Consider the following 560,663-nt stretch of genomic DNA (forward strand, 5'->3'; position numbering starts at 1 on the left):
ATGAACATCCGCAGTCTACTTGTTACAATATCAACCCTGCAACAATCTACATTATACATATATATTATTTTAAATTTTCATTTGCAATCTTGTATTCCCAACAAAAGAAGACCAATCAATATTAAGAAAAGTTTATTCCATTATTTATTATTTTATTCAGCGTCTGTTTCGTTTCCCCTCTCATGAATTAGCGCTGTTCAAAGAATTAAAGACCCACAGAGCGGTTATGGTATCGTAACGCGGACTCCCATCCCGCAATACCATCGTTCCTCGCGTTAAAGATAGCGGGTACGCAGCGATTAAAACGTATTTACCGACGTCTTTGCCGATGAAGACGCCCTAATGACGAGCATCGTCTCGCGGAAGTTCCACTTTCGACGTCGGTCCGCGTCGCGCGCGGCTCCCCCTTTTGTGAAGGATCTCGCGGCCCGTGCTCGCGACGCCCTCCAATAATTAGCATTTAACGCGGCTGTTGGTACATGGAGGGGATGCACGGCTAGGTGGAAAACAAGAAAGTGAACTCTCCTCGTCTTTTCGCTCGCCGTGGAACGCGTCTCGACGACGTCTACACGTTCTTCCGAGCTAAGAAAGCGAGAGAACTCGACTCGAGGAAAGAAAGAACCAGCGTCGGTGGTAGTCTGAGGAGAGAAAGACAGGCGAAGGAAGAGGCCGGAAAAGCGAAGAGTCAAAGAAAGAAGCAGAGAGAGGCGGACTCGAAGACGAAGAAACACGACAGAGAAATAGAAAGATAGAGAGAGAGAGAGAGAAAAAAAAGAAGAAGAATCGCAACTGGAGGAAAGAGAAGTTCTGAAGAGGGAAAGACCAGGGCACCGAGGACAGAAGTGGCCGTACAAGGCAGGAGCGCCACAAACAGTCCATAGAAATTCCCCGGCCGTAGAATGCAACTGCTTCTTCGTGTAGCGGCTTACACGAACGGCACCGCGACGTCCATGTTCAAGCGAGCGTCGGTGTGCGCGCGAGAAAGCTCGCCCGCGCGCGCCTGTTATTTAAGCTTCGCATAATGGCAACTCTTTTATGCTTCTTGTGTCTTACATCTGAGACTGTGTCGCTCCAGAGGGCGCATTCATTCCCGTGAATGCCGTGCACGGGCCTCACAATGGCCTTCTCTGCGCCGCCTGCAGCAGCCACGGCACACCACCGAGCTGCGCGCTCAAAGTGCAGCCACTCTAAGGATACACGACGCGGCGGTCGCCTTAGTTTACAGCCTTAGGACAACCACCGTATCGCCCCTCGTTTCCCTATCTCTAGCAGCGCGGTTCTAGCCTCGCGACTCTTTTCCCCGGGACGACAGGCGTCTCTCGGCCGCCTTACGACTCTTTCACCAACCTTCCGGTTTGATAGTTAATTTACGCTCGCGTCAGCCTACTTTGCAACAACTCTTCGGTACCGTTCGATTCGTCTTAGCTACGAGCTCTCCAAGCCCCATTATTGCGAAACCAAATTCTTCGTTGGTCGCGTTAGGACACGATGACTGACCAAAACACGAGGCTTTGGAAATTCTTTTTACGGAATCGTAATTTTATTAAATGTTTGCCTATAGTCTAAAAATCGTTTTCATTGTGGTGCAAAATTACGTGAATGCTGTAACATTCAAACTTATAAGCCACATCATGCATTCAATTCAATGTAGTTTTTATTTTTTGAAATTATTGTGCACTTTAATTGTAATGGCTAAAGAATAGATCACCTGTCCATTTTTGCAGCTCATTAAAATTTTTACTATCAGCGAACACGTTGAAGTACTTACATACAATTACTCACACTCGTATTCATGCACTATAATGAATCACTGTAAATAAAATGTAACTTGATTTTTATGAATTTTTTCTATTTATTTTTAAAATTTTAATCAATATAATAAAATTTATTTTTAGTACGCTCAACAATAATAACAAATGATGCCGATTACAAAGCTTCCTTTTCCTTTCAAAGGATTTCGGAGGAATGATTCCACTTAAATGGCTACAGCACCCACAAAAATTGAGTTTTGTAAATAAAAATGAGTGTACGTATAATTTAATGTGGGTACTTTTAGGTAACATGTCAACATTTAATCACGTGCCGTTTTCTAAAACAGATTTCTAAAACCTATTTTATTTTTCACCCTATCAACCTGTCGTAATCCTTAAGACAGGTACGCCATTCTTTATTTATATTCATACCAGTCATTTCACCATATCACAAAGAAACATGTGTGCCATTCAAAAGAAAACAATAAACGGAAGGATTCATTTATTTATAAAAGATCGTAGGAACGTTAAGAGAAATTGTTTCGTTGAGCATTATTTGATTTCCTTGAACGGTATTGTTGCACACATTCTGTCCGTACTTATTACCATTACGTTTTTATTTTTATTCATTTAACGGCTCTATTCATGAAATAAAAACAAAAGGAATGAGTGGAGGGAGTGTATCAAGTAGGGTGAAAGGGGCGAGTTTCAATGAATAAGGTTGTTTTATAATCCAACTCTAATTATTATTTATGGAGTTAAATTAAATAGTTAATAAAAGGTTATAAATTTAAGGCAGATAATTAAAAATATAAACTAAATACAACAAGATGAAAGAAACATAACTATTATTCAAACTATAACTTTTTAAAAGATTGTTTTGACCGAATAATGGTTACAATAAAAAAAAATAAAGTGTTGAACTCTGTCTTACTACTTGATGTCAAGTCTCACAATAATGAGGCTACTCACTTGTCATCAAGTCTTGCATATTAAAATCAACACATTTTTGCATTCACAAGGCACTTGTAAAACAAATCTATTCTTTCTCATGTCCATTGCCATGAACAAATTTAAACAAAATTATATAGCATACGGATGAAAAATTATTTGGAATTAAATCGTACGTCGAGGGGCTAAATCTCTAAACAGTACAAGTACGGAAGCATTACCGATAATGTTTCTCACCTTTGTAAAGCTTATAAAAATAACGGTATATTACATAGCTGCATGAAAATATCGATATATCAATATGTATGTACTAGCAATTTCTTGGTTTTTTTCTACTCGATTTAATTAGCTCGAATACCTTTGAATAGACGACAAGAGGGACTACACAAGGCTTTAACAAATCTTGCAAGTTTCGAGGGATAATTTTTCCCCGAAAAGAGTCGGTTATTAGGAATCGACTGCAGTTCGACAAACAATATCTGAACAACTATTCCTCGAAGCGACGCGAAACGGGGGGAAAAAAACACGACGCGCCGGGGCTCCCTCGGCGACTCCTCTCTTTCATTTATTCCGCGAGGGCCGTCAATAGGAGAAAAGCTCGATCCGCAAACTTTTGTCTCGCTCGTTCCGCGGCGACCTTCCGGGTGAGAGGGTGGGTGGGAGTGAGGGGGGGGGGGCGAGGGCGGGCGACTTTCGAGGCCGGTTTATCGTCGAACGATCGTTCCTCCGAATAATCGCGAACGTGCCTAACGATCGTGGCCGGGGTGGTCGGGTTCGTGCACACGAGGCACGCCACCTTGCGATCGGTCACAAAACAGCGACACAATAACCGGGCCGCAACAATGCCGGGCGACAATGCAGCGCCACCAACACACCGCCGGGCCGAATCTATTGTCTGTACTTCTCTTGTTCTCCTTTCATCCCCTGCACTTCCACGACGAGCCGCAAAGAACGAGGGAGAGACTCGAAGAGAATCAGGCTCCGAGGTGCGTCAGAGAGAGAAAGGGAAAGAGAGAGAGAAAGAGAGAACGAGGGAGGAAAGCTATCCGCTAATCTCGCGACCTCGCGGGACGACTTTGTTTAATTGCGCTGACTCGATTAGACGACCACTCCGCCCGACTCGCTCCCTTGTACTCTTCCGGCGTCGTCTTCGATGGAACAACAACAGGAATCCGTCGGTTTCTTGTAATCAAAATCGTCGCGAAATCGAGCCCCCCCCCCGGAAGAATTTGCCTATCCGCGGCCGGTGATTAATTAAGAAATTCCATTACCCTCGCGCGTCTCGGGACGGCGGGAGGATTCCCGGTCGTTTCTGATGGAAACGAGGCTGATCGTCGGGAGACGCCGCGCGGTTCCCTCCGCGAATCAAAAATGCAACTATCGGCCGGGAGGATGAAGAGGAAGATCGACTACTTTGCGAGGACCGGCCGACAGAATACGAAGTACCAAACGAGGAGTACCTGCACGCAGGAAGGTGGATGAGAGAAGAAAAAAGAAAGGGAATAAGGGCGAGACCAGAAGCAGAGGCAGAATCGGCCGCCCCACTCATCCTCCCGTCCGTCTCATTGTGTCGGACGATTGTCTTAGAATAATGGCGGAGACTCACAATAGTGACTACAATGCTTGCTCGTCTAACAATGCGGTGACGTCACGCAGCGTCGTGTACGTGAATGTACCGGCACGGGCGCCCCGGCGTCGTGTGCGTCGTCTCTTCAGAGTTCCTCTTTCTCCCTCCCCCTTTCTTCGCGGCTCCTGCCATCTTTCTCGCCAGCCACCCTCCCTCACGGCTCCTCTCTTTCCGCGATTCTTCGTTTCGTTTTTCGCGGCCCGATCACCCACTTACGCTCGAGTGGGGTTCAATTGACACTAAGCTCCGAGATTCCACGCGTTGGACGCGATTAACGAAGAACCCCGTCCACGGGAACGGTCCAGAAAACAGACATAGCCTGCGAGAATCTACTGAGAATTTTTCATCAGACAAGAACAATCGAGGAAATTAGATCGAGCCCTTAACCCTGCGTAGAATAAAGTCTCCCGAGCCAAGAAGAAAAGGAGTCTAGAACAACAGGGCAAGAACGGATCGGTGGGTTCAATGGGAAAGCACCTGATCGTAAATCCTGATGTCCCGAGTTTTCTTCGACTCCTCTCTAATTCCTCTCGAAAACAATCCTCCTAAAGTTTTCTTTAAAAAAAACGTTACGAAAGTTATTATATTGTTTTACAGGGACATCCGATAACTCTGTACGTCGAGCCACTTTTTATAATTAAATGACTAAGAAACGAAGTTCTAAAAGATCGTACAATACGTGGTTAAAGAGATTTGTTCGCCGTAATGTGGACGTGCTTTCGAGAAGGATTAATCAGCTGTCGCGCGTAACCTTTCCTGTCGCCTTTACATCGATCAAGTTTGACTTTCATTGCTCGCGTGCCGCCCTTCGGGGCACACCCCTGCGTGACTCGAGATTCGGTCAAGTCATCCCTGGGGATGACTCGATGGGGATGACTTCGAACCGCAGTTCGTCTCCCCTTTGTAACTCGATAGGGCGTTGGTTAGCAAGGTTATTAAGCGAAACGATAAGTGCAATTACATTTACTATTTTGTGCGTCAATTCCAATCGCGTGACAAGAGGAACAAACTCTGCATCCGCTTTCTACGAAATGTTAATTGTTGAGGAAAGAGAGGCAAAATTTTACTCGAACAATATTTAACTAATAACAATTTATTCCGTGACGTTTATTCGATGGAACATTTTAATTTATACATTATGAAACGTTTCATTCCACGATCGGAACTTTTATTTTAATTTAACGAATAACAGATAAACAAATATTCATCTTTTGTTCGTTATTCGAAATTTTCATTTAAATAAGAATTTTTCTTGTCTCTGTTGTTAGACACAGATAACTAATTTTCTATACTTATTACTATGTCTCAAGACATCAGACTGCAACTATATTATATACCTAGAAGGTCTACCTAGTTTACAGCTGCTTAAAAATGTTTTTAAGTCTAAATAATGAATCCAGTTGAAACAAAACACCCAGTTATCCTAAAACAACATTTCATTCGAGTCTCATTTTTCAACCCATAAATAGAAACTATCTTCGCTACTGTCGGTGCTACAACTCAATTTATAATGATTCAAATGACATAGAAGGATATATTTCCCGATGACGAGAGTTTTACTTAGATATCGCTACTAGCTTTTTCTATTCGTAAAAAGTTCAATTTCGCAGCAGCCCGTGTAATTAAGCACATTCCTACCCAGAAACCGTTTTACCAAACATTATGGGAACGTCGTACATACTTGGAACTGGCAAGTTATACAATTTTTACGCCTATGGAATCGCAAGATCCACCAAAGTCCATTGACGAATTTTTAACCGACGCTGGATACCTTCCCATTGACGGAGCGAAAGAAACGCGTATTTCAATTTTCACCGTGAGTTCGCGTGATTTTCAATACGAGCAGCCTCTTCAGCGACGCGTCGCGAATAACAGTCGGCGAAAGAAATCGCCGCGTCGCGTTCCCGGCACTTTCAAATCCCAGAAGGAGAGCCTATCGACGAGATAAGAATAACACGACGCGACTTGAGCGCGTGAATGCGGCCGACTGTTAATTAATACCGGCATTCAAGTCGCATTAAATTGCACGAATTGCACGCCGCCAACGTCGACGTCAACGCCGCCTTTTGCAAGGGCCAGGTGCACGCTGAAAAGACTCTTATTAGCAAATAGCACGGTGCACCCGCCGGAGCTGATACACGAACGAATCGAAAGAACGGAAGGAGGATCCTCTTCCTTGTGCGCGGCCGCGCGGATTCACCAGGATCTCGCGAAGACGGAGAAAGGAAGTCTGGCGAACGGGGGAAGGAGGGCTGGGTTGGTACCAGCCGGGGAGGCGAGTTCTTTCGACTCGACGCGAACGAGATTGCGAGACGTTACACACGCGCCGCGACTGCTGGATTTAAATACCTTTCTCGGTGTATTCGCGTGCGTTTCGATCGCACGCAACCGAGGGAACATTTCGCGCTCACCAATGCCCTCCTCTTTCTCCGAGAAATCTTGTTTCGAAATGAAGTATCGAGGGAAGGAGAAGATAACGAGGAGGATTGCCAGCGACTACCTTTCTTCCTCTCAAATTACGCCAGGAGACGATAGACTTCATTTTTTTTACTTCCCTAAACTGAAATGACCCTTTGATATACGCGATAGTTGAGATGTTCCTCGATATACGTTTTTACACAATTCTTCAGTCGTAATACTTTAGTAGAACCTGTCACAATAATTCTATGTGAATTAACCCTCAAGGGATGTGTATATTTTCTATTTAACCCTGAAACTATTGACATTTCATGTATACTCAAAGTACGTCGAAATGTTTTAATTTTCATAGGACAAATCCAGTTTTTTCACACACCAGTCATATAATCGATAGGAATTGTAAAAACTTCTTTGAGTGTGTAGTGTCAAAGTAAATTTCAAAATAAACATCGAAGATAGCATAAATAATAATAGTTTATGTGTTCAACGGCTAGGGGATGAAGAGCTCTTTAAAATGAAACTTGTTTCAAGTCCATAGCTTTATTAGTTCTGGAGTTCGAAGCGTTTGTTTACGTTCATTGACGCTTGGTCAATGACCGCGCGCGTGAATAGTAAACAGTGAGTAGTAAATTCTTGGAAATACTACGACTTCCTGGTCACGTGACTGTCTCGACTCACGCGCGAGAGAGAGGCCCGACGCGACGCGTCAGACGGAGACAGAGATAGTCGAATTAAGAAAAATACCCTTTTACATAAATTACGATATCTCGAAAACGGAAAGTCGGATCGACAAAAACCAGGAGCCATTTTAAAGAGAAAGCTTCACCGCTTCTAACAATGGCTCAATTATTGATAAAACACTAGTAGTTTCGGAACTGCACGCGTGTAAAGTTGAAGTGAATATTGAAATGTCCATTGTACGTATACTCTAAGAAAAGTCGTAAAGTTAAATGGCGCTAAAGTAACATTGCATGTCACAAATTCTAAAAGAAATTTTAAAAACGGTCATTTAACTGGTCGTGGTAGGCTTAGAAGAATTGTCAAAAACCCAAGAATAAAATAGTGAATATGGAGAAGCCAAAATAACATGATTTCTTGTAAAACACGCTATAGAGCAAATTATAGATATCAAAGAAATTTCTATTGACGTCCACTTTACAACAAACATCAACCCAGCGCGATAGTGACAGGTTCTGACCTTTTCATGACCCTGGTATCCCTTTTGCTTTCTGCAGGTTCAGATACTTTCCTCTGTACCTAACCTCCTTACAGTCAACTTTTACGACAAACAGGGTCTACCGTGGATGCACTCTATCCTCCGTCTACAAGAGGTAAACAAAATTATTCACCGATCGATAGAAACGAAATAATGCAAAGTAACCACGGGTCGTACGCTTCGTTGCCACCAACGGGAACGTCCTTTTCATGATCATCGTTTGATGAACGAGAAACGATCGACGACGTTCAAAGCGATCTTGCACGCTGCGGGGAGGAGGAACGACGATAGCACAAAGATTTCGCGAAAGGGGTGGCAGGGTGGATCGGCGGTGGGGTAGGTCGGAGGTAGGGCGGGCGGAGGAGAAAAAGAGATAAAGGGAACCCAGAAAGACAGGGGTACATTGTGCCGGGCCGCTTGATACTTTATTCCGTATAAAAGGAACGACGGAACAATGGTGGGAACGCGGAAGAATGGAATGAAATGGGACCGAGGGAGACGGATCGAGAGAAAAGGAGAAAGACAGAAGCGCGCTCACGCTCGCGCCAGTGTGAAGACTCATCACTCTGTAAACAATGCGCGAAGCGAGAGTGACTCAAAGAGTGCTGGGATCCTCAGAGTCCTTCCCTCGTTGCAGAAGGGGCGAGACAGGGATCGGGGCTAGTCCATCTCATACTTTTATTTTTCTGATGTCTCGATTTTCTTGATCATCGACGGATTTCTACTTCGTAGAAAACAATTGCTTTCGAAAATCTTTCTCGTCGATCGAACCGAGTCACGATCAAAGTTTCGACAAATTTTATCAACGAATTAAATTTTTAGATTCGTTCTAAAACTTTCGCGTTAAAACGTTCATTTATGCATTCTTATTTACGTATGTCTTCGCAAGTGAAACACAAATGAAAGTTAGTTTATGAATCTAAAACTTTTATTATGTTAATCATTAGTCAAATTTGCTCACAGTAAGAATTTCTTCTTATCGGAACTCTCCACGTTTTTATGGATGCATATCAAATGGACCTTGAAATGCTATTGACAACGGGAGTAGGCCATGAATACGCAACGCGGAATATAAATCGAACATTATACGAATCTGGGAACAACCAATCGAGCCCAAAAACATCCATAGGTTACCGATCATACATCGAAACAATTGATCTTTCCCGAAAAATGTCGTCGTCTTGCTACGAAAGCTCGCGTCGAAGAAGGGAACCGCGATTCTTCCATTCTGTAAGCGCCAACGATCAAAAGGTCCTCGCGATCGTCTCCAGAAATAGAAGTTTGCGGGTTCAGGAGGCCATGGTGCGGCGTCGCGCAAAATTCAAGCGACGACGACGTCGGCGTCGTCATCGCCGTGGCGGTTGTTAGGCGGAGGGCTGACAAAGCTATCGGCCAGGCGGGGGCCGTGGTATTGTTGGACGAAGATAGGATTCCTTTGATTGTCCGGGACTGTGCGAAACCGTCCAGGAGCGAAGGAAGGAAGAGAGGCGAGAGGCACACTAGAGGCAGGAGAACCCGCTTTACATAACGCGTTATCCACCGCGACAATGGCCGCCGAGAGCCGCGCCTCGAGAAAGAATCGTTTGATGTCGAAGGATTCATCGCGACCGTGCTTCACAACCGAGACCGACGGAGAAGAGAAAGGGGCCAGGAAGCAGAGAGTGAGGAACAAGGACGGCTGGAAAATTAATTTCAGCCAGTGAACAAAGAGGGAACGAAAAGCATTGGCTCTGCTCGAACGCCTCAGAATAGCCGAGGAGGATGGCGAAGCCTTTCGATTGTCCGAGATCGAAACGACGTCGCCCGCGGCCGATTTTTTCGATCCGCGTATCGGCACGCGTCTGCGGGTTTCACTAATTGTTTCTCGATGAATTGATTCTCCAAAGCAAACGATCCTCGTTCTTTTTACCAAATAAACGCGTGGTCGACGATACCACGGAAGAGGCATACGAGTAGACCTTACATCCAATGTATCTTTTCGGCCCATTTCTCTGGGGATCCTTATAAAAAGACTTTAACCTTCGATTTCGCGATGATTTTAATGAGTCATTCATTATTCGAGGGTCAACAATGGTTGGATTATGATCATAGGTGGTCAAAAATGGGCTTGACATCAAGCTCAGCGATCCAGTGAATACCATGGAAATGCCAAGAGGTGGGATCAATGAAAATACATTCACTATTGTAGGAAATATGATCGTTTGAGAATTGAACTGTTTTTTGGGATTTTTCCCCCGGAAGGGGTTAAGGAACAACTTTTCCAATATTCTTAGAATTTCTAAATATTCTTCGCCAAAATACGCATTGTTTCCATTTTGAACATACGCATGAAATTTCAGGGAACCATTTCTTCTGGCCACACATTACGTTCTCGGTAAGGAATTTTTTCTGGAAAGTGAGTAGGATTTCTGGGGAATATGTATTTACCAAAAATGATAGTAATTGACCCCTACAACCAAAAATAATTTTTTCAGAATCATTAGAAATTTTTTAATTTCGTCGAACTACCCCCTTGTCGATTTTTCTTACAAAATTCGTTTTTTATTTTTAATAAATTTGTTTGACGCGCTACGGAAAAGTTGTTTAGTACTTTTTTGTGGGTACCTATGAGCTCTACATTCCCCCAAAATTTCATTGGAATATGTTCACTATTGTAGGAGTTTAGTCGTTTGAATGTTGGACCATTTTTAGCAATCATTGGGCCACGAAAGTCCATAAGGTGTAAGGTCCACTCGTATACCTCGTCTGTGACGATACTCCTCGTTTAGAAAATTGATCGTCACCTGAAAACTTGGGTACGTAACGTATCGTTTCGACGAATGGGCAAACTTCGTCCCGCGATGTACATCGAAAACGATTTACGTCATCCTGTTTATCCAGAAGATCGAATCGAGTTTCAAACACGCCGAACGCGTACTAGGAAAAGAGTCATACGTAGACGGTATTCGCGATCGACGAGACTGGACGCCTCCGAAAGATGTTTCTCCCTCGATTGCGAATTGAAGGGACTCAAACGTGCCGCTCAATGGCCAGAAGAAACCGAGCACTAGCCAGGGTAAGTCCCATAAAAGCCGTAGAAAGAGAACGCGAGCCAGAAGACGACGACCCAGAAAGAGGAAGAGGAAGAAAGACGAAAGGAGGGTTGGGATGGGGGTTGAAAATATTTAGACATCCGCGAAGGGATGAATAAGACTAAATTGTATCCACAATGCTGTCTCAGAGGCAGACGCGCTCTGAATAGCCTTAATAAACTCGCTGAATCCTCGGAAATATTTCCAAGCCGGAGGAGTACCGAATGCGGCGAAAACTCTTCTCTCCCCCACCCAACCCTCTTCCTTCCCCCGGTTTCACGTTCTTCTCGTTTCAGCAAAGCAACCGTCTCCCACCCTGCCCGCGACGAACACCACCCTCTGCCCCTCTTTATCGTCTACGTATCCGTGAGACGTGAACGTGACAGGGCCTCTTGAAAATTTCTTCGAGGATCCCGCGCGCTCGCGGGAAAAACGCGCGTCCCTATCAACGCAAATTTTCGAACAGTGCTCTTCACATTATCTCAGCGTTTCTAAGCCGTACGGTTGCTTCGAGTATACCAACGGTTCTCGAACCTCCCATTTATTTCCAAAAAAAGGAATAATAATTTTCATATTCTGAATCGACGAAGAAAGTATCCAAGACGCAGGAAAGTTTTATGAATAAATTCTGTATTTGATGGAAAATAGCATGGTGTACATAAAAAACCACTTTTCACTATTGTAGTTTCAACGAAACCGCGACACATTTATTCTTTATTAATGGTCAATATAAGGACAAAATTGGCAACACGTAACAATACTCACGGCCCATTGTGAGTTTAAAATAAAAATAGCCAGTTGGGGAATAAAAATGGTGAAACTTTTTGTCTTCTATCTTGATTGTTTTTAAAAAGTTCTTAACAAAAGTTCCGCCACTTCCTAGGGAACACAAAGCTTTCAACCACCCCCTTGATCCAATTGTACATATATACCCTGAATTTCGAGACACCCAGTGAGGGTGCTGAACGCGTTCCGAACGAACTGAAGTAAATTTAGGATCACGGATACCTCCATCACCGCGAAATAACAATCTCACCTTTTGTTAGGGTCGCGTCGACCGTCACCGGAAGCGCGGCGTGGTTACGCGCCGGTCTCCCATCGGTCTGCATAATGCGTAGATTTACCACCCGCCGCGATACACTTTTCCCTGCATTAGGGAAAGAGCATTCGCTCGTTTGCCCTACAGAACGATTTGTTTCAGGCTCGCACCCCCGGTGCACTCGACGCCGCCTGTCGATTTTCGAGAGCCTCGCGCGGTGTCTCCTTTCGACGTAAACGGTCCACGTGGTTCCCGGGAACGCCAAGTTCTCCACAAGCATTTATCGCGTTAATTCGTGTCTCTTCGTGCCATTCTCTACAGACTGTCTCCACATTCAGAACTTCATCGTGATTTCATCATTGTTAAGCGAAATAAGAATGACTTGAATAAAATACCACGGTCCGATGCATTGCTACAAGGAATATAAAACATCGCCAAATAGCCGCCATTTTGGCGCTAAACAATCACGCGTAATTCAAATACTATAACGTTGGGAGTAAAAAGATATTCTCACGAAACAAACCATGTACTAAGTTTGAATAACTCTGGGATCTATAAGTAATTTATATACTAATGACACTTTATATATCGCTATTTATAAAATACATAAAATATTACTATGTAACTATACTTACAAATAAGTCAAATATTATGGTTGAAGACGGAATAAATATCAATCCAACAATCAGATAATTTAAATTAATTAAAATTATGAATCGAATAAAATCTATGATATTATTGTTATAAACTTATCTTGAGTCCACGTATGTATAATTCAATATTGTTAGTTTTTGATTTGCTTCATCGATAAAAATACAAAACAGACTGTCAACGATCATCAAGTAGTGGGTTTTATATATTTCTTACCAATTGTTCATCAAAAAATTTTTATTCAGAACATTGGTAAGACCGAGAATTGAATCGAAGACGAGCGAAAGCACTAGTCTTATCCATCGATACTTTGTTAACTTTAATTTATCGACTTTTCTTTGGAAAGCTGACTGACGAATCGACCGAGAGTGTCGGAATATTTAAACGCTGAAAATGGATGTTAACAGAATACTTTTAAATGGTCCCAGCAATAAAAATCCGCAAAATTTATGTCCAGGAAACGAGCAGGTCAGGCAATAGGTCTTGCATGGCCTATCCATCTGATAAATAATCGCTCGTTCAAAAACTGTCTGGCTACTTGACTGAAATATGGCGTTGCACCGGTATGCGGAAACGACATGTGTAAAATATAATTCAACTTTATCTAATAACTCGTGCGATCGACGACTTACGAAATTGACATAAGATGCATCTGTGACTCATCTATCAAGCGAAACAGGTTTGATTACATTATCGCCAATTATTCCTATTCAAACGTTTACATTGAATTGCCGTTAATAACTTAATCGACAAGTGACACGTGGATTTTCTTGAATTCGATGCTGAGTATCACGAAAATTAACTATATTCCATTAGTGACGAGTTCAAAATTATCAGCAAATAAAACAGCAGATAGAAATATTAACTCTGCGAGACGGATCTTTTTTAAGTATCAAATTCATTGGGCATGGTACAAATAAAACAGTTGGCTATTTTTAGCCTAATTCAGGCTAGTTTTTTCGAGGAGGAGGTGCACCCTCTCTCACCAAACCTTTATTTTTTTAAGAGAGAGAAATAATCAAGTTTAGATATATTTTTAATGTTGGATACAATTGAGACCTGATATTAAAGAAAGATTCAAGTGTCATTTGTGGTATTTAAATAACTTTAGTATACTTCCGAATTTGTCCTAAAGTAAAACTATTTACAATATTTTTTAATGATATTTCACTTATATTGCTTATAAGATTACTGCATGGTAATACAGTGTGACTCACGAACTCTGTCCACTTTAATATCTTGATTATTTCAGAATGCTACTTACTGAAGTTACAGGGTTTAAGAAAATACATAATATGGTATAAATGGTATTCTTGCAAGTGGAGGGGTAGAGGAGATATACGTAGAAGTCAACTAAAACAAATGTATTCTTTTTCATGGCCATTCCTTGTACGAACAAAAAACAAAATTAAACAAAATTGAACACCTAAAGTCTTGGATCATTTTTTCAAGATCCTATATAACCTTTCTTCGTCCACAGATAGCAAAGTATAGCGTGTTATCAGGATAACCTATCTCCTAATCTATCTAGTCTGTATACACCTAAACCGTGAAATATGTCACAACCATTCCCTGTCACCCTGTCAGAAATATTTCTACCAAATTGTCTAGCAGACGAACGTGGATCCTCTTCCCCTCGGGAGTCACCGGGGATCTAGCCGCGTGCCAGCGTAACGTACGGAATTCCAAAGGGTGATCGATTTTTTCCGAGTCCTCGGACCAGAAAAATGCGTTCAGAGCGAAACGGATACGTCGTTACCGGTCGACGGAAAGCGTAGACCATGAAAGTTCAGCGTTCGCGACACGACGCGGAACGACGAACGCGGGTGGACCAGAGGAGGGGGTGGAAGGAACCGCGAGGCAGCAGGACGCGGAGGGAAGGAGTCGGTAGGAAGGGCAGGTGGAAGCGAAGCCGGGCAGAAACGGATTCGCGATTTCGCATGAATCGCTAGTTACTGAATAAAGTCCTTTCGGCCCGGTTGGCCGGAGCCGGCGGTGGCTGACTTTACTTTATTATATGTATATTCGCTGCAGCAGGATGGAAGAGGGTTTTCGCGGAGTTGAAGGGACCGGAGAGGGCGGACGGAAGAGTGGGTGGCGCGGGGGTGGTCGATGGGGAGGCGGCGGTTGGCGGGGGAGGCGGTGGGCGGAGGTAGTCATTCAACCGTGCGGTTCTATGAAATCAAAGGCCACATTGTCACCGGAATTACCTCCATTCGGAAACGACGTATTCAGGCTAGCAGGCGCACGTGGAATTAACCCTATTTGTTTGCCGCCTTCGAGTCGCGTGTAACGAAGCCACGATTTATTCGCGTATGCCGCGCCGTGCTGCGCCGCGAGGGACACATCCTGTATAGAGGATTCAACGGCCGGAATCGATAGGGCGACGTGCGGGGCCGGGGCGGTGTGGCGGCGGGGGGAGGAGGGGGGGGGGCGTAGGAAAAGGAGTTTGTTCGCCGGCAAGAATCCTGAATCGCGGCTAATGAGTCGTTACGAGTCGTTCCTTCATTCGTTCGTGAATAAAATCCGCGCGTCAAACGGGACGTCGACGTGACGGCACCCCGGGCCTGCTATATTCTGAAGCACCAATTACACGAACGCGTCGATTAAGTCAGATATAGTCGTTACTGGAGTACGTTGGCCCGAGGTTCCAACGATTGGCCAAGTACGACAGAAACGCAAACCGAAATCGTGGATAGTGTGATTCCATGGCGCATCCAAAAAGAGCAAAGTGTCCTTTCCAAACGTATAATATATTTCTCCTGAAATTCAAATGCTGACATTGTAAGAGATGTATATGCGTTTGGACCGTGGGAGGGCATCCTTGCAATATGAATTCCTATCGACAACGATGATCGAACGATTCCCGAAATTTACTGTAGGAAGCCATCCTTTGAAAATGGGTACACTATATAGCGACCTGTGGTCAGTCGTCTCGAGTTACAGAGTTGAAAATAATGGGTAAAAGGATAAAGAAATTAAAGTTTACCCCAACGTTTGCATTATTTTTTGTAATCGAAAAAATAACAATTCCAAAAACAGCACCGTATATTCCGAAAATCGTTTTGACAAGTTTCACCCCCGTTCTCTATCGCAATCTCTCAGAGGTTTTATTTCCGTACGCGGTCGTTGGCGGGTAGAAAACGCAAAGGACATTTATCGTTTTTCCGATGGAAAGCGCCGGTCGAATTCCATCGATTAATTTGATCGACGATCCGTCATCGAGGTAGTTTGCCAATAGGGTTATTATAGGCTATCGCGTCGAGCCTGTCAGCTGTTGGCATTACGGTTAAACCCACCCGAAATTTCACGCCTGCAGATGACACCGCCTAATTCACCGACTATCCCACGCCGCGGTATCGGTTCGTAGATTCGACTCGCCGCGGTGAATTTTCGTTCATTACAAGCAGGTGTAAATTAGAATTATTTCGGTAACATCTGCCTCTCCCAACGGTCTTGGGATGCTCAAACAATAGGTTCCCCATCGATTAATTCCACCATTAAGTTCTCCGTACTTCCTGTTAAATAAAATTAATAACTCCTACAACTGTTAAACGTATCGAAACCAACGCGAAGTCGATAGTATCGAATGAAGTTTACGATCGAGAATTCAACCATTCTTCAATTTCACAAGGCACATTGCTTATTTTATTTAGCAAGAACATTATATATGCGTATTACCAGAAGAAAAAAAATGAAAATAGCAGACTAGTGTAATGGTTGTCCCCCTTCGAGAAGCACCTACCCAGGCACGTGCCTTTTCTCGCCCAAATAACCGCACGCTCACAGGTGGCTGCAGGACTTGCACGCACGTTTCGAACGTAGGAGGCGTGGAGTAGGGAAGACGCGTGCGCGCGCGAGCTACAGTGAGCCACAAAATTGTTGGCACACACAGAAAATGATAGGAAAAACAATAATATCATCACTTAAAATTACTAGCACGCGTCACAAAAACTACAAAATTTAAAAAGTCGCATTGGCATTGATTCTACAATTTCTAAAAACTAATCTTCTTCTATAGTACGCCATTCCTCTTCTAATCTAGTTTGCAATTCCACTCTATTAATTATTGAATTTTTTCGTATTTTTTTATCAAATCTGTGATGAAGAATGAGATTTAGATCTGGTGACTCAGGTGGTGTATTAATGACTTTTAGATTTAAACTTTAATTCTTCATTTGTGTATTCTAATCAACATCAGACTGATTTAATTGATTTTCCTAGACTATATTATCTGTGCCAATAGTTTTGTGACTTGTGGATGCACAGAGTCGTTCCGTTTCATTTATTTATAACTGTAACCGATGATATCACTGTTATTTTCATAGTATTGTAAGCTCATGGTCCGTACATAATATGTTTTAAATAAAAAGCGTAGAAAATGAACTTTTATCGCTTCTTTTACTTTCCATATTCCCATCGTGTCTTGCGCGCGCCAATAATTTTTTGACTCGCTGTATATTATTTGAAAAGCTTTCAGGAGGCACGATTCTTGCGTCCGCATTGAAGACCGCCGACGAAGGCACCCTTCCTCCACCTCCGAAACCGCCGGAGAACCACCGCCCCACCCCCGTTTGCGATAACAATGGTCGATTTTAATACACCTCGCGCGGATAGGGCGAGCGAGATGGACGAACGTCAGAAAGAGGGAGAGGTACAGAGGGCGGTCTACGTTTGACGTGCATCGCGTGAACAAAAGTCACGAGCGCGAGGGCCGGCGAGTTAGGGGCGAGAAGGACGGAAGAAATTGAAGAAACGGGGAAGGGAAAAGAGTCGGACAAGGTAAGAGAAACCCCGAAGACAAGACAAAGAGTGGGAGAAAGTATACGGGACGAAGGAGGACGGAGTGACACGATAGAGGGTGTAAGCCGCGGAGGAAAAAGAAAGAGCGAGAAGAGTAGAAGGGCAGAGGAGCGTGCAAAAAGCGCACGCAAAGAAAAACAAATGAACGCTGCCTAGCCGAAACAATTGAAGCCTGCGTGGAATAGGGGTTGCTGGCCTTTTATGTTGCCCACCCTCTACGCTCGCCACCCCCGGACCAACCACCACCTTCCCCTCTGTACCTAACCTGCAGCTATATCCAACACCACCTCTACCATCGCCTCCTCTTCTTCCGTCAACTCCTACCCCCCATTTTTATTCCACGACCACCCCGTCCACCCCCGCCCCTCCACCCATTTTTGGTCCACGCACCCCATCCCACACCGTTTCGCCTCGGCGGGACTCGAACGAGGATATTCGAGCGATCGTTCTGATGAGGCCTTTATGCGATTCGCGAGAGCCTTTCAGCCGCGCACGCCTCGGATAAGAATTTCAATTTCTCTCTAGCGGCGCGCGATTGTATCGGCGGCCGCTTATGCATCGCTGATCGCTTCCTCGTTTCCCGGAGATAGGACCTGTTTATTTATTTCTCTTTTTCCCTTCTCGACTTTTGCTTCCTTCTTTTTTTTTTTTGCAACCGGCCGGCCCAACGAAGTGGTTTCCGCGTCGGGTTACGACGGGGATGGCTTTTCGCTTTCGAAACGAAATTGCAAAAGTCGCGAACCGAGACTTCTGCCGCGGTGTCCGTTGACGGTTCGGAACAAGGAGATTCCGCGAAACCGTGATTTTTAACTTCCATCTCGCTTACTAGGATATCGTCGTCAAGAGATTTAAATAAAAAACTTTCATATTATTAATTCCTTTTTTCCTCGTATCAATTTTGAGTAAACCAACGCTTCTAGCTTCCCACGTCTACCATTTTTTCTATTTTTATCATTTGGATGTATAGTTTCTATGTTATAGTTCGACTGCGGATATTTACGCATTTATAGGAAATTTAAATTTTCAAGAAACTATAGAATGCATTTAATATGCAAAAATATATACTTAAAGCAAGATAGGAATTATTGTATTTAGGTGTTGAGACAACTCTTTACAAAGCTTCCATTTTATTAATTCTATTGATAAAAATATGAATTTGCGTAAATATTAGGAATCTAGTTATAGTACATAATATTTTTAAATTAAGAAACTGAAATTTATATCATATTTTTAGTAACGCAAGTAAATACAGTATTTGAATAAAATAAAATAAATACAAATAGAACGTAAACAATGTACAAAGAAAAACGTAAAAAACAAGATCAACGCTTTGCAATAGACAATAAATAATTTTTTGATATCGAATGTTCTTTCCATAAGTATCTTTTGGTATTCATTGCACCTAATTTATATTATATCTATTATCGATTCCGATCATTGTTTTTGTTTGGAATAACTGTTACTTGTCTTTTAACGTATTGAATTTAACACATAATGTAACAGACAAAAAACTGCTGTAACTTTTAAAATAAATAATTGTCAAGGAAATTTTGAGAAACAACTCTTTCTCCATTTGAAGGATTTTTATACCAATATTAGAAATAAGATTTCTATAATTTAATAAACGCGAAAAAGCACATATGAACGAGGTAAATATACGACAGTACAGAAGGTGTTGCTCTTTTCCGGTTGATGAACGGTTATCTTATCAAATGCACTCGGATTATGACACAAATGGAGATATCAGACACTACATGTCTGCTAATGGGCCTGACAGTTATTCATTGACGGAACAATGATTACAATCAAATATTTAAATATTCGAAAAATTAGACGTGTTAACAAATTTTTATTTCCAGCAGGACCTAGACCTTAAATACACAGCCAAAATAGTACGAGAATGGCTCTTCTATAACGTTCGCCATACATTACCCAGCCCATCGCAAAGTCCTGACCTTAATCCCATAGAATACCTATGGAACGAAGACGATAGAAGACCTAAAAGGAATAATATAACATCGAAAGATTCCCTAAAGCAAAATATCTTGGCTGCATAGTTATGCATTACTTCAGATGTTACCAGAAAATTAATTAACAGTATGAAAAATCGTCTCTGAGAAATTATTAAATTCGATGAAAGCCCAAAGAGCACAATGTTTTTCATTACTTTCAAAATGAAAATCGTATTTATTCACACAATTGCGCCACCCTCAAAACAATGAAACCACCCGACCTTTTGTCACCGGTAGAAACAACCAATCGATTCAACCTTAATGACTATTCCAAAGACAGGAATGTCTATGTGAAATTAATGTATGTAGATACCAGTATTCGGGGTAATATGATCTCCAGAGGTTCGTATTGAAGATATATAACACGAGGGACCGAATACGTTTATCTAGAATAGCTTATAAATTATAAAAAATTGTTGTATAGAAATTTGAAGACATGTTGGAGATTTGAAGGTCAGCTCTATTTTCACGAGTAGAATATCAAAATAATATAAAAATTTAAATGTGTATTAAATTTTAAGTAAAAATATAACCTGAACCAGATAATAAATAAATAATAAATAACCAAGTTTGATGTAAAAAATGCTGTGTTTGGTAAATACTGTGATGAATATAATTAAAAAAATATAATATAATAAGTAAACGTATAGAACATGGATAAAACTGTTTTTTCTGAAATTACTACAAATATAAACTTCAATTTTTTCAAACTTAAATGGGCCAAGAGCGAAATTGTACGATATGCAACAAGTTTTCTTAAGCTGATTAGTACAAGTACAGACCCTCTTCAATTATTAAGTAAAACGTTGTATTTTATCAAAAAAAAAAAATGGAAAATATCTTATGTATCCAAAGTTCATGACTCGAATTTTGCAATAAGAAATTTTCATCTTTTAGGCGCGAATAAGAAATGACATCACTTAAGTATAAATCCCCTAAATAATGTAGTTTGTAGAAAATTATTTTATACGTCTTTTTTTTATTTGCTATGGTGGATATTTAGGGGATGAAAGCGATCCCGGAAAGTTGCAGCAAAAAACATATTTTTCTCGATATCTCGAAAATGATGAGACCGGAGCGAAAAATTGTTAAAACAAAAATTGTGTGCTTCTCAATAATGAATTTAATCGTTCAAACAGTTTTACAAAATATCAATTTCTTTGAACGACTTGTTAAAAATTAAAAATTTCTTTTACTTTATTTTACAATTAATCCTTTCAATGAAAGTTAGCGTTGGGCACAACAAAATCATCTTTGATGCGGAACGTGAATTTTTGAGGCGTACTATTTATACTATGGCCATTAGTTTTTAATTAGTTTTTCATCGCAGGTAAAAACGGTCCGCGATATTGCTTCGCAATGAAAAGGTAGGGAAGACTATATTATTATTATGCGCAAACGAAACTACACTGAAAAATACAACTATCTGAAAGCTCTCTATCATTGTTATTAAACATTCTATATATTTGTTTTATTGCTATAAATGTGTCAATTTTATTGCATGTGGCATTAGGTCTTTGAAACTGTTCTGAAATTAGAGGTATAAAGCCATAAAGTAACTGGCACGTTATATGTTTGCAAACATAAAAGTATAATAAGTCTTATTGTCACTTATCACAAAATGTAAGACTATTTTATTTGAACAAAGTCTAAGAAAAGTACTTTTTTAAAAAAAAGAAAAACTCGGAGATACGTTAGCAAATGTCTAAATAAACTTATTCTGGGTTCAGAATCATTTCATTAAATGTTCAAAATAAACGTCCCTTGACTTCTAATAATTTATTACATTTTTAAATACATCTTAAGATATCCTTTCTCCGCAAAATTTGTTCGATTCGTACAACCTCATAAAAAAAAAATTGACGTTTGTGATAAATGACTATCGAAGTCTGGTTGTTATAAAAAATGATCCAAATTCGCCATCTGAGACTGGAAGATCTTAGTTTCCGTTTCTAACTCTCTAAAGATCTGAGCAACATCTACCTTCGGTTTAAAAATAGTACTGTCAATTCAATTGATAAGGGAATAAGAAAGAGACTCATCTTATAATAAACCTTCACTCTCTAAAAATCGTAACATAATAGTCGACAGACTCGATAAGACAGCTATTCTTTTAAACACTATCAGATAAATATTCAGCGTGTAGTTCGAGCGAAGTTATCTAATCGCCGATGGCACCAAAGATCGTGTAATCGTATCGAGCGATGCAGGTGAAACCATAACTGAAGTACAGACTGCACGTTTCATATTTACCCCTGGGAAAAATTGTAATGGGAGATTCTAGAGACCAAAATAGGACGAAAATCAAGAATATCAATTTGTTCATGGAGGCTCCGTTAAAAAGTTATTAACGTTTAAAGTTCCGCTCGTACTGAATTTTTTTCTCGAAAGTGGGTAGGATTTTGGGGGTATGTCTATTGACTAAAAATGATTATAATTGACCCCTGCAAATAAAAATAATTTTTTTAGAACGATTTGAAACACGTGAAATTTCAGGGGAATCGTTCATTCATGATCAGACATTACATTTTCGGTAATGAATTTTTTTCTCGAAACTGGGTAGGATTTCGGGGGTATGCGTATTCACATAAAATGATTGCAATTGACCCCCGCAGCCAAAAATAATTTTTTCAGAATGATTTCAAATTTTTTAACTCAATTTTTTAATAACTTTTTAACGAAGCCTTAGTCAAGAAATTGATATTCTTGAATTTTCGTCTTATTTTGGCCTCTGGAATCTCCCATTAAAATTTTTATATTTATGCTATTTTAAATGACAAAATGTACATATATTGTATATTGTTCATAAAAGTTACAAGATATACAGGAAATTTGAAGATCGATTCCGTTTTCGTACATTTGTTATTTGAATGAAATTGTAATTGTTTTATATTTTTGAATTACGGAAACACAATTGTTTAAACAATGCAAAGTAATCTAAAAGTGACCCTGAAAATCTTAGGAAATACATTTTCTTTCACATCACTAGGTTCTACAATTAATAAAAGAATATCATTTATTGCTCAGTAATTATTTCACGCTAATTTTCTCTGGAAATATTATATTCTAGCATTTTTCTTAATTCATTCGGAGCAGATTTGAATTGTTACTTTTATAATATGATGCGAAACTATACTCAAATTAAATAGTCTTACATTTTTTAAACTGAACCTTTTATACGTCATTTACTGAAATAATACATAAAAATAAATACGACAAAAATACACTCTTTCTATTGAATAATATTGACAAAATTCTTATTTTTTTTTTAGATTTCACGTAAAATTAACTCGTTACAAACAATGAATCCAATAAAATGATGTGCCTTTTACTATTTATCACAGAAGGTGTGATTTTACTATTTATCGATTTGAATGATCGATAGTGCTAGAAGCACGTGTTTCTTTTCACTTGGACTCTTCGGTTAACATATTATTTCTTCAACGAATTAATATTTGTTTACGAAAACAATGTGTGAATTTTGAAAAATTTGTCAACAATATTCACACAAAAATGTGAAACCACCGATCTTTTAGGTTAAAAAAATAGATTATCCTACGATATAATATACATATGTTTTCTTGTAAGAACTCGTGGACTCCTGCTTGAGGAATGCTCACCTACAAAACACACTCGGTGCGTCAAAGCCTTAAAAGTATACTATTCAACATGTACAAAATCGTACACCATCAAAACGAATGATATTATTTATTTTATCTCTCAAAAACGAAATTATTTTTTGGTTGTTTATATATTTATGATTTAATCAATGTTGGGGCTATCTGAATCCGCAGAACTATCAAACATACATTATTCCATTTAAACACAACTAATTTTGTGAAATTAATATTAAACGTAATTTCTCTAAATTTGTTTGTGTCAAGAGAATAAAGAGTAAAATTCAACAGGAATTGTTTTCATTGGATTCCCGGGCCAGTCACGTTGTGCAACGAATGGTTAAATCGATGAATCATGCGAACGTAATTGTACAGAAATCTATCGTAAAATAGAAACACCGGCGCGGATCGGAATTAGAAGAGGACATCGGGCAGCGTCAGTCCGCCATTCGCGGACGGTTAAACAGCGAATTTAAAAGCGTACTCACCACGCGACGTCGCAGGAAATTTGGCACACACAGCAACATAAATCGGATCCCCTGGACACGATCGAGACACGGCACTCTAACCGGCGGCCACTCAGTCATAGCCAAACGTCATAGCAATCCGCGCGCACTACATCGAGCCGCGTCGACGTGTGTCACGCGTCAGGCAAAATTCAAAACCGAAATTTCCGAGCATTGTCCTCGCGTCGGTGCGTCAGTCACACGCGGCGATTTCGAGAAACGCGGTCCCGGCGAGATAACCTCGGCTCGGGCACTGGTCGAGGCAAGACGCGCGAAAGAGAACGAAAAAACACACAACACAACGCGAGGTAAACTCAGCCGGAAGGACAGTGAACGACACAGTACGCGTTATCGGTAGCTCGACCAGCGAAACGGCATTTTGTCGGGAAATATTCGACGGGAGTAGCGCGAGACGCAAGATTGGTCCACCGATCACCGCGTCTCTCGATCGAGAATCGGAAAGCGTGCACTGGTCAATGGCAGTCTCGTCCCGCCAAAAACGAACGATGTACCGGCGACGACTGTTCGTTCCGCTGGGCTCTCGAACTCTTACTCGCTGTTCTTTTCGTAACGACGGAACGTGATCCGGGAAACATATCACGGGTTCCCGTTACGGTGTTCACGATGGGCATGTCACTTATCGAAAACGCGCGGGCACTTGTCACTTCGATATATCCGAAGGGAGAACCTTTTTCCGACGCACTAGGGTGTGAAACCAGGTAACATTACGTTGAGAGGGGCACGGTTGCTTTCACTGTCGCGATAATCGCGAAAAAAAACACCACTTTCAGAACGATATCGGGAACGATCGCACGTACGAACTTCACCATCTCGCGCGCAGCATGGAACTGATCACAGCTCCGCGACCGTGCTACCCCCACTACGTCACCTCCCTTCCCCTATCCATCACCCCCGTTGAGTTAACGCGACGTAGATCGGGTACACATACAATCCGTAACATTTCATTAAACGTAATAGTAGTTTTTTCAATATTACCTTGAACTTAACCTCAAATTAATGTATTCTGTTGTCCTACGATAGGAGACTATTCAATGAAACTACATGAGTTTGTTTCGAGCAATTACTTATTTATTATAAATATATTCGTGTTTGATAGAAAAAGGTATGAATGTGCTTATGTCACTTGAATAAAAATGCATCTTATTTTACCAGTGTTTCTGTCCCATGGTGACTGGCTATTCTTTTGTTAATCAATTGCTTTGTAACAGAAGAATCTCGTGTCATAAAAAGTCATACCAAAGAATTGTGTATGAAGGAGAAAATGGGGTCATCGGTGCAGCTGAATTTTGAAAAAATGGGACAAATTCAGATACTACAAAAAGGATATATAGAAGTTAATTTATCAATAAAAATATCACAATCTTATCTTCGTGGACTGTATAAATCAAGGCCAAAGTGTATTTTTCAAGTAACAGATAAAATTCATTTACTATGCGTTTATTAAAATGTCACAAATATGGAAAACGAGCTGCATCCTGCATCACAAAATTAAAATTAAACAAGAATGTCAAAGGACGCAAATTGAAAAATTGAACTTCGAAAATAAAAATTTAATCAAAAAACAAAATCATTTTTCTACGTTCGGTCGGGAATTAATTCAGCGTGAAATTATGCGAGGCTCCGTGAATAATGAAAATCTGTGAAAGCAAATTATGACTAGTAACAAATCATCCTTGCTTCGCCATCTTCCAAAGATTCCACTAAACGATCGATGGTTTTGCAGGAAATAGAAATCCCCTCGAACATTTAACGCGACCTCGACAGCGGACTTACCCTTCGGACATGGAGGGTCCACCTTCCTCCACCCTAAAATGAGCTGGAACCATACAGCAAGACGCATTGTTACACACCGAATCCCTCGATATCATCGTTGTCGATTCATTCGATACGTTGAAAAGAAGTGCCCTTTCTTCCCCTATGCGATACACGCTCGTGAAGAACGTCCGTAGGTACCTCGCGATGCTTTTTCCAAGGGGAAAAAGAGACGCGGTTTCCTTTCCATTACGAGGAGAAAGAAACGAGGAAGCGGGGATGCACCTCGGCTCATATGCATCGCGGCCGACGGCTGGAATGCGATGGAACTTCCACTGGCATTGTCGCGAATTCCGTGGACGTAATTTCGAACGGCTCCGAAGCTCCGCGATAAATTGCACGCGCGGTGAAAGAAGGACGTCGAACAAATACAGAAGATTAGCAACGATAACCACCATGAAAATTTGATATTCCTACAGAGTGGCGAAGTAACTGGTTACTGACTCTAACCTCTTTGCTTAAGCCTTAACTGGTACGATACTTCGTAAATTTTCACCTATACACGACAATTATAATAAGTTTTAATAATGGAAATAAAATGAAACCTGTATTCCCTTTACAACACAAGTGTACTCAATTTGTATTGGGTACATATCATAAAACGTTCCTTAATAAAGCTAATTGTGCTTCCCGAATGTAAATGGGTATCTAAAGATACGTAATATCCGCACTATGGACGCGTAAGACCTATCTTCGAGAGAGACTTCACTTTGTGAAGTCTTTCGAAACGTTTGTAATCGCGAGAATGGACTACACTGGATCCAAGGAGGGAACTAAGTCAAAGGTACGATTACGATTTCTGTATTTCCTCTGCAACGTTCAATACGACACTTCGTTCTCCCTCCGGATCGTTGTCAGCCATTTTTTACTACGCTGAAAACCAAATAACGCACTCTTACACAAGTTTATCTGTAGAAAAATAAACTAATAAGAGGATACATGAGGAAAAATTAATTCTCAAGTTGAGGGAAATAAATTTGAATAGGATTTGTGATTGTCAATGCTACAAAAATAAGCACTGAAACGAACAGGTTATGTAGTTTACGATGATCTAAAGCCAGAATTTTAGTCTTGCATAATATCATACGGTTTTCATCTGAAAGTGAACGTGTTAAACGGACATTTTGCAACATTTTGCAACAGAGATGTACGCGCAATAAATTGCGAAAACAATTTCTGTTTACCATTGTTCTTCCGATTTAAACGATTTGATGAAACTCGTCGCATAATGCAAGGGTGAAATTCGTCCGACGATTGATTCACACTCGAGCATAGGCCACACCGTTCAAACGGCAAACTATTATTTCATTATGAGCACGAATTAGCGATCATTTCTGCGCAGGCGTTGGCGCACCGCAGGAAACGATTATTAAGCCCGGGAACCGTTGTCTTCTTCTACTTCGCCGAACGAGACACAATTTATAATTCAGTCGTTTGTCCAGTGGTATCTAATTGCACTCGCCCCAAAGATCTCCGGATATGCATCTAATTGTTACGGTTGTTCCCACTTGAACGCAACTCTGCGTTCCTCCGTTGCGCGTTAATTCTGCCATTATGATTGGATCTTCGTTTAGCCGCCGCGTCGGTAACCCGAAGCAATTAAACAAATTATTACGGTTCCACGGATGGCTCTGAGAGATTTTCCTCGGTACCGTGAGGCAAGACGATCGAAACTCGCTAGAGCCTCGACCATCATAAAACCATCATTCTATTTGCCTCGATCAATTAGGCGTCCCCTAGCAAGATATCGAGTTACCGTATTCATTGGATCGTCAATATAACCAATTGCTATCGGTACTACTTTCTCATGCGGTGCTCCTTCGGCTCAGAAACGTCGTCCGGCATCCCTCTTTCGAATCCGGTATTCCTAACAAATCCTTAATGATCTCTTCCCGAGCTCTAACGAGAAACTATCGAGTCAACTTAAAAAAAAAACGCGTTTTACAATTCATGGCGACTACGACAAAATGGGGACCAAAGATTCATGCACACGTTTTTTAATTTAAAACGCAAGCAGTGATGCATTGCTTGCCCCAGAAATGGGGGTTGATTTAACAGCAACGCGTCTTCGCGAAGGCGAACTAATAACAACCGGAAGATTGAAAATGTGCCGCCGTTTGGAAGCTGAAACATCAACGCCCCCCGGTTCTCCAGACATCGATTCGCGATTTTTAATCGTCGAGCAGAAAAACGCGTCTCGGTCGGCGCACGCGCCGTTCCCTGTATCGCCTTAAGAAGACAATTGCCGCGGGAAGAATGGCACCGTAAATGTGATAGCGGGGATAAAAGAATACGGAATAAGAACGGCTCGGCCGGTGGCACAGCGACGGTGTGGAGCACCAGCTCGTGCACGTACACAAAGAGAGGCAAGTTCGTAGACCGCCAGGGCGGAGGAAAGCAGTGGGGGCTCGCTGGTGGCGAGCACCGTGGCACCTATACATTTAAATAAATAGCGTTTCATTATAACTTTTGTGCGCGCGTTACTGTCCGCCTGACAATGCCTGAAACAAAGCGCCCTTCCATTGTTTTCGAAATAAAAGAGCGCCGGCCCCACGGCATGGCCGCCGACGACGACGACGACGCGGAGCAGCGCCGTCCATGCCATCTCCAGCTTCGAATCGACACCGTCTTCCTGGGATTCGTACAACGAGCCTTGCACGATCGTCGTTTCCGATCAACCGAGCAGTTTTCCTTCATGAACATTACGGACAGTTCGAATTCGAACTTGGTCACACCGCTGGAGAACCGATTTGGTTCGAAGCGGTGTTAAAATTAAGCATTCGAGAATCACAAACACCTCCGAATCTGGGAAATTATATGCGCAAAAAAATGTTTTCTTTGAAAATGAAGTGTTATGCTAACATGCTTAACTTATCCACGTCAATTCAAAAACTGAAACTTTTGAACAGTGGTGCAGCATTTGTAATCCCCAATTATAGAATAATATAAGAAGCTTCCCTCTTCTATAAGTACATTTTTTCTTCTAACTAGAACTTCTAACGTCAAAAGCAGTCTATGTCATTTATATTTTATCCCAAAAACAAATTAATTTATATTTATGTGTCTCTTTATAATTTCGATCAAAATGACTGTACGTAAAGTGTACAGCCTTATAAAGAATCCATGAATCGTTATACGACCTTCCAATGTCAAAAAGTTTCCCGCGCCTGGTCTAAACAGTGCTGTAAGGGTCAGTAGCGACGTATGAAACATGTTCAAATGTGTTTGAACTGTTTGGAGAACTTTCGAGAGTCGCTGAAAAAAAGTAAGAAATAAGGAAGTATGTCAGGCACAAAAATGGAAATCTTGAGCGCGGTGAACGAGAGTTGGGGATGCAATTCCGCGCGAATCTCAGCGAGATGGATAGCGTACGAATTCCGAAGCAATAAAAATCGCGAACGCGGCATCTGTAAATAATACACACACGCCGGCGCGGGTAAGGTTTCCCGCGCAGGCTCGCGAGTGCATAAAGTCTGTGAATATAGCTCGCGATATTGTGCACGCGGCCCCGCTTTGCAAGGAACTGGCTGCCGTCTTAATATCGCGGGAGGAAGGATTAACCGCGAGACCCGTCTAAGAATAGAAGGATCACGGTGGGATTCTAATTAAACGGAAAACAGCTTCATTAAGTTGGTAACTGCCTCAGGGCCGAGCACCGGTGGTTCCGTGGCTGCGCCATGTTAAGGCGAACCCTTGGATGCATGGACTCTGTAACGATGAGTCATGTATTTCGCCCTAATTACATAACTATCTGTACGTGCATGCGTATACTCGCAACAGCCGCGGGAGATCAATTTTTTTTTTTTTGCCCAAGTCAATCGAAAATTTGCTACGAGCTGGTTTTCGCTTCGTCGTGACACGAATTTTTTGTAAATGGAAATAAAATACTTTTCGTTTGGGTGTTAATTCTGCATTTAAAATTGAGAAACATGTTTCAATCACGAAAAATCACGAATCACTGTGAAAGATGACTGTGATTAAAAACGAACAGTGATCCATAAATAGCAGTTCAAGCCATCGCTGGAATCAGGGCCCACCTAGTTGCGTACGTTTGGGCCCAAGATACCGCTGAACTAAATCTAATTAAAAGGTGAGCATCGCGCAGTAGGCTTACGATACGTAAATTTCTATCGACGGGGGAAGCAATAGAACATCAGAAATTCTATGCCCATAAAGCAACTTTTTGGGCCTTAATTCCTGTCACGATTGGACGGTAGCAAACATGATAAAAAGAACGCGTACCAGACGATTCTATCATAAACCCAGTTTAATATATTTGTTTATCGACTAACTGTATTGTTAATACATAAATATATGTACTTCATAGTATTGTATCATGTATTCAAAATTTGCGATAATCGGTACGATAGATCTTAAATTATTTAACATGTTACAATTGACCCCGGTTTCCCCTATGATAAGAGTTCGCGATCAGACAAGGAAAATTATGAATTTTAAAGTTCTCAGATGTAAACGCACTACTTTTAACGGGCCCGGTGGCCGCGATCTAGACATCACATTTTAATATCGCGCGCGTTCGCGGACAAAGGTACCGGTACATCGATCAACGTCGTTAATTTCCTTTCGATTCAATCGAATCTAGCCGAGCTCATCGGACAACGAATGGATCGATACCAAACGCGATTGTCGTCGCGCTGAAACGAGGCTAACTCGCGCCCGGGGAGAGAATATTTACAAATCCGACGGGCGCCAGTTCCGCGTATTCTCGCGATTTCGTGCATCCGGCCGGGATCCAGAAAGAGGAACGGGGTAGACGAGGCGCGCGGCCGCGGAGTCAAAAGCGGCGGAAAGTTGTCGCCGTGGACGCAGTTACAGTGGCTTCGTTACGTGTCGATTTGTCGGCCGGTTGAAAGACACCAATTTATAATTATTGCATTGAATAGACCGGCACCGTACACGGCAGCTCCCTGCCATTCGATATTACCATCCATTGTGCAGTTTAGATTCTATACGTCCGCCGCACTCTTTCCACCGCCTTCGCGCTGTTCCTCCCCCTCCCACACCTACCTCTCGTCTCCCTCTTTCATTTACAACGCGGATCTCTGATTCCCCGGTTTCTGTTCCTCCCCCGTTCCCTCCGTCGCGCGATGCAGTTTATTATGTAAAAGTCTTTACATCCCGCGTCGCTTTACGATCGAAACGTTGCACGTTTCAAAGAACAGTCCGCGAAGAAGGAACCCCCAGCTATGTCGAACTCCTCTTCTTCTTCTCGACTATCCGGCGTCTCCGAGCGTGGACGAGTAAAATAAAGATTGGCCCTGGAATGTACTACGAGTCGTGTTGGGTCAGACATTCCCGGATTGGCTCTCGTTGGGCCTTAGACTGTTTGCGTCTGACTCGATAACGCGCTACGTCCACATTCCCCTTACACGCGGTAACGCGTGACGACCATCTTGTGCCCCGTGAACGCTATACTCGATTCAATTGCAAGATAACTTGTGTAATGACTGCTAATCTTTATGCAAATTTATAGTTTTATTGATAGAATTAATGAAATGGGAGTTTTACAGAAGGTTGTCTCAACTCCTAAATATAATAATTTGTATCCTCTTATAGGTTTGCATAGGAAGTACGTTCTGTAGTTTTTTGTGAATTAAAATTTCCCATAAATGCTTAACGTATTTAACTCAATTATAGTGTATTTATTTGAACCAAAGGGATTAAGACGAACCTGACAGTAAATTTTCAAAAATTTCGACTGTTTTGAAATACTATATTCGAGTAATCCGTGAAAGTGGACCGATTTTGTCAAAATTTCTGGGCCCGGCAAGCGGTTAATCCGACGCTGATCTTCCTTTCCCTTCGCTCCTTGGACGATGTATCGTCGATCGAGATGGAATAAAGGGGCCGCGGGAGAGCGGTCGAAGAATCTTAAAAAGAATTCACTGCATACTCAGAGATAGGGGGGTGGCGGGGAGGGGGCTGAGCGTCGGGTCGCGCCCCCTCAATTAACGCTTTCCCGGATCGCGGGTCAGGAGAGGCCAGGAGGAAAAGAGAGCAACGAGACAAAGGGCCGGCAGATTGGCGATTGCAATTTGCAAAATGGAGCCGCGAGGATGGGTGCAGATCGAGGAGAACGAAACGCCGGTACAGAGAGGAGGCTTGGAGGGCGTGCGTAGAAGGAAAAAGATGGGAAGGGGGTTGGAGGGAGGCGATGGCAGCGGAAAGGCAGAGGCAGAATGCAACGAATTCGAAAAGAGCGAAGCCCTGTGCCTGCATACGTAATGCCATCGGGCCATTGTCAACCGGCGCCGGCCCCCTTTTGTCTCCCGCGGGGGCAGACGGGGGTTGGGAGGGTCGAAGGGGCAGAGCTGCCCCCGGTACCAGTCGCGGGAAAATTCTGATCGCAGCCAGGGACCGATATCGATCTTCGGCCGATCATTTGCATGCTCATTGTTCGAGCATCCGACGAAAATTCCGGCGACGACGCCGGGCGCCGTCGTGAACAATATTCCCGCAGCCTAGCCGCGGCCCTTCCTTTTCACGCCTCGACCTCTAAGGGTTGGGACAGGGCACAGGTGTCCGTGGCGATGAGGGTTTTCCGGCTCTTCCTTCCGGGATTGCTTATGTACCTCGTCCGGGATCGGCCCGATCGCGTTTCTATTTGACGCCTGGTTACCGCGATCAATGGATAAATATGCGAAAAACGTATGTCGTTTACGTAAAAAATATATACAGATTGGCCTATGCGGCTTGTGCAACTTTATTACTTCCAAAGTATGAGTTGCTCAAAATAAAGTGTGAAAAATGTGCATGGTTTTAACACTTTGACTGCCACGATTTACCATTATGATACTAGAAAAATTAATTTTCAAGTTAAGACGTCGAGGGAAATAAATTTGAATAGAATTTGTGAATTTTAACAAGGTTACCAAAATAAGTACCAAGACAAATTTTAGGTTAAGTAGCTCACAATGGTTTCAAATAAAAATTTCACTTTTGCAGAATATTATACGGTTTTGATTTGACAGTGAACGTGTTAAGGAGACCACTGTGACGGATTGAAAAGATTGAAATTTTTTATTTATCTCCTGCCAATGCTCGGAGTTTTAAGAACGACCTAAAATATTAAAGTAAAATTCGCAAAAATGACAAGGTTACATGTGATTTAATCGATGTAGGAAATGTAATGCAATTCGTTTGAAATTCTTATTATTTCTGCTGTGGTAAAGGTTTCATATAAATGGGAAGTGTTTTGGTGGAGATAACTATGGGGATGAAGAGTATTTAGTCTAGAGCAGTAAGTGGTATGAATGAAATGTACCGATACACGACTGAAGTGGTGCAATTGGCAACTCACTTAGTCACTAATGTCGCTAGTTTTTTTAGCAACAATACGTAGAATATACTCGATTTGCCTGCTAGTGGACTCATCAGTAAGGCTTTCTAGCAAGCCCTGCCTTAGACGACTGGGATATTGGGAAGTCGTTCGAGGGGTCGGTCGAGCGCTTGTGAGAGCGCGACCCCTCTGGTGGCGAGCATGGGAACGACGCCACAAATTATTTTGTTAAAATTCTATAAGCAATAATATTTACAATCTATAATCCACATTTGTTGTTCATTACGTATTACATCTTCTGTACCAAAGTGTTTCCCTCCCGTTAATAAATAAATAATAATAATAATGATAACAATTTGCGTACAGACATGACTTCGTACACCAGGAGGGTGGAAGCGTGTCTCTGGTCGCATCAAACGAAAGTCTACGCGAGTATTTGAAACTTCATCGTTGGTCCGTCGGCGTTTCAGATCGCTGCGTCTGTATTTTCGGGGGGGAGGGGAAAATCACGGAAGGGGGGAAAAAATCAGGAAACGCGACGATGCGCGCGGCATTCGTCTTCCGACAAGCCGAATTAATTCGCAGAGGCGAGCGAGAGCGCGCGCGCGCACCCGCGTGAACGACGCTCGGCCTCGCGACGCCGACAGACGTTCGTCTATGACGGGAACGAAAGAAGAGCGAGTGGCGCGACGGGGTTGGGTGGCTGGAGATGGTAGAAGAGACAAGCGGAAAAGTAACAGACGGAGAGAAAGGCGGGGCGGAGAGAACGAGAGACATCGGTGCACATATTTTTATGTCATCGCAGTAGAGGCGATGCATTGTTGTCGCGAGACAAAGGCAAATGTGGCGGAAAAATTGCGGAGGAAAGGCGAGGCGCGGGGAAACCCGGCGCTGGGATGGGTGTCGGACGGCGAAAAAGAGCGGGACAAGGATAGAGGGATCTCCCCTACGAGGAGGGAGGAGGATGCTACACGCACGCGACAAAGCGGAATAGGTTAATGCCGGATCTCGCGCGATTGCACGACGATCCTTTCCGCGGAATGTTCCGCGAAATACACGCTCGCTGAATAAATTCTAAGCGCAAACAGGAAACCCTCACCCCCGCCCCGCCACGGTTACAGAAAAATCGTATCGCCCTACGACCGATCGCCGAACGCCATGCGATTAAAATTTACTCCAACGGAATGTTTCTCCGGGCTCTTGGCGCGCGGCGTTGCTCTTTTAAGAGTATTTTAATCAAACCTACCACACAGATCCTTCGAATGGGAATGTATTAATGTTTCTATCGGTCGAAAAACGTATGTCGTTGCATTACTATATTTGTAAAGTTGTACTTTTTAAAATGTTATCCGTGTAAATTTTCACTGCAAGTTGTAAAACAGGAAATCATCCAATTTTCTTAAACTGTAAGACAGTAGGTTCAATTGCACGTACGGATTTTTAAAAATGATTATTTATTATAAAATAACTTTGAAGGAGAAATCTCAAAAAACTGTGACAAAATCAATATTTCTTTTAACTTGTGATAAGTAAATGGAAGCATACAAAAGGAAATTGATATATAAAAATACCGAAAAATAAGGGAAAAAGTTTTTGTCTTCAACAAGATTCGAACTTCTTGAGAGTATGAATCCCTGTATTATTTAAAAAATAAACCGCCCTTTTAATCGTTCCGCTGAAGAAAAGGGGTGGCCAGGAAGCCGCGTGCAAGGTGACCATCGCCCTGCACGAGACGAATTTCCCGAAACGTACGCCGGCCTCGAAGAAAATGACTACCGGTGCAGGATATAGGGGAAAAGTAAAAAACGAAATCGGGGGTAGAGGAGACGTAGCAACTACAATTAAGCCAGTCAGTCCGTGGCTGAGTTGTTCCATTGAGAGAATTGGCCTGCACAGGCAGCGAACTATCGAGCAGAATTGAGAGCCGGCGGGGAGATTTCGCAGATTATCAAGCATCAGTTGCCGGGAAGAATAAGCAACCGCCAACCGTCATTTAACTTTAACGCTCGAACTGCCCTCGTCCGCGCCCCCGGCAACCCCCGAGGGCCTCCGTTGGTCCATGCTAATTAAATCTGCCTACGTACCCACCCCCGCCGCGGTATTGCCCTCGACCAGACCTCCTCCTCGACCTTCTGTCCCCTCGAACCATCCCGATGATGCTACTTTATTTATGCGTGCACCATGAACCGACTATTTCTGCCATCTTATGGACGCCGTCGGACGTATTCTCCTCTTTTCCTATTAATCTTTTCCACTGTTCGAAATCGTCGAGTAAGATTCTCGTTAGGACGAGAATTGTCTCGTCGAACAATAACAACGTCCGAGCATTCGCCGGGATACTTCTGATTAGAATTTTGCATTATCAGCGAAGACGTTGCGACGAGAAACGCGAATAGGACAACCGAAAAATCTGTGTCAAGGAATAGACCGCCGTCGAATAAAAGCATTGAAAGTTCTCCGGGCGAGACCCGCTGCTGCATTCATATTCGTTATTTCCTGAAAACAGCGTGGAACGTGCGATGCCGTCTGACGCATAAGCGACCGGAACTACTGGGTTACGCGACACGCCATCCCGTGCAAGTTTCTTCGCGTGTTCCGAATATTCCCGTATGTAGAACAGCGTAACGACAGTCTCCGCTCGCTATCGTCCCGCGAGACCCGAAATATCGGTCGTGCATCTTGCAAATTTTACGCATAAATATCGTGTTTTGGCTCTACGATTATAAAAGATATAAGAGAGTAAGATATAAGTTAAATAAACAATTCATAATCCAGTTTTACCGCACACCAGTCGTATTACCAATAGGAATTGCTGAAACTTCTTTGGGCGCATAAAGTCAAAGCAATTTTCAAAATAAACATAGAAGACAGCATAATTTGGAATAGTTGTTACGTTCATACGATAGAGAATGAAAAGCCCTTTAAAATGAAACTTGTTTCAAGTCGATAGTGTGGCTAGTTCCGGAGATATAAGGGTTCAAAGCGTTTGTTTACTTTTCATTGTTGACATCAGCGCGAGGTCAATGACCGCGCGTGAAAGTAGCAAGCAGCGCGTAGTACATTTTTGGAAATACTACGACTTCCTACGACATAAACCAAAAACCATTCCAAAGAGGAAGTTCTACCGCTGCTAACAGTGTTTCAAACATGGAGATGACACTAATAATTTCAAAACTACGCGTAATTAAAATTTTAGTAATTTCAATACGCGTTAATAGTCTTTTGTAAGAATTATAAAAATGAATTCCATTTCACATTATTTATCGTCATGACCATGTTTAATAATTATTAAGAAGGTATTCTTGTTTTTCAGGTTGATACTTATCATTGGGAATTTATGTACTACTATAAACCACTGAAAGATAAACTTGTAACATCCATTTTCAAAACTGTTTCTTAATCGTTATTAATAATATGGCAAAATGAACTGAAAGAACATATTTGTTTCGATGACAATGCGTTAATTCCCGTGAAAATGTCTACTTCCTCTCAGTTACGTCCTCTTAAGAACCGACGTAAGGTTTTCGCGCCATACGGCAAGCTTTAGTTTTGTCGCAGATTTTTCTCTCGGTATCTATACTTGAAACTGTGTCTTAGGCGATGGCACTCTCGTATTCATTTGATTCAGCTATGCAGCTTACCCCCGACGAGACGCAGGGTAAAGCGCAGGAGTATGTGTTATTCGTTTCCACAATAGCGTCATTGTTGGAGCATTGTGCTTCCACCCCATTCCGTAGATTCGTCGCGAACACTTTACCTCCTACTCCTTGCCGCTCGCGAATACATGTATACGTGCTTTACACGCACGAGCACCCTTCTTCTTCTTCTTCTTCTTCTTCCTAGTTCTCTCCTCCTCCCGCCATCGCCGTTACCTCTTTACTGGTTCACAACTCGCGCCTCTATTCTTTTTGTTATTACGACGAAAGAGCGCGAGTTATCCAATCGATATTGATTCTCCATGGAGAACATCAGGGTGTCTCTCTTAAACCTTACGGACAATCGTCTTCGTAGCGCCGTCTAAATGGACTAAACAACAATCCTATCTGATCGAAATTAATATTTACTAGAAGTAGCTTCCCACTTCGCTTTATTGCGATTATTAAATTACATAATTTTAAGTTACAATATATACAAATATATACAGTGTTCAAGGCTGAAAAAAACTATAAAATTATTGCCTCGAGGGTACTAATTCTATTTTGCATCCTATTGCAAAGAAGATCTATCTAAAAGATATTGGGTCAAATGTTTTAATCGACTTTTGTAAAGAAAAATTACTCTACAGTGTCTACATTTTACTTACTAACAACACTACGTTCCCCAAAAAACCCGGGACTACTGTCAGAGTTGCTATCAAACCGAAGATCGTCAACGAGAGAACAGAAAGACCGGTAATAAAAGATCGTTTCCTACGATCCGAGCAGGATTGCAATTTTAGATACTGCTCGCGACAAATATCGATCCTATGATCAAATTCGTCCCGCTGTCATCGGAATAAAAAGCTAACAAACGCCCGGAACGTGGCAGTAAAGCGACACAATGAGATTTCGAACAGCGAGGATCCAGGACGTCACTCGGACCGTTAAGCCCGAGTCTATAACTAACGTTATCGAGTTTCCAGTATCGCGTCTAAGCTAGTATCGCCGGCTATAGCAGGCTGTGAATCTAAATGCGTGCTCCGCGAGCATAAACCTCCGCGAATTACTATGTGGCTCGTCCAGGAACGATGCCTGATTAACGACGGCACGATATTGTCCCGGGGTTGCTCGAAAAGGGGGACAAGGGACAGTAATGCGCTCATCTCCCGCGCACAATAGAACAATGCGTTCCATAAGTAAAGCGCCACCACTCTCGCGAAATATATAATATATATATATATATATATATAGATGTATACGTATATGTGCAAACGCTGATGTGTATGCATCTTCGAATGAACCCCACGCTTGAACGTTCCGAGTATTCACGGGGAATCCCGTGCAAACGATTCGTAAACTCGACTTTCTTTCGATCATTCTTTCGTATAAGACAATAATTAAACCGTCTCGAGGCATCCCTATAAGAAAGCTTTAGATCGAACGATTAAAATATATTTTTATTATTTTATTTGAAGTTTCATCAATTTTTTTACCAAATTTGAGGACCTCTGTTCGTTTATATTCCATGGTTTTAGGGAGAGTTCCCCTAAAACTGGACGGCATCTAGTACCGGACAGTAGCGGTATCTTTAAAGTGTGAAACGCTATGCGATCGTTATTTTGCATAAAGGATAGTAGGGATAGAATAAACAACGATCAAGCTTCGCCATGTTTTAGTCGCGCGTACAGAGCTATAAAAATCAGTTGATTGTTGCGTCTAATTAGAAACTGGAATATCGTACAAATTATAAATTACTGTGGCGTCGCCTGTCTCAAGAGAAAGAATTTTTATTATCGTATCGAAAGACCTGTGTGTACACATATCGATAATATCGCCGTTTGCAAAATAGAACCGAAATAATGACTACTAAATAGGTATAGGTAAATTACCGATATTTCGATATATTTCAGTTTTCATAAGGGTTGTGACAATGCGACCGGTACTTAGTGGTGTAATAAGTCCCTGTTCGATAGCGATTCAGGGAAAGACGCGACGCGGAGGCAACTTGTACGACGATCGGTAGACAGTGGTACAAGTAGAGGACTCGGCGAACATCGGGGAACCGCTTAATTCCCCAAAGTAAGAAAGCGGCTCGGAAGTCGACGCCTGAAGTTCACAATGCTCAAGGTAAGAGAACGAAAAGACGGACGGACGCGCAACAACGAGGAAACAATGAGTCGCCGTCGGCCGAGGAGGACGAACGAGCGAGCGAGCCGCCATCAAACAATGCTCCGAAACAATGCGGGGAAGAAGGATGCCACCGTGTTACAATGTGGACAATAGACTGATGGGAGAAAGAGGAAGACAGGGACAGAGGACATTTGCGAAAAGCGCGAGCGCAAGGTGGAAAGAAAGACACGGTCACTGACAGGAGAGATAGAGAGGGAGGGAAGGTTGTGGCTACTGCGGAATCCGGACGGCTAAAGCAGCTCTAACGCGGACGACGTGATTTCGACGCCCATTGTTGAGACTAGTTTCAGCGTAGCACGGTGCTCGGAGAAAAAATCCGGATCACGCGTCACCGTATTCCCTCTAACTCTTTGTTAAAGCCATCAATTCGGAAGTCCCGTCCCTCGGTGCTTGACCACATTTTCGATTTCACGAAAGAATTTTACCCTGCACGATTGTTGCCTGGAAGCTCCGCGCCAACAAATTCTTAAGAAACGCACTTGAACGATTCTTAACCATTAAGTGGATTATTACGGTCGCTGCTGACCTCTGCAAGTTTAAGCTAATAATTGCTTGATACATGACAATGCAATTATTTGAAAATTTATGTAATCCTGCGTTAGTACATTATTTTTTAAAGGCTTTAAAATTGATTTCCAATTTGGTAAAAATCAACATTAAATAAAACAATTCAGGTGAGATTGAGAGTAACCATTAAGCGTCCTCCGCGAGTTTAAACTAAGAATTATTTAATATATGACAATGTAATTATTTGAAAATTTATGTAATCCTGCATTAGTTCATTATTTTTTAAAGACGTTAAAGGAAAGTTGATTTCCATTTACCAATTTGATAAGAATCAACATTAAGTAAAATAATTCATTTGGAATTGAGAGTCCACTTAAGGATTAACGCTAGAACTGTCCAAGTGGTCAAAATGGCTCATTCGTAATTTCTAATAAAAATTGGAAAAAATATACTCCATTGGATTTTTGCAAAACGGTGGTTCTCTATAAGAGAATGAATAAATATTTATTTCCATGGCGTTATACATTTCTTTGAGAAGCTATATTATAATTGTCGGTAGTTTTAGTGTTAAGTGAAAATTTTATTATTTTTAACGAGTTTCATATCGGTTACATAACGAGACTCACCCTCTATATTTTATAAGTTAGGAACCATGCAAATTTTGTTAAAAATATTTCTTATATCTATGCATTCCCCCGAAAACCATGCAACTCTCAATAAATACTTTACGAATTACATGTTTCATGTCGTTACGTTACGAGACTCACCCTCTATATTTCATAAGTTAATATTTCTTTATACAACAAATACTTTATGAATTATTCGACGTAATCACGTGACGAGACTTAGATTTTATAAGTTAAGAACAGTACTTTTTCCCCCTCCCCACAAAAAAAATAACAAATAATCGTCGCCCACCGAAGAAATCCGACATAGTTTATTGGCCCCAGCCAACGCCACGAATTTATTGTTCGTAGAAACGGTGGAGACCGTCACGGAAACGTCTTGGTAACCCAGTTTGCAAGAAAATTGAGCGCGATCGCGTCCGCAGGCCGCGAAGAAGACCCTCAAGGTGTGTCCGCAAGCGGAATCGCGACGCATGCCGGTCGGCTGCTGCGAGCTTTATGATCGAAAGGGGTCGCGCGCGGGGGAGGGTACGGGTTAACAATGTGCGGGAGCGAGAAGGAGAATGTCAAGTGGACATTGTTGACGGTGACAATGCCGCTGAAATTGCCGGAGAACAAAGAGGTCTTATGATGACGCTGCTGGCGAGCGAGCGAGAGAACAAGCGAATTGAGCGAGTTGCTCGTGGACAGGGACTTCCCTCCCCTACGCTCTCCTCCGCGCTGGTCCGGTCTTCGCGCACCCTTTCCCTCTCTGTCGGTCGTTCGGTACGACTCCCGGTGAATCGCGTTCCGCCTTCGTCGCGCGGCGAACTCGCCGCTCCTGCACCCCTTGTGTATCGCATGGCATTATAACCGTCGGCTCTATCGCGACGCTTGCGTCGATACTCGTGAATTAAGCACCTTGATCCATTAAGGACCGGCGTGCTCGTGTGCTCCAAGTTAACGGTTCTGTTTGGCATTGTTTTAACGCCGCGGTGACGGTGTCTAACGCGCTAATGCGACGGCTGATAACGCGTTAACGCGCCACGCCACCAAGCCAAGACGTTTAACTTGCCGATAATCGAATTGGTATACCCGCCTTTCCGTCACCTTTCGCAATTTATGTTGGAGAAACCGGGGTAAATAGTAACACTTTGATTTTAGAGTACGATAAATCAAAAAGTGGGGGTAGTTTCCCTAGGACACTTCTTTCTCGTGAAAGACAGGCCATGGATTTCAGAAACGAAGAATATAATGTCAATGGGAACTTATATTGGTATTTTTCTATTATTTGTTTGTATGCTTTCGTATCCATTATGGAAAATAAAATACAGAAATACTAGTTACATCATATATACACATACATTGATATATAATTTTTTCGGTTTCTCTATTTCTCCTCAGACTGGCAATATTTTCTTATCGTAATTATGTTACCAGTCTCTAATACCGAAATCAATGTAATAACGAAATTGCTGTAATATGAAAACCGAAATAATCACCAACGATCGGTAACCCCGTTTGATAATAAAAACATATGTATTCCTAACCGTTTCCACGTTTATTATAGTTTATCGTGCATTGGAATGGAATAGCAAATTTGGTAATAGTGGAAGTACCCCTAATATTTTATGCCTTCTATACTGTTTTATTTATAATTCAACAATATTAGAAATCAATATAAAGCAACAAAACAAATAACATTATTATAACAGTTAACTGAAACTTTGATTAAACGTTAATATAGAATTTGAACCCGATCATTGTCACTAGTAACCCCGGTCTCCTCTATATTCCAATGAAACGTCAATGAAAATACTCGACGAGCCAGTTAGCCATTACATCAAAGTGCATAATAATTTCAAAAAATAAAAGCTACGTACAATAGAGCGCATAATAACGTGGCTTATAAATTTGAATTTTATAGCATTCGTGTAATTTTGCATCACAATGAAAATGAATTCTATAGCATACAAATTCGCAAACGTGTTAAGAAACTGAATCTATACACTAAAATATGCAGAAAGTTATTCAGCACACCCTTTCATATAATCGATGTTTCTGAACTTCTACTCAAATGTTATCAACACGAAAAAATGCGAGCGGTGCCATTGTTATGCCCTTCAGTGTACAGATTAAATTTTCGATGGAGATTATCGATTATTTCGTTCGACAAAAAATCAGAAATCTATCAAAAAACCGGACTGTAACAATTGTTTCGATCCTCGCAACCCCTTTGCACGCGGGACACGCAATTAACGCCGAAGATAAGCCGGTAGAAAGGGGATCGCCAATCATTTTTGCCTCTCGAGCCGACGAATATTTAAAGTACCGGTCGCTTGATGCTCGAAAAACTTCAAGACTCCGGTTGTATTCTTTGCCAGCTAGCAAAAGTGTGCGGCACGCGCACAGTTTGGCCTATTTGCATGTATACGTGTATTCGCGACAGTGGGAAAACGGTAGAAGAGGAAGAAGAGATGGCTGGAGAGAAAGAGAGAGTTCTCTGCGCGTATATACATCTGTATGTACGTGCAGGTATACATCGCCATCGTTCCGTGCTTTCATTCGTTCGCGGAAAGAAGTAAAGAGCTTTGTCGCCGCGGCATCAAAAGCTTGAATGACGCGACGATGAAAGAAGGAAGTATCGGTACAAGAAACTGCACAGTGAATACTGAAAAGAATGTAGTCACGGGAAGAAGGAGTGAGGGGGGAGGACGGGTGGACGGGTGGACGGGTGGAACGGGAGAAGGAGTTAAAAAGGAAAAGATAGCGAAAACGGGAAAGGGAAGAAAGAAAAGAGTCGGAGGAGCATTGCGGGGAGAGAACCTTCTAAGGAAAGACCCGATAAAAGTTTCTGCCTTTAGACGGATATTGGAAATACGTTCCTCGATCGGCTACCACGATTTATTAATTAATTCATTCCTCTGTTGCTCGAAATCGACCGGTCGACCTACGCTGCGTGGCATCGTTATAGATCACCCTCCATTTTGAAACTTGTCGATATGTTAGCGATTCTTCTCATATAAACCAACGATTCCATCTAATTTTAACGGTTAAATTTTGTCAATGTATTCTATGGCATTAAATAAGAAAAGGAATGTTCAGAAACGTGGGTCGTTTAAAGCGTTATTAAAAAATTATAACACAAATATGGAACATAAGTGTAATGATAATCAACTTGTAATGAAATTTGAAACTACCTATGTTTAGAAACATTTTATTCATATTTAGTACCATAGAACATAGAAGTTTGAATATTAAAATCTGAAACACCCTGTATGCGAAATGAAATTTATTTTTAATTAAATAAATAATTTATAATACAGTTTTATCGGCACAGCAGTTGTAGAATCAATAGGAATTGCTGAAACTTCTTTTGGGTGCATAGCGTCAAAGTAAATTCCAAAATAAACGTAGAAGACGGATAGAGTATCAAGAGCCCTTTAAAATGAAACTTGTTTCAAATCGATAGGTTTATTAGTTCCGAAGATATAACGATTTTTGTTTCAAGTCGATAGGATAGCTGGTTACGGAGATATAAGGCTTCGAAGCGTTTGTTTACTTTTCATTGTTGACATCGGAGCGAGGTCATCGACCGCGCGAGTAAACAGTAAACAGTGCGTAGTAAATTCTTGGAAATACCACGACTTCCTGGTCACAACTGTCGCGACTCACGCGCAAGAGAAAAAGAAGTCTAACGCGTCAGACGGAGACAGAGATAGTCGAATTAGAAAAATTACCCCTTTACATAAATTATGATATCTCCAAAACGGAAAGTCGAATCGACATAAACCAAACACCATTTCAAAGAAGAAGCTTTGCCGCTGCTAACAGTGTCTCAAACATGGAGATAACACTAATAATTTCGAAACTAAACGTAATTAACATGCTATGGGACACATTGATACAGAATGCCTTGCTTAGCAAAATTAATTTCTTCGAAGTTATACTTCTTACTTGGATAAATGTAATTGTGATTATTAATAGTAAAAAGTACATACTTTGAATGAGTATCATCACCGATACCGAAAATAAACTACAAAATGAATGAAAATAGCAAACCACCACATGTGACAACCTACCCTATTCTCCCCTACTATAGGAAAATATACTTGGTCCATATTAAACATCCCTTATTTTATACCATAATTTTTTAAACCTGAATTATAACGTTTACTATCTCTATGAAAAATTACGATTGTTTTATTCGCCATAGAAACGTCCATAGTAGGAACGGAATATGAAAAACGCTCGTCTAACGGAGACCTTAGTGTTTGGAAGATTGAACCAGCCTGACCGAAGGCCCAAAAATGATCCAAGCGCCGTTGTCACGGATCATATCCAATTAAACCCCCTCCGTGCAACCCTGGTATCCAGCCCCGTCGTCGTCCTGGCCGAAGCTGACGAAAACACGTCCGTGGATTACATCGTTGCCAGGCACGGCCGAGTTCTAATAGCTAAGTCAGGTACGCCGGATTACGCTAAACTATTACGAGGCTTCAAAGCGCGAGAGAGAAAGCTAGCCTCGCTGTGTATACAGGGTGTCCCGTATTGGGGGCCAGCGGAATCACGGCGGAATGACGTGAAACCAGGAGGGGAGAGGAGAGGGCTGAAAAGCCGTACCCGCGGCAGCGTATGCAGATAATCGGTACAAAGCCTTTCGTCGAATGACAAAGGAGAGCACTGGCCAGCCTCGTGGTTCTCCTGCGTCTATATGCTACCGCGTGCATACACGCTCCCATTCAGCTGGTATTATTATACTGGGTGGCGGCGTGCTACCGCGAGAGGCCCAGTTTCGACGGCTTTATTCCATTCGGTGAAACGAGACGCGATTTACCTCGCGACTCCGCCGACTCGTTCGCGAATCCCAGAGACACGGGTTCCCCGGCACGGTATTCTCGTTCTGTTACAAAATTTTATTCTTTTCACCGTCGTGGTGGAATATTGGAACGATCAACCGTTCCCCCCGAGTTGCTGCAGGTACAAAATAAGTTAGTCACCCTGTAACTAAGGGCTATGCTCACCTTCACCCCCCACCGAATAGCTAAGTTATAAAACCCTCAGAAATACGTTTTAGGGGGGTTCTATTCTGTTCTGTTCCTCGCGAACATAATCAAAATTATAAAATTCTATTATTCTTAAAAGCACAATTGCATTTTTTAGATGCACCAATGCAACTGCATTCATTTTTAAAAAGAAACTCTATGACTGCAATAGCACTATTCGCTCTAGTCTTTCAAGCTCTACAAAATAGTATTACGGTGCATATGCCATAAACCTAAGAGTTCAAGAGTTATGGCAATTTTAGGTGAAATAATTTAACTAGCATATTTTAAAGTGGTATAACTTTTAAACAGTTAAGTATAGGGCATAAGTGTATTCTTACTTTATTGTAGAGATTGAAAAACTGCGCCGGATAGCCTAATCAAAATTATAAAATTCTATTTTTCCTAAAAGTGCAATTGCATTTCTTAGATGCACCGATGCAACTGCACCCATTTTTTAAATTAAACTCTATGACTGCGATAGCACTTGTCGCTCTGGTTTTTCAAGCTCTACAAAATAGTATTACAGTACTTATGCCATAAACCTAAGAGTTCAAGAGTTATGGCAATTTTAGGTGAAATAATTTAACTAGCATATTTTAAAGTGGTATAACTTTTAAACAATTAGGTATAGGGCATAAGTGTATTCCTACTCTTTTGTAGAGATTAAAAAACTGCACCGGATAGCATAATCAAAATTATAAAATTGAATTTTTCTTAAAAGTGCAATTGCATTTCTTAGATACAGCAATCCAACTGCATCCATTTTTTAAATGAAACTTTATGATTACGACAGGGCTTGTCGCTCTGGTTTTTCAAGCTCTACATAATAGTATTATAGTACTTATGCCACAAATCTAATAGTTCAAGAGTTATGGCAATTTTAGGTGAAATAATTTAAATAGCACATTTTAAAGTGTTATAACTTTTTAACAGTTAGGTATAGGGCATAAGTGTATTCCTACTCTTTTGTAGAGATTAAAAAACTGCACCGGATAGCATAATCAAAATTATAAAATTGAATTTTTCTTAAAAGTGCAATTGCATTTCCTGGATGCACCGATGCAACTGCACCCATTTTTTAAATTAAATTCTATGACTGCGATAGCACTTGTCGCTCTGGTTTTTCAAGCTCTACAAAATAGTATTACGGTACTTTTAACATACATCTTATTGTTCAAGAGTTATGGCAATTTAAAGTGAAATAATTTAATAAACTTTAAAATGCTATAACTCTTAAACTGTTAGGTATAGGCTATAAGTGTGCTAACACTCTTATGTTTATATCGTTAAGTTTAAAGTGTACGAATCATCGAATCTGACCACACGCCTGTAACCTTACAGTTTAACATTTAACCCTAAATAATTTTGTCATCAATACAGGACCCAAGTAGGTTCGATTTCCAGTTGAAATTCGAGGCGCAGAGCGTGGTTCTCGTTTGCTACCGCGGCGACAGCGCGCGTCAGAAAGCTAGGTACATCTTACTTCGATAAAAGTCGCGGAAGTCTATTAATCACTGGAGCGCATTGTGACATTCAACCGAGCGGCATTCAGGGTTTCAATATTATCGATACTCAACAGCGGACCGGCATCCGCGTCTATTGAAAGAGAGCTTATCAATAGAGCGCAGGACACTCTTGCTGTATCCGTCTGTAAAGCGCTCTAAGCTCGGGTGGCTCCTCGTATAACCTTCCGGGAGCGGTATCCGCCTCTAGGCGAGGGATTTTTCATGCGGACGACCAAGTTGCTGTTTACGGTCAATTCGTTCGACGGACGTCGGCTCGGTGAACTTCGACCACGGCTTGATTTACGCATGCAACCCCAATTAGCGCGGTCAACGCTTAATGGTGAGCCTGGAGTTCTACTCTTCGAGACGGAGAATAGTAAATGGCTTGATCAAGTGTTCATAGAATTAACTAAATTTTATGTTTCGTCCAACCCACCAAACAAATCATCTGTATTTTACGAGGCATTTATATACTGAGAGAATTTAGTATTAAAAATTACCCTATAACAGAGGAAGCTCGGGACAACCTAGCTTTTTAAAATTTATCCTTTGCTATTGGAATTTTTAGGTTTTGTTATAAAATATTCAATCTTTTCTTCTTCCCTGCGCTTACCTTTTATTATTGTTTTTATTAAAAATTACCCTCTTGTTGTAATTTTTAGGTTTTCCTGTAACAATTCTACCAAGATTAAATTTTGATAGATCTTGTCTGTAATAAATACTCATTTGTGATGTCTTAGACTTGCTCAAATTAAGGGTAATTTTTCCCAATTTTCTCTCAGTGTATCATTACGACTTTTGTAATCCAATTAACCGTATTATTGTATCTGTAAAATACTATGACAATTTGGTGCATTTTTTTCCTAAATCATAAACTTCGAAACATATGATTAACTAAATTAACCCTCGTGTAAATAACCAAGGCACCCAAAGTGCCTCTTTCGAAGAAGTCAGATATAAAATAATGATTTTACTTCCATGCTTTTCCTAAATTCTTTCTGGGTGGATTTTAGCAAAAAAGTCGGTCGTCGATGTAATTTCCACGCAGAAAAATACACCCTCCCTCAAGTCAATTACATTCAAAGTATCGAAGATGTCTACTTCTACCCACTTAAATCCCTTGACGTAGACTTTGAGTTCTTCATATCGAGTGTTCTCGTGTCAAGTTTATCTGTTTTACATGGGTGGCGCTCGTTTGTTTCCTTCGATTTCGTGTTGTCAAAAACACTGGAAACATTTAATTTATTCTTTTTTCGTATCGTAATATTTTCTAACAATAATTTGCAAGCCAATTACATAAAAATCCGCGTACAAAATATATATAACAATTTATGAATAATATATGGTAGTGCAAGAATAGTTTTCCAGGCAGTTTGACTACCCAAGCACGTACGTAAAAAAAAGATTTCTAGGGTATCAAAAGGATGAAGGTACTCCGAGTCTGTGTCGCCAAAGGGATTTTCATGAGTAGCACAATCGGATGGGCCGAATAATACGCTTCCTTACGTTCAGCTTCGATTAAGCTTAAAGGTCAGGGATGATTCGCCTCAAGAATAAAAGCAAGCAGGCGACGATTCGACGAAATCTCGCAAGGAACACTTACGACGTCCTCCTCTCTGATTTCGATGAAACTTCGCAGCTTTATAAAACGTATTTTTTTTCAACCGTGGTAACTCAAGTTCAATATGTGAAACTACCCTCGAAAATATCAACCTTTTGACGCCACTATGCGTGTAAAAATACTAAACTATCGTCTATTTTCTACAGAAAATTCTTGCAAATATTCACTTTATATTTTTCATTGTCAACGTGTATATAATTATAGACGTATAAATATCAATATCAGTACGAGGCAAAAATGTTAAGAGGTTATAAGAATATTGGTGGAAAAATGATAACTTCCATGTAAAAATTAATATTATTTTTCATCAGAGACCGTCGAGAATTCGTTCGTAGAACTTTCTTGTATCTTCAAGAGTTTTCAAGACAGCACTAAAGGATGAAACTTTGCAGGATAATTTCACCACTTAAATTTGAGTTACTTTAACTACAAAAAGTACGCATCCTTTATGTTTAACCTTTCTACAAACTTGTGGTTTCGTAAAAATTTGACTCTTCACTGATAGCCTTTGCCAGTAGAATCAGACTTTTATAGTCAGACACATATTACACACATATGTATATTTCTTGTCCCTCGAATACAAATATCATCGTTTTATTTATTTTACACCTTTATTGTATGCTCGATGATATAATAAAATGCAAAATAAATAGAAACACATAAATGAAAAGTAATATTGGCTGAATATTATTGCGAAGAAAGATATCTTTAGGTAAATAGGGGGAAAAAAAATAAAGAACGCGTTCAGTTTTTCTGTACAAGCATACATTTAAACGAGAAGTTAACATATTAATTCCAACTATTTATCGTAGTTCGGAACGGAGACGAATAACTTTACTCGGAAGCCAAGTTTTAGGTGATAAATTTCAAAGCACTCGTCTATACACAGTTCCACGTCACAGTCACCTTTGTCCTTTCTTTACCCTGTCTGCTGAACGTAGCGTCTTTGAGGCTCTGAGTTCTTTCCCCTCGGAGTATTTTTCGAAATAAAAATCTCGATCAAGGAAACGCGTTCATAAGAATTCGTCGACTACCATCATTTTCGAACTCACCGAGTTTCGACAACAAATTCTCTATTAAATGTATTCTATACTGCAGATGATTTGTAGGTTGATACCTTCTCAGATACTAAGCTGCGATCGACAACTATTTCGAACGGAAATGCAAATAAAACACGATCTGATACACGTTAACTAGTTGCTAAAATATTCTAAAATATTCTATATATTCTAAGAATAGCTGTTTCAGATTGTCACATAAAAATTCCTAAAACTCTTTAAGAACAGAAATGATGTTATAATTTACAATTCTGTATTGGTTTTGAAACGATTGTATGTTTCATATCGATTATAGCTTGATATCTTTTATCTACTGTTATTATTTAGTTAATTTGTACATATTGTACGAGTGTAAATTTATTTATTTATTTATTATTGTATAAAATACAGTAACGAGGTACTAATACTGACTCGACAGGAAATGTCGACAAAATTGATGTAGGAGATTTGTATTGAATATTTGTGTAGCGTTGTAGTTTTGTTGAATGTTAATTTATGTGCAAAAAGGGTTGAAGGTGTTTTGTTCGTGAAGGAACAGGTAACCAGACAACAGGGAGAACGAAACGAGTGGTTGTGAAGAACAGACGTGATTCTTATATAATATTAATTTCGGTAATTATGTCGGTAATTATAAATTTATGTAAACAGATTGTGTGCTTGATGTATTTTAAATTCGTTTGTACATTTGTTCCAACTACAATTGATACATTTTTAAGAGGTCACAGAATCTAGAAACGATACATTCCTATTTGACATAAGAACGCGTTAGAACCGTTTCAAAACCAATGTACATCAGAACCTTTTTTATTCATAGCTCTCATATTATCATTTCGGTTTCGTACCTAGAAATATTCAAACATTTGAAATATATCTTTCGAATCTTCAGCCATCTTCAAAGGTTCACCCTTTGAAGCGAGTGTGAAAAACATACGTGTCCAATGTTTTTTCCCAAAAACTACCTCTCCCATTTTCATCAAAATTGGCGTACACAATGTAAGCTTAGCTCAGATTGTATTTTCAAGCAACACAGACGTCTCTGTTCCAACCCCTGGCCGTAACTTCAGCCGTTCAGGAGATACGAACCACCTATGGTCAGACACGATTCTCTTTTTCTCTGGGATGTAATTACCGGTAGATATTTCAGTCTGTGTCGAGGAGAGGCGTTTCCGTACATCGATGTTTGACGCGAATCCGCCATTAATCCATCCGGGTGTGCACGTATGCAAAAAGACCACGAGATACGTACTACATACACCGCGACGAATTCGCGGTATACACGGTTTCCTGACCAACAGACGATCCTCTCTCTACGGTCCAGTTAGACGATACAGAATTAAGCTCGAAAGTACTTGGGGAGTACCGGGCCTACAGAGCTATAAACAGCAACAAAAGGATACCGAGTGGGCGACGAGCATTGAATGTACGAGAAAGGATTGTATGCCAGCGAACGCTGCCGCTGACGATGGCGCAGCGACGTTGTTGCCTTTGGCATACGTGTGTCGCCTACATGGACACGCGACCGTACGTCTGGCTGTAGCCAGCTTTTCGGTGTGGCCGCGCTGCCAGCGGAAAAGAGGAGTATTTTCGCCCGCGTCCGTACGAAACGTAGGGACGAAACAATGTGGCCCTTTCGAGCGAGAAAGAAACGGGAAAGCCAAGCCCGAGAGAGACCCTAAGAGCGATTGAAACCCTCGATCGTCTGTCTCTTGCACTCTTTCCTCTCTTACCCCTCCGTGGCAACCCTCCTTGCCTGTACCACGGCTCGCCTTTCTTCGCCCGCGTCTTTTTGCACTCGACCAGCCGTCCGTGTTGTCGCGTCCTCCGCAGCCGTCGATTCGTCCTCGCTTTGCTACCGAGACTGCGCGGCCACGACGACCGCGAAAACGTTACAGTCCGCCACCGGGGCAGGGACGATCCATCCTGAGACCTCTGTACGTTTCACGAGTTCTTCTGCCCGGTTGGCCTTGACCCCTTGGACTCGCCGGAAGAGTCCTGCGACACTGTCGCGGACGAAACACGCGACGACCAGTTGAATCGCGTTATCTGACCGTAGCTTTCGAGACTGATCTACGGTCCCTGGTCGTTCGATCACGGTCGCTGTGGAAATCGTACAGGTTGTATCGTGAGAAGTCTGCTATAGCAGGGTAAAGAATTTTTCTCGCGAAAAATGAACAATTTTACGTTATACTTTGTTAATGAAAAGAGAAAGGAATTTAATTTCGAAAATTAATTCGATACTTGGTAGGGTACCATACTAAATCTGCATCGTTTCTACTCTACAAACAAGTATTGAGGTACTTTTGCCCCAACGCTAATAATTCCATTAAGTAGTTCGAGAGTTATACATATAACACTTTCAGTGAAATAATTTAATAAACTTTAAAGTGGTATAATTCTGGGACTATTAGGCGTAGAGCATAAGTGGCTTGATACTTTTCTGTACAGATTAAAAAATTGCACCGGATAGCATAATCAAAATTATAAAATATTATTCTTTTAAAAAGTGCAATTGCATTTCTTAGATGCAACAATGCAACTGCATCAGTTTTTGAAACGAAACTCTACGACTGCGATAGCACTATACGATTTGGTTTTTTAAGCTCTACATAATAGTATTATAGTACTTATGTCATAAACCTAATAGTTCAAGAGTTATGGCAATTTTAGGTGAAATAATTTAAATAGCATACTTTAAAGTGCTATAACTTTTAAACAGTTAGATATAGGGCACAAATGTATTCCTACTCTTTTGTAAAGATTAAAAAACTGCACCGGATAGCGCAATCAAAATTATGAAATTCTATTTTTCTTAAAAGTGCAATTGCATTTCCTAGATGCACCGATGCAACTGCATTCTGTTTTAAAATGAAACTCTATGACTGCGATAGCACTGTTCGATCTAGTTTTTTAAGCTCTACAAAAGTGTATTATAGTACTTATGTCATAAACCTAATAGTTCAAGAGTTATGGCAATTTTAGGTGAAATAATTTAAATAGCATACTTTAAAGTGCTATAACTTTTAAACAGTTAGATATAGGGCACAAATGTATTCCTACTCTTTTGTAAAGATTAAAAAACTGCACCGGATAGCGCAATCAAAATTATGAAATTCTATTTTTCTTAAAAGTGCAGTTGCATTTTTTAGATGCAACGATGCAAATGCATCTTTTTTTGAAATGGAACTCTATGACTGCGATAGCATTGTTCGTTCTAGTTTTTCAAGCTCTACAAAATAGTATTACGGTACTTATGCCATAAACCTAACAGTTCAAAAGTTATGGCAATTATAAATTTTATCCTTGTTAATTTCAGAATATCGAATGCACGAACTTATGAGTCGGTCTAATATTAATTCATTTCATAAGTTTTTATGTATTTATGTTTTGGAATCAAAATACGTTCGAATAAGGAGTTTATCGATGCTCCAATACTGTAGCAATTAGGGGAATTACCTTCACCAGGGTTTAATAACGCTCTCATGCTACAGGGAATCGTCGATAAGTGTCGCGAGTCGGTCTGAATTGCAGCAGATTGAATTGTTTGTAAGTGTCGTGCAGTCCAGACCGCGACACTTACAGATTCACTATAGTATGTGAGCGTCATTAGACCTGGTGAAGGCAATTCTCCTAATTGCTACAATATTGCAACATCAATAAACTCCTACTTGGTACATATTAAATTTGACGAGACATCCTGTGAATAGAGCTAACTTATAATTGTCCCAATTTAATTATTCATATCTTAAAAAGCGTTGGGTATCTACACCTGATATTTTACATTTACAAACACATTAAAATCGAAGTCAGACAGTACGTGTCCTTCTATCGTGAATGTAATAAAAATAACACCAGATACATTGCACACTGTGAGTGAATCATTAATCAGAAATTCAGATAATGTCATAATGTAAATGGTGATCGCACTGAACCTTTCCTGCAAATAAAATCATTAAAACATTAACAAAGGAATCATGATTTCCTAATAAGATTAAAATTAAAATATCTTTTAAACTAATGATTGTTTACCATAAATAGTTTCATAATTTTTTACAAAGTATATCATGGTGCACCAATTGATACAACGAAAAATATATAATTCCGTTTAAAAAAAACATTAATATCCTCCATATGTTCTCTAGACGTCCACCTACAAAAAAAAACTAGTATCATCAAAATAATTCAACTTCGTTTATGGATGATAATTTATGGTGATCCACTCTAGAGCTACTTTCGGAACCTTTGAAAATCCTTTACACTTTTTCTCTACGCCCATTTTCCTCGTTTCGATTGCCACGTTCACCGTTTCTTACGTAAAACACGTACGCCTGTTTTGCCGTGGCTTCTAAACAAAATCCTGCAATTTCCCGATCCGAACGATCGACAACGCTCAAAGGGTTAAACAAATTCCCATCGAGGGATCTACGGTTTCCGGCGTGCGTGCGCCTTCGGTCCCGAGCGTCCATCGAATCAAGCACGATTCATTACTATCCCCGAAGTCGTCGATGACAATGGGATTCTTTTATTTTCGTGGCAACCTCGAAGAGAAGCAAGGACGACAGAATGAGAAAGTAACGACGCACGCGGGGCGAAGACGCGAACGGCTGGCAATAGAAGAGGGTGGTATGTGCAAGAGGGGCGAGTATTGGTAGACACAGATGCAAGGGGTGGTTGCAGGTTGATAGTCAAGACTGCCTTCAGATTCCAGAGTGAAGCATTGTGTCCCGAACGCGCATTGTCCTCCCGTCACCGGGAACTCGACAATGCCGAGTCCGTAAGTTAGTAACCCTACCGTAAAAACTTATCTCCACCCCAAACCATCGACCTCCAGCCTCCGTGATTCCATTCGATTTCCAACCTCCCGCCTTTCCCGCCCTGGCTCGCGTGACTTCTGATGCTTTTCCGTCTACGCGTCTTTCGTACGCGCGAACAAACGACTTCAGCCGCGTCTACGACGTTCCTGTTCTTCCGCGAACGACGGGCTAGAATTACGGAACGCGACTTCCCGGAAAGGGTTGCTGCACGCTTCGAGCATCGCGGAGAGGAGCTTTTTCGCGGGAGCCTATCGCGGCGGAAATTCGACAACCAAACGCCGCGAATCCCTAATTCCGAAACCCCCGCGCGCGCCCCGCCGCTTTAGTTTTACGATTTTTCCAACGCTCGACACGGACTGGCGACTTTCGTCGTTGCGATCACCGACGGCAATTCTAGCGAATAAACACTCGAGATTTTCGTTATTGCCTATCGAGGGTGTATTCCACTCTGGAACGCAATTTTTTACTTTGGAATTTTTCAGGGGAACGGTGAAATATTTTTGAATTAAATTTGGACGCAAATGTTCGAAGAATATTCAACAATTTTTTTCGTGCAAAAAGATTAATATTTTTAGAGTTACGGTAGCGTTGGCAAAGGTCCTTCGAAAAGGGTGCATGATTGCTACGATTGACGTCGTTATAGCTAGAATTAGAATAATTAAAAAATGGAAACTAGACGTTTGACTTTAGATTCGAAGAATCTATTTTCTGTGTTAATTACTGTGTTTAATAATTTGATATATTTAATGATGTTTAGATATGAACATACTCAAAAGCTATTTTTCTGCTTCGTGTTTTTCAATTTTTTTAATAAAAATAGTATTCTGCCCTGTATTCAAACATGATATTAGGACTAAGATTTACAAAACGGTGTGTGAACTTCACTATTTAAGACTCGAACCACGTAATCAGGCTAGATTACACAAAAATGCATGGGTTTTCACCGGATGGAAAAGATTAAATATGAAATAAACGGAAGGAAGAATTGAGTCCACAACTTCTTAGCTGAATACTAAATTTTTAAGGAAGGAACATAGTGACATGAAAAGTTACATTAACATTTTAAACACTTCGTCGATAGAAAATTTGAAAAAATTAGAATTAAAGGTAACGGGTACCATTTTTAGAGACAAAAGAACTGGATCAGAGTAAACAGTACAGTCATTGGCTCTTTAAGGAAGAGTGTCGCTTAAATCGTGTAATATTAATTTTAATTTAGTAAATTTGAAAATAAAATCAACATAAACAGTTCTAACAATTAATAAATTTGTGCAAAAAAGATTTACAATAAAAACAAAAATGAAAAAATTGTAAAGAAACATAGTTATTGGTCAGATCAACATAATGATCCACTCATTCGACAGTGATTGGCTGTTGCTTTTGGTAAAATAAATTTATACCAGTTTTTTCTGTCTACGGATATTTTTTCAAATTATAGCGTAACAAATACAAATATTCAATAGTTCAATGAAGTACTTCTAATTTTGTAGTATTCCTAACTAATGACATTATTAAAAAATATATATGTATTAAGAGTCATTTATTGTAAGCGTTTTAAAAACACGTAAAATTGAAGTGACGGTCACCGGTGACCACCATGGCAATCAACGTGTAAATACGATCTTAATCTTTTTATTATTCCCTCTATAAATCAATTTGAGAGTTACATGTGTCGTCAATACTAATAAATGCATTAAAATGTCTTTGAATTATGAGCACCGTTCAAATACACTGTAAATTGAAAGATTCGCAAAAAACCATTCTATCACTTTATACTCTTAATTGTAAGTGACTAATTATTACATCTACAGCGATAAAATACAAGGAATTTGAATATGGCTGTAGAATAAAATAAATTATTTCTTAACACGTTCCACGTTTAAAAATGTCCACGAGATTCGTTAAAATGATAGCGTGAAAAATAGAAATATTCGATGGTTTAATCAACATATCTACTATTTCCCATCTCCAAAGGCAATGAGGTTATTTGCAATTGCGCGAGTATTACAATTTTACAACCTGTTATAAATTTGAAGTGACGGTCACCGGTGACCACCATAGTAGTCAACGAGTAAATGTTCCTTCGTTTTTAAAATAGGGCCAAATCGCTGGTGGCTGACGACTGTACCGTTTACCCCTAGAATGTGCCCGACCGCGTCGATCACAGAGTCGAGTCGAAGAAGTCGATGGTCAGCAAGCGGACCGGCACTCTCGGGTCGGAAGTGAACGTCCTGGGGACCGGATACAAACATTAGGGGTTGGCGGGCGGTCCTCTCGTTGGGACTCAAGTTGTCGGAGCAGCCGGACAACGCGTGGTCGTCGGACAAAGCTCTTCTAATTGTCCCCATCAACGACGAAGAATGGACCGCGGGCCTGCCGCTGACAATTTCATTTGTAATTTGCATAAGGCTTATTAAAATCACAATGGACGTGGACCCGCGGGGATGCTCGATCGAGGTGGCCGCTGGCTTCTTTTTTTTTTTTCTTTTTCTTTTTTTCGGTCAGCCCGATAGAGAATAATCACGGGCCACCGCGGCGCTGGTAATTGAACTTTAATAAGAAGCAGGACTCGACTCGGCTGCCCGTAAGAAACAAGGCAAGGACGCCTGTCCAAAGCTACGGATCACCGACGAGCAACAAACGACCGATATGAAAGAAATTTATTATCGAAACTTACTTCGGAGATGGACGATCCAGCAGGTTGTCTTATCCATGTATATCCGCTGGGTCACACTTCAACACACTATTGCACTTGAAACTTTTCAACTTTTAAAATCGACCGAATTTACTTTTATTTATCGCCTATCAACCCTCGAGCGTCGAACGTTAACGTTAATCAGTCAATGAAACTTCTCCAACTCTTGATAGCAATCTAAATTTGTTATGCTAACGGCGGACGTTCGAGGGGTTGATAAATTATGAAATAAAAAAAAAAAAAAACAATCGAGAACAGAATGTAGCGTTTTTTTTATCAAAACCGAGAAAATTTATCAGTTATCGTCGCGGTAGCCGCGAGATTAAAGCGTTGTTGACGAAAGAAACATTATAGACGCGGAATTGCAACGTCGATGTTTCCTTTTCGCGAATACGCGACATCGATAAGATTTCTCGTTTCCCGAAATGTGTCGCGCACGTGAAAGACGGCGCGGAACTGAACCATCTCAAAACGTTATCATATCGCGCGCCGCCACATTCCCCCACCAGTTTCTACCAAAATGCGTCTACGCATCTCTTATTCGCACAGCGAGGAGAAAAAAAATCATTCGAAAGCGCTTGCAAACGGGCTGTCTCTGCTTTCATCGACAAAAGCAAATCGAGCAAGATTAAAAAAAAAAGAAGAAAATATATCAACGAAAGCACAGAGTATTACATTGTTAAATATAGTTTATAGGACTTTTATTATATTTATCTTAACACCGTTAATGCGTAGGATCGTTTTAACTCGGGAATCTGTTGAATGCAAAACAAATGTAATCAGATTCTTTAAATTGAGAATTATACAATATTTATTCTTACGAAAATTTCCTTGTCTCTTTAGACGTTCGAATCATATCAGCGATTCCATGTAAACAGAGATGTCGAATAATAAAACAAAGTACAATGAAAAAACACAAAACTGGATTATTTTCTTTTGGCATTTTTTAAAACGAACATTTACTGTTTCGTTTGCTCGCTTTCTATGGATCAGTGCCTGACTCTGGGACAGCTGTTCTCCCAAACGCAAGCACGATTCTCGTCACGAACGTATCCCTCTTCGCAAATACAACCGTCCATACAGCTTTTTGCCCGGGTACAGGGTCCGGACTCCCAGATATCGATGTTATCGCAGGCCTTTTCGCACGACGGATCCGCCTCGCAGACACTGTAAACTTCATTTTTGCCGCAACTGGTTACGATCTGCGCTTTATCGGGTCCTTAAACGTTAAAAATAAAAGTCTACTATTCGGCGGTTGTGGATTTTCATAGAAATTAAAACAACAACTTACTGTAAAGTATCGCTCCCGTGATCGTTTCTGGACACACAACCAGAAAGAAACTGATCGTGATATAATGCACGCGTGACAGCTTCATTTTGATCGAACCACTAAAGAACGAATGCAAGCACCAATCGTGGCGACGTAGCTTTAAATACGCGCGAACGTGCACAGCATACATCCAGAACAGCGTATGATATCAACGGGAGAACCAGTTTCAGTCGCACGCGTGGGAAACGTTCTCAAAACGGCGAACTTCGTGAATGACGCATCGGGGAAATAGACAATAAAACAAAGAGCCAACGCGCGAATACCAAACTAAGTACATATATGCGGACCGGATATTTTTCTTTTTTTTTTTACAGACGTTGAAGAAAGGCGACAGAAAAACGCTACATTTCTGTTCTCGTGTTTATGTATTTGTGGATCTTTGAATTGTACAGTAACTCGTTTACATACAACATATATAAGTGTCTTACTAGGTAAATTACTTGTATGATATCTTAAAATAAGTATTCGTAATAAAGAAGGAGCGAGTCGTAATAAACGGGTGTACCGAAACAAAGCGACGTGGGAGAATCCAAAGTCGCTCTCAACGTGGGGGAGGGAGAGAAACTAAATTTCCCTACTAAAGGAGTCTCTTCTTCGTTTGCGCCGGTGATTCGCGACTCGAAACCGATGAAATCCGTAAATGATACAGGTTTTCTTTTATTCCAAGCGCAAGGAGGAATCGGATACGTGGCGTATCGACGTTAAAAATTCGCAAATGGATTCGCGAGAGAGAAAAAAAAAGAAAGAAACACAAATTTCAACCGGTGTACTCGTAACTTGCAACGGTTTCTCGTCAAAACAGCGATGGATGGTCTCTAGTCTCCTGATAATGAATGATAATGAAAAGCCACTCGCATATACGTGAAATATACTGCGACCAAATACTTCCCTTCGAATATGCGCGCCACAGCAGAAGCCTCGTTTTTTCGTTTTTATTATCCTTAATACTTACGCGACTGTTCCGTTAAAAGCAACAAAAAAAAAGCAAAAAAAAAAAAACAGAAAAAGAAGAAAAAAAAATCCCGACGCTACGATGCGAAAGTAAGTACTAGAGTCGAAATACATGTAAAATTATTTTCGCTAATGATAAAGAAAGAAGAAAACGTTAATGGGGAGTTCTCGAGAGTACTCGTTTTCGCGTGAAACAAACACGCTACACGTTCGATCCGCACGAGAAACTCGATTACACGCATTTCTTTTACTACGAATATTTACCACGTACGTAGATATTCGTTGCACGGTTATGACGATCGAGTGAAACGGTTCGCTAACTTGTGATCCTCGTCGGTGTAAAACTATCATACATTCGCTTGTGCCTGATAGAAGCTAAAATGTGAAAGCAAATAAGCTGTCATTTCTCTAGATCGTCATAGCAACCGGGTTTACATCACACTTCTCTACGATATCCCCTTCTTGACATTAGTTTTCTCTTTTTTCGTTTAAATGTACCGAGTAAAATCGTTCGGTACAACAATATTAAGAAGTCTATGCCTCACGTGATCCGGTCGATGTCTAACGCCGAGGAAAAGTGTAATTATATCACAGACGAAGGAGAAGAATCGAAGCAGCAGCGGCGACGGGGCTTTCTACCAAATCTTAGCGGCAAGGGCTCTCTGCATTAAAACATTCTTGCTTCGCTGCTTCATGCGCTCAATGAAGTACTCCTTGCCGTCCAGGTTATCGCTGGCAGGTCCAACCTCCTCATTCTAGCAACAAACGAGAGTTAGTTGGCTCCTAGGTCGCATGTTTCTTGCACGTGTGGCTCATCACCATCATCATCATCATCTTTTATCATCATCATTATCCTCATCATTTACTCCTGATATTATCATCATCCGGATTATCATGATCGTCATCGCGAAGACAGGCTGTTGTTTCGCGATAGCCTACGCAGAAGAGACCTAACCAACCTTGTTAGCTGTGTCGCCCCCCTCGCCCTCTCCCCACCTCTCGTAGTCATCGTCATCCCTTTCTTCGCCCTCGCTCAAAGGTCCATCTTGCCTCTTGCTAGGAGGAACGTTCGATCCTCCGCCACTCTGCTGGTGCTCCATCACGTCGTCGCCACCCTCGAGCATTTTGTTGATCTTCTCTTTCGCTTCGTCGACCTTTCTCATCGGGTCGGGAGAGTAACTACGATCGCTGTATCGATCGCGAGAGGCGGCGCGACGGTCACGGAAGTCTCGTCTGTCCCGGAAGTCGCGGAAGCCCTGCTTACCGTGGAAGAATCTGCCGCCACGATTACCGCCGCGTCCGCGTCCGCCGCCGCGATTGTTGAAGCCACCGCCGCGTCTGTTGCCAAACCGATTGTTGTGCTGATTGTTGTAAAACCGATTACGATTCTGGAAGTTGTTACCGCCGCCACGATGATTCGGATTGTTGAAGCCCTGGAAACGCGGCTTGTAATAAGTGCCGCGGTTGTTGTACGGCCGGAACTGCCTCTTGCGATAGTAACTCCTGTCCCCAGACCTGCTGCGACTGCGACTCCTAGTGTACGATCTGGAGCGTGACCTAGAGCGTGACCTACTGTAAGTGCCTGACGGAGAACGGCTGTATTTCCTCTCGTAACTGCCGGATCGTCGATTCGAGTACGATCGCGAACGACTTCTCCTAGGCGACCGTGATCTCGATGAGCCTGAACTAGATGCACTGCGAGATCTGCTGCGCGAACGTTTCGCCGGACGGTCCCTGCTCATTCGTTTGGTCACTGCTCCTCTGCCAGACGACTCGCGTTTCTTCGGCGTCTGTCTGTGCTGCCGTTCCGCTTCGCTGTCAGAATCCGTTCTAGGTCCTTTGGCCTGGTTCTGACTCTTCGTTGGTGGAGGCGGTCGCGGCGGTTCCGGTGGATGACCAGCGCCGCTGTTACTTTGCCCGATTGGCTGGAATTTGCCACCGAGATTGTTACTAGAACTGAATTTACTAGGTACTGCTTGCGCTGTGGATAACGAAGGGTCCTTGTATGATTGGAACTTATTCTGTGGTTGTGGCGTGGGATATTTGACTGGCGCCTGTTTAGGAATCGGTGGCTCTTTGGGCAACGGCGGTGGAGTCGGCGCAGACATAGGCTGAGCAGCTGCCGCTCTCTTTTCTGCGAGTTCTCGTTGCATTTGTTTCCGGATGTTCATCGATTTCTCAAGGGCAGCGCGCTGCAACTTCTCTTCTAGCTCGTTATCGTCGTCTTCTTCGCTGTCTACGTTCGGTTGCATTTTTTTACTTTCCATAGATACGTCTTGCCATTTTTGCGGAATAATATCCTTTTGCCTAAACAAACGAACAATGATATTCAGACAGTGACATATATTTTGCGTTCATACAAAATTCGATACTCGTTATTGGTCATTTCTCTTACCTAGCGGCCTGTGCAGCTTTCCATTTTGCATTTAACGCGGCTGTATCCAGAGTTGGTAACTTTGGCTCGGGATGAATTAACTGAGATTCCTGCTCAAATATGTCCGTTAACGGTTTCCTTTGTATTTCTGCAGAAAAAATTTAAACCACATGATATTAGATCGAATTTAAAATACTTCCGTTCTTACAAGTTGTGGGATGTTACCTTTGCGTTGCTGCGCGGTCATCGGCATTCTAGATTCCCGTTCGTGATACGCTTTCGAAGCTTCATCTCTCTCCCTTTCCCTCTCTCTGCGCAGCTCCTCCTCCCTTCGTGAACTCTCAGCGAGCTTCTCCGCGTTGCTAAGAGGGGAAGCTATGTCATTATACTGTGCTACATACCTAGTGAATATAAAAACATAAATAAAATACGGTATGTTATAGACCGCGTTTCCATTCATGTTTCTTTATAATTGTGTAAATTCCGGGTAAATTAGCTAATGAAATATGAATAGAACGTAACATTTCAAAATGACACCGATGCCCTACACGGCCACGAAAACGTTCAGAACGGTGAAAGTATTTTATGAAAATAATAACAATAACAAAAACAAAATGTTGTGTACTGGCCATAAAGGTTCCAACCTTTTCAAGACAGCGGTCTCTTTTTCAACTTTCGCATAATACGCATTCAGTTTTGACTCCAATTGTTCCAAGTCCGGCAACGAAGACTTTTTCAGTGCTTCTAAATCCCGTTCAAGTTTGTCCTTATTTTTACGTTTCTTTCGCTCCTCTTTCTTCTTCTTCTTGCGACTTTTCTTATCTTCCTTCTCCTTGTCCTTTCCTTTCTTATCCTTTTTCTTCTTTTTCTTCATTTTCTCACTTTCCGAATGTTTCTTTTCCTTCTCTCTTTCCCTCTTCCATCTAGCTGTTTCTTCCAAAAACTTTCTTACCTAAGAGCACGAAAAATTCGATGAAGAACTCGCTTACTTTTACAGCCAGATAAAAATGCTATAAACGAGTCTTAATTCTAAAAGGGACATGATCCGATGTCAGTTTTTCTTTTCAAGTGGATGTATGAAAGAGATATATAAAACAATTTTTTAACCATCATTCCACGTGGCCCAACATTAAATCGAGCGTTGTGCATTTGAATATTTTGTAAATCACAACTATCACTTAATTTTCAATTTCAATATCGTTCAAGTCACTATCACCGCTAGTTTCGGATTCACTTTTGAAAACTTTATCGACGATCGCAATTTTACTTGTCGATGTTATCATTGCTAAGATTAAACTAATCATTGGACCGTTTGTATATAAAATTCTTATCGCAACTACAAATAAATAGGACTCTTCTAACTGATGGTGGGGTCCGTAGCAATCTCAGAAACTTCAGAAAACAAATAAGACTGAAGAAACGCTCTCGCGAGATATGATTCCGTTTATGGTTTGGGTTAGGTTAGGTCAGGTCATACAATATGTGGCATGACGTCGCAGTTAACGCGTGAACATTGAAAGTATCGATAACTGCGCATGACATAGCAATTCAAGGATATAATTCCAATACTTTGGTAGCTGAATGTTTAGGTAATTATTAATTTTAGAATAAATATACTTTAATGCTGAGAATTTATTACTCTTTCGAATTCTATTATAAAAAAATAGGAAGTTGTCCTTCAAAATCTCAGAACAACATTCACGCGATAAGACATGTTTTAAATATTTCTATCTACTACCGGAAGTAAACGAATTATGTAGGTGACTAGTACCAAATACACTCAAGTGGGCACTACTACATCTCATCTTGTATAATAAGTAGATACCGGTAAGTATATCAAGAAAATATTTAATGCTTACCTTATCTTCATAATCGGAGTCGTCCTTGGTTTGTTCTAAAAATTTCCGCACTTTTATCTCGTAGTCGTCCATCTTATCGCGAGCATTCGAGCTGTAGGCTACTGGTGCTATGACGTCATGCGCGGCAGTTGTAGCAGCTGGAGGATTGTTGTATTGAGCCATACGTTTGCTGAGAGGCGAAAGCGAACCACGATGATCTTTCTTGTGTTTCCGTTTGCGACTAGGCGATCGGGACGCCGACCGCGAGCTTCCGGACGAAGAGGAACTGCTGGACTCCGAGCTCGAGGAACTCGAGGATCCGCTTGACGACGAACTAGAACTCGAACTCCACCTTTGTCTCTTCTTCGATCGCGATTTCCTCTCCTTCTTGCGTTTCTTCTTCTCCTTTTTATTTTCACCGACATCGTTTTCATTTTCGAAACTTTTGAACGTGTCCAGAGGATTCAAAGAGGACGTCAGGGTCTTGGACTTAATGTACTCGATGGAGATCCTAGCATCTTCGTGATACGGGGCGATAGCCAAACAGTTCTCGTACGCTTTTTGCGCGTCCTCGTACTTCTTCTCGTCTTCGTAGCTTCGTCCCAAGGCAACGAGCGTTTCTGCCATATATTTGCGGGCGTTCGCGTGGGTTTGATTCAACTTCAACGCTGTCTCGAAATCCTCGATCGCTTTCTTGAAACTGCCGCTGTTGGCGAATCTGTTGCGACAAAGAGAGAGCATGGATTGAGCAAGCGCGCACGGATAGTAAAATTTAATTCGCCCATTTAAAATCAGGCAACTTACAATGCTCCACGGGCCACTAGTCCTTCGACGTTTCGTGGATCTACAGTAAGTGCTTTGTTGAGACACTGGAAAGCCTCCGTATGGCGGCCGACCTTGAAATGATCTATACCTTCGGCCACACTTCGGAACGCCCACTTACTAGCCTGCGCCTGCCTTAATTCAGACGCATATTCATTAGGTAGGAATTTTTCTCTGTAAAGGGGTATTTCATAATTATAGTAGATGAAGTAATGTTTTAATCGCATACAAAGATTTTTAACCAAAATTCAATATCTTACCTTAAACCAACCATATTCGAATGGTTTTCTTGACCGAGACCCATCAAGTCAGAAAGATATTTAATGTTGTTTGGGTTGTTGAAGCCAGTACTATTCTCCAACATCACTTCATACGGTTGACCTTTGTTCTCCATCGCTTTCCTATACCACAAAGAGAGACGACCGATTATCATCAATATGCAAAGAACGTTTTGACCTTCGCCAAAAAGAGGATACCAAAGCTACTCCGTTAACGGTAAAACTAAAGACTTGATAATCATGACGACCGAATTTTCATTGTATGTCCTCTGTTTATTATCCTGGTTGAGGAATTTTCTCAATACGATCGTATGTTTTGCCCCTTCAGTTTATTTTTTCGACATCTCGTCGTCTTATCTACAATTATACATACTAATATGCATGTCCTTTTTGTTGTTGTTCCTTACACGCATATTAAACGTGCGGCACACACCCTTCATCATTTCGTTCATCCCTGCGCAATGATTTCGCCTCTTCTCTTCGATCTCCATGAATTATTCAACGATACGACACTAATGCCAAAGATGCTTCGGAGGAAAAGGAATTCTTCCATGTGGAAAAAAGAGAGAGAGTTAATCAAACACCTCATGGTATTAGAGTCGATCAAAATCTACGTTTGTACCGTTAACAAGCAGCAGGGGTCCAAAACAGGGATACTTTGCAGAAAGTTGGTAAGTTTCCTTTATTACCAGAGATAATTTCTTATTTATAAATTTACAATGGTACACAACCTCATTATTATGTAAACTCGTCTCTCACCTTTCATGTACCGCTAAGACGTATATTTCTAGTATTTTGTATCATGTTTGTAATCAGAGGATTTCTCAACACAAAAGCACACAGCCTATCATCAATCGACGGTGGTTTGGTTTTTTTTTAAGTTTTTGGTGCGATAAAATAAATTGCATAGCCCTAGGATAGGTTGGGAGCCACGCCTGAGTATATTTTATCTTCCAAGTTGACCAAAAAAATTTTTTTTTAGATGTAGTAGTACTGTCGCCTGTTTTGCATTTTGTGGTGTCAATTCAAACATGACATCATTTTTTTTATATTTTTTATTTGTCAATTTAAGCTGTAAGTTTAAATGAGGCATTATTATGACAAGGCGCGATTCTTTTGAGGCTTAAAGGTAAAGGTTCGGGCGATTAAGATTTTAGTTGTTTGGTCCCCGCATTAAAATTTTATTGAATTGCACAAGTTTTCGCAGTATTTTACTTCATTGCGTAACGCATTACACATATAAATTATTTCGATAACTCATTGATGAATAATGCAATTAAAATATTTATTAAAATTTAACGATAATTTATTTGTTGCAGCAGTTTCTTATGGAGACGTTTCAAGAATCAATTACACACTCTTTACCTATTTTATTATCTTCTTCTACCTTTATCATAAGAGACCAAACAACAATAAATCATTATTATACCTACCGTCTGCAGCACTCACTCTGACCACCCAAGGCTCAACATCTCATACTGGAAATGCAACCTCAAAAGACATTGATGTCATTGGCGCCATAGTTTGGCTGGTGCTTTGAGAGTAACATATCACAAACGTAGATAGAATATTGTGCGCAACAGAGCCATGTCAACCAATGCTCAAGGTTTGAATCATTTGTATCACATTATAAATTCATCATCATACTGACTATCAACTTTACGTTACTGAGAGTGTCTGGCACCTAAATTCATAAAAACGTGTAAGAGGAATCAAATCTAATTTACCTTGTTTTGTTAGTATCACAGTGCATCTGTTAAATCTCAACTTCTGTTGGCCACCATACCATTTTCCTTACCTTCTATTTAACGAAAAATATTAAAGAAAACAATAAAGATGCAAGAAATCTGCACTCTCACTTATTATGCAAGTTACGAATAATTTAACTACACTGTCGATAGAAGATGCATTTCAACCACGATTCAGATTATACCGATCCTAAGTTCAAAGCTATCATTGTCAGAAAATATACCCCCTCCTTGTCATTGTTAGTGCAAGAGTGCTCTCAAATTATATTGCAATAAACAAATGATCAGAGAACGATTTTCAATTCAAATAAAAATGTTCAGTCAAAAGTGCTACAGATGCATCACAAAACACTTTTTACCATTTGTATTGTGTATATAAAATTCCCTATAGTGATATTTATTTCAGTTTACAAGAGTTAGTGAAGCATTATTGTAAAATACAAGGAATAAATGTACTTATCCAGATTTTGTATTACTTACTTATAAGCTTCCGGAAGATCATCTGAATGGATAAGTCCCATAGGTGGGTGTGGGGCTTGCCCTTCTCGGGCAGGTACGTTCATAACTGCAACAACTCGCTCGGCTTCTACGTTAACTTCACTGGCTACGATGCAGATGAGATCATTTGCCATGTAGCCTCTTGCAACACCTTTCTTGTCCACCGCCGGCACTGTGGCCGTGTTCAATATCAGAGCCTATTACGTAATATCATTTTAGAAACCAAAGGGACACATTTCTGTAAGCGACTATAAATATCTTTAACGTACCTTAAGTCCTAAATCGGTAACAACCCTGGGGCAGTCGCTGCAGTTGCAAAGCACCTTCAGAAGAAGCCCAACAGCACTTTTACCCATTACTTGCGCGTAAATAACATCTCCAACGACCAAACTCTGGAAACAGGATTTTCATTATATTATTTTGATTTTATTAAGTACTTTTACGTACATTGTATTAACATAATGATTACTCACCTCCAAAAAATTACGAATGCGTTGGGATTTTTCCATGGTAACAAAAGTGTCAAGTCCTGGCATTGTTGCATAAAATTCTGAAATAGCACATGTAACTCATGAATTGCGCAATGTTACATAACCTAAAAAGAACTAGTAGAGATGTCACATGTTCGAAAAAAGCGAAAAAATTTCGAAAGATCCGAACGCTTCAAAAGAAGCCAAACTACATTAAATAAAAAATGAACTATTATCTTTAAAAAAAAAAACAGCGATAACGCCGGTTACCGCAAGATAGTAATCTGAAACTATATCTTTCAAGTCTATTCAACCAATAGAATAAACCAGATTCGTCTGAAAAAAAAACATTTCTTTGGTTTTCAGTAGCGTAAACTTAATTTTGTTTTGAAGCGTCTTGTTGCGAATAACGTGAGTTCCAAGTATGAAAATGAAAAGTGAAAATATTGATAAAGTGTAAAAGTGTTTGAACTGCTTAATTTCTTTTGAATCGCTCAGGATCTATTGAGTTATCGGTTCGAATTGGAAATCAAAGTTTTGGTTCGGTGTATGCAGTTTGAATTTCGAACATTACAACATTTCTATTAAACAAGAATGAAATACGATTAAAACTGTACCTTCGTCTCCTAATTCTTGCTTGATAGGTTCAACTGTTTTCTCCAAATTTGACTTATCATAGAGAGCATCCGCTTTCTTTGCAACAAATTGTTGTAGCTTTAGCCTTTTCCCTCTATCGCCAAAACTGTTAAAAAATTACTGAAGTTGTAACGCATGCTTTGCTTATATTTTTTTTAGTTGGATTAAAAAATGCAGTAGTTATTCAATATTACATTTTTGAATAGAAGTCGTATTAAGCAAGATGCTCGATCTTAAAATTTTACCACGCCTTATTCTATACGTGTGATCAAATACTTTCATATTACCAAAAGTATTTTGTAATCCAACTATAGCATGATGATTTATAAGCATAATCAAATATATATACCTAAGAGTTTTTTGCCGCTGTTGATAGATCTCAAAATTTGGTTCCTTGAGATTGAGCATGGCCAGCTCGTTCTCGTTGCGTTCTCCTTCCCACACTTTCTGCAACTGTTGGCCATGGTAGTTCAATGCTTGCGCCACAAGACGCGCATCCATTGATTCCATTTTGATTCAGTACTGCAAGCAACCTAGTCCTGCAATACTATGAAAATCGTCGGATTCGTAATGTTTTTCCACTTGCAACGTTCCAAGATACTATCCAAATCAATAGGTAAGACTTTAATAGCTGCCTCTCCGGCCAACTATGCCCGAAATTGGCATGCAAAAAAGGATCACTGTCCAACAGCCAAGGACACGTGTTTTTTGTAATGAATAAACTGCTATCTCTCCACGATGTTATATCCAGAAAATTCTGGTATTGCAACTGGCTGAATGTTCGGTCGAATGCTAGCGGTGCAAACGTATCGGTCTCGTACGGGTTTCAGAGGACCGTGAGTCATACCTCCAAAAGAGGGTGATATTCTGCGCAAGAACGCGCTTCGACACAAAGCGAATTACCAATAACCGGTTCGCATAACGATTTACCTGTAGCCGTTGATATTCCTCAGGCGAATCGTAACAACGACGTAATAGAACAAATCCGTCGAATATTCTTTATATGCAAGAAAAACGCTTACGCAGGAGAAAGGCGCGTTATATTGATTTATCGATAACAAGATGGTCGTCGGGAAGCCGGATTGCGAAGGCCAACGGCGCCATGACGCTCCCAAATGGCCACCTCTTTTATTCCGACGCTCATCCACGCCAGTTTTTCAATATGGGCATACCAGACCAGCCAAAAAAGAACCCGGATTATTACTCACCGTTGCTCCCGTATTATCTTCCGACGATCTGTTAACGTGTTTTCCAACTATATCACGGTCCACTATGTAACATCGTTGACGATTAAACAACTGCGTGCTCGAATTTCGCCATACGCCGCACACAAGTCACGATTACGACAGACCGGAAACGAATAGCCAGCGACGCCTGCGTAAAATAATCTTCCCCCACCTTCATGTCCACGGAGACCACGGAGTATTGAACAATATATTACTTCCTGTTTGGCGGTTCATTTTGAAATAATATATTCATTTCCTTAATAAAAAAAAAAAGGAACTTGGTTTAATTTGAAGAATTATGTTAACGAATTATTAGATTTTAGGTTACTAAAAATAATAACGAATTAACTTTTATATTTTATCTTTATTTGCAGATTTTGTACATAACATTTGGTTATGAATAATTCATAGTAAAATTTACAATAACGCGACACATTAAAGAAATATTCTTGTATCAATTTCAAAATATTAAACCGCTAAAATTTTCAGGAGTGGTGACCCAATCCTTTTTAAAAAAAAGTATTTCTGTTTGCTGGAATCCTATTAGGTTATGTTTGAATATTCTTCGTGAAAATAAATTTTCTATCTATTTCATAATTTTAGTACCAGATTGCTAGTTGTTCGATTTATTATTTCTTATTTCTGTGTTCTTGGGGAGGATTGATCAAACGTTTTGTCAATATCTACTTAATAATTCATTTATTGAACCTTCTTTGGTTTCTCTTCTTTTGTTACATGTACATTCCAATAGTAGAAAATTTGAAATACTAATACAGCATTTGCAGCTGCACAGCATATGTACATTATTATCATTGTCATGTCTCCTGTTTCATGAATAGATGTAAAAATTCTAGCTAAGGATCCAAATAATAACATTACACTAGTTGCTGCCGATAGTTGACCAGTACTTCTATAAGTATAGTTGGTGTAGGCTTGCATTAACTAAAACAGTTCAAAATATTAATAACTCTCTCTTTGTGCATATATTACATAATGACCTTCATTTTAATCGTACCTTACTGGCTAGAACAATGGGTATATTCATTGCTTGGCATGCCCAGATGACACTCACTGGAGTCAAACCACTTAAAGCAGCAAATAATACTGCTAAGTAAGTGGCAAGAAATGCAGTTGCTTGGGTAGTATTACCACTGAAATGCATTACTAAAACTGCAATAGCTAAAGTTTGCACCCCTACAAAAAGTCCATCTCCCCAGGAACTGAAACACATTAACTAATTTATTCAGTCAGATTTACCAATTGCATTAATTGTTTATTTTTGTAAATTGCCTTACCTAAAGGGGAAACCATTAATAAAACTATAACATATCATTGCAGTACTGACAAAAAGGTCCAACAATACACTGAGAATATTAATACCTTTTGCACTTTTACTCTCAAGAATTTTTACAATTTGTGGAACTTTGACTAAAAACAGAAATGGATATTAACAAAATAATATCATGTAAAGTAATATTTCGGATTAATATTTATAGCAGGTACCATGATGCCTAAAGTTAAAATGTATAATCGAGAAGTATCATAAATGCAAATATAAGTAAAAATAAATGGTCTAACCAAGGAGAGATCCGCTGATGATTGTGTAGTCTAAAGCTCTGCTCAGCGTCGTTTTGAAGCATTCCACTGAAACATATTGAAGAGTTTCATGTTTTACTTGAACAGGTTCATATCTATTTCGGAAAAAATTCATCTTCGATTTCTATCTTCGTAACGGAATAATGACTTCTAATTTACCATCGAAAAAAAATATGAACATCGTCGTGCGCTCGTTACAAAAGCATTAATTCGATTAATCGAAAATTGAATACAACTGTAAAATATTTAATCATGATTCTACGAAGAATTAAAGATTGTATACAAATGTATGCATATAGCAGATGAATACAAAACAATATAAAAAGTTAAAATTACACTACACGTATTAACTCTCAGATAAAAGCATAATTAATAATCTTTGATAAGTAGAGGACTTTCTTACCGTGAAAGAAATTGAACTCTTCGAAATATTCTTCCGCACATTCTTTCGTGAGCAATAAGAGAGAAGCCTCTTTCACTAAATTAGCCATATTTGCCACGGTATACGTTTTAACACACTACCTTAAGGAATGTACAAAATCACTTCTGTTCAGTGATGCCAGAAAAGCACCGTCGGGTACAAACTCACACATGCCAGATACGCGTACGTGAGCTCGTGGAGTTTCGGAAAGACGACAAAGGCAAACTGACGCATGCCCTCTTTCTCGATTCTCCGAAGCTGCCCGAAGTAATTTCGGATCTGCGTCTACATAGGTTGGAAAGTAAAAATGCCTGGGCAGTCGAGAATCCAAATCGTATGCCGTTGACGAGAGGTCGGATTTCAGTTGTTTAGAGCGAGAAGGCAAATGTGAGCCTTTCTCTCTCGACTCCCACGAGCTGTCCGAAATTACTTCGGGCAGCTTCGGAGAATCGAGAAAGAGGGCATGCGTCAGTTTGCCTTTGTCGACTTTCCGAAACTCCACGAGCTCACGTACGCGTATCTGGCATGTGTGAGTTTGCACTCGACGGTGCTTTTCTGGCATCACTGCTTCTGTTAACTACCGTTAGCGTTAGGTTAATATCACAGACGAAATACATTGATGCATATTATAGTCAACACACATTTCATCTTTCAGGATTAGTGCCACGAACTAAGATACCAACCTCGTAAAAAAGTCGGTGTTTTAGAGCGACCTCTTCGCTTAATGAACGGTGAGTTCGAGAACTATAACGAACTCGACCTTTAAATCATTTTTTACACAGTAGATACGTTCCAAAGGAAACTATAAAAAAAGTTTTATCTAAGGAGAGATATTGCTTATGCTAAAATGGAGAATTTGCACTAAAGGTTCCAATACCGTTTAAAAAGAAAAACAGAACTGTTTAGAAAAGAAGGTTTTAATAAACCGTGCAGAAAAAATATTTATGAAAATTCAAATGTATCAGTTTTTAACATTTCACATTTTGGATTATGGTTATAGATGGCCAATTTTTATGGAGGTTTTCTCATTTTACGGGGTTAAAGAACAACTTTTCCAACCCCCGCATTCTAAAATTATTTTTTCAGAATAATTTAAAATTCTTTAATTTCATCGAAACATTTGTCCACCTATCGATTCTTCTTAAAAATTCGTTTTTGATTTTTAATAAATTTGTTTGACGCTGTACAGAAATGTTGTTTAATACTTTTTGTAAGTATTCATGCTCTCTAGTTTATAAATAAATTTCAATGAAATACATTGACTATTGTAGAAGTTATGGTCTTTTATTATTTATTATCTGGATTTTAATCATTTCAAACGATTTATTTATTCGTAAACTGTTTGACAACTATCAAAACTTTAATACTTCTATTCTATTTCTGTTTATAATATTTAGGAATGGAATTTTTACATCCTTGAGGTCCTGAATTTGTTTTATGATTTTCTGTTAATCTATCCCTTTCAGCTCTTCTAAATCCGCTGGATGAGTCGCCTAATTTATATTCCACACAGTAATATGAATTCTATAATTTAAAAATAAATATAAAAATTTGTTACTTTTTTTTATGAAATACCGTGTTCTTTGAACAATATAACAGATACATTAGTTTATACATATAGCTATATGTACCACTTACAAATTCAATTTAGTACGATAATCTTCAAAACACGGTCATATACAAGTTCCTAAGTCCCAAATTTGACATTTTATCAGATTTAGTCTTTTTTGAAAACTTTCGGTGTTAGTTTGGAATTACATACTCGAATGACGCTTTTGATATAACAACTTCACTTCTTACTATTTTCTAGTAGATCCTGTCATCGACAGTGACATGTTTGTCCCACGGATCATTCGTTCTTTCGGAGTTTGTCTATATTACGTATCCCTTTTTAATATTTCAGTACCAAGTCTACAATCATTCTTATAAATTGAGCCTTCGAATACCCGCATCAGACATGTCCCGAATGAAGTCGTACAGCTGTATTTTATGATTACTTACAACATACATCGAACTATATCTAATGGTAAGAAATTAATGTAGGCTAGAAAAAAAGATTCAATTGAAATTATTGGTTTCGAAAATTTCAATGGAATTAACAGTTATCTTGAGATGGATTAGTTTAACAGACGTTACAGAGTATGAACAAGTGTGTATATATGTCGAATTGTTTAAGGTTACTTGCGTTGAGATGCAAAACGTGATAATATGACTTTTTTTTTTAACACGTAGAATTTTTGCGTAGGATGAGAATGATGTGGATTGATTTAGATTCGTTCGCTTGGATGTTCCGTTCAGCAAAGACAAATTAAAATATTATCTAAACGTTCCTGTAGGTTATCGAAAGCTCGAGCAGATGACTTTTTCTAATTCTACCACCATCCGTTTTCTTAAACGTTCCTCTGAGAATCGTATCCTTTCAAAGCATCGTTCGAGCATAGGTCTAAATTAAAAAACATCGCATAAGTTAGTACATGTGACAGAATTCGCCAAGGAACTCGCAACTCTTCCAGATAACGATTCCTCGACGTCGGTTTTATCACACGCGACGATCAATGTGGCAGGTGGGCCGATAGCGAAAACGCGTAACGGTCGACCGAATTCCAAAATAGTACGACGTTGCATATATTTTCCTTCAGATTATCAGCGTGAAATTGAACTCCTGCAATTAGCGATAGCGGGGCCGAAGTGATTTCGTCGGACCCGCCTCTTCACGCGAAACCAAGATGCGTTCGCATAAGTGGGTCAGAGCTCGTAGAACTGGAGCGGGTTAGGCCAACCCACGCGAGCGCTTTTTGCTTCTTTGCCTGCATTCGGCGGCCGAGAAGTTCCACAGAGGTGCCTGGTACGCTTCTCCGATCCTCCTCTACCCCCTCTGCTAATTTTTGCCCTCTTTAGCCACCGATCGAGCAGCTCATTAACAGGGAATTTGATAATCATAAAATTTCTTTCCCAGGAATCTTAAAAGGGCAATAGGTCAGTTGATTTGCGAGGGAATACAGTTTTCTGGGGCAATTATTCGTAATAATCGCCGCCTTATTGATTTAGATGATATCGAAATTCTAAGCAAGGCAAAAATTTTAATGAAATATAGTTTCTATCATGCTTCATTCTATCATGTAAATATCTGCAACTGTCCTTGGATTATGCGTGAGAAACACTATTCCTTAACTCTGATTATTAGCATACATATGACAATCAGATGCAATTAATTGTTCTTACGTTTAAAGTGTACTAATCACAAGAGTAATACAAAATGTAGCTACAATGAAGTTATACGAATTGCAATAATAAACTTTTTAATTAATCGTAAAGTAATTCATAATATTATGAATTTAATATAATTTAATTATTAAATGAAACACATATTATGTAAAACAACTGGTTAGGTCCAGATTAGATGTAAAGAAAGCTTTGTGGATAGGAATTCGTCTAGGAGCCATGATTAGACTGTCAATTGTAGTAAAGATGGAAACTTTGTGTATGTTCCCTGATTGCCATTCTCGAAGAGAGAAATATATATATATAATATTCTTTTACTTGTAATAAAAATTATGGCATTAATTTGAGTGTGAAGGGGGGTCAGGTCTGGGTTAGGTGTGAAGAGGGGTTTGAAGGGCGAACTTGTGTAAGGGCCATGATTAGACTCCCTGTTTTATGAAAGGTGAAAGTTTAACTTATATATATATATATTGATACCTACAACATATTTTATATCTAAATCCATGAGACGGCCATTATTCCGAATAATTACCATATTTTTTTATTACATTCTAAATATCATTAATTTCCTATTAAACGTAACAAGACGACGACAATTAATCGCAGAAAGAAAAGACGAGTTTAATGTGCTTGTAGCCATTGAAAATTTTGAACGGTTGTCGTTATCGTCCAGCTCGTCGTAAGATCCACGAATTTCGTAATGCGACGTTAATTATACACCGGAAGGACGCGGTCATGCGATCTTATCCAATCTCGCCGAATAGTTGGGGAGCTTTAAAACGCTTTCAGGGCGCACGCCTGCGGAATTCTAGATTCCATACACATGCCTCGTCTCTGTCCCCAATGATGTTCAGTCGGAGTTTTGCTTCCGTCTCGTCGATTCGCTGTTGCCACGGAGGAAACACGAATTTCTATCCACTCGAGGGATATGTCGTCTCTGATCATGCGATATCGAGGGAATCGTTCCGTTGATCTGTTTCTGTTCGAAGCGGTAATCATAAATTAGAGACCGAAGTCGCGTCCTCTCTGTCGAACAGCAGGATGTTGATGAGGGAGCTTCGAAGATTCAACAGGTATTGGAAAAAAGTTCCGTTGGCGTAAATCGACGGTTATGGACATTTGTTTATGGTGTCTTTGCTTCGAACGCGTGATGATATATTGATTTCAATTTTCTGTTGGAAATACCCCACTGTAAATAGCTACGACATAATTTTGTTTAACGAGATCACAGGTTGATAAATCGCTTTCCGAACTTTGCAAGCTGATCCAGGATAAAGTAACGTCGACTTCTTCGGGCCGGTCCTTCTATCAACAAAGACTATTGCAATGAAGCGAAATTGAAGATCAACCGAGTGCATCTAGAGCAGAGGGGCTCGCAGACTCGTAAGCGCACTACATGAATGCGAACGATGAAGCGCCATCGAATTTGGAGCCGACCAGCTCGGAAAAAGCGGACAAGAATGAAGCGAAAGTCGTCGAGCTTGAACCCGTCGAGCCTGACGCAAAGCCATCCAGTGATTCCAACGCGACGGACGCGAAAGGAACCGAAGGTGTGATTTAAAGAAGCCATTTTACAAAATTATTAGAACTACAGCCTGTTGTACCAAATTCAATGATATTAAATGCAGTCGCAATAACCCATTTATTACTCGCGTTAAATGTTGATCGAGAGAAACAATTTTTGTTTATACGAGTCGAAATATAAACTAAAAATAAACATTACTGTATAATCTAATCTTGAGATCAAATATTAAATTCATACAGAATTTTCTTCTTTAGAGTAGTTTATATATGATATTAATTATTAGGTACTGTGCATAGAGAGTACTTGTATATGTTCTGTACTGTAACGTTTCACTATACTCCTTCTTTCTATAATTCAATTTTTTGTCATAATTGTTAATGAAATTTAGTTGCATTTTTGTACACAAAATTTGTACAAATTTCTGTTTTTCAAAGTTTTTTTTAAAAACAAAATTACAAAGCAATGAAACAATATTTGAACAATGGAATATTACACACATAAATATAAAAACTTGATCTTTTTGTAAGTTGAATGAAAGTTAAAATATCGACAAATTTTACGTTAACCGATAGACAATATAAAGTGTAATGTTTCATTATTCAAATTTTGTTTTAGTACTAATAAATTCTCAAAAATGCAGTATCTTTGCTAATACATCGAAATAATCCAAGTTTAGCAATTGGTCGAAAATGTTTAATACGAATAATAAATGACTTATAACGACTAGATTCGAAATCGTTGAAATGTTTTTTTAAACTGGATAGAACCCCATGCATTGTGATTTCGGTTCTTCGTTGTATGCAGAGAAAGCTGGCCAGTCTTTGGTATTACCCCCGACGCTTCACGAACGATTCATGCGAATTAAACAAATGGTCAAGGACGCCATGGCTGCTCGCCACACGTTCATGATTTACGGAAGGGCCCGAGTGGTTCGCGAATCTATGCTGAAGAGGGGCTGGTGCGAGAAGTTCTTCCGAAAAAATCCCAGTGGTACTCGGATTGGTGCTTAGCCCTCTTTTCTAAGGGTCGTTTCATGCTAAACTGGACACTGGTTAGAGTAATGTTTTAGATTTTTATAAAACTACGACATGATATAGTCTTTAGTGATATTTAAACATACTTCAAAGGACTTTTCAAAATTTTTAAACAGTATTAACTTTCCCTCGATAAATTATATCCGTTGAACATAAATAAAAGAAATTTCTATTAACCATTTTTTAAAAATAAGAAAATAAGTTTGATAATTATTTATAAGGAGTTAGTAACATATATCATATTATTGTTTCAATGAAAGTAGTTCAGGTCGAACCTGCTCTTAGAAAACCAAATGATTTTTATTTCATACTCCCGGTGCCTTAATCGTAAGTATCAAGAAAAAGAGTTGGTACTTAAAAGTTTATAAAAATTTGTAAATATCCTTAAAGTCTACAGCATATCCAGGTTTCTACGAAATCCAAAATGCTACTCTAAAAAGTGTTCGATTTGGAACGAAACGTCTCGCAAGGCTCGGTAATATCGACATACGACCAATGTTTTTAGCCGACCATTTTACGGTGGATTCGAGTCCTGTGGCATTGCTGGCCGGCATCGGTGATTTGAAGGATCAACAAAGCGAACGACAATTGATATCTAGAATGCTCAGCAACCACACCGTCGACTTTCTCTGGAACACAGGATCCGAGTGGCCCGGCTGGCCATCGCAGGACAACAAGAACACGATTTTCAACAGATACTGTCGAGCGGGATTCACGTCGAAGGTATCTGAAATGGCCTCGAACGATTTCTGCCTTCGCGCGAATAGTACATCGGACGAGGATAATACATGCTTCTAAGAAAATCGATTGCCTTAGGTGGGCTTATGTTCGAACGTAAGACAAATGCACTGGTATTACGAGGCTGGAGTGGCGAACACCCTTTTCCCGCGATGTTACAACTTATGCCAGGGCGATCAGATGCATGCTTTCATCGAGGATTTTCGGTGAGAGAATTAACAAAAATCCCAAAAATCGTTTTATCAATCGCTTTCATCAATCTTCCTCAGATTTAAATGTGCTTTCCAACTAATTTTACCTGAGTAATAATTTGTTTTATATGCAGTTTTGGAAAAACGAAATACATATATTGGGAAAGATTAAAACATAATCAAGATATCCCATCTAAACTAGACCACCTAAATATCCATTATCTAATAAGCCACTTGAATTTTTACTTAAAGTATTCTAAGATCTATAATTTTCCGTTAGATTCACGTGTTGTCTGAGTTTGTTGAAGTGGTTGATGAGCAAGATCGCCACCGAAGGTGAAAACGCAGTTAGATCGCCAACCGGTACGATACCCCTGAAGGCCCTGGAGTTCGCAATTAAACGATGCAGCGATTATATCAGCGCCCAGTCCCACGAAGACATTGATCAGGAGTCGGAAAGAGTTTGGGCCCATCAATGGGACCAGTTTATCAGTTGGTACTACCAGGTTGTTCACGGTCAAGCTCTTTTCGTTCGGAATAGCGTGCCTTTTCAAGTAAGCGGTTGATCGAATCGTCGTCAAGTATCGACGGAGAAACGATATTAATTAACCATGGCGTGAACAGAAATTCTTCTTGGCAACGAAGCACATTTTGAAAAAGATGAGGAAGTATTGTCCGCAAATCGACATGGACGGCACTATGAACGTATGGATCATGAAGCCCGGGAACAAAAGTCGGGGCCGAGGAATCGTCCTGTTGAACAAACTGGAGGACGTCATGGCGAAGATGAATCCCTCGACCAAATTAGACACCCGTTATGTCGTGCAGAAGTACATTGGTAATCGATAGAATCTTCAAGTATGAGTATAGACCACAGCGTCGCGGCTTAAAGCAGTCAAATAGCCATTAGAACGATCGCGCTTTTTTAGGGAGTTCTCTAAAACCTTAAAAAAGTCATGACTACCAGGTACCACCAGTTCGATAACACCCTGTATTTTCCTTTCTTAGAGCGACCGTTGCTAATACACAGCACAAAATTCGACATCAGACAATGGTTCGTCGTTACTTGCGCTCAGCCCCTAACTTTTTGGATATACAAGTGAGTCTCAATTTATCAAAGTTAACCAGTCGTTCGTACATAGTTCTGCTAAACCATATGCATGCACGAATCGAACAAATAATTTGTTTCGTGATTTCGTGTCTCTGAATATCTAGGTCATTTAATCGGCGTACACAGGTCGCATTCGTCGTTAATTATCACCAATTTCATGCCCGGGTTCGTAACCAGGAAAAACACTGCCCCTTCATCCTATATTTAGAGCCACGACAAATCGGGCTGATTGCGAGCAAATCGTCCGCAGCCAATTACCGGTTATGAATTCGCCCCCTACGAAATTGATCTTTTCTAACCCAGTTTGCGTAAACCCCTATTGTCATGATGCGTCAGCTGTTCCTGGCGCAACGACACGTTTACGATCCGCCATACTTTCGGCCGAACATGAATTTCGGCAACACTTTCGAGAGAAATAATACAGATAACGTCGTCTTTTTCCAGGGAGAGTTACCTGCGATTCTGCTCGCAGAAATTTTGCCTAACGGACTTCCACGAATCGATTCACCTGTGCAATCACGCGATCCAATGCAAGTACACGAACTGCGGCGACAGAAACCCTGCGTTGCCTTCGGACAATATGTGGGACGTCACGACCTTTAAAGAGTTCCTCAAGTACGATTCACCTAATCCTAGAGTACCACTCTAAATTCGATATTTACCTGTAGGGAAGGTTGGACAAAACAGGGTACCTAGGATTTGACTGCTTGTCCTGAGTTTTCATATAGTAATTACTTGCCGTTTTTCGCAAACTTATTATTCAAAAAGAGCCAAATCTACTCAAAGAAAGTTTTGTTCGACTGGTAGGATCAAACGGGGTACTTACTTCAGTTAATAAAAGTTATTAAAAATCAATGTAAAAATGCCAAATTTCTATTTTTAAATGGTTTATACATAAGGTTTTAATTTATTACTATAAAAAAGTAATAATAACTCTATTGACAGTTTAAAAAGAACACGAATATTAGACACTTTTATTTTAATTTATTTTTATCAGCTCCACTGCACTCTTCGTAATCTCAATTTGCACAGTCTTCGCACTGTATCCAATCTTCGTTGCAAAAAAGACAGGCTGCATCATTTTCTTCATCTTCACTATTTACATCATCTAATTCCTGTTTATTGTCTGAGAATAATTTCCTTCTTATACTTTCCGACAATGTATCATTTTCTTGCTTTTCACTCTTCTGTTATCTTCTCTTTCCTCCACTCTTATTTTTCTACATATCAATATAACAACCCTGATGCCCTTGTCACATTCTGTACACCTTCGAGTCATAATTTCCCACAGTTTTCAATAAACCACCGTATAACAATATTAAAATATTTTTGCCAGCGTAATTCACATTTGAATGCAGCACAACTACATTACTTCTTGATAAAGATAATGTATGCATGGCACTGCAACGTACACTAGAGAGAGTTGAACGAATTAACTCCCAACCCGAAACGACGCTTGTGAGACACTAATGTTCCTAAACAAGAAGCATGATGCTCCAGGGTTAAATTTCATTACGAAATCAGCAGGCTGAAGTTTCTAACCGACGAAACTCCCAATAGGTCCCAGGGACATCATAAAGCGTGGGACGAGCTGATCTATCCAGGAATGAAGCAAGGCTTGGTCGGTACCCTGCTGGCCAGCCAGGAAGCCATGGATCGTCGGAAAAACAGCTTCGAACTTTACGGTGCGGATTTCATGGTCATGGAGGATTTCTCCGTTTGGTTGATCGAGATCAACAGCCACCCAGATATGAGCTACTCGAGCAAAGTGACGACGCGTCTGTGCAGACAGGTTCTGGAAGACACCATAAAAGGTCCACGAAGTGTTCGACTTTACAAGTCTCGAACGTGCCTCTTTTATTATCCCTCAATTTCGATTTTACAGTGGTCATAGATTTTCGGGAGGACAAAAACGCGGACACGGGACAATTCGAGCTAGCTTACAAGCAAAAAATGCCCAACTGTCAGCCGTATTTGGGCGCAGCTTTGTCCCTCCAAGGCACTCGCATCATAACGTCCGAGAAGAAACCTGCTCTCAGCACTCAGGACTCGAAAGTTAGCCTTGTATCGAAGTCTCCGATGGTGAGCAATAAACTGCACTCGAATTTCCCACGAGCACGTAAACACAATTGCATCCACAGACGTGTTTCGCGAAAAAAAAATCGATGGTGCACAATCAAATCGGTCCGGTGATCGTCGATCTGATCGAAGAATTGGAGATTCAGCTCGATCAGGAATTCTACGCGTATTACAAAGTGGAGTCGCCTAAGTTGAGACAAACGTTACCGTCAACGGCGCCGTTGAAATCCTTGAAAACGGCTGTGTTGGTCGATAAACAGGAATCGACCGCGAAGAGTGCTCCAGCTAATGGCTCCTACAACGCCAAAACGAAGTCACCCGGTGTGATTCAGGTAAAAATGATAAATACGATCAATGATGGAATTAGTGATGGGATTTGGAATGCTTTGAATTTATAAAATGAAAGAAATGAAAGAAAGAAGAATACTTCGAGTCTGTATTGCGAAGCGATTTGAAGTCCCACCACTAAATGGAATTATTTCACTAACAAGATTCGTGACTTTTCATCCGTATCTCGCAGAATAGTCGAATAAATGACAAAATCGGGAGTAATCAGAAAACCGTGACGCGGACACCCAGAAAATCGCGGGCTCTCACTGCATCGACGAACAACAACAAACCGGAAACCTCTCCCGCCAGACAAACTTTGCTCTCGAAGATTATAACTATTCAGAAACAAGCGCCGAAATTGACGTCGAAACCCGAGAAGCCTGCAATGAGACAAAATCAAAATAAGGTACGTTCAGTTTTCTCGTGGAATATTTACTCCTACTTGTTGACACTATACTCTTGTTGACGTTTATCAGATAATTAAGACGGCGGTGCGAGACGTGATTAAAAAGTACAAGAAAGGTGCTACATTGCCAGATATTCCACTGGAAGTACCTGCGCTATCCACTTCGTTAACAACACCAAATAAAGGCAACGACGCCATCGCGGCGAAAAATAGAAATCGCAACGTTCCAGCCAAAAATATTCGTCAAAAGAAAACCAAGGTGCTGACCGATATTACAGACATGTACGCTGTTGGCTTGAGGTTGACTAAATGAGAGAGAAAATGAAAATCTTTACGAATCCGCACTCGTTATTCGTTGTCTACGACTGTTGTTAGATTTGTTCTCGAAGTCTATATTTGAAATGTACCTGTGTACATGGCCAATAAAGAATTATCCTACCAATCGTTACCTTCGTTCAGTCTTTTATTTGTCGGATGGTTTCGGTTTGTGAAAAATTTAAAAAGAGCACCGTGTATGATCTATCGAAACAAAGCCCGATCAATTTGCACCTGGCATTATGTTTCGACGCGTTTAAATTTACCATCGTCGATGGCGAATTGCTTGAAGAAAGCAAAATCGTACCAGTGACAGTCAGGCAAATGGAGAATCCCCGTTATCCAGGTATCCTCCTTCGGGTTTTATGTTAGACTACGAAAAAATTCAGAGTTACACGTTGTTACTGACCATACTTGTCACGTGGAATGGAGTGCATAGACTCGTTTCCGACCTCTGGAAATCCTGCATACGCGGTGCAATCTTTGGCCGACGATAGGAACATTGATACCGTTCCCAAAAATGACAACTTTCAGTGCACGTTCTTTCGACAACCTAAGAGCAAGTTCGCGGTAAGTAAATGTATGTAGGTTAGCCCACAGATCGAACTGTCTCTATCTTTATCTTATCGTGGATGGCGGTCAGTTGAGAAACTATTCACTGAATTACTATTGATGGGCAGTATTGTATGCGTAAATATACGTTAGTTGATTATGGGAGGGATTAAAAAAGGCAGTCTAGTATTATCAGACGGCAGATTGGTGTAAAAAGCAAACTGCTTCTCCACTTATACACACTAATGCAAAGCCACCTTGTATATGAGTTTTAACGCTTCGTATAGCTTCGGGAATTCGAGAAAGAATACGACGATATAAATTTATCGGTCTATTAATAGCGTGGAAGATACTGCTCTTTAACACTAAACCTACTTTCATGTATATCCATTCCTACCATGATCGGTAAAATGACCAGTCTTTCTTTTTCTCTTTTACGAGGCAACGTACTTCTAATTTTTGTATTATATGTATAGAAAGTTGAATATTCGAATTTTTTTAATTTTCATCGGATACAAGATAAAACGTCCTCGAATACGAAATTTGTTCCAAGTCGATACCGTAGTTAATTCTAGAGAAAACAACGATTTAAGAAAAAATACTGGCTAGTAATTACGCAAACATCCTGTATTTAAATACATTTTCAATTAAATAAACAATTTATGGTCCAGTTTTATCGTACACTAGTCGTAAGATCAGTAGGAATTACTGAAACTTCTTTGGGTATGTAGAGTCAAAGTAAATGTTAAAATAAACATGGAAAACAGCATGAATAATAATAGTTGATATGCTCATCGGATAGAGGAGGAAATGCCCTTTAAAATGAGCGTTCGAACATGTCGATAGCTTTATTAGTTCCGGAGATATAGCGATTTTAGTTTCGCGTCGATGCGGTGGCTAGTTTCGGAGATAGGGTTTGTTTACGTTTCGTTGCGCGCTCGCGAGTTCATTGATCTCGCGCGCGCGACAATAGTAAACAGTTCGTAGTAAATTCTTGGAAATACTACGCTGCCGAAACTGGGTCACGGCAGCCACGTACGCGGGGTAGCGCCACGCACAAGACAAGGAGGTCCGACTCCGCTAGACGAAGACAGAGACAGTTGAATTAAAAAAATTACCATTTACATAAATTACGATATCTCCGAAACGGAAAGTCGGATCGACAAAAACCAAAAACCACTTTAAAGGGGTGGCTTTGCCGCTTCTAACAATACCTCAATAATTAATAAAACACTAATAGTTTCGAAACTGCACGCGTCTAAACTTTTACTATTTTTAATACGCGTTTAATAGCCTTTTCTAAGACGGGAAGCGAGAGACAGCGAAATTTAAAAAATTACCTTTTACATAAATTACGATATCTCGAAAACGGAAAGTCGGATCGACAAAAACCAAAAACCACTTTAAAGGGGAGGCTTTGCCGCTTCTAACAATACCTCAATAATTAATAAAACACTAATAGTTTCGGAACTGCACGCGTCTATAGTTTAACTATTTTAATACGCGTTGTTAGACTGTTCTAAGACAGTGGAAACTGTAGATTCTTTCCTTTCGTCTTTGCTATACATATATTTCCTATTTACATTAGACTTTAGAGGCTAAAATAAGACGAAAATCAAGAATACCAATTTGTTGATCGGGGCTTCGTTAACAAGTTATAAACGTTCAACGTTCCGACATTTAAATATAAAAATTAAATAGAGTCAATTTTGCATACACGCATATTTTGTTTTGATTCCGTTTTAATAAATAATAATGAATTTGGTACATTAATTATATGGAAAATATTAGTAAAAAAAAATTGGTCATGGAGAAAATAATTGAAATTCCCGGAATTCGAGATTCCGAATTTACGAATTTCCTAAAATTCTCGTCGAATCCCGAGAGCCAGGCATTACTTTTTTTGTCAGTTAGGTTCCCTTGACCTTGTTCGTTGCGATTGCAGGTCAAAAATGGCACCTGGCAGTTGTCGTACAGCAATCCAATATCGTCCAATCTTTCCGACAATTATACCGATTCGGACAGCGATTTCGCTGAAAGTATGCATAGCGAGCAATGGTTAGAAACGTTCTCGAAAAATTCTAGCCAGTACACGAGCGACGATGACGTTTCTCAAACCGAAACAAAGTATCTCGACGCGCCGAAAGTAACGTTTAACTCAACGATACGCGTCGATTCAAACGAAATCACGGGATACTGTCCAAGGAAACGACCAATAAAAGGGGACGAAGGAGAAAACGACGCAACTTCTGCGAAACTTATGAGATCGACGGAGGAGAGGGAATGTTCGAAGGAGGAAAACAAACCAGTTGACGAAGAGAACTGTGAAAACTATGAAAATCGGACGACGTTCGAGAATGGAACATTTCTGGAAGAACATGCGAATAATAGCAAACTCATGCGTGTACTCTCAGGTAAAATTTTGTGAAATTCAAAGGCGAACGCGTCCGTTCGGACGATAATTGGGATAATAATTATGTGGTAGCTACACGGAACGTTCTGCACGTGAACAAGAAATCCTACGAACTTGCGAACGTCGCGGCGAGCAACGAAGCTACGTCCAAAGAAAGGAAGACGATCGAGAGTAGAATTGTTAGGAACAAACGTTTGTTAAGTTCCATGAAAGAAGTAATTCGTACAATGGACGAGCCAAAACCGGGCTTGGAATCCGTCCAAAGCATTGAGCCGGGGAACCATATTGCGGAGACTACGGTCGCACGTGCAGAGGACGGTGAAAAGTCGGGTCGAAGTTTGAAAGAAATTTCAAACGATTCGGAAAATCGCGAGATGCACGGATCGATTTTTAAGAGTCCTAAATTAAAGAAACATTTGGACGAATCCATGCTGGAGGCTATGAAAAAATACAGAACATGCGAGAACACGTGGGAAAAACTGAAACGACAAAAGTTAGCGTTGCAAGATTTTCCTGAAAAAAAGAATCCTGTTTCCTGGCTTCCTCTTCAAAATTGTTTCGCATCGTCGACGTATCTGATTCACGTTTGACAGACCACGAGATAACTATGCTCACGTGTCATAATTGAAAACCGTGAACATGCAACGATATCGAACCCCGTTTATCGATTGTCGAAATGCAAACTTCAATTGGTGTATCACTTTTCGAGAAAAATTTTGCAAAATTGGCACGTGAAACGGGAACACCGAAACTAACTAAAATTTGGACGCGAAAAAGAAACTGAAATGAATAAAAAATGTTAAAATATACAAATTTATTGCCGGTTGTAAAAATGAACGATGCCTCGCCGAGAAGACTGTACGATTCTTTTGGAAAATAACGATCCAGTAAATTCGATTGCAGATTCTAAACATGGATTCTCGTGCGACCAGGAGAATTTCACAGAATCAGAAAACGAAGAATACAACGCGGAAAGTCAAAATGATACGAAGACTATTAACACGCGAAAATGGCAAATCACGTTAACCACTAAGGATTGCGCGATTAAAAAACGTTGTCAAGGTTGGCAGGTACGAAAAAGATATATCCTCAACCTATTATATAAATAAGATAATTATTTGATCAAAATTGTTTATTATTTAATGCACAGTTTAAAATTTATATATGAAAACTTTTTCTCACATTTTTATTATACAATTTTACAATTTTTTACGGAAATAAACGAATATCAGTAGTTTCTAAACAATCAGTCTAAAATGGTTCAGTTGATATGAATTTCCATATTCATGATAGTCATACAGACATGTGAATGCGTAGATCTTTCAATCATGAAAGCATTCAATTCTAAGAAAATATTGCAGTTATGAAAAATGTCTTTGAGTGCTTCTTTTGGTATCAAAGGAAGCTGTCTTCTTGCTCACAAATAACGTTTTCATGATAGTCATGCTAGGAGCCACGAAGTCCTGAACAGTGCATAGTGAAATAATCTTCTTCAAACATTCTGTTTAATAAATCTCAATTTCATCTTAAAAATTTTGTAAATCGCAGTATTATTTTTCAAACTAAAAATATTGAATAGAATACTTGACAACAACTTGTAACAACATGATCGAGGAGTGGACAAGTTACGCAATTTACTTTGTTAATGCAATTAATTATTTCGTCATGTTTCTTGTAAGATATATCCAAACGACACGAAAAAGGCCGAAGAAGTGTCGCAGCTAATTTTGAGACTCACCGACTCGAAGATGAACACTCGAACAATTACGGGCTCGGAGTCCGCGAAAACCGCGAATGCAGAGATTCTCTGCAATCGCGAAGATCTAGACGACCTTCTCGGGGAGGAAGACAAAGAAAATGAACATGGCCACGGCAAGATCGTCCTGAGGGAATATTTGAAGCTTCTGACCACTGAACAAGCGAAGATCAGTTTTATCCTAAAAATGCTGACGAAAGCGGTGAACGAGCATAAAATTTTTGTGATTTACAGCACATTTCCAGTGCTCAGGAAGCCTCTGAGTAAAAGAGGCTGGATCGAGAAGAGATCTATCAGGAGAATGCTCTCAATGTCTCCGGAAATGTCAGAAGGTGTTTAAGTTATTTCAAGTAGTTTTAAATCATATTTTTTTTCAAGTATAAGACGAACCTTCGTCAAAATCTGGCATATGTCCTTATAAAAGAGTTATTACCATATAAATTTATACTGAGATGATTTTGCAACATTTCAATATCTTTTTTACAGTTTACTTTTTATCTGTACGCTGTCTCATTTACTCCGTTAGTTTCATGAATTTTCAACGTTTTACGTAGACTAATATGAAGAACTTTAATATCTATTTCTGTACATATTTTCCTTGTATCGTTTCAAAACGATAATTTATCTTGAAGGCAGAAATTTTCATTTTGTTTTAGGGGATCGTCATCCGAAAAATGTTGAAACTACTGCTCTTTGAATATGTTCTTTGCTTTCAGCTGGTCTGGAAACGATCGAAAAACTATTACGTTGCCCCGCAGACTTTATATGGTACACCACTAAAAGAGCAGCCGTGAGAGCAGACGAAAGGACAATAGTCAATAAATTTTCTGGATGCTACTTCACGTCGAAGGTCACTTTTGTCTACGATTTTCTATTCATCGTCGTGTCGCAACACGAAATTAACGTCGCGACAATTTCAGGTCGACATGTGCAATAATTTGGAGAACGTTAGTTGGTTCTACGAACCTGGCGTGTCGAACATTCAATTCCCACGGTGCTACAATGTTTATCAGGTTCGTAAATAAAGTCTGTCGCGTTAACACTTTAATGAAAACTGTTGTGTTAATGTAGCCTGCACAGATCGAGGAGTTCGTACAGGACTTTTACATCACGGCCTGTATGGGAATTCTCAAGTGGTTCTTATTTCTGGCCAGCGTGGCTGGACCGAACGCCACTTGGTCTTCGAATGGCTCCGTGCCCATATACGCCATTTTGTTCGCTCTCGAAAGATGCACAGACTATATAAGGTTCGAGAAAATTAAATTGGGAAATTCGATTTCTCTCGAGCGAATTCACGAGTAAGATTAAAATTACAGTGTCTGCTCGCACGAGGACATCGACAGACGAGATCGCGTAGAAGTATCGAACTCCGATTGGAATCAATTTCTGACATGGTACGATCGATTTCTGCACAAGCGCGAGGTATTGCAAAAAAGTGACGGAATAGATATCGAGGTACGGCATAAATGCAGCTAATTATCGAAACGATCGTTATAACGGACACTTTATGCTAGGAACTCGTCCCATACACGGCGAACACGCTTAAGGATATGATACAGTGCCGACCTCAAAGTCGCATTGATGGAATGCGGAATGTCTGGATTATAAAACCAGGCGATAAAAGTTTGGGAAGAGGTATAGTCCTTAAGAACTCGTTAAACGATATCCTGGCCAAGCTGAATCAGTCTACGAACGAATGCATGCAATACGTCGTGCAAAAATATATAGGTGAATTTCTCGGTTGCTAATAGCAATTGTTATTTTTTGTTGAACCATTTATTATTTTTAGAACGACCCTTGCTCGTTCACAAAACGAAAGTCGATGTTAGACAATGGTTTCTGATCACCAGCACGCAACCCCTCGTCGTCTGGATGTACAAGTATCGATATTAATTCCCCTCCATTCTTTAAATTTATCATTTACCAATTCCCTCGGTTAACCGTTTACTTTCAAGGGATATTCTGCTGCGTTTCGCGTCGAAAGATTTCACGCTCGAGAATTTCCACGAATCGATCCACTTATGCAACACGACCGTGCAGCTGAAATACAGGAAAACATTGCGACCGAATCTACAAATACCCAGCGAACTTCACTGGAATCTTCAGAAGTTCAAAGAATACTTGAAGTATGAATTTAATTCCGCACTTGAGATACGAGTCGGCTACTTTATTATTCTTTTCCGCAGGGCTACCGATCGGGAATCGGCTTGGGAGAAACTCATCAAACCAGGTATAAAACAAAACTTGGTAGGGGCACTTCTAGCGTCTCAAGAGAATATGGTGAATCGAAAAAATAGCTTTCAATTATACGGCGCCGATTTCTTGATAATGGACGACCTTTCGGTTTGGCTGATCGAGATCAATACGAACCCCCGATTGCACCCCCCGAGCAGCTCTGTTACAGAGAAACTTTACCCGGAAGTTATAGAAGACACGATGAAAGGTAATGAAATGAAATTGAAATTTTGTAATTTACAAACTATGCGAAGCACGATTTAATTAATTGAAAATTTACGTATATTAAAAGTGGTTATAGATCGACGCAAAAACAAGAAAGCACCTCGCGGTAAATTTGAATGCATTTTCAAGCAACGTAATCCATTTTACGGCAATATTCTTGGAATGGCGGCGACCCTCGGTATTCGAGGCAAGGCCTTACTTTCGCCGCAGGCTCCATCGCGAAAATGATAAATTCTTATAAGTGACCCACCCAGATGTAAAAAAAAAAGAAAGTAATTAGGAAATATAAAACAGTAAAAGGTTTAATAAAAACGTGTTTATTTTACAAACAATGTCGTAGGTATACAATCCTATATGAACAGATGGTTTGTTTCTGTGGTATTAATACACATCTATACACGACTGCGTACAAGACACTTGTTCATGGTTGCATTCATACGTCTCTACACGTACAAAATCCATTCGACAGGTCGTTTGTCTTTTTCTTATTGGCGTTGCTTCTTACTTTAATTTTGATTAGAAAAAAATATTCTCATTCAGTTTGGCAGAACGAATTCCGCATTAAATCCTAGCGATGTGCATGATCCGGAACAAGTTTAGCACAACATACTAAAAGACACTAGTCCTCCTTTTATTATTGCTTGCACGAAATTGGTTCGTACGGTTACGTGTTACAGCTGCACATAATCGTCTACTCACGTAGAAAATGCATTTATGTTTTTTTCTTTGTGTTTAAATTACAAAATCTATTCAGTCGCGTTAATAATACGACCGTCTCAGAATTACCGACCGTCATCGAGTTCGGAACGCGAATTTAATACGAGAGTCATGTTTCGTTAATATGTCTAACTGAAATAAAATTATTATTTTCTGTATAATATAATTACAGAGAAACCGCATTATATAAATTGCATTTGCAATTTGTAGAACACTCCTAACTAGGCTGGACCACACTTCTATCAAACAGATCAAGCGAACTGGCAGAGATTATTAGTACTGTGATACGTAAAAAAATTTACAACATGTATTAAGATAGATATAATCGTACACGATTCTATTATTATATATTTCCGCGTAAGAAAATGCTTGTCCGTGTCGATATCAGTGTAGTCTCTAAAAAGTTAAGATCCCATCTGTATCGGGGTCCAAAATCTGGCAAGCATAGAATCGGTTATTCAATTCTGATGTATACACGATCATCATAATTGAATAAGATTCAACATTGTCGGATTTCGGCGATCATCGTAAATACATTCGGGTGAGCTTTGGATCTTGTCGCTGCGTTATTTCTGTACCTGCGTACGGCGCAGCATACGACGATTGTTCGTACGGAATACAAACGATTCCAAAAAAACCGACAAGATGTATAAATATCACATGTAAAACTGCACGAAATGAGACAGACTCACGTAATTGGCTTTAGCGTAAAGGACAATTTAGGCCTCGAGTTGTTCTTCCCGAGAATTTTTTTTTGCTCCTCTTTCACGCGTTTTTCATGTTCTTTCCTCATTCTTTGCCTCTCTTCTTCCATCAAACGTTGTTGTTCGACCATGGCCAACCTTTCCTCAGCCTATCGACGGCAACAAACAAACCAAAAGGAAATCAGTGTAGATTAAAAACACCGTTAAACAACTTTCGTCTGATGGCGATGCCCTACCAGTTTCTTTTGAGCTTCTTCTATTTTTCTGTTGTTCTCCTCCACGATCCTCTCTAGTTCCTCGCGCTTCTTCCGCTCTTCCTCCTACAACGACAACGGAATCTATTTACATGAAGCAATGATGGTGTCGCTCACCAGCTGTTGTTACACCATTCATATCCAAAATCATAGTGCCGCTATATCAACAGCCTAGTGTTATACATCCTAAGAACCTTTTTCTTTTATATAGGAAAAAATGTAGTTGGGATAACATGTGAAATTTTGAGATCGGGTTTCAAAGAATTAGGATGGCTTGTCGAGTGAATGTAACAGAGGACGCATGTGAACCCAGCTCCTTCGTTTGGATCAAACGAGCTCCTCTTAGTTCCCAGCGAATGCTGTTTATAGTCAGATTCCCCCAGATGGAAATACGACGACTTAGGATGCCACTTAAAAGTGAAAAAACGTGAATTATGATTCTGAATCAATCCACTGTGCATGCAAACGGATGTACAGAATAATTTATGACAGGAAAAATTTCCTTTCTTATAACGCGACACGACAGCGTTTGTTTAAAGTGCAGGATGAAGTCTAAATTTGCAGGTGTGAGTACTTTACGAAAAAAAACAAAAATAATAATAAAAAAAAAAAACTTACTCCTTTCATGGAAAAATAACGTACGTTCGCGTATTTTTGATATAATGACTGATGTGCATCTGAGACAAAAAGAAATAGGTAAACGTATTAAAAAAAAAAAAAAAATATTTACGAACGAGAGGTGCCATCCGCCCCGACCTTGTCGACGGAATTCACTGTGTCCCAGGCACTAATATTTACCAAATCTAAAATAATCCCTAGTATGGTCTTGCCGATACATAGCGTTTAAACAAAGAATGATAATAATAATATTGGTATAAAATGAATTATGAATATATAAATTGGATAATACCTGAATGAAGCTCACGCCAGCACGTAGGGGATGCCTTCTTCATCGACAATCACTCAGCAGTGAGTAAAAAACCGGCATCTTCTGTTGGTAGTCAGTAAGGAAGGTGACCTATATATTTGCTAGGTCGTGCTTTGTTGCTATGGGATTCTAATTCTGCCCTTTAAGGTCTACATCTCCCGTTTCTAATTAAATATCTCTCCCAAACTTGTTCACATATTCAGTGCAAACTCAATGTGCAAAGCAATAAGGATAAAAGTATATATGGTCAATTTGTAATCAGGGTCGCTGTCCATTTGACCGGAACGTGCTGATTTCCCGAGGGTGAGAATAAATAATTGTGCACATACACAAAAAACATGGCAGAAGAAAACTCCTAGTCGTATTTGAAGGAAAACGAAATATGTATATATATAAATAATTAAAAAAATGAACTCGGATATACATTGCTCGCTAAATACTTAATTAAAATCGGTGCCAATTAGATCAAATAACAGGACCCCTTTTTGTAACTTGTTGAAAATTAACATACTAAATCGGTTAAAGTTGGAGTTCGAAATTTCAAGTTTAAGAACAGAATAAATTACTTTTATTTCATTGTTAACTCTCAATATATTCTGCATATCGTCGAACGCATGAAAAAAACGGACAAAGATAACAAACAGGCTAAGTATAGTTTTTTCATCCCTAAATCACGAGGCAAAAATTAAATACAAAAGTGAGAGAAACAAAATTTGTTATGTACGTAAAAAATAACAGCTATTAAAAAAATAGAATATTTTTAATCCTACAAATAGAGAAACTTTGTTATCATTGTACGGCCTAAATAAAATTAAAAAAGTGGAAAAATTACGCAAATGTCTCCTTAATAATAAAGTTTAATACAGTTCTCGTGGAACGATTCGACAATTCTGTAAATCTACCTTATTTGACTGACAGCAACAGCTATTCAGGGAAAATTATCACTTTTCTATGGTTTCATAGAAAAAAGTAACTTTATTTCAAACTTACGATGGTTTTTTTTTTCTTCTTAGAAAGTTACAAAGTTTGGGATCGCTAACTTTAGTTATTCGGATGCGTTCTTCTCTACTCCTTAAAGACTGTACGATGCGATTATGTGGACATTCACATACGCGGATATAAACTAGACTGATAAGTAATTAGGTCTGCTAGATTGACAGGTACAACGATCGTAAAAATTGCGAGCAAGAACGTAGAGAACGCGTTCGAACGCAATTTTTCCAATATCGGGTACAACTGACAATCAAGACATTGTGTGATGAAAGGTATTAATGTTGTACAAATATATAAATATATACATGGTACAAATACAATATTCTGTTCATAAATAACCGATACATGCGCCTATAATAGCAAAATTCTTGCCATAAGAGAAAGTATACCTTCCCAACAACGCGACCTCAGTGGATGCTGGGAAGTCGAAGCAGTGTGGCTTTTCGATAATATCTTTCTCATAGGTCTCAACCACAATGCTTCAAGCCCAAACGCTGTGATCGCGAAATAGAGAATTAACATAACACTATGTTAACGCGTGTTAATTTCATCATAGGTATGTCCAACTACTAACATTTATACAATCTTTTGGAATGTCCAATTAAAATTTAAAGACCCTTTACGTTGGTACATACAAATATACAATATCCTAAACATTATGCTTTTAAAAACATTTAAATTAATGTGCACCTTACCCCAGTCAGACTACAAAATTTATTTAAAAATTTTTTATAGTTATATATTTAATTCATATTATAACTCTGTTTCCACCAAAATAGATTGCTTGTTTAAATATAAAAATAATGCAAGGATAGAGCACCAGACTTATTTCCTGTTGATCGTAACAGCGCTTGGGCTAACACTGGCCAATGTTTCTCTGGATTGGTCTTACCTCTCTTCGTTTTTCCTCCTCACGAAGTTTTTCTTGTCTCCATTCCATTTCCTCCATCATTTGACGCTCCATAGCCCTTTTTGCTTCTTCTACTCTCCTTTGTACTTCAGCTTCTATTTCTTCCTTACGCTTTTCTAGCTCTTCTTCCACCCTCTTCTGCACTAGCTCCTCGATACGTTTGGCAGCCTCCTCCTCAACCATTTTTTGCTCTACTTCACGTTGCCGTCTGCAAACACAGAAATATTTTGTTGTTCTAACGCTACAGAGGTAGCGAATAGTTTTCAAACAAGTTACATAATACGCCGTTTTAATCAAACTTATTACATTAATCGATAATACGCTGGTATAATGTATGCTAATTAAACTAAACGGAATGTATTTTCAAGTTTAGATCCAATGCGTTTTTACATATATTTCATACAATAATAGAACGTTATTTATCAAAATCCTGTATGCTTATATATGCGCAAATACAATACTATAAAACCACCACCATGAAATAGTGTTTCAATCTTACCCAACTGCGCTCGTGGTGAAGATTTTGTTCGATAATTCTTTCTTTTTCCTGACAACATAATTACAAATAAAAAAACGTATACCAATACAAATGAAATATATAAGATAATTTTGATCATATATTGTTTAAAAAATAGTGAACTGTATGTCCAGATTAAAAAATTTCATTTATATTATAACATAGAAAATATATATATATATATATGTATATATATCAGAAAATGCAATACAACACACACAATGCAGCTGCCATATATACATGCCTTAAGCCTAGTAACTAAAAGAAAAAATAATCTAACAAGGCATTCGCTTTAATTAAATCTTTCAGTTTGATTACGTAAAGTGTAAGATAAAAAGCCTTAATTACAACATAACAATTATAATAGAGGGACATGTAAAGCACAAAGAAAGGGAATTATGTTGTATCATTTACCTTTGCCGTTCCATTTCTGCTAATCTCTCAACTTCATCCATTTTGCGATCCCTATCTCTGTACGTACGTTTCTTGTGACTGACAATATGCACATCGTCTGAAACATCCGAGCCTGAACTAGAAGATGCAGAATGGGACCGTTTCCTGAACAAACAAACAAATACACTCAAACTGCATCTTGCAGCATAACATTGGTGAAACAACTAACATGGTAAATTGCATAAAACTGATGAAGCAAATGCAACATTTAATAATAGGAAACTATTAACTTGCGACGCACTACAGTATATACAACGGTAAAAGACGTAAATTCTAACAACATATATTAAAGCGTACAAGGCTCTCCCACCAAGTGTGTATGGCAAAATGGCGGAAAATTGAATAAAGTCAAATAATTGCAACATGCACGCAATCAATAGTAAAGTAAAGTATATTACCTTGACTTTGAACTGCGTTCTTTTGGCTTCTCGGAGTATTTATTGCTAGAGTGCTTCTCTCGTGATTTGGAACGTTTCCTCGAGTGTTTGCTCTTATGACGCCTCCTACTTGGAGATTTCGTCCTGGATCTGGAACGGCCCATTTTGACGAGTTTTAAGGTCCTTTTAGAACACTCACACACAATACAAAGACTATATTACAAACGTGATAGGTAATTGCACTTAAAAATAACCGAACACCACGCGAACACTGAGAATATAACAAACCAGCCACTGTTAACGCGCACACTGCACCACTGACTTATGCTTGCTTATACCATAGCTTCGGCAGCCATTTTTAAATTAGTATTTCAAAATGGTGCACGGGTTCGAAAACTTTCTGTACGCGATGATACTTTTACAGCGAAATTTCAACAAAAATATAGGTATATTTCATAAATAATACTATACTTATTACGTAAAAGTCTTGCTGGTACTTCTATAAATATTTTTGGTAAATAGATTGACTTGACAATGTGTAAGTTTATGTATTTTAATTATACGGTATTGTTTCAATCCATATTTAGCCAATCACAATACAGCCGCAAAACCGTATATTTTTCAATTAGATAAATAGATTATTATACTATTAAATCTCATAATAAAATAACATGGTTGTATTCAAAATTTAAAGTAATTGTGAATTTAAAAGATACGTTATCTAAAATATAATTTCAAGCAATATTATAAGTTTAATTACAGGTTATGGTTAACATTATCGTGTACTTAATCAAAGGAGAAGCATATAAATTTTGTGTTCATACAAATTTGAGTTCAGATTTCTTCTAGGTGCAGAAGTATGGAAACATGGCGTATCAAGATTTGATTTTTACTAATGTGTACGCAGAAATAAATAATACATGGTAATGGTTATGTTTGGTTTAGCCGCTATAAGCGATCAAAAGCGTTGTTCCCTTTGGCGCTCTAAGCGCTTATGCTACTAACGTCATTGTTACGTCATAACTCGTGTTCATAACGTTTATGCATTTCGTCAAACTAGAGCAGCAAAAGCGTGTGCACTTGAAAACGTATTTCCCGTTTAAATTTAAATGTATATCCAAGCACAAAAAAGTAATTAATAATTTTAAAAGGGGTATTCTAGATGCTTTTTATTTTTATCAAGATTACGATTTTAAGCATAAATTGAGAATAAAACAAGAATGGTTGCTATATAATAGCCCAAAAATGTTGTACGTATACTTTATCCAATTACCAGAATTGATCAGAAGTCAAAAAGCAAAAAAGATATTCAATAAAATATTAACTATAATAAAATAGAAATATATGTCAATAATTTTGAGATGTAAAAATATGCAGAGAATTATTAGTTTGTTTTTTTGAAATTTTAAAACATTATTTAGCGAAAGTTCTGAGATATCTATTTCTAAATAAAAGGATATTAAAACACTTTTACAGTCTTCTTATTCTGTGTATTATTATCACCTGTTTGCTTGTGCTAATAATTTTATGACTTACTTTGATATCACTTAGTTGACGCTGTATTTATTTTGTTCATATCAAGAGTATGAAATTAATACAAAGCATGAATAAGATACAAATAGCATATACAATTATTTCAAGTACACAAAATGTTATTTGCTCATCATTTTCTGAAATACATGAAAATTATTATAGGGAAATGTATTACATGTTATGAAAAAATAATCACAATATTTTTTACAGTCTATTCTTAATAACATTTGTTTATAAAAGCAAAATTCTCGAACAATGCATGTTTGTATAGTGTAATTTCATGATGTACCATATATTTCATTGAATTTGATAAATGATACGAACATATGATGTTATGATACACACGCGACCAAACGTAACCTTAATTCAGCTGTTTTTAAAATATACCCATGTTTAAAATGCCGCAGAGGTATTTAATACGCGTACTATTTTGGTTTTATACATCTTAAGACGTAATGTATCAGCTTGATACACCATCGTTTACATTGAGCGTTTGATACTAATCATGTATGCACGTAATACTAGGTAAGGATAAATGCTTTCAGTACGTGAACAACTAAACCGAACGCACCGAAAGAACGCGACTGAAAAGTAGCTGGCGCTAGATGCGTTCCGAAAAACCACGGTGATCTGATGCCCAGTGACACCCGTTCACAGCTGTGTCGACGTCGCGCGCATTTCATTCGACTCGTTCCGCGACAGCAGAAACCAAGATGGCGCTCCTCTGTTTGCGGATTGTTCTGCGGCGGATATAAATACGTAAAAAAAACAGTGCGAGAAACGGTTCACGGTGAATTGGTTAAGTCGTGGCGATCGATGTACGCGTGTCGCAAAGTGACAGTCCGTTGGTAACGCGCCGCGATAATTGTGGGGCACGACAGCGCCGGTACATAGCCGCTGCGGTATTTCGAACGTCGGCGAAGGTGCTCTCGGTGCCCACCTGAGGAATGCCAGATTATCCTGGGCACGGCGGTTCGCTCGACAGAGGGATACGGTAATCGCGCGAGATATCGCGTGCGAGTCGACCGAAAGGTGTTTCGTAAGGTGCTCCCCCGCAAAGGTGTTCGGTCGTTTCTTCCGTGACGTATGTGTGTCGCGGAGGGCTACGAGACAGGTCGGTCGCGAGTGTCGTCGTCGTCGTCGTCTGGGTGCTCGTGTTTGGTGTGCCGCGAGTGGCGTTTTTCGCGGCTTCAATGCGCTCTCGTCCTCCCCTGGATATCTGGACAGGCGAGATCAGCTGCTGCTGGAATAACTAGCCCGGCGGCTCCGGGAGACGATACTCTTCGACAGAAGCGGTGGGGCAAGGTGGTGCCGGAAGCAGCCGCGAGTCCGGAAGCATAACGAAGAAGATGGCCTTCAACGAGGTAAGTTTCTTTACTGGCATCGTTTGTACGCTGCCTGTTTCGTTTGGGTCGTTCGATCCCGTGGGCTGACCTCGCGACCCCCAAACGCCAATTCTAACCTAACCTCCGTTACTGCGCAGCACAGCTGGCATGTTATCAACTCCCCTCCTTCCCTGCTTTCTGCATCTCTTCGTTCCCATCCTTTCCTTTCTCTGTCGCTGTGACCTACGTTTTATCAAAGTCTTCTTCCCCTTCGATGCATCCAGCAATCTTTCTTTTACATCGTTGCTCGTTCCCGTGAAACGCGCGACACGAGAGATGCGCCTAAACCAGCTCGAACGGACGTATTATCTATTGGTCGCATCGGGACATGTGAGATAATGTCACGCTGCCTGTCGAACAACCGTGCACTTTTCTTTTTTTTTTTTCCTTCCACGTGATACCAGAAACATCCTGACTCGGTTGTTAACGTATCGCGCGCGATAATTTTGTATCGCCTTCGCGCGGGAACGTTTCCGCGATCGGCGCAAACATCGATCCATTGTCGGTCAATGATGTCGTTACGTGCCTTTAAGTATAATCCGTAATCCGGTTTGTTTGCATCGATATGCGACGACGTGGCACAGTTCGCAGACGCACGGACCAGACTCGTTTTCTGATTCGCACGTTGCTGGTAATTTACAGTCTAAAAAGAAACGGAATCTCGTACGATTAGAAAAACTGTTGTTTTTGAGATAAACATTTATTAAAAACACGCTGTGGAACGTCGTTTGTGTCTCATAGCGGACGGTAATCGTAAGGTGTTTTTGGTCAGCGATACTCGCGTTTGCACAGGTTTGTTCTCCGATTTCGCTCACAAAGGAAGAACAACACGTGCCCTCGCGCGTCTGAACATAGAGTTTCAGCATGATATTGTAAACAATTACATCATAATCAAGCGACCCAAGCCGGCGATTCATAGCTACGTGAGCCCCGTCACTGTCGTTGATTACTTGCTGTTTCTGGAACGTTTTTCTGTAGCGATATTACGTAATCATATCCCATGAAGAGTCACAAGATACATATCGTGTTTCCACAATGTGAACGAAAAAAAGGGAGCATATCAATGTGTCCAATTCGGGTGCAAACAGTGTCAAATAAATTTAATCTGATTAACAATTATAGTTACTGTCTAATCAAACCGGTGGTTAATGATTATGGTCACTGAGTAACTAGTAATCATGATTATGAATAACACAAGTAATCAAGGCGACTATTATCATTGGATACGATTAACTCATTAAAATGTGCATATATATTTATACATATAATATACAAAATGTTTCTCATTATTTGATCGAGCTAATTTTTTAGGTTTGTGCAACATGTTTTTTCGTTATCTGATTGATTAAATATTTTATAGGAGTCATGTATGTATATTTATGAATGTTTTATTTTGTATAATCTACAGAATTTTTTATTTGGTTTTTTTGAATAAAGTTTCATCAAAATTAATTGTTATTTGAATAAAAATTTATTCTGCATTTGAAAATAAAATATTGACCATCCTGTATATTTGCAATTTATATGAATCTGTGTATTTGAAATTACAAATACATATGATGCATATGCAAAATACCAATGGAGGTTTATTATACTAATTTCTTATATCCTTTGGACCGTAATATGTATATATTTTAGTGACGCAAAGAGATTCGTTTTTTTATCTATTGAAAACTTTAGTAATATTCCAAACATAGTTTCTATTCCTAACAATATTTTATCATTTCAAACACACAGCTATTATTTTAAAAATTATTTCGTGAAATAGGATAACGTAATTGTGTTTGAAGAATTAAATAATTACAAAATGAAATAATAGATTATTTATTATGTTTAACGTTATTTAAAAAATGTACAGATTTAGATTATACTATTGGTTCTAATTAAAGGTACTGTAATCTTTATGCATTACTGATCTATGATTACAAATTAATCTCAGTGATGATTTTCATGATTACTTTTCGCAATCAGTTCCAAAATTAATCAATTACTGTCTAATTCTGAATGATGCATTGGAATGGCACGAGTTCCCGGAAAAACCGTATTGTACGTAGCACATTTCGAGGAACGTGTTATGGTAAATACTGTGCGGTTATCTGTCGACGTTTTGTCGCATAGTTTGGGGCTTAAGATTATCTCTTGGCCGTTTATCGTCGACGGTGACGCATATTGCGCGCGTCGCAATCGTACACGGTAGGCTACCTTTTATCGTGGCCGTCTATTTATTACTGCTGACTCCTCCGCGGAACAAAAAGAGCACTGGTCGGTAATTAATACGCCGCGATCAGATTTCGTTCGATATGCGACCATGTCGGTGCAATGCAAAACGGGGAAATGTAACCTGTAATCGTACGCGTGGACTCGCGTTTTTTTCGTTCACCCAGATTTATTTCTCTTCCCGTTCTAGCATTCTTCCGCAAAATCCAAAAAATTGTCATCCAAATACCAGGTGGTTCGATTAGCAGAAGTTTGGTGACAATTGAATCTATCAGAAATTAATGTGGCCAGTTGGTAGTTAATCCGTGTTATTTGCTCGTGCCTCTCAAGGGCGGCAAAGAAAACGGCCTTTGTATAATTTGCCTCGGGCGCTAAAACGCGCGACTACGGTGTTGCGTGTGCACGCTCACGAATACATGCGCGAGCTTGCGTGTAGATCATTCATCCGCTCCACGCGGGCTCTTTAAACGAGAAATTAATGAAAGAACGCACCGCCGTTTGTCATTAATTTTCGTGCATTACGATGCGTGCACTATTTCCTATAGTTTTCTGTCATTGAGTCCGCGCTTCTCGCTTTTCGACACTTTCGACGTGTGCCCGAGTCACGGATCAGGGTTGCACAACTTAAATAAATCAGCTCTGTTCGTCTTTAAGATAATCTCTTTTATCTTATATGCAGTACTAATTTGTACGCAAATCAATATCGAAACTTATAATTTGATCCTCAAGACATTCATCAGTACTTGTTAAACGTCTCGCCAAGAACGGATTAATTCATTACGAGTGTAAAAGGCACGATTTAAGCAACCGATTTCTTCCATCGTTGTACTTTGTACTTTTCCACAAATGATACACCGAATAACGTACATAATATTCGATACTATGATTGGAACAAGGACGTAAACAATTAAACACATTACAGTATTTTGTTCCTCAAAGTATCGCAAAACACTTCTTTCGTTAGAAATCTGTTTCTAAAATAATTGTCATTTCATTGTTAATAGAAATGGTTTCGTTAATAGCGTTAGTTTTCATTAAATTTTATCATGGGCTACGTTAAATCACTCAGCGAGGTGTATGGGGTGTATCCGTGTTTTAGATGGTTTTAGTTCATCGTAACGCAGAAAGTTAGTTCATTAAACTTACACACAATTCGCGTTGCACCTGCGCTTGAGCGCACAGAGGGACATCAGCCAGAGTGCAAACACCGATCTGTGAAAAAGGAGTAAAAGCGGTAGCCCTTACGAACAAAGACACCTGCTACCTGGTCATATCGATCGAGATGGAATATATACGAGTGTCCAGGACGGGATTCCGCCGTGGTTCTCCCTTCAAACAACACCCACTCGTTCGTTGACGATCGTACGGCTTCTTTCTCCCATATCGAACATTCGTGTTCTTTACAACAATGTGTTTATATACTTATTTTCGAAGCGTTTCCGTGCTTCAGCGCGATCCATTGGATCCTCGATTTCGCGGTCCTTTAAACTTTGAAGCACCCTATTCGAGTTAACGAGTTGCGCGACGTTCTTCTCGACGGTGACCATTTTATGTTCACATCCTTGTCTACACCTTTTTTTATATTCTTTTAAGTCAAGTGGCTTCAACGTTAGTTATTAGCGGTAGCAATTGAAATCTCGTGATGTTTTCAAAACGTTATTCGTAATTAGCATAGATATTATTCAGTCAAACACGATTATAGTACTGCCTCGTTTCTAGCATTAGTCTATGTTAGGAATACTTGGAACGTTACGATTTTATTTCTGTTTTTTTTTGTTTTTTCAATTTGAGCAATCGTTGACTTCGATTGTATAATTGAAAATCCCTTTGATTGGCTCATTTTGAGATCAACCAGATTCTAGAACAAAGTCTTGTCCAAACTCTTCAGCATAAAATATGGCAGTTTCGTACATTAAGAACGAGAATATGCAATATTGCCAATACACTTCGTAACTTTATTAACTTTTATAACTATTTCATTACCAGCAATCTATAAATCTGTACAATCCTGACTTCTTTTATTGTACTTCGTCAATTTCTTAAACTTCATATACATATGCTTGTTTCACGTCGATGCAGTACTGTATACTGCAATTAGCTCCAACACGTTGTGACCATTACTCACTAAATCAATGATAAGTTAAATATGATTCATACTTTTCGCAATTCTCAATAGCATGATAGAAAGATACGTTTAAAGAACAATTCTCGTGAAACATAACCGCTCGTGCACTCTCAAATTCAACTTCCACAATTTTAAAGGCAATAAAAAATTAAAAAAATAAATATTTTCGAGGCTTTATATTTTTAGTAAATATAAATTTTGTTTATCCTTCTAAAGCTTTATTGTACGATATAGCAATTCATCGATAACTAAGCCTAGAATATACAGCGTTTGGAAACTTCGTAAGAATGTCGAGTAATAATTTTTTAATTTCATTACAAAATATTGCTCCTGTTCCATATTGTTTTCTTCAACAACGATTCGTTTTAGATCTAAAAATGAACGATTGCACGAGAACACGGCGTGAATTAAAATTATTTTTACTTAGCTCGACCGTACACTGACCGAAACAATTAGAGGATCGTGTCCTCGATTAATTCTGCAAAGCTTTTAAAGTACTTTAAACGAGAAGTCACGCGAGTAGGTGGTTCTTCAATTATTCCGAGCGACGTATTCTCCGAGCGAAATTTACGAATCCGTGACAGAAAAGTGGCGGGCACGAGGGAACTCGTTTAGACTGCGTGGCTCGAAATTATGAAAACTAGAAACTCGTTGCTCGCAAAACGATATCACCATCGTACGCGTCTACGAGCGTTTGCACGCAGACGCTCAGAGCCTGTTATCGGTGTCGTTATTCTTATCGTAGCCCGGAAAGCCTAGCTCGCACCTCGGTTAACAGAAATATGCATAAACAAACATATAAACGTCCGTGTGTGCACGGTTATCGCCGACGGTTGTTCCCTGTAAAGTTTATCGACGCGAGAATTTCAGAAGGTGCTCGCGATACGCGCCATTCTGTACCTGCCAAGATCCTGTATGTACAGGGTGTCCCATCTGAAGTGCTACAGGCTGCATTAGGGGCAGCAAAAATATCTGTCGCGCGGTATCAGGATATAAAGGAATCTTTTAAATCTTGTGTGCACTTGCACGCACTGTTTGCAGAGTTTGCAGACAAGGCTTGCGAATGTCCACGAAAGTTTATAGACTGTTTGTAGTCTCGTTGAAACGGAGAACAAGAAACCGTCTCTGACGGCAAAGTATCATTTCATTCGTGTTCTAAATTCTTGCTATTTACATTTTTAATTATCTCACAACGTGCTCGAACGATAGAATTTTTTAATTTATCGAAGATTCACGCTCGAGTGAGTTTTCAGGAAATATGGAAAATATAGATCACAAAAATAACGTTCGGTATTTGTTTAAGGAATGTGAAATTAGCGATGACGAAACGGAAACAAAATTTCAAATTAGAAACGCCATTTCCTAAAGGAATGACGGTAATAGTTTTAAAATTAAGTGGACCGTTACTGAAGGAAACCATATCGAATGGAAGGAGTATTTACTGCAAGAAAAAAATTTAGTATCGTTTATTTATTGAGCTGTTATGGCACGAATTGGAGGTGTAAAAAACATTTCTTGGAATTACTGCAAGATGGAGAAATTGTTATACGAAAGAAAGAATACTTTCATGAAACGTACCTTATATTCTTATGTTTTATTGTTCAGGATATTCAACGAGTTAAAGTGTGAGCAAGAAAGGAAATCCTGTTCCTGAAGTTGATAAAAACTTGTAATAAACTGTATCCAAAGTTTCGAGCCGTAGTGTATATGTATACCGTTATTACGTAGGCGGCTAGACCGATGAAGTTTTGATGATCGTTCTTTTTTCGTTTCGCCGTATAAGCGATGATCGACCGCGTGGGCGGAAAGCAGGTTACGTTAACAGTCGTGGCGTTGATATCGTGCGTCGATCGGAGCATACACCACAGTAGATCTCTATTTTAATTCGGGATAACAGTGAACACTATTTCTAACATGGGCAGTATTGTTGAAACGTTTTGAATATCGCGATAGAAAACTTTTCTTACCCCGTTTTTGTTGTGATCATATTTAAGGTACGTACCTGTTTCTTTCATGGCTCGTAAGGAGGAATTAGCTAGTTTTGCTCAACTATTCATATATTTATACATGAATTGTCGAGTTGAAAACTCGAAGTCTAAGAACGTGGTATCTCTAACTCACGAAGATAACAATGAACATAGTACAAAATATGACGAAAATCATGAAAATATAAAATAAAAATTGCAATTGTGTTTGTACTGAATATTTTTTATAAAAAAATGTTACAATTTTGTGGGTAAATCGTAAATTTATAAATGTGCGTATTTTATATGTTTTGATGAAATATTGGTACCGGTGTTCGAGGTAACGTGTCTTAAACAGAATATTTCACATTTTGTATTCCTGTTTTCCATATATTGTAACACTATCGTTATGTAAAGTAATCGTACCAGTAGCTGACAGAGTGTCAATTATGGATAGTTATCGAAGGGAACGTGAAAATTACTATTATTAACGATTTCACTCTTAACAGAATACAGTCTGGCGACAGGTTCTGTCATTGGCTGTCAGTTCATGGCACTGCTATCGAAAGTTTATGAAAGAAAAAAACCAGCAACTTATTTTATTTTCTTTATTTTAAAGAGTTACTTGCTTTTTTTAAATATCTATTATTAAAACAAAAAGCTTCAACTACGGTGTTAACAACTCAAACAATTGTTAGGTCTAGGAAAATATTAGATAATTTGTTCTATTTTGGTATCACTGTAACTACACAAGGAGATAGCAGGGAGAAGTTACTGCTAGTCTAGCATCAATTGGCAGTTGTTTTATTCGAATGATAGATAATCAATAAGATCAACGTACAGCCACTTATTTGCGATGTGTGCATTCGATCAAACAGTTGCATCTATTCATTGTGACATATTTCATTCTATGAAATCTCGAATTATCCATCGCCATTTAAAGTGACAATTGTCTAAAAATGTGTCGATAGTTGGAACATTTACTTTATGTTCGCGTTATCCCAGTTTTTTTATTATTATTAGATTGTTCACCCCTTGCACTGCAATATTGTGCGAGACTCGTGATATATGCGACATTTACGGGCCAAAAATAAGAGGTATGAGTCAGGCTCGTGGTACATATGTATATTGGATGAAACGTAAGAATAATAATACTACATATTCGGCTCACTTTCCAAAGTATATCGACCTAATATCATCATCTAAACGAAAACCATTCGATCCTAATCCTGACGAGTCATTTTCGCGATATGAAGGACACGCCACAACGGTTGTAAAAAATTTCACGAAATAAAATGGGGGAAAAAGGTGCAAGACTTCCCGAACGATCAAATATTTCGTGTCTTATCGGATCAGCATCGCGCGTATTTATCTTTTTAATTACATGAGACTCGCGGTGTGTCAAGGGCGCCGATGAGGACGCGAATTATTCGTCGAGATCGCGTTAACCCTGCCATCGGCTGCGGAAAGGGTCGTTCGTCATGCGAATACCCGTGAAATTCGTTTCTATAATAGAGACATCAACGTCCTCCGCGAGATAGTCGTCGTTAGTATCGCTTACGTGGCACAATAGACATTGTTTGATCGTGGCCTCGATGCCGGGAGCTGCTGGTTGTCCGTTTCTCGCCGCAAGCAGGGATATAAAGTGGACGCGAACAAACGCGTATTAGATGCACCGACGTATGGCACGTTTCGACCGAATCCGTGGGCGAGCACCATAGACAACGGAGGAGAATTGAACTATAGAAATTGACAAAGGCGGGTACATCCGTGATTAAAGCTGACGTTTGTCCGCGGACAATGCGCCATTGTGCTCCGTTTCCAGGTGTAATCTCTGGTTCCCGGTAAATTAAAAAATCCGTCGCTCGTTTCTGCGGAGAAACGGCCTTCTTCTTGCCGGCCGGTCGCGCAACGTCGCGGTCTCTTCTCGATGGCAAAAACTCGATTCGATCATGACTGGATGATTGGGAAAACATTGCGGTGGAAACGGCGTTCTTATTCCAGCGCGACCGTGAAGCAACAAGAAGCGCGCGGGGATTGAAACGCGCGACGAAAAATGCTGTCCGCGTCATAAAATTGAAATTTACCGAGCGACGTCGAAGAGGTTCGCTCTAGCGAATCCGAATCGTTCTCGTGACCGGTGTCGTAAAGGTACGGCCGAGAAAGATACGGCGGTACGTACGCGACCGTGCGGGTTTGCAAGTCGACTCTGTCGCGCGCTTGGCCGTTGTCCATTTTATTTTCGATAAAATATGCGTCGCGGAAAAAGAAGAGTTCTTTGTGTCGCGCGGATACGCATTGAAATACGCCGTTAAAAATTGGCACCGTCGCCAAATCGGGACCAGTCGTAATCGCTGAATAATGGCGATCCCATTATTCTTCCTCGGCCATAAAGAACCCGCAACCGCGAGTAACCTTTGCCGCGCAATGTTTATACGGCGATAGGGTGGGTGAAAGTCTTATTGCGAGGGAGGTTTCCCTTTTATGCGAAACATTTGGAAGTTATAGCACTCGATCCCCTAATAACCGAAACTAGCGTCATTCGCTCAGAAAATTTCGCATTCATTAACATCAAAGTCCGTCATTAGTCTCCCAATCAGACACAACTAAGTTTAGTAGTTAATATGGGAAATTTTAATTCACGAAAAACTACAGAATTCACTTAATATGTGAAAATATAAGAAATACGTGAGATACGAATTATTATATTTAGGGGTTGAGACAACCCTCTACAAAGTTCCCATTTGATTAATTCTATTAATAAAAATCTAAATTTGCATAAAGATCCGCGGTCTATGCATAATCTACATATCATGCTCTCATTAGAACATGTGCTACAATCAGTCCGGAAACGATAGCACGCGCACGAACTTTAGTAATTCAACGATTGCAATGTTGCATCGACGATAATGGATATCACTTTGAGTAGCTTTTATAATGCGAGTCACTTTGTATCCTGTTACACATTACTGAATGATTTTGCATTGAGGGTGACTGATATTGTCTGAACATATGCTGTTTTACTAGGAATAGAATAGTATACCGTGCTATTTAAAAAATGAAGATAATATTGATATCTTCGAAATCAATTTTTATATAAAAAGTGTCTCTATATTTTTAGAAATAACGGAGATATTCATGGTGGACAAACCTATTGGTCCATTCTATATGTAATTATTATCGTTTATGAATGAATTACAATGAACTTATAATCTACATATTACTTTAAGGTGACAAAAATTCCTTGATTATGCTGTCAACCCTCTAGTACATTAGATAATCGAGAGACTACTGTAATTTAATTTTAATTATTTTACACGACTTTTTATTTGTAATACTTGCTAAAAGCAAAACCATAATTAAATTAACGTAATTTGAACAACATAAAGTATATCATCGTTAACTGACGGTCTTTTCTAATACAAGATAATTTATTTTAACTCGTATTTCAGTAACTATTTATTTTATACCCTATTTGGTATACTTTTTCATGTAAAATTTAATAAGAATGTCAGTGTTTAGTTAAACAATTAAAAGTGACCTCCATATCTTTATAAAGAAGCCAAATAGTATAAAATCGATCACTATATGCCCTGTAAACCATGCAACTTTTATTTGAAACATTTTTCCGTCCACCAAATAATTTATTCGAAGTCGTCGTGTCAGGAGATCTACCTTGTACATACACTCGAAGTTGTTAATTATTTCTTGTGCTGCAAAGTAAACTTGGTTGAAAATTGCAGTAAGTAAATGAGTAGCTCGCTGCTTCTCTGTCAGGGACAGCTAAAGGCGCTCGTCGACCACTTCCCCGGGTATCGTATTTTTTTGTAAAACTTTTGGATCGGAACAGGGCGCACGGGAATTAATCGTGGCGTTGCATTCGGTGGGTTTCGTTCGGCTGTAAACGTCAGCAGCGTGTCGCCCTCTCGTAAAGCGAGTAATAGCTCCGTGCTCCGTACACCCTTCGTACACGCATACGCTGGTGTATGCGCGTCTATATGCAACCTACCACACCGGGCCCATGTTTTACATGCATGCAACCCCTGACTTGCACCGGTGCAGCTATGTATCTTGGCTGCGTGTTCGTGTTCTTGAACACCGCGCGAGTGATAAGGTCGACTCGTGGTGTTGAACAGTATAGGGTGTACATGGTGTTTCTGAGGTCAGAATCAAATTTTTAAAGCATCAGTCCAACCAGTCTTAAACAAGCAGCGTAGAAATATTTCGTCTCCGAGCAAGACTCTTCTCTTTGTATTAGATTGTGTATTCCTTTAATATACCACTATTTTTTAGTAAATTTACTTTTCTTATGCTTTTGAATAATTTTCGTCGGTGAAAATTTTGAATAAAATAAAAATCAGATGGTCGGTCCCAACTAAATTGTAATAGTTTTTGTCACGTTATTAGAGATACGTTATCGTAGTGGAAAACAACATTTTTTGTTGCTGCTTTTAATCCGATTATCAAAACTCTCCATCATTATCGATGGTCTGGTTACATGGTAAAAGTTCATAATACCTTTATAATCCCAAACAGATATTAACGCCTTTTTAACGTGCATTTCAGTATTAGCAATGATTAAATGGTTTTTTGCCTTCTCACTAGTTTGAAAAATGTAATTTTGTGAAAAACTACGAGATTACAATCGACTTTGAACTCATGAAAGAAATATTATTTTTAAGATTATAAACTATCAATTCAGTAATTAAAAAGAAAATCGATTTTTTTATTTTCACCTTGACTTAATGAAATGCCTGTAGGTAGGTTAGAGAAAGTTTTTTATTACTCAAGGTGACTAGACTATGGCGTAGTTGCACTGCTTACTTTAGGAACACTCTGTATATGGGTGCATTCGTGCAATCCACATATGTAAGATTGGAGGAAATAGGAAGGACGTAGACGTGTATTTCGGTACACAAACTATATATTAGTTGGCGCGGCGCTAATTTCAAGCCGATGAAACTTAGTTAGGACGTTGAATTAATTGGGCGAAGTGGTAGGAAACGAAGGTGTGTGGTATACCATGGAAAGAAGTAATTTGAACCGATCAAAGGAACAATATTTTGCACGAGCAAATCGTATCGGGCATGGAGTACTAACGGATTCGGGGTAAACAATTGTCAAGTAAATTGTTTTAATGAAGCGCGATCGTGCACGGTAGCGCGATTCTGCTAGTTCACGCCGCTTTCTCACGAAGGCAGCCGTGACAGGTCAGGAGAACGTGTTTCTCGGTCTCAGAGACAGGAAATGCTACTCCGTGTGTCACGGGGATCCAGTTTTCCTGTCTTCGCAAAACAGGTTCTATTTTTATGGGCCAGAAACCCAAGCTGATCTCGACTCGCGACCCCAAAGTCTCTCTGCCCACTCGTGAGCCGAGAAAAATTAATTACACACACCGCGTTGGCCGATTCGCGGCGTGTTTCGTGATCCGTGGAAGATATCTAACAAGACAATTTAGCCTATCGGGGCTCAAAACACGATCAACCTGTTCAAAAATCTGGCTTTTCACGCGCGACAAGTACCTTTAAGTGGCGTAACAGCATCGCCCGTTCACCCGGAGCCGTTCACCTTATCAATTTTTATCCGTTTCGAAATCGCTGGTCCTGATAACGGGGCCAGTTACGCAATCGTCGAGGGGGTACACGATTTCGCGAACGCGTTTCAACGAAAAACCAGACTTTTGCACAACTGGTTTTCGTCCACGGTGAAAGGAAATTCCGATTCCGCGGTGATGCGTTGCGTGCGTCCGTTTACGAAGAATCGAGATGGCGCACTTCGTCTAATCCGGAAAAAAAAACTCGATTCTATTTGCGGCGAGGCCTTCGGATTCCTCGGACAGGTAGCCGCGGTGACTCGTTCCGAGGCAGTAAATGCAATCGAAAACAGACGACAGCGCGTTGAACTGCATTTCATGACCACGCGTTCGACTTCACGTTTCCCTCGAATTTTCAATTTTTCCGCGTTTAGAAGCACGAGGAACTTTTTCGAAAGTTAGTATGCACGCGTTGTTGCGAGTGACACTCTCTTATTCTTATGGAATCGAAGCTTTGATAAAATGATCCATTTAAGGAGAACTTCCGGTCTAGAGAGACTATTTCTTTGCTTTCTTTGAGAAGTTTTTGCTTTAAATCGGTAGATTGTATGATTCTAGGATTTTCTACGTGTGATTGATAATGTTTCATGATTAATGATTAGTTTATGGTAATATTTTTTCCTCCAATCTTTTTATTGTATGTCTTTCGAATTTAAGATTTCGCATGCCCATTGTTAATATTGTATGCAAATGTAGAATGTATAAAATCTACAATATGTTTCTTTTATACATAAACAATTTATAAATAAGTGTCTCATATTTTTGTCCAGTACTGTACAATAATGGATAATCTGGTATCGTGTAGCTTACGTTATCGTATCACGAAGTTCAAGCTCTGCTATTGATTACTAGTTTCTTCCGTCATACCGATAACATTTTTGTCGAGCACGTGTATTCGTTAAAAAGAGTTGGGGAAATAGCGTTTACCAGGCATCGTGTTCGTTCCTTTCGATCGCGATTCTGTTGATCTTCTGTAATTTCGTGTCATTTCGAGAGTCACGTTTGCTTTACGGTCGACACATCTCAACGTCGATATATATTCGGTTGCTGCGAAACTTGAAAGTGGTCGCAGTGATCGTAGAAACGAACTCAAGAAACGAGCACTCGAACTATCGAGGCAGCACGACCTGACCAAAGTTCACGACGAAAAGCGAAAAAGCGAGAAAAGCGGAAGCTCACCGGATCGAGCTAAGATCAAGAGGAATTCGAGAGTTCGGTAAAAGACTGGCGAAAGTTTTCACGATGTTTATTTCGACACTTTGATTCAATATTCTTTTCTTTCTCGCGTGAAAAGGCTACGGGGCTGTTTAAAATGCTGTTTCTATTTGCCTTCCGTTCGTCTAGTAGGCGGTCGTTGACTGCAGTTGACCGAAAAACGTTGTGCATCCCTTTGCGTCGGTTCGGTTGTCGTGTTTACCAAAGCTGAGCTGTGAGAGGCTGGCAATAGCGATGAAATCGGGTGGGGATCCAATCACACTGCAGAACTGGACGCGACGTTGTCATATTGTGACGCGAAGCGTTGTGACTCTTTCTATTCATAAACGTAATTGTTCGTTAGTGGCTCGGTAAGGGAGATTCATTAACGAAGATATTTATACTCCCATTTATTCCACCATTTATTTCCAAAGCTATTAACCGTACGCAACGCTTCTCGTCTTATTTTAACCAAGAAGGATCGATATTCTTTGAAAAACCGTTTTCTAAATCTGATAATTGCATTCACGATATAATGATGATAAATAAATTTATATTTCACCAGTTTTATTTCGAAGTAACAACTTAAATCTTATAAGAAAATTACAGAACATACAAAATTCAAATATTGTTTTTAATTTAAAAACACCTGAACTTCGAGGAGAAATTCGAAGAATAAAAATGCGTTGTATATTAGAAGTACCAGTCTAAAACGAAGGATACTTTCACGAATTTTATTTATAACGGAGAGAATGTATGATACGTTGATGTGCCTGATAGCTCAAAAACCGTTCAGCCGAATTTAATAAAATTTGGTATACTGCTCTGATTTTTTTTTTAAATTAGCTCTCAAGATATTGATAAAAAAACGTCGGTGAAAGGTTCATTTTTCTTTAAACTGCTATAATTTTTCCAATTCTTTGAAATTCAATACGTTGCATAGCAGGTGCATTCAGCCGGAGTGTTGCATCGATATCGATTTGTCGTTCGCGTGCAATTCGATCCACTTCGTCTGAAATACCTGCTCCGAAGGTGTCAGGCTGACTTGTCTTTTATGAATACGCGCGAGAAAAGAGGTATTGACCTGAATTGGCATTTCGGCTATAATCTTGTTCGCCTTTCAACGTTGGTCGTCTTTTGCACAAAGACACAGGCTATCGATCGGGAACCATCGACGATACTCTGCTTTGAACGGGAACAAAGGGTAAATGCGAACCGTGTAGAGAACACTCAAAAGTAAATGCAACCGGGAAAGAATTCATTTGAAGCAATTACAATTGAAACAGGTAACGAGACGAGACTCACGGTAATCGAAACGGTTCGATTTCCAAGCGAGCTACGTCGCTCGATTACTAGCGATTTTTTTTTACAATACAGGATATGTTGATTCACCAAAAATGATTGTAATTGACACCTGCAACGAAAAATAATTTTTCCAGAATGATTTAGAATTTTTTTTTTTCGCTGAAAAATTTGTCCATCTACTCGAATTTTTTTCGCGAAAATCCGTAGGAATTCGAGGGTATTTGTATTGACCAAAAATGATCGTAATTGATCCCTGCAAACAAAAGTAATTTTTTTAGAACGATTTGAAATTTGTTAATTTCGCCGAAAAATTTGTCCATCTACTCGAATTTTTTTCTCGAAAGTGAGTAGGATTTTGGGTGTGTGTCTATTCACCAAAAGTGATTGTAATTGAGCCCTGCAAACGAAAATAATTTTTCCAGTATGATTTGAAATATTTTAATTTAATTTTATGGTAACTTTTTAACGAAGCCTCAATCAAGGTGTGATCGAGCATCCTGTATACTTCCAAAGAATGAAATAGAAAAAAAAATTGATTTTTGCGAGGTCTTACATGAGATTGTCCCCTTAAGAACGCCTAAAAATTGAAGGTGTTAACGTAAATACCGTCGGGAGTGTAGAAAAAGAACGGTCCTGGTCGATTTTCACTGTAGATACGAAACTCGAATCTCGTAAAAGTGGGCCGGAGCAATTTACCGAATTTGAACGGCGCCGTTCGACTCCGAGGACACGTAGACGTGCAGGTCTGGTGCCTAGACTAGGAATCGTGGGGATCGTGAGAAAGACGCGGACAAAAGGAAATGAGGTATTCCGAACAGTGGGCTGCGTTCTTGCCGGTAGAGGTTGGCGGGAAGGATGAAAGAAGGAAGGAAGGAAGCGTGGAAGGAACCAGAGGCCGACGCCGACGCCGACGCCGGGTCGAGAACTCGCTGGATGCGGCCTCCGGGATAATGGAATTCCTTCCTTGCTCCTCTCGCCCACTTCTGAGTGTCGGGCGAGGTCCTGCCCCCGTCGAGGATCTCGAGAATAAAACCGAGGCTACGGGCATCCCTCGATCAGACGTCGATCCTTCGGCGACCATCAGTATGCGTCCATAATTTATCGAGCCTTTGGATCGCGTCTTATGAAAAATTTATCCCGGCTCCCGTTAATTCTCTCTCGCAACCCCTTCGAGTGCACTGAAGAACGTTTATTATACGGTTATCGGTAATTGCATTGTCGAAGCACAGAGCGGTCGATCTTATACCGGGATGTACCGCTGCACTTGCGTTAAATTAATATCGCAAGGGGCGGTTCAAGTGTATGGTTATAATGACGAATAAGATCGTGCCGCGGTGGTACGTTGCGCGCGAGACTTGTAATAAGATGTATTTGCATCAAAGTTTGGGCGAACTTTGTTTTTTAATTAAACTTGATTCCCGTTTGTATCCAAGAGACACGCGATGAGCAGTGAAATTGCGAGAAAGCCGACCAAAATGCAATTTTTAAAGTATTAAAGTCTCGTAGCATGTGGGGCCTTTCGTAATTTAATTTTAATAAAATTTTAGATGCGTGCTGTTCTGAAGCCGTTACTGTTTTATCAATAATTGAGTCATTGTTAGAAGCGGTAAAGCTTCCTCTTTGAAATGGTTTTTGATTTATGTCGATCCGACTTTTCGTTTTGGAGATATCATAATTTATGTAAAGGGGTAATTTTTCGACTATCTCTGTCTCCGTCCAACGCGTCGGACCTCACTCTCTAGCACGTGCTTTGTGACAAACGTGACCGCGTGACGTAATGTTTACTGTTTACTACGGGCACGTGCGGTCAATGACCTCGCGACGTAAACAGTGAAAAGTAAACAAACGTTTTGAACCCTTATATCTCCAGAACTAATTATGCTGTTAAGTTAAACGAACACTCATTTTAAAGGGCTTTTCATCCTCTATCCTATGAATGTAACAACTATTCCAATCGATGCTGTCTTTCATGTTTATTTTGAAATTTACTTTGACTTTATGCGCCTAAGGAAGCTTCAGCAATTCCTGTTGATTATACGACCTGTGTGCGATAAAACTTAACTTAACAATCATCTCCAGCAATTAAGTTTCCAGCCATATCGCGATCGATCATCTGTATTTGTTAAATTGAATTCAATCAGCGGGAGATCGGGGGACGAGCTTTCTCTGTAGTGTCGGGATCTATTAGTTGCAATCTTGGTAAACGCGATCGTGACAGGAATCGCGAGTTGTCGGTTTCTTACAGTCTGAAAGCCGATGAATAATTCCGTGCCTTGCCTCGACCATTGCATTCACGTAGATGATTAAAGATTAAAGTCTGTCTGCTTGGAATCTTCTTCGGTCGAATGATTTTGTGTTCGAGACTCCCTGCAGGGTGGTCCTCTCAGAAGAGGGCTGTCTCATTAGAAGCCTAGCCAGATAACAGTACTCTTCAGGTCCCTCTTGATTTTTTCTACCGCTTATTTTTGTCCCTGGTCTTTTCTTTTCCACGGTTCTTGTCTTTGATTTTCTTCGCTGGCTTCGTCGTCTTCTATTTTCCACTCTCAGCTTTTCTTCTTCTTTTTCGGCCTTTCTTCCGTTCGTTGATCCCTTTCGCCTCTTCACCGATTCTTCTCCCGTCTCGTTTGAACGTAGACGAACTGTTTTAACGAACGCGGAAAGATACCAGTCGTCCGTCGTGACTGACCGAATTAACGTTGACGTGATCGAACCTTAATTATCGATATCAATTCACGCATCGTTGTCTATTCGCCGTGCTGTCTTTAATCAACGCGACCAATCAGGAACTTGCCATAAGTTTCTTCTACTATTACACTCACCTTCCAGCAATTAGATTATAAAATATAAGAAAAATTAAAGTGGTCCCAAACTTTTGGCTGGCAGTGTATAAGCAAAACTAACGTACATTGAACTGCAGCTCTGATTTCAGCTCTCGAGGGTCTCGCTTTAAGAAATTTAAAGTTTCCAGAGGGAACGACAGATTTTCTTTGCGGAAACTTCTTTTCCGATGTCACTCGCGTTAGATAATTCATTAACTCATTTACAGAGAGATAAAGTTAGTTCCATACGTCTCTGTTCGTCCCTTAACTTTCACGCGTAGCTGGTAACATTTTGCGTGGGCGTGTATATAAATATAACTCGAAGATCGGTCGATCAAATCGAGTAATTTTTGACAAAGTGAAAATAGTAAGAAAAGATAACCGTAGGGAAGAAGAAAAATTGAATAAAGTGCTCAGCAGACGGATAGAATGAGACAAACGAGTCTAACGAGTTAAGACAAGTGATACTTATTCCTCAATAATGGACTATAAGGTTTCAGCTCTATAAATAACTGCTTTGACGAGCAAGAGAAAGACGTATCTATTTTTACGTCTCCGACAGTTAGAAAGCAATCTACGAAAGATGTACTTTTACGTCTTCGGGCAGATAAAGCGTTAGAAAGATCCTCGAAGTCACTGTCTCCGGCTTTCCACAAGGGACGTGGGAAACGTTACAATTTACACCTCGCTTGTACGAACCGTAACGCATGAACGTCAGTCGCAACTTCAGTACCGTATCAGTCATTTAGCGTCCATTTCGTGTCATTCTTTCAACGTCCCGAGAATTGCAATCCCCTAAACTTTTCCAGCAAGCTTTTCTCTTAGAAGTGTATCGATTCGTCGACAAAAAAACTACATGCACCGTGGTTTGGGATTCCAAACAGCTGGTTAAAAGTAAAAAGAGTTTTCAGATTGGTACGAGGGCTTTTCGAATTGTTGATTATGAATCTGATATACAAAATAAGTTCCAAAATTCAAATAGTGACCCAACGTCGCCCAATGTGGCAAGAAAGTTTGTTTTATTTCCAAAATGAAATGTAGAAAACTACTTTTCTGGTTAATAATTTAGAGCTCGTAGCTGTGACAATATTTTCAACGTCAGAAAATAATCTTTCGCTGATACGACACACTCCTGGTAATTATCTATTCCGAAATATTATCAATATGTCCAATTTTTTAAATTTATAACACGAAACAACCAACTGAATATATACAATAAACACGTGGGATCGAGAAGGCTGTTTTTGATTTAAAATAAAAATGATAGAAATAGTAAAAATTAGGTGCTATCGCACTGTATAATCAGCCCGGTCTTTTATCGATCATTTCAAACTATTTCACACATCGGATTTCAATGTTTACCGGTTGGTTTTTTGAGATTTTTGATTATCACGCGAACAGAATAAAACGACAATCGTTCTGGTGACTTTTTTCTCGCGAAAATTTTGCGGGACAGAAACGCATTCTCCACTTCTGTCGGCTCGCTTTAAAAACGGGAGCTACATCGACGGAGTGGTGTTGTCGAGGTTTCAAAGAATTCGTGAGCCCGTATGTAGGTGCCTTAAAACATTTTGTTCCGCGTTGCTTTCTAACACGTTCCACTTTCCTGGAGATTCTTTGGAGGAATCTGAATGTTATAATACCGCGAATAAACCGGCCGAAATGTTGAGCTGTCGGTGTCCAGCGAAACGCGAATGATACGCGTGAGATATTACAGTACTGGCTGGTTCCAAGATACTCCATACTGTATATTAAACTGAAATTTGAAATTCCATCTTTTCAAACTTCCTGGAATGTCAATGGAATTTCTTAAGTAAAAATAATAGGAATGCATGTATGCATTACAAATTTAGATTTTTCAAGCTGTCGAATTCCTGATACTTGATATCGAATACGAAATGTACATAATACGAGAATCATATTAATACACGTCCTGCATACAATGTGTTAATATTTCCAACAGATTCGATAAGTATGTTGGACGTTTTGAAATTTATATAGGAATGTGTACGTATCTTTATAGTTCTCTCAACTGTTTTAATCACTAGTTTTAGCCATTTTACAGACTTGAGTCACTATGTACAGATGTATTATAAAAATTTTCTTTTCCAACCAGTAGTGAAAATGGTCATTGTCTAATATCGTTCCTCCCCCCAGGTGGATGATATCTGGTTCCTAGATAGTGAGGTCCATTGGATCCATTTAATAGATCTGTGATCATCGCGAAATCATTGTTCGGGTCCAGGGAGTTCCTTTTCCGCATTGCAATCGAGATACTCGCAATTTCTCTGGAGATCCAAGACTTCCAGCACGAGGACGCGCGCGTTAAATATGTCTGTTATTCGGAACCGGTGGCGGCGTAGTGGGTGTCTACAATGGAATCCGTCTCTATAAGGAAATCTTACAAGAGGATAGATACCGTTGCCTCCACGCCCTGAGAAATGTTTTATAGCTGCCGTGACGTTGCCATTTTGTAGCTTCGTCGGCGGTGCGAGCTGCCGCGAAAAAAGTCCATTACCCTTTGGGAAAAGCTTTTCACGACTGGCACTTGTAAATCAAGAAGTGGTCTCTATCGACAGAAACGTCGTTCTTTGCTATCCGTTATCCCGCGAAACAATGATCGAGCCAGACGTCGGAATAAAACTGAACGATTTATCGAATAGTTGTGATTTTGCCAATAAAAACGTTCGTATCAAGATTACGATCATATGATTAATAACGTAACTGTATCTTCAGTTTCGTTACTTTTCTATGAGATTGTGAAAGTCTTCTTTAAATGAAAAGAAACAAGAGTGAAAATATGTAAGATAATCATTAAATTGCACAAAGAAAACAATTATTGCGTGAAACTGCAAAAATCATAGGTATGAAAAATTCTATTATTGGAGACATAACTAAAAAACTAAAAACAACGGGGAGTTAATTTTATTCTGCGTTAAGAAAATTAAAAGCTGTTTTAGAGGCAAAAGAAGATTCGACAAACTATTGATATAACTCGTAATTTAAAAAATGTAAAAAAAATTCTTTTCTAAACAACATAGTTTATTTCTTCTCTTGTGATATACTATTGAAAAATAGAAATAAAATAATTGTCTTTATTTTATGTAGTTGAATACATCAAATAATAGAGGAAAGTATTAATTACGAATAAAGTGACTGTAGTCGCCGATACGATGAAAACTATTAAGCTTTCGTATTATCAAACATTAACTTTATCTCACTCGTTCTTGCTGTGTCTCACTTTCGTCCCCAATGTACACGAAATCGAGCGAACTGGAAAGATAAGAGTGATCGAATTTAACTTATCTGTCCTTCAAGCTATTACAGCGTTGTCCCAATTGAGTAACAACACGAAACGCGTTACTGTATTAAATTCCATTTCGTTTTAAAATCCCTGAAGAGGACACAAGGATAACGAGCACATCATTTGATAATGCGAGATAAACAAAATCTCGTTGTACGTCCGAAAACTATATGATTTCCGGGGTGGCTAGGTTTCGAGACACCGGCTGGAAGAAAAAGAGACGTCGAGAAGGGTGCTTTCATCGTCGAGAGTGGATGAGAATTGAGAGGGGTTGAACAGGTGGTTGAACAAACGTGACAATGTTAGAGCTTCGCGTTTTTGATCTCGGATTTAATTAGATGCTGGCCTCGTTTCTATTCTTTTAGGCTTCGTTCGTCCTTCGGCGTCGCCCTTAACTTTCGCGCGAGACTGCTACTCAACCTCGTTCGTTTCTTTTCGGCTTAAAGTTCCCCTTTATTAATTTTATGCGCATTACAAAACCGTTCGCCGTTTTAAAGCGTCGCGGCGAAGTTTGGAGAGGGATTTACTCGGGAGGAATAAAATATCGCGCCGCCGGTCGTATAAATTCAGAATGATCCGGGACACTTTTTTCCATCGTATCCCAAAGCGACGAGACGTTACGAACGGTTCACAGGATATACGAGGAACGAAGGTCCTTGCCCTAGGACACGCGCCCCGCAGACGGTCGATGCCCAGGGTAACAACCGAAGAAATACGTACGTATTCCACGTCGGAGGGTGGCTACCCTTCTACAGTTTGCGTCGAGACAATCGAAATCCCATTTATTTTTTGCTCGGGCCATTAACCAGTTATAATTAGCACGAAATGTTCACCACGCGCCTGTTCTTTCAAGTTCATCGTATTTGCGATCCAAAGAAGTGATCGACAAAATATAGATTTGAATAAAATTGGCTCGTATTTTGATTAATAAATAATATTTTTTTTTTTTTAAAGAATTATTGTACTGTACTGTTCTTGATCTATAGAATACAGATAATTCTTATAGCATCTTTCAATTCTGAGTATAGATTTTATTTGTGACTTTATATTCCGTCTCACATATGAACTTTTCTATATTCATCGGTTAGTTAAATTAATATCAAAAGATCCATAACTATTTAATGTCTGAAACGTCTTTTTTTTTATATAAAGTAACGATCACTGTTTCTTGTTGCTCGAGATTATCGAACACTTTAGAACCAGTTGTCGAACAGCATTTTCAAGGAATTTTCTAAAAGAATTCGGCTGTTTCTTTTGCAGCAATAATAATCATAATGGTGGTCCACCGAGAATAACACGGTTCCTTCTGGACTGTCGAGATTGCAATTTGAGAATCGATGTTGGGAAATGTCGAAAATACACGCCCCGACGTAAATACGTTATGATCCGCGGCGGAAGTGCGCCAGCTTCTAGATTCGATTTTCCCCCGTAATAAAATCCATTTCGAAACGATAGCTTCCAGGACAAATTAAGGATTAACGTACAATCTCATGCTCAATTTCCCGCGTCGCGTACGAGTTCGTCGACTCGTCGTCGCGACGCGCGCGGACCGTTTTTGTACGGGAGGAATTGCATTCGGTTTTCGACAACGGCACGTCGAACGATACTAATTAACGATCGAGAGCCCCGCGAAAATACGAAGGTCTTCTAATTAAGGCCGACGAGATAATACCGATAAGTCTGAATGGTTCGATGTACGTCTCACTGAAGCGGCGACTTTGAATGATGAGATAAAGCGATAGGACGGAATTAGAGGGTGGACGCCTTTAATTAAGACCATCCCTGATCAAATGGTTTTGGAAGACGGATCAATGTGACCCAAGTCAAGGGCAAACGTCAGACTAGGTTTCAGACGGGGTTGATCCGTCATTTGAATAAATTCTAACAAGAATCATCGTTTGATCTCGGTTGTTCACTGGTGGACAAAATAATAAGGTACTTTGACATAATTTACTGAACAGTAAAATAAATCGTTCAATCGTTGTTTATGAAAAAAAATAAATATTTTAAGTAAGTTCTTCTTTGCATCATTATTTGCACTGTTTTAATAGATACATCAACGTCACAATTCGTCATAATTTTGTTCGCCAGCGTGTTCGTCGATACTTCGGTAAGTGACAACGCGTTTCGTTTTATTGGATTCCTTTCGGTTCCCAGATTGAAACTAATTGAACCGAAATTGTTGAACACGGCGGAAACGAGTAAAATTGCACCTTGATATCCAATAAGCCCGTTTCTTAGTGGCGCATTTTCGCAATCAAAGGGAGCCGTGGAGTTCGATTTGTTCAATTACGTTTCCGTTCAGGCTAACGTGTCCCTCAAAGGGGATATTAAATTTGTTCCGGGCACTAGCTCCTTTTCGTCGGCGCACACCTTCGCTTTCTTTTTACGGTTGTTTCGTTTACTACCACTTTGGGGGTGTCCCCTTATTCGCGACGTAATTTATCTCGACGATAAAAGTTTCCAAGGCTATTGATCCCGGAATGATGCGTAGACGCTTTTACATAGCTGGCGAACCAACATCGACGCCATTAACCGTGAGTGCATCGGGCAGTTATAGCTCAGCTGATCGTGAAACTGCTTGCAAGCTAATGAAAGATTATGCGTTCTCATCGTAATGCTGTAAATGCATTACAGTTTTCAAGCGACGTCATTGTTATCCCATTCGCGAAACTTGGACCGTGATAAACGTGTCCTTGCTAATAAATCAGCGCGATAAAGATTCAACAGCACGATAATTTAACGGGTAGTCTAGAATAGACTATAGGAAGATTTTTTTATTTTGAATTTTATCTGTGAAAGACATTTTCATTTCTAATGTTGTTTTTTGGGTCACGAATTGTTGCTGGTTTATTGGCATCATCCGAAGAAGGTGTCCAATTCACATCACCATTTTTTGAAATTTATCGACCATTGAATTTCGATCGCGATAAAGTGATATTTTCAGGTGTTGTGTGTAGCGTAGTTCCGTCTTGTTGAAAATAAACATTGGTTATGTCGATTCCATTTAATTTCAGCCATAAATAATCAGTGATCGTTTCATTATAACGTGCACCATTCGCTGTAACTGCAGCTTTGTTCTAAGTGCTTTGTGCGAGAAATTGCAATGTTTTTGGGCCGTTCAAGGCGCTTTGTACCGACGGATTCTCGCAGGATTGGATTTTCCGATGTCGTTATCGCGGGCAGAGTTTCGAATCCAAATATTCATAATAGGAAGGGATCGAATAGTGATCGGAATTCCCCAATAATCCAATATTACACGAATCTTGTCGAATACCGAAGTTCCGTCGTATAATCGGTTACTTAAAATTCGCTGAACATTCCAGACGACGAAATTGATGAATATTTAGCGGTAAATGTCTACATCCGTCCCGCCGGGCGTTCAGATCTTTGGATCATCCGACGTGTAAGGGACGCGGGGCAATTTTTCTACGAATACTTTGGGACGACAGGGCTGGATTTTTCGTTCGTGAGCTTTTGGTGCTTTCTCCACGTCGCGCTTCGTTTCGCTGATAACCAGACCAATCTTTCGTCGAATCGCCTCGAGAAGCGAGTATCTCCGGTTCGCAGCGGTAACTGCAGATTAATGACTAACTGCAGCGAACTCGAGGCAAGGACGAATCGCTTCTGTACCTACGGCGATTCACGCTGCCAGTTCGCGTTCCCGTCGAGCGTCGAATATCATGCGTGTTCTTTTTCGAATCGAAACCAGGAACCGCCGCGGGAACCTTACAGAAATCCACGGCACGACGAAGCACCTTCTATTGAACGTTATTTATAGAACCGACCGAGGAAGACGCGAAAGAAAAAGAATTTTATTCGCCAGCGTTCGTCTTTGAGACGTCTTAATCCCTCCCCCCTTGCAGTCACGCGAGTGGACACTTAAGTAATACATTTTAACGGGCAGTGCCTCCTTTTACAAACTTATATAGCTAAAATAGAATAAAAAATAGTAAAATATTGGGTTCGACGAGAGGTTGGTACGGTTCTCAACATGTAAATATAACAGAAAGTAATTCTTTTATAATATGAGATACCTTTATTTAATAATGAATTTTGCAGAGAAGGAAACAGATGATACAAAATTTTTATTTTATACAGGGTGTTCGGCCACCCCTTGAAAAAATTTTATTGGAGGATTCTAGAGGCCAAAATAAGACGAAAATCAGGAATACCAATTTGATGATGGAGGCTTCGCTAAAAAGTTATTAACAATTAAATTCAAAAATTTCAAATCGTTCTGGAAAAATTATTTTCGGTTGCAGGAGTCAATTAGAATCATTTTTGGTCAATAGACATACCCCCGAATTTCTACCCATTTATGAGAAAAAAATTCGAGAAAGTGTAAAATTCGACAAAATTAAAAAATTTCCAATCGTTCTAAAAAAATTATTTTCGGTTGCAGGGGCCAATTACAATCATTTTTAGTCAATAGACATACCCCCGAATTCCTACCCACATTTGTGAAAAAAATTCGAGAAAGTGTAAAATTCGACAAAATTAAAAAATTTCCAATCGTTCTGGAAAAATTATTTTTGGTTTGTGGGGTAAATTATAATCATTTTTGGTGAATAGACGTACCCCCGAAATCTTGCGCATTTTCGAGAAAAAAATTCAGTACAAGCGGAATTTTAAACGTCAATAACTTTTTAACAAAGTCTCTATCAACAAATTGATATTCTTGATTTTCGTCTTATTTTGGTCTCTAGAATCTCCCATTAAAATTTTTCCCAGAGGTAGCTGAACACCCTGTATAATTAATCTCTCTTGTTTCCTTTTTAATTTCGTTTGTAAAATTATGCCAAAATTCTAAGACAAATTCAATCTTGAAACCTTTTTGTTACTATTTATATTACCTATTGATTAACCATGGACTTTTAATTATTTAATTAATTAGTTACTACAATAATATATATTTAATTAAGGCAACCAAGAAAAAGATAACACGCGTATAATGAACCAATGATTACCAATTATAATAGTATTCCTCGTATGCTTCGTCGTGATCTTTCTCGGTAAATTGTCGAGCAAAGAAATGTCACTGGTGAAATTTTTATTGAGAATTCTCGAGTCGGGGGATTTTTAATTGAAACCGACTGGTCGATACTTCATTGGACGAAGTCAAGCTCCAATTAGTACTGTTACGCGGGTCGAACAATATGAAAACCGAAATCAGTGTTTCGACAAAGCAAATTGTATTATTAAATTGTTCCGTGTAACAGGGTGTCCCGAAGTTCCGTTCACTGTGCAGTTTTCCGACGGGCGATTCCGCTTGTTAGTTTATGTACACCGTCAGAGCGTTTCTGTTCTCCGCGTTTTTGGCCGGCTCTGTCGCGCAATTAATATTTTAATCATGCGCACCCGGAAAAATACGGCTGGGCTGTTTATGCGTTCTGCGAATTGCATTCTACGCGCTCGACCATTAAAATTCATGGAGGCCTCGGCAATGTATATCACCAACGAACATTTGTTTTTCTTGTTCGATTTCCCGATGTGGGGGCCTCTGCGATTAAATGTTTTTAAATTGGTATCGGAAAGAGTTCAACTCCGTGTGCTTAGCATACTTAACCTCGACCTTACAGTAACTCTTAGGAATTAATGCAATAATTAGCATTATAAATTAAAAATTTAATTAAAATCAGATAAACACTTTTTAAAAATACCAACTTTATTGAACATTCAAGCGACGATAGTATACTTTAAAAAACTAGGTTTTTAAAATTAGATATGGTTGTATTTTAAGTAAGCATATCAATAGTTTTACACTCTGTTAAAAAATTATTTATTTTCCGTCGTATTTTACGTTTCAGTTTCCACTTTAGTTGTTACGTAGCCTACAAATAACTAAGGCTACCATAACTTCCAAAATATTAAACACTTTTGTATGAAAAAAATTGTGGATATTCTTCAAACATAGTTCTAAATACGTTAAGATGTAACACAAAAATATTTCACTGTTTTTCTGGAAAATTCCAAATACTAACAAATTGTGTTTCGGCGTTGAATAGCCCCCTAATAGGGATTACGGATCTTTCGACTCTGTAAGAGGGCAGGGCATCATCGCGAGCGTGGAAAAAACCCGTGACTCCTTGAACCCCCAAAAAACCCCGAAACCTGTTTCTTGCAATTAACGATCCCGCTCTATTAAATTTCTTGTTGTTTCCCAGCGTTGTTCCGGTTCTAATTGCCGGCTGACCTTTTCGCGCGACGCTTCTTTGCTCCCCAGGCTCTCGGTGAAACAAAGCTAAGACTGGATTGGAAAGGTTTCGCGACACAGTTGCTGCGTTAAAGTACGTGCTTACCTTAAAACGTACGTCAAACAGGGCCACCGTTCGCGAGTTACTGGAAGCAGCGCGCGATTCAGGAGGAGACGAAGCGTTTCAAAGGACCGGATAATGACTCGTGTAAAAAAAATACCAGCCAGAACGGTGCTCTTATTATCAGATATTACTTTGTCTTTTGACAAATATTTGTTTCCCGTATCGCGATGAGTAATACGAACGAAAGTCTCGCGAAGCAAAGTCGGGATCCAGCGTTCGTGAAATTGACAAACTCGAGCTGGGATCCTTGAACGTTCTCTCGCCGCCGAAGTCCACGAAAATACCCCGTCGTTACGACTCTGTTTTACACGCATAACTCGTAGTTTCACCGTGGCATTTCTTGTTTCCTTTTCCTCCGATCTCCGTCTTCGGCGGGAACAGAATTGTTCCATGCGTTCTCTGCTGATTCACCGTGGTCCGAGCCGAAAGATGGAAACAGTGGAGAGTCTAGTCTCGATGGCGACTACTCCAGACGCGGCGGGGTATGGTCGAGGATTTGGCACGGGTCTTCCCGCGAAGGCGATTTACTCCCAAAGATCAACCGTCGATGTCTTGTTCGATGGTCCAGCCCCGAACGTTGATTTAGAGCATCTCGTTATCGCGGCGTGAAACGAGAACGAAAGCTCTTTAACCTGTTCTCGCCGAGCCTCTGGCTATTTGGAACGAATTCGTTTTCCTCGGGGACACCAGACCTCCATTTTTCTGTCCTCGTGAAATTAAAAAAAATGCAATAAGTCGAGTCGTGATGCATTTGTTTTCACCGTAACGTTTCGAGTTGACGAGCATTACTGCTATCTACTATGGCTTGACGCTAACCGTGGAATAATTTCGAAGGTGGACAAATTTTTCAACAAAATTGAAATATTTCAAATCGTTCTGGAAAAATTATTTCTGGCTACATGGGTCAATTACAATCATTTTTTATGAATACGTATACCCCCGAAATTCTACCCACTTTCGAGAAAAAATTCTTTACCGAAAATATACCGTGTGGCTGGAAATGTTTCTATAACTTTTTAAGGAAGCCTCCATCAACAAATTAGTATCCTTGATTTTCGTCTTATTTTGGCCTCTACAATCTCTCATTAAAATTTTTCCTGAGAGTATTCGAATGCCATAAATATTGTTACATTTTTATTTGTTAATATTTTGTACCACCACCGTTGGCATTGATTACTTCTCTCAGACGATGTTCCACACTGTGTACTCAGTTTCCGACCGAGTTGTCGAAGCGTCAGGACGTGTCGGGAGCTTAGAGAATCCGCTAATGTAAACGTAAACACAGAGATAGAGTGTGAAAGCGAGTGAAAAAGTGTGTGAGTAAACATATCAATATTCTCCTTAAGGAGCAAAGTGAAGGATAGAATTCTTACTGAAGTGCCTCTATCCAAACTCATAAATCGTTAAAAAGTGCAACATCCTACATTAAAAAATTCACTCTATATTATTTGACGTTATTTTATTCTCATATTTCAAGTATCCTTACAATGTTTCAACATAGACAGCGAAATACTTCAGGTATCAATCCGAAAGGTGATTATATTTGACTATATTATGACGGAGAATTGGAATCGAATTTATGGCAGCGACAACAGGGTTTTACTAGACCCCTGTGTGTGTGCATAGACGGTTAAACAAATAGCTTTGGCAGTTTTTAATGGGTTCTTGTCGAGGGCGGTAATCTCCGCGCTGCATTCTAGCCGCGAACTCGTTCACGGTTCTCCCATCGCGGCGAACGTTAATTAACGTTAATTAATTTTACATGCTTAAAACGCGACTCGGTCGTACCGTCGGATAGGGACATCGGGACGAAGCGCTCTTTACACACGAGAACGCGATTTTTCAATTGGCTGGTGAACGTTAATCAGAACTTTCTGGGACATGGTGCACTTCCGTCGGACTCTTTGTCATAATTAAGGGGGTTGGCGAGCCTCGGTAGTTTAAATATCCACCCTTCTATAACGTTTTTTTTTTTTAAATCGAAGAACCGTAATCGTTTGAAATTTATATAATTTCTTATTTTCTGTTCCATGAATGTCTCGTCGAAACTTCATTGATGATAGGATTTTCTACTATAGAATTGGAAAAATGAATTCCCAAGTTCAGATGTGGAGAGGAATAAATTTGGGTAGGATCTGAAATTCAATAATAAGCACTGAAACCAATTCTAGGTTACGTAGTTTGCAATAGCCTGAAATCAAAATTTCAGTCTTACAGAAAATTGTACAGTTTTCACTTGGCAGTGAACGTGTTATGGAACGTTAATGGGGAGTTACAATTTAATTAAACAACTACAAGAGAGCTAGTGCCCCTCTCGAAACCATTTAACTTCATCTGAAATATTACCCACTATTTGAAACTTTTTGTGTGTTTATCATTTGGTCCACTGATGTATGTAACATAGGCTGTTTCACACGCGATAGCCTGGAGCTGGGGCATGAGTCACACACTCACGGCAAAAGCAGATCATTACAGCGTTGCAGAACCGGCTGTCAATCCTCGTAACAAAGCATCGAGACTTGCATGATGCAACCGTGTACGTATGTATGACAAAACTCGACGTTACGTTCTGAACGTTCATCCGTGTTGTCGGTACTCCTCGTTCTCTTGTCAGAGAAAATCTGGTCGACGTGCGAGACGCGGTGACGTCATTCGTTGGCCATCCGTTTTGCACGATCCTTTTCGAGAGTCCTTCCGAGAACGTCTTGATCCTAAATTATCGCGTTCTCGTGATCGTTTCTTGCGTGTCACGATCGTCGGGATGCCCTGCTCCGTTCCACCGAAAGATGAGTAATCGGCCTCAGCTACTGCTCCCGTGGGAGGAATAGCAAATCGCGTTGGAGGCTACACAATGTTCGGGGCACGGACACCCGTTAGATAGGTTTTCCTACGCGATCGTTGGTCGACGACGCGATGAATTTTCATGGGGTTCCCATGAAGTTGGTTTACTTTCTGGTGCCACGGCGTTCCTGAACCGAGACGTTCGCAGAGGTTGATAAGTCGATTTAAGGTTGGACTTTTAATGCGAGGGCGGAAGGTAAGTAGAATTCTTTAACGCCAAGGGGACTTGGAGTGAATTATTTCGGAGTTACGAGCGTAGATCAGGAATGAGTACGCCTTTATCACTAAACCTGCCACGATCGGTCGAATTACTGTTTTTAACATTTCGTTTAGAATTTATAACGTGCAATGTTATTTTAGCGTCATTTCATTTCACGATTTTTCAATATTCACTTCTATTCTTATTGTTTATCTTCTGATACTTTATTTTCATATTTTTCTGAGAAAAATATGTAATCTGTCTGAGTGATACATATTTTTGTCTAAACTTACTAAGTAGAATGCTTAGTATTTTTTATTTATTGAAAAGTCCCATGATTTTTCGGTAAAAAATTTTCAAAGAATGTTTACGTGTCCGTCTACTTTACTAGAAGACCCGCTTAAAATGGAAAAAAGGTTACGAAAACGCGAAGGAGAAAAATTAATGTTTCATGTTGTTCCATAAATCTCGGTGCACTGAATCCATCGCAAGTGCTCGCTTTGTACATTCTCGTTATGCGTTCTTTCGAGCATCACAAAGCCAGATTGCATCTCCGGATAATCGATATGTTTACTACTCACTCTTTCACAGATTCACTGTACTTTGAATAATATTGCCACCAAACGAGCTCTCGTTGATCTCTTTCAATAATTGTATCTCCCTTATCTGTTTCAGGTAAGATGCAACGATAATTGGAAAGGAAATTATACCATTAGCACGAGATTACGTAAGTGATTTTGCAGTCTTTAAGAAACGATTGTATTCGTTATCGCGTTCCTGTTTTCGAGACAAAGATGTTCGTAGTCTTGAAAAAGTGTACGCGACTTTACAGACCGGACCTATTTTTTATCTCATCGGTTTCTGGACGAGGAGCTTCGGTTCTTGGTTAACTGGCACAGAAACCGCGATGAGAATAAAACTAACGAGATCGTAGTGTCGAAGGGGAAGCTCCGACGTCTAAGTACGGAGCAGACACACCCTTGGTGCATATCGCACGCTCTATAAACCTCGTAACCCTTATTGCGAGCGAATAATCCGATCTCTGCTCATAGACGTCCCGAGAGAATGTCGCGAAACACTGCAACGCCCATTTTTTTTCAAGGATCGATCGAACCGCCACATTTCGTGAATAAGATAGTTTGCATCAGATTGGTGCATACGAAATGTTTTATTTTGTGCATTTCCTGATATACCATACTAAATCTTACGAATTTTAAAATTTCATCCCTAGAAATTCTAAATAGATTTTACCCGGGAAACATCAAAGACAAAAACAAACCATGGTCCCTTTGAGAGATTACTATTATTATATTACTGCACTCTCACCCATATATTCCTTTATCAGATGCGGTGATGTTAGAAAAGAAAAAGAAAGAAATTTCGTCTGATGTCTTGAAAATGTTGCCCGACTAGATAGCACAAATAGTTAACTGAATTCAGAATAAGAATATAAATTAAACAGTATTTTGTATATGAAAACTCTTTTATACCCCCTGATTGACTCGCCATTTTGATTTTAAATTCTCTATATTGTAAATTGTATCGTAATCAAAGGGCGCCTGGGTATTTCGATAAACCTTTTCGAGAGTTCGAACCAACTGAATCGTTGTTTGCGATTCGGATAATTGACCAACCGAGGATTAAATGGACTCCTTTAATGTCTCGAAACGCTTAATCCTTTGAAAATTGGACGAAATAATGTTTCCCCTTTTGATCGAAGAAATCTGGCAGAATTCCAAGGAAATTTCATCGTAGTCGCGTCACGTCTCCTTCGTAATTATAGCGGGTTGCGATGGCGGGAAGGGCTCGGCCAATAAAGGTCGTCGTATTTATACGAACGCGGGTATAAATTATTGGTCATACGCGGAACGTCTTTTCCGGTAACTCTTACCAGTCACCGTTGCAACGTTTTCCCACGTCCGCCTGCCAACCGGTCGGCAACGGATTTATTGCTTTTCGCAAAGGCGCGTAAGTGGCCGAAATTACACGATACGCGAGAGATTCGTCGCGTCGTCGCTCGTCCTCGACACGATCGATCTTCCGCTCGTTCGTTTCGCTTCCGTCGCACAGTGCGACGAATCGCGATTGCAAGTTATTGGAAAAGATTAGGAACGATAGGAAACGCGTCTCCAAATTGATTTTTTAAAGCTAAATGATCGTGATACCTGTCCAAAGTTTACCATTCCGTGAGTTTGTTTCATGAGGCAACTAGACCTGATGTATTGACTATAAATGAACGTTGTTTCAATCTCAATTTGTAAGATATTTTTATGTTCCACGTCATGTATGTTCTCGTGAAGTACGTATTTTATGATGTAACCAAAAGACATTTCATTATTTTATAAGAAAATCCTGTTAAAATACCTTCGGTTTACGTAGATCTAGAAAATGCAATTGACGCGTGATGTTTTGCAATACAGGATTGTATTCGATGATTCATTTCTTATGAAATGAAACTAATTTTAGGTGCCTCGAATTGTCGATACTTAAAATATTTAACTATTTGTCACGGACCAGCAGTCTAGCTGAAAACGTGTGAATTTAATCTGTTTTTTTTTTGTTAATCGAACAGCATATTTTAAGCGATTTATAAAGAACTGAATGTAAAATATAACTATATGCACTGAAGAATTAAATAAGGATAGCAAGTACAAAGGAACAATTCGTTATAAGGTATATTAATGCATAAAACACATCTATTATAAAATAATTAAATGTCTTTCCGTTATGCTTTACGAGAACATATGTGACGTAGAATGCAAAAGTATTTTATCATAGTGAATGCATTGGGGCTAGTTGCATCATACAACAGACCCCACAGAATGGCCATCTTTGGACAGTTATCGTTCCAAACCATTTCCAACAACTTGTAAATTAAAAGATTTTGCAACAATCGCGAAAAATGACTTTCGTCCAGATTGACGATCCGTCACGCCGCGCGTCGCCAAGTTCCTTGCCTCCTTCGAGCGCCACAACGTCCTTCAGCCCGCTCGAGAACCGGTTTCTCTTCTTCGGGCTCGTGCACCAAAACTTGTCTCGATCGTAGCCCGTAACCGTTGGCCATCCCCTCGAAATCCTGCCAGCGAAACTTATTTTTCGCTGACTCGAGCGAACTGGACCGCCTTCATCCCCGAGTTTTGTACTCCGCCGATCGAAGATCCGTTTCAGACCAAAAGGGAAGATGAATATTCATGTTTTCGAAGCTCGCGTTCTGTATCGCGCGCCAGGGGTGTTTTACGGTAAACAGTGATTCGGCCCGTTAATCCCGAAGATGGTCCCGCTTTCCCCCGTAGCTAAGCCGGAATTACTTTCCTCTTAATCGTAGATAGATTAAATGAATTAGCTTTCGCGAAATCGGTCGAGAGTCCCCTTTCCGTATTTTATCTGAGGCCCCCCCTAGCGAATCAATCTCGATGATGGAGAACGTTCTCGCTGTGCATTAACGAATCGCTACTCCCGATTCTATTGATCAACTTTTTATCGCTTCATCGCGCAACCTCTCACGGTCTCTTCCGACGGGGTTCTCGTTTTCTTAAGGAAATAGCGCCCAGCGTCGACGACCGAATTCGTTTCTCTCTCCTTAGCCCTCTATCTCGCGACAGATTCTAATTTATCTTCCTCGTTGCTCGCGACACAATAGAAAAAAGTTCCCTTTAGCGTCTGGGCGGGGCTGGTTTTATTCCGATCTGCAGATCCCGTGGAAAACTGTCGCCGATTTTCTCGCGGGAAAGTTTCGATCGCGGATGCTAACGTTCTGCGACTCGTTGCCCGAGAGGCAAGGGGCTGCTTTTAATTTCTTTCGTAAGATAGTCAAATATTGCCGGGCATTCATAAAGATTTGGAAACGGCGAACCCAGCGATCCGATTTAAAATTCAAATTCGTCCTCACGGAAGTCGAGTATTTCAGCGTGGACATTCCGGGAGATACTTTTACCCCATCCCTTGTTCGTCGAAGAAGAATCGAGAAAATATTAGCCTGTCTACCAGCTTCGTCTCGTCCGTTTTATTTAATAAAGACAAAATTAAAGTCCCCCCCTTCCTCCGGCGGTCGATGCGATATTTCCACTTGGCTTTGTTCGGTTTATTCGAGTTTTATCGAATCGTCGCACGGAGGACGCAGGAGGGGTCGGTTCCCGAAGTCTGCAGGGGCAACTTTGGCTCTCCATATTCGATTTATCCGTCCGAGGATCCGAAAGATTCCGTGGGTGCTGAACCCTAATTTTCTTTTTTCGTGTCGACGTCGCGACCTTCGGGGCCACGGTACATTGCCCTCGTCTTCTTTCCCCTACCAGAGTTCCATTCTTCTGCAGAAAAAGATAGGAGAGCTCCCTGGGCATCGAAACTTTTAATATTCAGTTTCATGCTACGTTCGTTTCCCTTTTGTCTAATTTATATTCACGATCGCGTTATCGAGCATCTCGGTTAATGAATAATTAATACCGTGCGTACAGGCGTTAATATTTTAATTCCAGATCGTATATGTAACGTGTTCGTCTCTGTCGAACGCTACGTGTCGAGTACACTGAATCTCTTTGTTTCGAATGCTCGTAATAGATGATTCATATCCCTCCATTAATGCCTCGAAGATTAAATATTAATCCATTCCGCGAATCTGTTCGCGTCGGCGTTTCCCGAGTTTCCAATTATAGTTCGAAAGAGGAACGAACTAAACACTCGAGACAATCACCTCGTCTAGGAATCAGTAACAATCCCGAAATCCCAATTTATCTCCGCCGCCGCCGCCGTCGCCACGTCCTTCGTAATGGAGTGCGTCGGCCTTCCTAGGTTCTGAAATCCCTCCAGAACTCGTCCATCTTACGTTTGTATCAGGAGCTCTACGATCCGTCCTTGTAATCTTCAAGAAAGATAAAAAGTATTTCAAAAGACAAGAATTTTTACTTTGGTTAATTTACCAAATTTATTACTACGTCATTAAATAATAATAGGGGTGCTTACAAGATAACTATCGCAGTCATAGAGTTTCATTTTAAAAAAGAATGCAGTTGCATCGGTGCATCTAAAAAATGCAATTGCACTTAAAAAAAAAAATAGAATTTTATAATTTTGATCACGCTATTTGGTCCAGTTTTCTAATTTCTACAAAAGAGTAGGAATACACTTATGCCCTATATCTAACTGTTTAAAAGTTATAGCACTTTAAAGTATACTATTTAAATTATTTCACCTAAAATATGCCATAACTCTTGAACTATTAGGTTTATGACATAAGTACTATAATACTATTTTGTAGAGCTTAAAAAACCAAATCGAACAGTGCTATCGCAGTCATAGAGTTTCATTTTTAAAAAGAATGCAGTTGCATCGGTGCATCTAGGAAATGCAATTGCACTTTTAAGAAAAATAGAATTTAACAATTTTGATTGCGCTATCCGGTGCAGTTTTTTAATCTTTACGAAAGAGTTGGAATACATTTGTGTCTTATAGCTAACTGTTTAAAAGTTATAGCACTTTAAAGTATGCTATTTAAATAATTTCAACTAAAATTGCCATAACTCTTGAACTATTAGGTTTATGACATAAGTACTGTAATACTATTTTGTAGAGCTTAAAAAATCCAATCGGACAGTGCTATCGCAGTCATAGAGTTTAATTTTAAGAAAGGAATGCAGTTGCATCGGTGCATCTAGGAACTGCAATTGCACCTTTAAGAAAAATAGAATTTTATAATTTTGATCACGCTATTTGGTCCAGTTTTCTAATTTCTACAAAAGAGTAGGAATACACTTATGCCCTATATCTAACTGTTTAAAAGTTATAGCACTTTAAAGTATACTATTTAAATTATTTCACCTAAAATATGCCATAACTCTTGAACTATTAGTTTTATGGCATATGTAACGTAATACTATTTTGTAGAGCTTGAAAAACTAGAGCGAATAGTGCTACCACAGTCATAGAGTTTCTGTTTAAAAAAGGAATGCAGTTGCATCGATGCATCTAGGAAATGCAATTGCAGTTTTAAGAAAAATAGAATTTTATTATTTTGATTACGCTATCCGGTGCAGTTTTCTAATCTCTACAAAAGAGTATTAACACACTTATACCCTATACCGAACATTTTAAGAGTTACAGCACTTTATTGTTTATTAAATTGTTTCACTGCAAAGTGTTATACATCTCTCGAACTATTAGATGGAACTATTAGCTTTAGGGCAAAAGTAACTCGATACTTGTTTGTAGAGTGAAAACGATGCAAATTTATTATGGAACATGAATAAATTTCACTTTATAATGTATTTTAGGGTTACAAAACACATATGATTTGGAAATTGAGCACGTAATTTTACCAAAATAAGTTTCTGGTATTGTAATATAAAACTCAGCACTAATATACATGACGATCTAATATTAAATTTAACAATACATCATGCGAATAGTCGAGAGATTATACAGAACTTATAACAGCACCAAATTAATTATTTATATCTTAAAAAGTGTTAAATATCTACATCTAATATTTTAGATATGTACCAAAAAGATCATTATAATTCTTCAAAAGTACATTAAAATCGTAGTCGTGGAGTTCACGTCCTTCCCAGAGACAACCCTAAATTCCAATTTTCTCTCCTTTGTGCCCGGCGACCTTCGAATCGGGGTACATCGGCCCCTGACACCCCCGGATTCCTCTCTCCGCGCTCGTCATATTCCTAAACTCTTCCACCCTTCCGTGCGAGAGAAAGACGGGGTTAGAGTTTTTGCCAGGCGAAGTAATTCCACCAGCAGACACCCCCTCCAGTTTGTCGGGCGCGTGGCGATACACGCAACCCCTCTCCGCGTGGTTTTCGAGCCACCAGCGGTGGGGGTGGATCGCTCAGGCGGTACGGGGGTTGCGACGACACTGCGGGGAGAGAGAACCACTGGCTGGTCGGCTAGCCGGATGGTTCGTCGGCTGGTTGGTTGGCTGGCTGGCAAGGGGTTGTGTCGTGGCGCCGCCGTTGTCGTTCCTATGCGAATTCGTTTCCCGTAAGGGAGCTTTCAGTCGACGCGCGACTGTCCCCGAAGACGTGTATACGTGCACCCCGTTACGGGAACACTGCACCCTCCGTGGAGCGTAACCTTCGTCTGTGCTTTCGTCGGGGGTGCGTGCTCGGTGCGTGAACAACTGGGGCGGATTTGTCCTGACAGGTAATTTGTGATTTCTAACGTTTGGTTCCTTATTTATAATTCTCAAGTAGTCGCGACTATTTGACGATATTTAAGTTCGAGAAGTTCAAGGTCCGTCGACGAAGTTGGAGGCAAGTGGATGATTAAGAATCGAGAAAAGCTGTGTGAAATAGAAAAAGTTGTTAGATCGCGGGGAACGTTTTGCGTCGGAACGAAAGAACGTGTCCTCGTTTTATTATTCCCGGCTCACCCTCGCCCTATCATGCGACGACTTTCGCCGGTTCGCCAGCCAAATCTGGCAAGAGCGTAAAAGATAGTGATGGCATTACGGTTTATACCCTTGAGTCATCGATGCCATACACTGTTTCGACTCGATAGATTTCATACGAAACCACGCATTTTTCGCCAGTTCGATCGAAACGGTCCTAACAAAGCATCGCGAACCGCCTCGCGCGATATCGACCGCGGGCACGAATGTTTCCCGTGGCTCGCATCATTTGCCTTAATTGCAATCGATAATACAGCGGCGCGAACTTTCTTCGCCCGGTATATTTTTAGATTCACGGGTCGCGAAACCCGTGGAAACACGGATTTCACGGAAGTCTGCCTCACGATTTTTTAATACACGAACGCCTCTACAAATAGGGACATTTGTTTTAAGAATCGTTAATACATAATTATAGTCGCGTTAAATTAGTGAAAGTTCGACGTGCTAAATAAAATTAAATTCGCCTTTAAATATTTAATTTTAACACGTTCGCGGACAGTAAAAATTTTAATGAGCTGCAATAATGGATGGGTGATTTATTCTTTAGTCATTATATTAAAATGCATAGAAATTTAAAAAAATAGAAACTATGCAGAATTGAATGCATGGTAATATGGCTTATGAATTTGAATGTTTTAGCATTCATGTTCGCGAACCTGTTAAGAAACGAATATGATATTATTACGAAGAGTATAACAGTCAGGAGTTTACTATATTTACGTTTAGTGTATTTAAAGAATTTGACATCAAAAGCAGGAATAATAAAGTAGAGAAGCAAAGTAGTAACGAAGAATACAGTGCATAAATAGAGAATGATTGCACGTGTAAATAAATTGAGCTAATTATTTAGAATAGCAAAGAAAGTCCACGTTATTACATAAATTATTAGAAATAGTACACGAGTGCATTATTGCATCAACGTTTGAAATGTCAGTTCTGAAATTGCGAATTCGCATTGCACGCGTTGCAATCAACCAGTCTCAGGAGAGAAAGGGCAGACATTCGACCATCAATTGTTTAAAAAAATAGTCGATCTACATATTTCCAGAGAATGGTGAAACAGGTGATTCGAAATTAAGTCGTAATTGTGATCACTTCTATCGATTGACAGACCCAATTTATAGTTCGAAAAATGTAGAAATTTATATTTTTAAAATCAGTAGGAATAGTAGGAGTTGTTAGACATTTCCGAAATACGTTACGAGAAATTTAATTTGTTAGGAAACTATTTTTCTATGTGAAAAAATAGGATTAAAATAAATCATTCAGAAAATTTGTTATTTGTTAACAACGAGAAATTGTATTATTTATTTGATTAAAAAGTGGATTGATTCGACTCATCGCCTTTGATATTTATCTTAATACTGTATTGGCGTGATATTGATTGAGATAACAGCCTTGAAGAAATTATCTATCGACATAGGAACATAAAATTTTATTCGTTGAATTGACGTTTTATCGTATTCTATTTTCAGCACTCCTTTTTACATCCATTACTTTTCCATCATTAAAATCAAAATTGTGATTTAATACTCTCTTTCACATTTCGTTGAAAGATTTTGATGTTATCGAAATAATTGTAAAGCCTCTTTGAATCCTCAGTTTTTAGGCAATTTTACACCGATTGTTCATTTTTAAAATAAACATTTATGGGGAGACTTTTAAGCATGAGGGTTTTAAATATATTCCACAAGTAAATTATACACAATACACTTATGGATTGTTAACGATTTTCACAGGATTTCTATTTTCACTTGCATCTCGTTACAGTGATAGAATATATTGGATATTATAATTGGTCTGTTTAGCATACTTTAAATTGCTAATTTTCTAGAAAAATGTTTCATTATTTATACGTTTGGAGAACGTTCTGAAATTGTTGGAAAACATATTTCTTCGGCCAATTAGACGTAAAAATATGCAGTGGTTATTTGTTATATATATACACGTACCACTGGTCCAAATAGAACGTTCCAATCTATTTTCTCAGAAATTAATAGAGACATCGACTAAATAACATTTACTGAAACTTTAAAATTTACCAGTTCTGTTATAAAATCGAATAATTTTTTATTTATTTTTTCGCCTAAAAACACATACAAAAATGTATTTTTCATCTTTTGTTATTTTACTGGCAATTGTCAGTTTTCATGATGGAAGGTATTTTGTTAAAGGAGACACGAATTTTTTTCTTCAAATTCAAATAGGAGATACTTGGAGCAGGTACTCGAATACTTCGATTATCGAACAAACATGGACATTTTAATTATTGATACAATGATTAATAAGCAGGACAGATTTGTTTGAAAATATTTATTATTTACGTATGTATGTACTTACGTACAAGTCATATTTGCCCGAATTTTCATGTGAATCTTTAAATCGTCATAACTTCTAAACGGATTGAAGGATTTTAATGTTTGAAAAGGCAAAAGACGCGTATTTTGGTGGAGAATATGTAGAAATTCTAACAATATTGAAGAAGTTGTTCCTTGACCCCGTAAAGTGAGAACAACCCCATAAAAATGGTCCAATTTTCAAACGGCCATAACTCCTACAATAACGAATATATTTCAATAAAATTTTAGGGGGAAGTAGAGCTTATAGGTACCTACAAAAAAGTACTAAACAATTTTTTCGTAGCGCGTCAAATAAATTTATTAAAAAGGAAAAACGAATTTTTAAGAAAAATCGACAGGGGGCAGGTGCCTAAATTTTTCAGCGAAAAAAAAAATTTCAAATCGTTCTTAAAAAATTATTTTCGATTGCAGAGTTCAATTGCAATCATTTTTGGTCAATAGACATACCTCCGAAATCCTATTCAGTTTTGAGAAAAAAATTCGTGTAGGTGGATAAATTTTATTAATAATTTTGTTAATAACTATTTAACGAAGCTTCAATCAACAAATTGGTATTCTTGATTTTCGTCTTATTTTGGCCTCTAGAATCCCCCATTAAAATTTTTCCCAGGGGTCCTCGAACACCCTGTATATCTAGCACTGTACAGTTCACTAATAATTTTGGAGTTCAGTCTCTGTACCCGAAGGGATTGTGTAGCTCGGATATATTCGAGTAGCTTATTTGCATCTTCCGAGTAGTTGGAGTGCTCACCCGTCATCTAAAGTCTCCGGTATAAGCGTTATTACACGGATCTCCGTGAACTCGAGCACGAACGGAGGCAACCAGACGTCTTTCGACGCTAAAAATCATCGGGAAAGCACGATCGTTAGGGAACGGGGAGATATCGAGCGTATTTATAGATTCGTAACGAGTCGTTGCAGGAGCAGCGTTCTCGGGACGAGGATCAACGGGGTTGGACACGAAAGACCGGGAACCGTTTCATGTCCCGTAAGAGATGGAAGCCAACGCGCTAGCCGCTGGTCTACCTGACGGTACCAATTTCCAACTTGTTGACGATCGTCGCGTGACGCCCGGTTTCTCTGTTGCCCACAGCGATGTAAGCCGGTGGACGAGTCGGACGGTTCGGTTCGTTCGTGCGAATCTCGATTTCGTTGCGTCGGGGCGACATCGTGGAAGATGGGACCGGTCACGAGACGTCTCCCGATACGGTGAACAATCAGCATCTCGGTGAACGCTTCGTCGGTTTCGATCGTTCGATAATTTTGTCGCGACTAAAATAATTCTCGAGCAAAACACGAGACTAAAAAGTACATGTTACGCAATTTTATCGAGGATTTATGCAGGATGATTCGTAAATGCATATCCATATTTCAGGGGGTGGATCTGTGAATATATGAGTCAGTTATTACGAAAGTGGTTCAGGTCACGAAACTAACAAAATAGAAATTTTATGTTACGTCGAATCGACTATATTTCATTAAATAAGCAATAAAATAAAGTTTTCATTTTCATTATTGTATGCTGCATCTTTGTTTTTTGCTCTCTCGAAAATATTTGAAAAAAGTTGGATAGACGAAGTAACCGAAAACTTACGTGTGTTTCTTAACAAATTTTAGAAGATTAGAAATCTTTATTTCACGTGTATCTAAAATACACTCGGGTCATTTCTGAGCCACGCTTACAAGTTTCTTAGTTGTCAGAGAATGGATGTATGGTGATCATGTTGTTCAAAGGAAAATGAAGGGCAGATCTATTAGTTAGGTTTTTGGATTCGAATTAGTATAAAACAGATTCCAAGTAATAAATAACGAAAACGGATCTGATCTGAATTATTTTTTAGTAGAATTTTAAAAAGATGAAACAAAAATCCCAACAGTGGCTGGAAGTATTATTATAAACCTGTATTATTAATTTACTATTATAACAGTTTAAAGAAGAAGAAGGTGGAAACAATTGCACATCGAACGATCAAAATAATAAATGAATACATTACTACAGTCGCTGATAAATCATATTCTCCCCATTGCCGTTATTCTCATTTGTCCTTTTGTATCGCCATAGACCCCCGGGTAACCTCCCATATTTGTCCCATTTTTATTTATCGAATATTTTCGTCGCGTGTACTCGTCACTGACAAATCAATCCGTTCTATCTGTCTCGCCAGGAACAAATTCTGCTCCCGCTATGCGCCGTCGGGAAGGAAATTCGTTTCGTCCAGATGTCCTCGGTCGAAATTGATATCGGGGATGATTTAGTTCCTACCGGCGAGCAGCGGGGAAAAAACAACGCTGTATCCGCGCTCGCGAACAAAGCGGACGGAATTGGCTCGATAGAAAGTGCTTCTAGCTGAATTCGATGGAACGTAAGAATTTGTACGTGACGTCCTCAGCAAAGACAGAAAGTCCCGACATAGTGGCTCCCGCTGTGATCCGTTCCTCTCCAACGGGGGTGTCCTCTACGCCGGTGAAGATTTACGGCGTCCACGGGGACGAACTTCGCGATAATACTCGTGAAACGTTGCAACGCGATCCTCCGAGGGTTGGTTTTTCTTTCGAGGGGTCGAAAACGCACGTCCCCGAGTAAACAAAAGAACGATGGCTGGGCGATAAGAAATGTCGTACAGTAAAAATTGTTTGCCGTTCTCGAGCCTTTTTCAACTCTCGCTTCCTGGGGAACTAACGTCTCTTCTGCGATTGTTGCATCCAGGAGAACCACGCGACAGTGTACTCGTTTATAGCGTTGTCTTTTTATCGCCGTCGAAGCGATATATTTCAGGCTCGCGGTTTTGACCAGCGTCGTTGAGAAATTCGCGTTGTTGGAGAATTTATCGTTTGGATCCGGAAGCTGGTCGCTAACGAAAGCACGGCAATGTATCCGCGCGTTCCATGCGCCACGCTTAGAATATTTACACGCGTTTAATACGCCCGCGGGTTATTTTACGGGAATCGTAAAGCGCGATAAAACCGTCGCTCGACGAGTTATCGCAACCGACTATAATTCACGGGTCCCGTCTAATGTTTATAAGCGCCGGGCACAACGCCTAAATCTGTTACGAAAGCTTGTAACGAGAAACTGGTCGTCGTTGTTCGGACTCTGTCGACTCGCGTGCGCGTTTGCTGGATCGAAGCGAAACGAATTTTCGAACTGGCGAGCAAATCGATTCGCATCGTGTCGGTTAGCGGATTGTTACTCCACCTACGATCGATTACGGAAATATTTGGACAACGATGAAAGTTAATTTCGATACTCTGTATTTACAAAATGTGCACAATGGTCAATTTGAAAAGGGTGTTTGTAGACAATATAAACGCGAAAGCTTTTTACCTGCAATCGTTCGGAAACAAAAAGCTACGCGTTTCTATGTTACAAAAATGTGGTGTTATTAAATGGTTTAGTTTTGATACAAAAATTAAGTTTATATATGATGGTTGTAAATACTCGAATTTAATCAATAATTATTACACACATGTAAGGAAGGGTGCCAATCAAATCATGAAATATTAATTTTAATTTAGCAAGTTTGAAAATAAAATCAACACTGATAGTTCTAAAAAAATATAATAGATTAAAAATTGATATCATGGTATATTTAGAAACTAAAAGGATCGAAAAAATAAAATTCTAGACTAAAATACCCCTTTAACTTATTTGTACCAAAGAAATTAAAATACATCAGAATACATCAGAAATTACGAATGGGTCATTTTAACCATTTTGGTAGTTCTAGTGTTAAAGGGCCAATCACTGCACTGTCTACCGCCTGGACAGGTAAAAATAACTGCCCAATTTCGACCTACACGTTGTGCAGGCCAGAACCTGTGCAGTCGGCTTTAGAATTCTTTTTCATAATCGAGAAATTGCGATCATAGAAGGGATAGAGCGAGAGAGAGACGTCCATGCAACTCGAGCACGTATCCGGTGTTTAAATTACGTCTCGACAGACGTTCTTATAGACACGAGGATTTTATTTCCTTCGTCCGGTTTCCTGCTAAGGATCGAAACCGACGCAATGCTCACCGGCGCGATGATCGCCGAGTAAATTGATCGAAGCGGCATTAAATCATCCGGAGACGCGTTAATGTCGCGGGCACCAGAAGCAATTTTCTCGCGTGATTCATAATGTCGTCCGTGGCGGGTAATTCATGCGGCTGTTATCTGATTTTTCTGAAAGCCGCCACGTGCGTGCAGACCACCCTGGATTGGTATTTTCCGTGCGTGGAAAGCTTTCTTGACCATTAGATGCACGCGAGCCGCTAATTCGTGTCTGGCAATCGAGCTGCAATTGTCTGGAAATGGACGTTCCACCGTTCTCTCGAATCTCTCTTGCCCATTGTTCGCAGCGTAACACCGTCGAATTAGTATCGTAGCAACAGTTTCACGGAAAGATATTAAATCGTTGCATAGGAAATGACCGATTTGACGTAACATTTTTTTCATAATTTGGTAATTTACGCTTACGATTGGTACATACGCTGACTTAAGGGGTAATTCTCGTGTAACAGGCTTAAAATTAAAGTTACCTTTTTAATTTTTTCCCTAAAGTATCAAAGATTCCATTGCACTAGACTTTCAGGAACACGAATCCTCTTAAACTATACGAAAATATTTTTTTAGTACATTTCTTATTATTTCTTATTAAATAGTAGCTGTCTTTTAATCCTATCAACAACAAAAATTTGTATACTATGTTTATAAGAATTTTGTATACACTATTAACCATTTAAATCACGCTGACACAAATTTTTTAATGAAAGATTCTAGAGGCCAAAATGAGACGAAAATCAAGAATACCAATTTGTTACTTGAAGCTTCGTTAAGAAGATATTAATGTTTAAAGTTCCGCCTGTAGAACAGCTGCGTACGCGCGATAGTGGTTCTACAGGTGCAACTTCAAACTTTAATAACTTTTTAACGAAGCCTCCATCAACAAATTGGTATTCTTGATTTTCGTCTTATTTTAGCCTCCAGAATCTTCCATTAAAATTTTTCCCAGGGTTGGCCTAACACCTCGCGACTGCTTATTTTCACATTCAACACTTTTCCACGTGAATTAACATCGAATAAAATTACAGCATGGCATAAATTTACAGTACAATTCTCTTATAGTTAAATATAATACGTTATCTTTGAAGAAACATATTTTTAACGTGCAACGAAGAAATAAAATCTGTTCGAATTCATCGGTTTCAGTTAAGGGAAAGTAAGTTGATAATTTTGCCAACTTCTTCGTGTTTCCCGTGGTTGTCCATATGTAATCGAACGGAACGCCGCGCGTGGAACGTTTTTATATCGAAATCCAGCGAAGTGTCGCTTCGTTTCAAGTTGTTTGTCGGAACTTTTACCTCCCTTCGGGGAAAGAATCGCTTTCACGAAGTTGCACGGCGCGAAGAAAAAGGAAGGAGCATATTTGCGAGCGAGCGATTCGCTCGTAAAAGTTGCTCCCGGCTCGCGAAACGGCGTCGTCTGGCACGATGCACCGTGATCGATTGCAGGGACGTGCATTCGGTATTTTTAGACCGCGGAATGGCAGGTGAGAGATGCCAGAGACGGGTCTCCTCCTTCGATATTCCGAATTTCACTGGGCACATCGGACGCTCGACGTTCCGCGACGACCACCGAAACGGTTCCATCCCGATAAATTAGTTATTTCCGGTGATTATCGTTCGTCGTTTTCCATCATTCCACGTCAAATTACCAGTAGCGTAGTTGGCGCGGAAATATCTCGCGTCTCGGAAAATCGCCTTGATTGATCGTCGCGAAATTTCCCCGTTTTCACCGCTGCTCGATATTCTTTATTTACTCGGTGTTCGTGCAAACCGCGGAAGATCTCTAGAAAATTGGCCACCGCTCGACGACGCGAGTTACGTATTTATAGAGCGTTTACAAAAAGCAAAGATGTGCCTGCTGTAGATTTTTCTCGAACCCGACGAGACGCGGAACGATGCGCTGTTTGCACGCGGTGATCAAAGCGTTTTCTAAAAATATTGCTCGCCTATTTGGAGTCGTAACTTGTAATCTCGCGAAACGCGAAGACCCGCGGCGACCTTAAAAATAACTTGCATTCTTCCGAGTCGGGTGACGTTTCGGGTAAATGCACCAATAACTGGTGCAATATTATACAATCTTTTATTCCAAGTTATATTATTTTTTGCAACACCCTGGAAGAACCGTAATTTGAATATTTCCCATTAAATTTTTTCAGCAAGTATTCAATCGTTAGCAACCATTATATTTAATATTTTGAAAATACAAAACCTGGCATAGAATGTTAATTTGATTTGAAACTCTGGCAAATAATACAATTTGCAATTAGAATTACAGCGAGGATAAAAGAGGAAAACGGTGCAGTGTTTCGAGCGTGAAACGTGGATATAATTTTTAATTATTCAAAATATCGTTCCCAACTGACACGTTACCTCGATTACAATTAATATTTGCATCGACTGCCTGGTATGGAGAGATTATTTGTCCCCCGGTCAGTTATCGGGTACATTTACCTTACTGTCTCTCGATTTGTCGTTTTGTTTCGTTCGAGTTCGCCCGGAAACGAGACGGTTCGATTTCCAACGAAGATCGCGCGCGACGCGGGATAGCTCTCCGCCAATCGACAGTTTTAATTTCAGCGAACCTCGCGAGCAGATGTTCCGGCTTGACCGCGATTTAAATGTCCCTGGATGAAAGAGTCGTTTAAACACGGGAACGTGTCTGTAGTCGGTGGAAAAAGGTTTTTCAAGCGAGCTGCAGACGCGACTGCATTGTGAAACGTGTCCGACTCTGCGGGCCGCCGATAGGATTCATGAAAACTGGTCCATAGAAATCCTTCGCAGACGAGTGCTGTTCGCGTGGATACCGGCGCGCGGAGGAAACGTATTGTTTGCGGGAGACAGATTCATTTAGACTTGTCGCTTGTCTCGAAACAGCATCGACTAAGGGCCGTCCAGACGGACGCGAAACCGGCGTGGATAATCCTCGTTCCTCGTCGTCGACCCGCTCCGCGTTTCCTGCGACATTCGAGGCGTATCGTTTTCCAGCGTTTGGCCTCGCTCCATAAAGAGTCGCGATCGAGGCGTCGATCGTTTCGTTGCTATTCCATCGCGGATCCGTGTCGTTTGGCTCGGGAATGGAAAAAAATGTAGACGAGACGATTCGAAGAAGAATTTCAGAATTCTATTTCCTTCTATGAGTTGCAGAGTATGGTCGGCCAACTCTGGGAAAAATTATAATAGGAGATTCTAGAGACCAAAATAAGACGAAAATCAAGAATATCAATTTGTCGATTGTGGTTTTGTTAAAAAGTTATTAACGTTTAAAGTTCCATACCGACTGGAAAATTTGTCGACGAAAAAAAAAATTTCAAATCGTTCTGAAAAAATTATTTTTAGTTGCAAGGATCAATTACAATCATTTTTGGTGAATAGAGACACTCCCGAATTCCTACGCACTTTCGAGAAAAAAATTCAGGAAGGTGGGCAAATTTTTCGGCGAAATTGAAAAGTTTCAAATCATTCTGAAAAAATTATTTTTGGCTGCGGGGGTGAATTGCATTCATTTTTGGTGAATAAACATACCCTGAAAATTCTGCCCTGCTTCGAGAAAAAATTTAATAAGTGGACAAATTTCTCGACGGAATTAAAATATTTCAAATCATTTAAAAAAAATTATTTTCTGTTGCGGGGGTCAATTACAATCATTTTTGGTGAATAGACATATCCCCAAAATCCTAGGCACTTTCGAGAAAAAAATTCGTGTAGATGGACAAATTTTATTAATACCTTTTTATTTATACCAAACTTGATTCTGTATTCTTACTTAATTACAGTATTATATTTTAATGATGAAGTTCGCTTGAATAAGATTTAGATAAGCTTAAGTTAAGTCTAGAATAATTATAATAATTCCAGAAATTAACAAAGAAAAATATCGCAATTGTTTGACAATCGAATAGTTTGTCCGTTGGGGGCAGATTAGTATAAGTTAAACAGTGATTTTAAATTTTATATTTCTTCGAGTTTAGGGTTAGGGTTGCAGGGTCAGAACCCAACCAAATTAGCCAGCATATAGAAAGCTATTAAAATACGGACTTGGTATAAATTAATTATTTCCAAAACGATTTTGTTTTCGCTAACTGGCGAGTGTAGTGTCATTTGCCGACGGTAAATCATTAAGAGAATCTGGATTCGGTTAGGGGATTAACAAAACGGACATGATTCGCTGGCCACAGCGGCTCCCGTTAATCTCGGGCATTCCATTAGGCCGTGTTCACAGCGGCACGTTCGAAAGCACATTGTGCTTGCACCGCGTCCTGTAATCCGACCGCATAAAGACTGAAACCGTGTAATGCAAGGGAATCCGACCCAGCCATTTGGAATCATGACCACCGAACGACACTCCGGATTGTTTTTAGCAGCGGTCACGTTCATCGAACACGGACCGTTAGTTCATTAACTAAATATGCACGAATCGAATTGCATGCGTAATCACGACTCTGGTTTTTCTCCGAAGCGATATCTTCGTACCAAAGCAGTAATATTAGATAATATTTCTATACGAACCTGACTGGTTCAACAATTTATATTTCTTTGCCAAAGAATCTTCAGTTTCTACTGTCTTGGAACAGTCTTACAACGCGTATTAAAAATAGTTAAACTTTACACACAAAATGAGAGGGTAATTTTTAAAATTCCATTCTCAGCCTTACAAAAGCCTTTTAACGCGTATTAAAAGTAATAAAAATTTAGGCGCGTATAGTTTCGAAGCTATTATTGTTTTATCAATAATTGAGCCATTGTTAGAAACGTTAAAGCTTCCTCTTTGAAATGGTTTCCGGATTATGTTGATCCGATTTTCCGTTTTGGAGATATCGCAATTTAAACGAAAGGGTAATTTTTAAAATCCCACTTTCAGCCTTACAAAAGCCTATTAACGCGTATTAAAAGTAATAAAACTTTAGACGCGTATACTTCCAGAGCTATTATTGTTTTATCAATAATTGAGCCATTGTTAGAAGCGATAAGGTTTCCTCTTTGAAGTGATTTTCGTTTTATGTCGATCTGACTTTCCGTTTTCGAGATATCGTAATTTAAATGAAAGGGTAATTTTTAAAATTCGACTGTTTCTGTCTCCGTCTAACGCGTCGAGTCGGACCTCTCTCTCTCGCACGTGAGTCGAAACAGTCGTGACTGGGTGACGTAATGTTTACTATGCACTATGCACGTGAGGCCAATGACCTCGCGACGTAAACAGTGAAAAGTAAACAAACGCTTTGAACCCTTATATCTCCGGAACTAATTACGCTATCGAGTTAAATGAACACTCATTTTAAAGGGCTTTTCATTCTCCATCCTATGAACGTAATGACTATTCTAATTTATGCTGTCTTTTATCTTTATTTTCACATTTATTATTTACTACAGGAACACAAAAATATGAAGTAATAGAATTTCTTTTCCTTTTTTATTTTCACAACATAAGTGGTTGGATCACCCTTCGTTTTAAGTATGGCAAGCATTCGTTTTTGCGTACTATCAACTAATTTTTCAGTCACATCACATACAATAGTATTCCACCGTAATAAAATAGTATTTTCCAATTTTGCTTCATTTTTAATATTCCGTTTTTGTAATCGATTTTTCATTTCATATGTTTTATTGGATTAGTATCCGGCGATCGAGGTGGTGTGTGCGACTGTTTTGCTATATTATACATTATTGGAGCCATTTGTAGCGTACGTCTGAAATTTCGCATCCGACCGAGGATAGAACGTGCAGTTAAACGTAACGAAACTCATTTGCGCCACGATATTTGTTCGCGGTGATTTACATCATAAGCTCTTTCAAATAACGTCGCTGTTACGCGGAACGCTCGTAGCGATAACCATTTACGGTTAAATTACAACGTGACGAGAATTGTTACAGAATACGCCGCTCGGCGTTTTCAGACATATTGATGGAAAGCAAAAGGATGGAAATAACCGGGGTAAACAATCCGCGGAAGGAAGCCGTGTAAAATCGCCGTGGCGAAATAAAACGTTTCGATTGGCTGTCGGAACGACCAGTAGCGTCGTTTCCGTCCCTGTTGGCGTGTTCATCGAGTCGTCGACGTTAATCGAATTCGTCGAGAGTATCAAGTGTGCATAACACTCGACGGGGGCGCGCGCGTGTGTCGCACGGAAACTCGGAAATTGTCTATTTGAACGTGATTTTCCGGGCCACTTTGATAGGAAATTGCGCGAAATCCGAGATACGCAAAGCCGGCGAAAAATTCGATCAAACATCGCTCCCTCCTTTATCCAATCAACGATTTTAATTTGCGGACAGATTGAAACTTACAATCTGCTCCGTCGACGTCTCTTCGTAACAAACGTGCACAATGTCCATGTATCCACTTTATCGTCACAAAATCATCTATCATGCTAATAACTTTTAAACGAAGCCTCGATCAACAAATTCTTGATTTTCTTCTCATTTTTGCCTCTGGAATCATCCTTCAAATTTTGGGGGTTTAAATCATCCCTGTAACAAGTGTACATCATGACACAGTGTGAAAATAAATTTCTATCTTCTCTAGTATGTAAATATAGATAAATATAATGGTGATACGAGGTATGACTCGTACGATGACATTCTTATCACAAGCTAGTAACATTGCAGTGCAGTCAGTCTAATAATTAATTATAACGAGTGTTTTATTTACAGAATTCTTAAATTGTTATTTTTAAGGAAATTTTCAAATCGATTTTCCAATCGGTCGTTCGCGTCTCATTCAATACCAGTTTCCAATTTATCAACTAATCGTTCCAGCGTCGCTTTCTAACTTATTGACTCGCCGCTGCGAATGCATCGAAAAGCTGTCGCTAATTCGTACGGACGTTTAATTAAATTTCCCCAGCATCGTATTGCGCGAAATACGGTATAATGTGTATTCAACGATCACCGGATGCGCTGCATCCCCGTTCGGGATCGTTCGTAACGCGCTCGCGTTCCCGCCACGGCGGTTTATCGGCGTAAACGGTAAATGCACAGGGTGCATTTGCCCGTGGACGTAATCGCAGACCGGGCTCGCGTGCTGTCGAATCACGGTCGTCGTGTGTCACGTGCGCGCGGCGCACGAGAACGTGTGCCACATATGCCCGTCGTCGTTGCACAGGAAACCCAACGTTGGCGACGATGTATGTACAGGGTGTCCTCTCTTATTGCGCCACCGATCACCGTAGGACGCGTCGCGACAGTCGATTACCGGCGCATTTGACTTTCAATCGGCCAGGTCAGGAGGGAACCTGTTTATTCGGAGATCGATAGCACTCGCGGTCGTTAGCTCGAAAGTTGTGCAGTTGTTCGAGCGTGGAATAAATTATCAGCCGTATCGGGTCGATTAGAATCGAATGTCCTTCTGGACTTTCTATTTCGGTTGGCTCCGCGGCGGTCTTCGATTCACTTTGCGCGACCGGCGAGCAAAATCGAACAGAATTATCGCCGGTTGCGTAACGGGACCGTGGAACGGTGTCGATTTTTTCATTGATGAAACATTAACCAACGACTTTGTGTCAGCGATATATGCAGCCATCGTTCGTCGAGTGCTCCCGGTAATTGAACCTCATTATGTAATCGATCGGGCGACATCTCTCGATATTGAACGACAGGATTGCGATGTCTCGCGTAACGCAATTAATTTAATAGGAGCGTGGTTGACGGAAAGCATCGATACGGGTGAACGGTAGAGTTGTTGGCGACTAGTTTAAAAACGAAAGAATATTAAAAATTATTTTAAAACATCTTCTATTAATTAGTCATTCATAATTAAGGTTATAAATAAATAAAATGATTCGTTGCGACTCCCTCAATTTGCAGTGCATTCGAATAAAAAATAAAAAGGTTAAGATCGTATTAAAAATATTTATATTCGAACAAGAATGACTGGCACGAAATTTTTATTCCAATCAGTAAATTTAAAATAGGAAAAACGGGGCAATTATTTAAAAAAGAGGAGAAAATTAAGCTTCGAGGAAATAAATAAATCGAAAGAGCTGTCCTCGAAAATAAAGGACAGACGATCACCGTGCGTTTAACGATTTGTAATAAATAAACAAACTCTCATCAGTTCCACGAAGTTGCTTGTTACCGCGAGTCGTCTACGTCCCGGCTTGAACGTTTCTATTCTTTCCGCGATTCTTTCCACTGGTTGGACAGCTGGACATGGGTGGACAACGTACACGTAACGATGGCTGCATAGGTACACGTGGCTCGTTCGTATAGGAGCGTGCACACGTCGACGCATGCGACAACCTCGTGTACACACGCACAGTGGCTTATGTAAATGGACACATAACACTGGATGCATCTTCCGAGAGCAGGTGGAATATGACCCCCAGTGTGCACCGGGAGAATACGCCATGGACGAGGACGAGGAGTTTTTGTTCGTCGTTGCTCGTGTTTTGCCCCGCCTCTGCTCCCATCGTCGCCCTTTCTTCTCCTGTTGACTGCCTTTTCCTTACTGGCCCTGGTGGAGAGGCAATGTTCAAATAGACCTAGTCTGTTCACTGGTTCGAGACGACCGTGTATTTCGTCATGGATTCCGCGATTTCTATCCTCTATTCCATTAAATATTTCGATTTACAAATAGCGATGCGTTCCTCCGGTGAATTGTGAAATTATATGCGTGGAAACGAAAACGTGAATCTTTCAACACATTTCTGTATGGGCATTGGAACGTCGCCTGACTGTTGCTTATAGGTAAAATATTCAATTACTATAACAACAATGTTTCAACAATATCGATTTAGGAAACTTTGTTACATATGCACATGGTGACTACCACGTGGTATCGATGATGACAGTAACCGTGTACAATTTTGTTCCCATAAGCAAATACTGACAGTGTTTAAAGAGTAATAAGAACATACGTCTGGGTTCAAATGACTGTTCAAATACTGTTAACACTAAACTGATCGACACTTTATGTATTTATCGTTACATATACCCATTCCTACCATGTCCAGTCAAATTACCAGTCTTTAATGAAATATATGTTTTATAATAGAGAATACAAATAACAGCCAATTTGATAGTGAAAAAAATATAATTTCTTTTATTTAGAAAGAATTTCTTTTACAAGCTTCTTGATTGCATATTTTTCACATACGTATTTCTTTTCTTTCGCAGCCTGTATACGGTCTGTATAATATAAATTGAATTTTTGCGTTAACTGTATACTGATTTTGTATACATGGTTGAGTTTAGAATAAAAAATGCTATTATTTTTCTTCTATGAACAATAGCAACTTTCCCAACAAACATGGCGGATGCATTTTTTTTTTAATTTTTCGACAACTCAAACATTTTCTTCTCATATGACAAAGACCATTCAATTTTTGTTAAAACATTTTGTAATCTATCTCCAACTGTTTTCGGAGTTGGCATTTTTGGAGGGTGGTTTCACCCCTTAAGTTTGAATTACCGCGGCTAAAACAAAAGTACGTATGTATTATTTTCGAAGCCTATAAAGCGCTTCCGGGCTTCCTTGCAAGCGAATCGAGACTATGCAAGAGACGTTTTTGCGTACCTGTCGTCATTAGCATTACACAAGTCCCGTCGATGCGAAAACCCGAACGGAACGTGTAAAATTTCTGCGAGGGATCGGGCTCCCCGGCTGTACAACGTCGTCTCTTTTAACGAGTCAATATTTTATTCTCCGTGTATCGTGTTCCTCTTCAGCTTCCGTTTCGTTGCTCCTCTTTATGCTGCCAGAAACGAGTTCCAAGATAATCTGAGCGCTCGTAGGATCCGTTTCAAGGCAACGGAGCCCAAGGCCGACAGGAAAGGAAACTCGGGTGCACGAGCACAATCGCCATTCGTCACAGCTGATTCTTTGCCTGCATTTTTACTCGCATAATAGACCGCTTTGCCGAAAAAAATAAACTATAAACTCGGTCCATTCTCCGTTCCTCGTCCTTCGACGGGCAAACATTTTGAAAGAACGAATTTTCTCTTCCCTCCGTCCCGGAGCTTACAGAAAGTTTCAGATTCTCGGTTTGTTTCTATTTGTTCTGACAGTACCATAAACTTTGTCGGGAGTTACCGAAGTCGGGAAAACCAGCAATATTTAATCATGAAACATTTAATCGATAAAGGTATTACAGCGATGCTTGGATAACTGCGATCATCTTCGAACGGATAAGTGAACGGTAGTGATCCCTCCTACTTACACAACGTATTACCTGATCTGACAATATATGTATACATAGTACATAATGCATAGATGAAACTTTTTTATTTTTGTTCCCCTTTAAAATGAAACTTTTACCAATCTATTTGTGAAAGTTCTCTGATTAAAATAAGACCAACCACGATATAACTTCTTTTTAACTTCTGACACAGTATGAGATCGTGTTCGTGAGTTTTAAAAGAATGAATTATTATCACTTTATGCAAGTTATATCGTGTTTGGTCTCATTTTAATCAGAAAAAGCTCACGAATGTATTAATAAAGGTTCCATTAAAAAAAAAAAATAAGTTTTGCATTGTGTCAGACTTTGGTCCAGTGTTTTTCGCAGTTATCAAAAATTTGCTGTATTCTTCTCACCTACAAGACAAATTCTATTCATTCTGCACGCTTCGTCCTTCGAAGGGTAAAAATTTTAAAAGGGCGAATCGTTCTTCTTCCTGTATTTGGAGCTTGTAGAAAGTTTGAGATTCTCGTTTGGCACGCATGGAAGCTCCAGCGATTTTCTTTTTCGGAAAGTACCGTAAAACGAATGCAATTCTAGACGTCGCGAACCAATAACACCTTCTACTGTATGCAGTGGGAAACAAATCCCAGATACTCTTACGCGATATTCCCATTTGTCTTCGGACGGATCATGAAAAGAATAGAGATCTCCGAACCAATATTTCCATTCCCTTGATCCCGATACACTCCAACCTCTTCTCCACGGTACTGGTTTCCAATATTCTCGCACGAGTTCGCGATGTCTTTCTCCGAACGTATCGTGCCCCAAACACAATAACTCGCGCAGCTTCCGCGAACGAAACAATACCTCCCCCGCATCGGACTCCGTAGCGACGAAATCAGTGGACCGCTTTGAAACGAGACTAACACGAACGTCTGATAGATCGACTGTCGTGCATGCAAATCACCTCCAGTTATCGCGCTGTGTAAAATTAATGCTTATTTCGATACATGTCCATAATAATGTACAGTGTGTTCGACCACCTTTGGGAAAATTTTTTTGGCGAAAATAAAAATGTTCGAATCGTTCTGGAAAAATTATTTTCGGTTACGGGGGGCAATTACAACTTTTTTTTGTCAATAGACATACCCCTGAAATCCTACGCACTTTCAAGAAAAAAATTCGATTAGGTGTGAAATTTTTCGACGAAAAATAAAATTTCAAATTGTTCTGGAAAAATTATTTCTAGGTTCTGGGGTCAAATGCAATCATTTTTTGTGAATAGACATATCCCCGAAATCCTACGCATTTTCGAGAAAAAAATTCATTTCCGAAAATATAATGTCTGATCGTGAATGAATGATTGCCCTGAAATTTCACGTGTTTCAAATCGTTCTAAAAAAATTATTTTTAGTTGCAGGGGTCAATTGTAATCATTTTTAGTCAATAGACATATCCCCAAAATCCTACGCATTTTCAAAAAAAAAAATTCTTTACCGAAAATGTTTTGTGTGGCCAGATATCTGTGATTATATTCCTCGTTTTTATCACTTCATATGTAAATATAGTTCAATTATAAAATTTTATTAGTAGATTTTAGAAGTCAATATAAGACGATAATCTTTTTCTTAGTCACGAGTCTCAAGATTGCCAGAACACTCTGGATATTCTCGCTTGAATATGATAATAAATTTTGGAAACAAGAAGACAATCAAAAGTGTAAATTATGCAAACGTTTCACAAATACTCTGAAACATTTAATCGAAGACTGTTCGCAGGTAAATAAATTAGAATCTGGGATTGAGCAAATAGACACTTGTAATCAAGACACACCTATTGTTTGTCTCCTTAAACAAACAGTTAAAAATAATACCATTTTGTTGGTAGCTTAGTATTTTCCAAAACAAATTCTATCGTATATTTCCACGCTATTCTCGCGCTGCTTACAGGCCCGATGTATCTAACGTCCAAAGATATGCTTTTCGCATGTTCGACGAATATACTGCAACGTTTCCCCTTCAACATTGCTATTCACAGGCGCACAATGGTTCCCGTAATTTGCCGGCAAAGTTATTCGTATTCGAGAGTTCTTCTTCTCGAATTCCACGGTGGACCGTTTTACGCGAATCTGCGTGGCTGAAGTACGGATTGAAACCTCGCTAGAATAGAGACGTATACACTCGAAGAAAGAGATAAAGCTGCGGGAGTAGGTACTCCCTACAGTAGTTTCTCCGTAGTTGTTGTCCTTGTGACTTGCTCGAGCTTATTTCAGAGTCCAGCGTATCCTGTTCTCTCTTGGAAAGTTCGTGCGCGCTGCTTTGCAAATCGAGATCAAGCCTTGTCCGAATTTCATTTCGGCGAAACAGAGAAGCTCCGTTTAATGGAAACAGAGACCATTACTATCACCCAGAAATATTTCCCAACAAATGACTTAGTTTTCTCGTAAAGCTTATGTATAAACTAAATTTGAAACGAATCTTTATAATATGAATGGTGACATTATTTTTTAAAATTAAGTTTACTCATTAACATATAAGATCAAAGAAACGGTATTACATTTTGTATACGTTAAAGTGTAGTAGGTATTTTTTAAAGAATGCTTACTTCGATTTTGGAGAATTTGCTTGGATTCCTTGTTAAGAAATATTAAAAATAGTTCACTCGACAGTTTCGTGTAAGTGAATTATTAATATAATATGTACAATATAAAATGCATATCGTGTGATACGAAGGCTTAATGCAGTTAAATAAGTTTATGATTAGATAAATATCGTCAGATTTTAGAACACAATCAACCTTTAATTGAAACAAAAGAACCCACAAACAATAATCATTTTCTTTTCAAGCCGATGCATCGAATAGGAAATTTTAAAAATGCTTTCTAACAACCTGCCCCTCTCCTTTAGGGTAGAATGTTTCGTTCGAAACCTAATATAAATCGACCTTAAAGCTAGAGAGAAGGAATCCGTGGGGCTCGAATAGCTGTAAGAGTGATCGGAGAGATCGGAGAAACGAAAGATCCAGGTTTGAATCCCGATCCAGTAGTTCTCTCGATTCCTTTGCTCCCCGTAGAAACTAGCGCGAGTCTCGCCGATCCATTTGTTCGGATAGCAGAAAGAGGCTCGAGGTATAATTGCACGGTGATACGTTCTCGACGCGCGAGCGTTACAGTTAACGAGCAACGCCAAGGGACACGCGATTGAGGAAAAATAATTTGCAGCCCGCGTACATGGACCCGGGTGTACACTCGCGAGGAGATCCCGAGAATCGTAGCAGCGGCCTCGCGTGCAAATCATGATCCACGAAAGTAAGCGAAAACGTTTCTCGGTATATCGTTATTTATTGCATTGTTCGTAATCGTGTTCGCGAAATAATTATATCGCGCCCGGACCTTCCTCCGGTCTTAATGCGTTTCGCGAATTTTGCCGCGATAATTTACGCGCCGCTATAAAACCGGGGATTTATAGGGCGGTCAGGTCGGGGCGCGCCGACGATCGAGCCCACGGACACGAAATTAACTTACGACGGGCAAGATTTCGCGTCAGGGAGCGCGTCGAACGATCAGGACGAACCTGTTCCGTAGATTTGGCCTCGTAAAGGCCTCGTAAAACGGCCACGCGTATACATAACCGCTTTAGGGTGTCGTTTTTTGGCGGTCGCCGGTATTAAGACCGATTTATATTATCCTTTCCGGCATGGAATGTTTACGGAACGGTTAGGTCCCCGGATAAATACGTTTAGTATTTGTACCATCAGTTTATATCTGGTAACGACGGTTATTTCACACCTGAAAAGCAGGAAAATGCATCTAATCAAACAAAAGCGCGTTGTATCGCGTACTTTTGTTTTATCTTACACAGTCAGTATGTATGTATATGATATAAAATAATAAAAAGTATCGTTTAGGAAACTCTTTTTAACACTTTGACGGCCGCTGTCACGTATACGTGACTTTGCGAGCTAGCAGACATTTCATCATACGAGGTGTGTAAATTAAGTATGAGACTGATTTGTTAACCTTATAATAATATTCCTAGCATCTTCGTGTATCTCATTTTGGTCTACAATATCAGTGGTGACTGGCCATTAAAGTGTTAATAAACAAAAATTAATGAAAATTAAACATTTACAATATTAACAAATATAAACAATTCTTTCTCATATGCTTTCAATCGAATTTCAATTCGAGAAAATAATTGTATTGTGCCCCCATATTTGTCATTAGAGTATCAGAAACCTATTCATAATTTAAAAATCAATATAATACATATCACAAGATGTTCGAGCTCGTATGTATTTATATTTTGTTTCACCTGTTCACGAACACTTGCCACAACCCCTGATCGGGCGTACGAGCATCCCGTTTAGAGACAGGTATTTTAGTGTTCCGCGATAAACTTCCAGTCGACCAAAGAAAAAAAGGGAAACACGAAGTAAATTGTTGTCACGCGTCGGAATACTGTCGCGGAGCCACGCGTATTTCCATTTTCGCGTGACGAAAGACCACTTACCGACGATTCGCGTGTACTTTTTTCCCGTTCGATAACTTCCGCTGGCCGGGATTTATTGATAATTGGAAAAGTTACTATCGCTTATCGCGATGCACGCAGGATGCACGGACCATTCGCGGTTGGCATTTTTCTTTTTTCTTTTTTTTTCTTTTTTCCTTTTTCCGGTAACGAACTCCAGCCGGTCGCGTCTGGCCCGATTTGAGACCAGTTAATGAAGTTCGCTCGTCGGTTTTCTGTTTTATAGCCGCGCCGGTGTTTAAACGGAATTCCCCTTGAAAGTTGAGTCACCGAAACTTTTCAATTATCAAGATTCCCGTCTCTGCTGGTTTCGATTAAAGTATTTGTTTTCTTACTGTAATTCGTTGGCTCGGGAACAGTCTCAAAGTCTCAACTTTCCATTTTCGAGCGAAGGGTTAAATTCGTGTTATCTTTCACCGTGGATTATTCCCGCTAATTTATCGCGCTCGAGTGCCAGTAAACACTGTTTTATCGATACGCGTTTTGTTCGTTTTACGAATAACGGCCCGCTGACGAAACATAATTTGTTTGGTAATTGTTTTAAATGGAAAACAAAATGTTTCCACCGCTAGAAATTAATTAAAATAGTTGTTTTAATTTTGTTTAAGAAACTTCGTTTACATTGATAGTGTGTTAGCTTCTGTTTAACGAGACTAACACGATTTCGATGAAGCCGGTTAAACGAGCTGTAATTAAATTGTATTCTTAAAGTCGACAGGGAGTGTAGATTTCCGTATACATATTACCCTACTTAAAAAATTTTCATACGTAAATAACATTTCATTTCAAGATCTACATTAAACTCAAGTATTCTAGACCGGAACCCAATTTATTAGTGGCTCTTTGGGAGACTTTTTGGGAGAAACGGTGAAATATTTGGTTAGGTCTGGGTTAGGTTTAGGATATTTCAGGGTATTTTCTACGACATCAAGGCTATAGGTGATGTTATCTTGTATTTTTGTCTTTGGACGATGTGTCTTCTACATTCGTATAGCAGATGATTGGTCGTCGTGATTTCGTTGCATAGGTTACAGGATGGTGGATCGGTTTTAAAAATCGACTTCTAGCCAGCTATTTAACCCTTTTGGGTACACATTTATTTGAAAATTCTTTTGCACTTGCAGCATATTTAATTTTGTGTACAAGTAAGAACATTCGTTATATATACTTCTACATAATATTGAAATAACTTCAGGTAAAATGCAGAAAACTTGTAATATCGAAAAACTACTACCACTATCACTTTCTAGTTCGATATATTCTTCATCACATTCAAGATCACTGCTTTCATTAAAACTGTCGCTATCACTTTGATAAAATATATTCTCTATTTCTGTCATTATGGCGTATCCCAAACAAGGTTCACCAAACTACTGAAATTATCTGTTCCGTTGCAACAGATACACCGGGAATGAACCGGTTAAATCTCGTCTCAGTTTCAATGACGTATCAGAACGTCATGTGCCGTCTTCGACCAAACAAATGCATGACGTATCGATACGTCAAATGCGGCCAAAGGGTTAATGCAAATATTTCGCTGCGAGTTATTACGTTCACGCGAACAAGTCGTACGAGTATTCATACGTGTCAGTGAACTTCACGCGGCCACACAATTCGTGCAATCGTATTAACGCCGCCACCTCTGGGAACACGCACACGCTCGGGTGTTCGCTGTTAATTGGAATAGCTATTGCAAGTCGGAGAAGCGATTGCTGCTCGATGGACATCGGCCGTGCAGCAGGTTGCAGTTCCGTCTGGCGACCTAACGTGGTTAGCCCCGGGGTAATAATTGCGGCCAGAACATTGCCTTGTAATCGAATCAGGTCGCATCCGATCCTAGGCTACCGCGCGACGTACCTCTCGTACTCCAATTATCGCAATACGCCATTGCGTTATCTGTTAGGATGATTGTCGTGCGCGCGTCTTGCGTAATTCCGTAATACGCGAGGCGTCGTTTGGACCCGTGGCGCTGCTGGCTGAGGGTAGAATCTCAGGAGAATTTCGTAGGAGGCGTGAAAAGGAAAGGAGTGGACTGCTAGAGGACTCATCAGTGAAGCTTCCTAGCAGACCCTGCCTTAGACGACTGGGATATTGGGAAGTTTTTTTTTTTATCTCCTTCCCCCTGGGCTGGGAGACCTATAACCTGCACTTAAAATGTTTGTTAGTATCTGTGATGTTTACGAGGATGTGTTATTGTGGTTTTCCTTGGGTTAGAGCTCGAGGGAAAAGTTTCAAAAACCTCGTTTACATGCAACATGCGATGAGTGTGGTGCTGTGGACGGTTAGTTGATGATTAGCCTGGGAGTTTGTATTCGGATCATTCTGTGAGGGAGGTGTTTGAGTTGGCTGTGATTTTGTCAGGACCCCGAGATTTTTTGTTTTTAGGTTTCTGATGTAGTTGATTAGTTGGGGGGTGATGAACGAGGGGTTTGGTTCAAGCTGACAAGCTGTTCAGCATCACGTTCTGTAGGAGAATTGTTGTGGGGGATAGATATTGGGCAGTCGTTCGAGCATCTGAAGGGGCGAGCGCTTGTGAGAACGCTCGCCCTCTGGTGGCGAGCATGGGAGGCGACGCCACAGGTCCCATCGACGACAACGAGACGTCCATGCGGAAAGAACGGTAGAATGGTAAATTAAACCGTTAACGCGATACTCCGAATGAGATATGGGAGATCGGTAAACCCGGAACGCTGGTAATAAACGAACCTGAGCGTCAGCTGTTCGCAGCGGTGGTAATCGTGTCGGACGTTCAACGATAATCCGCTGTCATGGTTGTAACACGGATCCGGAAGCTTCGCGGAGTAATTTTGTGTCTTAACCCTTTCGCTGTCTAGTCCGTTAGACGTGCCGACAGGGCGCGAAAAAATAATACTGTTTACTTGGCGGGGGGATCAAGACGGAGCGTTTAACGATCCAAAACTGTTGGAGATAGAAAAAAAATGTGATGAGGGATTAAACGGGATCGAATGTAATTTTACTCAAAAAAATGCAACTGCTTTTCAGAAATGTTACTGGTGTACTTTGGTCCATGACAGACCCTTACTAAAAAGGGCTGAGAAATTTGTTTATCTAAAACGAACCTCTGTGAATATTTGATTGTTATATAACGTATAAAATAAGGGAAACGTGGAAAGTTACATTTTTATTATGTGGTTAATTAAATATTCGGTTTACAAGGGTAGACAACCAAAAATCATCAGTTTCGAATGTACGTAAAAAAAATTTATGAAATGTATTAGTATTATTCTGAGTCTATTTACTCATCATTGCACCAATAGAAATAAAATGGGAAACGTTTAAAGTTCCATACAAATTGGAAACTTTTTCGATGAAATTAAAAAATATCAAATCATTCTAAAAAAATTATTTTCGATTACAGGGGCCAATTACAATCATTTTTGGCGAATAAACATACCCTCGAAATTCTATCCAACTTCGAGAAAAAAATTTATTAAGTGGACAAATTTTACGGCGAAAAAATAAAATTTCAAACCGTTCTAAAAAAATTATTTGTGGTTGCGATGGTCTATTACAATTATTTTTGGTCAATACACATACCCCTGAAATCCTACGCATTTTCGAGAAAAAAATTCATGTACGTTGACAAATTTTATTAATAATTTTATTAATAACTTTCTAACGAAGCCTCGATCAAAAAATTGATATTCTCGATTTTCATCTTACTTTGGCCTCTAGAATCTCCCATTAAAATTTTTCCCAGTGATGGCCGATTAGAGAAGAAAGGGATCAGAACGTAAGTGACGTGTAAATAGAGTAAAATAAATTCCAGTCGCAAAGGGTTGTCTCAGTCATTGAGTGAACCTTGTCTCCTACGTCCTACACTACATATGTCTAAATCAAGAACTGTGAAGATTGTTAAAACTCGCGTTAGGCACTAAATCTTAAGATACAGAACAATTTGGTAATCGATTTCACAATTTTTAGGATTGAAAAATCTATTTGCGTTCTTGAGAAGCAGGAATAGAAATTTGTTTGAAAATCTCGAGAATTCTCGGGTAGAATCGGCCAGTGAAAATCAGAGCAGGGCAGTTTGAGTCCTTTGCTTGTTACGTAGTTCGAAAGGGACGGGCCGCGCAGGTAGGAAAGAAACGCTGCAGTTCGCTGCACCTGACTATTTATAACGAATCAATACGAGCCGTCGGTCGTCGTGTTCTTCACGTGCTCGACGCTCGCACGTGCAAAACGACGCGGGCGCGAGCAACGCCGTTCGTTTCACGCGGAAACGGTAAAAAGAGAATCCAAGGGAGAGAGAAAGAATTGCAGATTGCTGGATCACGACTCACACGTGATCGAGTTAATTTGGGAAAATGAAAAACAACAACAAAATAACCCTCAACTTATTTTATCTAATTTTTCAATATTTATAATATATATTTTTGCAAACCTATGCAGCTACAACTTGTATGTAAATTACAAAATTAATACGGTTAATTTTATTAAAATTGAGCGGACACACGTTATACGTAAAAGTACGATAATTCGGTATATACTCCCCTAACCACATTCTTGTGAATTTATTTTACATCATAGATTACATTGTCGTTAACAAAATTTATTTAACGCAATATTGAAGTATAAAAGATCGACAAAACAATAGAGACAGAATTGAGTGGACATTTTTATATTTCAGGATTTTTAGTGTTCTAGCATTTCGTATTTCTTCGTTTCCGTTTATTTTAGAAATTAATGGTTTTTGCAACATTATACGGCTATGCGTCTACTTCTTTCTGTCTGCGACTCATTTTTCTTTTTCACACACTTAAGTCTACATTCTCAATTATTTCCTAATGAGATGTACTTGGGGTTTTTCGACATTCTCGCATAATTACTTTATCTTGACATTCAGTGATGCATCTCTTTCGACTCCAATCTTTTAAATTTACCACAGTATTACGCATCAAATACTTTATCCAAATTCTTTGCATAGTACTCTTCGAAATATTTTCTTGCAATATTTCTGTAACCAAGACCTTCTTGGCCATCATAAACTATCACTTTTCTGATTTGCAACGAAATTTCACACCGATTTTCTATATTTAATATTAAACGAACTAGTTCGTTCGAGAGTAATCGAAACGATGATGCACAAAGTCGATTGCAAGTTTATAGCGAACGAATCGTCGTTCATCCACTTGTCTTTCCAACTTTATTCGTGGCCTTCCGGACGATGCTGTCTGACAATTATGTTCCAATCTTTTAGTTCGTCCGAACTATGCGCCGTGCCAACGAATGAAATTTTGGATCGCTGAAAAAACGATAAATCGTTTAACGGTCGACCGGTCGGGGAGAAAGGCCAAAATGTTCGTCGCTATGGTGTTGCACAAGCACAACAAGCACAACAATGGGAACCACTCGAATCACCATTCGAGCAACAACAACTCTAACCGCACGACCAACAATGTGAATAACAACAACCATATCAACAATAATGTCAACAATGTGAATCAAGCGTTCAACACCAGAGCGGTAAGTCTTGTAACGCTCGAATATTTTATACGAAACATATTCATTTTATACGAAATATTCAAATATTTTACTCTAAATGTGCATACCTATGTTGGTACTTTAACGTCATACAGAAAATTTATGAAACGCCCTTGAAATTAAGCATATAGTGCAATAAAAAACTGGAGAAAATTTGGTACCAAATTTTGGTTAGCTTCCGATGTAAATAGGATATATATATATATGTATATATATAGCAAAGTCGAAAGGAGAGAATCTACAATTTCCACTGTCTTAGAAAAGGCTATTAAACGCGTATTAAAAATAGTAAAAGTTTAGACGCGTGCAGTTCCGAAACTATCAGTATTTTATTAATTATTGACGTATTGTTAGAAGCGGCAAAGCCTCCCCTTTAAAGTGGTTTTTGGTTTTTGTCGATCCGACTTTCCGTTTTCGAGATATCGTAATTTATGTAAAAGGTAATTTTTTAAATTTCGCTGTCTCTCGCATCCCGTCTTAGAAAAGGCGATTAAACACGTATTAAAAATAGTAAAAGTTTAGACGCGTGCAGTTCCGAAACTATTAGTGTTTTATTAATTATTGCGATATTGTTAGAAGCGGCAAAGCCTCCCCTTTAAAGTGGTTTTTGGTTTTTGTCGATCCGACTTTCCGTTTCGGAGATATCGTAATTTATGTAAATGGTAATTTTTTTAATTCGACTGTCTCTGTCTTCGTCTAGCGGAGTCGGACCTCCTTGTCTTGTGCGTGGCGCTACCCCGCGTACGTGACTGCCGTGACCCAGTTTCGGCGGCGTAGTATTTCCAAGAATTTACTACGAACTGTTTACTATTGTCGCGCGCGCGAGATCAATGAACTCGCGAGCGCGCAACGAAACGTAAACAAACCCTATCTCCGAAACTAGCCACCGCATCGACGCGAAACTAAAATCGCTATATCTCCGGAACTAATAAAGCTATCGGCAAGTTCGAACGCTCATTTTAAAGGGCATTTCATCCCCTATCCGATGACTATATCAACTACTATAATTTATGCTGTCTTCTATGTTTATTTTCACATTTACTTTGACTCTACATACCCAAAGAAGTTTCAGTAATTCCTACTGATCGTACGACTAGTGTACGATAAAACTGGACCATAAGTTGTTTATTTAATTGAAAATGAATTTAAATACAGGATGTTTGCGTAATTACTAGCCAGTACTTTTTCTTAAATAGTTGTTTTCTCTAGAATTAACTACGGTATCGACTTGGAATAAAATTCGTTTTCAAGGGCGTTTTTTCTTATATCCGATGAAAATTAAAAAAATTTTTAACATAAAAGAGAAGGAGTATTCAACTTTCTATACATATAATGCAAAAATTAGAAGTACGTTGCTTCGTAAAAGAGAAAAAGAAAGACTGGTCATTTGTTTAGTGTTAATAGACTTTTCTAAGACTGAGAGTGGAATTTTAAAAATTACACATTCGTTTAAATTACAATATCATCAAAACGGAAAGTCGAATCGACATAAATCAAAAATCATTTTAACGGGGAGGCCTTGTTGCGTCTAACGGTGAATAAAAAGAAATTCGATTTTTTTAATTTTCATCGTGGTGTTACCTCTTAACATTGAACGCGTTAAAATCGATGGTTAAGGCGACGCGTTTTGGGGCACTCTGGACGTCGCGTGACCCATCAGTTCATTCCCAAAATCCCGTATTTGGAATTGTCGCGATTACCCGCGATCGTCGATGGTTAAAAACAGCAAACAAGTTTCCGGTCGAAGCACTTTAATATAGTATAATTTCTGTGCGTGCACCTGTTGCTTTCAGTCCGAAACGAAACCTGTTCTATTAATCGAAGTGACAGTAAGCTTGTCGAACAGTTGCAATTAAGCACGCGGATGGAAAACGCATTGAAACTGGTAATACTTGAAATCGCGTTAAAAACCGTTATTCTTCGTCGACAGCGTGAAACGAATTTTTCATCTGACGTGCCACTCGGTCCGGTTGCTAAAACATTTCCACTTTTATCTCGCGATTTTTTCACCGGTTAAATATACGGTCGCTGGTGCATTTCTCGGGCCGACGTTGTTCGCGCCATTTCGCCCGATCTTTCGTTCCACTAATTCTGCAACCCCCGCGTTCCTTTCCCCGCCCACGATAAACCGACGACCCCGTGAACGTAACTTTTGGGGGAGATTCGCGTATTTCTGGCAAGGTTCGGTCGAACTCTTATCAGTCGTCGAATGTTCCTTTACGGCGCGACGAGCGTCGCGGGGGAAAGAAAAATTTTTCCACCCCAAGAGGAATCGTGTTCGCGTAGCAAAGGGGAGTTATCTTCTCTGATGCAGAAATCCCATGAAAACGATTTCGCTGACGCGGACGGGCGTCTCGCCGTGCGGATGCTGCTTCACGAATCCATTCTACGTCTCATCCCGCGTCGTAGCGATGTTCTCCTTCCACCCCCTTTTTCTTAATTCCGTCGTAATTCACTTTTATTTAAGGGGGTATTCTAGTCTAGAGTTTTATTTTTTTTCTCTTTTAAGTTTCTTAATTTCGACATTTTTTGGTTCACAATTTTCTCGAGCGAGAATAATAAAAACACTGAATTATACGGCGGGTTGAGGACCACAGTGGTGTCACATTTTTGCTATTCTGAGTAAAATGATATTTTGCGTTCGTTGTTTAAACAAAATCCAGACGCATTTTAAAGTTACAAAAACACTTTCACAAGCTTGAAAACGTGTTATAAAATGTTTGCATATAAAAATTGAAGGATGTTTAAATTCTGGAGTGAAATAACTATTGTGATTGACTTATTCCACTGTTTAAAGTTCCGCTCTTACTGAATTTTTTTCTCGAAAATGCGCAGGATTTCGGGGCTATGTCTACTCACCAAAAATGATTGTAATTGACCCCCGCAACCGAAAATAATTTTTCCAGAACAATTTGAAATTTTTTTTCCCGTCAAAAAATCACACCTTCTCGAATTTTTTTCTGGAAAGTAGGTAGGATTTCGGGGGTATGTCTATTCACCAAAAATAATTGTAATTAACCCCCACAACTGAAAATAATTTTTCCAGAACGATTTGAAATTTTTGAATTTAATTGTTAATAACTTTTTAACGAAGCCTCCATCAACACATGGTATTCTTGACTTTCGTCTTATTTTGGCCTCTATATCATTATAATATAGTAATGTTAATAGTGACAATTTTAATTACTTTTGTCTTTTTCATTATCGTTTTGTACTAGTATTGTTCGATTATAATTTGTAAAAAAAGCGTAGGCACATAGTTTCCTAACTCTCCTGTGCGTCACGTGGAAACGCGCGTTGTCTTCCACGGTTGGACAAGGTTGATTTCATCTCGGACCAGTTCGTTAGAATCGGACACATTGTACCAATTTCAATTTCCTCCCCGTGTGCACGCGTGCGCGTGTGCGCGTGTGTGGGTGTATTTAGGTCATACACATTCCCGGATGGATGGGAATCGCGGGCTCTCTGTGTTCGAAGCCGAAATGGGTCAACATTGGTCGTGTAACGTTGGTTAAATACGTCCTGGCTTGTCCTCCTGGGCATCGTAACGTCAACTTTATCGCTTTGTTGAAAAACGTGGCAATTGTTTTCAGCGATATTGTCGAATTCTCTTCTGGGTTCGGCACACCAACGCGTAGGACTCGTTAGTTGCACTGTATCGACCGAACTAACGGCACGTAAAAAAACTGTCGGTCGTATTCGCGGGAACATTGAAAATCTTGTCTCTCTTTTCCTCTCCCTCCTTCGAAAATAATCATTTTACTTCCGCTTTCATAGCGTAGCGCATAGAATAAACGTCGACGCAATACCCCAGAATGATACGAGGTTATCGCGATCCAATTTCACTTCAATTTCTGTCGCGAATTGACTCCCTATCGATACACAAAACCCGACGTATCGATATTCGTTTGGTCGCCAGCACTCTTTTTATTCGAAAACTTGTCGGATTGTTTTTCATCTCCGTGCTTGAATTGTTTTGTTTTTTTTCGACGTTTTTTTTTATTTTCTATCTGTTTCGTCATCCATTTCAAGTAATTTCCCTGCGGCGCGATTTGCATCCTGTTTGTTGGCAGGCGGTCGGTTTATTTTTCGAGTACGAAAGGGCGGAGGATTACGAATAAGTTAATTGCATCTATCGGTACTTTCCGTCTCTGTCTCGATCTCGGTTGGTGCTTGAAGAGGTTTGCATGCAAATGAAGGCAGCGAGATTAAGTCCTTTGTGTTATTCGGTCCTGATAACGAACGTGTTAAAGGACCCCGCCCGAAACGCTATAAATTAACAACTAGATTAAACTGTCCATCACCGAGGGCTCCGTGTCCCATCGCCACGTGGTTTTGCATTCCAAAGGTTCTTCCCTCCATGTTGTTCGAATACTGCTTCGAATGACCCCTCTATTTTATGGTCGCTACTCTGACCCTTTAATGAAAGACTCGTAATCGATGCATGGGGTCCTTGTAATTAACCAATTCTAGAATATGATCATCCAACTTTTTCATCAAATTATTCATGAATCTGTCGATAAAAGAAGCGTTGTTTTGAAAATTTATTTATAAATATATACAAGTCAAATTGGTTTCTATAAATTATATTATTATGCAGTTCTTTCATATATGTATATTACATATTTCGTTGTGAAATATAAAGTATTAAAGTATATTTTTCTTCACAAACGTAAGAAAAAATAATTGTGAATCATATCGAGAATTTTAATTTGATTTCACCGGTGCTATATGTAAATTGACAAAATCATACGTTGTGTATATCAAAGTTATCTTTAAATATAAAGAATAAGATATGTATATTTATCTGTTTTCGTTGGCATTTTCGTAAATGGTAAATCAATTTTTACTTGCACAAAATCTATATTTTGAACATCGAAGAATATTCATCGTCTTTTTCTGTCAAAATTGACTGCTGGCATAAATATACAATATTTTTATAAAAATTTGTCTTTGTACTATTTTCTACACCGACTGTACGTAAATAAAGCAATTAATGGGAGATTCTAGAGGCCAAAATAAGACGAAAATCAAGAATACCAATTCGTTGATGGAGACTTCATTAAAAAGTTATTAACAGTTAAATTCAAAAATTTCAAATCGTTCTGAAAAAATTATTTTCGGTTGCGAGGATCAATTACAATCATTTTTGGTGAATACACATATCTCCGAAATCCTATCCACTTTCGAGAAAAAAAATCGAGTAGGTGCTGAAATTTTTGGGTGAAAAAAATTTTTCAAATCGTTCTAAAAAAATTGGTTTCGGTTACGAGGGTCAATTACAATCATTTTTGGTGAATAGACATACCCCCGAAATCCTACCCACTTTCTAGAAAAAAATTCGAGAAGGTGTGAAATTTTTCGACGGAAAAAAAAATTGCAAATTGTTCTGGAAAAATTATTTTCGGTTGCGGGGGTCAATTACAATCATTTTTGGTTATTACACATACCTCCGAATTCCTATCCACTTTCGAGAAAAAAAATCTGGTAGTTGCTGAAATTTTTGGGTGAAAAAAAATTTGACAAATCGTTCTAAAAAATTTAGTTTCGGTTGCTAGGGTCAATTACAATCATTTTTGGTCATTACACAAACCCCCGAAATCCTACGCATTTTCGAGAAAAAAATTCAGTACAGGCGGAACATTAAACGTCAATAACTTTTTAACAAAGCCTCCATCAACGAATTGGTATTCTTGATTTTCGTGTTATTTTGGCCTCTAGAATCCCCCGTTAAAATTTTTCCCAGGGATAGCCGAACACCCTGTATAAGAAAGGGCACAGTGACTGAATTTTGGCACTCAAGCCTTTAAAGATATTACAAGAAATATTAAACATCCATCGTGATTGCGTCGAAAATTGTGTTTACATTTATCAACGTTCAATTTTTGACGAATAAAAAAGTTTGAATCGCTATCCCGCAGAAAGGTTGTGATTAAATGTCTCGCCTCGCGATAATTAGGAAGAAACTAGCAACAAAGTAAACGTCTTCGTTAATGATGTAAACGTGCCTTTTAACGAAGCAGCCGGATTAAACTCTCAATTGCTCGTCGCAACGAACGTGTTAAAGGACACCCTCGAAACGGCCATAAATCGTCCAGTAGATTAAGCCGTTTATCATCCGGCGGGACGCGTGCCTATATCATTTTCAGTCCTGAATCCTTCGATCGCGGTCCAAATCCTGGCGGTAAATCAATCCCGCGTGATTTACCCCTGATCCGGGCGGAGGTTTTCGCGGCACGGTTTACAAAATTCGAAAATCACGCGTGTTCCCCCCGGACCGGCGAATATATTAAACCCTTCGCGTTCCGCGTTTATTCTCGCCCATTTGCACACGGAGTATTTTTAATCCCGGCGAATGGGGTGTGTGGAGGGGCGTGAGACGATTTCATTTGCCTCGTTTTCCATCGAGAGTCTCGAAGAAGACGCGGAAGAGAAGGGTGAACATTAAATGCTACGAAGGGTGAAAGTGTCGCTACGTGGCGGGGAACAAAGGCAGTTAAATAGATCGAGGAGAAAGCGGATTAACGCTCCTTTTCGTTAAAACGCACCCTTCTCGGTATCGACGACCTTTTCGCGATCCTCGTCTCTGATAGAAACGCGATACAGAGACGAGTTTTAACTTTGCAATTATATGTTAAACTTGAATTTATATTTTGGCGTGGTGATTTCAAATATTTAGTGAGAAAACAAAAGGGTAGAAAAGAGCAGATTCCGCCATTTTTATCTACTATCTTAATCAAAAGAAACGAAAGACAGTGCGTGAAAGGGTCACTTGGACACGAACAAAGAAACCTCGATAGGCTCGATGCTCGCAGAAAATGGCGTGCTTTCAAGGGAAGACCAATGAATTCCTATTCTTGCCATGAAATCGGAAGCCTGTTCTGTTCGACTCGAGTGTTCGTTCTTTGCCATCGGATGTATTCAACCGCGGAACATGGGTTCTACGCGAACCGCGATACTTTGAGGTGGAGCTTTCAGGTAGCACGAAAAATCGCTGTTCCAAACGCGGCTGTTCCGCACTCTCAAAGCTTTTCCCCGTTCTCGTCCGCATCGTCGATAATTCGTTAAATCTCGCATTTTTCGAAGCACGAAATGAAATTCCTGTAGCAAATCGTCGCCGGCTTAAAAAAGAAAATATTCAGCGGGCATATTTTCCGCTATTCCGAGCCACGCCGGAGGCAATTTTCACTGTAAATTATTCCCACGCGAAAGGTAATATGGAGTTTTCGTGGTCTTTTCTGCACCGATAACTGTTTGCGCTCCGATTGCACGCGATCGAAATTAATCGGTACAGCATTTATGCACGGAACGCTGATGCGTTTAATCAACGCCGGCCACTTCAGAGAGCTGCGGTCGTCGAAAATTCACCCTGTACCAGTATTCCCCAACCTTTTTTGCGCCATGCCCCACCCAAGCCTTTTCAAAATTCTTATGCCCCTCCCCAACACATACGTAATTTTTAATATTTAAAAATTGAAATGCTCGTTAAAGAAACTTGAATGATTGGTTTTAGGCAGAAATCACTAGGAAATTATTGAGCAAACACAGTAAATTTTCAAAACATACAATGGAAAATTGGAATTCAAGTACAAAATAATTTTAATGAAAAATTTTTCTATATTATTCTAATTATTAGTAATTATTTGTTATTTAAATTTAGTGAGATGCTTGCTGCAAAGTGATTTTATGTTTTTCGACAATTTTTTAATAAAAAAAACTATGATATACTCGGCATAAAAATATAATTCTAGTACCAATGAATAATAATATAGAACGACATAATAACGCTAAAAAAGAAAATTTGTTGAGGATTACAATATTAAATTATAGAAATGGGGTGTATTGGATTCAACGGTGCCATTAGAAAAGATTGTTTTAAATATTTACGATTGACATTTGAAAATATTGATAAAAATTACATTCAATATCTAATAAATAGCATTCCTCGACGTGTAAAAGCAATAATTACAGCGAAGAGTGGACATTTAAATATTGAATTTATATTTTTATGTATTTCATTATCTGTCCACTTATTTTTGGCCTTCAGCAATTAACTAACGTTTAAGGATGCTTTATTTCAATACAAATATAAATATTAGTTTCAATTATTCGTTAAATAATCTATACACCATATACAGGGTGCTCGGCTACCCCTGGGAAAAATTTTAATGGGAGATTCTAGAGGCCAAAATAAGATGAAAATCAAGAATATCAATTTGTTGATGGAGGCTTCATTAAAAAGTTATTAACAATTAAATTAAAAAATTTCAAATCGTTCTGGAAAAATTATTTTCGGTTGCCGGGATTAATTACAAACATTTTTGGTGAATACACATACCCCCGAAATCCTACTCACTATCTAGAAAAAAATTCGAGAATGTGTGAAATTTTTCGACGGAAAAAGAAAATTTCAAATCGTTTTGGAAAAATTATTTTCGGTTGTGTGGGTCAATTACAATCATTTTTGGTCATCACACATATCTCCGAAATCCTACCCACTTTCTAGAAAAAAATTCGAGAAGATGTGAAATTTCACGGCGAAATAAAAAAATTTCAAATCGTTTTGGAAAAATTATTTTCGGTTGCAAGGGTCAATTACAAACATTTTTGGTGAATAAACATATCCATGAAATCCTGCGCATTTTCGAGAAAAAAATTCAGTACGGGTGGAACTTTAAATGTTAATAATTTTTTAATGAAGCTTCCATCAACAAATTGGTATTCTTGATTTTCGTCTTATTTTGGCCTCTAGAATACCCCATTAAAATTTTTCTCAGGAGTTGCCGAACACCCTGTATACAAATAATATATAATACTTAAGTGCATTATAGTTATACGACTTTGTTTAAATTTAATTCTTTCCCATTTCTTCTACCTGTCTACTCAATTTTGTCTTCGACTGTGCTTTCAAAAAATGAAATGAATAGAAAATCGATTTTCTGGATTAATTCCCAAGCAATTATCGTTGATGGTCAATAAATTGTAGTGTTATTTCGCTTTTACGAGTACAAAATCGAAATATCGAAGGATCATGGGGTCGGTCAGAGGGCAAAAGGTGTCTCCCAACTTGGTAGCCCCGTAAACGCGGAATCGATCGCCATTTCCGTAGACCGAAACCGATTATCGCCGCATCGGCGAATATTTGATCAACGATTTTCGATGCAGATTTTGACGCACGACTGCTGTTTATCGAATTCTTCGTATTCCCAGCCCTTCCGCCTGCAGTCGACTCGTTCCATTAACTATTAACTGCATGGAAATGAAGGATTTGGCAAATAGCGTGGAACCATACCACCGGATCGAACGCGCCGAACGTACACGATCATTCGAACGAAATTTTTTCGGTCGTTCGCGGGTGTGGTTGATATTTAAAAATTCGTTATTACTCGTCGGGGTTCGTTGTTCCATCCTTCCTGGCATTTAATCGGGTAGCGAGCGCACACAATTTACGCTTATAGTCGATTTCGCGACCGGTCCGGTTGCTCCCGGGACAAAGGGCGAGCAATTTTTGCTCGACCGGGGTCTGGCCACAGAGGCAGCCAAACGAAAGGTTTTTTGTTAAAAGCCAGCCAAGGTTCGATCGATGAACGTTAAGCCGCGTTCACGCTGAGAATATTCTTTATTACGGAGAAGAATCCTTCTTCGTATCGATTCATCATTAAAGGTCAACGGACCTTTAAAATGACCCCCAAGATCTCCAGATCTGACTCCCTTGGATTCTATTTTTATAGAGAATTTTTAAAAATCTTTACGATAGATATAAATGATTAAATTAAAAATTTAAATACAAATACCAGAAGATTTCAATCAGCTGTAGGACTCATGAATATCATTTTCAGAACTGTAAACTATCAATTCGATAAATAAAAAGAAATTCGATTTTTCTTTCATTTTCATCGCGGTCCAACATCTTGAAGAAAATCGTATAAAATTGAGTTGCAATTTCTTACTTAAAGAAAATTGTAAGTTTAGAAACTTCGAATGAAATTTAACTGTTTTCATTGATACGAATTACGTTCATACGCGTTGATTATATTATTTATTGTTTTTCTTAATGCAAGGTGATTTGTAAGATTATTAATATATTCATGCACATTGAAGACAAATGCATGTTAATAACCTAAATAGAACCCAAGTACTTCACAGTTCGGATAATAGAGGCTAACCTAGAAGTTCGTATAATAAAGGTTTGGACTCAAATCGTTCGGATAATCGGCTGGGATTAGTATCATATAAATCTCGAGTTCTCGAGATTGAAACTTGAACGCTCAGCTTTTAAGATTTTTTAGGTTCAAGGAAGAAAATCAATAGCAATTGTTTATCCAATATTATTAATGATTTGAATTATATGCAATAAACAAGTAATTTAAGCACGTAAACGCCTCAATTATAAACTGACTGAATCTGTTCCTTCTTTTCGTTGTTCAATGACCAGCCTTTGAATAAAATTGTCCACTTTAGACAGTATGTCTAAAGCCATTTAAATTTGAATGGACAACAAAGGGTTGCATACATAAGTATAATTTTTCAAAAATTTCTTTAACAAACCATTTATGGACACTTTATTCAATTTTTACTCGTAGAATATGTGGCGTCGCCTCCCGTGCTCGCCACCAGAGGGCTCGCGCTCTCACAAGCGCTCGACCAATCCCTTGTTTGTTATATATGCTTCTATAAATTCTCTCGAGATCCTAACCGCCCAGCATCAGCGTCACAAATACGCTACCAAAGTAGAAAAAATGCGGGAACATCCTTCACGATAAAGATTTACGAGCATCAAATATGAACTTGTTATCTTTAAGCGGTGGAAAATTTCAATTTACAGAGTGCGTGGTCCTTTTGTCGCGCAGCGTATTTTCAGGTTTTATTGCAACGTACCCGGTGTCTCTACAGTACATTGGACGTATCGAGTGGTCGGCCGGGTTCGCTAACGACGGGGAAAGATTTTAATTACACCGTATATGGTGGCGCTTAGGTACAAGCAAGCGAACGGGTCGGTTCGTCGACCAAATGAGAAAAGAAAGAGAGGGTACGATGTAACGGGATAAGTGGCAGTGTCAGGCGTTGTGTAATCGGCCGCATGAGAAAGGTTGGCTGAGCCGAACGGAACGATCGTTGCTCCGTAAAACGGTGGACGTGCCGTGGAAATTCCAATGTTACCCGCGAACGCGTCGACCAGATTTCAACGCTGTTTAGCCAGCTTCGAGCCATCCATTCGTGAAACGTTTCAGGTTTTCTCTTTTTCTTTTGGAAGGGATAGCCTGGGACGTTGGCCAAAACGAGAGACATAAAAGAGGGATCGAAACGCTTCGATGTTGCTTTATGAAATTATCTCGCGCGGGGCGGCCACGCGCTTTTACGAAATAACGGGAAATTTGAAAGTAACTTTCGATAGTCGGCACGGAAACGCGACTGTTGATTCAAACGGTCGTGGAATCGGATCTTTATACTCGAAGGAGATTGTATTCCGAGCACGCGCGCGTCAGTTGTCTTATCCTGCACCCGGCGATTTCATATCGTGCACCTGGGAAGTCCAACGAGAAACAACGAAGAGAAAGAGGCTGTTGGAAGACACGAAAGTAGCAAACTCGCGTTTAACGTCAACCTTTTCTTGGCTGCTATAAAACCTTGTATGCTGTAACAAAATATTAGGAGGACGATCACAGCACCACCCCTATTAAATGCAAAGAAATCAAATGTATGAGGCTAAAGACGTAAATGAGAAGTTTCGTGTAAATGTTAGGTAGGCCCATATGATATTTGTTTTGATACTACAAAACTTAATATGTATCTCCTTAAATCACGGAACTTCCTTGAATGCAACAATCATATCAACATTGTGAATATTTACATCAGTGTTTCCTAGGAATATTAAATTTTTAAGTCAATTCATTATTAATCTTGCATTGTTTGCAAATTTCAAGTATAGAAAGTATGGAGAACACAGGGACAATGTTTAAGATGCGATACTTGAATTCATCAGCATTTTCACGAATTTAAACAAACGATTTTGCACACGTAATTTCAATGTCACGAGCTTTAAAACAATGAAATTAAAAGGAATCTCAACAAAAACGATACTCCATTCCAAGTTCTTTGTAATTCTATAATTCTGTATTGCTTATATATTCGAAAATAATTTCCAGTTCTAACTTACAAATTTTGCTTTTGAGGGTTCGTATCGAGAATAAGAAGTCATATTGGAAGTTGCCTGGACGCTAAGTGAGGTCGTGTACTCCCACGCATCCACGTGGAATAACTTTTACTTTCAACGATGCGTCCACCAGGGAGTCTTGCTCTCGACAGTGAGACTCCCTAGTGGACACCAGGCATAAAACCATCGAGTGGACTGTTGTCTAGAAAGAGTCTCTGGAGGTTCACCAAAGCGTGCGGAACTTTTCCTAAAGCGAGAGGAAGCGTAAAAACGTTCCAGGTGGAGCCCAGTCGTGGGTCGACGCGTTCAATAATTAGCTGGCTTCGCATCGCCGGTGGTTACACCATTAAACACTTACGACGACCGCCATTAATGCATCCCACGTGTATTTCCCCCGCGGCCACTAACAGGAAGCCCTCCCAATACGAGCAGAGGGAGAGAGAGAGGGGGGGCCAGATCGTCTAATGGTAACGATGTAACGACCTTGCCTTCACGGTATCTTCCGGTTACGAGCTTCCTGATGCCAGCCACGACCCCGCTCGATCGTAAAGCCCGAACTTCTCCCGCGAAAAGCGCAGTCTGAGCCGTGCTTTTATGATCCACCGATCGGCCATCCCGGGAGAAACTCGCGCGTTCGAGGGCAATCGCCTCGGAAACCATAAATAAAACCTGGTCACCCCGAGAAGGGATATCGACGGGTCCCGGTGTAATTGCACGTTCCGATCCCTTTTCCTCCCTTCGAACGATATTGGAAGAAACTGGGGTAATCTCGTGTTTCGTTCTTTCGAAGATCGATTGTTCTTTCGTGATTGTGGCTGTTTGCTGTTATGGAACAAGTAAGCGACATAGCAGAAGGAAAGTTCTGAGCCTGTTGGTGGATTCGCCAATAAAAGGCAACCCTCAAAGATCCTGTCTTAGCGTCGATCGAGCGCTCGCGAGAAAGCGTAGCCCTCTAGTGGCGAGCGCAGGAGGCGACGCGAGCACAGCGTACAGAAGTAATTGGATTTCTTTTCTTTTTTACGAGCTGCGCGGAACAAGGATTTAATAATTGCGGGACAAGGCAAGCCGGTCCTCGTTCGCGAAACATTCCTTGAACCAGTGTTCTCGTCACGCTGGCTACCCCCGTGGAAATTCCTATACACCGTGTAATTCCGCTTAATGCCCTGTCTTTAGCCGGCATTGCCGTGATATTAAGAGCACCGCACTCCATCAAAGGCCGACGAAATAGTAGACATTCCGTTACCTACTTTCTCAACCGGCACGCAGACGGATCGCAGTGAATTCCGATGACACGAATTAATTGTAATTTTTTCTCACGCGAGATCGCGCACCCCCGCATCGCTGTCTATCGGGATTTTTCTTCTAATCCTCTTTCGCCCCGTTCGTGTTTTTGGAAACTTTTAATCCGATTTTAATGAAATCCTTTCCCCAAATATTCTTCGACTTTGTACACCTGGAACAGTAAAAGTGTACCGCTGCCAAAAACGAGACGCGAGACGTGCTCTTCGACGGCACCTCGCTGGAGGCGTCCAATTTTTTTGGCATGAAACTGGGTTCTCAACGTCGAGCCAGTTTTATTCTACCGTGTCGCGGGGGAGTAATGATTTTCGACGAAGCTTCTGTCGAACTACTCTTTTATATTATGTAACGTTAAGGAACGCCGAAAATGCTGCAATTACCAGGTTTCCGCCGAATCTTCCCCTGCCCTCGTTCCTCCATACTAAATTTTTCTCTTCTCACGTCCCTTAAATCTTTCAACCTTGATCGCGTAACATCGATATTTTTTTAAGAGAAATCAAACGGAATTAATTTTATTAGTGTCTTAAAACAGTATATTCTCTCTAAATTTCATTTAAAAATTGTAATAGATAACTACCCATTTTGTTCAAAATATAATTGAATCTTTAAATGAGAGTGTAAAATTTATTTCTTTCAATAATCAAAATGTGATCAGAGAATGTTAAAACGTGTTTTTTTTTTTTCTATAAAAAAGAAAAAATCGAAATTTAATATCGTTGTAATATTTTCGATTGCAATATCTTTCTTGTAGGTTCGAAATTTAAAAGCGCCAAACACCGTGTCGTCATTCTTGATTTTGATTTTATTTTTAACCTGTGTCTTTCTTCCTTTCTTATATAGAATTATTTGTCCAATTAAATGAAGCTAGCTATTTAAAAAAATAATTGAACATTGTATGCCTCGTTCGAGAATCGTTCATGAGAGTCCATATATAAATCTCACGAGTAAAAACTACGAACGTTGGATCCGAACTTTAGACTGGTCATACACTTAACGATTGTAGGGTCTTTTCTCAGACTTCCCCAGTCTTTGCAACCACTCGGGAAAAATCGAATATTTACCGAGCCCTTATCCTGCCTTGGCGTCCTTTCTTCCTGCTGCCAGAACCATCCATTCTCCTTCGAGGATACGGGAAGGTTCGTAATGCTAAAATTGGCAAGCTTCCTAGAAACTCACACCATGCTGCGAGGGAACTGGCCTCCATTGGTATTCCGTTCTGAGAGCGAGTGTCATCAAGTATTTACTAACGATTGCAACCCTCCCCATATATTATTAATGAGGCGGTCGAAAGGCAGTAGGAATCGAAAACTCGCCCTGCTTCAGTTGATAAACTTCAAATCCAAGTAGCTGAGATTGATTAACTATATATGTAAGTGTTACACGCAAGATTAAAGTAGTTAATTCGTTTATAAATAATTTAAAATCCAGTTTTATCGCACACCAGTCGTATAAAACTGTTTTGGACGCAGAGTCAAAGCAGATTTCAAAATTAACATAGAAGGCAGCATAAATGATAATAGTTTTTATATCCGTCGCATAGAGGATGAAAAGCTCTTTAAAATGAAACCTGTTTCAAGTCGATAACTCAATTAGTTCCGGAGATATGAGGGTTCGAAGCGTTTGTTTACGTCGCGAGGTCGTTGACCTCACGTGCTCGTAGTACATAGTAAACGTCGCTCGGCCACGACTGTCACGACTCACGTGTAAGAGAGTAAGACGAAGACAGAGATTACGATATCTCGAAAACGGAAAGTCAGATCGACATAAAACAAAAACCATTTCAAAGGTGAAGCTTTGCCGTTTTCAACGGTGGCTCGATTATTCATAAAAAAACTAATAACTTCGAAACTGCACGCTTCTAAAATGGACACTGAAGATTCTCTCTTTTCATCTTTGCCATCTATTTGCTATTTACATAGTCAAAAAGATAAAAATTATTAAACCCTGGTCGTGGTAAGCAAAACAAACTACATATTTTTCTCAGCCAACAAAGAATAAGAAATGAAGCTTATTTAAAATATCGAAGCGGATATTTAGTATTGAAAAATTAATTTTACGTATACTAAAAAATCGCGAAATGGCGATGCAATAACGTCGTTGTATGGAAGAAATTCTAAACGAAATTTAAGAAACCGGTTATTTAACCATGCTAGGTTTAGCGTTAAAATTACGTCGTACCGAGAGAGTTATTACATAAATGCTCGAAATTTTCGTGATTGCAGAGCATCGAGTGATCGGAGTTTACCGTTCAAAGTAAACAGTATATCAGCCGTCGATAGCCAACCGACGAGGTTTAGCGTGTAAATTGTAGTAAACTACTAGGCGCGGAAGTTTGATTGCCGCTGTATAGTATTTACCAAAGCTGTTACTCCGTTAACTGTTCACAGAAACGATTACCGTTGCAACCTACTCCGCGCGGAATAAATTTATATTAACGTCGCTGATGTTAAATGCGATCGTAACGCCGTTTTAAACGTTACTGTTGATGCTTTATAGTATTTCCGGATAAATTTTCGGATGTTTACACGAAGAAATGAACCCTTCGCGGAGAATCGGCTGCCTCGAATGACGATCGCAAGTTTTTCTTGCGATCTGGTCGACGCCCACAGTGTGTCGCGTAAATGGAAATTCAGAACAAAAATCATGACTTCCAAACTAGTCAATTTTCGACCTATGACCTCTTACACTTTTTTAAAGAGAATACGAAGATGCATCAAGCGATGCAGAAAAATGATACATTTTTGTTAAAAAAAATTGAATCGACCTTGATTTTTTGTTGCATAAAAGTTGTTTTGCTAATTTCTACTATTGCAATTTCTTGTCAAGCAATTAGAGGAAGAGCCTGAAATATCGTAGCGATCATTTCGAGTATAAGGGTGTTCGAGAAGAAAATCATAATATTGCATCTGTCTAATGTTTTTCCTTTATTCCTTTCATCATTAAAATATAAAACAGATACATATACAATTTCTTATTTTGTAAATAAATAAAACAACATTTTTTATTAGATTAATTCCGATTCTGATTCGGAGCAGGTATCAGTAATTGCAATAACGATTTTGATCATTTTCTCTGTTTCGGGCAAAATTGGCGTTAAATTAAAGTTTAATGTGCCCCAAATTAATATGCAACAAATTATTTAACATAACATAAAAAATTGGGACCAATTGTCAATATTGTAAAAAGATTATTTAACAGTTTGGAAGGTACTATAATAGTGTACACATCTTGCAAAAATCAAATTGAAAACACAAATTTTCGTTAAATGGCGCATGTTTAAGAAAATGCACCGAAAATTGCAATAAATTTCTGGCATAATTTTCCACGACAAATTGGTAAATTCGGTAAAAGTTATAGTGTTAAAATCTACGATCCTTTGTTAACATTTTGGGATATAAGAATTTATAAAACCTGGACTTTTGTACATTGCTGGACACACACTGTGCGACGGTTCTTTTCAAACGTGGCGTCGCGTATGGTTGCTGTTAGAAGCGCGGGATAAGATGAATGTATCCCTAGAAAACTTTCAACGTGTCTGAAGATTCTCCTGCACCGAGACGGTGAAACTTGCCCGAGAAAGCCGCGAGCGCGGAATTTCCCGACGTATAACTTCCGGACTTCCGGCGAAATTTCATTTATCTTCCGGCTGCACGCAATGACGCCGCTCGATTTCGAGACCCGTGGACCGTTGCACGCGAGTGACACGCGTCACTTTGCAGCTGCGTTCCATGCATCTAATTTCCATCGAAGTTCGCACCGAACAAGGACGAAATCCAACTTGGGTGAATTTCATTTACGAACAACGAGCAGAAATATTAGATTCTCTTATAATCTGGCGTTTGTTCGTGGCTTCATTTTTATCCGGATGTCAATTTAACTCTTTTGTGCGTTCCAACACACGCGTTTGTTGCACGCGTGGAGAGAAAAGCAGTTTTCTAATTCCACGTGATTTCACTGCACACGATTCAAACGTCGATTTGCTTGCAGAGGAAGTTCTTGCAGTTTTTAAAACCTTCACATAATATATGTGTAGTTAATTTCGACTCAATTTTTCATTTTTTCGGAGAAAAGAACATTGTTCCCTGAACGACGCTCATTTTTCGTTTCCGGGTGTTGCATGCAATGGGCATTTTCCAACATCCTCCTTTCAACGTCACACAGAATATAATGTAATTAATGTCCAACGATTATGATCATCGTGCATACAAACCAGTGATTAACGATTATGATTACTGACTAATTAATAGTCATGAGCAAATTAACGATACGAATAGTCAAAGCGAACGTAATTGGTGGGTATGATTAACTTGCCAATCATTAATTACGAAGTAATTACATTATTGATTATGATTGAAAACAAGCCATTAAAAGCTAATGTGACCTATCGTCGAGCGATTACAAATTTCTGATTTAAGATTCACCGGTACACACGTAGCTTGTAACAATTGATCAGTCTGAAACGTCCAAATTCATAAATTTAACAATGTTTTAGAATTTAAATAGCTATTAGAATTAATGAAACGTATTATTAACAAAAATAATCGATGAAGTTACTTGTGCACAGTGTTTAAGACCCAATAAAAGTTTCAAGATCGATTAAAACCGAGGACAGTGAAGTCTTCGACAGTAAACAATGCTCGAAGTATTTCAGAACTTCAAAGTCTTGGAAATTTCACATTAAACTCGATATGTATTTTCGTTATTTCGTCCAACACTGCTCCTCGTTCATTTTTGTCACTGTGCTTTCCAAGATGTCGAACTGACGCGAGATATTGCTCGACAGAAACAATATACCGTCCGTTACGTTCCTCTTTCAGACGCGAACAAGACACCAAATTGACGGTAAAAATTGAATCACGTGCGAACTTTTCGATATAAATTTATATACTGCCTGGATGCAACGTCATTTTGACTCGGGTATAAAGTATCTTATGTGCACTGAGCCGGAACAGAATTCGAAACGAAACGATCGCCGTGTCCTTTAGCGTGTTGGCTTCTGTGCGACTTTTAAAGGGAATTTCGCGAATTTCCATCAATGATTTTTCGATAGACGCACAGAAATTTACGTATCGTTGATATATTCACACTGAAAATGATTCGAATTACATCGAAAAGTTGAAATTATCAATTGTTTTCTAAAGTACTCTAATGTTATGTAATTTTCGAGTGCTATACGCGATCCACGAATATTTAGTTAGCAATTGGACTGGTATTAAATAAATATTTATATTAATTAGGAATGTACAGGAACTTGATTTTTGGATCTGGTCGAGATTCTCGAATATATCAAGATTTCCAAAATTTTGGATACACAAAAAACTTTGATATGTTCAAGAACCTAGTGTTTATAAAGCCTTCACTATATGTTTTTCCTTCTTATTTCATCTCGATCACAACCTTCGTTTTCAGTCATCTTTTTCGAATTAATACAGAAATATAAATGAGATTTAGATATTAAAGAATTCATATATAATAATTCAATAACATAACCTTGATGCATCTAGGCGATAGTTAGACACAATAAATATATAATACATAGTAAACAATCTAAAAATATAGACATAGAAAACAATATAAACAAATGTTCACTCACTTTTCTAACCGATACAAGTACCAAGTGCAATATAACAATGGTAATTAATACACGAATTTCACAAATTGTACAGTCATTGTGCAGGGCTCTGACAGCTTTTACAGATGGTAGAACAATCTAATCGAAAGTTAAAAATGTCCATGTTCCTTAATACATGATCCTTAAGGGGCCATTCTACCTTGTAGGCATGAAAAATACGTGTTTCTTTGTGATTTTTTTTTGCGGGTTATTAAAGAGCGATTAATTCCGGATTTTGTAGATACATTTATTATATATTTAGCTATATTTACGAATTTTTGCAACGCACAATATCTATTGATTACGCTGTTTTTGTTGATCATCAAACAACAGTTTTTACGAACGGCACCCGACTGCGTACGTGATATCTTACGAACAAGTTATTCGAAATCCTAAAACCAACGATATTCTTAATATAGATGAGTGTGGTTATAGCATGAACTAGGATCTTTTCAAAAAAACAAAAAATGGCAAAATGGCAGCTATTTTACGAAAAAATACTGAATATTTTCATATATTTGGTTGCTTTTTTGTTAATAAAAGAAAAAGTATTGCATATATCGCAATTATCCTAGTTCATGCTATAGGGAGACCAGTTCTGAAGATACTGTATAAATTTGATGTTGATATCTTGAATAGTTTTTTAGTTATCACGCACGCAGTGCCGAAAGATGTAGTTTCGAGAAAAACAACTTTAAAGTTTCACGTCTAGTTGTTATACCTACGCGCGGTACATTTCAGCAGGCTATAACTTCGTTAGGTTTCCGAATTTCAATTTAATATTTGGTAGACATATTTTCGAGACTACATACTAAAGGAAAATGCAAAAAAAAAAATATCGTTTTTTTTAATCCCACAAGGTAGAAAGGCCCCTTAATATCACTGGAAGGCTTGGATTCGCAACATTTCCTTGAACATGGCCGGCTGAAGTGGTTTCGCAATCGCGGTTACGATTGGCCAGAACCAGACACTCGTCCTCCGTTCGAGGGACGGGAAATTAGATTATCTGGTAGTACGAGATGTATCGGAATATCAAATAGAATCGGGCGAAATATAATTTAGGACGTGACGGTGAACCGATCGACAGGGCTTATCGGTGCTCGGGATCGCAGTTTTTATCCGGCGTGAAATCGACGTCGAAAATTTCATCAACGGAGAGAATCGGGAGGCTGGTGATCGGCCGAGACACAATTGGGGCAAATCCGTAACGTGGCCGTCCCCCATGAACGTATTTCTGACACTCGATAAGGCCGAGTATATTGATCGCGCGACGATTATGTCACCCTTGTCCTGGCACCGTGCTCCGTGTCGCCATGTTCCGCTTCATCGTCCACGAAAGGATTCTTTATCTTCGCGTGCACGCGTCTATCTGGACGCTGCATGCACCGGAACCCAAAACTCCGACAATAATCCGTATCGTTGTTCGCGTTAATGCGATTTTATTGTTGCCGTTTCGCGGTCCAAATAGTTGGATCTCGACGCAACGTTTTCAGTTTTCATCGACCAAGGAATCATTGCTAGTGTTGGGAATTCCAGACACTTATTAGCGGACCCCTTATTCAGTTGATATTAGTTTTAAATATTTAAATTTGGACTTGGTACGTATTATAAAAATAATAATAATATTATTTTTCCTATAAATTTCTCAACAATCGTCGATCGATATGCTGTGAACCATTGTCGTGTTAAACCGTATGTTTCCTATTTCATCTAATCGAATACAGAAATTGGATGCAGAAAAAATGAACGTAAAAGAACAAATGACAATTGTTTTAATTCCCAGGTACCCTATGCAGATTAATCACCGACACCATTTATCATTTCAGACTCATTAATTCCCAGTTTTGTAACCCTTTTGATCTGAAATTAATTAATTTCAACGCTTGTTATAAATCCTTTCGCGATACGCCTTTCAATGTCGACCCTACAACGTGGATATGTATTGCTGGTAATAATTTATGCGATAACATGAACTGTATCTCGAGCTCGTTAAACTCGTACAAGCAGTCTGTTCTCTCGTTTATCTGAAACAATTAACTTGATTAATTTATTCCTGCGCGCATTTATTCTTTAACCTATGCTCGTTCCATCGTTGCCTCGTTCCTATATCGATATACTCTTCGTGCCTAACTTCACAGTTACAGTAAGCGTATCTATTGGAAACTAATGACTGATACCCCGTGCATAGTAACCGTGTTTTCATTCAAACTCAAACCGTTCGCCGCGTCATCTAAATTCCATCTGGAGTCCTGCGTCATCGAGCCTGATTCATGCTCGAAAACTCGGTTTCCCAATCCTTGCTTTGTCGCATCACCTTCACTCCCACTGCAGAACCTTGAAATATCTATTCAACTCCTACCAACGGGACGCTTAAACTCGTTTTCATGATCGTTGCACAGCCCGATTCTGTATCGTTATTCCACCGAACCGTCGATCCATGTATCACTATCGATTCGTTTCTACATCGACGTTCAATGTTCGTTACCGTGTCAATATTGCATTGTATCGGTTGCACAGCCAGCTTTTTTTCTTTTATAAACACTGTAATCAACTGGTAACTTTACGCAAGCAGGTATCTTTCAAAATCAATACATGTTACTGTTCGTACCTTTCAATCTCTATCCTGAAAGTGTGTCTTAGCCACTATATTTATCCTCTGAATAAAATGTTAACTCTCATAGGTGTCGCGTTTCTCTTAATATTTTTTTTATATATTTCGTGACATGTTTTTGATGTCTTTGCGGACTTTTTATCGCTTGAAAGTATTCGCGTTATTAATGTGAACGAAACATGTGTTCTGTAACTGAAGAAAACAGCAGGGTTAACATTAGATTATATTATTAAAAGCGAGATTGTTCTGGAAGATGAAAAATAGATTTTCTTTCTTCTCGACTCATTGTTGTATATAAGATCACCTTTCACTCGATTTTCATGGAAAAATTATGTGATTAATTGCAATTAGTACTCAGCATTTAGCGTCGATTATTGCCAGAATTCATATTTTGTTGTAAATTCCGTATTTTGTAAATAACTATTGTCGAAATACAATATATACATATAGAGTTTATATCAGTTATTTAGGTCATCGATTAATCGGGGCAGCTGTTCATTTGGGACAAATCGTAATCAGTGAAACATAATCGAGAGAATAACTACAATTTTCGCCTTTTTGTAAGACCATGCTGTTTACTTGGAAATAAATGGATAAAAATTTATCGTTGGATTGCAAAACTATTTCGTGCAGGAAAGTAACGAAGGCAATTCATTTTCCACATTGAATGTCTGCTAATTTTGTTCATTTACAGTCAATTATGCCAGGGAATATTGCATAAATTCCACCGTAAATAATTAATAAGAACTAGGAATTGTGTAAATTAATATCCTCCTTTTAATATCCTACATATTGCTATTAAAACGGAGTATTATCGATTAGATAACATTCAGTTTAATATGAGGAACATTTGAACGTGCATTAAATACTTTACTGTATTTGTTCTGTAATTCGTTTGCTCGGCGAAACGTTCATTTATCTTATATTTTTCCATGTATTTACCTGAAATTCCGCATAAATGTGGCAACCGCTTATATCGAAGCAATTTATTCTGGTCTCGATGTATTCCAATTAACTGAAATCGATTGTATTATTATTACGTTTACCCACCCTTGCCCAGAACATAATAGTATTGTGGGGGACTTACTCTGTGGTAGCATGAAGACTGGTTTGCTAGTAAACGTCAATTATGACTCCTCCAAATAACTCATTAATTATTGTAACATAAAAATATGTAATATGTATGTTTAAAGCATCATAATTTCTGAACGGATTGGTGCATTTTAATATTTCGAAATGCAAACGACGCGTATTTTGGTGAAGAATATTTACAAATTCTAAGAATGCATGAACAGATGTTCCTTAACCTCGTAAACTGAGAAAACCCCATAAAAATGGTCCAATTTTCAAACAGCCATAACTGCTACAATAGTGAATATATTTTAATGAAACTTTTTCCTAAAGTAGAGCTCATGGATACCTACAAAAAAGTATTACACAACATTTCCATAGAGTATGAAACAAATTTATTAAAAATGAAAAACGAATTTTTAAGAAATCGACTAGAATGCCTAAATTTTTCGGCGGAGAAAAAAATTTCCAAATCGTTCTCGAAAAATTATTTTTGGTTGCAGGGGTCAATTTCAATCATTTTTGGTGAATAGACATATCCCCGAAATCCTACCCATTTTCTAGAAAAAAATTCGGGAAGGTGTGAAATTTTTCGACGGGGAAAAAAATTTCAAATCTTCCTAGAAAAATTATTTTCTATTGCAGCGGTTAATTACAATAATTTTTGGTTAATAGACATACCCCCGAAATCCTACTCAGTTTCGTGAAAAAAATTCGAGTAGGTGTGAAATTTTTCGACGAAATTGAAAAATTTAAAATCACTCTAAAAAAATTATTTTTGGTTGCAGAGGTCTATTTCAATCATTTTTGGTGAATAGACATACCCCCGAAATCCTACAGATTTTTAAGAAAAAAATTCTTTACCTAAAATACAATGTCTGACAATGTCTGTCTGATTCCCCTGAAATTTCATGCTTATGTTTAAAAAATCATAACTCCTGAATGGATTAGTGCATTTTAATGTTTCAAAATGCAAACAGCGCGTATTTTTGGCGAAGAATATCTAGAAATTCTTAGAATGGTCTCAACCTTTGTACAATTTGAAATAATCGTGTACTATGAAATGAATTTACAACGCCATTAGTGCGTTAATTTTTGTGGCATAACTATCGATTACGTTCGCAACCGTCCGCTGGAGAATGTTGAAGAGCAATAATTGCTGGCGTTCAAAGTCACAGAAACGGAACCGAGTCGAATTAGCCGAGAGATGTGTGCGTGGATATTTTATGGATATACCTAATGTAACCGTAAACGCGACGACGCGTATATTCGATTACTCGTGTTAGTTTCATGCCCCTCGCGATATCTCGTCGCCTTTCACTCGGCTATACTTCGCGCCATTGTGCAGCCACGGTTGTGCAACGATATTTTAGTTCTCGCGCATTGCAAAACGAACGCGCGGGATATATGATCGTTTGTTGTGCATTGTCTTCTTTCTCGCGACATTCCCATTTAATTTGGGTATGCATTCCATGGATATTCGATAAACGACGCTGTCGAGGGCGCGTCGTTAGTCATATTTTTGTATCGGCTATCTTTCAGGACAGACAGAAGATCTTTTATTTTATTGATTTGTGGTTCGATATTATCGTAATCTATACGATAATTGTCGTTTCCCGAGGCACTAGATATAGCGATATAGCGTGATCGTAAATTAAATTCTTAAGTGCCTGCACAATGCTGTGTGATTCAGGGCCGTGCGTTGCATTCTGTTTTTGGGTTTCACGCAATAAATTTAAGAAGACAGAATAAATATGAAAATTCCACCGTCGAGATGTTGAATCTATCAACAAATAAATGATATTAAAGCACTTAATCGTACATTTAGTTACGTAAATATTAAGTCCAGGTGAGGTAGTAAATACAGAAGAATAAAATTCGCAAATTGCCGAGTATATTTTTTAATGTACATATATACAACTCCTATATGATAAATGATTATTTTTCATCATTGATAAAACTGTAAAACGGCAAAGTGAATTACTGAGAATTACTGTATATCGAATTTTATGGTCCAGTTTTAGTCAGATTTTTATTCTTTCTTTTTTTAGTCCTGCTTTTATAGAATATTTTATCGTGCAACGGTAATAAAACGTGCATAAAGTTTTATGGTTGTTTTTAAAGCGGCGAGTTTTTGACCAGGTTTATTCGACTTCGACTCATCGTGCTCGAAGCAATTGCTGAGCGTCGCTGTTTCGCGTTTTAATTATCCGTTTGTTGGCGTTTTGGCGCAAGCGTTCTCAGAAATAATCTGGCCGCGTCGCTCTTTCGTTCGCCAATCGTACGATGACGTTCCCTATAAATACGATTCCGTTCATCGACGCGTTGTTTTACAACGACGCTGTAACGCAAGCTCCGCGACTAACGAACCGTTTAACCGCGAAGGAACACCGTCGCGATAGAAAGTTGCCTCGCGGATTCGCGATGCACGGCGCGTTATTCGGAACAGTCGTAAAATCGAACGTCGTTTCCCGAAACGGGGCCAACTGTCAACCGATAATTAACCAGGCATATAATTCATCGTGTATCGTTTAACCCTTTAATACTCACATTTTTCAGTCAATATTAATTTTTTTTTACTTCATTTTTTGAAAGTATATACACGGTGTTCAGCCACCCCTGGGGACAAATTTTAATGGGGGATTCTAGAGACCAAAATAAGACGAAAATCAAAAATACCAATTTGTTGATGGAGGCTTCGTTAAACAGTTATTAACAATTAAATTCAACAATTTCGAATCGTTCTGGAAAAATTATTTTCGGCTGCGGGGGGCAATTACAATCATTTTAGGTCAATAGACATATTCTAGAATTTCCACCCATTTTTTGAGAAAAAAATTCGAAAAAGTGGGAAATTCGACAAAATTAAAAAATTTCCAGTCGTTCTAAAAAAATTATTTTCGGTTGCAGGGGTCAATTACAATCATTTTTGGTCAATAGACATACCCCCGAATTCCTACCCACATTTGTGAAAAAAATTCGAGAAAGTGTAAAATTTCACAAAATTAAAAAATTTCCAATCGTTCTGGAAAAATTATTTTTGTTTTGGGGAGTAAATTATAATCATTTTCGGTGAATAGACATACCCCCGAAATCCTACGCACTTCCGAGAAAAAAATTACTTACTGAAAATTTAATTAGGTGCCTAAATTTGCAACATAAATTAATTATTTTGGAACGGGCGGTAACTATAAACCTACCGAATAAAAATCTTTTTGATTTTTTTGATTTATGTGATAGCAAGATTAAAAGTTAATAAAAATTAATAAAAAAATTATCTTGTATTCCAAAAGGATAGCTAAGTAAACTGCAAAAAAGAATCATAACGTCGGATGTAACATTTCCTTAAAAATAAATTAAGAAAAATGGTTCAGTTTTCTATCATTCACATGAGATCCTTAAATCTAATCTTGATTAACATAAAGGTACAAAACTCTGTACAAAGTTGCCATAATTTATAATATCGTTTGCCAAAACGAATTAGAAAGCGATCAAGTTCTTGGGGCAGAGTTCTCATGAAATATCGTCGGTCTTAAATTCACGCCGAGGCATCCATAAACATCGCGCGATCCTCCGGAGTTGAAACTCTTTTTAGAAAACTTCTCACACCGCGAGGCTATAAAGAATGTTGCAATCGATACCTCGTAATCGAACCTATCGATGTCAGCTATCGGCCGTAGTCGTGTCGAGCGGCGCCGTGAAATCGATAACGCGACTAAAGAGAAAGAGAGGGAGTGACAAACAAGCTTGCTTCGTCCGTGAATTAGATTGTACGCGAACCGTCGGCTCTTATTTTACTCGTACTCGCGCGAGCCTTGCCGCAGGCTCCCGTGATCTATAAAGAAATCATGACCGAGGGACGGAATCACGACATTCAAAGGCGACTCGTACACCATCTTAACGTCCCGATAAACTTAACTGGCACGTACAGTGCTCTGAATCGAAAAATTTGGCTGTTTGCCTAAAAATCGGATCTCTCGTATCGGTATTCGATGAATGTTTATTGTTACCTGAATATTCATCGACATCGAGAATTAAGTTGCCTTTCTACTTTGTGGGATTTAAAAAATCAAATTTTTTTTTGCGTTTTCTTTTAGTATGTGGGCTCGAAAATATATTTATCAAATATTAAATTGAAATTCTGAAGACTAACGAAGTTATAGCCTGCTGTAATGTACCACGCGTAGGTATAACTGGATGTAAAACTTTAAGTTGCCTTTCTGCTTTGTGTGATTAAAAAAATTGAATTTTTTTTGCATTTTCTTTTAGTATGTAGGCTCGAAAATATATCTATCAAATATTAAATTGAAATTCTGAAGACTAACGAAGTTATAGCCTGCTGAAATGTATAGCGCGCAGGTATAACAATTGGTCATGAAACTTTAAAGTTGTTATAACAAAAAATCTGGTCAAGATATCAACATGAAATTTATACAGTATCTTTGGAACTGGTCTCCCTATAGCATGAACTGGGATAATTGCGATATATGCAATACTTTTTCTTTTATTAACAAAAGAGCGTTCGTTGTTTGCAGTATTGGGGATGCCTGACGAAGCGGCGCAGAAGAATATCAAAATAAAACGTGTTCAACGACGGCTCCCGACCCTGAACGTTGCTCAAGCGTGATTTTCGAACAATAGCGCATCGAATAATGCGACTTCCTGTTATAACGTTCGCTTCCGCTTGATCCGTACACGGAAACTAAGTCCTGTTTTTGACGTCTATTAGGGACGTCGCGTCATCGAGTGCAACGTCTCGATTATTACACCTTTGCAGCTTTTCTTTCACACTCTCGAGGTGTTAAATCCATATTTGCACATGTTGTGAGCCTGTACTATCGGGTTGGTCTATATACAGTAATGATTCTTAAGATGAACGTAGCTCCGGTGTTGGACTGTTCATTTTTCGTGCAAGAAAGGTGAAATTCGACACCGTGTTTTAAATGTCTTTCACGCTTCGCTGGCTCCAAGGGGGATCCCCCTAGTTGGGAGGAATGGAAATGTCTAACTTGCGAGTTATGTCAGGGGTTTATTTTTAGAATCATTACTGTATCCATATGGTTTTTTAGTTCATTTAACACTAGCGTTATTTTCATTAATTTTTTATAGTATTTTTGTTGAATGATTATGTTTCTTTTTAACGGAGAAAATGGCCTTATTCCAAAGCATGTATGGAAACGCTGGTGCACGTGATAACTCGAAAACCGTTCAACCGAATTTAATAAAATTTCGTACACATATTCTCAGTAACATTATCTGTCGTTTGACTTAACAACTGGAGATATTGATAAAAAAAACCTCCGGCGAAAGATTCGTCCCTTTTTTAAACTGTTATAATTTCTATAATTTCTTGAAATTCAAAAAAATCTTACGCCAACCAATAGAGAATGTTATTGAGAATACGTACACCAAATTTCATTAAATTTGATTGAATGGTATTTGATTTATCACGTACACCAGTGTATCATACATGGTTCGCGACAACACCATTTTTTTCGTTATAAATAAAAATAGGCATTTATCAAAAATTGTTTTCAAAAGTTCAAGAAACGCTTCATAGATGATAAGTCATTTCGACCGAACGTACACATTTTCTGTAAAAGAATGAAAATACTGCTCGTCAATCTCTTGATCTAACCAACGATAAGTGCCATTATCGATTTAATCGTTAATCGTAGCGAACAATCGACTACTAATCCATTTGGTAATCGTTCATGACAATTAACGATTAATCGGTTTAATCTTGAACGTCGATCGTTGGTTCGATAGATCGTTGCCCAATATGGCGCGCGTTGTCGAGGTATCGAAAGAAATAAAGCGTTCGTCTATTGGCCACGGTTAAGCAACGATTTCGTCACTTTCACCGACGATTTCGAGCCACGGTTTCGATTGTTTCTCCTAATTGCGATCGTAATACGGCCTATTATCGGCGTCATCGCCGCGTAATTATTACGTCCGATGCGCTCGGATCGCGGAAAGAAAGTAACCACGGTGGTGAAATTATGCCGCTATCCCGTACGCGGTCTCATGCATTTTAAGCAGAAGTAATAACGCGTTCAGCGAGTAGGACGGATCCATGTTAGTGGAATATTCCACATCGCGATGTGAGTATCGCGAAAATCATGCAGTTTCTGATCAGAAATCGCGTCAGCGCCAAAAGTTTCCCAACGCAAATGAAAACAACTTCTCAATAAATGTTAACAACTTTGTATTATTAAAATACGAGTCCTCAACCAACATAGAAGTTCTTAAAACGTCGATGGTGTAAAAAGAAACTCTGTACCCCTTGTTCTCTCGATTCGTCTTATTTTTAAACAATACAATTTTATACCATAAATTGTATACCGTCTACAGGGTGGTCCATGTAACTTGTGCAGCTCTATAACTTCCAAAATATGCGTTACACGAAAAAATTTTGTACACGAGAGTTGCATGGTTTAAAGGGGCACATTATGTAGTGCATTTATTTTTTTTATAGGCGGAGGCATTTCGGAGATTTGAAGGTCAACTTCGCTTTTTTAAATAGAATGCTATATTTTTTGCATGAAAATATGGAAGAATATCCAATTCTGAGTGAAAAAGTATTGACCTTTATTTGCCCTAAACCTAATAGCTAACGAGTAATTTCACTTTATTTCTTGAGAATTTTCTTCGCGTAATATCAAATTGGGAGCTCAACCTTACCACAGATTTCTGTAGAACAGTGAAAATAATCAAGGAATAAAGTGAAATTACTCGTTAGCTATTAGGTCCACTTCTATTCATTTTTTTCAATAAAAATTAATGCACTACATTATGTGCCCCGTTAAACCATGCAACTTTTCTATACAAAATCTTTTCGTGCAACGCATATTTTGGAAGTTATCGAGCTATACAAGTTACGTGGACCACCCTGTATATTTTGTTAAAGTATCTTGAAACGTCACTTGTTTTACACATTCTCAATAAATACTTTGTATTATTAAAATACGAGTTCTCAACCAATATAGAAGTTCTTAAAACGTCTTCGAGATGATGTAAAAAGAAACTCTGCAGCCCTTATCCTCTCCATTCGTCTTCTTATTTTTAAATAATACAATTTTATACCATTAATTTGTACTGACTACATTTTGTATCTTGAAACGTGACTTGTTTTACAGATAAAATTCCTCTCAAAGGTCCCCGCCGCCACTAGTATCGTTTCAACGGAAGAAGTTCGGTTTCCATTCGAAGATATCGCGTAAATTTTCGAGGTTTCGAAGCTTGCGGGTCCCGCTTAACGCGTCGGATTATCGGCGATTTTGCATACTTGTAAACGATTTCCTGGCCGATTTGCATAGGAATTTGCTTGCCCGCGTCTTTTTATAACGCGGCGGCTAAAAGCGCGCGCACCGGGGGGGAAAAAAACGGTGTCGCTGACTCGCGAGGGAAATATTTAGCACACGGAAAATAAAGCGCGGGGCGCGTCGTGCCGTGAAATTGCATCACTTCGAGTTTTGTGATCTAGTTACCCTCGCCACGGCTCGCTTTGAACCATAATTAAGCGTCACTTTTCCGATCTAACTTCGTCAACGGAGGTTTCGCGGCCTAAGGCTCGGCTCGCCTCTTTCCAGGAAGATCGAATTAATCGCTCGCTCGTAGAAGCGACGGTCAATTTATATCAATATCGCGGCGACCCATCGACCACGGTGTTTCAATTTTTGCTGCTGTTCCGCGCGGCACGCTGCGCTAAAAAATAACACGATGATAATACGATAGTAAAGTTTTTCCAACCTTTTTGCAGAACTTTATTTTCAATCGTACAGTTTCTTTATACAGTTTTTTAATGCATTTTATCCAACATATTTTACTTATTATAATTCTACATTTTTAGACAAGAAACAATATGATTTAATTTAATGAATAAACTTTTATTAATATTAATAACAAACTTTGTGTTATAAATAACTGATATTTCTGTACGAAATAAATTTTCAATACATAATGAACAAATATTTGAGAAAATGACTGAACTGAAATATCCTTTTGGACATCGACTCTATTGATTTACCTTGTTCGTTGAAAAGTAATTAATAAAATATCGTGTTACATCCTTCGTGAAATTCCACATAGTTTTAAAAATGGTGCAAGAATTAAAAAACTGAGTTCTCTGCTTCTTTTTTTTACATTCTCTGAATTCGTTTCTGCAAAATGGAATTTTCATTCGTGCAATCAAGTTTCTACTTCTAATTATTGCACTCTAAAAACTTCTGGGCAATGGCCTACAAAGATCAATATCTCCGTTAATTTTTTTAATTTCCGTGTGGAACTGAGTGGAAAATACTTTTGAAAACTTGTATTTAAGAGGAACAAATTCTTCTGTAAATGTTTTTTAATTTCCTGTACCTCTCATCCTGCAAAGCAAATATCGTTGACTTCGTTTCACCGTTTTTGCAAATATAATTTAACTAGGCAGAGCATGCTATATTTTTGATACTCTTGACACTATACTTGCATTAAGTATACAGTACATTATTGTTTTTACAGTATCGATGCATTATTTGTTTCTAACTATATTTTTCAATTTTGTTGCAGGTACGTAAACACCAATTCATACAGTATCAATAATTTTCAACAATATCACGAGGTAAGTATTTCTATAATTCTAAATGGAAGGTACGGCTCATATCATTGGCTCGTTCATACAATGGGAGTTCGCTAATTCTCCTCTCTACCTATTGATTTTTCGTGCAAATAACTCAAGATAAGTGGATTCCATCGCTCAGGAATTCAGGTAATCGATCGCTGAGTAAAATTTCGTTCCTATAAATGGAGTTCTACTGCACATGTCTACTTGGAAATTATTCCAAACTCGTTCGATCTCTTCATCAGCATATTCTGCTAACCTTGGCAAAAAGTTTTCGGCCAAACGTGACAATACGTTACTTTATGTCAGGTTTTTAGCGAGGATCGAGGTAGAATCGGTGTAATTATTGACACACAGTTGTAAACTTAAAAATATTATATTATAAGATTAAAACAGCGCGGTCATATTGAACTCAGGGGAAAAGCGCGCCTTTCGAATCGCACACACGCATGCGCACACCGTCAGTGCTGTACTCAGGCCTAACAGGGCCCCACGATATATAGTTTTTCAAACGCAAAATACAACCATATAAATACAAAACGTAGGAGAATATTAAATGAGTTTAATATGAGTTAAAGGAAGTTACAGGAAAAGTAATCTTAACTTTCCTTTATTTTTTATTAGAAAACATTTAAAAGACGAAATTGTGGTTGGGGAAAAGTATTTGTCCAACTTACATAGTACTTAGACTGACGCGTTGATGAAAAATTTTGATAGGAGACTGTAGAAGCTAAAATAAGACGAAAATCAAGAATATCAATTTTTCGTTTAAGGCTTCGTTAAAAAGTTATTAACAATTAAATTAAAAAATTTCAAACCGTTCTGGAAAAATTATTTTCGGTTGCGGGGGTCAATTACAATCATTTTTGGTCATTATACATACCCCCGAATTCCTACCCACTTTTTAGAAAAAAATTCGAGAAATTGTAAAATTTTTCGACGGAAAAAAAATTTCAAATCATTCTGGAAAAATTATTTTCGGTTGTGGGGGTGAATTACAATCATTTTTGGTGAACAGACATACCCCCGAAATCCTGCGCGTTTTCGAGAAAAAAATTTAGTACTGTCGGAACTTTAAACATTAATAGCTTTTTAACGAAGCCTCCATCAATAAATTGGTATTCTTGATTTTCGTCTTATTTTGGCTTCTAGAATCCCCTATTAAAATGTATAAAGCATTGGAAACATTTTTTTTTCAATCAAAATTTTCCTGTAAAATGAAAGACATGTATAGATAGCGTATAAAAATTTTATTTTTATTTGAATGAACTTTTAAAGCATCAATCATACCGGTTTCGATTCTGTTAATAATCAAATTTTTCTAGCAGAAGAGAAAGTGACTTTCGAGCAGTCTCGATCGTTCCGATTTTGTAGCTCGAGCAGCGATCGAGAATCGCGCGGCGTTCGCATGGAATCGAATCAGCATCGACGATCGATTACGTTCCGGCTCGGTAAAGCAGGCTTTCGTACGTATGGCCGGGGGAGGGGGTGGGGGGGTGTAATTTCGTAATCATTGTCATCGTCGTGGCTGGCGATCCGTAAGCACCACCGCCGTTCACAACCTTTTCAAGGACTCGAAGGTGAGGCCCAGACTCTCGGCGTATCGCGTGTCCCATTATCGTCCCGATCAAGGTTAACGCGCTTATGAATATTCACACGCCCCGGCTCTTTGCGTCGCATTAAAACGAACCGGCCACTTTTTGCGTCTCGAAGAGGCGGTGGACTCGTTAGATCCCCGATTTACGGATCGATCGGTCTCGTAAAGAAGCGAGGGAACGCTGACAGTTCGAAGTTCCAGCGTCGGCGTAATCTTTTCCTAATGATCGAGGTAAACGCGACTCGACTACCCGTCTTCCGGTCGCCTCTGGCTCCAGCGACTCCATCCGCTCAAGTTTACTCCGGTTTAGCGGCGTGTGTGCACCGTGAAAGGAATCCGACACGCGATACGGCCGAGAAATAATCGAACTGTTCGCCCGAGAACCAATTGAACTTTGGAAGTTTGCTCCGTGCAGCGAACTTCGAACGGAATTCTTGGAGTTTGAACTTAAACCTTTGCACTTCGTATATTGGACACTTAAGGGGAGATTCTCGCGTAACGAGTTAAAAACAATCGGTTTCTCGTTTTTCTACCGAATCGAAAGAATGGTTCCAAATCAAGGTTCGAAATGTTCAGGGTCGAGTTTGCAAAATTAACGAAATTCATTTGTTATCATTTGTTTTGAAAAATAATTTATACTATATGCGATTTTTTTTTTACATTAATTATTTATAAACTTTTATTTGTTCCTTTTATTTAGACGGGCCTCAAAATATTTCAAACATCTCGAAGTTTACGAATATATTTCAACTTTTACTAAAATGTCAATTTAAACTGCAAATTGTCACTGCTTATTACTCGTGACGAATATACTCGTCGTAACTAAAAAATTTTTCACTTTTCTCATGACGAGTATACTCGTCAGAATATTACTCATGACGAATATACTCGTCGTAACTAAAAAAATTTGCACTTTTCTCATGACGAGTATACTCGTCAGAATATTACTCATGACGAATATACTCGTCGTAACTAAAAAAATTTGCACTTTTTTCATGACGAGTATACTCGTCAGAATATTACTCATGACGAATATACTCGTCGTAACTAAAAAAATTTGCACTTTTTTCATGACGAGTATACTCGTCAGAATATTACTCATGACGACTATACTCGTCGTAACTAAAAAATTTTGCACTTTTTTCATGACGAGTATACTCGTCAGAATATTACTCATGACGACTATACTCGTCGTAACTAAAAAATTTCGCACTTTTTTCATGACGAGTATACTCGTCAGAATATTACTCATGACGACTATACTCGTCGTAACTAAAAAATTTTGCACTTTTTTCATGACGAGTATACTCGTCAGAATATTACTCATGACGACTATACTTGTCGTAACTAAAAAATTTTGCACTTTTTTCATGACGAGTATACTCGTCAGAATATTACTCATGACGAATATACTCGTCGTAACTAAAAAATTTTGCACTTTTTTCATGACGAGTATACTTGTCAGAATATTACTCATGACGAATATACTCGTCGTAACTAAAAAAATTTGCACTTTTTTCATGACGAGTATACTTGTCAGAATATTACTCATGACGAATATACTCGTCGTAACTAAAAAAATTTGCACTTTTTCCAGGACGAGTATACTCGTCGGAAACAGTTAACTGGTTGATAGAAAATTCTCCCCGCGTGGAAGTAAAAATTAGGTTTCGTCACGTTCGACCGTCACATTCGAAGGAACGAGCTCGTACGATCTACCGGGTGTCTATCGCGCGGCGACCGTTCCCCAGGCTTCCCCTACTCCTCTAGTATTTGATGTCCCACGGAAAGCCGCTCGCAGCGGGCTCTCCCGCGCCTTTCTTCGCGCTGGCTGCACCGCGTGTCAGTTCGAAAGCGGCCGCGGACAATAACTGACAAGCAACCGGTCAGCTAGTCAGCCAACCAGCCAGCCGTCCTGGCTGCGAAACTCCGCGTTCCTTTCTTTCCTCGCCCAGCCGACTCCTAGCTTCAGCCATGTTCCTCGTAAGTGCACCGAGTACGGCGAATTTTCTGACCGTGGAGATGTGAGAATCGGGTACGCGATGGATGAAACGTGAACAACGAGAAGTGTGATGATTTCGATCCGAAAGTAACTCGAGAAGTGTCTGTTGATAGTGTCGTTCGTTTCTGTTGGGAAAAGTGTGTGTGGTATTGGAAGCACAGAGCAATCGGTGAGTCACCAGGTGTAACAGCGAAAGCTTCGTCGATCGTGGTCCCTCGGTGATCGATGCGTCGACGCTCGAGGTACTGCGTCGGTTTTGGAAAACATCCCTTCCCCCATCGAGGGTGTCATTGTGGAACGTGGAACGAGCCGTCGATCGCGCGAACAAGAACGTTGAGAAACGAGATGAAGCATCCGCTCGATAAACGCGCGAAACATATGCTATCAGGGTCGCGAGACGCGCTCGATTATCCGGCGGTGTCGACGCTAACAAACGTCGATCGTTAACGTTTTATCGACGTTGGCGGATCGACGTAGGCCGTGGATCAACGCGCGTTTCGGTGTTTTGAGATTTCGTCGTCGAACGTATCCTGATACGTGGCAGGGAATTTCATCGAACGTGTTGCGCTCTCGTAATGTGTGACATTTAAATGTCAGCGGAGCGCACGACGTTTGCCCGCGAGTCGACTACGTGATGTCGAACAGCGTTCCACCATTTCTTCCTTGTACGTTCTGTCGTTAGATTTCCTGGCGAGGAATATTTGGAGGGACCGGTCGGAAACTCTCGCGGAATATCAGCTATCGAGATAGTCTTAGGAAACCAGAGGTTGGAAGGATCCTGAAAATAATTGTTTCAAATAATTTTACTGGGATTTTTCGGGGAAAGTTACTCAGTTTCGAATGGAATTACATTTTATTTAATTTATTTATAGATTTTTATTCTATGCAAAAGAAATAATAAGCTTTTTTATCAATTTTTATCTTACATGGGCATTGCTTCTTTTTGCTCCAAGTTGAGCATTTCCATTCTTATAACGTACGATTTAATTCCAAATAAATTTTCAAACGTACACCATTTAATTTCGTTTAAGTGTATTCGTATAATGGCCGCGAAAAAGAATAAATTTGATTTACTCGATGACGTGCGAGTAGCCTCATGATTCCGAGACTTGACATCAAGAACTTACGAGTCAAACAGGTTATTGTATAGAAGAGGGTTAAAATGCAATATTTTGCAACCATTCCTTAAAGATGGAAACAGATTCGGTCGACAGTTATTCCTTAACTGAACAATCTCCGAGTGGCAATGAAATTATATCGATAAAAGTCCCTAGAAATCGTTGGAAATCGAAATCTTTCAAATGGAAAGAATAAAGTACAAGTCCTGCATACAAGGTGGTTCGGTCAACCCTGGGAAAAATTTTAATGAGAGATTCTAGAGACCAAAATAAGACGAAAATCAAAAATAGTAATTTGTTGATGGAGGCTTGGTTAAAAAGTTATTAACGTTTAAAGTTCCGCTCAAACTGAATTTTTTTCTCGAAAATGCGCAGGATTTCGGGGGTATGCCTATTGACCAAAAATGATTGTAAGTGAGCCCCACAACCGAAAATAATTTTTCCAGGACGATTTGAAACTTTTCAATTTTGTCGAAAAATTTCACACCTTCTCGAATTTTTTTTTAGAAAATGCGCAGGATTTCGGGGGTATATCTATTGACCAAAAATGATTGTAAGTGACCCCCGCAACCGAAAATAATTTTTCCAAAACGATTTTGAATTTTTTTTCCTCCGTCGAAAAATTTCAGACCTTCTCGAATTTTTTTTTTAGAAAATGCGCAGGATTTCGGGGGCATGCCTATTGACCAAAAATGATTGTAATTGACCCCCGTAACCAAAAATAATTTTTTTAGAACTATTTGAAAAAATTTTTTTTCACAGAAAAATTTCATACATAGTATAGGTAGAAATGTTCAATTTACGAACTACATCCGGGGCTTCGATATTTCTCAGTAAAAACATCTCAAAGTACTTTAAGCAGAGAACATTGTATAGAAATGTTCAACGTACGAATCACGTCCGAGGCTTCGTTTCAAGAATCATTGCCGTAGTATGGGAGTTCAGTTACTCGTCTTGAAAGCTAGATCGCAGTAAAGTTGCCTCGTCTTTGGCATCTCGTTGGAACCCAACACCGTCGTGTCGTTTGCCTCCTGGTTCCGCGAGATCGTTCCCGCGAATACCACGGTCGACGTTGTCCGCTACGGGCGTCGGTCTTGTTCCGTTCGGGAAACGAATTCCAAGCAATCGTATCCGAACGAGAGTCGGTTAAACGAACGTCCCGGACAGGACGTACTCGTCGGGATAAGTAAGGTAGTGTGCTTTCGGGCACGGTAGGTTAATTCTCCTCGCAGTGGCCGGGGATATTCAGAGCATAAAATGGCCTGACGCGGCTTGCTCGGTGCATCTAGCCGAGATACTCGAAAGACGAGATAGAAAGAGACGAGTGGACTGCTCGAAATAATTATTCCCGGGTGGAGGGGCACGAGGGGTAGAGATCGCGGGTTTTCTTGTCTATGGTAAAAAAGAGAGCGAACCTGGACGAGAGGAGGGGAAATATTTCCGTGGAAAGTAGTCGGTCGCGTATCGGGAGAGGAAACGATCGAAGAGACTTCGTTTCTGTTGAAAGTCGTAAAAACGTGAGAAGATGCTCGCGAGGGAACCGCCGGGAGTTTCGTGCCCCTTAAAAAATAGACAGAGAAAACCAGTGGTTGAATTTAACCCTGTGATATTTTATAAACGGAAGTGATTTGGCTGACAATTGCAGAACGCGTAAATATTATTTTTTAACTACTTATGTTGAATTTGTTTGGTGCAATGGCATGAATACATATTCCAATAAAAAGAAAAATCGTATTTTAAGGTAATCGTCAACGTAAATCTAACGTTAAACAATTTTTGACAACTCTGCAATTATATATGGCGGTGCTCGATCCTATTGAAAATAGATATCTCGTGCAGCAGACGCTTTCAGACAACATAGAAAAATTAATTTACCTTCGTTTCTCAATAAATAATTTAAATACGCAAAATTGAAATGCCCCATTGGTAAGAAACTGTAAAACTTTTTTCTTTTTTTCCTCCCCCAATTAGAACAGCTGTCAAACAGATCACTGACTAGCGATAGAATAAAGTTTTCCGCGAGCAGAGCAGTCAAGAAAATAACAGTTACGTCGTAAGTAATTGAAAATTTTAACAGTTCCATTCAAGCCCCGGGGAGAAGAGTCCGTGGAAATGAGCGAAAGTGCTTGTTACTTAACTCTTTGCCCGTCCGACGAATGAAAAGCGCTCCTTCGACGCTGGTAATTAACCGGGAAAGTATTCAAGGATTGCACGTCCCTGTCTCTGTCTCTCTCACCCCGTACGGGGGTTTAAATTGTGTTTTAATCTCTACGAGAAGGCTCCCTTCGTTTTGAAATGCAAAAACGGCCTTGCCCCGGCGCGCACTGTATAGAGGGGAACCACCGACGGTGGAGGATACATGGTAGTCATTGACTTTCGTTTAAAGTTCCGAAGAAAAATGGTAGGAGAGCGTAGCCGAAAAGCAATAAAGTGGACGCTTTAAAGCGCGCGGCGGGACGTAAAACTTTCCCGTGAAATACGGCATTCTATTTCAGTGGGCAGGGGTGGGAGGGGAGTTTTTATTGTACGAGGAGCGACGTTTTTGCAATTAACCGTTTCCATCGTAAAAGGAACCAGTCTGGTTGCCTATCGTTTCGCTAATCGCGAGCCAAACTTCGGAATAGCGCTTCTTATCAGCGGCGAGTTTCTAATACCGGTTCGTTGGCGAAAGATCAAAAGAGAAAGAAGTTTGGCAAATATAGGAGCACGCTTTTAGATACAGAAGGATAGCGTAAAGGTGTGCTGAGGTATTATTTTTATGAAATTTTATGAGTTATATTTTTAAAATAGGAACTTTGAGAGTACTGAGATTTCTGGAGCGAAAGATACGTTCCAAAAGACACGAAATCTTCTAATAAGTTTAAACGGAGAATTTAGTAATGCTGAGAAGTGATATCGAAACCACAGAATTTGGAAAACAATTGTTTAAATCAAAAATTTACTTTTCCTTTGGATTTTATGGGTATGCAAGGTAATTTGGGAATGAATTTTATCAGTATTTTGTTTTACAACTGTTTTCAGAAGCGAACAATAATTTGTGTTACAATGGGTTTAGCAAAGACAGTGATAAGTTACAATGAAATGAATGTGAATTCTGAAAATTGTTAAATAAGCAATTAAATTAATATCCTTTATTAAATTAGTATCATCGTTGAAATGAAATTCTTAACGTTTAATTTCACGAGATTGACGGTTCGAAATGCTTGAAAATGTAATATAATAAGAATACAGTATTTAGCTTTTTCCATTATACTTTCAAATGATCGGCATAACTAGGGTTAGCGGAAAAATGCAATATGTATGGACCCGAGTACACTCAGGTTAATAGAAGCAAGACGTTCCTTATTAGGAAGTTATGGATATAAGGTATTACTATGTCTACGAATAAGCCCCATTACGTAACACTCGGATAATATTAAGAGTCAGTTTGTTCAACCTCCATCGGAATATGAGATCGGATCGAAGGTTGTGAGAATCAACGATGCCATTTACTATAGAAACTAGATCATCTGCGCGAGACAAGCGTTTGACTTTGCTAAACGTAGCAGCGAGATCGTTGCTGCTAAATAATAAAGATCTAACGTGGAATTATTGCAGGCTGCCGTGATCTTACGAGATACTTACGTTCTGATTCTCATTGCGTGCTATCTGCGAATATGATGTCTCTAATCATTTAGACAACGAAAAATAAAATTAGGTAATCTATACAGGGTGTTCGGCTAACCCTGGGAAAAATTTTAATGCGGGATTCAAGAGGCCAAAATAAGACGAAAATCAAGAATAGTAATTTTTTAATTGAGACTTTGTTAAAAAGTTATTAACGTTTAAAGTTCCACTCGTACTGAATTTTTTCTCTCCAAAATGCGCAAGATTTCGGGGGCATGTCTATTCACCAAAAATTATTGTAATTGACCCCCACAACTGAAAATAATTTTTCCAAAACGATTTTGAATTTTTTTTTCCCGTCGAAAAATTTCACACCTCAAATTTTTTTCTCGAAAGTGCGTTGGATTTCGGGGATATGTGTAATGACCAAAAATGGTTGTAATTGATCCCCGCAATCGAAAATAATTTTTCCAAAACGATTTGAAATTTTCTTTTTCCGTTGAAAAATTCCACACCTTCTCGAATTTTTGTCTAGAAAGTGGGTAGGATTTCGGAGGTATGTGTAATGACAAAAAATGGTTGTAATTGACCCCCGCAATCAAAAATAATTTTTCCAGAACGATTTGAAATTTTTGAATTTAATTGTTAATAACTTTTTAAGGAAGCCTCCATCAACAAATTGGTATTCTTGATTTTCGTCTTATTTTGGCCTCTAGAATACCCCATTAAAATTTTTCCCAGGGGAAATACTTTGTTGTTTAGAACTTCTTTAATATTGAATCGTCATCTCCAGGATTGTATCACCATTTACGAAACGTTTTGTACATTGTACCGTAAGTGACATAGCGCGGAGCTATTTTCTCACACGTTCAAGCGTAAGTTGTTAGATAGATAGAGAGGTAGATAAAGCATTTATTCTAGGTTATGGGACAGTGTGCTCAGTATTAAGCTACAATACACAATAGATAAGCATAACGCAGGCTCCACTGAGGCAATAGTACAAAAGTTCCAGGTGCAAAAATACAATAGACAGATAAAGCTGCGATAAAACAGTGTTTCTCAAACTGAAACTTCACTTTTCCACGGTTCTTCTCGATGGAGGGAAATTTTTGTTTAATACAATTTATCACATTCCTTTTATTACCAACGTCTGCTATCCCATTCTAGTTTACGATAAACTAAACGTGGAAATGTTTCAGAATAATCATTTTGATTTCAGTGTTACAGCTATTTCGATTTTGGTACGCGAGACTGATAACAAATTAAAATGATTTTTGAGAATTGTAATGAAATAGAGAAACTGAACAAATTACTGGTATTTTCGTATACCAGTATGACGTTACACCGCTATTTTTATATTTCTTTTGTATTTATAACTGTCTTCAACAACTCGAAAGGCGAGGCAAAAGTCCTTCTTCGTTTTCCTCCTGACAATTTGCAATTCTCTCAAGAAATGCAGAAATTGAAGAGGAGACAATATTACTTGAACAAAAACTAAAGTATAGAATGAAATGAAAACAAGATAGAGAGTAGAGATTTGTTAGCAGGGATATTGAAAACGTTCCAAAAGATAGGCCGTGTGCCGCGTGAACGCGTTCGCCCGAAATGTCATCCCCGACGTGTCCATTAAACGCGGAAAATCAGAAAAAAAACCTCGACGGTTTTCCATCGAATCGTGCAGCGAGGAGAAACGAGTTTCGTTCGAGGCGATCGCTTTATCGCGCGTATCCGCTCGACGCGTCTCGCTCACTTTCACTAGCAATGCGCGGAAAGAGAAAAGGGATCGGGGCTGGTCGAAGTCGTTTTATATACACTGCAGAGCATAACTATAGCACCATTACAATTTTACATTAATTTTAATCGTTAATTTCTAAATGTTAATAGTATTACGTGAATCAGGCTAAAATGAAATTATAGTAACGAAAAAAGGGCGAACATAACATTTATTTAAGACAGGATATAACAATAACATAAATGTTTTCCAGGTGCACAACTATAGCACAAATGCAATTATAACGTAATAACAATACTATTTTGTAGAGCTGGAAAAACTAGGGCGAATAGTGCTATCGCAGTCGTAGAGTTTAATTTTAAAAAAGGAATGCAGTTGCATCGGTGCATCTAGGAAATGCAATTGCACTTTTAAGAAAAATGGAATTTTATAATTTTGGTCACGCTATTTGGTGCAGTTTTCTAATCTCTACAAAAGAGTGGGAATACACTAATGCCCTATATCTAACTGTTTAAAAGTTATAGCACTTTAAAGTATACTATTTAAATTATTTCACCTAAAATATGCCATAACTCTTGAACTATTAGATTTATGGCATATGTACCGTAATACTATTTTGTAGAGCTTGAAAAACTAGAGCGAATAGTGCTATCGCAATCATAGAGTTTCATTTTAAAAAAGAATGCAGTTGCATCGGTGCATCCAGGAAATGCAATTGCACTTTTAAGAAAAATAGAAATCTGCAATTTTGATTGGGCTATCCGGTGCAGTTTTTAAATCTCTACAAAAGAGTAGGAATACACTTATGCTCTATACCTAACTGTTTAAAAGTTATAGCACTTTAAAGTATGCTATTTAAATTATTTCACCTAAAATTGCCATAACTCTTAAACTATTAGATTTATGGCATATGTACCGCAATACTATTTTGTAAAGCTTGAAAAACTAGAGCGAATAGTGCCATTGCAGTCATAGAGTTTCATTTTAAAAAAGAATGTAGTTGCATCGGTGCATCTAGGAAATGCAATTGCACTTTTAAGAAAAATAGAATTTTATAATTTTGATTACGCTGTTTGATGCAGTTTTCTAATCTCTACAAAAGAGTATCAAGGCACTTATACCCTATGCCTAATAGTTCCAGAAATATACCACTTTAAAGTTGATCAATTCATTTCACTGCAAAGTAATCAAACTATTGGAGTGGAAACGCTGCAAATTTATTATAGAACCTCAACCAATTTCACTTTATCGAGTATTTTACGGTTACAAAACACACATAATTCGTAAATCGAACACGTAGTTTTACCAAAATAAATTTCTCGTATTGACAAAGAATCACGGTAAAGAATTTCTTAAACTCTATATAATAAAATCGAACCTCATAAAAAATAAAATAGAAAAATCTCCAGGCTTATTAGTGTGTAAACAATTTTAATGAAAAGCGTTGAACTACATTTTAATACAAAAAATCAAACAAGCTTTCTAGCGACTATACAACGTCTCCAAATTATCAGATTCCGAATTCATTCCAATAAATCGTTAAAAAATAGAAACGTCACCCGAAATACCGCCGCGTTATATAAATTAGGCATTTCGCTATTACCGCGGTACGCTCGTCTGCATCCTCGTTTCGGCGGGCAAACCCCGTCTGCGTCGCGTTTGTCTGGGCCCTTTAGAAAACATCGGAGCCGGTTCCGCAGCGTGAAAGATTGCTTCCCGCTTCTTTTTTTTTTTCCGTCGGTAGTTTTGCCGTAGTAGGAATACCAAACCTTTTGAGGACTAAATTTTCGAGCGAGATACACCGGTGAAAGACTGTTATCTTTCCGCGCTCCGTACGCCCGAGTTCCACGCTCGGACCTATTATCCGCGATACGAGTCGTTGAACAAGCGCGTTTCCACTTTTGGTTGCCTCTTCGTAAATGAAAAGTGACTCGTTGTTTCTATCGCGTATCCAGCGATGGAAAAGAGCCGCGCTCGGCCGTCGAGGAATCGGCTCAAATAGTAATTAGACTGGATACGAATAGATCGACGAACGATCCCCGTATTCGCGTTCGCGTTCGCGTGCGCCTAGGCTCGGCTGCGAAGCAGTCTCGAGCGAAAGTCACTGACCGATATTCTTTTTATCGCCCCGACGCACGTACGTATCCACCGCGCAACCGTTACCGCCGCGTTTGCATTTCCTTTTTTCCCCGTCGTGCCATTAGAACGTTTCCTGGTGCGGGAAATGTAGCTCGAGCGTAGAAAACTCGCGCGCCAGACGCGTCTGGCCGTGTACAACGCGCCGAGCTTTCGGGGGGGCCGACGGGACGTTTGTTCCCGCGAACAGTAACGATCACACGAGCCGATTAATCGATGCTAAAAACGCGCTATTAGCGTCCGTCGTTCCAGGAATTAACGAAGTAACGTTTATGGCTGAAATTGTCCGCGTTCGCCGATGCTCGAGCGTACGGGGGGGTCTCTTTACGGCGGATTTTCAGGCACAGCTGTTGGGGAAATAATCCACACACATGCCTGCTTCCGCGCTCTTTATCGACGTTTTTTTTTTTTTTTTTTTATACATTTTCGTTCGATATTATGCCGGAACAAGTTCGTGGAAAATGTATTAAATGAGCTAGTTAAGATTACTGTCTCGATTAACGCTGGATTTATGGCCATTGATTGGGCATATCTTTATGGAAACTTATCGAGCGGTTTTCATTTTAATTTGGATATACAGGATGTAGAATATCAATTTCTTGACTGAGGCTTCGTTAAAAAGTTATTAACAATTAAATTCAAAAATTTCAAATCGTTCTAAAAAAATTATTTTCGGTTGCGGGGATCAATTACAATAATTTTTGGTGAATAGACATACCCCCGAAATTCTACCCGCTTTCGAGAAAAAAAATCGTGTAGGTGCAGAAATTTTTCGACAAAAAAAATTTTTCAAATCGTTCTAAAAAAATTATTTTAGGTTGCGGTGGTCAATTACAATCATTTTTGGTGAACAGACATACCCCCAAAATCCTGCGCATTTTCGAGAAAAAAATTCAGTACGGGTCGAACGTTTAAACTGTTAGAACGTAATCATCAGATGGTACCTAATCTAACAATAAGTAGGTGCTTAGATAACTAGGAAGTACTTGACAATCAGTACTGTATCTCAAAGGCTACAGATTTTTATTAAAAAATCAGATGAAATTACCTCGTTTAACAAAATAGAGGCTGAGGTGATGACTTTGATTACTTTAATTTGCTTCCGTTATTTTTAAGTGTACCAGAAGTATTTGTTCACAACGATTGCGTTGAATAAAAAGGGCATAACGTGAGAACAATAATTTTTTTGGGTCAAGGACTTTTTAGGTATATTTAAAGTCACCATTACTTTTCTAGATCGCACGCTAGACTTTTGTGCTTCTAGTAGTATAAACAGATGTTCAGACGACTTCAACGGCCTATAACACAAGGTCATTCGACGCGAAATAAAAGAATAAAACAATGGTGGCTCGATGTGGTGTCCATTTGCGTCGACGCACAACTGTAAATGGTCGAATCACACGCTGCAATGATTCTTTGCTTCACGCATGCCACTTGGAGTACCTCATATGGCTTATGAATCGTTGTTTCGTGCCTTTATTTCACCACGTATAATCTGGTATTATACGATCGTTGAAACTGTCTAAACATCCGCCATTCTATCATGGATAAAAAGACGTAGTATACCATTTTTTTAAATAAAGGTGATCCCTTCAGGTTTATAAAATATATATTTTTTTTACATTACGACTCTTTTCATACTTTTTTTATGATTAAAGAATTCACTCTGTAAAGGATTGAAGATACTGTTAGAGAATTTTTTATCTCAATTTCATCTTACAATTAGTGAAATATTTCTGTTAGTATTTGTAAGTTTTCAAAGACGTCATCCTCTAGAAGACCCTTCCATATCAGTAGCATATTATTAGCTAAGGCAATTTATAATTTGACTGTATAGAATTCACTGTATAGAAGATTGAAGATACTGTTAGAGCATTTTGGATGCCAACTTCATATTAGTGAAATATTTCTACCAGCATTTGAAAGTTTTTAAAGACCTCATCCTCTATGGATCTCTTTCATATCAGTAGCATATTATTAGCTAAGGAAATTTATAATTTGACTGTATAGAATTCACTGTATAGAATTCACTGTATAGAGGATTGAAGATACTGTTAGAGCATTTTGGATGTCAACTTTCATATCAGTAGCATAATATTAGCTAAAGAAATTTATAATTTGACTATACAAAATTCACTGTATAGAAGATTGAAGATACTGTTAAAGAATTTTTGATTTCAACTTCATCGTAGTGAAATATTTCTACCAACATTTGAAAGTTTTCAAAGACGTCATCCTCTAGGAGACCCTTCCATATCAGCAGCTATCATTAGCTAACCAAACTAATAATTTCTTCGTACAAGTAGCGAATTCGAAACATTTAATCGAAAGATTAATTATAATCGTAATACCAAAGCATCGTAATAAGTTTGATATTTTTAGAAAATAAACATTTGTAGAGTTAATGTCGCTGGTGTTACAAGTTATTTCGTAAGGCGACAGGGAAAGCTTTCCTCGTCGTGTTCGTCTGGTTACGCGTTGATTCGACCGATCGTTCGGCCGTTTGTAAATGCGACAGGTGCACGCCTACCGGTAGGCCAAGGAAAACGTTAATTCTAATCGCGGTGCCGGTGAACACTCCTCTCGAGGCGGTGGCGGCACGCTCGACGATACCGTTATGCCGGCTGCCGTTCAAAAGTTACACAAGAAGTTATAGTACGTCGTAATATGGAAGCCTCTGCGCCGGGTGCGTTTTGCTGTTCCGCCCGCGGACACCAAAACGAAAAATTGTTTGCATCCGTGACGCGCACCGCGCCGATAAAACGCCTCGAATCCTCATCTGCGAACTGTTAAACTAGACACAGTGACTCTCAAAACTGTTCCAACAATTTGCTCGTTCGAGTTTAACCCTTCGTTATTACGAATAATTTTTCAAACGTGTACTATTTAATTTTGTTTAAAGTTTGTACAGGAAATGGTCACGACGAAAGGATAGATTTGTTTTACGAATACCTCGTGAATGTATAAACGTTTTACAAAATTATTTCAATGTTTATCCGTCGATCGAAATCGTTTTTCATTTTCTCAGCTATATTTTGAAATCTTCCATGCGACAGCTTTGCATTAAATATACAGAGTGTCTCGATATCGGTGTAACTACGAGGTTGGTGATTGTTCGTGAGAAAACAAGTCGTAGATGTAGAATGAAATTTTTTTTATACTTCCCCATTATCGAGAAAAATAACGAGCAACGTTAAACCATTTTTGGTCAATTTTTTTAATAAAATTAACTTCGTAGGGTAATTATATTTGAAGGTTTACAATTAATCGTGTACACGTGGATTGTTAGAATTATCTCGTCAGTCTCGATAACGAATTTTAGTACAGACTATGATCGATTAGAATAGTTTCTCAAATAGAGGTGTGACACTTTCTAAGAATAATTTCATTGGAGTAATTGTCCAAATGACATACAGAACGTGACTAGTTTATTTAAATACAATATTTAGGATTTTATGTTACGAGTTTGTATTCCATTATTTGAATACAGTATTCTTTTAGTGATTTAACCCACAATACGATGGATAATGTTCTCCATAACCCTGTTGAGTGTCGTTTCGAGTAACGGTTCCTAACGCTGTTCAACGCCGCGGCATATCCACGGTATTTTTTACGAATGCACTATCTTCGCATATAAATTAATATTATCGAGTCGCGTTGGGAATAAATTACGCGTGAAATGAAATGGAAGTCCTGAAACTGGTTTTAACTGTTTTTTTCACCAAGTATTGACCGAATGGCTGGAATACGGAAAAGGCGCGAATGGTCGGAGCGGTTGTAGCGTAACCGGCTGTCTCAAGATTGGAGCATAACTGTCAGAGGTGCAAGCGTAATTATGTCTTCGATAACGAAGAATCGGTTTATCGTGATTAGGAAAAGTCGCCAGAAACGAGGAAACTGAAGATTTTAAAAATACTTAAAATAGTCTATAAAGTTAATCACTTGATAATTTACTTAAATTTTCTGTACCAAATATTTAAAACTCTTTTCTGCATTTAATACTTAAATGAAAGTTTAAAGGTATTTATTTCAAACTGAACGGTTGCAAATATCAATGTAATCAATGGCATCTAATACTGTTAACAGAAAGTACAATCTGATAGTCAATAACAACACAAAACTAACATTAAACGTATGTAGTTTTCTCAATAAGAGATACTAGTAAATACGGTGATAAAAAATATTAAATTAATTCTTTTATTCTTGTCTAGGAATATTTGTATCCATAATTAAATGTATTTTTATGCATCCGTTCGTATGATATAAAAAAATTATGCTGTATTTGAATAAATACTCTGCGAACCTTTTGGATCAGTGAAAATCGAAATAGAATTATGAATCAGTTTTCTTGCCAATTTCAATTGTTTCCTGTACTCTGAACTATTAATAATATCGTAAATTGTACGAACAATAGTACCTTTTGAGAATTCGATTTAGCTGGGTTCTCAGCGTTTTTGCAAGATGACGCGTGTCGTTCATGCGCATTGCAATGAAAGTCGCTAATTTTTCCTGCGATTTTTCCCCCTTTGTCTCGTCTCGCATACAATACGTAGAGCGTAAACGACTCCGTTTGAAAGAATGCCCGAGTTTCGCCTGAGAATCGATTCCACCGTTTCCATCGTTCCGTTAGAAAGGCGTTTCACTGGCCACGACACACAGCGCACAAAAACGTCCGAAACGCGGTTGAAATATGAAAGCGTGATTTTATTTGTATCAAAATTAGTGTATCAGGGTTCTCGAGATCGTTAATCTGATACCAGATCAAAGGTTTACTCAAAAATTCATTAATAAATAAATGGGTTCGTTCGTAAAAAGTTTTTGATATATGCTATTACCATATTGACATTATCGAATAAGAAATGGGAGGATATTGTCTAATCAAACACAATTTATAACCAAAATTTATTTAATTTTATTGTAACTTTATGGAAGTAGAAGTGATATAAATGAATGTAGATATTATAGTTTTAATTTTTATATATTAACAATAACAGTAGTATATATTAAAAATTCATGTTGGTTGTATTCGATGTACACGATGGCCTATCGAGATTCTACTGTGTATCGTACTTCGAAATAACGCTCGTAAAACTGTAGAAAGTTCGTCTGATCGTGAACACGCGAATCTACTTAACGGGTTATTCTACTGTAACCGCGCGTTTCCAATGTGATTTTTTGGAATTAATTAAGATGAAACTAATAAACTTACGAAGTTCTCGTTTTGCATAAATATTTATACACGTTTAGAGTACTGACACAAATTATTATAAAATATTCGGTGCAAAATTGAATGAATTACAAACGAACATCCAGGTCATGCCACCGGAACACCAGCCCAATCGGACGAATTAATTACGACCGTGCTAGTCGTACGAAATAAAGGAACAATATTTCATTTTATTCGTTCCGAATGTGGTTACTGTTCAAACCACAGTGAATAATTTAATTAAACAGCTGACAAAATGGCTATGCTTCGAAAAAAATACTCGGACTTTTACTAAATTTTCACAAAAATGATAATATACAGTCGTAAATATGAATAAATATGAAACCAATCGGTCAACTAGATCTTGGTATATTGTATCAGTTTCGAAAATATAGTTTCGAGAAAAACGAACAAATTTTAAAATTTCTGGTGTCGTAACTTGGTTATTTTTACGAATTCCGAACATTAAAAAGATGTCAAAAGGAAAATCAATTTTATCGTTGCAGATTACTAGAAAACTTTGAGTTCTATATTTTTGCAGAACTTGGTATTCAAAATCTAACCTATTCGATCATTGAACAAAGACACTTTGAGAAAACGAAATGAAATAAAAATCGATTTCATCGAAATTCTCGATCGTAATGTGCCCTCGATCGTGAAAGTAGGCATTGCAACCATTTTTTGGTGCTCGATGGATTCACAGTCCGCGTTGCGCTAATCGGAAACGCGTTTTCTCTTTTCCTAGGAACCCCGGAGTGATTCCTCTCCCGATTCGAAGCTCGCGCCGTAAAAAGGCAGCTTTTCCAGGGGTCCGGCCGATCCCACGGCGCGTTGTATCCTAATAAAGCCACGCTTTCGTATCCGCCTACGCGTCACGATTAACAATTAATGGTCGCCTAACGAATGCCAAGCCGGCCAGGAAAGCGCGTGCATCGCCCGAACGCACGTGCAGCCTGTCGAGGCCCAATTATTCCGAGTAACGGACGACCTAGGAACGTGCGACATGCGACAGGCACGCAGCATTTTAAAACAAATCGTGACCATTCTCCCGACGTGACTTTTCTCGCTGCTCGATAACACGACCTTCGGAATCGACGTTTTCGTCGGTCATTCGCGTCCCATCCTGAGCTTTACGCACGATTTTCCCTAGCTTCCAATGTTCCAGACCCGTTAAATTTCTCCCTTGGAAATTAATTCCAAGAAAATTAATGCACGTTCAAGGCTTTTCGTTTTACACGATGTTTATTTGCATCGAGAAACTGAGAAATTTCCTTTCAGTTGGGACCAAATTTATATTACGTATCACTGAAGTCAAATAAATATAGCCATCGAGGGGTTGGTCGAGCGCTTGTGAGAACGCGAGCCCTCTGGTGGCGAGCTTGGGAGGTGACGCCACAGTTCGTACGAACTTATGTCCAAACATGCTTTATTAAAAAGAATCCAAGAAAATTAATGCACGTTCAGGCTTCTCCTTTTACACGATGTTCATTTGCATCGAGAAACTGAGAAATTTCTTTTCAGTTTGGGGTCAAATTTATACTACATACGTGTCACAAGTCAAATAGATAATAAAAGGTAATACGAACTTACGCCCAAAAATGTCTTATTGAAAAGATGCATCATTTTAAAGGTATTTATGATTTATCGTGACGGTTATAAGAGATGTTTGAAATTCCTCCCTTCCTTTTTACAAGAAAAGCTTCCATTCGTCGAATTACTGATTATCGAACTTTTTCAAATATTTCGTCCGAATTGAAAATAATAGTAAATGCATTTTGAATACATTGGTAAAATTGTTGAAATTGCTGCGCCAGAAAATCTACTTTTTCTTCTATAACTAAACAAAAAATTGTCTCACTTTTTAAGATGCAAATAAACATTGTATGAAAGGAAATATCTGGAGTAACTCTCGATAATTAATTAGCAAAGAAGACTTCAGTTTCGAAAAATTTGACTACCCAGTCCTTTTAAGGACCGCTTTAAGCTTGCAAAGAAAACGCTCTAAATATGAAAACAGTCCAAAATAAAATATTTTTCGACGTTCTGAACGCATGTGCAATCAGAGACAGAAACATAGAAACCCTTCCTCGAGAGTATTAAGGCACGTTTTCACGCGACAGTAAAACTCCCCTACATTTGTTACCACTACACCGTGACACGTGTGCAATGCAATGTCGCGACACTGGGTGACACCAGGACGCGACAATGCCAATTTTTAGGTTTCCACGAGCGATCAAAGTCGACCGTCTCGTGTCACGCGAGTGAAAAGCCACGACTCTTGGTGCCACGTGGAAACGTATGTACGTGGGGGGATCGCGCTTCAAACTGTCAAACTCTGGTGCTTTCCCGTGGCGTTTTCTTGCCGGGTAATCGCCGTAGACGTCTTCCTCAATTTCGCTGGATGATTAATTCAAAGCAAATCGCGCGGTTATCCCCGCCTCGCGGACGCTCGATGCATTCTTCCTTTGTGCACCTTTCTCGCGCGTGGTCCCACGTTTTCACTGTTCACGGCGGGGACAAAGGCCAGATTTCGCGACGTTGACCGAAAACGAGAGTTCCTCCTCGCCGTAGCTCCTCGAGCCGGCGAAACAATGCGAAAGTAATTAAGGCACAAGATTCTTGTCGAACGTTCTTGCCCGCTCGGTGCTCGCGGCACGACGAGAAGTTCAAAGTCGTTTCCGTCTGGACAAGGAATCCGGGTGTCGCGGACCGGCGTGCATTCGTTTAAAACTTTCAATTTATCAGCTTGCGGCACCGGGCGTAAACTGTTTCGCCCCCTTAAATAGCACCGCGGAACTTTCCGAAGTTTGTTTCTGCGCGTGGTTTATTCGAAAGTCTTTTTCTGCGTCGTTAATAACGCCGAAATTAAGAATGTTTGGAATACTTTGCGTAATTCGAGCGCGTTACGTAACTTCCCAGACACGAAGCAATTACCTAAGAGCGGTTCAGTTCGATGCACCTGTGGCGGCTTGTTGTAGGAGGGAAGTGAAAGACAAGGGGAAAGGAGCGAGGAACGTTCATTGTGTCAAAAAAACAATTATAAACGTACAAAGGGGTACGATAAATCTAAACGTGTAAACGACTGTCTTGTAACTGGGAATACGATTTAGACTAATGGTTCAGCATAGTTTTAAAAATAATTATTACTAAGTTACGTATAGAGAAGGGTGAGATACCAACCTACACATTATCGAGAAATTCTCATACATCTTTTATAAATAAATCTCACATTAGCTTATAATTCTAGTTATAATTGTGTGTTACTTAGATGACTTGAATTCGTTGCAACCACCAGTACTTCGAGTCGAGTACTTGTGAGAGAGGTACAGGTTGATCGTGCCCCTCTATTGACGAGTGCAAAAGGTAAAACACACCCACGTTGCGTTGTGATATTCGTCTGACCATAGTCGACCGTTTCTACTGCCGCGCGTGGGTTGCACTGGAAACGAGCCTAATACACGAGCGATCGATAACGGTGTTTCTTTCGTGGAAGAGGGCTGGACGTATACGGTAAATTTAATAAAGCTATACAGGTGCTCCTAAGTAAACAATGTTTATGATATATCTGTTCACAAAAGTTTCGAGATTTAAGAAATTGGAGAACTTCGTATCTCGATGAAAAAGTAGGAAATATCTGATCACTGTGCTTTGTGTCCCCCAGAAAACTGTGCAACTTTTGTTTAAAACGTTCTTTGATACAACAAATACTTTATAAGCTATTTAATCTTGAGAATAATTAAATTTTCAACTCTTATTCCTTTTACCTATCAAGGAGAAGAATGAACGTTTAGTAGAGTACAGTAGACTCATTTAATATATTTTCAGACTAATTGTAATTTCCTTCAATGCTTCTAACGTCCTTAATATTCACAATTCTGCTTTTCTTTGCTTTTATTTTTAACGTCGTGTCCATGCTCAATATTATCTTCCCTTTTTGTTTACCCTTTCTATTCTTTTCTCTTGCATATACAAATATAACCGTTTATAATAACGAAGGAAAATAAGAATCTCGAGAACAAGCCTCTTCTGTAAACATGAAATCATTATACATTTCATACGATTCAACTTTCAAGTTTTTCTTACTCTATGCGTACAAAAATTCTCGTTTATGCCAAAATGGAGATCCCATTTTATCCTGCAATTTACATATGGACTTAGTTTATTTCAATCAATTCTAGCCTTTCATACAGGAAAAGATTCTAAACTATAAAATTGAAATTATAAATACACGTGTTGCTTAAATAACGCTGAGTTAACAAGATTTACAACAGAAATTGTTTAAATCCACAAAAGATAGCGTCGCCACGAATATTTTAGTTTCCAAAACGAAAAGAACGGATTTAGTAATTTTAATTGCACAAGAACCGATTAAAAGAAAGAAAACGAAACTGTAACGAATGGCGTGGGGTTCTTGCGACTGTGAAACGCGAATAAAAGAACAACGATCGCGATCGTTTCTTTCTCCTCGAGCGAGGATTAACTCGAGACCAGAGTTAATCGCCGTTTGGCTCGGTGATTTAGAGCCGTGACGAGGCATCGATAGTGCAGCGAACTCGATCTTCTACGCATGCTTCCGCCGGAAGCTGCCGCCCTGAAAATTGTTCGAGCGTGTCCGATCGGTTGCGTGATCACGGGCGACACGACGCGTCTATTCTCCCGTCCCGATCGACGATTTCTTTCGTTCGATTACTCCTCGGGTGTCTGATATGAGCCACAGACACAACGGTGTCTGGTATAATAATTTTTTACAACCGTCGTTCCAACGACTCTCCAGATAATAATTGTAAAATGTCTGGGCTTATTGTACAACAGTGGTGCACGATCTTCCTCGCTGCTAAATAAAATAACGTCGAATATATCACGATACTTTCAGATAGATCTCTTTGGTACGAAGATAATAATAAAAACATTAATTACAGCATCGTGTACGTTATTAATCGTGATTTAAGTATGTAATCAATTAATTTTGCCTTTATCAGAGAAGATACGTTATGTAACATTAGAAGTAATGAATTATTAGCAAAATCAAAAAGATAGAAGAGGTAAACATCATTATCTATGGACAAATTTTGCTTAGAATTGAATCATATTAGGCCTGCTTCTTGCAATTAAATTTTGTATATTTTATTAAAAACTCTATCTTGTACAAAGTTATGCTAGTTGCGATGTCAACCCTCGAAGTAGGAGTAGAATAATTTGTTCAATATTCAAACCATGAAAACCTGAATATGTCTATGTTATTGTAAATAAATAATTGCCCAAAACAAATGCATGTTTCATTAAATAGGGCCTCTTATTTTAGAAAAATAGAATATATTAATATTAAAAAAATACTATCACGTTTAATCCAACGTATGGTCCTTGCTTTATCTAGTTCGTGACTTTCAAAAATTTTCCAACGATCCTGAGGAACGAACGTCAATATTCCGTTTGAGTATTTTTGAAATTTTGCAATGATGATCCATATCACCCAGTCTTTCGTACGAACTCTGCTGACCATTACTCGAACAATCTACGAAACAGATCGGTAGCAAATAACGTTGATAGATCGAGAACACGGTACGACTCATTACGTTGAATATTCATCAAGACGAAACCTCTTTGCTCAATGAATTTAAATCGTCGAGTCTAGAGAAAGAGCCAGGGAACGAGTGGGCGAGGATCGTGATTTAGAGACGAATTTGTCCCTTCCCCGAAGCGATCCGCGATAGATCAGGAATACCGATCTCGAACCGGCACGGATTCGATTCGTGATTTTTAAATCGACGACTCTCTCTTTTCGCTGGCCACGTTTAGGCGTCCTTTCCAAGATCGATATTCGGTTCACGTGCCAGTGCAAATAGAAATTCAATCGGATCGCGCCTGCACCGAATCTTGCCCTCGACTGACCCAGATTATTATCTTACCCGGCGTTCCTATTTTCGTTCGGTCGATCGTGTTGTGTTTGGCACTGAACTTGCACCGTTTTAATTAAACATCGACCACTTTAACGTCCAAGAACCCCCGATTGTACGGGCGAAAATTGTCGGAACGGTTTTCTAGGGGCCGCGATTGATCGAAAATCGCGATTACAAATGGCCACGTGTGCTGGTAACGAAACGAACGCTCGTAAAATCAGGTCGCGGTTGGCAATATGTATTTAGGAACGAGGCTTTAAGGTGGTATAATTTATGAAAACTGTATGACGATTTGAGGATTTTTCTTTTTGGTTTTAATTTTATCGCAAAATGGCCCTTTTCTCGTACTTTCTGGGCCTTTTTTTGGCATTTTAGTCCAAGGATTCCAAGTCCCGTGTGGAGTTTGGAGGTTCCTTAGTGACCATATCCTAATTTATCAAGTAAAAATGTCTCGAAGGCATAATCCTCAAAAAATGGCGGAGAAATCACGTATAATTTATGAAAACTGTATAACGATTTGAGGATTTTTCTTTTTGGTTTTAATTTTATCGCAAGATGGCCCTTTTCTCGTACTTTCTGGGCCTTTTTTTGGCATTTTAGTCCAAGGATTCCAAGTCCCGTGTGGAGTTTGGAGGTTCCTTAATGACCGTATCCTAATCTATCAAGTAAAAATGTCTCGAAGGCCTAATCCTCAAAAAATGGCGGAGAAATCACGTATAATTTATGAAAACTGTATGACGATTTGAGGATTTTTCTTTTTGGTTTTAATTTTATCGCAAGATGGCCCTTTTCTCGTACTTTCTGGGCCTTTTTTTGGCATTTTAGTCCAAGGATTCCAAGTCCCGTGTGGAGTTTGGAGGTTCCTTAGTGACCATATCCTAATTTATCAAGTAAAAATGTCTCGAAGGCCTAATCCTCAAAAAATGGCGGAGAAATCACGTATAATTTATGAAAACTGTATAACGATTTGAGGATTTTTCTTTTTGGTTTTAATTTTATCGCAAGATGGCCCTTTTCTCGTACTTTCTGGGCCTTTTTTTGGCATTTTAGTCCAAGGATTCCAAGTCCCGTGTGGAGTTTGGAGGTTCCTTAGTGACCATATCCTAATTTATCAAGTAAAAATGTCTCGAAGGCATAATCCTCAAAAAATGGCGGAGAAATCACGTATAATTTATGAAAACTGTATAACGATTTGAGGATTTTTCTTTTTGGTTTTAATTTTATCGCAAGATGGCCATTTTCTCGTACTTTCTGGGCCTTTTTTTGGCATTTTAGTCCAAGGATTCCAAGTCCCGTGTGGAGTTTGGAGGTTCCTTAATGACCGTATCCTAATCTATCAAGTAAAAATGTCTCGAAGGCCTAATCCTCAAAAAATGGCGGAGAAATCACGTATAATTTATGAAAACTGTATAACGATTTGAGGATTTTTCTTTTTGGTTTCAATTTTATCGCAAGATGGTCCTTTTCTGGTACTTTCTGGGCCTTTTTTTTTGGCATTTTAGTCCAAGGATTCCAAGTCCCGTGTGGAGTTTGGAGGTTCCTTAATGACCGTATCCTAATCTATCAAGTAAAAATGTCTCGAAGGCCTAACCCTCAAAAAATGGCGGAGAAATCACGTATAATTTATGAAAACTGTATAACGATTTGAGGATTTTTCTTTTTGGTTTTAATTTTATCGCAAGATGGCCATTTTCTCGTACTTTCTGGGCCTTTTTTTGGCATTTTAGTCCAAGGATTCCAAGTCCCGTGTGGAGTTTGGAGGTTCCTTAATGACCGTATCCTAATCTATCAAGTAAAAATGTCTCGAAGGCCTAATCCTCAAAAATGGCGGCGAAATCACGTCCTTATCGTAAACACCTCGGTTACTGGTAAAAGGGAAGAGGGCAAAGGGTTTGAGAACAGCGTGGCCGTTGCACAGGGCCGGGAACTTGTGGCAAAGGGCGCTGGATTTGAGAAAAAAAGCGAGTACAAGAAGAGTCTACGAAAATGGTCCAAGATGAGAGGCGGTGTTCCGAGTGGATGGCCGCCTCAATTTTCCTCTTTCTTTGGCGTCCATAGACCGAGAAACCGACCTTCTTGAATCGCTCGAAAGTACTTCCGTGCTCGAAGTCTGGCTTTAGGGATCGCTTTTCAGAGATTCCTAGTCGAGACGTTGAGCGACGTGTCCTGGAAACGCGTCAAACTTCGTGGAAAGCGTTGCTTCGTCGTAAAAGAAGTTTGCACCGGAAAGGAATGGATGCAGAGTTAGGATGTCGACTCCATTTGTCGACGTAGATACGATAAAAGTGTAGGAAAATTAGTTTTGGGAAGACGAACGACACTGTTGCGTTACAAAATCGTCCCCACTGATTTTCATTTATTGTAAATTAATTTTAGAATTGAATTGTACACGATCGTTGACACAAATTGTAAATTAGGTACTGTATTTACTTCTAACTCTTTAAGATGAAAAAATTGTTTGTACTTCGGTAAAAAGAATGTAATTTCATTCGAAAACTGAAATATTTACATAATTATAGCAATAATTATTATTCATAATATTTCGTTACTTTTTATCTATTTCTATACAACATTTTATTACATAAAATCTGAAATTATCAATTACCTTATCTTATCGATTTGACACAATATACTTTGAACTTCAAGGGACTAAAACCTAAAAGATCTTTTATTTTTAATTGTCAATTCTGATAATATGCTTCTTTAGTTTGTAAACCATTTATTTAACTGTTATTTTGATCAATTAACAAACGAAATTGGTTTTTCATAAAATTGTACTTTTCATCCATTTTGATCTATCGTCTCAGGATCCAAATAAACAAATTTAATGAACCTTTTTATGGTGAATACTAAAAAGTCACTAAACACCCTAACTGAAGGAATTTAAAAAAGAAAATAAATGAAGTTTTGAGAGATACCTTGCGATCCCCATGGCGAATTGCCTTTAAAAAATCGTTTCGTGGAAAATTGAATGGTCAGAGAAGCCGGAATAGGTCTGTTTTTACATCACGCGGAACGTTTAATTAATGATCGATCGGTAGCGTGGAAAATGCGAAAACGCTGCGAGGAAGTTGGTAAAAATAGACGAACCGATATCGATGATAATCCGGGTCACGCGAGAACGAGATTGATCGGGCGAAACCGCGATCGAATCGAAATTCAACGCACGATAGAACTCGACGTAGCTTGTAGGTCGAGCCTACAGGGTGAACTACCATGTAAGCCGTGTTCGACTCGATAGTAATCGCGTGACTGTTTCTTCCACGAATACCGTACCAAACGCAGAGACACCCACGCTCGTCCGTTCGCGTCTCGGGTCGTTATCGTCACATCCTGATCACCAGGAAAGAACCGGAATACGGTGGAACATCGCACAGTAGGGTATTTGCATCCAAAAAGCGAGGAAAAAACATCAAATGACTAAAATCCTATATTTACTTCATATTTTTTTATTACATACAGTCAGTCTATGAGATAAAATAATAGAAAAAAAAAATTAAACAAAATTGACAACTAACAATATTAATTATGACAAAGCAAAACTATTCTTTCTCATTATTCTTAAAATTGAGGTTCAATTTCATCTTCTGAGAATTTATTCGGATAAAATGGTTTCTTTTTTCCTTTATTTTTGTCCTTGTGCTCGTCGTTGGAGGAGTGAGTGCATGTTCTTAATTTAAAAATTAAAAGAATAATCAATAATGCATATTGCAAGATGTTGAAATATGTATTTATATTTTATTAGAACATGCAACTTTAAATGTCCATAACATTATTAAAAATTAAATATAAATTAATTAATATTTTTAATAATTAATTAATATTTTTAATAATTAATTAATTTATATTTTATTAGAATATGCAACTTTAAATGTCCATAACATTTTCAAAAATTAAGGGGGTCTTCTACTGTAAAACACGTTTTTTTATGTTCTCTTTGGTATTTTCTTATAATGAAACTATATAGTTAAACCGAGCAATACGTATACCTTCGTTAATTTTAAGAGTTCGATGATATGCTTCTGCACATATATTTCTAAAACTATATTCTTGGTCTGCCCGTTTCTAACAAATTTTTGAAGGCCTCTCACGCTGGTTCCTATTATAGTAATTAATTTTTTTTTGTTATTAATTTTTGTACGAAATTTTTACAAAGAGTAGCTCAAGAATTATACTTTCGAAAACATTAATCATTCATAGTTACGCCCAAAAAATTCTTGAAAATTGCTGTTATTTTCGGCCATGACAGTAGTTTCTCCCCTGAAAGTTCGTACAAGGAATGGTCACGAAAATAAATGTAAAAATATGTTGATTTCAATATATGTACTGTAAGACTCGATGACGAGTATCCTCAAACTTGATACCAAGAACTCGTATACACCAAGGGATAGAGATTCAAAAACATAAATATACCCGACCTCTGCGACAAGCGACGAGCCAGTACCGAGAACGAATCCTGGTGGGGATAGCAGCCCAGCGAATTTCCAGGGTACCCACTGTGCGTCGATCCTACGGTTCCCAGAGTCCTTCGCGATTAGCTCCGGATGATTTCACGCGACGACGTGCTCCTCGTTCCGCGATTCCACGAGCCCGGTCGAAGAAAAGATACGAAACGAGAATCTACCTTCAGAGTATCGAGGACGGGGACAAGGAGGAAGCGCGTCGAAGTCGACCCCAAATGCGCCGCAGGGAGAAGAAGGAAGTGCAGCAGCAAGCCGCGACCGCGGAACGTTGTTGACGTAGTCGAGATCGAGCAGCGCGGATTTGACGTAAGTGCGAGAAGCCGCAGACGAAAAATGCGAAACGGCGGTCAGCCGCAGCAGACGGCGGTAATGGCGCCGCCGCACCTAAACGGGTCCGCGCAATTCGTTTCCGGCGGTTACGTCGGCTACGTGCCGCGCCAGCCCTGGGGGCAATTCCAAGGCCCGCAGCATCCCAGGAACACGGCCAGGCCTCTGTCGCATCCGCCGCCGCCACCACCCTCCAGAAGGGAAAGTCAAAGACCCTCTGACATCGGCCCCGCCAACCCTAAAAGCACATCTCTTCCGCATACTAGGCCAGGGACGCACAGGAGCACCACCCCCTCGGTGAGTTCAGTTGAAATTCTCTGCCACCTTTCGCTCTTTCCCCTATTCCCCACACACACACACACGTTTTAACGCAACCGCGAGGAGTATTCGTTACAACCGGAGCTCGTCGAACAGAGCGAATACAAATTTCACTTGGACACTTGATTGATCTCTTTTTTACGCGGTAGAGCAATTTGGGGTGTACTCTGTAGAGCCTGGTGAAGCATGAAAGACGATGCTTTGTGAAAAACTCTTGACTTATTATCGATTAACCTTACTAACTTTAGAAAGGTATTCTTAAAAGTAACCTATTCCCCACGTGAAATTATTTAATAATTTAATAATAGTACATGATGAATGTGTATCGGTTTGTCGGAACCCAGTGTTCGGCCATCTCTGGGAAAAATTTTAATGGGAGATTCTAGAGATCAAAATAAGACGAAAATCAAGAATACCAATTTGTTGATGCACGCTTCGTTAAAAAGTTATTAACAATTAAATCCAAAAATTTCAAATCGTTCTGGAAAAATTATTTTCGGTTGAGGGGGTCAATTTCAATCATTTTTGGTGAATAGTCATACCCTCGAAATCCTACCCACTTTCTAGAAAAAAATTCGAGAAGGTGTGAAATTTTTCGACGGAAAAAAAGAATTTCAAATCGTTTTGGAAAAATTATTCTCGATTGCGGGGGTCAATTACAATCATTTTTGGTGAATAGACATACCCTCGAAATCCTACCCACTTTCTAGAAAAAAATTCGAGAAGGTGTGAAATTTTTCGACGGAAAAAGAAAATTTCAAATCGTTTTGGAAAAATTATTCTCGGTTGCAAGGATCAATTATAATCATTTTTGGTGAATAGACATACCCCCGAAATCTTGCGCATTTTCGAGAAAAAAATTCAGTACAGGCGGAACTTTAAACGTCAATAACTTTTTAACAAAGCCTCCATCAACAAATTGATATTCTTGATTTTGGTCGTATTTTGGCCTCTAGAATCTCCCATTAAAATTTTTCCCTAGGGTGGCCGAACACCCTGTACATTGGTAACGGTGAAGTAACAAATGAAATACAAGAGACAAAAAATCCACGGAAAATACAAATCCTGGAGGGGATTTGAAAGCTAACCAAGGGATTACGACTGTGACGTTCGTAGCAATTTTGAGATCCTCGTGGGAAGGAGGTGGTTGTCTAAATCTCCTCGAATACATATGAAATATACACTATGTCCCACTTAACGCCTTAAATATCAGCTGTTAATGGTACAAACACACTTTGAAAGAGACAAATATTTGGTTTCAAAACGATATTATGATTCGCAAAAATTTGCCCCAAAGTAACCTTTTTCCGGTATTTTAGAATCAAACGATATGTATTCCTATTGCTACGGTGTTACAGTCGATGTCAGAAATACAACGGTATATAGCAATATGTCCTCCAAATAGCCTCGTGTACGAACAATTTAAGAATACATGAAAAAGCGTAAAAGCAACGACACCCAGTCACAATAGAGAAACAATTAGCGAGCATTTATTCTAGGAAACGCTTAAAATGGTATCCATTGACGTCAGTGCATTTCTGTAGATGATAAATAAAAAATCCCTGGTCCTTTTTATAGTCTCTTTGCTAATACTAGTATGTGTAGTTTTAAAACATTCATATTTATACTAAATGTAGAAACATCTTTATAAATAACTGGTTTTCACGTTGATCGAGTCGAGTATTTGCGCTACTTTCGATTCGATCGAAAAAATTTTTTATTTAACCTTAATCGTATCGAGGTGTGATTTGGGTCACTCATCAAGTTTGAGTAACTGCAAGATCTATAAGTATATTTGTACACTGATGATATTTTACTTATAGACGCCTAAATATGTGACTGACAGCACGATTAGGGTTAAGTTTTCATAAGCTATAACTGCATTGTGAACTGAATATCTGTCAAGCAGGTACAATTTTTTTTAATAACTCTGATAATTCAGTAGAGATACAATTTGCATATTCTTGCCCATTTAAGGTGTACTGCTCCATATATCGTCGAAACTATTTTATATCTGCAACGAATCGATAGTGCATATTTACGCGTATTTAATATCTCGAAGAAGCTTTTCGTTTCGTTGTAATTGTTACAATGTCGAGAATAATATGATTCTAAAAGTCAGTAAACGTAGTTTCTAGTGCAAAGAAATATGGAACGAACGGAATTTGCGACGTCGAGAATGACATGTAATTTGTTGACAACATCTGGAGAACGTTTGCCATTCCAGCTAAAATAATAATTTCTGACTGTTCTCCAATAATAGAATTAGGTCGTTTCCTTTCGAACGAATCGTTGGATCAGTTGGTGAAAAGTCTTTTCATGTAAAATCGGTATAATTATACTGCGTTTCTTTCTGCTATCATAAATTAGTTGCACAAAAATGATTTAATTTTTAATAATAATGAAACAGATCTGATCGTTATAAGCCTTCGCCAAAAATGGGAAAGAATAAATTGTATTTGGAATTCTATCTAAAACAAGTTTTGTCTATCGTAACATTTGCCCCTTTGACATTTCGAGTTTCCTCTATAAACAAAAAATTACATTCGTTTCGAAGTATCAGGATTTCGATTAAGAGTTGCTCGAATTCCTGCCAGACAGTGCGTATCAGCACGTACTTATTTTCACCTAACTGCATTTTATGTATATGATAATGTCTGTATCCCGTACGAATGAATGAAAGATAACCATCTCGAATAAACCGAATAGGATTTAAAATAGTTGATTATGAGAAATATAATTTAATCTCTTAGGTTTCAGACGCAATAGTTCCGATTTAAGCGGACAATGATCACGATCGAAGCTAAGAATTTAACGTTCTCGAGCGCAGAAAACCATTCTGTTTATTTAAGAGTTTATTTTTAAGAAAAACTCTTAACCTTCATTTGCGAGTAATTATCGATCGTTTCGTTGTAACGATTTCCGTTTAAAGTTCGACGGACGGACGTCTGTTTAAATGTAGGTCGAAAGTTTAAAATCTTCCGTGTAAAAATTCTTGAGCGACGCGTTCGATGGCGAAAGAACGCTGGAAAGCAAACATATTTACTCGTGGCGATCGCGTTGATGGTCACTGAAAGAGCTCAATTAAAAGTTAATTTATCACTCGCGGGCCTTTTCGTTCGACTAGTTTCGACTGCCTTGTCTCGATTGGCCGCGATCGAGAAAAAGTGTGAAGGATAAACAGCAGAGAAAGAGAAAGGCGAGCGAACAGGAATCCTCTTATGCGTCGCGGATATCTAGAAAAGCATGTCGTAGAATACCATATGAGGCTTAAAACCAACCGTGAAGGAATGTCACAAACTCTACCTGGTGTACCGTGCATACCTGACGATCTATTGATATCGTTGTCAAAGTAAAAGGGATTTATTAAATTCACGTTCCCTCAAAACACTGCCGCTGAACGTAACAACTCGTTTATATGTATGTATATCTATAAATATACAGGGTGTCCGGTCAACCCTGGGAAAAAATTTCAGTGGGAGATTCTAGAGGCTAAAAGAAGACAAAAATCAAGGATATTAATTTGTTGATTGAAGCATCGTTAAAAAGTTATTAACGTTTAAAGTTCCACCTCACCTGAATTTTTTTTTCGAAAATGCGTAGGATTTCGGGGGTACGTGTGTTCACCAAAAATAGTTGTATTTGACCCCAGAACCTAGAAATAATTTTTTTAGAACGATTCGAAATTTTTTCTTTTCGCCGAAATATTTCAGCAGCTACTGTCGATTTTTCATAAAACTTCGTTTTTCATTTTTAATAAATTTGGCTCACATTGTACGGAAATTTTATCTAATACTTTCTTATAGGTATCCATGAGCTCTATTTTAGAAAAAAATTTAATTGAAATATATTCATTATTTTGGGAGTTATGGTCGTTTGAAAATTGGACCATTTTTATGGGGTTTTTCTCATTTTGCGGTATCAAGGATCAACTGTTCGAATATTTTTGCAATTTCTGCATATTCTTCACTAAAATACGCGTTGTTTGCTCGTCGAAACATTAAAATCCTCCAATCCGTTCGGAAGTTATGATATTTTAAACGTTTCCATGTAATGTCGAGGAAGCATTTCTGACCAGAATATATATTTTTGGTAAAGAATTTTTTTCTCGAAAGTGCGTAGAATTTCGAGGGTATGACTATTCACCAAAAATAATTGCAATTGAACCCTGCAATCGAAAATAATTTTTTTAGAACGATTTGAAATTTTTCAATTTTGTCAAAAAATTTCACACCTACTCGAATTTTTTTCTCAAAACTGAGTAGGATTTCGGGGGTATGTCTATTGACCAAAAATAATTTCAATTGAATCCTGCAATAGAAAATAATTTTTTTAGAACGATTTGAAATTTTTCAATTTTGTCAAACAATTTCACACCTACTCGAATTTTTTTCTCAAAACTGAGCAGGATTTCGGAGGTATGTTTATTGACCAAAAATAATTGCAATTGAATCTTGCAATCGAAAATAATTTTTTTAGAACGATTTGAAATTTTTAAATTTTGTCAAAAAATTTCACACCTTCTCGAATTTTTTTCTAGAAAGTGGGTAGGATTTCGAGGGTATGTCTACTCACCAAAAATGATTGTAATTGACCCCCACAACCGAAAATAATTTTTTTACAACGATTTGAAATTTTTCAATTTAATTTTCAATAACGGGACAAATAGATGTGGATAGATCGTTTTGTCAAAAATTCTGACCACTGTTTCGAGCAACTCCCCCACCTTGATAAGTAGGAGCATGTTCGTACTGTTTGCTAGTCTGGGATAAAGCCTTGAGATTGACATCGACACGCACGCAGGCCACGAAACGCGGGGAGAATGCGAGATTCGAGCCTGTTCTACCGAGAGAGACCAGTTTTCACCGTGAAGCTTTACTCAACCCTAACCTCAGAGTCCTGCAGGCAACCTGATACACGTCGAGATGCTAGAAAGTGGTCTCGGTGTTACGTTTCGAGCAATTCGATCGAACGCTTCGGAGACGAACGGGCTGAGAACGCGTAAGGAAAAGAAAAAGTCACGAGTAATTTGCGGCGAGAACGAAAAACGATACTTTTTGCTATTTTTTATTTTCAATTTATTTCCGGTTGAAGAAGAAAGGAAAAACGAGAAACGCGTATTTTATTAGGTCGTGCCGATTTAAATTTAACGTTACCTTTGAATTTAACACACTCACTGTCAGATCGATACAATATTCTGCAGGACCAACATTTTTATTTTAGACCATTGTAAACTATATAATTTAAAACTTGTTCCAGCAATTATTTTTGTAACCTTGTTAAAATCCAGAAATTAATTTTTCTAGTTCCATAGTGGAAAATCCTGAAGAATCAAGGTGTTGAAAGAATCTTCTGGTCTAGAGAGTCATTTTCTTTCTATGGGAATTTGTTTCTCTATATCTGTAGATTGTACAGTTCTAAGTTTTTGTACATTTATTTGGTAATGTTTCACGAGTACAAGGTAATATTTTTATCCAAAAGTAACGATCATTGTAGGAGCTACGTATCCTTGTAATAATGTCCTTTCAACGAAGTGTAGCTTTTTGATTCTGGCCATTCTGTTTATTTGAAACGAATAAATCAGTAAGTATTCTAATTAGTATAGATACAGTTATGATTCGAACTTAGAAAAAGTGAAAGTCTTCATGAATAAATAAATTATGGTACTATCAGTTGAAATTACGATTTTTTGTCTTATTTTCATAATATGAATGATATTCAAGGCTGAAGTTTCTTGAAATTTTATATTATATTTATAACCTGGCTTAGTAAATATTTCTCCTAATGAAATAATTTATAAATAACTGTTTTTATTAAATGTAAGTGGGAAATCGTAGGAACTATGAGCACAGTTGATCAAGTAATTAAGGTTCGAGAGGAACTATAAGAATCCACACAAGACTAGCAACGCGAGTGATCATAAATATGTATGTCCTTTGTAAATTAAATCTTATCCAGTGTTTCTTACGTTATATTTGATTTTAAGTCTCGTAAAATCAGTATTAGTATGTGAATTATGTATGTTTTTAATCGCACGAGATGGAGATCTCTTCAATCGGTTGGTAATGTGTTAAATAGTGTGCTTTTTATCTTCATTACAAGTACAAACACGTTAAAAAAAAAAAAGAAGAATGAAACAGTATCTGGTCGAATAATTGTTTTTGATTAAACTGCACGGCGAGGGGTTAGTTATTTCCACTCGTAATGCCAGTCGTGTTGACATTCCTTTTTGCAAGGAAAAAACAACTACAAATTTGTCCGAGAAAATTCTGATTTTAATCTTTGCGTATTCTTGTCCATTTAAAGCGCCATCGATAAAAATTGTGTTGAGAATAAGCATCGCATGCATGTATTTTTAATGAAAATTTGTATTGTGGCGCTGTCGGTCGAGCGCTTGTGAGAGCGCGAGCCCTCTGGTGGCGAGCATAGGAAGCGGACGAATACATACTTAGGTCGAAACTCTGTCGTATTTATTTAGCAAATAAATATTCAACAAATTGGTTCAGTGATTTGGTTTACAAAAGTACTGTTCATATATTTATGTTGACGATCGACTTGACGAAACTATTTTAGATTTCCAATGAACCAGTGGTGCATATTACGCGTTTTATATAAAAAGTATATAAAATAGTATATAAAATTCTGATTTTAATCTTAAAGTTGCCGGGAGCAAAATGTCGAAATAATTAACGAACGCGAAGGGTCGAAGTTCGAAGTTCAAAGTTCGATGTTTCGAGGGTTCAAAGTTCTCCGCGTGGCTCGAACGATTACGGATGGGGAACGGTGGGCGACAATTATAATGGACGGGCATCTTTTCCGAGCGTTTTACAGCGCGTAATTGGAAATCTAGGTTCGACAAAGAGAAGACGTCGACAAAAGAACGTCTTATAGAGATTATCCCGGTGCAGCGAGGAAATACCGGTGTAACAGGATTCTCGAGGACCGTAAGATCTCTCGGGGAGAAGATGGTGTTGTATCTTTTTTCTTCCCTCTTTCGTACGACATCGGTCGAGGCCAGCGCAAGGTCGACCCTCGACGTTGCTGGTTTGTTTCCGTTGGCGTCGAAAAAATTGTCTTCTCCAAAGAGTACGCGTCTCACAGTGCTCGAAAACGACGATTTAAACGCGAAAAATTATATCTCACCCTAAAAGTGCATGAATCCTCGAAAACAAGTTCACGAACGACTATTAAAACTGTGAACATTAATTTTTCTTAATAATTTTTATATTGTATATTTTATGTTAAATGAAAATTGAATTATTTAATTCGAGAAAGAAAAGAAATGTATTTATTATAAATGTTTCATTGCTACATGGTGTTCGGCCAATCCTGGGAAAAATTTTAATGGGGGATCCTAGAGGCCAAAATAAGACGAAAATCAAGAATAGTAATTTTTTAATTGAGACTTTGTTAAAAAGTTATTAATGTTTGAAATTCCGTCCACACTGAATTTTTTTCTCGAAAATGAGCAGGATTTCGAGGGTATGTCTATTCACCAAAAATAATTGTAATTGACCCCCGCAACCGAAAATAATTTTTTCAAAACGATTTGAAATTTTCTTTTTCTGTCGAAAAATTTCACTCCTCGAATTTTTTTCTAGAAAGTGGGTAGGATTTCGGGGGTGTGTCTATTCACCAAAAATGATTGTAATTGATCCTTGCAAACGAAAATAATTTTTCCAGAACGATTTGAAATTTTTCAATTTCGCCGAAAAATTTGTCCATCTTGACAAAATGAAATCATTGTAATATCATTATTTCCTAAAAACGGTGAGTTTCCAAGTAAAAAGTAACCTGTTTAAGCACTTTCTAGGGTTAAATAACGTTCAAAACGAAAATCCTCGAGGATTTGCAAACTCATCCAAAGTAAAATGATCGAAGATGGTGAAAAATTGGACTTTTTCGCGTCTAAATCGTCCAATTCCAGTTTCACGTTAAAACCCGAGGATCGAGCGAATTTCAGAAACTCTCGTCGTGCTTTTACTTTGTTTTTAAGTTTGTTATTTTTGTCCCCCGTTGGCCGTACGGTTCAGTTATCGAAACAGTCGAGAGAACGCGTCGACGAGGGAGAGATACAATTTCAATCTTCCGCGTGCGGTCGTTACTGCATTCTGCACGCGATTGTCCATATTGTATCGCCGCGTGTACGCTGGCATACATAAGTAAATAGCCACGGGTGTGTATCGTACGTAAGTTTCTTGCAAATGGTATCGTTCTAAGCTAACCGAGGCTCGTGCGCTGCATCGACAAACGCGACGAGCCTGTATTCCGTTAGATCGTAGTTTGTGTTTCAACGAACGGAACAAACCTTCTATTAGCGTTCTAACGTTGCGTCGACGTTTTCCCAGGCATTAACGTTTTTTTTTCTAAATAAGTGTTTTTATCGCGTCGGGTACTTCGGTCATTGCTGAAAGTGTATCGTCTCGATCGTCGATTGGGAAAATTAGGCGCGAGAAACCGGTGATCGCGCAGATTATTTCATTTAGGACACAATTTCGACGACCAGATACGTTTTATACCAAAAAAAAAAATAAATATCTATGTATATTTTATTTTCTAATAATTTCGTAAATTTCTCGTTTATTTTGTACGAATTCGGTATTTACTTTTATTTTCTATTTCTTGGACATCATATCATATTCTCTATATTTTTTTTTGTCCGAAATATTATTTCAATTTTTCTGACTTTAACCCTCAACTGAATTATTTTACTTAATGTTTTACTTAGTTGAAAATCAGCTTTTCTTTGAGGCATTTAAAAAATAATGAACTAATGGAGGATTACATCAATTTTCAAACAATTACGTTGGCATATATTAAACAATTGTTAGTTTCAACTTTGTGGAGAGTTCCAGTGGCTCCAATAATCCACTTAAAGGTTAAAGAGGTGTTACAGTATTAAAGATTTAAAATCAATTTTAATATTGTAGTGGCTATAAAGAAGCATCTAATTTGTCAAAGCGTTGGAAGCAAGGTTTAATGTTCGCCTGCTATCAGCGACTTAGTTATTTCTTTCAGAACGTTTTCTTCGTGATCTTGAATAATTCAACCACTTGAAATGGCAATTGCAATATTTACGTTTCAAAATATAGATTATCACAATTTGTTAAGATGCAACTTAAGTGCAGAAAGGTCTGAAAAATTCTCATGGTTTATGTTTCAAGTTTATTGCTCGTCCATACAGAGCTCCGACAATGGAACAGTTTATGTATTGTTTTAAAGGCTGGCTTCCAGGAATCTCGGAACAAGACTTCCTTAGCAGAAGGGAAACTTACGCTTTCCCTTAATACCGACACACACGCATCGTCTAAACCAGTATTTTCTGAAGTAGGAAGCGCGATCGCAAAGAAACGTGGACAACTTGAGGAACAATTTCTATTAATAAATTGTTTATCGAAGTTTAACCACTCTAGAAATATATTTCTCCTTCGACATTTTTACTTGGTCAGGGCTGAATTAATTTGTGGAAAGTAAATTAAAATTATAACTGATTAGAATTATAGAGATTATGTTCCAGTATTTTTAAAGAAATGTCTCAATTTTTAAACGTTCGTTCGAAGAAAATTGTATAAATACATTAACATACAGACAACGTATACATCTTGGTTTATAATAAGGTTTGCAACAAGAGAAACATTTCAAATTCTCCTTAAAAAAGATTATAAATTACTAAATTTCTAGTGTAACTATTTTTTTATACATACTATAATTGTAAAGATATACATTAATAGAGAGACAGCTATTAAAGTACAAGGAATATTTTCATCGTAAGAAAACGAATTGCGGTTGATAATAAAAATAGGGTGGAAAGGGGTTGCAACGTTTGTATGAGGAATATTTTATTTGTGGTCGAATTTACTTGAAACTTGGTCTCAATGCTCTTTGACATAATTAATCAAATACCTGTTTCGGCTTTTTAAAAAATTCAACCTCTGAAGGGGTGAAAAGGGGTTGCAACGTTTGTATGAGGAATACTTTATTTGTGGACGGATTTGCTTGAAACTTGGTCTGAATGCTCATCGATACACTTGTTTCGCATTAAAATTGCCTTATTTCCGTAAATGGATCTAGAAACTTCAAATTTAATATGTAAGTACGTAATTATTATCTTATCACTAAACACGCCTAAATACCGATATGGGTGTCGTTATGAAGGTTTTTTGGGGCGTTAATTACGAAAATGGTATCAATTTTGAAATGTAAGATGGCGACATGTCATAAAATTAAAACTCTGTAGAGGTGAATGGGGGCTTAAAAGGTTTTATGAAGCAAAAGCTAGTTTCTTATAAAACTCCCCTACATTCCTCGTCAGTTTTAACTTGTACACAATAATATTTTTAAAGTCCTGAAACACTTTCTCGTAAAATTTTTTATCAACGCGTGTAATCGAAAACTTTCTGCCAGGGATTGTAGCGGTTCCATGCTAGGCCGATAAAGTTGAAAACGAAATAACGAGCACGTTATGGAACCCCGAGGATAATTAAGAGGTAACACGATAATCGTCCAGGCGACATATTTAGGGGGTACGCGAAATCCGGGCCGCTTTATTAGAGGCGATGCATCATGGAACGCGCGACGAGTTCAGAGCAGCAGGGAAAAATGGTCGTTCGACCTCGTCGGAATGAATATTCACGCTCCCTTGCCGTGAATCTGTTGGCAACGGAGGGGAAATGGCGGCGACAGTGAAATTAAAACGCGAAAAATATATCTCCGCGTAGGCTTAATGGGTTTTCGAAATAGAAAAAACAGGTCGCCGCGACGGAACCGGCGTAAGTTATCACTCGAGTGTGCTCGTATCCCGTTTTCCGCGTTCCCGGAAATATTCAACGACCAGCATTGTCGACGAGGGTCGCAAAGTATTTGAAAGGAAAAAAATTTTTCACGTACGAGGTTTAATCCCACAATTAGCAAACGTCGCGTTCGTTCCGGTTCAGATTTTCAATTCACCGTGTACCGTTCTCTTTTCGAATAAAACAATTTGTTGATTGAAGTTTTAAAAATTGTTAATCAAGAACGACCAACTTTTTCCAGTGATCGTACGTTTTAAGAAACTACGAAAATCCGTCGATGCAAAGCAGCTATAGTCACCGTGACGCGTAAAATCATAGAGATGGATAGATAATGGCTCGTGTGTAACGGTGATATCATTTTATTTGTAGATTTTCTTTCAAAGTTTAGATTATCATTTTTGTTGATGTTCTTTTGTATTGTTCGTAAAGACAATCTGGTGTAACGAGCATTTACATATGGGGAACATGTACTTAAATGAAATTGCTATGGTAAATATTACAGTATTATTATGTTTAACTTAGCTTTTGTATGATTCTTGGACTGTGCAGTATGTTTTCTGTGTTATTAATATTCAGTAGTTTTGTTGCTGGAACTGATTACGACGGAGGAGGAAAAATTAAGGGAAAAGCAAAGATGTATTAATGATGTGACTTATTAAAATATACAGAGTGTTTAGCCACCTCTGGAAAAAATTTTAATGGGGGATTCTAGAGGCCAAAATACTACGAAAATCAAGAATACCAATTTGTGTTTCTTGAATAGAAAGACACAATTTTCATTTTAATTGTCAAGTAAACATTGAAAAAAATCGCCTCGTAAAATAGACCCACAGAATGGTAAACTTTGAACAGGAATGACGATCATTTTTTTTTTTAATCAATTTTAACTTAAATGAGTTTTGTCCAGCTATTTTGGCGATTTGCCGCGGTTTACGTCGTGGCGCTGGCGTTCGCGTTCCGCCATCGCGCTCGGTATCGGTTGGACGGGCCACGAAGTGCCGTTTAAACTTTAATTTCGGCTCGTTCTCTCGCGCGATGAATTACTCTCGCGGCAAACGAGGTCGAACGACACATGGCGATAACGCGCGCTCGTTGAACTACTTTCGAATTTCGAAGTTTTCGCCGCGCCGAGGCTACGTCCAGAATCTTTCTCGCGGCGGCGATGGCGACGATCACCGGCGCTCTTCACGCTCGTAAATTGGATTTTTATGGAAATGCCCCGGTGTAACGGCATGCCAGCGTCGAAGAATCCTCGACAATTACCTAACGGCCCCGTTAGAAAATCGCCTTGGTCCACTTTTGCAGCGACGTTTCCTGGAGTCGCCATCAATTTTTCTAATTATACATTCCGCGAGACAAGCGGCCACTTTGTTTGCTTTCAAAAAGCGTCTGAAAAATCTCTCGGAGCTCGCTGACTCGTACGACAGACCGAAGGGTTAATTAAGGGGGGGGAGGCTCGAATAAAATGGTAAAACGAGAAGTGATGTTTGAGAATTTTTTTTGCAGCATAAAACTTTTCACCACTTTTCACGTGTATTCGTTCACATTTCAAGATACAAATATTTGTTTTTTCGTTACGTTTTATCGTGTGAAAACTGCAGAATATTTGTTCTGACGTATCTTTTCATTCATTGTTTATTGGATGAAATTTTGTATTATACATTTATCAACTATAACATAATTATTGCAAACAATATACGACGTGCAATTATGTTTCATTTTTGAACTGTTTAAATGTAATTTCCCGTGCAGTATTTACTTTTATATATATATTTCTTATAAAATTCTTAGTTAAACAATATTATAACTCAGAAACGATCCTGAGTAAGTCCACGTAGATCCTTTGTCAAAGTCCTTGAGAACTTGTTCGATAGAAACTGCAACGACGATTTAAAAAATGGCTGCCACGTGGCGTGCATCCCCCTAGCAATCTCTGACCGTTGTTAACGCGTTTGTAGTCACGGGAAACGTAGATCCCGCCCGTAAACGCGATTATTTACGGAACTCGAAGAGATTTATCGCCGGTTTTACCGACACACTGACGAAAAATCGATCGTCGACGCTAGCAAGGACGCTATTAAAAATACCTCGTGCCCCGTGGCACGTTTTTTCCGTCTGACGATTGACGGTGCCGATCTCCTTCTGGTCGTCACTTTCTCCGGCTGAGTTAAAGGTCACTGGTCGTCTCCGTTTTCACCGGGCTGGACTTTATTGTTACGTCTTGTTTCACGGGTCGACGGTCGCTCGCAACGACACGTGAAAACGCTGCTGACACGTAATCGTCGCGCGGCGGAATGCAGTAATTCTTAAAATGATCCCACGGTTCGCGCATACGTGATTCGTAAGTTGAATATTTCGATTCTTTCAAACTGGAGGGATTGGAACCAGTAAAACGTAAAAGATAACGTTTAAAAAATAATACAGTGTGATGATTCTTAAAATGAACCTTAGACGTGATTCGTAAGTTGAACATTTCTATTCTTCCCAATTGGAGGGATCTTCCTTGGAGCCAATAAAACATGAAAGACAAGATTTAAAAAATAATACAGTGTGATGATTCTTAAAATGAACTCCAAACGTGATTCGTAAGTTGAACATTTCTATTTTTCCCAATTGGAGGGATCTCTCTTGGAACCAATAGAGCGTGAAAGACAAGATTTAAAAAATAATACAGTGTGATGATTCTTAAGATGAACCCCAGACGTGATTCGTAAGTTGAACATTTCTATTCTTCCCAATTGGAGGGATCTTCCTTGGAGCCAATAAAACATGAAAGACAAGATTTAAAAAATAATACAGTGTGATGATTCTTAAAATGAACTCCAGACGTGATTCGTAAGTAGAACAGTTCTATTCTTCCCAATTGGAGGGATCTTCCTTGGAGCCAATAAAACGTGAAAGACAACATTTAAAAAATAATATAGCGTGGTGATTCTTAAAATGAACTCCAGACGTGATTCGTAAGTTGAACATTTCTATTCTTCCCAACTGGAGGGATCTCTCTTGGAACCAATAGAGCGTTGAAAGACGACATTTAAAAAACAATACGAGCTGGGGTGCTGGGCGAAAATATATATGGTATTCCATTTAAAAAATGAAAGGTTACCTTAATCGTCGAATAATTTTTGAAAAAATTGCGATGTTAAGGTTCCTTTGAATCCTTAACACCCTTGAACACTGATTTGAATTATAGCGAGTCGTAACTTTGGAAAGTAGAAGCTTCAAGCTTTGAAATGATTTTTCTTTTTATCAATATCAGTTAAATTTTTAGAGAGATATAAATTGACCATATTTTAAAATAGTTTTGTCCAACTTTTCAGGTCAAATACTTCACTGTGCGTCGGCTATTTTCCATTAGTTTCTTCCGTTTCAACGGAATTGCAGCCGAAATTCAATTTCCGGTCAAAGTAACCACGTTCTTGATTAATAAAGGAATTCGAGACGATATGGAAACTGTGGATAGTATGGGCACTCTTGTTAAAATTTGAATAATACGATAAAACTGGTTTTTAAAATCTATTGGAGCTCGTAAACAGTTTTAAAAAGATGTCTACCCTTTCCCCTCTACAAAATATAATGGTTATTCGAGCCATGAAATAGAAAGATTTAGTATAAACTAATAAGTTATTGGAATGTCAAAAAATTGAAACATTGAAGTTCCCTTTTAAAAATATAGATATAAAACAGATTAGAAATAAGCTTTTCCATTGATGGCCATCCGATAATAACGAAACCTCCAAGGAGACGTTGTATCAAAAACAGTATGCTAATCACAACATCTACAATGCTAATCACTCGTTTCTTAGCTGTTATTTCGAATGTTTTATGTCGGGATATGTATAAAAAAAATGTCGTATTTCTGGTTTCAGTCATGGCTGTTAGGATTTCTGAAGTCTGAAATATCTCAACTTAATAATTTAAAAGCAACGTTTAAACTAATTATTTTTCATCATTTACAACATAATAGGTTAATAGTTTTCCATGGGAAATGACTAGTTACATGAAACAATTTATTTAAAAATGTAATAAAATTGTATAAGAATGCCAATTAATACAATTTTAGCAGCACTTTAAAACTAATTTATCTATTTTTTGTTTTATCTTTTGCATAAGAAAGAAAGTAGTATAAACCATTGGATTTTGAGAATTCTAAATTTGACTCGAATTGGTCGATGGAAACTCGAGATATGATAACAATTATTTGGAAAAATGCTTACAATCGCGTCAATTTAACAAATCCAGCAATATTGGTAGGAATATTTTCGAGTATTTTTTAGAAAATAAGATTTTAAACAATCGAGTTTTTTAAGGTTCCAGAGTATCCCCTTAAACACTGATTGTGGTATTGTATCTTCCAACTAGTTACAACCAGTCGATGCTTACGAGCACTCAACACAAGTAGAAATAACGAGCAATGGACAGACGCGTTAAAGAAGTTACACTCAATCGAGTGCATATACTCGATGAATTTTCAACGTCAGTTATCTCGAAAGCAAAGGCCTCCATGAAAAGACTTTATCTCATATTTTCGATTAATTTTCTCATGTAGAATGACCACATTGCCGCTTGTGATAACAGTTACCCGACATTCTCTATAAATAAAGACGTTTTATTTTCAAGAATAAAACTTAATCGCGCGCGTACAACCGCAAATTCCCTTATCGTTCGGTGACACAGAAAATGGTAACTAATTATCCCCCGCAAAGTTCGCGAAGCCGATTATTTAGCAAATAACGAAGAAAACAACACTTATTAGCCAACACAATAATTTAATAACAAGTTCAATTCGTACAAGTTCTTGAAAATCTGAATCTAATCCTTCGAATCTTGCATTCCGAGCTTGTCCCGTTCGATCGTTGTTTGAACACAAAAATTCAATTATAGGAGGTGTAAAAGTTGCAAATTCCTTAAATTTAAGTAAGTTCCAGTACTTAAACCCTCGTACTATTAACATTTGAAATTAACAAAGAACGCGTCCCAAGCTGTTCGACAGTAACAATGTTTACAAGTCCAAACGGTAACCGAGCTCGCCAAATTATTAGTTTTCCGCCATCTTGGTACGCAAGAAACGCACTCCAAGTCCGCAAAGTTCTCCCTGAAAGTTCCAGCAGAAGGTTGCTCACGTTTCTCCGTTAGTATCTGAGATCTGGTTACATATTCTAATCCCGTGGCGCCGGATTCTGTTTGCCCGTTCTATTATTGCCGGTGTTGACACTGCTGATTGACCCTAGAACACTCGCGCCGCGTCAGGCTCAAACACAAGGCGTTCGTTTCCTGCATTCGCTATCGTCCGCTCGACGCCTTAAACATTAATTCCGAGCAGACGCCACTGTTTAACCGTGCGAACTGTTACCGAAAATTGCGAGAAACTGGCACCCCCGGCGCTAATAAATAATTATCTCCGGGAGATAACGCGGCTAAAGGAACTGTTTTCGCCGTAAATAACAGCCAGGCCCTCCGGAGAGTTAAAATTGCGTGTCTGGGAAGTCGTCGTTCGGATTCTCGAATTAATTCCAGTTAAGGCTTTCCAGCCTTGAACCTTGTTTCAATTAACTTTACCGTCGTCTGTAAAACTCGTCGTGATATTCATATATACTCCGCGGAGCGGTTTGATGGCGGGGGTAACGCGACGGGAAGCAAAGTTCGACGTCGATTCGACCGCGTGCGAATACCTTGAAAGTTACGGTCCGACAGGGAACTGATGGGCTCCTCGTTGTTAAAATAGACCTGTTACGTCGCGAAAGTCTGAAACGGCGTAAGGAAGTTGGCACCGGGCGAAGCGTAGGATATATTCGCTTGTTTGGACACGTCTCGACGTTCAGACACTCTCGACGACGCGAAACCAGTCAGGATAGGACGTCGGTTTGTAATTAACACGCGCCAGCCGGGTGCCAAACTCGTCTCTTTGCTTAATAGACTTCCCCGTTGTGCTCCATCAGCGAACCGTCGAGCTCTGGTTTTGTATAAAAACACAGATTCAAAGTGGTTAAAATGTTTAATCAAAATTGTTGAAATATAAATTTAACCACTGATATTGTACGCCAAAGTGTGATACACGAAGATGTTAGGAATATTGTTATATAGCAACCGAGGGGTCGGTCGAGCGCTTGTGAGAACGCTCGCCCTCTGGCGGCGAGCATGGGAGGCGACGCCACGCAGTTAAAAGTCACTAATTTCCCCGCGAATCGGAAAGTTTCTTAAAAAGTTACTCGACGCTAAAGTTCGAGTGCACGAGAGTTGAATAAAATTACCATCGTCGTGGTTCGCTACGTCCAATTTTACCAAACGAGCGTGTTAATACGAAAGGACCTTAAATACCTCTCGAATAAACGACACACCCGTTGAAATTTATCGCCTCGTTATTTATGCTCGTCCGTGGCGAACGTCTGAATTCTTATTTCCGTGAAACCTGTCCGCCGCGAGCGAAAACGAACGTTCGCCGGCCGTTTTGTAGGTCACCGGTGACCGGTAGTGATTTCGTACAATGGGAGACCGAGCCGGATTAATTGCTCGACGGCGGTATCGCCGCTGTCAATTATATAACATCGAGCAACCATAACTGGGTCTCCGCGGCCATGCGGAGCGTAACACGCGCGCCTTTTAACGCGGGGCCGACGGATAATTCAGTTTTCGTGCGGGTAACTTGTCCATCAGCGTTCTGGTTACTCTCGCCGAGCGTAACAGAATCACCGACGAGTCAGAAGCACAACAGACCCTGTTCTGACTTCCCCGCTAATTGTCTGACTACGCACTGGTATAATTCACTGCTCTCGACGCGGTTCACAGCCGCGGAGACTTCTCTCAACTCGCGAGCAGCTGAACCAAATATAATATCCCTTTCGATTTTCGTGAAACACATAACACTGGATCACGACACTTTTCTTTCTTTATACATACTGTACTTAACCCTTTGACTGCTAAAGGCGTATATATACGCTTTCACAAGTCTATCAATATATACGAAAAGCGTAAATTTACGGCCTCTACATTTTTTTTACTGTAAAACATCTTTTACTGTTGTACCAATTGATTCGATATGGAATTGGATATTTTAATTTATTTGCATTTATTATTTTTTTAAACCGTAAGAATGGTCTCTTAAATCTCCGGGTACTTTTTTGGTCACCGGTAGCAGCGACAGGCATGTGTCGATCGCGCCATCTATGTTGATGGATTCTTCCTGGGACGCGCCGCAGTCAAAAGGTTAGCGCGTTGAGCGCGTTTTTTTTAGGTTTTTTGGGGGATTTTTTTGCGAATAAACTACAAGACCTTTCGCAGTCAAATTTACGAGGTTTATTTATACATATGTCAGTGATATATACAAATTTTTTAAGCGAGAAAAAGTTAAAATTGGTGGCACTGCATAGTCTCAAACATAGTCGCTTTTAAAAGAGGTCGTCTCACAGTGTCCATATTTAAAATAAAAAAAACATGAAAAATTCTTAATTAGTACGGGTTTGACTACAACAGGCACTAGAACAAAAGAAAAAAAATCAATAATTAAAAGAACTGGTAACAAAACATTTTCTATTCATTCTCGTAATTCTTCTACATTATTTAGCGACAATTTCTATATCTGAATAATGAACGGTCATCAATACTAAACAAAGACTGAAAATTTAAAAATCAATTTTTCGCGGAAAGGATTGATTTTTGGATCCATACATTAATTGGACACTTTTTACCCCTCTCACTGACCACTGTAAGTTCTTAAATTCTTGAAACGCTTGTGTTTAACACCCTGTAGTTGGTATCGAACAACGTAAGAGTCCCTTTTGATCGACTAATTGCAAGTAAATCCCCGACCGTCTGTTCAGCCTTTCATTACGGAAATATCAAACGACGCCATCTTGATGAAAATCGAGAAGAACCGGTGCACTCGAAGCTCACGGAGAACACACGCCGGTGCTTTTCAGCTTCCCTTGTCGGTACTTTAACCACCTACGTGTCGGCTCTCTGTGCCGCTGACACCCGCTAATTATAATTTGTCTCGTGAGTTTCATGCAATACGCTAGGCAAGCAGACGGGAAAAGGGGCTAAGATGCCAGCCTCTGCCTCCTCTCGACTCCATTCCAGCAACATCACACGACGAGCTCTTTCTTTTTCCCGCCTCCTACGCTTTGCTCGTTGCAAGCATAGGCAGTTTCCACCCGTCCTTCTCCATTATTCTACGATTCTACGGGTTTTTCATCCCGCCTCTCGACACCCGGAAACGCGAGTAGCGGCCGGAGCTCTAATCGCCGTAACGACAGTGGTTTACGCTTTGGGGGGAAAAAATAGGAGGAAATCGAGGCCATCCGAACCTCCCCCTTCGGAAACTTATTCATTCGTTTTCCTTTTTCTTGGTGCTAACCATCCGCGTCGTTTTTCCCCCTCTCGAGAAACTTCGTTTTTACTTCTTCCGTTTTCGGGGCAATTGATCCCATTGACGGCTGCTCCTTCGGCAACAAACACGATCGGGAAGTTAATCAGCGAGTCTGTTATGAGAAAACATTGTTCACGAGCTGTTAAACGAATTAGTTTCCTGGAAAGTTGTACGCAGATTGAATTATCTAATATGGTAACTGGGGGGGTGGAAAACAGTTATGGTATCTTGAAGCAGTTGTAAGAATCGAAATGTTTTATATGTAAATATTAACAGTTTTAAAAATTCAATAAAAAGTGTTTGATTCTTGGAGATTTTTACACCGTGTGCAAATATCGTACAATGTCCAAAAGTAGAAATTCAAGTATGAATAAATAACGTACGCGAAGACGTTAAGTTTTGGCGACGATTGCTGTTATCACAATACGGGTAAGGATCCTTCTGTAATAATACGTAGCTCGGTAAATCCTCGCTAATCCAGACACAGTTAATACGGATGCTACGCATCAGTCATGTCACACTGACGCATAGGATTTAGGAAGGCAGATGAATCACTGTCTGCACCACTGGAGATACAGACAGGTATGAAGCATACGTTGTCGCCAAAGTCTTGTTTGTTGTTCACTGTCGTTACTAAATCTCTTAACATATGTTATTTAAATAGCCATGTTACAGGTTTTCTAAATTTTATTTAATTTAAGATTCTCTTTTTCTTCGGGATGTTTAATCGAATGTATTATATTTTTGACCACTGTTCTTTGGTGTATAGTGCCAATATAAATCTCAGAATATACATAGAAGACAGCATAAATAATAATAGTTTATATATTCGACAGCTGGGGGATGGAGAGTCCTTTAAAATGAAACTTGTTTTAAGTCGATGGTGCAATTAGTTCCGGAGATATAAGGGTTCGAAGTTCGTTTACTTTTCATTATTGACGTCTGCGTTAGGTCATTGACCTCACGTGCTCAGTCACGATCTTCAATTAGAAAAATGATCCTCTCACATAAATTACGATATCTCCAAAACGAAAAGTCTGATCGACAAAAACCAAAAAACCATTTCAAAGAGGAAGCATTGCCGCTTCTAACAATGGCTGAATTATAGAGAAAACACTGGTAGTTTCGAAATTGTATGTCTGTAAAGTTTAACTATTTTTAATACGTGTTAGACTGTTGCAAGACGGATAGAATGATAGTGGAATTGTATAGCAAATTTTGTCTAGTCTTTTATAAAGAAAATACAAATCGTGGTAGGTTTAGTGTTAAACCTCTGATAAATCTATTTATCCACCATAAGTAGAGTAATTGTCCCAATAATTGTACGGTTAAGGAGAAATAAAATATTCTGTCAGAGATTAATGTAAATAATTATTTTTGAATGATTTACTTACATTTATGCAACATCTCGTTTTCAGATTTTATCGTTTGGAGTAAATAGTTCCAATATGGTTTCACACGGATACAATTATTATAATTACAACATACTAAGATGTGCTTATGGGTCGAAATAAAATTAAATAAAAAACTACATAATAATAATTCATTTTTTACACTTTAGCTTAACAAACAATTGAATTCAAAAAAATAACGTAAACAATCGCACCTCGACGAAAGAAATATTTCGAAACAGTTGTCACGTATGGAATTAATAATATTGTATCGTCTCATAAAAATTACAAATATTGCCAAATACATTTTGTTCTCTTAATATTAAAAAAGAACTGTACCAATTGTTAGTACCAGTACGATTCTATTAACAACCAATTAAGGCTTATGAAAATTTTCGAATCGATCGAAACGAAGATAAATAGCCTTCCGCCGTTTCATAATAGACAACTCGTCTAACGATATATGGTTTTAAATGGATTTCCGTAGAGTACAGTGCTCGTATATCCTGGAATTATAGGAATCCCGGAATAACACATCAAGTCGAGAGACATTTCAATTCTGTTGGTTGAAAGCGGCAGAATTCCGTCACTCGTGGAACGGGTAGGAAAAAATTCGTCGGTCCGAGAGATGAAAGCAGCGATAAACAGACGCACGTCAGCGCAATTTTTTCTCCTTTTATCATTTTAGAATCCTCTTGCCGATCTCGCGTTTGTCGCGCGCGGAAAGTCACGTGAGTAAAAGACTCGTATCAGAGAGCGGAACAGATTGCGGATAAAGAGGAACGAACGACAGAGAAAAAACCGCGCGACAGCCAAGCCAGCTCGACGAAATGCGGAAAATCTGCTTTGCAAATTTCCTCGTGCGCCCTGTGCCACTGTCGCCGGCGTTTCAAAGCGTCTCGACGCCTCGATGAATTTACGGAATATCGATTTTATCCCGAAACGCTTCTGGAATTCCCCGTTTCCATGCGACCGGTCATAACTTTCTTCCGACATCGCGACGCTCGTTGATTATTTTATCACCGAAGTGCGCGTCCGACCAGCGATCGTATCGCGAAAGATCGCGTCAATCGTCTTCTATCAAAGGCCACCCACGCCCCGGAATCATAATTTCAAGAGAAAATCGATTAAACAAATCTGACGTCTTGCCTCTCTCGCGCGGAGACGCGAACAGTATTTCAAGAAGCGAATTTATTGTCGGAAATGAAAAGATTATTACGCGGATATATAGCCAAGGACGAGGTATACGAGTAGACCTTACACCTTGTGAACTTTCGTGACCTCGTCTCGAGTCGATAAAAAAATTGACTGAATTATGCAGTGAGCGTAAAAAGTATTCGTACACTAGTTACGACTAAAATGCTGAACAATAATGTTTATTGAGCTATATTTTTTAAACGAACATGTTACATGTATTCTCCAAAGTCTGTAGAACATCAGCATCAAATAAATAAAAGGAATATTTATGTTGTTTATATGAATATCAAGAAAAATTAACAAAATGTAATAAGTGTTCGTACAGTAACTAATGACGACTAAAGTGCTGAATAATAATGTTTATTGAACAATATTTTTTAAACAAACATGTTACATGTATTCTCCAAAGTCTGTAGAACAATATCAAAAACAAAAAAAAATATTAATATTGTTTATATAAACGTAAAGAAAAATGAAGAAAATGGCAGAAATGAACACGGAATAAGTATTCGTACAGCTCTGTTGTCATTATCAAGTGTAAAAGTAATTTAAACATTCTTAATAAAAACAACAAATAATTGTAAAATTAATATTTATAATTAGTATTTCGTAGGGTTTCCCTCTGATTTTATTTTATGTTATGTTTACACAACAAAATTTGAATCAGGAAAACTTTGGAGAATACATGTAACGTGCTTATTGAGAAACTATCATTAACCAACCATTATTATTCAGCATTTCAGTAACAATTAATCACTGTATGAATACTTATTACACCCCCTGTGCGTCATTGAACAAGGTTCCTTTGAAAAAGTGTTCCACTGACTCGTTCATTCGCCAACAGAGGGATACACTCAACCTGTGTCTCTCTCACAAGTGCTCGATCGATCACCCATTCCTGTAACACATACAGACTCCTCGACTAGCCATACAGAACTTGTTAGGGCTGCCTTATTAATGGTCCCCTCTCCTTATACCATCTCGCTTATTTCATCCTACACCGACGATCCGTCACACTATGATTACGCAACGTAACTGCAAACAGACGGCCGCGTCGAACCTAATCAAGAGATGCGCGTAATCGATCGATACATCACGATTTACAACACTTTCGTCCGCTACCCGTTGTCGTGACGTCACGTGTCATCGTTTAGAAAGAAGCCAAGGAGAACTGCATTTCTGCCCGGGCATAACTGCATTTATTAGTACCCGAAGGACGCGCGATCGAAGAAAGTCCCCTGCGCGGATCGTCCGTGAATCTCAGGATCCTTTCGAGGATGACGCGTCGGTTCGATTTTACCCCGCGGCGAATTCGAATTTGTCTGGATAGGAATATTAACGCCCCACGGCGTGAAAGAAACGCGTAAATCGAAGGTCTGCGTCTTACGACGATGCAACGCGACGAATTCGTAATAAATTCCACTTCTTTCTCCACCCTCTCGATTTATAAATCCTTCGATCATCGAACGTCGTTTCGTCGACCTCGTTTCATGTAACTTTGAAGCTGTAGAATTATTGAAAACTATGTCTTCGCTTTGAATCCAAGTCTATTATACTTAATTACGTCCTTGCAATTTTTTGCATCCTCAGTTATCTCATGGTAACCTAAAAGAATACCAATTTGTTGATAGAGGCTTTAAAAGTTATTAACGTTCAAAGTTCCACCTCTCCTGAATTTTTTTCTCGAAAATGCGTAGAATTTCGAGGGTATGACTATTCACCAAAAATAATTGAAATTGAACCCTGCAATCGAAAATAATTTTTTTAGAACGATTTGAAATTTTTCAATTTTGTCAAAAAATTTCACACCTACTCGAATTTTTTTCTCAAAACTGAGTAGGATTTCGGGGGTATGACTATTCACCAAAAATAATTGCAATTGAACCCTGCAATCGAAAATAATTTTTTTAGAACGATTTGAAATTTTTCAATTTTGTCAAAAAATTTCACACCTACTCGAATTTTTTTCTCAAAACTGAGTAGGATTTCGGGGGTATGACTATTCACCAAAAATAATTGCAATTGAACCCTGCAATCGAAAATAATTTTTTTAGAACGATTTGAAATTTTTCAATTTTGTCAAAAAATTTCACACCTACTCGAATTTTTTTCTCGAAACTGAGTAGGATTTCGGGGGTATGTCTATTGAGCAAAAATGATTGTAATTGAACCCTGGAATTGAAAATAATTTTTTCAGAATGATTTGAAATTTTTTAATAACATTTTAACGAGGCCTCGGACAAGAAATTGATATTCTTGATTTTTGTCGTATTTTGGCCTCTAGAATCTTCAATTAAAATTTTTCCCAGGGATGGCCGGACACCCTGTATAAACAATTTATGTAAACTTGATTGTTCAAGCCACTATGGGATAGAAATATTGATAAATAAATTATATAAAAAAAACAACAAGTTATAGTATTTAAACGAACACGTAGAACATTATAAAAAGAAAAGATAAAATTTTCTAACTTTGGGCACTTGCATTATTTTCTACAAACACAACTGAACAAAAACATATCGACATTTTGAACGTTCGTCGTATGTATTTCCATTTGTAATAAATATATTTAATTATCAAATGCGGGAGATTGAAATGTGTTTTGTTCATAACGGAGAAACGCTGGCAAATTACGACAACAGCCATCAGGAATATCTGGTTTACTAAAAGCCTCGTCTCTACAGTCGTCGTGGGTCTTCGCGACGAAGTTTGCCAAAACCCGGAATACGGCGAGTCGTTACGAAATTTGGTAAAACTACCGCAATCGCGAACTCAGGCCTCCACAAAGTCCGTCGAAACTTTCACTGTTGCTGCGGTCTCTGCGAGATTTGCCAAAAAGCCGCGCGCCGTTGGAAAATTTCAACAAAATCCGCCATCCCCGTCGCGATAACTCCGACGATGGACCGACGTCCAGGCCAAAACGAATGGTTTTTGTTCTTAAATGTTGCCAGCTTGATTCAGAACCCTGGACTTGATGACAAAAAATATTACTCGTTACTTCGTGGAATTGGCTGGAGGGAACAAATTCGAGATCAGAATATTTCTTACAAAGAAATTTTATAAAATATATCTTTAAAATAATGCTATATAACTTAATGAGTTCAATGTCACGTTGAATGACGCTGTCAAAAGGATATTAAAATAGTAAACAAACTTTTGTTTATGTATTAAGATTTTTAGTTCTTATTTCAAAGTTAAAAGTGTATGAATATACTTGTATTAATTTCTATGTTTTTGGTAACATTTTTGTAGAAGATACATATACCTCAAATAGAGTTATAGAAACTCTTTGTTGAAATTATTCATTGTATATAAAAATTGAGGTTTATTGACATTATTAAATTTATGAAAATTATTAAATATTATTAAATATTTAGAATTAAGTTATTAATTGTTAGACCACCCTAGAAGCTTCGATCGTCTACGCTGTGTGTTTATTGAAAACGAGATAACAGTAAAAAACAATTACTTAAGACCGTATAAAAAATGTAAATGTATGACTAAAATATAGTTAAATAAACTACAAAAAAGAATCACAACGTTAGATGTAGCATTTGTTTTAAAAAAATTCATGGAAATTGCTAAATTGACAGTTTCGGGAGAAAACTAATATAAATGTATAAATTGAAATATGTTGTCATGGAAAGGAAAACAAACATATCTGATATATATTTATTATAGTTTTTCCCATAATTGCATTCGTTCTTAAATAAACGAGGTCGTCTCGGGTAGAAAAAGACCCAAGGATCGCCCGAGGGTTAAAAAATGAGTGCTGATGTTGCAAGATGGCGAGTTATAACGGTGTTACTATGAAGTGCGTAAGGATGGCGTCCCTAGGGGAGTTCTTCGTAGAGTCTACCGGGAAGGAAGACCCAACAATAAACTTCCTTATAGCCATTACACGTCAGAGACAAGTGGATCTCCCAAACCCGTTCTTTTACGACTCGGAATAGCGAAGAGAGGGCTAGTTATTTCGAGTTCAATGATCCCTCGATAGTCGTGCGTGATCTTTGGATCAAGGAGGTTATGGATTTCGTTCACTGATTCGCTTTGGAATGCATAAATATTATAAAATTATCCATTATTTCGCACGTTAAAATCGTTTCTGGCAAAGTTATTCTTAGGTCATTCAGTATTTCTGTTAAGTAGAGTTACGATGGTCTCTGTTGAAACAAAATAGACTTGATCAAGATCGATTCAGTAAATTTTTAGTAACCGTGGAACGATCAAATAGATAAACATAAATTCTAGAAATGCAATTTGGTGTAAGTAAGCTACACTAGCAAGGATAATATTATACAAGATCTTTAGGTCACCGATTTCGTTATCTTGTTTTAAAAAAATTGTATCATTATAGGTCAGATAGTGAATATTTTTCAAAATATTCGCAGAGAATATCAGAGAAATATTTTGTTAATTTACTGTTCATATTAATTATATTTGGTATGCAATAACTTATTGTAAATGTTGAATAATGCTAATTTTGAGGTATGGCATTCCTACATGGAAGTGTCTGGCTGACCACTGAATTTTATATCAATATACAAAATATACTAAAATTATTTGCAATAAGCTCTAATTAAAAAAAAACAAAATTAGAAAAATTGGAGATTCGTTGGATTTAACACTTGCTGAATGACTCATTGCCAATAATATTTTCAGATATTAATAAAACTTAAATCTCGAAGTACCTATAGTGGCACATTTCCATAAGTAATACGAGCGTCGAGACTAAGTCGAAATCGTCTAAAAATTGTATTATACAACTATAAAGTTACAAGTTTATTTATATAGACGTGTGTACATTGAAATGAACCGAAGAAACTTCATATAAAATAATAGTATGTTACGTAAAAACATTATCTTTAACTGTATTTAGAGGAAACGTTTGTTTTGGTTGCAGAAGGTGGACCCCGAGCTGATATTCACGAAACAAGAACGAATTGGTAGGGGTAGTTTCGGCGAGGTGTTCAAAGGCATCGACAATAGGACCCAGCAGGTTGTTGCCATCAAGATCATCGATCTCGAAGAGGCGGAGGATGAGATCGAAGATATACAGCAGGAAATCATGGTGCTGTCCCAGTGCGACAGCCCATACGTCACCAAGTATTATGGGTCCTATCTCAAGGTAAGACGTTCATTCTTGTTCAACGTGTTCGCCCGAAATCACCATAAATTCTACGTTCGCGTAAAGCTTATTCTTCTTCTTGAGGGTATTACGTCCCATAGACTAACGGGGTCATTAACAACAGATTTCTGCGCGTTGTTAATTATATTCTATCGAAGATGTTTATATCCTTCAGGCACTTGAAGCTGTTTTCTATTCCTTTTTGATCCGTTAGAGCTGCGTCACGTACTTATTTCTTGTTCGTTCAGTCTCACTGCACTCAGTGGACGACATTTCTGTGAGAACACCATAATTTTTAAGAAGAATTTAAATAATTTTGATGATATAATGAAAGGAATGATAGGAAATAATTAAGGTGTGATAGAAACTGGAAAAGTAGTGTGCATCTGGATAAAATACAAGTTTAATCTTAGATAAAATAGTTTATTTTTTTCGTAAACGAGATGTTACAGTTTGACACACAGAAATATGGCAAAATTTATATAAGAACACTATGATTTTGGATAAGAATTTAAATAATTTTGATGATGCAAATTAAGGTGTAATAGAAACTGGAAAAGTGATATATAGATCTGGAGAAAATAGTTTATTTTTTTCGTAAAGAAGATGTTAGATTTTTAAATTTGTCTCAGGGAATTGAATTGAAAAATTAGTAACTGGTACTACCGTCCTTGTTCCTAATTACATAAATTATTCTGTTTTTCATATTACCAATTAGTTTCTGTAATACTGTGTTTTGAATTTTATTTCATTCGTATCTTATTGATGTCTCCAACTTTTTAATGTTGTTAGATGACTATTAGGAGCTCGATACCGCAGTAGTTGCAATAAGAAGGTTATTCAGCTTTTTGTATCAGGTATTCTCGAGTGACTTTAGCATATCCTGTCCTTGGTCAAAAAGCTATAACTTTTTCTTTTCTATTAAAATTGTGTTGGAGGAGAGTTAACTGGTAAAAATCATTCACGAGGTCGTCCATTTTTGCTCTTTTGGTTGTCCATATATCGTACCATTGTTCTCGTACAATTTTCCCTGTGTGGTTTACGAGGCAAAGCTCGCGATCCAGAGAAATATCGGCAAGTGGTTGGGAACGCGTTACGATCGAACCGAGTACCCACAGATTGTGTACGCGGAACGCTTTGGGTAATCGTAGCCCGTCGTATGCGTGTTCGCGGGTAAATAAATCATCGTGGTTTGAATTGATGCGTGCCAGCGTGAAGTGCTGCACGCGGAATTGCAGATTGCAGCCGGCGTAAAAAAAAACCCACAGAGCCACGCCTTTCTGTCGCCGTTACGAATCGACGAGTTCCCACAATATTTTCAACGGTTTTACGCGAACGAGACCCGGTTCGGTCCATTATTAGGAACACTCCGCCAATACGCCCCCATCATTTTTCATACGCGAATAATAGGAAGGGCTTAACGGTCGGTTAACCGTCGCTTCCGGCTCGACAGTGTCGCGCAGACGCTTCCGCTTCCTGCGGTCGGTCGAGTGTGTGCTCGTTCGAAAGTATTTTAAAATAAAATCGCGCACGGTGACGGGGATTTTAATATTTCGGTGCAAAACTTTGCCCGTACGTTCAATTCGACCCCCCGTATTCTATTCCGGGGGCAAAAACGACTCGGTTCTGAATCGATTCTATGAAAAATTAATCCTTCCAAATCCATTCTCGCGTGTCAGACTCTGACACCGATCGGGCTTTTTAGTCGAGAATCAATCTTCGACTCGTCCGGTGGATTTTATTTCCTCTGAAGCTTCTTTGTTCGTCGGATATTTCTGAAGAACTCACGAAATATGAATTATTGGTGCCCTCTTTTTTTTTCAGTCTGCCAATTATAGAGAATTTCAATTTCAGTGTTTATTTTTAAAAACAGGAATTATTATTATTGTTGGACCATTTCCAAGATTTATTATTTTTAAAATCACTGTCTTGATTCACACGCGCCTTCGATCCAAACATGCAGAATGATTTTCATGCATTTTCTGAAACTTCTCACCAAAGATTACTCTGAATCCGACTGTTATTAATAAACTATAAATTTTTTTCATTTTACCAAGGAACAACTTGCGTTACACAAAATGTGTGTCGTGTCAGTTTGAATAAATACTATAAAGTCAGGCGTGCCATCGGTTTGCCGCGAAGCGTAGGAGATTCCAAGGGGGTCACGGAGGTCAGTTAACAAATGGCGAAAGAAAAAGTAACGACAGAGAATAATAGCGTGAAAGAAAAGTGAAGAAGTTCGTTGTAGGAATTTTAGATGAACGGTATCGGACGAAGTCGCGCCGGCGGAGAGGTTGTTGGATCGCGTTGCCTCGCGTTTGCATAGGCCTTTGTCCTCCGGAGGAACCTGGTGAACCATGACAAGTTGCGTTCTGCGGGATTCTCGACACGCTTTCGACGTTGGCCGGGACGAGACGCGTTTCAAGCCTGTTCGTTTTGTTGCATTGTTCAGCAGCCAGTGCTATTTGCGAGCTCATAAAGCGGTCAGATGCGTGCAAGTTCAGCGTGAAACCTCGGACTGTTTAGCACCATCCACCACGTGTGTGTGTCGTCGTTCGAAGGGATTAACCTTGGACAAATTAGGGGATGATAGGACTGGCTGTGTTTGGCAACAGGGAAATGTTAAATCGAAAATGTGCTGTTTCGTTTAAAATATTTTCAAAATAGTATTCACTGTTGTTCGTTAACCCCTTAACGCCCATATTTTTCGGGTTAACCAACAATGATCAGTTTTCTTTATTGGATTTGTTTCTAAAAATACGGTTTTTGTTAATTACAATGTTGTATCTAACGTATAATTTGAAGAAAAACAAATATTATCATCCCTTAAACCGTTGGATTAAACAAATATTGTTTTTCAAAGCAGTCAGAGTCGGGCATGAACGTTAAGGGGTTAATTCAATTCCAATCCTGTTGGACCACACACCAAGTATGACTATATATATTTAACAACTTAATAATGCAAGGAATTGCTAATTTATATACTATTTACAGACCATATGGATACTCAAATTTGTAATTACTGAAATTCTTTCAATGGGACCGATTCTGTATTATTATTTAGGGTTCAAATTATCATTCTTATGAAAAAGGGTTCAAACCTCGAGGTGACGTGAACCTTTCACTTTGAAATTAAGGGATTAATAGCAGGAATGGTTACTGTTTCAAAAAGACGATTTTTGAGTTAATTTTGTGGAAAAGATGTCTGGATTTAATTACACGATCAATCTGTTGAAAATTCACGTAAAATGTGAAATTATTGAGTTGGATCCCGTGTATCACTTTTTTCTATTTGAAGTGAAGGTTAATCGAAACGATTTTTCTTATAAATTACATTTTGAACTCTGTAAAAAATACTCTATCATCTTATTAGAGAATCATAGAAATACCACTTTTAATCGGAAAAGAAAATATCAATAATCTTTATACTTTCCACCATTCGAATCAGTAAAAATCCAACTAAAACTATGATGAAACATTTTCTTGTAGTTTTCAGTATTTGTTATTTATTATTTCCCCACTTCTGTTGCTTGTTAGAGTTTCATGAAATGGTATTGCAACTGACATTAGTAATTTTCGTTTCTTATGGGGCCATTCTACCTTTTAGGCACGAAAAATACATGTTTCTTTGTGATTTTTTTTTGCGGGCTATTAAAGAGTGATTAATTTCAAGTTTTGTAGATTCATTTATTACATATTTAGCTATATTTACGAATTTTTTCAACGCATAATATCTATTGATTACGCCGTTTTTGTTGATCAACAAACAACAATTTTTACGAACGGTGCTCGATGTGATATCTTGCGAAAAAGTTATCCGAAATCCAAAAACCAACGATATTCTTAATACAGATGAGTGTGGTTATAGCATGAACTAGGATCTTTTCAAAAAAAAAAACAAAAAATGGCAAAATCCAGCTATTTTACGAAAAATACTGAATATTTTCATATATTTGGTTGTTTTTTTGTTAATAAAAGAAAAAGTATTGCATATATCGCAATTATTCCAGTTCGTGCTATAGGGAGACCAGTCCTAAAGATACTGTATGAATTTCATGTTGATATCTCGAATAGTTTTTTTGTTACAACAGCTTTAAAGTTTCACGTTCAATTGTTCTACCTGCGCGCTATACATTTCAGCAGACTATAACTTCGTTAGTTTTTCAAATTTCAATTTAATATTTGGTAGATATATTTTCTAGACTATATACTAAAAGAAAATGCAAAAAAAATTCGATTTTTTAAATCCCACAAAGTAGAAAGGCCCCCTTAAAAGAATACGATTTGCACACTGTGCAAACGACGTTTGGTGGAGAATTAGCTACGCGAATAGCCGCCGTTTTAGGATTTCATTGTCGAGATTACGATTCGTTACCGCGACCGTATTCCGATCGAACCGCGGACAGCCGGATGGGTAACTAACGATCGCTAATGACCGTTTCGCGCGGTCATTAAGGAAAGATCTCGGCGGAGCTTAATATCAGGCGCCGCTTCATTTCATAGGTAATCATCTTAATTTTCCGCTTCCCGGGTCCAGAAACGAAGGGAGCACCGACGCTGCTCTCTAATCCGTTTCCCCGTTCCACGAGCCTCCCCATGAGGGAGAATCGCCGTGCTTGTTTCTACCCTTGTCTTGCAATTAACGCTGGCACCGTTCTCCCCCCCCTGATCGCGGACAACGACGATCGTTTCGCTTCTCCGTTACGCCGTGCATAATTTTTGGTTGCTATTTTAACAGAATTTGCAAACCACGGGGGTCCACGATCCGGACGTTTTTTATTTTTTAAATTAACACTGGGAACTACCAAAGCAGTCGAAATGTCCCATTAGTACTTTCTAATAAAACTTGTAAAACATTTATTCGACTGAATCTTTCAGAATTTAAAATGAAATGAAACAAACACTTATTTCCATTGCATTGTATATTTTACAAATAAATTCTAGCGTTAAACGTTTAGAATTTATCGGTATGGAAACTAGAAACTTGTACATGTACGTATAATTTTAATTCGAATGCAAAATAAAAATAAAACGAGATATATAGTGATGTACAAAGACGTAACCGAATAGGGCACTTACTCCACCTAGCTACTTTAAATTCAGTTTTCTTTGAGAATAAATGACTCAAAGAAGAAGAATTAGAATATTGTGTCGATTATTATATGCATAATTTTACTTTAAGTAACATTTTCTTCGGTATTTGAATACAAAATAAGAATAAAACAGTGATAGTAGAAGAACGTAGCCAAAAGGGGCACCATTTGCCCTCAGCCTAGCTATTTTAAATTCAGTTTTCTTTGAGAATAAATGACTCAAAGAAACAGAATTATATTATAGTATATTATATTCAAAAATAAGTAATTAATAATTACTGACTACACTATTGGTGATGTATGCAACCTTCTGGCTTAAAAAAAAAATGAACATTACTTCGAGGAGTCTTTTTGGATGATAAATATGAATGTCAACTAGATCACGGTCGCGATGACATTGAAAAGAAAGAGTACCTCGTTGAAAGAAAAAGACTTCAAAGTTGTATTACTATTGAGGTTACGCAAGACGAAACAAAGATGTGAAAGGAAGAGCCCCTTGAACTCTTGCAGTTTATTCAAAAGTATAATCTCGGAGACTCGGTACGAAATATTGTAATATTACCGCGAATTTTTTCTCACAATTGCTGGCTGCGAAACAAATTTTTCTACGCTGAAAACTGCTAAAGAATTACCCAAGATAAGTGCTTTACAGTCGAGACAGCTTGTTACACTGTCTATAGAGTAACAATTGACGAACGAAATAGACTTCAAGTGTGCTTCAGTTTTAATCACCGATGGCTCCTTTCTGGTCGATAGAAATCACGTATGCTCATTTATCTTGGAACGATCGACGTTCGCGGATTGATACGATGCTACTTCTTGGCGATCGTTCAACGCGGCTAATTTTAGACTATTCGTCTCTTTTTGTTTCAATTGGATTGCCTCGGGGGAAAAAGATCGGTTTCAGTCCCTCGAAATTGGAGAATTTAATGGAGTAGAATCCATCAATCTGAAATAGTCGGTTGAAGAACTCATCAGGGAAACGAAAGATAGGGGTTGAAATTTTTATCCAGCGATTCGATCGATCGACACGGAGCTTCGAGACTGAAAGCATTGCAGGATATTGTTCGTGGGCTGTGGAATTTCACGCGTGGACTGTCACACTCTAACTATATCGAAGAGCTGGGAAAAGTACCCCTAGATGGAACTCGGGTTTTTCAGGATTTTTTAGAAAGCTTACTTGGCCTATTGATCAGGATTTTTACTATCAATGACCACCATTACATTCATCCAAGTATTTTAATTTAATTTTGCAAAACGAGGTACTTTGTATCAACCTGCCCCATAGCTGGTAAGTCACTATCACTTTAATTATTAAAACAAATATTCAGTAATTGCTACAAGACACACATAAATCAAAAAAATATGACAATATTAACAAATTCATTAAAAACACTTTCAATTAGAATGAATCATTAATGAGTTGTATAATTATGTAAAATGGGAAGACAAGTATTTGATCGATTGGTTTTTTCGCTTTTGTAATAAGAGGAGATGTGGTCGATTGCAAAATGGCGATTTACCTGTGACACTTTTACAATTATACTAATTATAAAAGAATTATGGTGATGTGGTGATAAAAGAAATATTGATTGTGTCACACTTTTTTGAGATTTTTCCTTCAAAGTTCCACCATTTTATAATACATAATTATTTAGCTACTGTCTTGTAGTTTGAGAAAATTGCATGATTTCTTGTTTCACAACTTGCAGTGACTCTCATGCTGATTCCTATCATAGCTATAATAATTAATATTTTTATACGAAATTTTTCCAAAAAGTAGTTCAAGAAATGTACTTTCGGACATGTTAAACATTCAACAGAAAAAGTTTCATACTTACGCGCAACAAATTCTTGAAAATTGCCTTTATTTTCAGCCGTCATAGTTGTTTCCCCCCTTAAGGGGGTTTTCTAGTGTTAAGTCCATTTTTTTAGGCTCTCTTGTGGAATTTTTTGCCAATAAACTGTAAGACCTTTTGCAGTCAAATTTACAAGGTTTATTTACACATATTTCAGTGACGTGTACAAATTTTATAGGCGAGAAAAAGTTAAAATTGGTGGCATTGCATTGTCTCAAACATAGTCGCTCTTAACACTTTACCGACCGGTACCGATTGACCCTAGATTACTACTTTTTCTTGTACTTATAAGAATGTTAAATGAAACTTTGCGACAGTGGTTACTATATTGTTCTCTTTCTGTAATTACAGGGTAATTAAATCCAGTGATATTTTTTATTTTTATGACAACCGATTAATAAGCTACCCGGTCGGTAAAGTGTTGAGCAGTAAAAAACTAATTTATCGGCTATCGGTCGGTAAAACAGTCGATTAATAGGCTACCGGTCGGTAAAGTGTTAAAAAAAAGATCGTCTCACGGTGTTCATGATTCGCGATCATTCTGTTTGAAATAAAAAGAACGTGAAAGATTCTTAATTGGTATGAGTTCGAGCAGATACTGGAACAAAAGAAAAAAGGCATTACGAGCAACAAATTTTTGAAAATTGCCTTTATTTTCAACCGTCAGGGTGGTTTCCTCCCTCGATCCCTTGGATCGATTTGTTCAGCGTGGTATCCGTAGAAGATGTCTTCGATATTGATTTTTCTGGGATCGTAGCGTGCCGCGGCAATAACGGCATTATAAACCGATCCGTTCGTGTGCGTTGCGTACGATTATATCCCACGGCACGCGGCCATTGTGCCGCCATTAATCACAGCCGCGCGCACAAAAGGATCTTCCATCCTCCGCAATTCCATTCTCGATACCTATTCTCCGTCGATGCCGCGGAAAAAGCTGCGAGAGGGCGAAGAAAAAGCATCTGGGGGGGCCTCTTCCGGAGATTTCCTCACGCTCGCCCACGGAGATCTCATTTTCTATCGTCTTTTTTTTACCTCCCAGCCACCTAAGAATCCCTCCTTTGCTGCGTCTCCGCGCTAACAATGCAGCATTCCAACAACGCATCCGCGTTAATCGTTGGCCCACGGGAGAATATCAACCGAAGGTGGGCGAAGTTGATTTCGAATCAAAAAAGTTTCCGTTTCTCGCGGTGATCTTTTAACACGATTTTCCATTCAAACGTTTTCTCTTTGAACAGCACATACGTAACTACGGAACTCTTCGATCAATGATAAACAAAACGCATACGCGGTAACCTTTAGTTGATGTTACATTAATCATTTTTACTTCGATACATGAAATAGAAGAATTTTAAAATGCTTTGTAGGAACTTGCACCTGTAACAACTCACCCTACTCTCCCCTATAGAGAACGTACCGCTGTGTTTAGTCAAGTGTTGCGGAAGTTTATCGGAGGATTACCAGAGGATGTGTCTAACCGTCTTTTTCGCGAGGATAGTCGACGAACCAAACTTTCAGCAGACCTCGTGCACGCGCCATTTTAACACTAAGCCTGCGACGATCAATCAAATGACCGTGTTTAAAATTTCCTCGTCATCTCATATAATCGACAGGAATTGCTGAAACTTCTTTGGGTGCATAGTGTCAAAATAAATATGAAAACAGACATAGAAGACAGCATAAATTAAAATAGTTATTAGGTTTACAGGATAGAGGATGAAAAGCCCTTTAAAATGAGCTCGATAGCATAATTAGTTCCGGAGATATAACGATTTTTGTTTCAAGTCAATCACATGGTTAGATCTTTACAAAAATATTCAATAATTTTACTCTAAATGTGCATATTTAATACATCAATTTCATACAGAAAATTTATGAAACGCCTTTGAAAACGAATTTTGTCGATACGGTAATTAATTCCGGAAAAAAATGCTGACTAGTAATTATGCAAATATTCTACATACAAATTCAAATTAATTTTCGATCAAATAAACAATTTATGATCCAGTTTTATCGCACACCAGATGACCAACAGGAAGTGCTGAAACTACTTTGGATATGCACCGTCAAAGTAAATGTGAAACTAAACATAGAAGACAGTAAAAATTATAGTAGCTGGTATAGTCATTGGATAGAGGATGAAATGCCCTTTAAAACGAGCGTTCGAACAAGTCGATAGCTTTATTAGTTCCGGAGATATAGCGATTTTAGTTTCGGTAGGATAGGGTTTGTTTACGTTTCGTTGTGCGCTCGCGAGTTCATTGACCTCATCTACGAAGATATTGTACTCGCCAAAAAGATACGAAATGATTAAAAATGAATATGTTGAGAAGCTTAAGATTATTAACAAATCAAGTTTCCTACTTTAAAATCATGCAAATCGTAAAGAAAACTACATACTTCGACTTCTGAATGATTTTAAAACATGTAGTATAAACAAACGTTGAACATTTTTCTGTGTTTCACTCGCTACTCTCAGTGTTTCTCACTTTCCTCTGCGATCAAGCATAACGCAGATAACAATCGACAATTTCCAAGCACCTCCCTCCATAACGTTCGCGTATATAATGTTCGCGAGGGAACATTAGGGAGGGATTACTGTACCTACACGAACGTCTACGCGTCTGATGTCATCGCGTGACGGGTGAATCCGCGGAGTAGCTTCTTCGCATCTTCTCTGCATGATCTTCCTGCCTCCGGGGACTGTTATTAAGTTGATCAGCTCGGTCAACAACAGTTATCGGCCTATTGAGACACTCCTTCGCGGTTCTCTCAGCTACCGGCGCTTTACTTTACTCTCGTCGTTGCTTTTTACGGGATCCGCTGACGCGCGAGTTTGCAGATCATCAGCGATGCACGATTAATAAACGACGACGCTGTCGGATCGGACGAAATCTCGGGTCAACCCTCAGGCTACGTGCATGCTATCTACTTCTTGACGACGGTTTAACCCGTCGATCACGAGTTAACTCGTACCCGACGATTTCTCGCTGGATTACAGGCGTTTCGAGGGATACAAATCAGCATGCGTCAGAGAACTGAATATTTATACAGGAAAAAATAAAATACAATTGTTGATAGAATTCTGCCATTAATTTCAAGGATCCTTTTCAAACGAGGCTGATACGGTCTAGTCGAATAATTGTTTTTAATTAAACTACACGGCGAGTTAATGCCAGTCGTGTTGACATTCACATCCTCATTACAGACACTCGAAATACTAATTCCACCGACGCCACAAAAATTTATAAAATTATATAGAATTATCAAAGGTTTCTTTTTTGAAAAAATTCTGATTTTAATCTTTGCATTATTCTTGTCCATTTAAAGTGCCATCGATAAAAATTGTGTCGAGAATAAGCATCGCATGCGTGTATTTTTAATGAAAATTTGTATCGTGGCGCTGTCGGTCGAGCGCTTGTGAGAGCGCGAGCCCTCTGGCGGCGAGCATAGGAGGCGACGCCACAACAGTATTAATTTCTCTTTACTGTACGTTCGCCAATAGCTTATCCTTAGCGAACAAATTGAGTGTCCAGAAAGGGTTCTTAATTTCTCCCGCGCGAGGCGAGAGGGGCGCGTTGATCGCGAACCACGGTTTCGTTCTCTTCCCGTCCGCAATCGTGGCCAAGAATTTTTCTCCCTCGACGCGAAGCCGTGACGAAAGCGAGCGTCGTTTCGCGTCTGGTTTCGAAATCGCAAATGAGAATGCCTCGGGTATGTACTTTGCTCAGGCGCACGAGAAAAGCGCGTCGGAGACACGTTTCGACGTAGGTAGGTCGAGGCGAGCAATAACAGTCATCGTACTTCGGCGACACTCCTTAACGTTTCTCAATCCGGATGCATCGTGGATGATGAGGGGCGTTTCGTCGTGATTCTCTTCTCGTTGCCTTCCCGGTCGCTTTTTTCTTTCTTTCTTTTTCTCCCTTTCTCTGAACCTCCCCGGAGACGGATTATTATTGTTCCCGGGTCTGGGCGTGTGTTGGTCCAGTCCGTGAATGCTGTTCGACGTTATTCTCCTCTTTCCCGAGCGTCATTATTTAATGCCTTCCCCTCTCCCCTCTCCCCCCTCCGTTCCTTTTTTCCGCGAGTAATTACAAGCGTTCGAATTGACAATCGAGCATTCCTCGAGCCTCTCCGCGCTCCTCGGCCATCGGGACGCAATTGTTCCGTCCCGGCCTGTTTTACATTCGAAATAATTAATTTCGCTGGTCAGCGAAGTTCGCTTTCTTTTTTTTTTGCTTTTAAATCGACGCGATTCCGAACTCGAATAGCCGGAACATCGTTCAGGTGTCGAGTGGTCCTGCGGGCCATCCGGATGGCGCCTTCGCTGCCCGTTGCGTTCGTTTCATTGTTTATCGAACAAAAGACGATTCTCCAATGGCGCGTACTTGCGGCCCCTGAAGACTCGAACGAGCATCTCGGGTTTTGTGAACGAAAGAATCCAATCGAATGCTTATTACGCGATGTACCGTTTGAGACCCCGTGGCTGAATGGCCTAGCGACTGTGATCGGATCGTCGTTGCCATTTTAACACGTTGTGTTCTCGATATTCGTCCAAATTATAATACAAGTAAAAATATTCGATAGTTCAATGGGGTGCTTGTTATTTTGTAGTATTTTTAACCCTTAACGGTCTGGAAGCACTGGGTTCGAGCTATTTTTCATACGAAGAGGAATTATGCACCAAGTATGAAATAAAAGATACTTAATTCTTTAGTGAAAGTTCATTGATATATTTTCACAGTAATTAGAGAGTGAATTTATTATAATAAGTATTCTACTTAAGGAATGAAAGTGTCATGGCGATATTGGACCGTTAAGGGTTAGGTCTTCTAGCGTGAAGCGCGTTTATTTAGACTTTCTTGGGAAATTTTTTGCGAATAAACTGTAAGACCTTTTGCAATCAAATTTACAAGGTTTATTCATACATATTTCAGTGAGGTTTTAAAATATTTTGGGCGAAAACAAGTTAACGTTACTGGCACTGCAAACTCTCAAACGTAGTCGCTTTTATAAGAAAGATCGTTTCACAGTGTCCATAATTCCAGTCATTTTATTCGTTTGATATGAAATAACCGTGAAAGATTCTTAATTAGTGTAAGTCTGGTTATAGCCAGTAGCAAAAGAGAAGAAAAAAATCGATAATTTAAAAAATTACAACACTTTGAAGCTATAAAAGATGTTATCTTTCAGCATAGATAATTAACTAAATAATTTACTGTCTTAAAGTGATCATAAAGGTTTCCAAATTTGAACCCCATCGAAAGTCTTTGAAGCCAATTGAAATAACAAGTTTAAAATTCTTTGAAAAAAGTAGAAATTTAAGTGTTTGTAAACCACAATATTTTTCATACATTAAATAAATATGTTTTAATATCAGAAAAATATCATTAATGTCAAACTTATTAAACTTAATAAAATTTTCCACTTTTATGTTAATTCTATTTATCTTGATCTTTGACACTTTTGTTTAATGTTTCTGTGGCGCTGCCTTACTGCTGTTAGAGCAAAGCTTGCGCTTGTGAGAGCGCTCGCCCTCTGGTGGCGAGCATAGGAGGCGACGCCACATTTCAAATTCAAAACTACACAGTTGTATTTATGAAAATCAAAAATTAGCCGGTGAAAATAATTTGTATTTTCTAGTCTTTTTGGGGATTTCTAAAAACTCGTCAGGATTAAAGAGGGCTACTTTATGCAACGCGATCAAGCCGTCGCTATTATTAATCGACCAATTTCCTAATGGCTGCGATCTAAGAATAGATTCGCGGTTGCCCGACGCCCCCAAACAGCGATGAATTTCTTTTTTTGCAACATCACGCGCCACGTCTTCCTCATTTCATCGCGATTATCTCTAATCGACGATCCGTTGAAATTGTTCGCTTTCGCTCTCGTCCGTGCACCCCGTCTGTTGTCGACAGACCTCGTGATTAATCCGTCGTTCCTTTCTCTCTTTCTCGGGCGCAGAATGTCCCCCCGCGCTTCGCTGCATCCTAATACGCGATTAGCGTTGCTCAATCCGGTCGTCGTGACCGACTCGAACTAGAAAAACTCACGCCCAGCCGTCATTTTGCGGCGAGGATTTCACCAAAGACAAGATGTAATTAGTGTTAGGCAGCTACTTTTCGAATATCAGGTCTAACGGGATGCTCCTGACGGATTATAATTATGGTTGCTCCTTTTGCTCGAACGTCTCGAACATCGAGCGCAACAGGATGTCTCGAGAATATGGAACATCCCAGGAAGGTGGTGATTCTATGTGAAAAAAACAAATCATTTCTAAGACAAGTGAATTTGAAAATTTATTGCATTACGTGATTTGCAAATTTATTATTTGCAAGACGTCGGTAAAAATGTTTTATTATACTTTTCCTAATACGTTAAATACGATTCTTTGTGGGACCAAAACTTTTAAACAATTGTCTTAGTATTCGTAACAAGAAAATTTATGAATTCTACTGAAAGTTATTTCCTTTGACATTTCGGCTTGAGAATTAATTGTTTTAGTTCCAAAGTGAAAAGTCTTGTCACAATTGTTTTCAATCAAAAATTACGGTAACACTGTTGCTGAAGCTTCCAACTTTAATCATTTGTCTCTCAGTAGACGGGTACAATTTCTACGAACAACAGACACTTGACAAAATGTACAATGCAATGGAAATAAACGATTATCCATTCTCTTATAAATAACTGCGACAAATTTGTTACAATTTTGATCAGAAATCACGAGTCATTTGAACCACTTCGGTGGTTCCAGCGTTAATGAAATTGCAACGTAACAGACGCAGTGTTTCGAATCTGGTCCCAGGGACAGTATCTCGATTCATTTTATTCCATTTCTACGCTCCAACGAGATCTCGAATCCCCGTTTCGGTCAACGAAATCGCGCTAGTCGGTTGCTAAATCACGTCTCGGTACATCTTTTTCTCCTTCGGTCCGCGCAACGTTACGGGGAAAGAAGCGACCGCGATGATTCAGGACGCAATGTTTTCGGTAGCATATTTTATCGGTGCCCGCGAGAGAGTATCCCGATTTATCGACATTTAATTCCACGGTTCGAGCGAACCGGAGGAATAGCCTATGCGAGGGCACGAATATCGTTGAAGCGAAGATTAATTTCGTCCCGTCGTTCATCACTGCCACCGGCACGCCTGCCGTTTCGCGAAACATACGAACAAAGGGACACGCGATAGAGAAGCAAAATCGGCCATTAATCACTCATTCGTCCAGGCTCCTTTTTGCTTCCTCCACGCGACTCTCTTTTTCCCGTTCGTCGATACGACGGACGAGAAATTACGTAATATTTATCCGAAGACGTCCTTTGTTTTACATCGTGTTTCGAATTTAACCCTTTGCATTCAGGACAGTGTCACGTTCACCGATCTCGACGATACAAATTCCGATTAATATTATACTGCGTGTCTCAGCTGAAGAGGACCACCTAAATATCTTCATTTTTAATGGCAGAACAAATGTTTACATACATAGGTACAGACATCGTTGCAAATCGAAGCAGCTAGATAAAATGCAAATTGCACAGAATTTACTTCACAATATAAATGATTTAAAATTATACAGGGTGTCCCGTAAATAGTGCAAGAACCGGAAACGTGGGGTAGCTGAGACGATTCTAAACAACAATTTCTTTTGCAAAAATGTCGGATTCGTTTTTGAATTATTAACGAAAAACACTGACCAATCACGGCGCGTGCACGAATACAAATAATTAAAAACACTACCACTGCAACTGTTACCCCCGCGGATCGGATAAATCAGCCAGCTGAATCGAATTTATTAATTATTTGTATTCGGTGTTTCCAAGGAAGAAGCGCGTTAATCCTGTCGTTGCCCGCGCGGCGTTTCCGTTCGTCGCTTTCGTTGTTCTCGCGATTCCTTTATCTCGCGGATAGAGAGACGGCTGCTGAACGAGGGGAAGGGAAAAATGCTTTTCAGTTTAATGAATGTCGCCTCGCGTTAAAAATGGCCGCGTCACGAGCGTGTCACGTCTGGTATGTCGCATTCAGGTATCGTCGAGAGACGCGCTGAAATGAAAGCGTCGCGTATAAAAATAAGCAATCCTCGGCGAACAAACGGATATGCCTAATTTTCCGTGGCACGTTCGCGAAACGGTGATAATTGAAACCACCCTAATGGTACTTAACATCGAAATTAGAGCCGTAACCATCGATGGAAACGAGAATCTGAAGTCTTTGAATGGAAATACGAGAAAGTCGAGCTAGCAACAACCGTGAAATCGTTTCGCGAAGATTCTATCGACTCTTTATGTTTCCAGGAGGAGCAGGAAGGATCTCTGAAAGGAGGACTTCTGAGTTTCCTAGTCGTGGTCAAGTCCTTTCACGGCCCTTTCTTCAATTTCCAGTCGTCCCTCTTTCCACGACAGCCGCGCCGGCTCAGACAAGGAACAGAGTTAAACTTTTCTAACGATTCGCGTCGTATCGACTCACCCTTTCTCGACAACTTCCCGCGAAATCAGAAAACCCTTTTAGTAGCTGTTAGTCCATTAACTCGATCGAGCACCATTGTCGACGTTTCCTTTAAAGAGCATGCTCGATTCCCATTATCCACAAATCATCGAAAAGAATACGGAGTATTTTTTAAACCATCAAAAATTAATCTTTTAGTTTAGAAATAAAATGAAATTTACTTTTATATATTTTGAAAAAAAAACTTTCAAATCGTTCTAAAAAAATTATTTTCAGCTGCAGAGGTCAATAACAATCATTGTTGGTCAATAGACGTACCCCCGAAATCCTACTCAGTTTTGAGAAAAAAATTCGAGTAGGTGTGAGATTTGTTGACAAAATTGAAAAATTTCAAATCGTTCTAAAAATATTATTTTCGGTTGCAGAGGTCAATAACAATCATTGTTGGTCAATAGACGTACCCCCGAAATCCTACTCAGTTTTGAGAAAAAAATTCGAGTAGGTGTGAGATTTGTTGACAAAATTGAAAAATTTCAAATCGTTCTAAAAATATTATTTTCGGTTGCAGGGAGTCAATTACGATCATTGTTGGTGAATAGGCATACCCCCCGTTAAAATTAACTTGGAGTTACCTATCGTTTCAAACCATTTTCCAACAAACTCGCGATCCGAATTAAAAGATTCTGATACGCTCGTAAAAAGTTACGTTCGACCGTGCATCCCGAAGCAACGTGTTCGTAAACGTACTCGTCGGCCAAAGCGCGCCGTTTTGCGTCAAAAGTGGCCTCGCGCTTATCAGACCCGCGAGTAATTAATCCTGACGCGTCTGTTTGTCTTCCTTAATTAAAAACCACCTCGCGGCTGCTCGCAAGAACCTGTAGCGAAGATGACGGTTCTTCCCAACCGGTGGGGAGGCAGAGAGAAATCCACGAAAATTATTTTGAAAGAGTAACGTCTTTTTCACCCTCCCGGTACGAGTCTGTCCCCGGCGAAGCACGCGTGACATTCAGGGGCGAAGGAATCCGCCGTAAAAAGAGCAGCCCCGACAGAGCTCCGGCTAAGTGAAATCCAAGAAAAGCGTCGTAATGCCTCGGTCCGTGTTCAACCCCCATCGTCACCCGCCCCTTTTCGGTTCTCGAAGCGAAACGCGAAGGGAGAAAGAAGTGTCTGGCGGATAGGGGAATGATTTAGCAACCCCCCGGTTGCGTCTGCAGAAGTGGCCTGGTTGAAAACCGGGTTGAACGAACCCTCGCGAGCCCGACCACCTACGTAGACGAGTATCTACATGAGAATAAACGCAGCCGGCCCGCTGCGCTGCGCGTTCTGACCGTAGGACGATGATAAATGGCGCCATTTTATGGGCAACCATACACAGCCTCGCCCCGTATCGCGGGTACGGGGACGCTGGTCGCGTTGGGCGCCGCGTGGTTGCTATGTGAAAATTATACCCCATAAAGTGTCGGACGTTGTCAACCGCGGGACCTTCGTGACGGCTGAAACGTGATCGAGAGATCGTCGGGAGTTCTTCTCGAAGACGTTCTCGGTTCCCTTTCGTTTGATTTAGGGCCTGACTCGCGACGTCTATTCGAGCTACGAGGAAATCTTAGGGACGATGTTTGAGTAGAATCTGTGAGGGTGTAAACTATGAGGGATGATATGTATGAATATGTGTTTGAGTTCTGGGGATCAACGCTCGATGGTTTTTGTAGGAATCGGCTCTGTTAGATTAGTCTAATAGGTCATTTAACCTTTTTCTTCTGTAGACTCCTCTCGACACTCGAATGAAGCTTATGGACCCCTTAAAAATAACGATTTAGAATATTAGGTAAATTATGGGGGTAGTCTCATGTGAGACCTCAAAAAAATCAATTTTTTGAAAGTATCTTCTTAATTTTTTTAATTTAGTCAATCTTGAGAGCTGCAATCACCCACCTACGCCAATGTTTAAACACGTGTTTACTGTGGACGTGATAAAAACATGAAAAGTCAATAAGAATTATTGAAAAATTTATTTTGTATTCCCAAAGGATAGTTAAGTAAATTGCGAAAATAAATTATAGAGTTGGATGTAACATTTAGTTAAAAAAAATTAATAAAGATTAAATTTTGCAACGTACACACGAGACTGCCCCCTTAGTGTCTTCAAAATTGATTTATTTTGATAAAAAAAAAAAGGTTGACTTTGGATGAGGACATCAGGGTTAAACGAAGGTAAACTTCATTTTTTCAATTGCAATCTAATTTGAACGCACTACGAACCATGGCTATTGAAAATCAAATAGCTAAATATTAGCTTGCACGCTGAAAAATAGAAATTTCTTCGTCACGCTTGATCCACGTCGCGAATTGTCACATTTATTTGACCTCTCCCGCCTCCCTGAAGAAGATGTCGTAAATCGGTGAACGATCCATCAAGTTCAACGACCACTGTCCCAAATGTACCCGAATTGTTAACGACTGGCTGAGTATTTATATAATCGAACGATCTATTTTCGAAATTTTAGCTGTCAATCCATATGTCCGACCAATGTTCGCACGTTTCACTAGTTCACGAAACTTAGCGACGCCCTCTGATGTTAAAAGAGTAAACTTTCTGACTTTCCTGCCGCTATAAACGTTTTAAATAGCTCTTTAATGGATACCATCAATAGTGCACCAATATAGGTCAGTTCACTGATCGAAAGCTTCGAGGTTCTTGTGAACTTAAATTAGTCAGCCTATTTATTCTAGTACCGTCTAAATTATACGCAGCAGTATTTCTGCGCGATAAAAACAGCCGTTATGCATGGGTCCTTCCAAACATTAAATTTATTACAACGTTTTCTATCTTAATGTTTTCAGTCCTCGGTAATTATGACAAGTATTTTTCTAAAAATTGATAGAAAACTTAATTTAAAAAAATATTTTCACGTAAAAAAAACAAAATGGTTAAAAAGTAAATAGTCGGTGTACATAGTATTGGTCAATTCGTACGAGAGAATGTGATAGTTTTTGATTATGTGTCATGAGCATTATTTATTATTAAAGGAAACGATAAGATTCGTAATAACTGGAACCAGACTATTTGAATTGTTTACCATTTGAATATTCGACTATCATTGAAATTTTAATATCACATATTTCCTGTAAAAAATTCAAGAAAATACCTCTATAATAATAATAATTTATTCCACGTAACCCCATTTGAGTATACGTATAATACAGTGCAGAAAAATGAAACGATAAGAATGATATGATTTATAATAATGTTAACCATATAAATGACGATCTTATAAGCAAGCAAGTAAAAAATCCACGAAAACTTGATGAAGCCAAGACTTAATTTCAGCAACAATAATTTAAATATGCAGAGAGAACTCGAATTTAAATGTCACACATTTCAGATATCGAGCTAGCTTTGTGGGTAAAAAAAACAATTGGAAAAATGCCTCTAATCGACCTGGTGGTCTCGTATTCATCAGAATCTAATTCTGTACAATTTTGTCGTATCTATTTTGACAACTGAGACCTAAAATTATCGTTTGTGGGAGGATATAGAGGGAACAGGACGTTGTCAGGAGTCCGAAAATAAAACACCTCCCAGTCTTAATAACTGTGATTTAAGTTATTTTAACTGTGATTTTAGCTATTTTGTTAATTTTAAATATTTAAAAGTTTAGTAAAAAGTTTAAATTATCCATCGTTGAGAGATTGAATCGATCCATCGTCGCTAGATCCAATCGAACCGTTTATTTGTCTCCGTTGCCTTGGCTTCTTCCGCAGCGTGAAGATGATCATCCCTCGGTTGTACCAGAGTCATCATCCTGTTTCGATAGCGCTTAGTGATTCCTTCACAAGCCGGTGACCAAAGAGCGGGAATCTTGAACATCCTTGTGCGAGCCAGTGATTAATCTCGTCGATTATCGGCAAATCGATGAGTCAGCCTTACGCCGATGCGTAACGCTGGTAGCACACCGATTGGACATCGATGTCGGATATAATTATCGCGGAAGGTGCGGTCTGCGTTGGCACGGCCATTAGGGCAACAAAGATTGATGGTCTACCAACGAAGACGCGCCGTTTGCGAATGGCAAACGTAATTTGTAAAAAAAACCGCCAACGCGTCAGGAGCTGGTGCCGCAGGATGAAAGCTAAATTTGATCTAGTTCTCCTTCCCTCCTCTTTTCACTGACCATTTCGCGTCAGAGGATTCCGGAAGTGGCTCTGTCAACTCGTCTCAAGGCCCCTCACTTTACCCCTTAAAATAGATCATTTTCGCGAATCAGAATATGTCTATTTTCGCTAATTGGCCGCGATCCCGGATGGGTGCATTTTAAAATTAGTATATTTGGAACAGGCGTCCCTCCAATTGGTAATCAGAATTGAACGGTAATCGATTTATTTGCTATTTTTGTAGAAGATTGCTTTAACTATGGCCTGGATATTTTCGAAACACTATTTCTGATAATTAGAAATTCGTATTTTTATTAATAGAATTAATTAGATGGGAGATTTGTAGAGGGTTGTCTCGATCCTTAAATAAGATAATTCGTATCTTACTTTGAGCGTTGCTTGTATTTTTGCGTATTGAGTGCATTAGTTTCTTCAGAATTAAAATTTCCCATAAATAACATTAATTTATTTGTATGTGTACATGATCGAATACATATTTTGTAATAATTTTAATAGCTGTGGGTTAGTAGAGTCGCTGTTAGAATAGTAAATAGCCAGGGATAAAACGAGCCCTCGTCGTTGGAAGTCCACGGCATTATTAATAATTAATAACGAATTTAAAACTGTATTGTTACAGAAGGGAAATATAATAATGATTCACAATAAATGTAAAAAGAAACATTTTAATACAAAATCAAAGAAGTTTTATAGCGATGATACAATGGCTTTGCCAAAGGAAAGGGAAGGTTTACTATTTTTCATAAAATTCCATTATATGATTACGAGAATAATTTCTTTGTGATATGAGAGAGTTCCAATTAGTAAAGTGTCTCAGAAAGTGTATGATTAGAGAGAGAAAATATTGTTACGTCATTCCTGGATCCTCATCGCAAAATATTGACAGAATAAAGTAAGAGCGTAGGTGTACGTTATGGCTAATGGGGGCTTGTAAGAGTTCTTAAAGAAATTAGTTTTTAAGTAATTGGAAAGAAGAAAAGCCCGTATTATCGAAGCAAAACGTTAAAGCTAATATAACTTTTGCAACAAAGAAAAATATGGAAACTGATCAGTCGATAATTAGAAACGCGTTGTATGGTCAAATAAAAAGAAAACATCGATTTTCAAGTAACAAGATGTAGGTGATACTGAATTAAAAAGTATAATTATTATATAATTAGTGACTGATTCATTATACTCTCAGGATGAAGGATCATTTTGTCGTATAAGAATTATGTATACAAGGTTTAAATAAAAACTTGTGAACTTTATTCAAACCACAGTCATTTCATAAAAATTCTAGGGAAAGTACCAACAAAATTTACATTACTTGTTCGAGAATAGTGAAATTTAATTTAAAAATGTAGCAAAGTATGTTAAGACGAATAATAACAATATCATTGGTATATTTTAAATCTATCGTACATATTTGTAATTTTAAATACACGATTTACATATTATGTAAATTTGTCTTCCATTTGTAGACACAGTGTAAATTCTTATTTGAACAAAAGTTTACTTACATGAAAGCTTGTTCGAATAATTCTAGAGAAAAATAAATTGTTCATATTAAAATAGATAATCTAATATAGGCATATACTTTCTCTATTAAAATTTGCGAGAATAATATTGGATTTATTTTCGATGAAATGTTCGAAATGGAAGCTTCACCCCCATTGCTTTTGTTAAACATCGACGATGAATACGGAGTACTTGGTAGCTATTAATTTGTTTAATCCGAAGTCGATTCGTATATCGAAAGATTAGTACCACAAAGTAGAAAGGCCCCATTAAAAGAATTCATTTTTGCCCGACACTGTTGGGGGGCATCGAACAAAATGGCCGACAGTTTCGAAGCCAAAAAGGGGGGATGAAGTTTCCAGACGCAGAAGCGTTTTTCGGACGGATGCGTACAGCCGTGAATCTTTCTCTGTTTGCAGGGTACGAAACTATGGATTATTATGGAGTACTTGGGTGGCGGCTCGGCCCTGGACTTGATGAAGGCCGGTAGCTTCGAGGAAATGCACATCGCGGTGATATTGCGCGAGGTGCTCAAAGGGCTGGATTATCTTCACAGCGAGCGGAAGCTTCATCGCGATATTAAAGGTGCATTTACTGGAAAAAGAAGAAGGCGAAAAATAATAAGCTTTTAATGTCTCTTAACGGGGGAGACTTATGTAAAATGGTAAAACGAGAAGGGATGTTTCACAATTTTTTTATAACAGAAGATCTTGATGACTTTTCACGTGTATTCTTTAACATTTCAAGATACAAATACTTCTTTTTAATTACGGTTTATCGACTTTGTACGGTTATCGAACGACATTTTGTTCATAATAGTGCTACGCGTCGTATGAACTAAAATCCTCCTTAAAAAATGCAAAATTGTCGTAGATACACGGTTCTGAACACAAAAAAAATTCTAATTTATTTATGCAATAAACATAGTTTAAATAATTATTACTATGAAGGATGTTAGTTAGATGTTAGTGATATCTATACACAAACTTATATTACTGTATTAAACTAAATACCTGAATCATAAAAAAAACATATTTTACACATTAAAATCAACACAAATCAATTCATTCTTTCTCGTGGCCATTTTTGTAGGAACAAATTTAAACAAAATTAAGTAGCATATGTTTGAAAAATTATTTGTAATTAAATCGTACGTCAATTGGTTAATAGTGAAAAATACTGTTCACGACTGGATCAATTAAAATCATACATGCAACACTGCTATTACAGATATCAAAAAAAGGAGTTATTTTTCACCCTGTTTACCTTAGATATTTCGTACCTTTCAAAATTTTCTCAATAAAAAAATCGTTTGGAAACGCTTGTGTTTAAATTTTTGAATAAAGGAACAAATTGCCTAAATTACAAAGGAATTATCAAGGCGTTATAAATTATAAAGGAATAAATTACAGAAGGTCCAGGAACAAAATAGTCAGTATTTAACATTTTTATAAAAGAAACGCGAACGAATTACACAACTCAATATTTGGATCGGGGGATCGTTTTGATAACAGTCGTATTTTGTTTCAATAGCTGCGAACGTTCTGTTGAGCGAAATGGGGGAGGTGAAGCTGGCCGACTTCGGTGTGGCTGGACAATTGACCAACACGACCAGCAAACGAAACACCTTCGTCGGGACACCGTTCTGGATGGCACCGGAAGTAATCAAACAATCCGCCTACGATGCCAAGGTAATTAAACGGGATACAAAGGTGAACACGCGGTCTCTAAAGTCGAGGGGGAGCATATTTTTAATCTCATTACCATAGTTTCGAAGACAATATTTGCGAGCTACAACCGCGGGGGGGTCGCGTAATCCTGCAGATTTAATTTCATTTCTCGCCACTAACTTAACTTGGTCGGTTTTAGCACGGTTTCGTTGTCCGGGGAAAACAACTTCTGGAAACTTTAATCCCGCCTCTCCTGACCATGCAGTCGTTCCCAAAGCCAATATTAGCTCCGTAACGAACGAGAATAGCATAACTAATAGGAGTCGCCGCCATTTCGGGGTTTACTTCCGCGCGAAAAAAAGGCGATGTGGCAAATTATTCTGTTTCTTGAGCTATTCTTATTTAGTGTCTGTATTTCTGACTTCCTCTATGCTTGTAATCATTGTTCAGAGTGTACACGTCCATCCAGAATTGATATTATTGCGCGAGAAATGGAATCAAATATAATATGGAAATAGAACCGTGAAAGAAATATACGATAATTAAATATAAAAGTATTTAAGGATTACAAGAGGGCAGTTATATGCAAGATTTCAAAACAGTTCAATAAACGTGCAACAATTTTAACAGTATTTGTAAGACACGTCTCGAAAATGTCAATTATTTGATTCATGTTCGAACGATTTCATAATTGCATCTTATTTGTGAAGTATATGAATATAAGATAGTATTTTGTTGGTTCACCATGAATTTTTTTTACCTCATTTGTAATTTTATTCTGCGATCTTCTACTATCTTTTGGATAATTTAAATATCCTTTTACATTAAAATTCATTGCTCTGTATATTAAAAAATCCAGATATTTGTGTATTGATTTCCTCGATATTAATGATTGTAAATAGAAATCAAATAAGACAAGGTGAATTGAATGGTTGATATATTTTGACCGCAATAATTTTTAAATATGAAATATGGTTACTGTTACTTTATCTTGATGTAATAACGTAAAATAACGGGCTCGTCGCGCGACCTAATAATAAAAAGAACCTCTTGTTCCTGCTTGGCCCCTTCGACGGGCATCTGGAAGGCGGAAAGAGCGGTCACGAAGTCATTAGCGTCTCGTTAACGCCTCGCGAGGATCGTAAAACGGGTAACGCTTGTTCCGCAGGCTGACATTTGGTCGTTGGGCATCACGGGTATCGAATTGGCCAAGGGAGAACCGCCGAACAGCGAGCTCCATCCCATGAGGGTCCTGTTCCTCATACCGAAGAACAATCCCCCGCAACTGACTGGAAATTACACGAAGCAGTTCAAGGAGTTCGTCGAGGCCTGTTTGAACAAGGACCCCGAAAACGTGAGTTGATCTCCATCCAGCGAGACGCGGTTACGTGCTCGCGACGGCTCTGCTAATTTCCCATTCTACCAGCACGTACTTTGCGAACAATCTTTGCAGTCTGCTTTTGTCAGCGGCTTCCGGCCCCGAGAACCCACCGTGAGATGTCCTCCGAAAGCTAGCCTGCGCACTCGGTTATTTCGTATCTGCTTCCTCGAATACGTTCTCGTTCCTTTACGGACCGCGCGGTCAATTGTTCTTTTTCCTGATTGCTTCAGAGGCCGACGGCGAAAGAACTGTTGAAGTTCCAGTTCATCAGAAAGGCGAAAAAGAACTCGTACCTGATCGACCTCATAGACCGGTACAAGAAGTGGAAGTCCCAGCGCAGCGAGGAATCCGAGACCGAGAGCGAAAATTCGGACTCGTGAGTATCGACGCCTGTCTTTTACATTTGGACCAACGATAATTTACATACTATCGTTCGAAAGGAAAAATTGGATCGTCAACTTCGAGTTTGTAGTAGTCAAACGTGAACATCGCTGACATGGTTTTGTTTGTATCTGTTGTAACTGTTACAGTCTTGATCTATTATTGGGCTTTGAACCCACAGCTTATGGTTATGGTTCGATGACGATTTAATAATGGTCGCCAAATAGTTTCGAGGGTGTGGTCGTTGTAAGTCTTCCAACGATAGAATTTATGATTTTCCCAGCTATAAAATAAGGCCCAATTGCCCACGTGACTAACATAGGTACATACACAAGCATAGTAACGAGAAATGGTGTGATGATGGTTGTTTCTGTTGTCAGGGAGGAATCGAAACAGGATAGCGACATGGACGAGCCATGGATAATGACCGTGAAGGGTCCACACGGAGTGAAGGGTTCCGTGGTGCCGATTCTGCCACTGGACGAGCAACCAGCCTCGAATCACAGATCCTCCAATGACAATCAGCAAACGAAACCACATGCCAACGGAGCCTCGAGGTCTCCGCCGAAGGATTCCACGTTGAATCATTATAGAAGCGAGTCGCGGGACTCGGTGCGCGATGGCCAAGCAAAGCACACGCCGGTAAGAGTACTTTTCTCTACGATCGCGATTATCCATTTCGCTGAAACGTGCTTCGACCAAAAGGCTCCTTCGTTCCATGGAATAATATTCGTTTGTGACTCTCTGAGATAATTATTCGAAACAGAACCCCGTGTCCTGGTTCAGATTAGACCACCTCCAGGCAACCTCGCTATTGTTCGCCTTTCCCACGATATTGTTCGCGAAATCCCCACCGATTCCATGCTATTTCCAAGTCGCCATCATCATCAAAGAACGAAAATAACATTTTGATGTTTTCCAAATTATACACACGAAAGGGATGCAAAGCGATTAAAAATATCGTATCGACAGCCTTCTTGTTATAAACTTGAACTACGAGACGAAAATCATACTTGCATACTTTGACCTCTTGATGATTTTAAAACTTGAAATGTGAAGAAACTTTGAACATTTTTCTGTGTTTCACTCGCTGCTCTCAGTGTTTCTCGCTTTCGTCTACGATCAGGTTTAACGGAGATAACGGTCGACAATTTTTTAGTACCTCCCTCTCTAACGGTCGCGTGACAGACACGAGCAAGCGAACGTTAGAAAGGGATTGATATATCGTACAGCGTTACGATTGTAAATTACAATGAGCTACAAAGCATTTTTCGCCTGAAATGCGAACATTAGAGATGGATTACTGTACTGGAGCGGCTCCTCTAGTAAAATGGACAGAGAAATAAGCATTCTCTCTTCAAACAAGTCGCACAGTGTTCGAAAACGACGATTAAAGTGCATAAATCCTCAAAAACAAGTCCACGAACGATTATTGACACTGTTAACGTTAATTTCGCTTAATAATTTTTACATTATTCTATGTTAAATGAAAATTAAATTATTTAATTAAAGAACAAGATGAAATGTATTTGTTATGAGAGTTTCACTGCTGCATAACTAGACTGCGGATATTTATGCATTTATGGGAAATTTAGATTGTCAAAAAACTATAGACTGCATTTAATATGCAAAAATATAACAAATACTTCAAGTAAGATAAGAATTATTGTATTTAGGGGTTGAAACAACCCTCTACCAAGCTTTTATTTTATTAATTCTATTAATAAATATATGAATATGCATAAAAATCCGCAGTCTATGCATAACATTCTTAATTATATAATCTATGTAAATAATGCAGGAAATAATAGAAAATAGGAATAATAAGAATAGGATTCAAAACCAAAGAAATGAACATAAACTACAAGTTGGGTTAAGTTACTATAAAATTGGTTCTTTTTTATTACCTATGTTTAAAATTATAATGAATTTTGATGAATTGTTTTTATCCTAAAATAAAGTATGTACCTTCCTGTGCAAGATTCATACAGTAAAAAATAAATTCTTTGCTAGAGGGAGAATATGAACTGCAGAAACAGATTTTCGAGAAGAATAGAAACGTCGAGTTTCTGAGTAAAAATTAACCTATTTTTAAGCAGTTTCTATGGATAAATAATGTTTCGATGATCCTCAAGGATTTACAAACTTGATAGCACCTAAAGTAAAATGTGATGATAGAAAATTGGACTTTTCCGCGGCTAAATCGCCGTTTTCGAATATTGAGCGATCGGAGCAACCATATCACTGTTTTTAATAACAATTTTACATTGTATTTTCCAGTCACGGCCGCACGAGGCTGCGCCACCGCCACCGGTGGACACGCGAGAGAAAAGGGACGATCGCGATTACCGCGACGTCGACTGGGACTCGACGCTGAGGATGCTGAGGAGAGACGATCGAGAAAGGGACAGAGACGTCCGGGAAACGGATTTCGGTTCGAAGGAGAAGAGGTGTAGCAAACTAGACGTACCTGACGATTGGGACTCGATGCGGAGGAGGCTGAGGAGGGAAGTTCGAGAAAGGGACAAAGAGGTCCGGGAAACGGATTTCAGTACGAAGGAGAATAGGTGTAGCAAACTGGCACCCGCCGAATGGGACTCGACGCTGAGGAGGCTGCGGAGAGAAGACCGAGAAAGGGACAGAGAGGTCCAGGAAAGGGATTTCGGCTCGAAGGAGAAGAGGTGTAGCAAACTAGACGTACCTGTCGTACCTATGGTAGACCACAGGCCCGGCGAAGACAAACAGAGACCGAGAAGCTCGCAGGAACAGAAGCATCCGCGAAGCGCGGCTCTTTCCGACGTCGTTTTACCTCTCCTTTCCGAGGTAAATAGCTTTCTTACGTAAATGAACCACAACAGAGATCGGCGAACAATTTATTGCGTGTACTTATCCAACGGGTTGCAAAGAAGGAGATTTTTAATGAATTTTTCGATGAACTTTGTGGCGTCGCCTCCCGTGCTCGCCACCAGAGGGCGAGCGCCCTCACAAGCGACACGAATTCTGTCTAGATTGTCGTTTATTCGGTTTAGCGATTTTTTGTTTAATGGTAAGTAGGTTGTTTTGTATCGAGATTTGGCAGATTTATTTATCTTGCAAGTACGTGCAGTAATTTTTTCATCCAAAAATATTGAAAATCGTAGTTGTTATAGCCTCTTGTTTAATGGCTCTTCTAAAAAGGATGCTCTGTTAGCTCTATCCTCGACCCATTTAATCCTTTTATCGGATACAGAAAGGGAGGAAGTATTGTAACAGGAACTAGGGAAAACTAAAAATTTCGATAAATACAAAAATGGCCAAACTTTAAATTCTACAAAAACACACGACAATTTTATAGAAAATTTTATGAATAAAACTTTCATATTTTATAAATTAGCGTTATTGAAATAAAATTCGACTAAAAGTTTAATTTTCAAAAATGTCCACTCCGAAAGTAACTTTGCCTGATAACTTTAGAGAAGCAAAGGTCTCGTCAATAACAAATGATAATGATTTTAAGATCATAACAAATTTAAAATTAAGAACAAACACTGGAAAGGTGAGAATAAACGCTTAAAATTGAGAGTGAATACTCAAAAACATCTGTGAACGCTAAAAAAAAAAATGGAGGCTTGAACTGCACAGCAAGCGAACTGCTTTCACGAAGAATGGAAACAAAATGACTCTCGAAACTTTATTGTTGGATCTGGTACGATAACCTGAAAGTAGCTCAATATTTTGTCTCGCCCGTTGCTCTGAAAGACAAGGTGGATTTTACGCCGCCTTTGAAATACATCTTTTGTTCCCTTTATTTGCCGCAGCTTCAACGGAAGCATCAATATTCGGCAAGAGATAATAATGGCGAGGGCGGAAGTGGTATTCGTAAGAATGTAGGCGCGATAGACGAGCTACGCGGTGCGTTCGAGACAGCGGAACGCACTTCACCGGGAATGACCGAAGCCCTCATCAGAGAACTCCTTAAGTCCTTACTTCCTGCCAATCACTCGGAGGGCCGTTTGTCTATGCTGATGGAGAAGGTTATTCTAAGGTAACGTTTAAGCCCTTGTAAATTTATTTGCACAACGAACAACGTGTTTGTTTCAAACATCATAATTACTGTAGAACCTTCTTTATCCGATTCTCCCTTATTCAAATGCTTTACATTCGATCGTTTTTTTTTATTTGAACATATTATAAAATTGATTCTTATTTCCATAGTTCATACTCTTCAGGGAAATAATTACCATGTTTTAATCTAACTTGGAAAAAAATATGTATAACGTTGGTAATAGCAATTGTACAGTTTTCCAAATTAATTGAGCATTGTATCATAAAACTTTTTATAAGTATAATTGCTTCACTTTAAAATAATGATTATTTATAATAATTTCCTTTCTGAAGAGAACATATGCTTGATATAATTATCTCTACATTGTGCTTTTTGTACAGAGTGTTCGACAAACCCTGGGAAAAATTTTAATGGAAGATTCTAGACGCCAAAATTTGTTTGAGGCTTGGTTAAAAAGTTATTAAAAAATTTCAAATCATTTTGGAAAAATTATTTTCGGTTACGGGGGTCAATTATAATCATTTTTGGTGAATACACATACCTCCGAAATCCTACCCACTTTCGAGAAAAAAATTCGAGTAGGTAGTGAAATTTTTAGACAAAATTAAAAAATTTCAAATCATGCTAAGAAAATTATATTTAGTTGCAGGGGTCAATTACAAACATTTTTGGTCAATAGACATACTCCCGAAATCCTACGCACTTTCGAGAAAAAAATTCGAGCAGGTGGTGAAATTTTTCGGCGAAATTGAAAAGTTTCAAATCATTTTGAAAAAATTATTTTCGGTTGCGGGAGTCAATTTTAATCATTTTTGGTGAATAGACATATCCTCGAATTCCTATGTACTTTCGAGAAAAAAATTCGAGCAGGTATTGAAATTTTTCGGCGAAATTGAAAAGTTTCAAATCATTTTGAGAAAATTATTTTCGGTTGCGCGAATCAATTTTGATCATTTTTGGTGAATAGACATACCCCCGAAATCCTATGCACTTTCGAGAAAAAAATTCGAGTGGGTGCCTTAATTTTTCGGCGAAATTGAAAAGTTTCAAATCATTTTGAAAAAATTATTTTCGGTTGCGGGAATCAATTTTGATCATTTTTGGTGAATAGACATACCCCCGAAATCCTATGCACTTTCGAGAAAAAAATTCGAGTCGGTGCCTTAATTTTTCGACGAAATTGAAAAGGTTTAAATCATTTTGAAAAAATTATTTTCGGTTGCGGGAATCAATTTTGATCATTTTTGGTGAATAGACATACTCCCGAAATCCTATGCACTTTCGAGAAAAAAATTCGAGTCGGTGCCTTAATTTTTCGACGAAATTGAAAAGGTTTAAATCATTCTGGAAAAATTATTTTTGGTTGCGGGAGTCAATTTTGATCATTTTTGGTGAATAGACATACCCCCGAAATCCTATGCACTTTCGAGAAAAAAATTCGAGTATTAATTTTTCGACGAAATTGAAAAGGTTTAAATCATTCTGGAAAAATTATTTTTGGTTGCTGGAGTCAATTTTGATCATTTTTGGTGAATAGACATATCCTCGAAATCCTACGCAATTTCGAGAAAAAAAATCCTTACCGAAAATATACTGTGTGGCCAAAAATGTTTCCCCGAAATTTCATGCGTATGTTTAAAAAATCATAACTTCTAAACGGATTGGAGGATTTTAATGATTCAAAATTCAAACAATGCGCGTTAAAACTCCCATTAAAATTTTTTTACAGAGGTAGCCAAATACCCTGTACACACATTAATTATTTTATTCGCAAATACAAGTTCTACTGTAATTACTCTTTGTCACTTTTTCATACGCAAGGTAGAAGTGGAAAGAAACAATTTAATTCTTCTAAGAACTGTTAATAAAAAAAGCTAAAATTAAGTCAGATTATTTAAAAATTTTAAACTTCTTTGACCAAATTACTTTGAATCATAATTACGAAGAATGTCTAATTCCGTGAATTTCAGATTTTCGGAATTATGAACTTGTGCTTTTTTCCAGGGATACGTAGGGACGCGAGAGGGCGAGGGTTCGCAAGAGATTGTGGTCCGAGAACATCCTGACGTTGTAACGACTCGTTATTTCTCGTTTATCAGATTTATTATTCCGTACGAGCCGATACATTGTCGACGTGTGCCGGGTCCGAACGTGAGAGGAAGGTAGAAGAAGAACGTCGCTGCAACGACCCGGATATTTTTCATTCCCCTTTTGGTCCGTCGAAACTAAAACAAAACAGCAAAACTTTCGTTTCACATAACCGTCTTCTCTTCATTTCCGACTGGACGCGATTTTAATCCGAACTTGTTTTCACTCGCGAGAACGATGCATCGTCCCTCCGTTACGAGAACGGAAAGGAAATTAACAGATTTATCCGCTAGAGTAAAAAAAAAAAAGGGTTATACCATCCAATTGTCCTCGCGTAACGGCGACAGTTACCAGTTGAGAAAAAAAAAATATTAGCCTCCCCCCACCCCCCACCCCCCGCCGAATCGTTAACAAGTTAGTATTTGGAAAATTACGAAAAGAAAAAAATATGAAACGCAAGACGTAGGGAGATAGTCGAGAAATATTTTTGCAAATCATGCAGCCAACCCCCCGTTCAGGATTCTTTGTACGTTCTTCGTGTTCGGTATCGACGCAACCTCGAAGAGTGGAAAGATATAGTTATAGGCTCAGCCGATGTCTGATGAATAGGGGAAAAAAAGAGGGTATTCGTTGACAGGATCTTGCCTCATTGTAGATACATCCGGAACATGCACTACCCCACGACTTCACCAGAGATATCATAGCCGTGTTCTGAATCGCATTGGTATCGAGCGAGTTCGCGTTCGCGTAAACCGCCCTCCTGCCGCGCGAATAGATAAAAAAAAAACATATTTATTTAAACAATTTCACCCGGGAGGGGAATAAGCGAGACAGCGAGAGAGTGTTTCGGTCAGCATCCAAGCAGGAAAACGAAAGAGCTGTACTCAAAGCGAACGCGCCTTCCCGTTGCTTCCTGCGTTAGTGCACGTTTCGGATTCGGGGGGGAAAAGTCGATGGAAGGAGGACGCCTCCGTGCCGGAGGCTTTGTAAATATGTATGTAGCACGATAAGATAGTCTTATTGTTCTGATGATCGACGTCTCTGCCAGTCGGTTGCGCAGCTCCGTAACACGATCCCGTTGCCCTACGTTTCTAGCACTAGTTTCCTTCGTAACGATACAGAGAGCTAGGGGTAAAGAAAAAAATATCGTCTTTTGGGCCTCTTTCAGACGAGACGCAGACCTTCCTCCTTTTCAGATTGCCATCCCACGAGGCAAACACCGCCGAATTTTTTTGAAAAAGACTCAACGCCTCTTGTACTGTCTACGTCGGTGTTTCTCAAACTATGACCCACGGAGCTCAGAAAAAAGATTGGAGACAAAAGCTAGAAACTATAAAACTTAAAAATTTGCAACGTCTGAAACTGTTTGAATTATCCTTTTTATGAATTTCTTTATGAATTTTATGAATCACTGTTCGATAAAAGAGTTGATTCATTATTAACCCCTTGACGTACGATTTAATGTAATTTTTCAAACCTATACTATTTAATTTTGTTTAAATTTGCTCGTACAAGGAATGGCCATGGAAAAGAATAGATTTGATTTCTTAATACCTCGTGAATGTAAAAACGTGTTGATTTTAATACATAAGACTCGGTGACGAGTAGCCTTATGATCGTGAAACTTAACATCAAGTACTTATAACGAGTCAGGCTCGTCATTGTACAGTAAGGGGTTAAACAGTATTAAACAAATCCCAAAAAGAACCATACAACTTTCTAGAAGTTTGAGAAACACTGATCTATGATATTTTGCGAGTCACTATATCGGTTGGTCAAGGCCACCGAGGAACTGTCCCCACCGTTTGGCTACACGCGACGATGCACCGCATGTTTGGCGCGATTATGGCGGGGGAAGTGGCCTCGAGCGACGAGTCGATTTTGTCGCGACTGTATGCAACGAAACGTGGCGAATAATAGCAGTCTGTCGGGCCCTGACTGTACAACTTGGTGCCTCACCGCCGAGTATCTCGTTCGAAGGAGCCCTCAGGCGCGTTCAAAGCTGACCCTTCGGTTCGAAAGAAGAGAAAAAATGAAAAAATGAAAAAAAAAAACACACACTAGCAGCGATATTTAACGAATAGTCGAGGCGAACGGCGGCGCGAACGAAACTGAGATATGCTTTCGTTTTTTCGAGTTTAGAGTTCTTCCACTAGTTTGTCCGGGTAGAGTTCTTAGTCGAGCCGTTCCACGATCGAACCTGAGCTGTGATAACTCCCGCGGGACGTCGGCACTTAATCCACGTTGTTTGTAAACTAATGTATTTTATAAAGTATATTATATATATATATATATATAGAAAGAGAGAGAGAAAGGCAGAAAAAAGAAATTCCTCGTGAAGACAGATGAACAAAGTTGACCGAATCGTGAGGGCGGTCATCGTGTGTACGAACAGAGTCGCCCGCGAACGATCGTTGCGCCCTGGCCACGGAAGATTTAAAACGACGGAGGAAAAACAAGAGGGTGATAGAGAGTGCGAGAGAGGAAGAGAGAGTGAGTGGGAGGAGGAACGCGCGCATGTGAATACAAGAATGATAAAAGGAAAAGAAAAAAAAATTGTAAGAAAGACGAAGAAAGTGTTTAGCGTCGCGCGAGAGTGGAGCTAGCGTAAAAAAAAAAAAGAAACAGAACATTGTAAACGAGACGTAGTTATTAATTGCCAGGAAAATCGTACGGACGAAGAAGAGAGGCGACAGAGAGACCTAACTATCGTAAGCCCCGCGACACATGTTACGTAGTTGCGTTTATTCCAGTCAGCGAGGCGGTCGATGGGTGAGAGCCGCGATACTCCTGCGATTATTGTTGTAAAAAAAAAACCATTGTCAGCTACGACGACAAACCGGAACGTTTAACACCGCCGATCTACGCTCTACCATTCTCCCCTCTTTTGTTCTATCTCTTTACCGACCCGTTCTCCTACCACGCGTTACCCTTTTTTTCCACCCCCACCCCCTTTTTATTTTCTCCGGACCGAGAAGAACGCAAGAGACGATGACAGAGCACGCAGGAGGATTTTACCACTCTTTTTTTTCTTAGTTATTTTTTTTTTTCCTTTATTTCTTTTAGTTGAATTATCTTAGTTAATCAATCGCTACACTCTACTACTGTTAATATTATGAATTTATCGTCTTATCGTTGTTTCACCGTTGGGTTAGGTTTTCTTTTCGATGACTTTTACGACGGTCGCTACCCCAAGTCATCCTCGTAAAGCTGCCATAAAACGCTTACCGGCTACGCTCTAATAAAGACACTCAGAAAACTCGAAAGGTTTCAACGAATTATCTTCCCGTATCTCTTCTTCCGATCCTTGCAACGAACGCAACCCCGATCCCACGGAAGAATGACACTGGTCGAGCTGTGATTACCCAGTGGGAGACGAGATGTGGACACGTTGACCACGAAACGACGAAAGGGACAAAGGGAATCGTTCTTGGCTCGTTTAAGGGCTTGGTGCTCGACTTGCCCAATAATAACCAAGAACCCCCCTTGCCTCTTCCGTCGTTTGACTCGTTGGTGGCGTGCCATCGTCTCGTCCCCCGATAATACTTTGCTCGTTGGACGTTAAACATTCAAGAATCGAACGAGTCCTTAAATTTCGAGGGCTTTCAAAAACGTGCACCGAACGTGTATGGCTGTGTAAGCAGTGTGCTTAAATTATCGGGGTCCCCGGAGGCGTAGCGGTTGATCTATCCGGATAATAACGATCGTTGCGTATCGAAAGAGAGAATGGTTCATCTTCTTCGAAAGTATCAACGTTTTATTTTTCCCGCGATTCAATAGCAATACGTAGCCAATACATTCTAGTTGTGCTGACACTTAAACGCAATTTCCACCAATTTTCTGGCAACGCTGAGAGTTCCCAGACAAGCCGCGAGCAAATTATTAATTCAAACGTGTTTCGTTTATTCGCAATAGCCATACGTAACGTTGCAAGGAACTTTTGCATTCTGTTTCGAACGTTTACGAGGATCGATCGTTCGAGCTTTTCTTTGTAAATCTTCTCGACGGGTCGTCGCGAGGGGAGCTGTGTTTATCGAACGTTCATTTTGAGGATCGTTGTTTTCAGTTACACACGGTGATAGGGAGTGAGATACGACCGAGAAACGATGATCGTCGCGGCCGTTTCTCTCAGCGATCTCAAGAAAACGCTGAAGAATTATCCGTAAACCGCACCGCGTTCAATCCGAATTATGTGTCCTACCGTAACCAGCACTCTTCTTTGTATGATATTCTTAGCTATTATTCATAATATATTCAGCGTTATAACATCGTGGTAACAATAATAATAATAATTATCGACGTAGAATATAAATATATATATATTTTTTGTATTTTACTTCTACCTTGGCTGCATTGGACTGTATTATATTGATTATATGTGGCATGCCGAGGGCGTGTACAAATACGAAATAAAGATCAAATAAATCACGATCGACGGCTGATTCTCTCTACTAGCTACTCTGTTTCGAATCGACGAAAGAGTCGCGTTTTTCGATACCCGCGGGGACCAACAAACCGGAGTCAAATCAGTGAAAATTTCAGCAAAGAAAGTGGCATAAAAAACACGATGAAACATTGCAAATGTCGTCGTTCGAAAAACAAGAACTCCCTCGGGGTACCGCTGAAAAGGACAGGGGACCACGTACAAAGTTAATTCCAAAGTTTATACTTTGATGCACGAAGCTGAAGAGTTGCAAAGAATTTGTGCAATTCGGTTGGAAATGTCTTGAGGAGAAATTTCGAAGACCAGAGAAGAGTGGCTGTTGAAAATTTGTCGAAGAAGATTTTACGTGGCATCCAAAGACTGATCAAAGTTTAAGAATTTTGAAATATTTCTTTTTGCCAAAGAGTAATTTGTTGCGATATTAAAACGAATACTTGGAATTATGACAAATGGGGGTAAGATAAGTTTCGTTTTCAGGTAGGTCATTTTACCGTCAGCCATTTTTTAATTGAACTCTTTTTGCGTGGATATATTCTACAGGCGTCGTGTTTTGCAGCCTGCGTTCGTTTTTGCGAGATTAAGAAATGTCAAAATGTAGAAACTATAATCTACGGCCTTATTTTTTATTATTGTTTTGTGATAAATCTATTATCTTGAAAAGTTAACCTCTTGTGGGACTATATTTTAAAATATCTTTGATTCGTAATTGTTAATCGTGAATAAGTAATACAAGTTGCTTGTATTGACCTCGATTTCAATGGTAGTTCAAAGTTTTTAATATTTTTGGGCTTACTGTTTAGTTAAAAAAAAATCTGATAGAGAATTATAATCATTATTATCATGATAGTATAATTGTAATTGATATAATGAACAATATGAGATTTAAGGCTTTCGCGGCCTGAATGCGTATTAGAGTTCATGACTTCCGGTTAAATCAGCTGATCTATGTATTCAAACTCCTGATTAGCTGATGCACCGTTACAAATGAACCTTGCTATACAAGGACTTCCAAAAAACAAGAGATCTCAAATCAAAAGACCACTCTCGATAATACTAACTGCATCATGAACAATATTTTATGCTTGTTTTGTAAAAATAATATACATTTCCAACGAGGTATCGATCAATGATGGAATAGAACATACGGAAACGAAATGTTTATTAACATGTTTGCCTATAAATCATCAATTATAACGTAGCTATAATCTACAAACGAAGCTATGGCCACCTTGCGGTGATATTTACGAACTACAACGAGCTCCGACGAAATGCAACTCGCACTCCCTTCTGCATAGCGTCATAATTCCAGGTGTTAGTTTAGTTCGCATGCTTGGCCGCTAGACACGTAGTTGTAACATTTATCGGCTCGTAAAACGAACAAGATTTACGATGCACGTGTAAATATGACAATCGAGAGATACTTGTTGTTGGACATCGTTGAAAACAATTGTTAAGTAAGAGGCCGTTGACGCTGTCGATTGATAGGCATCGTTCGTACGAATCGAAAAGAATGTTCGATATCGTAAAAAGTTGACTGCTGTTCGGCAAGACGCCGGATCATCGGAGACCCATATTCGTCAGGACGGTTTTATCTCAGAGCTAGGCCATGTGTTTACATTGTTCGAGCTTCAGTGCTCCCCTCTCCGCCCGCGCGCTAGACTTCAGACCGATAGGATTTGTTCCCGCCTCTGAAAAGATGCATTCCGTTGGCAGTTTCTAACATAGCAGTGATCGCCAGTGACGGATTACGGTGTACACGATTTTCCAGAGGGAAAACCAAGAACGTCCACGATGTCGGAGTCGATGAACCAGAGCAGTGCCTTCAGTGAACTCGTGGATCACGAAGATAATTACAACGACGAAGTTTCGTCGGACGGTGGAAGTACTGCGTCATACAGCGATACGAAACCCGAGCTACAAGATTTCGAAAGCGACGTGTTCTCTGGCCTGGAGTCGGACGAGGACGACACGGACGACAGAAACCAGATTATCTCCGGACGTATATGGGGCTATATACCACGTAAAGTTGACGTGGAGCAATTGCAATACGTGTCACGTGCTGGTAATTTAACTAGGAGAAGCGAAAATATCGAGTCCATCAAAGAGTCGTTTAACCTTTTTATCAACAATGAAATCATCGACATGATCGTCACGCATACGAACAGAAAAGCGGAGGAGTCTTACGGTAAACAACCGCAGAAGCAATGGAAACCAGTAGACCGCATCGAGATCAATGCGTTTCTTGGCCTTTTATTGATCATCGGACGATTCAGAGAATCGGACGAATCTAAGAACTGTTTATGGACGAAGAACACAGCGTTCTCTAGGCAGGTGTACGCGGCGGTGATGTCGTGCGATAGATTTAAGGACATTTTGAAATACATACGATTCGACGATAGGACCACGAGGCCGGAAAGGAAAATTAACGACAAATTAGCGGCGCTCAGGGACGTGACGAACATATTCGCGGTGAATTGCAGGGAATCTTACGACGCGACGAACGCGGGCACGGTGGACGAGCAATTGGTCACTTTTCGTGGTTTGTGCCCGTTCAAGGTTTACATGCCCGACAAACCTGGCAAATACGGAATAAAGTTATGGACGCTTTGCGACGCGCAGACGTTTTATTGTTGTAACTTCGACGTGCACCTGGGGAGGTTAAGAAACATCGCCGAGAACGACCAAGGTCAACTAGTGGTTAGACGACTCACCGATTTTTGGAATCAGTCCGGACGAACCGTCACGACAGACAATTCCTTCACGGATATCGGTCTGGCCGAGGATCTGTTGCAAAATAAAATTTTCCTCGTTGGCACGGTGCGTAAAGACAAAAGGGATCTACCGAAGTCGATGGTTCACACGTACTCGAGGCAACGGTTTTCGTGCGACTGTCTCTACACGACTAACCTCACCCTCGTGTCGTACATTCCGAAACCTCGAAAGTGTATCGTGCTGCTGTCGAGCTCGTGCCATCATCACGAGCATAGCGTGTCCGGGCCGGAAGACAACTACAAACCGGAAATAATCTCGTATTATAACTCGACGAAAAATGGTGTAAATACGTTCAATGCGTTGTTGAGAGAGTACTCGTGCCGGAGAGCCACCAGACGCTGGCCGTTGTCGCTTTTTTTGAATTACGTCGACATGGCTGCTTACAACGCGTTCGTCGTGTGGGTTACGAAGAATCCCGCGTGGGAGAGCCACGTGTCCATGAAAAAACGGAGGGAGATGTTTCTCGAGAAACTGGGGAACGAACTGTACGCGCGGAACATCGAGAGGCGCGCCACCGATTTCGAGAATCGTAATATCATAGTTCCTAGGCACGTCGTGAACGCGATCGAGAGCACGGGCAGAAAACTGAAAAGGAAAGAGATGACGTTAGACTACCGGAAACGTTCGAGGTGTTACATATGCGTCGGGAACGATAACAAATACAGCACTAGATGCGATGCGTGTTTGCAATTTATTTGTAGTGCTCACTCGAACATTGAAAAGAATGCCACGTGCGTGCAGTGTACATTATTCGAATAAATACTGTTCCTTTGTATATACCAAACCATATATTTTTCTTCACCTTCGGTCGTTATTCGCAATTACAAGTTTTTGACAACAAATTGTTCTTGACGAAAAATGAAGGAAGAAAGTATCGGGTCTGATTTAAACTCGGACGGTGATTTTTTTTTTTTAAAGGTTTTTTCAAACAGTCCTAATTCTAACTTAATCGATAGTTTATGGTGCGCGGAGATCGACGGAGACGTACCAAAAGTAACCATTTGTTTTAATCTTTTATTACAAAAAGAATCTTATGTACATGTGAATCACTGCTCTGATCGTGTATAAGTAGTATCTACGCTCATAACAAATATTAATCTATATTCGTAGTAAATTCCTTAAAGTAGTACCTTTCATTCTGTTAAGTCTTGATTGTTAGCGCCTGAACAATGGCTTATAGGCAATAAATAAATCACGTGTATCTTTGCACCTTTCGTATTGCACAGTTTCGACAAGAATGTTCAGCCAATTGAAGTCATGGAAACGCGATATTTTTTTTTAGAAACTTTCAACGTGTCGCTTAAGTAATGAGTGCACTTAAGTCGCAACTCCACTTACGTGTCTCTTTAAGATAAGAAAGATATTGAACTCTTTCAGTGGCAGTTTCATAAACACTGGCTACAATTTTTATTCCGTGCAAAGAAAATTCGTAAAAATTTTCTCAATTATCCAATTGTGTCCGTCGAATTATCGATTCGAATAACGTTCTATGCGTAAACAGTAAGTCGAACACGCTTCTATTTTCGTGATGCTTAGTCTGCCACTAAAAAAGTAGACATTTGCAATAGTTTATTTTTTTCATCGTGTTAGCTCGTGTTTTGCTTACCGTAGATTTAAATCTAGAAAAATACAGTCTGTTTCTTCTACCGACGCGCTGCTCGAACCTGTCCACAAATTTCTGAATAAAAATACAATTTGCCCGTCGGCCGAGCAGCGGTTTATAATAGCATCTGCATTTAGTATCGACTATCTAAATTTTTTGGCTAGATCCTTGTACGAGATTTTCCCAATTGAGAACATACGGAGGAGAGAAAGTAAAGCAATACACCTATTTGAGAAAGTCTTTTTCTGTTTGTTTACGGTAAATCAACGTCGATGGCCAGTTGTAGCAAAGTGAAAGGTTAGTAATCGTAGCTGTTAATTGTTGATAATAATTGGTTCTCTCTCGAGTGCGGCTCCTCCTTTGTCTAAACCCTTAAATTTGGGAGATCAACAAGTTAATCTACATGCGCGTATCGTTGCAGATTTTAATCGTCTATCGAATAATTAAATTGCTATCAAAATTATTAATACTTTAATAACGTTATATTACCTTCGTAAACACCTTTCCTCATTCGTGTTTCTCCTGCTTCAAGTGATGCGGATAATCTAGTATTTGATCGTCCTCGTCTGGAACAATCGAACAGAAATTTAATGAATAATTATCCCGACATATTGATACGTAAATATAAAGTTTAATCGAATTACCTTCGCCTTCGTCTTCGGCTTCGACTAAATGCAGATCGCTACTCTTCTGTTGGGTTTCTTTATCATAGTCAATGCCGTCGTACTGCTCGTCGCCTGCCTCGCCATTTTGATCCGCGCCATTATCCATACTAAAACGATAGAAATGATGTCGTTACTTAGGCTGACTTTTCCACATTCGTACGAGGCTAAAACTCAAACTTAAGGGTCAAAGTCAAAAGTCGACGACCAAGTAAAATTAAAGGACCCTGCACAGATCTTATGGAAAATGGCCCCCGGTTAAATTAGCTGAACTTTTGATATGATGTAGTTCGTTATGTCTTGATGAAAAGTTCCAATGGGCCCAAGCTCGTAAATTGAACAGTTTCTGAAATATAGGGGATCAAAAGTCAATAATAGTGTGCCTTATTTTAGACTACCAAGTTTGAGCATATTTGAGTGTAAGAAGCACTGCTGTACGCTATCCATTTATTTGACCCCTTAAAACTCAATAGTAGTACTGTGGGCCCTTAAATATTACCCCTTGCTCCCCTGACCCTCTGCTGCAAAAAGATGATGATGAATTGCAGATCGACACTTCGTTGGTAGATATCAGCCTTAGAAGACTAAAAGTTTATTCAGAATTTCGGAATTGTACCAAACATCAAGTTCTAATTTCTCACATTCCCGAAAATGAACTGAAACTAGAAGAGGAAGTTGACTTTTAATTCCCCTGTATCTCGGAAACTGTTCAATGTATGAGCTTTGGGCCCATTGGAACTTTTCATCAAGACACAATGAAGTACATCATATCAAAGCTCAGCTAATTTAACCGGGGGGCCATTTTCCATAAGATCTATGCGGGGTCCTTTAAAAAGAGGTATCTGCTTTTCATTTGCTACGCTTTACAGCTATAAACTCGAACGAAAGAGTTGACAAAAATTGAAGAGTGTACCCAGACAGTCGAAGATGGCTGAGTTCGTCGCCAACTTCCTGAACGCCAGGACCAACGTTGTACCATCCGTTCTCGCGTCTGGCCGGAAGCTGTTCGTCGTTTCGTTTCCCTGGCAACGGAGGATCCAGGTTCCCGTTTTCAGCCTCGTTCTCTTTGCTCTCCGCGTCTTTCTTCTGTTTAGGCAACTCCTCCTCCAGCTTGTCCTCGCGGTTCTCGGGCTTCTGATCGATCATCACCGGAATAGGCGGCACGCCAACCGGAAGTTTAGCCTTCGATACCGATTTCGCGATTGGAAGCGACTTGTCCACGACCGTCGAAGCAGGATTGACGTTGCCCGGAGAGGTTGATGTCTCCAGCTTCAGCGCTGTAATGGACTTCATCGAGCTGGTCGCCATAGTGCTCTGAAAAATTTATTCAGTTAAATAGAATTAAATGGGATTGGTCTATCGGTACATTAGGATTTTTATTCACATTATAAAATAGACTATATTTTCTGAATGTCATATGCTGAAGATTCCTATTCTGTGAAATTAAGTTTTATGTAAACTATAAGAAGAAAGTTGAGGGGCAGATAAATTTTACAGGAGATGAAATTCTTAATGAACGTATTCTAATAATATCCTTAAAATTACTTTATTTTTTTCTGCAGATACACAGTCGTAATCCCGATATTGTTATATAAATGAATATTCGTTGACACGTTTTCATTTTTCCTCGCGATGTTTCTGAAAACATATACTATTTGAAAGCATCTAATTTCTAATGTTTTTCTTTTGCAGAGCTGTTTAAGGATAGAAACGTCGAGTTACGAAATGCAGTACAATTTAGAGTATTAACTTACCTGTAAAGATTCTTTTGGCGAAGAAGAATAGCCAGTTTTTCAAATCTAACTGGCCTCTTTCTCGAAGCTACAGAAGCATGTAACTAAAGAAATTTGCACAAAGCATGCTGCTCGTTGAAAAGAAAACTACCTGACAGAAACGAAACTACGAGAAGTATAAGAAAGATGTGAGTGAAATTTTCTAAGTATAACAGTTACATTATTTCTACAGTAATCTCGGTTTAGTTAATTTACTATCGCTACTGAAGGGTTAACTTTTTATTTTACTTTACAACAAGTGAATTTTTACTTCCACAGTTTAACAGTAAAGTTTTTCATTGCATTTAGAAATTATTACAAGTAAACACTTAATGGAGATAATAGTAATTTAAAATTACATTTTATTTAGCAATTTAAATCGTATTTCGAGATACTTCGAGGGAACTGCAAAGTAGTTGTATCAAACGAAAAAGCAAAAGAACAAAATTCGAATTAATTTTGAATTCCGTGGTCTATATTAATTACCGAAGTTTATAATCGACGACTCGTATTTAAACTTGTTCGAAACGGTTCATAAAGCCGTTTAAAATTTTAATTTTAAAAATGCAAGGAAATGAGAATCGATTTTTACTTTGATTTTCATCTATTTTTACTTTGTAACGAAATAATGTACTTGATGGAGATTCGTATCACTATTCGGTACAGCAGGCTAGTATAATGGAAGCAGTTTAGTTAGGTTGTGCAAGGGTGCCAGAAAAAATGCAAGCAGATTAAAATAATAACAATTTATTAATGCATCAATTAACACGAACATACAGGCACATTCAATACAGCTTGCAAGCTACACGTACATGTCTCTTTTAGTTTCTTGTTCACTCAAGGAAAGCATCTCAAAATTGTTCATCTTCTATTCCCAATAGGCTGTCAATAAATTAAATGCATCTTCGGAAAAAGTTACAAACAACAGTATTTATTTAAATTTGATCCAAGCACACGGATTCTCGTGTTAAGTAAATATTTACATCTATGTTTCAAATAAATATTTACAAATTTACGTTAATATTAATTCTCAGTCGAAAGACATTAATTGCAATTAAAGCGTGAAGAACAGCACGATCATCGATATCGAGAATATTTAAGCAACGTGTGCAGTTTTGCATTGCAAAGTGTTTTTAATTTTATGCAGAGAAGCGTGAAGTTTTTAATTTCCAACTCTAAAGATATCGTATTAATATAAAAGCAATATTAATTTCTTGATAGCCTATTGCATTTTTTTGTTCACATATATAAATCACTAAGTATAATAATACAAATTTATAAAATGTGATTGGGCCCACACGATTAGTAAAATAATTGTGCCAAGAAATCACTAGAAACTTTTTTTTTGTTCGTTTGTTACACCGTGTGTGTAAAATATTGCACGTGACCATGTCCTTAAAGAAGCCTACATAAAAATAAATGTTAATGCCTAATATACCTTTCAGCCGTTAAAGTAATATAAACAAAATGTGTTAGTGGATTTGTTCACGTTGATGAGTCAATATAGACGGATTAAATAGCTCCTCATGATTGTCGTAGTTTTGATGTCCAAATTCAGAATGAAAAGGACAATCTGTTCGTGAAAATATATGCACGTGTCGATTAAAACTTGGTGCACATTAAAGACGAGATTTGCAACTTTTTCTTCTAACTATTCTTATTGTACTTCATTTTTTCTCTTATTTACAACAGCTATACGATCGTTATAATTTCACGGAATTTCACGCTATTGGCACTAAGTTCCCCTATCACTTAGAAATGGTAAAAGAATAACTTTATACGCGTTGCAAAACGTACGTTAAAAGTGATAATTTACGTAAGGAGATTCAATCGTTCGTACCATTTCTGAAAAATAAATAAAACCCTTTTCACGTTAATAAACAGAGACTGAAATAGTCGGTTAATAGTTAAGTCGTCGTATCATGCAATAAACTGTTCATATCCTTTGTCATTTAACGCATACAACCTTTCGATCACATTAAGATCAACGAGTCGTTTACTTCGAGCATGGTTTTCTCAAATCATCCGTTGTACATTCAAACTACAACAATATTCTAAAGGTGCGAGGAGAAGAGTGGTTCTGCCAATTGTTTTCAAGTTGTTCGACTACAGAAATCATCTATCTACAGCACCCAGTACAAATCACGAAATGTTACGTGCACGTGTAATCATTACCAAAACAGGTTCACCCCTAAACAGACTGCGGATCCTCGTAAAGCGCAAATAACTAAAGTGCTTGGAAGGCACTTGTTCGAATCTTCACAAGTTAGGATACAAATTACTACCGCGTGTTTCATAAACGGTTACAGCGAAGACCTGAGAGCTAACGTGTATTCGGTCACCCGGAGGAGCCGTAAACTTAATTTCACTCTGATATCTACATCGAAACGATACTTCATCCCTAGAACGATTTCATCGTGAAACGTTACCAACGACACTTCCCCGTATAAACGTTATTTACCCAACACTTTTACGAGACGTCGCGCGAAATCAGTAGCCGCTAAGTTCTACTCGTACAGACCGATCTTCGATCAGGTTCACCTGTGCCATGATTAATCGCCGAACTCGTTTAAAATCTCTCTGTCGATCTCCCCTCCATTGTTCTGGTCTTTATCGAGTTTCTCTTCCGCTTTGTTAGGGGTTTCCGGAACCACGGATTTCTCCCCGCGCGGCGGAATGGACTCGATATTCTGCTTCGACGACGGGATCTCGTTCCCTGGCGATTTCGGTGACGACTTTTTGTCGTCCGTTCTCTCATTGTTTTGATTAGGCGGCGGTATCACGTATTTCAATTGCTCCTCGTCGGGATTCTCGTTCTTGTCGTTCTCGACTTGCGTCTCGACCATCGTCGACCCAGCGTCCAACTTCTTCTGGCGTCTCTCTTGCATGTCGTAGGGCAACGGCAACGAGTTCCTCGGTTGGGCCTCCTTCGGGTCGTCCGGACCCACCGGTATGATGTTTCCGTTCCTCTGGGCGAACCGAACGTCGTCTAACTCGTTCGTTTCGTCGTTTGCGCGCTGTTCGTTCGATTGTAGGGGGTCTCCGATTGCGTGGTGTACGATAGGCGCGTGTAGGGGCTGCGGATTTTTATCGCCGTTGTTAGGCGGACTTACCTGTTGCTGCTGCGACGGACCACTCGGATGCTTCGCCGCGTTTCCGTTTCCAAGCTGCATGGCCCAGTTCATAGACGGGGGCAGCTGTAAGGCCACATCTTTATTATCCCAGTCGTTTAAAATAAATTTTCTCTACAAGTGAAATAAACCTTACCACAACTTAACACTTTCACGGCCGCTGTCACGTGCGCGTGATCTACTGTATCAATTACTATTTCATCGTACATTCAACTTATTATGTTTGTTAGATTTATAATTCCTTATAATAATACTCCTAGCATCTTCGTGTATTTCACTTTGGTGTGCAATATCAGTGGTGACGGACAACGGTTTTCGCGTGATACGTGCGGCCGTTAAAGTGTTAAAATGCAAAGGAAAAATATGTCTGCTCCTAAACACGACTTAACGAGTGCTCTTGCAATGAATACAAAAATTTCAAACGTAAAATTTCAATTACTTTACTGCAAATGTTATGTTCCTAATATTAGCGTATCATGTTCTCAATGCCATTTTATCGTTACTAATACCAATTATTACACTTCGAGGTACAGAATTTGGTGTTTCTTTAATCAGGTTAAAATTGAAATCTGTTCGGTTGATTTCCTACCCGTTCATCCTCGAGCTCGAGCGTAAGCTGAATGACTTTCTTCTGAAGGTGTTCGATGGTGCTGTTGGCGTTGCCATGGTTCCTAAGCAAGTCCTGATACTTTTCCTCGAGCCTGGTCTTCTCCGTCTCCAGCTCGAGATACTTGGTTTTCAGATTCTCCAAAGACTTGTCCTTCTCCTCTTTCGATTGCCGGATGCGACCGCGAAGATCTTGAAGCGTAGCCTCCAGCCTCTTGGTGTCCTCCAGTGCCTGTTTCTCTTGTTTCTTGCACTCCTCCTTCAGATCCAGATGCTCCGTCTGCAGTAGCTTGTAAGTCTGCTGGAGGGAGCTGAACCTCTGCATCGCCTCCACGCTGTCCTTGTCGCGCAACGACTTCTCACGAGTGGCGCGTTGCTGGAGATCTTGCTTCACGGCCGCGTTCGAGTTCTTCTCCTCGGCCAGGGACTTTTCCAATCGCATCTTGTACTCGAATATAACTGGAAATTAATTGGAGAGGTCTATCAACTTGCATTTTCTCTATCCGTTGATTTGCACTTTAATGCTCGTAAGTTACACGATAGCCACCCCCTTTAAGCTTGGATCTAAAAATACTCGTCAAGAACGTAGACTCGATTTAGAGAGGTATTTTATTTTGTGTTTTTAAAAATTCATCCAGTTATCATCTCTTCTTACGTTTTTTGGGGATTAAATTAATAAAATGGCGGTACCTTGAAGTTGAGCGGCGAGAGCTTCCTGTTGATGAGCACACTGAACGTGAAGTTCTCGAAGCCTGGTCATCTCCGAGGTGGCGGCGCGATAAAGAATCACCAAAAGAACAACCACCACCCCGCAACCCCCGTATACGGCCAGGCGGCCACTCCGGCCCCTGCCAAGTCGAGAACCGCTCATCTCTGCAAATAGAGGGGTATCCGTTTTAATCCGTCCCTCTATCAATTTTTCAGCTTAATTGTTTTATGCTTCTACCGAGATAAAACGTAACGAATACACATTTTATCTCCGCAGCAACAATCTGTACAGACAAAACTCTGTCCTTTAATCGGTACACCACTCGCGTTAGTAAACATTTCACGGTTGTTTGGTAGTATGTATTCGTTTTCTGTTGACCGCGAGACCTTCTAACTATCACTTTGTATCGAGTTATCGTAAAGGAAGCATAACAAGCGATTATGGTACAACGATATGATGTTTGCATTAGGCGCTCGTGGCGACGTTTCTGCAGGAAGTGCTATCTGCTGCTCCGAAGATTAGGGGACGATTAATTTGTCAACACGATGGAACGCCATTTTTAATTAGAGATTCACTGTATCTCGGGGAAAAATTTAGAATCACTCTTATTTATTTCTCGAACAATAAAGATCGTTAGAAACGATTTTCCGAGGAAATGGTTGTTAGAGCGACGCGTGAGCGCAAAAGTCGAAAAATTAGCGTTCGTTCGATCGTGAACGGGATCCTTTTGTTCGTCGCGGCGAAGTGAAAACGAAGAATAAGGTCAAGGGGTGAGAGAGGCTCGGACAGGAAAGTAATTTACGCCAGACACTCGTCATAGCGCGCGGTTCAACGTTAACTGCGAGTGAAAGTCGATGATTGCGACGAATCGTACGATAATTTCAGCTGTACTTGGCGCGTATCTTCCAGCGGCCAGCAACCTCGCGAACGTGGACACTAATTCAACCGTCCATTAGTTCGTTCACACCAGAGCCTAACAGCGTACGTGATATTGGCCTAACGTTTCTCGATTCTCGGGAAACAAAAATTCGAGACAGTCTTTTCGGGAACTTTCGAGAAATTTACAAATATTTTGCACTGTTCGAAACACTCTTAAAATAGTCACGATATAATAGTCGATTCTTTGCTCTGTTAGGAGCGCTACTGGAGTATTTAGGTCAGTGGACATTGGAGGGGGGTTATGGCACATGGCCGGAAAACTTACGAGTCCAAAAAGAGTGCAACCGTAAACGTCCCACTCAGAAAATATGGCGGCAAACTTGTTGGAGTGCCTCTTCGCCGATTTCAACGGGACTTTTTTTAAACAGTATAGCGTACGAGCGGGAGAAAAAAATTACTGAAATTAATATGTGAGGAATAGAGACTCCGTGCAACGATTTATTAATAACGTTTGTTCAATAAATAATTATACGTTCGACGAGAATTTTCACCGATGGAATAAACATTATTTACATCTTTATTTGCCATCTGATATCATTTGATTAACTTAATTCGTTAATACGCGTTGTATAGTTCTTCTGAGGTATAGTACGCGCAACAAAAATGTGAAACGATCGGCAGCACACTTAAGGAGTATGAAAGTCCAATCAACGTTCGTGATATATAATCTTAATCGTAATTCATCCTATAATTCAGAATGCTACGAGTAATTGCACTGCTTTTCTTTTTACTACCATACTTACGTTTCATTTTATCACGGAGACCTCTTCGTGTCTTTCATACTCTTCTTGAATTATTAACGACTAGTAGACTGTAATTCTACTCTGTTCAATCGATAAAAATAATACGCAGTTTTCTCATTCAATGTATCTTAAATATTCGTGAGAGCAAAAGGTTATTTAATTCAATAAAATACTTGCAGGAAGCGATATTTTTCCAAGTTCAGAGCACCGGAAAAGTGACGAGAGGATCTCTAAAATAATCGAATGTATTTCTTCGTTATTTAGACTCGAATTAAATTAGAGCAAATTAAAAATAGTAAGTTTTTTATTAATGTATCCAAAAGGAGATGAGAATCTTCAAATTAATCGAATGCATTTTTTCGTTATTTAGACTCGAATTAAAATAGAGCAAATTAAAAATAGACAATTTTTTGTTAAAACTTTTTTTTTTAGTGGCTTACATACTCACGAGAGCAAAAGGTTATTTAATCGAATAAGTACCTGTAGAAAGCAAAATTTATCCAAGTTCAGAGCATCGAAAAGGAGACGAGAATCTCTAAAATAATCGACTATATTTTTTCGTTATTTAGACTCGGATTAAAATGGAGTAAATTAAGAATAGTAAGTTTTTTTTATTAATGTATCCAAGTTCAGAGCATCGAAAAGGCGACGAGAATCTCTAAAATAATCGAATGTATTTTTTCGTTATTTAGACGGATTAAAATGGAGTAAATTAAGAATATTTGTTTTTCTCGCGACGTTTGGCGCGTCCATTGTTGTCCCGGCCGCCATTATTCCCGGGCACGGAGGAGCCAGCGTGCTCTCTCGCATGGAAATCGACGAAAAACGTGTTTTTCAACGGCGTCTACGATCAAGCGGTCGGTCAATTTTCGTGAAAGCAGATTTTAGAAGGTAACTACTTAAACACCACGATCCGCGAAGCGTGCAAGCGAGCACGACAGACGAGGGAATTGGCCGGCATTAAATTTAACGAGCGAAGAACAAGGCCGCAGAATTCGTAATGGTCGCAACTAGCGCTCGGAAACTTAAACGAAGGATGGCTCGTCCTAATTATGTCTTCCGTCCACATTTTCTCCTCGCGTGTCTTTACTACAGCAATTCTAGTAACTTCCATCTTCCCTGAGAACCTGTTCCTTGCGGGCGACGCAACAAAACCGCCAGAAGTATCCTCATTCCTGAGTCGGCTCTATTTTTGTATCTTTGCTCGACGCGTGGAAATACTTGCGTATTTACCATTCGATGCACCCAATTGTTCGAATGCCACCCGTTGCAGCCGTCGGTACGCGAATTGTTAATAAAACGTGTAGGCAAACTCTTCGATAGAAACGTTACAGATAATGGAAACTGGATTTAGAACGCTACAAAATGTAACCACTAATCGCGGCCTATTAATAAGATCGCGAATCCGGTGAGTTATCGGAGATTAAAATTAACGTCTTATCTTTTATACGGTACGAAGATCCTCGAGGAAATTATTATTATACTAGAAACTAGAACAGGGTCGAGTTGTTTCCTCCGGAGGGCCGAGGAAGCACTCTCCGAAGTCGATTATCATATAATTGTTGATTTAAAATTACAAGTTTCAAGATCAATACGCTCGAATAGACAGCTTTTTGAACGAGTGTTTTTCATGCTTCGCGTTGCAATTACACCGTGTTATCGCGTCGATGGGAACGTGGAGCAGATAAAGCCTCCCGTGTTCCCCGTGCAAACTGCTGATTTTATCTCACGCCTAAGCGATCCGATAGGTGTTCCTCGATACGATTATTTTATTGTAGAAATTAGATATTAGCTGCGGTTAAGCGGCTATAAGGAGATACCGTGCACGGCGGATGGATTACAAGGACGAGAACGCCAGGAGTGTCGTAAAGAGAAATCTGCAAAAAAAAAACCGAAGGTCCGGCTGGTGCTCCAAGGAAACGTATTCCGTTTAAAACAATCCTGAGGAAATGTGTTGAAATTATCAAATAGTAATATGTTCCAGGAGTTTACATTCTTCTCCAACCCCCAACCCCCTTGATCCATGGTCTTCTTTGCCCCTCGAGTCGTTCAATGTCCATTAACCCCCCCCCCCCCTATTCTTCCATTTCCTGTTCTCCCGTAGAATTCGTTGATTCATGAAAAGTCTCCCGCGTACGGGGTAACACAAGTATACCAAAACCCAGACCCGGAACGTCTGAAATTGGACACCGGGTAATTACGAATGGTCGCTTTTATCGCCGCGCATCCGTCCGGTTTTTTCGCAAATGGACATTCTATGCGTCTAGCGTGGATCATCCACGGTTCGTTCGTCCTTATTGGTCGCGCGAATTACGGAGGATGTTTGCCCAGGGAGACGATATACCTCGTGGGGAAAAAAAAAAATTGCGCGCGCGAGATGGAGTTGGCTACCTAGCGACTGAATTCGAGTTCACTGACACTTTCGAGCACGCGCGATAGATCCTGCTTTCGTCTCCTTTCACGTGTGTACGTGTTTGCTCTGTGTTCTGTGCTTTCTAACCGAACTCGAATCAGGCACAAACACGTTCAATTCGAATTGCTAAACGGCAATTTAATCGGCGACGGTATCGCCGATTCGGTTCTGATTTTCTTTCAACGGCTGGCTACGCTTAAAAATTTTTGATCTTTCGTGCAACGTGTATTTTTTAAGGTAGATTCATCAACAGGCTTAAATCCGTGAGCACAACGCGTTACTTGAAGGAAACAGGATAATTTGTAAACGTTTAATTTACGGCGGTAGTATATTCTATATTTACGGCTAGATCATATTTTTAGTAACGTTCGTAAAATGCCTCCGACGCCGTGCGAGCGTGTCCGGTAAAAACCGTACTGGGGATAATTTTATCGTCGATTCGATATAGTTCTCGGAAGGCCACTGTGAAACCGGTTTATTGCTAACAGCGTGGTGTAAGGTCATAAACGCAACGTTTTGAAGATACTTCACGCACCGTCGGATATTCAACGTGCAATTAAGAAATCTCTCTATTGTAATTTATTCGCGAGAACCCTGAATCAAAGCAATCTTCGCGTTAAACAACGTAACGTATCGTTTCTACGATCGTTAAAGCTGTCAAATTATGTCATCCTTGACGCAGAGTGCACAGCTAATCACCATTATAAAAATATCCACTTCGAAAACCAATTGCGTAATTTCGAATTAAATATCGAATTAATCGCGTATTTAAACATAAACAGATAAGCTACGTCTATGGTTTCCCTATTCGTTTCATCGAGTTTCCTTATTTACTCAAACTCCACACTTACACGTTCGATTTCTCGAAAAAAACAAGAAAACAACACGACGAACATTTACATATGGAAACACTTACTGCGTATCACTGGTACAAATGCATCTGATCTTCTCTCATAAGATTTATTTACTCAATGTTTACCACAAATTGTAAGACACTCTTATCAAACAACCTAAACCAATGCACACCTTTCGTCAACAGCTCTTTAAATCCATTAAGCATGATTCCCGCGTAAAAAGGTACGATATTCGTCGGGGGTGCACCTTACATTGAAAATACTAGCGAAAACATTTTAAAATGGATTTATGCCCATTCACATTTATCAATTCCCACGCCGTTTAAGGCTCCAAAACGCGCGTTGCATCGTTTTCCAATCGGTACAATTTAAATCGATATTGATACATCGTCGAACTTTACGAATTTTACGAAACATGCTTTCCCCACTCGCAAAGTAGAGAATCGACCGCGAACGATTACCTCTTCATGGGCGATTATGATCACAGATTTCCATCGGCAGTTTACCATTAAATACTTGCAGCTGTTGCAACTTTTTATCGACACTTCACGAGGCACATTCTTCCGAACGGGTATTTAAAATCGGAGGAATCACTCTGGTTCCGTCTGCACCGATCCTCCGGGTTGGCACACACAAAAATACACACCACACTCTTGAAAATACGTATCGAGAAGTGGTCCTACCTCATGAACAATGCGAACACCGTACTCTCAGCTCTTTGTCATCGCCGCGTCCTCGAGCGTTGTCCCGCGGGCGATACCGAACGAGTAAACAGGCGTCGCGACGCGATCCCACGGCCACGGACACGATGTGCACGGCGTCGGAGCAATCCACGACTCGAAATCGACGCCCCGATCGAGACGAAGCACGGCCGCCAGGTTAGGGCTCTCACGCAGAGCCCGGGACTCGACTATACAGTATGACGCTTCGAATTTCTTGCCTCCTCCACTTGCCTCCACTTACATGCAGCTGCCACCGCCATTAAGCAGGTAGAAAATCGGACCAATCGCGCGCCGCCACTTCGACGATGACCAATGCACAAACTTCGTGATGCCAACCTATGCAACGAAAATGTTCTCACGGAACACGATAATTCGCGAGCTCGCCGTCAGAGTTTTGGCGCGCTTGCGGAAAAATTGAAAATTTCCCCTGTACGTTAATTCCGACGAAAAGAAGGGTTTCAAAGCTACTATTGTCGTTTAAATAAGTGTACATAGCAGATGTAAATAGCAGAACAGAATTAAAAGTTACTTGGTCATTTGCGTCGAGCGTTGTAATTTTAATTGAGGTTGCAATTGAGATATTTTACTGAAATTATAATGAAAATTTGGAGCGAATTGAATCGATAAGTGAATCTCCTCAGTTTCTGGATCTGCGAATGAAAGCACACGAAGATATGAGAGTGACCCTCTTGCAGGCTACTAGGTCACCGAGAATTTCTCGTCGGAAGACGATACGTTTCTCCACTTTGCTCCGCTTGCTGTCCGCGATATTAAAAAATTATTAACGCGGCGTACGCTAAAAATGAATTTCGAACCAAGTTACTCGAAAGCAAGTCTTTCGAAGCGTAACGTTTACGAGGAATTGCAATCAAAATAATTGATTATAGATGCAGTTGTATACTCTGTCTAACACCTTAAAATTTTGGATTTTATTTAACACTTCAATGAAAGCTCAAAAGGACGATCGAGTTAAAGAGTTGGATACGGAATAATTGAAGAAGCGTTTGCACGGAGCGCCTCGAACGGCGGTCTAGTGACATTGCGGCGTAGCGTGGATGCAGTTGGCGGGCGTGTGATCTCGCGGGGCACGGCTCGGCGAGCATCGGCCGCTCAGTCAAGAAACTCGACTGCATCGAATAACTACGAGCGAGGTTGAAATCATACGAGCACAGGAGCCGCGCTGCTCTCTCCTGCTATCGGCTCTGCCTGCACGGCGGTGGCACTCTGCCGATTCTGTGGTGTCGTGGGTTGTTCCGGGTGCAAGACAAGTGCGGTAATTTCGGTGTGGGGCCGAGAGTGTTCTCAGGGTCTCGCGATTAAAGGACGAGCAGGCGTAACGGGGACGGGGAGACGGAACACCACTCGTTTTTCCTTTGCTCTGACCACGGACGCGCGCCGCTCCTGGAACTCTTTCGAGAGGTTCGCGTTTCCAACGTCCACTGCCGAAAAGGGGCAGCGCCTGGTGACAGTGATGAGTGTTTCTCTGATTGTGCTCGTCGTCGACACCATCGTGCCCGTTGTTCGGAGCTTACGTGACTGTGACCGTGACTGCCGTGCCGTCGCCGCCGTGATGTGCTTCGCGAGCTCGGCCGCCAAGGAGATGCTGTGAGTACGATGGGCTCGCCTTCTCCTTTTATTCCCACCTCTTTTTGCCCGACGTGATCGCGTTTCCGTTACACGAGCAAGTTTCGGGGCATTTGTTTATGTGCCACAGATGGTACCGAAGGTCGGCCCCGGAAACGGGTCGGGAGTCACGATTTCATTCTCGACGATCGCGTTCGCCCACTCCCGATGCGATTCTTTTGTTCGGTTCTCGGGGCTTTTCCTTCGCGGCATTTGACAGAAATATTTCGAGCCCACCGCTGACCGGAAACGAGAGTCGCTCGTATCAACGGTGCAGCGTTTGCCGACCGTCGTGTTTCTCGATAGGAATCTCTCGGCTATCGATTCGCGGGAAAATCGTACGGGAAATCGAGTTCGGTAGCGGACCGAAAGTCAGAAAATTAAGTCGGCGGCGCAACGAGGCCGTTGCTCTCCGCCGATAATGCACAGTTGCAGACGCGGATATTTTTTTTTCTTGTTTTTTCTCCTTTTACGAGCTCCGCCGCGTGTTGCGCGGCTGTGTGCAATTTTTTCCCCCTTTTTCGCGAGATAAAGCCCGGAGTTAGCGGGGCAGTTTTTTGTCAACGACGTTGCTGCGCAATAAAGACGGCTCGTGGCGACTCTAATATGGTGGCTCGGTGCCGACGGAAACGTCGAAAGTCCGCCGAAAAGGGTTTCCGATCGGGATACACGACCGTTTGACGCGTTTCCCATTTCCGGCCGTCTCGCGGCCGTCCCCGAAGCCATAGATTTCTCTCTGGGCGTCACGCTTACGGTACGTGTAAACGTGCCTCGCCGGGCGCTCGTCCGTTGAAAACGAAAACCGCGTCGAAATTGGTAATTCGAACATTTCCCCGGCAGTCTCGATTTCGACACTCGAGCTCGGAAACCCGGTAGCATGGAAACGAGCCGCCACGCTCGCAGCTTCGACGGGAAAAGAAAGAGGAATAATTAGTCATGCGTAAATTTGTAACAACTCGATCGTCACGAAGGCTATGGAATTATGATAATATCGAGCTGCTGTTCGTCGCGGAATATGAACCAAAAAATGAATATTTATACGAAAATCATGTACGGGCATAGAAACTTCTGTAACGAACGATTCAATGAATCGCGAGAGTATGGGTACGCGTTTAGACGTGGAACCGACTCGAGTAGTGGTTTCGAAGATTAGAGTCGTTCCTTGTTGGAAACGAGTCCAGTCGTGGTGTCGGATTTCGTGGAATTTAACGAACCGATTCGCGGTAGAATGTATTCGATTTTGGTATTAATTTCGTATTAACGTTCGCTGGTTTCGTCGTCGATCAATCCCTCGATTTTTTTCGATGCATCGCTGGAAGGGAAACGGCTCGCGTGATGCACGACGCTTCGGAAATCTATGAAATTGATAGCCACTTACGTAACACGGCATGCAGAACCGCGAGAATACAGAGGCGATTAGACGCCATTTTTCACCAGCGTCCTTAACTCATTAAGCAAATAGGGAGTAACGGTCGTGCTGCGTGTTGCGTTAGTGACGTGTACCGTTTCGAGTAACAAACAGATTTTCGATCCGCCATGTTTTTCCTTGAAAAAATCGTATCTCTAGGCGATACAGTTTTTCCGCCATTTTTAGCAATCGGAAGTACCGAATATTTCTGAGACGCGTCAGATACGATGTTTTTAATGGAAAATTGTTCCGTACGAGCATCGCGGGAACGGTTAAGCACAAATATGGGGATTTCTCGATCGAGAAATTGTTCGAACGCACTTTTACCGTCGAGCGAACTTTCGCGCCATATTTTCGTCGCCGTAGGGTTATTTGGTTTTCCACGATCGTGGTGAACTCGAGCGTGAAAATTTGTAAAATTTCCACGAATCGATGCGAATGAAAATATTTGTTGGAGACATCCGGAAAATCGAACGTGTTATTTAGAATCAGCGTCGGCCATAAATTGTTGCCTCTTCCGGTTCCCCCACCACCTTGGGGAATTTGAACGTGAAAGAAGAGCCGGCATTAGAAATCGATGCCACGATTGTCTCGTTTTGATTCGTTATCGTCTAATATATGCGTTATAGACCAAATAGTTTAACACTTAACAATAAAGAAAATGGACGAATTCATTCCTATTTCTCGAATCACTGCAAGTCATGAATGTCGAACGTGTTCTCTGCTAATGGCCACTCTATAGATATGCAAATAGCTCCGCAAATTTTTTATTCGCGTCGTACTGATCGTTTAAAAACAAAAATTGAAAAAAGGAGAAAATAAATATAAATAATTCTAGGATTTTGCTTTAAATTTAATTGGAAATATTTGCTTTAATTAATTAATCGAACGGCACAGTTAATTTTTTTTCGTGGTATTTCTAAAATTAACGATGATTTGAACGTCGTTTTTCCGAATGCACCGGTAAAAAAGTGTTGAATTTGTTATTTGGATAAGCTGCGGACATAATGCTAGGAATTTAAATGTGAATAATGTAATGGAGGGATTAAGTATTATCTCTTCTCTTATGGTCCCCCGTTATACTTCCTTCTTAATGTAGTTGATGCAAAAGGGTTTCTGCTTCCTCTTATTTTGCATGGAAAACAATTAAACTCATAGTTTTGGTTGTTATACGGTGAAATTTATGTGAATACAACATTTGTTTACGGTTAGATCTTATAAGAAATGGCATGGATCTTTTCATAAAATAATATTGGAATGATCGATTCCAATATAAATTTGAACATTGTTGAACTTGTTATTGAAAGATAAACTCGTCGAAGTTGAAGTGAAATTCCGAACATTTAAGGTTTTCCTTTTGCATCGATTGAGAGCCACTGGGTAGCGACCAGCCAGATTAGATATCTGAATCTTGACTGTATCGACGTGGACACGTTAGCATGGAATAGCCACAAAGTGTGTATCGTCCCTCTTTCCAGAACATATCGTCGATAGTTACAGTGGTTTTGCTCGCAATGGAGGCGCATCAAGGAAATATCATTGCTCGATGTAAGATTAAGATAGATGAATCTTAACGATTCGAAACGGGCTTGCAGTCCCTCGACTAATAAGCTGTTTGCAGCGACACACCCAGCGCACCAATTGCAATTGCATCCTCCCACCCCCTGCTACAAATATCCAATTTAACCCTTGAATTTGCTGTTATTCATTAATTCACGTTAGATGGAATCTTGATCAACGATAAAATAACTCGTTCCAAAGAGTCTAATCATTGAATCTGAATTCCATTTAAGGGGTAATCCTCTTCTTCGGTTTTCCAGTAAAGCTGGGGCTGAAGTTGAATTTCAGGCAATTAAATGCGCGAAAGAACTTGGGTAACTTGGAAAAACTATACAAATTATTTCCTTATGGTGTATTAATTAATTTGTATTTCCAAGCAACGACAAAAGTTACGTCCTAGATCCGCCAGAGGACTCGTCGGTGAGGCTTTTCTAACGGATCTTACCTTAAACGTGGCTCTCGGTTGGAAAGTATCTCCTACATAAGGAAACTAATCAAACTCAGCGGCGAGAATGATGTGCCATCTAGTGGTTAAGTTGCTTGGAGGTTTAACGAGTATTTTTGCTTAGAAAATTTGGACGAAACGTTGGCCGAGATAATCAGAATAAAAGAAGGGTGGAAACCAACCTTTGTTTATTTATTTTGAATAAATTTTACGGAAATAGTTCGCTGTATTGTCTTTTTAAAAATGTAAACAATGACGATCACATGCACAATACTAAAAGCTGCTAAAGAATTTATTTAAAGAAACTTCCGAGTATTTCCCACAGTTTTCAAGACACCATTAAGGGTGAAACTTTTAAGGGTAGGTCCGCCCCGTAAACTCGAGTCAACTCGACGACAGGAAATACGTATGTCTCACTTTTGGTCTGTTACTACACTTCACAAGGTGGCAAAGTTCCATCAAAATCGACGGAGGAGTACTTCACGCACGTTCCTTGTACAAGAGAGCTTGTAACATCAGGTGCTAGGGGATGGAAAATTGGAAAAAGTATATTCATGTACTGAGATTGTACCAAGACATTTATATAGAATACAATTTACTCATTTCTTTTTCGTTAAAGTGGAATAAATTTCTAAGTTTGTCAGCATTGACTCGATTATTGCAACAAATGAGGTCGAAGACGCTATTCGTGAGCCATCAGTGAGCTGCGCTACTTCTTATTGTCTACAATGGTTATTGCAAGAATCTCGAGTTCTGATTTCTTGCAACAATCGAGGTTCTGCTATATTCAAACTGGTACCGCGACGGAGAATTCCAGTTCTCGTAGATTAAGAGACACGATCTCTAAAGAAGATCTATACGATTTTGTAGCGCGACCGTTGCGCAAAATACACTTTTCTGAGATCTCCAGAGTCTGCGTCCCTCGCGTTCTTGGATGGTAAAAACTCGGTTCGAGGACTCGGTTTCGCCGACAAAAGATTTCTACGGTAAATGGATCGATCCAGCTAAGGAACTCCGCTGGCAAAACAGTTACAGTCATTGCGGTTGTACGAGCAGACGTGACGTGGGTCCCGCGTTCCATTCAAATCGAATTCCGCGCTGAACGCAAGAGGCAGGCCGGGATTATCGTCGACGACGAACAGATTCCGTGGAATCTTCGTGCCACGGATCCACCTGCCGAGGTGGTTGTAAAAGTCGTCCTAATTATTTCTGTCGATGCCTGGCGACTGTCGATTCGCTCGCCACGAAGTGGAACATGAAATTATTTCGGACGCGTTGATCTGCAAAGCCCCATCGGACGCTACGCGTGATAATTTCTTGGGTACTTCACAAAATGGCGATTGGAAGAGAAGATTCTAGGATTCGTTTGGAATTAAGGCGTTTATGACAAACTGGGTCTGTTGCCAGTTTATTGCAAATAAGGAACGTTTTAGATAACTCGAAAATCAGGTTCTTCAGCCCAATAGTAGCTAATGTTATGCTTATCAACGGATAAGGACGAGTAATGTTCTTTGGTTGATTGCAAAGAAGTAGTTAATGATCGGTAAACGTCTCGCGATGGCTTGTTATTCGAAGCAAGAGAGGATCGAGGCGATTTACATTTATGTTGGAGCTGAATGGCGCATGATAGCATTAATCGTATTTATCGTACAGTAATATTATTTAAAAATTCGGAGAAACCGGTAGTATCGAGGACGAAGAAGGATATCTAAACTGTTACAAAGTTGTAACTAGTTGTAACTGTAACAAGTTGCTGCTGTTCATACAGAACAAAGAACCGTTTTTATTACCAAACCATTCGCTCGAAATAGTTCGAACTTTCCTTTTTCACCGCCCAGGCGTCTCGAACTGGGCGACGAAGAATATTTTCAAGAAATCCCCGACTCCATTAAATCAATCAGGCCAGTCAGCTAGTTCGTCGAAGCCGATCAATCCGAACCGCAATCATCGTGCGAATTAAAACGTCAAACGAATCCCGATTCAATCGGACGCCGCGGCGCGTTTAGCTGAGAAGCTCTAGAAAACCAAGTTCGCCTTTCGTTTTGTCGATCGATCGATGATCGACTCTCGAACGCCTTCCTGTCCGTCCTGTGTTAATCAACAAAGCTTGAATTTCGACGAGAAAATAAAAGAAATATTGCACTACGGTATTGCCCGGATAACTGAAACATTTTCTCCCCGAGTAGTTGCAACTAAGCCTTTGTTCATTTTTGCCACGCTGGCTATGCAATTGGATAAGTAATTGTCTCGGTTAGGGAGAAACGTTGGTTTCCATTGGAAAGTAACGATCGATCGATGATCGATGGTCGATGATCGATTCTTGAACGCCTTCCTATCCGTCGTGTGTTAACAAAGTTTGAATTTCGACGAGAAAATAAAAGATATATGTATTGCGTTACGGTATTACCCGGATAAGTGAAACATTTTCTCCCCGAGTAGTTGCAACTAAGCCATCCTCCGTTCATTTTTCCCACGCTGCCTATGCAATTGGATAAGTAATTGTTTCGGTTAGAGAAAAACGTTGGTTCCCATTGGAAAGTAACGATCGATCGATGATCGATAATCGATGATTGATTCTCGAACGCCTTCCTATACGTCGTGTGTTAATCAACAAAGCTTGAATTTCGACGAGAAAATAAAAGAAATATTGCGCTACGGTATTACCCGGATAACTGAAACATTTTCTCCCCGCGTAGTTGTAACGAAGTCAACCTCTGTTCATTTTTGCCACGCTGGCTATAGAATTAAGTCATTTCCTCGATTAGAGGGAAACGTTGAGTTACATAGGAAAGTAACGATCGATCGATGATCGATGATCGATGATCGATCGCCTTCCTATACGTCGTGTGTTAATCAACAAAGCTTGAATTTCGACGAGAAAATAAAAGAAATATTGCGCTACGGTATTACCCGGATAACTGAAACAATTTCTCCCCGAGTAGTTGCAACTGAGCCAACCTCTGTTCATTTTTGCCACGCTCTGGCTATACAATCGAGTAATTTCCTCGATTAGAGGGAAACGTTGATTTACATAGGAAAGTGACGGATCGATCGACGATCGTTCATCGAGTGTTTCGTTGAGTTTCAAGCGACTGCGTGAATATTCGAACGACGATGGCCATAGATAGTAATTATTCATACTTCGTACCACTCCGGAGCAGCAAGTATTAACATTAATCGGTCGTTGTTCGATTAATACGCTCGTGGAGCATTATCGTATTGATTAATTACGCAAGATCATGCCAATTACACAAGATTCGATCGTGTATGAGAACGCATTAATTCACAGGTATGTCCACGTGACCGAAGCAACTTTGTTATCCTTGTCCGGTCATAATTCTCCCCGAGTTTGAATAATAACCGGGACATAAATATTCGGTCGAGAATATTCAGCTTCTTTGCAAATTCATGAACTCTATGCTTCCGCGGCGGTAATTTTTGTCTCTTATATGTATTATTGACGTCAGCGACGGAAGAGACAAGTTTGCTCTTAAATTATTTTCTTGTCGATGAATGCTCTTTTTTCTCTAATTCGACACTCGGTGTTCGCAGTATACGTATAGCGTTAGAAAGACTTTCGAAGAATTTAGATACATCGTCAAGATGACGTTGCAATTTTGAATTAAAAAACGCGGAAAGTTTAAAAAACACTGTGACCAATCATTATTACACGCTTTCAATTAAAATTATTTCTTCGTCTTTGGTCTTCAAAACTGATCATATTTCGTGGCTCGAGCCAGGGTTATACTCTTCCCTGTTATTCGCAACTTTTCCGCCATTTTCCTGGAAACAGGAATTCCATTAAAGCTTTCAAATCTGCCGACCCTTTCATCAGACAGGATCGATTTTGCCGTCATCGTCTATTTGAATTAAAACGAGCTAGGCTTCGGACTTCGGAGGACGTATCAATCTGCACCGACATGGGAGAAATGTCAGTCGTTGCGAGCGAAATTAACAGAACGATACTTCAATTTCATGGAAGCCCGCGCGCGTCTGCAGAAAAAAAACACAATGATTTTCGATAATTACGTTCGCTCCCGCAGCTACAACACGACCATAAAATTAATTTATTTCGTCCACAATACTCCTTGTTTCCGTGTGAAAACAAATCATTTTATCCATGGTTCGTACTTAATTTACACACTTGATATTTATATTTCGGTATCATTTTTGTTAAAAATACGTATTCATATATTGAGATTGTACCAAGACACTGTAATACAATTTATTTCTGATTTTTTTTTCGTCAAAATGGAATCAATTTGTAAGTTCGTTAACATTGGCTAGTTAATTTTTCGTATTTTTATCTCAAAGAAGGTCAGTATCATTATTAATCATATACTGAGATTGTACCAAGACACTTGTATGGAATACAATTTATTTCTCATTTCTTTTTCGTTAAAATGTAATCAATTTGCAAGTTCGTCAGTGTTGTCTAATTCTAAATGTTCATTATACCGAGATTGTACCAAGCCACTTACACGGAATACAATTTATTCCTGATTTCATTTTCGTTAAAATGTAATCAATTTGCAAGTTCCTTATTAAAAATTCTCGAGACCGGATGGTGGAAGCTCCACCGTGCTCCAAGCATTCGTAATATCCGATTTAGCAACGTCATCCAGATACGCAACGTAACCGGAAGTCGGAATTACGCGTACTTTTAAAGATCGTGTGCCGTTCGCGGTGCACCGGGTGTTCGTTAAAACCAGTTTCCTCGTCGTCTCGAGTAGCGATATCTATTTTTCGCAAATTTTTGAAGCTTTCCGCCTCGGTTCGCCGGGTCGTCGAGGGCCCCGCGACAACCTCGACGCGAGTTTCGCGATGCAGCTCGCGGCGTATTGCACGGGGAACTTCGGTACGAAATTCTGCGGGCAATTTGCACGACGTAGGCTCTCCTGCAAGTGGGTCAGCCTCTCGGTGTCCGCGCGAAAAAAGCTTAAGGCGCTGTCTGCGGCCATTTCGCTACGCTCTTAACTCACCAGCAGAGATGGGCAAAATTCTATTCGAACAACAAACATTCGATGTTATCGTACCTACTATCTATTCGCCACGATCGAACGGTTATATTCTCATTTGTTAATTGCGATTGCAACGAGATAGGGAAATAAGAATTTTTTATAAACATGAAAATATCGTGACTACAGTATTTAGACACTGCTACGATTTAAATTATACAGGATGTCCGGTAACCCCTGGGAAAAATTTTAATGGGAGATTCTAGAAGCCAAAATAAAACGAAAATCAAGAATACCAATTTGTTGATGAAGGCATCGTTAAAAAGTTATAGAAACATCTCCGGCCACACGGTATATTTTCGTTAAAGAATTTTTTTCTCGAAAGTGCGTAGGATTTCGAGAGTATGTCTATTCACCAAAAATGCTTGCAATTTACCCCTGTAACTAAATATAATTTTTTTAGTATGATTTTAAATTTTTTAATTTTGTCAACAAATTTCACACCCCGAATTTTTTCCTAGAAAGTAGGTAGGATTTCGGGGGTATGTTTATTGACCTAAAATGATTGTAATTGACCCCCGTAACTGAAAATAATTTTTTTAGAAGGATATGAAATTTTTTTCGTCGAATAATTTAGGCAACTTCCTGAATTTTTGTCTCGAAACTGCGTAGGATTTCAGGGATATGTCTATTCACCAAAAATTCTTGTAATTAACCCTTGCAACTAAATATAATTTTTTTGGTATGATTTGAAATTTTTTAATTTTGTCTAAAAATTCCATTACCTACTCGAATTTTTTTCTCGAAAATGGGTAGGATTTCAGGGGTATGTCTATTCACCAAAAATGATTGTAATTTACCCCCATAACCAATAATAATTTTTTCAGAATGATTTGAAATTTTTTAATTTAATTTTTTAATAACGAAGTCAAGAAATTGATATTCCTGATTTTTGTCAAAATTTTCCCAGGGGTAGTCGAACACCTTGTATAGACGTTGATAGGGTTACTTGTACAGTAAGTCTCATAAAGTAATAATTTCTGTATAGAATCAGTATTTATTCTATCAGCTTTTTTCTCTCGTTTCTTCCCCCATCGAACACTGGGTACCAATATGTTTTCTGCGACAAGGTTTGAATCAGAATAGATCCAAGCGTCTCTAGAACGGAGTACTTGTAATATTAATGCTCGTTAAGCGGATGTAGAGTGTCCAGGTTGCACACAGGAAGCGAGAGGAAACGTAACGATGACTATGGATGATCCTTCGAGGCTACTGTTTCGCTGCCTCGGGATCAGCGGGATAGATTTGGCTTCGATAGAGACGAGCAAGACGATTAAGGAACAGGCGAGGTGTATTTTCGTCGGCCTCGGCGCGTATCGGTACCGTAAAATCGCGTTGCGCCATTCCCAGCGACACCGAACTCGCGCTACAAGGGGAACGATCATAAAACGCTACTCGATTAAACTCGACACGTGACTAAACTAACGAGCCATACATTCTGTAAGGTTCGTAAAAATGTCGATCGTTAGCCGCCGGCAATGAGATCGGGACTCCGTTTCAACCCCTTCGAACCTGCACGATATTTAAAACTGGACGATTCGTGCAGATCGAAACTGTGCAAAAATCTGTTTCAGCATTAAAAATTCAGATTCAAAAGAGTTAATCTTTCATCGACTCGTACAAACTAAATACGTATTAATTGTTTTACGTTTGAATTCAAAGATTTGCTTGTCGCCTTTAATATGTACACAGCTTTCACGACCGTAATTTATTACCTTTTGTCATGAATCCGTGTGTAAAAAGTATCGCATAAACAGAGGGACTGATGTATTTATTTCTATAGTATTATTGTAATATTTTTCGATCGCATGCTCGCAGGTTTTTACGGTCCCCCGTGTTTAAATCTGTAACTCGCGGCTCCCGAGGAATAATGGTGTGGCTCGACGGGAGGGCCATGTGGCTCCGATTGAGAATCACTGGTTTAATCGATGTGGTAAAAGGTGTAAGCCAGTGGTGCACAAAGTTCGGCCGTTTCGTCGTATTTGTCCAGTGCACGAAACAAAAGAAACTTCAATTTTAAATGTTACCGTTTCGACCAATTTCTAAATGGTCTTTAGGAAACTATCAGTTCATCAAATTTTAGTATTGTGCAATAATTATTTTCTAATGGTAATGACAAGTATCGTAGATATGCTTTAATGTTTTTAGCGTCCATCTGTGGATCGATGAAAACTCCATAAAAAAATTAAGAAAAACCCAGCAGCAAGATGATCTCGACAACACCTATCATTCGATCTATGAATCAGGAAAATTGTATCCGTGCTAATTTCTAGATTATAAAAATAATATGAATGTTTTTCGAATCGAATATAAAGCGCATTTAGTCTCGTCGAGAACAAAATATGTTTCAAATAAATTCGTTTAATCGATCGCGGTATTGTTTATTGTTTGTGTGGAAAGATGGATGTGTTTTTAAAGTTTTTAAGCGATCTTTTAATTATTTGCCCACAATACGGTAAATTTAGCGAAACTTGTAGCTGCCAAACGGGCCAACGCCCCGCAACTTGAACCTAGCATCAACAAAATTTGAAATAACGCTTTTGTGTACCAAAAATCGAAATTTATCCAAAAGATAAGGGAACCATTACTTTAACCCCTTCTAGCTCTTATTCTTCCGTGCGTTTTATATAATACCAATAGAAACAATAGGAATTCTATGCAACTGAGATATATTAATTCATTTCTTAATTATTAAAAAGTAGCAGCAAATAATTCGATATTTCGAAAACGTCTAAAGGTATTTTTATTTGCAAAGTTTGCAATTTTCTCATTCGTTGCCTTTGGCTCGCGAATGCACCCGAAATACTTCAAGGATGTCATAGTTTTCTAAATTTATATATATAGTAACACTTATCACCGCACTAAAGCGGTATCTAAACGACCAATGATAATACACTCGACTTTACCGTAAAGTTCTTAAATATACTTACGTTGAAATTAGCTATTACTCGTGGCTTCGTTGGAGTCGTTTCTGCCAACAGTTTTCTCTAGCCTTGTTTTAGATTTAATCCCCAAGAAATTATGTCGTAAACGCTTCTTGAAGTTTGTTGTTTTATACAGGCTGATCGACCAACCTTGGGAAAAATTTTAATCGGAGATTCTAGAGGCCAAAATAAGGCGAAAATCAAGGATACTAATTTGTTGATTGAGGCTTCGTTAAAATGTTATAGAAACATTTCCAGCCACACGGTATATTTTTGTTAAAGAATTTTTTTCTCGAAAGTACGTAGGATTTCGGGGGTATGTGTATTCACCAAAAATGATTGTAATAGATCTCTGCAACAGAAAATAATTTTTTTACAACGATTGGAAATTTTTTAATTTTGTCGAAAAATTTCACTTTCTCGAATTTTTGTCTCAAAAATGGGTAGGAATTCGGGGGTATGTCTGTTGACCAAAAATGATTCTAAGCGACCCCTGCAACTGATAATAATTTTTTTACAACGATTGGAAATTTTTTAATTTTGTCGAAAAATTTCACTTTCTCGAATTTTTGTCTCAAAAATGGGTAGGAATTCGGGGGTAAATCTGTTGACCAAAAATGATTCTAAGCGACCCCTGCAACTGATAATAATTTTTTTACAACGATTGGAAATTTTTTAATTTTGTCGAAAAATTTCACTTTCTCGAATTTTTGTCTCAAAAATGGGTAGGAATTCGGGGGTATGTCTGTTGACCAAAAATGATTCTAAGCGACCCCTGCAACTGAAAATAATTTTTTTATAACGATTGGAAATTTTTTAATTTTGTCGAAAAATTTCACACATTCTCGAATTTTTGTCTCAAAAATGGGTAGGAATTCGGGGGTATGTCTATTCACCAAAAATGATTGTAATTGACCCCCGAAACCGGAAATAATTTTTTAACAAGTTGATATTCTTGATTTTCGTCTTACTTTGGCCACTAGAATTTCCCATTAAAATTTTTCCCAGGGATAGTATTAAATTGATTTAAAGAATTTCTTAATTACATTTATCCTCACGTCAATTAAGTTTTATTTGTAATTATTTAGAATTCGTTCCTGGTATACACGAAATAGAATGGTTTAACTAAAATCGGTTTTGTAGATTTGAAGTTTAAACAGATTCTAAAAATCTAGAACGAGCGTGCATTTCTTAGATTGTGATTGTGGTAAATTGAGTATGTCCAGTATGTAGATCTGGTGCAAGTATGAAAATTATACGAGCCTCGTCCTGACTTCTGCAAACTCTAGAAGCGAAGACACGACTTTTAGTATTCTCAGTTAACATATCGCAAGACTAGAAATTCATAGATTTTAAAATCCAAGACGGCACGTCATATTTTATTAAATAATTCTAAATACAAGTGGAAACGAATGGATCGGCGACAGTTTTTTTTAACGCGAATAAAGTTAAAAAACGCATAGTTTCGTTAAAATCGCGACGTAAATCGTATTTTCGCGAGCAGAAGCTCCGTCGCGTACGTTTTCATATCGCGAAGCCTCGAGTCCATGGGTTTTATCGATCGTCCTTTTCCTCCCTCGAACGCTCTTCTGTCGTCGATTAGCGAGAAAAGGCTTTCGGAGATCGATGTAATTCTCGTCTCGTTTCTCATCCGACTTTAAAACGCCTTTGGGCACCGTCGTCGAAACTGTTCGCGCGGCGTTCGTTTAAAACCGAACGATAAATAAGGAATTATTCGCGGCATCGTCGAAAGCAGAAATACCCGTAGGATTTATCGTGAATATTTCTGAAAGTGCATTCTATTCCGCGATAGCGCCGACGTCGTGGAACTTATCCTCCATTCGTATTCCATTTACGAGAGGGGCTCCCTTTGTCGCGCGAAAACGCTTCGCGGCCGCTGTCGTTTCGAGAATCGCCCCCCGTTGACTGCCTTTTCTGGCTCGATGTATTTTAAAACGCTTTTTTCACCGAGTGCTCTCGAATTAACGACGCGTTAGAGCCTCGATCGCCAGGACGAGTCGCTGCACGCGCCTGTTCTGTTCGGTCGATCGAATCTCCTCCCGCGTGCCGCCATTATCATTTTCGTCGATCGTTTTGTTTCGTAAACACCGCGACGATTTTCAGGCTCGCGATTTTTTTTATCGTCGATAAGACGTTGCTGGAAATTATCGTAGCGCGGCTGGAACATATTTCTGCACCCTCTTTCTTCGCGGTTCTCTGTATTCCTTTAAAAAGCGTGTCGCTAGTGTTGCAATTAACGAGACTTTTACACTTTTATATCAGAGGGTGTACAAACGAGTAAATAAATAAATAAATAAACAATTGTAATAAAGGTTTGACACAAAGGGGCGTTTGTTATTTTAAAAAGACCAGTACGTCGGATAAGATCCGCGGCGACCGATCACGCGACGATGGATTCACGTGATCGCGAGTTATAACCGAGCGGCGGGTCCGACAATGGAATTTCGGCCGCCTTTCCGGAATACTCGAAAAAACAGAAGGACGCTTGAACGCGCCGTGGACAAAAGACGGACCTCTGCTTTTGTATTCTTTCCTTTCTCCCTCTGTCCCTCCCTTTCGTGCCCGTTTCCGTCCTTGTTCCTCCCCCGTCGGTGGCTGGATTTCGTGACGGCGCGCCGGCTAAAGGGGAATGGATGAGGAATATTAAAGAAAAAAGGAACGGCAAAGAGCGGTGGGAGTGGTTGAAACGATCGCGAGGGAAAAAGAAGGATCGGCGAAATTCGGGTGGAAAAAAGACGGAGGAACGGGGGAGAGGCTGTATGCGAGGGAATAAGGGTGAGAGAAGTGGTTCCGTGGAGGGAACAATGCGAAATGTCTTCGGTGAGAATTCTTTACTCGCGAAATGCGTTCTACGGATGAAAGAGTACGCTGGAACCTCCATTATACGAATTAACCCCCCGGACTCGCGAGTCGCGCGACAACACGAACATCTGACCCATAATAAAATTAGGCTAAGTTTGCACGAATCCACTTTCAACCCTTTCTTAAAATTAATACCTATTAAGAATATATTTTCACTTATCGATGCATCCTGGAAAGGTTTGGGGAACAATTTTAATACTACATCGAATATTAAGAATGTCTCTAAGAAAGAAAATGCTGTACGATTTTACCCAAAGAATAAAAATATTTAAACTTATCGAAGAATCTTAGAAAGTTTTCCGAAATAATTTTAACACTATATCAAACATTAACAACGTCTCAAAGAAAGAAAATGCAGTACGATTTTACTCAAAGAATAAAAATATTTAAACTTATCCATGCATCTTGGAAAGTTTTCAGAATTAATTTTAACACTATATCGAATATTAAAGGTGTCTCTAAGAAAGAAAATGCAATACGATTTTAACGCAAGAATAAAAATATTTAAACTTATCAATGCATCTTGGAAAGTTTTCAGAAATAATTTTAACACTATATCAAACATTAACATCGTCTCTAAGAAAGAAAATGCAATACGATTTTACCCAAAGAATAAAAATATTTAAACTTATCAATGCATCTTGGAAAGTTTTCAGAAATAATTTTAACACTATATCAGACATTAACAACGTCTCTAAGAAAGAAAATGCAGTACAATTTTACCCAAAGAATAAAAATATTTAAATTTATCCATGCATCTTATTCGAAATCGTTGAGAAATATTTTAAAAACTATATCAAATATTAACAACGTCTCTAAGAAAATTGAATAAGTGTACAAATAGCTGGCAAATTTTTACGCAACCCGTCGCGTTGAAATGCAGACAAAAAAGGAAAGTGGTAGATCGAGTTATGCAACGAAATAATACAATTTATATTCCGATAAAAAAAAGGTTTCTTCCTGTTTATTTTGTCCAGGTTATCCGGCGAATAGACAAAGCGGGAGTTCATCAAGTTTTCTGAGATACTTGACGGTTCCGTCGAGAACCGTACGCTCGTTTAATTCGAAACAATCGTCGCGCGGAAATTCGCCGGGAATTTATATTTCAGTTCCGTTTAGTCGGAACAGCTGTTCCATTAACGGTTACTATTCGTTTCTGGGGAATCAAGGGCCCCGGATTTCGTTGAATCGCGAAAATTTTAATTACATTCTATCTTCGTTACCGTAACTAAAATTTTAATTACGCTCTATCCACGGTAACGTAGCCATTGCTATTAGCGTTACTGTTCGTTCGATAAACTTTGCTGTCACGCTGGGTAGCCATCGCGTCTGTTTCTTCCTGGTTTAGCGGGGAAAAATGAATCGCTGTCGCTGGCCACGATTTCGTGCAGACGTCGATCGCATCCTTCGAAGATTTTTGAGGGGTTGAATGATTTTCTGTATCGAATAACGATTAACGCCAATTAACAGACCAGATTATTTAAATAGTGCTCGTCATCGATTTTAAATGCTCGGGGCCACTTCACGGCTACCGATAACAGTTGTAATTATAAAGCCGCCGATAAGCGTCGATTAACAGCTATAGTTGTTAAATATCGCGTGCCACGACGGGAACAATCGCACGCCAGGTCGATTAATAATATTACGGGTCGTATAGTTTGCACAAAACGGCACTCCCCCCGGCTAGGTCGTATAATTTTACCAATAATCTGTCTAAATCTGTCGATTCGTTTTATAGTTCCATTTGTTCTCCGATACTGTCCGCGGCTGTGTTATAAATCTGTTGGGAACTCTTTTATTCGTCCCCTTGAATTATCAAAGGTATGAATCACTTCCACCATTTTGGATAACGCTGGTGAAAAGGGGGTTTCTTTTCTCTCTATTCTCTCGTGCTTTTTCGACATTGAAACTGTATTTTTTAAACGTCTCCACGGGAGAAAATCAAATGGAAGTTAATGGAGATCAACTTGTGTCGTCTTGCACAGCCTCCGCTCCGCGTTTATACGATACTTCCGGTATCATTATTGTCGATGCACGCCGCTGCACCGCGTTTTTCTTTTTTCTTTTTTCTATCCTGTCCGTATACAAGTTTGTCCAGAGATTATGGCGAACCGACGCACACTGAATCAATCAAGCAATAGTGTTGGTAATAATATGGTGTCTTTACAATGAAAAGTGTAGATGAGATCGGCGCCGATTACGTAACAATGCAGGTTGCATAAGCTTATTAGTAAGTCGTCATTCTCGTTACTTTGAATCAAATAAAAAATACATTCTGATTATGTAAAAATTTTACACTTCCAGTTCCTGATCTTCGAAAAGTCTGACGAATTAGAGTATTTTATTTTTTGAGAATTTTTACCCTTTCAAACGAAACAGATACACGTTTGCAAGTATTCGGTATAAAAAAAGATAGTTTTGTATTAGCGTTGAATATAGTGTCCAGTTCCTGATCCTCGAAGTGTCCAACAAATTGCTGTATTTTATTTTGTAACAATTTGTACCTTTTGAAGCGAAAAGAAGATAGTTTTGTATTAGCGTTGAATGTAGTGTTCATTTCAAATGGAGCTTCGAGCTTTGGTAACTTTGCAAGTCAAACGAATTGAGTTTATTTTCAACAATCGTTAGCTCGAAAGAAAAATAGAGTTCGTGGGAACGTGGACAACAGTAGAAAATGCGTAACCTGTAAAATCAGCCACGGCGAGAAAGCAGCAAAGGTCTGAATGTCGCCGCGTTTCGTGGGTTCCGGGTCGGTGTCGGCCATTTTTGCGTCGCCGTTCGAACTCAGCAAGTCCCGCTCGCGTGCACCAGAATCGGTTCCGTTCGTTTCCATACGTTCGGAGAAGGATTTTTTCCCCCAGCGTCGGACTTTTTTCCTATCTCAGGCTTGGGGCCGCGGCATGAACCGTTCGACGAGGGGAGAAAACGGGATACACGAAGAGCGAGCGAGGTAGAGCAGAAGTGAGTAAGCTTCGACCTTCCTTCGTACAGCGATCGATAGTTTATTAGCCTTGGTTTTTGACGAGCTCTATATACACAAGCTGTACAGGGTGTTTCTATAAACGACTACCTTCTTTCGTACAGGAAAAGTAGAACACAAATGTATTTTTTACGTGAACTGTTTTTACCCCAAAATCTAATGGTTATATCTGTAGGATCCCAAAATATTCACCACCGATAGATAAACATCCTCCATGATTAATTTGTAAAAATTATTGTTTTTCTAGTGTTTCACATCTGACCCTATCTAATTTAATTTTATTTAGGCGTACAGAATTTTAAAATAGTCACTAGCAGTAGATAAATGTCCTCCATGATTAATTTGTAAAAATATTGACTATTTTTTTTAAATTTGAAATCTAATCCTACCTAATTTAATTTTATTTATGCCTCTATAATCAAAAAATAGTCACCAGCAGTAAATAAATGTCCTCCACGGTTAATATGTAATAATATTGACTATTTTTTCAAAGTTTGAAATCTAATCCTTTCTAATTTAATTTCATTTAGGCGTGTAAAATCCAAAAATATTCACCACCGATAGATAAATATCCTCCATCCTCCATGGTTAATAATTTGTAAAAATTATTATTTTTCTAGTGTTTCACATCTGACCCTACCTAATTTAATTTTATTTAGGCTTACAGAATTTTTAAATATTTACCACCGATAGATAAATGTCCTCCACGGTTGATTTATCAAAATATTGACTATTTTTTTTAAATTTGAAATCTAATCCTACCCAATTTAGTATTATTTATGCCTCTATAATTCAAAAATAGTCACCAGCAGTAGATAAATGTCCCCTACGGTCAATTTGTAAAAATATTGACTATTTTTTTTAAATTTGAAATCTAATCCTATCTAATTTAATATTATTTATGCCGCTATAATTCAAAAATAGTTACCAGCAGTAGATAAATGTCCCCTACGGTCAATTTGTAAAAATATTGACTATTTTTTCAAAGTTTGAAATCTAATCCTATCTAATTTAATATTATTTATGCCTCTATAATCCACAAATAGTCACCAGCAGTAGATAAATGTCCCCTACGGTCAATTTGTAAAAATATTGATTGTTTTCAAAGTTTAAAATTTAATCCTTTCTAATTTAATTTTATTTAGACCCGTAGAATCCAGAACTATTCACCACCGATAGATAAATGTCTTCCACGGCTAATTTGTAAAAATACTGACTATTTGCTCAAATTTTGAACGCATTTCTACCTAAAAAACATCGCCGTGTCTGTCGTTAATGTATTCACGAAGATGCAGCGATAAATACGAAAAATTTCGTTTCCGTTAGCGGATAAAATTTGATTCCGCGCGCGATGGGGGATCGCTTACGCCCGCAGCCGTAGACTGGCTCGCGTTGAATAAACAAAGACGATGGTGGGGGATCGCTCCGTTCCGTCTATGCGGGGAAAATTGGTGGCATTGAAGCGGAATGTATTGTACCAGTTCATTATTATATCCATGCTCGAGCACAGGCTCGTTTCTATGTCGTTGTTCGATCGCGGTATTATTTTCAGTCGCTGTATCGTTTGCATGAGTTCGGTTTTCATGTCGAAATCCAAACATCGAGGATTATTTTATACGCGTTCCGTGTCGCTCGGTTTTTTATTGCTCCGCGTAAACAAGGTTATGAAATCTGTTTCCGTTTGTGTAATAAAGAAAGATTAAATAATTTAAACACAATCGATTTTATCCATCGTTCTTTCGGGACGCTTCGCCAAAATCTATTCCCGGTGTTTAATTTCGCGTAATGGCGTTCGTTGCGACTGCGGCAAAACCCTTGGACCGGTGATCGTTTATCGTGTCTCCGTGCGGAATGTGTGGTTCCGCGTCGTTGGACAGCAGGATTTCAGTTTGAAAAAGATTAAAGCCGTCCCGCTGGAAAAATCCACGGAGCTTTTCTCGCGGTTTTCGGGCTTCGACTTAATCGCCGAAAGCGCGAGAACTACGTCGCGTTTAATTGTAAATAACTCGCGCGTTGCGAAACGTGGCGTGATCGCATCGCGGTTAATAAAGCTTGCTACGAAACAGTGCCGCGCAAAGCTTCACCCTTTATCCACAAATTTGAAAAGAAAACATCATTTGTAAATTACAGAATTCGTGTTCAAATTTTGCTCATCTCCCAAACTTGGAGAATACGTTTACTAAATTACAAAAAATAAGTCGACAAATTCAACTAATATCTTAGAGATGGGGAAGATCAAGTTACAATACACGTAAACATGTAGAATACTTTTGGTATATTAGAAAAAATTAGTCGACAAATTCAACGACCTGACAATATTTCTGACATGGTTTTTTTAAAGAAATTTTTGTGTTGCTGTAATCCTATTTTCAGTCTATTTTCAAGCCTCCCTCTCTGTGCTTCTTGGAGATAGAATAGAATAACTTAGAGACGGGGAAGATCGAGTACAATACACGTGTGTACTAACGAGGAGAGGACCAGAAGTGGAAACACGCAATTTTAATGAGCCTCACCTTGGAGTGCTGGTCTCGACGAGCTGTTTAAGAAACACTTCCCTTTTGGGCGTACGTGACCACTCGTTTTTTGGATAAACGAGGTTAAGGGCAGATTCCAAAGTCCAAAAGGATCGACTTCGAATCGTTACACACAACGTTTAGAATCTCGAAAATATAATTTCCTATTTTCTTTCCATTTTCTGAACGTAACGGTTATTATTTCCCAATAAACATTTGAAAAAGGAGTTCTATATTGATCGAACCAACGCGTAAACCATCGTTTCCCGGTACAGTGCGACCCAATTTCCATAACACTAAAAGTTTACGGATATTTTCAACGCGAGAGAACGGTTTAACGCTTTCCAGAAACTTTCCGCGCCCATTCCTCTTTCTTGTCCGCGGGAGGGGAAAACGGTTCGCTTCATTAGTATCAACCGGTTTTAATGAGTGCAAAACGGAGACATTTGATCGATATATCACGGTCACTCGCGAATACTACGGTCGCCGGAAAGAAAAAAGGAAGAACCGTAACCGGAGGAAAAATGGAATGGTTCCAGCGACCAATGGCGCAACGCGAGCTTTTCCATGCACGGAATGCCGCGTTTCAGCATTCCAGGCAAACACCGAGACCCTCGACAACCTTTGATTTGTAGGGATTCAGCGTTCGAACGCGTCATTAGCCTCTGGACAGTGTCTGTTAGCATATTAAACGAATTCGGTGGCACAGGATCATCTGGAAAATACTTTACGAGCTGCTCCCTCCTTTGGATCGTTTCAAACTACTGGATTTCGGACCACAGACTTTCTCCAGTCTTTTGGTTTCACGAGCTTCTCGATTAAAACCCTAGTTTATCATTCGTACAAAGTAATTGGAATAAATCAATTTCGACTAGTGAAATTTTTCCCGTACCAATGATAAGCTGTACGGCGATCATACTGCTCGAACACACCCAAATGGAACGGTCGAACCATGTTCCACGAAAGGACCCGAGATACTCCGACTGTGCACGAGCAGCTTGGGAAAACTGATAAGAGTGGAAAGCACCAGATTCCATTTTACATTCGGGATCGAAGCAATTCAGGTACCATTGTCATGTTAAATACACGGTACTCGAAAGAATTCTTCGAGAAAATTTGTTATTCTTCGTATTAAATATCAGAGAGGAATAGATAATTTTCTGGTTTAAGTAAACAAAATTCTGAGTTCGATTTTTAGATTTTCCCAAGTTTCTTGCGTTACTTTTTTCTCGCCATCTGAACCATTACAGATCTCTAAATCCAAGTTTGTACTAAAAGAAAACTATTCTCATTACCACCGACGATTTAACGTTTCGTATAAAACATACATCCTTATACGTTGAATTCATTAAGCCACGCAGAGAGCTAGAAAATGATCGTGTCTAACGCCCGATGTAAATTATGCGCCTCGTTTGCTCGAGTGTGGAGTTTTTTCAAAATTTTGCTCGGTTTGTTACGAATTCAAACGCTTCGAAAATGGCCGATAGGATGGCCTCTTCGGGTCCCCCAGTAAAATTTATCGTCTCCGCTGCGAAACGTGTCTGCAGCAGCCATTGATGTCGGCCAACGACGCGTTGAGCACCACTGTCGAGGCGATACGTGGCCTCTACGGTTCTCAAGAAGCGACAAGTCTAATAACGGATCGCCAGTTGCTACAATTATGCCCATTATACGAAGCGCAACCGAGAACCGCCGTTCATATCACCCAATGAACGATGATCTTCGATGTTCGAACGATCACCGATTAGCCATCGAATTATTATTTTTTTTCTCTCAAATTAAATTCACGTTTGCATTCTATATCCTGCATTGGAACATATTTTATCGAACGAGGAAACCGTCTCGTTTCTTAATGCCACTACCTGCCCTATAAATAGAATACTGACGTCAATTTTCCACAAATCCCAAAGAAATTTCTTTTCGATGGAAAATCATAATAAAGACACATTGCCTCACATTGTATTCCACTGTTGTCTGTTTCGGGTATAATGGTGTCTGCTTTCTCTATGCAGCTTTACATTGTATTTATCTTTGTCAGAAAATAACACTGTACTACGGAAATAACTGTCTTTATTAATACACTTTAAACGTTGTATTTTATTACTCATTTCTCTTTGAGACTCATTAAGCCCGTTCTTAGTAGATTTATCATATAATATAAACTTTGATCATTTTAAATATATCATTAAACTTAAATGTTGATTGCAACGATAACCCCTCTGACAGATGGTTAAATCTAATACGCGAATAACGAATATAAATTTTAGATTCTAATTTACGAATAAATTATACCTTCTGCACCTATCCTTTATATCATCTAATAAAATTAAAAAGAATCGAGTCCTCTGAGAAATCGTAGAGATTTGCGAGGAGGCTGGTTGAGAACCGCTGTACCAACGGACAGTGTCCCGACAGCATTAACCCAAGCTCCGCCAGGGCTCCGCTGTTTGTTCGTGCAACATTTCGATAATACGAAACGTCTGTCGTTTCACGGAAATTGATGGTAATAGCGATGGAAATTGGTAATGGAGCACCACTGGCCTTGATTATGGATGCACGCGCGCGTGCATGCACTGCGAGATAGAAACGAGCGCGTTCCGTCGTTATCGTTGTTTAGTTTTCACGTCGACGAACAGTGTTTAGCACATTTGTTCGATGCAGCAGCTTTTTTGATTTTTTTTTTTTCGAGTGCATCAACGACCAACCAATAACAAAATATTTCTCCGCGTTACTTAGCGAATTTACAAATCATTTGGTACATCTTTGGGCTGCTTTCTATTTCTCGTTACGTATCAATTATCTGGACTAAAGAGTGCTAATCAGACAACACAAACAGTTCTTGCAGATATGTCTAATTTCCAGTTGGATTTCGTTTCACGCCGGTGTGATTTGTTGCAAGACGTGAACTTTTAGCATTCTTGAAAGCTTGAAGGGTGAATCATTGCGAGCAGCTCATTCAGCGATACCGGAAAGGCTCTCTAGCTATTTTTAACAAGAATCGTTCGCGTTTTGTAAATTGTATCTCTGGTAAATTACGAGTACGTCGAATAAAGAGTAATTAAGTCTGGGCGTACAGTGTTGAGTAATGGCAAGAGTCTGTCCGAATTTCGGATTATTTGGTTATCGAGAAGGAACAGATTATTCGAGATTAGATGACACTTGAAATACCGTCTATCTTCTAGTCCAGTAACAGTTATCTTGACGAACTTGTATCCATAATTATTTGTTATCTGTCACCCGAACGAGAAGTGGTCAACTCTGCCACTTATTAGAAAACATCGTGTATACAGGGTGTACTGCGAGTATCACCGAAAGTAATTTAACTTCTACACAATCGTCGAGAACACATTGATCATCGTGTAATTTGCGTTATAGGATCCGTACAGGGAAAATGAGTTTTACTTTTTTTAAATATATTTATTTATCAACCCACTTTATTTGTTATTTATACAGTATCAAGAACGATGAAAAATGCTTATAAACATATGCCCCAGTTAATCTTGTTTCCGAGTTGTAGCCATTTTTGTACTCCGGTCATGTAGAGTTGTTTACCTTCGCAGGAAGTGTTCAAAATGGCCACCGTCAGGCTGCAGACGTCGCGCCATAGTTTTTCAACCTTCCACATAAACCAGGTATTTCATTAAACTTGACAGGTTTCGTGTGTTTCAACATTAGCAATAAAACAAACAGATATTTTTAAGTTAAAAAATAAAACAGGACAAACGGTTCGGTGAACTTTTGTTTTTGTGCCCCAAACCCACTGAAAGTCAGTTTCACGCATTAAAATCTCCGGGATCTGTATTGGACAAATATTTATTTAATCGATTATACGATTCTCTTTGTCAGGCGTTTCTTGTTTTGTAAATGTGGAAAAAGTCACTCTTAAAATTTTTTATGACGAATTAGAGTTCGATTCTTATATCGAGAGAATATTGATGAAAGTTCTGGAACCCCAATTTAAAATATCTCAATAGTTTTAAGCTCAAAAATGAAATAGAGTAAACGGTTGTATGTACTTTTCCCCATTGTTTTTGTGTCTTCAAACCACTGAAAGCGAGTTATACAATTATATGATTCCCTTTGCTAGGTGTTAGTGTCAAATTTGTCACTTATGACGAATGAGAGTTCGATTCTTATATCGAGAGAATATTGATGAAAATTGTGAAACTCTATCGCGATGAGCACGAGCTTCGCGATATCACCTGCCAGATACCACCGTTGCTCCGATTATGCGAAGGCCCCTCTGGTTTTTCGTTGCCCGCGACGCGCAGAATCCGCCGCCCCCGCTTTTTCCGTGCTTATTGGAACGAGAAGTGTATCGAGTGGATCGCGAGGATTCGGCGTTTCGACTTTTATTTGCTCACTTTGATTAGTTTAGTTCGCGCGTCACTGTTTCTCGATCGCACACACGTGCATGCCAATAACTGGCCGAGTTTCTATTATTACGGAAAAACAAGAGCGAACGTGATTTCATTCCACGATCCTTACTGAAATGACGAGATCGCGCTGAACTACGTTCGCGACTTTCTTGTACTCCGAGGCACGTAGCAATACGTTAACTGTTCTCGCGAACCGACGACGAGCTAGAATAACAGCTTAACTTCACTCGTGCCAATGCACTGCTTCTCGGTTTCCAACTTCGACGGTTCTCGCGAAGGGGTTGGGAATCTCAGTGACGATTGTTAAAATTGAAAGAACGCGGTGGTCATCGACAATGAGAGTATTTGCACCGAGGAACGAGCCTCTCAAGATCCTTGTTTCCGATATGTTTCAGGAGGACGTGGCATATGGGTACGCCTAAATGGTGGCTCTAAGGGGTCCCATAGGAAAGCATGAGGGAAAGAACACCTTCTGCGGACGACACCCCGAAGAGGGCCCCACCAGCACCACCCAGAGGTGAGTCGTCCAGCCGCGTGACATTATATTTTTACTCGCCTGGCCTGCAGCCTCCGACGGAAGAATAAAGAATTCTTTTTCATCAGTCGTCGGTCCGAAAGGAAAATCGATGGACCGTCGGGGCTGGGGCGCGCGATCCTGGCGCAACGAGAGCTCCCTCTTTTCCGCGACGCGGGGCGCGAGCGAAAAGCGAAAGTAAATATAGCATCCTCCCGTACGATTCTACGGGGTTTTCGAGGTGCTCGAAACAACGACGAGGAGCTTTGTCTTTGCCGCGCAGGGGAAAGAAATCGTGCCACTTTTTTCTCTCGAAATCTAGATTCTCTCTGCAACGGCGACGTCGCTTTCTAGGATTAATGGATTGTGAAAATCCGTGGACGTCGTAGGACATCTCGCTCGTAACGAAAAGAAAGCTGGGAGATTGATCGATGTATTGCGACATATTGCAAATCTATATTTAAGGAGCGTAACTGAACCAATCATCGCAAGTCTTGTGTAGATCAGTGTTACCTTTTTTAGGTTTTACGAAGAAATCGCTAGGAAATTATTGAGCAAGCGCAATAAATAAATTCTCAAAACGTATACTGAAGAACTGAAATTCAAGTACAAAATAATTTTATTTTTTAATATTCTCTTACACTCTTAGCAATAAATAATGATTTATACAAAACTCGTTGCTGGTTCAGTTGTGGTCCTTTTCTGGTGAAAAATTTTGTTCAAGAAGAGATATTATTCATTGGAACAAAGATTGTATTTAATTTCCAATAAATGAAAAAAACAAATAAACACTGCTTGGAACGTTTCTATTCGCGAGCATTCGACGAACATCGGGGCTGTGGTTTCGATTGATGTTTATTTCGAGATGCCGAACGTTCGCCGAGGTTTCGATCGCAAATTGGGGGGTTCGTTTTGTAAATGAAATGCGAACGAGCGAGCCAGGTGCACCCGTGAAACGATTCCAGCGAATCAGACGCCAGCTGCTCGGCGAAGACGAGTCCTTCGTCGGTCCACCACGGTGTTCGCCACGTTCCGTCCCTTACTTGGCCACGCTGATACGATCTATCACAATCCCACAAATCAACGCGTTCGAACACCGAGTTCAATCTAATAATAACGTCGCGTTAGGCGCCCAAACGGTGTCCAACGACGCTCTGGGCGTCTAATCAGCCACGAGTAGCGCGACTACTTTCGAAACACCTAGTTCGCGCGCATAACTGCGGGGCCCGTGAATGATGCGTTATGTAATAACGCAGGTTGCAGGTTGCAACGACGGCCGCGCGTGGACGCGTGCGGGTGTCGCACGCACTGGGAACCAGTAAACGATAAGCTGGCGATATTAAAGCGCGATAACGGTCGCGGGACAGGTTGCGGATAGACGCTATATGTGCCAGTGAAACGGCATGGCCGACGTTACTCGAGGCCTTGAAAATACCTGCTAAATAATCGCGCTCGCGAGCTAGCCGATCGGCGTCTCTAGCCGCTGGATCGAGGCGGAATTTGAATTTTATTTTCGTCTCGCGGGCACAGGCTGCTTCGAAAGAGAGCCGCGAACGTGGGGCGAGGTTGGGTTACTTCGATCACACGGGGTATTTACGATCCCCTTCGTTACGATACGAGAAGAAAACAATATCTCATCGCGTTAATTATTTTGAATTCGGAAAATTTTATTCGATCGATAGTTTGGATTTGTTTGGATCCTTGCAAACTGTTTCAGAGAAGTTCTGGGTTTTAACCCGTTTGCATGATCACTCTAAATGTGAAAATCTTTAAAAAATCATACGATATTTTAAAATAATATAAAATTATAAATATTTATTTTTTAGGATAGCTGTACAAACTTACAATAGATACTAACATTTTTTAATCGGTATGATAATCTTCAAAATGATCGATACGTAATGGAACATCGCAAATGTCACATTTGATAACAGTGTCTCTTCCGACTGTTATCGATTTACGTACAGTGCATTGTTTAAATGCCCTTTTCCATTTAGCTTCCGTCGGAGGTGTTCGTGCAGGAAAATGGCGGACAGTGATCTCGTTATCGAGCTACTGGTACGTGAAGTCTCCCTCCAGGCTTCTCGTTTTTGTTGTTTAATCATTGTCTTCATCAAGTTTTGTTTATAAACATGAAAAGCTCGATCTCGATCTCTCTCAAACGTTTGCATGTTTAAAAATAAGCAAAATGCAAGAATCAAATTTAAGGGTTGAAGCTACCCGCCACAGTTTCGTGTAATAAAATCGTTTGGCGACGAATCTGTTGTCGTTTTCGATGGAACGTAACATGCTAGCAAAAATAAATTAATAAGAAAGTCGAGTAATCATTTTTACACCTTTAGGCTGCGGTTACGCTGCGAGCGATTGCCAGCGATATCTACCGACGTCGAGCAAACACATGGGTGGTGTTTTATTCCAGCGACCTACATCCTTCCCAGACCTGGACACTTTTGAAATAACGATATTTTGAAATACTATTTCAAATAACGTCTCCTGTATCACGGTTATTTCGCTTTCGAAATAAAGTTGCGCTATCTTATTACGTGAAACTGCTTCGAAATAATTCTTTATTCGAAACGATGGAAATGCTCTTGGAAATATCGAATTACCAATCTCTTCTGTTATTGAAAGGATAGTGATAGAAAAATAAACATTGGATAGCGTAACAAGTATACTGCATTGATTCTTTTTTTTAAATCTTACTTTCTTTCTTAAAGTTTCATTTCAAACCACAGTGATCGATATTCACTAGAATTGAGATGCAAGTGAAAAATAAAGGTAGCAATTTTATATTTTATTAATGGTATTCAATTTAAAATGTTCCTTCGATTAATTATAATTTTCTATATATGATATAACAGTCTCTCTGTAAATTGTTATTTCGAAAACCCAAATCAGTGTAGAAGATTCACATTTCCACAAGAGTATCAATGATTCCTAAACGAAATATGGAAAAGAATGATCCATGCCCCAGGTTCCTCAAAAATATCTTATTTTAAAAAATATTCGTACGATGCAATAATCGTGTTTCCGTAATACGTATGTATGTATTAAACGCCTGTAAGATGTTGGAATAATCCCTATCACGCGGCTGCGAGCATCGTGACACACGTTTTCCACTTTTCTCGACTTCCATGGCGTCCCGTCCATGTTTAAAACGGCTGTTTCGTAACGTGGCCGACGGTTTCGAGGGCAAAGGGCCACGCTTAAGGCTGATCTCTTTTCCACTACCGGTTGGCCGCCGCATCAAGTTGCAGCCTGTTCCGTGTTTCTCCTACACTCTCCCTTTTCTCTGTGGGAGACTTATACGGCAGAACGTCTCGTTCCTTTTTTCTCTCGTACGATCGACGTCCCTGGGTCGCACTTTACGTGACTTTCAATTGACCCTTTAATCGCGAGACAAATTGACCCCGTGCAAATCGCCATTTTGATCCCGACTCGGGTTTCCCAGATGCGTGCATTCCGATCGTTAGATCCTCCCAGCGCATTCTACGGCCCTGTGACCAGCGAATTTCAACCAAAACAACAGACGAAACGTTATTTCTATCGACGTTTTACTATACTTTTAGCCATCTTCTAAAACCACGGTTATCGACGTTCGAGATTTACAATCTCGATGCATCGAAACTCAAATCTAAGATACATATGTTGTTAACGAGTCGAAAGTCTGGTGTTTTATTACAATATTTTGGACTACGTTTGCCTGCAGTTTCTCCAAGATGGAGCATGGGTGGTCGGTTTTCGTAAAAGTTTCCGTCTCCACGCGCAACTGGTATAACAGAAGTAAGCGACGAAAAATTCGACGCGAGGAAGAATGAAAAGTTTCGAGTCGCCGGTGATGGGGGACAATTAGTTTAACCAGGTCAAAGCGTCGCCCGGTTCGTTCGACGGCGCGTCTGCTCGATGCACCGGGTTGAGAACCCCTGCGAAAGCTGATTTTCTCGCTTCGCGATTGCATTCCCCGCGGGTATGTCCCTTTCGTTCGCACGTACGACATGCATAACGGTGTCTGCATGCGATGGCGACTGGAGCCACTGCAGGGTTTCCTTTTTGTCCATCAGCGAGGTGTTACACGCGCAAAACCGGACCACGTTGCAATTAAACGTACGCGAATCCATCGAAACAGCGAACGTTTCTTCGAGAAAATATAAATAACGGTCCCCTGAACAAATTTTACACGACTCGGTAACTTCTTCCGCCATCTTGAAAATCTCGACGAAAGAAACGCGATAATTCTCTTGGATTTCCATTTTTCTATTTCTCCTGTACAAAATAGCGAGTTTAAAATAAGTCGAGAAAACGTTTCTTCGAAACAAAATAAACGACACTACCCTGGACAAATTTTCTATCGACTCGACCCGTGACTTCTTCCGCCATCTTGAAAATCTCGACGCAAGAAACGCGGTAATTCTCTTGGATCTCCATTCTCCCATTTTTCGTGTGAAAATTTGCTTGATTTTGATCTTCGAGATTTCGCGAATGTCTTTTCAATAGCATCGAAAGGCACACCGATCGAACTTCCGCCGGCAAACGAGAAGTTTCGTCTTTCGCGTCGAACGAAGTCGTCCCATGAATGTGTTTAAAAACTTCTCGCGGCGGGGTGAACTTCCGTGAATATTTGAACAACACCGGGTCGACTTCGAAACAGAAGATGGAACACAGGGTGTGGTCGGGTCGGGGGCGTCAGACTCTCGCAGAGGAAGAAATTACTTCGTGACGAATGGGCGAGCTCGCCTCTCGTTGAACCGCGCCGAGAGGAGACGACTATTTAATATCTCGCATCGACCGGCGAAACAGAGCTTTGGGAACTTAAGGCTGGCTTTCATTAAAAGATCGTACACCGACGGTTGCGCGAAAGCAAATTCTAACTTCCGCCGCCTTCAATTATCGCCTCGCGGAAGAATCGGGACGCGAGAGAAGAAATTTCGCGATTCGAAACGTTCTATCCGTCCGTGTTTGATAGAGTAATCTGTTGATTATCAGGATATAATGATCGAGTATTCTCGTTTTACGACAAGCGTGTATTGTTTTAGTAATTTCTCCGATAACACAAGAAAAAGATTCTAATATTATCCACATATAACTCCTGAAAACTTTAATAAAATAAAATTACAAAAATACTTATCAGATTTTTAGTATACACATGTTGAAGGAATTCTATATCATTAAAGTCACCTGTTTTTAGACGATTGCACAGCCTTGTTAATGATCAAGAGTCTTATCTACATTTATTTTCTTTAACACTAGAACCACCAAACTGGTCAAAATGACCATTCCTAGTTTCTAATAAAAATTGTTACAAATTTACTCCATTGGATTTTTGCACATTTATCGTGGTGGTCTATAAAAGAATGAATAAAAATTTATTTCCATTAGATTATACATTTCATCAATAATTTATTTAACCACTCAGTGATAGTCACGACAATAAAAATTTCCGGTTAAAAGTTGCTCAAATCTCATTTCGATGTTAGATTCCCAACAGTCCCTTTTTAAAATTCTGTAATTTCCATAATTTTCGTTCCCTTTTTTCCACGATCAGTTCTCTCTCGCTCCTCCATTTTGTTTTCCACTCTTCAAGTTCCCTACCTCTCGTCCCTCGTTTTTCCTCTGTGCGAATCCACCTGGCTTCCAGCGTTTGCCAGTTTGACAAATCCCAGCCTTCCCGGCGCTCGGTTAATGACTTCCAGCGCGCGCGCGCGCGCTCGCTCGCTCGCTTTCGCGAATTTTTACCGTGGACTACATTTAGCCACTTCTTTGAATTGAAACATCCGCGATGAAATTGAGGAACACAAACGAAATTTTCCAAAAGCAGTTTTAAAACGGTCGATACATCGATTTAATCCGATACTCGGGGATCGATAACTCCCACACGATGCATGCTTGCGTTAACTTTGTTTTATAAAAATAATACATCCAACGACATTCCATTCTGCGCGATAAAACGGAGTCTAGAAAACCTTTGGGGACCGGTCTGCGTCGCTACGTTTTTGGCACAAACTTTTATATACAATGCAAAAGTTTCCGGACAATTGTTTCCCCCCCGGTCGTTCCGCGGCGCTGAAACCATGCATCCCTTGAAAATGAAATAAATGTTTCTGTTACATGCTTCTGTCTTCCAGCTCATTATACCGTACCTCATTATGCTGTAATTCCACGTTATTTAAAATTCATTTTTCTTTTCTCTTCCTGAAGTTGGAAACGCAGAGCAATATGTAAAGTTGTATTTACGCTCATTTAATACGTAAGAAAATTGTTGCTCGACCAACGATGAAGATCGTATTAGAAAATGATGTACGTTTTATCCGAGCGATTGTCTGGATGATTGTCTTAAATTTGTTTCTATTCCTGCCCATTCGCGAAACTTTCCCTCTTTAATCGATAGAAAAGCAGTCTTTGTGAATGATCGAGGAAGAAAATTAAACGAAGCAGCGGGCTGATTGTCGCCGACAACTTTTTTCAAGCAAACACCAACACAGTTTCACACTGTCGCGACAATGGCCATTATTATCTGTTCAATCCTCGGAGTAACTCGGCTACGCATTCACCGGTCTTCTTTTCGCCTGCTACCCACAGCTGGAACATCCTCCGCCGCTTTTACTCCATGACGCGCGAGTTTGCACAAAAGGTGTTCCAAGTCTGTTCCCGTAAGCGTGGAACATCGTAATTTTCTCCCGTTCTTACTGGTCATCCGTCTCCGCTCCAAGCAGACGAATAAAACAGAGTGTGTCATTCTGTTGCACCGTAAAACGCTACCCGGAATGTAAACCGCGCGCCGTAAAGGGTCCACGACTTCCGGTTTAATCGTAAAACGGTCACAGATGATTTCCCTTCCTTAACTTTTTATTCCCATCTCGGGGTAAATCGACTCCAGCTTCCATCCAAAGTTAAGCTCGTCCTTTGGAACAGCACGAAACATGACGTTGTTTGACGATAATTCTGTATTAAATGTTTGTCAAACTTCACCAAACAGCTAAGTTTCGATGATTAATTGATTATTGAATGTTAAGCTCGTCGTTTGGAACAACACAAGATAATTCTGTATCCAGTGTCTGAGGAACTTCACCAAACAGCCAAGTTTCGATGATTAATTAATTATTGAAAGTTAAGCTCGTCGTTTGGAACAGTATGACCCAAACATGGTGTTGTTTGACGATAATTCTGTATCCAGTGTTTGTCAAACTTCACCAAACAGCTAAGTTTCGATGATTTATTAATAGAAAGAGACGTTTACGTTATCGACTTGTTTCTTTTTATTGGACGTCTTAGTAAATAGGTTTTTATTATGATTATCGATGGGTATTCGATGTTGGCCAACTCTGATGGAGCGGTTGGACGCGAAAACAGAATGATTCTGTGTTTTCCTTTGATGGATCGGATGTTGCAATGTACGAGGATTCACTCGCCGATGTGAAATCGCAATTTCTTGAAACGGCTGGAGCAGAATTTGTTTTTCAACCGGATAACGCGCCTAGTCATTCCTCTCGTACGGCTAAACATTATGGTTCGAAGAAACTCGGATGAAAATATTGGGCCGGTAGTCGGGTGCACTTGATATCAACAGAATTGAAAATTTATGGGATCTTCTTGCAACAAGTGTCTGTAGAAACAATAGACAATCTTCGTTGGTGAATGAACTGAAAATAGCAATGGGGGAGGAATCGTGAAAAACGGATATCATTGTGAATTTATACGATGCATTAGAACAGAGAAAGTTGATATCAGATGCTCTCGATCCAGGATGTCGTTGCAATAATTCGACCAAACAAAGGTGCTTTGCTTATAAAATGTTTTTCCAAACCGAACGGTCGAAAGGAGGATAATTGCTAGTCGGGAACGTCTCGCGAGCATCTCGAGTTCCCCGGGGATGTTTAATTTAAAGTTGGATTTTTCTGGAGCGGATTAAAGGCGCCGCGCTGGCCCCGTTATTGCGTTTGAAAAATGATTGAATTCACGAAGGAGTAGATTCCTCGAATCGTTCGATCGTCACTTTTGTGTACGCCGGATGGCTGGCCTCCCTGGAAATCCTCGAGATTACGTAAAACGGATATACACGGGCGTTTCGAAGTTCCTGTTTTATGGGAAAGTGACGGAAGGACGTCCGCGTGTCTCGCGTTTCTATGCTGCAATGGACGCCAGAGATTTACAGTCGGCCACTTTTGAAGAACCTCTGCGACAACGCGCACGCGCACTCGAACGGCGCTCGTACTTTTTCTCGAAAACCAATACTCGAGAGGGAGAATTTCATTTCGTGCCTTCGACCATCCTTTCGAACCTGGTTACCTTCTGGTTATGAATAAAAGATCGTCATTCGGGTGAAGAACTGTGCAATAAAATATTTGCAAAATTCTTTGCTATACAATTTTACATTTACTCTTGAACGCGTTCCGTATCGTTAACTCGATGTTTCGTTTTCGTTTCAGGTGAGAGACGAATCCACTAACTTCCTAAGAAATTTGTCACCGCAGGTATTTATCAGAATTATCGATAGACTGCGGATGTTTGTGCATTTATGGGACATTTTAATTCTAAAAAGAAACTACAGAATGCACTTAATATGCAAAAATATAAGAAATACGTAAGATATGAATTATTGTGCTTAGGGGTTGAGACAACCTTCTATTTCGAATTTGCGTAAAAATCTGCAGTCTAATTATCAAGTATGCATCTTCGACACGAGCCTGAATGAACAACAGTTTCTGTTGACAATTCGTATCAAACGTATAATTTCCTCCGATTTTCTTGACCATGCTTTCGAAGATAGAAAGTTGTAACGTAGGTTGGAAAAGCTAATAAAAGGGCGAAAATTATCTCCTTTTCCGGGGCGAAGTTGGCTATTCCTAGGACACTCGAATGGACCCTTCTCGCTCCTCTCGCGGCAGGGAAACGAGCAGGTTCAACCGAACGTGTCCTCGAATTAATAAAGATGATCATGCTAATCGTTGGAAGGCAGCGTCTAAAAGATGCGACCGAGTGTATCGTTTCAGCGTGGCGCAGCCGTGGCGGAACCGTGTAATTAAACGGGTTCAACGAACCCGCAACGTTTGCTGAATCCGCGGAGTTCGTTTTCGCGTAGTTTTTCGCCTCGTCGCGATTACTGGCCGCCGAGCGGATGTCCGACAAGTAAATTATGACCGATACAATCACCTGGACACCTTCTGCACGAAGTCAGGCTCGTTCCTACACGAGTCCTGCAGAAAATTCGATCGTCTCCCCTTTCTTTTCCCAAATCAACACAGGTTTAAGGGAACCTTCTACTGCAAAACGCGTTTTTTTATATTCTCATTGGGATTTTTTTGGTAAAGAAACTATGCAACTACTTGCATCGACTGGGAAAAATTTTAATGGGAGATTCTAATTTGTTAATTGTGGCTTCGTTAAAAAGTTATGGAAACATTTCCGACCAAACGGTATATTTTCGGTAAAGAATTTTTTTTCTCGGAACTGCGTAGAATTTTGGAGGTATGTCTATTCATCAAAAATGATTGTAATTAACTCCTGCAATCGAAAATAATTTTTCCAAAACGATTTGAAATTTTTTTTTTCGTCGAAAAATTTAGGCACCTTCCTGAATTTTTTTCTCGAAACTGCGTAGGATTTCAGTGATATGTCTATTGACCAAAAATGATTGTAACTGACCCCCACAACTGAGAATAATTTTTTTACAACGATTTGAAATTATTTTTTTTCACCGAAAAATTTCACACCTACTCGAATTTTTTTCTTGAAAGTGCGTAGGATTTTGAGGGTATGTCTATTGACCAAAACTGATTGTAATTGACCTCTGCAACTAAAAAAAATTTTTTTAGTACAATTTGAAATTTTTTAATTTAATTTTTGAATAGCTTCCAATATTCTTGATTTTCGTCTGATTTTGTCTTATAACCTCTAGAATCTACCATTCAAATTTTTCCCAGCGGTGGCTAAACACTCTGTATAACTCAACTTTGAGATAGAGTGAACACCTTGTATCACGTTCACCATCATCAGTCTACTCTTTTGTACCGCATTTTCAATTGCTTCAACACCAGGTCATTTCATGCTGTTAAGAAAATATGGTTAATCCCGTGTATGAACATCTCGTCGATGGAGTTTCAAGAATTAACGAGGATTGTTCATTTGGAACATTAACGAGGTGCTACTGTATTCTGATCAACCGGGGGACACGTTTCCCTAGTTCGTGCAGATATCCTATTTAATATTGCCCGGCGGATCTAATGATATGCATTTCGACAATGGGGCAATCTGTTTCCCATCGATTTCCCCCGCGAACTGGGTTGTTATTTGTCCGTCCCTTTTCTCTGACCCGCCTATTTTCATCTGCGTGGAGGCTACCCGGGGCTAAACTTCGTCCAGGAAAATCCATAATTGGAGGACTACGACGCTAATAGCAGCATAACCGTCTGCACAGTGAACGGTAGGAGTGTTGGCCATCGATCCTCGCGGACGTTTCATAAATTTCCGAGAACTTTGGCCAGTAAAAGTGGGCGGGGCTGCTTCTCCATTAGAAATTGTTGAATGGCATTCAATCTGGTTTCGAGTCCGATTAAACGATGCGGTAGTCTTCTTTAGTCGGGGCTCGAAGGAAGCTGGACCGTAAGAGCTGTAATACTTATGGGTTTTCGTGCAGGCTTTTCGATCGATGAAGCAACGTAGGAGACACCTCCGTATCCAGGGAACTTCTCGGTGATATTTCCTCGAAAAATTCCTTCGAGGTGGACGAAATGCGAGAGATCGCGCGAGATATTGATTTTTTATACATTATATTCCCTGATACTATTTTTAAAAAGAAAACATTTTCTACTCGTAGTCATAATTCCTTCGTAGACTAAGGTTTTTAAGGAATTCAAGGCGATCGAGGGGGTTTAATTTTAAACAGGCGTTAAAATCAGAGCCAAAGTTCGCCCAGAAGGACGTGCCGGGGGAGACGGTAAAGTCCCTGGGTTATGACTCTCTTCCATACCTGAAGATGGCTTTTCCAACAAGACTTTCCAACTTATATGGCAAAAACAATTCAACAGTGGCCGTGGAACAATTTCCCGGGGTTCGTTTCACCCGCGAGACCGGCCCTCTGATAAGCCATATTTGAATTCGCTCGGTGATAAACTGTGGCCGGAGCTGGAGATCACTGCGAGATTCTTTATGAAAATTTCGGTGCCAAGGAACGACCCGGCGAAAGTTACTTCTGTAACAAACTTGGAGGCACGATGGACGATTGGTCGTTTCCAAACCCGAATCGCTACAGAAACTGTAGATTATAATCTCGAAACTAAAAAAATTAAAAAAAGAAACCCCTAAGGATCGCTAAAGGAACACAATCTTGACTCTGAAATCAACTCTTCTGGCAGATTTGGTTTCGAAAATAAAAAAAATTTGTGGAAAACTCGATTTGCTGGTGATGTTGTTTCCAATAAAAATCCGAGAAATTAGTACAGTGAATAGGGAGGTTTATATTCTGAAAACAATTGTTAAAATAGTAAAACAGTGAAGACTGATTTCTTAATAACGTTACACCTTTTAACACATTCACCAGCCATCGACTAGTCTCATATATTTAAATATGTAAATATTCAATGACCAAATTTGCAACGTTCGCCGCGTCGATGTAGTCCGAGAAATCGTTGGGGGACATCGCGAGCAATATCGAGGTGAAAAGTAGCGACTATTAACGAGGTACCACTGCATGCGACGTTGCGGAGGCTGATATTCGAGCAAACTTACTCGAACGTTTCCGGTGCCAGGGCTGAGGTACATCGACGTTAATACAGGAAACCATGTAAATTCCATTCGACGCAATTGAATTCGTCAATGGACCGTCACGTTGATTCTACGGAAACAGGCTGCACTCGGGGATCATTAACGAGCGTGACCTGGAATTATGAGGCTCGCAATCATCATCAACGATTGGCCGAGCAGCCCGGCGTGCACGTGTCCTCGTGGATCACGATTTTGGAATCCTGTCCGGGGGCTGGATCGTTGCCAGTGCTTGTACGACCTCTTCCTTTTAATCTGCGCCCCTTTCATGGCTTCCTGCTGCTTGCCACAGTTTTTTTTTTCTCCGAAATCTCACGAACGGAGTCTGCAATTTCTGATCCTCGAGCATTACGCCCTTTTGTCGTATCGAGAACGAGAAATCTGCAATTCCATGTACTTTGGATACCCAGTCCCCGGTAACGCTGTGCTGAATCGTAATTATTGTAATGTAATTTACGCGCTCTTCCCCCGTGATCTACAAATTCTACCGACGCGCTGTGTAATTGCCCCGCACTTCGAATTAGCACGTTTGTTGGACGGAACCGGTGGGATCTACAATTCTAAGATTTTCGCGGCACCCAAATTCCCCCCACTGAAATATGCAAAGTCGGGGAGCTCTCCGGGGTCGAGACTACAAAGTCTACGATTCTGTTTCCAAGTTCTGCCACCGAACTATGCAGTTGCCCCGCATTCTCCATTGTTTCGCGATCCGTCTTGGTCGTTCCTACGAGATACAAAGTCGAAACGCCGTCGAGCAGCGCTTTTTAATTAACCCGGCCAGCAACGTATCGCTATATTGGTTTTTCTCGCTGTACAGTTTTATATTAATTTCACCGGGGCGCGGGTATCGACATTTTTTCAGTTCTTTCCTCGGTAGTTTTAATCGAAACGCGAGAAATTATGAAACGCGGACCCGCGACGAGGAGGGACAACTGCAAACTGAATTGGAACCTCGTTTGAAATACAAAGTTTTCCACCGGAGTTGAATCTACCGTTCAGGAGTTCGATACCAGGAATATTAGGTTGTCCTACTTCCTCCCGCGCATTCATGCTCGACCGGTGTTAACAAGAAATACAGTATTCGTGATTTATCCTTTCAATTGATCGGCTGGTCTTGATTCGCCTCTTGTCATGTAAATTGAATTTCCTTGGATCTTGTATTTTAATTTCTGTCGAACGGATCCAGAAAGTGTTCGTCGACGTCGTAGGGAGAGCATCGAAAGATTTCTGTTTGGGTAATTTGCGTTCCGTTTTAACTAAATTATCGAACACGAACCGAGAGATACGGTCGAGCGAGATTTTCTCTCGCAGAGTGCAGGAGAGTAAATCATACTGTCCGCGTTATAATTAAGCGATATCAACGGTAATTTATAGTTGTGCTCGATACATAATGCTGAAAATAGGGGTTTCTGCGCTTGAATCATTTTATTGATCATCGTCGAGCGCGGGCAGATGTAAGAATCCATACCAGGAACCATTTGTAACGAAATTGGAATGTGTCTGCGTGTTTCATAGCCAAGATTTCTAACGCAACGAAAGCGTAGAGTTATTCCGATCCACCAACAAACAACGATAATGGAAACCACGAAATTGGCCCAGATCGTGGATGATTCCTTTCGCGGGGAAATTCGGAACAATGATTTATTTACCGCGAAAAATTTCAATTAAAAATCCAGATTTCACGGCGAGTTTCGAGCAGAACTGGAACAAAGGCTTACATTTCATAATGGCGTCCAAGAAAAGTGGGACAAGTGTTCATCTGCCTAAACAACAAACATTACAAAAACTGGCACGGTGTCATGAGGATCCATACTCTCGCGCTGAAAATTTCAAACAGAACTGACACCAAAGTCCCCGTTTCCACAGTCCCGGCGAAATTGTAATGACGATTCGTCTGTAACAAAGAACGGTAATCAAACTGTCGTTGCGCAATACAAATTTCAATTGGAAATGAAATCTGGGGAAGGATTTTCCTCCCGATGGAACGTTTCAAAATGGAGTATCGTTTCCTAAAATGATGTCGTTTCTCTCGATTTCGGGGCTGGTCTTTTAAAATGATCGTCTCGTGGATCATAGAGAGTTAAATCAAACATTTTCACTAAACCAAATGTGGACAAAGATTGTTTTCCCCTATATGGCAAAATTAAAAATGGAGTATCGTTTCTAATCTTTTAAAATGGTTGTCTTGTGAGTCGTGCAGAGTGAAATAAACAATTTTTATTAAATCGTATTTGGAAAAGGATTCTTTTCTTCTCGATGGAACATTTCAAAATGGAGTTTCGTCTACTAATATGATGTTGTTTCTGTCGATGTCGGGGCTGGTCTTTTAAAATGGCCGTCTCGTGGATCATAGAGAGTTAAAAATCACAAACATTTTCATTACACCAAACGTGGAAAAAGATTCTTTTCCTCTATATAGTAAATTTCAAAACGCAAACTTCCAGAAAGTCGTAGAGAGTTAAATAAATAATTTTCATTAAACCAAATGTAGGGAAAAATTCTCTTCCTCTTGATGGCAAATTTAAAAATGTAGTATCGTTTCTGGTCTTTTAAAATGGTTGTCTTGTAGGCCGTAGAGAGTTAAATAAATAATTTTTATTAAATTGTATGTGGAAAAGGACTTTTCCTTTCGATGGTAAAATTGAAAATGGAGTATCGTTTCTAATCTTTTAAAATGCTTGTCTTGTGACATGTTGATTCCTTTCCTCTCGACGGAAAATTGCAAAATGGTGTATCGTTTCCAAAAATACTGTCGTTTCTGGGCTTTTAAAATTGTCATCGTCTTGTGGGTCGTGGAGGATCGAGTAAAAGTTTTTGGAAACAAAAGAGAATCGATTCGTTCCTGAAAATGATATGGTTTCTGGGCTAGGAGTGGCTGGGGTCTTTTAAAATGATCGTCATCGACGTTGTCATCGCTCACCAGCCGGTTTTCCCCCTGGGGTAGGGGGGCCTGGTGTTCGAACCTCCTCTCTTTTGAAAGGAGGGTGGCGTGGCGACCCCTTTCGACGTGGCAGAGGGGCGGTTATCGATTCTCGAGCTCTCCCTCTCCCCGACTTCCGGATGAAACGGCGTCACGAGAAACGCGACGGAGTGTGTGCGGCTTTATCATTCTTTCTGGCCTTCGTTTATCACCCTCTTCCCCGTTTTTTTTTCTGCCTTCCCTCGTTTCCTTGTCTTCGCCATTTCCATTCTTCGGTTTTATCGTTCGCCTCTACCTTCCTTGGGCGTCGCTGTGGATTTTGGTTTCTCGCCGCGCGTGTTTCCCTTATCTCGCTTTTCTTGCGGCAGGAAACGAAAAGTAATAATTGAAACGGTGCCTCGCGTTACGAGAAAAACAGTCTAAACGGACCCCGGTAATCGAACGAACTTTTTTAATAAAACAGCCTCCATCCCGTTTTGATCTTGGAATCAAATCATCGAATGAAAAAAGTTGCGTCAGTTTAGATTTACTAGGGTGGAAGTCATGTTTTAATACGAAAGAGTGTCCCAAAATTCACGCAAGATTTGAATTGAATTTTTGTTCAGGATTATTAAAAAACGCGTCTTCGTTGTTGAGCAATATTTTTAAAATAATTAGTCATTTCCTGGTCGTGTAATTTCTCGTTTTGGCGGTCAGGATTGCCCCAGCCCACATCATGCGATTTAACGCCGTTGAATTTTTTTTTTGAGATTTTTTGAAATCTAAAATTTATGCTAACAAGCCTACGACCACCCACGCCTTAAAAGAAGAAATTGAGCTCTGTATCAACAAAATTCAGTCACATTTATGTAAAACGGTCATGCAAAATTTCGAGAAAAGAGTGTATATTTGCCAGCAAAGAGGTCATTCACCCGATATGCTATTCCATACATAACCCTATATACCTCACGAATCGATAAAAAATTTACAATTTTTAATTATTGCGTGAATTTTGGTACGCTCTTTAGAACCCTTAAGATCAATAATAGTGTTCGTCTGTGCCATAATTAAAGCGATAAATACTCGAAAACGATCGCAATAAATTTGCAAAAATCCAGTCGACTAAATTTTTTCCAATCTTTGGAACAATTTATTTTCACGCGATGCCTCCCTTTTTCTGACTTCCCTATAACACGTTGCGAGTAGATAGTGCTATTTTTAATTCCGAGCAACGGAGATACGAGATTACGCGCGGTTTTTAAATGTACCAACGCAGGTTTCCCCGGTTCTATTGTGTCAGCAGCGGCCCTTTTGCGCTGCACGGTCGGCTCAAACGATTCTGTCCACGCCACAATGCACGGAAGGCACGAAGGGCGTTGCGACTGCCGTTTGGTAGAATCCGCGTCACCAATCTCGCTCTACCAATCGGAAGCCTCGCGCCTTCCATGCATCTGTGATAGTACGTATAAAATCGCTCGAACCGTGTGTACACCCGGTGACACGAATTCGTGCCACGTTAGGGGCCAATTGCCCCGGCTCGCGTCAACCCTTCCATCTCCTAAATAATTATTACGCGAACGAGACGCTGCTTGTCGCTACCAGAAACCCTACGTGTACGCAGCATCGTTATTAACTACGTTAGATCGCGTAAAAAATCATCCATCGTTGTTTTCCTGATGATAACTAGCATTTAAAGGAAAGTTGGCCAAAACTGGGTGAGACTCAACCCTTTCTCTATGCAAACGTATAAAATTTGTGATCGTCAATTCTTAGTCTGTTCACCCCCTAAGCAGTTCCTCGCCTCTAGTGACTTTTTCTTGTACACCTATGCAGTTCCAACTCAATTGCTTCGAATATATTTTGTAGGAGATCGCAAAATTTCCAGAACAGAAAGAAAAACAAAAGGACTAATTTTACTAGACTTTGGCCCATCTGTTTATTGGGAAATTTGGATAGTGGCAGAAAACGTGCCCCCGTGTTCCCATTTTAAAAATCAAACGACCACGAAAGGGTGTGTCTCGCGACTCAAAGAGTCGGTTTAGAAAACAGCGATTTCTCTCTTATATTTTTGTAACACCCTGTATACGCACTTCCCTCCCCTCCCCCTTTGTTCGCGTTCTCCTCTTCCCCCACCATTTGTCTCTGTCCTCACTATTCTCACTCTGCCTCCTCGCCTCGTATTGTCTCTTTCCCTCCCCCGCAACTGCTTCTCTCCGCTTATTCGCTCCACCCTGTCTCTCCCTTTGTCCCTCTCGTTTCACCCTGGAAACTGGTCGAACGAGGACGACCGGCCAGCCAGAGGAGCGGAAATATTGTTTACGGGATGCGCGAAGGGGGAACGGGAGGGTGAACAAACAGGACCGAGGAAACAAAAGTTTTCCAAATTTCTCCAGAAACATGGCGCGATTCTTTCACGACACCGTTCTACCTTTTTTCCCGTTTCTTCGTTCGACATTCGCGATACTTTCCCCGCCCTGTTCCCGATAGTGATCGATATCGACTCCCCTGCTCGAGCAACACCGAACGAATAACGAATAAAATTTCATCCCTTATTCGTTAGTCGAACAACGATAATACGAAGTATATTAGTCAAAACTTTCTACTTTATATTTCGATTTTAATGATACAGAATTCCTTCAACGCATAAATATTTTTTTTTGAAATTTTCGGGAGTTATATGTGGATAATATTAGAATTTTTTTCAATAAAACGAGAACTCTCGTTTTCTGTCAGTGATGTGTTAACTTCAACGCGAAATAAGTCTAAATAACTTTCGTTGTATGCTCTCCGCCCCAAAGGATCAGGGCCAGTAATCTGTTTTCTTTCTCGGAGTTTCTTCGTTCCTCCCTTCCCGAAAACTCTCGATGAAAATCGTCGCGCTGTCGAGGCAGCTCCGCGAACGTGCCAGCGAAATATTGTTATTAATAAAACGCGCGTACCGACGCGGGGGGAAATACTCGCGTACACGGTTTGTCGAGCGATAAAAATTGTTTTACAATACCGCGCGTCACGTGCAGCGAGCAGGAAACAAGGGAAGCGAAATGCAAAGCACACACTCGGGTACGAATGAACGCAAACAGAGGAGGCAATCGTTTAAACCAGACCCAGGGCTTTGTTCGGATAGACTCGTTTCAAGATAATCGTTTAAACAATAAATCATCCGTTTCATTAAAAGTTTTTTAGTTTTTTCCATCCACGGAACCGATCGACGACTTATTCGCAGATTCGAGCGTCGTTCGAGGGGTGAATTCGAAACACGAGGGTGAACTTTTTTTTCGTAGAAACTGGCTCGTTAATTATTCGAAACCGACGAATAAAGTGACGGTTGTAGTTGAGAACTGTAACGACGCCTCGGTCAATCGTTCCTCGAGCAACCTTAATCATCGTTACTCGTTGAGTACAGTTAACCGGGTTCGATGCTTCGAGTAACGGACGAGGCTCGAGTAACTTTTTAGATTCCCCGTTGCGATTATTTTTTAATCGGTTCTGATCCTCGAAGATCCAGAGCCGGAGGAGCCCGTTATTTTATATTTTCTGATTTACAACAGAGGTCGGGTTGTTGTTCCATAATTCATTTCTCGTCGAAGTTACTCCCGACGGAACGGGAGGCGAGTCGAATTTAATCTCTTGTTTTTTCGCGGGTCGAAATAGATTTCGAATTTTACGCAATGATACGGTAATGAGCGTGCACGCGCGCCGAGGAGCGGACAAATCGAATGTTCCGTATAGCATCATCGAAATGACCCAGTTACAAGTTGCAGAGCCCAGTACAAACTCTACAACCACCGGAAATGGAGTATGCAAGTTAGACCGTTCCACTCGATGCACCTTACGGCTACGTAAACGTTTTACATGAGCTACCAGATAGTCCGAATACTGTTATACCGATTTTCTCTGCTAACAAACTGGGAAATTTATAGCCGGGACAAAGAACGCTACCGATGGGGATCTTAGGTTGTGTACCAACCGAGCTAAATCGATTCGGTGTTTTGCGTCGCTCGTCTATCCGAGAAACGATGATTGGCCCTCTCGTTCCCCGGCGCGGCCATATTGGCCATTCAGAACTAGAAAATAAAATATCGCCGCTAAAAATAACGCAAAACGTTATCCACGGTGAAGGCAATTTTTAATTTTGTTTTCTCACTTTTATTATTTTTTTAAACAAATTTCTTTCCGGTCCGTTGAACGAAAAGCGTGGCGGAAAATTGTGCGAAATATCAACGAAGAATCGAGGCCACGAGAGCTAATGCGGACTAACCTAGCGAGCCTTTTGCTTTGAGTAATGGCGTGATTCTTAAACAGCTCGACTCTTTGCATTAATGTGTCGGACCATTTACATTATACATTAGTCCGATATACGAACTGTAGCCGCGGAGATTCGAAAGTATTCAAAATATGGTAAACTTGCATCAATTTTCCTTTCCATCGACTCGATTAATAAACATAATGATACGTGGAAAAACTGCTTTGCACCGAGTCATCCACATATGAAGCTTAAAGACTCCTTGATCCTACGTACATACACTGTGCCCCACGAATGCACGATACGAGAATATGCTCGATAAATTGGAAATTTTTAAGTGTACAATATAGTGAGAATGAACACTGAGGATTTAATCAAATAGTATAGTGTCATTCACCTATGAAGTTTAACACTAGAAAGACTGAAACTTAGTATATACCTATATTGCCCAAAAGCAGTCAAAATGGCTGTATTGTGAAAGAATCACTAATGTGTAAAGAAATTTGTTTAAAATTAATTTTTAATATTAGGTTTTAATATTATGAATTTAGAGCGCAAAAGAAATAAAATAAACAACTTGTTAGAACAAGTATCATTGCATAAAGATTCGAATAACAAGTACTACTTTAGCTTATTGAGAAACTGCAATTTATCAAGTATACGCCCAAATCGACAATTTATCATGTACTTGTATGTTATCATGTATTGATAATCGAAAAGAAATGAAAACTGTTATTTCAATACAGAGCCGAACTGGTCATATAAGAAATTTACTCAATTCAATAATAAGAGTCATTTGATTATTTAAAATTTCCCAAGCAGTCAAAATGACTGCTTTTGGGCAATATAGGTATAGCACGTGTATATATACCGGAAATGAAGGAGGGGGGAGGCAACTACAATTATTAATAAACGCATTTATATGTTGTACAAAAAGTCACAAAATTCTAAGATTTTGTGTCATTATATACATAATTGTTTTTCTAATTGAAATTAAAATACAGTCATAATGACTTTCTTGGGCAATCTAGTGTTAATAAAATAGTATAGTGTCATCCACCTATGAAGTTTAAAGACTCCATGATCCAACGTACACTGTATCCCACGAATGCACGATACGAGAATATGTTTGATAAATTGTAAATTTTAAAGAAGAGAATGATTTTTGTGCTCCATTTAATGACCACTGAGGATTTAATAAAATAACACGACCCATAGAACATTATTTTTTAATTACATTTCGAGCGACACGCCTCACCGTGTCGTCCGGTTTCGCGGGAAAATGGCGGGGAGAAACGAGACGTTGAAAAATCATAAGTCTGTTTACATTTCGTCCCCGCAGTCGTAAATCTAAAATTATACAGCTGCCACTCAGGTGGTAACGAGCTCTTGCTTTGAAAATTACGCCCTTAATGTATCTACCATTGAGATCGATGCATCGGATCGTTCATTTTGTAACGTCCTCCATTACGCGACGCAGCATGCTTGATGGCGAGGCATTAATTATTGCGCAGCGTCGCGTGCAGAACGATCGATGAATACTTTGGCGATTCTAAAACCGAATTTACTTCGTTCTCGGGAATTTTCAGCATTTTCCCGTCGGTTTGGCGAACCAAATGGCCAGAAACCAACGATGCATCGTACCGTGTATCGATGTTGACAAACTTCGTTAAATCCACGGTTTGGTTGGCTTTTATTATTCCCGGGGAAAGAACAATGTTGGATCCTTGAATTATGTATGATTCGGGGAGTCGAGAAATTTTTCATCCGGAGATTAAACGTTGGATAATATCAAATTTATGAGAAATCTTCGGTAAAGCCGATGCATTATGCGGAAGAATGTTGTTGGTGCTAAAACTGTCCTCTGAGAATTATACCAAGAGTTTCCTTTGTGGGGTCTTTCCGGTATTAAATTTCGAGATGAAATCTTCCCTCGTGGAGAACGTTCGAAGATAAAAGAAACGTTTAATATTTCGTTTGATGCTTGTTTAATTATTAGTTTTGGAAAGCGATCTGGGGGAAGGTTGAGAAAACAAATGAATTTTTTTGATACCGTTGAAAGCGTCGTTGCTCCATTATTTTCGTCAATTAATCGAGGCTTGCGCGTGTTAATAAAAAATTAACGCGTCGTGACTTCGATCCACGCCCGTGGAAAAATACCGCAAATCGGGCGAGACGCGCTTGAATTTTTCCTTATATTTCTTTCCGCCGGTCTAGGCAACGTTCGACGAGCAAAAAGTCTTTTTCCTTTTGCCCTCTATCCGGTGGAAATATCACGGGTCAAGGTGTTCTCGAGAAAAGTAAAGAAATGGGAAGAGTTTCGAGAGAAGAAACTCCATCGGGGGAAAAGGTTGCTCGTCGCGATAAAGAACAGACTTACGTGTGTAATAAAACTGCACGAGCTCGTACAACTTTTTCGCAACAGAGCCCGGGATCTTTACATTCGTGGAAATATTGGCGATCGTTCAATTTCATGTTGCGACGGAGCCCGCGCGCAAACATTTCAATCAAACGTTATAATATATTTTCGATCGAGGAATCTCGAAATTGGAAAAACTAACACAGCGTGTGTCTCTCGATATTCGCAGAAAGTAAATAATATTAATTGCAACGGTTCGGAGAGACCGTGTATCGAATGTTTCTTGGACTTTTCTTACCGGTGAAAAAATGGAAACCGTTTTGTCTCGGAGCCTGTTCTCCAGTCACTCGAATACTGTTATTCTCCTCGTTCGAGTTCTTTTTACTTTCGAGATTCCTTTTCCGGGAAAACGGTTATCCGTAGCGAGCGCTAAACGAGTTCGCCGTGGAAGAGTCTGCACAGTTTCCGGGACGCACCAGTAACCGAGTCAAGACTCTCCAAAGTATAAAATCTTAGCAAGATGATACAAAACTTCTTCTTGCGTGGGGGATAACAGAAATATCTAAAGTCTCTTGCATCCACCGGCAAATTTTAAACAATACCAAACAGATTTGTACACAGAGAAACTGTAAACGTTTTTGCATTGTTCTCGTTTGCTCGTAATTTTATTTCTAATAATATTTTGATATCGGTTGCGGTACTCGAACTACTCGACACGCCTACAAACTAATTGCTAGGTGTGTCGCGAGGTGTAAAAATAGTCCATTTGCAACGCGATCCGCTAACAGGGATCGAACCCCTCTGCCTTCGATTTTAATCTACATTTCTGGAATGGTAAATCGCTCCGAGTGCAAAATATTAGCTCGATAATTTCGAAAACAGGTGTAAGTAATTAACGATACGCGTGTAGTATAGATATCATTGTCAATCTTTTTACGATATTTATTGCTTTTAAGGGGGCAAAAAAAAAAATTTCATATCGTTCTGGAAAAATTATTTTCGGTTGCGAGGGTCAATTATAATCATTTTTGGTGAATAGACATACCCCCGAAATCCTAACCACTTTCTAGAAAAAAATTCAGGAAGGTGCCTAAATTTTTCGGCGAAAGAAAAATTTCATATCGTTCTAAAAAAATTATTTTCAGTTGCGTGTGTCAATTATAATCATTTTTGGTTAATTGACATACCCCCAAATTCCTACGCAGTTTCGAGAAAAAAATTGAGGAAGATGTGAAATTTTGTTAGAAAATTAAAAAATTTCAAATCGTGCTAAAAAAATTATATTTAATTGGAGGGGTCAATTACAATCATTTTTGGTGAATAGACATACTCCCGAAATTCTTCCCACTTTCTAGAAAAAAATTCGAGAAGGTGTGAAATTTTTTAACGGAAAAAAAAAATTTCAAATCGTTCTGGAAAAATTATTTTCGGTTGCGAGGGTCAATTATAATCATTTTTGGTGAATAGACATACCCCCGAAATCCTAACCACTTTCTAGAAAAAAATTCAGGAAGGTGCCTAAATTTTTCGGCGAAAGAAAAATTTCATATCGTTCTAAAAAAATTATTTTCAGTTGCGTGTGTCAATTATAATCATTTTTGGTTAATTGACATACCCCCAAATTCCTACGCAGTTTCGAGAAAAAAATTGAGGAAGATGTGAAATTTTGTTAGAAAATTAAAAAATTTCAAATCGTGCTAAAAAAATTATATTTAATTGGAGGGGTCAATTACAATCATTTTTGGTGAATAGACATACTCCCGAAATTCTTCCCACTTTCTAGAAAAAAATTCGAGGTGTGAAATTTTTTAACGGAAAAAAAAAATTTCAAATCGTTCTGGAAAAATTATTTTCGGTTGCGAGGGTCAATTCTAATCATTTTTGGTGAATAGACATACCCCCGAAATCCTAACCACTTTCTAGAAAAAAATTCAGGAAGGTGCCCAAATTTTTCGGCGAAAAAAAAATTTCATATCGTTCTAAAAAAATTATTTTCAGTTGCGTGTGTCAATTACGATCATTTTTGGTCTATTGACATACCCTCAAATTCCTACGCAGTTTCGAGAAAAAAATTGAGGAAGATGTGAAATTTTGTTAGAAAATTAAAAAATTTCAAATCGTGCTAAAAAAATTATATTTAATTGGAGGGGTCAATTACAATCATTTTTGGTGAATAGACATACTCCCGAAATCCTACCCACTTTCTAGAAAAAAATTCGAGAAGGTGTGAAATTTTTTGACGGAAAAAAAAAATTTCAAATCGTTTTGGAAAAATTATCTTCGGTTGCAGAGATCTATTACAATCATTTTTGGTGAATACAAATACCCCCAATTCCTATGTACTTTCGAGAAAAAAATTCTTTAACGAAAATATACTGTGTGGCTGGAAATGTTTCTATAACTTTTTAACGAAGCCTCCATCAACAAATTGGTATTCTTGATTTTCGTCTTATTTTGGCCTCTAGAATCTTGCATTAAAATTTTAATGGAACACCCTGTATTTTTCAAATTATGTTTTTTAAGAAAATGCACCAAAAAAAAAGAAATCGATTTTTTCAAAGTTTCACGTCGGGAACAGCAAAGTTAATTTCGTAATGGGTGATATTTTATAACGCCAAGCAAGCTGATTTCCCTCGTACGAAGTGAAAAGTGTGATTGCAGCAAGCATTGTGCGTTTGAGGTTTTAACGTTTCGATATGGAATCGTGCACATTGCTATCGCGATAGGAAAACAAATATGCATGTGCTTTCCATATTAGCAACGATGTTGGTAAAAGGATCGTGCGTATTTCCAGAAAATTTCAGTAATGGAATGTGGTTCGTCCATTCAAATTTGATCCGCCAGATGGAGATTTTGTTCTCGGTGCATTTCGTTGTAATTAGAGACAGGAAACGAGCTAGACTCGGGAGCACAATCGAGAAGTAGCTTAATCAGAGTAACGATGGAAAAATGAGTTACATCGTACACTGTATTAGCATGATTAGTGTGCGCGCATACTTCTAACGAAGACGAACTACGCTAATGGAGTCTGAAGTTACCGAAAGACGGTGAAACGAACGCCATTGATCGTCGGAGATCGTTGTTTCGAGAGTATTCGATCCCAAGAACGTTTTCCCATGGATCCTTCTTTCCAAAATGGAGTCTCAGGGACGAACCCTTATGTCGCAAATATAGAATCCTCTTTTCACTTGTTATCGCGTTCGAAAACACCACTCATCTTCGAGAGCCTACAGGGATATTTCGAAACCATAAACGATCGATTTTTCGCGAACGAAACAATGAAAAATGTATAAATTTTCCTTTTGTACCAACGGCGAATACATCGATGCGTTGCTTTGAGATTTCAATTTTCGAGTGCAGTTGTTCTGTCTCGTTCGCTCGTCATGTATCCGATTTACTTTCTGCGTAAAACACACGACTCTCCACTCGTGGTAACAATTGCTATACAGCTTTCGAGCGGAGCTGGTGATTTTTGTCGCTCGAAAGTGGGAGCCGTATCTGCGTTGAAATACTTTTTTTTTTTTCGCAAAACTTTCGGGAAACAGAGACTCGAAAACAGGGGTCCGGCAAAGTTTAAACTGTTTTGTGGTATTCGTGGAAAATTGTATAAAATTTTCGGAGCGGACACGCTAACGAAGTACCAAAAAAGGGGGTCGGCCCCGGTTACTTTTTAACAAAGTTTCACGGTTCGTAAAACTCGTAAACGCAAATGTCGTTGTCAATCGAGCCTCGAGCGGACAAAAATTTCCAATCGAGCACGAGGAGGAGAAAGTTTGGTTTCGCCTGGACTCTTTCGCGGAAAATGAACCAACACCGGAAGAATTTTGGCGCAGCTGCCGGCCGTAGATATGGCGGCGATGTGTACAGTGAAAAATATTGGGAAAATATTCAAGACGCGAGCCGATGAATGCGAGGACGATGCTTCTGTAAAATTCTATGCATCCCTAAGCGAGAGACGTTCTCGTTGGCACGTTGCTGACTCCTCAAGACGAACATTGTGCGCGTTGATGCTGAAAGAGAAACTTTATAGTTAATCTACTGCCTACTTTTTTCGGGAATATTCAAGTTACGAGGATCGTTTCTCGATACTCGAACGCTTCCTCTCTGAAATTTGTTTGCAGACTTCTCGGTGCAATATGGTTCAATATTATGCTGGTTTGGAAAAGAAAGAACCGTCGAAAAATTATTTCAATCGACTTACTAAGATGAGACAAAATGGAGACATTTTCAATAAATCTCTGTTTCTTCTATTTGTAAAATACCTGATTATGTTCGAATGTAATACGAAAATTCTTGGGGCAATATTATTCAATGAAAAATATATTTTTATGCAGGTTTAGAAGAAACAGAAGCGTCGAAAAATGATTTGAATCGACTTACACGCGCTAAGATAAGAAAAACAATATAGTTTCTGGTTGTAAAAATGGAGGCAGACATTTCCACTGCAGCTCTGTTTCTTCTATTTATGAAATACTGGATTATGTTCGACTACGAGGATTTATGGCGTGGCAACGTAGTGTTCGGTAGACACGTCGCTGAAAGAAGATAATTGGCGAAGAGACACCGTGAAATCATTAAATTGAATCGCACCGTATAATTTCACGCTTCTGCAATCTGGCATTACGCACGAATTTCATTACTATATCGCGTAATCTATGCAACGATTTTTTATTTATATTCTTTGGAACGTGTCGTTCGTTTGATCGATGAACGTTCATTGCGATCGCGGCGGGCGACCAGAAGAAGCAAACATCACTATAATTACCGCGATAAGGCATAGATTAACTTTTTTCACCCGCGCGTACGAAGACCGGGAGAAGGTGTGCAACATAGTCTCTATAATTTCAGACGGCATGATCGGCAGATACATGCTCGTATATCGTCGTAATTATCGTGGAACGAACTGTGCCATATACCTACTTGCGTAATTTTCGATCTTGACGCTTTCTATTCCGGCATTCGCGAAATAATTGTTACAGTTATTCGAACGACATTGTTATAAAGCGAATAAATAGGCTCACGTGTTTGCCCAAACATCGACAAATTAGTAACTATTCTAAGTATTTTCATGATAACTCGATTAACATTGTGAGAATATAAAACGTCATCCTCGATGTAAGCAAATATCACTTGTATCCAAACATCTTATTCAGAACACTGTTGAACGCTGTTGATCAGAGGTCATTGAACTTCCTGCAAGCAGAAAACCATTTTTCCTAATTTATTAACGCTCAGTTTCCAAGGAACATCGTAAGAATATAAAATCTCAACTTCGATATCAGCGAACATCACTTGTATCCGACAATCTTATCCAGGATTCTGTCGAACAATGTCCTCTCGAGCTCTACTGAACTTCTTGCAAGCAGAAAACCATTTTTCCTAATTTATTAACGCTCAGTTTCTAAGAAACATCGTAAGAATATAAAATGTCACCCTCGATATAAGCAAATATCACTTGTATTCGAGCATCTTATTCAGAACACTGTTGAACGCTGTTGATCAGAGGTCATTGAACTTCCTGCAAGCAGTAAACCATTTTTCCTAATTTATTAACGCTCAGTTTCCAAGGAACATCGTAAGACTATAAAATCTCAACTTCGATATCAGCAAACATCACTTGTATCCGAGCATCTTATCCAGGATTCTGTTGAACAAAGTCCTCTCGAGTTCTACTGAACTTCTTGCAAGCAGAAAACCATTTTTCCTAATTTATTAACGCTCAGTTTCCAAGAAACATCGTAAGAATATAAAATGTTACCCTCGATATAAGCAAATATCACTTCTATCCGAGCATCTTATTCAGAACACTGTTGAACGCTGTTGATTAGAGGTCATTGAACTTCCTGCAAGCAGAAAACCATTTTTCCTAATTTATTAACGCTCAGTTTCCAAGGAACATCATAAGAATATAAAATCTCAACTTCGATATCAGCGAACACCACTTGTATCCGAGCATCTTATCCAGGATTCTGTTGAACAATGTCCTCGAGCTCCACTGAACTTCCTGTAAGAAGAAAAACCATTTTTCCTAATTTATTAACGCACAGTTTCCAAGGAACATCGTAAGAATATAAAATGTTACCCTCGATATAAGCAAATATCACTTGTATTCGAGCATCTTATTCAGAACACTGTTGAACGCTGTTGATCAGAGGTCATTGAACTTCCTGCAAGCAGTAAACCATTTTTCCTAATTTATTAACGCTCAGTTTCCAAGGAACATCGTAAGACTATAAAATCTCAACTTCGATATCAGCGAACATCACTTGTATCCGAGCATCTTATCCAGGATTCTGTCGAACAATGTCCTCTCGAGCTCTACTGAACTTCTTGCAAGCAGAAAACCATTTTTCCTAATTTATTAACGCTCAGTTTCCAAGAAACATCGTAAGAATATAAAATGTCACCCTCGATATAAGCAAATATCACTTGTATCCGAGCATTTTATCTAGAACGTTGTTGAACAGTATCCTCGAGCTCCACTGAACTTCTTGCTAGCAGAAAACCATTTTTTCCTAATTTACTAACGCTCAGTTTCCAAGGAAGATCGCGAACAACGAAAAATTTCAGTAAACCGGTACTGGGGATGCGTGAACGCGATTTTCTGGACGCTCCATCGGCAATGGCGTCCTGTATTCCGCACCACTTGGCTCCTCGCCCGTGAAAATAAACGCATCTCGACCGAAGCGGACCCTTCGACATTCCGATCACCGATGAACTTTCGACTGTGCCGGACTAGCTGACGTGGTGGACCTACGAGCAGGACAAATCCGAACTTTTCTTCTAATCTCGATCCTCCGTTGCCGAGGCAACGACCCAACTTCTAACTCGACGCTCGAAGGGAGCGCCCTTTAATTACAATTTCCAACCTCTACGAAAAGATTGAAACCTTTCCTAATTCGACCATCTAAGTGATCCATGCTTTAATCGTCCAACGGAATTTATTCTCTAGCAGTAAAATGTTGTATCTGTTGATTCGAGCCTCTTGATTTTCGAGCTAATTTACCGCCACGGAGGAACGTCGGATACTTCCGGAGCTTTTTCGTTTCCGGCTTGTGAAACGACTTAATCGGCTTACACCTGAACCTTTAATAACTTCTACACGGAATATTAAACGAGAAACGCCGAACTTAGTGCTGGCCGCGTTGTTGGGAGGATTGTTCGGTCGCGTGTAAATCTGTTTCACTCTGCAAAGAAACAGGATTTCCTCGAAAATTCTGTTCAAAGACGCGAGCAATCATCGTTGACGATTCGGGAATCGTGAATAAACAAACAATTTTCAAAAGCACTTTTCTCAAAAACTGTTCGATCTTTGTTTTCGTCTCGAGCCGTTGCATCTTTTGTACCATGAATTTTGATGCACCCTCTATTTAACGGACGCGTGTCGTTCCTCGTCGATGATGGCGAGCTTCAGCAATGGTCGATGTCGCTGGCGGAAGTGACAATGGCGGACAAGCAAACTGACGGTGACAGTTGCACGGCGAATCTTGTTGTCGTCACTCGATATATGCACGGCGCATACGAACCTTTTTCTACGCCTTTCCTATCGATTGTAGACAAGTCTAGTATCTTGTACCAAAATTAAACTTTCCAGCAAAGTGCTTTATTTGGAGAGTATTGAGAAACTTCTTCTTGTCTCATCATCAAGGATCTTATTTTATAAGTGACGGTTTCTCCAAAAATCCCCCCTTGAATTAAAGATACTTTAGTAGAATTAAACTTAAAATCGAGTTCAGCAATCATGCAAAACGTAATCCGTTTGCATTTGTCACGATTGAGACTGCAAGGTAATCACACAGGCAATTAGACGGTTTAACGGTTTACGATTATAATTACACGGGAATTATACGTTAACAGAAATCATGCTTCCCATTTAATCTTCAAACCGATGATGTAGACGCGCACGCTGATCCCGTGGAAGTAATTACCGTGTAATCACCGTTTGATTATTATCTAGCCGTAAATGTAGCAAATGTAATCAGATTACACTTTGCTACCGAGTATAGGGCTCGTTATGGTTGCACTGTTCGCGTCTACGACAGCATCTTCTTGCAATTAAATCGGAATTGTCAGATTTCGTGCGGGCAACTTTGGGCGAGACTCTGTTCTCGGAGCTCCCTCGACCTCGGACGAACCGCTCAAATGAGTTTTTAATTAAAACGAACTGGATTATAATCATAGGTTAGAACACCTGTTATTACGAGCCAAAGTAATTTTTTTGTTCTGAGCATACTCGTAGAAACATACAATATTCGTGACAATTTTTTTCTTCCAATGACTGATGAATATCCTGACAAAAAGCACCTTCTGATATAAACGTAAGCATTTTGATCGCGTTTACTTCTTCGGAAAAGATCGATACTGGCAAGAGGACTTAGGATTAAAATAACACCTCGACAGTTCGTTCGAGGGTCGCGTTTGAAACGAAAGAATATTAAAGAAGGCGAGAAAAGCTATAATTGTACTGGAAGGACGAATGACAAGCAAAGGGCGCACGGCCTTGCACAATTTTCTTGAGTCGCCATTCTGATCGCGTTCTTTATGTCTTCATAAAAGATCAATACTTGTAAGAGGTTATGATACTATTATAAAATTTATAATTGTACTGGTAGAACGAGAGTGACAGGGCCTTGCACAATTTTCTTCGGTGGTCCGTCGATGTTTACGTCTGCTACAGGCAACCAGGGAATTATTGATCTCTCCGTGTGCTTATATAACCCGGCCTGTTTTTTTTTTCCACATTTGTTTGCGTTCGTTGCATATCCCATTTGCTGGATGCGCCACGTAGGTATATTAATTCCGTTGCACATTCGCGAAATAAATTACTTTACCCATCGTGTGTCGAAGAACACTCTAATACATTAGCGCGCTGTGTTTCGTGCAAAGGGTTTCGCTCCGAAACACCAAACTCGAGCTACTTTCAATTACGAGTGTTTTCGAACGATTTATAAAAATTTTATAAACGAAAACGCATTGTTTCGTTAATAATGGCTCTGCCCGGTGCTAATCCATCGCCCTGGTGAATTTACAGAAGCAGCCTCGGCAGACGTTGCTGGTAGCAAGACGAGCAGCGAGGCGGTGGACGTTTTCCGCGCGACGAATTTCTCCCCGACAACGACGGCATCGGCGACCACGGCCGCGACGACGACGTCAGCGTCGTCACCATCGAGCGTCGAGGGCAAAATGGTCGCGTCCACGCACAATCTCGACGATCTGGGCGTCAGCCATCCGGCAAGCGCGAACGGCGATCGTCAGCAGCAGCAGGAGAAACACGGCAACGCGTACAGGTCGGCGCAAACCGCCCAGGACAAACGTAGCAGGCTGAGCAACGTCATAAACAACTTGAGGAAGAAGGTGCCGGACGCGAGGACGGCCGATTCGCCGAGGAAAGAGGAAGATGAGAGGAACAGCGTCGAGAGGAACCTCGAGACGCTGGAGAAGTACGTGATGACGGTGCTGAACGGCGTGATCAAGGAAGAGGTGGACATCGAGGAGGATATTATAATAAAAACAGAGACGGAGACGGCCAACGACTCGGAGAAACTGACCGACGATCAGGAAGACGAAGACTCGAAAGGTCCAGCGGCTAACTTCGAACCTTCCAAGCCGAACGAGAGCAGAACGGAGACCGCGGTCCTTTCGGAACAGTCCGGGACCAAGGAAACGTTCAGCTTGGAGCTTATAAAAGTGGACAAGGAGGAGGACGAGGTGGAGGTGATCGAGATTTCTGACAGAGACACCAGCGAAACGGACACTGCGGGGGAGGGGGAGGAGGAGACGGACACCGCGGACGAGACGGAGGCGGGGGACGAGAGCTTGCTGGGCCAGATCATCATGGCGAGGCTGAACGATCGCCACGAGGAGAGACGGATCGACAAGCATCGAGAGTTCATGGCTGAGAACGCGGAGCTGAGGAACGTTTGCAGGGATCTCCTCAACGACCTGCTGAACGACATCACTCAACTGATCGACGGGAACGGCCAGGAAAGGGATAAGACGAAGGTGGCCGACAATCTCACGGAGACCTGTACCGGCAGAAGTCAGGATCTCGCGACGACCAGCTTGCACTGCAGCCTGCCCCTGGACAAAGTAGCTTCCGTGCTGCAGAATTGCCAACCGGTCGAGATCCGTCGTTCGTCTTCCACGTCGTCTTGTTCCTCCCACGGTTCCCTGAATTCGTGCAAACCTTCGCCCCCTACGGTCAGGCATCTCTGCCTCTACTGCGACAGGAAGTTTCTCTCGATATCCCTCAGGCAACGGCACACCGAAAGGGTTCACCAGCAAGGTGGCGGCAGAAGGTCGGAGAGAAACTCGAGGAGACCCACGCATAACTGTCAGTACTGTTCCAACAAGTGCGCGGAGAATCTGGAGGGCCTGTTCCAGCACATGGCGAGCCACCACAGCGACAGATATCACGCCTGTGTTCAATGCTCCACGAGGTATCTCACCAGGGATGCTCTGGCGGTGCATATGAGCGAGGTTCATGGAATCGTGGTGAGGAACAACCAGCCGGCTCCGGTGAGCTGGAAAGACCGATGGTGTTCCTCGCTGAGCCTTTCGAAGCTGCTCAAGAAACGCGTCCCCAAGGTGTACCGATCTTCGCTTCCGCAGGAAAAGACGAATTCGTTTCTCTACAGAGAGCTTACTAGCCAAAGACGCGATAGAATCGAGTCGTCGAGCTCCAAAGAAAAAAGACCCGAGGAGGATCACGAGCATAGAACGACAGAGCCCATCCTGTTGAAACCGATCCTCCAGACGAAGGAGACATTCAGCAACCCGGGCAGCCCCGAGTTCGACAGCTCCTTCTACAGCAGCGTCAGCTGCAACATCCGCGACAACCTTCTCCATCACCTGGACGGCAAGCTGCAGAGCACTTCCTCCGCGACGATCGTCTCGTCGGCCGCCGCGTCCACGGCGGACCCGAAACCCCAGCAACAGCAGCAGTCCTTCTACGAGCACAACGCCAACCAGATCCAGTTCCCCATCGACATCTCTCTGACGGCGGCGACGCCCGTCTACTCGAAGGAGTACGCCACCGAGGAGTACGAGAACTCGAGCGAGTACGCGCAAAAGCCCGGTAAGAGCAACAGGTCACATCCGCGACGAGTGTCCTTCGAAAAGTACAACTTCCCCAGGAAGTACGACGGCAAGGAGCAGTGGACGTGCTCCATCAAGGACCTGAGCAAGTTCGACATCTCGACGCAGCTGTCGCTGAGGAAGAAGCAACAGCTGCTGAAGGAACGCGTCACCCTGAACAGGCTCCACCAGATACCGCTTATCGACCTGACCGGGACCACGGACGTACCCGGGGACGAACGGAACGCCTCCCGGATGTCGGACGAGCCCGAGATCGTCGAGGAAGTGTGCACCGGTAGAACAAACACAGAGACTGATCGGCCCTTTCGTGGCGATGCCAAACCCACGGAGATCGAGCGGCCCTTTCGTGCGGATGCCAAACCCACGGAACGGGAGCCAGACGTATCCGAATTGAAGAAGATCACGCAGGATACCGAGTTCACCGTGGAGTTTGGCAGTTTCTTGAGGCTCCGGAAGTGGGACGAAAAAACGTCCAACGAGGCGGCGAAGAAGCAGGAAGTCGTCTACGCGGAACTCACCGGCGAATGGTCCAGGCCCCGGATCTACGTATGCGGCGCCTGCGCTACCAAACACGTAAGTCCCTAAGCGATCGGTTAGGAACGGGTTTGATGGTGTTCGAACGCGTTCGATCGCGTGTGTAGCGAAACAAGCGATTCCTCGGGCCAGAAACTGGCCAGCCGCGCCTGATTAACCCTTTGCACTCCGAATTATATATCAATTTTGTTACCAGCAGCTCCCAACGCTTTTAATCTGTTTTATTTGCACTGTTGTTGTATTTTGTAACTTTCAAGTGTACGATATCTCTTTGGTTTGGACTTGAAAAAGTGTCGAGTGGGACTTGACGAAGGAGCTCCTGAGATAAAAATTGATCTCGAATCACACTCGACGTAGGAGTGCAAAGGGGTTAAATTATTTTTGTTGATCGAGTTGCGAGTTGACCTGTAATGGGATTGGATGAAATTATTTTGTAGACGGTTAGCGAATTGATAGACGATCTCGTATCGATCGTGTTCTTTCCTTGTATTTCTGTTAATTGATCGGGAGTAATTTAAGGCAGACATGGGAATGACTTCTCTGTAAGATTATTTATAAATAGCTGTTTCCGAAATAGACAGTCTCGACCGATTATTGGGTGGATTAGTTTCAAGAAGAGTGAAATTACTTTTACATGATTATTTAAATAACAGACGATCTCGGAATGTTCGTGCGAGCGTATTTTAATTCCACATGGTTTTTAGATTGGATGTTCGATCCAAGAACAATCGTGAAAGCGAACACTATGGGAATGAAACGGTAATTGGAGTGAATTATTTTATTCGGGATCGTTGGCTGAAATATAATCTTGCTAAAAAGGTTCGCGGGGAACTGTATAATTAAGTATCTGTGTTGACACACTGATCCTGTGCTTCTGACTTATTTCAGTAATTACTGCCAACATGAACTAAATAGTTTATCGTGAAACTAGTTGCTCTTTGACATTTCTGAGATAGAAGCCAGTTGCAGCGAAGTGTAACGCGTGCAACGTTTCTATTAAAAAATCATGGACACGTATTACAGTAGAGTTCTGATTATCCGCCACCCATTTATTTACCCCGACTATTCTTCGGTAAATGTTATGGATTATATTTCATATAAACAAAGATGTCACAGCTAGTACATCCAGCAATGATGTCGATATTAAATAGTTGACGACTAAACCGTAGGAGAAATTTCATGCGAATCTTTAAAACATCATAACTCCTGAACGAATCGGACGATTTTCATTTTTCAAAATGTAAACTACGCGTATTTTGGCGAAGAATATGTAGAAATTGCAAAAATATTCGAAAAGTTGTTCCTTGACCCCGTAAAGTTAGAAAACCCCCATAAAAATGATCCGATTTCCAAACGGCTATAATTCCTACAATAGTGAATGTATTTCAATGAAACTTTTTTCTGAAGTAGAGCTCATGGACACCTACAAAAAAGTATTGGACAACTTTTCCGTAGGGCGTCAAACAAAATTACTAAAAATCAAAAACGAATTCTTAAGAAAAATCGATAAGGGGGGCTGTTGAAATTTTTCGGCGAAAAAAAATAATTTCATATCGTTGTACAAAAATTATTTTCAGTTGCGGGGGTCAATTACAATCATTTTTGGTGAATAGACGTACCCCCGAAATCCTATCCACTTTCTAGAAGAAAATTCGAGAAGATGTGAAATTTTTTGACGGAAAAAAAAAATTTCAAATCGTCCTATAAAAATTATTTTCGATTGCAGGGGTTAATTACAATCATTTTTGGTGAATAGGCATACCCCCGAAATCCTACCCACTTTCTAGAAAAAAATTCGAGAAAATGTGAAATTTTTCGGCGGAAAAAAAAATTTCAAATCAGCCTAAAAAAATTATTTTTGATTGCAGGAGTTAATTACAATCAGTTTTGGTGAATAAACATACCCCCGAAATTCTACGCAGTTCCGAGAAAAAAATTCACTAATGCAGAAATTTTTCGCCGAAATTAAAAAATTTCAAATTATTCTGAAAAAATTATTTTTAGTTGAGGGGGCCAATTACAATCATTTTTGGTGAATACACATGCGCTCGAAATCCTGCACATTTTCGAGAAAAAAATTCTTTACCGTAAAAATAAATGTGTCCAGAAATGTTTCCCCAAAAAATCATAACTGCTGGACGGATTGGAGGATTTTAATGTTTCTAAATACAAAACAACGCGTATTTTGTCAGATAATATTTAAAAATTATAAGAATATTGTTTCTTAACCCCATAAAGTGAGAAGACCCCCATGCAAATGGTCCAATTCCTCGTTTTTATCACTTCATATATAGCTATAGTCCAATTGTCTGGTCTATTTGATCTTCTGTTATTGTTCTAGTCCCGAGTATACTGGATAATCAGAATTTTACTATATTTATTTCTGATCTGAAATTTTTATTTCGTGACGAATTCTGTCAAACATTTACAGCAAGCCTTCTATCTCTTTGTACACGATATTAAACATTATAAATAATATTCGGAGAATATATACGATTTCTGAAAGTCCAGAAACCCCGAAAAAGTTGTCTAAGATAGACGGAAGCAACAGTTGCTTGATAATCGTGTCACTTTCGAGCACCTGATATGACGAAACAAAAATTGTCGGTGAAAAAGATTCGTTTAAGATAGTTGACCCCTTTCGACGCTACTGGCATTTACAAGCGATTAGTTAATTAATCAGCCACTTGATTGACGACTATCGATCGAATCGTGGACCTCTGAAAGGACGTCTCCTGATGTTGATTGACAATTAGTTGGCGTCAAACGAATCTCCCATTGACCGTTGCTCAATATTATCGTCGAGTTATTTGAGCATGTGTATTACTACCTGTTACCAGCGAAACTAATCAACAGGTTCGCATCGCGAAGTTTCGAACCCAAACTTCGCGGCGATTGGTGACTTCCGAAATTCCCCAAAGAAATTCAACACGTTCGATTTACTCGCTAAAATTTATCGAGATATCGGTCGCGTTAAATTATTCTGCCGTTTGAAGACATTTATAAAATGATCTATCGGATCGGAACCGCGAGGTTAAAGACTTTTCTAGCAGCCTCGAACTCTACAGCCTATAAATTTTATGACATCGATTCCGAAAGGGTTTCTAGACCATCTGGTAATAGATCCTGGCTGTAGAAGCGCGGAGCTTTACACAAAAATAATTACTCTTTAGTCTCTGTACAAGTTTGGAAGATGTGCCCGGCCGTTTCATAAATAAAGCCCGTTACTCGTTTATATAAATAATCATAACGTACAACCAGTCTTTGCAATTTTCTAACCAGTTTGCGATAAAGATGTATAATAGCAATTAACGAAGCTGCTTGACCACATTCAGCAAGGTTTCTATTCGTCGGAACGGCGTTGCACAAGTCTTTTTCGTGCCGATTCGAAGGGTCGTGACAAAGTAACGGGATGAAAAATAAGGTGATCTTTGTTTCTTGGAAGAGGCTATTTAATCTTTTGGAAAGTTTACCCGTTATCTGAAAGTCTGTGTATCGAATGAAAATTGCGTGGGTGCCTGTAGGTGACGGATAAATATTTTTTAAAAATTTCCTCGAGGCTACCATATTTTGCAAACTATTCGTTAAAACAGCGTTACACAAGTCTGTCTTTTTCGTGTCGATTCGAAGGGTCGAAAAATGAGGGTAACCTTTGTTTCTTGGAAGAGGCTATTTAATTTTTTGGAAAGTTTACCCGTTATCTGAAAGTCTGTGTATCGAATAAGAATTGCGTGGGTGGCTGTAGGTGACTAAAATTACGCAAGATTTTTAAAAATTTCTAATTGGAACTCTGTTGACGAAGTTTTCGACGTTTGGTTTTAGGTGACGTTAAGGGAGATGGAGGAGCACAAAGCCGCCACGCACCCGAACGTCTGGTGTTCGCATTTCGAGTTCTCCGGCGACCAACGCGAGCTGTACAAGCACCTGTTCCTGCCGGGAAAGGACGTGCCCACGGCGAAAGCGAAAGCCGCCATATTGGCTGAAAAGGTTTGCACGAAGTGCACTAGGAACTGTAACACGTTACCAGAGCTGCACAGGCACATGCTGGAGTGCGGTGGAGACCAGGCGTGGTTGTTAGGGTTGTTCGGTAACGGGAAGAAGAAATGCAAATGGAGGCCGTTCGGTAGCCGGAGCAGAAGACGGAGGCAACGCGGTATGAAGAGGAACATCCAGAACTCGCAGACACCGAGGGTGAACACCCCAAAGGAGAAGCAACCGCCGGGTCCGAGAGTTCGACCCAGCGATCGTGAGTGTCCATCCTAGCACCGTTTGCTTTGGGATCATTTGTCTCGCAATATACATACTTTTCTGCCGTTTTAACAGGTCTGATCACCCGCAATATTTTCTTTTTTTTTCTTTTTTTAGATAGACGAGGCACCGACGTCTCTTTTGATTTGAGGTAGAGAAATGGATGTCGAGCCTTACTTTCAATTTTCCAGTTTCAATTATTTCACCGCGCGGTCCGCATTACGAGTCGATACGAGAATAGATAAACGAACGCACGTTGAATGAGATTTTTTCGAGTAATTCCCGTTACGAGTTTCGTATCCGATGCTCGATGAGAAATTCTACCCGTAAAGAAGTTTATAAAGAGCAACTATAAATATGCGTACACGAGGCCGAGGGATGCGTTGGCTACGTCAGAAAAGCGTTTAATTACTGCGCTAATTAAAACTTTGTTTCGTTTAGTCGATTCACTTATCCAACAACTTCCCCTTTACCACGCAATAATTACGACAGCCAGCCGGGGCATGATAACTTGAGACTTATTAATCGCATCTGGATTAACAGTAACACGCTGATGCGCGCAGCGAACGCGTTTCCGAAGAAATGATACTTCCTTAAAGCGCTGCGTTAAAGCCACGGTAATTTACATACTTTAGTTGCTACGAAGCAGTTAAAAATATTAAACGACCCACGAATTAAAATTACGACCGTATAGCATAGTGTATTATCCCCCTTAGACCGTTCGTAGTTTATGGCGTATTTTTTTACGAGTTTTTCTCTTTTTTTTTTCTTTTAACGATCACAACTCTGTATCGTTTCCAGCCCACAGAAATGAATAATTTTTAATCCCCATAAAAAGTGTTTGTTTAGGCAAACTTTCCACGATAGCGTTAAGATTTCATTATAATCGTCGTGCTTAAATAATGCTCGACGCAATTTTGCTTGCAGGCGAGAGTATTCAGAAAATGCTGGCAAATTTACCTCCCAAAAGAGCCACTAGGAAGGTGATGCAAGACAGTGCGCTAAGAGCACAGGGTAGACTACGAAACGTAAGTTTCAAATGTTTAAATAATTCTGCTACTTTCGACACGTGAAATTTTCCGTCCAAGTGTTACTGGACTTTAATATTAAATTAACGTCGATACCGCGGAAACGCTGCTACCAGGCGGCATTAGCGGCTACTTAAGCGGCACGGAACGGTGTTAAACGTTATAAACATAAATTAATACGAAAAACCCATGAGAGAATAAGCTACGCTCTCGTTAATTCTACTCCGCGAGAGGCTTTGCCTCGACGATCGAATAAATTCAACCGCTCCATTTGCATATCTAATCGCCCCGATATATTTCAAACTCTGCTAGACCAACTGTGGCATTAGACAGTTATTAGAAAAGGAGATGAAGCTTTGAACTTGTACAACGATTGTTTACAATCTGCAGAATTGTATAACGTTGCACTATGTAAACTGCGTGCATTTTTCACTAAATCCTGAACTAACTACACGTTCTCATCGATCTCATACTTCTGCAATCCCCCCCCCCCCTCCCCCCACCCCATTGCATTTAACACAATGTTACCGATTAACAAACTTAACAAAACATACACTCCATGGGAACACATTAAAATTATAGCGAGACACACTTTGGTGCGACGGTCACAAATACCAACGAGATTGCCATTTTCTTAAAACAAAGCGTACCGTGTATCGATCGACGATTTTGCAAAGAGACGCCATTTGGGGAGATGTTTTTGCGTCGTCGGTGAACCTTGACCCGGGGGGAAGAACGACCGTCTTTCCAACGTCTCGTAGACTGGTAAAAGCAATCCGCGAATCGTCGTCGAATGCCAAGAAATTCGTGGGAAAATGATGCAGAAGGTGACCCGGGGCATCGAGTGTTCGGGTTGGAAATTAGGTGAACCGAGGAACCCAGCGAAACTACGCTCGGCCGCAGTTGGCTGATGACCCGAATGCTGGTCCGTCGTGGGTCGCAACGAAAAAGACGAAACTCGATAATGATAAGGCAATAACGCGGAGACCGGCTCCCGCCGGACGACACGGATATAAGTGGAGTATTGATCACCCAACACGACCGTCGACTCGTGCACACACGACACCCCCACACACACCTACCAGACCACACATACGCAACACGGACACGTAGGGATAGAATATGTCGTGCAATCACACGGACAAGATGATTTGCCTGTTCTGGCGACGTCCCCTCTTCCAACAAGAAAACTGGCACGATTACCCCACCTCACCCCTCTCCGTCCTCCCAACCCTGGGTTGGACCCTCCCACGAGCTTTTTGCGGAAATCTTATATCGAAGGGCAACGTCCCGATTTGGACCGATCGAGCGTAACTAGTGGAAGTGTCCTTGAGACATTACGAACCCAGACCTCGAACATCGGGGACACTTTCGATGTGGGAAATATTTAAATAATAATAATAGTTATTTTTAAAGAATCAAATCTCTTCGTGTGAGACAATCTTTGAATATGCGTTTACGAAGTTTGTACAGTAATATTTATCTTTCGTGTTACGACTCATCAAGTTCGGTTTGAATTAGTAACTCTTAATTATTTTAAATTCGTTGGTTTCGCGAGAAGTTCTATGCTTAATTTCGATCCTATGAAATTGAACGGCGTGTGTCGTCACGTTGAAAGGACACAGTGAACAGAAATCGTCATAGATAGCTTTTGTAACGTCGATGATTCGACGAAGATGGTTCCACGAAGGTTTTACCTATCTGTACAGGTGCAAACCAGATCAAGACCCGGTCGTATGGTCGGTGATAATTCGACAGCGTCGCGAATGTCCCGGAACAAGGCCGTGCTGAGGAACAAGCTGCTGAAAAACGCGAAGTCGATCCAACGGAACCGGTGCCGTATCGACAACATATCGGCGGTGATCGAGAGCGTGGTGAGGAACTACAAAACGGAGGAGGCGAGGTCTGACGGGGAGAAGCGCGAGTCCGAGAAGTCGAACGTTGCGAAAGATGCCAAAGAAAAGACGGAGGAGAACGGTAGACTCGAGGAGGGCAATCCCGGCTACAAAGCCAGGGTCGCGAGAGGGCCCAGAGTGCTCAGCAAGAAGAGGAACGTTAGACCGAAGGAGGGAGCGATCAGAAACGTGGAGCAACCGAGGAAAACGGGTAACTTGAAGGCCAAAGCCAAAGCAACCTCGAAAACTGCACCGGAGACAAAGGCGGACGTCTCTAACGAGGCCCCGAGGACCCCCAAAAGCCTCAAACTTGTACCCAAAACCGTCGAGAAGGAAAGTGACGCGAGCAGTTCCGCGGAATTGAAGTCTCCCGGTTCGTCGACGAAAAACAAATCGTTCTTGCAGACCACCCCCAAAAAGAAACGACCGGTAGACCCTGTGGCGTCCTTGAACGCCTCCATCAAGGCCAAGTCGCAGCTGAGGACGCACGACGGGAAATTCGCTCGTAATCCCAACAAAGCTACGACGCCTCAGAAGTCCCCGGAGATGCGTTCGCCGGTTGGCCAGCGTCAGTGGGCCAAGGGCAAGGTGAGCGAGATCGGTACGGAGCTTTCGAGCGCCAGGTCGAAGCTCAGAGGGCTGGCCAGAGGCAGAAACAGCGATCAGCTGCCCAAGAGGACCACCAGACTGTCGTCCGACAGCGACAAGATGCCCACGTTGGAGCCAGCCGTTCAAGCTCAGGGCGACGAATACGTCGAGACTTTGGTGAACGACCTGCCGATCCTGTCGCCTGTCACCCCATCCACTGGCTCGGAGAAGATCCTGCGCGGCAAAAGTCTGTTCGGCAAGAGTCAGGACGTCGGGTCGAAGAAAACGATCGAGGTCGATGGAACGGAGGCTAAACTCGCGACAGCTAGCGACACCCCGGACGAGGACAAGGAGCAGAAGCCGGGCAAGACCAGAAGGGCGAAGAGCGACGCGAAGAATCTGGAGAACATCGTCGCCAAGGAGAAGACGAAAGGCGGGAAGGAGAAGATCAAGAGGAAAAGCGCCCCCGCGAGTATCGCGACCGTCGAGGAGGCGAGCCCGCGGAAAGAGAAGCAGAAGAAGGAGGAGGTAGTAAAGACGCTGGAGACCAGGAGCAATTCCAAACTGAAGGGTAAGATGATCGACATCGACGGGAAAATCAATATCCAGAGCGTCCCGTTCGAAGTGAAGAAACTGCTGGGGTCTGACTTGAAGGACGACCTGCTCACGAAACTGGTCCTGACGTCTCGAATAGCCGCCTCCAAGCGCTGCCTAAGACAAGCGACGAAAGCAAAGATGGGCCCAGGCAGAGGCAGGCCTCCGAAGGATTTCGAGGTGGAAACGGCGAGCGCAGATTCGGAATCGGCCTCGTACGTCCCCGCGGCGACCACCAAGAAGGAGAAAATCGATCGTCGTCGAAAATCCTTGAGGAACACGGAGAAGAGGATAGAGAAGGTCCCGTCGCTGGACGAGGCGAACAAGATCAAGGTGGCGATCAAAGGAAGGAGAAACAGCAGTTCCTCCGGAGAGAGTAAATCAACGGAGGAGCAAACGTCGGAGGAGGACGATCAAACCAAGTCCACGGTCGAAATCACGGAGCAGAGCGGCGATAACGAGAACACGAGCAACAAGAGGCAAACGAGGGGTTCTCTGTTGAACTCTAACGAGGGGGACACTCAGAGCAAAGAAACCTCCAGCGAGCTGAACGACATGTCCCTGAAGAAGAACACCTCCCTCGGTAAGAGACGCGGTCGCATTAAATCGAGCAACGACACCTCTGATAAAAAGAACGCCGACGTCTCGCGAAGGAAGAATGAGGAAGTTGATAAAGGCAACTCGAACGAGGTCGTCGACAAGGCCGGGGAAAGCGAGACGAACTCTGATCGCAAACGAACACCGGACGACGACAATGGTGTCAAAGACGGGAAAGAGGAGGACGCGAACGTTGCAAAAAACGACCAACCGGAGGACTCTTTGGAGAACGTGAATCTGAAGAATCATTTGCAACTGGAGACTAGCAACTCCATAGACAGTGGCAAGGAGAACTCGTTGGAGACTATAGTCGGTGTTCAGAAATCGAAGGTTGGCAGGCCCAGGAAGTCCTGGGGAACTCGACGGGAAAGGACGTCGAAGAGATCGTTGAACAACGTGATCGGTATCCTTACGGAGGGAATGAACATTCCCGCGGAGTCGCAACAGAGCGTGGTTCTGACGGTGCAGACCACTCTGGAGAACGCGACTCCCGAAGGTGTTCCTCAGAGCAACGCTCAGCAGTCCGATGACGGTGAAACCAGGTCGCTGAGTCTGGACAGAACCGATAAAACCGAAACGACGAACGATTCCGACAGGTTAGCCGATGAAACGAAACCTTGCGTTCAGAATCCAGAAGACAAATTGTCGAAACCGCAAACAACGGAGGTTTCTGCGAAAGACGCGACTGCGGAGGACTCGTTGACCAAGAAGAACGTCGACTCTTCCTCCAACGACGCCAGAGAACGCTCGCCGACCAACGATATCATTTTGGATCTGTCGAGGAGGAAGCAGAAAGGGAAAGGCTCGTTCTTGGAGAAGATCGTTTCTAAGATTGCCAAACAAAAGGACGCTCTGCTGGAGGGAGAGGTTGGATCCTTGTTGGACACAGCCGCCGACGAACTGACGAGCATCCTGGACGAAGTGAGCCCTGGACTTCCGGAGAACGCAGAGAATTCTAAACTTGCTAAGAAAAGTCACGTTGCCAGAGAGGAGATCGAGAAGTCGTCCGACTGCCAGGATCTCTCGCTGGGGTCTGATCAAAACTTGGAGTCTAAGGTACCAGCGATCGAGAGCGAGCAAAAAAAAGAAGAACCTTCGAAGGAAATAATTAACGACGATGGGCAGATCAGTTCTTCCGGTCAACAGGTCGAAGTTGAATCTGTCAACGAAGATGGAAATAATTGCTCGAAAGACGAGCGTACGGAGGACCTAGCGATTCGAGAGAACGTTCCCTTAGAGCCTGACTCTGGCAGTGTCGTGGAATCTACGCCAAATCGTACAGAAGAGACGCGTTCGCCGGACCAAGAAGACAAATCGGTGAAACAAGATGGCGGTGCAGCGATCGAGGACGCGAAGGTGAAGAGGAAATCGAAGAAACGATCGCTGGAGGGAAACTCGCCAAAGAAAAGCAAACGAAAGTCCATCGAACCTGAGGACAACTCCGAGACTTTGGTTCCGGAAGCGTTGAATCTCTCCGACATTATGAAGCTGATCGACAGATCGAAGGAAGTGCATTCTACCAAAGAAATCATTGAAAATGGTTCGTCTTCCGAAGTCGTTGGCGAACGTGTTCAACCTGGTAAGAGGAAAACTCTGAACGACGAATCGGAAACGAAGGATTTGTTGAACGATAAAGCAACCAAGGATACGCAGACGAACACGGATTGCACCGATGGCGCGAAGAAACGCAAAACGGACGCAACGAGAGACGAAGCGAACGAGTCGAGGACCGCGAAGAACAGCATCGAGGACTCGATGAAGATTTCTGACGAGGAAAAGGACTCCTTTTTATCGCGAGTGACGGGGAAAAGAGAAACTATTATCGAAACAGCGAACGAGGACTTGGAAACGGAATCTCTGATTAGGCGAATCTCGAAGAGGAAGTCGCTCTCGGAGGAGAAGAGCCAACCTTCCGAGGAAGAATCATCGTCCAAGGTCGAATCTGTCGCAAACGAAGCAACGCCCGAGACGACGAGAAGAAGAAGGTCTTCCAGAACGAAGTTCAATATCCAGAAGGAAGAGAAGGTCCAAAAGGAAGTCGAGAGCAGTAACGAAATTATAGCGGATAAATTGCTAACGAACGACTCGCCGGAAATACGCGAATCTTTCAAGGACGATGCTTCTCTCCTGCAATCAACGTGTACCGCAAAAGATGACGCGGACAAAGTAGAAGAAACCGCCGTTTCGAACGACCCGGAGACACCAAAGGCCAGCAAAGAAGACGCGGCGAAAGACGTTCCCGAAACTGATTCAAAATGGCCGCTAAAGGATGCAAAGACTGTTTCGAAGACGTTCAAGAAGCGTAATCGCAGGAAGAAATCTCTGGCCACGGAGGCTACGAACGCTATTCCTCGAGAGGACCCCGACTCTAAACCGGAAATGCAGACCGTGGAAATCGAAACGGACGCCGCCGAACAGGTTTCCAACAGGAAGTCTCTAAGATCGAATCGGTTCAACGAAGAAGCCGAGCAGACGAAGGCTCCCAGCGACTCTATGGATTCGCTGACGCCCAGTCTGGAGCATTTTAAGATCCCGGAAGTGACGGAGGTGTTGCAGCTCACGAAGAAGAGAACGTACAAGAGGAAGTCAACGACCGACGAGCACACGGAGGTGGTCCCTCCCGTGGAATCCGAAACGGAGAGCTCGGAGACGAGGAGGATCTCGGTCGAGAAGGACGAGCAATCGGATAACGCGAGCCAAAAGGATTCGTCCGAGGGTCGACGACGTTCCTCCAGAAACTTCAACAAAGACCAGCTCGATCTGGAGAGATCCAACTCGTCGGGATCCATCGAGCTGGCGCAGTCCAGCAGAACGAGGTCTTCCAGGAGGAAACAACTGTCGTCCGAGGATCTGTCGAATCAAGAGACTCTGAACCACCGGGCGGAGAGTGTGGACAATCTGTCGGAGACTTCGTGCGCCAGCGAGTCCAGTTACTTCAGGAAGAAACGGTTCTCGAAGAAGAAGAAAGGCTTCGAGGTGCCCGCGGAGGACGTGCAGACGGACACCTCCGTCACGGACTCGGAGTCCGTCGACGCCGAGAAGAACACCGACAGGAGGCAAAGCCTGAAGAGACGGGCCAAGAAAAATATATCGTTCTTCGAGTATCAGTTCGACCTCGTAGACGATTTCGACATTCCGTTGGATATTCAAGAGTGCCTGCGGCAGGACGACCCTCCGAAGGACGTGGACCTGGAACAAAAATTGATAGTGGAGGATAAAGCGGAGGATAAAAAGATCGTGGACGAAGCTTCGAAAGTCGAGGGCGAAGAGAACGCGATAGTCGAGCAGGTGGCGGAAGGGGACGCTGCGAAGGAGAACGTGGCGGAAGAGAGTACGATGGAAAGGAACGCTACGGAGGAGAGTACGATGGAAGAGAACGCTACGGAGGAGAGCACGATAGAAGAGAATGCAACGGAGGAGAACGCGATAGAGGGGAACGCAACGGAGGATCCTGATACGTCTATCGAAGAGAACGACGAAGAGGACTCCAAGGAGGACGAGAAATCTGGTGGCGCTCAGGTGCAGGATGACTTCCAGACTCCGAAGAAACGGGCGGCTGGTAACTTCGTGGTCGTCCACAAGAAGACTGGCGAGATCCTGATCGTCGAGAAGCGGAAGAAACTGACGAAAGAGGCCGCCAGGTTCTTCTGCGACGTATGCACGACCAGCTTCACCAGAAAGAGTTCCCTGAAGAAGCACAACCTGTCTCAGTCGCACTTGGTGCAAATGACCAAATCCAAGAAGGACAAGACGTCCGACGACAGCACGGAGGAGGGTTGCAACATTGGCTGGGACAACGAGACGTCCAGTCACAACGAAACGTCCAACGACGGGAACAAGAGTCCCGACGAGTCGGCCAGCGTTTCTCAAGAGTCGAAGGACGACCGGAAAGAAGAGGATCTAACGATCCTTGATAGCTCGAGAGAGTTGGAAGGCGTCCAGGGCGACTCGTGTTACGCAGCCTCTATCGAGCAGGGATTCCTGATTGATGCCCAAGTGACTCGACAGCGTAGCCTGGAAGACGAACTCCTGGACGAAGAGATATGCAAGATCACGGAAAATATGAGCCACGACGAGTACGTGCTCACGGAGCATTCGAGCCCAGCGCCAGAGTCCACGTCCACACCCATCAAACCAGTGGTCAAGAAGACGGAAGAGACGGTGAAGAAGAAGAAACACGCCAAGAGGAAAGAAAAGGGGAAGAAAAAGTACGCCGTCAACGAGCATCTTACGCTGGACACTCCGGAGCCGGAAACTCACTTGGACTCGACGGTGTTGACCGTTCTTGGGACGAGTATGTCTATCAGAATCTCGACTGCTTCGCGTTCGAAAGACACGTCGGAGACTCTTCCGACAGCCACGGCTGCTTTGGAGAACAATTCTTTGCTCGCAGACTCCTCGAACCATTCGGAACAGAGAAACGCCTCTGTGCCGGAAGCAGACAATTTTCAGGAAAGAATCACCTCCATCAGCGATCGTCACGATCAGAATTCGGATATGGAGGTGGAGGTGGCGGTGAAACAAACCGAGGAAGTGAGCTATTCCGTAAAGGAAGTAATCGAATTAAAAGGAGATCCTAATAAAAAGACTGAGAATTTATCAAGCGTTTCGGATGACAAAGTTGCGGTGAAAGAAACTCCGCCGCACGAACGTTTGAGCCTAAAGTTCATCATAAACAAACGTAGTATAGAACGCTCCAAAGAACCTGATATCGAGAGCGTCAGAGAGGTGAAAGACGTTGTTCGCGGATCTGACGCTAAATTCGAGAGTTTCGACTCTGTTGGCGATCGATGCAACCAACAGAGGGAGGAGGAGACAAACCGCTGCAAACTTAAAAGCGATCGTTCCGACGAGGATTCGAAAGGGAGGGATACGGACGATGTTGAGAATCTGAAAACGCAACAAACGGATCGCTGCGTCGTAGAAAATTTCGAAAAAGAGACGCACCAGTTGGACGGAGGAACCGAGGCTGAGAGTAAAATGGCGGACTCCGTGAGTCCAAGAAACGCGTCCACGAGGACGACGCGTCACGGGAAATCGAAAAAGGGGAAAACCAAGAAGCGCCTTGAGGAGGCGAAGAGTCCTTCGTCCTCACGGAAAGCATCGAAATCCAAAGGTAATCAGAACTGGCAGGTCCTCGACGAAATTGTAAAGCTTCCAGAAACGGAAAACAATCAAACCTCGACGAACTGTTCCGAAACGTTCGACTGCGAAATCGCGAAGCCAGAATCCCCGTCGTCGAACTCGCGGTTCGGGAACGATTCCGACAAAGTTGACGACTCGACCAGCCTTGGGAAGCCGGAAAACGAAACTGAACGCGATCCCGACGAGTTAGAAATTGTTGAAAATCAGCAGACGTATTGTTCCGACGCGAAAGCTTCGTTGAAGGAAACGGTGGACGCGCAACGAGTGGAGATCGGTAAGGATGAAAACGAGGAGGACCATCGCGAGGATAAAATCGAGTCCTTGTATCCTCTGGAGGTGGACGAAGCCTCGTCGTCGTCGAGCCTCGCGTACAAACCTTTGTCGCAGGTTTTATCGAGAACGGATGAAAAGGAACAAGAAGCGTCCTTGAGCTTCATGAAGGATCGCGATGAATCGAAACTGGAAGAACGCGCGGAAATCGAGGACGCGAATTCGAGAACGAAGTTCAACTTGGACGAGAATTCGAGAAACATGGACGAATCGATGGATAATCAAAAGTCTGACAAGGAATCGAACGATAACGATGTCAAACGAGTCGAGTCCCGGATCGCGTCCGAGGAAGAATGCGAGCTCGATGGTTTAAAAACCGCGGAGGATTCCGACGAGGACGCAAAGATTTCGTCGGATTACAAGAAGGACGAGACGACTCCAAAATCAAAAGCTATTTTAGAGAACAGGGAAACGAAGACGGTGAGCAGTGGTCGTAAATCGAGCAACAACGATCGTCAGAGTCTGAACAAGAAGACGAGGACGCACAAATACGCTGGCAAGGATGGCCACCGAAGATCCAGGAGCAGAAAGGCCGCTCTGAGGAGCAAGATGGCCGATCTGACCAGCGACAGCGACAGCAGCGAGAACGAGGACAAAATGGAGTCGCAGAACAAAAACAAAATCGTGAAGAGCGTGTTTGGTCGAGTCTTCGGCGGTGAAAAGGCGGACAAAGTGAAGGAGGTGTTGAACGACTGGGTGTCCAAGTCGGAGGAGGACTCGAACATGTCGAGAACCGAGTACAAATCGGATAACTCCTTGGATCCGAAGAACGAGGATAGAAACGTGAAACGACATTCTGTCTCGTCGACCGCGTCTTCCAGCACGAGGAAACGTTCGGGGAAGAAGTCGAGGAAGAATTCCTCCACCGATAGAACCAGAGAGAGAAACTCGATGACCGAAAGTCTGGAGGAACATCGTTCTGGAAAGCACTCCAAGTCGAAGAACGGTACGAACAATCGGAAGAAAAGCGACGTGGAGGCAACCAACTATTACTTCCTGGTTCTGCCGCCCACCAGCTGCAGACCTAGCAAGAAACGAGCCGAGGAGAGGATCTCGAAGGCCTTCGAGGACGAACTGTCGGAGTCCAACGTCGGCAAGGATCAGAAACTGTCGAAACAGAAGGAGGTCAATTACGAATTGAGAAACCAAGGTAAATCTGACTCGAGCGTGAAAGATAACGGCTACGGGTCGTTCAGCTGCGACAAGGATAGCTCGAAGGGGACCTCGGAGGAACCAGTGGAGGAAGATCACAAGCTGACGAAGAGGAGGAAATCGAGCTTCAGAAAGGGTAAAAGCAAGAACGAAGACGAGGATTGGAGGGACCTGATGATGTCAGAGAAAGAAACCGAGAAGAACGCCAACGTATCCGGCGACGAGGACGACTGTTTCATGAAGGATCTTCCTGAACGTGAAACCACCGACAACCCGTTGTTGGTGGACCTGGAATCTTCCCGTAGCTGCAGCAGCGCGGCTCCCAGCAGCGTGAGGAACCGATCACCGAGTCCGGACAGAAATTCCCAAACGACCAGGAATTCGTCCGACTTCGACGACGACGACAGGGACGAGATGAGGATGGACCACAGAAGGATATCGCCTTTGTTCATCTGTGGAACGCCTAGAAGTTCCATGGACAGCAGCTCCGAGAGCGAGAACGAGGAGGAAGACGAGAATGCTCCCGCGAGCGAGACTGCAGCACGGAAAAGAAGCTCCAGCGAGTTCTCCGGCGAGAAGATCGTGATCAGATCGCCTGCCTCGACCCATAAAACCGAAATGGTCACCATCGCGCCGACCGACGCCATCGAGGACAACGCTCTAGACGTTCCTCAGGAGATAGAGACGGCGAAGCCTCGACAGGGGAAGGTTTTGAACTTCGACGAGGAGCTGTTCGTCGAATGTTGCTCCAGGTTGAAAGCTACCACCGAGAACGAGCTCAGGGGAGCCAAGAAGATCAAGCTGGACCACAACGAAGGCTATCACAGAAAGGACGAGCAGCAGCAAGGGTTCAGGGGGCCCAGAGATCGATGGAGGGACGTCGAGAGCCAAAATAGTCTGGGAAGCCTGCTGGAATCCGTGAATCAGGTGAGTATTTGTGTAGTGTGCTCCGTTGGATCGCATGCCTTTGAGATTTTAGAGCTCCGTTGTTTGGTCTAGGAAACGTATATAGGTGAAAAGGAGGTTCGATGATGTGTGAAACTTGGTATTGAGTTGACTGGAAAGACTGTTAGTAATCTCTGATAATTAGAAAAATAGACTTCTGTAGATTAAGAAAGCTCAATCTTTGCGTCAACTTAGTATTGTAGTTTTTCGTTAAGAACGATTAAAAAATTATTAATGGGAATGATATAGCTCTAAAAGAGTAGAAACCTATCGTAGGTTTATTTTTATGCGTTTAATCGTAATAAATATGTGTTTGATAAGTTCTTATAGTTTTGAGAATGCAAGGTAAGTTGGCAAAATGTTTTACACTACGAGAAACTGTCACGTTCGGATATGCTTTTTGTTCGTAGAATGTTTTTAACAAATTCGTACACTGTTTCACGATAACTCTTCACCTTGCATGCCGTAAATTTCTGTTTCTGTTGCTTTGTGATCTTACATACGTTGTACGGTCTATAAAAAAAATGCTTTTAATTCTGCAGGTTTCGTTTTCTTATACATACATGCTCATGGAATTTTTACTTGTAGGGGTGTTTCCTCGATAATGATTTCGACTTTCACGACGTAAAATTCTTATTTGACCCGTTCAATGATCGAGACAGATGATTGTATTTATATAATAGCAAAATTCCTTCATGAAACGCCATTTAATTGTTCCGTGAAACTCACTTAAACTGTTGTTTAAATATTCCAGAAATAAAGATTCGGTAACGAAATGGATTACACCCTTACATGGAATTCCAGGAAGGGAATACTCTATACATTATTGTGGTAATGTTTGCAGGACCTATGAACCAGCTTTATACAGACAATGTCTCTCAGTATGCATGCAAAAGGTAGTTCTCTCATTCCTTCGACATTTCTTAGTGTGTACGGTAGTTACGACATTCGTCTGCCATTCGGACAATACTGTAGTGTCTGTCGAATAAAATCGTTTAACGACCATTGCGAGTAACCGATGCTGGGCATTATTAAACAGCTCTAATCACTTTCCTGAATTTCATAATAAAGCGCATTCTCTGTTCGCCACTCGCTGAAATATTCATTAATTATTCTACACGTTTCCAAAGGGTTAAAACCTTTTCTCCTTTTTTAATAGAAAATAATGTTCAGCTTGACATTACTAACTCACCTCGACCATATTAACATTACACGCACCAGAACGAAGGGCTCCTAGAATATTTTTTTTTTTTAATTGTTCAACAAACATTTTCAAAGAAATTTTACCGTTACGATCGGAAGATCCAATTTAATTAACCTGGATTGTAAATTATAACGTTGCGTGCTACAAAGTGGCCCATTTCAAGTTCTCAAAAGAGCTTCTAAAATTCGTGCAGATCACGCGTGAAAGATCAAAGACTCTTCCGATCTCTGTAATGGTCCACTTTGTGCGTACACGGAATAGATCTCTAAGGTGCTCAGGTTTTTTTTATTTAAAGTCGTCTCGGAGCTTGGATCGATTGATATTCACGGTTTGAACGCGTTTCAGCTGCTGGGCGAAGAGATGTACAGCACCAGAGAAAGGGATTACCCGAAACGAGGCGGTCGAAACCTGAGAAGCGAGCACTCCAGCAGGTCAGCCAGCCCGGACATGTCCCGAGCCGATAATCTCGGGTACGAGGATAGCCTGGACGTCGCGTTCGAGCACAACAACAAGCTGAGGGACAAGATCCAGCAGCGCATGAGGGAGAGCGAGAGCCTGATAGCCAGCACATTTGGCCAGAAGAGCAGCAACGAGATCGCGGGCGATGAACGTCCCGTCAAAAGCAACGAACAGGACGCTACGAGGAATTCGTACGGTCATCCGCAGGACCAGGGACATCCGTCTGGCGGGAATCTCTCGAACGGTGGCTACAACGACGATCTGCACGTCAGAAGTTTGCAGGAACAGCCCAACGCCGGAAAGATGAACCTGGACTCCTCTGGCTTTAAAAGCAAGATGAACTCAGCGCTGGGTGGTTTGTTGGACAAAGCGTTGTCCAACTTGTTGCATAGCAATGGGAAGCACGATCACAAGTGAGTGATTTACTTTAATCAACGGAATCGACGATCGGTTTCTAGCTAGCTTCGTTCACTGGAGGCCTGAAAATCACGACTTTCAAACGTTTGTTGTTACGAATACCTCCTCCCGTGAAAAATGCAATTTGCACAATGGATCGAACGTCAAGTAACCAGTTTTTCATCTCCACACCTGTTGATTGCACCCTTAATCGGCTCGGTAATTTCTTGTTTTTGTTCAGTCGGTTGATAGAGTGAAACTGTTTCAAAAACTGGTAGACATTGCGTTAAATCTGCGGTTTGTCGATCTCGAGTTCAAGATGGTCGATTCGAATAAAAACTTCTTTAATCTCCAAACTGTAAAATCCTCCACTCTCGGTATATCTGAACTATTTTTAGTTCGCTAGATCGCAAGGTCTCCGGATCTGTGTCACTGGTGCTCCGGGTCTTTGAATTCCGCGGTGCTTCCAAAATTCCGGACCTCGAGTCTGGGGAATGCACGAACTGCGCTCAAGTTTTCGAGCTGGCCAAGCATCCGGACAGAGTCGAATAGTTGGAACAGAAATAACAGTAAATAAGAAGCAAAGCTAACGACCATCGTTGAACGGTTTCCTATTCGTTCGTATTGTGTATTGATCTGAGCCTGTCACTCCACCCACACGCGACAGGGTAACTCCGCGTAACACTGGCGAGAATATACGTTCTGACGTTCGTTATTTGCCCAAACTGCAATCCAGTTACGATGGAAATGCTAGCAGGAGAAACGTTTCTCTCGTATATTACCAGTCTGGCAATATATTTGCAACCTCCGAACGGAAACGCGGGAAAATAAATATGCACCAAATGGCTGTAAATCCATTACTATCTAACACTCGCATTGACACCGAATGCTATTGCGTAGAAGCTTAAACTTCCAAGATTGAATTTTCATTTAGCTATAGTATTCTTCAAAATAGTATTTAAGTAATCGATCAAGGATTAAATCACTTTCCATTTGTCATAGCGTTATGTTTGAATCGAAGAACCACTTCTATCAGTATACACGATAATAATTCTGTCCACAGTGGGTCTACACCGATGAAGGTCTTGGCAGAGCTGGCGTGTGCTCGAGCGCCAACGTCCACGGCTGGGGATCCAGCGTCTCAAGACGACGTCGAGCCGGCGAAGGCCTCTTCCCTGCACAAGGATTCAACTCGTGATCCAAGCCCGATAATCGTTTCCAAAGAGCAACAGAAAAAGATAAAGAACCCCATCAAGGAGCTGTTCGAGAAAAAGAAGGAGATGAACGAGCGTAAGCAGCAAGAGAAGTCGAAGAGCGAGGCGGCACTTCGGGAGCTGAACGTGCACAGGCAGCGTAAGACGAAAAAGACCAAGAAACACCAGGAGTTCCCATTGATTCGTCGCAGCGAGCACGGAGGTTTGGTAGAGAGGAAGAAGCGTCGCGACACTTTCGAACGGAAGGAGGAGTTCGCGTCGAACCGAATAAAAGATGTCTACGACTTCGACGAGGAGGAGAGTCAAATGGAGCCTAATTTGGGCAGCGTGATGTCGTACAGAAGTAGACCAGGTTACGAGGTGAGCTGCCTGAGATCCAAAGAGGTCGACGTCGCGGGCTTGATGACCAAGGCCATCGGTGAGAGTTTGGAGAACGGAAAGACCGGCGAGGCGTTGAGCACCAGACTCGAATCGATGATAGACCGGAAGTTCAAGGAATTGGAGAAATTCGCCCCGAAAACGAAAGGCGCGTTGAAGTCGTTCCAGAGCGAGGAGCAACAGCGACAGATTACCGGGCCGATGGACGACTACATCGAGAGGAAGCAGTCGCGGCCGAAACGACAAATGGAACCGAATCTGAAGCACTCGAAGCTGAAGAAGCGCAGTAAAAATCCGAAGAAGAGGCCGAGGAACGCCTGGTACGAGAACGACAGCTCCGACGAGTACAGAATCGCGGTGAAGACCGAGGGTGTCGGCGTGGGGATCTCCAAGAGCCAGAGAACCTGCTCCAAGGGTAAACAGAACATATTCGCGGAGCTGTACACCTCGTCCGAGAGCGAATTCGACGGCGAGGACGCGGACTACGAGGCGAAGAGGCAGCTGAAAGCGAGCAAATGCACGAAAGAGACCGCGGAGCTGGAAAGCGTCGAGCAGAGCCAGGAACCGGATAGCAAATACTGTTCGGAGAACGACGATCGCGTGGACGACTGGGAGGATCACGATTCGAAGAACGACGTTAATAAAAACGACTGCGACAATAAGAAGTCCGAGTCGGAGATGTCGGATCAGCCTCTGGTCATCGACGAGAGGAAGGACATGGACGATCAGAGGAACACCGACGAAGAAACTGAGAACCAGTACGAAGGGAACTTCTCGTTGGACGATTTGTACAGGGAGGACAGTTCGATCGCCGATACGGATATCGAGGAGCCGACGATCACAGAGTCTCAGAATATAGCGGACGAGTGTAGAGTCCATAGTCCAGTTTTGTCGCAAGAGAGGGACGATGGTAATAAAACCGACTTCATGCAGGACGACGAGTTGATTCCGTTGGAAGAAGCCTTGGATCTTTTGGATCAGGCGGAGAACGATCTGGGAATGAAATACGATGGTATGAACAAGGACGCGAGACCTATGGAGGATATCGACACGGTGGTGACGACAGAATTCATGAGCGAAACGTTCGATCCGATAGAGGAATCGATAGAGAAGTGCCCTAGTCGCGTGGAAGAACAGGAGGAAGAGGAGCAGGACGACGATCTTCTCGCTTTACCAGAAAAGCTGTCGACCAACGAGAAACCGCAGAAGGAGTCTGATAATCTTCCGCTACATGTGTTCCTGAGCAGAAAGGTGCAGGAGTCGAAGAAGAGGAAGGAGCAGCAGTTAAGAAAAATGCAAGAGGAACAGGAAAGGATTTTAATGGATTTTCAACCGACCAGAAGGCAGAGGAAATGCGCCATCGGCAAGCAGGGTCTGCTGGCAGAAATAAGCAGTTCGGACGAGGAAATAAGCCTGAAGGACAGTAGAAAGACCAACGAGAAACCGGACCACGAGAAGCCGCGTAAACAGAAAAGGGAGTCGAAGGAAAAACGAAAAGAGAGGTACATTGAAAAGAAGCACGAACAAATGATAGCCAAGGAACAGAAGGCCATAGAAGAGGAGATCCTGCGGGAGCTCGGGAAGAAGAAAGAGTCTCTTGCACAGAATTCCGTCGACCCGCAGATGGACTACAACGGTATAGAAGAGCCAGAAAACACGGAACTGTTCGATGAGAAAACTGTTCAGGAACAAACGCCGAAGAAGAAACATCAGGCGAAGGAGAAACAGAAGAAACCGAACAAAACGGAGGAAGATGTTTGCGTTAAGAAGAACAACGAAGGTACGAGCGATCTGGAGATCGATTCCAACAAGTCCACGCACCCGGAGACCAACCACGAGACCGAAAACAACCAGGAACCCTCTGTGAAGCAAAAGAAACATTCGAAGTCCCCGACGAAATCGAAAAAGAATCCAAAAGGGGATGCGAAAGTCTCGACCGCGAGTAAGAAGTGTAAAAATCCGATGGTTGACAAGCCAAAGAACCGAACGGACTCGAAGGGATCGAGAGACAAAGAACGCAGATCCTCCAGTGGTAGACGAGATTCCGACGACGAGGAACTGAAGACGACTAAGTCTTGGAACAAGGTCGAGGAAGGTGTTGGAGTGGCGATTGGTCGACGGAAACGTGCTGCTGCTAATCAGTTGTATTATTGGTCCAGTTCGAGCGACGAGGAAGAGATGCTCGAGGTGGTTCCCGCGATCGAGGAGGAGGAAGACGATCGTCAAGAACAACACGGTTGGATCGTCGGTGACTCTCACAAGAGGATGATAACCATGCTTGCCATGGAGAAACAGTTGAAGGAAAAACGACGGAGAAGCGAGGACGAGTTCGAACCCGGAAAAGCGAAAAGCAAAAAGCACAGAAACAGCACCTCTTGATACGTGTTTCATGACTGAAGTGACTAGGAACCGCTGGAGCAGCGTGTCATTACTTAAAACCAGGGAAACATTGCTCGATCATTGGATGATCCAGAAACAACGATGATCGCAATTCTTGGAATGAAACACACCTCAGATTCGCGTCTCGTTACCGAGCTTCTTGACACAGTTTCTTTACTGAAATCAGAAGCCAACGACGCACCTAAAATACGACTGCAATTCTTGATACGTGTTTTACATGGAGGTTTGTTGAAACGGTTGATGAAATAAATGAAAATACCGAGATACGACTGAATTGTCAGTGATCCCCAGAAGAGAGTAGTAACAACACCGGCGAAAGAAAAGAAAAATTGCTCGATAAACGACAAAGGGGCGAAAAGAAAAATGAAACCGATACGATTTTGATACGCATTTCAAGAATATATATGTAGAAACACTCAGAGGAATACATCGTTTTGTTTCTCTTCGCGCGTGCATACCAAGATTACAGTTCAGATAAATAGAACAGACTTTTCTAAACAGGTGTAGCATAACTAGGACTTTTGATACTAGTCTTAGATTCGTGAAGGTGAACGAAGAAATTGAGTTCATCGGAACAGTCGAGTCCGTTGTTAGGTAGCAACAGGAGATCGAATCGTCGACTTTTGTTGAAGAACGACCGACTAAGGAACAGTTCGTAATCGGTTTGTGTCTGTAATGTTCACAATTAGACGGTTAAAAGGAAGTTCGAGACAGTTGAATGAAAGACTATCGTGTAGGCCAGAACAATTTGTTATTTTAATAGATTTCTTCGTTATTCGTTTTCAAGTATACGACATTACGCGATTGCGCGAATTTAGTTCTTTTCTTTTTTTCCATTAAATGTTCTTTAATTCATGGCAGATGATCTTAGCCGTAGAAACAGGACGCTTAAATTTATACAATCGACGCTTATTTGTTCCATCGAACGATTAACAAAATGGGACGTACTGCCAAGGGGAAATTCGAAATATCATTTGTTCGTTGTTGCGAAACGCGTCTGGGGCAATTAGACGCGTGATGTTCATTTTTACGGGGCGAGACCGAGGCAACAGAGTTGCGTAACGAAAATGGCAACCTGTACATAGCAGCTTGGCGTTAACGATAAAAAGCAAGCTCGTATTACGTTAAGGATATAATGATTCCAAGCTCTTATAAATACTATAAATATAATCTAACATTAGACTGAATGTGAGAAATAGCGGAAATTAAAAGAAACAGAAAAAAAAATGTATGAAAAAGAGCACCTTTAGACAATACCTAGGACATTTGTATCGTTTTAGTTAACATAGCGGATCTTCGGGTAACCGATCGGTAAAATTACAAAAAACAAAAACAAGAAAAACAAGAAAAACGGAAGGGAAAACGTGTTGCGATGTATAAAACAGAGAGAACGGACGATAACAGCTGATTTTTGACTCTTGAAGGACGATGTAAAACTAGGGTCCAATCAAGTAGCGCGCTTTTGCCGGCTTTTTTTTGTGATTCGTACATATCGCAAAATTTGACAAACGGAAACTCCGCCGGTTATTTTACGGCCTGGCAATTGCTTTCTTTGCGAGCGTCAGAATCGAAATCTACTTTCGAGGAACTGCTTAGCGCATCATTGACCATTAAATACAAAACCTCTTGTTTCTGTTTGATGTGTTCGAATTCCTAGATCTCATGTCGCGTCATCAATAAGTTTGATGATCGCCGCGTATTTAAGGGTGAAGCTTATGATAAACGCAAGGAGAAAGAAATAGAAACTTTCCTTTCGTACGCCTAGTTGATGCACATAATTCTAAGTACCGTAGATTTTCATATGATATATATATGTATATATATATATGTATATACGGTATATGTATATATATGCATATATAAATATATAAATAAATGAATAAAGGTATATATAAATATGAATATAAATACGAGAGAATAATTGAATGTATAACAGAAATGAATAAAAAAAAAAAACATAGACTTTAATGTAAATGTACTGCCATAATCATATTATATACGAAAGCCTATGCGAATAGTTATTAATATTATTCCTGTAAAGATAAACAACCAGAACAACAGCGACGACATAAAAATGTTTAGCACAAAAAATCTAGGCAACAATCCGATGTACATAGAGCATATTTTCAATGTGTCTGGAAAAGTATGTTTTGTAATATAAGGATTGCAAAGGAAAATAAAATCATTAAAGAATCACTACTGATGGTATATATTATAGAATGAATGGGAAACCTTGCTTGCGAGACTAGCTTCTTTAAGAAGGCAAAATGGTAGAATTTTATACATTATTCTGCGTTGTAACGTGTATGTACAGGGTATGTCAAAGTGTGGTACACGGAAAATAGCTTTGATGTAGCAAATTTAAAGTGAACTTAAATAAATCTGAATTGATCAGAGCCCTCTTCTTGAAAGTAATTATAGTCAACACTAGATAGAAACGAAGATAACTTGTTAATACATACATATATATACTATTAAAATGAAAAAGAAAAATTGATAAAGTTATTTGTTAAAAATCCCTTTTATAATAGTAACATGTTACATTCTATATTCGTGTCGATATGGTGGGTATTTCGGTTATACGAGATTAAATTTTTGTTACATTTATTCCTTACATCGGCGGAAGAAGTAGCAGAAACATGTCGCTGATTTTGAACTTGTTCATTTAAGGGGCATACGTCGCGTTTAATCGTCGGAATAGTAATATTCAAATATTTGAATAGTTCCAGCTTTAATTGTTCCACAGGTAAAATTCAAATTCTAATCTAAAAAGCTATAAAAACACGTACATATTTATCATTTTTACAACTGTAAATAAGATGAATCTTTATTTTAACTGTGACAAATAGGTCTTCTTTAATGCATATTGAAAACGTACTTTCCATTCGTTACATTTCTAAAACTATTAGCGAGGCAATTTTGAATTTGTCACGATTATTTGACTGTACGACTGTCGCAACGTGATTGGTCGAAATCTAGAACTATTCATTCGGTTTGCAAGCACTGGATACTAAATATTTTTACGCATGTGCTTTCATAGTATCCACTATCCAACAGTATATCCCCTTTTACGATTCTCGTGCGCCTTGTTGAAACAGGTCGGAGTACGAAATGATGAATTGTTAATCTAAGCATCACAGTACGATTGATTTTAGAGAAGTTTTACATTCATGATTTAATATACTACATGTATATCGCCAAAAAGAGTATATTTTAATAATCGTTTTTCACATCATACCGCTGAGCAGTATCCCATAAAATGAAACAAATTCTTTGTGGCAAGATAGGGTAAGATCATTTAAGTTTCCAAAGTGGCGAACTTATAAAAAATGGGAAATACAATTTCCGAATTACTTACGATCTATATTAAGTTTCGTGACATACTTGTACTTGCCTGTTTATGTGCCAAGTTTCGCAACTTTTAGGTTATGCTCTCACATCAGAGCGAATCTTTGAAACTGTCAAAATTTCCTTTAATCAAGTATTTAATTGTTCATCCAACTTTATTCTAATGCAGTTAATTACTTGCCCTCTCTTATTTTTTACAAAAAAAAATTATGTAAAACACAAATCTGATTTACATATTTTCATGTGTGAAGTATGAAGTGTTCTCTATTTTCCAGGAACAGCATTCTGCTGATCTCGAAGACGTCCCGATATCCTGTGTCTATTGTCAGTACAAGGAACTTGACATCAGGCAGAATGAACAGAATTTATAGGCCACTATTATCATCACCACATCTACGTTATTTTGGAAAGCCAAACCGCATGTATGCCATGTTAATTGGAAGAGTTTTAAGAGGAGCATTGAAAATTCGGTATCTTATATTGGGAGGTGCAGTTGGTAGTGGAGTAACATTACAAAAGGTAAAAATAATATAATTACAGAAGTCTGATTTAAATAATTTGGTATGTACAGGGTGTTCGGCTACCCCTGGGAAAAATTTTAATGGGAGATTGTAGAGGCCAAAATAAGATTTAAATCAAAGATACTAATTTGTTGATTGAAGCTTCCTTAAAAAGTTATAGAAACATTTCTGGCCACGCTGCATATTTTCAGTAACGAATTTTTTTCTCGAAAATACGTAGGATTTCGGGGGAGCGTCTATTCACCAAGAATGATCGTAATTGACCCCCGCAAACGAAAATAATTTTTCCGTGAATGATTTGAAATTTTTTAATAACTTTTTAACGATGCCTCGATCGACAAATTGATATTCTTGATTTTTGTCTCTAGAATTTCCCATTAAAATCTTGCTTTATTATTCTCTGTTCAGAAATATGAGCAATGGAAAGAAGTTTTACCAGACTTGAGCTGGTTAAATGACTGGTTGCCAGAGGAAAGTGAATGGCAAAATTTTCGTGGAACATTATTATCAGTGAAAAATAGTATAGTAGACAAAATAGAGATTGGTGAGTATCAATACTTGCATAATTATTTAAGTAAATAAATGTGCAAGGTAAAAGAATTATAGATGTAAACAATGGGTAAACACAAACAGATCCAGCTCTAAAGCAGTATGGGGAAATTAAATATAGACAATATAAACAGTGGTTTGATCAAAGACTGAATGATGCTATAAAGGCAGCAGAAATCGACCAGAATGAATCAGGTGTGGGCACTTCCTGTAATGTAATTTTTGTGTTTTTTTGTATTTCTCATTTTGTTTTTTTTTTTTTTTTTTTTTCATTTTTGTATCATTGCATGCTAAAGGTCCACTCATTAACATTATCGCTATGTTGCTACAACTTGTTTAACCCTCCGGTAGACGCGCTCGTGTATACTTTGGACCTTTTTCTATTCCCCATTTGAGGGTTTGTCTATCTATTTGACCCAAAAGTTAAATTTTCATAATATCACCTCCGCATGTACGGAGTACGAAAGAAGGTGCTCGTTTTACGATAAAAAGCGCGCCTGCCGGAGGATTAAGTTAACCAGCTTTTTTTTTTAATCATTTCTTGATTGTTGTCGCAATTTTCCTTTATATTTTTATTGCAACTTTTCCACTACTATATCAATGGTTTAATAGAAGATATATACAATGTAATTTAAATTCTGGTTGCAACAAATCTGTGTAAAATATTTTTAGGCAAAAAAGTTTGACAAAAAATTTAAGAAACTAAATTTCGAAATGGCAAAGTTTTTGCCTAAAATGATAATTCGTTGTTAAATTTGCTCACTGAACTTGTTACTTTTAACTGAAAAATTGCATGCATAAATTCAAATAATCCGAGCCTAGCTCTGGGAGATTTAAAATCGTTGCTAAAATTTTTACTCCGTTAATTATAAGTTTTGGGACAAGTACAGGAAAGATATGTTAGTGCTGCTCGATAGTAAACGATTTAATTCCTAATAAATGTGTACCTTGTTATTATACAGGGTGTTCGGCCACTGCTGGGAAAAATTTTAATGGGAGATTTTAGGGGTCAAAATAAGACGAAAATCAAGAATATCAATTTCTTGACTGAGGCTTCGTTAAAAAGTTATTAACAATTAAATTAAAAAATTTCAAATCGTTCTGGAAAAATTATATTTAATTGCAGGGGTCAGTTACAATCATTTTTGGTGAATACACATACCCCCGAAATCCTACCCCTTTTCTAGAAAAAAATTCGAAAAGGTGTGAAATTTTCCGACGGAAAAAAAATTTCAAATCGTTTTGAAAAAATTATTTTCGTTTGCGGGGGTCAATTACAATCATTTTTGGTGAATAGACATACCCCCGAAATCCTGCGCATTTTCGAGAAAAAAATTCAGAACGGTTGGAACTTTAAACGTTAATAACTTTTTAACGAAGCCTCCATCAACAAATTGATATTCTTGATTTTCGTCGTATTTTGGCCTCTAGAATACCCCATTAAAATTTTTCCCAGGGTTGGCTGAACACCCTGTATAACAGTATGTATTAATCCCATTTAATAAAGTAATATGTTATAGTTATATTTATATCGTTCGATAGAAGTCTGTACGTCTCTGAAATTTCGGAATTTCGCTCTAAACTGATCCTCGTCCTCCCATCCATGCCCCAACAATCAAAATTTGGTAATTTTCGGAAACCCGCATGCCTCTATTGGACAAAGAATAAAAAAAAAAAATGTTTTATGCAACAAATTCCCAAAGTTAATAATAATTAAGTCCAATTCATAGATTGGCAAAACTGATGGAATTAGGATGCATTTAACCATTTTTTACATACACATATATCAGTTTGTTGCATAAAACCATTTTGCTTGTACTTGAAACACAATGCCACTATTTGTCCAGGTATTTGTCTAAAAATATTTTATCATATGGTCTGTTCTGTTCAGGTATATTTCACACGATCTCGGCATTAGTAAACCAACTTTATTCAGGTGTGTAAAAAAAAAACTCAGAATTATCCGAAGTCTGTCCATTCAGCATTTTTTTTTTTTTTTATTATTCATAAATAATTTTAGGATAATTCTAATTCCTGCGATTGACATTAATATTGGTCTTTTATCATTTTGGGCAAACATGTAATTTAAATTCTGAATGGGACAGACCCGTTTATTTTTTTTTTTCATTTTCATTAATTTTAAACCTTATTTTTAACAAAATCACGGTTGCCTCTTAATCATAGTGTTTAATAAAGTTTAAATTTAATGTATTATTATTAGTAATTTATCACAAGTATCGCGTGTTTTATGTTTGATATTAATATTTTGCTGATTTCCACGTACATTGAACCAAACGAGAATTTATATATTGGATAAAATAATTTCTAAATACTAGTTATTCCCTTATCATCTGCTTCAATATTGCACTCGCATATCACTCGCTTGATCAGCAAAATGTTATTGTTATGGATTACCAGCTTTCTTGCTAACTACCCTAACACATTATTGAGATTTAAATATCTTCTGAAACAGAAACAAAGGATCAACTCTTAAACAATTCTGTTGCGTTTGCTCGACCATTAATCGACGATAATGTCGAAGAAGAACGTAAGAAAGCTCGTATGTACATATTAGTGTTCTACAATCAATGCTTTAAAAGTATTTTAAATTTACAATTATACATATCGCAATTATACTTTAAGAAAAGACGCAGGAGGAAGTGCTGGAAATACAATTGAAGTATCAACGTGAACTCGAAAGATTAGAGAGAGAAAACAAAGAATTACGAAAGCAGATGCTCTTACGGGGCAATCAGAAACTAAGCAACAAAAAGATAAAAGTAATTAAACCGCAGTGCACGTTTTTAATGCACCATATAAGATCTGGCATTTTGTTTTACAATCCCGTAATTATAAAATATTTTTTAGAAGTCTTTAATCGACATGTATAGTGATGTTCTAGACGAACTTAGCGATTATGATAGTGCTTATTCCACTGCTGATCATTTACCGAGGGTAGTAGTCGTCGGTGATCAAAGTTCTGGTAAAACATCCGTGCTAGAAATGATTGCTCAGGCGAGGATATTTCCAAGGTAATCAAACACATTATTTAAAAGGTATCTGCAAAACTGCTAATAATTTTACTGTAGAGGTAGTGGCGAAATGATGACAAGAGCTCCAGTTAAGGTCACTCTGAGCGAGGGCCCGTATCATATAGCTCAATTTAAAGACAGTACAAGAGAGTTCGATTTAACGAAGGAGTCGGAATTAGTTGAGCTCAGACGCATAGTCGAGTATCGCATGAAAAATAGCGTGAAAAATGGGAAGACAGTCAGTCAGGATGTAATATCGATGACAGTTAAAGGACCGGGGCTTCAGCGTATGGTTCTGGTTGATCTGCCTGGTATAATTAGTGTAAGAGATCGTTTGAACAAAGTATGTTTAACCCCTTAAGTGTCTGTCACGGGTGAACATGTAATCATTGACCCTTTGTTGGAAAGCAATTAATGCCAATTTCTATTCCGTTTTGAGAACATTTCTTTGAGCTTCCAGGACCCTGAAGTGGTTAAAGAATACATATTTAATTTCAAATTTTTTTGATCCCCATTTCTCGAGACGATGCTTGAAATTTAGAAAACTTTTGCAACAGACAGTTACGGTAGACATGGCCGAAGATACCCGGGATGCGATTCGACAAATGTCTGAGCAATATATGAGCAACCCCAACGCGATTATCCTCTGCATCCAAGATGGATCTGTGGATGCTGAAAGAAGCAACGTGACAGATCTTGTGTCGAAGATGGACCCCTCTGGCAAACGGACGATCTTTGTTTTAACGAAGGTACAACAACATCTAGAGTGGTGTTTCGACGTTTTGAAAATTACAGAAAAGATTTTAGGTTCGAGGTGATTAATTTTACAGTACGTTGACGTTAATAGGTAGATCTAGCGGAGGAAAATTTGGCAAGTCCCGACCGACTTCGTAAAATTCTGTCTGGTAAATTGTTCCCTATGAAAGCGTTAGGTTATTTCGCTGTCGTCACTGGTCGCGGTAAGAAAGATGACAGCATAGAAACGATCAGAACTTACGAGGAAAAGTTCTTTAGGAATTCGAAGCTCTTCAAGTATGTATTCGTGCACAGGCACGTAAACATATAGGGTGTAGTACAGGGGAGCATACGTTTGTATGGAAATCTGTAGAACACCCTGCTAATTGAAACTGACCATTTTCATGACTCTTGAACAGGGATGGTTTAGCGATGTCTAGCCAGGTTACTACGAAAAATCTTAGTCTCGCGGTTGCGGAGTGTTTTTGGAAAATGGTCCGCGAGACTGTCGAACAACAGGCAGACGCATTTAAAGCAACTAGGTTCAATCTTGAAACAGAATGGAAAAATAATTTCCCAAGGTAAACGGTTCAACCGTAAAACACATCGACAAAAGTTTCTCGAGCGAGTTCACGTTGAAGTCAAGTAAAATTGAAATTTTTTTTATGATTTTACAGACAACACTATACACGGTGTTCGGTTATTCCTGGGAAAAATTTTAACGGGAGATTCTAGGGGCCAAAATAAGACGAAAATCAAGAATACCAATTTGTTGATGGAGGCTTCGTTAAAAAGTTGTTAACGTTTAAAGTTCCGCCTGTAAAAACTGTAAGGAGTTTCTCAAGCTGAGTGAGAACCACTGTCATGCGCACGCAGCTGTGCGCGGGTCGCCGTTCTACAAGCGGAACTTTAAACGTTAATAACTTTTTAACGAAGCCTCGATCAATAAATTGGTATTCTTGATTTTCGTCTTATTTTGGCCCCCAGAATCTTCCATTAAAATTTTTCTCAGGGTCGAACACCCAGTATATCGATTTTCTAGCTATGCAAATTTTAAAACCTTACGTAATTGACAAAAGCATGTGTACGTTTTGGTAAACTTGGATATTATCTAAATAAAATAAGATATCCTGTTTTACGTAGGTTGAGGGAATTGGATAAAGACGAACTTTTTGAGAAAGCCCGGGGAGAGATACTGGACGAAATTGTGAACTTGTCCCAAGTTTCACCACGACATTGGGAAGAGAAATTGTTAGTCAAAATTTGGGACAAAGTTAGCATGCATGTGTTCGAGAACATCTACTTGCCCGCTGCTCAAAGTGGAGACCCTGGTACACGAATTATACAATAACGGCGCGATGCACTTTACTAATTCACACTTATACTAATAAACACTTTTCTAATTCAGGTACGTTCAACACAACTGTCGATATAAAACTTCGACAATGGGCGGAACAACAATTGCCAGCTCAGAGCGTTGAGAGCGGTTGGGAATCTTTGCAGCAAGAGTTTCTTCATTTTATTAGCCAAGCGCGATTGAGCGCCGACCACGACGACATTTTTGACAATTTAAAAAACGCGGTCATTAACGAGGCGATGGGTCGACATACTTGGGAAGAAAAAGTAAATTTACCGAGCAGTTTGCGTCTTGCTATTCCCGTTGGATTAAGTAACTGACCATAAAAACATGAATATTCTTAGGCATCTGAAATGTTACGCGTTATTCAACTGAACACTTTGGAAGACAGAAGCGTGAACGACAAACGGGACTGGGATCAGGCAGTGCGTTTCTTGGAAAACTCTGTCAAGGAGAAACTGAATAGTACGGAGAAAATTTTGTACGAAATGTTGGGACCTGGCAGGACGGAGCAATGGATGTACTGGCGAAGGAAAAACGAAGAGCAACAGAATCGTACAGCGGTGAAAAATGAATTGGATAAAATTCTGCATTCGGATAAAGTAAGAGGCGAGAGTGAGAACTTGTGATTATTTACTGTTTCGGTTGAGGTTTGAAATTAGAAGAGTATCGATATATCTTTTTTCTGTGGACAGAAACACGATCCCGTTCTATCGCAGGACGAGCTCACGACAATTAAAAAAAACTTGCAACAAAATGGTCTGGAGGTCGACAGTGAATTTGTTCGTGAAACGTGGCATCATATTTACAGGAAATTCTTTCTACAACAAACTTTGGCCAGGGCGTACGATTGTAAAAAAGGATTTTATTTGTACCACACGGGGCACGAAAATGAAGTATGCAAAATTAGAATTGCTAAAAATGAAATTCATTGGTCTGTTTGGTTCCGATATTTTGTGAATAATTTTTTAATATTGACGCAGATGGAATGTAACGATGTCGTGCTGTTTTGGAGGATTCAACAAATGTTGAAAGTCACCGCTAACGCCCTTCGACAACAAATCATGAATCGCGAAGCTCGTAGATTAGATAAAGAAATTAAAGAGGTATTGGAAGATTACAGCCAAGACGCCAAAATCAAGTATAAGTTACTAACGGGAAGACGAGTTACGTTGGCAGAGGAACTTAGTAAGTTTTTTCACTTGATAATAAAATTTGCCTGTTTTTAAAATAATCTCCTATAACAGAATGTTAAGCTTTCGTCTAACGGGACAGACATCTACCTTGAATCGATTCGTAATTCGATACAGAAATCGAGATATTTGACCAAATAATCGACTTCAATTTTTAGCTTTGTTTAGCTTTGTTTAGGTTTAAAATACTTCCAATACAAGCATGGTTTAAGTCGATTATTTGGTTATTGTCACGCTAATTTTGTGTTCCAGAACGTGTTAGGCAGATCCAGGAGAAGCTTGAAGAATTTATTCAAGCGCTAAACAAAGAGAAATGAAGAGAATAAACTAAGAATATTGTGGATAGTTCAAACCTGTGGTGCGTGACATGTGATAAATAATACAGAGTGATTCTCTTACTAGAGATCCGGAAAGCGGTAGCCGCAATTCGCCCGGTGGTAACATTGCCGTGACATTAAAACCTGATGTCGATATAATGTTAAAATCGAGAGAATTGCGATTACCGTTCTTGGTGCATCCAGCGAGATAATCATCTTGTATGATAGCCCTGGTGGCTAATGCGCGAATGTTTACATATTAATTTACATTTCTCATCATCAAACGACGGGACAGATTATTACTAGTCATCAATTTCTAGAGACACTATACAATTAAAAAAAAACACAGTTCCGACGTACGAATTCATTGTTCGGTTTTAACAATGAAATTACCGTTGAATACGTATAATGATCGTGCAGCGTCTATGATTTACGATTTACGCATTTGGCAACACGTTTTTCTGCTCAGTCGTTAACCATGCAAAAGCAAATAGCATAAAAATTTCAGACATCGCTTCATATACTCATCGAATAATGCACATGTTTGATAACATGATGACTGTAGATGTAAAATAAAAAAAATGTATTTAATTTATGTACACATTTAATATAAATAGTCATCGTATTGTATATACGTCCATGTATACAGAACGAATGGGATAAACAAACGCTGTATGCATAGGAGAAATGATTAAAATAAAGGAATATACACACATAGCGAGTGTTTTCGACACTTTTTAGATGTAAAATGCGTACTGAAAATTTCTTAAAGTAGTTTTTAATAAAAGTAAAATACGTTATAAGGATGAAGTATTTGTATTAAAAACGTAATAAATAAAAGCAATTTTCCTAATTTGGCAAATAAATTAAATGCAAACGTATAGTGAAAGAGAAGTATTCGTACAGTAAGGACGTGGTAATAAAAAAAAAACTGTATATTGGATTGTAGATATTGCATGCCAACTGTAACATCATAATTCCTCAAAGATAAATCATTCTAGCACCTGTTCCATATATCAGTCTTGAATGCCCAGATACTTACCCCTTTATTATACAATTATATATATTTAAATATAATTATTAATATAGAAATTTTAGAATTTTTTATTTCTACGTGTTTTCTGTACGAACACTTTTGTCCTTGACTGTAGATTAAAAAACGCGACGAGTATTGTTCGATAGACGTAATTTTATGTATGTAGACGGTGTTGTTTTGAAACTTTTTTTTATTGTATAATCTTTTCTCATCCAGGAAGTTTGTCATTGACACTTAACAGAATCGCTTGTTAAGTACTTACGAAATTGAGATATCTTTTTGTACAAAAGTGGTAGAGATTATTAAAATACGCAATCTATGCCTAAGATCCTTCTCGTGGTACCGTGAAGTTTTAAAACGTATTTTGATGAAATTTATTCCTATTTATAAATTCATATTAATAAATAACTAATGGTTCCCAATATGTTACAAAGTTATAACCAACATTGTAGGAACATATTAAAAATATTGTTCTTTTCTTTGAAGTTTAATTGACGATGTAAATGACTATGTCAGCCAGAAAAGCTAGTGTCTCTGATCCGTTAGTAAATTCTGAAGATACTAACTCAGACGTAAAATATACCCTCTTTTTGGTCCGAACGTCTGATAAAATATTTGATGTTCGTACGCGTTCGCGTGAATTCGCAATTTCTTCTAAAATTGGTAAACTTTCATTGACCAAATAAAAAGAATTTTTGTCAAAACTATCATTCTAAAAATATACAAAATAAAATGTTTCCACTAGATGTCTTTCTATGATAATAAACACCACTTATGCACGAGAAACAGGTCGATATGATGTAAACTTATGTGTAGCGTGAATTAACGCATCAACGACACAGGACGAAAATTTTAATTTTAAGTTCACCCATTGTTTGACAATACCAGCTCAATTTTCGCTGATCGTCGGTGCATTAAAATCGTACGTATTTAAATATTCCTTCCTTCGTATATAATTTGATATCCGTCGTAGCTAATATAAAATTAAACAATGATGTACATTTGGCAGGAATGTTCAATTTCTTTTCCCTCGTTATTTACGGTATATTCGATGTTTCGAGAGTCGGGCAAAATTCCCATCGATCAAGAAGTCGTACAAGACGTATTAGGTAACAAACACAACATCCAGACGATCGTTGCAAACGACATGCAAATTTCTTCGAATCTTTATACAAACAGAAATTTATCATGGAAGCAACGCCCAACTCTGCCCAGCGTGAATAGAGAGAAGTGTGTTGTGCACTTCTGGGGTTGATAAATCAACAATAAATAGCGCAACACGTTTATAAATATGACTGTACCGATATATTGTTCTAAGTATAAACATTATTATATACAATTATTTGGTAGTACATCATTGGTAACTCGAGAGGCGATAGTTTGGCCGCAAATCAAGAGGAAAGAAAGCGTTCTCGTAAAATGGACGTGATGTGTTAGATCTTTAATTCGTATCGGATGTCGCGCGTGTCGTTAGAAACGGTAGAATGAGAATTTGTACAGTACAGGGAAAACGCTCGTTGCAAAACTATACTTCTCTGCTTAAACGTATAATCCTAGCAATACAACAGATTAATATCGGATAAATTGTCCCAGACAAAATGGCCTTGTTCAATGCTCTTAATTTAGACTTATTTATTGATGAGTTACGTTTTTACCACGTTGCTGGAATCCTGCATATCTGGAATAAGATCGACGGTACCGGGCATCCCGTCAGCTTCGCCTGTATTGTAACCGGAAAAGGAACACGCGGGCGCGCTTCTGGCCGTGATCACCGTCGCCTCGGGGAGCAGAGACGTACGTTCCGTCGCGCTCCCCCAAGCTTGCTGATAAGCACTACGACCACGTATCCTGCGACTCAACGACGATCCTACTACGCCTAGATGCTCTTTGATATCATTGTGTACGTCAGAGACATCCCACATGGCTCTGCGAATCAGGCGGTAGAAGTACTTTGTGAATACATCATTCGATCAATGAGTAAATTATTCGAGGAAATATAATTCGTTTAGTAAAAAGTGAGACGATAATCGAGAACAACGAAATAATGTTTCAGGTTTTTTGTGTGTCAAATGTACTTCCACTACTGCCGGCGGGCAGAGTTGACTGACTCACGGCGATGGTAGGGCTGCAGCCATATAGGAGAATCCACTTACCTCGTAGACCGACGTGATTAACTTACACAAAGGGTGGCGAACTTCTCCGAGAGTTACGAGTCCCACTATCACCGATTCTCCCACCATCAGACTGCGCGTCACGTTTCGTCTCGAGGCTCTGCGCAATAGGTAGAGGGAGGGGGGGCCTTCTGCACTTGAGCGGAACAGAAAGATATAGATGGAGCCACAACTGACTCGCTTGTCGCCAGTTCGCCAGTTCGCCACCCCTGATTTATGGCGTACGGTGATACTGTTCTCCAAAATTATACAAAAATCCTAAGATGAACTATTGTAAACCACTAAACCCATCCACTTGCTAATGTCCAGAAGAGCTTAATCAAAATTCGCTCCATGGAATTTTCAAGCAGATAGGGGTGAATGTCTTTTTGCAGCCACACTCATCGCGATTAGTTTAGTCGGGTCAACCGGCGTCCACGCGCCGGCAATAGCACAAGGCCCTCAATTCTACGCTTTCCACGCGTGCAGGAAAATTTTACGAAAATAAAATATTGATCACCTTTTTCGAAATATAAAAAGAACATCGACAGAAAGACGGAATCTTTAACTATTTTCGATTACCTGAATGCGTCCCACCATGCTTGTCCTTGAGCTAGATTTACAAAAGGTTTGTAAGTAAAACTATAATGATGAGCCACCGCCGCTAGAAACATCTCGATACATATTAGGAAATCCTGCAGCTTCGATGATATATTTCTGATATCATCCACGTTCCTCGTATTAAAGATACTTGATATGACATCGAAGTACACCAACAACGCGATCATTACTCCTTGACTGTAAAATAAAGAAACGATGTTAGGCACGTGTCATATGCATGAACTGATGGAATACGGTCGCGGAAACTTACAAGAAGGAGAAGAACACGACCGCTTTGATGCACAGAAACTTGCCAATTGGTTTCATTGGTTTTAAAGCCTCTGCGTTGGCACGATAGAAAAGCACCAAACAATACATGGCGACGAATTGCGATAAGTTATTCACTGCGATCATGTATGGAAAAGCGACGTCTGTTCTGAATTCACCTTCCCCGTATACACCATTGAGCTCGCAAATACTGGAAAAATATTTGAATATACTTCTGTTGCCGCGCCAAGTCTTAAAAATTTCCTGCACAACACTTACAATGATATTAAAGTTGATATAGGCCTAACAGCAGTATATTGCAATATCCCATGTTTGCACATATGTACAAATTCCCTTCCCATCTCCCAGTCAGGCAAACAACACAACGGGAACATGTGATGTACCTGAGGAGACATTTCAAGTCTATGTTCCAACTGACGATCCGCATCCAAGTAGGCCAATAAATACATCATAAAATTATATATTACATAGGCTTCGTAGCACTCTCTCAAACTGTCCACGTATATACTGCCCTCGGGGTAAACGAGCCCAAGCCACTGTACAAGTACAAACGGCATTATCAACAAAACGAAAAAAATTTATCATTATAAAGGAACTTAGAGGTGTACACCTACAGCATTCACTGCATAAATTGGTACCATCCATAATATCCTAAAATAAACAGTAAAATTAAATTAATCATAATCGATCAACTTTAAACTTGATATTCTTATGTCTACTCTTTTTTAGTCATTCAAGTTGTAAAACTGATTATACAGGGTGCTCGGCCACCCCTGAGAAAAATTTTAATGGGGGATTCTGGAGGCCAAAATACGACGAAAATCAAGAATACCAATTTGTTGATGGAGGCTTCGTTAAAAAGTTATTAACGTTTAAAGTTCCACCCGTACTGAATTTTTTTCTCGAAAATGCGCAGGATTTCTGGGGTATGTCTATTCACCAAAAATGATTGTAATTGACTCCTGCAACCGAAAATAATTTTTCCAAAACGATTTGGAATTTTTTTCCCCCGTCGAAATATTTCACTCCTCGAATTTTTTTCTAGAAAATGCGCAGGATTTCGGGGATATGTCTATTCACCAAAAATGATTGTAATTGACCACCGCAACCGAAAATAATTTTTCCAAAACGATTTGGAATTTTTTTCCCCCGTCGAAATATTTCACTCCTCGAATTTTTTTCTAGAAAGTGGGTAGGATTTTTGGGGTATGTCTATTCACCAAAAATGATTGTAATTGACCCCCGCAACCGAAAATAATTTTTCCAGAACGATTTGAAATTTTTAAATTTAATTGTTAATAACTTTTTAACGAAGCCTCCATCGACAAATTGATATTCTTGATTTTCGTCTTATTTTAGCCTCTAGAATCCCCCATTAAAATTTTTCCCAAGAGTGGCTGAACATCCTGCATAAATACATATACAATTATTACTTTCATACGGTAGTTCAGCAAGAAACTTTCATCTTTATGTAATATTCACTTATAACTACAGGGAAATCTCAATTTACTTTCTGAATAAAATAAATATATGATTTTGTTTACTGTTGGTACTCTCAATATAACGAAATTTTTAGTTTTCAATATAAAATATATAATTTGTTATTAAACGGACCTTTGATTTTTTATAGATACTATTTTCTGAACATTAGGATTTTAGAAACACCTGCTCCTCTAATTAGCCCGCTAAATCGAGATTTAACTGTATTACTATTTCGTGGAACGTTGCGTAGTTGTAGAATACCCGGTACATAAAAATTAGATCGATAGCTACGCGTGCATGAGCAACGGTTTAGAAAATTGCATAACAATATGTTGGAATCACTTAAAGGTGTTGTACGTGCACTACGATTTTAACATTTAGTAATTTTAAAAATTGTAAAAAATTAGAATAAAACTCGACCGTGTCTCGGTTTTTACTGTAAATATGTACTACACAAACATTGCATTCACAATCTTAAATTTTATGTACATATTTTAGTCACAAAAAATACATTTAACAATATACATAAATGTTTAAACTATAAGCGAAATATTTAGTTCTACATCAGTTTTGCAGAAAAATGGCCTTTATGATATAGTCCCCATTTAAATTTCTTCCTTTCTATTTAAACTATGATTAAAAATAGACAGATTTTAGTTTCCCTTTGCAGCAGAAAGTCTTTTTATACAGTGAATGATGATAACGTTAATAATGAACAAACGTAAAATCTCCCTCTACACGTGTAGTATTCTGTAATTGATGAAATTTAAGATTCATAAACTTTGTAAACAGTGGTGTTATTCATTTATAGTCTTTAGCTATGTCTCTAGCCCTTGACCTTTACTGTGTCAAAAGTCAATCAATACAGTTCTACGATCTTGTGTGCCTAAATTTTATAGGGGCTGTCCCGTTTTTCGAGAAAAAAAATTTGTAATATTTCTTATTTAATATTCTATTACAATTCGAAGTTGCAGCATGCAGACTTATAATGTAAAGATTTGCATAATACTATTCAGATGAAAATTACATAATATTACAAATAAATCTATGTATATCTACTCTTTCTCCAAATTTTATAAATTTTTGAAAAAACGTAACATTTACAGAACAACATGGTATCGTTTAATATCAAAATTTTATACTTTACTTAATCAAATCTCATTTATTTAAATTGCTACTATTATCATAATTTTTATTTACAATTTTTAGAATAAATTTCTACATTTTGTTTTAAGCATCAAATTAAAGTACAATCCTTTATGCTTAAGTAACAACCCAACTACCTTTATAATATATGTGCTTATCAGGTATATAGTACTATGTATCAAGTAATCAGACTTTGATTGATCAGATTGATTAATTCAAATTTTCTTATATAATTGAAGAACTTGCTGCAAAAAAGAGATAGCTCTACCTTTTATAATCTACAGAGATTATTTAGACTGTACCCCGATAGATATACTTTTATAAGCATTGTAGATATGTAGATATTTATTTTATGATATATCATGTATGATGTTTATTTGTTGTTATCTACCTGCAAAGATTTTAAGGAAGCAAAGTTATGGTACAAGTATTACATACGATTAAAGGAAAAGAATTAATATATCAGGAACATTACTTCTCAAAAATTTTTCTTCAATTCAATTCTACACATATTATTATCAATTGGTTTACTTTATTAGTTATTCTGTCTGCCATAGGTATATAGATTTGTGAACTAAAAATCTTTACTACTTTTAAATTGTATTAAATATTGTAAGTGTAAAACTAGAGCCACTCCAATTTTGCTATGGGTACTTCAAACACAGCAGTAAGACTATAGTCATACACTAATATCAGCTATTGCTTGTAATATCGTATGAAGTAAAAAGATTTAAATTTATCTCTTTGACTTTTTTAAATCAGGTCATTTAGCATTGTTTATCTATGATTTTCTAATATTTTATTCTCTTCATAATACCCTATTCGCTCAAGCCAATGTTTCTCAAATTTCAATTTTCCTCAAACCCTCTGGAAAAAGGAAAATTTTTAATGGATTTCTAGAGCAGAATTAAATTCTTATTCTTTCAACATAATTTAAAACATAATTATACCCCATAGAGACCCCAGATTAGACTACCTTAATAAGAATGAAATCTTTGTCTTTTATAATATTATATTTCAATCTTTCTTCAGAGAACTCCTAAAACTTTAGCAATGTGTTTGCAGACCACGATTTAAGAAATATTAGCTTAAGCTATTTTAGACTGTACTTCTAAAATAAACCCAACAAATAGTCACCGACTTACCTTATTATATACTTCTGCAGCCTGGGTTGCGTGTAATATATCATATGTTGTACAATTTCATAGAAAGCAATGGGCAATGCCAGCAACACAAATGCACCACCAACGAGCGCTCCTTGATCTTGTTGTTCAAAACCATTTTTAATGGAATTTGCTATTAAAATAGGCACCACGATTATAATAAGGAGCGCGTATAGACACGTTAGAACTGGTAAAATCCATAGCCGCCAACGGCGACAAACAGATGCCATCACTTTAATAGATTTAAAAAGAAAAAAGATATCACATTATTTTCCAGTCAGTCCGCTGGAACTTCTGCAAATAGAAACGACACTTTGTTACGGAGTAATTTAAAAATTCGCATTTCGCGTGGATAAAATGTCTCTTTAGGTTATGACGAACCTAGCTAACGTTCCTCGACTCGGAGGACAAATTGACGGGTTTAAACAACGCTTCCATCGAAGACGAAAAAATTGAAACAATCGTTCACTCGACGAGCACGTTTCACAACGTTCGACGCAGCAATATCATCGATAGCGTAAATAATAAATGGCGTAACGAGGTATAAAAAAATCTCATAACAATATTGTCGGACACGATGAATCAACGACTGATCAGCTGACGGTGACAGTACAAAGGGGGGAAACTTCCTTTTAACCCCCTCGTCATCAATTATGCGATCCGATAGTCGCGCTGTTATTAAATTTAATTTGTTCGGATCCCTTGAAATTTGTTAGAAACGTTAAAGTGCTTCTTTTAGTTTCTGATGTTCGATGTAAATAAAGTAAGTTTCAGTTGGATGTAAAGTGATCTTTTTACTATATGCTACTTGAAAAAGAGTACTTTAGTCTATTTTGATTAGCAGGCTACTGGAAAATGCCATTCAAGTAACAAACTTTCTGCGATAGTGCAGAACTGCATCAATATGCTGTAGATGCTGTTTAAACATTTTGCAATATTCGCGTGTCGAACAGCATTGAACTCTGTTTCCGGAAGTATTCTTTGTCTTTTGACAGGCGAATCCAACACGCGCAAAGAACGAACCTCTTGTGATCATTCGAATTGTAAAGTTGAAAGAAATCTATCCGCAGAGGATTTACGCGGTTCGTTTGCGAGAATAAAAAAAAATTGAAACCATTCGATTCTAATGATCGAAACAGAAATAATACTGTGAATAAGGGGGATCGCGATAAAAAGGATTCTAGTGTTTTTGAGAGCTTACTGTTGGCATTGATGACCGATCTCGTTGTTGGGGAAGGAAGGGAACATCCGTTCTAATGGCGTCAGGACCCAAGCACTGTTGTCACATTTTGTCCTACAGTGTTTCAATATTTTGCTTTGTTTATGTTGCTCAAGTTCCACGAAAAGGAGACCAGAAATCCATTCGGACTTGCAAAGGTCGGTACAAGAAGGTGAGAGAAAGCCGTTTTTTCTGCTAGAACACGAATCAAGCCACGAAAGAAATTTTCTGAGAGCTCCGGGTGCAGTGACCTTGATACCGCTGTCATCTCTAAAGTATACGAGGGCGCGAAATTTAAATTGCGGTTTGATATCCAGATAATCGATATACGCGCGAGATTTATCGATCGTTGATTTAAATCTGTTTAAAAATGATACTGACGTTTAAGTTCCAGCATTTAAAATGGGCTAAGCTTTCTATTAATGTTTTATGAAAATTTTGGATATAAATCTTAATAAATATTTTATATTTCCAGGCGCAAATAAGTAATCCTTACAAATGGGAAGGAAGTAATTAAAAATAAAATTGTCTCCCGTTGGTAGCCGAAGGAAATAACTATGGAAGAAGCCCAGGCAGTGCTGCTGGAGGAAATGGAAGGTGCACAATATATCACCATTCAAAGGGCTGATGGAGAGCCACTAAGTAAGAGTGTTCCTCTCCTAACATTAAATGGAGAGTTAATCTCTGAGGGAATGGTTGTTGATATGATCAATGCTGGTGTTGGTACTGATTATGGTACAGCAACGCAATATTATGAAGCAGATGACTTGTTACAGCATGAATTAACAGAGGTAACATTTTGCTTTATTGCGTTCGCATATCAAAGATTGAATTTAAATTTCGTGTACAGGAGGATCGCAGGCTAGCCGCGGCTTTGGTTGCCGTTCAACTACAGCAACAACAGAAACAACAGCAGCTTCATAATCAATCTCAACACGAAGATCCAACTCTACCAGATGTTTCACATTTAGAAACATTAACACCTGTTAATACTTATTCTATTCAAACTGTACCAGAATCGAATGCTCCGCCCGTGTATCCGACCTTGCAACCGTTCAAAAGACTCGCGCATAACGTAAAGCAGGAATTCATAAACGTTAAAAGCGAGTACGATATCGAAGTGTCGGCTGAAAGCGGCGAAGAAGCAACACCGAGTTCTGGACCAAAGAGATCTTTACCTCACAAAAAGAGGATTCCTCGTAAACTTAAACAACAAACTAAAAGAAGCTCTTCGCGGAAGGATGGCAATAGACTGAACTCAGATGCCATAAATATAGAATCGTCCGGAGATATGCAAACCCACGTATTCAAATGCGAACTGTGTAACTCTAGATTTAGTAGTCAATTAAAATTTTTCGAGCACCTTAAGGTAATTCAATTTCTGCGTATTTAATCGCGGATCGCGTTATATAGCGATCGAATCAACGATGCCTGCAACGATTTTTTGTATTTCAGGTGCACTACGAACCTGTGAAACAGGAAACGAGAATAGCACAAGCAACAAATACTAATATCACAATATCTGTACCGCAAACTGTTCAAAGTCTCGAGAACACTGTAATCGAAGAATTCAGTGAGCCCGAGGATCTCATGGAAGGCATCAGAGGCGTCGGTGAGTGACCGTGTATGGAAATGAGAATGTTGTTTATTGGTATTTTCGAACTCTCACGCTAAAAATGTTCACAGTGGAGGAAACTGGTGCTCATATAGACGATGAAACAGAATCCCCGCTATCTACCGTAAATAATCAATCGCCTGTATGGACTATTACCGATGTTACGGATCACGTGCATAGGGACCACGTTAAACCGCCGACCGTTAATGAGCAAGACTTGTATAAAAAAGAAAAAACCGACATTCCACAAACAACGAAAAAAAAGAAAATACTGAAAGCGCGAAAATCAAGTATGTATAAAAATTGTACATTTTCTTGTAAAGGTTTTCTCTTTGACCAATACACCTTCATATAATTGTTTATGCTCGTAGATGAATTGTCGTGTCCTCAATGCGATCGGTCATTCCACCATAAAAATAGTTTAGTGTACCACATGCGATCTCACAGTGGAGAACGACCGCATCAGTGCGAAGTTTGTGGAAAAAGTTTCTTCGCGGCTAGTGCTTTAAAGGTAACCTATTGCAATTAACGCAAGCATAAGTTTTCTCTATTAATCAGACTGTTGGAAATATAGGTTCACAAGCGCCTTCATAGCGGCGACAAGCCGTACAAGTGTGAAGAATGCGGTCGCCATTTTCGTCAATGGGGGGACTTGAAATACCATTCGACGAGCATCCATTCGGAACAAAAACAATATCAATGCGAATATTGTGGTAAAGACTTCGCGCGTAAATACTCTTTGATCGTTCACAGAAGAATCCATACCGGGGAAAAGAATTACCGGTGCGAATACTGCAACAAAACGTTTCGAGCGAGCAGTTACTTACAAAATCATCGCCGTATACATACCGGGGAGAAACCGCATTCGTGCACAGTGTGTAAAAAAGCATTTCGAGTGCGGAGCGACATGAAAAGGCATATGCATACACATTCTAGAGGAAGAACGGACAGACCTTTGAACAGGGTTATATCGAGCAAGAACATAGAGGATGAGAACGATAAAGGAGCACAAGCCAAAACAATTCAGGATCTCGTTAGGGATTTGAAATTAGAAGTGGAAGCAACAGGAGTCGTGGAAATTGTTCCGCCTGACGATAATCCCGAAAGCATTTTGCCACATGCCGGCGGGCAAACCTTGGAATATACTGTGACGACCACGACAGACTCGAACCAAGACAGGGATCCACTGGAGGCAGTTGTACGTACTACCGACAACATGTAAGTTCATTTGTTTTTATTCACGTTGTGGTGTTAAAAAGTGTACGAAAATGTTTTGCGTTGTTATTTTTGCAGGCAGTATTTCTTCATGTAACGTTTATTCGGAAAAGAATTAAAGGTTGTTTTTGTACCGTAACGCGCGATCCAGCACGCGAGATAACCTAACGATGAAACGTGAAAGGTCTATTGCACAAAGATAGTGCTCTGGCGAGTAGTGGACCTTCATTTTAAATGACTGATCGAAGTGCTATGCATCAACGCACTGCCTATGTAATTGTGCATACTGTACTTTCCAGTTTCTCTGCGATATACATTTAAGGAAACACGATCACGATTGATATGGCGTTTAAATAATATTCTTAAGACTGTTTTTAGCGAGAAACTTGTGAAAGTACAAAACAGAGAGGAAATCCTAAAAATATATATCAGTTTAATTGCATAAAGATATATATATAAATCTATAAATACAGAATATAATTGAAATTGGTGGTCGAACTTCAGAAGCGTATTCTGTTTATCTCGAGTGCGAACAAAGGTCGTATAAACATGGATTCGGAAACTTTTCCTTACCGAGGTATAAACATTTCAAATGTGAAACTAACAATTTTCGAAATTTGGGAAAATACTTCAAGGTAAACTTGCTCGATGGTTGATGAGAAGCGATTTTAGGTATAAAATTGAAAAAAAATTATTTCCTACGAAATAAACGAAAAGTGTTTATACTCTCAAAGGAAAAATTATCTAATCTATTTTGTAGGTTTTGTTTTAATCACAGGTAACAAGAAACGCTCCTAACGTTTAATTACCTATTCCATTTACACCCTGTATATATGTATGTACATTTTTAAGTCTAGGTAAGTTAGTCGTTTGTATCGCGAATCGTCGTTGAAAAATATATTTTTTACGTGAAGACATTTATAGAAACACTGTGGTCCACTTTTATTGCATTCTCCACATAAAAAAAATCTGTAGTTCAGTCTTAAATAATCGACGGTGTTAAAGATGGTGCAGGCACCGTGTTACTTGTATCAATGAAAACATGTAAAAGCTGAGCCATTTCTCTGGATTCGAGGGCTGCGTTGAGCTTTTCCGCCGCATCTTTGCTACTAATCCTGAAACGGACGGAGTGTATATAGAAAGTGGTGCAATTTATTTCAAGTTTTCGATTCGACTCTTCGCTAAACAACTGTTTTAAATCAATTTTAATTTTTGATATATGTAAATATAAAATGGAGAATGACGAGATTCTTCGAATTTATTACTGACAGAGTAATTGATGAACGATATTAATAAAATTATGTATCAATTATTTTCCTTGCATTACGTTGCCAATTATGTTCCTAAACATTTTTTATTATAATTTATATAATATACGATCGATATTTTAAATAAGATTCCGAAAGAAGAAAGTTGTCATTTTCTTTTTTTTTTGCTCGAACAAGAACGTTCGAAGCATTAAATGTTAATTTAAATTTAAATCGCTGATAGAAGAAACGAGCGAGAAAGAAGAGCAAAGTATATAATTTTGTTAATACAGAATACATTGTGTTTTACAAGTTGACGAATGAAATGCAATTGTTAATTGTAATATATTGTCAATATATGTCATATTATTTATACATTACCTGCGAGACCGTTTGGCTCTTTCCCAATCGACATAAAGATCTGTAATTACCCCGTGCAGCCTATCTAAAATTTCGTTATCCTTCGCCATTTGCGATTTGATTTCCGTTTCCTCCTGTAGCAACCCTTGGTACTCCGAGCACAGATTCTGTTTTGGATTTTCTTTCAACTCCCATTCCTCTAGCGCGTTTAAAATTTTTACTTTCGTAATTAATTTGTGTGCCGTGTTCAATCTCGGTAGCATTAACTCCACCACTCTGGATATACTGCCCTCCGCGACATCTGTGGGGATACTTTTTCTTTTACGTTCGGTTTAAAAAAATAGTCGACGCGTCGAGACAACGTACCACAAAATACATCTAACTTAATTTTTCTCTTTGTTGCTTCTCTCGTCAATATATCTCTGAGAATTATGATACTCGATATATTCTCCCCATGGAAAATGGCGTTTCCTTTTCTAAAAATTACTAAAATGTTGAGACCAGTACCAGTAAATTGATTACAATGAAATTCTTATGAAATAGACTTACGGAGTAAAAATTAATGCGTAAAAAAAAATTATTTAATAATAAGAAAAAAATAAAATTATAATTAATTTTCAGTTATCCATGAAAATTAACTACAACGATAATTTTAAATTGACTACAATGAAATTCTTATGAAATAGACTTAATGCGTAAAAAAAATTATTTAATAATAAGAGAGAAAATAAAGTTATAATTAATTTTCAGTTATCCATGAAAATTAACTACAACGATAATTTTAAATTGACTACAATGGAATTCTTATGAAATAGACTTAATTCGTAAAAAAAATTATTTAATAATAAGAAATAAAAAAAAATTATAATTAATTTTCAGTTATCCATGAAAATTAACTACAACGATAATTTTAAATTGACTACAATGAAATTTTTATGAAATACATAGACTTAATTTGTAAAAAGGAATTATTACGTACTTGTACGTGCATTTCAAGATTGTGCCCACGAAAGACGAAACGTACGTTAAAGTAGCTTCGCCTTCTTGCAAGTGAGGCCTTTCAGGAACATCGGGTAGTATCAAAGAAAGCCAGGCGTGCATCTAGAGTACATCAAAGTATATTTAATCTTTAAAACGGATTCGAAGGGAAGGATTAGATGTTTAAGAATCTACCTCCGCAACGGTGAAGCTTCCAATCAGTTTCAATTCGTTAAAAGACTTTCCAGAGAACTCTGTGTCGTCTGTTTCGTGTTGTCTTACGTGAAGGGAAAGGGCGTATATGGGTATCGATATTCTACGACAGCATTTCGGCTGTACCTAAATTGCAAAGAGGTTTACTGTATTATATAATTTAAAATATTCAAGTATCACGCTTTACATGCTTTATGTACAAGAGAATTGAAAGTATACCTGTGAAGTTACATAGATTTGTAAAACACCTGGTTGACCTTCGATGGTTCTTAATCTCATTTCAAGATGATTAGTATTCACCTATAAATAATAATCAGCTTAAAAGTACCTTACATTTCAGTGTTCTCTCTGTAACTTATGCTTACTTGGCAACGATAAGTAGCAAGAACAAAATTGCCATCTCTAGGATTGCAAGCAGAGAGGCTGACTACAGCACTATTGCTCTCCACATCCAGTAATTTTATCGGTGTGTCTGATTGAACTAAAATATTGTCTATCGGGGTATCAAGTTCTATGGATAGCGAATACGATGCGTCTTCTTGGTTCAAAACCATCCTGGAACCGATTTCTTCAGTCTTCGTTGTTAAAACGTATCCATGTAAAAATAACGATTGCATTACCTATGATTCACTGACAAAATTAACGGCGCCAAAGGGTCGACAGTAAAATTAGCCGCTTCCTTTTCTTCGTTAAGTTTCTCCTGCAATTGCTGTATCTCTGCTTTCAACTTGATCAAACCGTCATTTTGATCAGACTCCAAGAGTCCAGGTGGTCTGGTGGTCAAGCCAAATATCCGGCCTGAATACGTCGTAACCAGAACCTCGGGATACTTTGCAGCTCCAATTACACCACCTACCACCGAACTGATACTCTCATTGGCGTTCTAAAACACGAGAGTCCTCAGCGATAAGAAGTCACGAACCACCACGTGTAAGTACATACGTAACGATAGCGAAAGGACGGTGACGTGTCTTCGTCAGGAAATGTGTACACCTCGACAGTACCGTCTTGCCGACCGACAAGTATATCCAAACCGTCTTGCAATTCGTAAGTGTCCAAAGAAGTGACCTCGGAGCCTGTCACGTTCAGCAACCAAGTGATCCTCAATGTTTTGTTACCCTGAAGTATCAGTAAACCTATCCTGCCATCCATGGTTCCGACCAGAACACGGTCTTTAGACTCGACATCACCCTCTCTATAAAGACTATCGTCAGAAAGCGTACGAGATTAAAAACGATGTGTAAAGTAACGGAACATCGAGAACCTGTATAAAGATAGGACCGTAGGCACGCTTGGTAGCCTAAGAACCGCTGGGCTCTTTGTTCCATGAAGGACTCGTACCTAGAAAAAGTAAATCGATTAGAAAAATGATTGATCGTGACGCGATGAATGAATTAATTTTACCGCGCAATCTCCGCAAGCGAGAATCGCGTAGACGGTAGAACCTTCGGCGGGCAAAAGTACAACATCGTATAAGGTTTCACCAGCTAAATAAGAGTCAGCGTCTTTGCAATCGTGGTATCTGTGATAGAGATCCCGAGCACATGCCGCAAGATGCGGTCCAATCACACACCTGAGAGTTTCGAAACGAATATTAGGGGCTGCAATCTTATAAAACGTGATAGGATTTGTTAGAATTTATCAGTGCTCACATCGCTGAAATGGGATCTATCAGATTTGTGTCGAAATCTAGGAACAGTTTTCCTTTTTTCGAGTAACCCTTCACGGTGTTTCCGTGTGCAATGTAAATCTTATCGCGCGCGGAACCACCCAGAACTAGTTTATTAATCTTCGGGCCGGGCAGAGACTTGAACGACAGCTGTAGCTCGCCCTTCTTCATACCTATGTTAAAAATTAATTTGCCTGTTCAGCAATTGGGAACATTAGCGGCGTAAAACTTGTATAGAACTTACCGTAGACGTGTAACACGCCATCGTGGTCAGCAACAGCAAACTTCTGAGTTTGTCTATGCTCCGACGCGGAGAAAATCTTTGTTGTGCCTCGAGATGTAACACCCACGGCTGTGTAGTCTATTCTCGATAATGGTAGAGTCATTTCGAACGATGAAACTTCTCAGACGGTGTCACAAATTGGAAAACACTTTACTTGGTCGCGATCATGATCAACTTTTCTCAAGCCTCAAGGACAGTGAAATGGTAAATGATTTTATAAGACAGAAGAAAGATGATAGATCATCGTGGTATTCGATGAACAGCGAAGCCTCGAGACATCATTGCGAGTGCACATGCGCGACGATCAATTTAACCATAGCGACAAACCATCACAACAAACTATCCTTTGTGCATAGCTTTATTTTTCTGTAAGAATAGTTTCAAATAAAGAGATGTATGCTTTTTTAAGTGAAATGAATTTAGAAAATGAAGAAATGCTTGAAAACATTGGATTTTTTTATATTAAATTGCAGACATGCTCGATAGACCTTTGATTTGAATGAATTTATTCGAACGAATTGTCGATATAAACTCTCGAGTATTTCCTTGGATTGTTTATAATACATTTACAATTATTGGTCGAGGCTAGGGTTGGCAGTGTAAAACTTCAAAACTCCCAGTTCTTTCCTTAAAAACCAGTGTAAAAACTAAACTACATTAAATGTAAAGACTCCTAGAAATTATGTAGTTGAACCTTACGCTACATGTGATACTTATAAAAATATATGTTACAAACAATTTTTTAAATCAGGCACATGTGTTCTGCAAATATAAAGTTATTGGTAGCATAACCATAAACATTAAAAACATTAAATTATTTATGTTTTTATTATGAAAAATGATAACACAACGATCCTCTTATTCTGAATTACACGGTTGTTTACTTTTTTCCTTTAAAATTGATCAGCGATCTAAGAAAATGTTTCCTTTGCGAGCTGATATAATTTCGAATCCTTTCCTTAGATCATTGACCGAGCGTTTAAATAATCAATCATTCTTTCAACTGCAAGGGGTTAGTATTGTTTCATCAGCACCCTTAAAATTAAATGTTACTGGTACAAATTAGTCTTTAACTGGTGTTTCATGTTTCAGAAAGAAGTACACTTTAATTTTAACAATTTTTTATTTCGTTCATCCTATATTATTCGCGTCCATTGGACACATCTAACTGAAGAATAAAAAATATACTCTGATCTAAGGGGTTGTCTTTGATTACTTATATCTAAAATTTGCACCGGCAGGGAATTGAACAAAATCGATAGTGCCAACCACGATCAAAACCATTTGCGACTGCAAATACAATTTCTTTCAAAGCGACAGATCCTGGAGGAGGGTGCTGCTCGTTCAACCGCAAGTTCTGTATCATCCATCTGCTTAACCCCTTCCCGTGCTTCGACGAGTCTGATTCGTGATGAAGATTTTGGCCCATACATGAATGTCACGAGCCAGACTCGTACGCCATAAGAATTGGTCACGATTCTTATAATCTCTGTTAGAAAGCAGTTTATCACCAGTCTAGTCTGTTTACCGCGCGTTGACGCCTACGCCCACGGGAAGGGGTTAATATTTTCAAATAACTTCTATCTCCGAATACGTTCATTCCGAATAGTAATCATTTAATTTCTATACCCTCCACACATATGCTCCCTTTCTCACCCCCAAGGTTTCCTTCAGTATCTAGTTCGAGCAGCACCGACTCCCGAATCTGCGTAAACAGGGTCGACTGCAAATGAAAAATAAAATCCTCGACGACACGAACGATTCTGGCTAATTGGCGACAGAGACGGGTGAAATTTTTATTTGGATAAAAATCACGAATAACGAGTAAAAGAAAACTGAACTTTTTGTTCGTTGCCGATCGACAACGAATTAGAATTCGAATATTATACTCAACATTGAACTAGGGAAAAACTTAAGTACCTAAGCAACCGTTCAATCGAATAAATGTCGCGAATAAAATCGCTGCCCGTCCCTGATTAGCGGAAACGAATGGATAACGGAGAGACGGCGATACTGCACGGTGAGAACTAACGACAAGAACCGCGGAACAAACGTGTATTAACATCGTACGAGTTCGCAACCCTAGGCTCGATCGACGCTGGTCTTAATAGCCAGCGAAGGTGCCTGGCGGCCGTGGAACGTCGAAACGGGGGTTCCCGTCGTAGGAGACCTGCGCACTGAACCCGTGCTTCCAATCGGCGGTGTAACGGACGATCTGCAGCCTTCCGTCCGGAAGCTGGACTCTGTATTCCCCGCGAACGATATCGCCGTCGCTTATGGCGTTGTGGGAGTAATCGTTGCCGAACGCGTCCTCCTTCACGGCGTAGTTGAAATCGAACGGCATGCCCGGCTCGTGGTGATGGTGATCATGCTGAAATCAATTCCTGGACTTAGAACTAGGGTCCTCGAGTTTCTTCCCTCTCGCCGTTAGCCCCAGAGAAATCGACTGAGGAGTCGTTGAGTTACAACTAGCAAGATAAGGATACGAACTATGCAAAATATTAGGTGAAGCTACTCGACGCTTTTTAAGATATAAATAATTAAAGTGGGACAATTACAAGTTAGACTATTTGCAAGATTTTGTGTATTTTTGTATTGGGAGAAAACATGTACCAATTAGGAGAATCGCCTTCACCAGGGTCTAATGACCCTCACGTAAGTGTCACGGCCTGTTATAGATCGTACAACACTTACAGAACAATTCAATCTATTCCAATTTCCAACACATTTTAAGATCTAAGTAATTAACGTGCAACAGTTGTAAGTTAGCTTTGTATTACCCCATCGACTATTCACGGGGTATCAAGCAATTAGGAGAACCCTAAAATTAGACCCTTTGTAAGTGTCAGGGTCTGTAGATTGCACGACACTTACAAAGAGTTCAGTTTATTGCAATTTAAACCGAACGGTGATACTTATCGACGATTCACCGTGGTACGCGAGCATCGTTAGACCCTGACGAAGGCAATCGCTACTTACTCCACCAGGAGTAATGGTGTTACTGGTAGGCCCAGTCGGTGTTCCATAGTCTGGGAACTCTGGGGTGGGTCTCGGACCTGTAGGTGGATATCCCTCGCTCGGAGTCGGTCTCGACGACGGGAATTTCGTGACTGGCTTGGTACTAGGATAGGGGCGCATTGTTCTTGGATATGGTGTTGTCGTGGAGAAGGGGGGCCGTGAGGTCGAGGGTTTTGGGAACGGTACTCGAGGTGTATCGTAATTGTAACCCTTCGTTGGCTCGGGTGGCAGGTACGTGTTACGTCTCGTTCCGGGAGGTAGGTCGCAAATGACGTGGACCACTGCCACGCAGAGTATCGTTATCTGTAATGAAACACTTAATGGACGTCTGGTTTTCTTCTGTTCACATCGCGGATCTCTATGAAGACCTGCTGCATCTGATATCTGTGGTTCTATTTAAGGTCTCTGCTTAACACATTGACCGCCCCGTACCTTTTCTAGGTAACATGTATCATTGCGATGTAGCTAAGATTTTCAAGTTCAAAAACTGTTTCAAATCGTTCTATCGAACAGCCAACGTGTTAAGACGATAAAGTATATTTTTTCATTCGTGCTGAAAATTTTTAAAACTAGTTCCTTTACAAACATCGTATCTTATTACATCACTATCGACGAGTAAATATTTTTTTTCCATTATATACGAAGTAGTACTTTAGTTTCACTCTCGAACCGTTCCAGACCCTCGTCTAAATTTACGATTAACGACTACCAGCACAGATCTAAACTGGAGAAATGCCAAGACGCTGGGCGAGGTTTAAGCAGATGACCTGCGAGAAGAAAATGATATCGAAGATTGTTGATCATAGGAGAAGGTAGAAGAACCATTTACGAACCGTAGTGGAAAAGTAGAATGATTGGAAAATTGAAACAGTGCCGCCAAGTTTCATCAGTTCCTCGTGAACGCAACCATCAGAGACAGGATTTAAGTGTCTCTTCAGAGATAAATGTCCTCCTACTCTATCCTCCTACTCCCATTTACACAATCACATTCAATTACCGTGCAGTAATCGGTTGACGCGCAACTTTTAATGGTACCGCGTTTCCTCTCTCTAACAAAACGCGTGTCAGCTGCAGATAATCGTGATGAGAATGTAATGAACTGTTGGCGTGTCGCAAACTGATGTACCAGATTTGGTAACAGTACGACAGATGTATAATGCGACGGTCGAGGCGAGCGCGAGGATTAGGTTGAACGCGGGCAACGTTTTCCTCGATTAGAAACTGAGAAGATGCCCTCGCGTTTCGCAAGTTTCTATTAGACCGCGTGTCATAAGCGACAGTCACGGTTAAATGCGTGTAAACGCATCTAATCAACCTCCCAAGACAGTGCTTTCCCGGTGGTCTTCGATAGAAATAAAAACATTCAAGTGTCGACGATCTATCGCGGAATGAAGAAGTCGTTCGAAGCGATTGAAGTTCAGATAATAGATTTTCTGGTCAATGGTGGCGGGCTAAATTCGATACAAGTTTCGTCATAATATATTCAATGGAAAGGTTCGTGCAAGAGAAGGTTAATAATACGCGAGAAGTTCTATTGAAAAAAAGAAATCATTGGGATCAGAAGACACTGAAAAGAATAAAGAGTACTTAAAGCGCGAGATAAGTAATTGTGCGGAGTGTTTCACGCTGCGAATGTGACGCTTATTTACAGTTTCGCAACGATTTAATTACACGTCTTCCGCCTCATTTCTAATTCGCCTCTTCGCTGACTACGGTGCAACGAAATGCGTGCGAAATTGTTTTCCCTGGACGGATTTTGTCCCCAGTTTCGATTTCAGATACGATGATAATCTCGAGGCGAGTTTCACGCGCGTTGAAATGATTGTTAAATAAATTAGACACACTTTCACCGGCGAAACTCAGGGAAGAAATTTATCAAGTGTAAAAAAATCAAAATTTGTATCAAGATTATCGAATAACGAATAAAAGTTAAACCCGTCGAATAAAACTAAAAATTTTAATTACAGAACGAAATGGAATTATGTCTGTAATGAGTTGCGGTAACTCGATAATATTTTGCGATAGTAATTATGCCAATTACGGTGTACCGTCTTGTGTTGATTCAACTCGACGATGGCAGGAATTAACAATAAGAAAGTTAATTAATTTACGAAACGTCAATCTACGCGTTGTAGCTAATTACATATTCTTGCGGCGAAGATCCAACCTTGTTGATCGCGGACGGGGAACAAGATGAAACGCGTGGTTTCGAAGACTATGATATCCGTGAAAATAAAGTGAAACGGTTGGTGTTACAAACTGCTGTTGCTTCAATGATGCATCTTGATTCAGATAAAAATACTCGGAGCTCTTTATGCTTATGTGTGAAAAGACACCAGGTCCGTTTCCCTTGAACAGGAGCCAGCCAAAAAGACGGGGAGGCGAGAAAAAAATGAGAATATTGCAAAATAATTCGCAGTCCCGCGGGGAATATTAAGTAGCCTCTCTCGCTTAGAGCCGCCGCTCATTTAAATTTACTAACTGCAGAGAAATTCAGTTGGCATCAGACTTACACCATTGTTTCAGCAGTTATTGTTTAACGTTCATTGCCACAGCCAAAGTGATGCAAATCCTTTTAAATCTCGAAGGACTACAGTTTTCATGTGAATTACATTATACAGCTGGAAGCACGTTTAACAAAATCACGGGGAATCGACGAAAGTAAACGGAATGATCGTTAATAAAAATAAGGGAACTACTGTAAAATAAAAATAAGTCCAACTTTATCCTGTCTATGTGCAAGCACGCGTCCTCCATTGTTGCAATTATCTCTCCTACAAAATGTCCTTTTCTTAACGATCGTAACAATCAGACGACGAAAAGACACCCATAAAACCTTTCACGCAGATATATTGCACGTTCCAGGGATCCTTCGAGAGAGGACATTGCTCCACAAATGAAAAATGTTCATCCTGCTGGCACAATTACCAGCGATAAAACTTCAGCAGTATCCGTAAATCCATCAAGTTTCGCTTCAAACGTTTATGACCTCGTTGCGCAAAAGGGATCATACAGCTATCATTATCAGATGTCTTTAAACTTCAAAGAATAAAACGCTGCGGAATCTTCGCGAACCGAGTCTAAGGTGTGTTCTGTCTCCAAGGAGGAGAAGAATAGGACCTGCTAAACTGAGTCGTGTTCCACGAGTCACGTAACACCAAACACACTTTCTATTACGGTTAATTAGACCAAGTCGTTACGACAGCTATTTAGAATTAAATTATGCGATCGCCTGCAACCGAACGAGACACAGCGTATTGTAAACAGCGACTCTGAACTTTTAAACCCTTTGACGGGACAAGGAGTTCAAAGAATACGAACGATGCAAATTTCGAGACTTCGCCACGATTCGTAGCGATTCAAAGAGCTCAAAATATCGTTCCAAAGACTGTGACGAATTAAATGGAGGACTTAAGTAGCCACATCAGGATTCCCTAGCGCCCGAGGCAATTGGCAAACGTATGCATATCGATAAATCAATTACGAGGGTCCGTCGCGTGATTCATCTCTCTCCTGATTAATCGCAGAATCCGCGAAGAGTATACGGCACTGAGGAATAACTCGCGATAATTTGTTGACACCTCTCCCCCGTGGACACGTGAATTGAGATTTATGCGTCACGAGGTTCACCGGTTGGGAGGCTGTAATTAATTATAATAATTAGACGGCCGAAGGAATCGGTGTTCACGGCTTGGAACGACACTCCTCGCGCCTCCTCGGCGTCGCTTATCACTTTTCACTCGCTGGGACTACCGCTGGGGGGACCGTGTACTTCTCGAGCGCTCCTTTGGTAGCAAAGTACAAATTCTTTTCAGGAATGCGATAAACCAGTCACAGTATCCGCCGCGAATACTGATGATTTTCTCGCAAACGTTTCTCTACGAAAGTTCCTACTTGCTAAATACGCTAGCAAAGTGGTTTAGTTGTGATTATCGAATTTTAAAACTCGAATGAATATTATTCGGTTCAAAGGCACGTACCTGAAGGTAAAACATGACGTGAGGGCAACAATGTTGACCCAGGCGTACTGAAATTAATTCACGCACCGCTTTTCGGAATGTGCCACTGCGGGAAATAGAAAGTCAACCCTTTACAGAAGCACCGTTACAACATAAAATGGAGAAAGAAATAATTGTTGAAACGCGTATCGAGAATTTCCAGAAATAATGTACGACGCGGTGGAGAAATTATAGTTTCCAAAGGCATTAATTTAAAGGAAGCGTAAATTATCGCGAACCGATTTCATGCGCGCTTTACGACATAAAGGGTTGAATAGACCTCAACGACATTTCACGGTTAACCACACCCTGACTTCGGTACGATTGTTCGTAGCATTGCATGCATACACACCACTCCCTGTTTGAAATCACGAGTAAAGGAACTCTCGGTTGTTAAATAATCTTTGAAATCTTCGCCGACAGGATCGATCGATTATTCGCTCGTTCTCAGGACCAAAACTCTTAATTCCCATTTTACCGACTTTGCACCGTTAAAATAAATTTTCACGACGATTTATAAATTACAAAATTTGTTATATTCGAATTTCTTGTAGCGGAAGTTAAAAGGGCCACCAAAGTGCAATATTCGGCATGTGGAATTCTCACTTGGAGACAGAGACGAGCAAAATTTTATTCGAATAATTACGAGATTCTATAATTAAAATTTTGATCTTTTTCATCCGTACAATTTTGCTCGTTCTTGCCTGCGAATATCCTCTATACGTGTTTCCTCGATAAAAATCGAAACTAGAATTTTTTTGGTTGTTGCGAGTCCTATATCCACGAGTACAGTATCCTTCCCAAAGGAATGCTTTTCTTGTCACAGAACAACATGAACGAAATCATTGATAAAGCGAAGGCAGTCCCCAAAGTTCTCACAGAAGACACGTAACACTTGACAGAGAAATTAAAGATTCCTGGTCCCGTGAAGTATCGGGATTAAAGGAGCACCGTGTGTCACCGGGGGATGGACGGGGGGAGGGGTTAGTTCGATGAAGTGTCGCCGAGGTCTGACGAAAACTATACGTCTCTCGAGCCGCCCTTAGAGTCGGACCTACGTCGGATACACGGATACGGTTCAGATGAGGCACGTGTCTCGTTGTATACAATATCGTTGCACTCCGGCACACGGCTGTGAATAAAGTCAGTACGTAACTGCTGGGCATGCTGGCAGGATGGGTTTATATAGCGTGGCTCTAATAAGATGATACTTGAACGCGTTGGGACCGGGGCCCCGATGAACAGAAAGGGGGGACGATGATGCGCGTTGCCTTGCTTCGTCTCACCTTGCCTCACCTTGCCTTAGAACCTTGCCTGGATTGACCCGGAGAAGGCGAATCCTTCGTTGCTTCTCTTCACCCGCCGAATTCTGGACGACTTCTTTCTCCAGTTTGGCCATCGAACGTCGCGGGGAGTCCCAGACGCGTCTAGGGGAGTTCTTTACCCGCCAGAGTAGGATAGATTTTAAAAGCGTTGAAACCGTGTTTACTTTCTTGGTAATGTCGGAACTGTTTTAATTGATCCGCTGGAGACCAATCTTGCAAAATTAGCGTTCGTGACACTAATTGCCACTGTACGAAACTAAACGATAGCTTATAGTAATACGAATAAAAATTGTATATGTTCGTCTCTGCTATAATTCATCGCTGATCATGCCCGGAGTCTCCGTTTTAAAATTGCATCTCGATGCTTCTAATAATCGCCAGGAATTCGCAATCTTTGAACGTGATTACATTGGAGCGTAAGAGAGACATACTCTCGCCTAGCATCTCTTATTAAGGATCTCTCATTAACAATTCAATAAGGCATCTGCGTGCGTTCGCAGTAAATGGGATCGCCATTTCATCGAACACGGAAACCATCAACGGAAAGAAGAAGCAGCTCGGGGGGCGCATCGCGCAACAAGAAATTCTCACAACGAGTAATCGAGATGCGCAACGACGGGGACAGGAATAGAAATCGCGTCTGTAGCAATTTCCGAAGATAATTTCGCGTCGCGGACCGTGGAAAAAGTTTTCGAGACCCCCGTAAACGTAACGTGACAAACCGCCGAGACGTATTTCGTTGCATCGTGGGAAGGCTAATCCGGATCAACGCGATCCAAATGATCTTTCGAGCCGCGCGCTGACTTCTAGCCTCGAAGGTGCAGCATGAAGAAGTCATTCCATCGATTATCGTGCTACGTATCAGAAAGAATTTGATATTTCATAGGTGTTCTCGAACGCTTCATTGATGCGTCGGGGCCTCGTGACACCTTTCGGCGATCCTCTTTCTCGTGATAAACCACCGGTGAAACTTTGTAATCGTCAGGTGATATCAAAGTGGGAGATGGTCCTCGTTTTTACTTCTTTGCTACCTATCGAATAATAACTGACAAATCACAGAGTCTTCCTTAAGGGCGGAATTTTTTGGGGGATGATCCTGAATGCCAAAACAAGACGAAAGTGAACAATATTTCTGCACAGAAATTCTAATCGCCGTGCTTTATTCGAGAGAAAATTCCGTTCGTCTCCAAAAAAAGCGTATTTCTCGTGGGATGACCTAATATTTTTGCGAACCATCCTCGGCGCATAGCTTCAGCAGGCAAGCGGAGAAAGGCACGCGCGGGTACGCACGCTCGGAATTGCTTGGCGAGCAATCCGCCTTCTCGCCCAGCCTTACGTGCATCCAGCAAGACCGAGCAAGACCAGGTCAGGGCAGAGTACTTGGATCGTTACTTCAACCCTTTCACGGCCGAGGAGATGCCTAGTTTCTGCGTTTACGCTCCAACGCAGCGCAGTTTTGAAAGTCGAAAAGAGCGGTGAATCTTACGAAGGGGGCTTCTTCATCGAGGTATGACGCGCATTTTTCCAACGGGCTTTCGTGTAACAATAATAGAGCTTCGAACGCCAAAGACATCGCATCGTAGTGGTTCCTAATTTTGTAAAAAATTCTACACGTTTGTCGAATTCGTTGGCAGTCTGCACGATGACATGGCGTTTCGACACCGGCGGTGTTATAAAAACAAACGTTTTCAAGCGGTCTGGGAAATAAAAATCCAGAGAATGTGCAGCCCGGGTAATAGGTCCTGCACAACCTACTCATTTGTTAGAAGATCATTCAAGAACTGTCTAAGTACTCGGCTGAAACGATTACGCTAAGCATAAGCCGTAAACCATATACGACGTACAACATCCGATGGTACTTCTTCCAATAACTTATGCAATTGAGTGTACACGTTAATGAGATTTACGAGCAAATACGTTTTTAATTGGTAATTAATCGTTGTTGCTCAACGACAACAAAATTCTGCCTATTGGGACATTCGTAATAAAGTTTTGTAATTTTAATGACACTAAACAAACTTCCTTAATTTATTAACACGTATCGTCTGGACGTACCGAAACGAGTTATTCTCCGTAAAATCCAACGAACATTGCAAATAAGACGCCGTTTGGTCCAGTTTACACCGAGCGTACGCGCGACGCGTCAAACGTTATTAATTACTTCTTCGATAATTGGCCGTTCGATCCATAAACAACTCAGCAGCGAGCTTTGTTGCAAAACAGAAAAGTATCGAGACCTTAGGTCCGATTCGACCTGACATTTAGATCGTCGGGAGCCTAACCCTGAATAAATTACAATTTCGATTGGACTTATATGTTGTACACGGTGAATCGCGTGACTGGCACTGGTTTCACTAGCTTTTCCAACGGCAGAAACAAATAAATGGTACAACACGCACGGTGAGTCTTGTTAAAAAAATTTTCTCGCACGAGCCACTGTCAAGCTCTGATTCGAGACGAGAGAAACTAAAATCGAATTCAAGAAGTAATGGAGATAACCACGTGTCTCTTAAAGATGAGAATTATTGCCTGTATCCAAAGAACCCAAAAAACGTATTTCTGTAAAGCATCGTCCACTTTCGAGTCGGATGAATATGGTGGAAGATGCTGGACGTTGCTCGTGGGAAGTGGTGCGGACGAACGTTGCGAAACAATTAGTCGGTCGCTTTGATCGATGTGGATATCCAACGCGAGTAGGATGCGTTTTCGATTGCGAAACTGGGGAATGTTGCTGCACGAATTATTGGATAATTGCGAATCGCGGGTACGCCCACCGTGACGGGATTCAGACAGAAGTTCGACGACGCGTTCGCCGGTATCTTAGATGGGAATCGCGCGAACGGCCTTCTTCGAAACCGCCGTGTGGGTGTCGAACGATTCCGCGTACACAGCTGCCTAATGGAAAACGATGTTTTATTATTGCTAACATCAATGGGAAGCGATTACACGTCGCGGTAGTGGAACTTATTAACCGTAGAAACTTTAAACCTAACGCGAAAAGCTTGGGAGCTACTGTGCGTCCGCGAGAAGTTGACAAGTGAAAGGAATTTCGGGTCTGATCGGTGCGTGGGATCCCCACTCTAGTCGCGTATCGTCGCCATTGGTCGAAACGACGATGCGTCGTACGTGGAAAGTGGGGGATGGGCGGAGCAAACGAAGTACTAGCCAACTTCTCGCAGATACACAGTAGATGGAACAGCAAAGTTCCTTTTCCCTTGCGAAATGGAGCACGCGCTGGAGTCGGTTCTCTTTGGGTGAAAGCGCCGGAATATTTTAAGGACGTAACACGCACGATATTGTGTATAAAATTATGAAACGTGAAATTGAAATCGCGTTAAACAATCGACGAATTTATTCTCATGCCGGTACCAGGAACGACGAGCGATTTCTGGTTCGCGCGCAAGGGAGACGGGAGCAACGAGGGGGGAAAAGAGACGACGCCTCGGGTTACGTAATGCGTGTAAAAAGCGAAAAACTGTAAGATCGAACGATCGTAAAGCCGCCTGAACGCGAACTAATTGCATCGATGCTGTCGGGCGATCGTTATGTCCGCGCGTCATGAGAAAGTTTTCTCTTCCACCTTAATTTTTCCATAGTCATCAAGGCTGCGTCGCTCTCCTGCGAATCACTCCCTGAACTCGATGGGAAAGGTACACCTCTCATCGCGGAGCGCGTGTTTTTCTAATGGTCTTCTCGCGAGAGTCCGACGATCGGATCCCATTGCGATGGAATTTTAGACCAAAGTGGGGAACCGGCCAGCGTCTTTTCATTCAACTGTTGCAGAGGTTCCCAGACTTTCTACGTTCGTGGCGCCTTTTAATATACCGTTAATCAGAAAAGCTCGAGACGCGTATTTTTTTTATAAAAGCTCAATCGTAAAGAATTTGCCTTTATAAATACCGAATATCTTCAAAATTTCTCACAATTTTTTGTTGGGACTATTCCTCCCTCGAGTCATTAACTGCTTGAAATAAGTGTCTGAGCGAACGTCACAACGCGTGTGGGCGTTTCGTACGATTTGTCTTACTGTGCTAGATGCATAGATTGTGCAGAAACTCGGCACGACTGTCGTTGCGACTTTTCACACTATTCCTCTTGCAAGAAATAGTAACGCGTATGGGTCGTTTAACATTTAACACGCCGATTAATTATCGAGTATGAAATCTGTCGGATGTCAGCCGCCGTGCAATACTCCCCCGACGCGTCGGCGCTTGTCATAGTTCTCGAGTACTCCGAGGAGGATTAAAATTGTGGGAGCTGCTGGAAGATCTGAATGCCGAAGTTGGCACAAGAAGATCGCGTAAACGTGTTACGCAAATCATTAATTCGATTCGTGTTTTCAATTTCTTGAGGCGTGCAGAAAACAGTTCCCTCGGATTCATCATGCGAGTAGATCTTATTGAAATGCTTGACGGTCCGGCCGTGACTTGTTAAACGTACGAACGTGCGCGAGTTAATTGCCAAAGTGACATGAATGACAGTCCTCTCTCCGCAAGCTCCTGTGTAAATCCTCCCTGTTCATCATCTTCCACCTCTCGTCTCTATATTACATGCATCGAGTGAAATGTTAACTCCCGCAATCTCTTCATTTGTTTCTCATTCAAGTCGATAAATAATATCAACCGTTCGAAGTGTTTCAGCTGCTGTTTACAACCAACAACTCCTTGGACGATTTTACAAACACGTCGTAAAATGAATTTGTTGGTAATCTCCAAATTCATTTGTGCTCTAGATTTCCAAATAGCAGAGTGACGAATTTATCCTGAGCACCCCGGTCGAGTTCAAGTCCATTTCACTTGGGTCGAATTCTCCAGTTGCAACCAGGATTCGCTCGATATTCCGGGAGCAGATCGCCCAAAAGTGCATCCAATTCGGCGATCGACTTTCTTGCAGCGACTTTTAGCGGTGCCGCGATCAGAACGCCGTGGTGTGACGGAGCACCCAGATTCTTGGCAAGCAGTAGGTCATCTACGACTAGAACGAAGTTTTCACTTTCATCGTGACCGAGGGAATGCCTACCTGGATGCGCAACAGACAAAGGCGTCGCGGCAATAAGGTGGCTAAGTATGACACGCAACTTCGACAGAAGATCGGATATTCATAACCTTCCATTGAATTCGCGCACTCGTGCGAACTCTACGTTCCACTTGGCCTCTTCCTCTTGGTGCCCTGATGTGAAACCGCGATCCTCCGGTTCCGAGCAGGCCGCTGGAACATCGGCTGGACGCGGTCGTCCATCAGAACCTGGAAGCAGACCAAGTTGAAGATCGTCTCCTCGCAAGAACGATCTCAAACTTAATTCTTGCTCGTGGAAACAATGATAAAGCAATTTTTATTTGATCGATTTAACAATTTACGAGTCACTTCCATTTGGTGTTTGTGAAAATTGTTGTTTAAAAATTTAACTAGATTTCAAGTAGCGCTGGATTTCTTCACGCTTCCAACTTGGAAAGCATTCTAATAGCCGGCAGCCGTATTATTTAATCTAAAAAGACAGTGATTATGCCATTAATCGTTAAATGTCAATGTCAAAATAGTCGACTGATCACTGGGTACGAAAAAGGAAACTAGTGATTTTCATAGAACACTATGTTGAATCGGGGACAGGACGTACGTTTAAGAGCGTCGCGTGTTATAATAGCAGAATGCTATTAGCATTATAAAGCGCGGTAAGCTTGGATGTTAACAGCACCGCCTGCTTTACGAGTAACTCCTCCTCGTTACACTTATTAATTCTTGGAATCGAAAGATACTTAGGACCGTTGAAAAAAGTATGTTTTGAAATGTTCATTAATTGAAACATTACGATTGTTTTCATACGGTCCGTTATCGGTGGAGTATCATCGTTTTACGGACTACTATACCACCGGCGAACGCCGGGCTGTTGCAACGTCCGGTTTATAGTTTACTATCCATTCAGTTTTGCAAAGCATAAATACTATTTGAACGTCAATTAGAACAAGAAATCGCCTTAATCTTCTCGCTCGATCTACCAGCGATTTCGTCATTGACCGCCAGAAGGTTTTCTCTCGCTCCGTTCTGCCGAATCCTCAACAAGCCCGCCGCGGTTTTTCAGGCGTTGCAACGGCCACAGGTCGCATATTTCGTGGAGCATCTAGACAACGGAAAAGTAGAACGTGTTCTCGTCGTCCTTTATACCTCTACGTGAACCGCATCTAGGACATCTTCATTCTCGTTTCGTCTCGCGCGCCTTCTTTCTAACCCTAGCTGTTCTCGGCCGCTGCTCGAATCATTCGAAACGCTCCTGACATTTCAGGTCTCCTCAACCTTAAAGTCTCGCCACCCGAGACCGTGGTTCGTCGTCTGCGTGAGCTCTCTTATGTAAGCCGTTGATCTAAATTCCCGTCGAAAGGGAGATTCTTCGAAAGTAGCAAGGGCTATCGTTAGATGAACACGATCATGCTCCAACTGTTTAAATGGAACCTACTGAAACGACTTCGTAACTCTTCAGGGGTGAAACCGAGGGGTTGAAGTTATTTAAGGTGCCTCGGATTGGTAACCAATGATCTATGACGACAGTTCCTGCACTCGCCACCAGAGAGCTACGGTCAACTTGTATCTCTCTCACAAGTACTCGACCGATCGTCTATCAAACAAAAGATTTCTGAAACTTTTTCCTGTAACACTACGGGGTTAAAACTCAACCAATAAAACACTATAATCGCTCAATTTTAACTGCTTTCGTTTTCAAACTCGAAAATTCGAACATCAGATTTAGGTATGCGAATCGACGCGAAAACTAATTTATAGTCGCTTTCGTTTCAATCGTCCGTAGATTTGTATTTGCATACCGATCTTGTTCGTTAACAGCGACGCAGCAGTGAACTTTTACTTCGCCTTAAACTTTAAGCACACAGCAACCGCGCACCGGTCTCTTTGTTTATTCTCATAAAAGAGGCTAACAGAGGAATGCTATTATAGTTCGCCGGGTTATCGTCAATCAGTCTTACTCGGGGTAATTAAGTGACTTCGATGCCAGCTATGCACGCGAAATCGAGGTTTAAATCGTGACCCGTTCCGTCGTTTCTGTCTGCATTTTGACGTCACGAGACCACTACCCGAAATGCAAACGCGAGACATTTTTCTGACATACGGATCTTTTGCTCTCCTCCCCTTCCGCGTAACGGGCTTTTTACGTCATGCATAAAAAATTATATAAAAAGAGCCAAGTGCAACAGTTATTTTACACTCTTCATATTACTTTTATATCTTTACAATTTTCTGCACTCGAGCGGCGGAAATCAGAGGATTCTTGTTCCCCGTTGATTCTCGTTAAACGTCCGTAAATAAAATCCGATTATGGTGGTAGGGTTCCAGAATTCTGTGCTCCCACGGCATTCTCGTTCCTTCAAATCAACAGTTGCGTAAACCGGGGACGACGAACTCGTCGCCGCTTATAATTTCGAGCGAATTCCAATTTATGTGCCCGCACGTTCCTCGCCGGACGAGAAAGGAAATGGCGTAAACGTTTCGCGGGCGTTTTATGTACAATGCCGGCCATAAGTTCGAAATCGGTAGACGAAGAGAAACGAGATCCTTTTAAGAAAAAACTGAACGTCCATAAACAAACCGAGGAAGTGTCATCTGTGCATAAAGACTAACGAGAAACATATTTTACATTTCATGCAAAAAAGTTCTTTTCGGCGATCCCAAATTTTTAGCCGGTATTGTATGCGCATACGTTCTTTAAGTTAACGAGCCTCTTGAAATCAGGAACAATAAAACGCGAGGGCATTTAAGCAAACTTGTTTATCTGGTAATAAAACAAATTCCGACCGAACGTGTTGCGCAACAATCTTACTCTGCGTTCGACTTCCTTCAGCGTCCGCCATTTTCATCTTCAGGTATTCTTCGTTTCTCCACCCACGAATAATCTCACCGACATTTCCAAGTTTGTAAAATCGTTGTTCTTAGATGGGTCGCGCATCGGTGCGTCATCGTCATCTTTTCCAGTCATTATCGATGTCGCTGTAATTGCTTTACGACACGCGCGAAACCGCGCGTCATTCAGCGCCCGTGAATTTATCGTCATCCGCGCGCGAACGTGGACGCGTACCCTCGTGAAATTTATGCGAAACAGAGGTGAAATTGAATACGACTGTTCGACATTCCCCGAACGTCAGCCGGCACAGATTTATGAAATATTGAATTTCACCGGACGGATTAACCGATTGCTGCGTCGCTGTGACGAAACCGCGCAACCTGGACAATGAACCTTCCAATTAAGTTGCAAGATTTATCGCGCGTTCCGAATCTAGAATGATGCGAGACTTGAAATGATCAATTATCGCGAGAAGAAGTCATGGCTATATCGCATTTATAACTTCGAGTGTATTGCTCAATCGTCGGCCGGGCAGGATGAACTCAAAAGGACGCGAATTAATCTTTCGAAGCTCGGCGCCCAAGTGTTCGATGACAGTCACCTGTCTGGAAGCTTTATACTATACTCCGTACCGAATCTATCGCTGAACTTTGAAGACGACGCAGAGAATCGAATTTATCCTGTATCGTCAAATTTGTAGATCGATTTCATTACAATTTTATACCTTGCTTTAACAAAATATAGGAAATTTTGACGTTGACAATGCCACTATTCTAGTTTCGTTCAGATCGTGAAGAACAAATTGATTCGTTTAGCACGTTACACTGTTAATGGGATCGTGAACGAATTTCTAACACGTCTCTCGAAGATTTATAGCCAGCGTGCAGATAATCGAGGCCTAATTTAACTAGAATAGAATCAATTGTTATTTCTACCACTAAACACACACAATGTGAAATTCTAATAAGGACTCGAGCCAAGTTATGTCACAACAATCTTACCCTAATGGTTCGGGGTACAAAACGATCGTACCTTGAGACTCTACCGTGGAATGGATTATGCCTTCTATTCATGTGTTCAAGTTCAGTATCCCGCATAAACAGCAGGCCCCCATTAGCATCGCACGCTTCTGGAGCATTGCGTTCACCGCGGAAAATGGTTGACGGCGAACCGACGTGTCGCGTGACTTCCACAATGACCCCGTGATTCGATCGTCGAATGCTTGAAATTTGATTCTCGATATTTTACAGAGAAAAATCAGAGCCCGACGAGGCTCGTACGACTTCTGCTGTTCCTCGTCGATAATGGCGGGACATGCACAGAAGGATCGATCGAAAATTTTTGCATGGATTCCGTGCAGAGCTGCGCGAAGGATCGCTGGTCGGAGCATCAAGGCAGCGGATTACGGATCACGTAACCTACGAAGAACGATCTCGGAGCATAGACTTTAAGATCGAGGAGGATGAAATGTCACGAATGTCTCGAACAATGTGCACAGAGGAGAGGGAAGGACAACGGGGCAGAGGACGGCCGTGGAAGAGGTAGGACGCCAGGAGAAGGAAAAGAAGAATGCCGGCATCCATTCAGGAGAACACCGCCGCGCTCGATCCAGAAGCGAGGTGTTAATGTCACGCACTTCGAAATCAGATGGAATCTAATTCAACGAACCTTGATCTTTACTGCCCCCTTTCCTATAGTCGCGTGAAAGAACGTTTGCTTCGGCGTGCCGCGAGCCTTAACCCTTTGTCGGCCTGTTTCTTTCAGGGATACGTTCCTCAGCCTGCGTGCAAATCACCAGTAAAACGAAACCCTGGAAGAAGTTTCCTTCAGAAAGTTCCTTCAACGCGTCAAAACGGTGGTCCTCTACAAGCAGTCGACCCCACCCCTAAAAAGGAATTCGTTTCTGAGTCCTATCGACGTTTTGAAAAATGTCAAAGTACGATAAATATACAATTTTAGTATTAGGAATTGTTGGTTTGTCTATTTCAAAAAGGGAAAGTGTTCTTTCATTTACAAAAACAGAAGTCAAGAGGATGCAGCCGTGTCCCTTTCATGGCTTATTCAGACAATGAATAGGATCGATTGGGTCCGTGGGGAAGTGACGAATTGTTCGTCACTGACCTTTCTTTATTCTGGCAGTTTCTTCCGAACTGAACAGACGTGTCCAAGTGTTTCAAATAAAGACAAAGTTCAGTTTAAAAATATTTGAACTGTATGTTTTATTTTTATTCCACCACCTATTTCCAATAGGAATTATAAGGCTACGGGAGAATAATTCTACTTCACTAATCTATTATCTAGAGGCCAAAATAAGACGAAAATCAAGAATATCAATTTCTTGACTGAGGCTTCCATAAAAAGTTATTGAAAAATTAAATTAAAAAATTTTAAATCATTCTAAAAAAATTACACTTAATTGCAGGAGTCAGTTACAATCATTTTTTATGGATACACATACCCCCGAAATCCTACCCGCTTACGAGAAAAAAATTCGAGTAGGTGCTGAAATTTTTAGGCGAAATTAACAAATTTCAAATCATATTACAAAAATAAGTTTTAGTTGCAGGGGCCAATTACAAGCATTTTTGATCAATATACATACTCTCGAAATCCTAACCATTTTCTAGAAAAAAATTCGAGAAGGCGTGAAATTTTTCGACGGGAAAAAAAAATTTCAAATCGTTTTGGAAAAATTATTTTCGGTCGCAGGAGTCAATTACAATCACTTTTGGTGAATAGACATACCCCCGAAATCTTGCCCACTTTCTAGAAAAAAATTCGAGGTGTGAAATTTTTCGACAAAATTAAAAAATTTCAAATCGTTCTAAAAAAATTATACTTAATTGCAGGAGTCAGTTACAATCATTTTTTATGGATACACATACCCCCGAAATCCTACCCGCTTACGAGAAAAAAATTCGAGTAGGTGCTGAAATTTTTAGGCGAAATTAACAAATTTCAAATCATATTACAAAAATAAGTTTTAGTTGCAGGGGCCAATTACAAGCATTTTTGATCAATATACATACTCTCGAAATCCTAACCATTTTCTAGAAAAAAATTCGAGAAGGCGTGAAATTTTTCGACGGAAAAAAAAATTTCAAATCGTTTTGGAAAAATTATTTTCGGTCGTAGGAGTCAATTACAATCACTTTTGGTGAATAGACATACCCCCGAAATCTTGCCCACTTTCTAGAAAAAAATTCGAGGTGTGAAATTTTTCGACAAAATTAAAAAATTTCAAATCGTTCTAAAAAAATTATTTTCGGTTGGGGGGATCAATTACAATCATTTTTGGTGAATAGACATACCCCCGAAATCCTGCGCATTTTCGAGAAAAAAATTCAGTAAGGTCGGAACTTTAAACGTTAATAACTTTTTAACGAAGCCTCCATCAATAAATTGGTATTCTTGATTTTTGTCTTATTTTGGCCTCTAGAATCCCCCATTAAAATTTTTCCCAGGGGTAGCTGAACACCCTATTGTCTTCTATTATACGAAGGAGGTATGTATCTCTACTATACTCCTTAACGACTAACTCTTATCTGAATCCCTAATAAACACTTGGTTCCTAGAACCTATGGCTACGTACACAGAAAGTAAGAATTTACTTTGTATGAAGTTTAACATTTATAATAAAATCTCGAACCACCTTTCTAGCAAGGATACTCCTTGCGTTACGATTTCGCAACGCGTCGCTTAAAGCATCTCACTGAATAATATGTCTCTTAACAAAAGCGTAAATCGAGAACGCTAAAACTATATTTTCGCCCGAATTAATTGGGCGTCATAATTTTATTAAACGCCCAGCGTGAAACAATGAAGGGATCCGCGGAGCTTTCGAAAGCCGGGCCTATTAATTCTTGTGCACGTTCACCGTTTATAATTGCACAACTTTAAAGAGAGTACGTCGCGCGTCATTAAGCGAGCGTTAAAGGGTTACGGTAATCGAATTGCGTAATTAGAACTTGAGATCGCTCGTGTACGAAGGATTTTTACAAGAACGATTGCGTCGCCAGAGACGAGCTCGATCATCGAAGGATCGAACTAATCTCGTTAATACGATTCGATGCTATCTACAAAAGCCATCGGTAGATAACGCAACCGTTCGTAAATTTCCGCTCGGTAACTATTAATAATAACATGCCTGTTTAATGGAACTCACGCTGTGAATTCTGCAGGGCTATATTGGATCTTCCTTGGCCTACTTTTTCTAGATAAAGGAAAGGGAGCAGGCGATTACAAAACGTTACTCGCGTGTCTTATTAAAATCATGTTGAACTTTTACTTTAGGAAGAGGCAACAGCAAAATAGACTTACTATGTAGGAACATACAAAATCAAACTCAGCGACATTGTAACTTTATACTTCGACGCGGAGGCCCGAAACCGTAGCTGTATTGATTTCGTAGCAGATCTATAGCGGAAACGAAATTCTACGCCAGCGGATGTTTGTACGATATCGTTGAGCCACGTAGTCGCCTTTATCTTTTGCCAACGATCGAAGAAAAGGAAACGAGAAAAAAAGCATTGCCTTTTATATGAATCATTACTGTATCAACGGTGTACCGATCGATTTTCAACACAGGACCATTTTTACGTGTATGCACGTACATATTCTGCAAGAGTTTGCTTTTCTTTGTTAAAGAAAATAAAGAAGTTTATTTAACTTTCGTATATTAAACTTCTTTCGCGCTTCACTGGCTCCACGGGGGATCCCCCGGTTGGAAGTATTAGAAAATCAAAGTAAGCGAGCGACTGAGACGGGCCACATGCGTTTTGTCAAGGCACGACCCTCTCAAGGGAAAGTTCCTCGAGAGCAGGGGTGTCATAAACAAACGGTCACCCTGGCGAAGGCATCATAGGGTGGTCAAACAAAGCAACGTATTTGTATTCGAAAACGCCCACTCTAGTTTAACCTGATTCTTACAGAAGGGGTAGAAAGGTTCAACGCTAGGTTAGGCTAATCACCAGTTTGGTTCATTTTACGAATCATTACAGTGTTGGATGACCAATAGGCCAGATATCGATACGTCATCGTCTGTTAGCCATAAGGGTCGTTAGTCACTAGGTCTAAGGGTCCTCCTCCTCTACTATTGCTAAGATTACTATTGCTGGGCCGCAGGGTACAGGGTCTCAGAGTTGCACAAGAAGTCTGCGGTTGTTAACGCCTTGTCCAAGAGTCAAAGTCCATTGCAAATTCCGTTATTCTTCATAGTTGAGTTCGACGTGTTAGAAAATCGAAGTAAGCGAGCGGCTAAGACGGGCTACATGCGTTTTGTCAACGCACGACCCTCTCAAGGGAAAGTTCCTCGAGAGCAGGGGTGTCATAAACAAACGGTCACACTGGCGAAGGCATCCTCCTCAGACTAAAAGCAAGACATTCTTGTAGCGACCATCGCCTTGACCGGGTCAACAAAGGATCGAGTTTTATTTTGAAAACGCCCACATCATTTACCTGATTCTTACAGGCTGAGATTCTAATTGAATAAACTCTTATAATACAAAAGGAGCATTACTTGACCACCCAGATTCCAACAAGAGTATCACCGACAACTAAAACCAGTGGCAAGACGCGAACGGTTTTTGAACGGCGTCGAGTTTCGCAACGATCGTATCAATGAAGGAATCGGGTGTGATCGTAATATTAATAGCGGACGAGATATCGTCGAAATTCGGCCGGATGTCTTGCCGGCGTTCTTTGTTCCTGGCCCTCCTTCGGCCCGTTTACAAAGCGATGGGAACAATTCGATATTTCATTCGGTTTCATACGCGGTATATCCGTCACGGTGTACCGGTTATAATCTCATTGTTGGCCTGTAAATTATGCCATTTCGTTTGAGGCTTCTGGTCTCGCTCTGTGCGCGATTCAACGATAGATCCCTGTCGGCCGACTAACGATACGTCCATTGATATATCTCGAAGGATTACGAAAACCCTAGTATCGCGTAGTGGAGAAGCTTTGAGACGTCGTAACGCGGCGAGGCCTCGATCGATAGTTCCCGAACTAATCGTTTCCCCCGTCTTCCAATCTCGTTTATGCAAATCCGGACAAATCCACGGGTAAACCGATGATCAATAATCTCTGCCGCTACCATTTATTGATAGCAACCGTCGTTTATGCTATTATGATTACAAATCAACCCCCGATGGTCCTGCAACGTCCGCGATACTTGGAAGAACCGAGGTATATCGAACTTGAAAATTTCTATAGAGCCGTGATTATGACAAGATCTTTATAAATTTTTGTCCTAAAACCTACTATCGATCTGCGTTTGATAAAATGACGAGAACGAGGCAAAAGGAATCCGCAACGCGCATCGTACGGGATTGCCGACCGTGACCAACGCCATTGCCATTGCCACAATTACAGCGTCAAAAAGAACAGCTCTATCTATCTGTTCTGTACAATTTTTAGGGTAAAATAAACAATAAAATAGCTTTATCGATTAAATAAATTGTCACTGAAGAGCGAAGCGCGGTGGCGACAAAAGATCATCGAACGATAATCGATTGAGAGACCGGGGCTGAGAACCGTGACTGTAAATCAAGTATGAGCTTCCCTTAGCGCGTAGGCGTGATTTTTACGATACCTAGCAGCGTTCGCCGGCAGTCGGAGTGCACACATATTTCTCGAGCGACGCAGAACACCGCTAAAAGTCATCGATCCAAAGGCGTACATCTTGTTCGATGTAATTGCCGGGGGGCTCGCGCCTCGATCGGACTCGATTACGTTGCAAATCAACGAGAGCCCATCAAACCAGTCTTACGCCGCGGAGTCGGGATCCCCGCGACTATATCGGCGCAATGGCGGACGCGACGGCGGAGATATGTAGGTGGTGCAACTTCTCCCACGTGCCGTATGATAATGTTAATTAAGAATTACGGCGGGTATGGTCGCGCATAAACAGCGTCCCGGCGCTCTATTCGCGAGTGTATTTACAGAGTGGATGAAATAGTGGCTTTCGAGAGCCGGAATAGCCGCGGATATTATTAGATTGTATGTTAATACAAATTAAGCAACGCGTTGCGAACGGCGATGCGTGCGCCTTACTACGTGCCGTTGTTTGTAAGCAAAAAAGACGTCTTTCGAAGATAAAAACGTTATTGCGTAACCCGTCCGATCGCGAACCCAATCAAAACAATTCTTTTAAAACTCACTGAGAAAATTTTACACAATTTACGCACGACGGTTTCTTATGGGAACGTCGAACGGCACCTCAGACTCAACCGCTTATCGTTTTGCTCGAATATTAATTAATTCATGAATATATTAATAACCAAGGAATAATTTCGTTTTAAGAAAAATACGAAAATTCATGCGACAGAGAGTGGTTACAGAGAATTAACTTACGTAATACGGAAAGAAATGATTCGTTCGATAGTTCTCAGGCTGAGATCGTTAATGAATAAATAAATGGAGGAGAATAATTTGGATACGTTTGATAGAGCGGACTTGGGGCACTGGTATGCGAACGGCGCGTTGATTGCACGTTTATTAAATATGCCTAAATTATCACATTAAAGTACCCCTTCACCTCGGGGAGAAAATTTCCTGATCTTCGGTTTCACGCAGAAAATTACACGGTGATTCGATTAAAGCGTGTCGCGCAACGTAGTCGCCATCCACGAGAACGTTTAGCGGGAAGCGCTGCAATATTGAAACCGTGAAACAGAACTGCGCGGGGTAATAATTTATTATTCGTCGCTGTTGCGTCGCCATTTATGAACCGTGTAATCGCGGCTGACGAAAAAGGAGATAATGAGTGATAATATCATAGGTAAAGGGTATTGATCGAGCAAAGGTCAACTCAAAGGTCAAATTCGGGCCTGTTCGAAGGTAGATGTGTATCAAAAGAGTCGGGAAGTTTTAGCGTACGACTTCTGTGGGAACCAATTTGCGAGAGACTTTACTACCCGGAATGAATTTACGAAGAAAGGTTTTTTTAGAGGCATTTACAAACAGCTGCTCGTCCAGATGATCAGAAAAAGTGACATCACGGAACATTTAAGCGTGTCTTTTAACCGGATGACGGGTTCCCCCGCTTCCTTCCTGCGCGTTTACGTATGTAAATTTCAATAACAATGATTTACAGCGGCAATCATATCGAGAATCGAGTTTAATGAGCTCAAACATCAGAACGAGAAGTCTTAATGAGGTTTCGTTTGAGAAGATCTAATATCACGGGATAATCCTCGTTTCTTCTGTTGCGTATTATTCTAATGCAGTGTTTCTCAACTGGCTTGGACTCGTTGCACAATTAAGAAACAGTCATCCACGGCTGGCGATAGAAATTTATTCGGGTCCTGGATCGAATCATCGAGTTTGAAAATTACGATTTCGATATTTTGTATCTTTACTTTGAAAAATCTGGTCGCCTCGACAAGACTGCTTTACAATTTTGAAAACGAACCGGTGTTCCAACAACACTTAATTAACCAGCACGATGCAATTATTTTGAGCAGAATATACACGGACGGAGAATAGAAACGTACGTCGATACGTGAATCTCCAGTCGTGGCAAGTGACGATCGTCTCACGAAAAGAAGATGTATAAAACGATAACAATATCGGTATTTGATCGAGATGGTTGCCGCTTTGGGAGACACTGTTTTAATGGTTTTCCGTTAAAGTATCCGCGTGGCAACTTTATCGTGTACGCGTCCCTTAAATTTACGACTCGCGCGAAGCATAAACATCCTGCCATTATGCGAGGTTTGTTCGAGTATCTCGCTGTCAGTATTCAGGCATTGTATTCCCTTATCGAAAGGTATCTAATAAACTATCTAATTTCGCACGAACTTGACACTTTTTCTCGCAACGGAATATATTCTCTGCACCATATGTATCTGTTTATTCAATTCTATTCTATTCTACTCCACTCGCGGCCTATGCTAATTTCAAACTCACGGAGCAAAGAGGAGATAAGAGGGTTGCAAATCGGTTCTGCATAAAATATGGAATCGAGAAAATACAGATAGAAAAACACTTATCGCTATTTACTAGAAACGCTGCTATCCCTTCTGACAAAATTAACATTGCTTGAATTAACTAAATAAGCACGTTCGTTCTCTCATTTTATTTCTTTTCGATTCCCGAACGAAGGATTGAATTGAATTGATTTACAATTTATTTCTACATAAATCTTCGAAAGGATGTACGGACTTGACCTTCGCGACGATTTCAATCTAATTTCAGATCAAAGAATCATCGTTGCGACACCCTGCATGAAGAAAGAGACGCCGAAACGCGTTGCGACATCCTCCGCTGTGCCTTAAACCGTTTCTGTTTCGTGAACAAATTGCTCAAGATAACAAGCACTAACGATGCCACGGCGTGTGTGCCTTGTTCTGCACCTTCACAGGATACTCGAAAAGGTCTCGCTGAAATCTGATTGCCTTCCGCGCGTTAAAATTGCAATCGGCCGATCTCCCGCGTCAGGAACACAATACCAAACACAACCGTTGCGAAACGGAATTTCGATAACTGCGAACCGTGACTCGTATCATCCTTTTTACCTTTCAACCCTTTCTTGCTTTCACTTGAACGTGTACGTGTGTGCGTGGTAACCATAGCTCTCCATGCAAAACCGATTTTAGCTGAATTCCAATCGTACGAATGTTGATCCCGGGAAAGCAAAATATCACTGCTGAAAGGAGACCGACCTTTCGATAAAGAAAGGAGAAGGGTGCTCTTCGATATTGGATTCAATATGGAAACATTTGTCAGGCTTATTACATTCGTCGGATCTTCCCCTTCGAATAATAATAAATAAATATTAGCGAAATACCGAGTTACACTGGACCAATCAGGTCGGACTATCCCGAATTGGAAAAGTAATATAATCTTTAGAGTTTTTAAAATCTTTGTCCGTTTTGTCTAGATCCCGGAACCAGCGTAAGCAGGATGCCCGATGCGGTAAGAATCGGTACTCATGCGCAGAACGCTTCCACACCGTATCCAGTGAGTGATATTTCATAGCTAGTACTATCGGCAAATATTGACAAGTATAAAACTTTCTACATCGAATCCCAACGAAACATCGTTATTAAATAGACGAGCCGTTACTTCTCTTTCGTCTTCGAACATTCTAGGATTTTAAGGCTTAAGGATCAGCATTTCGAAAGGCAATACCGGCAGACCGGTGAAGCATTAACGAGCAAACGGTTCGCGCCGACGGAGGATGTATGTGTGTAGAGTAACCGAGGCTAATTTGATCTTTGTAGGATGCGAATAAAATTTACTCAGTGCTCTATAGCCAGCGATACGTGTGTTACCCGGATCGTGGCCGTAAAGCAAGACCTCAGACTCTGTCGAAGTAGATGTTGCTGTACAGGATTCGACCTCGCGCTCGCTCGGTACTCCGGTCTTATGCAAATCGCTCGGGCACAACGTGCTGTGGAATGATGAGCGGCTGGGTAAGGTCACCGAGGAGGAAGGTTAGAGAACAGGATCGGATTCACCCTTTCGATCGAACCTGTCGGGGCAAACGTATTTTTAATAAGATTACAGCAAGAATGCACGTGCAAACGATGGAAACGATACGCGAAGCAACGAACTCCTTGGTGTCTACTCGGACGGTACAAATGACGGTACACTTGTTTACTTTATTTGCTACATAGGTACAGACAAATTTTAGGCTCGCTCGTCGACCAGTTTTGAACATTTCCATTCGTTGATCGTGAATCTGCCCAACTCTGGCCACTCTATTAATTTTCGCACCTAAAGTTGAGCTTGATCTTGCCCAAACTACCGCAAAAGGGTTGGATTTTATTATTATCGGTTTGTTCGTTTAGGATACTATGTCAAGGATGCACACCACTTTCACAAAAGGCGTTCAGTTCTGATGCTGACAACATAACTAAGCGAACGCGTATCGAGCTTTCGTTCGACCGTCTATCAGTGTATTAAAGTGTCCCTCATCGTTGGCTAATGATATTTGATGTTCGAGCGATCCTTTCGTTTCCGCGTCTTGTTTTGTAAGTGAAAAAACGGCCTCGGAATATTGGGGCAAGAATTGGTCCTTGAAAGGAATAATAAAGATGGTCCTTTCGTTTTGCAAGGAACCGATTTACGGGTACGTCAGACTTTAAAGTCTGCGTTTCAACAATAAAAGTTCCTCTGCAATAACAGTCATCCCTTAATGAGCGGATTCGACCATGTGGCAACCGTGTGCTGTTCGTCACTTTGTCACCGCTATATCTTTGTTGTAAGTCGTTTAAAGGACAGCCACGTGCGTGGCCAATGTGAAAGCGGCGCTGAAATTGTGCAGCGACACGGGATGAAAGTTATAGGCCACCCTGTTGTACCCTTATTCGATACCTCTACAGTGATTCCTTTACAGTTTCCCTTTAACCGGAAGAACGCGATTCTCCATGGAAAAATAAATTAAAAAGAGAAAGAAAGAAAGAAAGAGTCTGTTCGAACGCGTTTTTGATTAATTTTTTTACCCATGATTCGAAACGAACGAGTTTGTAACGTTATTAAGTGCTACAGAAATTGCGGGGCACGCCTATCGGCGCAAAAGTTGCGTGCATAAAAAGGGTATAATAAGACAATGGCCATCTTCGGCCGTTCTCCTATTATCGGACTCTCCCCCAATCTAACGATTCATGTGATTCGACATCGGCGATACTTAAAGGTAACTCCTTCCGTGACATTAAAAAGGCACTCCCAGGCTCTTGTTGCATCGGTCCCTTTGCTCGTTGTTTCACACGCTAACGTCGGATGTAGAAACAGTACCGACAACGCCGTTTCATTTGCCCGCACAGCTCTATAAACGAGAACAGATCTTCCTGTCGTCTCTGGCAAACGGACGCCTCGAAATCGAAACGTTTTAATCGCTTCGTAGGCCTAGATTTTTACATCCTGCCAAGAGTTTCCTTTATAATGATCAAGATAGATTTAAGAAGCAAAAGAAATGGTAAAAAAGGGGATTTAATATATTTCCATATCGTTCACAGGAATATTATTGCTATGTTACAGTGTTCTGATAATATTATAAAGCAAATATAACGTCGAAGTATGCATTAACAGCAAATATGCATTTTTATTTCGAACTTTTTAAGAAGAAACCAAAGTAGACAAGATCATTTTCTTCTCAACCGATCCTCCTCAAGTAAATTATCTATATTACAATAAGAAGTAATAATAAATTACAATTACTTATTTTTGCTTCTTATTGAAGCGCCTTACTAGAAGGCAACCCGACGCGCACGCGTGTGGAAATATTGCCCGCGACGACGCGAGTCATGTAGCACGATCGAGATTAAATTCTGACCGACATACAGACTTGAATCGAACACAAGATTAAAGGACAAATGTCCCCTCGTGTTGGTGCGATCTATGTTTCTGTTTAATTAAGCGTAACACGTTCGAATAAACCGAAGTACGAAAACACGTCTGAAGTGATATTCAAATCTCCCTCCATAAATGGAGGAAGGTTCTCTCGACTCAAAGTGGCTACAATTAACGATTAAAGTACCACGAATGATTAAAAACTGTGTGCTTTGATCTGATGATTTGTCCGCTAGAGGCGTTAGCTTACAGTTAGTATTTGTCCGTTTACTTGTTCACGAGAGGGGCCCCTCATGCCGTTTAATCAAACAAATGAAAAATAGTAGAAGGAGGACCACAATCGGAATCGCGTCGCCTGCCCACGCGTGGTAGTCACGTGTCACTGGTTCTTATTGGACGATAAAAATAGAATGGGGGAAGTCCGTAAACTTCTGAGGAGAGAACTGTGACTGAGGAGTTGTGGACTTACGACAGTTGGGACGTTGTTGGTAACATAGTGGCATTCTGCAGTATTATTACGTATTTGACATTATTAGAGAAAGTTGTTGGCAAGGAGAATGTTTAAAAAGAACAAAGGAAATAACGCGTTCTATTTCTTTATGCTCGACTGGAAAAAAGACCAAGAAAAGGCTGGAAGGGTATTTCCAAATGGTCTAAAAGATGTTTCTAGGGACCCTCAATGTAGCGAAGAATGGCAGGTTGGATATCTCTTGAATTTAAATTATTTAATTTTATCACTTAAAATGTTCTCTATGATTTGAATACTACTGAAATAATAGCGTAATGGTATATTCCCTTCGAAGTACTGTTTTTATTTGAATTTGAATCATACTTGTGTCAATTACTAATGACCGCAATTATTTAGAGGACACTTCGGTATTTTGAAAATATGATACTTGATTCTCGTCTAAAAATGAAGGCTACGTTAGTGCATATGTATATAATGTTCATATAATGAATGATAATAATCTTGAATAAAGAAGCACACAGTGATACCGTAAAATAAAAGAATTTTGTAACATCATTCTACAGTTGAGAAATTGATGGAAGCATAGACATGGCAACAGAAAAAGTCTCATCTAATCTTAAACAAATTTTACAATTAATTGCAGAATATATCGTCTCAAGCCAAAGGATACTACAATGCAAAAGCAAAAGACAGCAAAATTCAAAGCCAAGTATCAATGTCTAAGAAAAACACAATTGGACAAAGCATAGATGAGGTCATGCTGGCTGAAAAAAAGGAACAAGAGTTCCAGCAACATATGTTTCAATACATTGATTCTTTAATTTCTATTGGTACTCAGCATAAAAGTAAGTAATGCCTTATATTTATATGTAAAATGAATCCATGTTCACATAGTCAACTAATTAACTAATTATAAGTGCTAATAGCCAGGTTGGGGTTAATGCCTCTGTCTCAATGGTAAAATATTGTATCTGGAACGCACAAATTCTTGTAAAAGAACATACAAATGTAGTTAAATCATTTTAGTTTATCAACATTTTGTTAATTATTGGGCAAATTTAGTCTAGAAATCTTTCACCTACATTTTCATACTGTTTATTTGTTTGGATGATCATTAGTTCCAAGTACATGACAAGCAATATTATTTGTTACAGACTTGGATAAGCTGAAGTTCTTATTTATACACGTGAATTGGTTTTACAAAAGAGACATAGGAATTAACAAGTACGACTTCTGTCCTGCTGAATTTGCAGTGGGGTCATTCAGTCTAAAGAACGGTATTGAAGACATATATCATGAAATCATTAGTGTGCAAATTCCATTAGGATGGAAAAGAGATGCAATGGAAACTAGTGCAGAGACACATAAAATAAATATAAATATGCCAGATGGGCAGAGTGATTTTGCATATATGTATGACAAACTGGTTAGAGTTCTAGAATCCAATATGACTGGAAATAAATTTCCTCCTCTGTTTACTATGAAGGATTTAGCTCCTGCTGTAGAATCATTACTAAATAGAATGACTGAAGCTACTAGTAAGTACAGGCACTAGTAAACCAAAACGTTTATTTTTTAATATGACGATTTACTTATCTTATGATTGAACATAATATGCAGGGACTTATTATACCGGTAAATATTGGTTATATTGTTGTAACCCTTATAGAAACTGAAATACCGAATAATAGTCTGATAATACAAGGCGTTCCAGCGTCCGTGGTACAACCGGGGAGTGGCGATTCTACATGAAAAAAACAAATCGAAAATAAAGAATAAAATTTTGTCATTTGAGGTTTCGTTGATTAATAGATTTCTGTACACTCATGTTGAGATGACCTGAGCATGGATCACAATTTTATTTGTTGTCTTAGTATGTTATTATCTTCGATTTTCTTGACAACGAAACCTCAAATGAACAAATTTTATTCTTTATTTTCGATTTGTTTTTTCATGTAGAATCACCCTCTTCCCGCTTGTATAATTAATGTCTAAAATATTTCTACCGTAAAATTGTATTTTAGACACGAGCATGGATGACTTTGTAATATATTCGCTAGAAGCACTGTTCGGCGCATTGCGAAATGCTGTTGCACAAAACGTGAACGATAGAAGTGTTCCTCTCGTAGTTGCAGAACATGAATTTCGAACAGATTTCTTTCTTTTTACTTATGGCCTTGGATGCCCCGTAAGAACAGAAATATTAATAGCCGTTAAAAAAATAACCGAAAAGCAAAAAAAAAAAATGATACGTAAATTAATTCTTTTTCCCTGCATAGTTTCATAATAATATAGAAGATGCATCACAATATTGCAGTATGTCTTTTATAAAAAGATGGTGCTTCACAATATGCGATCATTGCTGTCAATATTTAAATATACCACTGATTGAGGGTGTTCATTGCCCTAAGAAGAAACCAGACTATAATTCTACTAATTCAACCAGTATCGATTTTCAAATGAAAAACCTATCTATCAACAGTGACGTCGTAGGTGTTTCTATGACCGGAGTAAGTACTTAATATAGCAAACTATAATATGATTCATATAGAAAATTGTTTTATGATTCTTTCCTAAATATCAGACTTGTTATTTATTTTAAGTAGCATGTATAGCGTTTATCACGAATTAAATTTTTATTGTCAACGATTGCAAATACATAGGTAAGCGCGAACTACAGAACAAAAGTATCCGAACGTACTTATAAAGAAGAACAACAACGACGTAATGAATGCAAACCATTACAATTAATTAATCACGGTAAAAATCACAAGTACAATTTGTATGTAATAATACTATGCTCGTAGATTCGATTATGAATTACATGTGTATTCGCTCAATTTTTAGATACTGAGTTACCTCCACGACCATTGCGACTTCCTAACACAACGTGTAAATATGCCGATACAGATTCTAGTGTAGATTTAGACGATTTCCCACCACTTGGTGAGTTATTTACAGATTACAGATATTTTGGGAATTGTATTTCTATTGTGTTCAAAACATACTAATTTATTTATTCATCATACAGGAGGAGCAACGATCGAACAAAAATGTAAGATAAATCATAAACATCTGTTGGGAAAAGGTAATATGTCAATTTTATCGATCGTATAATGCTATTTTACTATTGTATTAGTTATTATTTAAAATGTAATTTTTTTTATGTTAATAAATTTTATATTTTGCGCAGGCCGTGGAAAATGTTAAGGTGTAAAAAGTACATGATATCTACAACAATAATTTTGACGAGATCTATGATTATCAATATTTTATTTTTGTATGTAATTTAATTTTGTTAAGAAATCACGTAAGAAAACATTACTAGTATTGTTATTGTGCGTCATATTATCTAGCTGATAAATACATTAAGAAGATAAATGTCATATAACATTATTACATATCTGTTATCAATAAACTAAATAAAACACAGTTTTATCAATACCCATGATACTTTTAATTTTTATCTCCCAAACATGCCCGAATTTAAAGTCGTTTCAACATTTTTTCCGAGTGATTCCTTCAAACATGCATATGAAATTTGGCACTATGTGTGATGAATATTAAGTAGTGTTACAGATGAAGTATAAACTAGATCTATTTATATCTTTTACGGGAGTTTGTGTTAAACGAATTGAAGAAATATCAATCATGTAAAAAAGAAGTTATGTGATACCCTCTATAATTTTTTTTTAAATTATGTTCAATTCTATCACTAGAGTTTGTAAAGTCAGTAAACGTACAAATTTTTCTGTACATGTATTATATTGATTGCATTGTTGAAATTATTAGTGATTTATTGATTCGACGATAATAGAATATGAGCATAAGATATCTAGTGAGGAGGATCAATAAAGTCTTATTGTATGAAGGATCCATTAATCTATGGATACTAAAGTAGCACTTTTGTGGCAAAGTGCTATGAAGTTTGATTAAAAATCATTCTTATTCAACGAATCGTGTAATGATAGGCGTTGGACTTATATGTATTCTATCCATTTATTAATGAAAGGAAGACAATTGTCAGTTGTAATGGAAGAAGGATGCAACGACCAAAGTTGTATTTAGAAGAATGCTGTGAGCAATTGAGGCTGGAAGGTTGGTTTGGTACATTTTTTATGACCAATGTATCATTAGGAGGAATACAATGATGAGATCTTTCAACATAATTTTATAAAAATATAACTAGACAGACTTCTCACAGTTTATCAACTGTACATAAATGTACACCATTAGAGAACTTTCATACCATCGGTTGATCATGAAACAAACTAGCAGAAGGTCATTCCAGAATTGAATCTATCTTGAAATACATTTTCGAAAGAGACACGTATTTGAACAAGCTTGTTTCTCACAAAACTGTTCAAATTCGTGAGAAACTGAAATGGTTTGCATTTATTTGAAGCAAATGAAATCTCTTCGACGATACTTTATATCAGGCGTACGGGTACGGGGTAAATTAATCAGCCAAATAACGTTTTAAAAAGTCGTTTTCCACTCTACTGTTACAACTGTGTGTGATCCAATGTAACATTTACTATTTCGTTTTGTCTGGTATATTCTTCGTCGTAAATAGGATCATATTTCTCCTGGGATAAAAGACAATCAGTAGCGTTCGTAATTGTGTTACGTTCGTGATTGCTTGTAACGTTATTCTATAACAATGTCACATCGCCTATAACGGCATGCAGTCGGCGTCTTATAAAAGGTGAGCCGTCTTGCTAAAACAGCAGATCAGTACCATCCTTCCTTTGGAGAAGACATCTCACCGTTTCAGGTACCATCAGTCTTACCAAGTTATTAAAAAAAGATTCATTATTCTGTACATAGAGAAACTCTGTACTGCCTCTCTCGAGTACTTCACACTTGCCTCAATTGAAAAAAAGATTGCGATTTTTTTCTCAAGTGTCTAATTTTTCAACTTTGCGAAGAATGCCTCGTATTATTTTTCCGGTATTCGTGTTCTTAATGGTTGCTGTAAGACGAATTTGAATATTTCGAGGGATCGATACTCCTTTAGTCGAGTTCCTTGATGAGTGCTCTTGCAAATAATGTAGGTCGTCTGGACGTGATGGCGACATTTGTCATAAGCTCTTTCCTCGAGTATAAAAGCTCGAAGCTTTTGCCTTATTTGCAACATTCCTTCGCTAACTGTCGTACAAGTCTCAGCGTCTCTTAACTTTGTAAGTAAACTGTAAGTTTCTATAGAAGAAAATGTTTTTCATATCGAGGCTCAGGCATAAAGATTCCAATTTATATCGAATTATTCTGATTCGCTGGAAAACTATTCTTTCGTTTTAAATAGCCAACAAAACAGAACCATCGAGATGATGTCGACACGATTCGTCCTTGCTATCGTCGCTGCCCTCTTCGTCCTCGCGGTTGCCGTGGACGCAGCCTACAAGAAGCCGCCATTTAATGGCAGCATCTTTGGCAAACGGTCCAGCATCAGCATTGGTAAGTTTGAAATTTATGCAACCACTCACCTTTACTGATTCAAAATAAACTTTTTTTTTACTTTATAGATATATTAAATTGAAAAAATTATTTGAAGAAAGCCTTGGTAAACTGAATGCTCTCAAAATTCACACGTTAATAAACAAGTGATTAAATATTGCAAATAATGTGACATCAAACAAAAAATTACAGAAGCTATTCGAATTTTTTTAAGACACCTGTGGATTCTAAAGCGCCCCCACTTTTTTTTTTTACTTTATACATATATATTAAATTGAAAAAATTATTTGGAGAAAGCCTTGGTAAACTGAATGCTCTCAAAATTCACACGTTAATAAATAAGTGATATCTAAATATTGCAAATACTGTGATATCAAATGAAAAATTATAAAAGTTATCCGAATTTTTTTAAGACACCTGTGGATTCTAAAGCGCTCCCACTTTAAAATAAAATCAATTTAACGCTTATAATACGTTATTGATATATACTTTGAGAGCATCATTACTTGGTTTTAAAATATTTTCAAGGCAATATTGCAAATGTAACTACTACTTTGCGACATTCTAGGAAGATTTCTGTAATGTTCCTTGCTGAAAGCCCCTATTTTATGGCTCTTCTTATAATTTTTCCGTCCTCATTGACTAACAATCGATTGTTTTCAATGTTTTGTAGATTATGACATCACCGGCCGTGCTATGTCGTCCATCTGCGAGACTGTTACCGAAACATGCAACGCCTGGTTGTCCCGCCAAGAGTTCAACTGAAGATATTAAAACCAACCATAATCCGGCTCGATGCGTCGAATGCTGTTCACGTTGCTTAGCCGCCTTAATCAACATCTAATAACGCACTCAACATGTCTACGCAAATTGCTCATTTACCGATATTTTCGGCGCGTTGAAGTTTGTCGCATCGTTCACATCACTCGTCCTTACATAATCATGTAACTAAAGCTTCGATTAATCTAAACGATTCTGTAACACCTTTCGTATAATAAAACATAATATTGTATTAAAATTAATCGAAATTCGCTTCTTTGTTCCAATACGATCGAATCCTTTAAAATCCGCCATTTAAGGCAGTGTTTAAATTTAATTTAAAGTTTACTTTGAACTAACTTGAGAGACAAAAATTGTGGCGATCTAAAGTGCCATATATGGGTATAATTTTCACAGAGAAATGATCATTTTTCTAGCAATTTTTCGTTTTTCGTATTTGGTCGAGTCATAAGTGACTTCCGTTTTTTTTATCAGACATTTATTTTGCTCTCATTAAATAATTCTCCCATCTGTCTGGCAGTTTATCAATTCCTTCCTTGTAAAATGTGGTTGGTTTGGCCTGCCTGACTTGCTGTTCAGAATTGAAGGTTCTTCCATTGAAAAAGTTTTGTAAGAAACAAAAAAGGTGGTAGTCTGTCGGGGCAAGACCCAGGGAGCAAGGTGGATGTGGTAAAACAGACCATCCAAGCTCAAGAATTTTTTCTTGAGTCACCCTTGCTCTATGTAGTCGCCATTTTCGCCATTGACGAGTGCAGGACGCTTTTCATGGAATTTCTCTTGCACTCTTTGCAACTGCTGAACGTATCTATCCGCAGTAATCGTTAAATTTGACTTCAACAACTCGTGGTGAATTATTCCTTGACAATCCCACCGTACACACGATAAAATCTTTTTGTCATGGATGTTTGCTTTCTGATCTGGTAGGGGTGGTTGATTCTTATCGAGTCACTGTCTTTTGTGGACTATATTGTCATAGGTAACCCATTTCTCATCGCTTGTTACAATCCTGTTTAGAAAAGGCTCAATTTTAACCCGTGAGAGCCAAATTGTGGCGATTTACTTGCGATCTTCTTCATTCCGTTCACTGAGACTGTGAGGTACCCATATTCCTAACTTGCTGACTTTCCCTAATTTCTTCAGGTTTAACAGTTGATTGTGATGTATTCAACCTTTCTATTATATCTCTTGTTGATTCACATGGATTTTGCTCCAATATTAAAAGATTTTCGTCAAAGTTGGAAGGTCCCGCCCTCGGTTCCTCTTTCAAGATCGTATCTCCAAAACGGAATTTTATAAACCAATTTCTAACTGCCCCGATCAGTTCTTAGTCCTTCATCATATACACTGCATATTTTGTTCAGCTGTCGCCTTAGCACTATTGTTTAAATTCCCAAAGCATTACATGACGAATATGTACTGTTTGACTCTCCATTCCAGAGGTAAGAAAAAAACAGTTTAACGTAACGTGTATCACACAAAACAGTTGACAAAAGACTGAAACCTCGTCTGTGCATCGGAAGTTACTTATTACTCGACCTGATATAAGGCAAAGACGAGAACAGACCGTTGGAATCATTGCGCGAGCATTTTCAAGAGATCGTCCGTTTTAAGATAATTCTCGTGGCAGGCAAAAGTTTAACGAAACTCCTTTCGATATGTGATATGCTGATCGAACGGTTTGATATGGGAAGCACGTTTCATTCACCTACCCGGATAAGGGTTATAATGTCTCCTCGGCGTAGTCTAAAAAGCGTTTCGTAATAAATCAATGGTAAAACTGTTGACGCGTCGATCAGTGTTTCGCAAAATGCGAATTTGTATATAAATATAGATTTCTCTATATATTTTGTACCGTACTCTGGCAATTTGTTCAAAACTACTTTAGAAAAGAACGATTAATTGGCGATACCTATGTCAACGAGCGCATCTCGATCATTGTCGAAACATAATGACAATAATTCTTCAGCGCGAATCGTTCACAAAGAAATTTATTCGACAACATAGGGGGTATCGACAAACTCCCTCGACCTGATCGAAATACTTAATTGATCGTTGAATTTGATATAAATGGAGAGACGAGCGACGATTTTGTTACAGTGTATCGTGACCAAAGCGAGGTGAGTATCGCAATATATTGGAAAATTGCAGATTTCATGAGAACGCGTTTCAATTTTCTTGCTCGTGGCGTTTTCAGGCTTCCCCGTTACACAGAGGAAGGTTGAAATAATTCACTTTCGATATTCCCTTGTAATGTATCTAACAAACAAGACGATAGTTTTCTTCGAACGAATTTTAATAGAAATTCATTCCAATCTGAAAAGTCTAACAATTTCATTGAATATTTCCATTCATTATTGATTGGTAGAATATGTACCAGCGAATAATTTCTTTTAACTATTTCCTTCGTTATTTTCTTCAACTGTACTACTTTTAAATGAGTAGGATATTAAAAACTGATTAGGAATTACTTAAATCCTGAGAATGCACGATGCATGTATCCAATTTATTCGGTTTTGGTATTGTTGGCAATTTAACATGAGAATAAATGTGAAGTTCATGCTATAATTCTCGAAAAAGGAAGTCTAAGGTAAAATATAAATTTGTCCAACACTACCCCCCAGTAACGGATACAAAAAATCGAATCTCGTCTCTCAAAAATCTTGATCCGTTTATTGCATGTATCGAATTTATTTGGTTTTGGTATTGTTGGCAATTTAACATTAGAATAAATGTAAAGTTCATGCTACAATTCTCGAAAAAGGAAGTCTAAGGTAAAATATAAATTTGGCCAACACTACCCCCCAGTAACGGACACAAAAAATCGAATCTCGTCTCTCAAAAATGTTGAGTCGTTTATTGCATGTATCGAGTTTATTCGGTTTTGGTATTGTTGGCAATTTAACATGAGAATAAATGTGAAGTTCATGCTATAATTCTCGAAAAAGGAAGTCTAAGGTGAAATATAAATTTGTCCAACACTACCCCCCGGTAACGGATACAAAAAATCGAATCTCGTCTCTCGAAAATCTTGAGTCGTTTATTGCATGTATCGAGTTTATTCGGTTTTGGTATTGTTGGCAATTTAACATGAGAATAAATGTAAAGTTCATGCTACAATTCTCGAAAAAGGAAGTCTAAGGTAAAATATAAATTTTGTCCAACACTACCCCCCGGTAACGGATACAAAAAATCGAATCTCGTCTCTCAAAAATGTTGAGTCGTTTATTGCATGTATCGAGTTTATCCGGTTTTGGTATTGTTGGCAATTTAACATAAGAATAAATGTAAAGTTCATGCTACAATTCTCGAAAAAGGAAGTCTAAGGTAAAATATAAATTTGGCCAACACTACCCCCCAGTAACGGACACAAAAAATCGAATCTCGTCTCTCAAAAATGTTGAGTCGTTTATTGCATGTATCGAGTTTATCCGGTTTTGGTATTGTTGGCAATTTAACATTAGAATAAATGTAAAGTTCATGCTATAATTCTCGAAAAAGGAAGTCTAAGGTAAAATATAAATTTTGTCCAACACTACCCCCCAGTAACGGATACAAAAAATCGAATCTCGTCTCTCAAAAATGTTGAGTCGTTTATTGCATGTATCGAGTTTATCCGGTTTTGGTATTGTTGGCAATTTAACATAAGAATAAATGTAAAGTTCATGCTACAATTCTCGAAAAAGGAAGTCTAAGGTGAAATATAAATTTTGTCCAACACTACCCCCCGGTAACGGATACAAAAAATCGAATCTCGTCTCTCAAAAATGTTGAGTCGTTTATTGCATGTATCGAGTTTATTCGGTTTTGGTGTTGTTGGCAATTTAACATAAGAATAAATGTAAAGTTCATGCTACAATTCTCGAAAAAGGAAGTCTAAGGTGAAATATAAATTTTGTCCAACACTACCCCCCGGTAACGGATACAAAAAATCGAATCTCGTCTCTCAAAAATGTTGAGTCGTTTATTGCATGTATCGAGTTTATTCGGTTTTGGTATTGTTGGCAATTTAACATGAGAATAAATGTGAAGTTCATGCTATAATTCTCGAAAAAGGAAGTCTAAGGTGAAATATAAATTTGTCCAACACTACCCCCCGGTAACGGATACAAAAAATCGAATCTCGTCTCTCGAAAATCTTGAGTCGTTTATTGCATGTATCGAGTTTATTCGGTTTTGGTATTGTTGGCAATTTAACATGAGAATAAATGTAAAGTTCATGCTACAATTCTCGAAAAAGGAAGTCTAAGGTGAAATATAAATTTTGTCCAACACTACCCCCCGGTAACGGATACAAAAAATCGAATCTCGTCTCTCGAAAATCTTGAGTCGTTTATTGCATGTATCGAGTTTATTCGGTTTTGGTATTGTTGGCAATTTAACATGAGAATAAATGTAAAGTTCATGCTACAATTCTCGAAAAAGGAAGTCTAAGGTAAAATATAAATTTGGCCAACACTACCCCCCAGTAACGGACACAAAGAATCGAATCTCGTCTCTCAAAAATGTTGAGTCGTTTATTGCATGTATCGAGTTTATTCGGTTTTGGTATTGTTGGCAATTTAACATGAGAATAAATGTGAAGTTCATGCTATAATTCTCGAAAAAGGAAGTCTAAGGTAAAATATAAATTTGGCCAACACTACCCCCCAGTAACGGACACAAAAAATCGAATCTCGTCTCTCAAAAATGTTGAGTCGTTTATTGCATGTATCGAGTTTATCCGGTTTTGGTATTGTTGGCAATTTAACATTAGAATAAATGTAAAGTTCATGCTACAATTCTCGAAAAAGGAAGTCTAAGGTGAAATATAAATTTTGTCCAACACTACCCCCCGGTAACGGATACAAAAAATCGAATCTCGTCTCTCGAAAATTTTGAGCCGTTTATCCTTTATCCGCGTTTAAATGGGAAAAAGACGGACGGGGGAAAGATTTTCACGCGTGATCGCGGTGACGTGAACATCAAATCACGAACAATCCCGGAATATTTAAATGCGATGGGACTTCGACGTGCAAACTCCTTCCGTTCCTTCGCCCACCGGTCTTCGAGCCTTCCGTCAACACTTCGCGGTAATGGAAGAAGTCCTAGGAAAAATCGTTCAGTTTTCCACGCAGAGTCGTTGGGGACGCGTGTCGCGTTCACCTGTCCGAGCAGATACGAAATTCTTGCAACCGACAGATCGCCTCGCGAAGGAATGATCGTCCAACGGGTTCGTTTAACCGCGCGATAAATCCCGTGGCTATTGTTTTAATCCCGTACGCGATCGCTTTTCTGCGCTTCTGATGCATTTGCTGAGGAACTGAACGACTGCTGGTTCATTCGTTTGCAGATACAACGGGACAACATGAAGCTATCATCGCAACTTTCCGGATCCACGCAAAGCTTTTTCGTCGGGGGTGAGTCTATTTTTTCTTAAATTTTTTGTCGTTTCATGCGACGACGTTTGCGTTGCTTCGAGGATTCAATTGACACTCAGTATCACGACAGAAAGTATTATACCTATTAATTATTCTTGAAATTCTTTATGTAAATGAAAAATTGTTTCTTTTCTCATTTAATTTAATCTTTCTCTGATACAAATTTTATTCAGAAATATATTTTGGGTTCGTACGTGCAGAATGGCCCTAATAAACAGTTACAAGCTATTCTTTTTATTAAACAACCATAAGATATCGATGTCTCTCTCGTTCTTTTTAAATGGAATGGCAATAACGTATTAATTACCTTAAGTTCAATGATCTATTAATAGTTTTCTGGAAATTTAGGGGAGGCAATAGAAGATATTTAAATAAATGTATATTGCGAATCGTTTCGAATATTCAATATGATATCTCTAACTTCTAAATATTCGTTTTCATGAATGTTACGTTAAATATGTAATAAAATAATTAGTGTGATTAATAAATAAGTTATTTATTTATTAACTAAATGCCTCTCTGACACATTTCAGTGCTTCTCACCGGGGCGTTTGTTTTGCTGATTTCCCAAAATGCTGCGAAAGCTGACGAAGCGCCAGCTTTCTTTTTGAAGATAGCAAAGAGTATACCGCGCGTAGGTCGAAGCGGCGGTTACGAGGATCTCGTTTTTAAATCTCGAAATAATGGTCCCAAGGTTGGAGGTCGTAACAGCGGAACACAGGTACTGGGTTAGGTACTCGTTAGTGAAACGAAATCTCAACCCCTGTGACGTTACCTAATATTAATATAAATTTTGTCCCTTTCTCAAGAGCGAACTCTGGCCATCCTACTCCAACGAGGAACCTTTCGCGGGACCCATAAAGAGACGAATGGAATATCCAGTGGCTGATGGTGAAGAATTCTAAACTATACCTCCTATACGTTCGTTTACAAATCACGATGTAGCATAAAGATTCTCGATTATTTTTGCTCGTAACTTAAAAGTTAGAAAATAAGAGCGAACAATTTTGTTCGCTGTAAATACAGTTGCTGATTGCATAGTCGTTTAAATGGAATTATAATATTCTGGTGTCTGTAACAGAAGCATGGTCCTGGCAAAATTTTCCACTCGCGATAGAGGGACCCCGAGAACTATGGCGAACATTGGCTGGATACTCGAAAGACACATCGGACGAGTAAGTTGCCGAAACACAGAAAAATAGAAAGCAAAACCGTGAAATAGTTTAACAAATTCAAAACACATTCGAGTTTCAAGCCACGTTTGATCTAATTTACTTTTCCTTTCAGTATCGATAACGAAATATGGAAGCGGAAGAAGAGAACGGGTGACGAGGCCGTAGGTTCGCAAGAGAATTAGTGTAAGCAGACGGCGATGCAGTTATGGTGTTCGCCGAGAAATATATTTAAAACTTATTGTCGGTGTAAGGTGTTGGGAAAATTATTGAAAACAATAAACATGTAAATACGAGACACGCTGTTATTCCGAATCTAAAAACTAAATGTGGCGCGTGTTGCGATTTGAAAAATTTGGAGGTAATTTTAGCGTCCTCGTCAATTGAAAAACTATTCACTGAATTAGTATTGATAGGCAAACAGCTGTAGATTCATTTCTGAATCTGTCAGTAACGTTGCGAATGGCACGAAAATGGTAATGGGGTTTCGAGACCCCATAAAAATAGGCCGCAAAAATGCATTGGATGAAGGATCTACTTCTATAACACGTCTGTGACAATACTCTAGAATCTTTGATGAATCAATGAGAATCAAAACTAACCTAGTGAAGAAGCTCTATATTTATGATGACCTATGCAAGGCGGATCGCAGCCAATTTGCTAATATTATTTAGTTTTTAATTAATAATTGCATTACAAGCTAAGAGTGATACGATTATTAATTAAACGCTAAATAATATTACCCAGGTCTCACCACGTGGAGGTTGCTGCGAATGGAGACCCGCCCTAACCGATTCCCAACCACCCTCCATTAGTAAAAATCTTTTATGACCAGCGATCGTTGGTCGAAGAAACAATAAATGAAAGTGCAACCAACGAAGGAAACAACCAATGAAAGAGTTTTTTGAGAAAGAATTTGTCTCTAAATTCTCATCAACAAAACAGAGAAATGGACCAAAATATTGCCTGCCTGATATAATGATTAATATAGAGAATCAAATTCCTACCTAACTATAAATCTAAATTCGTTTACATCCTACCTATCTAATCATCTAACAAAATACATAGAAAATATATTCTTCCTTGTTGATCCTTCGACGAAGATTTCCTGAAACATACTGTTACACACTACCTAACTATAAATCTAAATTATTAAAACATAAACTAAGCAATCTGAAACAAAATACATGAAATACATTCTTCTTTCTTCTATCTTCTATTTATCCCACGATGATTTCCTGAAACACAAACAAAGCAATATCAAACAAAATTGTAACAATTCTTAATTGTTACTTCTATAAACCTAAAACTTCCATAGGAATATGCTCTGTAACAGAAACGTGTTTAATAGATTAGTAAGAGAACAAACAAAACAAAACAAGTAAAACTACAAATACTACAACTACAGGCAAGTGCAGTGAGAAAGTAAAAATAGTACATAATATACGAGGTTACTTTGACTCTAAAATGTATTCGTCGCGAAACATCTTCTTGCACGTAAATCTAATGATATATTTTAATAAGTAAAGAAAGACTTTGGGTATCTTCGATATCGAAGATAGCCAAAGTCGTCAACTCAATTATGAAGGTGAATTTAATTATTGAAGAATGTAAGGAACAATCGGAAGCTACTAATTTGACACTCATTCTAAAATTAATATAATTATAAGTATTATAAAAGATATTAAAATCATGACTCTACTTTCGATCGATATTACGATATTTGTCATATTAAAAATTGCGGCGTGTAAAAACATCGCACGCTTAAATAAAACGCGACGCGACACGTGCTCATAGCGTGCAGTGAGTGTGGGTATCAGATTGATCCCCCCCGGCCTTGATTATCAGAAAAGCAAGTCGCGCCCCTGACCCACGTCTATCGGACCTCTCTACGTACAACCGCCGGGCCCTGGAGGACACACGGTCACAACAGGACCCGCTTAGTACTCGAGAACGGATATGGGTCAAGAACTCTCACCGGAGGTCATTCTCTTTTCCGTATAAAGAGGAGAATATATGCGCTCGGTGAGGCCCCACTTAAGCTGAACCAAGCTGCACCGGGGTTGAAGCGGTAAGAGCTATCACACCTACTACACAGGTGTCACATGTTTCATTCTATCAAACAGAGGTGATCGAGCAAAACTCTCCGGTCCTTTCGGTCGAGACATAATCTCGGAAAGCGAGAACCAGAGAACGAGCGGACGAGAGAAAGTGAACTATTCGTATATGTATATGTACTCATTATATATTCATTTTAAAATCAGTGTCAAATTAAAAATGAATCTACTATGACATTTGTCATCTTAAAAATCGCGGTGTGCAAGAAGATTATAATTTTAAGCAAAAGGTACTAACTACACTTGCCAAAGAAAGCACGTATACAACCAGTTGTTTTACCCCTTTGCCTTACGATTTAATTCCCAACTGTTCGTGCCAAAGGTGTCACGAAGGTTTGGTCCGGTAGACTTATCACTTCTCTGAGACGTCTTGTTCATGTTAGGCCCGGTAGACTCATCACGTCTCTGAAACATCATTATGCTAAGGGGTTAAAAAGGAGGTTTTTAAATACTTAAAAATGACCTATCAACCTATCACCTAGCTTAAAAATAAAAATTCATGATATTGTATAGAAACAAATATAATATATGATCGAAAACAATGTTACATTAATATATCCTGCAATATTATACATATCGAAGCAATCACATAAATTCGAAGAACAATGTAAAAGTGGAAACCGAGAAAAGGAACATTCATAGTAACCAAATAAAATCAGATAGATAAATGAAGTTGAATTCACATCAAACAAACAAATAAAAATAATAAAATATAAATAAGTGGAGTGGACTTACTACTTGTTGTCAGTATATAGGGTAGTTACCACTGGGCCAGCTGTAAAGTAAGAAAATATTCATATTATAGCAACGTCAGTTAGGCAACCAAAGGCAAAATCAGTTCAGTGAAGCGAAATTGGTATCAAACGATAGAATAGAAGAGGGGAGAGAATTTTTAAACAGTTCTTACCGTAGTCATCACCGTCCGGCACTGGTCAGTAGTGGTCAGCAGTGGTCAGTAGTGGTCAGTAGTGGCAGGAACGCGAGTCAGCACTGGTCAGTAGTGGTCAGTATTGGTCAGCACTGGTCAGCCATGGTCAGCGCTGGCCAGTAGTGGTCAGCAGCGGCCATCAGCGGTCATCAGCGGTCCCCGGTTCACTTCTGGCTATTTGCCCACTCCCGAATCCGCGACGAGACTGAAGAATTCTTCGCAGAGACTCTGCTTATATGATTAAGGTGATGAAAGGGTGGGGAGGCCAGTCAGAGCCAAAGCTGAAGTTAACAGTTAAGACTGTCTTGTCTAGAAAGAAACTATTTCGATTGGTCCCACCTCTTGACCATTTCTGGATCTTCACTGGACCGCTGACCTTGATGTCAACCTCACTGTTGACCACCAGTAACCATAAGCTAGTCATTGTTGATCATCGACCCATTAAAACCAATACGAAGATTAAAGCCTTCTTACGATCCCCTTACAATTTGATGCATGATCTTTTTAACATTTTGTTCCACTTTGGAAGAGTGTATCTCGTTAATTTTTATCTTTTTGTACGTCAGTTCGAACAATTGCCATACCGAGCGCAAAATTCGGAGGTAATTTTAGCGTCCTCGTTAGTTGAAAAACTATTCACTGAATTAGTATTGATGGACAGACAGTTGTAACGTGTACGTAAATACATGCGAGTTGACTATGGGGAAGGGATTGAAATTCATTTCTAAATCTGTTGGTAATGTTGCGAATGACACGAAAATGGTAATGGGGTTTCGAGACCCCATAAAAATGGGCCGAAAAAATACATTGAATGAACGGTCTACTCGTATACCTCGTCTGTGCTTTCGCGGCCTAATCTGACTGCCATACCGACCTGAAAATTCGAAGGTGATTTTAGCGTCCTCTTCTCATGGATGGCGGTCAGTTGAGAAACTATTCACTGAATTAGTATTGATGGGCAGGCAATTGTATTGTGTGCATAAATACATATGAATTGACTATGCAGGGATTGAAATTCATTTCTAAATCTGTTGGTAACGTTGCGAATGACACGAAAATGATAATGGGGTTTCGAGACCCCATAAAAATGGGCCGAAAAAATACATTGAATGAACGGTCTACTCGTATACCTCGTCTGTGATAAAACCACAGTGCTAACAAAACGGCTAAAATTATAACCGTATTAAATTATATTTATTCGAAGCCACTGTGCTTCAAAATGTAACAAATTATTCTACGAAACAAGCTCTGATTCTATCGACCGCATTGCCCGCGGCCATTAAAATTACCGAAAGAATAACTGATAGAACAAAAAACATTAAATGAGCACACCTGTGTTTTCCCGCTTTTCTTTCTTGTTGATTTTTCGAAGTGTCATGGCGTCGATCGCGCGCCGACAGCACGTTTCTTGCGCACGAACCATATTCAAATACTGTAGCGGAAATAAAATACAAATTTAAATCGAATTCATTAATGTAAGTATACCTACATGTATATTATAAACAACTGGACTCGAAGTATATTGCATGAAATTGTAAATTCGTTGAAAGAGATATAATATCTTTTGTCACGATATCGAATAAATTTATAATACAAATGTATAAATATTATACGAACCAATAGAGAGTAACGGCGAGTAGTAATAGAAACTAGATGTCAATAGATAGAGTCTATTAACCTTATTAGATGTGAAACTGCCAACACGTCTTATCCAGTCAATTTCCACGGGACGAATGACGACCCTGTTGCATTACCTATTACAAGTGGGGAGTGGGGGGAACGTCTCGAATCTTGATGTTTATTTCCAAAGGAAAGGTAGGAACTACGACTGTAAAAGAAATACATAAAGATTCTAAACCAACATATAATTCCCTAATGATTTATTATTACTACGCTTTTTTTGAAGAGTATCTCTTAAAACAAGGGACAAATAATATTACGAGTTAAAAAGGTCAGCGGTGAATTTCAACACAATTAACGATTCTATTATTAGTTTCTGAATTCAAATAAAGCGTAATATTTTTTATTTTCTTAATGCATAAATCCAGTTGAAACTCTATACATATCACTTTGTACTTAATTACGTTGTTTTTAAAATAATCATATATTTCACAATTGACTGCAATACACCGACATATTAATATTACTTTATAACGCATTCGTAATAACGTCTTTATTACTGTAAATTATCTACAATTATTTCCTTTTTTTACCATGATGTTTATAACGTTTTGCGCTACATTAGGTACATCACGAATACAAATTTTCAATTTTTTTATAAATATACCACTTGGTTGTTTGAATTTTGCAATGAAAGCATGAATCTACCAACAAACTAAATATGTTAATGATGATCTTTAACGCTCGGACAGCGGTGCCTGGGTCTGTTTAAACTCACTTTAGACGCGAAAAATAATAAAACAAGTAGTCGCAATAAACCGAAAAAGAGAACCGTGTTTCTTATCTATTAGAAATAATAATAAGTATAGAGTAAAATTTATTTATATTTACAAATTGTATATCTATATACAGTACACATATGAAAACACAAACGTTATGTGCGTGTTGTGTCAAATCGGATTAAATATTGTTTATCTGCATTTATTTTATTTTCGTTTCCTATCGAGGATTGCTATTATTTATATTATGAATTGCGTTAATAAAAAGACACGAAAAAGCATATGAATGTACACAGATTGAAGTTTGGACAGACTCAGGCCCGCCGTTTGCGTGATTCCCCGAGTCTACGCTGTCTGAACGTTAATATAATGTAAAACCATTTAGAATTGAGCAATGTGTTTTAATTACACAACAAATACTAATTCCTATATAAGTTACTACTCTGAAGAGTACAATGAAAGTCTATAATTTGACAACGTCTACAAATATATGAAAGTAATATTAAATTTCAATTTTTATACAATTATTTTCTTTATTATCAACTAAATATTTTAACAAATGCCCATTTAAGGAGACAATTCAATTCATTGCTCTGTTGCAACCATTCGCATCGCGTGTTTTTTCATTCTAAAAAGTATTCTCTATTTTCATGCCTTATCAATAAATATCTTCCAACAAACAAATTTTATAGAAGTTATTTAAGCATAATCGAATTCAATACTTGTACAATTTTTAATACGAATAAGTTCTAAATGTATTGTCTATGTATGTATTATGCCATTTCCTTTGGCTTTGTAAAATATCAGAAAAATAGTAATCAAAAAAAAATATTTTAATTTGCTATAGGCTATTATTATATGCCTTTACGAAGCAAATAATTGTTTAGAAAGTATATTTATTTCTTTACGATTAGAAAGAATTCCAGTGCTTTTTGTCTCAAATTCTAAAATTATTCGAACACGTAAGTACATAATCAAGACTGTTGACTATCTATAATTTTTAAAATACACATTATACAAAACACAGATACCAAAATTTTCTTGAAAAAAAAAAAAAAATGACAACAGATTGGAGATTCTCACTTAATTGTTTATATTTACACAATAAAAATGTTGATTAACATAATCATGGGAGAAATAATTTCTCCGTTCAACGAATTAATCAGAATTTGCTGCAAATATGGAAATAAAATTTTCTTACAGTACGCTAATAAATAAAGTATTGTAATATATAAATGTTATTATTATAATAGCTATACACTTTAAAAATGGAACCTCGCATACTTGACAAATTTCAATACTTTTGTACGCCTATCATTTAAACTTGATTATTATAAATAAACATTATTACTTTCTGGAATTAATTCAGTAATTAAAATATAGTTCATGCGACGTATTACAATCGCGGAAACGATAAATATAAGATAATCAGACAACTAGATAGTAGATATAATGAAATACAGAAAATGTAATATCAGTATAATATAATGAACGACCCAGTACTTTTGTTTTACTTCAGGGATACATTGAAGGTACCAAAATAAAGGCTATACGTTACTGATTGCACAAGCCATTCTGTAATCGTATATCAAAAAAATGTTTACGCAACATACTACATTCATTTACTTTCACTACAAAGGTATGTTTTTTAAGTAAAAACTATTATTCCATTAAAATTATACATTCTTGCTGAGGTTAGAATCTTCATGATTGATGTTTTACTCTTAGAACTTTTACTAGTCTGCCTGATAAATCATAGAAGAAATGTAAACACGATATCTTTGTATTCCCCGCAATATAGAAAATACAGTTTCATTCTGTTTACTCTTACAAAACTTTTATTATTTTTATAGCAAAATTGTGGACATAGGTGCAGGGTACGCAGCTGGTGCGGGTAAAGTGATCGGTAAACTCGGAAAGATAGGGGTAATGTCACTTTGCATCATGGATGATTTTAGATCAGTTGTCCATAGCGTATCTTCGAGTCCATTCTTTGGCATTACGTATTGCTTCGCTTTCATTTACTTTCCACAGTCTAGCTACATCGTTTGACAAAGGATCGTCTGGATTCGGTGCGCTTAAAAGTGCTTGTATAGACAGTAAAACTGTTCTGATTTGAAGAGCAGGACTCCATTTATCTTTCAGAATGTCCAAGCAAATCCTTCCCAATCTATATAAGAAAATACAAATATTTATAACACACGAAAGTTTCGTTATAATGTCTATTGCAAAATGTTGTGACACGTTTACTTAAATTATAATTTTATGTATTACTTCATTTTATTTAAGTAATAACACAGTAAAACCAATAAAAAGTATAAAACAAATAATTTATATTGAAAAAAGGACTCGAGAATCTATGAAAACAAATAAACATATCTGGATAAATACCTGTCTATATTTGGATGATATATTTTTGTAATGAATCTAACTTTAGGAGCAGACATTGGGTAGTCTTCTGGTAGGAACAACTCAAGTTTAAACACTCCACCTTCGAACGGTGAATCTTCAGGTCCGGTTACAATTACATGAAAATACCTAGCATTTGTATCATCTGGCACAGCACTAATACCAGGGACTGGTTCTTGCATTAGTCTCTGTGTTTCTTTAACAATCCTTCGCGGTAACGCAGCCATGTTTGATGAAACTCCCCTAAAAACAAGTTCCTACACTTCCACTAATTTACTTTTTAAATAATGAGAGTAAAGTAAAATAAGATTGTCTATAATTTATCGTATTAAAAAACAAATTATGTTTATTTTAAACAGGTAGCTTTGTTAGAAATTTATGTAAGTAATGAGTATCGAATATATCGGAGTTATCTGAAAATCTGTTTTATTAGTTAAAACATGAGGATTTCAATCTGTAGAGGTAACAATAAATTAACTTTTTTACATATAAATTTATGCAGACATATCACTATAGCAAACAAGTCATAATATACTAAAAAACAAATGAAAGAATTCTATTATAATAATAATAAAATTGTATTATAATTACATATTGCATACAAAGTTAAATATGATGACACGTTTAGTACATTTATGATAAAATATAGAATACACAAACACAGACATAAGTAGAATTAATAAATGACCAACAAAAGTGAATGTAGGTTATCAAAAATCGTTTCGTTTTATTTTCTTTTTTTTAAACACAAATATACACCATGAAGTTTCCTATTCGTTCATACCATAAATTTCCCATAAATCCAGTAATGAATGCTAATTCACGGTTAATTGACAGTTTGTCACGATATGTATAGTACTACCGCAATAAGTACTTCATACCGTCGTCCACAATATAACAAAAGTTAAGTACAAGTTCTCGTAACGGTTATCATAATAAGTGAAATGAAACGAAATAAATCACCCAGAAAAAGGAACAAAAGTATAATAATCCAAATCTCTTCTTCGATATTTCTGCCAACCTCCAAAGCTATAGGGAAGACTTCTGCATATGCGTAAACAAAGAATTCGTGCACCAAGTCATGAACCGTGTAAAACTAAACTGTACAGAGTACAACGGTCGTGTAAGAACGTCGGAAATAGAACTGGTTTACGTGTAGCTGTAAAATACATACGATTATCTGAAAATATCCCCGCGTCACTGGTGGCCTTTCCTTCTAGAAACCTCGAAATCGATTTTTAATCCTATTTTCGCAGCTCGTCGCCGTCTAGCGATTGTAGGCGATTATACTACTACGAATTGCAACCAATTTCAAAAATCTGTTTGGGATCTATGATACAACCCCAAAGAGACACTTTAACAAAGTGTTAATTAAATTTCCACACGCAAATGTGTGTTAGAGTCTTCGCAACCGCTTCTCGCGATTCATCTTATCACGCGTTGATGGCGCTGCACGCGAACTCACTGCGTAAACCAATTTAACAATTTCACGAATAAATGATTCTCGCGATCGTGACACGGGGAATCCGATAGCTTTTAAATTGAATTAAATCATATACGTCCACAAGAGGAAACGTTCTTATATAAAAATTGGATTAATTTTATTGCAACTGAAGTTTTTACTGCAGCATCGTTCACATAATCCAGTGTTTCTCAAACTTCGCTTTCCCGCGAATATCCTGGACAAAATGTTGTTGGTAAATGGAATTCTTATTTTTGTCTCACGACCCACGCGAACGGATAACACTGTAATCGCTAAAAGTTTCGAAAAAATACTTTTTGCAGAAAAAACACTTTTCGAGATCTGATGTCGTAAATCTGGGGATATAAATTCATTTCCCGCTACGCGAGGAAGCGACGACTGTCAGAGTGCTGCAAAAGAAAAGAGAACATGTTAATCGTCAATTGGCATATTCAAACAAAGGTACCCAATTAATGATAATACACAACTATTGTAGATAATAACTGATAATACCTGCACAAAAAATATACCGTATATCATTTATCAGCGATTCAAGGTTTCCCAACGAGCACTCTTTATCAGCAAACAATTGCAACCATTTTTATCCTGAACATTGTACAAATTTATATATGTTTGTATTTATTCTTGATCAGCTATAATTTATTAATTTAAATTACAGCGTACCTGCGATCTTTTTAATCGTATCGCGGATCGTAATTTGAGAAACACTGACATAACCAATGAGATTTTACGAAACTTGAAAGATGAAAATCTTGCTTGGTTTGATACTGTGTATTGAAGTTTTTTAAAAATATTAATTAAAAGTATTCATCGCTTTAAAATTTCATATTATTTAGTACTTCAAAAGTCTCTTAATTAACCAAACATAAGTAATTGTACGAATACGCGTTTCTTTTAATCGATAGATATTTACTACTAGAAGTAGAGGCGCATATAATCGATAATAATTTGCATTTAAAAATGATTAAATAATAATTTAATGATTAAGTTGCCATTCAAAAATAAAAAAGTACATATATGCCTTTGGAAAAACTAATATTTACTAAGAAAATACAGTTATTTGAATGAAATTTAAATATAGAATTTTACGAGCTATATTCAATTAAACATCATTTATTTATGTTTATTACTATTTACATGTATCGCTTAATTGGTATGCACGCACTTGCAATTTTTGAAGCGGTTCGATGCATACAGTGCAACCAACAAACTACCGCGAAACTTAGAACATATTTGTCATAAAATGTCTTGTATCGCTATTGAAATGTCAGTTCGAAGTTCTCGCTATTTAAAAACTATTTGTAGTCAACCGTTCTTTGATATTTTGTAATTAGTATTAACACAAAGGTAAATTGTACATTAATTGCATAACTATTATTACAATTTATAACTTACGGAACAATGACATAAATAGACTCTGTAAACATAAATTCATTTATGAATTATATCATCAATTATTAATATTGGTAAAGTCTGTAATGCATAACTGTTTAATTATTCGAAGAAACGATTCAAAAAATAATTATTATTTGTTATGACGTGATATTTAATAATTAGATGACAGTAATATAACCTTGAACGTGTAGTAAAACATTATATTTTCAATTTACTGCATTGGAATTAAAGTATCAGAATTATACGAAACACTTATTCTCTTAAAATCATTGTCATTGTCTCCTATTTTTGTTTGAATTATGTTGAAATCTTATTTATAAAATTGCTTATGAAAACAATGACTCATTTGGTCTTGCGTTTTATATAGTACACGTTTCCATACATATTTGTTGTTTAGAAATCTTACATTGATTCTGTATTAAGATAGAAAAATTATTAGGTTGTTGTTTCCTACAGACAGTTATTAAAAATGGCTGATGTAAGATTACTTATACAAGAAGAAGGTCGTGCAGCTAGAAATTTAATAGCTTTTAATGTACCAGTCGGGACAATTAACACTGAGAAAGTTACTAAAAAACCACCCAGCGTGCCGAGAGTATCGCAATCGAGCATAACTAAAAGAACTATGAAACCAACAACCAGAGTACGATCAGCTTCCACTGGTCGTGATAAAAAATCTGGTGAGTCAAAATTATAGGAGGAAGATACGTTCATATAATTTTAAATTAAATTTATATGAATAGGGCACTTAATATTTTCAGACAGATTAAATAAATTTTGACATATAACAAAGTTATGTTTTAAAATAAAATATGAATATACGTTTCTTAGTTTTGCTAGATTTTTAATGCGCAAGTGCTAGTCTGTAATTCTTTTCTTTATGTTAGAATTACAGGCGAGATATTGGGCTTTTTTATTTGGTAATTTGGAAAGAGCAGTTGATGGTATTTATCAAACCTGCGAAGAAGATGAAAATATTTCAGAATGCAAAGAAGTGATACTTGTATTAGAAAATTATACAAGGGATTTTCATAATTTGATCGAATGGTTTAAGGTCAAATGGGCATACGAAAGTTCATCACCGCCCTTGAGACGTACTCCGTTAGCTTGGGAAGTTAGGAAAACCTCCCCATGTCGTATCTGGAATTCAACAATGATTCCAAAATCAACTAGTCCTTTGCAAAGAATGAGTCCTACAGAATCTATTTGTAGAAGTCCGGTCGATCAAATTATTTCAGAAAATAAGCCTATTGTTACAGATAATAAAATAAATCATGTGAAAGGCGAGCCTGTTCACAAATTGATGAAAGATAATAAAAGTAACGTTACAAAAAATAATTCAATAAGTATAAGTGAAAAATGCAAAAACACAGTAGACAAGGGAACAAGTCAATCATCGATTAAAGACAAGTTAACTTCAATGAAAGCGAACAAAGCTTTTGTAAAACATACAGTATCTGGAAAAACAAGCAGTACCATTCTGACAGATCAGAAAACAAATGAAACTTCACTTCGCGATGTAAAAAGTAAACTGGATACTAAAAATGTTTCAAAACCAATTAAAAATGGATTGCATAATAGCACTGGTAAAATAGCAGATTCTAATGTAGTAATAGAGAAAAGTGAACAGACAGTCCCCAGTGACAAAAATATGCAATTAATTACATTTACACCAATGGAAAAAGAAGTTTCTAAAACCATTAGTATAGATAATAAATTAAATGCCCAAAATAATTTCCAAGTAAAGCCTTTGGGTCCTAGAAATGATTTAGGACTAGGAAAAAACGAAATTAATGCTAAAGTAAAAAAACAAAACACAGGAAAGAATATTAAAGTCATTGGTATAGAAAATGTATCGAATGAAACCAAATTATTAGAGTCCAATAGTGCAGCAAAAGAAAACAGCAGTACCATTTTAATAAATAAGAGTGTACAAAGTGTTGCAAAAATCTCGAACAAAGTAAATCAAAAATTAAAAACACAACCGAGCGCGACTGATGGCGCGAATAATAAAATTATGACAAAAACCGTATCTGATACATCGTCCAATAATGTAGGTAAAGGATTAGTTAATACAAATAAACCAGCATATTCGACAGTATCACAAATGAAGGTTACCAAAACAAAACAACCAAATAATCTCCCTGAAATCCCAAAATTTATTCGAAGTAAAACAACATTAAGTAATAGAAATGTGTCAACATCTAATAAAATAAGACCAGGAACGTCTGTAATAGTTAGGCAGCGATTTCAATCATTTGACAATAAGGTATTTTTTTTCATTTTTTATCTCATTAACATGTATGTCATTTTTAATTTATAAGTCATATAACGCTTATGTAATGTTTTGGTAAAAAGCAATATTTATGAATTTTGTTAGATGTCGGAGCAAAGTTCGTTAAAGAAAGATCAGAATAAAGATATAAACGGTTCTGTAGAAGTGTTGACAAAACAGTCGGTTGTTATAAAAGTGAAAGAAGAAAATGATGGTTGGCAGACAGTTCGTAGCCGTTGCAGACGAGGCAGTACACACAACTTAAATATGTCTACAAGATTTCATAAACCGAGCACCGCTACTTCGTTACCGGCACTGTCTATCGAATGTTCGTCAGAAAAAAATAAAAAGAAATGTTTGACCCCGGATGGAAACGGCAAACAGAAGAAAAAGTGTATTGTAGAAAAGGAAGGAAAAAATATATCTAACGAGGTAGAGAAGGTGAAAGGAGAATCAGTTACAAGTCTTACAATTAAAGATAAGGTAGAAGAAGTTTTCAAGAACACGATTAATTTGAATGAAATAAATTCTACGTCAATGATTGCAGCGATTTTTAAAAGTGACGCGGAGTTGCTTGAAAAACGTATACAACAGTTTATGGCTGCACAAGCAGAAAGGGAGAGAATCATTTTGGAAGAGGAAAGAAAGACCGAAGAGGCTGATTCTCAGCGATCGCAGCAATTGTCGGACGAAGAAGCATTTTTGCATAGACAAATTTTAGAATTAGAATGCACGGAAACTGATGTTGATACAGAGACTGATGAAACAGATGGTGAGATGGTCCTTGAGATAGAGGACGAGCAAGAAACATCTCCTACTACAGTGCCTGATGACATCAGTCTAGAAGATAGGTGTGCACCATATTCATTGCATTCATTTTTTATTTTGTTGTGCGCCGAATATAATGTAAATTTTTACAGATACGAGAACATGTTAGACGGTATGTCTTGCGCGGAATCCGTGGATACCCTTGACCAATTACACGCGTTAGTAGCTCGTCACCCTGGTAGAGCTTTGGAATTGCATCAAAAGCTCTCGTCACCGTCGCGGAAAAGATCGTTGCCCGAAACGTTACGGCGATATCAAACGAAACAAGCTTGCGCGCAGCATAAACGTCAAAAGCTCTTGATGGAGAAGTCGCAAAGATTACGAGAACTACTGAACAAAGTGAAGGATGTTAAAAGTGCAAAGAATCAGTTGATAGAAGATAAGCGAATCAGAATGGAAATGAAATTGAAAAGGGCGGAAGAAAATAGAACTCAGCATTTGTTGGAAATAGTAAGAAAAGCTCACGACGAAGATTCAAAATTGAAAGAAATTGCCTTCATTAATGAACTTGAGGCACAGAACAAGAGGCACGATTTTATGGCGTTGTGTCAAGAACAAGAAGAAAGATTACAAGTGCGTTGCATAACCTTATATTTTCAACAAAAATATAGATGTATCTGTGATATGTGTGTAAAGTAAAAAAAAAAAAATGATTTAATTTTTAGGGAATTCAGGAAGAACGTCAGCGTCGACAAGAAGAGAAGGCAGCTAAAGAAGCAGCAGCTGAAGAACGCAGACGTGCGTTAGAAGCGGAAAGGCAATTGCGTATTCTCAAAATGAAACAAGCTCGTCGCGAACGCGAAGAAAGAGTCGGGAAAATGCAGTTAGAAAGAGAAAAGGAACGTCAGGTAATTATTTTTAATCAAAATCGTTTAGTGAAGTGTTTATATATGTATAATAATAATTTGATGGTGATAAATGTTGAAATCGTAGGAACTCGCGCGAGAAAAAGCGAGAGATCGAGAGGAACGTTTATCGGCACTTCATGCAGCTCAGTTAGCAAATCAAGAAGAATTGCAGAAGAAAATAGCTCAAAAGCAGCAAGAATCGGCTAGGAGGCACGTTGAGAATATTGAACATATTCGTCAGAGGGCAGTTGAATCTTCGATTCTAAGGTCAGAAGAAGTCCCGCCTATCCTGAAATCGTACCCTGCTCAAAAACAATGCTCTTTATGCGCAACAGTTGTAAGTTTTCATCCATTAAATTTAACTATGTTTGATATCGTAGTTTGTTTATTATTATTTAAATTTAATGGTTTCTATGGTTTCTATGCCGTTTACAGATACCCAATGAAGTCTATCTATTAAGTCACTTAAAAGGGAAGACGCATCTCGAAGCGGTGCGTAGTACGCATGATGGTCGAGAACCATCTCGAGATGAGTTGCAACGCTTCAATATATCGCAGATTCGCGATTTGCCGGTTTCGGTAATCGATTGTAACAACATGAATGAGATGAAAGCTGCAAAAGAGAAGCAGAAGGCTTTGAAACGCCGATGTAGAAAAATGAAGCAACGAATGATTTTACGCGGCAAGGAATGGGAAGATGATCACAAGGTAGATGTAAACCAGTCCACCGAGTCGACTAACAAAGCAAAGTTTCGTCGAAATTTGAAAGAACTGGATCGATTGTATTACAATCATTCGAAGACTGCGTGGTCAAGCGTCGCCATTGCTGCTTTGGAGCGCTACCTGGGTGAAATAATAAGAGCTTTTTCAAAATCGGTAAGTTACTAACCTTATTAGTTCGCGAATATTTCTCGTTCAAGTAATAATTTTTTTTTTATAAATAAGAAGTACTTGCGAATTTTTAAACGGAATAATATATTACAATGTTTAAAAAATAGTGTAACAGTGAAGTATCAATGTGTATGTTTTTCTGTCGTTTTGACATTCAAAATCAATCGCGACAACATTTTTATGCTTTTCTAGTCACATTAAGTGATCAATTTTGAAAAAATAAAATTAATTGTTTGTGAATAATGAACGAATTACACGTTTAGTAATCGTTTATTTTTGTTATAATATTTCAGTGTCCATTAGATCAAAATGCATTTCGGCTTTTGAATGGATTTGATGTTTTAACAAATCTACTAAATCTGGGTCTGCAAATGCAAAATGCATCTCACAATCTTCCAAACAAGTAAGTTTAAAATAGTATGTTTTTGTTACTTCGTATTTTTTTTTTTTAATGTACTAAACAATAGCTAAATACGATAATTCATATTTTATTTTTATTTTGACTTTGGACCAAAGTTGTAATTTCATTTTTTGAGTTAAGAAAAGAGTCATTTTACCGTAATTTCGTTACTTGTCAAATATTAGGTTATGAAATTTACGAATATTCGAATAGAGATGAGTTTAACAAGTGGTCTTAACTCTAATCGATTGTAATTATTTTTACGCAATTAAAAGCTATTTAATATCTTACGTCTTATTGTTACGATTTAAATCGGATTTCTTTCGTGTGTTCAGAAGCATCGTTTCAGTGTGCCGCGTGTATAAGTTCAGTGTCAGCGGGAATGACACAAATATCGAAGCAGTTTTATCGAGCAACAAAATTCTGGTCATCTTGGATCTTCTCCTTCAACACTTGGAGGTAAGTCAAGCATTATATTGATACAATTATTACTTGCTCTACATGAGGTAAGATTTTGTAATTATAATATGTAGGAACCTATTAATGTGTGCTAATATAAGCTATGTTGTTCCTTTTCTGGGTTTATTTTTTATTTATCGCTATACAAAGAAGTGATATACTAGTTGGTACGAACTATTTCACGTAATGTGATGCAGAGATAATACGTTACTTTAGAATACTGAATAATATGAAATAAAAAAGTTACCCGAACGTGATGCATACAAGTAGCGTAACAGGGAAGTGTACATGTGTTAGACCATAAAAACTGTGGCGTTTCACGTTAGATCCGCTAGAGGTCTCATCAGTGAAGTTTTTTAGCAGTTGCTACATGTGCCTCATATGAAGGCTGACTGCTGTATGAAACAGATCAAATTCATATTATCATGCAAACTCGATAACTTCGAGCACAACCCTTGTTTTAATTAATATAAAAATAGTAATTCAAATAGTTTTAATGAAAGGGTAATAAGGGAGTTTCATCGAATTGCTGTTTCACAACCTAACCTTATGGTTAGTTGCAACAATTTTAGGCGATAGATATGTTTTCGAATTCCCTGGTTCGCGTACGTGTAAATATTAAACTTCTGACCAGTTAATAGCAGAAACATTTTAAGAGGTGTCGGCGCCTCTTTCCATCTGTTTATATCCTACTTTTTTACGCTACCACTTACTTCGTTCTGGAAAGTGGGTTATTCGTATATCATCTTACGACCTTAATCTCTCTTCGCGGAGAAGCGATTCTTTCGTTAAAAATTGTTTATACCGATCGAAAATACTTTAATTTTTTTTTATCAATTTAAATAGTTTCATATTTTTTAATTGGATTCATTTATACCAGTGCTTTCTTTGGGGGGATGTGTACCCTCGGAGGAAGGGCACATTTCCACGAGCAGGGGGGAGGGAGCACGGAAAAAGATTTATCACGTAAAAAAACGTGGATAATTTAAAAACAAATTACAAAATAAACATGAAATAAATGATGAAATTCGTATAAGAAAAGTTTGTCGACGCACAAATTTGTAAACCGAGAATTCACGCAGAAGCGATAAGCGAGCGGTTTCTCCTTCGCTCTGGTCTGTTTTGGAGCTCATTTCGAGGTTGGTAAATAAACGAAGGCAAAGGCCGTCGTGCCTGTCCTGTCCGACTTGTCAAAATAAGGATTAAGAGTCTTAGGGGCTGGCTTTAGCTTGCATCTTCTGCTTCGGAGCCGGATCCGTTCGAGTATTTAACTCATTCTCCGAACACGAGCCGGTAAGCTGGATGTTGGAATCTATCGAAGAATTTCGGTTGCAAATACTACCGATTCCTCGATAGTTTTCACTTTTCGTGAAATGAACATTCAAACTCAATCTCTTTGAAAATTCTCGATTACAAAGGATTATAAAATTAAATATTTTCGAAATAATGGCGTCCATTACTACGATTATGAATGGCCCAAAAGTTGAAATAATTCTTGTAGAAACTTAATCGTTTTGAAAAATCGACACTCTTCTTCAAAAAGTATCACAAACTATATAATAATATAAATACTTTATTCGTTATTATTATTTAACGTTTTTTTAAATAATATTCAGAGTCAACTTCAGGTTTAAATAACTGGTAGAGAAGTGTCTTACAGTAAGCTTTCCTTAAAAATTGAGATTAACGGGACACACGAGTGTTTGTTTTTTTCCTGTGTAGTTTTTTTTTTTTTTTGCCGCTGTAGGAGCGTAGATGTCACGATTCTGAAATCTTTGACGGTTATCGATTCTTCTGGTTGTTTGAGAAAATGTGTATACCGTGGCTCTGATGGATAAGTGATGTGCAAAAGGGGAGGACGTGGTTGAAAGTAGAGAAGCGAAGTTGAAATGCACGTGTTCCCACTGACGCGCAAACCCTACATTTTTAAACTATTTCCTAACGTATTTATAAGAGCATGATTGTACACACGCTGCTCGTCAAAACGAATTTTATGGAATTTACGTCATTCACGTATATCCTGATGGGTCGTAGATTGTGATCTATTTTTCTTTTTGATCATTACTAACTCTTTTCTTCGCTATTTACGTGTATCATCTTTTTCTTCTTCGTGGATGTTATCTTCTCTGCTATATTTTTACTTCTTTTCATGAACACCATTTACATTAATTTTAAAAATTTATTTTCTCCACTAACATCATCCATGGTGCAATTTTCTTCTTTTTTTATTCACATTGCCTTCTGTACTCAGCTCTTCTTTCACATCGTCTTCTTTATTATCGTACTTTACAGTTTTCTTCTTCTTAAATACTCTCTTCTTTTCATCATCTTTTATAAATTTCTTCTTTCCTTCATTTCATCCTTCGTGTAATCTTCTTCTTTCTTTATTCACATTGCCTTCTGCACTCAGTTCTTCTTTCACATCGTCTTCTTTATTATCATACTTTCGAGTTTTCTACTTCTTAAATACTATCTTCTGTATCACGTTTCACTTCTCTTCTTTTTATCATCTTTTATATATTTCTTCTTTCCTTCATTTCATCCTTCGTGTAATCTTCTTCTTTCTTTATTCACATTGCCTTTTGCACTCAGTTCTTCTTTCACATCGTCTTCTTTATTATCATACTTTCGAGTTTTCTACTTCTTAAATACTATCTTCTGTATCACGTTTCACTTCTCTTCTTTTCATCATCTTTTATATATTTCTTCTTTCCACGTTACTTCTTCTTTCTTTCTTCTTTCCATCATCTTTTATATACTTCTTCTTTCCACGTTACTAGCATCGTTCTGACTAGTTCCAGTCTAATGTTAACAACTTCGTGTTTAATTAAGAACTTCGTGTTTCTTTTCCATATTATTTCTTCGTTTTTCCAACTTCCAGCTTCGTTTTCCTTTCCTTCGAGACCACGATTTTTTCTCTTCGTGAATCTCCGGTTCCTCGCCGGGCAATAATTCTCGAACGAAAGGTGTCACTGTGCAAACGCGCCAGAACGATCGTCGCCACGTTCGAAGTCAATCGTTTCGCTCGATGATACGTCGTAATCGGTCGACGAATTCACCGGCGTGATTTCAGGATCGATTTTTCACGCTTCGTGGATACGGCACTGGCACGTTCCTTCTCCTGTTCCTCCCCCGGGAATCCCCCTCCACAAATGCATTAGCGGCGAGAGAGCTTTTAGTGACGTCACCCACGCGCGCACGCGCGCACACATACATACACACACACACACACGTGGACGAGAATCGGGTTATACGGTGAAAGGAGCGTGTGTTCCATGCAGAATGTGCGTGGGTACTTCTGTCGCCGTTTCCATCAAGCTCTGTTTCGAGGACCCGGCCTAATCTTTTGTCTCGTCCTCCTATCGGCGCTTTCTCAACGACCTCTTCGCAGGTTCCTGAATTCGGCTGTTTCTCATATTTTATGGGTCTACGAAATTCCTTCATCCCGGAGGCCTTCGCGACTGCCAAAAATTATTTTTCAACGCGGAATAAACGATAAATCGCCATAAATTGACGCGCGATCGTTTCCAGGAAACGGGAACCGCCAAAAATAATGTATCTCCGGTGCTCGAGCAAGTTAATCACCTTGAAATCGTAGGTACAGCACGGGACAACAAACTTGCCTGGAACTTACGCGTTCATAACCTCAAGAAGGAATTTGCTAAACAAATACAACAGAGTTTCGACCCAAGTGTGAATTTAATTAATATAATTTTACAGCAGTTTACTGTTCTTAGCTGAGACGCTCAGGGGGTGCAATAAACGAGTGTCCTCCTCAGGTAGTACTGTCCTTTGCAAGGGCGGGGACTCCACCAATGGATACAAATTTCCATTAAAAATGCATGCATGCAATGCTTATTCTCAACAGTCTACAACGATTAAACGTATTAAAGGCAATAGCAAACCGAAGAGGAAACAACCAACTATTAATGAGCCAAAATTGATTTAATTGATACTAAAGAAATTAGAAGCAAACGAACCATCAATGTAGAAGAAAACTATTAATCAAGCAATTAAAATCGCCACTAGTCCTGCCAACACACCTAAACATCTTCGTCGCATCTTCCAGGATCGATACGAAATGTTCACTCTTTTTATTAAACAGTCCAGGATGGATTAGAATTTGGACCATTGCACAAAGAAATCGATTGTCCTGTAGGGTCCGCGAATGCTTTTCAATCTCGTCCGTCGGCTAAACAAATTTACAGTTTCCCGTAAATCGTTCGAGATCGCTGACCCACCCTCGCCATTTTATCCCTTTTATTCCGTTTTTCGACTGCGCGATCGTACGTTTCCTTGGACGTTATAGAGAAACTCGATGACTCGGGACTGGATTGATTGCTCGTAAAAAAAAAAAAAGGGAAAAATTCTCCCTAAATTCTGTTAATCCAGGCGGCTCGAAATCCAAAGGGTCCGCACGAGCAAAGTAGATTTGCTCGTTGCAACGCGGTGCCCGAAAATTGTAGAGTCAACTATTTATGGAAGTTAAAATGTAAACGTGAACAATCTGAGAACATTCTAGATAGTTTTTACGTGTATGGTAATATATAAATGGAATTCAGTGACTCTATTTGCTCCTCGTTGAATTGTATTTAGCAACTGTCTAGGTTTGTTCTTGGTAAAAGTTTTCTAAGGGGGACTTAAATCGAGCAACAAAAATTTGTAAGGGGTTCGTAAGACTACGTCGGGAGGCGATTTCTGTCCTAAAACCGAGCCGAATACGGAGAAACGCGAGCTGTTTGTTAAGTGTTCCTCGAAGGACCTATCGAAGCTGGGACGTTTAGGGGCCATATTCTCCAGGATTCTTATCGGAACCTTCCGACTCGTTACCTCTAATTTAGCATTTTAAATGTCGCCTATATACACCGTTGATCGTCCAGTCCAGCAAACTGGAATCAATGACTCAACGTGCCAGGAATTCGTCTTCTACAGCATCCGCGGTGATCTCCGGGCTTGGAAACATGGCGACCACCCGACTAGTAGCCGCTCGTCTTAGTGGGCATTACAATTTCGAGAGTATCAGCCTCGCGATGGCGCCGAAGAGCCTTTTAGAAAAGCGATATCGGTTTTCGAAATGATTGGGCAGGCTACTCAGCTCGAAAAGGATGGTCTTTAGCTAACGATTCCACAGGGACTTTTTTAATTGCTTCTCAGTAGGACAATTACAGTGATCAATAGTAACTTAAGGAATTATATTCTTATACTTGTACCTTCATAGAAAACTTTCATGTAAAATATGTAAATATTCAACATTATATGTACCTACATACACTGTATATGTCATTGTACAAATTCTGTACCAGTCATTTAAACTTGAAGTAGATTCTGAACGTTATTAAAAAAAACGTTAAATAATAATAACAAATAAAGTATTTATATTATTATATAGTTTGTGATATTTTCTGTAGAAGATTGTGGACTTTTTGAAATGATTAACTTTCTACAAGAATTATTTCAACTTTTGGGCCTATATATAATAATACATACAGGGTGTTCGGCCACCCCTGGGAAAATATTAATGGGGGATTCTAGAGACCAAACTAAGACGAAAATCAAGAATACCAATTTGTTGATTGAGGTTTCGTTAAAAAGTTATTAACAAAATAATTGTTAAAAATTATTAATAAAATTTGTCCACCTATATGAATTTTTTTCTCGAAAGTGTGTGGGATTTCGGAGATATGTCTATTCACCAAAAATGATTGTAATTGACCCCCGCAACTGAAAATAATTTTTCCAGAACGATTTGAAATTTTTTATTTTCGCCGAAAAATTTAGGCAACCTCCCCCTGTCGATATTTCTTAAAAATTAGTTTTTCATTTTTAACAAATTTATTTGATGCTTTACAGAAAAGTTGTTTAATACTTTTTTGTAGATATCCATGAGCTCTACTTCACAAATAAATTTCATTGAAATCCATCGACTATTATAGGAGTTATGGCGGTTTGAAAATTCGACCACTTTTATGGGGTTTTTCTCGCTTTACGAATTCAAGGAACAACCTTTCCAATATTTTTAGAATTTCTACATATTCTTCACTAAAATACGCGTCGTTTGCATTTTGAAACATTAAAATCGTCCAATTCGTTCAGAAGTTATGGTGTTTTAAACATATGCACGAGATTTCAGGTCAACATTTCTGGCCACACATTATATTTACGGTAATGAATTTTTTTCTCGAAAATGCGCAGGATTTCGGGGTTATGTCTATTGACCAAAAATGATTGTAATTACCCGCCGCAATCAAAAATAATTTTTCCAAAATGATTTGAAATTTTTTTTTCCGTCGAAAAATTTCACCCCTTCTGGAATTTTTTTCTAGAAGATGGGTAGAATTTCAGGGGTATGTCTATTCACCAAAAATGATTGTAATTGACCCCTGTAACTGAAAATAATTTTTCCAAAACGATTTGAAATTTTTTTTTTCGTCGAAAAATTTAGGCACCTAATTAGCAAAGAATTTTTTTCTTGAAAGTACGTAGGATTTTGGGGTTATGTGTAATGACCAAAAATGATTGTAATTGACCCCCGCAACCGGAAACAATTTTTTTAGAACGATTTGAAATTTTTTAATTTAATTGTTAATAACTTTTTAACGAAGCCTCCATCAACAAATTGGTATTCTTGATTTTCGTCTTATTTTGGCCTCTAGAATCCCTCATTAAAATTTTTCCCAGGGGGTGGCATGCACGACACAATTATATGAAAAGCATAATTTCATGAAATATGTAATACAAGCGTAATTTAAACAATTATATAATGCCAGAATACCACCTCATTCGCCTTGATGTCTGTTCTATAACTAATATTTTCATGAATATATAATATAAAGTACAACAAAATATCAGCTGGATTTTGAAATAATGGCGAATTACTTTTTTGTTTATAGAGTCTGGCGAAACTTGACGACCAACTCCAGGTACAGGAAGCGTCCAGTAACACGACCGGAAGCGGAATCGTCGCTAACAGCGTGTTGCAATTGCTCTGCAGTTTGATCCCCGAGGAACCGTTTGAGAAATCGGCATTGCAGACACGGGTCCAAGATATCGTCGGGTGAGTATCTAAAGTGCTCGATGCATCTTGATGTTCACGTGTTATGACACTTTAAAAATTCAATGTCTACATTTAGTGTCGATCGTACTTTATGCGTCGATGCTGTTCCTTTTCTCCGAGTGGCGTGCTATTTAAAGTAGCGCCGCGTATTAAGGGAGAGACATCATAAATGCATTTTCCTAAATTAGAAACGAGGATATATGTCGATGCAAGAAAAGCAGCAACGTTCATTTATGAGTATTAATAAAAGTTAGAAGTGGATCCATTTTCTAGGCGTAGATCTTGTATTCGTAGGCCTTCGGACAATAATAAAACAGCCTGAACACCGTGGTGTCGCACCCTGTGTATTACTATCATCATCGTCGTAAAAACATAATTGCAAAAATTGCATTTTTTTTTCAACATTCGTATATTGTACACGTAAAGTACATTGTTCTATTTCGGAGAATTTTTATAGAATTCTTTTATACGTTCAAACCAGGAACATCCCAGTGTACTATTCCATGGGTAGAATTTAATTTCAAAACGCGTGAATTAATAATTTGGCCATCCAGGGAATTATCTATGAAAATTAAACTTGCGGTAGTTCTGGGAAGAACTATGAAAAATTTAAATATTCTCCCCCTTTTAAATGGGTCGACAGTTTTTGGGAAGGTCGAAGAAAGCAAAAGCATATTTTTATTAAATCCATAATGTAGCAACTATAATCTTTAGAAACAAAAAAGTTGACAGTTTATTTTTTTAAATTACACAGGGAGTATACTAACCTAAGCCAATGAAATTGGAAGTTATATTTTAATATTTAGATTGACAGAATTATTTTAAGAATTGTTTAATTCGTCGCATAGATCGCTTCCGTTTGTTTGTTGCTCGAAAGACACCGGGACCCGGTTTCTTTGAGAACGAACAACGAGAAAAAGAAAATCTTTAACACTTTGACGCGCACGGACCACCCCCGTAGGAAAACATGACGACTCTGTCGTGCGAGCAGAACTTAATACGCGAGTCACGGAAAAGTGACAAGTTGCAAGCTGTTTTCGTTGGATCCACGGCGATATCCGACCTTCGCCAGGAAGACACGGCGCACCTGGGTCAACTTCCTCCTCCGGGACCTCCCAAATTGTCGGTTAATCCTTTCCTATTCGCACCGAATCATTTTCTCCGTTTCGTTCCGGTCGTCTGAACATTTTCGTTTCACACAAACTAGAAGAGAACTGTCGGGTTGAGGTAATGAAGCTGAATGATTTAAACGCACAAAGTTAATTTATTTATTAAACTTGGAAAAAACATAACGAAACATGTAATTGCACAATAAACGATACGTACTACGAAGCACGAGAACTCTCTGTTTTGATCCAAAAGCTGGAAGTCGCGATTGAAATTCCAACAAGAACAGTCAAATTTGTAGTGAATATTAAAATGTACCGGATGAAAATTTAACTTAATAAATTCTTGGTTCACAGTACTTGTTTTAAATTTGTATTAGTACTGGTGTATTAATCGCTGAGAACCGGCCATTTTGATGAAAAGTAACGTCTCGAAGTTGTTTTGGGTTTATTAAAATTGAAATAGAAGTAAAAGATTGCCCCAGGCGTATCGAAGTCGTAAAAAGAAGGAAAAGTTCGTACAAGAATAGAATGATTCAAAGAAATTTAAACATAGATCTAAGACTTCGCGTCCCGGTTTAAGAATAGTCGCAGTACCGGGCATCGAAGTCTCCGATATATAGATTTAATCAGACATTTTCTTGGCGCGCGGATAAACAATAAAAACGAAACAAAAATAATATGCCAATAATGAGAGAATGAAACTGTTTTTGCGTTTAAAATTTCAATAGATTGTCGACTCGAAGAATAAGTATTGTACGAACGTTTTGAAGTTGTCAGATTGAGTTTATTAAAATTTTAAAAAGGGGGAGAAGTTCTTAGAAAAATGTGCAAATTTTAAGTTTGAACGTAGATCTAATTATTCGATGAAAATTATTTATCTGGGTCTTTATATGCTTCTCAATAAGACCCCGATCGATCGGTTGTTTGTTTATCGTGATTTAATTCACAGTAAACCGACGCTAGTACTTTATCGCCCCGGCGAATCTGGAAAATTTCGAGTTTACTGACTGTAACGTCCAACTTTGAATAATGAACGACGAAGGCGCGATCAGAATGATTGCTGGTCGGCCGCCGGTAGTCGAATTATTATGATTAATTTCCTGCCGATGCGAGAATGGCCTAGTCACGATTTTTACTCACCGTCGAGATTGCTTTTCGCTCGTACCTTTAAAGTGCGCAGATGTCTAAGGACGATCGATCATTTTGCACCACGTAATACGCATTTGAGAATCGTTAAGTGCATTCACCGACCCTCCCTTTCGAAAAAAATGTACGCGATACGCTTTCGCGCGTCCCGATCGAAATTCTGTAAAAATTAGAAATTAATTTTGTTTTTATTTCCACCCTTCGTTCGTTCGAACGAACAGTGAAACAACAGAGATAAATAGACGATGCAAAACGCTTATCTCCTGGCCTCGCAATCTATGATTAAAGAGTCATATGCACGGTGGTATCTCTCTCAGGAATTATTTTCTTGTTCCCCATCGAGGTAAATGGCCCTTTTGTCGTAAACCGCTGCCACAAAGCGAGAAGCATCGCGTAACGCGCGCCGTCGTTTCCCTTTTTGTTGGTTCCTTTTACCGCATACGCGAACCGCAATGTACTCGGAGCTGCTTCGAATTTTAAATAATTTGTTATTGCGCAAAAGGAGCACGCCTTCTTTTGAGTCGTTCGGACGAAGTTTTATTCGGTGTGGCTTTATACTGATGATACATGGTAGATTTAGATGCATTGAAGTGCAGGGCAAAGTATACTGGGGAGCCAGAGAGTTTGCCCTTGGATGAAATTCAGGTTTAGCGATCAAATCTTTTAGAAAAGTTTACTAATGATTCATTTTTATTCATTTGCTCGTCGCTTGTTGGACCTCAAAATAGCCTTACAGATAAGTTTTCCAACAGATCTAGGACCAAACGTTATAATTTACGTCGCTTTTGAAACGTGCAAATTCCCCGCGCAAAAAGAAATCGAAAAGTCCTCCGCCATTTTGCAATCGGAGGCTTCGTTTTCAAGATATAAGCGTTTAAATTTTTGTTGCGCGAGGACGTCATAGATTTGAGTTTTCTCCGCTCGATGGCGCGCGATCAGCTGATTGAAATAAAAATGGCGCGCGTCAAGAGTTGCGTTAGTGAACTTTAACTGCTTGTATTTCGATAACGAAGTCTGGGATTGTAAAATGGTAAATGACTTTTCGATTCCTTTTTGTGCAAGGAATTTTACTTAAATATAATTTTTGTAATAGTTCAATTTAAAAGGCAAACAAGCGTGCACGATCTTTTTTAACAAATCCTTTGAAGTTCCTAAAAAATCGTGTTTAATATGTATTTTACGTGGTATAATTTCTGTTCCTGACTACGTTGGTAACAATCAATGACTCATTCTTTGTACCTAACGCAACGGAGAACTCTCGAGGGCGATGATAATCGGAGCTCAAGTGGCAATCGACGAGGTAATTGCTAGAACGCTTCTAGAAAAATCAGTCGACAAACACTCTTATTATTAATCCCGATGAGTTGATCGAACGAACGTTCTCCGAGCTCATTCCCTTTCGCTTTCTGAGATGTTGATACTGTGTTAATCGAAGTAGGATCAACCCATGCAATTGGTAATTTACTTTTGGTACGCGTGCGAGCGTTCCTCAGATTCCCCCTGCTCGCGAAATTAATAAGGTACCCGTCGAATTAAGACACTGAAACGTTCCATCGAATCCTATTATTTCTGAAGCTTCTTCTCGCGTTGAAGTTTCTCCATTTTGTATTCAGCGGTTCGACGATAAAAAAAACATTTCATTTTACACGTATATTTATCTATAAAGACTACTAATATCATTACCTTCTTCATTGTTTCTATTATTATATATTCAGCGTAAAAAATATATATTTGTATCTGGCTGCAATTTTGGAAATATACTTTTACTTCGATCGTTACGCGTTCTGTCACGGTTAGAATTTAATTTCATTAAAATTAAGAGGCACCGCGATCGATACATCGTAGGAAGTGGAATCGTGTCAATTTGTAAAATCGTTACCCCGGTTATACTAACCGATTTCTCCCCCGGTGTAAATCACAGTTTACTTTGGTTAATTGGATCGGTCGTAGAAGGAACACGGAGCGTTTTCAGTTTTTGTTTCTCTTTGTAATAGAATTAGCTGAGCTTTTCGATCAGCTTGTCGGCATTTGCGACTACGAATGCCTCAAATTAAATATAAACACAACGTTTGGAGTAAATATTTTGCCCTGTCGCGACGTTGCTCGTATTATACAGTTCTTAATTGTCGCTGCTATTTTATATCAACAGCAAACAGTGTCAGTGACGCTTGTAACGTCTGCAAAACTTACATAATACAGTACAATCGATAATTCGATTAAATGGCCGCGAAAGTGTGAAATATTTTTTTTATTCTCCGTTTATTTACGAAGTTTCCGGTTAAAATCCGCGCGTAACGTTTCGCGTGGTCCCCTCGTAAGTCGACGGATTAAAATCGGATTTCTTCTACGATAAGTAGCTTAGGAAAGCACACGATTCAAACGACGTTACGAAAATATTAGCAATGAGATCCACTTTATCGCGAAAATGAAAAAGTTGCGCTTTAGCGCGACGCGATTAATCCCGCGAGTTGCGCGAAACAAAGTTACGCGAGAGACGACGACGGTCGTTCCTTCTTCTTCCGGAGGGGCGGGGCAAATCTATTTTATTAATATAACGGCGCTGCTGTTTGATCTGATAATTGCGTTTGACTGTTCTAAAGAGCATCTCCGCTTTTTCCCGTGCTTGCCACGGCAAAGGCCCTTCTGCGGGCCATTTTCCCTCGAGCAGTTTCAAAGCGCCGGCTCCTCTCAGTTTTCTTTGACGATTATTGATTTAATGAAAATATAGACGCACAATGGCTACCACCCGACAATTTCTACGTAAAATCATCCATTAGTCGTAGACTGACGCGGCCAGCGTAAATAAATAAATTAAGAAAGCTCCAAAAATGCGAAGCACTCACCTTTTTTTTTTAACATTTTTTTTCAACGTCGTACGAATCGTTCCTTTTAACTTCCACAATTTATTTCACGACGACTATAAGCGAATACTAATTACCGATAACGTTGAAAATAATCGAGAGTAACCAAAAAAATACAATGAAACACTCACCTCTTTTTAATTTTTTTTCTAACTCGAATCGTTCTTTTAAAAATATACCAGAAACCAGATAAGAATTTTAACCGTTCGCGATGGTAATTAAAAATTAATCAAGATTTTTGACAACGGTTTTCGATAAAAAATTTTCGGATAATTGTTATTTCGGTCGTCCGTTCCCTAGGATGTTGACTAATTTTTGTTGGACAAGGTCCAAACGGCAACGTCGCGCACCTGCCACAGAGAAAAGCTTAGAAGTTTAGACGAGGCGAGCCGAAAAGTGAGACAGAAGAGAGAGAAATCGTTAGCGGTCGAAGCAGAAAGGGGAAGGAAGAAAAAATATCGCGAGGGGTGAATGAGCGAGGCGGGTTGGGTACGTAATCTGCTAATGGACTCTCTCTCCCTCTCCTTCTCTTTCGTCGTCCAAATTCACCCTCATTCGGCGCACGGTTCCCTCTGACTCTCCTTCGACCCTCCTCGATTCGACTCGACTCATCCTCCGATTCTCTGTTTCCTTTTTTCCCCCTTTTTTCTTTACGTGTTGCTACAACCCAGAACTGCACAAAACGGTATTTGATGTAGAATATAATAGAACACAGGACGCTCTGTAATTATAAAACGTACATTTATATTTAGAAAAATGTTGTACGAGCCTCCAACCATCGCCCAATCTCAGAAAAAAAAAAAACAATTTTCCATTAAAATAGCTTTATTTACGTATCTGCAATTTATATGCAATTTACAATGAATAAATAATGAATGAATAATTCAGAAACAATTCAGAAATTTTATATGATGGTCCTGGAATTAAACTTAATTAATCGTCGTGAAAATTCGAGCTCAAGTATAGTAATTCCCCGGCTAGATTCGATCACTCTGTTATTATTGCGTAGTTTTAGAATCCATTTGACTGTCGTATTTGAACGACACGAGATAATCACATATGATTAATTGCCGTGCACTTTGGGGTGGGTTGGGTGAGTTCTGATCATCTTTTCCGTATGAAAGGTGGTCATTAGCGGATAGCAGCGAGAACTTAACGGTGTAACGATCAAGGTGCAAGTGAATTCGGTGTAAATATTAATGTGTTAATACCGTTAATGAAAATTTTAACCAGCGATTACAAATATCATGCTGTTGCAAACAATCGTGAAGTATTGAAATTTAATGATCCGTCTGCATGAATTACAATTTAGTGGATGATAATCTTCCCCCGTTCTAAGTGGAGGATAGCATTGAAATAGAAGTTTAAATGCACTGAGAAATGGGGAGGATCATTGACATGAATTATGAAACAAGTACGGTTACATAGTAATGTGGTCTCATGGTTTAATTAGAACATTTAAAAAATTTTCAAACATTATTTAACTCAGATATTATTACTAGACGTGTTGTTTTTATACTTAGGATCGGTTAAACTATTGAACGTTCCGTAATAAAATCGAACCCATTAGCACTTTAGTTTAGAACTTAATTTAAAAGCAAGCTATAATAGTTAAACTAGAAGCAGTGGCTAACATTTTTCATTCATCATTAACGAGGTTGACATTAAAGTTCATTCCAATAGCATTAAAATAGATTGTATCGATACGTTCGCTGATTACGGAACGATTAATTTTAGTTCGGAGAATAGTTTAACGAGGAGGAAATAGAAACGAGTCCACGACGGTTAGCAATTTAGAAGTAGTTATTTCGTGACCACGTTTTGAGTAATTTAAACCAAATTATAAATACTAAACTTTCCAATACTGTTCAAATTAATTGAACCGATAAATATTCGATGAACAACTATCAATTTTAGTTCGAAGAGTAATTTCAGAAAATAATAGAAACGAGTCCAAGGTAATTAACAGTTTGAAAATAGTTATTTCGTGATCATGCTTTTAACGTTTTTAAAAATATACTTCTGCTTTTTAAAAGTACTTTAAATTTATTTTAAATTAATATTAAGCTAGGTTTCTTGGTTTTACATTTCACTGTACTTCCACTGTATTATCTTTGGCTTAGATTACGCTTGGAAAGACATTCAATGTAGATATTCACTGAAAAGTCATAAATAATAAAATTATTATCACAGAAAAGTATTAATTTAATTATTTAAAAATACAGTTGCTAAATTATTATTAAGTTAGGTTTTCTGGTTTTATATTTCACTGTACTACCATTGTATTATCTTTGGTGTAGATTACGCTTGGAAAAACTTTCAATGTAGATATTCGCTGAAAAGTCATAAATAATAAAATTATTATCACAGAAAAGTATTAATTTAATTATTTAGAAATACAGTTTGTTGGATAAGATTTTTACAGTGTCGATAGAATGGCTGATCTAGGGATGATAATTATAGATCTTCAGGATTAAATGATTCTATGTTATACGTAGTTGGATTTAAACAGCTCGGTCAGAAATTAGGCAGCAGATGTACTTAAAGCATCAGCTGGCCTAGTTCAGCCCGGTGTTAGTGATTCACTTTCGTCAATTGCCAACTGTCTTGGGATCATTCTCCAAATATCGGGCCTCTGACCAATATACAACACTGCAAATACAGAAACTACAGTTATCCTTTCCCTTTTCTCGATACAAAATTATTTACAGATCATTTGACAATCTTTGTTACATGAAAAATATCTGGACATTATAAAAATGATTATTTTTTATTTTAAAACATGCTACAAGCATCATCAGAATTAATAAATCCACAAATGCAACAAATACAAACGAAGTTGCATTTTAACATAATTTTAGTAAAAAGGAGCAAACATCGTTATTAAAATTTAGAACAGACTATTTAAAAAATAAATTTTCCTTCGTACTTGTGAAACTTCTGCGTTGTATCTCCTTGGCATTCAATATTTATTCATCTTATGATATGAAAAAATAAACGTACATTTTAGAAAGTATATTCGTATGTTTTTGTACGGTAATAGAGAACTCGAAAATCTCGAATGTAGGGATTCCGCGATAATAGTCGACAACAGTAGCGACAACAGTAATGGAAAGCGCGGGATTGGAGCAGTATTTGATCAGGCTGGATAGGGTCGTGAGTAGAAATAGGCAGCGCGGCTGTTCCTGTTCCCATTCTGTTAAGTGCCGAATTTTACTGCTGTCTATTATCCTTCTATAATGCTCCTTGTTGACAGAGGCGGCTTTAAACGGTCCCTCCGGTGCAAAAAAAAAAAAATTGCACGGCGAAGTTCGTTCGCTGAACATTTCTCATATTCCGGGACGCGCGCTATCCCGGTTCTGTTATTTAAGATTAATGCAAGTTGACGTTTCAGCGCGCGCCAGATAATGTTCGCTCGAAAGGGTATCAAATTGTCGAGAGAACAGACGGCGAGATCTTTTTCAGCGCATCCGCGGATGAATTTTCGCGTACCTTTTTTCGTTTAACGAGCTCCATTAAACGCGCTGATTTATTATTGTTATTCGCATAAAATTTCAGGAAGGATTTCACGCGATCCCCGGCGCCATGAAATAACACGTAGACGCGGAATTTTTGCGGATTTCGCGAGCGAACAATGGCCACGGCCGGGCAATATTTATTTATCATTTTAACGAGTAAAATGGTTTTGTGTTTCCGTCGGATGAAGTGCGAATTTTTTCAATTCCCGGGTTTTGTACCCCTTGTTGGTCGATTACTTTGATTATTGCACGAACCTCGATAATTACGGAAACGGTGAACCCTATTTTTGTGCAACTAGCGAGGTTATACTGCACGCTGAAGATTCTCGATACTTTTACTATTATATTATACATGCTTCGTATTATAGTTCTAAAACTGGAAATATAGTTAGAAATCGAGTCGTCAAGCTAAAATTTGTTATAAATTAAATAGTCAAACAAGAGAGGTATCTTGTGCTAAATTTTACAGTTTCATTTTCACTGTGTAATTTGAGTTAGAAAATTTTGGTGCTGGTAGAGCAATGAAACAGAGATTAAAAAATTTAAACTAGAATTTAGAAATAGAGGGGGTTGATTTTAATAATTTTTGCACGCCAGTGGTCAAGTCTGGCTCGAACGATGGGACTGAAAACATTGTGAAATTTTTGGACACCCAGTACGTAAGCATCCTTTCGACTCCCAGCCGTGGCAGGACTCGATTGTGTGTATAGAGTACCAGGATTCGCCTCATCCCTCGGGCTACCGAAATCCCGGCGTGAATGCATTACGCGTCAACGAACTCGGAGTAGCAATATCCTGAGTTCCTGGATGTTAGAGTATGGGGATTATAATACATTACCAATTCGACGAACGTCTCCGCCATTTGACCTTGTTTCAGACTTTATTTCGTGCGCCAGCTACTCTCTGTTCGATTTTCAGCGTTTCGTTGTTCGACGCCATTTTTATTAAATACAACCGCGGCATTCTACGCCATTCGCGTTGGTTCGATATTAATATCACGAACAATTTACGTTCATATTCGTAGAACACAGTTTTATCTATTTTACAAATTAATTAATATATTTATCAATTACTATTATACATAATATTTACAAGAGGTTATACACGATAAAATTAGTTATTTTCACTATAACACGCTTCAGCAGTGTGTTTTATAAGTAAAACTAACTTAAGAAGTTATAACAAAAATATGAACTGTAAACCTCGGTTGAGATTCGGGACATTGAAATAAGAGAAAAAATTTATAATAAAATAAAATCGATCTTTTGCAAGCATTCGATATCGTGAGTCACTTTGCAATTTATTCAACATAGACTTGAAAAATAGTTCAATATTTTCTAAAAGTTATCATCGAAGAAAGAATACTTCAGCGTCCAAGATAAATGAACTCTGATAAAGAAATGTTTAAGTTATCCACGTAATTCTACATAAAAACTATTTTTTTGTGCCTCAACTAGCAGTTGCTCTCTTTAAAAAAAATTTTGGTAAATTTTTTGTCATAACTTCCTATTTTTACTTGTAGAACACGCTTTCTGTTATCGTCACTTGCAAAAGTAAATTACAGTGTTTTGAAACGTTTAATTTCCATCGTACCTAGACAGTAGTTATTTTCACAGAGAGACGCGGTATGACGTATATTTTTGCGAAACGTATTACTTGGAGATAGAATTCGACGAAACGATAATATTTTTTGTTTGCATTTCCGTGAATACGCGCGAAATATACACGACGGTGTAACGTTGTATGTATTACATAGATCCGGCGTCAGCACTAGAGAATAAAAGGTAAGGAGCGAATAGGGGATGCTGAAATTCGGTAGCCGGAGACACTTGTCAACGACAGGCAGGAGGTCGGTTTCAGGGGTGGATCTAGACGACGACTCTGTAAATATTGTAACAAGTGTGCCACCCTTGCCGCGCGTGGCATTGATCGTGTGCTTTGGCTAATCGATTGGAAGATAGAACATTTTCTAATTGTCCCACCGAAAACTATATTCGCTGCTGTGGCCAAGAAAAACGAAAACAGAGATTCGTTGATTCGAGACAGAGAAACAAAGATAGAAATAGAGATACGAAGACAAAAAAACATTACGAAAATATAAATAGAAAAGAAATATAGAAACGAAAATGAGGAAGCAATAAGAAAAATATATAAAAGAAAATATAAATGAAAGATATCTCGATAATTCATGATATTTTTATGAAGAAGAAAAATTCTAATTTTCATTAGTAAAGTTCGAGTTCCGTTTCTTCTAAATTATATATCGGTACATGTTTGTTAAAATGGGACTGTGAAGTTAGTAACTGTAAAATATGAATGGTAATGTGTAGGTCGTTTACAAAGCTGTTAAAGATCGTGGGTTATTATTTATTTTTGCACACAATTGCAAACGTAACTCACACCTAAGTGGCCATTCTTCGGCTTGGTGTCCCTTCCCCCCGTTTCCAGGATACTCCGCTGTCGTTTTCACACTTTCGCCATTTCGTTGCGCAAACATCGTCCATTGTGGATGCAGTGGATGACACTTCTGCCAGACACATTTGCCACACTGGCATAAAAGGACTTTGTCCGAGAGGGTTCTTGGCATCGTACCACAAATTCAGGCGTACGAAATAAACGTTATTGTCGATATTTTAAATCGTGCTGGAACAAACCTGAAATTTACTCAACGCATTGCAACGTTAACATCTATAATAATAGATAAAAATAAGATGCAATCTTGCAAAAAAACATTAATTCATTTGTATCTTTTGACATAGTTTAAAAAGCTATATTACTTTTTTTTAAACTGCTGAATTTATTGTAATTTACAACCGCAGTTTACAATCTATAATATACAAACGTTCCCCTAACGATACTGCAATACTTTCCACACATTTCGTGCCAAAAGTAGCGGTAAACACAGTTCAGAACCACATTGAAAAAATAAAACAGAAAAATGGTCGGATAAAAAAATAAAAGCTGACCCCCCTAGTGGATGCAACCACACGTTCACGCTTTGCAGCTAGAACTCACTGAATGTAACTCCAAACAAAGTTGTTGTGCCTGAATCGAAACAAATAAAAAACAACGCATTAAATCTATAATAAAAAAAGGAAAAAATAAAATGGTGACAGATGCACGATAGCCATATGGAAAACAACTCGTTCTCGTTCGAGAACTTCTCTGTATTTGTTTAAGTTTGCGATCACCTTTTATACGGATTACCCTAAAACGGCCAGATCCATAATTGCGTCGCGTCGTCCCCTTCGAAAATTTATTCGACCCAGCCGGTCGATCGTCGCGTTTATCGATGAAATTGCGTCGTCGTACATTTCTCCATGAATATGTAAATTAATTTGCCCGATTACCCTCTTGGAGGTTCTGCACTTATGCGAGCGCTCGCGCTGCACCGCGAAATCGCGTAAGCCGCTGCAACGGGCGCACCAGCCCTAAAGATATGCACCCTTGCGCTCTTGCTATGAAATAATCATATGGTTAGCTAATGGCAGCGCTGGGGTAGAGATTGCTCCTGCTGCTGCGGCCTCCATAAGGCGGTCAGGGAGAATAATAAATAAATTCAATGTATTTGCTCGACCCCCTCCCTCGCAACCCCCCACAAACATTCAATGATAGATCGGAATCTCGGGAGGGGGGGAGCGATGATGCATTGGGCCAGGCCCCCAATATTCCACCCAGACGTGCGTGAAGATCGCTAGATCGGATCTTTCTGCGTTTCTTCCGAATTGCTGCGTGACTGTCGCGTGCTCGTGCACGCAATTAGGTTCCGCTGACGGTGGATTCTATTTGCAAGATATTAACGCGCGTTGCAATAGTAATCGTCAGGAATAACAAAACATAACCGTAAATCTCACTTGTGTCGATAAAGTAGAGCAAGCAATCGATCGCTACCTGCTGGATCGCTGGTTGATTATAGATCAGTCTGTAATGTAATGTAGCACGCTTCTTACAGCTAACTGCTAGCTCAACAGTAATATATTATTTAATATTAGATAGTATAATTCCAGTCGAGCCTCCGATAGTAAAAGAATAAATCCCAATGGTCGTAAGATCGAGGGACTCATTTTGATCCATAATACGTTGATGTTTATATAAAAATTTTAAAATAGGAGAAATTGTATATTATGTACGGTTTGTGTTTTAAAATTGACAAATATTAAGTGATTAAAACACGATTTAAATATTAACTAACCTAACGTGGAGATCAAGGGACTTATTTGTCCATTCTGTGGATTGCGTGCGATATCCTTGGCACAACGAATCGTAGGCGGATCAGCTCGCCCGAGCAGAATTATTACATCCAATATGGACACCGCGCGGGATCCCCCTTTCGGCTATCATTCATGTTATTATAGGTAGAGAAGTGTAGCCCCGGAGCAATTCTAATCCAAGCGCGCATCCCGTTGCATTTTATTAGCGTATTTGCTCGATCCCTCGGAATCCTAACGAAAGTATCTGTATTATCGCTCGTCCGTGTTCGCCCATTGTAGCCGTTGCTTCCATCATCCAAGTGACAGAACTTAAGAGTCTTTGCTTTTGTACGTATCGATGAATTATGCAACGACGAGGCGAATCAGTATTCCGTACAGCTCCGTGTTTTCGTTAAGCTCGAGCATTACGACTATTACGCTCGAAGATTGCACGGAGACCGTCGCGCCGCGAACAAATAAAGTTTATCGATTGAGATAACGTCCCATACAATTAATCACACCTTTCGAATCTTCGAAAAATTATTTCCACTTTCAACCGAACAAATTCCATTCGTGTCTTCGTCAAATCACTGCCATCTTAACAATTTTTCTTAAAAACCAGCTAGCAATACTTATTCCAGCTAGCTTTTATTCATCTTAGTTTTTTGCAAGTTAAGGTATTGGGAATTAGAAATTATATTACAAATATCTTGGCATTCAATCTAAATTGTCACGTAATTATAGTAGGTAACACCATAGGGGTGTGTTGAATTTGGATATTGGGCCCAATAGAGTAATATTGGTGTTCATTCAAACTGGATATTTGACCCACTAGGGTAAAGTCGACGTTCAAGCAGATTAGACATTGGAGTCATAATAAAATGGATGTTCAAGTAGACTAGACATTGGAGACACTACAATAAAATGGATGTCCAAGCAGACTGGACATTGGACCCACTAGAATAAAATTGATATTCACCTACACTGAACATTGGACCTGCTATAATAAAATAGACATCCAAGCAAACTAGGCGATTTGAGACACTGTAATAAAATGGATGTCCAAGCAGAATGGACATTGGGCCCGCTATAATAAAATGGCCGTCTCAGCAGACTGTCAGCTCCCATCCGACAATGAGTTTGCGAGGCAACAGCATCGTTGGAAAGTCTCCTCCTTGTTAGCCGTCTCATCGAGCATCGTTTTAACCAGACGCACCTTCAATCGCTCGTAATTAATAGCTTGTCCCGGCGACCCGTTCAGTGACGTATCAATCGTAGGGTGGGGGTCGCGTCGGTGGGGGGATGTTCTATTATCGTGTCCGGTAAGGGTTACTCGAAAAAGCCGCGGCAGCTAACCCCTGGCGTACGACAGTCCGCGCTAGTGTGCGCGTCGAGTTCAGTGGCGTTGGATTAGCTTCCAGCTAGTTATGATTAGAGGAGACAGTTGGCCCTCCACCGAACTACTCCATATTCCAATACTCATCGGCGGCGGGCCCAGGCATGTCAGTGTTTCGGCGGGAAGGGGCGGCGATAATACGCACTGACAGGCGCGCACCCTCGACAGCCCGTTTTCGGGGGGGCACGCGAGTGAAAAGGAAGGGTGGGAAGGGTGCTGGGGGAGAGAAGAAAAACATATACAACAACCCGATAGAATGAGCATCGCATGCGCCGACGCTTGTTTCCTCTTCTTCTTTGGCCTGTGCGCGCAGAATTACCCACTGATGTTATAATCCTCTCGTGTTACGCCATCGCACATGCTGTCCTGTAAGCAATACATTGTTTTTTTTCTCGTCTCTCTCTCTCTCTCTCTCTCTCTCTCTCTCTGTTAGACCCGTTGCGTACCCCTGCCGCTTTATGACGCCCAGATCTATCGGTACCCCATATGCACACTTCGCTGTCGCGGACGAGACGCGTATCTGTCCCGAATAGATCGCTGCTCCGAGTGGCGAACATAAGTCAAATCTTTGTTCGTTCGAGGGACACGCGGGCCAGACGATCGACGGAATTCGAGCAGGCTGATAAGTGCCGGCCAGAGGCGACAGTTGGGCTACGAGCATTGTTTTAAGAACGATTGTCGGAGGCTCGATGCAGAGGGGCTTAACGCGTTTCACGTTTTGGGGATGTTGAAACCTTTACATTCAGGACAATTGTATCGTTATTTAAGCCTGGGACACCAAGGTCTTTTCATATTGCTGTAACTTCTCTGATCCTTTGACCTCTAATGGAACAATGTCCCACAAGAAGAGTACAAAAATGACGAATGTTACTCTTTGTTTGAATCTTAATTTCGAATTTTGTTATGTTACAGATACATGGTCGCGGGAAGATTGGTGGATCGCGTGTTTCGTCACTGTCGCGCTCTGATCGAGACCGACTTCTTCGTAGATCAGGATCACGAATCGCCGCTTCTGATATCCTCCTACGATCTTCTTTTCCGCGTCTGTTCCCACCTGAAGAAGTCAACGGACCAGGAAACGGGCACCGTGCACGAGAACAATAATAATAACAATAGCGTAGAACAGACGAGCGTCGAGTCCCATCTTTTATCGAATCTGTCCTCGACGGAAGCTGCCGGTGCAATCGGTGCACTTTACGCTGCAGTCACGCTCACGCCGCAGAATCAGAAGGGCTCGTCGCCGACTCCAAATCAAACTACGATGTCCCAATCCACGAGGATCCTGGTCGTTCGATGTCTTAGGCTACTTAAATCGATCGCGGGATTGAATCTTCAAAGATTACAGGTTAGTACAAGAGTAACATTCAAAACAGTATAGCTTATTATCGACGTTACATGTGTGTTTTGTTTAGTTACTAACTTTATGTGCTTCAAATAAAGCATACTCGTATAGGAAGAACGAGACAAAAAGAGAACAAATTTGGAAAGGAAAAAGTGGTTAGATCTAGGTTAGGCTAGTATAATAAAATAGACGTCCAAGCAGACTAGGCTATTGAAGACACTATAATAAAATGAATGTTCAAGTAGACTGGACATTGGGCCCGCTATAGTAAAATGGATGTCCAAGCAAACTAAACATTGGAGTCATTGTAATAAAATCGACATCCAAACAGATTAGGCATTGGAGTGGTCACTATAATGAAATCGACGTTCAAGTAGACTGGACATTGAACCCAGAGAACCTAACCCTTTTTGGCAGAGAAATTTATGTATTTCATTCGATTCAAATTTCATTTTGTACGCGTTTATCTTTCGAGTAATTCCCGTATAGGAAGAACAAGACGAAAGGAGAAAAGATTTAGAAAGGGAAAAGTGGTTCGTGCGATTATTTATAATAATTTCGAGGAGTTGGAATCTTTTGAATTTTTAGCACTGTGCGACGGTCACTTAGCGGCTGTTCCTTGATGGAACCACCGTCAGTGGTCCTCCTCATTAGGTCGAGCTCCGTGGAAAGTGCAATGGAGATATCGTGTGCCCTGGGGGTTTGCCTGTCAAGATTGAAAGCCCTCCCGTGAAGTCTGCGATGATCAGACCACGAATTGAATCGAAACTTCGCGCCCCCCCAACCATAAAAACTATAAGGGCCGTACTGTGTCCTGCAGGGAAGCCCGCTGGGTCCCCTGGGACGCTGCCCCGATTATCCTTGCGATCCTGGCAGCCGGCGTTTGCCCAAAAACCAACGTTTATTATCTATTCTCTTTGACTTACTGGCCACGCGGTCTAGTTAAAACGAAAATGCCCTTCGATCTCCGCAGGAATCCCTCTCCTGTCGCACTTGAGCCTGCCAGATTCGAGGACCCTGAGGCTGGGTCGATCGTAACCCACGCTAGGATGCAACCGCGTATTTTTATTTTGTTTTCGGGTTATTTGTAGTCATTTGCCAGATTAACACGATCATTGTATCTTCGTATTAGTGATGGTGAATTATCAAAACTGTCTAATTATAGTAAATGAGATACTCGATACTCGATCAGTGTCGCTTTATTTTTATATTCGAAAATTGTATCGTTATTTGTACGCGTTAAGCAGCGAACGATAATTGTCTGATTTCAGAATCTCTTGGGGGTAGAAGGCACCAGCTTGCAATGGCGACTGATAGCTAGTCATGTGATAACACGATTATCACGGGATCCAATATCGCACAAACCGGAAATTGGATCTGCGCAGAACACTAGTGGTACTTACATTCTGTCGGAGCTGTTCCAGGTTCTGGGGTATTTTGCAGTCAACAACCCAGAAAATCAGGTAAGTACTATCAAAATTGTCTAATTTTAAATACGTAGGACACTTCGTAATTCACAGTACCGAATTCAGCGATGGATGACGTAAAAACTATGAAAAAAATCATATAAACGTTTGCTCTGAAGCAGCGGTAGGTCTAGAAGAGCCCAAAAATAAGGGACGAATATCATTGGCATACTCAAATACAGTAAAATTTATTTGACATACTCGGGACTGGGATAATGTTCTACTGTACAATTCTTTCTTATAAATCCGTTGTTTGAACACGGAATATAAGTTTCCAAACAGTCGACGCGTTAGCGACCGACCGTGTGAATCGTTTCTGCAGTGAAATTTCGATTTTATCTATCGACACGATTTTAAATAGCGCCAGACGTCCGTCAGAGGAGTCCTCGGTGCAAACGGAAAAGTTCCGAAAATCAGTTCCTGGTCTCGTCCTTCCCTTCTCTCGTAACAGGCATAAATCCTGTAACAAGTCCGCCCTACGCTCCCCCCGCGATTCACAGCTCCGAATCGGCCGGCAGTTAAAGGTTAAAAGCGTTTTTCCAGCAGTTTCCACGAGCTTGTATCGGATGCACTTTCGGGACAAGCGGGCCTCCTTTAAAAAAGGCGTTGAAAGACGAATGTGTTACGTCGCCGGTGCACTCAGCGCGCTACACATCCCGATGCACGCGCCGGATTGATGCACCCTCCTCTTGCAGGGCGTCGTGTGCGTACGCGCCACTGACGTATGGAATGGAACCGAGTAAATATATCTTAACTGCATTTCGGCCGTATATTGATGGGAGGTCCGCTGAGTGTGTTGTGTCTAACAGCTTCTTCCTTCTTCGCAGCGTGTTGCGCGGCGCATTTCACGCGAATGTACCGGGTGTGATCGACCGACCCGTTCCACGGATTGATAGATGGTTTGTTTGAAGTCTGGCCAGGTCTTAAACTGGCTCGCCCAGGTCCAGGATGCTTATTCGCGATCCAATGTTTTCGATCAGGACTTTCAGCGACGAATCTTCATCTTGGATCCCCGGATGGATCTTCTTTGCAATCACCGTGTTTGATTCTGACAAACATATCATTGTTTCTACTCGTTGCTCCAAAGTCTATCTTATGTCAGCTTACATAGAGCAATTAATGCATGATTAGTTTGGAAATCTAGGCATCTCTTAAACTGGCTCATCTGGTCCAGGATGGTTCTTTATAAATGAATCCACTATTTTTTATCAGGACTTTGGTTGGTGGAGCTAAAAAGTGTATATAGATTGCTATTGATCTTCATCTTGGATATCTTTATGGATGTTCTTTATAGTTAGCTGATAACTTCATCTGATAAACATATTGCAGATCATTGTTTCTACTTGTTACTCCAGAGTCTACCTTATGTTAGCTTACACAGAGCAATTAATGTATGATTAGTTTGGAATCTAGATAGTTCTCAATTGGTTCACCAGGTTCAGGGTGATTCTTCACGAACGAATCCACTATTTTTAATCAGGACTTTGGTTGATGAGGAATGATTCTTCTTTGTAATGATAGTGTTTGCTTAATCTATCATTTTGTCATCTTATAAACGTATGACACTCGTTACTCCAAAGTCTGCATTGTGCTAGTCAACATTGAGTGATCGATAGATTGTTTAAACTCTGGACAGGCTCACCAGGTCCAGAATCAGGACTTTGGGTAACGAATCTCGATCTTACATAGATGGATAGATCTTATTCGCAATGACCATGATTGTATAATAACTTCTTTCTAAAAAAGGTAAACAGATTGCGCACAAGTGTTTTTGTTATTTCAAAGTCTACATCGTGCCTAGTAGTTTTACCTCGAGTGATTGACGGATGATTTGTTTAAAGTCTTGAAAGGATTCTTGGAGAAGAGTGATTTACTGTACACTGTGGTTTTTACCTTTGTACATGGATCAAAAATTTCACGAAATAGAGAGAACAGAAAGGAGTGGAGACTTGCTGGAGTTAATAGTTTTATAAACTCTAAATGATTATATATATGACGATTGGTCATATTGTTTGAAATGGATTCTTTCATGTGCTAGTTTCGTTTCTTCGTCGCTGCTTCGAAGAGAATAATCGATAGTGCTCAAGAACAGATTAAACGTCGAATGAAACGGTACACGTGACCAATGTTTACTCTTGAGAAAAATCTCATCTATATGCAAAGTTCAAAACCAATGACAGGGGTTCAGCGAATACAAATAAAGAATAACAATTTTTGTTTTAATAAACCGTAAAGGTTTGACGAAATTTATACATTTTTGTATTAAAAATACTATGTTAATTCAAAGAGCAGCATCACTACGGTCACACGGAGTAGCGTTGTACTTCGCTATCGTTTGAGTAATTATAGGCGAACAAAACTGCAGCAAATAGTCTTGAAAGTTACATAGGGGTGTTTGTCGTATGTCGTAAGTTTGGCAATGAAGAGACTGGAGTCACTAAAATAGGCAGAAATAAATTGCACTGGCTGCAAGAATATTCGTGGGGAATTTGGCGTGAAAACGATTAGCATGGTCTCGAGTAACTGCGAGAAACAATCTGTGAATTTAACCACGATTTGAAACATTTATACATATACAATAATATATAATATTTTGTATGGGTTATTATTGAAGCGTCAGATTAACCATAAAGTAGTTCTAACATGTATAACTAATAATTTGTTCATCCACGAATTTCCATACGTTTATAAATGTTGTTACGAGCGTGGACGAGCAATTTTAATACATTCGGTTCGTTAAAAAATAGGAAATGTAATTACTATTTGCAGTGAAAATAAAATGATCTATTTCTCATTTATTTATCGGTTGGATAACATTTTTGGGTTTGTCTAATTCTGTTGTAGAATAAAGGTTTTCTATTTGTGTTCACCTTGATAGTAACTGGATAGGCTTATAGTGAAAATGTCCGACGGCCTGGCGCCTTCCAGAACGTCGCGACGTCTTTTCTTTCTGCGCGTCTATCGAGTCCCATTTTTCGAGATATCGAGCCCCCAGAAATTCCTGAGGTATTCAATCTATGCTAGAGAATAGAGAAGGAACGGTCAGTTTAGATTAGACACGGTACAATACGACCCTCGAACGCGTTCGTGTTGGCCTTCGACGCCGCAGCTCGTGCCTACTAGCCTAATTGTACTGATTATGGGCCTTTTTTTCATTTCTGAGCTCCACTATACAGATAAGAGATAAAAATATGTCGTTCGAAGATGGAAATTCTATTTGGAATTTACATTCCTGGCGAGGACAATTTTCAGAAGGCTAATTGGTCGTTCGGTGGAGCCAAGTGATGGTATTTTGTTACATAAAATTTTTTTTGTGCAATGATTAGCGTTTGAGAGACTAGCTCATGGGGTTGGATAATTTTACATATCGATGACGATACATATTCACAATTTTTCATTTCATGTTAGAACTCTCCTTTTTAAATTTCGTGTTATTTCTGTGTAGAACGTCTACTACTTTTCATCTGCGTCAAGACTTTAAGAATACCCTGTGCATTAAAACAAATTTTTCAGCAGAGTATTCTGTATACGTTAGTTAAGTGGTTAATCAACTCAGAGACGTTTTAAATACGATAAAAATACATAAGATTCACGATCGTCGTAAATCTAGTGGGTGGTTTTATGCGGCGTAAAAACGGTCTTAAAATAACAGAGAAAATGATACTCTATGGAAGAAGATTCACTATAAAGTACCATATAATTTATTTATGCAATATGCATCTCTCTTAACACAATTAATTAAACTATTCATATGAACATATTTTTATATGATTTATTTTCAAACTTGTTTTTATTATTTATTTCTCTTTATAAATTATCGATAGACTGATATCTCAATGTAAGATTATTTTAGTACAAGTGTATAACCTACTAAAATAAACAAACGAGCAATATTTATTGAAATGGGATATTAAATTTCGAGTATATAAAATTATCAAATAATAAAATGTTCGTTGGCTCGATGTGACAAACCGTAAAAGAAAACTAAAGGAGAATGATAGAGAATAAAAATGCATAATGTGGGTACTTCCTGCAAGAGACGTTGCTACAGGTGTATAGGCCTGCTCGAGGACACTTGTTGAGTCGCAGATGTCCTAGGACGCTTCCTTGTCCTTCAGAATGGCTAGTTTCCGACACCTGTGTCATAGGTGCACCGTTTCCCACGATATTTAACGAAACTAATGACCGTACGTACGCGTAGGCACTTGTAATTAACCGTTTCTGTTCTTAGACGGCCATGAACGTACCTTTCAGTTACTTCCATGTGGGTGATTTGCAATGGAAAGGAAATCTTGCGACGGTCGTTGAGAATTTCGTTTCAGGGAGTCTCTGTAAAAGTGTAATACGTCCTAGCTCGTTTATCTTAATGTTTATTGAAAGAAAACTTACCTTTTTGTAGGTGAAAAGCAATGATATCAGGGGATACCAAAGTTAAAAAGCTAGTTAAATCGAGACCAAATTTTGTTTTTTGTACAAGGTTGTCGTTAGTATCTATATTAACTCGTTGCAATCAGGATTCACGGAATGAATTTTTGTTTCAGTTGGTACTTCAATCGGCGGGGGCTGGCCCAAGTGTACTTCAGCAACTGTGTACTTTACCATTTCCGTTTTACGGTGCTCCAGGATTAACATCGTACATTTTCCCGACGCTTTTGGCGGCCACGCATCGAAATCCAGAGGCGACGGCGATTCTGTCTTGCGAAATGTCTTACCAGGTAAGTGAATCGTTTTACAAGTAGTTCCTATCTTCGTATAATCTGATGGAACAGATCATTTTCTTTAAAAAAAAAGCTACTGAAAGTAGAAATATATAGATAGAAATAATTAAATGTTTATATATTTTATCAATCAGAAGGATCATCCACCTTGTGTCTTTATTATTCACTGAGAAAATCTGAATTTTAAAATAGCTCAACTTCGCATCAATTTACTGTTCAATTGAAACATTATTTATTTGAATATATAAATAATGAAGAAATAGAAAAACTTGTGCAAAAAGGGTTAAAAGGACACCAACTAATTCTGATGCACATCTTATTTTGAATTCTTGAAACATGATCCTTATTTTAACTAGAGAATCTGTGAAGTCACTGGTGAATGTATACAATGACTATCCCATTTCAGTGAAAGTATACGTAAATATTAATGGTCACTCGACTTCAATAAAATTTATAGACAAATAATAATAACGTATAAATTTCATAAAAACTCCATGCAGTTTTGCAAATGTTTCCAGCAATCTGTCTAATCCTCTCTTGTTACCAGTCCCTTGTCACAGTTGCACTGGACCAATAACATTTATTCTCAGTCACGTTGCACGCATTTTTTTCTGATTTTTTTCTTTCAAATTCATTCCAAGTATAATCCTGGACCATCGGTTTTGAACTGTTCGTAGAATCCTTTCCTGTTTTCAATTCCTGACCAAACATACAGAGGTCCGATAATATTTATTCGCAGTCACGTAGCTTTGTGTACCCCGATTCATCTTCGCCAGGAACGCAAGTACAGAAATGTTCGTTAAACGATCGAACAATCGATGGCATGCAACTCTTATAAAATTTCTAAACATTTTATACCGACTCAGAGCCGCGTGATTTGATCAGTTTCTTTAGTTAAAAATGTTAAAACTGTAGAGATCTGATACGTCTGTCAAAGTCTGCCTTCCTTCGTCCTATTCGAATAATCGCCATTGAAAATTCGATTGGCCAATCTATTGCGTTTAATACGAAAACAATGTTCTGTTTGCCAGTTGCTGGAGGAGTACAGGGATTCGGACGACGGTAAGCTGAATCCTTTGGTTCGTTTACTGAAGGACGCGACGAGTCCTTAAGCGTACCAGCCGAAGTTCGGTTAATCCGCTTGAGTTTTGTCGAATATATTCGTGACGCGCCACGAGCTACGTGGACGTCGTTAAAACGCTGGACCATTACTTGTATTCAGTTCGAAGAGTCGAGGAGCGAACAGGGGAAAATTGTTATTAGGTACGTCCATCGTTAGTTGAAAAGTTATTACTATTCCGCGTGCCTCGAGGCTGGTACTCGACGACAATTGTATCGAATACACCCCTAAACCTGGCGGACAGTTTCGAGACGTTGAAACCGAATTGGCGACACTGCAACTAAATTTTTTAACCGCGTTAATAATCTCTACCGATGACAATCAATCGAAGGGTTTTTGCAGAAAGCGATAAACGCAGGGGTAAAAACTGATCGAACGCATCCTGTTGGAGCTGGAGGTGCTGCTAACGATTTTATTAACGATCAGACGTTCGTTGGTTATTGCATATATAGACGCCCTATGTACGAAACTTTGAAAATTTGAAAATTTGGAACTTTCGACCTATTGCTTGTGGTCATCCTCATATAGAATGGTTAAAAAAAAGAAAACAATGACCAACGAATACTCTGAACGTTTATTTGCACTCTGTGAAAATTGAATACTTTCTGCTAAACCAGAATGAGTGCCACTTATTTTTAAATTTGATAAAAAAAGAATTACATAAAATATTGTCTCGATAATTCTATGGGTGTACGTTTACTCTTAGGGAATCCAATTTGTTTAATAATAATAATATAAATCGTAATCTTGTATTTTTATATTTCTGATATTAATGTTCCAAATTAATATTAATAGAGTGATTCGATAATTTTGCAACGCTGGCAGTACTTCCAAAGTCGATCAAATGTTCTGTGAGCATTTTGATCTGGTGTTACGTGATATTTGAATAGAGATAGGGTCCTTGAAAAGTATTTTTTTACTGACATAGTAAATACGATAATATACGATATTGTAAATCAAGCTTCGTTTTTCAAAAACGAATTTTCCAATCTTAGCATTCTTGTTATGAATACAATTGATGCGACTAGTCGACGAAAAACTAAACGTCGATCGTCTAACGATCCAATGATGTATAGTTCGACGAGTTAGAAACGATCCTTGAGGGGCGTGGCCAAGCGCGATGAGGCGGATCCATCGTTGTCTCGCAATAACGATCTTTTCTCAACTATCGAGCTATAGCTTTTAAGGTAATTTTTCTATCCGACGATTAAAAGTTTCCTTTGCATAAATGTGATTGCATGTTAGATCACGGTCTAAAGAAAAAAATGAGTTTTATTTATTGTTGTTAACTTTATAATACCTTTAATTCTGATATATTCTGTCGCTTTTCGACTTCGAGTTATTTTTAAATTATGAAGTTATTATATTTTGAAACACTGGGCAGGTTTTACTTGCCGGTGTATCGTTTATGTTACATTTAAAGAATTTAATTTTTCTTTACAATTTTACATAGAAAATGTTTATTTTTTTGTTGCTCACATTGCGTTACTAAAAATTCAACCTTTGATTCTTTGTTATTACTGTAAGGATCACGCGTTTGAAAAATGGAGTTATTTTTAAAATACGTGAGAGATTAGATACTAGTCATACGTGGAAAAATGTAGTAGCATAAATTTGTTTACATTTATCAATATATGATCTCTACTATTTGGAAAATGTAGTAGGTTTTGATACTCTGATTCAAAATGAACTATACCGTTCGAAGAATCGAAAATATGAAAAAGAAAAAAAATCGAATAAAGGAAAGGAGAATTTACAAAAGTAAGACAAGAAATGTATGGCATTAATCTTGTATTTTTAATGCCAATTATGATTTCTTACTTTGCAATTTGACTCGAAACAACCTGAATTAAGTTATCGTTCGCAGAGTAAATTTCGTTCAAAGGGAAACATCTTGCCAGAATAATTTCTAACTGAAAGATGTAATTGTTTCTGTACAAAAACTCTTCGGTTCCGTTTCAATCTCGTGATGGACGCACGTAAGAAAACAATTTTCGTGCGAGTTTCAGAAATCGTTGTTGAAATTGCCAATTATTTGGCGAGCTTAATTGAAATTTAACGCCGTAGCGAGCGACGACTATCTGTCACAAGGCAACAGAGCTGTCTCGTCTTGCTATTTTCGTGCGTAAATTCATCACCATTGCCCGAAGATGCAAAATTCAACAAATCCGTTTTAATCCATTTTAATATAAGTTAGTACTTTAATGTTTATCGTTAAATATTCAAATAGATTACGTCTAAACACTTCTAACAAGACTGTTCATTTGCTTTACTACCACTCCGTCTACTCTGTTTCAAATTACAACCGTTAAAATATTTCTATTCGAATGGTGTCACTCAGAATCCCTAAAATTACTGTTTGGAAATAAATTTAAAACGGATTTGTGCATTTTTGAGTCCATTCCGAACGGCAGTGCGCAAGCTTTATATTTTACTATCATTATTACTGTTCAGAGCTGAAGAGATCCGTCCTAAGAAGTATCATAAGGTAAAAGAAATGCTTCTCTATTCCACTTATGGACTGCGTTTTCTTATGTTAAGTCATGCATAATTACAACTATTAAATTAATTATGTACCACTGGGAGCGTAAATGTTCTGCTCTAGAGGAAATGTTTGAAGTTTATAACTTATTAGAGCCCATACTCTTAGCAGCCATTGTTTAGAGATCTTATAATCAAACTATTGGCGCCTCAAGTAATCCATCATTTTGTTCCCAAGTGCCCCAGAGAGACAGCGACAACTATAATTTTCTTTATGTAAAGTCACTAGATACGACAACGGTGGCGCCACCTTTGTACTAGGGACACAAAATGACAGATCGTTTGAAGCACCAGTGACTAGACTCTGTTTGTGTAAGGTCCCTAGGCTCGCTTAAACGTCTGCGTTACGAAGGCGTGGCCAATAGTCCGACCAATAGAACCCCATTCTCCTTCCAAAACAGATCTCTTGAGCTTCCAACAGTACATTTGTACGATTCTTAATGTACTCGTTTTTCTCGTTTCCACGCGTGCCAATAATTCGTGCAAAAAAACGTGTCTTTTGAACGGGCCTTTTAAACGTCGTTAGAATTAGAGTGATACTACTCTGTGTGAATATGTGAGTGCGTGAGTGTATGTGGAACTAAGTACGGATTTCGTACCAGGACGGGTGTGAATCTTCGCTTCTTTTTATTACGAAAAGTGTACTGAGTTGACAAACAAGTGAAGTTGGTACTGTAAGGAAAAAGGACGAAACGAAGAAGTTCGTCTGAGAATGAACAGAATCGATGAATTCAGAAAAAAAAATGGAAATTAAGAGGTATAGTGCGAAGAAACCGTAAATATTTAAATAATGAGAGGATCGTTATACTAATTGCATGTGTTCAGTTTCAGGAGCTATTTTCTTGAATTTTTTATGCACTTTGCTGTGCAAGTAAATATCGGTGCCTCGAATGCGCACATCCTTTTTCCTCCTTCATCTCGTTTAGAACGACCGTTCAGGATGTTTCAGGAAGAAGATTCACTGTAGTGAATTTCGACCTTTCCGTAGTCATTCGGTTGGCTGCATGGATTTTTAGTAAAACGCGTTTAGCGGAATTGTATACATAAGTTGATATAATCTATCATTATATCCGGAATAATTATTGCGAGCCACTAATTTATAGGATGCATTGAATTTATTCTTCAGTGGACGAACGTAAACACGAAACGTTGTTATTATATTATTTAATGGAAACTATATGATTTTTTTTTCTTGTTTTCTCGTGAACACGCAAAAGTCGCGTATAAATAATTAATCGAGAGGGATTAATAAAGGTTTATTTTATATGAAATGCCGAGAATATTTTAATTGGAACACGTAGCGCCGCGTTCAGCGTCGCCAATTTGCAACGACACACTAAATTCGTCTTTTAGACTTCCCTGTGGCAGAAAATTATTAATTTCACAATTTTATAAATTCTTTCGTGAGTTTGAGCATTTCGGTTGCAACCTTCTTATCGAATGGATTTGAATTTAAAGAACAAAGAAAATAATTCATAAGAAGAAACATGAAGAGCAAATATAAATGTTTAAATATTATTTCAGGGAATAATATAATGTTGGCCACGGATAATGTTTGTGAAATTAAAAAACGATCATGGTAATGTCTTAAATGAAAATATCTATAACTATATGAAAGGCAAGATGCAGTCTACAAATTATAGAATGTTTCACTCGTCAATAATTCACTAAAGAGGCACAAATACTTTTAAAAACTTTTTCAAAAAAAAAATCAAACAAATTTATCGACTCTTTCGAGGATTTGGGTATTTTTAAAATAGTTTTAAAATGCATCGCAATTAACGATGAAAGATAAAAGCCGATCATTTCACTGATGAAACTTAAAATTTTTATATTTATCATTACATCCTTGAGAAGTATTATTAATGGATTAGCAAGGTTATCCCAATTAAAATAAATAGAAATACGGCCTCGTTGAAATTATTTTTAATTATACGCAATAGAAGTTTTGCAAAAATAATATTCAGGTAACCGAAAAACACTTTATATGTTGTATAACATTTGATACCCGAATTATTTTCGAAACTGTTTCAAGTAAAAATTGTCCCAATTAATGAGAACTTCCTTCGAGAAACATAAAAATTAAAAATTAAAATTAATAAAAATATAATGATCGTAAATCTTTCTTTCTGCATAGTTTGTGAAACATCTTGCAGAAAATTATATGATCTGAATTTTACATGTGTCGATCAGAATTTATCGTGGCGCTGCAAGCGTTCTTACAAATTATTTATCGAATTATAGAAATGAAATGTTGTTTGAATAGATATTTATTCTACGACGATATGAGTTCATTGTGGTACAATGTATGATTATTTATTTGAAAGGGAAAGACGAATGTGAGTGTACTTACATAGTACAGGTTTTAGTGGCTGCAGCGAGCGCACTCGTGCAATGTCCTGCCAATGCAATTAATATTCAAGTATTATACACATATACATATATTTAGGAAATATTTAACGGCGTATCAAAGAATCTCGATCAAGAATCGCATAGATTAATGTTAGTATAATTATGCTGTGGAAGTCTTGTCGTTCGTGCACGGCTGAGTTAAAAAAAAAAAGGAAATTATGCTAAAAAATGGGCACTCGAACACACAAGTTTTTTTTCTATTTATTTTACTCGTTAATTGAATTTGATATGTTAGTGAAAAGTTTCATTTAAATTTCTCTCAAAAATTTCTCATCAGTTTTAAGCGAAACATTCAATTATTATTTGTTTATTGATTTAAAGATTGAGCTGCAAAACGACAAAACTTTTACACCAGTTCGACGTAGGAAAAATAAATAATCACACAATAAATTGTAAAGCTTGAGAAGTTAGAGATAGAACGACTTTCTTGTCGCTGGTTTGTTCGAGTTGGAATAAAGACGTTGTTTGCGATTGAGAATAGTGAGCGCAAGAATTATTCAAAAATTTCTTGATTGATCAGCAATCAATGAAGAATTAAATTAGAATTTTTTAACAGTCAGTTTATAAAATACTTTATTGCATATCTGAATTTAATTTTGTGGAAAATGAAGAAATAAAAATTTTCTCTCCCGTATTTTTCGATTCTGATTCACAGCGTGAAATTACAATTAAAAGAACGTGTTTCGAGAAATTGGAAAATAGCAAAATATTCGCTATTTTTAATCGCGTATACAATGTTTATTCGCCTCGATTGATTCGCAAGCATAGCTGCCGCGCGTCACATTATTAAAAAAATATATATTTTATCATCGCTAAATATTAACGATTAAGGTGAAATTATTCTGATCGGAGTAATTGCAATCCATTTATTTTTTAGATAACGTGGCTCAATTGTTGGGCGTAATGCTCTCTCATAAACGGTTAAATATCTGTAAATTCCATGCTTCGATGCTTTGACGGATAAAATCTCGGTCAGGTTTTGCGAATATAAAATACAGCATAACGGTGTATTCACCGCGCACGTGTTCGAAAGTTTTGTGATTACTTTTCCGCGATCGTATTTTTGCCTTGTTCGCCCTAGGAACCTCGATTAATCCGCCGATGGATCGAGGAAATGATAATCGAGCATACGCTTTGTACGTTTCGCTAGAAGTAGTAATGAATCGAAGCTGCAATCAATAAATTTCGACGAGACAATTTTGTAATTTATTATTGCGCACCCCTTTCCCGCATTTCTCTCGAATCCTTAATTGTTTCTCTTCTTTTTCATCCTATTGCTTGCTGTGAGCAGAATTTATATAATTTATATAAAAAATAAATAAATTTTAAAATTTTAAAAAACAAGACACAATTTTTTCCTCAAAATATTAATTGAATAGAACACAGGAAAATCTTTTATTGTCATTTTATTCGCTAATAATAGTAACAATTTTCTAGTCGTTCTGGTAAACAAATAAAGTCTTCGAGTAGAGTCTATATTATAATTTCTATTGATAAGTTTCTGTAATTTTCTCATGAAAATCTGGGTACAGTAATTTCCGCTTTCTAGTAATAAATTTAATGGAGACAAGAGCATTTCTTATTAAAAATCGCTTTCGAGTGAACTGGCTGTCTCGATTTTGTCACTTCAAAGCAGAGTTTACTGTAACCTTATATATTTGTATTCCCATAATACCAGGAGTGGGTCATCTAATTCTACATGTTTGTCTATAGTCTGGTCGAAGAAAGAATTGACTTGAAACCATCCCATTCATAGAGACAATTCCCATCGCTCGTCCCAATGGCAAGGATACCTCCAACCGGTACGTATGTCACGATGACTATAGTCGCCAAATATTTGTACCTTTCTAACAGGCTTTTCAGATTGTGAGTGACTTTACAAGCTATCTCCTGTCACGGTATCGTTACATTCCTTTGCTTTCTACACATACAGTTATCGAGGCAGGTATGTGTTCCAAGAATTGAGCACCATTATCTGTCTCAGGCCTGCCTGCCTCTGAGTGCGTTTGGGACAAGAGTGATAAACAGTGTGGTGTGATTAAAGAGTGAGAAACAGCGACAGTGAGTGAAATGCATTGAATGTGATTGAGTCGTCGGATTGCTTTGCTGTAGCCGAGCTTGGTAGTCGATACCAGTTCCCTCGAGTATCAGGATTTGGGTCCCGTGTATCCACTTTGATCGATACGAAATCATTTCCTAACGTGTTGCACGAACAGGCCCCAAGTTTATTAACAAGATGAAGTTCTGTCTTGAGATATGGAACAACCGCAAGCATCAGGATGATCCAATTTCATCGACTGATTCAGGGGACTTCGCATCCTTGAGACTTGGGTTACTTAGGTCATCTACGCTTGACGATGGTACTAGTCTCTGTCGAGTGTATAGCCCCAATGCACGATTAAGATCGATACTCTAGAGGCTAAAAGTAGATAACATAACACTGGATTCTGGAGATTAAAAAATATTCAACCCTGTTAGTAACTTATTAACTGTTGTTGAGTGTACACCCAAGATGAGCTGGATGAATAGTCCTGGTTTAAACTATGTTATGAGAAGAATATGAGGAGTCTTTGAAGATTGACTAAAACATCTGACCCAATACGACTCGTGATTCCTTCAAGAATCTTTGGAGCTTTCATCTGCAAATGTCTCTAAACTGTTATAGTCCTAATCAACACAACACTGGAAAACAACATACACAGTACATACTTGCTAAGTAGCAAAGGTTCTTTGTAGAAGACAGTAGAAGAAGATCACTGAGGAACTAGTTGGTGGCTCGAAAATGGTTGGGAAACACTGATCTACTGCAAATGAAATCGACAGTTGGATGATGTAAATCTATAGGAATCGATGGCAAATGCTTCGGTCAACATTAACAAACAGATTTTTCAATAGCAAGAACTTTCTCCACCGTCGAGTACAAGCTTCCGGCGCGCACGCCTTGTTGCAACTCGCAACGTTTGAATAGACTACAATAACCAGTCGATATACGTTTCATGGTGCACGCAATGCCATTAAAATGCACCCGGTTTTCCGCGTGACATATCATTCGGTCCCGATCGAGCTGTCAAAGCTGGTAATGCCATGCTGTCAGTCAGCGAGCACGCCAGTCGGCTAGGAAAGTTCGCGGAAGTCGTCTTGTTTTGCCATTAAGCGGGATGAACCCGAGCTCGACGACCCGATAAGAGGAAACGGCGAGAGTCGGACGCGGTTCGCGATCGAAAGCGGTCGTAGGCGTGTCTCTAGCGACGATGGAGAGTTTATTTAAAATGCAAATCCCGTCCGTTGGGTTCCGGCGACGCCCTCGATTGTTGCACTCGTAATTGTTCCTTTTATTTGAAATTTAAAGTTTCGCCGCACAGAAACTTGCATCGAGCTCCCGATGCTCTTATTAGCCTCCGGGACCGGTCCCTGGATGAGTTACTGGAATAAGTAAGGGGCAACGGAGGAGAAAACGTCCTTGCGATAGTGCTTGGAGTCAAGAAAGTGTCGTTTAAGGAGATACAACAGGCTTGCAAAAACAGGTGAATTTTACTTGGTCCAGAATGAAATGAGAAAACGTTCTCGCAGTAGTGCTTGAAACCAAGAAGTTGTCGTTTAAGGAAGTACAACATCCAAGCTTGCAAAAACAGGTGAATTTTAAGACCGTCTTCTGAGGTAGTTGTTGGACCAATCTGGATCCAGAAAGAAAACAGAAAATGTCCTTGCAATAGTGCTTGAAGCCAAGAAGATGTCGTTTAAGGAGATGCAACAAGCTTGCAAAAACAGGTGAATTTTAAGTCCGATTCCAGAGGCAGTTATTGGAATAGTATAGACTAGTACCAGAAAGGGAAGAGAAAACGCCCTTGCGATAGTGCTTGAAGTCAAGAAGATGTCGTTTAAGGAGACATAACACCCAGACGACTCATGAAAAACAGGTGAATTTTAAGTCCGTTTCTTGAGGTAGTTGTTGAATGAAAAGAGAAAAGGTCCTTGCAATAGTGCTTGAAGTTAAGAAGATGTCATTTAAGGAGGTACAACAGGCTTACAAAAACTAAGATAACTATCACACAGTATAATGAGATCTCAGATAATGTAAACAACATCTAGGCTCAACTCACAAAATATCGGTGTTGCATAACGCCATAGTTCTCAGAAAGTATTGTGGTCACCACGGTTTAACCCAGAAATCTGGGCATCAAATTAACAAAAAAGAGAAAAAATAGAGAACGACAGGCGTCTTTCAGTCGATGGCGCCGGCGTCTCCAGCACCCCAGGTCCTCGGTCGTGGGGCTGGTGAAAAAAAACGTCGTCGCGCTCGACACCGTAGAAACAGAGAGTTCACGCGTGTGCAGCTTGTTCGAGTGCACGGATGACGTATGGAGTGCATAGGGTAATCTTTTTTCCAAAGCGTTTTAGCGCGCCGGGGCCTCCACTTTTTCCCCGGTCCGTAATCTATAGGCGCACTTAATACAGCTGCTCGTCCGAGTAACCTCCCCCGCGCCCTTTCTGGCTCGTAACCCCCCTCTCCCGTGCGTTTCCTCTCTTCCTTCGACGCCTCTGTCTCGCGCAGGGAGAGTCCGCCGACTTCCACTTAGCGGGACCGTACAATATATCACGCGCGGTTGCTTTTACCCTGTGAATTGTGGAGTCGCGTTTCGCGCGCTATAGCCTACGGCCGGCCACGTGCAGACGACCTCGCGTTCCTGCTTTTGTTGCCTTTCCGTGGAACGGGGAGACATAAAAGGTGGCACGTTGCTTGGATATACCCAAGTCGAATTAGATTTTTATTTTGGACAAAATTGCCGCGAGCCACCCGGATTACGTCTGTGTGTTTGCGCAGAGGTGGTCGCTCTTTTAAATATAACAAATTTCAGAAATATTTTTTCCACGAATCCGGACACGTTACCATCGTGATTGGAACAATCTCGTTCGGTATAATGAAGCAGATATAGCAAATCGATTGAATTTTTTTTTGATTATGTTGGTCTGTCGTTCGACTAAGCTTCATTGCAAACAAGGTCACACAAACTATGTATAGTCGATATATGGTAGGTCCAGCGGACCCAGCAAGTAGTTTCCAATTAAAATCGAAAAATGGCAGGCGTATAAACTGGATGGTAAATAACAAAATTATCACAAATATTAACATAATTTCAGTTAGCATCGATCCATGTTTTAAATATCATGGCTGCCATTCGAAACAATAGACTACAGGGAACACGCAATAACTAAGATAATAATAAAAATTATTGCATCGTGTTACTTTGAGAAAGTTTTAAATCCTCAGTATATAATTATACAACGATTGTTTAGTTTAATAATATTTTCAAAATGGGAACACCACCCCCTCGATGTTTTATATTCCGAAAACAAGGTAAAAAACCGATAGTGGAAATCTATCGAACGATTCTTGATAACGATGGGGGTTAAACTTGGAGGATCGATGAAGGGGCATTCCATAGAAAGAAAAATCGAGGCCGAAGGAGGAGCGGCCGACAGCTCGTTCCTGAAGAGAGAATCCCCGAGAATGGGGGCAATTTGGTTACCTGACGGCTGGACTGTTCCAGGTCGGGTGTCGATCGATGTTCATCCACGTAAAAGGGTGGGTGGTGGTACGAGGGAGCGGATGGTTAAAGGATAGTGGCGGCGGTCGGGGTTGTAATAAGCGTAATGGATATAGCGGGCCTGCACGCATGCCCTCGTCTCGCGACGAGCGGAGCGGCATGTTCACGCAGCAAAGGGTTGCATCGTATAATCGTGAGAACGCCTGCCACCCCCCGGCGTACCCCTGGCTCTCAGGTTTATTTCTTTCGTTGTCCAGCGACAGCGTTACTTTCATTATGCCTCGCGTTTTATTCCGATCTGGCGATACAGCGTACAATCGCGAATATTCCGCTTTCCGAATCAATTTAACGTTTCCGCGTGGCTCTCGAAAAAGGGGTGGTCGCGTCTCCGAACGCGTAAAAATTCTACGAAGCGCGGCACAAATGCAAATTAATCGGGATAAAATAAAATTAACGACGAAAAGATACTTAATATTGTAACTTTAACCTATAATATAAATATTTAATTACACTGTAATTAAATATTTAAATAAAACTGTAAGCAATCTTCTTTTGTCGGCCTTGGCAATCTGTTTTGAAATTTGTTTAAAAGTTCTCCGACTACCGTAATCTAATCCTAGCAACAAGAGAACGGTCTTAAGGCCTTTTGAATTTTAAAACGTCCGCAGGCTCATTTCGAACGGACACACGGCGTCCTGTTTCCCCCGATGAGCTAACAAGACCCCACGATCGGTCATCCTTAACTTTACACACTTCAGGTTTGCGGTGGTTTCCGGTGAAAAGTTCAAGTTGGCTAACTCGATGTACCGGTTCGCCGGGTCACCGGAAGCTTTTATTGTTTTACAAGTTTACCGCGACGGGGCTGAGCGACCCTGCCCGGTGATTCGATTCGAAGACAGTTTCCTCCAAGATGTCTCTCGCGTGGTTGTACCCGGTTATCAGGAACGACCACTCCGCCATTCGATCAGGCAGTCGTAAAGACTCGAATAGTTTCGGGATTGATGCGCTTAAAGTAAAGTCAAACGTCGAATGAAACTTAATCTTTCCAAACTGGTAGTTTCACTCTCGAGAGACGCCATTTTAACCCATTAAGAAGCGCGCTGAAATTCTCCACGAAATTACACAGGAAAAATTTTATTCTCGCCCGAATATTGGTTTTAGGGGTCATTCTCCTGTAAACGTCGCAAAGTTTAACCATTTTACAAAACCTTTTTTTTAACCTTACAAAAATGCTCAGTCTGACTGCCTGGCCCCCTCAAAACAGTCGTTGATAGATTCCAATTTGCAAATGAATTTATACCCCACGAATCGTATATAGAAGCTCAACGAATCGATCTAAAATTTTTATTCGTTATTCGCGAATAAAATTTGTGGAAGTTCAATTCGCGACGCGATCGATTCCCCAGGAGCGTTTCGTTTGTCCCGCGACGGACATAAAGCCCGGTAGGCGTGTTTGGTGTTTCCGTTTCTATGGACGCTTGACCTATTGTCTCAGGGATTTAATTTTTGGCCTCCGTCTCCTCCCGAACCATGCGTCTCCCTCAGGTTCGGTTCCTCCCACGTCATCGGGAGCCGACTTCCCAACGCATTCAGTTCTCCGACGCGACAATGCGTTGTCCTCGTTGCGGGACGAGGCGATACACAATGCGACAGCAATCAGGAGTCGCGCCCCTGTCAGCAGGAACTCTCTGTCTCGTTTCCTCGCGCAACGTTCCATCGCCACCTCCTCGTACCTCTCCTGCTGCCCACCTTTTTCTCTGTTTCATTCAGAGCTCCATGGAACACGTTGCTCAATGGGACAAACAGGGGCCAGATAAGAACGATTCTCTCTTTCTCTCGGTTCGCAGCGGGAGTCGGTGATTTCACGAGTCAATGCCGGGGATAAGAGATTGCTGGAGGAGACCGGACGATGGATGGATGATGAGAAATATTTTCAAATCGACGAGACACCGGCCGTCTCATGCTCGATTCGGCCAACATGGAGGACTCGATCGTTAAAGCACCTTTTCGTTAGCTCGTTGGGCGTACTCTGAAATCGATATCGATGCAACTTTGGTCGAACTGATCTAGGAACTGTCATTTAACTCCTCGAGAAGCTACTTGGGATCGTAGAACTTATTAAAATTCGAGAGACCTAGATTTGTTTTTTCTTCTTGGTGAAAAATCACATCATCCATGTATAAACGACGTGGTAGTCAATGCGTTAAGTTAGTCAAAACACTCGTTAGGTTCTTCTCAACAATTACTGAAAAGACACACAGCTTCCTTGTCTGACATAGATTGATAAAAACATTATCTCAGAATGGTCATCGTTGTACACACATATTAAACAATTAACATGGACTCGTCAACATTTTTTCCTGTAAATAGATTTCATTTCGACATCCACTCCCCCAATTAAATTTGTTTTTCGTGTCTCGACATCGACTGTTTATTTATTTGGTCCACTGTTTTATTTTTCTTCGCCCGAGGCGTTCGCACAATTTTTCCCTTCGCCCTTGGCTGCGAATCTGGCCAAAACACAGAGTGAAAATCTTCGACGAAAACACGGGACATTCTCTCCGAAGCGTCGGGACAAAAATACAAGGAGAAACGGTTTGGGAGCTAAACGAAGATTTTACGGAACTGCTGTAACGAGGGTTGGGGGGTGGCGTGTTTGCCCACCTCGATGGATGGATGGACGCTTTGCTTACGCAGAGAACGACGCACTGGGTAAACAGCGATTGGGTTTCCTTTTCGACCTCGTCTTTCAACCGGCGGACCTTCTATACGATAGACCCTGTATCCGGCTCGTCCGAGGAGAGGGTGTCCTTTGCAGTTAGAAAAACCGATCCAATTTCGGCGGAGTGTAGGTGGAGATCGACTGTCCTATCCTTTCCTTCGAGCCTCCACGATCGCCTATTTTCCCACCAAAAATTGTCCGGATCGCTATTACGATGCTTCGATATCACATACCTTCAGAGAAAAGTTCTTATTCTTCTTAAACACGCTTATAGAGCTGGTATTCGAAGCTATAAAGAAGGTGGTAATTGTTAGCCTCAAAATTGGACTCTGCAAATTCGCCCTCTTCTCGATCTTTCAGGATATTTATTGTCCCACTGAAAATTGTCAAACTATTATTACAATGCTTCTATATTACATTCTTCAAAAGGAAAGTACTAATTCTACTCAAACACGCCTATAGAACTAGTATTCAAAGCTATAAAGAAGGTGGTAATTGTTAGAGCATTGATTTCTAACCTAAAAGTTGGACCCTACAAATTCACCCTCTTCTCGATCTTCCATAATATTTATTATTTCACTAAAAATTGTCAAACTATTATTACGATGCTTCTATATTCCATTCTTCAAAAGGGGAAGTTATTACCCCTTTTAAACACATGTATAAACCAATCTTTAAAAGTCATGAAGAATAATATTCAGATTTTCACCAATTTTAACGAGACTTGGCCTCCCCGTTTCTATTGTTGATTTTTTAAATCTCAAATTTTTTTCCGTGATTTCCGTCGGTTCACCCTTCAATGTTTCGAACTCCTCCAGATCCCACCGTCGGTTCCAGACACTTGTATCGTTTATGAATCCCAGTTTGAACGTCGCAAATTGGGAGGCGGGGGATCGAAGAACTTTTAATCAGCGATGAATGATCCGCGTACGGCGATGTTTCCGCGCACGAGGACGTCGAGGACGCTAAAAAACAAGAGGGCGGTCCCGCGACCCTTCTTTTCTCCCTCACTCTCCCGTCCAGGAAGTATTTCTTCCGAGCCAGTGGACCACGACGACATCGAACAGGTCACATCTGAATTTTTTCACTCTGCTCGTTCCCGTTCTACTCAGTGATCTACAATGATGCACGTCTGCGAATTTCTGCTCGATAAGGGCTATTCTTCCGACCCAGTGGCTCGCTTCATTACGAATTAAAATAATTTCCACGCAGAACACCGTTCCTCTAATCTCGTTCGAAATATTTCTGATACTCGTAAAGACACTTTCTTCGCCGGTATAAAAGAAATAAATCATCGCGTGGCAATCAGGTGTACCAAGGAGGTAGCAACAATGGAACGTCTCGAGCACGAAGACCGGGCGTTTGGAGAACGCCACCCCCCCGCGCAGGAAGTATTTCTTCCGAGCCGGTGAATCGGGGCGGAAATGAAAATTTCACATCTGAATTTTTTCACCAGACGTCCTATTCGAAGGGGGTAGACCCGAAGGACAATGGGAAAGCCAGCCTGTGTCACCCTTGCGTTAATTTCTAACGGAGTGTTCGTCCTCCTCCCTTCGCCTCGTAGCAGCCTGAAACCACCCCTCGCTCTCCGCGATCTCGTCCTTCGACGCTCCATCTCCATTATAGAGACTTCTTCGGCTACATATCCGGTGCCCCGATTTAAACGTCGAAGAGGTCGTCGACTTCCTCTACTCGAGAAATCGCTTAATCGATAGCCGGGGGTCTATTTTAGGTTTTAAAGGCTTCGCTGCCGGCGTTCGTCCCGTTAGAAAGGAACTCAACTTTCTGATACTCGTTCTTCATGTCGAATTCAATGCCTGAAAATATTTTTCGACATTACATTCCGGTATATATGTCCTGTTCCTCTACTTCGTGTTATTATTTATTACTTAGTTTACTGGTGGATCTGGAAAAGCTTGAGGAGGGTAACAAAGAGTCACGAGAAAGTCGAGACTTCGATTTGAATATCTCTAATGATTCTAAATAAAACTAAGAATATTAATGTTTCGATCAGAGAAATTTGTGCCCCTAAATTTATTATAAATTTTTCCCAACGTTATAGACAGGGGCTGGCGAGTGATTTGGGTGGGAGATATTTACTTATATTAGTGTAATTAAATAAATATAAAACCATAATATACCAATTTACGCAAGATGGAATCCAAGTCGAACGGTTGTAATTTAGAATTTGCCCAATTAAAAACGCGTTTGTTCGCGTTTATGTTGCGCAAAGAAAAAAAAAAATCGCCGCTAACGGCAAATAACGAGATAGAAACGAGCGTAGGCTACTCGAGATCGATTGATTGGTGTTCTCGTTGGACGAGTCCCGCGTTGAATTCATCCTCTCACGGTGGTGTCTCCAGAATGTCTGTCGTCCCTCTCGCGCAGATACCCCTAAATAGCAACCCCCGTGGAGACAATCAATCAGCTGGTCACTGGACCTTGACTGTGTCCACATTGCGCTTTCTGCACTCCTCCTCTCTCTCTCTTTCTCTAACCCTCGATAATGGGCGTGAAGCCCTTTCTCTCGTTCAATTTCTCTCTGTCTTCTTCTCTGCGCCTGTACGCAACCCGCCAGGTCGTCGAATAGACGTCATGGACACCATAAGGGGCGCGAGCCTATGAAATAAAATAACACGTAGCTATGAATGGATCGGCGCATCTGCGATTTTTCGACGGTTCATCGTTGGTCATCGATCCGTCCCTCTTCTGGGTCTGTCGCCAGAAGTGGGCGCAGGTAGGAAAATTTGTCGATTCGTTCCAGAGTAGATGGGTGTCGATTAGGGTGTCCACTGTTTCGGAAATTATGTTGTTTCGGAAATTAAAGTCTCATCTGGCGCGTTTAACGAAAATAAGGGAGGCTGTTGTTGGAATCTGGCTGTCGAAGAATTCGTTTAATTATTTCAACCGTCTATTAATGATTGTTAGGTTGTACAAAGTGCCCGGAAATTTGTTTAAATTAAGTCAGTTGAAGCCATGCCGGAAAACTACCAAAAGGCTAAAAGTGTAAGAGTAGCCAGTCCCAATACTCAAATAAAGATACAAGCTGCATCTACAAGGATGATGCAAAACTGTCTACGTAACATCTTCGTCCTTTGCGTTAATGCAATACTTGGATATTTCTAGAATTGATCGAATAACTCATTATACAATAAATATTAGAAATATTTATAGTTGGAAAATGACTTCGGTTATGCTCCTTACTGTATATTCCATATCTTCAGTCTCACCACTCGAGTCAATACGAGCAGTGTTATCCCAAACAGAGTCAATGAACCATAACAGTTAAAGTACCTCGTACTATCCTCCCTGTCCTGAAACGAAGGATTGTACTGTACCTTGGGAGACAATGTAGAACTGTCTACGTAACGACTTTGCGTCCCACGTTGATCCAATTGTCAGGGCAAAACGGTTATAATTTCAAAGGCTTCGACACAAAGTGGTTACCACCACCATCGCGGACCTATCATCTCTATCCGACCGAGCGCGAAGAAGCGACTCCTTGGAAGCTCGTGGAGCGCGTCCCTCCCACGAGGGATCGTTAGATTGCACGCGTTACACAGAGTTGACATACAAACAGACGGGCAGTGTTGTAATTAACCGCAATCATCGGCGGCAAACACAACGCTCGCATCCCCGTGGGACATTATTGACCGAGCCAGCCCGGGTACGCACCCGTGCTCCCGTGCCGTAAGGAGTGCACGCCATTCCTGATCAATATTTATGACCGAAATCCAAGGGTGGATCCAGCCCGTTCACGAGTGTATGCCTCCGAGGATACGAGAACCGCGGTCAATATTTATGATAGGAGCCAGACGAGTACAGAGAAGACTCCGATCCGCGATAACCGCTGACCGGATTTGTTTGGACTTCCTTTACAACGATTCGTTCGGTTCGTTGCAACCGTAGTCACGTGGCGAGGATGGAACAGTGATTGGGCGAAGATGAGACTGGGAGCAAACTGGATGGTACGTTGCAACCTCCTAGTTATACGTGCTCCAAGTTTCTGCACTTTTCCCCCATTGTACTCGAATGGAGCAACGAGTAGTTTGCGAGAGTTTGCAACTCGTCGCTTATGTCGAATTAACCCTAGAATCGTCAGAACTACTTTGCGTGATTCTTCATCACCTAGTACAAATGTAACAAGCAGCCTTGACTATTTTAGAGATGTTCATTTTTGTTAATCTGCAACCTTAAAGGATCTACTTTTATTGTTAGTGTGGAAAGTAATTAACTCGGTTCCTTTTACTTTTGATATCTTTATATTTTAACATTAATACTACTTATTCGGCACGTGGATTACCTTAGAGAGAGAGAGAGAGAAAGAATTTACTACGCACTGTTTACTACTTACACGCAAGGTCATTGACCGTGCGCCGATGTCAACAATGAAAAGTAAACAAACGCTGCAAACCCTTATATCTCCATTATTAAACTTCAAAATACAATTCTCTATACATATAATGCAAAAATTAGAAGTATGTTGTCTCATAAAAGATTAAAAGAAAGACTGGTCATTTGACTCTTATAGTAGAAATGGGTATAGATGAAGTGTCATTTGGTTTAATGTTAAAAATAAGGACAAAGAAATGAGGATGTTAAGTCCAGTAGCCAGTAATACATGAGATATCAATGGAATTGAATGATTTCTAAATGTTTCAATGGCAAAACTTAACAAATACGAATCTAAAGAGGAACAAAAGGAAACGTCGAACGCACGTGTACAACCAAAATGGAGGTCGCGTCCTGCAAAATACTTAAAAATCGTTTTCCCCTGAGAAATTTGCGAAAAAATCGCAAGGATTCTTCAGCACGATCGTCCTGCGCAGCTGTTATGTAATAAATTCATGGATAATAATATATAATTCCGGATCACGAAGACACCCAAGGTCCTCGAGCTCTGTTCCCTGTTTAGGCCTTCTCGCGTGCGCTCGTACATCTTCTTTAACGCGTTCGCTTTCGATACCCTTTTGTTGCTAAACTAGTAAATGTTTTATATACCCACGGACCCTCTCCCTGGCTCCTTGTACCCTCCCATATGTACTCGCAAGACGACACAGATATGCTTTTAGCGGGAGTCGGGGGTGGAACGGTGCGTTTCCGAGCGCACGCGTCTTCCGGTTGGCTATGTGCGCGCACACGCACCGACGCACACAGAGCTCCAGGTCGCATTAAGGCGACAGTGGGACCAGCTCCTGCTACTCCGAGGGAGACCGGGACCAAGAAGGGAGAGCTTCGTGTTACCGGCCATATAGGGGTTGCTCCGGTCTACTTGCGCTCGGGTACTTGGATGCTTACCTGAAAAACTGCTTTGCGTCCCGCTGATTCCGTGTGCACGATGGGGTTGTTGCTTCCTGGGCGCTAATGTTACCTTCGGGGGATGATGCTTTTTGGAACTGTGCACGGTGATTCCCAAATATATGTCCGTGCTTCAAAGGGTGAACGCTGGTGGCCATTTACTCAAGGGGGGGAGACCACTGTGACGGATTGAAAAAAACGAAATTTTTTTTATCTCTTTTCGATGCTTCGGGGTAAAATATTAAAGTAAAAAGCGTAATTAAGAAACTTTTTATAGAAAAATTGCAAAATTTATTGAGTAGACTGCGGATCTTTATTCAAATTCACATTTTTATTAATAAAATTAATTAAACGGAAGCTTCGCAGAGGGCTGTCTCAACCCCTAAATATAATAATTGGTATCTTACTTTAAGTATTTCTTATATTTTTGCATATTAAATGCATTCTGTAGTTTTTCGAGGATTAAAATTTTCCATAAATGCATAAACATCCGCAGTCTAATTATGAGTTCTTAAAGGGATGTTCTACGCGCATTTTCAGATCTTTTTTTATCAAAGTATCGCAAAAACAACTATTTTTCAAAGTAAATAGTACAATATGAGTTTGAACAGACTTTATGAAAAATGAAAGATTAACGCGCCGAATATTTCATATTTTCGTTTTAACAAATCAATTAAAAGCGGAATTATTATCAAATTTTATATATATTTCACGAATAATGAAACGTTGTATTTTAGCAGAATTTACTAATCGTGTAAAACAACATTTTACGTAAAGTAAAACGTGTTATTGCGCAGCATGAAAACATAGCAAATGGAGTTGTATCCAGATTCATACTAATTAAGAATCTTTCTTTTTCATTTTAAACAAACAAAATGGCCACAATCATGGACACTGTGAAACGATCTTTTTTAAAAGTCACCAATTTTAACTCTCTTTCATCCAAAAAATTTTAAAATATCATCAATACATGCAGAAATAATCCATTGTAAATTTGACTGTGAAAAGTGTTACGGTTCATTCGCAAAAAATTTTCAAAGTTTAAAAAAATACATTTCACGCTAGGAGATTGCCTTAATGGGGTCTTCTACCGTAAAACGCGTTTATTTACGTTCTCTTTGACATTTTTTTATAAAGAAACAATACAAATTTCTTCGTTCCATTTCCTTCGATTCGAAAATTTGGTACACTCTGTATCATGTGGAGGGTTACGAGGAACATTTTCTTCTTTTAAGGGGACCAGACAGTCAGAAAATCGATTTATTTTTTTCGAAAGTAATACTAAATGCCAAAGTTTCAAGACATTGTTGTGAAAATTTTGGATTTGGGAGATCAAAATGTCGAGGGCGAAAGTCTTAGGGTATGCTAGGAGTTCACCGATAGATCCCGGTTCTGCGATCAAGATTCTCGGTGCACGGGAAAAGCCGATCGCGTTTCAATCGAGTGCAAAGTGCAACATGTTCCAGATGGAAATCGAAACTGAGGGTGCATTGTCGGGCACCTGTTTCCAAGCGACGCGTTCGCGGGGGGTCGGCGTACAGTGCTCCTAGAGGATCGTGATTAAACCTCTCTGACCCCCTGTCCCCTGGATTTCGCCGTCCCAACGCCAAGTATCATGGGGACCAGCCTCCGATTCAACATTTGGTGTCATTGTCGTGAGGCGACACGAGGGTGCAACTCGGTGTGCAACTGCTCTAATGCTGATTTAATCAGAGTCCCAGGTTCTTCCAGGGCCTAGCATAGATTCGTGCGGGGCGATTCTTGTAATCTCGTGTGTTTTCTTCTTTGACCCCCCCTTATGTTTCTTACTCTTTCATTGGGTAGTTGTTGGCCCCTCGGGGGGAAACGGAACACTTCTTCACAGGGATAGAGCGAATGAATAGTTTGACATACAGGGTAGGTGTCCTTTTCAATTTTGCGTCAGATGTGGTGTGCAGCAGACTCGTAAATCAGCGCTGGATGCATAGTAAATTGTTGTTATTATCGTGAACTTTCAGATAGTACTGGCCAAATAAAGAAAAAGTGTTCTGATAAACGTAGGTTGGAAAATTAACATTTTTGAAATAATAAACAGTTTTGTGTTTTCCAATGAAACGTTATTGAATTAACCCCTTGCCATACAATAACGAGTCTGACTCGTCACAAGTTCTTGATGACATTATTTTTCCATTCACGAGGTATTCGTAAAACAAATCTGTTCTTTCTCGTGGCCACATAAAAACAAAATTAAATAGTACACGTTTGAAAAATTATTTGAAATTAAATCGTACGTCCAGGGGGTTAAACAGATTATATTTGAACGATACGAACATTATATCAAATCGTAACTAAATTTAAAAAACACTAACAAGATTGGCGAAAGATATTGGAATTACAACTAACTAATGGAACGAAATGGTGATCGATTGGTCGCAGATTTATCGATTCGTATATCGATTCAGCGTTGCGGGATGTACCTACAATGATTGGTAACTGCATACGCGTCCCTTTTGATCATTATTCTTTGACCTACATGGGTAATGCAATAATCGGCGTGTATGGGGGCCATATGGCCTAAACGCACACTGCACAGCGTGGATCCCTTAAATGCACGGACTAGCATGTCCGCGAGAATAGATTTACGTACTCGAATTTGGAAAAGTCAGGGATAAATAATAATACGTGCTACTGTATAATTTAGCTATTATGATTTTCCTTTAATTACGTTAATTATGCTGGTTAAATTGGAACGAATGAAAGAAATAAAACCAACTTCAACAAGCATAGTTTCACCCTTTATGCAGAGTATAATTATTTCAGTAATTAAAAAAGGATTCTTTTACATAAGATCACGTGTCTGTGTATTGTATAAAATAATGTGAGATCGTTCGAAGCTTGTGTGATATTTATGGAATAATATAAATGTTATCGCATTAACGTCGATCGAGGAATAAAAGGAAGCCGGAAAAGTCCTTCAAATATAATTAGTAAAGATATCGGACTTTTCACGTTTGATTAAGGATCGTTTCCTTAAAGATATCTATATTTAGAATTAATATTGCGTATATTTTATATGGTAAATTCACATTACAAATTACGTCCCTCTTCATCTGCATCCAGTACGAAAGCAGTTGTGCAATTTAAGTACCAAAAATAAAAATACTACGTATTCATACATTACAAGACATTGTTAACTTAAACTTGAAATCAGAAAATAGAACCTAATGATATTAAAGGAATAACCTAAAGTTTTTTAGTAAATAAAAAAACTGCTTTTGTTATTTTGTTCTTTTATTGAATAATTCATTTTTTTCGAACATTAACAATCTTGTATAGGAAATTCACGATTAATGCAAATAACATTTACAAACGTACGAAATTATGAAATGTTTAATGGTACGGATAAATATAGATTAATACAGAAAATTAATTTTTCCAAAATTGTACGCTAATGGTAAGTAAATTGTCGGTTTCTTTAAAAGTTTTTTTATCGATTCGATATATGGTATATTGCCAGGCATTGTCTCGGCCATTTGCAAATATTCTAGGGCAGAATCTACGATCTGCTACCGATTCTTCGGCCCCGATGACGCATTTTAATACCTCCGGCACGTCCCACGGAACGTCCCCGGTAAAAGTAACTGGTCAGGTTCGATTATTGTCTACCCGAATTCGATTAAGACCCTACAAACACGTCTCTCGCCGCACACCCTTCGCATCGGGTAATAAATTCGATTTCGTCTTCTCGCAAAAGCGCAACGAGCCCGGACGTAAAATCGTCACGTCGTACACTGTTACACGAATACGGACATTCGGGGGGAAAAATCATGACTTCTAAACCAATCAGTTTTCAGCCTAAGTACCCTAAAAATTTAAAAACAAAGCATATAAAGATGCATCGATCTATACGTACTCAAAATTATACAGTTTGATAAAAACTTTTTAGCTAATTTACACTATTGCGATTCATCGAGTTTATATATTTCATTTTGTTAAGAGAAATATAATATTTTTGGAGTCAATTAAATTAAAAACATGTAAAAGGGGTTGCTTCTTAACATTTTTCTCTTATATCTGTTAAATATACAAAGATTTCACCGAGATATTCGAAGATCTTCGAGTGAAAATCGTCGAAAAAATTACAATTATATTTATGTAAACAGGAAGACGCACGTGAAAAGGTTCGTAACCATTGGCAAATGGGGGGGTTCGTCTCAGAGGAACGTTGCACCTAAAAGGGGAATCCCTCGATCGGCTGTGACGCGTTTAAGGTCTTACTTTCGCTATAAATCCCCGAATTAGTAGCCATCGAGCCGCGATGCAAGATAACGCGGATGTAGATGGCCGAGTAGATTAACCGTGGGGCCCCGGAGGGTCTTCGAGGAGGTAAGAAACGAGCCGCGTCGATGAATGCGAGAAAAAGAGTGGCTGGGTCAGTGACGTGGCAGATGCAACTGCTTGATACGGGATTACCCTCATCTTCTTCTCGGAACTGCCACTAAAGGCCTGTCTATCCTGCGGACGTCACTGATGTCATACGCCACGGCCGGGCAAAAGCGGGCAGATTTCGAAAACAAAGGGCCACCGATGGAAAAAGTCGTCCTTCGTGGAGGTTTACCTGTCTTCGTGTCCTTGGACGACCATTGTTCACGCTTCTGTCGATTTTTTTAAACGCTTTTGTTGCGATACGCCCTCGGGGATCTTAACTGTCATGGCGGCTGAGGTGGTACTATCGATCTCAACTGTCATGGCGGCGCTATCGACATGTTAATGTCGAAGGTTCGTAAGCTGCACACGACACGAGTATAACTTCTGTAATACGTGGATTAGTAACGTAAAATTTGTAAATAATACTTATTTAAAAAAATTGCAAATAGAGACGATTCGCGAGAACGTGAAAATGAAGGAATAATTCGAAAATAGGGAACGATTATTTTCCAGACGATAAATATTGTGCTTTGGATCCCGACCTCGTTGACCCCGAGGGTCTCGCGCTCTCTTTGTTAGCGGAGAATATAGTTATTGCCCGGTTGAAGTTTATCGGTAAGGGCATAAATCAATTTCATCGGCTGCCGCGCATCACGATTTCATTAGGAGGCCGCGATCATGCGCTCCCATGACACAAGTTTCGTGGAAGACGCGTCTTGCATAATAAAGGGATGCACTTAGCGTTTCGCCACGGGAACCGCGCCGTGGCGAATCTCTTAACAAACACGCGGTAGTCTTCCACGGGATGCACGGTGCATCATCTGCTCCATTAGACGTTCACGTCGAATCACCCGCCGGCCGGAAGCTGTTGAGTCACCCGTGGCATTGATCCCGTGCATCATCACTTGCTTTTAACCCGTTCCCCATTGAATATTTTAATGCTATTGCGATCTGGATGAAAGTTTATCCAGTTATGGCTGATTTAGAGCCTCCCGTCGGCGTTGTTGAATAATCAGGCAGTGTACAGCAAAGTCCCTCTATAGAGAGAAGAGGAAACAGCTTTTGCTACACCATAGGTGGGGTCGATCGATTTGGTGATTTCCCCCACTGTCAATTTCTGTAAAAATAAAAAAAACATTCCAATCTTCTGATTTTCCAATTTTACAAATTTGGGACTCACGATTTACAAATGCAAACAACTCGAAAGTTTTGAGTATCTGTACTATTAGTGTGTGGGTGATTTATAGAGAGAACGATGCCCTTTATGTGTGTTTAAAGTTTCATCAAAATTTGGGACTGACGATTTTTAAACGCGAATAACACGAAAACTTTTGAGTATTTGCACCTGGTGTGTGAGTGATTTTTAGAGAAAACGATGCCCTTTCCATGTACTTAAAATTTCATCGAAATCGGGGACTCAAAATTGTTGGGTCCTCATTTTTAATTTTCACATTAAGTAAAACAGAACACGAATTTTAAATGCAAATAACACGAAAACTTTTGAGTATTTGCACCTAGTGTGTGTGGGTGATTTGTAGAGAGAACGATGCCCTTTATGTGTATTTAAAGTATCATCAAAATTTGAGACTGACGATTTTTAAACTCGAATAACTGGAAAACTTTAGAGTATTTGTACCTAGTGTGTGTAGGTGATTTGTAGAGAGAACGATGCCCTTCATGTGTATTTAAAGTATCATCAAAATTTGGGACTGACGATTTTTGAACGCGAATAACTCGAGAACTTTTGAGTATTTGTACCTAGTGTGTGTAGGTGATTTGTAGAGAGAACGATGCCCTTCATGTGTATTTAAAGTTTCATCAAAATTTGGGACTCACAATTTTTGAACGCGAATAACTCGAGAACTTTTGAGTATTTGCACCTAGTGTGCGGGTGATTTGTAAAGAGGACGATGCCCTCTGCATATATTTAAAGTTTCATCGAAATCGAAGACCCCTTGTTGGGCCCCCATTTTTGTTCCACCTTCTATGGAGGGTATGCAGACTCCTGGAAAAACACGTAAAAGCGACGGGTTTCGTTCGAATTTTCCTGCCACGTATGTATCTCTGGATAGATAATGGGTGACCGCAACGGAGCACTCGTTCTCGACGGTTTCGATTTCAAGTGTGGGGCGATACGGTGGGAAACCGAGCCCGAATGATTGCTATATGGCACGCGGGGGAGTATGTACAAAGGGTGCAGTAATAACGCGACATTATGCTGTATAATGCGGATCATATTCCACGCATCGTCAATCGTTAAGGACGCAGACCGTGTGACTGCGTTCGCTCGTCGATCGCGGATTTTCCTTCGAAATTCATGAAAAATCGACACCCGAGGGAAATTGTTTTGGGTTATTTTATTTTTGGATTCGTTGCTATTAAACTTGTCGAGGATCTAGAAGAGATGAATATTACTTGTTTTTTTAAGAACTGGTGCTACGTAAATTTAGTCGAATAATTACTCTTCTTTCTAAGTACTCTAATACGTTTTTATGCATGTAGCTGTCTGCATTTTTAAAATACACTCTGCTATCGCATTCTTGTGTTCTTCCAATGAATTCCTCGTTTTGTGCGAAGAATCCGTAAGAAGCACAGTGATTAATGAAGACGAAGAATCCTTAGAGATACTTGGCTGGTTGCTTTTTTCGATGCTTTGTCTGCATTCTCATTTCTTGGTACATTCCCGCGAGGAAACACGAATAATTATTCGACACAACAACTTTCTTGTAGCTATTCGTTAGTAAATAAAACGTAGGAACTTGTTAAAGTAAAATATAATCAAAACATTTTCATAGTTTCTATAATAATTATAATATTCAAAAGAAGAATATATTTAGTTTGAGTTATTTAATAAATTTGTTTTAACATTTTACATTTTAAGAGGAATTTGTATATTTCTACGAAGGTTTTTTTTCCCCTGGAAAACGGCAGCAGTTTGGCGGCCACAACGAAATAAAAATATTATCAACGAAATCTCGTCCAGCGGGGAACAATTTACAACTCTCCGCTGGTTGGTTAAGTGCTTGTTGAACAAAGCTCCGACGATTTTTCACCTCGTCTTGAATGATGAGTGTTGCCACGCTTTCCATTAATCTGCTTCTCCTCCCCAGCGAGCTTTTCCTTCCGGTAGAATCGTTTCCGTTCAGGCGGAATCCTGCGAGAAATCACGGAAGGGTAGCGAATCCGTGGAAAAATTGTTGCTTGATTTTACCTCGAATTTATCTTCGAGCAAATGCACTCAGGGATTGTTGGAAACTCTTAGTTTTTTCTTTTAACCTCATTAGACCTGGAACCATTTCGTTGGTACATACGTTTTGTTCAACAAAAATAGTTGTGATACTTTCATGGGATAAGTATTTACTAGAATCTTTCTAAAAAGCTCGAGGATTTTGCAAAAAATGACGTATCAAAATCTGCACGAAAGAAAAGTAGAGTGACACTGTCTTTTTCAATTTGACCAAAAATAATCCCCATCGTGGGACTTAATTTTTCTTTCCTATTTCAATTAGAAGTTATAGCTCGATTTTTCGAATCAGCTTCTACAGCTTACTTCCATTTTCTATTTAGAATCCCTAAACCTCTGTCAAAACATTCAGAGACTCGGTGATTCCCAATCTTCAACACTAGGGGGAGGGGGTAATTTTTGTAGCAATTAAAAATGATGTCACCTTCGTCGTCGATGTAGCAAAAATATCACCATTGCTCTTTACCCTTGCAGGTGTTATCTTTACGCAGTTAGAATCTTGGGGGCGTTAGGGTGGCGCGTTGCCCAAAACGGTTGGGAAATATTGGTCTGGGGTACGAAAACACGTGGACATCCGAATATCCGGCCACGGTCACGTGGTCGCTGAATAATTAGCCGATTGTCCCGTCCGTGGCCGGAACCGAACCATCAATATTTTTATTGGTAGCCGACCCCCGTGACGCGAAAAAGAGGGGCAGGAGGTCGAAAGCAACCCCTGCGGTTCCCTTCCTTTTATTTTTTGCGCGTGTCACGGCTCCTAAGGGTGGGCGACGCCGGCTAAGTGATATCCTTCGGATATTGTGGAGGGGGGCAACATCACGCAACGCGGCCGCCTCTCGAGGATCTCGTTTGCGAAGAATAGGTCCTGCCCAGGGAGAAAAAGCGCGTCGCTGCCGAGAGTCCCGCTGGATTAATGGATACCCAGCTCGAGGACACTCGTTTGGCCCCAACGCCAGGAATAGGGATCCTTAACACGTTGCTCAAAGACTGGTAACAATTAGAAAACGGTACAGGCTTTGGATCTCTGCTTGAAATAAATCTGGAGAATAGTAATCAAGTAGAAAACTCGAAAAAATTGGTGGCAAATATAAGTAAAATGCTGGTATCTCGATATTTTGAGTTGTTTAAGCATTGGGTCAGGACACAAATTTCTGGCGAAATTAAAAAATTTCAAATCATTCTGAAAAAATTATTTTTGATTGCGGGGGGCAATTACAATCATTTTTGGTCAGCAGACATAACCCCAAAATCCTATGCACTTTTGAGAAAAAAATTCGAGTACGTAAACAAATTTTTGGGCGAAATTAAAAAATTTCAAATGATTCTGAAAAAATTATTTTCGATTGCGGGGGGTAATTATAATCATTTTTGGTCAGCAGACATAACCCCAAAATCCTATGCACTTTTGAGAAAAAAATTCGAGTACGTAAACAAATTTCTGGCGAAATTAAAAAATTTCAAATCATTCTGAAAAAATTATTTTCAATTGCGGGGGGCAATTACAATCATTTTTGGTCAGCAGACATAACCCCAAAATCCTACGCACTTTTGAGAAAAAAATTCGAGTACGTAAACAAATTTCTGGCGAAATTAAAAAATTTCAAATCATTCTGAAAAAATTGTTTTTGATTGCAAGGGGCAATTACAATCATTTTTGGTGAATAGACATACCCTCGAAATCCTATTCAGTTTTGAGGAAAAAAATTCTTTACCGAAAATGTTATGTGTGGCCAGAAATGTTTCCCCGAAATTTTATGATAAATTGCAGGATTTTCGTATTAAAACATTCACCAACCAATCGTGAATCATTAATTTGCGAGGTACAACTGTACAACAGTATATTTACAGGTACAAGTCCTTTGGTAGTAAACTGAGGCTCATTTCCATATCAACAGTGGCTAGAGGAGCATCGAAGGTGAGGACTGTTGTATCCCCTCTCGTCCCTGTGCCTTAACGCTAATCATCTTCCCAGCCCCGCTCACAATCAGTACCTTTCTTTGCTCCTTCGTTGAAACGTAGCCTCGTCGCGTTGACGGCTGCCATCGCGTGTACGTTTTTGGTCGCCATGTGTGCATCCACTCGGCTTATCTCCGTTCAAGTACAAGTTCGATCTCGTATACTCGCTACAATATCTCTTTATAGTCGGTAAAAATAATATCAGTGCAGAAATTTTCGTCAAAAGCAGTTGATAGTGAATTGATAATAGTGCAAGAATCATGTATTCGTTTCTCCGAGTAAGACACTAGAACTGGAGCCCAAGTGTACCAAGTAGATGCTCTGGAAGAAGCAGCAATACTCTTGGGTATGACACTCCGACAAAGATAGAGGATTTGTCGTCAGAACTTAGCTCCAGCTCCACAATGGCAAAGCAACTTAGCATCTAGGGAACAATGCGTCAGAGTTCGTTTCGGTCAAAGACTAGGTAGGTACACTGGTAGCCCAGATTCGATCCTGCTTGATTACAGCTTGTAGCCAGAGCCGGAGACCAGAGTTGGTCAAATTTTTCATTCACTCGTAAACTAACTTCGACGTGTAAATTGATTAACCAATGTTTTAAATCATTATTTGGAACAGCAAAAGTCAGTCTATAAACGAATCTAACATTGTTTATTCGTTATTCGAGTGCGAAGCTTGGCCAACTCTGCCGGTGACCGTGTTATTTTCAATTTTACTTCGTCCAGCGCAGCTCGTACGCTTGTAAACAAACGGGATCGCAAGCATTGGCTCCGTTCTCTCGTAACGTAAGGTTAGCAAGGCAATTAGAAATCACTTTGCGAGAATTTACTGTCGCCCTTTTCCTAAAAATCCGCCGGAAGCGGGCCATTGAAGGACGCACGAAGCCGCGAGCACGCGTATCGGACAACATTGGGGCGGGCTGTAAGCTGGCAAACGGGGCAGAATCGCGGCACGTGACGTCACGGTAGCGTCAATTAGGCGTCGCGTGGCCGAACGACGCCACGCGTCATTTGTCAGCGTTCCCGCGAGAAAGCACGGGCGCTGTTTCTGCCACGCGAAATTTCCACCTCCGTCGGTGTAGCCTTTTATCACTGGGGAACGGTGGAGGTCACTTCCGGGTCACTTTGGGCCCGCGACTCTTCCTTATCGTTGCCTGCAAAACGGTCTCCTTTCTTTACGAATTTTCTGATGAATTTTATTTATATACTTATCCGACAGTAACTTAATAATCACGAAAAAACATCAAAGTCTCTAGATCCTCATTCAACTGTCTCCTCAAAGTCTTTCGACCTAGAATCAAATCATGTTTGAAATATTTTTCTATAAAGTACTTCAGATTCAATAGTATCAAACGCGTTAAAACTGAAGTTTGCTCAAATATTTCCAAGGAACTATCTCGAAAATGCCTTCGAATTAACAAACTAAGTCTTTCTAATTGAGACTCGAGCAAACTCTCATCAAACAGAAAGTTTCTAGGATGAAATTTTCCTTCCTACGTTTCAATATTGATAGCAACGTTCTTGTGTTCTTAACAAACGGCGTCGATAGTTGACGAACTCCGTGAGACCCATTAAACGGAAGGAAACGCTTCCCGAACTACCGATTAATTTTTGATACGCCGTGTTCCTTCGTTCGAACAGCTTACAAATTTTGCAGCAGCGAGCGCAACTTCCAGCACAATGTCGGCTGATTGGAAGTCACGTGCCGGTGGCAATGAATTCGAACATTGAGGTCACGTGTCGAGTCGCGTTTCCGTGAACGATGTAGCCAAAAGTCAGGGTCCTCCTGCCGCCCCTGAAGCGGAACCCTAAAACGCAGCCCCCCCCCCACCCCCACCCCTTTGCTGGGGCGTCGTCCTGCGTGGCTTTCAGGACGAGGAGCTTGTTTCCGTGATCGAGCCAAGATAGCTGTACGCTTGATTTCATCTTCCTGTCTCTGAAAAGAGTCCCAGAGTAGGTACTTGGACCTTCGACGTCAAAACAACTGCAAACATTTTGTTATTATTTTTAATCAGAACTCCGGTAGTCCCAATAATTATATTACTTTTTATTTTTATATGATCGAGGATTCTATTATTTATTTTGTATATATTAAGTTAATAATAGCTTCAATGTTGGTTCTGTGTCTCTATAGCTATTGCACCTAAAATGTTCCAGGACACTTAGATTTTCAACTTCAAAACAACTGGATGTATCTTATTATTGTTCAGAACTTCATTAATTCCACTAATTATATTAATATTTTTTTGTAGGCTCGAGGATTATAATACTTAGAATTTTTGTTTAAAATCAAACTCTTATTTTGACCGAAATAAATATTAATGGCTTCCTTCAAAGTAGTTTGTTGCTAACAATATGTACTTGGTACTTGTAACTATAATATTAAATCAGCAAAATATACCAAAGCTGAGAATTATAATACAGAAACATGCAAAAAGGTTACTGGGAATATTATCCATCGTTGCTGTAAATATTTTAATTAGAATCTAATACCCCTGCAAACATAGTATTTGGATCACATTGTGTTCCAATATCGATGACACTGAATAAAAATACTTTTTGTTTCATTCAAAGAAACTTTCACTCCCAATGAAAGGGTTAAATAATAAATAAGACGTTGATGTTTTCAGAATCGTGAAAAGACGGAAGTGGTTTCGTAAGTAATTATTTTGTCGCGCGGCGTGTAATTTAGCGAAAATAATATTCAGGGCGGCAAAGGGGGGTCGCGGAAATTTATAAACACGGGAACAAGGGAGAAAAATATAGGGTGGTAATGAATTAATTGGCTTGTGCGCGGCGCGTGGCCGGACGCGAAGCCGATCGTCCCCGACTTCCGGTAGCGGTGATTCTTCCATTCCCTTTCGTGGTTCCGATCGAAAACCACGAGAAAGGAGGATAAAGCTTTAACGTCGTTCATTGTCCCGGAAAATATTTATCGTGTCCCGTGTCGAAGGGTACGGTGCTGCACGAAAGCTGGATTTCTTGAAATCCTTTCGCATCCGGTGCCCCTCCCCCCTATAAATTCTCGACGACCGCTGCGACAACGCGTTATTACCGCCACGTGGGTTGTGGTCGTTATAAATGGGAACATTAGTTCGTATATTACGGTGCACGTAACTGCAAATCGCTTGAAAAATTATGGAACTTCGATCGAACCACCGTTGCACCAGCCCGAAAGGTAAAAGCAGTGGTTGTTGACCGGGTACCGATAATTGACGCTTTTCAAGGAAAGGAAACGATTTAAACGAGAATATCGTGGACCTCTGCAATATTTACTACGCTAGTATTTCAAAATAATTGCAGTGAAAATAGGTGTCGTTTCAAACTTCATCGCCTTCTTAACCTTCTGTCGAATGAATTTTATTTTACACGAGTGGTTGGATGTTCTCGTTCATTTAATACGAAAATCCTGGGAAATTTTTCAGAAATTGCTATTATTAGTTTTATCTAGAAGTCCAAACGTGAATATTTAATACATCAATCGTGTATTTATTTTATAGCATTGCCAAGGACAGTAAGATTATTTGAAACTTTACAAATGGTCGCTGATACCTTCAAGTGAAATTTACTTTGATATTTGAACAAGTAGATTTGTTCTTTTTTTTGTTTTGTTGGATTTACGTGATATAATGTTTGCACTTTTACTAGAATACTCGTACAGCAGCCTTGTCAAACAGTCACTGGGTATACCTGAAACTTTCTAATCTTTCATAATTCGGAACAGTTCGGCGAAGAGAAGCATCGAATTTATCAGAAAGCTATTTTAAAAATACATAAAACGAGTTTAAAACTTACGATAAAAATTTAAATAGCTATGTTAGATCATAAATATTACAAAATACGAATCCTCTTTTCAAATATTAATCGTACAATTAAAATTCAAATGATCTCGATAGACATAAAATCGTCGAATTAAAAGAATAAGAAATTGCCTCACTTTTGTGCTTAAATTGAGCATCCAAAATTGGACATTCCATTTAAAAAATCAAAGTTGATCTCTATATCTCTACGCCCCCGCTTGCAAGAATACCATTTATACCATATTACAGTGTTCCCTCATTTCAAAATCGTTCAGAAATCAAATTGCACGATTTTCATATGATAGCTTAACTTAAAAATGGCGAATGAGTTCAAAATATGGCCCTAACATGTTTCTTCTTATTTTTAAACTCATATTTCCACATTTTTAAAGAAATTTACTTGGTCTTATGTATGAATTCGATGCAGTTCCAGAAACTGGTGCGAACGCCTTATATCGAGGGAGAAGATAGCGAGTCTTAACGAGGGACTACTGTACGTCTTGAACTTCCGTGAGTAACTGTCGACAATAAGCATTGCATGCATGTATTTTTAATGAAAATTTGTATCCATTGGTGCAATTGCCTCCCTTGGTCAGTACTACCCGAGAAGGAGACTCGTTTATTGCACCCTCAAGCTAAGAACAGCAGTCTCGTTTTGCAAAGTTACGTTAATTAAATACACACTTAGGTCGAGACTCTGTCGTATTTAGCAAATAAATATTCAACGGTAACATTTCCACGCATTGTTACGAAGCAAATTCGCGAGACACGCTATATTTTCGCGGCAACTGTCACTTCCGTTGTTCATCGATCCCCCCCCCGGGGGACGACGATTCCGGCTATTTGACGCAAAATCGAGCAGCGGTCGTATTCTTTTCACGGGCGTCGCGCCCGGTGGATTTATTAGGCATAAGCGACGCGGCCGCCTTATCAGCGGCGCGATCTCTTATCAGATGTACACGCGCGAGGGTGGCTTCCGTCGTGCAGAGAGAGAGAGAGAGAGAGAAGGAGAGAGGAGAGACTGGCGCACGCTCGGTGCATGCCATATGGCCGAGTGGGGCAGCTGTTGATTGGATCGCGGGCTCATCATCGCCGCTTTGGCCCTAGCCAACTCACGCTCGTCGTTTCTACTTGATTTGCAGATGGCACAAATTTGTATGTATCGTTCGCGTGGGAGGATGACGCAACGATTTCTGTTTCTCTGCCGGTTTCCGGGTGAAATTCCGTCGTGACGAATGAACGGCTCGATCGGGGTCAGGGGTTAAACGGGGGAAGAAGGCTCGTTGCTTGTGGTCTCGTGTGATCTTAAGGGGATGGTTTCCCGTACGTGTTTTTTTCGGGAACCATTAGCCTTTTAAGCTGTTCTAACTTTTTGGAACATTTCCAATCTGTTTTGGAAAACAGCAACATTTTCTTGATGTCAAGTTTCGCGATCATGAGGCTACTCGTTATCAAGTCTTATATATAAAAATCAACACATTTTTACGTTCACGAAGTACATATTCGTAAAACAAATCTATTCTTTTTCGTGGCCATTTCTTGTATGAACATATAAAAATTTACGTTTAAAAAATGATTTGGAATTAAATCATACGTCAAGGGGTTAATCTTAAAATACGTTGTTGTTCCGCTCACTGATTCGTAACTTCTTTGGTTCACTTGTAGTTAATTACTGTAAAGGGCTTATCACATTTTAGAAATAAATTTCATTTCTATTATACTTTCTGTTCGTCTATTATTGTTTGGATCTTTCGAGTTTGACATTGTATTTGTTAGGAAAGTTTTTAATTGTAGGTATTTAGAAATTTTTCGATTATTATATTATTATAGTATAAATGAATCATTTTTACACATACATGCAAAATCCAGTACATTTTATAAAAAAAAAAATATCGAAAGTGCATAAAAGCGTGCAATTAATCTTACAACAGTTGTGAATATCAACGACGCGAAGAATAGCTTTTCTAATTGCAAGTACTTTCGACGTGGGTTCTCCAGTTTGCGAAATTCTATTCGCGAGGCACGATCGTCGGGAATTACATATTTGCGCACAGACATCCCACACAGAGAACGCGGGAGCGCGTCTGTTCGTTTGACTTCTCAGGAATCGAGGCGAGATAAAAGCGTTTTGAAAGCTTACGAAAATATTAACAGTTGCGCGTAGTCGATAAAAGAGATAACGAACGATCGCGTGCATAAAAAAATAAGAGGACAAGCATGATAAAATGTAACGGATGCCGTGTTTGTTCAGATAATCCTTTGATCCCTTTTATGTTAGCAAACAAATCCATTCCCAGTGCGGTTGCAGAGCTTTGCAAACAGGTGATTCGAACGCCGCGGTGCTTTCGAGGCATCGTTCGAACCGCGACGCGACGCCTAAAATGGCCAAGCAATAATTACAAAATTTCTTTTATTACGATTTTAATTGAGTCAAGAGTCGGTCAATTATTTACTCTATGGTTAGACAGTTTTGGTTTGGTAATACATATATTGCAGTTCAAATAAAAAATGTTACTAATTAACGTTTAAAGTTCCATACCGATTAGAAATCTTTTCGAGGAAAAAAAAAATGTCAAATCATTCTGAAAAAATTATTTCCAGTTACATGGGTCAATTACAATCATTTTTGGTGAATACACATACCTCCGAAATCCTACTCAGTTTTGAGAAAAAAATTCGTGTAGGTGGGCAAATTTGATTAATAATTTTGTTAATAACTTTTTAACGAAGCCTCGATCAACAAATTGGTATTCCTGACTTTCGTCTTATCTTGGCCTCTAGAATCGCTCATTAAAATTTTTTTCAAGGTTGATCGAAACTCCTGTATATATAGGGTGTTCCGAAAACAATTTAAATAACGAAGAATTAGAATAATATACTCACGATTATAATTGAATTAATATCAGTGATTTAATTTGATAACTTGTTTAAGATTTAAATAACAAAAAGAATTTATGCCCAAAGAGGTCCAATGTGTTGCAATATCGTTTCACTATAGAGTTACTAATATGGTAAATATTAAATGGTCGATGTTTTTTAAGTCCGGTTCTTTTTAAGAAAATTTAAATTGTCGGTTTGGGAATCGTTGACCTCGACCATTACCTGTTCGAGTGTCACTCGAGGCATCGAAGTGAGAAAAGAGAAGTAACGAAAGAAAAATGGAAAATGAGAAGGAAATTATAATTTACCGGTAGATGTCGTCGCGAGTGCACGCGTGCAGCATAATTAAAAGAAGGTCACCTTGAGCCGTGAACGTAAATGGACGGACACGCTCGCTGGGACGAGGAGGGGTTGTGTAACGCGCAAATATGGGAAAGCATGTAACGATTATACGGAGTTGCGTGTCACGTGCTCATCTATGCTTCATCCTGGCGCACCTAACTATCCTGGCATCCCTTAACTGTTTATTCAACCCCTCTGCCACCCTGTGGTCAGTCAGTTAGTCAGTTAGTCAGTTCTTTGCACGCGATGCGCGCATTTGATTCTCTGGCAGAACGACATCGATCCGCGTATTTATTGTTCGTCTGCCTTTGAGCTCGCTCCATTCGTGCCTTTACATTTATTTATTAACGTGAAAAATTTATCAACCTGCTTCAGACCTTCTAACAGAGTTAAATATATTTATTCTCTACAAATTTAAAAGTAACCAATTTCTTTCTTTCCAATAAAAGAATTGAATGTTTACTACAAATTAAAAACTTACTGTTCGAAATGTTTCTTTTCTAATAAGAGAATTAAATATAACAAATTCAAAATTGATCATTTTTCCTTTTTAATAGAGTATTAAATATGTACATTAATTATTTATACATTAAAACAGTAAATGATTTGATGTTAATTTCTGTATCAGTCAACATTTTTTCCAAATTTTTATAAAATTCTATAGATACTATTCTTCGATGTGTCTACTGAAAAAATATTTTTAAACCGGAAATGATATGTATCTTTTCGATTGAAAAGTCATCTACATTTATGGATTATGTTTATAGAATGTTCTGTTCATTACGTTTAGTATCTATGGAATAAAAATAAAAGTATGATGTTCTAGGTTATGTGAAATACCTTTTCCAGAACATTATATCAAAGATCGATATTAAAAGTGTTGAATAATTTAAAAAGTTCTAAATATGTGTGATTCGGTTTCGATGCTGTATAAATTAATAAAAATCGGCTCAAAATTTTACAATTGCAAGGTTAGACTTTTATTTATATGCCGAGGGACCGAGAGAGTGAAATTCTTGGAGAAAATTGAAGGGGCGAAAGGCACAGATCGAAATTTTAAGAATCCTCAGACGGTTTTTGTCTACGGTCGTCGATGGTGAATCCCGGCAAGAAAAGGGAAGCCAGTTTTACTGGTTCACTTTGCAGATGCGGCTGCAGATGCAGCTGGTAGGATGGCTGCATCTATATAGATAAAGCAGTTATGTCTATATGTCGTATTTCGAGACGCTGGGGCTGTGGCTTTCTCTCTATCCGGCCGACAAAAGGGCAGCCACGGATAAATATGTAACTATAAAAAAGGATAAATACTCACGGTCAAGAGTCAATATTGTGAGAGAGTCCCCGTCAGACGTCGTTGTGTCCGAGCTTGGATCCTGTATTTAGGAAGCACCGCGCGCATTTTTATCCACTTTCTAGGAAAGTATTTTTCGACTTCGACGACCGGCTGCCTTGTGAGAACTTTCCATTTTCGCTTCAAAATCTAATCGAAAACTCGTTTCAAGCTTTCCCAATTTTACACTTCACGCGACGCCATTGGACGAAATTAGACATTGCAATTTTCATTATTCGATTCTCGATAACGAATCGACCGGTGATTAATTTTTTTATGGGCAAAAATCAATTTTGTAATTTTTAATTTTGTATTGAAAAAAAAATTTGCAAATAAGGTATAATTCTTCGTCCAATAATCGTTGTTATTTATCGAAGAGGAAATTGTGAAATTTATCCATTATTCTTAATTTTTTATTGAGAAAAACCACTCGAATTTATTTTTTTAATTTTTTTATGGGCAAATCAATTTTATAATTTTGTAATTCTTAATTCTGTATTGAAAAACAAATTTGAAAGTAATAAATAACTTTTCGTCCAACAAATCGTTACTATTTATAGAAGAGTGAATGATGAAATTTATCCATTATTCTTAATTCTTTATTGAGAATAAAACATGTTCAACAGTGAATTGATCAGTGATAGGAAAACCTCTCGAATTTATTTTTTTAATTTTTTTATGGGCAAATCAATTTTGTAATTTTGTAATTCGTAATTCTCTATTGAAAAAAAAATTGAAAATAAGAAATAATTCTTTGTTCAACAAATCGTTACTATTTATAGAAGAGTGAATGATGAAATTTATCCATTATTCTTAATTCTTTATTGAGAATAAAACATGCTCAACAATGAATTGATCAGTGATAGGAAAAACCACTTGAATTTATTTTTTTAATTTTTTTATGGGCAAATCAATTTTGTAATTTTGTAATTCGTAATTCTGTATTGAAAAACAAATTTGAAAATAGGAAATAACTCTTTGTTCAACAAATCATTACTATTTATAGAAAAGTGAATGATGAAAGATATCCATTATTTTTAATTCTTTATTGAGAATAAAACATGCTCAACAGTGAATTGATCAGTGATAGGAAAAACCTCTCGAATTTATTTTTTTGTGGGCTAAAATCAATTTTATAATTTTGTAATTCGTAATTCTGTATTAAAATAAAAATTTGAAAATAAGAAATAACTCTTCGTCGAACAAATCATTACTATTTATAGAAGAGTGAATTATGAAAGTCATCCATTATTTTTAATTCTTTATTGAAAATAAAACATGCTCAACAATGAATTGATCAATGATAGGAAAACCTCTCGAATTTATTTTTTTAATTTTTTTATGGGCAAATCAATTTTGTAATTTTGTAATTCTTAATTCTGTATTGAAAAAAAAATTTGAAATTAGGAGATAACTCTTTGTTCAACAAATCATTACCATTTATAGAAGAGTGAATGATGAAAGTCATCCATTATTCTTAATTCTTTATTGAGAATAAAACATGCTCAACAATGAATTGATCAGTGATAGGAAAAACCACTTGAATTTATTTTTTTAATTTTTTTATGGGCAAATCAATTTTGTAATTTTGTAATTCGTAATTCTGTATTGAAAAACAAATTTGAAAATAGGAAATAACTCTTTGTTCAACAAATCATTACCATTTATAGAAAAGTGAATGATGAAAGTCATCCATTATTCTTAATTCTTTATTGAGAATAAAACATGCTCAACAGTGAATTGATCAGTGATAGGAAAAACTTCTTGAATTTACGAACTTTTCTGTAGAATAATCATGAAATTAATCCATTATTCTTTATTGAGAATAAAATGTGCCTTTCCATGGATGTACGAACGGTTGACCCAACAGATGGGTCCGAGCGCGCGAGATTGCTCTTTATCGTCGAATAGTTCACGGATATCGAAGAATGTTACAAGCGCGATCTCCTATCGATATTTTCCAGCAGTCGATCGCGAACCTACGTTCTGATAAAACGTCCATAGCGCGCGTAACAAGGAGATAACGAAATAAGCTCGATCGACGCGAAAGTTTCGTCGCTAAAAGCTTTCGAATCGCTGGTAAATTTGTCACCGGCCGATTATGGCTTGGTAAAGAGAGAAAGAGGAAAATAATCGTCGGCTCGCATTAGGGATCCATTACGTATGAGGTCGCGCGTCCAAACACGTATTAACCCCCATGGAGTTTTACATCCCGTCTTCCCGCGTGCTAGATTAACCGCGGTAATTTAAAAATCTCCTATGGTCCTTTGATGGCGACCTCGTGCCCTCTATGGTTTGTCGCCTTAACGATTTTGGATTAGAATGTCGTTTGGGGCTCGTTACGGAAGCAACCAACTCGTTTCGGTAGCCATTAACCCTTTCATTATCGTTACAGCCTTGCAACTACCTATTTAGAATCCACATATATTTAATTAATTAACTTACATACTAATTTTTTCACATTTTTCGACTCGTTCAATAATACCAAAGTCAAGAAATGTAGCTTCAGAATTTTGGTTTGTTCTTGTTTCCAAATGTTTGTTAATAATCCTGTAGTGTAGGATCGATACCTTAAGGTACATGAACAGAAAAAATACTCCATAATTTTAATAACCGTTATTCAATATTAAGAAATTTAATTTTCTGTTATCGTTCAAAGAGCAATGAATTACGAAAATACAAAATAAAGTCATTGATGTTTCAAGTCCTACTTCGTATCGCATAAATAGTTAAATAACTGTGCATAACATAGTATACGATTCGACTAAACGAGCACTGAAATGAAATATATTTAAAAAATTGAAAGTGCCTGCAAGAAAGACTTATTACAAATGGCTGTCGGCGTGGCGTTTTATGATACTTCCGTTTCACTTTTTGCGCGTTTGTCAGCAAAACTCGGTCCTTAATTATTGACCTCGATTCTTCGTACATAACAGCTTTTCAACCTGTTATCAAGTATTTCATTATCGTTTTTATATCCTCCCTTTTACGGCGTTCCATACGATGTAACTCGAGTGGTTCCTTGACGTGGCGGTTCAGCTGGCAAATTTCATGCTGGTACCATAAATTGTCGAGTATTTGCTATTTTAACGATATTATTCCAAGATTATACGTCGACGCATTTCGATTTATCTCATTTATTAATCGCCACTTAATGGCGATTCCTAATTACAATGTTGCAGTGTCAAGTGCCGGACAACTAAATTGCCGCGGCGGAATTGAAAGTGGTCGAAACGGGAAACGAAAGTCATCTTCGATTCGATCGGTCTTCTTGTTTATTTTAACAAGTGAGCAGATATCTGCGATAAATCGCGAAACTCGTAATCATAGATAAATATTTCATAATTACAAACTGTTATAGAATAAAATAATTACAGAAGAAATGAATTACTATTTATGAGAAAATTAACACACTTTGAATACTGTCATTTTGTGTATAAAAAATCAGTGTAATTTTATTACGATCAATAATATTAAAAATAAAAATTCAACCATTTTGTCAGACTGATAAAGCTATAGTTAGAAGCAAAAGAGAAATGCAAAGAATGCAGACCCCATTGGTCCAAGTTTCGACCACTCCCAACTCGTATAACTAAATTAAAAAACTTCACAATTTTGTATTATTTTTCAACACTCTCTATCATCGTGATAATGAGGAATTCTGTTTTCCATCACATTTACGAGCAACTGAAATTTTCCAGAGACGTAGCTCGCAAAATATTAATACGTGCCTCGAAATGAAAAATAGCCTGTTTAATTTATCGATCGCGATAAACGTTGGCTCGGTGAATATTGCAAAATTATGGTCCCGCGTTAATTAAGCAAGCCTTTGCGAGCGGCAGGAAGATTTATTTTTTATTAACAAACAATTACGTCGCACGAGTCGGCCTTTGGCCATTTTAACGAATTTAACGGCCGTTCTTTTAATCACGATGCAGCGAAAAGTTATTGGTCCCCCCGTACAGGTATCCATTACACGTAGTCACGCGCCAAAATATTAACCCCCTCTCGATTGTAAAACAGCCCTTGGCTAATAACGTGCAAATACCCTTCTGAACGAATTTTCCACGTTTCGTCGAACGTGTTACTTGATCTGCAAATATACAGCGTGCTTCGCTGGAACCAAAACACTTAATTATCTCCTTCGTTTCTGATAACACGAATTTGTATAATTTTTATCAAAAAAAAAAAACATGGCGCAAGAGCAATTTTATTTCCAAAGTTTTTTTTTTATTATTAAATCGTATTATAAAACGGAAAGAAAATTATCGAGCGTTCTGGTTCTGGTTCTGACGGGACACCTTGTATTTCAGTGATTTAAATCGGATATGTGCCACCCGTCACTCGTCATTTTGCTTCTCCATCGGACAAACAACTTTTCGTTGACTTTGTATTTAATTCTAAATTAGTTCTTCCATCGATTGCATTTTCTAATTTTGGATTACGTATATATTTAATTAGTCTGTATTTTTCCAATCGTTTCATTCATAAAACAGTTATACTGTTCGAAAGTGATTGAAGTATCTAATTTACTTTTCAGAATTAAGTTTTTTAATGAGGTAATTTTTTCTTTTAATTTTAAAAGACGTTAGGCGTAACATCGATCATCGGTGGCCATCTTGACCAGTGAAACGACTTAATATCATCGATTTTGATGTCTTCTCTAAGCTCCATTCTTCCAACGGGCCGAGATCGAACGATAGATTTTTCTAGGTAAATTTCAGAGGCGCGATCGCGTGCATAATCAAAAATAGAAACGCCCGTTAGGCTCGTAGATCGATCTCTGCCGCGTAAAGCTATTATTTCCGCAGAATGCAGGTGTTGCCTTCGATAGACAGGACTAGAGATCCTCGAGAAGAGTGGCATCCTACCCTAGATCAAAGATCCATGCCGCTGCTCCATTCATCTGCCTAGCAAGCGTCTCCCCGAGTGTCCCGTTATATACCGGGTGACACTTTACGGCTCCCCAAAACTTATTTTCTCGTTCGATTGCAATTTCTAAATAATCACAAATTTTAAAAAAATTTTGAAGAAGCTATAAACAGTAATAAAAATTCAAGAGTCGCCCCATTCTTTGACAAGGAAATTTATATAATTTTCTATGCTGTTTGACAACGACTTTTTAAAATCTCTTTGTTTATACTATCGCGACAATATTAGTGCACAAATTTATTTGTACGAGTTAAATCTTGATTCAAACTCCAATTTTTATTCGACCAAAACCCAATAAAAGATTGTGTAGTTTTCGAAAGTATAATTCAAATACTCTGAATTCGTCTAAAATAAAATACGATTAGAATTATTGCATTTAAAAACATTTTTTTTAATTAGCCTACTTGAATATAGTTCTTCGTTTGTATCTATCTCTGGCGTATTGTACGAAGGAAATTCACCTGTTACGGCGGGATTATCGCAATTTTTTCGCCGTGTTATGCGAGTCTGTGTTATCTGAGGCCTCTATTGTAGTGACTTTTATGCGAGGTACAGTGGGGATTGTTCGAAGACTTACGGCGGTGGGCTGTGTGTCAACAGTGGATGTAAACAGCTGACCTGGATACCTCTGGGACAGGGGATGCTCCAAAGTAAGCAATCACTATGTCAGAAATGCTTTGACAGAGTCAAAACAACTCTGCCGACGAATTTCTTACCTTGAAATTTTATTCGAAAACGCATACTCGATTTTCACAGACTCCTCTGTCGCGTTAATTTTATTTTATTATTCGAAACCCTGACTGAGCATCGTGGACACAATATTGAAAAGTAAAAAGAATTTCTTACATTTTTAATTTATGCAATTGGTTATGAAAGAAGAAATAAAATACTGTAAAAATATTTTTGTCCTGGGAGGACGTATAGAAACGAAAATAATTTTTAATAATTCTGATACGAAAAACTTATTATTTCTCAAAGATTGACAGGGATATTTTTTTAAACAATTATTCTTGTAATATTCTTGCTAGTTTAATTTAGTATTAACTTCTATATCTTGAAAGATTCGATTTTGTTTGATTTGATTGGACGTCAAATATAACGACATTAATCTCCATAGTTATTGTATAATACTTTGAGAGGTACATCATCATACTTATTGGAACTGCAATTATGTATAATAGATATTATAATTACATTTTGTTAGAAATATTGCATCGAGAGGAATTCTGAAGCTATTATGGAATATTTCGTTCAAAATTGCCTAAAAAGTTGCTAAAACGAGACGAAACATGGCTGTTCAGGTTTATTTAAATGTTTCGAAAGATTCGAGTAATATTTGTATACTTTTATTTATTACACTTTTTAATACGAGGTAATCAATTAATGCCTCTGGGTTTGAAAGCCATGGATAGCTACAATTCTGTCGAGATGCTCTCATAATCTTCCACAAAGATACATCTCACACCTGTGGCCTTAATCGTGGCCAAACTCGAGCCACGGATGCCTGAAATATCATAATTTTCCTCTAAACTAGACGCCAACTGTGGGAAATCCACCTCCGCTTCACATATTGATCCAACCAGACTTTACGAAGAAAAGAGGCGCGATCATACTTTCGAGCACAAACGCGTAAATGAATTTTTCATAGCATCGAAAATTAAAATTTCGCAAAAAACGTGTATACCCTGGAGAAGATTCGAAACGACCACAAAGCACTCGTCTAAACTCTGACAATGTCTACGAAGTAGCAATATCAACATCGACGAGACAACGTATCGTTTGTATTTACGATAACGTTGGATGATGTTCTCGAAAACCATTGTATAAACGTACGTTATACGCGGGGGCCGTCGAAGCTGCAGAAATCATAACGCATCCATCGGAATTCCCTTTTGACGATCGCCATTGGAGCCATGAATTATTATTCTCGGGCGTGAGTCGCGAGTTTAAGCGGCCCTGGTACCAGATCGATAAACCTCGTCTGCGCAGGTCTGTCGCTTATACAGTAAATACCAGTCCACCCCCTAGAATATCGAAGTACGCACGCGTGTACACGCGTGCACCTCTATACACACCTGCACCACGGGGTTCCCGGTAACTCCAGGGGAGGCCCATCCCCCGTGGCCACAGGATTCGATCCACCCAGAGTCCTTCGTCCGATCGTCTTTCACTGCGACCGCCTTCTGCCCTGAAACCCTTCATTTTGCACGCGAACGAAAAGGGAGAGAGTCCAATCCCAAGGTGTTGATACGCGGCCTCGCTTAGGTGAAAACCTAGAACCGAATCGTTCCGGGCAGAATGGTGCTCAAGTTTGGGGAATATTCGATCGGATAAACTGTACATCCGATGGGATGATGATAGGATCCGATGAAACTATGATGAGATCTGATGGGACCAGATATCATTCGAAACTCTAGCAATTGTTCAAACCCTGGTGTTGCTCTAACAGTACTGCCTTTATAGTGTGAACTCTATTTGATTATATCTTGAGGCGAAAACTGGAGCTATTAATTATTTCCAGTAGAATAGATAGGAGTACAAGTAATAGTAGAAATTTGTTCAACCCTTCGTGCTGCTCTATCTGTAGAACAATCTTTATAGTGTGAATTACATCAGCTAATATGTTGAGGTGAAAACTAGACCTATCAATTGTCTCCAGTAGAGTAAATAGAAGTAAATGCAATAGTAGTCATTTGTTCAACCCCTGGTATTGCTCTATCAGTCGAGCAGTCTTTATAGTGTGAATTACATCAGCTAATATGTTGAGGTGAAAACTAGACCTATCAATTGTCTCCAGTAGAGTAAATAGAAGTAAATGCAATAGTAGTCATTTGTTCAACCCCTGGTATTGCTCTATCAGTCGAGCAGTCTTTATAGTGTGAATTACATCAGCTAATATGTGTAGGTAAAAGCTAGACCTATCAATTATTTCCAGTAGAATAGATAGGAATAATAATAGGAATTAAAGTATAATAAAGTAGAAACGTGTATCTACTTTACAGTAGCAATTTGTTCAACCTTTCGTGTTGCTCTATCAGTAGAGCAGTCTTTGTAGTGTGAACTACATCAGCTAATATGTTGAGTTAAAAACTAGAGCTATAAATTATACCCAGTAAAATAGATAGGAGTAAAAATAATAGTAGAAAAAAGAGAAATTCTTTTTCTAGAATGTTGATACGTTGATTCGTTACGGTGAAAAGCTGGAGGTGTTGATCTACCAGTAGAACAGTCTTTTCAGCGTGAACTATATTAGCTAATACGTACTTATTTCTCACTGTTCCGTTTCACTAAAACTAAAAGTAATAAAAAGTCTAATAGAAGAAACGAATAATGTATTTAAAAATAGAATTTTCAATGTGAAACAGTAAGAAATGGTATAGGTAGGTAATGCAAATATTTAATAATTTTGATAAATTTTATCTTCCAATGTCGCATTTAAGCAGACAATTAAAATTATATGTTACTTAAAACTGTCGCTCCATTCTCACGGGTTAAAATAATATAATACCATTACATACATTGTGAAACATCGCAGCTAGACTCACATCGTGAAATACCTCTGTGTTATTATATAGCATTATCTTCGAAGTGCATTAGGCGGAAACATTCAAAGGAAATGGAATCAGTTTGTAAAAGCTTTTTAATCTCGTCGTTTCACACACAAAAAGCAGCTTCAATTTTTTGCAATTGAAAAAACCAGGCAAATACGCACGGCTGGAAGTCAAACTGTTCCTCATATATTATATTTCTTTTCATTTGTTTCATAAATAAACGTACCTCCCAATCTCTCTAAAATGATTACGAACCATATATTTCGTTGCCTAATCGATCGCTAGAAATAGTATATCCGTAACGGGGAACAATATTTTCATCAAAAATATTGCAATGAAACGTAATTAATCAGATATAGATTCTAATTTTCGTTTATTTTTAATAATGTCCCCTAATTATCGAAAACGAAGTGGACTAAGTCGCTTAATCCGAGAATTATTCATACTAAATAAATAAGAAGCAATCATACACTTTTCGTAAAGTGAGTTGCAGATGGTTTGATGCTGTTTGTTTCCATTCAATGCCCCATTGATTCATTATTTCTTTCCTTCAAACATCGAATTATACAGGGTGTTCGGCCACCTCTAGCAAAAATTTTAATGAGCGATAGTAGAGGCCAAAATAAGACGAAAATCAAGAATACCAATTTGTTGATGGAAGCTTCGTTAAAAAGTTATTAACGTTTAAAGTGCCGTCCTTACTGAATTTTTTTCTCGAAAATGCGCAAGATTTCGGGGGTATGTCTATTCACCAAAAATGACTGTAATTGAACCCTACAACCGAAAATAATTTTTCCACAACGATTTGCAATTTTTTAATTTTCTCGAATAATTTCACACCTTCTCTATTTTTTTTCTCGAAAGTGGGCAGGATTTCGTGGGTATGTCTAATGACAAAAACTGATTGTAATTGACCCCCGCAACCGAAAATAATTTTTCCAGAACGATTTGAAATTTTTGAATTTAATTGTTAATAACTTTTTAACGAAGCTTCCATCAACAAATTAGTATTCTTGATTTTCGTCTTATTTTGGCCTCTACTATCGCTCATTAAAATTTTTGCTAGAGGTGGCCGAACACCCTGTATAATGGCAACTTGGTCTCCCTTTTGGAAGGTATATGCAATTACATACTTTTCGTAGAATGAGTTGCAGATGGTTGATGCTGTTTGTTTCCACATTCCTTGTCCCATTGATTCATTATTTGTCTTCGAAAGTTTGAATAGAGTTCGAGTAGAATCATATATATTTCGTAGAATAGGTTGCAGGTTGTTTGATGCTGTTTGTTTCCATATTCCCTGTCCTATTGATTCATAATTTATCTTCTAACGTTCAAATACAGTTCGAGTAGAATCATATTGTATATTTCGTAGAATAGGATGTAGGTGGTTTGATGCAGTTTGTTTCCATATTCTCCGTCCTATTGATTCATAATTTGTCTTCTAACGTTCAAATACAGTTCGAGTAGAATCATATTGTATATTTCGTAGAATAAGTTGCAGATGGTTTGATGCAGTTTGATCCCATGTTCCCTGTCCTATTGATTCATAATTTGTCTTCGAAAGTTTTAATAGAGTTCGAGTAGAATTATATATCTTTCGTAGAATAAGTTGCAGATGGTTTGATGCAGTTTGATCCCATATTCCTTGTCCCATGATTCATTATTTGTCTTCGAAAGTTTGAATAGAGTTCGAGTAGAATTATATATCTTTCGTAGAATAAGTTGCAAATGGTTTGATGCAGTTTGATCCCATATTTCTTGCTCTATTGATTCATAATTTATCTTCGAACGTTCGAATTCAGTTCGAGTAGAATCATATATATTACGTAAAATAAGTTGCAGATGGTTTGATGCTGTTTGTTTCCATATTCCTTGTCCTATCGATTCATAATTTATCTTCGAAAGTTTGAATAGAGTTCGCGTAGACTCATACATCTTACGTAGAATAAGTTGCAGATAGTTTGATGCAGTTTGATCCCATATTACTAGTCCCATTGATTCATAATTTGCCTCCGAACGTTGGAATACGGTTCGAGCGGGCCCAGTCTCGGTGGAAATTGACTCGAATTTGCAGACACGGGTATAAAACTTGCCTTGGTCCTGTACATTGGCGTCGAAACGAGAGGAACGACGACGCGTCTCGGCCGATATAGAGCGGCGAGGGGGGGGATCGATCGGGAGGGAGCAGCGAATAGGTGACGCCGGTGGAATTTATATAAAATGCCGGAGGACACGGGTAACAAGATGTTAAGCAGTTCGTCGCGGCGTTTTCGGGAAGTTCGTCCGGGGCGGGCTGTAAAAAAATTGGGACACGCGGCGTCGACGGTGACGAGGAAGGTGGGCACGGTACCGTAGGAAGGGAACCGAAGAAGGGAGTTGATGGGGAGAAGCTTTTAGCCCGGCTAGATGGTGCCGAGATAACGGCGCGGCGAAGTGTAGAGTGCGCCGCTGCTTTACCACTCGTCCTACACTCGCGCCAGGGAATCCGTGTGCCCCGACACAGAGGCGTAGCCGCGCTCTATATTGCTCCACTTTGTGCGCGCGGTTCGGCGCTACGTCTGTTATAATTTTGACAATAACGTCGCTGCCGGGATCAACGACGGATCGCTCGGAATTCCACGTTCTTTGGATACGTCACTGGGACCATCGCCTTGGCGTAAACAATCGTTCAGATTCAGATTTCAGAAAATTTTTATCCGGTGCATAGATGCGATACATTCGGCCCTTTAACCCCTTGACGTACGATCTAATGTAATTTTTCAAACGTATACTATTGAATTTTATTTAAACTTATTTATACAAGGGATGGTCACGAAAAAGTAAAAATGTAATAAAAAATAATATATAAGACTTGATGACCATGAGTAGCCTCATGATCATGTAAACTTGACATCAGGAACTTGAAACTAGTCAGACTGGTCATTATATGGCAAGGGGTTAACACCAATTATCAAGTTTTTACGTAATCTTTTCTCTAATTTTTACATTGTCTTTTATCCCTTTTCTTTTCACTTTTATTTACTGTCTTATCTCTAACTTGTTTCTATCTTTGGTCTACTATATAAAATTTTCCAGATGCAACATACAATTAAAGAAAACAAATATTTAGTTACACTGACCTTGTGTAAAAAGTATATATATATATACAAAAAACGAAAACGAGAATATATCTTGCGTTGCTAATATTAGGTATAATATGGCGTAGTATATGATATATGGTATAAAATATAGCAATATAAAGTAAAAGCAAAATGAAATGACACTAAAAATTTCAACTTTGCCTCCCCCATTTTGCAGGAAGAATGGCTCGTTTCTGATTTGCACTTTACAGGGACACCTTGTCTATCTTCGAGGAAATCTTTAGCTCGCGTAATTTCGATCTGAACTACTCTTAGGGCAATTTTCCTGAGCTCTTAAGCCTCTTGCGTACCTTACCATTCTTAACCATTCGCAACTGTTCTGCCCTAATTATATTCTTGGAACAGATCGACTCGATACGGTGTTCGGACCTCCAAAATGCCATTCGTCACATTTCCCTTCATTGTTCTCCCAAATCCTGCACAAATTACTTAGATGACACATAACATAACTATACATAATCAAACAAAAATAATTGAAGTACAGAAGTATGTACTATACTCTTCATCGCTTTAATAAAAAATTCGAAAAATGAGTAAATTACTATTATTTTGAAATATAATATCATTTTATTTGATTAGATGTGGTTTCAAATATTCATACATTAGTTCCTTTGAAAAAGTCAAATGATTTTTTTCTATAACTTTGAAATGAAACTATTTTTTATTTTGTATTCGAATATATTTTTACTCAAACATTTTCTAAAGTATTCAACATGAAAGTTAGTCCATTCAAATAACAGGTAATTTACCAACAATTTCTAACGATAAATTATTTATTTTATTTAAATTAGCCCAAATTAAGCTCAAGAAAATAAAACAACGCCTCTTTGTGGAAAGACCTATTCATGAAACAACAATGTGACCAATAAATTTCACTTTTAACGAACTTCTGCAACCCGCTCCCAAGAAGGGTTAACCAGGTTACTTGATGTCATGGTGTAAGCGTAACCTAGTTACGTATGTTACTATATTCCATTAAGAGCCGAATTGGGTTTGGCTTGGGTTACAATCCTTGCAAACCCTTCAAAGGACCACCTACAGGGATGGCAAAAATTATATTAAACGCAACCAATATATCCAGATTTATTCCATTAAACAGTTAAATTTTTTTTATTCGTGCTTTATAACGTTAATTTTCAAAACGAATACGTGTAACATCATAGTCTCTAGTTTAGGCCAGCGTTTCCCAAATTTGACGACATAAAGAAAAGATCTTGCCAGCATCAAAAGCAGTGAGTGATCTTTTTACTAGATTTTTTGGATGCCAGAAGAGTTTGTATTCGTAATTATTGTTGGAATTTTATTCTTGTTGGCAGTGGAAATTCTGGGCGTTTGTATGAACAGAATCTTGAAATTACACTGTTGTATTTCGAACTGTGATACGATACAGAATAAAAACACGTGGAGCAACGAAATACGTAACTAATTATTTTATTATTTCAACAATTATTTTATTCTGTGCTCGTGACCAATTTTACAATAGATTTGATCTTATGTACGCTTGTCTATGTTGATTCCTGTAAAAATTGTTGAGTGTTGTCTCCTTTCCACGACATCGGTGACGAAGGCCACAATTGTCCAATTGCCCCAAGAATATTCAGAATTGTCTCTTTGTCGGGAAACGCTGGACCAATAAATGTTGAAATCGATACGGGGCTCCATAAAAATCAACAGTGTTTCCCTTGTAGGTAGAAATTAGGAGGCTCGTTGTAAACGAACCTCATTAGCCGCAGTTTAAGGGTGGTATATTCTGCAGATTTACGAGGATCGTCCATCGTGGAAAAAAAGTATCGATTGACTCAGAGAGAGCTCTCCGTAGCTTTCGTTGCGATATTGGGCAATGGAGGTTTGCGGAGGGTCTACGGAGGGACCCGGGGAACCCCCTGTCTAATAAGTGCAGAGGCCTGCTACCGCCTTTGCCACGGTAAACGTTTAAGTGCGCATCGTTGCGCCTGGCGCCATGCTTTATGACGCGCATCCTGTTCGTCTTTCACCCTCAGGTAGCCCCGGGGCGGCTATCTTCCCGGCGAGGAAAGGGACTTTAAGCGTGTTGGATGTCAATCGTAAACAAGGACACGAATTCTCGACCGCCTTGGTCCTCGACGCGTGGAAAACGGAAGAAGGTCTCCCCATCCGGAACGACGAAGGGTAAAACGTTACTCCTGTCGATACAGGGACGAAAAGACTACCACACAGACGCTTTTTCATCAACGGTTTCATCGATATAAACGACTAAGAGATACTTGCAATTTTTAAAAAAAAATCTTTCTTCCCCATAGAAACGTATAAATACACATTTATATTTTTTAAATTCAATTTGCGTTATCACGAATTAAACTTGAATCGAGCTATGAGACGTATTACGTGGAGCGCGAAGGGTTGAATAATGTCAGCCATTTTTATTTCGAGTCGCAAATGTAAGTAACCACTTTACCGGGTTAAGGATCAACTTCTCGAATATTTTTTGAATTTCGACATATTCCCCATCAAAATACGCGTTGTTTGCCTCTCGAAACTTTAAAATCGTCCAATCTGTTCAGAAGTTATGATATTTTAAAGATTCGCATGAAATTTTGGGGAACCATTTCTGGCCTCTCATTAGATTTTCGATAAGGAATTTTTTTTCTCGAAAGTGCGTAGGATTTCGGGGGTATGTGTATTTACCAAAAATGATTGTAATCGACCCCTGCAACTAAAAATAATTTTTCCAGAATGATTTGAAACTTTTTACTTTTGACGAAAAATTTCACTTATTATCGAATTTTTTTCTCGAAAGTGGTTAAGAATTCGGGGGTATGTCTATAGACCAACAATGATTGTAATTTGCTCCCACAACTGAAAATAATTTTTTTATGACAATTTGAGAATTTTTTTTAACGTAAAATTTAGGCACGTACCCCCCTTGTCGATTTTTCTTAGAAATTCGTTTTTCATTTTTAATAAATTGGTGTGACGCTGTACAAAAAAGTTGTTTAATACTTTTTCGTAGATACCCATGAACTCTACTTCAGAAAAAAGTTTCATTGAAATATACTCACTATTATAGGAGTTATGGCCATTTTAAAATTGGACCATTTTTATAGGGGTTTTTCTCATTTTACGAGGTTAAGGAACAACTTTTTCAATATTGTTAGAATTTCTATATATTCTTCACCAAAATACGCATTGTTTGCCGTTTGAAAAACGAAAATCGTCCAATCCGTTCAAAAGTTATGACATTTTAAAGATTCGCATGAAAATTCGTGCAGACATTTCTGGCCAGAAATTATATTTTCGGTAAGTAATTTTTTTCTCGAAACTGAGTAGGATTTCGGGGTTATGTCTGTTGACCAAAAATGCTTGTAATTGACCCCCGCAACCGATAATAATTTTTTCCAGAATGATTTGAAATTTTTTAATTTAATTTTTTAATAACTTTTTAACGAAGCCTCAATCTACAAATTGATATTCTTGATTTTCGTCTTATTTTCGCCTTTAGAATCTCCCATTAAGGTTTTCCCCAGAGGTGACCGAACACCCTGTATATTTCATAGAATAATTTCATCATTCATAATTTACCATCAAACGTTCGAATACAGTTCGAGTAGAATCATATATATCTCGTAGAATAAGTTGCAAATACCAACAGATTGAACCGCGAATGTCGTGAATTGTCTTTCGAGTCGACGTTCTCCGTAAAAAAAAAATTAAACCAGAGAACGTACGAGTTAATAAATTCCTGTTCGACGATCGTCGATTAAAACCGTCGGCACGTAAATCGAGCAACGTTATTCCGCTCCGAATAAACAAATATTGCGATATTCTCTTAACGGAGCAAACTTCAATGAAACGCGGGACAGAGAAATAATTGATCAATCGGTAAAACCGAATGAACGGCCAACGGCTGCGGCCGACAGATAGAGTAAACATCCAGTCTCCGATAATTATTAAATTTGCTCTCGATTATGTTTATTTGCCGCGACATTATTAATATCGCAAACTTGGATGTTTGAACGGGCGGAAATCGGAAACGCCAATGGCCACCACGGCCGCGCGGTACCGTTCTCCCGGCTACGATTGTTTCCGGCACGGTGGATCCCCGAAATCACAACATTGCGGGTACGGTTTTGAAGGCGTCTTGGAATTTACGGTGCTACCTGACCCTACCACGGGTTACCCTCATTAGTACGGGTTTATCGATGATTTTTCCACTGTACAACACCCCTCCTCCTCGGTTCTTGCGCTTCCTGAGTAACGGTGACCGTTTCCGGTACGGCTGAAATTCGCAATTTTACGTAAAGGTCGCGATTTAGCTTCCGTGACCGTAACAGGATCTCTTGGGAATCGTATAGCCACGGGGAAGAGGCCTATTCGAAAGTGTAGAATTGAATTTTTAACTTTTTTTAATCCAGAGTATCTCAAGCGATCGAAGCACTTTCGATATCTTTGCTATTTTTGATAATACAACCAGCACTTCGCTCTTTCCCTCGATATTGTTCGCGGAATCATCCCTACCAATTCCTGGAAACGAATATTGCAAATCTGGTGAATAAACGTAATGAACTAATCATCCTCGAAAATATGGAAAACAAAGTTTGGAAATAAATGAGAAATAGATTGATATTTGCTGGTGAATTTATAAAAGAAAACTAACTATAAACGATCCTGAACGATTTTAGAGCCTCTGTTTCACTCGTTCTCGGTGTTTCTCACCTTTTTCCTGTACCTCCCTCGATAACGTTCTAGCTAGCGAACGTTAACGGGGGATCGCTGTAGGAAGAACCGTTTGTCTCAAAAGAAACATTTTTCCCCCGAGGTACTATGTACTTTAAAAAATTTCAAGATCAAAAATTCTGTTTTAATCGGACCATTTTTGCCATCTTTTCTTCTTAACTGCTCAAATTAAGAAAACCGTGTGATTGTTTTGACGAAGCAAAATGAATAAATAATACAATGGAGGGACGTAACCGTTTAACAAGCTAGATTCGAACGATTTTAGAGACACTGTTTCGCTCATTCTCGGTGTCCCTCCCTCGATAACGTTCTAGTTGGCGAACGTTAACGAGGGAATTCTTCTCAACGACTCAAATTAAGAGTCCCCTGCAATTGTTTCGGCTGAAGCAAAAGGACCAAGTAAGAAAATGCAGGGACGTAACTGTTTAATAACGACGATGGAAAAAATGGAGTCTTGGAAGCGGGGGGGGCGAGAGAAGGCACAAAACCTGTGACGGATTAAGGCCTTCTTCCGGCGCTGAAGCGCCTGGAGCAACCGATTGACCTCCATATTCCCGTCTGTCTGAACCGGGAGCCGCTCTGAGCCGCTTAAGTATAGGTAGGATTTGGTTTCCTGGAGCGATGAATGTCCTCGGTGAGCTCTTTTACGCGGGCGCAGGGCGCCACCCGATGTGTTTTCTATTTTTTTTTTTCTGTTTCCTCGCGAGCCATAATCGCCTGCCTCGTTCCTGGTCTGATTCCATCGTCCACGGAATAAACGCTTAGTTGATTACGCGCCGAAAGCGCGATGGACGCAGTCGCGTCTCGAGAAAATGTGAAATTCACTCGATGGAGCCAGATTTTTATTAATATTACCACGCGGCTTCAAAACTGGAAAGATTTTCCAGTAATATTGATATTCATTCGGTAGAAAGGCGAAGTTGTATTTTAAAATAATATTCCACTATTTATTTTGTTCTTGTTAAAAATATCTATTGGAAAGTTTTCCATCCTCGAACAGTAAAAAGTTGATAACTCGATTTTGATTTAATTAAAACGAACCGTAAATATTTGGAAAATATAGAAGATATTTGAAAACTGTTACCAAATACATCGTCGATAATAACGACGTAGGTGCAATTAATTCGATGCTGAACAAACGCTTACATAAATAAAAAAAACATAAATACAACGTCGTGTGTTTTTTTTTTTCTGTCGACTAATTTTCGTAAATCCGGCCAGCGCGATAAGAATTCGTGCGAATCGAATCTAACGACCTCCTCGGCCAATTAAATCCAACGACACGTAGCCCCTAGAGATTTAATTATACCAGGGGCGATAAATTCGAACAAACCGCGCCGTAATTTTACAATCGCACGCAAGAAATACACCCGCGTCCTCACAATTTCGCCAAACTTTATCTCCGCGTCGCTCGTTTCGGATTGATAATGGGCATGAAACCACATCCACCAAGGACACGTGAAAACGTAAATATGTTAATTCGCGTTTCAAAGGATTTTATACGCGCCGATAATCTCGTTGAGCCTCTACGTAGAAATAGAAACGACGCGAACATCTTTTCGAGCCTCGAATAAATTACGAAACGTTCGACGTACTAATCAGTCCGGCTGCATATTAAAGAAGAATTCTCGGACCGTGCCTCGAGAAATATCGGGACAGCAAAATGGCACGCGTATCGATGGATACACTTACGAACAAGATTTCAGAAATACTTTCTCCCTTTATAATTAACCGATTAGCTACCACCAGTCCCCAGAGTCCAGAGAATCGTGAAATTTCAATGTTTTTTCGGTTTCTCAAAATGGAAATTGTTGTAAAAAAATTTTTAAATAAGTTAACTCATTAGCTTCTTACTAAATGGAATTGTCATAATAAATGTATTCTAACTGGTCTGTCAACTGAAAAGTGCATGTTACATCGTCGTAGAAAATGCATTATTATTTTAATAGCCTGGAATTTTAACATATCGTGGTTATTGTAAATACAATACTCTTTTTTTTTAAACCTTCACTTAAGTTACTCTTATCTTAACTTTGGCATATTAATTAGATTCGTAGACTTTTTCGATTTACTTCGCAAGAATTCTCGTGTGTAATAACATAAATAATTCATTAGAAATGGATAAATACACTATGGTAAAAATATTGCCTGCATAACTTGTTTCGTAACTTTTGTTCATAAAGCGTGTATAAACACATATTTCTTCGCGCCAGCGACCGCCATTGCTATAATTTTGCTCAAAACTAACGGCACGTTTCTTATCTTCGTCGCATAAATATCAACTCGACACTTTTCGCTTCGAAATCGCGACTTGCGAGACTAACTATAAAATTGTGACACCGAAATCTTTGTCCCACTTTAAACATTATTCGAGGAAATAAATATTTCGTTGTTTACAAAGTGTAAATTAATCCGTTGAAGGAACAGTTTTTATTTTCTAGTTTCATCCATTTTTCTTATAATGCAACTCGTGTCTGTAATACCTTGCACACCATTATTATATTTTAATTACGGAAAGGGTATTGAATAAATTATTTTAAATAATGCAAGGATCGTGATAGTTTGATAATTTTGTAATTCGATCGTCGACGAATGGTTTTGGTTTTCGACCCTTTTTGAACGTTGCGATAGAACTTTCAATAGCGAACGTGTACAGCGAGCAGCATTGAAAATGGCCCATTACATTCGATGACACGTTGGTCTCCATAAAGTCCACTGGTATACATAAATAAAACACTCAATCGGAGTCGATTCTATGGAGCCATTTCCAATCGGCGCTCCACCATTTCGATTCGAATGCGTTTCATGCACAGTAAGCACGTTATAAAGGACTTTGATCATCTCGTTAGAAGTTATTATTAATTCGTATCGGTACGTTTATCACGGGCGAAGTATTTTATACTATTTTACCTGGGCCCTTTCATGTATCATGGTTCCGGTGTACGAAGTACTGGCAGCCATTTTGAATCTCACCGTTACATTCGATACTTTGCAATCAATAATAAGTTGTCTAAAACTGCATTAAAAAATTGACAATTAATTATTTACAAATTATTTTTTCTTTTGTAGATGACAATTTTTTAACGCAGATAACGTTTTTGATCAAATAAAAGAGAAATCATTTTAATAGTATGAAATTATATGTAACAACAAAGTCGAGTACGGTTGGTAGAAAGTTTGTTTCGTCGTTCTAGGATTGTAAATAATAACAAGATTTTGTGTAATAATCGACCAATAATAATAATAATGCATTAAAAAATGTACAATTTATTATTTTCATTTTTTCTTTTGTAGATGATAATTTTTTAACGTAGATAACGTTTTTGGTCAATTAATGGGAAATTATTTTAATAGTATGAAATTATATGTAACAACAAAGTCGAGTACGGTTGGTAAAAAGTTTGTTTCGACGTTCTAGGATTGTAAATAATAACAAGATTTTATGTAATAATCGACCAATAATAATAATAATGCATTAAAAAATGGACAATCTATTATTTACATTTTTTCTTTTGTAGATGATAATTTTTTAACGTAGATAACGTTTTTGATCAATTAAAAGAGAAATTATTTTAATAGTATGAAATTATATGTAACAACAAAGTCGAGTATGGTTGGTGGAAAGTTTGTTTCGTCGTTCTGGGATTGTAATAACAAGGTTTTGTGAAACGTGGTCGCCATTTCTGTCCAGACGCGCGGCCACGAATAGTTTCAAAGGAAAAGCCTTTCAGAATAATTCTCGGTCTTTTTTCTGCGCAATGTTTGAAATCTCGTCCGGACAGTGCGCACAAATCGACCTAATCGATACGTCGACCGCCAACGAAGCCACGAGCGACGTAGATTTATGAAACTTAAATAGAAAATAGCGAGTCCTCGTCGGTGAATCGACACCCGTTCGATTGGGCACAGTATTCATATAACAATCATTGCAGCACCTGTAATTAGTACGTTCAAAAAGTTACAAGAAAAACATGGAAATCGATGGAAACTTATTAAAAATGCAAGGACTCGGTAAATAAAAAATCGAAAGTTGGAATATTGAAAATCGTACGCTTAAGTGAATCACTCCAATCGCAACACAGATTCAAAGCCCACTGAGAGGAGGAAAATGATTTTTGTTCAGGAATCTAATTTTTTGGAAATGTTTATTTTAAACTACACGTGGTAACAAGTATAATAATATTCTTACAAATTAGCTTTGTTAATAATTGAAAATCACACTGATAAGGTGGTACACGGTCTACATACGTTAATATGTACGCAGGTTAACAGACGCGTGACATCTATTGTCTTGAGACAAATATACCTACTATGTATGTATGTATGTATGTGAGGAATGTTCCAGAAGAAAAGTGTAAGCCATTGTCCAAACGATAAAGTAATTTGTAATAATTTGTTAGTCATCTAAAATAAAATCCTAATTTTTGCTAGATTTTGCTTGTTTGCTTGGATTTCGGGAGATTCGTGTCATAGAAACGACTAAAGATTTTCTTTTCGGGTTTTTGAGGTTTCGAGTGCCTATGTGATCTGTGATTAAGAAGCTACAGGGGTATTTTGCTTTTACTTTTACTTTTACGCGTTTTTCGCCGCGTTGAAACGGGATCAAGCGATGCCGTTGAAATGACCGTTCCTCCACTTCTGGCGTTTCGAAGTTTACATGAACGGGGGACTGGTGAATTATTACGCAGGGTTCACATGGCTTCGACACTCGAACGGAGAAAGTAAAGAGTGAGAGAGAGAGAGAGGGGGGGAGAGAGAGAAATGCACAGCAAAGGGAGCATCTGCCCGGGATGCATTCGGCGCTGATAGCTTTGTCGGCTTCTCGCTCGTACACGCTCCTACGCGTTGAGCCGCTTAAGAGGCCTCCTCTTCGTCCTCTTCCTCCTTCACCGCCGATGGCAACACTTCACAAAGGAGCATTATGTATTGGTGAAGCGTAGCTGTACACTTATAAATATACAGGGTGTATCCGAATGAGCGGACGTAACCTCGGTAGTGGATTTCGCGCGATGAAATAATGGGAAGCGTTCGCGCGGATTCCACGCTCGATATAACCCTTTGCCGGCCGCCATTTTGGAGCACGAACGTCAGCCAAACGGAAGGAATTATTAATTTCTTCCTTGGAATTTATCTAATATTTTAGTTGCCTAATATGGAATACTTTTTTTATAAACATGTTCCACTTGCTTGCAGAACTTTTATAAAAACTTAAATATTTTGAATTAATAGGGAATTTTATTTAAAATATTGTGACGCTTTAGGAAATGTTTACTTTTTTTACTGGGGCCCTCATTCTCCATATTAGGCTCATAGTGCTCGTAATATGGAATACTACTAATATATCGAATTTACACATTTATTTTATTTATTCATTAAAAAACATAATTTGTTATTATTCATACAACAAAAAGTAATTTTTCCAGAACGATTTGAAATTTTTTAATTTTGCTGAAAAATTTGTCCACCTACTCGAATTTTTTTCTCGAAAGTGCGTAGGATTTCGGGGGTAAGTCTATTCACCAAAAGTGATTATAATTAACCCCAGCAACTAAAAATAATTTTTTTAGAACGATTTGAAATTTCTTTTTTCGCCGAAAAATTTCAGCACCTACTCGAATTTTTTTCTCGAAAGTGCGTAGGATTTCGGGGGTATCTGTATTGACCAAAAATGATTGTAATTGACCCCTGCAACTAAAAATAATTTTTCCAGAATGATTTGAAATTTCTTTTTTCGCCGAAAAATTTCAGCATCTACTCGAATTTTTTTCTCGAAAGTGCGTAGGATTTCGGGTGTACGTCTATTCACCAAAAATGATTTTAATTGAGACCTGCAACTAAAAATAATTTTTTTAGAACGATTTGAAATTTCTTTTTTCGCTGAAGAATTTCAGCACTTACTGGAATTTTTTTCTCGAAAATGCGTAAGATTTCGGGGGTATGTCTATTCACCAAAAATGATTATAATTGACTCCCGCAACCGAAAATAATTTTTCCAGAATGATTTGAAATTTTTTAATTTCATTTTTTTATAACTTTTAAAGAAGCCTCAATCAAGAAATTATTATTCTTGATTTTCGTCTTATTTTGGCCTCCAGAATCTCCCATTAAAATGTTTCCCAGAGAACGCCAAGCATCCTGTATATTATCGACTACATTCGTACAGAATATCGTGTAAATATCATTTTTGTAGCATATAGCGAGACACTCATGTAAGACTTATATCGAATCATTGAATCGATGTGTCGTATAAGGTGTACAATTCCTATTTTTTCTAAAAATGTAGTCATTTGGTTGTTGTTCGATAGCTGTTTTTCGTTTTTTTTTTGTATTATTGACCGTTAAAATGTTTTGTTACTTACGCACGTTGAATTCAGGTTCTGTCCAAATATTGAAACGCACGCTGCGCGCGGCGATACGTCTCCAGGCACCTTTTCAAACGAAACTTCGCGAGAGAAGCGTGACGTTCCTCGAGTATACAGCGTGACATTGGTCGGGATTAACGTTTTGCAGGAGGCTGGAACGCAGCTTATGTTCGCGGTTAATCCGCGATCGTGGCCGCGCGTTCCCTTTAAGTTTGTCAGTCGTAACACAGACTTTTTTCTTGCACCCAAGTTCGAGAAACCTCGCGATCGATCGCGAAGAATTTCAATAAACAATAAAAATATACGCGTTCGACTCGAGTCTTGAAAATAACGTGACTGCACGTAAAACTCAAATGTCAAAGTCTACTCGTTTATTGCAACAGGGATACAAAAGCATTAATTATATTTATTTTATATTAATATTTAATCAACTTCGATTAGCTGTCCTTGATCCCAAAGTGTACTTCTAAGTATTTTACATTTAGTTTTTTTTTCTCAATGATTAATTTTGAACATGTACTTCGATCCAGAAGGAAACAGTTTAAATTTGATTCAGGTGATTTGTTTTTGATAACTTTGTTCGTTTAATGATTAATTTTTCTATATTTAGATTTCTTTAGCCTTGAATTGGCCCATAGACGATTATTTTGTCTAAAAATATTTATCCTAACTGTATACATAAGTAAATAAACTACACAAGAGAAGAAAAACGCGTAGAGTTTACAATAGCGAATCGACTCAAAGCACCGAGCTTTTCTTCATGGATGAATATGTTAGGGCAACGAGGATTAGCTAACGCACGATCTGTGAACCGCAAAAGATTGTCCTTTTTTGGGCGAAGCGAATCATGCTTGACCACTTCATGGTTGCTCTTTTCGCGCCGCTTTTGCGGGAATATTTCTGCTTCGATAGCGCGGGAGATGCACGTTGCATCGAAAGTTACGTACAAAGTGCACAGTATAATCGTTTTCAACGTACAAAAATCATTTTTAAGGTATTCTTAATATTTCTGGAAATAAATTAGTATAATCAAAGGTCATATTTCCAAGGAATCTTTATTCTATTGTGTACCACTGTAAACACGGGGATCCCACAATTCCCTAAATAGAATGATTATTCGTTCTAACTATAATTATTTTACTAACTTTTATAAACGATAAAATTTTCTTCTTGCAAAGGATTTTTCGATAAATGACAAACTAACGAGAAAATTCGGTTTTCGAAATGAGAGTTGGAGAAACGAAAGTATCCTCGATAAAACGAACACGAGAGCGAATAAATTTTTCAACCATTCTATTTATTTACGTAATCATAAAATCGATTGGTAACGAAGTGTATTTTTCACCATAGCGAAACACAAAGTGCATCAGAATTTCCATTGTCGGGTTAATCCAGCTTCGTCGTCCCCGTAACGGGATTTATATTCGTCAATTTTTGTCCACCGATTTGGCAAATCTGCTCGTCGGATCGTCTATTTTTATCAGTCGTGTATACCAGTTTGGCTAACCTGCTTATTACATCGTCTGGCGTTCGCAAGTGTTGCTAAATGTTTCATGAGCCGGCGTCTGGTTTACGAATTGGGGCTGAAACTACTTGTTGACACTTTTTCTATTTAAAATTCGAATATTCAAGTACTGCAGTTCTCGAACGTTCGAATAATGTTCCTCGAATACTCAGATATTTTAAGTAAATTTGTAAATACCTATGGAACATTTACTTGTTTACTTATTCATTTATTTATGAAACCATTTAAATATGCAATCAGTTGTCAGATAACAGAAATTATGATCGTATCAAAGGTAGAAAAAATTATTAAAATACTCTCAATATAAATTGGCGTAATCACAGCGTCGTAATGTCGGATCGTAAGGGAGATGTTGGAAATTCGCGACATTCGATCAATTTCGAGTAATCGATTTATTTTGAACGTTAGTACTTTGTTTTGCACCGTGCAGATACGTTCGCGGATGGGAATCGCCGGCTATTTTCGCGAGAAAGCGTATTATCGTGTCTCGGTCGGTCGGTATTGTTTATTTTCGGCGTGTCGATGAATTGATCGACTGATTAATTGCGACGGAATCGGTTTAAATGATTACCGAAAACGCGTGAATTATAGTGCATAAAGCGCAACTTTTCGATTCGTTTTCAAACGCGAACGCGATTATAGAAGAAGCACGTATTTTCGCTTCCATCGTGCCTTTATCGAGAATTCGCCGTCAATTTCCGTTTTTTCTGCAAGTATCGAGAATCGTTTGTTCGAACACCGTGCAACAAAGACGTGGACTAAAAATAAATATGAAATAATCACGCTAGACACGCCGCGAACGTAAACTCGAACTATTCGAGAGCCCGCGAGGGACAAAGGGTTGGGCGTAATACCGAGTGCGGCGAATCAATAAAGCAGTGAAATATCCCCAATCACGCGGCAAAAAAAGCAGCGTCGAGACAAGAACCGCGGAACCTCCATCAATCCCGAGCTTCCACGGGGCAAAAAAAAGAACGAAAGAATGCATTAACACCGTCGACTGCCAAGCCCGAGTTAACTCGTAACTGACTACTTGCCTCCAAACGTCCTCTGAGTAAGGTTGAGACTATTCGAATACTTGACGAATGCAATTTCAATGTCACGGTACTGGGATATTATTGTTCGAGTATCACCATTTGAATATCATTGGTCAAATATTACTATTCAAATGTCATTATTCGAATATCACCGTTTCAGTATTACCATTTGAATACCAGTATTCGAATATTACTATACTTATTATGTTAGTCGAATGTCATTATTCGAATATCAGCAATTTGAGTATTATTATTGAAATACCATTCCTCAAATGCTATTATTTGAATATTATTGTTTGAATATTACTATTTAAATACTATTATTTAGGTGCCATTATTCGAATATCACCGTTTCAGTATTACCATTGGAATACCAGTATTCGAATATTACTACCCTTATTATGTTATTCGAATGTCATTATTCGAATATCAGCAATTTGAGTATCATTATTGAAATACAATTCTTCAAATGCTATTATTTGAATATTATTGTTTGAATATTACTATTTAAATACTATTATTTAGGTGCCATTATTCGAATATCACCGTTTCAGTATTACCATTGGAATACCAGTATTCGAATATTACTATCCTTATTATGTTAGTCGAATGTCATTATTCGAATATCAGCAATTTGAGTATCATTATTGAAATACAATTCTTCAAATGCTATTATTTGAATATTATTGTTTGAATATTACTATTTAAATACTATTATTTAGGTGCCATTATTCGAATATCACCGTTTCAGTATTACCATTGGAATACCAGTATTCGAATATTACTATCCTTATTATGTTAGTCGAATGTCATTATTCGAATATCAGCAATTTGAGTATCATTATTGAAATACAATTCTTCAAATGCTATTATTTGAATATTATTGTTTGAATATTACTATTTAAATACTATTATTTAGGTGCCATTATTCGAGTATCACCGTTTGAGTATTACCATTTGAATACCAGTATTCGAATATTACTATCCTTATTATGTTAGTCGAATGTCATTATTCGAATATCAGCAATTTGAGTATCATTATTGAAATACAATTCTTCAAATGCTATTATTTGAATATTATTGTTTGAATATTACTATTTAAATACTATTATTTAGATGCCATTATTCGAATATCAGCGATTTGTGTATTATCATTGAAATACCATTCCTCAAATGTTATTATTTGAATATTATTGTTTGAATATTACTATTTAAATACTATTATTTAGGTGCCATTATTCGAATATCACAGTTCGATTATTACCTTTTGAATACCACTATTCTTTTATTATTCGAATATCATCCTTTGAGTATTACCATTTAAATACCATTATATATACTACAATAAAACCACGATTTG

At 39.3% G+C, this 560,663-nt stretch overlaps 17 protein-coding genes across 36 annotated transcripts; 10 read left to right on the forward strand and 7 right to left on the reverse strand.

Annotated features, from left to right (window-relative positions):
* Positions 1-58,743: 58,743 nt before the first annotated feature.
* On the reverse strand, positions 58,744-68,765 carry LOC122400091 (tetratricopeptide repeat protein 14 homolog). Of its 4 annotated transcripts, none has more exons than XM_043401321.1 (14): positions 68,627-68,765; positions 67,768-67,965; positions 67,400-67,524; positions 66,786-66,862; positions 66,582-66,704; positions 66,295-66,509; positions 64,049-64,189; positions 63,771-63,962; positions 62,988-63,684; positions 61,773-62,080; positions 61,354-61,490; positions 61,150-61,276; positions 59,714-61,061; positions 58,744-59,509 (listed from the first exon to the last, which is right to left on the reverse strand). In XM_043401321.1, the coding sequence occupies exons 2-14, from the start codon at positions 67,926-67,928 to the stop codon at positions 59,390-59,392; spliced, it is 3,771 nt and encodes a 1,256-aa protein (XP_043257256.1). In that variant the 5' UTR covers positions 67,929-67,965; positions 68,627-68,765; the 3' UTR covers positions 58,744-59,389. The 4 variants fall into 4 exon arrangements, with proteins under 4 accessions (XP_043257256.1, XP_043257255.1, XP_043257258.1 ...); XM_043401320.1 differs by having other exon boundaries at positions 61,354-61,529; XM_043401323.1 differs by lacking the exons at positions 66,295-66,509; positions 66,582-66,704; positions 66,786-66,862; ... (1 more) ...; positions 67,768-67,965; positions 68,627-68,765 and adding exons at positions 64,826-65,138; positions 65,500-65,705 and having other exon boundaries at positions 61,354-61,529.
* A 6,514-nt stretch (positions 68,766-75,279) lies between these two features.
* Positions 75,280-81,610, forward strand: LOC122400173 (tubulin glycylase 3A-like). The gene is made up of 13 exons (XM_043401486.1): positions 75,280-75,435; positions 76,215-76,406; positions 76,953-77,165; positions 77,259-77,386; positions 77,652-77,925; positions 77,996-78,209; positions 78,380-78,470; positions 78,927-79,097; positions 80,043-80,296; positions 80,368-80,564; positions 80,624-80,884; positions 81,082-81,297; positions 81,368-81,610. The coding sequence occupies exons 1-13, from the start codon at positions 75,280-75,282 to the stop codon at positions 81,608-81,610; spliced, it is 2,610 nt and encodes an 869-aa protein (XP_043257421.1).
* A 428-nt stretch (positions 81,611-82,038) lies between these two features.
* LOC122400258 (tubulin glycylase 3A-like) lies at positions 82,039-89,021 on the forward strand. The gene is made up of 14 exons (XM_043401612.1): positions 82,039-82,182; positions 84,110-84,578; positions 84,650-85,132; positions 85,481-85,647; positions 86,257-86,665; positions 87,050-87,183; positions 87,254-87,346; positions 87,405-87,580; positions 87,650-87,788; positions 87,848-88,061; positions 88,123-88,213; positions 88,289-88,459; positions 88,520-88,776; positions 88,861-89,021. Exons 1-14 carry the CDS (start codon positions 82,039-82,041, stop codon positions 89,019-89,021), a joined length of 3,108 nt encoding a protein of 1,035 aa, XP_043257547.1.
* A 257-nt stretch (positions 89,022-89,278) lies between these two features.
* Positions 89,279-94,990, reverse strand: LOC122400278 (UPF0430 protein CG31712). Of its 3 annotated transcripts, none has more exons than XM_043401646.1 (6): positions 94,668-94,990; positions 94,231-94,374; positions 93,799-93,846; positions 93,282-93,507; positions 90,451-90,534; positions 89,279-90,363 (listed from the first exon to the last, which is right to left on the reverse strand). In XM_043401646.1, the coding sequence occupies exons 1-6, from the start codon at positions 94,808-94,810 to the stop codon at positions 90,199-90,201; spliced, it is 810 nt and encodes a 269-aa protein (XP_043257581.1). In that variant the 5' UTR covers positions 94,811-94,990; the 3' UTR covers positions 89,279-90,198. The 3 variants fall into 3 exon arrangements, with proteins under 3 accessions (XP_043257581.1, XP_043257583.1, XP_043257582.1); XM_043401648.1 differs by lacking the exon at positions 94,668-94,990 and adding an exon at positions 94,439-94,547; XM_043401647.1 differs by lacking the exon at positions 93,799-93,846.
* A 37-nt stretch (positions 94,991-95,027) lies between these two features.
* Positions 95,028-281,186, forward strand: LOC122400283 (serine/threonine-protein kinase 25-like). 4 transcript variants are annotated; one of them, XM_043401659.1, is made up of 12 exons: positions 95,028-95,092; positions 96,705-97,543; positions 161,114-161,379; positions 247,797-248,021; positions 269,501-269,666; positions 270,615-270,772; positions 271,920-272,105; positions 272,363-272,508; positions 272,894-273,155; positions 274,794-275,336; positions 276,311-276,537; positions 278,563-281,186. In XM_043401659.1, exons 3-12 carry the CDS (start codon positions 161,143-161,145, stop codon positions 278,570-278,572), a joined length of 2,160 nt encoding a protein of 719 aa, XP_043257594.1. In that variant the 5' UTR covers positions 95,028-95,092; positions 96,705-97,543; positions 161,114-161,142; the 3' UTR covers positions 278,573-281,186. The 4 variants fall into 4 exon arrangements, with proteins under 4 accessions (XP_043257594.1, XP_043257593.1, XP_043257595.1 ...); XM_043401658.1 differs by lacking the exon at positions 161,114-161,379 and adding an exon at positions 220,673-221,129; XM_043401660.1 differs by lacking the exon at positions 161,114-161,379 and having other exon boundaries at positions 95,036-95,092.
* Positions 134,471-384,096, forward strand: LOC122400280. 2 transcript variants are annotated; one of them, XM_043401650.1, is made up of 8 exons: positions 134,471-134,591; positions 326,145-326,266; positions 356,550-359,188; positions 362,972-363,395; positions 364,325-364,425; positions 366,135-375,653; positions 377,221-377,747; positions 378,794-384,096. In XM_043401650.1, the coding sequence occupies exons 2-8, from the start codon at positions 326,203-326,205 to the stop codon at positions 381,699-381,701; spliced, it is 16,182 nt and encodes a 5,393-aa protein (XP_043257585.1). In that variant the 5' UTR covers positions 134,471-134,591; positions 326,145-326,202; the 3' UTR covers positions 381,702-384,096. The 2 variants fall into 2 exon arrangements, with proteins under 2 accessions (XP_043257585.1, XP_043257584.1); XM_043401649.1 differs by lacking the exon at positions 134,471-134,591 and adding an exon at positions 301,152-301,621.
* On the forward strand, positions 284,882-286,621 carry LOC122400259 (piggyBac transposable element-derived protein 4-like). Its single transcript, XM_043401613.1, has one exon. The coding sequence runs from the start codon at positions 284,882-284,884 to the stop codon at positions 286,619-286,621; it is 1,740 nt and encodes a 579-aa protein (XP_043257548.1).
* On the reverse strand, positions 286,974-300,268 carry LOC122400284 (Golgi integral membrane protein 4-like). 2 transcript variants are annotated; one of them, XM_043401662.1, is made up of 8 exons: positions 299,756-299,946; positions 294,327-294,509; positions 293,620-294,095; positions 293,013-293,096; positions 289,041-289,441; positions 288,110-288,237; positions 287,955-288,031; positions 286,974-287,836 (listed from the first exon to the last, which is right to left on the reverse strand). In XM_043401662.1, exons 2-7 carry the CDS (start codon positions 294,505-294,507, stop codon positions 287,973-287,975), a joined length of 1,329 nt encoding a protein of 442 aa, XP_043257597.1. In that variant the 5' UTR covers positions 294,508-294,509; positions 299,756-299,946; the 3' UTR covers positions 286,974-287,836; positions 287,955-287,972. The 2 variants fall into 2 exon arrangements, with proteins under 2 accessions (XP_043257597.1, XP_043257596.1); XM_043401661.1 differs by lacking the exon at positions 299,756-299,946 and adding an exon at positions 299,978-300,268 and having other exon boundaries at positions 286,985-287,836.
* Positions 384,097-384,776: 680 nt separating the features above from the next.
* Positions 384,777-393,488, forward strand: LOC122400281 (dynamin-like 120 kDa protein, mitochondrial). Of its 5 annotated transcripts, XM_043401652.1 has the most exons (19): positions 384,777-384,861; positions 384,971-385,010; positions 385,346-385,589; positions 386,000-386,135; positions 386,225-386,335; positions 388,032-388,076; positions 388,614-388,700; positions 388,784-388,920; positions 389,009-389,172; positions 389,230-389,494; positions 389,730-389,921; positions 390,020-390,204; positions 390,327-390,488; positions 391,051-391,238; positions 391,316-391,530; positions 391,609-391,866; positions 391,960-392,160; positions 392,248-392,452; positions 392,710-393,488. In XM_043401652.1, exons 2-19 carry the CDS (start codon positions 384,982-384,984, stop codon positions 392,772-392,774), a joined length of 2,889 nt encoding a protein of 962 aa, XP_043257587.1. In that variant the 5' UTR covers positions 384,777-384,861; positions 384,971-384,981; the 3' UTR covers positions 392,775-393,488. The 5 variants fall into 5 exon arrangements, with proteins under 5 accessions (XP_043257587.1, XP_043257586.1, XP_043257589.1 ...); XM_043401651.1 differs by having other exon boundaries at positions 384,785-385,010; XM_043401654.1 differs by lacking the exon at positions 388,614-388,700 and having other exon boundaries at positions 384,785-385,010.
* A 408-nt stretch (positions 393,489-393,896) lies between these two features.
* LOC122400285 (transmembrane protein 184C) lies at positions 393,897-401,225 on the reverse strand. The gene is made up of 7 exons (XM_043401663.1): positions 401,021-401,225; positions 400,622-400,933; positions 397,463-397,499; positions 397,107-397,384; positions 396,832-397,038; positions 396,543-396,758; positions 393,897-395,736 (listed from the first exon to the last, which is right to left on the reverse strand). Exons 2-7 carry the CDS (start codon positions 400,867-400,869, stop codon positions 395,454-395,456), a joined length of 1,269 nt encoding a protein of 422 aa, XP_043257598.1. The 5' UTR covers positions 400,870-400,933; positions 401,021-401,225; the 3' UTR covers positions 393,897-395,453.
* A 655-nt stretch (positions 401,226-401,880) lies between these two features.
* On the forward strand, positions 401,881-405,615 carry LOC122400094 (zinc finger protein 271-like). 2 transcript variants are annotated; one of them, XM_043401330.1, is made up of 8 exons: positions 401,881-402,016; positions 402,334-402,649; positions 402,709-403,227; positions 403,314-403,470; positions 403,545-403,763; positions 403,845-403,984; positions 404,048-404,691; positions 404,767-405,615. In XM_043401330.1, exons 2-8 carry the CDS (start codon positions 402,416-402,418, stop codon positions 404,783-404,785), a joined length of 1,932 nt encoding a protein of 643 aa, XP_043257265.1. In that variant the 5' UTR covers positions 401,881-402,016; positions 402,334-402,415; the 3' UTR covers positions 404,786-405,615. The 2 variants fall into 2 exon arrangements, with proteins under 2 accessions (XP_043257265.1, XP_043257266.1); XM_043401331.1 differs by having other exon boundaries at positions 401,908-402,030.
* A 22-nt stretch (positions 405,616-405,637) lies between these two features.
* On the reverse strand, positions 405,638-409,541 carry LOC122400093 (Bardet-Biedl syndrome 7 protein-like). The gene is made up of 13 exons (XM_043401329.1): positions 409,400-409,541; positions 409,139-409,328; positions 408,891-409,059; positions 408,751-408,827; positions 408,429-408,681; positions 408,107-408,369; positions 407,852-408,041; positions 407,706-407,786; positions 407,469-407,612; positions 407,275-407,396; positions 406,662-406,771; positions 406,317-406,596; positions 405,638-405,803 (listed from the first exon to the last, which is right to left on the reverse strand). Exons 1-13 carry the CDS (start codon positions 409,539-409,541, stop codon positions 405,671-405,673), a joined length of 2,154 nt encoding a protein of 717 aa, XP_043257264.1. The 3' UTR covers positions 405,638-405,670.
* Positions 409,542-411,542: 2,001 nt separating this feature from the next.
* Positions 411,543-416,451, reverse strand: LOC122400169 (extensin-like). Its single transcript, XM_043401481.1, has 3 exons — positions 416,437-416,451; positions 412,418-412,759; positions 411,543-411,809 (listed from the first exon to the last, which is right to left on the reverse strand). The coding sequence occupies exons 1-3, from the start codon at positions 416,449-416,451 to the stop codon at positions 411,543-411,545; spliced, it is 624 nt and encodes a 207-aa protein (XP_043257416.1).
* Positions 416,452-438,363: 21,912 nt separating this feature from the next.
* On the forward strand, positions 438,364-441,800 carry LOC122400142 (protein maelstrom 1). Its single transcript, XM_043401423.1, has 9 exons — positions 438,364-438,617; positions 439,032-439,233; positions 439,543-439,926; positions 440,413-440,576; positions 440,668-440,898; positions 441,052-441,148; positions 441,236-441,334; positions 441,420-441,476; positions 441,582-441,800. Exons 1-9 carry the CDS (start codon positions 438,477-438,479, stop codon positions 441,596-441,598), a joined length of 1,392 nt encoding a protein of 463 aa, XP_043257358.1. The 5' UTR covers positions 438,364-438,476; the 3' UTR covers positions 441,599-441,800.
* Positions 441,801-446,733: 4,933 nt separating this feature from the next.
* LOC122400171 lies at positions 446,734-451,472 on the forward strand. Its single transcript, XM_043401484.1, has 6 exons — positions 446,734-446,742; positions 449,955-450,021; positions 450,576-450,763; positions 450,852-450,933; positions 451,124-451,217; positions 451,330-451,472. The coding sequence occupies exons 2-6, from the start codon at positions 449,970-449,972 to the stop codon at positions 451,397-451,399; spliced, it is 486 nt and encodes a 161-aa protein (XP_043257419.1). The 5' UTR covers positions 446,734-446,742; positions 449,955-449,969; the 3' UTR covers positions 451,400-451,472.
* Positions 451,473-457,915: 6,443 nt separating this feature from the next.
* On the reverse strand, positions 457,916-460,518 carry LOC122400085 (ubiquitin-conjugating enzyme E2 N). 4 transcript variants are annotated; one of them, XM_043401312.1, is made up of 3 exons: positions 460,242-460,518; positions 459,050-459,324; positions 457,916-458,828 (listed from the first exon to the last, which is right to left on the reverse strand). In XM_043401312.1, the coding sequence occupies exons 2-3, from the start codon at positions 459,292-459,294 to the stop codon at positions 458,618-458,620; spliced, it is 456 nt and encodes a 151-aa protein (XP_043257247.1). In that variant the 5' UTR covers positions 459,295-459,324; positions 460,242-460,518; the 3' UTR covers positions 457,916-458,617. The 4 variants fall into 4 exon arrangements, with proteins under 4 accessions (XP_043257247.1, XP_043257245.1, XP_043257243.1 ...); XM_043401310.1 differs by lacking the exon at positions 460,242-460,518 and adding an exon at positions 460,089-460,217 and having other exon boundaries at positions 459,050-459,310; XM_043401308.1 differs by lacking the exon at positions 460,242-460,518 and adding an exon at positions 459,852-460,057 and having other exon boundaries at positions 459,050-459,310.
* A 1,249-nt stretch (positions 460,519-461,767) lies between these two features.
* Positions 461,768-498,733, forward strand: LOC122400157 (S phase cyclin A-associated protein in the endoplasmic reticulum). Of its 2 annotated transcripts, XM_043401455.1 has the most exons (15): positions 461,768-461,897; positions 462,402-462,625; positions 462,833-464,214; positions 464,326-465,071; positions 465,141-465,621; positions 465,714-465,896; positions 465,982-466,233; positions 466,332-466,772; positions 467,081-467,190; positions 467,523-467,646; positions 474,537-474,700; positions 489,833-490,265; positions 491,534-491,725; positions 496,270-496,443; positions 497,478-498,733. In XM_043401455.1, the coding sequence occupies exons 2-15, from the start codon at positions 462,415-462,417 to the stop codon at positions 497,556-497,558; spliced, it is 4,974 nt and encodes a 1,657-aa protein (XP_043257390.1). In that variant the 5' UTR covers positions 461,768-461,897; positions 462,402-462,414; the 3' UTR covers positions 497,559-498,733. The 2 variants fall into 2 exon arrangements, with proteins under 2 accessions (XP_043257390.1, XP_043257389.1); XM_043401454.1 differs by having other exon boundaries at positions 464,326-465,621.
* Positions 498,734-560,663: the final 61,930 nt, after the last annotated feature.

This window comes from Colletes gigas, unplaced genomic scaffold (assembly GCF_013123115.1).
Source record: "Colletes gigas isolate AHSC1104 unplaced genomic scaffold, ASM1312311v1 Colletes_gigas_Sc00016, whole genome shotgun sequence".
Classification (NCBI taxonomy): domain Eukaryota; kingdom Metazoa; phylum Arthropoda; class Insecta; order Hymenoptera; family Colletidae; genus Colletes; species Colletes gigas.

Bases quoted from the DNA above. Each gene is read 5' to 3' on its own strand.
- LOC122400284 (XM_043401662.1), bottom strand. From the start codon at position 294,507: ATGAGCGGTTCTCGACTTGGCAGGGGCCGGAGTGGCCGCCTGGCCGTA. The intron at 294,096-294,326 runs GTACCGCCATTT...ATTAATTTCCAG, and splicing joins TCTCGCCGCTCAACTTCAAG to TTATATTCGAGTACAAGATG. The intron at 293,097-293,619 runs GTAGGAAATCAA...GTGGCCTTACAG, and splicing joins TCGAGCTCGAGGATGAACGG to CTGCCCCCGTCTATGAACTG.
- LOC122400283 (XM_043401658.1), top strand. From the start codon at position 220,839: ATGCGAAACGGCGGTCAGCCGCAGCAGACGGCGGTAATGGCGCCGCCG. The intron at 273,156-274,793 runs GTAAGAGTACTT...TGTATTTTCCAG, and splicing joins GCCAAGCAAAGCACACGCCG to TCACGGCCGCACGAGGCTGC. The intron at 275,337-276,310 runs GTAAATAGCTTT...TATTTGCCGCAG, and splicing joins TTTTACCTCTCCTTTCCGAG to CTTCAACGGAAGCATCAATA.
- LOC122400281 (XM_043401652.1), top strand. From the start codon at position 384,982: ATGAAACAAATTCTTTGTGGCAAGATAGG. The intron at 388,701-388,783 runs GTATGTACATAT...TTATACTTTAAG, and splicing joins AGAAGAACGTAAGAAAGCTC to AAAAGACGCAGGAGGAAGTG. The intron at 389,922-390,019 runs GTACAACAACAT...TGACGTTAATAG, and splicing joins CGATCTTTGTTTTAACGAAG to GTAGATCTAGCGGAGGAAAA.
- LOC122400157 (XM_043401454.1), top strand. From the start codon at position 462,415: ATGGCTGATGTAAGATTACTTATACAAGAAGAAGGTCGTGCAGCTAGA. The intron at 467,647-474,536 runs GTAAGTCAAGCA...TTTTGTTTATAG, and splicing joins TTCTCCTTCAACACTTGGAG to AGTCTGGCGAAACTTGACGA. The intron at 474,701-489,832 runs GTGAGTATCTAA...GTTATGTTACAG, and splicing joins CGGGTCCAAGATATCGTCGG to ATACATGGTCGCGGGAAGAT.
- LOC122400169 (XM_043401481.1), bottom strand. The intron at 411,810-412,417 runs GTAAGTAGCGAT...AATTGATTTCAG, and splicing joins ACACCATTACTCCTGGTGGA to CATGATCACCATCACCACGA.
- LOC122400093 (XM_043401329.1), bottom strand. From the start codon at position 409,541: ATGACTCTACCATTATCGAGAATAGACTACACAGCCGTGGGTGTTACA. The intron at 408,370-408,428 runs GTATGTACTTAC...CTCGTGTTTTAG, and splicing joins CGTCCTTTCGCTATCGTTAC to AACGCCAATGAGAGTATCAG. The intron at 406,597-406,661 runs GTACGTTGTCTC...GTATCCCCACAG, and splicing joins TAAGTTAGATGTATTTTGTG to ATGTCGCGGAGGGCAGTATA.
- LOC122400085 (XM_043401308.1), bottom strand. The intron at 458,829-459,049 runs GTATTTATCCAG...TTTCTTATATAG, and splicing joins TATCATCCAAATATAGACAG to ATTGGGAAGGATTTGCTTGG.
- LOC122400094 (XM_043401330.1), top strand. From the start codon at position 402,416: ATGGAAGAAGCCCAGGCAGTGCTGCTGGAGGAAATGGAAGGTGCACAA. The intron at 403,471-403,544 runs GTGAGTGACCGT...AAATGTTCACAG, and splicing joins GGAAGGCATCAGAGGCGTCG to TGGAGGAAACTGGTGCTCAT. The intron at 403,985-404,047 runs GTAACCTATTGC...TTGGAAATATAG, and splicing joins TCGCGGCTAGTGCTTTAAAG to GTTCACAAGCGCCTTCATAG.
- LOC122400142 (XM_043401423.1), top strand. From the start codon at position 438,477: ATGTTTAAAAAGAACAAAGGAAATAACGCGTTCTATTTCTTTATGCTC. The intron at 438,618-439,031 runs GTTGGATATCTC...AATTAATTGCAG, and splicing joins AATGTAGCGAAGAATGGCAG to AATATATCGTCTCAAGCCAA. The intron at 441,335-441,419 runs GTGAGTTATTTA...TTCATCATACAG, and splicing joins AGACGATTTCCCACCACTTG to GAGGAGCAACGATCGAACAA.
- LOC122400259 (XM_043401613.1), top strand. From the start codon at position 284,882: ATGTCGGAGTCGATGAACCAGAGCAGTGCCTTCAGTGAACTCGTGGAT.
- LOC122400280 (XM_043401650.1), top strand. From the start codon at position 326,203: ATGAGGGAAAGAACACCTTCTGCGGACGACACCCCGAAGAGGGCCCCA. The intron at 326,267-356,549 runs GTGAGTCGTCCA...GTGAATTTACAG, and splicing joins CCCACCAGCACCACCCAGAG to AAGCAGCCTCGGCAGACGTT. The intron at 359,189-362,971 runs GTAAGTCCCTAA...GTTTGGTTTTAG, and splicing joins GCGCCTGCGCTACCAAACAC to GTGACGTTAAGGGAGATGGA.
- LOC122400171 (XM_043401484.1), top strand. From the start codon at position 449,970: ATGAAGCTATCATCGCAACTTTCCGGATCCACGCAAAGCTTTTTCGTC. The intron at 450,022-450,575 runs GTGAGTCTATTT...GACACATTTCAG, and splicing joins GCAAAGCTTTTTCGTCGGGG to TGCTTCTCACCGGGGCGTTT. The intron at 450,764-450,851 runs GTACTGGGTTAG...CCCTTTCTCAAG, and splicing joins GTCGTAACAGCGGAACACAG to AGCGAACTCTGGCCATCCTA.
- LOC122400091 (XM_043401320.1), bottom strand. From the start codon at position 67,928: ATGGAATCAATGGATGCGCGTCTTGTGGCGCAAGCATTGAACTACCAT. The intron at 67,525-67,767 runs GTATATATATTT...ATTTTTTAACAG, and splicing joins CAGCGGCAAAAAACTCTTAG to TTTTGGCGATAGAGGGAAAA. The intron at 64,190-66,294 runs GTAAGTAATACA...TTTGTGGTATAG, and splicing joins GATCTTCCGGAAGCTTATAA to GAAAGCGATGGAGAACAAAG.
- LOC122400173 (XM_043401486.1), top strand. From the start codon at position 75,280: ATGAATGCGAACGATGAAGCGCCATCGAATTTGGAGCCGACCAGCTCG. The intron at 75,436-76,214 runs GTGATTTAAAGA...TTGTATGCAGAG, and splicing joins ACGCGAAAGGAACCGAAGGT to AAAGCTGGCCAGTCTTTGGT. The intron at 76,407-76,952 runs ATTGGTGCTTAG...TTTTTAGCCGAC, and splicing joins AAAATCCCAGTGGTACTCGG to CATTTTACGGTGGATTCGAG.
- LOC122400285 (XM_043401663.1), bottom strand. From the start codon at position 400,869: ATGGCATCTGTTTGTCGCCGTTGGCGGCTATGGATTTTACCAGTTCTA. The intron at 397,500-400,621 runs GTAAGTCGGTGA...TGTTTATTTTAG, and splicing joins CTGCAGAAGTATATAATAAG to GATATTATGGATGGTACCAA. The intron at 397,039-397,106 runs GTAAGTGTTGTG...ATATTTTTCCAG, and splicing joins ATATCAACTTTAATATCATT to TATTTGCGAGCTCAATGGTG.
- LOC122400278 (XM_043401646.1), bottom strand. From the start codon at position 94,810: ATGGGCCGTTCCAGATCCAGGACGAAATCTCCAAGTAGGAGGCGTCAT. The intron at 94,375-94,667 runs GTAATATACTTT...TTGTTTGTTCAG, and splicing joins GAACGCAGTTCAAAGTCAAG to GAAACGGTCCCATTCTGCAT. The intron at 93,508-93,798 runs GTAAGATTGAAA...CTGTGTTTGCAG, and splicing joins TTCACCACGAGCGCAGTTGG to ACGGCAACGTGAAGTAGAGC.
- LOC122400258 (XM_043401612.1), top strand. From the start codon at position 82,039: ATGGAGTGCATAGACTCGTTTCCGACCTCTGGAAATCCTGCATACGCG. The intron at 84,579-84,649 runs GTAAAATTTTGT...ATTATGTGGTAG, and splicing joins ACTCATGCGTGTACTCTCAG to CTACACGGAACGTTCTGCAC. The intron at 87,581-87,649 runs GTTCGAGAAAAT...TTAAAATTACAG, and splicing joins AGATGCACAGACTATATAAG to TGTCTGCTCGCACGAGGACA.